Below are 576,716 nucleotides of genomic sequence, written 5' to 3'. Positions count from 1 at the left end.
GCAACATCCAATGGGACGCTGGAAGACGCAAGACTTTGCCATGACACAGTATGATTTCCCCAATCGAGGTGGCAGCACAGCTGGGAAGGTCAGTGGAATCACTGTGCCTACTTGAAGCAGTGGTCAAGATTCATAGACTATAAAAAAGATAACGGGTGCCCAGCTCAGTAGCCTTACCAAGTACAAAGTAAATCAGAGACCTTCTATAGCACCTAGATTCTCATCCAATCTGTACAGTCTGTTAAATCCTGTAACTGATAATGAAAAGAATCATGATGCTATTGAAGCATCCAGATGGACAGGAGAGAACTTGAGGAGATGGTTCACACAATCTTTCAGAGATATTAGGCAAGGATCAAAATATCTTCTATCAAGCCTAAAAAATAAGAAAAAGAAACAACTTGAGACTCATGGAAAGATATCTCAACAGAAAAGAGGAAAGGAAATATAGGATTCAAAAGGAGATATTTTTAGAAAAAGAAAAAAAAGGAAGCACATTTTAGATAACATGTACTTTCCACTCTCTGTGAAGTGAAAGTAGAAAGATAGGATGATATCACAGCAGCCTGTGATGAAATTTTAGGCTGAGATAAAGAGAAAATACAAGAAAACCAATAATGACAGTGTAGACTTTTAAATGACATTAGAAAGCTAAATCTGTGCGATAGAACACAAAACTTAGGAAGCTTTAGAACGCAAGGAAAGCCATGAGAAAGACTGTTACAACTTGCAGGATGGAGATTCATGACATCGAGAATTGGTCCTTGGGAGAAAAAGAGAGAATGCATGTTATATAATAATCAAAGACAAAATTGAAAACAGCCCACCTGAACAGAAGAAAGAACCAAACCCACTGATGTCCAGGTTCCAGCTAGTTGTGGGCAAATTTAACAGAAAAAAAAAAAAAAAGAACTCTGAGCTATCTTTTTTTTTTTAAGGATAAAGAAAAAATTCTATAAGCATAAAGACTATATGAAAACCATTACCTACAAAGGCAGGGTATTAGGCTGGCAGTATTTTTTTTAATATGTCCCTCGTGTTCCCTTTTCCTTTTCTTAGTCTTGAAAAAGAAGAAATCTTTCCAGGCTCAGGAGTTCATAAAAACACCACCTTAAAAGCTCTTGTTTTCACTGTTTACCCTTACATATCTAAATCCCCTCCAATCCTTCACCCATCTACCCATCATTTCTTCATCCATCCACCAAATATTTACTGAGCACCTACTCTGCACGAATTACTCTTCTACACACTGCAGTTATATCAGCAAACAAAAGAAACTGAGCTCTTACTCATGTGGAACTTATTTCCTAGTGAGGGGAGGAAAATCATTAACAAATAAGCTGTGGAAGAGAAGAAGAGCGGTCTCAAGGAAGAGAGTGGAGGAGAGGTAAATTGCTCTTCCCCAAGTTGTTGGCATTTGCACAGAAGCGCAAATGAACTGAACACACAACCCAGGCAGATATCCCGGGGAAGAAGGAACCGTAAGTACAAATGACGTGAGCTGGAAAAGGGCTTGTTGGAGAGTTTGAAGAAGAGCAAGAGGCATGCTTGGCTGAAGCAGTGTATGAGAGGGGAGAGTGCTTAGGATGGGAACTCAGACACATAGGTGGATAGGGTTTGACTACTAGGGCTCTGAGACAATGGTTAGGAGTTTGAATTTTTTATACAAATAAGATGAGAGCCATCTACAGCATTTTGAGCAGGAGGGACACGATCTGACTTACACTTTTTTAAAAAAATTAAAACCAATTTTTATTGGAGTACAGCTGTTTCAAAATGTTGTGTTAGTTTCTGCTCTACAGCAAAGTGAATTAGCTGTACATATACCCATATCCCCTCTTCCCATTTAGATCAAGCTTTCTTGGTGGCACAGATGGTAAAGAATCTGCCTGCAATGCAGGAGACCCAGGTTTGATCCCTGGGTCGGGAAATTCAGGGATCTATCCCTCGGAGAAGGGAATGGATTCCCACTCCAGTATTCTTTCCTGGAGAATTCCATGCACAGAGGAGCCTGGAGGGCTACTGTCCATGGGGTCGCAAAGAATTGGACATGAATGAGTGGCTAACACACTTTTCCATTTAGATCACCACAGAGCTCTGAGCAGAGTTTCTGTGCTATACGGTTGATTCTCGTTAGTTATCTATTTTATACATAATAATTATGTGTCAATCCTAATCTTCCAATCTCTCTCTCCTCACCGCGCTCTCCTTGGTACCCATATGTTTGCTTTCTATGTCTGTGCCTCTATTTCCGCTTTGCAAGTTAGTTCATTAATACCAATTTTCTAGATTCCACATACATGTGTTAATATTCAATATTTTTATACTAACAAATATACAAGGTCTTTCTGACTTACTTCACAAAGCAATCTCTGTGGCTTCTGTTTGCAAGATAGACTATGGGAGATGGCAAGGGAAGGGGCAGGAAGACCCTCAGGGAGCCACTGAAGAAACCCAAGTCAGGGAGAATGATGGATTGGAACTGATAAGATCTTCCCAAACTTCCAGCAAAAGGCAGGATGCAGCTCTCCTGTCAAATCCTGTTTGTATTCAGTTCCTTTGCTCATGAAGCCCTGTCCTCTGAAGTGACTGCCTCTTCCTAAACCCACTGCCAGCTTCTACACACCTCTGAGCTGAAAGACTACATGTAAAGCAGCAGTTGCTGTCACGTGTTGCTATCAGACTCTTACTGCTTCACTGCTGATGCTTTTCTCCTGGAGACAGCACCTCCACAAGTTCCATCCACCTCCACTCTCTCTCACACTGAATGTGGGGATGTGTTGGGCAGTCCTTGAAGGAGGGTTGACCAGTTCTCTGTGGTTACCGCCACCTCATATCTGAGCCAGGGGAAGTATTGGACTGTTGAAAAGTTGTTTTGATTTTTTTCTGGTGCCCTTGGCTTTCATGAATCAACATAAACAGAAACCCAAGCAAGTCTTAATTTTTATTCATTTAGATCCATCTGGGCTTCCCCGGTGGCTCAGATGGTAAAGAATCTGCCTGCCAATGCAAGAAATGTGGGTTCAGTCCCTGGGCTGAGAAGATCCCCTGGAGAAGGGAACGGCTGTTTACTCCAATATTCTTGTCTGGAGAATTCTATGGACAGAAGAGCCTGGCAGTCTACAGTCGAGGGAGTCACAAAGAGTTGGACACAACTGAGTGACTAACACACTTCTGCCCATAGATCCACTTACCCTGTAACTGAATTAAATTCTCCCCAGATTTACACATTAAAGATTTTGTCAGTTTTATTCACTCATTTTTGCTGTAAATATTCATCTTTAGTGTCTTTGTCATATTTAAACAGAGATTATACCTGAAGTTGTTAACCATTGGCCATATTAAAACAGATATTACCAACATTGTACTTAACAGTATAAAGTAAGATAGAGATTCTTCCACTGCAGTGAAGGGCAAGACAAGAATGGTAGAAATTATCACTATTATAGGCATTTCCACAAAAGAATAAAATTTCATAACAAGAATTGGATAAAACATGACTAGTTAATTAGGGAACACAGTTTGTACCATGTAGTCCACTAAAGTTACAACGAAATCTCCATTTTCAACACAGTAAGTCTCTTACATATGAATGAGTTCCATTCCAACAGTGTGTTTGTTAAGTCCAACTTGTTCATAAGTCCAATGAAGTTAGCCTAAGTATCCAACTAACACTGTTGGCTATATAGTACTATAATGTAATAAGTTTATAATACTTTTCACACAAATAGTACCTAAAAACAAACACAAAAAATAAAGAAAACATTTTTAACCTTATAGTAGGTTATCTTGAGAAGTACAATAGTATAGTACATCAGCTGGCACTTCTTAGAAGTACCAGCTATATCGCCACTTCCTTTATACTTGCTTCCAAACATCCTGGCTTGTATTACAGTACCCTGATGCTGGGAAAGACTGAAGGCAGGAGGAGAAGGGGACAACAGAGGACGAGATGGTTGGATGGCATCGCTGACTCAATGGGCATGAGTTTGAGCAAGCTCCGGGAGATTGTGGAGGACAGCCTGGTGTGCTGCAGTCCATGGGGTGGCAAAGACTTAGACATGACTGAGTGACTGGACATGACACACAGTACTGTATAGTAAAGTCAGAAGCTCAACCACACCCATGTCAGTGTATGCCAGATGCTTGCACTAATTTATGTGATCACACGTGTGAATACATGTTTGCATCTTAGAAAGTTCAAAACCTGAAGGTTTGTATGTAGGGGACTTGCTGTACATACGCAGAGAAAAAAGCTATTGTTTAGGCCAGAGACACCCCCTTGCTTTAAAGATTGACTGCTCCTTTATATTGCACTATTTTGTTTGGTTGTTGAATACCAGTCAAAACTTCAAAGTCAAGCTCATGGATGATAGGGGAGAACAAGAAATAGCTGAGTCTGTAGAATGAAGAACAAATAAGGAAATGTTTAGGTCTGGTTTTGTCAACTTTGAGTTGGCATTTTTAGCTTATAATTACAAAAATAGAAAGCATTACACTTTAAATTGTTGCAGGACAAAAAACAATTGTAAACCTAAAACTCTCTAGATCCACAATTATCTTTTTTTCCAATGGGCTCTACATTTACAATGCATCTTTGAAACTTTTACAGTGTGTTTTTAAAAAATAATTCAGTTATAGAAAAACATACTGTACACTGCTCTAGAGCTTCTTGCCAACTGAATAAAACAAGAAAAGAGAAAGTATCAGTCTATATATTGGAAAGGCAGAACAATTTAAATTTACTAAGATAAACTAATTTAAACAATTTAAGTCTAACTTGAAAACCCATGAAAATTAATTTAAAACCTATTGGGATTAATATGAAAGCTCAGTAATGTGGCCAAATACAAGAGAAATAATATAAAATTAGCAACTTTTCATATGCCTTTAGAAAGTGAGAAAATTGAATGGATCAAAAGGTGCCATTCATATAAAGATCTAAAAATAAAATGTCTAGGTTTAAACTTAAAATAGAAGAGTGGCATTCTTATGAAAAATTAACTTGGCTATGGGATGTGAAAAAAGACTTAAAAATAAAGAGCCAAATAATAAAGAGACCTATCAAGGTTTCGGAGAGGAGATGGAATTTCATAAAGATTTCTGATTTCCCGAAATTATTCTGAAGTTTAAGCACATCCCAATACAAATACCAAAATAGTTTTTAAAAGCAAGGAGAATGACAAAATAACAGCACATTTCTCAGAAGACATAAGATCATAGCAAAGAATATTTTGAAAAAGAAATACAATGTGATACATGTAGGTATTTAAACATGTTATGAAGGCATAATCTACTGGAACAGTGTCATTCACATAAAGACCAACAGATCTTTGAAACAGAACAGAAAACAAAGACATAGATTTAAGTACAAATAACTATGTATTATACAGGTTTATTGGCATTTTAAATAAGTAAAAAGATGATAAACTTTCAGTAAATTACTCTGAAGCAATTGGTTAACTATTTGGGAAAAAAGTTTAAATTCCCATTTAACACTATACACCAAAAAAAAAAAAAAAACCCAACAAACTCCAATAGATTAAGAAATTAAATGGGCAAAGTAAGCATAACACAATGTGAAAGAAATGTTAGTACACATGTAATGTAAAATTTAGCTAGGGATGACTTTCCTAAATGGGCTTCCCTGATGACTCAGCAGTAAAGAATCCGCCTGCCAATGCAGGAGATTCAGGTTTGATCCCTGGGACAGGAAGATCCCCTGGAGAAGGAAATGGCAACCCACTCCAGTATCTTTGCCTGCCAAATCCTGTGGACAGAGGAACCTGGTTGGCTACAGCCCGTGGAGTCACAAAAGAGTCAGACATGACTTACCGACTAAACAACAACAAAAAACCTTCTTTGAAAGTGATCAGTTGTTGGAAACATAAGTCAGGTATGATAAACTGGACCCAGTATCTAGATGTGGTGATTACAGTTAAGGACTTTTTTTGGATCCACCAGATTTTGTCCCTGTGTAGCCCTGTGCACCAATTGTGTGTATTTAGTCACTTTAGTTGTGTCTGACTCTTTGTGCCCCTATTGACTGTAGCCTTCCAGGTTGCTCTGTCCATGGGATTCTCCAGGCAAGAATACTGAGTAGGTTACCATACCCTCCTCCAGGAATTCTTCCCAAGCCAGGGATCAAACCCATGTCTCCTGTGTCTTGTGTATCACAGAGGTGGATTCTTTACAGCTGAGCCACCAGGGAAGCCCAGAAACACCTGTACTTATTATAAAAACTAGAGGATTTGTTTCACCAAAACTTACAAAACAGTGGCACCACTTTGGTGCAATTTATGACAGAATGCAACACAAAACGGATGTATGGGAGGGAAATTAGATACATATGTTTTCAGTCAGGCTAGGCTAGAAGATGCTATAGTAATATAGCATGGTAATGATAGTAATATAGTAATGATCCCAAATTACTGTAGTATATAGTAATGACCCCAGACCTCAGTGACTTATAACCACAAGTGTTTATTGCTGGCTTTCGCTGCATGTCCATCACTGCTAGCTGCCGTCTTGCAGCACTGCCTCTTCATCCGGAGTCAGGCTAACAGAGCAGCTTCTGTTGGGGTCGGTCCATGCGGCATGCATGGCTAAGGGAAAGGCAGCGTGGTAAACCACACAGTCTCTCTCAAAGCTTGCATTTGGAAGAATCACTTCTGCTTACATTTCAGTGGCCCAAGTTAGTCACATGACAAAGGCTGATGTCTTTGGAACGAGGATGCACAGCCCTCCCACGAGGAGAGGCATGCATTGGAGGGCACAGGAACATGGGTGGGTCTGTAACACTAACACAGCCTCTTTGCTAAAGGCTACCTTGCTGCTCGGGAACTCACGGCGCCCTAGGCACTTCTGGTCCATTTGGAAAAGAGCTTTACTGCCTGCTTGCTCTTCCCTTCCTGAGGTGAACACTCAGCCAGTGGAGCAGATGTTGGCTGCCGAGGTGGCGTCAGAGCCCACTGTGATGGACAGCTCCTGTGTTTTGTTTACTCTTCCAGGCAGGGTGATAAATTCTCCTTCTAATCAGGTTCGGTGTTTCTCCCTCTCAGATGCACCAACCCTGCTAATGAATGATTCACGGAAGTTAGCAGCTCAGACAGAGCAGGCGGCACCCCGCTCTGCCTTTGTTATGCAAAGTCATGCCCTCACTATCTCCCAAACAGAAAATCGAGTTCCCAGAGTATGGCGTGGATAGATGATGGAGTGTACAACAGCCTCGGGTAATTTGTTCACAGTAATTCAGGCCAGTATATTCTGTCAAGTCCTCTGCTGAATACATTTGGCTTAACTTGCTGAGGGAGACTGGCACTTGGAGAAAACCTTTTGAGGCTGACCACTCTCGGTAAATAAAGTCCCGAGATTTCCCAAGCTGTCAGTCCAAGGAATCTGATGGAACTAGTGCTCTGAGCCTTGTCACTGGGTCCTGAGAGAGCTCCAACTGTTGGAGGAATCTCAGGAACCAGGTCCAAGGGAACCCTGTCCTTGACTGTCCCCATCACCATGGCTTGAGAGAAATTAAATTGAACAAAGAATGGAGATTTTCTTTTCCTTTTCAAAATTCACATTAAAACCAAGACCAGTGAAAAACAAGTAAAGGAAGAGGTTCTCAAACCATCGCACTTTCCACTGGATGTATTCTTGAAGTTACTTTCCAAACTTGTGTATTAAAAATAGGGCAAGCCTTGCTGCTGCTACTGCTGCTAAGTCATTTCAGTCGTGTCCGACTCTGCGTGACCCCATAGATGGCAGCCCACCAGGCTCCCCCATCCCTGGGATTCTCCAAGCAAGAACATTGGAGTGGGTTGCCATTTCCTCCTCCAACGCATGAAAGTGAAAAGTGAAAGGGAAGTTGCTCAGTCATGTCCAACTCTTCGCAACCCCATGGACCGCAGCCTACCAAGCTCCTCTGTCCGTGGGATTTTCCAGCCTCATCCATAAAAAAGAACAGAATACTGCCATTTGCAACAACATGGATACAAGGAGAGGTTATCATACTAGGCAAAGAAAGTAAGTCAAGAAGAGAAAGACAAATACCATGTGATATCACTTAAATATGGAATTTGAAACATAACACAAATGAACATAGCTATGAAATAGAAACAGACTCACGGACATAAGAACTAATCTGTGGTTGCCAAAGGGAAGAGGGCTGGGGAGGAAAGGAGTGGGAGATCGGGGTTAGTAGATGCAAACTACTATATATATATAATGAACTATTATCGATTATGTTATTCTATATGAAATGAAGAGTTACTGACTGGAGGGGGGAGAGGAGGTAGAAGATGGTAGAACAGAAGTATCAGCGATAGGAGACAGAGGACAAGCTGCAGACTCCTGCCTGACACCGATGGAAGGCACATTCACATCTTGAAAGCCCAGAACTTGAAGTTTTGTAAGTTGGAGACTTACTGTAACACAATCTGCCATCTACAAGCTGGTGGCCCAGAGAAGCTGTTGGTGTAGTTCCAGTACAAACCTGAAGTTCTGAAAACCAGGGCAGCAAGGTCCTAAAGTCTTGGTCAGAGTCAGAAAAGGCCCAAGAAACAGGAGCAGCAATGGCTGAGGGAAGGAGAAGATGGATGTCTCAGCTCAGCACAGAGCGGATTGACCCTTCTTCCACCTTTTCGTTCTACTCAGGCCCTAAACGGATTGGAAGATGCGCACCTGCCTTGGTGAAGGCAGCTCTTCTTCACTCTACTGAATCAAAGGCTAATCCCTTCTGGAAACACCTTCACAGACACACCCAGAAATAACATTTTACCTCTGTCTGCGCATCTCTAAGCCTGCCAAATTGATAGGTAAAACTAACCACGGCAAAGCCATTTCCTCTCTGGAGTCTAGCTGCTGTCTTGCTGGTGTGACTGGGAAGGAGGGAATAGGACCCTTTGGGGGGCCCTAGACAATGAACTCTTATGCTTACCCTCTCCCCAACCCCACCTCCAGACTAGGGAACTGCTCTTCTTTGCTGAGCCTGAGAGTACCTGAGACATTGATTTTGAAAAGAAAATCCAAGACAAGAAGACGAATTTGGTAACTTTGATTTTTCCACTCTGTTGCCTCTCTCCTCTGAACCAATGAGCATAGATCCAACTTCTATAAATGAAGGGAAAGGTGAATGGAGGAATATGTATGGACAAGGCACATAAGGAAACAGGATATTTCAGGAAACTCATGTACAACTGAATCTCATAGTGAATTATGTGTGTGTTGCTCAGTCATGTCTGACACTTTGCAGCCCCATGGACCATAGCCCACCAGGTTCCTCTGTCCATGGAATTTTTCAGGCAAGAATACCAGAGTGAGTTGCCCTTTCCTTCTCCAGGGGATCTTCCCAACCCAGGGATCAAACTGGTGTCTCTCGTGTTTCCTGCATTGCCAGCGGATTCTTTACCACTTGGGCCACCTGGGAAACCCCCATGATGAACTAGAAAACATCAAAGAACCAAGGCTGCCATGCTCTGGTTCTCTGGTCGGAGTCCCACAGGCTTCTCATCTCTGCTCTTCTCAGTGAGTCTGATTCACTTTCCTTTCTTAAGACTGGTTTCTTCTTCTTGCTCATACATAATCACCAATAGCTGCCCCAACACAGCACCCCCAGTTCTGGGATTACATGACCTTCGTGTAGAGAATCCGTGGTAGATGACCTATAGCTCCTGACCCCATTTCCAAACATTCGTGAGAAAGAAACTTAGCACGACCATTTGGGACAAGCTTGATGATCTATAGTTTAAGGAACTGGAAGCCCCATTTAAGGAACGGACTTCCCTGGAGTCTCAGCTGGTAAAGAATCTGCCCGCAATGTGGGAGACCTGGGTTCAGTCCCTGGGTTGGGAAGATCCCCTGCAGAAGGAAATGGCTACTCACTCCAGTATTCTGGCCTGGAGAATTCCATGGACTGTATAGTCCATGGGGTTGGAAAAAGTTGGACATGACTTTCACTCACTCATAAGGAACTGGAAGCACATGGCACAAATAGGACTCTGGGACCAGGGCTTTTTGGTGAGCACGGTTCTTAGAGAGGGAGGCATGGATTGGCTACGCACTCAAAAGAACATCCACCACAATTCCTCACTGAATAAATGGCACATGAATGCTATTATTATCGCAGACAATGATTCTGTTATAGTAGCAGGCTACAAGGTTGATTCTTGGGCAATGTAAGGAGGAACATGATCTTTGACATTCAATGACCTAGTTGTGAATCTAGCTCCTCCAGACAGTAATTGAACAACCTTTTCTTTTAAAAAAAATTAGAAATACTTATTTAATTTTTTAATATTTATTTTTATTTATTTATTTGACCATGCCTCATCTTATTTGTGTCACATGGGATCTTTGCTCTTAGCTGTGACATGCAGGATCTTTAGCTGCAGCAAGTGAATTCTTAGTTGCAGTGTGTGGTATCTAGTTCCCCAGCCAGGGATGAAACCCGGGCTGTCTGCATTGGCAGTGCAGAGTCTTAGCCACTGGACCACTGCTAGCAAAGTTTCTTAGGAATATTTATTACAAAATAAAGTTATTCTAGTGAATTGAACTTTACAACTAAAAGTAATACATTTTCACAATCGACTGAAAATTTAATTTTCTTTTTTTACCATTGTGCCCTTAGCACTAACAATAAACAACATTTTCTCAGATGCAGCCTGGTGAGTTTCTTCCTGTGAAATGGAAGTGAAAGTGAACAGATCACAGGGAATTATGAGAAAGAAGCCGATTCAGTCCAAAGATATCTTGAAAGAACACAGAATTTGAAACCAGAGGATGCTAGCTGTGACTGTTAAGTATTCACCAGTCTTTCTGGGCCTTCTGGGCAAAATAGTGAGGAAGTGGTGAAAACAGTAACAAAGTCACCATTCAGCATAGATGCTAAGAGAAGGGACTTTTGCATCAGAATGTGCTAAGCTGAAGTTCGCTTCTACCTTTCCACAGCTCTGTGCCCCATCTTCATCGGAAGCTTTTAAACTGTCCCGCCTGGAAATCTAACCTTTTCCCAAGAAGCTTTCTTGGATCACTGCCCTAGTTCAGGCCTTCATCATTTTTTTAAGAATTTAATTTTTATATTAGGATATAGCTTCTTTACACGGAGAAGGAGATGGCACCCCACTCCAGTACTCTTGCCTGGAAAATCCCATGGATGGAGGTGCCTGGTGGGCTGCGGCCCATGGGGTTGCAAAGAGTCAGACACAACTGAGCGCCTTCCCTTTCACTTTTCACTTTCATGCATTGGAGAAGGAAATGGCAGCCCACTCCAGCGTTCTTGCCTGGAGACTCCCAGGGACGGGTGAGCCCGGTGGGCTGCCGTCTATGGGGTCACACGGAGTTGGACACGACTGAAGTGACTTAGCAGCATAGCTTCTTTATAAGGACTGAGTGATTAACACACACACACACACGTGCAGAGTTGGACATGACTGAAGCAACTAACACAATGCACAATAAAATGCATGAGCCATTTGTGTACCTATATCCCCTCCCTCGTGGGTCTCCCTCCCCACCGCCCCATCCCACCCATCTCAGTCACCGCAGAGCGCCCAGCTGAGCCCCCTATGCTATGCTGCAAGCCCCCACTGGCTGATTTACGCATGGCAGTGCACATACCTCTGTCCCGACCTGTCAGTTCATCCTGTCTCTCCTCCCTGACCTGGGCCCACACGCCTCTTCTTTTCATCTGTGTCTCTGTTCTTGCCCTGAAATAGCTTCATCTGAACCATTTTTCTTGATTTCTACATTTTTCTCTTTCTGATTTACTTCACTCTGCATGACAGACTCTAGGTCCATCTACATTTCTGCAAATAACCCAATATTGTTCCTTTTATATAGTTGAATAATATTGCATTGTCTATGTGTACCACATCTGCTTCACCCATTCCTCTGCAGATGGTTGTTCCATAGATTGGTTATTATGAATAGTGCTGCAATGAACACTGCGGTGCGTGTGTCTTTTTGAATGGTTCCAACATGTTTCTGACCTTTTTTATCTCCAGGTAGCCTGAGAATCACTTGATCCCATGTATGACTTACAGATCTCAGAATACCCATTACTTATTTATAAGCCTCTAGTGATTTCTTCCCAATTCAAGGATAAAAGCACAATTTCATCACTTTCATGCAAATTCCTCAGAATCTCATCCATCCATCTTCCTTTATTTCCCTTCCTTCCTTCCTTTATTCCCGCTCTCCTTTCTTTCTTTATCCCACCCCCCGCCTCTTCCATGTGCCTCTTTTTCTAGTGGCAGACTATCTAGATACATTCTTATCATAATTACCCAAAGCATGTGTGTGTATTTAAGGCAGATATATACAAAATACAAAGTGAAAATTCCCCTTCTCATTCTTCTACCCACACACCCAAATTGCCACTTTTGAGGTAGCCCTTGATATCAGTCTGATGTATAGTCTTCCAATTATTCTACATGAATTATGTATATATCTTTGTCTGTGTCAGCGTCTAAAGCTATACCCACAGCTGTGTCTATGTCATCTACATCTGTATAATGAGTGTGCATTCTTTTAAAAATACAGTTTGCCTTTGTGCGACTTTCTTTTAACAGAAATAGTATCATGCTATATGTTGATACATCATATTACTGCAACTTACTTTTCCACTGAACAATATGTGCTGAGGATATTTCCAGATAAACATTTATAAATTTACTGCCTTTGTTTCACAGCTCCATAGCATTCACACTATCATTTAAGTGTTCTGCTGCTGCTGTTTACAGACAGTCCCTGATTTAACAATGGCTTGATTTATGGTTTTTCAACCTTATGATGGTTCTGAGGCAATGGGCATTCAATAGAAACTGTACTCTGAATTTTGCTCTTTTCCTGGGCTAGCCAGATGCGACATGGTGCTCTACCTGATGCTGGGCAGTGGCAGCTGCAGCTCCCAGACAGCCAGGTGACCGAAAGGGTAAACAACCCATACACTTAAAGTCATTGTGGACCCAGATCACTGTTCTGTTTTCCACTTTCAGTACAGTAGTCAATAAATTACATGAGATAGTCAACACTTTTTATAACGCAGGCATTGTGTTAGATGATTTTGCCCAACTACAGGCTAATGTAAGTGTTCTGAGCACATTTAAGACAAGGTAGGCTAAGGTGTGATGTGCAGTTGTTGTTTGACTACTCATTCTCTTTGCGACCCCATGGACTGCAGCACACCAGGCTTCCCTGTCCTTCACCATCTCCAGGAGTTTGCTCAAACTCATGTCCATTGAGTTGGTGATACCGTCCCACCGTCTCATCCTCTGTCCTCCCATCTCCTCCTGCCTTCAATATTTCCCAGCATCAGAGTCTTTTCCAATGAGTCGGTTCTTCCCATCAGAAGGCCCAAGTATTGGAGCTTTGGCTTCAGCAGCAGTCCTTCCAATGAATATTCAGGACTGATTTCCTTTAGGATTGACTGGCTGGATCTCCTTGCAGTCCAAGGGATTCTCAAGAGTCTTCTCCAACACCATAGTTCAAAAGCATCAGTTCTTCAGTGCTCAACCTTCTTTATGGTTCAACTCTCATATCTGTTCATGATTATTGGAAAAACCATAGCTTTGACTACATGGGCCTTTGTTAGTAAAGTGATGTCTCTGCTTTTTAATATGCTGTCTAGGTTTGTCAAAGCTTTTCTTCTCAGGAACAAGTGTCATTGAACTTCATGGCTGCAGTTACCATCTGCAGTAATTTTGGAGACCAATAAAATAAAGTCTGTCACTGTTTCCATTGTTTACCCTTCTATTTGCCAGGAAGTGATGGGATCAGATGCCATGATCTTAGATTTTTAAATGTTGAGTTTTAAGCTAGCATTTTCACTCTCCTCTTTCACCTTCACCAAGAAGCTCTTTAGTTCCTTTTTGCTTTCTGCCATAAAGGTGGTATCATCTACATATCTGAGGTCATTGATATTTCTCCTGGCAATCTTGATTCCATCTTGTGCTTCATCCAGTCCGGAATTTTGCATGGTCATTTAACTGTATTAAATGCATATTTGACTTACAGCATTTTCAACTTGTGGCTCATATGCCCAATTGTGCCTAACTCTTTGTGATCCCATGGACTGTAGCCCACCAGGCTTCTTTGTCCATGGAATTTTCCAGGCAAGAATACTGAAGTGGGTGGTCATTTCCCCCTCCAGGGGATCTTCTGGACCCAGGAATGGAACCCGAGTCTCTTGTGTCTCCTGTACTGGCTGCAGATTCTTTACCACTGAGCCACATGGGAAGCCATATTCAACTTATTATGGGTGTACGGGGCTCCCCAGATGGTACAGTGGCAAAGAATCTGCTTGCCAATGCAAGAGGTACAAGAGACATGGGTTCAGTCCCTGGGTCGGGAAACTTCCCTGAGGAGGAAAAGGCAACACACTTCAGTATTCTTGCTTGAAAAATTCCATGGATGGAGGAGCCTCGCAGGCTGTGGTGCATGGAATCACAAAGAGTCACACCCAACTGAGCAAGCAGGAACACCCACGTATATGGGTATCAGAAAGTAAACCTTGGAAGCTGAGGAAGATCTATATTTCCTTCCTATCCAACTATATATACCACTCTGCATCCATGAGTTTGCCAAGGATATCCATCCAAATCTCTTGGTAGGGAGTCAGATGCATTTCTTTTTTAAAAAAATTAATATACTATTGCATTACTTTCTAGAAAAGTTTTACCAGATTGATTTTCTGTCAGCATTGTATGGAAATGTTTGTCCACAGGCACTTAATATTGCCTAAACTTTCCTATTTCACTGTGGAAAAAAAAAAACCCAGGAAAATATTGTTATTTTGTTTTACATTTTCTTGGTTACTCATAAGATTAAACATTGTTTTGTTTGCATCTCTCTGTTTTGTGCATTGCCTATTTATATTATTTGCCTAGTTTTCTATTGTTTCAGTGTTTATAGCTTATTGATTTTGGAGAAATCTCTATATATTTGGATATCAAGCCTTTGGTTAATTTTTTCAGCATGTAGGTTTAAGATGTCCAATGAGTTAATTTGATACACTTATATACCTCAAAAGGATTGCCACCATGGCACTCGCTAATGCTTCCAACATATATTTTTTAATATTTGCATTTCAGCAGGGGGCCTTCCCAGATGGCACAGTGGTAAAAATCCACCTGCTGACACAGGAGACAAGGGTTCCATCCTTGGATTGGGAAGATGCCCTGGAGGAGGAAATGGTAGCCCACTCCAGTATTCTTGCCTGGAGAATCCCACGGACAGAAGAGCTTAAAGGGCTATAGCCCATGGCATATCAAAGCGTCAGACACAGCTGAGCACACATGCATAAAGTACATACCAGATACACACTGTGATAGGTATAGCTTTTTAAAGTTCTTTAAAATACATACTCTACTTTTATTTGCTCAAAATTCTTTTTAAATACTTCATTAAAATATTTAATTCATTAAAATACTTTTAATGCTCAAAATTCTCCAAGCCAGGCTTCAGCAGTATGTGAACTGTGAACTTCCAGATGTTCAAGCTGGCTTTAGAAAAGGCAGAGGAACCAGAGATCAAATTGCCAACATCTGCTGGATCATCGAAAAAGCAAGAGAGTTCCAGAAAAACATCTATTTCTGCTTTATTGACTATGCCAAAGCCTTTGACTGTGTGGATCACAATAAACTGTGGAAAATTCTTCAAGAGATGGGAATACCAGGCCACCTGACCTGCCTCTTGAGAAACCTATATGCAGGTCAGGAAGCAACAGTTAGAACTGGACATGGAACAACACACTGGCTCCAAATAGGAAAAGGAGTACGCCAAGGCTGTATATTGTCACCCTGCTTATTTAACTTCTATGCAGAGTACATCATGAGAAACGCTGGGCTGGAAGAAGCACAAGCTGGAATCAAGATTGCCGGGAGAAATATCCATAACCTCAGATATGCAGATGACACCACCCTTATGGCAGAAAGTGAAGAGGAACTAAAAAGCCTCTTGATGAAAGTGAAAGAAGAGAACGCAAAAGTTGGCTTAAAGCTCAACATTCAGAAAACAAAGATCATGGCATCGGGTCCCATCACTTCATGGGAAATAGATGGGGAAACTGGAAACAGGGTCAGGCTTTATTTTGGGGGGCTCCAAAATCACTGCAGATGGTGATTGCAGCCATGAAATTAAAAGATGCTTACTCCTTGGAAGGAAAGTTATGACCAACCTAGATACCATATTCAAAAGCAGAGACATTACTTTGCCAACAAAGGTCCATCTAGTCAAGGCTATGGTTTTTCCAGTGGTCATGTATGGATGTGAGAATTGGACTGTGAAGAAAGCTGAGCGCCAAAGAATTGATGCTTTTGAAGTGTGGTGTTGGAGAAGACTCTTGAGAGTCCCTTGGACCACAAGGAGATCCAACCAGTCCATTCTGAAGGAGATCAACCCTGGGATTTCTTTGGAAGGAATGATGCTGAAGCTGAAACTCCAATACTTTGGCCACCTCATGCGAAGAGTTGACTCATTGGAAAAGACTCTGATGCTGGGAGGGATTGGGGGCAGGAGGAGAAGGGGACAACAGAGGATGAGATGGCTGGATGGCATCACTGACTTGATGGACGTGAGTCTGAGTGAACTCCAGGAGATGATGATGGGCAGGGAGGCTTGGCGTGCTGTGATTCATGGGGTTGCAAAGAGTTGGACACGACTGAGCGACTGAACTGAACTGAACTTTTATTTATTTATTTAGTGTACACTGTTTTTCTTTTTTGGGGTGCATCATGCAGCATGTAGGACCTTAGTTCCCTGACCAGGGAATGAACCCACTCCCCTTGTATTGAAAGAATGGAGTCTTGACCGTTGGACTGTCAGGGAAGTGCCAGGTTGTGCTTTTTTTTAAGATTAATCATTATTATTTTTTTGGCTGGCCCTCCTCCCTGCACGAGGGCTTTCTCTAGTTTTGGTGTGTGTGTCTCTGTCTGCAGTGGCTCCTCTTGTTGTGGAGCATGGGCTCTAGGGCCCATGGGCTTCAGTAGTTGCAGTTCTCTGGCTCTCTGACTCTCTGTGACTCTGTGAACTGTAGCCCACCAGGATCCTCTGTCCATGGGATTCTCCAGGCAAAAATACTGGAGTGGGTTGCCATGCCCTCCTCCAGGGAATCTTCCAGACCCAAGTGGATCAAACCCACGTCTCTCTTGTCTCCTGAATTGGCAGGCAGGTTCTTTACCACTAGCACCACCCGAGAAGCCCCTACTGATGGACAGCAGAAAGAATAACTTAAACCCTTCTTCACCCATGCCCGGAGCCCTCCTCAGTAACTCTGCCTCAGCCCCTTTCCTGCTGCCAGAGGGTAGGGGAAGGTTGTGCTCACCCCTGGAAGAGATTCAGTTCTTTTCATAATGTTATAATCACAGAAAGAAGACAGAAAATTTCCCGGATCATCTCAGTCTAGGCCTGCCTCTCAAATCCTCATATCCAAGGACTCAGCCCTTGCCAAGATGACTGACACAGCAGGAATTGTTCGCTTTTGGGCCAACTCCACTCAAAGTGTGGGAGCACGGGGCCTTCTGGATGGCCACTGTGGGATAGCCATCCAGTGGTCCAGCATCAGCGACTTCACAGGGTCTGGGTTCTTATCACATGTGATGTCACTGCCCAGGGAGTTTTAGGATGTGCCAATCAATCTCCTTACTAGTCAATTTCTTATCGAGTGTTTAAAAAAATAAACATAGACTCCGGTTGCACCCAGGACCACATGGCTGCCTATTTATCATTGAACTTCACACCACAGCTTTTTGTTTCTCTCTTTTTTTTTAAATTGAAGTATAGTTGATTTACACTGTTGTGTTAATTTCTGCTGTACAGCAAAGTGATTCATTTATACATATATATGCATTTTTATAGTCTTTTCCATTATGGTTTATCATAAGATATTGAATATAGTTCCCAGTGCTATACAATAGGACCTTGTTGTTTATCCATCCTACGTATAATAGCTATGAGCTCCTTTGAGGCAGGGATAATATCTTATGGAGCTTCCCAGGTGGTGCTAGTGGTAAAGAACATCCCTGCCAATGCAGGAGACATTAGAGACAAGCGTTCGATCCCTGGGTCAGGAAGATCCCCTGGAGGAAGGCATGGCAACACACTCCAGGGTTCTTCCCTGGAGAATTCCATGGACAGAGGAGCCTAATGGGCTAGAGTCCAAAGGATCACAAAGAGTCAGACACGACAGAAGTGACTTAGCACACCTGCAGTATCTTATGTATCTTTACTTATTTAGCTTTAAAGTCTTTATTTAATTTGCTACAATATTGTTTCTGTTTTACGTTTTGGTGTTTTGGCCACAAGGCCTGTGGCATCTTAGCTCCCTGACCAGAGATCGAACCCACACGGCCTGAATTTGAAGGTGAAGTCTTAACCACTGGACCACCAGGGAAGTCCCCTCTTCTGTACTTCTAAATTTCCTTGTCCTGCTTTCCAGGGCTGAACACAGAGCCTGGCACAAAGTAAGTACATTTCTGCAATAACATTTGTCTAAATGGATTGAATAATTGCCCTTGTCACATCTCCCCCCAACATTATCCTCTTCACATAAAGCTTTTTTAACCCCAATCTCTCCTTCTGCAATCTCCCCTTGCTCCTCTACCACCCCACGATGCCACTGTATAATTTCTATATCTCAATATATGCCCTATTGTCTGCATGACCCTCATGTCTGTCTCCATTAGCGTCTTTTACATTCAATCAGATATCTGCACCAGCCTAAGAGGCTCCTTGTAGCTTGATCAGCGAGCAATGGATCAGACAGCTGAATGGTTGATTTAATTGGCATGAAATAACTAAGCCATCTGTTCCGTGGAGTTGATCTTTTAAGTGTTACTCTCTTGTCTGCACTGAAATGTCTTGGCCACTTGGAGAGACCATGCATGTCAGATGGCAGGTCACAAGAAATGATTGCTTTAAGACAGAGAGCAACAGTTTAAGGGAAATTGAAGAATTTCATGGTGCTATCTTTTTTCCTGCTCTGTCTTTCTTTATAGCACTTGTTAGTACCTGTTATATTACTTTTTCACTTATCTCTCTCTTGCAGTAGAGGCTAAGCACCAAGAGGGCAGGGACTCTGTCCTTTATGCTACCTGCTGACACCAGGGCCTAAAATACATGACCTACCTTGAGTTGAGCACCAATGAGGTATGCTTAGCTCCTTCTTGGGTTAATTCTGTGTGACTCGGTGTTACAACGGTCCACTGGAATACCAGGTAGATGGGAAAAGGTGCAGAGGCCAACTTAGGAAGGAGTCTAAAGTCTAACTTGGCAAGTTCAATGCCTACGTGTATGTGCTCAGTCCCTCAGTCGTGTCCGACTCTTTGAGATCTGATGAACTGTAGCCTGCCAGGCTCCTCTGTCCATAGCATTCTCTAGGGAGGAATATTGGAACAGGTTGCCCTTTCCTCCTCCAGGGGATCTTCCCAACCCAGGGATTGAAACTGCGCCTCTTAAGTCTCCTGCATAAGCAGACAGATTCTTTGCCACTGGTGCCACCTGGGAAGCCCAATATGTATCTATAGCAAGCGTGGTTTTTGATCTGGGTGGTTGGGATTTGGGCTTCCCGGGTGGTAAAGAACCTGCCTGCCAGTGCAGGAGACATAAGAGACAAGGGTTTAATCCTTGGATTGGGAAGATCCCCTGGAGGAGGAAATGACAACCCACTGCTGTATTCTGTGGGGTTCAAGGAATCTAATCTGCAGGAATAAGGAAGAGGCAGTACAACAGTGATGAGTTTTGGCAACATAGTGAAGTAGCACCTGGGAACATCCTTTAATCTTTCTGAACCTAGATATACTCATTTGTACAATAAGGATAGTATTCACCACCTTGAATTTATGATATTTATGACGATTAAATGAGATAACATTCGTGAAATAATGGTCATCACTTGTCACACTTACTACATGCCAGCTAATATTTTAAGGCTTTCTGTATATTGACTCACAATAACCCTCTTGTTTAGGATCTGTTATTATTTCCAGCTTATCCAGATGGGGAAACTGAGGCAAAGAGGGGTGCTCAAGTTCTCCTAGATAGAAAGTGGTAGAGTTATAGCTATCTATATTAGTATCTACTATATTGATAGCTATCCATCTATCTATCCACCTATCTTAACTTGTCTTATTCCCTCCTTCCCTCCTATCTATCTATTCATCTATCTATCTACCTACCTACCTCAAGGGTACACTAAGAATCTGATTCAACCATTACAGCGGACAAATATAGAGAGAAACCAGAATGAGGAGATGATAAACACATTTCAATCACTCTAATAGACAAATACACACAGCAAGAACACACTAATATCCCAGATCTACTTCAGCCATTGTAATACATGAACACACAGAGAAAATGCACTGATCTGCATTTGCTCTTGAGCCTTTAATCTCTCCTCTACACACCCCCAAGGGATACTGTTAAAAATACAAAGCTAACTACTCCATGGTGAAGCCATGAGTTCAGTGAGCCCAGCAGTGTCACTTAGTCCTGGCTGTATTTCTTGAGTAAGAGGATCAGAAGGTACATCAGCCCCCTAAACATCTGGGGATCTGATGCTAAGAAATCTGAATTTAGTTGCCAGCTAGGGGCACTCACTGCTGGAAAATGATGGCTTCCATTGCCTGGACATTTTGAGAACTCCCTATCAAAAGAGAACTTGAATTCAGGCAAAATTCTTTTTTTTTTTCAGGGGCAGTTGTGTCATCAACATCAACAACTCAAAGAATTTATCCAGATTCACTCTTCAGGAAATGCTGTTTGGTTAAAGCCTTTAAATGGTATCCTCTTGGATGAAGTTCCAAGTCCTTCTCATTGCACACTAGTCCTGGCAAGAGCTGGTTCCTTCTCCTTATTCACTATGTTCCAACCCCCTTTCCATTTTTGAAAGCATCATGCTCCTCCCTGCCCCTGGGCCTCTGTACTTTCTGTTTCATTTGCCAGAGTCTTATTACAGCCCTGGCTTAATTAACTCTCATTCTCCCCTCAGCTATCAACCTAAATGTTTTTCCTTCTGGAAAACTTATCCAAGCCTCTAAAAGAAAGATTTTCTTTAAGAAAACTTTTCTTGTTAGTACCCTCTAGTTTCTCTTCATGGTACTGAAAAATATTTACTTGTTCCTTTGGCTTCCCTGATAGCTCAGTTGGTAAAGAATCCACCTGCAATGCAGGAGACCCCAGTTCAATTCCTGGGTCAGGATGATCTGCTGGAGAAGAGATAGGGTACCCACTCCAGTATTCTTGGGCTTCCCTTGTGGCTCAGCTGGTAAGGAATCCATCTGCAGTGTGGGAGATCTGGGTTTGACCCCTGGGTTGGGAAGATCCCCTGGAGAAGGGAAAGGCTACACACTCCAGTATTTTGTCCTGAAGAGTTCCATGGACTGTATAGTCCATGGGGACACAAAGAGTCAGACATGACTGAGTGACTTTCACTTCACTTGTTTATTTATAATTTGCTTCCACCACTAGCCTGTAATCTCCATGAAAGTAGAAGAAATTTTAGAGTATGATTTCTTTGCTATTTTATCTCTAGTGTTTAACACAGTACCTGGAATTCAGAAGATACATTTGTAAAATGCATGAATGAATCTTTAGAACATGCTGATTCAAGTTAAAACTATTCACCAGTGAAAGTGGAGAATGCAATCCAACTTAACCCATTGCCTGGATCATAGTGCTGCTGCTGCTGCTGCTGCTAAGTTACTTCAGTCGTGTCTGACTCTGTGCGACCCCATAGATGGCAGCCAACCAGGCTCCACCGTCCCTGGGATTCTCCAGGCAAGAACACTGGAGTGGGTTGCCATTTCCTTCTCCAATGCATGAAAGTGAAAAGTGAAAGTGAAGTCGTTCAGTCGTATCCGACTCTTCACGACCCCATGGACTGCAGCCCACCAGGCTCCTCCGTCCGTGGGATTTTCCAGGCAAGAGTACTGGAGTGGGGTGCCATTGCCTTCTCCGGGATCATAGTGGGGGATCAATAAATATTTGTTCACCAACTGACAAATATATCAGTAGAAGGAGGTAATGAGAGATATTGTCTAAACAGGATTATTGTCCTTTTGTCCAAGCAGGCTTATTGTCCTCAGCATCTCATTTCCAGTCCATCAACTCACCGCAGGCATTCCACCTGCATCCTATGGCCCTCTGGGATGCTTTCCAAATTCTGCCTCCAGAACCCGCTTACTTTGTTTCATTTCCTCTCTATTGCAGATTATCTGCTGTAGCTCCCATTCTGTCTGTTTGAATGCTTGGTGACCCTATGATCCTGCTTACTGCTCTCTCCTTTTGCTCCATCCTCGGCCACTGGAAATAGGCCCATTTTCCTCTGGGAATCCTTCTGAGATATCAGTTTTTCCTCTGTATTTTGAAGCCCTGTATGAGTCCCATTTTCTTCCAAGCTCAACGAATCTTTAGAGACAGTCCAGGCCAGAGCATTTGAACAACATCCCAGGAGCTGAATTCATATGGTCATCTCACTGTGATTAATATTGCTCTTTCAGACACTTAACTGGTCCATGAATTAACTTATAAAACCAGAAAATAGAGTGGCTTGCATTATAACTATACGATCAGGCAAAGCACCAAAGCCAGGCTTCAATTCCTGACCAGATGGGCCATTTGTGGCTCAGTTACTTTGGCCCCTGGCCACTCCAGGCATTGGCTGGTTGTCACCCTCCAATTGGCCAAGTGTGATGTAGCTTCATTTCTCAGTAAGGTCTTGACTGTGGGAAGAATTTGGAAGTGGCAGGGAAAGCAGTGGTGCTGGCTTCTTGGCACATGGGGTAAAGTCAGGGCTCCTATCCTACATAGCTTCACAGCAGTTCCTCCCAGATACGTGGGCTGCCGGGCAGGAACAATGGACTTCATGAAAATGCAACTCCCATTCCCAAGCTTCAGCTGAAATCACCTCTCTATTCAAAAAATATATTTCTATTTCTCCAGTTTGGACCAAATGCACAGAAGAATCTGATGTGAACTCCTAGGGTGGAGGTCTTCAAACCTGCTTGCATATTAGTTCCAACTGAGTTCAATATGACTAATGTAACTGAGTTCTAAAAGCCCTGGTGCCCAGCTCCACTCTAAATCAATTTTAAAAGGCTGTAGGCATCAATAGTTTTAAATCACAAGGATTCCTTTACACACTAAAGTAGTACAACCGCTGATCTATTCAGTGCTTCTCAAACTTGAATACACAGAAGAATCATCTGTAGGATGTGTTTTAATAAAAACAGACTTCCAAGTCCCAACCCCAGAAATTTGTATTCAGTATTTCTAGGGTTGGGCTGAGAATATGCATTTCAAACAAACTCCCCAGTAATGCTGTTGCTGTCTTTCCACAAACCACACACTGAGTAGCTCTGTTCTTTGCTATTCAGCCTGTACTCCATTGGAGCAGCAGCCTTAGCATCATGCAGGAGCTTGTTAGAAATTAAAAAGCTCAAGTCCATCCCAGACCTGTTATATCAGAGCCTATATTTTCAAAAGGGCTCTAGGAAATATGTATGCACATAGGATTGGAAAACATCACTATGTAGAGAGTGCAAACGTGCAGCATCTTGGCCAAATTTTGCTGGCAGATGGATATTTCCTGGATTGCATGGTATTTTTTGGAATTTAGAATTGATTGACAATCTTAAAAGTTGGAATGTTTTTACCTCTCTTGAAAAATTGGAAGAGGAGCACCACTGGGGTTCTCACATGATGACAACTGGAAATAAACTACATGTGCTCCCAGCTCCCAGGCTTTCACTAAGGCTGTCTGCATGGTCTCTGCAGGCATTTCTGTTTGCAGCTCTTGGTTCATGCCTCAACTCTCCACTTCTCTAGTTGAGAATTACTGCTCCTAAGCATTTCATCTTGAGCCAGCCCATTTTATCTCTTTGTACTTCCCTTGATTCATCTGTGAAAGTGAAAGTGAAGTCGCTCAGTCCTGTCCAACTCTGTGGCCCCATGGACTGTAGCCTACCAGGCTCCTCCCTCCATGAGATTCTCCAGGCAAGAATACTGCAGTGGGTTGCCATTTCCTTCTCCAGGGGATCTTCCCGACCCAGGGATCGAACCCGGGTCTCCCGCATTCCAGGCAGACTCTTTCAATTGCTGAGCCACCAGGGAAGCCCCTGTAAAATGGCTAAATAGCACCTACTCAGGATTCTGATATTCAGTGGAACTGGAGATCATGGTTTTAGCTCTGGATGTTTGTTTTGCACATACGTTGTTTCCTAGAGTTCTATTCTCCAAGTATGGTCCTTTGATCAGAAGCACTATCACTGGTCTCTGGGAGGCAGCAGTCAGTGGTGGTATGAAGTGAGATCTTAATTCTCGACCCAGGAATTGAACTTGGGTACCCTGGATGAGAGCCAGGAATCCTAGCCACCAGACCAGTAAGAACTAGAGGCTATAAGCTATTATCCCTGGATCTTTGCCCCCAGTGAAAAATGCATTTATCACAGAGGCAGAAACTGTAAATGCAGGTACCAAGCTTATTATTAGAGACATAGTGGGAGAGCACTCAGAGAAATGGTTTGTTTAGTAAAAGATAGAAGCAAGGCAGAGATGCTCACCCAGAGGGAACCCCAGTGGTGCTCATCTTCCAATTTTTCAAGAGAGGTAAAAACATCCCAACTTTTAAGTTTGTCAGTCAATTCTAAATTCCAAAAAATACCATGCAATCCAGGAAATATCCATCTGCCAGCAAAATTTGGCCAGGATGCTGCATGTTTGCACTCTCTACATAGTGATGTTTTCCAGAGGGAAAGGTTGTGGGTGTGCCTGCTAGTGAGGAGGAGTGCAGTAAAGAGGTGGTTAAGTCATTCATGTAGGCTGGTTCTTCCAGGTCTTTGTCTTTCTTCAGGCCAATTATCTGGTTTCTTTTCCACACCTGACTTACCCTGGGACCTTCCCCTGGGGTGCACATGTACCTCTCAGCCAAGATGGATGTCAAAGTGAAGGCTTCTGGGAGAAGCAAGAGCCATTATGGTTTGGCATTATCCCCTGAATTTTGACCCACAAGGCGTCTTTCTGCACATGTGTAGTGTTTCCCTTGTCCCAAAACAGGGGGCGGGGGATAGAGATCCTTCAATCCTTTACTCAAATAGGGTTTTGCCCCTCTTTGTCTTTGCCATGACTATTACCTTGATTATTGCCATGACTATTACCTTGACTATTGCCATGACTATTACCTTGACTATTGCCTTGACTATCACCTTAAGGTGTTTATAAGAGACAAACACTGGCAATTTATCCTGTTGCTGTTGTCACTTCCATTTCAGAAGGCAAACAGGAGGCTGATTGTAAATGCCTTAACTGGAGGCTACCTATCTCTTGTCTCAGAAAATGCAACAGTTGTGAGTATCCAAGGTGAAGCCCACTTCTTCATACCCATGAAATGGAAACAGGAGGCCATTTGGGCTTCCTAGGTGGTACTCGTGGTAAATGCTTGTGGTAAAGCTGCCTGCCAATGCAGGAGAAATAAGAGATGTGGGTTTGACCTCTGAGTTGGGAAGAACCCCTGGAGGAGGGCATGGAGAATTCCATGGACAGAGGAGCCTGGTGGGCTATAGTCCATAGGATTGCAAAGAGCTGGACACAGCTGAAATGACTTAGCACATAACCTGGAGTCCACCTATCTCCTACATCATCACCACCTGAAAGTGTTTGTCACTCAATCGTGTCCAACTCTTTGCAACCCCATGGACTGTAGCCTGTCCATGGAATTCTTCAGTCAAGAATACTGGAGTGGGTTGCCATTTCCTCCTTCAGGGAATCTTCCCAACCCAGGGATTGAACCTAAGTCTCCTGCATTGCAGGCAGATCCTTTACCATCTGAGTCACCAGGGAAGCCCCAATACCACTTGGGAGCTTGCTAAAAATATAATTTTTCAGGTTTAACCTGCAACCTAAATGCTTAATGAATTACCTAAATTGCTTAATAGGTGTTTCAGAGGGAAGGAGGAACTTTGCGTGAATTTCACCAGGATCAAAAGTCCATTATGATCTCCATAATTTTTGTGAAGGTTCAATCAAGACTCGTGGGTGGAAGTCAGAAAGAGAAAAACAGTTATTGTATATTAACACTTATAAATGGAATCTAGAAAAAGAGTACTGATGAACCTATTTGCAGGGCTTGTGGGCACCGTAAGGGAAGGGGAGGGTGACATAAATTGAGAGAGAAGCACTGACACATACACACTATCGCGTGTGAAATAGACAGCTAGTGAGACGTTGCTGTATAGCACAGGGAGCTCCGCTCGGTGCTCTGTGATGCTGGGATGGACGAGTGGGAGGTAGGAGTAAGAGGGAGGGGGTATATGTATACATAGAGCTGATTCACATTGCCGTACAGCAGAAACTAACACAACATTGTAAAGCAATTATATTCCAAATTTTAAAATAAATTAGCTAATTAAAAAAAAAAAAGAATTGTGGGTGGGTGAAGTTCTGCAACTGAGAGAGACGAAGGGGAAAGGTCAGGATGTGTAGGATGGAGCTTGCACATCTCTTTTCCTCTGGAATTCTGGCATGTCTCACCTGGCGGCTCACCTATGATCTCATCCTAAGCCAACGAGCTGGGCTGAGACCTGGTATCTGGATAGTCTACAGTGAACCTGGGCATTCACAGCCTCATGGAACAGGTGGCTCCTACTCTCCCACATTGACCCCATCCAGATAAAGCATCTCTTGCCTCGGTTTCCCCAGGAGACACTTGAGAGCTGACTGGACAGCTCTCCAGCCAGTGCCATTGCCCCCTCTCTGTCCTGACTTTCGGTCCTGCCTGCTGCCTGGGCTCCCGTGATTTCACCAAATTCACTGAATTGGGCTCCTCAGATCATTCTCAACCTAACCTGGGATTGCTGCCAGTACATTTGGACCAGCTCTATGGTGAGGTCAGTTTCCCTGATGCCCCCTTCTCTCCCTGTCAACACTGGCTGAGCTCCTGGAGTCCCAAGATGCCTATGACCAGATCCTGCCTGAGTAAACAGCAGAGACTTAGAATCATAAAACTTCCTTGTCTTGATTGGAAATACAATGTGCATTGGAAAATCAGTGAAAGGGAAAGCTAGGAGACGAGATATTTTCCTAAAGGTGATGATAGATATGTATTGGCATGTATTGCAGAAGAATTCCTTGGAAACTCTTGGTCCAATCATTTTTAAAGAGTGAGACAGCAAGAATGACTTAGCCATCTGGGATTCATTTGGTCTAATATTGATGGAAACGGAATTGGATTTTTCAGAATTATTTCTAAGCAGAGGAATCAATCAATAATGATAGTAATAACATTGATAATAACAGCGGCAGCATTTTTTGAGTGACAGACGTCATTCTAGGTAGTTTATATACATTATCTCAGGAGTCAGCAAAATTCTGCTATAAAGGGCTAGACAAGTAAGTATTTTAGGTTTTGTGGGCTATGTGCTCTCTGTCACAACTCAAGTCTGCCTTGGAGCGCAAAAGCAGCCCTAGGTAATAAGTAAACAAATGGGTGTGCTGTGTTCTAATAAAACTTTATTTAAAAAAATATACGGTGGGCCAATTTGCAACACAAGCTATAGGATGTTAACTCCTTATGCATTATCTCATTGACCCAAATGCTACTGGGAAGCAGGTACTATTACTCTTCCCCATTTTACAGATAAAGAAACTGAATCCAAGAGAGATGAAGTAACTTGCACAAGATCTCAGAGCAGTAAGTGGTAAATTGAGGACTGAAACTGTCTACTAAGAAAAATGCACAACCTAAAAGTTGAGAATTATATTTTATTTGGTGGACTTTCTGAGGACGTCTCTGAGGAACTGCTCCGAAGAATAAGGAAGGAGCCAGGATATGTAGTGGATTTTGTAACAGAGACCAGGTACTAGTTGGAACTTCAGTAGATTACTGTTAATTAAAGGAAACCAGATATTTCATGCTAATGAATTTTCTGCTTTTTCTTTGTATGGAAAGACACAGGAGTCTGGGCTCATTGAAATCATTCCTTTCATATGCACCTTAGGTATCTAGGGCCAGTATCCTGTTCTTTTCCACCCTGAGTCCCCTCAGGGCGCACTGTTGAGGGTAGCTGGAGTGCCTGCTGGCTTGATGGCTGCAGCATCTTCTGTTTGCTGATATGGCAGGCAACATTTTCATCCACACAGCTAAGGACTTCATACAAGATGGTGTCTCAGTTCAGTTCAGTTCAGTCGCTCAGTCGTGTCCGACTCTTTGCAACCCCCTGAATAGCAGCACGCCAGGCCTCCCTGTCCATCACCAACTCCCGGAGTTCACTCAGACCCACGTCCATTGAGTCAGTGATGCCATCCAGTCATCTCATCCTCTGTCATCCCCTTCTCCTCCTGCCCTCAATCCCTTCCAGCATCAGGGTCTTTTCCAGTGAGTCAGCTCTTCACAGGAGGTGGCCAAAATACTGGAGTTTCAACTTTAGCATCAGTCCTTCCAAAGAACACCCAGGACTGATCTCCTTTAGAATGGACTGGTGGGATCTCCTTGTGGTCCAAGGGACTCTCAAGAGTCTTCTCCAACACCACACTTCAAAAGCATCAATTCTTTGGCGCTCAGCTTTCTTTACGGTCCAATTCTCACATCCATACATGACCACTGGAAAAACCATAGTCTTGACTAGATGGACCTTTGTTGGCAAAGTAATGTCTCTGCTTTTGAATATGCTATCTAGGTTGGTCATAACTTTCCCTCCAAGCAGTAAGCGTCTTTTAATTTCATGGCTGCAATCACCATCTGCAGTGATTTCGGAGCCCCCCAAAATAAAGTCTGACCCTGTTTCCACTGTTTCCCCATCTATTTCCCATGAAGTGATGGGACCAGGTGCCATGATCTTCGTTTTCTGAATGTTGAGCTTTAAGCCAACTTTTGCATTCTCCTCTTTCCCTTTCATCAAGAGGCTTTTTAGTTCCTCTTCACTTTCTGCCTTAAGGGTGGTGTCATCTGCATATCTGAGGCTATTGATATTTCTCCCGGCAATCTTGATTCCAGCTTGTGCTTCTTCCAGCCCAGCATTTCTCATGAAGTACTCTACATAGAAGTTAAATAAGCAGGGTGATAATATACCATCTTGATGTACTCCTTTTTCTATTTGGAGCCAGTGTGTTGTTCCATGTCCAGTTCTAACTGTTGCTTCCTGACCTGCATATAGGTTTCTCAAGAGGCAGGTCAGGTGGTCTGGTATTCCCATCTCTTTGAGAATTTTCCACAGTTTATTGTGATCCACACAGTCAAAGGCTTTGGCATAGTTGATAACGCAGAAATAGATGTTTTTCTGGAACTTTCTTGCTTTTTTGATGATCCAGCAGATGTTGGCGATTTGATCTGGTTTTAGAAAAGGCAGAAGATAGTGTCTAGGTAAGCTTTTTCCTTCCCAGGGAAGTTTCATCATCAGGCTCCCCACACCCCAGATTCAATTTTTTAATTATGTAACATTTTTGGCAGCCTCAATATACCTATCATGGTGCATCTATTTACTTAACTATCAGGACAACTCTGTAAAGTAGCACTGTTTTCCCCACTTAGTACCTGAGTTCCCAGAGGATGAAGTAGAATACTCAAGGTCCATTCTTCCTGAGAAGTTGAAGTTAGATTCTGATTCTCAGTCTCTCTAAGTTCAGTGATCTTCCCTCCAGACCTGCTGCTTCTAGATTTTAAAAATCTTTCACAATTTTTGATTTATCAAAGTGGCACGTGTCTATTATTCAAGTACTAGAACAATTATAAAGATAAAGATAGTGACAAAGAAACACTCATTATTCCTCAACCCCAAATAATCTCTGTTATCAATCTGATGCTTCTTTCCCCACTGGATCCAAGCTCCTTCTACATAAATTTCATACTAAATAAAATGTTTTGTGTATTTTTACTAATCACATAAGATTGATAGCAATTTCTTGAATTATTATATTAACAAAATTACAATTTTAATAATTAAATATTTTTTCATTATAGAATGTAGCATAGTTTCAACAATTTAGATACTTCCTATTTTTTTCTATCATAAATGATTTGACTAAATTCTGTATATAAATCTCTCTCTGAATCTCCAGTTATTTCCCCAGGATAAATTCCTAGAAGAATGATTGCTCCAAAGGGTATCAATTATTTTTAAAATTCTTTATACATAACTCCTGATTGGATTTGTAAGAAATTTGTGCTAATTCTCATTCCCTTCAGTAGGTCAGTTATACTGAATCCCAAATAAATGATTGATTTTTAAAAATTTGACAATTTTGTGAATTAAAATGTTAAAAGTTTTACTTTGATTTTTATTACATAGTGGGACTTTGAGATTTTTCCTATGGATTTGTCAGAGTCCTTTATCTATTAAAGACATCACTAGTTCTTTTTCTGGCAAATACTATTCCTAGATCTTCATTTACCATTAAAAGGAAAATAAATTCATCCCCATTTACTTGTCATCTTATGCATAGAAAAGGCTATTCTGATCATTAGCATTCAACCCATCTAACAGCAAGAGTAGTAACAAGAGCAAATACTTCCTCTCTGAGTAGGATTTGCCAGGTGGCTAGAAATCCCAAGCAGAGAGTCTTAGCCATGACTTCTAGTACAGACTCTGCTATGGATTGCAAACATGCTGGGCTATGCTTTCACACCTTCAGGGTAGAAATCAGCCCAAACAGGAGGCAGCCAGGAAATACACAGAGGATCTTTTGAGGTTGACTGTAAGACTTGAGCAAAGGGCTGTCTTTGTTTTATGTGCAGCCCCCAGGCACTGAGTTCCTCACCATCCTTATCCAAATAAGTACAAAGAGGTAGAAAACAATGTTACGAAGACTTTATTTAGAAGACTATGATGTCGACAGATAAGAGCTTCATTTTCATGCTCTTTGGTAAATTTAGAGAAAAGAAAAATGATTTCAGGGCTGACATTCTCTCTCTTCAATCCTAAAGCATATTTCATTTTGAGAAAAAAATAATCCTTCATGTCAGGTAAATCCTTTCTTTGGAAACAGTAACATTTCCATATATTAGAATGGGCTATAGAATGTTTCTCAAACTGGGTTCTACTGACATCTGGAGCCAAATAATTATTTGTTGTTGGGGACTAAAGAATAAATTAGTGAGTGAATAAATGAGTGAATGATTCAACAGTCTCCATTTAAATATTTGGAGAATTACGATATGAGAAATTCAACTACCCCCCTCCCTCCCAAAACCCATTGGCCCATAGGGCTGAATTAACTACAGGGAGAAAGATATTGAAATCAGGGTAAGAAATCTTTGTCATAATAAAACTATGCAAAAATGGAATGGTCTAGTTCCAGAATTAATGAGCTCGTGTTCACTGGAGGCATTCAAGGAGAGACTGGGTTGTTCTTAGACAGGATCTGGTAAAGACACTCATACAAAAGAGGAAGGATTCAAAGTTTAAGCGTTCTGTCATCCCAGAAATCCTATAAACCTGTGTTTCTTTCTGTCTGTCTTTTTTAATGTTTCCTATTCAGGTAGTATTTCCACTTAAGGAACTTATTTTTTTTAAATAGAAGATAAACTTTTCTAGACTGCTCACACACTACATAAGCTGGTTCTCTGGGGCTTCACAGAGAAAGCAGGCTTTAAAGAAGTTGAATTAGAGATTTTCTGCAAAAATTAGCCCAGTTTCACTAGCCTAGAGCTGGAAGATTTTGCATGGTCTCTTTCAGATAACTTATGATTGAAAATGGGCAATGGAGTCAATTGAGGAGGGTTGGGGAGGGCACAAAAAGTATGGGCAGGGATCATGCACCACTGGGAAGTTTCCATAATCCGTGTTACAGATCATTACTGGGCAGTTTCCATAATCAGGCCTACAGATCTTTGTCGAAATTCCAGGCCTACCCTGAACTGAGATCTAGTTTTCTGAAACCCTGAATCTTCTGAAGGGTTGGATCTTCTCACTACAAGTCATGGGTTAACAGAAGGCACTGGTCAGCAGGACCTATGTTTCAGCAAAGGGCATATGTCAGCAGGGGACCTAAGTGAATAGCGGCCAAGAGTCAGGGTCATCAGGAGTTATAGTTCTGCCGGATCCATGAAACAATAGAAGCGAAGGGTCAACAGAAGCCATGGGTCAGGAAGAACTGTGGGTCTATAGAAACTGAGAGTTGGCAAGAGTCATGAGTCAGCAGAGGCCATAGGTCAACAGGAGATAGGGCTCAATAGGAGCTTTTATCCATCAGGACCATGGGTCAGTAGGACCTATTGTCAGTAGGAAGCATACATCAGCCAGAGAGAGTCAGCAGTAGGTAGTGGAGCAGAGGCTAAAAGACACACAGAAAGAGACCAGCACCAGACTTGGAAGCGGCCGATGATGCCATAAGATGGTGGAAAGCCATGATTAAGCAGAGGCTACAGAGTAACAAGAAGCTGAATAGAGAGTGCGTGTGTGTTAAGTTGCTTCAGTCTGTCCTTTATATAAAGGTTGTAAGACTCTTCATGACCCTGTGGACTATAGCCCACCTGGCTTTTCTGTCTATGGGATTCTCCAGGCAAGAATAGTGAAATGGGTTGCTATGCCCTCCTCCAGGGAATCTTCCCAAACCAGGCATTGAACACACATCTCCTGTAGCTCCTTTCATTGCAGGCAGATTCTTTACCACTGAGCATCAGGGGAGCCCATGAGTAGAGGGTACTTAGCAGTGATAGTATAGATTAAATACAGAGTATAAGTAATTCACCATCATAGAGGGTAGGAAGCAACATGTTTCTGAGCATATGTCAAGATAACATAGGGTTTACAAGAGTATTAAAATCCTGAATGATCTAATTCTGAATGACATTCTAGTCTCTGTGAGAACTGGGAGTGTATAGCAAATGAGATTCTTGTCTTTCCTAATTTCCCAGGTATTCTTATCATAAACCCAGTAAATAATCTTTTTAGGTTGGATGTCTAAAAAGTGGAATTCTTGAGATATAGTAGACAAGGTTGCTTTTTTAAGGTTCTTGATATATATTGCTAACCCACTTTTCAAAAATCTTCTAATTAAAGTACTTATAAAAGTGTCTCCTCAGAGTTTTAAGGGATACTAAAAACTATTAGTGTTGCTATCTGTCAGGAAGAATTTCCAGTACAAAAATTTCAGATAGATGTTTGATGTATAGAGCAAGAGGGCAACAGTGATTGATACTTTTTATTCTGTTTTTCTCTACCATGTAAGTACTGTCTGGAGTCTCAGGGGAAAGAATCCAATCAAGTAAAAATGGCTTGAATCAATAAAATAATTAAAAAGGGCAGGTAACTTGGGAGTTTGCAATGTAGCTTGGTGGATTTCAGGTATGACCTGATCCAGGAGTTTGATGTAAATCAGGACAAACACATCTACGTTTCATCCTTCACCTCAGCTCTGGTGGTTGAAAGCTCTGATTGGACAGGTCAGGTCCATGTTACATGCCCGTTCTTGGAGGCAGATGTTATGGGGGTTATCAACTGACGTCCCTCTACTCCAATTTATGACCTAGGAGAGTTAATGGAGATGGTGTAGGCAAGTCAAAACAGATGTTAACAAGGCCCCTAATATGGACATGGAGGCTTCAGGACACCCTTCAACTAGATAAAAGCTGCTTTTGAAAATGTTCAGAATGATCTGGACATAATAACATGAATTATTTCCATTGAAATAACATCAGTTATTTCCACCTCATACATCTTCTAGAATCTAGGCTATAATTTTTTAATTTAAAATTTTTTTTAAAGCAAACTTTGATTATTTTGATTATAGTCCTTTATTTATTTTTTAAATTATTTATTCTTTGGCTATACTGGTTCTTCATTGCTGCACATGGAGTTTCTCTAGTTGCAGAGAGTAGGGGCAGCTCTCACTGTGGTATATAGGCTTTCCATTGCAGAGGCTTCTCTTGTTGCGGAGCATGGGCTATAGGGCTCCAGTAGCTGCACCTGCACTGGCCCAGGCGCCCCGTAGCATGTGGACTCTTCCTGGACCGTGTATTGCACCCGTGTCCCCCGCATTAGCAGATGGATTCTTAACCATTGGGCCATCAGGAAAGTCCTAGGCTATATTTTTCAATGTTACAGTGTTACTGGCTGGGGAAAGAGGAAATGTACTTGCCTGTTACATCTGTGATGTGGAGTCAACAGAGATGAAAGTCTGAGCTTGGAACAGCCATAGGTCCACTGATTTGTTCATTTTTGACTGCAGGAACAGCTTGCAGGGTCTTAGCTCCCCAACCAGGGATCGAACCTTGGCTCATTACAGTGAAATCGCGGAGTCCTAACCACAGGACTGCCAGGGAATTCACTAACCATCACTTAAAATAGCAAAACAGTCTGTTATTTTTGGATGATGGAAAGGCTGATAAAAGCCCTTCTACACAAGGAACTTTCTGTTGAGAACAGCCTGAGTCCTCTTCAGTCCCCACCCCTTCATTGTGGCATAGTGGACGAAGGGGCACAGTTTTGATTTAATTTGAGTCCTTCTAATACCTCACTATGCAAAAAGAAGGGTCCCTAGGAAGTTTGAAGTCATCCCTCCTCCTTACTTGCTCTTCCCCTGCATAAAGACATTTCCAGATTATCACATGCTCCTGAAAATGCACTTCCTTGTATGTGAAGCCTGCTAACAGTTCCCCCGGGAACTGTTTGAAAACATAATGAGAGCCCAGGCTCCCGGTGTCAGAGCGCTGATAGAGAGGATTCTCTTCCGGAGCCAATGTTCTACCAGGCCGCCCTGGGGAGCAGTTGGTGTTAACTTCAGGCTGCTATGGTGGGGAAACCACTTTCCATAAAAACTCAGTCCTCTCTTTCCTGATGGCCCCAACTCTGGGGTGAAAAATTGAGTCTCCCACAGGCTGCTCATAATTTGCCTTCTTACCTGTCCCAGAGAATCTGCCTCTAAAAAGATCTAAATCTATCCTTACAGGCCACACCATTTGGTGGGGGACACAGAGGCATAATTGAGCAGTGATGACACAGTTTGAAAAGTACCAATTTTAAGAATAATCAAAATGCTAGAGTACCTTAGCGGTAGGAAGAAGAAAATTTGCCCAGGAGATCTGGATAACTTAGAAGAAGAGGAAGCATTCAAATTTAGTCTTGAAAGAACAGGAGTTAAGTGGAAATGAGAGTGAATAATAATAATATAACATTTTTGAGCACTCCATGTGTGTCAGTTACTGTTCTATGTACTATATATTTTTTAAAATAAATTTACTTATTTATTTATTTTTGGCCATTCTGGGTCTTCGTTGCTGCAAAGACTTTTCTCTAGTTGTGGCGAGCAGGGCTACTCTCTATTTGCTTCTCACTGCGGGGGCTTCTCTTGTTGCAGGGGCTTAGTTGCCCCGAGGCATATGGGATCCTTCCAAATCAGGGATCAAACTGTGTCTCCTGCATTGGTAGGCAGACTCTTCACAACTGAGCCACCAGGAAAGCCCCTCTATGTACATTATATCAGGGGTCTCCAGTGTCTGGGCTGCAGACTGGTACATCCTATCAGATTGGTGGCAGCATTAGATTAGAAATAAAGTGCACAATAAATGTAATGCACTTGAATCATCCCAAAACATCCCCCTCTACCTTCAGTCCATGGAAAAATTGTCTTCCACTAAATTGGTCGCTGGTGCTGAAAAAGGTTGGGAATCACTGCTTTGTCTGCATTACGCATATGGTATTTACATGTATTAACTCATTTAATCCTCATAACAACCATACGAAGTAGGTGTTAATATTATTACCATTTTTAAGATAAAGGAGACTGAAGCCCAAGAAGTTATTTGCCTAAGAGTGAGCTCAGTTACTTCAGTTGCGCCCAACTCTTTGTGACCCCATGGGCTGTATCCTGCCAGGCTCCTCTGTCCATGGGATTCTCCAGGCTAGAATACTGGAGTGGGTTGCCATGCCCTCCTCCAGGGGATCTTCCCCACCCAGGGCTGATACCAGCATCTCTTATGTCTCCTGCATTGGCAGGCAGGTTCTTTACCACTAGTGCCACCTGGGAAGCCCTATTTGCCTAAAGTCACACTGAAATGATAAGCGGTAGACCTCAGATTCCAACCTAGGCATTTTGACTCTAGAGCCTGTGTTTTTAGCCTCTTTGCCATACTACCCAAAAGAGCATAGCATGAATGTCATCAAAGGCATGGATGTATGGTGGTGGTTTAAAATAATGTCCTACTCTTTGATATTTCTTCCTGCAAGTGGTGGTGTCTAACTCCCCTCTCCTTGAGTCTGAGCTGGATTTAGTGACTTGCTTCTAATGAATACAAGAAAACAGAAGTGATCACATGTGGCTTCGAAGACTAGGTTATTAAAAGCACAGTGACTACATCCTTACTCTCTCTGTCACAGATAACTGGCTCTGAGGAAAGCCAGCTTACATGTTGTAAGGATGCTCAAGAAGCTCTCTGGAGAAATCCATATGGTGAGGATACGAAATATCTGGCCAATAGGCAGAAAGGACCTGAGGCCACCTGCCAACTGTGATGTGAGTGAGTTTGAAAACAGATTCTCTGGTATCCTTTAAACCTTCAGGGACCATGGCCTTAGTTGACATCTTAAATGTAACCTGGTGAGAGATCCTGAATCAGAATCACTCAACTAAGCTGCTCTGAACTCCTGACCCATAGATGCTGTTAGAAGATAAATGTGTGCTGTTTTAAACTGCTAAGTGTTGGGGAAATTTGTTACACTACTAGCCTGAGAATGTTTTCTATCTTCAGTGTATATTGGCAGTTGATATTCTGGAACTGAAGCTCAGAGTTTATAGAGAATTAACAAGAAGGAGCAAAACTTTTAGGATAAATGATAAAGCCCAATAGCCATTCCATAAGCTCAAGTTCACAGAGCCCACTTTCCAAAAGCAACTCTTCCTGTCTCCAATCCTGAGCGCCCCCAAACCCAGCCAGAAAATGCTTCCATTTCCACAACTCCTTGTTCTTGCTACTATCTGTCTTTCATTATGCTATTCCTTGTTGTGCTGCCAGCTGTGGACATGCCTTTCTTTCCAGCTGGATGGCAAGCTCTTGGTATGCTCAACTCGCATTTTCTTCATCAGCTTCTTTGCATACAACCCTTTGGTCACTGCCATGTACGTGTTTCAGGGATGAATGCTCCCATTCTGAAACCATGTGGCTGACAGATGGACTTCCATTCAAAACCAGTCAACCTGCTTTGTTGTCTTGGCTTGGAGTACAATGTCCATGAGTGGGATAGACTCGTGGAGACTGAAAAGGAAAATTAAAGAATCAGTAAGTATTCTGGACATTTTCACCATAGTGATGTGAAATGATTCATACCTACATACATCAGGGATAATTTATACTAAAACTTTCAAGTTGGGCCAGTGGAGACAGGACAATAAACCAGGGAGCGATGGGCTTCCTTGGTGTCTCAGATGGTAAAGAATCTGCCTGCAATGCAGGAGACTGGGTTTGATCCCTGGGTTGAGAAGATCCCCAGGGATCTTTTCCAGTATTCTTGCCTGAAGAATTCCAGGAAACAGCTATCCTCTCCAGTATTCTTGCCAGAAGAATTCCATGGAGAGAGAAGCCTGGTGGGCTACAATGCATGGGGTCTCAAAATGTCAGATACACAGGGTACTCTTAACAGGCAAGAAAGGCTGGCCACCAAGGGTGATGCATCTCAATACAAATTGAAGTTTTAATGTAACATTTGAATGAATTCCTTTTCTCTGCCTTATTCTTCACTGTGTGCTCAGTTCCTACACATAGAACATGTCTGATAAATATTTGCTGAATGAAAGAATGCTGATGTCAAGAATAAGTAAGAATCATTACATCTTAATTCTCCAGGCTGTTCCTACAGATAAAGAGTTTGGTCTCATTTAAGAGGATCTTTAAGGATAAAGTACTTTATCCAATTACCTGAGGCTAAGGGAAGTCACGTCGTAGATACACATCTAATGTAAGCAGGCAGGCAAGTGTTGTCAGAACTCCAGGACACTAGGGAGGGGTTCAGGAAAACAAACAGACAGACAAAAAAGAGCACTGAAGAATTGATGCTTTTGAACTGTGGTGTTGGAGAAGACTTGAGAATTCCTCAGACTGCAAAGAGATCCAACCAGTCCATCCTAAAGGAAATCGATCCTGAATAGTCATTGGAAGGACTGATGCTGAAGCTAAAAATCCAATACTTTGGCCACCTGATGCGAAGAGCTGACTCATTTGAAAAGACCCTGATGCTGGGAAAGATTGAGGGCAGGAGGAGAAGGGGACAACAGAGGATGAGATGGCTGGATGGCATCACCCACTCAATGGACATGGGTTTGGGTAAACTCCGGAAGTTGGTGATAGATAGGGAGGCCTGGCGTGTTGCAGTCCATGGGGTTGCAAAGAGTCAGACACGACTGAGCGACTGAACTGAACTAAAGAGGAGAACCCAACCATACTAGTTTTTATAGAAGACATTTGCTGTTTTTGTTGTTGATGTTGTTAGTTTATTTGTTTTAAGCTATTATTTTCTTCTTCTTTTAGTAATAGACCCCTGAGTTCCATCATCATTTGCTGACTCTTGGTCCACGAGACTTGAAAGGAGTTAAAGGGTCTCTACCCCACCATCCTAGCCAAGATCTGACCAATAGAAGCTCTGTGTTTTCTTGGTAATAGTGATTGGTTCATGAATGGGCATGTGACCTAGTTGGAGCCAATGAGAATCAATGACTTTGAGCTGCTTCTGGAAGAGAATTTGCCCTCTTTTCTGCTATACTTAAGGCTGAGAGGAGTTGGGTTTAGAAATGCTGCTCTCCATTTCGCCTGCCGCCAAGTGGTAGAACTGGAGAATGAAGCTAACGGAGCGGCCGTCAGAGATTGTAAGAAACAGATTCATATGACACAACTTCAAACTATCGAGGAGGCCATATCCCAGTTTCATCTCTGAGCTCTTAAGTTGCGTATATGAACCTTTTTTATCTTAAGACACTTTGAGTTTAGTTTTCTGTCACTTGCCCCATTAAGATTCCTGACCAAAGGGACTGCTTTTAGGTGGCAGACGCAGGCTCAAGTTATCGAGTCAGTCTCCACTTATTGCTAACATTACTTCTGTAACTTAAAGAGAAAGGTTTTTTTTTTTTCCCCTTTCTTTATGTATTCACCTGTGTACGTCTAACATTTTTTACAAATGGTTAAGCAATTGTCTTCAAATTATTATCACCACAAATATGAAATACTGTCTTTATCACATTCTAAACGTCCATGTAATTTTCTTTGATCTATTTCTAGACTCTAGTTTGTTCCATTGATCTGTGTATTCCTTTGTCATCAATTTACCATTTTATAATTTAGCTTTATAGTACATGTTAGAATCTACTGAATCTCATTACCCTTCCCCCGACCCCCAAAAGTTTTATTCTTTGTTTCTGGCATGCTATTGTTATAGATGAGGATTAGAAATTTATCATCAAAGTCTAAAGAAGTTCCATTGGGATTAAGATTAGAAATAATTGGAGATAACTGAGTCTTTCCCTTCAGGTTTCTAGGTGTATGTTTTTCATTTATTCAAGTCTTTGCATTCATTGTTGTTCAGTTGCTAAGTCGTGTCCAACTCTTTGTGACCCCATGGACTGCAGTACACCAGGCTCCTCTGTCTCTTACCATCTCCCAGACCTCTAAGTAAAATTTTATAACTTCATCTCATTAAAAAACAGACTATTCTTCTAAAGTTCAAGTCACTCAACTCTGATCTCCTATCCCCTCCACATTCCATTCATCTAATGTCATTCTGGACTTTGTTATTTATTTCATCTTTTCGGCAGTTTTACTGAGATACAGCTGACATACAGTTCTGCATAAGTTTAAGATATACAGCATAATCACTTGACTTACATGTATTGTGAAATAATTACCATAGTAAGTTAACACCCATCATCTCTTACAGAGATACAAAAGGAAAGAAAATGCTTTTTTCCCCTTGTGATGAGAACTCTTAGGATCTCCTCTCTTAACAATGTTCAGATAGACCATAGAACAGTCTTCACTATAGTCTTCATGTTGTAGGTTATATCTCAAGTACTTATTTTTCTTATGACTGGAAGTTTGTACCTTTTGACCACCTTCAACTCATTTAATTCTTGGCACACATTCTTCCTTTCCATCCCAGCCCTAGCCAGCATTTCTGAGGTGGTTTCAGTGGGTTTGCCATGCATGTCAGGTCTGTGATTTCTTCGTCTCTAATACCCTTCCCCTCCTCTCCATCTCAGCCATCTATTCTGACCAAAGCACCCTCCACCTTGTCATCACTTCCAACTCTTCCACTCCAAAAATTCCTAATTTGAGAGTGCACACTCTTCCTGCACTTCTTAGGTGCCTCTAGTTCAATGTTCCCCATATCTCTCAGAGCACATTCAAGAAAAGCACCATGTGACTTAGTTGAATGTAAATAATTTAATATGAAAAAGTATTAATGAGTATCAAAGAACTGAAAAGGCTAAACTCTCTCATTTTCAGGAATAGCTGCAGGAAGCAGCTAATATCACTAAAAGAGAAAACAAAGAGAAGATGCTGGAATTGCTAAAACACAGAAGCTTGGAGGAGGGGTCCCCTGGTGCTAGGTCCCAGATCTCTGAGGAGGGGGAACTGGTTGGCAGGTACTGCTGTCTTTGAGAGGGTGCTCTGAAGCCAGGTCTGAGAGTATTGGAAAAGCTGCGAACTGGCTTCAGCTGCTGCTTCAGGAAGGAAGTGTCACTGCCAACATGAAGAAGCATTGCTGGGGTGATGGTCAGAGCAACAATAGGCATACAGGTACAAGCAAATCCCTTCTCCCACCTCCAGCCTTGCAATCACCCTCTAGATCTCCCTTTGTTTCTCTCTGTCCTCTCTCTCTCTCTTTCTGTCTCTCTATCTGTTGGTACTGGCTAATAGGAAGCCAGTTGGCCTTGCTGAAATGTCACTTGCAGAGTACCAAAGCCAGCTCCAGGTGAGCTAGCAGCTGAAACAATAGGTTAATAATTGAAACAACTCTTTTACTTTCTTCCTATCCATCATTCCCACCTGTCTTCACTTTCTTGTCTGTCCAGCTTCAGATTAATTATAAGCCTTTCAGTTACTCTCTGGCTGCTATCATAAACTCATTTTGTCCAAACAAGCAGATTGGTAGCACTGATTACCCACCCAACACCACCTGTACATCTCACTACATTTCTCTAGGCAACTTGTTTTTCTACACTCTGCAAAGATTGCTTTAAATCTTTCTCCAGTCTTCTCGAACTTCAGCCTCCTCTCCTCTTTTGCTAGTTTCTGCTTCAGCAATGGAAACTGCCTCTCAACTCTGAGAACAAGTCAATGTCTGCACCAAACTTCTCTCCCTCTCTCCTCTCACAGTGAGAAAGGTGATATTTCCCTGAGTAAGGCCAGCCTTCCCTTTTTTTCTGTTCTCTGGATCCCATCCCTTGGTTTTTCTGGAATCTTTAAGATTCGCCTATCTCCACTCCATTCTGTATCTTCATTCTGTTCCTCTGTACCAGGTTCTTGTCTTTGGCGCTTTATGCATTTTAATTTCATTCACTAATTTTTGAAAAAAATTACATCCAGCAGAATGGTATAGCCACTTTAGAAACAGCTTGGCAGCTTATGATAAAATTGAACATCCAGTGATCAGCAATACCATATCTGGGGATTTACCCAAGACAAAGGAAAACTTATGTAAATGTTTATTGCAGCTTTCTTCGTAACGGTCAAAACCTGGAAATGATGCAGATGCCCTCTAAGTAGTGAATGGATGAAGAAACAGTGGTACATCCATGTAATGGGTTACTACTCAGTAATAAAAAGGAATGAACTATTGGTATCCACAACGGCACTGATGAATCTGAAATGTTTCGCTAAGTGAAAGAAGACAGACTCAGGAAGGGACACGCTATATGATTCCATTTGTATGACATTTTAGAAAATCATAAGGACAGTAAACAGATAATAATTATCAATAGGAATTACTTTGAAATTTAAATAGAGAAGACTCTTTTATTAAAAAAAAAAAACTCACAAAAGACTCTTGTGAATCTCAGCCTCTCCTGCACGCTATAGCTAATATTGTTTTGACTTTCACAATCAGTTCAGTTCAGTCGCTCAGTTGTGTCCGACTCTTTGCAACCCCATGAATCGCAGCACGCCAGGCCTCCCTGTCCATCACCAACTCCCAGAGCTCACTCAGACTTGTGTCCATCAAGTCAGTGATGCCATCCAGCCATCTCATCCTCTGTCGTTCCCTTCTCCTCCTGCCCCCAATCCCTCCCAGCATCAAGGTCTTTTCCAATGAGTCAACTCTTCGCATGAGGTGGCCAAAGTACTGGAGTTTCAGCTTTAGCATCATTCCTTCCAAAGAACAGCCAGTACTGATCTCCTTTAGAATGGACTGGTTGGATCTCCTTGCAGTCCAAGGGACTCTCAAGAGTCTTCTCCAACACCACTTTCACAATAAATTTTATCAAAAAACCATTTTCCCCCCATTACTTTTTTTCCACAGGCTCCTCAACCAACTTCATCTTTGCTTTCATATTGTTAAATCCATTGAGCATTTTTTTACAATCATCTTTCTCAACCTTGCTCGGCAACATCCCCTGAGGAGTTGAAACTCCCCTCTCCATTTACCTTTTGGAAGACTCTTCTGGCCTAGACAGTGCAAAGGCAGACATTATACTTGAGTCAGTGTACAGTTGGCCCGGTATCTAGCATAGTTCATGCCAGGGACTAGGAAGGACACAGAGAATGTTTCTGAAAAGTAGCTTTGGAACAGGTAGCTAGAAAAAATGCTACCTGGTGCTATATCAGGTTTTCAGAAAAATTCTGTATCTCACCTGCTTTGCACCGATAATGTTTCCCCATACATACCATTTATCCTATACAATTGGAGAACAAGACAAACAAACTGTGACTGTACAAAAATTAACAAGGGCCTTCTATTTATTTAATTTTTGCCCCTCTCTATCCATTTCCCAGAAGGATGGACTTCTTTTATTGAACCTTGAAGGAGATGTCTTTTCCTCCCTGGAGCAGGTTCAGATTCTGGATTTATTGCATGTTCTGTGTATCTTCGTTGATTGATTGGTGCTGAAGCGCCGAGCAGCAACATTACTAATTATCCTTAGGATGTAATGTGGTTGAAGAGTCATTAAGGACTCTCTAAATTTGGAAAGCATCCACTGCCCAACAAAGGGACTCTTTTCTTGCCTCAGCCAGGGGGAGGATGCACAGTCAGGTCCCTGGGGCCCTCTTTAACTCAACTTGGGCTTCATTTATGTTCCAGCAACTCCACTAAAGCAGGACATACCCCTAATTTTGCCCAGTCACAAAAACAAAGCAGCATTCTGCTGAAATGTCAGCAGTTTATTTTTATTTTTTCTTTAGTAAGAACTTGGGAGACTTTTCCTCCTTGGAGAACATGGGGCTGCTATTGAGCAAGTAGATGGAATTGGCTTAATCATGAAGCAGAGCCAATGGGATCTGATCCATGTATTTCCCCCATCAGCCTGTCTCTGATGCCTAACATTCTGCTGTTGAGTCTATAGTAAGTATATTACGAAATTACAAAAGTGTGACCCAGTAAAAACAAATCAAGGAGGAGGAAAAAAACACATTAAACTTATATCAGATCATATATGCAAAATACTCAGTACAGTGTCATAACAGAAGCATAATAAGTACTCAATAAATAGTAGCTTTTATTTTTTCTATTATTCATAGTTGCTGGAGCATTCACTAAGTAGAATTTTTGTAGTACATCTACTTGGTGTTAGAATACTATGTTAGATGTTAGGTTATAGGGATTGCCGTAATTCCTGCTGTCAAAGGCTCTGTGATCCAGGTAATTAAACCCTTAGATAAACGATTAGAATTCAATATTGTAAATGCTTTCTATATTAGGGGTACTGGGTACTGTATAGGGAGCAGCTAGCTATGCGTACGGTTAGATGCTGTTTAGAAGAGATGAGTCAGGAAGAACATTTAGGTGCCATGCCAGATGAAGAACGAGGGAAAGGTATTCTGAACTAATCAGACCATATAGAAAGGTAAGGTGACATTAAAACAACAACAGAATAATGTGGGACTTTGGTCAGTGTGTTCAGAGCATAGGTTTCATGGAGGAGTATGGAAAGATGTGGAACTAGAAAAAAATATCCTAAACAAATGCTATGCTTAGGTGAATGGACTTAGTCCTATAAGAAACACAGGATCAAGTGTTGATTTTAAGCAGGAATACAATAAAATGTACCGTTAAAAAGATACTTGATTAAAAATGAAGAACAGGATTCTGGAAACTGTGGACTGTGGACGAAATCCAGTCCCTCATCTTTTTATTTTACGGCTCAGCTAAGAGTGGGTTTCTTTGCATTTTTAGATGATTGAAAATCAATCAAAAGAAGATTTCATGCCATATGAAAATTCTATGAAATTCAAATTTCAGTGTCCATAAATAAAGTTTTAGTGGAATACAGCCATGCCCATTTGTTCATGCCTTGTGTTAAATATTAATAATAGAGATCATTTATGATATTTGCTCTCTATACTTTATAGAAAAAGTCTGATGGCCACTGGTTAAAGGATGTAGATTAGAGCAGAGATAAAACAGAAGGGATGGCTCCCCTGGTGGAACAGTGGTCAAGAATCCACCTGCCAATGCAAGGGAAACAAGTTTGATCCCTGGCCTGGGAAGATCCTCCATGCCATGGAGCAACTAAGCCCTTGTACTAAGCTCAAGCACCTAGACCCTGTGCTCTGCAACAAGGGAAGCCACTGTAATGAGTAGTCCATGCACTGCAGTGAAGACCAGTGCAGCCTAAAATAAATCAATAAAAACAGAGCCCAGGGAATTCAGTGCAAAGCTGTGAGGGAGAAGTTTCTTCCCCTGTGTTTCTCAAACCTGAAGAATGTACAGCTTCCCTTACAAAACTTCTCCAGGAGTTCTAGTGTCACTTAAATTATTTTTATTCAAATGTGAATTAAATATTTACAAATAGGCATTTTGGTAAAAATTCTTTACTCTTTTAATTCTTACGCTGTTATAAAACAATGAAAAAAACTTGAAAAAATTAAACAAAACTATAAGAACCATGCATTTCACAACCACAGATTTAATTTGATGTGAGAGATGATAGCTTTCTGCTGCAACAAGCTTGCTGCTTTGAGGCCCAGGGCCAGTCCCCAGATTCACCTGAGTGTGGCTGCAGGTGTCTACTGCCATACGTGGTGATGATTTAATTCTCTCACAAGCTTCTCTGGGTGCAAATTCTTCAAAAAACTTTATTCATACAGAATGAGAGATTGGCAAAACTTTCTGCAAAGAATCAGATGATAAATATTTTAGGCTTAGCAGGCCCCTGTTGCAACTACTCAATGCTGCTGTTATGGCTTGAAAGCACTCACAGATAATACATAAATGAATGAGTGTGTATGTGTTCCAATAAGACTTTATTGACAAAGCCAACAGTGGGCCAGAACTGGCCTGTGGGCTATTATAGTTTGGTAAGGCAATGGCAACCCACTCCAGTACTCTTGCCTGGAAAATCCCATGGATGGAGGAGCCTGGTGGGCTGCAGTCCATGGGGTCGCAAAGAGTCAGACATGACTGAGAGACTTCACTGTCACTTTTCACTTTCCTGCATTGGAGAAGGAAATGGCAACCCACTCCAGTGTTCTTGCCTAGAGAATCCCAGGGACGGGGGAGCCTGGTGGGCTGCCATCTCTGGGGTCACACAGAGTCGGACACGACTGAAGTGACTTAGCAGCAGCAGCCTTTATTCTAGATCATGGACTTCCACCAGGAAAGTGGAAAATTGGTACGATTTCTCTTCAGCTGTGGATGTATACTTGACAGGCCAAGAGACCACGTAAACAGAGGAGTCACCACTACAACCCCTACAACGACTACAACCACCAATACAACCAGCCATAAAATTTACTTAAAAAAACAGGCAATAGGCTGGATTTTGCCCACAAACCATGACTTGTCAACTCTGGATATAGAAAAGTGTGAGATAACCAGAACCTCTTTCCTTAACATCTGTATCCAAACCATCCCACAGCAAGAATGATCACATTGCCACTTTCCCTGTCTCAGCGTGTGGTTTCTACACAAAGCCTCTCAACTTTAAGAGACTTCAGAGATGTCTGCAGGTCATAACCATTTGGCTCTCACTGGGACATCCAGAAGGCCCAGATAATTATGGACTTTGCCCATTAGCCACCAGAGACTAATGCTTACTAACAGAGTCTGAGCACCATAATGTTACAATTCTAAAACTTCAAAATGAAGTAAGAAAGGAGATTTGGAGAAAATCTTTTTAATTTGGTACCTAACTTTCTTCCCACACTGCAAGGCATTTGGGATCAGAGAACTGATTCTTTCTATGAAGTCCTGCTATATATAGAATCACATCCTACCCTTATCTTACATCCTGACACACCAGAGAATTAATCTTATTATTATCATTATGTTTTAATTTTAGACAAAGAATACATTTTGAAAGAGGACCAGGAAATACTATAATTTGGATAAGAAATGGTCTCCTTTAACAGCCGGTTACAAGGAAAGAAAATTTTGTCAAAACATTTTCCTTACCTGGCTACTCCTCTCTATCCAAAATAGTAAATTCAGGGCAAAGAAAAAAAAAAAAAAAAGAGGGATAAAATCCAATTACTGTTTCTGTGTTTAAACTTATTCTGGTGAATAAATGGATAGCTATTTACCAACCAGAGGCTGAGTTCTCCAGTGGGACTTCAGGCATGTTTTTCCAGGTATTCTTGGATGGACTGGATTCCATTGCTCATAATCATACTTACTCATGACAGACTTTAAGCTGGGCACTAGTAAACTAGCACGGAAGATGAGCGGGAGCTTGCCCGAAAGAGATGGCATTGATGTGAGTACCACCAAGAAGTATTACCTTTAATGACATGCTTAGGGCTTCCCTGATAGCTCAGTTGGTAAAGAATCCGCCTGCAATGCAGGAGACCTCAGTTTGATTCCTAGGTCAGAAAGATCAGCCGGAGATGGGATAGGCTACCCACTCCAGTATTCTTGGGCTTCCCTTGTGGCTCAGCTGGTAAAGAATCCGGCTGCAGTGTGGGAGACCTGGGTTCAATTCCCGGGTTGGGAAGATCCCTTGGAGAAAGGAAAGGCTACCCATTCCAGTATTCTGGCTTGGAGAACTTCATGGACTGTACAGTCCATGGGGTCGCAGAGAGTCAGACATGACTGAGGAACTTTCACTATTGTGTGCCAAACACTATGCTAAGTGGTCTACAATTTCTCTGATGATACTAATGATAACTCTTAATAGAGACTATTTCACTTTTACAGATAAGAAAATTGAGATAGTAGAGGTTAAATAACTTGCCCAAGGACAGTCAGTGTTAAGTGATGGGTCCGAGTTTATCTCGATTTGCCCTAGTCTCTGAGCTTCTCTACTGACTCATACAGTAGATAAACATGCAAACAGGCAAGTTCATGACATCCCACCAAGCTGAAATGCAGAAGAGCTGGAGACGAGGCTCTGGAAGCATGAAACTTGTAAGAGTGGTGGGCTAAGTTTAGAGTATGAAGGAAGAAATTGATCAGGTCACGTGACTTATGGGTAGGACCTCAGCAAAAGCCAGCTTCTGAGCCTAGTGGTGCATTCGGCTAAAAATCCCATTCTAAATGACTCTGGACTACCTTGGAGAAATCAACAACAATCGACCAGGTTTTCCTTTTAAAGATCTCCATGGCTGACTGCCTCACCTCGTTCAAATCTTTTTTTCAAGCATCATCTTCACCAGGAGAGCTACTCAACCATCTTACTTCAACTGAAACCTGCCCCTCCTCTCACCATCACTCTTATCTCAGTTATCCTGCCCTCCTATTTCTTTTGTTGTTGTTATGGAACTGTTTTCACCTTCCAACAGATGTTACTGTATAACTTATTCATTCATTATGTGGTTGCTTATTCTTATTGCTTATTACTTAAATCCGTCCTTTAGAATCTAAAGTCACTGAGAGGAAAGAGTTCTATTTTCACTAACATATCCCAGATTGCTAGAAGAATGTCTCATGTACAGTAGGTGTTCAACAACTATTTGTTAAACTAATGAATGAGTAGATAAGTGCTTGAAACATAAGCCAAAGATGTAAGATTGGCCTGAATGATTTTGATGGCCCATCCCAGCCTTGGCATTCTGCTCCCATGTCCAAAGGAAAAAAAAGTCATCCTTCCACTTGGGATTCTGGGGTATTGGAAGGCAAATTCTCACCTGTCCAGATACTTGATTTAGATCTCACTGGGACTGTGCTTTTGAACCTGGATTAAGTCTATGTGTTCAATAAACTCTCTTTGGTTTACTGTGCTCATCTTCATTCAGATCCTGTGCTCTCCTGACATGGGCAGTTAAAGAAGAGAATTTAGTGCATACAGCAAATATTCCCCACATCTCAAAGGCAGGCAGAACAAACTCTGAGATCTGAGCTGGAAATATTTTTTTAAAATTCATGGGAGTGTCTTTGAGTTTGAATTAACATAATTATAAAATTTACAGGCATCCAGTGTGCTTTTTATAAGGCTTCTATAACAGATGAGTCAAATATCTAGTTTTGAAAGGACTTCATAACTCAGTTACAATTTCCTCTGGGTTAAATATTGAAGTCTGAGAGTTGGGGAGGGCAGAGGAGCAAGAATGATACATTCCTTGACATGCCATCTGAATGTGAGATGGATGCACTCTGTATTAAAGGCTTCCTGTTTTTCTTTTCTCATTATGTTGAGTCATACCCCCTTACCAGGGTGAGGAACACTCCCCCTTCTTTAAAAGTTGAAACTAACTTTTGAATTCTTTCAGGAGCACATTTGGGTTTCCATCAGGCTTCCTTTCCATTTCAAGTGCAGGGAATGGAAGAGATGGAAGGTGCCAAAATGTATACCTTTGTAACTCAATAGTGATAAAGTTGAGAACCTTGATTTGACAATTGACGTCAGTGAACAAATTTAGTGTTATTCGTTTGTGTTTTCATTCTTTATTATGCATATTCCTTTGGTTTCTAAAGCCAAAAAAAAAAAAAAAAATGTCAGTTCATTTTTGATTATTCCCTCTATCCTGCTTCCTTCCCTGGCTGTCATTTGGTCATCAAGTTCTATCAGTTTACCCCTAAATATTTCTTAAACCCATCCATGTCTTTCCATCTTCACTACAGCTGCCTTGACCATAACTACTGTATTGTTCTTCTGCTAAGGTCCCAAATCTTGAATAAAGCCTGTAAATAAGGTGATCAATTTATCCAGGTTAGTTTGGGACTGTCTTAGTTTTGAAGCAGAAAGTCCCCACCCCCACCCTTCAATCCTGGCCAAACTGGAATGGGTGGTCACCCTACCTGTAAGTCTTTGTAACTCTCTGCTTCCCTTCGTTTGCTCTACCCCTCGACCTGCTTCCAGTTACTTGAACTTAATCATGTTCTTTCCTACCTCAAGACCTTCACACAGGCTGGTTTTCCTCCTGGATTGCTTTTCCAGTTGCTTCTTGCCTGGTTAACTCATTCTCCTTCACCAGACTTTGGCTTAAATGTCAAAACTTCAAAAGCCTTTCATGATACAGCACCCAGACTCACATTAATTTTTGATCTTGCCATAACCTCTCATTGGACTCTTTACTTTTCCTTACCATTTTCAATTTGTAGTTATATTTTCATCTGAGAATTATATGTTTAAAGAAGCACTTCCTCATCCAAAATTCAGCTCCTCCAAGGCAGAGGACGTATCTCTTTATACAGCTGTTTTTTCTCCCAACAGCTACTCCAAGACCTGGCAAGTATTAAGCACTCTGTAAATACATCTTCAGTAAATTTACTTTGTCTGTAGTTTCCATTTCCCCTTGATTAAACTTGCAAGACCTTTGTCTATCCTTCCTCCACCAACTTCTGCTTCCTTTTCATCCTGTTTCTTGCCTCTCTTTCCTTGCTTTTTCTTTCTGTGTAGAAACAACTCTTGGGATTCGTTTTTAAAGAATATTTATTTATTTATTTGACTGCATCGGGTCTTGGCTGAGGCAGTGGGATCTTCATTGCCCAATGTGGGATCTTTTGTTGTGGCACACGAACTCTTTGGTTGTGCGAGCAGACTTACATGCTCCGAGGTTTGTGGGGTCTTAGTTCCCTACCCAGGGATTGAACCCATGTCCCCTGCTTTGCAAGGCAGACTCTAAAACACTGTACCACCAGGGAAGTCCCTGGAATTAGTTTTGTTTTTATTATTATTATTATTATTATTATTATTATTATTTACTTTACAATATTGTATTGGTTTTGCCATACTTCAACATGAGTCCGCCACCGGTGTACACGTAATTAGTTTTTAATTCTCTTGTTTTTCTGCTCTTCAATAATTTCTGCTTATACTAATATTATTTCCTTCCTCTAAAACTTTTCCTTCAGTATACTCTTTGTTTTCTGAGCTCTCAGGCCCACTTGCTCCCACTCTTTTCCTCCCTCTTGATTTAGCTACCCTGAGTCGGCACTTTTCCTGAAGAGACTGAAGTAGTGAACTTTGTCACTCGGGCTGCACAGCTTGTTTTCTCCATGTGATATGCCCTTCATTTGCTGATCTAACAGATATTGAATGGATACCTCCCCGTCTTGTCTACTCAACTACTAATTCTGTAAGACCTGGCTCAGCTATACCTTGTCTCTAATGCTTTTCTTCCACCCCCAGAGAGCTAATCCATTTTTGTGTGCCACAAGCGTACCCTGAGTAGACATCCAGTATAGGACTGATGCTGCATTGTAAGGGATACACTACCTTCCCCACTGAACGCTGAGCTCCACGATGTCAGTGTCTAACCTCTGTGTCTCTTTTTAAAAAATATTGATTTTTTTTTTTTAAGTTGGCTCTGCCGGAGCTTAGCTGTGGCATGTGGGATCTTTAGATTTATTTATTTACTTGTTTATTTATTTATTTTTAGCTGTGCTGGGTCTTCGTTGCTGCATGAGCTTTTCTCTAGTTACAGAGAGTGGGAGCTACACTCTAGTTGTGGTGGGTGGGCTTCTTATTGTGGTTTGCTGTGCCTTCTCTTGTTGCAGAACAGGAGTTCTAGGGTGTGCAGCTCCCAGCCTCTAGAATACAGGCTCAATAGATGTGGTGGGTGGGCTCAGTTGCTTTGGAGCACGTGGGATCTTTGCAGGAAAGAATACTGGAGTGGGTTGCCATTTCCCTTCTCCAGAGGATTTTCCCAACCCAGGGATGAAACCTGTGTCTCCTGCATTGGGACTTTATCACTGAGCCACCAGACAAGCCCCTCTGTGTCTTTTTAGGGGAAGGTTTAGATTCTGGAGGAAAGAAATCTACAAAATTAGCATAGCTCTATCTACAGTCTCAGGCCCCTAATAAAGAAAGAGGGCCTCTAAAAAGTAAGTACAGGAGAAGGCAATGGCAACCCACTCCAGTACTCTTGCCTGGAAAATCCCATGGACAGAGGAGCCTGGTAGGCTGCAGTCCATGGGGTCGCGAAGAGTCGGACATGACTGACTGACTTCACTTTCACTTTTCACTTTCATGCACTGGAAAAGGAAATGGCAACCTTTTCCAGTGTTCTTGCCTGGAGAATCCCAGGGATGGGGAAGCCTGGTGGGCTGCCATCTATGGGGTCGCATAGACCCCTAAGTTGAATGAAGCAACTTAGCAGCAGCAGCAGCAGCAAAAAGTAAGTACAGTCAGTCAATAGGAAAATACAAGACAGATAGGAAAAAAAAAATTGGTCATAGACTATGTACATTTTCAACCTTATTAGATAATACCAAAGGAGATTTCTTCATTTGAGGTGAGAAAGAAAAAAAGAGAGGCAAATACAAATATAAGTTTGATGTAGATAAGAGAGATTTTGAGAAAACTCATGTTGGATAGATTTGGTCCCCACAAAATATGGTTTTGTAGAGTCTGGAGGTGGTAATGGAATATGTACCTTGATCAGAGTAGAATAGGTTTGCGCTCCTTTAAGAATGTGTTATGTAGTCAACCAGGGAAAAGTTAAGGATGTTAGAGCTACCAAAGGACCCAGCAGATAAACAGCCAATAACTCTTATGACTTTGTTAAGTGTTGCCTGACATTCTGGATATTGAAGGGGTGGTGAGTGGCATACTCAGGATGAGTAATGGGCAGAGGTAACAGAAGTTCATGGAGGCAAGGGCATGGGGGATGCTCATGAGAACCAGGGAAGTGACTGACCCTCGACGACATGTGAGATCAGAGAGCTGTGAGATTATAGCTTCTGGGCTTGACAGACTGTTCCAGGGGGAAAGAGAGGCAAAGAGGTAGAAGGAGAAGCTATGACCAATGGGGTTGACTTCAGAATTCATACTAAATGTAGGGTAGGTCAACATAGGGCTTTCCTGGTGGCTCAGATGGTAAGAAATCTGCCTGCAGTGCCAGAGACCTAGGTTCAATCCTGGGAAGGTCAACATAAGGGTTACATCTTCTCGCCAGCCAATAGCATGCTTTTACCCCATTTGTTGGGAATGAAATAAACATTTGTGTGTGTGTGTACTTGTGTGTTGTGTCTGACTCTGCAGCCTCACAGACTGGAGCCCGCCAGGCTCCTCTGTCCATGGGATTTCCCAGCAAGAATACTGGAGTGGGTTGCCATTTCCTCCTCCAGGTCATCTTTTTGACCCAAGGATTGAACCTGGATCTCCTGCATTGGCAGGTGAATTCTTTACTACTGAGCCACCTGGGAAGCTGGAAATAAACATGATAAGACGTTAAAAGAATAAAACTGGTTCAAGGGTTTATCTATCAAACCCAATACGAGGTACCATTCAGGTAATATTGTTGTTGTTCAGTCACTAAGTCGTTGTCCAACTCTTTGCTACCCCATGGGCTGCAGCATGCCAGATTCCCTGTCCTCCACTATGTCCTGGAGTTTGTATCTTACCTACACTGTTCCTGTCTTCTGGTTATAATCAGGACAGCCCTGGGCCCCAGAGCTACTTCTGTTCATTTAGCAGTGGAACAGATTTCAGCATGATTGTTTTAGCTTACAGATGAGCCTTTGTTCTTGAGCAGCAGAGAGACAGGGTCCCCTCCTCTTTTATGTCCTATTCAAACACAAACTTTTAAAATCTTATTTGGAATACAGAGGGATAAGATACTCTATACATTTTTTAATAGGAATATAAAAGTCTAGCAAGAATGATTTTTAGGAATTTCCCTGGTGGTTCAGTGGTTAAGACTTTGCCTTCCAATGCAGGGTGTGGTCAGGGAGCTAAGATTCCACATGCTTCATGGTCAAAAAAAAACCAAAATGTAAAACAGAAGCAACATTATAACAAATTTAATAATGGTCTGCATTAAAAATATTTTTTATAAAAAAACAGAATGATTTTTAAATACATAGGTCTTGAAGGAACAGATTTGCAAACACATATTTTTTTTCCTTGAGAAAATCTCTATCCTTGTATATATCTATGCTTTCTGGGAGAAAACACACAGATCTTGGTGTTCTTTTCCTTCAAACAAGATAAAAGAGTCAAAACAGGTAATCTTACATGCTTCAAGTGGTAAGAAAAAATCAGCACAAGCTGGTGTAGGGGGAAATATAGATAGTAGTGGCAAAGTAGAGGATTCTCCCAGTGGTTCCCCATAAATGATGCTCTTAGGCGAGGAAAGACTCAGAGCAATACAAAGATCCAAGGTGTGGCCAGGCCTGCAAATGACTCAGGTAGTATGAAGGTGATGGTCTCATCCCAAGAGGAGGTCAAGGAATCACAGCCAACAGACTATGGATATAGTGGCCCTGAGGATAATATAGCAGAATAAGAAATAAGGGTATAGGAGCCAAAGGCCTAGGTATGAAGCTTCAGCAACTAAGACGATGATGATGCCTTCAATACAAAGAAAGATGCAGAAGGAAAAGCGAACACACACTGTGAAGGGATTGGGTGAGACGAGCCTGCTTGAGACTGTAAAGAGATGGCTTCTTGAACTGCAGGTCGGGAAGTTGGGGAAATCAGAGGGAAAACGGCCACTTTGACCCTCTTCAGATTCTGGTTCAACAGATGTCTAAGCTCCATCTTGACTTCCTTAAGACAGAATGCTAGTCCGTTTGTTTCCTTATTTGTACATCGGAAAATCAGTTTCTAAAGCAGCCACCGTGGTGACTGACAGGGATGCACTATGGTAATAACTTGACAGCTGCAAGATTTTTGGTCTTCAGTTCAGTTCAGTCTCTCAGTCGTGTCCGACTCTTTGCGATCCCATGGACCGCAGCACGCCAGGCCTCCCTGTCCATCACCAACTCCCAGAGCTTGCTCAAACCCATGTTCATCAAGTCAGTGATGCCATCCAGCCATCTCATCCTCTGTCGTCCCCTTCTCCTCCTGCCTTCAATCTTTCCCAGCATCAGGGTCTTTTCCAAGGAGTCAGTTCTTCGCATCTGGTGGCTAAAGTATTGGAGCTTCAGCTTCAGCATCAGTCCTTCCAATGAATATTCAGGACCAATTTCCTTTATGATTGACTGGTTGGATCTCCTTGCTGTCCAGGGGACTCTCAAGAGTCTTCTCCCACACCACAGTTCAAAAGCATCAATTCTTCGGCACTCAGCTTTCTTTATAGTTCAACTCACACATCCATACTTGACCACTGGAAAAACCATATGAGGTCTTGGATGTCCTCAATCAGCAGTCCCCAACCTTTTTGACATCAGAGGCTGATTTCATGGAAGACAATTTTATCCATGAACCGGGGGTGGCAGGGGATGGTTTGGGGATGACTCAAGTGTATCACGTTTATTGTGCACTTTATTTCTAATCTAATGCTGTCACTCATCTGAGCAGAGGTGCCAGTCTGTGGCCTGCAGGTTGGGGACCCCTGCTGAAATCCACACTTACCATTTGTTTCCTCTACCTCTGTACTTCCATTAGGAACAGTAACAGTCGTAAAGATTTGAAATCACTTTGTGAGTTTCCACACATATGCCAAGTCAGTGGTCAATGGTCAGCTGGTTCATTCACCATCTACAAATTTCAGCATCCAATTCCATGTGTGAGTTCAGTTCGTGCTCCCCCCAAGCTACCTCATATACAAATTCACAATTGTTACATCTCAGAGTCATTTTCAAATAGTCTTAAATTTTAAGTACTGAACATGTAAGCAACAGGGGACCTGTGTTTAACAATATTTGCATATAAACTCATTTCTACCCCATTCTGTAGGTCTCATGCCATTAGTCAATGTCTCCATAGGCTCTTCAAACATGAATTCATCATGTTTTATTAGTTTCTGCTGTTACTGTGGCTCCCGAGGGGTTACACTAGGGAAAAGATACTTAATCATGTCTTTGAACTTTGAACTTTCTGGTAAATAAACCCCCCAAAACCCTGTCTTTAACCAAATTAGTTTCATTTCTGGGAAAGAACAGATCTGGGATTGACTTGTTGGTTCTCAAAGATTAACACAGAGTAGCATTTATATTGAATTTTAGATTAAATGATTTTACTAAAGCCTCTAAAAAAATAGCACTTTTTATCAGGTCAGACAAACAGCTCTGCTTCTGAAATGCCAGCACTGCCTCCAGGGTGAATTCTTTGTGTGCAGTGTCTCTCCTTTTTTTTTTTTGTCCCCACCTCCACTTCCCAGATGAGAAGCTCTTATGTGCCTTAGGCTGTGGGAGCTACTGTGTGGCTAGTTCCGGGGATGCCATTCATATTTGTGTCTGCCCATGTGAATCTCCACCATGGTTAGATGTTCAGGGGTCAGAGAGAAAATTTGTTTTCAGTTATGTAAATAGATAAACCTCTTAAATAAAGCTTCCTACGTGACTGACACCTACCCATGTGGCTCAGTGGTAAAGAACCCACCTGCCAATGCAGGAGATGCAGGAGACACGGGTTTGAGCCCTGAATTGGGAAGATCCCCTGGAGGAGGGCATGGCCCCCACTCTACTGCCTGGAGAACCCCATGGACAGAGGAGCCTGGTGGGCTACAGTCTATGGGGTCCCAAAGAGTTGGACACGACTGAGCAACTCAGCATATGTCCAACTCTTTGGGACCCCATAGAATATAGCCTAGTATCCTCTGTCCATGGAATTCTCCAGGCAAGAATACTGGAGTAGGTTTCCATGTCCTCTTCCAAGGGATCTTCTCCACCCAGGGACTGAACCCAAGTCTCCTGTGTCTTCTGAATTGCATGCAGATTCTTTACCGCTGAGCCGTTAGAGAAGCCCGCATGCATGCAAGTGGCTAAAGTAAGAATTCCTAAAAGTGGGGCCTGAGATGACCCTGGTAGAAATGAATTATTGGAAGAGTGCTTTCTGGAGAGGGGGGTGTGACGGGAGCAGGACAAAACAGGAGAAGAAAACTATGCAAAGTTGGGGGTCTCAGCTGGAGACCAGCTTTAGCCCAATACCCTGGAAAGGTTGGTCCACTTTGAGGCCAGGCGGCCAGCCTTTGATACAGCCTTTGGCCACTGACTGTCGCCTGGTCAGGAGTAACTTCCCAGGCAAGGCAGCTCCATTTTAGCAATGAATATGCACCACAACTGAGGGGTGCACACCCTACCAGTGAGGGGGAACTAGGCAGGGCAGCAGCAGCATCCTCTACTTTTAGGGGTGGGAAGGTAGGGAAAATTAGAAAAGCAGGAAAGAAAGGCTCTCTGAACAAACAGCTTAAAGCCGAGATCAGAAGGGTAAGATTTAGGATAAGTAAGAGACTTGGAGGAGGAGGAGGAGGAGCAAGGAGAAGGGTGTCCCAGGTTGAAGAAATAGCACATGGAGTGACCCCAAGGCAGAGAAGAAGATGTTGGCCTCCTTTTCTCTCTTTCAAGATGGTTTGGCCTCTTGATTCTGAGTTTAATAAAGGAACAGAGTTCCCATAAGGCAACAGCAGAATGGGCAACCGTTTTTGCACTTTGGAGTGCTGAAAAAGACCCAATGAAGGCCAAATTCTTGGTTTATGGATCTTCTGCTCTCAATGGTGTAATGTGGTCCATCCCTCCAAGGTAGGACATCCTGTGTGCCATCCTCAATTGATTTATGGCATCTCAGAATTAATGGCGATACATAAACTGCTGCTGCTAAGTCACTCCAGTTGTGTCCGACTCTGTGCGACCCCATAGATGGCAGCCCACCAGGCTCCCCGGTCCCTGGGATTCTCCAGACAGGAACACTGGAGTGGGCTGCCATCTCCTTCTCCAATGCATGAACAGAAGATAGATAATAGATAGGTGGATGGATGGATGGATGGATGGATAGACAGATGGATAGATAGGAAGGAAACCAGGGAGTTAAAATACAATTTTTGGATTTTATGGATTCTGATGTATCAAAAGCAACACCCCCCTAGGAAATGAAACACCTGAAGTGTCCAGTGAAACTTAAGGTACAGGGAGGAATTAACCCTTGGGTTTCCTCAGTGTCTCAGAATGAGATTTTTCTGATGAGCTATTGTCAGTCAGCTGGAATCAAGCAAGGCCCTCAAGGACAACTGGTTGGGGAGAAAGAACTTCAATTCTGTTTGCAGGTAAAAGATGCCAAATAAATACTTACTGGGTAGTGAGCAAATAAACTGATGAGGCCTCACCTCTGACCAGCCACTCTAAAGACAAGCTGAAAGAAGAAGAAACGAAGATAAAAAGAATAGCAAAAAGAGATTAAGATAAGCTTAAAAAGCTACAAATTCTTAAATGAAATAAAAGAATTTCAATTAAAGACTGACTTGACTGACGTATACCAAGATCCTTAAATATGTAAAAACAAAACAAAAGACCAACAATTCTATGTTTTAAAAGGAATTGATTCAAACAATAAGGACTTGCACTATAGCACAGGGAAGTTTATTCAATACCTCATAATAATCTATAATGGAAAAGAATCTGAAAATTGAGTATATATAATATATATAAAACTGAATTGCTTTTTTTGGGTACACTTGGAACTAACAGAATATTGTAAATCAAGTATACCTTTTTTAAAAAAATTAATGCATAATAATGTTAGAAAACTAGAAAGCCAGGCAGCTGGAGGACATTTTGAAGAAATCCTAGAAGAAGAAAAGCAGATGGATATGATTGATGAAAATGGATCATGGGAAGTTGTAGCCCAAAATGCTGGAGGGAAGAGGCATCATTCTCATAGGAATCTTTTAAAAGCGCCAATGATGAAGGTGAAAGAGGAGAGTGAACAAAGCTGGCTTAAAACTCAACATTCAAACAACGAAGATCACGGATATCCAATCCCATCACTTTATGGCAAATAGATGGGGAAAAAGTGAAAACAGTGACAGGTTTCATTTTCTTGGGCTCCAAAATCACCATGGACGGTGACTGCAGCCACAAAATTAAAAGACGCTTGCTCCTTGGAAGAAAAACTATGACAAACCTAGGCAGTGTATTGAAAAGCAGAGACATCAATTTGCCGACAAACGTCCCTATAGTCAAAGCTGTGGTTTGTCCAGTAGTCTGTGACACTTGGACCATAAAGAAGGCTGAGCGCCGAAGAATTGATGCTTTTGAACCGCGGTGTTGGAGAAGACCCTTGAGAATCCCTTGGTCTGCAAGGAGATCAAGCCCGTCAATCCTAAAGGAAGTCAACCCTGAATATTCATTGGAAGGACTGATGCTGAAACTCCAATACTTTGGTCACCTGATGCAAAGAGCCAACTTATTGAAAAAGACCTTGTTGCAGGGAAAGATTGAAGGCAAGAGGAGAAGGGGCCAATGAGGATGAGATGGTTGGATGGCATCACTGACTCATGAGTTTGAGCAAACTCAGGGAGAGAACGAAGGACAGAGAAGCCTAGTGTGCTGAAGTTCATGGGGTCTCAAAGAGTTGGACACGACTTAGCAACTGAACAACAAAAAAGCTCCAAGCTCTTAATCCACAAATAAAAAGCACAAGGATGAGATGTGGCACAAGCATTAAGGTAATTTGTGCATTAAGGTAATTTGTACATTAAGTATAGTCCAGCTCCTCCCACATGGTCTGTTTCCCTGACGTCACCGTCTTTCACTCAGCCTCTCCTTTCCTCACGTTATTATAGCCTTGTTGAATCTGATGAACCTTTAATATGTGAAGTGTGTTCCCACCTCAGAGCCTTCGCAAGTGCTGTCTCCTTTGTCTGGAACAAATATCTCTAGACCTTCTCACAGTTGGCTCCTCTTTATTATTCAGATCTTTACCCACACTTCAGTATTTCAAACAATTCTTCTCTGATCACAATATCTATATTAGATTCCAACCCTAGACAGTCACTCTGTCACATCGTCTTGTTTCCGTTCCTTTACAATGTATATTATTCTCTGAAACTGTCTTCCTCATTTATTTGTTTATTACCATCTGAGGGCAGAGGCTTTACCTACTTTATTTTGTATGCATAGTATCTGGAATACTAAAACAATTTGGCACTTGTATCAGTTAGCTTTTGCTGTATAACAATCTACTCCAAAACGTAATGGCTTTAAATAATAACGCTCACCTACCATTGAACCGTCATCCTGTTTCTCAGCTGTTGAGTTTACCACTAAGAGTTCCTCACCTTTTTAAAGGAGTTTTAGTGAAAACAAAGCAACAAACAAGAAACCTATAAAAACTCTTTATTCAGTTCATGATTTGAATCAGCCAGACAGTTCTTCTCTGTGTGAGCGCAGCTCATCTCTGCTGGACTCTTTCAAGCATCCGTGGTCAGCTGTGGATTGGCTGCTGGTTGGATAATCAAGGGAAGTCTCTTTTCACATGCTTAATGTCTAACAGGCCATTGATCAGAGTCATAAAGGCAAATGGGCCACATGCCTCTCCTTATAGCCTCTTGGGCTTCTTCCCAGGGCTGTTGCTTTTGATATCTCAGAATTCATATGTAAAAGAATGTATTTTTAACTGTCTGGCCTTTCATCTGTCTTCTTTACAAGAGCAGCAAGAGAGAATAAGCCCCAATGTTCAAGAGATTTTCAAGTCTCTCTTTCAGGTCACTTTTTTAACAGTCCTATTGAACAAAGCAAGTCATGTGGCCAAGCCCAGATTCAATGGGGTGGAGAAACTGACTCCAGCTCATGCCAGGGGGAGTTCCAAAGTCACATTGCAAAGGTGCATGGGGACAGAGATAGGCAGAATTTCTAACTGTATTTTTTTTTTTTTTTACTCTGGTCATACTATTAAATAAATAAATGTTGAATACATTTGATATAAAGGACTGAAGCTAAGAAGTCTGGGCTAGCTGGATGCCATCTCTTTTCTCTGACTTCTTCCCAAATATATATAGCAGATAACTTGTGGCCCCCACTTAAAAATCCAAGCTGTGCACTCTAAAGAAAGTGTCTCACTCATGTGGAGATGCCTCCTTATTTGAGTATAAGATCATGAATGGGAAGCAAAGTGGAGTTCTAGAAAACTCTGGAACACATTAGATACCTAGTGGAAAAGAAAGGCGAGGCAACCTTTCTCAACAAAAATACAGCAAAATAACCCACTGCTAAAGTCAAGTCCCCCTTTTTCTGACTTGCTATCCACAGCCTACTGACTCCTTGTCAACAACTCTTAAATATGGTTTTCCAGTTCTCACATCTCACCTACTAGCACAGAATCATCAAGGGAGACGTTTTCAGGGGAACAGATCTATACAAATCCAAGTGAAATGCTCATTACTTAATAGCCAGATCTTTCTTCATAAGCACAAATCAACAACCAAGGGTCAACAAACATGCGAGGAAAAGAAGTCACATGCATTTTCCAGGCAAGAGTACTGGAGTGGGGTGCCATTGCTTTCTCCCGAGAAATGTTAAAATTCACAAATAAAATAATTGTGCTTTTAGGAAATAAAGATCATGCAGGAAAAAACAATTTAAAAAACATTAACAAAGGACTCCAGTGAGATTGGAAAGATGGCACACACATAAGTCATAACAGACTGCTGCTGCGAAAAAGGAGCAATCAGAACAAAAATGAGTACCTGGTAATTAAAAATATGTTTGGCACTAAAAACACGTTGAAGAAGAGAATGACTATGTTTAACAACCATGTCAATGATCTAATGATAAAGTCAGTGGAATCTCTCAGACCTGAGCCAAAAGCAAAATAATGGAATGCATGCAAGAAATATGTATGGAATGTATGAAAGAAATGTAATTCTAATGGAAATCAGCCATGAATATTCATTGGAAAGACTATTGCTGAAGCTAAATCACCAGTACTTTGGCCCCCTGATGCGAAGAGTCGACTCATTAGAAAAGACCCTGACACTGGGAAAGATTTGAAGGCCAAAGGAGAAGGAAGCAGTAGAGGATGAGATGGTTAGATAGCAATGCCAAATTAGTGGACACGAATCTGGGCAAACTCCAGGAGATAGCAGAGGAAAGAGGAGCCTGGCATGCTGCAGTCTATGAGGCCGCGAAGAGCCAGACACAACTTAACGACTGAACGACAACAATGAAAGAAATGCAAAGCTGCATGGATGTCTGCTATTTCTTTTATTGGGATTCTGAAGACAGAGAACAGAGGCAATAAAAAGACGGAAAAATGAAATGTTCTATTAGAAAATAATTTCCCTGGGACAGGCTAGGGAGGTCCCTCGGGCCTCTTTTATAAAAGTACTACTCTGTTAATGACCAAAATACTGGAGTTTCAGCTACAGCATCAGTCCTTCCAATGAGTATTCAGGGTTGATTTCCCTTAATATTGACTGGTTTGATCTCCCTGCTGTCCAAGGGACTCTCAGGAGTCTTCTCCAGCACCAGAGTTTGAAGGCGTCAATTCTTAGGCGCTCAGCTCTATTTACCATCTGGCTCTCATAACTGTGCATGGCCACTGGGAAGACCATAGCTCTGACTATATGGACCTTTGTTGGCAGAGTAATGTCTCTGCTTTTCAACACACTATCTAGGTTTGTCACAGCTTTCCTGCCAAGAAACAATCATCTGATTTCATGGCTGCAGTCACCATTCGCAGTGTTTTTATAGCCCAAGAAGAGGAAATCTGTCACTACTTCCACATTTTCCCCCTTTATTTGCTATGAAGTAATGGGGCTGAATGCCATGATCTTAGTTTTTTTCAAAATAGTTTTAAGCCAGCTTTTGGAAAGATCGAGGCAGAAGGAGAAGAGGGCATAAGAGGATGAGATGGCTGGATGGCATCACTGATGCAATGGGCATGAACTTGGGCAAACTTCGGAAGATGGTGACAGACGGAGAGGCCTGATGTGCTGCAGTCCACGGGGCTGCAAAGAGTTGGACACGACTGGGTGACTGAACAACAGCAACAACCCCATTAATGAGAGCTCTGCACTCGTGACCAAATCACCTCCCACAGGCAGAGCTTCTGAGTATCATCACATTGCGTGTGAGGATTTAACATACAAATTTTAAGGGGACACAACATTCAGACCACAGCAATGGGGCCACAGAAGGGTACAATTCATCTAGCTTTGAGCATCTGGGTGCACAACAAAGAAGAGATATTTTCACTTATACCTGCAATCTAAAAAGAAATGATACAAATGAACTTACTTAAAAAACAGAAACAGATTCACAGACTTAGAGAATAATGCTGGAGCGGGGGCACAGGGAAGGATGGGGGAAGGGATAGTTAGGAAGTTTGGGACCCACACGTATACACTGCTATAGTTAAAATGGATAACCAACAAGGACCTACTGTATTGCACATGGAACTCTGCTCAATGTTATGTGCCAGCCTGGATGGGAGGGGAGTTTGGGGGAGAATGGATACATATATATATTATGGCTGAGTCCCTTTGCTGTTGACCTGAAACTATTACAGCATTGTTAATTGATTATATTCTGATATAAAATTTAAAAATTTTTAAAGAAGAGAGCCATTTCTGCTCCACTCCAAAGGATAAATGGGAATTTCTCCAAGAAATGGGAATTTCTCCAAGAGAGGCAAGGCATGGCAGAGGAAACAGTATATGATCAAAATGAAGAGGTTTGGAATTACCTGGCATATTTTGAAAAGGGGATTAATAATCTAGCTTGCTGAAAATTTAAGATACACGGAAGCAGGTGAATAAAAATGAAGTTGAAGAGACAGTCTGGTGCCATATTGTAAAGAATTCACATGTAAGGCTTTTATGCCTCACACTACTTACAGTTGGAAACTCTTGAAGGATTTTAAACAGCAGAGTGACAGAATCACAACCTACTTCATTCTGAGTTATGATGGTAGAAATACAATGACTTCTGATTAGCCATTCCAGACAGATGTAAAACTCAAGAGGAGATGGAGAATTTCAGTAGCACTGGGAATTAGGAATATTATACAATGACCTGAAGCAAAAAAGGAAGGCTACCCAGGAGTCAAACCTTCAAAGCCCATAGGTATAATGGTGGAATCATTAGTGGAAAAACATTTCAAGAGATCTCAAAAACTTGGACTTTCTTCCATCAGAGCCTCATATGGAAACTGTTAACTAGAGTATTCAGAGCCTTTGAATGCCGTTACACAGCATCAGTTCAGTTCAGTTCAGTTCAGTCGCTCAGTCATGTCTGACTCTTTGTGACCCCATGAATTGCAGCACGCCAGGCCTCCCTGTCCATCACCAACTCCTGGAGTTCACTCAAACTCACATCCATTGAGTCGGTGATGCCATCCAGCCATCTCATCCTCTGTCGTCCCCTTCTCCTCCTGCCCCCAATCCCTCCCAGCATCAGAGTCTTTTCCAATGAGTCAACTCCTCACATGAGGTGGCCAAGGTACTGGAGTTTCAGCTTTAGCATCAGTCCTTCCAATGAACACCCGGGGCTGATCTCCTTTAGGATGGACTGGTTGGATCTCCTTGCAGTCCAAGGGACTCTCAAGAGTCTTCTCCAACACCACACTTCAAAAGCATCAATTCTTCAGTGCTCAGCTTTCTTCACAGTTCAACTCTCACATCCATACATGACCACAGGAAAAACCATAGCCTTGACTAGACGGACCTTAGTCGGCAAAGTAATGTCTTTGCTTCTGAATATGCTATCTTGGTTGTTGATAACTTTCCTTCCAAGGAGTAAGCGTCTTTTAATTTCATGGCTGCAGTCACCAAACACAGCATCAGCTGTGACATAAAATCTGCATTTGCAGAGAAATGAGCTGTGGAGTGGCCATGGTAAAGATTGTAGATTTTTAGTCATAAATGAAGAAATAGGAATAAATTTATTCTATTCAGGAATAAATTCTAAATACTGTAGAGGACAATGAGGGAGTGGCACTAAAATATCCCTCTTTAGAACACCAGAATATTTAAGAATAATTGGCTTTTTCAACTAGAAAGTTTAATGATAGTTGGCTATATTAAACTAAAAAGTTGGCCAAAGGCTGCACATCAAATAACTCTCCAACATCAGAAAAGAAAGAAGGAATAGATCACATTGCAACCTGATGGGCACTCAGGGGAACTAAGGAGGAAATTTATACATGTAGCAAACAGGAAAAGCTATAAATTTCTTGTTCCTTGATGAATAAGCAGAAGTAGAAATATGAACAACGTATATCTCAGCCATTTAGCTTAGCCTTATTTTTTTTTTAAGATTATACAGCATGTGGACAGAAATGTTAAGATCAAGAGTCAGAGGAAGGGTCTTTAAAAGAGTACATACCCTGTAAACTATCAGTTGTGTTTGTATTCTAAATAAAACTTCAGGAAATTGTTTGCTTCTATCAACCAGTAAACAAAAAATTATACAATAAATGGAGAGATTAAGATGAAAAGGGAGGTTGAAGTATAATAAATAGAAATAGATAAAGGAAATATTTTGAAAAGGATGAATTTCCCTCAAGATTAAATGAAGCTTAGAAACAATAAAAAATAGAATTTCTGCTCCTGGGAATGAAATCAATAATGTTGAAACCATTCTTGTTAAATTCTCCCTGAAAGAAGGACATAAGGAAAAAAGAGAAAAAATGAGTGAGAAGATTCCAGAAATGGAAGAGATTCCCACTATAAGAACGGCTGCCATATCTGATGGAGAGAACAGAGAACGGGGGGAAAATAATATTTAAAGATATGAAAGAAAAACTTCCTTGAAGTTAAAAAGACCCTCAATCAAAAAAGCACACATCCTATACTAGGCAAAAGTAATAAGGCAAAGGGCTTCCCTGGTGGCTCAGACAGTAAAGAATCTGCCTGCAATTCAGGAGACCCAGGTTTGATCCCTAGGCTGGGAAGATCCCCCGGAGAAAGGAATGACTACCCGCTCCAGTGTTCTTTCCTGGAGAATTTCATGGACAGAGGAGCCTAGCAGGCTACAGTCCATGGGGTCACAAAGAGTCATCATGACTGAGCAGCTAACACTTTCAATAAAAAATATTACCATAACACATATTGAGAAAGTTTTTAAATTTAAAGAATAAATAAAATTGATTAATTTTATGATTAATCTGAAGAAGGCGCTCCATAAACCCAATTAATAAAACTGGTAAAGGATAGAAATAAACAATATACTTAGAAATAAATATAGATGACCAGTAGGCAAAGGCATTAGAATTCATTAATTTAAAATGAAATTGACAATGGAATATCCTCCTCAACCATCATATTGAGAAGAAGAATAATACTGATAATATTATGTGAAGGAAAAGCACATGAAAATAGGTACTTGTAAAATCATAGGAAGAGCTTTCAGGGTCTGAAAGATAATTATAGCTCTCTGAATCCAAATCTCTCCACAGTCATCAGTCATCCCCCTCCAATAAGTATAATCAGGAAGAAGAACAGGCAGAACTACATTTAACAAAGACCTTGGCATTACAAGAAGACAAAGGCTACCATAACCTTTAAATTATCTGTATGTTCATAAAAAAAAAAAAAAAACAACATCAAATTCCAACCCAGTTCCACCACTACTGCAAGTCTTTAGGACAATGGCAGATTAGAAGGTTTAAGAGACTTGATGAAAAGGAGGAGAGAGTCATGGGGGAGGCATATGAAACACAGATAAAATCATCCTCCAAAATAAGTTCAGTACTAAATGCTAAAATACTAAATACAGGTCTCAGACTTCGTGGTTCTGAGCATTGGCCATAAGCAAGAAGCTTGAAAGTGAAAGGCTCTGGGTAGAATGGATACATGTATACATATAGCTGAGTCTCTTCACTGTTCACCTGAAACTTCACAATGTTGTTTATTAATCAGCTATACTCCAATACAAAATGAAAAGTTTAAAAATAAATTTTAAATAATAAAGGTAAAAAAAAAGAAAGTGAAAGGCTCTGGAGGTGTCAGCCATGAAAGCACTGGTTCTATGGGAGAATCAGAAATCTGGAAAAGAGGTAATACTCCTTAAAGATGTGGCAATGAAGGGACAAAGAAGTAAAGAAACTAGAAAGGAATCGCAAGGATCTTCTATATATGAAAAAGAAACAGAATACATTTCTTATTTCCCAGTAACATTATTGGTTAAAGAAATTGCACTTAATTATTTTTACTGTCAGAAGTAGATTCTCTAAAACTTGGAATTCTGTCCATAAAATATCTAGGAACAGGAAAATTTTTTCATCAAACTGTAAGAAGAAAACAGATAAAGTGAATCATAACATCTCAGTTAATAAAAATTTAACATCTCAGTTAATAAAATTTTTCTCCTCATCTCTTCCAAACACATGGAGAAAAACTATAGCATAACACTCCACATTTAATTATTTTAAACAAGCATTTGAAAATGTTTTTAAAAAACACCTAGAATTAGAAACCAAAATACTAAGAAGAGAAATAGACATAGCATAGAAAGAAATAAAGAGAAACTGGATTAAACTTAAGGGAAAAAAAGTATCTCAAGAAATGGAGATTAAAATAGAAGGTGTTTTGCAAGAATGCATTTAAATGTGAAAATTTAATAAAAACATTGAAAAGAGGCAGTAAATCAACAAATAGTTGAAATGGGAGATAGGCCAAGAAGGTCCAAGCTACACACAATTGGAGATTCTGGGGTTTGGGAGTTGGGTAGAAAAAAATTGGGATTGTTTTCCAGGCAAGAATACTAAAGTGGGTTGCCATGTTCTTCTCCAAGAAAAAAATAACTGAATAGAACTAGTAATTCAAGAAAACTTTCTGGAAAAAATTGAAAAACATTCATTTTGAACGGTACCACAGCGGTCTTGGGAAAACTGACTTGGAACAATCAATTCTAAGCCAATCCTAGTAAAATTATTAAATCTCCGAGACAAAGAAAAAGTCCTTTGTGTTTCTAGGTAAAATAAAAATCAAATTTATTTATAAGAATAAGAAAACTAGACTGGCATCAGACTTTTTAAGAGCAACAAACAATTCAAGGGAAGAAGGGATCTTAAGGAAAGAAAGTGCCAACCAAAGGCTTTATATCCAGCAAGCTCTCCTTCATGTTTCTAGGCTGTAGAGTAAAAGTTCTCAGCTGAGGCGGTTTCTTCCCAAACCCTACAGGACAATTTGGCAAAGTCTAAAGAACTTTCCCATTGTCAAGACGGGAAGAGGGGGTAGTAAGGGCCGGGGTAATAAATAAAGTGTTACTGATATCTATTTGTTAGAGGCCCCAAAAAGCTAATAAACTTCTTACTATGTGCAGCACAGTCCTACATAACGAAGACTTCAGTTCAGTTCAGTTCAGTCGCTCAGTTGTGTCCGACTCTTTGCGACCTCATGAATCATAGCACGCCAGGCCTCCCTGTCCATCACCAACTCCTGGAGTTCACTCAAACTCACGTCCATTGAGTCAGTGATGCCATCCAGCCATCTCATCCTCTGTCGTCCCCTTCTCCTCCTGCCCCCAATCCCTCCCAGCATCAGGGTCTTTTCGAATGAGTCAACTCTTCGCATGAGGTGGCCAAAGTATTGGAGTTTCAGCTTTAGCATCAGTCCTTCCAATGAACACCCAGGACTGATCTCCTCTAGAATGGACTGGTTGGATCTCCTTGCAGTCCAAAGAACTCTCAAGTGTCTTCTCCAACACCACACTTCAAAAGCATCAATTCTTCAGTGCTCAGCTTTCTTCACAGTCCAACTCTCACATCCATACATGACCACAGGAAAAACCATAGCCTTGGCTAGATGGACCTTTGTTGGCAAAGTAATATCTCTGCTTTTGAGTATGCTATCTAGGTTGGTCATAACTTTCCTTCCAAGGAGTAAGCGTCTTTTAATTTCATGGCTGCAGTCACCATCTGCAGTGATTTTGGAGCCCCTCAAAATAAAGTCTGACACTGTTTCCACTGTTTCCACATCTATTTCCCATGAAGTGATGGGACCAGATGCCATGATCTTAGTTTTCTGAATATTGAGCTTTAAGTCAACTTACCCAGCCCAAAACATAAAAATTTCAGGTTGAAAACCTCTGCTGTAGATAAATTTTGAATATGCAAGAATTCAAGGAATATTGTACCCTTGTACCCATTCTGAATAATCTATTTGAACATGAACTTCAGTTAAGTGAAAGATAACTGGAAAATTTAAGCAAAAGGGTTAATAGTGAACATTTAATATTTTAAATTGCATTTAATAAATATATTAAATATATTTAAATGTAAATATCTTACATTTAAATGTAATAATATATAATTACAATATATTTAACTGCAAAAAAACTAAAACAAGGGAAGGGACACATGTGAAAGAATAGTATGTAAATGTCATGTATTCTTATAATGTAGACAAATGAATGTGGATGCTCTACATATTCAAAAATAAAATTTAATCATCATAATGGAAAAAGCAAAGCCTAAATTGAATGCAAAAAGAGACAAATGAACTCTTTTTATTTTTTTGCAAATTTAAGACAATCAACTACAGAGGAAGATAGTAATGGATGTAACTTTTGCGTATAGTACTTTTACTATGGGCTTCCCAAGTGTTACCTGTTGCAGGAGAGGTAAGAGACTCAGGCTCAATGCCTGGGTTGGGAAGATCCCCTGGAGGAAGGCATGGCAACCCACTCCAGTATTCTTGCCTTGAGAACATGGACACAGAAGGCTGGCGGGCTACAGTCTGTAGGGCTGCAAATAGTTGGACACGACTGAAGCTACTTAACAGGCACTTTTACTATAGACCATCAATCTAAGAAACAAAAACCTACAAATTAATCTCAAACATTTTATTATTAGATATGTTTTCCATAGTACATGGCTGTGGCAATTCTGAAACTTTGTTTTGTGTGATGCCAGACTGTGCAAAAGAGTAAGTGTGTTGATATTTTGGGAGCCATGGTTCTCACTGGGGTGTATGGAGAAGCAAGGAAGAACTTGGTAGGATTAGACTGTAATTTGAGGGAGTATCAGTATCAACTCATGATTTCTAATGTACAAATAAATATAAAAATTCCATAGCTCTGGCAACTGAAAAGACCTAAAAGCAATGACATCTCAGTGATAACAAATAAACCCAGAGCCCAGATCTTAGTTTCCAGTCCCCACCAAAGAAGACCAGGAATCCTTGGAGGAAGTACTAATTACAGGACTAGAACATCCAAGAACTTGGAAAATCTTACTGTGCCAAGAGGTAAGCAAGTACTGAAAAAACAAAATAAAAGTTATAAGGATTTATCAAAAGGACACATGATTCTACTTAAAGGGGATCCCACTGGACAGATCTGGAGAAAACTGAGTAACAAAATAAGTAAGGATTTAAATGTTTTATAACCCACAGGCATCAGGGCAACTAAGCCTGAGTGCCACAACAATTGAGCCTATGCTCACAGCCCAAGAGCTACAGCTACTGAGCCCAAAAGCTGCAACTAATGAAGCCCCTGCCCTTTAGAGCCCCTGCTCCGCAGCAAGAGAAGCCAGCACGCCACAGCTAGAGAGTAGCCCCAGCTCAGCCCAGCTAGAGGAAACCCTGTGCAGTGACAAAGACCCATCACAGCCAATAATGAATAAAAAAATCACTTTTAAAAGGTCTCCTAAAAATTTGTGACAAAATGAATTTGATAAGTAATATTTTTTTTTGTAGAATCCTATTTTTATTTGTGTACAAAAAAGAGAGACCAGTAGCAATCAGACTGTTAACAACTGTTACTTAAAACAAGACTATACTCCAGGATAAATTAGGTTCTGAAAGGATATTGTAAGCTCATATGTTTTCAACTCCAAAGTAACTAAGAAAGATTTAAACTTGTGATCCCCACTGCGTTTCTGCCTAACAGGAACGTGAATCAATTTCTTTGAAGCTTGAAAAGCAGGCATATTCTTCTCCCTCTTACATGTATATTTTCCAACAGATTTATTTTCCCCAAATAGATAAATTTTGTCTTCCCTGGAAATCTGTTAAGGCAGGTATTTGTCTCTTCCTGCATAAACTTTGCAGGTGTCATACATTATTCTTTAGCAATTTGAAGTCCTTGTGTGCCAGTTCGCCACTCACGTTGATGGTGTCTTGATTCAGATATGCTTTCAGCCCTGGTGGGAAAAATCTGTGACACAAAAGAGTCAGGAAAGGCCTATTAAGACTTACTTTGCCCTTCAAGTCTCCATATCAAGTCTTGTCAACAATGAACACTAGGCGGATGGATAGCTAACTTCTTTCTCTCACTCAGTCAAATAGCTTTGCTCGCTCTTAAATTTTTTTAAATTGGAGGATAATTGCTTTACGATGTTATGTTGGTTTCTGCCATACGACAACGTGAATCAGCCATAAATACACACACACACATACACACACATATATATATATGCCTTCCTAGGTGGCACCGTTGGTAAAAGAATCCCCCTGCCAATGCAGAAAATACAAGAGATGCAGGTTCGATCACAGGGTCAGGAAGATCCCCTAGAGGAGGAAATGGCAACCCATTTTAGTAGTCTTGCCTGGAGAATCCCACAGACAGAGGAGCTTGGTGGGCTACAGACCATGGGGTCACAAAGAGTTGGACATGACTGAGCATGCACACACACACGCTCACACACACACACACGCTCACACACACACACACACACACACACACACACACACACACACACACACACACATATACCCTCCCTCTTGAGCCTCTGGCCCATTCCCCGTCCACCATAATCCCACCTCCATAGGTCATCACAGAGCACCAGGCTGGCCACCCTGTGCTATATAGCAGCTTCCCACTAGCCAGCTATTTTACACAGGGTAGTGTATGTACATTAATGTAACTTTCTCAGTTTGACCCAGCCTTTCCTTCCCTCACTGTGTCCACTATCCCTTCTCTATATCTGAGTCTCTATTCCTGTCCTGTAAAAAGGTTCATAAGTACCATTTTTCTCGGTTCCATACATAGCATTAATATACAATATTTGTTTTTCTCTTTCTGACTTAACTTCACTCTTCTTGATGAATACACCAGGTTTCATAGTCACAATTCTCTCCTTGCACAATTCATTCTCACTTCAAAATCACTCACACTCTCAATTCATGCCATGCACACAGACCACCTTCTTCCTTCTCTTGCTTTTTATTTCCAGAAGTCTCTTTTATTCTTTTTTGATCATGTGCCCTTTCTTGGCAACTTTTTCAATATCCCTGCTGCTGCTTTTCTATTTATCAGATATGATGGTTTCAATAATATTTGTAAACTATCTCCACACCAAGTCGAAGCATGGGAAGTACAGTGTAGGCTGAGAGGTACCATGAGGATCAAGGTAAACAGGATCACATCATCAGCCAGCGGTAGACTCTCTTTTGTGGTATCTATGAGAATTTGTAAGCTCAGTATTTGTTAATAGAGAAGCTTCCAATTACATCTGCCTTCTTGGATTTATTTTTTGCTAAATTCACTACTGTGTATTCATATTTCATTTTGTAATTACAAAACCAGAAAACAATAGAACATGAAGATGTGTTTTAATTGTGTTATTTACTGGTGGGCTGAATGAATTGCATTTTGGTACATGTCTATATTCTTATGAAAAGTGTGTTGGGTTTGTTTACTTGTTTGGATCTAATTATGGCTGGAGAATCCCTTGTGTCGAGAGCAACAACCAATCGTTGTCTTTTATATAAAAGCAGACTATATTTAATTGGGCACTCTGCCAGGTTATGGTCCCCAGTTAGAAGTTCAAACCCTGTGAACAATGTATTCCAGAAAACCAAGAGTCAAACTGAAATACCTCAAGTATAGGGAATATAAAAGGACTGGAATGAATAATTGAAGTTCAACATAGTATGCATTGAGAATATGTGATTATATAGACATAGATGGAAAACACATGTAATATCAAAGAAGATATATTTTTAAAATATTGATTTAGCAATGATAAGTCCGAAATTTCAAAGTTTATATGTGGAATTGGTTGACAGAGAGGTTGAGAGGAGCTGAGAATAAAAGCTGGATAATTTATTTTACATTAGTGATGTGATAGTTAATTTTATGGTCCAACCTGACTGGCAGCAGGGTGCCCAGATATTTTTTCAAACATTATTCTTGGTATTCCCATAGGGGTGTTTCTGGATGAGACTAACATGTGAATCAGTAGAATGAATGAAGCAGATTGCCCTCCCTAATCCAGGCCTTCTCCAATCAGTTGAAAGCCTTAATAAAGCAAAAAGACTGATGCTTTCTTGAGTAAGGGGGTATTGTTCCTGGCTTTGCTGGTAAAGGATCTGCCTGCAATGCAGGAGACCCCGGTTCAATTCCTGGGTTGGGAAGATCACCTGGAGAAGGGATAGGCTACCCACTCCAGTATTCTTGTGCTTCCCTTGTGGCTCAGCTGGTAAAGAATCCACCTGCAATGTGGGAGACCTGGGTTCCATCCTGGGTTGGAAAGAACCCCTGGAGGAGGGACAGGCTACCCACTCCAGTATTCTGTCCTGGAGAAATTCCATGTCCATGGGGTTTCAAAGAGTCAGACATGACTGAGTGAGTTTAACTTTCATTTCATGTTACAAATAGATTTGTAAAATAGATATATATTTAATATATATATTTATGACATGTATTTATATATCTCTATTTGTAAAAATAACCTCAGATATGCAGATGACACCACCCTTATGGCAGAAAGTGAAGAACTAAAGAGCCTCTTGATGAAAGTGAAAGAGGAGAGTGAAAAAGTTGGCTTAAAGCTCAACATTCAGAAAATGATGATCATGGCATCCAGTCCCATCACTTCATGGGAAACAGATGGGGAAACAGTGGCAGACTGTATTTTTTGGGGCTCCAAAATCACTGCAGATGGTGATTGCAGCCATGAAAGTTATGAACAACCTAGATAGCATATTGAAAAGCAGAGACATTACTTTGCCAACAAAGGTCCGTCTAGTCAAGGCTGTGGTTTTTCCAGTGGTCATGTATGGATGTGAGAGTTGGACGGTAAAGAAAGCTGAGCACTGAAGAATTGATGCTTTTGAAGTGTGGTGTTGGAGAAGACTCTCGAGAGTCCCCTGGACTGCAAGGAGATCCAACCAACCAGTCCATTCTAAAGGAGATCAGTCCTGGGTGTTCATTGGAGGGACTGATGTTGAAGCTGAAACTCCAATACTTTGGCCACCTGATGTGAAGAGCTGATTCATTTGAAAAGACCCTGATGCTGGGAGAGATTGGGGGCAGGAGGAGAAGGGGACGACAGAGGATGATATGGTTGGATGGCATCACCGACTCAATGGATGGGTTTGGGTAGACTCTCGCAGTTGGTGATGGACAGGGAGGCCTGGCGTGCTGAGGTTCATGGGGTCGCAAAGAGTCGGACACGACTGAGCGACTGAACTGAACTGAACTGAATTGGTAAAAAAACATATATAAATATATATTTATCTCTATTTGTTTTATATATATATATATAAATGGGCTTCCCTGGTGGCTCAGCAGTAAAGAATCCACCTACAGTGTAGGAGATGCAGGAGATGCAGTTTTGATCCCTGGATCAGCAAGATATCCTGGAAAAGGAAATGGTAATCTATTCCACTATTCTTACCTGGAGAATCCCATGGACAGAGGAGCCTGGTGGGCTACAGTCCATAGGGTCACAAAGGGTCAGACATGACTGAAGCAACTGAGCATGCACACACATGTATATATATATATATATATATATATATATATATATAAATTATATTCATATGTATCTCTATACAAATAGAGATAGATACACACATGCATACATACACACACGTACATATATAGACAGATAGGTGAGCCTGGAGCACCTTGAAGTGGTCAGAAAGAAGTAAGGAAATGTCAAACAACAACAGTAAACAAATGTGAGAGCAAGTACAAAGGACACAGAAAGTCAACATGAAAGAACTCCCAGTGACTAAAGTTGGAACATTTTCAACAACAAAATAAATTACAGTTATATAGGATTATACTGATTGTGAGATCGAAGAATAAAATAAATGACCATGAGTTCATACTGATGTAAGTAAACAACTAAATAAACAAACAAATGGAAGAAAAAGGATAAGTCTTCCATAGATGAAAATCCCAATTAATAAAGATTTAAAAAAATGAGAGAAATAGAAAATCAACATAACCACCGCAGTAATAATTGCTGCAGGTAACAGCCACTGCTGAATGCTAAAATTAGTGGATGGAACTTTAAAAAGGATATTTGCATAACCTCAAATATCTCCCCCCAAATAATTATTAATTTTTGTGCTGGTTTTAACATATGCTTGCATAATCTTTGATAGTCCTCCATCCAAGAAGTGAAACTTAATTGCTCTTCTTTTGAGCATGGCCTGGACTTAGTTACTCACTTCTAAAACAGAGTCTACAAAGAAAGAAAATGACTTTACAGCAGAGAATCTGGCAGACACCATGTGAATCTCGTTTTCAAGGTAACTATCACCAGGAAGTCATGGTGCTGTCCTGAAACCTTGATGGGGTGTGATAAGGAGTGTGCTTTACTTTTGTGGTCTTCTTCTTCCAAAGCCATAATTCCAAACTGATCATGAGACAAAAAACATCCCAAGTCAAGCGGCATTCTACGTAACACCCATCTGTGCTAAGTCACTTCAGTCTGTTCGACTCTTTGTGACTCTATGGACTATAGCCCACCAGGCTCCTCTGCCCAAGGCATTCTCCAGGGAAGAATACTGGAGTGGGTTGCCTTGCCCTCCTCCAGGGGATCTTTCTGACCCAGGGATAGAACCCTCATTTCTTATGTCTCCTGCATTGGCAGGCGGGTTCTTTACCACTAGTGCCACCTGGGAAGCCCAATACCCATCTGGTGTTCTTCCAAAGTGTTAAGGTCATGGAAGACAAGAGAAGATTGAGAAATTTCTTCGGTGTTGGCTCACAGCCTCCGAAGTTCCCCTGGGGTGAAATTTGAAACTAATCCCATTACACAGAGGGCAAGGAGAGACCAGAGAAAGAGGCAGCCACTCCAGACTGGTGGTGTATTAAGCAAGGAAATTTACAAGGATTGTCTGGAGTGGCCACGATGTGAGTAAATCTTTACACCTGCCCTCGAGAATCTTAAAGGTTTATATAGAGAACCTAATTGGGCTTAGTGACTTAGCAGCTAGCAGCCGCAGCATGTACACCCTCCAAACAGCCTCAACAACACATTACTCTCTAGAGGCTGCGTCCTTGAAAAAGGCTCCAACTGTGAGAACAGTGAGCAGAACACACATTCCAAGGACAAGGGTGAGGGTGAGGAGCCTCCAGTTGCCAGAGTCCAGCTCCAGGGTCACCAGTGGTCACAACCTCTCAATGACTTCCTTCAATGCACAGACCAGAAGAGACGACATGACAATAAAATGGAACACAATTGGCTACCAGAACAGTAAAAAATTATTAGCGGAAAAATAGTGAAATACAAATAAAATATGCGGTTTAGTTGGTAGTGTTGTAGCAAGGTTAGCTTCTCCGTTTTGACACAGGAACCCTGTTTCATGTAAGTTGCGGCCTTAGGGGAAACTGCATGAAGGGTATGAGGAAACTTGGTGCTATCTTGATGCCTATCTGTAATTCTGAAATTATCGTAAAATAAAAAGGTCTTTAAAAATGCAGTGAGTTCATCGGAAATGAGTTCACTGACAACAGTCATTACTTTCTCCTACATGAGTCACGTTTTATGGCTTCTCATAATTATGGAGAATGTATTTTGCACATTTCAACATTCATGCACATGTAAATATTTACCTTTCACATAGGTAAAGACATACTCTGTTATAAAAATTACTTCACAGCTAGGGACTTCTTTTCTTTGTACACGGAAGGGCAAGAAAATACACAGGCTCAAGCCTGTCACTTATGATGGAGATCAGATTATAAAGTCACATGTATTTATACTTGCAATACTCCTACTTGAGAATTCATCCTAGTTCAATATCAACAAACCTAAGCTCCTTGATTAGTTCATAAGGTTGTCAGTTTAGCTTTCTTATCAGAATATGGAAAGACTTTATATCATAGTACCTGAACAAATGAAATAATTTTCAGACTAAGAAGTTTGTTTTAATTTTTCTATTTAATTAAAAAAATCTGATGATCTTATATACAAAGCAGAAATAGAGACACAGACATAAAGAACAAAGGTATGGATGACAAGGGGGAAAGCAGGGTGGATGGGATAAACTGGAAGATTGAGATTTGACATGTATACACTATTGATACTATGTATAAATAGATAACTAATGAAAACCTGTGTATAGCACAGGGAACTATTCAGTGCTCTGTGGTGATCAAAACAGGAGGAAAATCCAAAAAAGATGGGATATATATATATATATATATATATATACATATAGCTGATTCACTTTGCTGTACAGGAGAAATGAACACACCATTGTAAAGCGACTATACTCCAATAAAATTTTTCTTTAAATTTATTTCTTAAAGGGAGACTAGTTTTTCAGATTACACATTTTCTTTTCTTTTCTCAAAGAGCAAAGTTTATGTCATTTTGCTTCCATAACTCCATGTGAAATTTAGAAATAACTTATTAAGATATACAAAATCCATATCTACACGTGATCCTATTGGGATTTTGTTTGAAAATACTTGGAATTTATTGACTAATGGTAAGAAATTGTATCTTTACAGTACTGCATTTTTCATTCATAAATATGATAAATGAACAAATGAAATGTGTAGGTTTGTTTATGCACACATGTTTATGCCCGTTGTGAGTTAAATGGTATCTCGCCAGAAGATATTTTGAAGTTCTACCCTTTGGTACCTGAGAAAGGCAACTTATTTGGAAATAAGACTTTTGTAGATGTAAGTAGGTTAAAATGGAAGTTATCAGGGTGGGCCCTAAGCCAACATGACTGGTGTTCCTATAAGAAGAGGAAAGTGCCATATGAAGACAGAGACATGCAGAGGCAGAGATCAGAGTGATGTGGCTGCAAGCCAGGGACGGCCAAGGATGGATGGTCACCACCAGATGCAAAGAAGCAGCAAGGAAGGATTCTGGTGAGAGTCTCAGAGGGAGCATGGCCCTGCTGACAAGCTGATTTCAGACTTCCAGGCTCCAGAACTGTGAGAGAATAAACTGAATCTTAAGACACGTAGCTTGTAGTACTTTGTTATGGAAGCCCTAGGAAACTAACAGGGCTTCCTTCCCAGGTGGCTCAGTGGTAAAGAATCTACCTGCCGATGCAGGAGATCCCTGATTTGGGAAGACCCCCCTGGAGAAGGGAATGGCAACCCACTCCAGTACTATTGCCTGGAAAATCTCATTGTCAGAGGAGCCTGGTGGGCTACAGTCCATGAGGTCGCAGAGTCAGACACGACTGAGGGACCGAGCATGCATGTGGGAGACTAATACAATGCCCTTCTAAATAGCTGTATAATTTTCTCTATAAAGGACTTGCTTGCCTTTTATCAAGTTTATTTATAAGTACTAAATGGATTTTTCTTGTGGTTCTGAATAGTGAGTGAGTGAAAGTCGCTCAGTCATGTCCAACTCTTTGCAACCCCATGGACTGTAGCCTGCCAGGCTCCTCTGTCCATGGAATTCTTCAGGCAAGAATACTGAAGTGCGTAGACTTTCCCTTCTTCAGGGGATCTTTGCAACCCGGGGATTGAACCCAAATCTCCAGCATTGTGGGCAGGTTCTTTACCATCTGAACTACCAGGGAAGCCCAAGAATGCTAGAGTGGGTTGCCTGTCCCTTTCTCGGGGATCTTCCTGACCAATGAATCGAACTGGGATCTCCTGCATTCCAGGCAGATTCTTTAGCAGATGAGCTACCAAGGAAGCTATGTTCTCTTAAAATTTTATTTTCTAATTGTATCCAGGTTATATATTAGAATGCTATTACTCTTTGTATTTTGAATTTTATTCAGCAATCTTGCCAATCTCTTCTGTTTGTAGATTTCCATATTTTTTTTTTTTGCTAACGGACACATAGTATGCAAATAATGATCATTTGTTTTTGGTTTCCCACCTCTTGTGTTTTTTATTATTCTTTCTTGTCTTATTGCATTCACTTGGAACCCCAATTTACGGCTAAATAGGATCTGTGATGTCAGACATACTTGTCTTACTCCTGTCGTTAAAGGCTCAGCTCTAATATTTTGTCATGTCTCATTATAATGTTTGCTGGAGGTTTTTGGCAGATAAGGGAAACAACTTCCTTTCTCTTAGGGAAGTTACCTTCAATTTAGTTTGCTAAGTGTATGTATAATGAATGAAGTGGGTGAGGTGTTGCATATGCTAAAAATAAACTTGTTTTACCTGGCTTAATTCAATTTTCCCTTTATACTTGGACTTACATGTCATTTCTTCTTTGAAGGCTTCCTGTTGCCTATATTCTAGTTGTTATTGTTTAGTCGCTAAGTTGTGTCTGACTCTTTTGTGACCCCATGGACTGTAGCCCACCAGGCTTCTCTGTCTCCATGGGATTTCCTAGGCAAGAATACTGGAGTGAGTTGCCATTTCCTTCTCCAGGGGATCATCCTGACCCAGGGGTTGAACCTGCATCTCCTGCCTTCCAGATCGATGCTTTACTGCTGAGCCATCAAGGAAGCCCACATACTAATTAGAAATCTCCAACAATGTGTTCCATAATATCTTGTGTTTTTTCTCTTTTAAATGCCTAGCTTTATTAAACTTGCTTGTGTAACTGTTTCTGCCTTCATGAGAACAGGGACACCGCTTTCTGCTTCACTATTTTATCCTCCATGTCTAATCCAGGACTCAGACTGTTAGTCTCTTCAAAATGACAACTGAAAGAATGAGTAAATGAATGAAACAAAAAGACAGCAAGAAACTATAAAATTGAACAAAGCAGAATTGGCTGTCAAAACACTCACCCAAAGATGTGTGTAGGGTTTATGTCAATAAAGTTACAGATGTCCAATAAGAGATATAAAAGAAGATTGAATGGAGATTTGCTTTCTACATTTCTGGATGAGAAAACTCCAACATTCTGGGTTTATTATGTGACATTGGCATTTCAAATTGTTGGGAAATAGCTAGTGCTAGGAAAGCGAAGAAAAAAATAAAGTTAGATCCTCATGTAAGACTTCAATAAATTTCAGATGGTTTAAACATTTAAATGTAGAAAATAAACCAAAAAATGTACTAGAAGAAAATGTACATTTACATATGTTGGGGACATGGTTTTCCACCAAAGGTAGAAACTACAGAGGAAATAACAGGGAGATTGTGCATTTAAAAATGAAAAATTTAAATAATTAAAAACACTAAAAAGCAATTTACTGATAAAGGCAAACTTTAATAATTTAATAATTGAATATATATGAAAGATGAAAAATCTGATGTCCTTACTACATTAGAGGCTTTTATGATTAAGTGATTAAAACTATTTATTAAAATGATTTATCATTTTAATCAGTAAGAAATAGCAACTAGGCAATGAAAGTGAAAGTGTTAGTTGCTCAATTGTGTCTGACTCCTTGCAACCCCTGCCAGGCTCCTCTGTCCTTGGACTTCTCCACGGAAGAATACTGGAGTGGGTTGCCATTCCCTTCTCTGGGGGATCTTCCCAACCCAGGGATTGAATCTGGGTCTCCTGCATTGCAGGCAGATTCTTTACCACTGAGCCACTAGGGAAGCCCAATAGAAAGTTTATAAAAACAAACACCTTCACAAGAGTGTGCTCAGACTCAACATGAACATGCGTGGGGCTAAAAGCATGTCCCCACTGGATGGAGTTCTTGGTTATTCTGCTGGATCTGGGGAAGAGGGGGTGGGGAAGGATGCTGGTATTGATCTTGGAGAGACACAGCACAAAGTACAGGAGAGAACACAGAGAAACAATGTATTGCTAGGCAGAAATACACACCCAGAGAGAAAGGGTATGGGCATCCTCTCTAAGGAGGAGGAGCGCAGTAAGTCTGAAGCTAAGCAGAAATATCCAGCTGGAGAGGAGTGCAGGCCTCCGGAATGGGGAAGCACAGTAAAGGGATGAGGTATGATTTAAATCACTTATATGGGCTTTCCCGGTGGCTCAGATGGTAAAGAATCTGCCTACAATGGAGGAGACCCGGGTTCAATCCCCTGGAGAAGGAAATGGCAACCCACTCCGGTATTCTTGCCTGAAGAATTCCATGGACAGGAGGAGCTTGGTGGGCTACTGTCCATGGGACACAACTGCACAAGTCTCACTCAGTTACAAATCACTGATACAGGATGGTCCTTCCGGGTCTTTGTTTACCTTTGGCCAATTATCTTGTTTGTTTCTTCACACCTGACTTGTCCTTCAACCCTACCCATGATATGTGCACAACTTTTTGCTAAGATGGATCCCGCTGCAGAAGCCTATGGGTGTATGTCCACACTTATTATGGGGAGGTACCCCTGCCCTTTTGATCCCTGAGGAGCCTTCCTGTGCATAGACTGACAGGGAAGTCTTCCTTGACCTCAGGAGTGGTCATTTTATCTCTTTACTTTAGCAAAGCTCAGCTTCTACCACTAAAGCTAATCCTAGGAGTGTCCTAGGTGTGTCTGGGTGAGAACAAAATTTCAATTTTACTCCACTTGGCAAACATCAGCTGTCTAGCCCAGGGGCTCGTCTATCTCCTACCTCAGTATGACCTCAGGGAGAATGCTGGTCATTATGGCTATACTTCTCTTTTTCTTCCCTATGTCTTCTGAACTTTCCCTGCTGCTTACTTGATGCAGTGGTCAGAGGACCAGGGCTGCAATGATGGGGGTGATTCATAAGCAAAAGACTGTAACTACATTTTTAACCTTATGTCAGATAGAATTTCTAAGGGCCTGATAAGGCAGGCTGTGCCTTCACCCCACCCAGCAAAAGTGGAATTAATAGTAAGTATAGCTATACTAGGGCTTCCGAGGTGGTGCTAGTGGCAAAGAACCCACCAGCTAATGCAGGAGACATGAGATGAGGGCTCCATCCCTGAGTTGGGAAGATCCCCTGCAGGAAGGCATGGCAACCCACTCCAGTTTTCTTGCCTGGAGAAGCCCATGGACAGAGGAGCCTGGAGGGTTGCAAAGAGTCAGACATGACTGAAGCGAGTTTGCATACAGGCACATAGCTATACTGTCTGGAGAGAAAGACAGCTTTCTAGCTCTATGCCTGTATATCACTTATCTGAACAGAAGTGGAACTGAAAGAGAGGCATTTGCTAGACCAGTATTGCTGCCTTCAATCCAGACCCGAGCAGTGGCTGAAACTACAGTCCCTTCCAAAGGTGGAAAAGTTTGGGTAAAAATGGAAAAATAAAAGGAAAAAAGAGTAGCTGAGCGAAAGACAATGAGTGGGTAGGCTATATAATGAAGGAAATCTAGTATTACAGTAACACCTCCAATGGCTGAGGGCAAGAGATGCTATTGTCTCTTTGCCTGATGACACCAGATGCCTGAAAGGCTAAAGCCGTATATTGCCGACACCATTTGTGGTTTTGGAATGCGATGGAAAGCGGTGAGATTGAAAGGAAGCCTGAAAACCTGAGTGGGTTGGTCCTGGGAGGCTTTTTCATACCATTTGATGACAGTTATTAATGACAGAGTGGGATTCTAGTAATGTGCCCATCTTTTTTTTAATTTTATGACTGTTTAGCTAGAAGGGATCCTTGTTAGAAGGAGATAGACTGAGATACCGTAAGTCATAAAAGAAATAAAGGGACTTCCCTGGTGGTTCAGGGGTTTATACTTCACGTTCCAATGCAGGTGGTTCTGGTTCAAACCTTGGTTGGGGAGATAAGAACCTACATACCTTTCGGTCAAAAAACCAAAACATAAAACGGAAGCAATACTGTAACAAATTCAAATAAAGATTTTTAAAAAAGGTCCACATCAAAAAAACCTTTTAAAAAATGTATTTCATTCCCACCTTGGTTTCAGACACAGAGTTCCTAAAATCCTGGGAATCTTCATGACAATATCAAGCAATAAAGCTGTCATTTGTTCTGTTATAGTGAGGTGACTTTTGGAAAGGTCGGAGGTAGCCTAAGGATGGAGCCTGGTTGCCAGGGGAACAAACCACAAGCACAGAGCATTGGAACTTTCAGTCCCTGCCCTACCCTCCCAACCCTTCCAGCCTCAGGTAGGGGAGAGGAACTGGAGGCTGAATCAATCGCCAATGGCCAATGACTTAATCAGTCCAGACTGTAAAGCACTGAGGCTGCTTAGCTGCTAAGTTGTGTCCAACTCTTTGTGACCCCCGTGGATTGTGGCCTTCCAGGCTCCTCGGTCCATAAGCCTCCATAAAAACGCAAAAAGGCAGGTCTGGAGAGCTTCCAGGTTGGTGAACCTGGGAAGAATGGAACACTCAGAGAGCAGGGAAGCTCGGTGCTCTTGCCCCTGGCCTTGCCCTGAGCATCTCTTCACTTCGCTGTTCCTGATTGTAGGATTGTATCCTAATAAACTGGTAACATAGTCAGTAAAATGTCCGTCTGAGTTCTGTGAGCCTTTCTAGCAAATTAGGCTTCCCTGGTGGCTCAGATGGTAAAGAATCTGCCGGCAATGCAGGAGATCTGGGTTCAATCTCTAGGTTGGGAAGATCCCCTGGAGAAGGGAATGGCAACCCCACTCCAGTATTGTTGCCTGGAGAATCCCATGGACAGAGACTGGTGGCCTACAGTCCATGGGGTCCCAAAGAGTCAGACAAGACTGTGCAACTAATGCTTCTAACAAATTAATCGAACCTGAGGAGGGGTCTTTGGGAACCTTTGACTTATAGCCAGTGGGTCAGAAGCACTGGCAACAACCTGAATTTGTGATTGGCATCTGCAGTGGGGTCGGTCTCGTGGGGCTAAGCCCTTCACCTGTGGCAGCTGATGTCATCTCCAGGAAGATGGTGTCAGAATCAATTGAGTTACAGGGCACCCAGCTGGTGTCACAGAATTTCCTGTTGATGTGGGGATTGCCCCCCCCCCACACCCCTCCCCCTGAGAAAAACTTACATACATTGGAATTGGTACCAGAACCTATTTACAAACCATAAAGTCTTAGCTTGGGCTAACACAATAAAGTACCACAGAGCAGGTAACTTAACAGAAATGTATGTTCTTACAGTTCTGGGGGCTAGAAGTCTGAGATCTAGGTGCCGGCACGGTTGCGTTCTAGTGAGGACTCTCCTCCTGGCTTGCAGAAGGTCTCCTTCTTCTTGTGTCCTCAGATGGTGGGGAGTTTACATGTGTGTGAAGAAACCGAGCTGTACGGCTTTCTTATGAGGCCACATGCACGCATGCACATAGCTTCAGTTGTGTCTGACTCTTTGCAACCCCATGGACTGTAATCCGCTGGGCTCCTCTGTCCATGGGATTCTCCAGGCAAGGATACTGGAGTGGGTTACCACACCCTCCTCCAGGGGATCTTCCTGACCCTGGGATCGAACCTGCATCTCTTAACTCTCCTGCGCTGGCAAATGGGTTCTTTACCACCGGTGCCACCTGGGAAGCCACACAATCCTATCCAATTAGGGTTCTACCAGTATGACTGTGTTTTAACCTTACTTTCTAAAGACCTTGTCTCTGGATATAGCCACATTGAGGGTTAGGGCTACAACATATAAATTTGGGGGTAACACAATTCAAACCACAGCAATAAATTTATTATTTCAGGTCTTCCTTACTTGACTCTCTTGCTCTTCTTCTGGCTTCTTGAGTTGAACACGTAGCTCATTTCCGTTTAATCTTTCTTCTTTTTGGATAAGTATATTGAAGATATAATCTTTCTTATAAGTATTGCTGAATTCCATCCACCAGATTTTGTCATGTAACACTTTCAGCTCTAAGTATTTCCTGACTTCCTGTGGGAGATCTTTTTCAAGGCAAGGTCCTGTAAGTTTGTAACCATTATTATGATTTTTTAATCTTTCGCTTTTTTTTACAAGAATATAACGCTCCTTTTTGGCACTATGTTGCTTTGACTGGAGCTTTACCTCTGGATTTCCACAGGTATCCATTTTGTTGACAGGTAAAAGGCAAAATGGGGAAATATATTTTGTGTATATGAGGTAAAGCTTCTGTTTATACCACTGGACAGTGTAAACTTCTAATCTGTCACTCATCCACCTCTGTGAAAGGGAATTTTAATATTGGCTTGTGGAAGTCATTTTGGTCAACAGCAGAGAATATTCATAATATACATGTTTTCATCAGTCAGATAGTCCAGGCTGTATTGTATTCATAACCACCCCCTATGTCCCAGGAGCTGAAAACAGGCAAGGTTTATATTTCATTCATGCTACAAGTGATCATGCTATGGTTTTTCCAGTAGTCACATATGGATGTGAGAGCTGGACAATAAAGAAGGCTGAGAGCTGAAGAATTGACGCTTTTGAATTGTGGTGCTAGAGAAGACTCTTGAGAGTCCCTTGGACTGCAAGGAGATCAAGCCAGTCAATCCTAAAGAAAATCAACCCTGAATATTCATTGGAAGGACTGATGATGAACCTCCAATAGTCTGACCATGTGATGCGAAGAGCTGACTCATTGGAAAAACACCCTGATGCTGGGAAAGATTGAAGGCAAAAGGATGACGGAGTGGCAGAGGATGAGATGGTTAGATACTCACTGACTCAATAGTTAGGAATGTGAGCAAACTCTGGGAGATGCTGAAGGCCAAATGGAGTCTGGAGTGCTGCAGTCCATGGGGTTGCAAAGAGCAGGACACGACTTAGTCATTGAGGAACAAGAGATCCGGGGCTGGATCTTTACTGTCTTTTCTCAGTGTGGAAGCCTGAGTAGATGGTGGCGAAGAGGGCCTCAAGCCCTCTCTTGCACAATCGCCAGGCAGGAAAATCACTCCCACCCGGAAATCTCCCACTGGCTGCCAAAGCTTCTCCCTGAAGAGGCTGTGTCACTTCCTCTTGTTTCATTAGCCAACGTGGCACAGAGTCACACCTGACTTCAAGAGGCTGAGAAAACACACCCCTCCCGGGGCCCACAGAGAACCAATAGTTGATAAGTGAAAGTGATGGCACAATACTCTTATCCACTCCATTTATTGTCTTTTCAGAGCTGACTGTGGCATTTTGTTTGTTGTTGATGTTTAAAAACTCCCTCAGTGAGTTATATATCCTTCTGGTCAATTTCTTTTTCTTTTATTTTTTAAAAAACAAACCAAACCAAAGTTGGCCAGAGTTAGTTTCTATTGCTTATAAAAGCCCAAAAAACTATCAAAAGCACTGGACTTGGCTTTATCAATGCAGCTGCTCAGCTTAAGTGAACTTCAGCTGACACATTTGGCTGAATTTGAAGGAAGGGTGTACACACAGAGAAAATTGTGATTTGAAAGGATACATACACACCAGTGTTCTCTGCCATAATGTTTACAATAGCCAAGACAAGTGAAAGTCGCTCAGTCATGTTCGACTCTTTGCGACCCCATGGACTATACAGTCCATAGAGTTCTCCAGCAAGAATACTGGAGTGGGTAGCCTTTCCCTTCTCCAGGGGATCTTCCCAACCCAGGGATCAAAGTCAGGCCTCCCACACTGCAGGCAGATTCTTTACCAGCTGAGCCACCAGGGAAGCCCAAGACAAGGAATACACCTAAATGTCCAAGAGATGAATGGATAAAGAAAATGTGGTACATTTATACAATAGAATATCACTCAGCCATTAAAAATAATGAAATAATGCCATTTACAGCAACATGGATGGGCTTAGAGATTGTCATTCTAAATGAAGTTAAGTCAGACAGAGAAAGACAAATATCATATGCTATTGCTTATATGCAGAATCTAAAAAATGATATAAATGAACTTATTTCCAAAACAGAAACAGACTCACAGACTTAGAAAACATATTTATGGTTACTGAGGGGAAGGGTGAAGGGGGATAGATTAGGAGTTTAGGGTTGACATGTACACACTGCTATATTTAAAATAGATAACCAACAAGGACTTACTATATAGCACAGGGAACTCTGCTTAATACTTTGTAATAACCTAATGGGAAAATTTTTGAAAAAGAATAAGGTGAAGTCGTCGTGTCCGACTCTTTGAGACCCCATGGAGTCTTGTTGGCTCCTCCGTCCATAGGATTTCCCAGGCAAGAATACTGGAGTGGGTTGCCATTTCCTTCTCCAGGGGATTGTCCCGACCCAGGGATTGAACCTGGGTCTCCCACCTTGCGGGCAGACTCTTTACCGTCTGAGCTACCAGGGAAGCCTGTAGATACATGTATATGTATAACTGAATCACTTTGCTGTACATCTGAAACTAACACAACACTGTTAATCAACTGTGCTCCTAATTTAAAATAAAAATAAAAAAAGAAAAGGTACACATTTTTCAAGAATAAGGTTTTAATAGGAAAAGAAGCCTGACATGGATGAGCCAATATTCAGATCCAAATGATTATTGGTAGTTACCACATGCAGGCTGGGAGCCAGGTATTTTTGCATATGCCCTGTAAGTCAATTTGATTCTCTATAAAAACCATTTGAAGTGAGTCTAATTGTCTATAATTTATATATGCAGAAAATGGGGCTCATGGAGGTGAAATGACCTGTCCGAGAGTCACTTAGCTAGCAAATGACAGCTTTAACTCTATTGTCTGATCACATAGAGATGAAACAAGGATTCACTGTGCATGTCTGAATGGTAGGTGCTGTTTGGTTTGGCAATGACTGTGTGATATGTAAAAGGTGGAAGGGCACTCTGAGTGCAAAGGTTAAGAGGTTCGAACTTATTAGTCTGGGAGTGAGAGGAGGGGTTCTGAGTCACAGGGCATCTGCAGAGCTCTGTCTCAGAAAAACTGTTGCCTACGATGGATAGAAACACGCTCCTGAGGCTCACAGGAGGCCTGGAGAGCATTTGGAGGAATATCGCAAACACTTGGATAGGCCTGAATGAGCATGGGTGTTGGCAGTGGAAACAGCAAAAAGAAAAAAGAAATTCTATCTGGTCTCCAGATCCACTGGGAATTGCTGAATGAAGCCTGAGTTCTCCCTATGTAGATAGCTTCTGCTTTTTATCGGAGGTTTTCAAGAACTCACTCCCAGAAAAGCTGGATCAAGACTAGAAAAAAAAATAGACAACTGCCTAAGTGAGAAACCTTCAAACCTCCTCTGTCCCCCAAATCAGCTCCTCCCATCCATTGGGGGACCTGTTGTCTTACTAGTGGCGCTTTCTTCCTTCAAGAGTCTTCCATTAAAATGTGACTATTTGGGGACAAGAGGGAAAAGGGATCCCAGGAAATTTCCTCATTAGCATCATCCAGGCAAGTAACATAAATGTAGGGTGGCAATCCGGGTGCCTCATGAAGAAGAGGGCACACATGCCCCACCTATAGAGGGATTCTCAGCTCTGGCTGTGGGGCTCAAAGCTGCTGGATCTGCTATTTCAACAGAAACCACACGTCCAGATTTTGGGGGGGGTGGAAGGCCCTTTATGCTTAAATATTGCAGATAGTTGAAATTTATTCACATCACTGTGCGAGCCACATTCGGCTTTGCTGGTCACCAGTGTGATACCTCTGAGTTAAATTGTAACATCCTTTTATCAAAACCTTTCTGAAGGAGAAAGCACATGTTTAGTGAAGCTAGATGCCTAGCAGTTTCATTTGGATTGCTGACGGCAGATGTAAAAGTTTGGGAATGGTATTAGCGGGCGGCCCAGGACCACATGCTGAGCATCCGTTTCAAGGCTGGTATCTGGGCCTTGGAAGGGAGATGGGGGCATAGCAGCAGCAAAATTTGCTGCCACGGGGGCCTCCCAGTGGGAAGAGGGATGGATCAAGCCTGTGGTTTCTCCTAGCTCTAGCTGGCTTCTTCCCATTAACATTACAGTAATACAGTCCTGTGGTGTTTGAAAAAAGCATCAGTAGTTACATGGAATGATTTACAGGACACCAGACTCTGCATTTCAGAGGTCTCCCGTGTACCATAAAAATATATATATATTATAAAGGAATAATCTTTATCTGAACTAAAGCTGTAGTGAAGGAAACTCGTGTCCAGCTGAGAGCAGCAGTGAGCTTTTGTTCACTCAGGGAAAAGTCCGCGTTCTTCATCTTATTTGATTAACATTTTCTTCCCCTCTCTGGCACTAGGTATCTGGTTAATATTTAGACACTATATACATTTTCTTTCAACTGTTGTTCCTATTATGCGATCAAACAAAAACCGGAGATGTCAACCAGATCAGCCGCCAGGTGAAAACAGACAGACCTGCCAGGCGCCCAGCTGTGGCTGGCAGGTGAATGGGGTCCGGAGAGCTAGCCCCTGGGAGATACTGTTCGCGGGTGTGTGCGGAGCCAAACCCTGTCCCGAGGACGCAGAGTTCCCTACAGCTGCTCCGTTAATGACTGCCTCATCTTCCCTTTGCAGACTCCGATTTCCCCCACTTCCGAGAAGCAAGTCTAGTTTTGAATCTTCCAAAGCCTTTTGATGTTTACCATTACCTCCCCAGGAGAGGGACGTGAGGTGTGGAAATTTCGCTGAAAAGAATATACTTAAAAAAAAAAATCAGTGAAGCGATGCACAGACACCCTGCCATCCAACTTGCCTCTGCTTATAAGGTGTTTAGAGCGATGATGGTCACAGTCTATTTCAGTCCAGGGAAATCTAACTCCTTTAGTGGCAACGCCTCCAAGGGGCGCAGGTGTACCTGTGGTTGAGGGTGTGGATGAGGGAACAGCCTCATCTTTTGGAGCAGAATGCGCAGTCACCCGGTGGCGGGGACGGACGCGAAAGCTCTGGGGGTAGAGAAACCTGGGGGTTTGTGTCAACGCTCCACCCGTCAGGAGCTTCAGGATAAGATGGGGAGGATGGAAAGATGGAAGTTGGAATGAGAGAGCTGTTATGAAGAAACCACTCCTGGACCAAAGGCAGGAGGCTATCCAGGGTGAGAGAAGGGCAGGTCGGGGGATGGGCTGAGTTTGCTCGGAGTCCGGGGGAAAAGGGGCAGCGAGAGGTCGCTGCCCTCGGGTCCCCCAGCTCGCCGGTGAGCAGCACCGGCGGCGGGCGTCCGGCTCTACAACCCTCAAAAGTACCGGGAGAGGAATGGAGAACCCGGCGTCCCGGGCTCCCAGGGGAGGGGAAGCACGCAGGGCGGGGCAGGGAACACCTCCAGCGAGTGCGTGCGGCGCGCGGGGTTGGGGGCGCGATCTCCGCTTCCCCGGGTGCCCCAGCCCGAGCGCACGCCCGCGCGCCCGCGCCCCCCTCCACAGGCGCGCGCGAGGCGCACTCCCCCTTCCCTCGGCGGCGCGGGGCGCGCGCCCGGCCCCCTCCGTGTCTCTCCGCTCTCCCGGCAGAAAGTTAGCAGCGGGGAAGGAACTCGGGGCTGCCACAGCGCGCGGCGGCGGCGGCAGAAGCTGGAGCGGGAGCCGCGGCGGAGCCGGGGACGCGGGGGCGCTGCAGACGGAGCAGGTGCAGCCGGCGGGTCCGCGCGCCCCCCTCGGTCCCCGTGCCAGAGGCTGAGGGGGGTGGTGGGGGGCCCCCCGGACGCCGCGAGGAGAGCGGGGAGGGGGGGCCATGCGGCCGGGCTCCCCCCCGGCGCAGCGGGACAGCGGCCAGGGCCGGGGGCGCAGCGGCGTCGCTTCATGCAGCCGGGGCGGCTGGGCAGCGGCGGCGGCGGCGGCGGCGGCGGCGGGGGCGGCGGCTGAAACCATGTCCGGGCAGCGCCGGGGGCCGCCGCCGCCGCCGCCGCCGCCGCGAGCCGGGAGCCGCGATGGCCCCGTGGCCCGCACCTCCTCCGCCTCCGCCTCCGCCTCCGTCTCTCGCCGCGCCGCCGCCACCCGGCGTCTCGGCTAAGGGCCCGCCGGCGCGCAAGCTGCTTTTCATGTGCACCTTGTCCCTGTCCGTCACCTACCTGTGCTACAGCCTCCTGGGCGGCTCGGGCTCCCTGCCATTCCCCCTGGCGCTGCAGGAGCCGCCGGGCGCCGCCGAGCCCCCGCCACCCTCGCTGCCGCCTCCCCCCGTGCGCCTCGGCGCCCCCTCGCAGCCGCCCGCGCCGCCGCCGCCGCCGCCGGACGACGCGAGCCGTGGGGAGCCGCCCGAGCCCCCCAGGCAGCCCGCCGCCCCCGGGGCCGACGGCTGGGGGCTGGCGAGCGGCAGCGGGGGCGCCCGGGACGCCTGGCTCCGGACCCCGCTGACCCCCGGCGAGATGGTCACGGCGCAGAGCGCGCTGCTGGAGAGGGAAGTGCCGGAGTCCAGCACCACGGACGAGGAGCTCGCAGGCCGGAGGGCGGCCAACGGGAGCGGCAACGCCGTCAGCACCCCCGACTACGGCGAGAAGAAGCTGCCCCAGGCGCTGATCATCGGGGTCAAGAAAGGAGGGACCCGCGCGCTGCTGGAGGCCATCCGAGTGCACCCGGACGTGCGGGCGGTGGGCGTAGAGCCGCACTTCTTCGACAGGAACTACGAGAAGGGGCTGGAGTGGTACAGGTAGGACCCCGGGCTCGGCGGATGGGATGGGCGCGTGGGGACAGACCCACGCGGGAAACAGCCGCTCCCCCTGCCCTTGGGGATCTGGGCAGAGTTCCGAGAGCCGTGAGCCCCGGAGGGCTCTGCGCACCCTGGCGGGGCAGCCTGGGGGGAACGGCGGGCAGGGCTGGATGCTCTCCAGGGATCACTTTATTCCAGGGCGAGGAGAGAGGGGTCCCCCTGCTCTGCCTGCCTCAGACTCCTCGTCCAGGGAGCTCTTTTCGGAATCTGCCTGGTTCCGAGTCTGGGGATCCCCAGCCCTCGTGTCCGCGGGGTGTTTCCTAACCCAGTCTCTTGCGGGGCGGTGCGCTTCTGTGTTGGGGACGCCGAGGAATGGAGCTGGACAAGCTGGATTGACTAAAGGGTTTTGGGATTTCCTGGAATCTCTGAAGATCGCCCTCAAACGCATTTGCGTGGCTGGAATCCAACTTCAGTGTTTTCAGTTTAGAGCAGAATGAACCGGGAACAGTTAAAAAGATGATGCTGGCGAGTTTGGGCGTTCTCCTAAAGACTCAGGATGCCCCCCACCTCCAGAACTTTCCGTCCCTCTTGGGCTGCTTGAACCCCGGGTTTATTTTGCATCAGGATTATCTGTGTCTACATGACAGTTGATGCCCTAGGAGTTTTCATGCCCTACACCTGAGCCCTTTCTAACCGGTGCCTCATTGCAACAGATTGGAGCTTGTGTCTAGTGAGTTGTTTGTTCATATCCCTCCTTTTCCACCGTCTGCCAGCAGCGAGGGAAGGGAGAAGTAGTAAGTTAAGTGTAGGTAAAATAAATTAATCCACCAGCGTTCTCCCTTGCCCTTCCCTGTTTCCTTTTTTTTTTTTTTTTAATCACTCTGGAAAACAGATCTGGATGGCTGGCTGCATCTCGGCTGCATCTCAGTAACTAATTGCAATTGTCAACCAGAAACACAGGCTTTGTCAGCTAAAGTGATGTTATCATCTTAACAGAGCCAATAGGTAAAATAAGGATTGTTTCCTGACAGGTCGCCTTCTTGTAGAAGAGACATGCTTTTTAAGGTTAAATTACAGGCTGGGGAAGTTTGAGAAATAACTTAACTTTGGAAATATATAATAAATGTGTGTATTGTGGTTGATTTCTTCGCCTTTTAAAAATATGCCTTATGCTTTCAAAGCTTGAGAGAAGTACACTTAGGCATAAACATTCCAGCACATTAAACTGAAACAGCAAATGTGTCTGTTCATGTCTTGTCTGTTTCAACAGAGAGAACTAATTGCACTGTTTTAGGAGGCTTCAAACAGTCCCTTTCTATCAAAACATAAAACAGCAAATGCCTAATTTAACTGGAAAATCAGTATTTATAACATCACAAGCCATGACTTCCAGTTTGCAATTATAATTAAAAAGGTGTTAGGATGATTAATGCAACAACAGCAAAATAAAAAAAAAATGGGGTATGATGTCTGGGAAGGTTTCAGTTGTTAAATTGTTGGTTGTAGGAATGTTCAGGTTTCTGCTGTGGGTTAAAGGTGGCTCTAAGGGGGTAACCATGGCTTTTTCCCATTCTAATTTTAAAGCTGTATATCTTGTGAGAAGTGTCAAATGCCCTTTGGGGGAGAGGGAGGAATGAAGATCAAATCTTTCCAACATGTGTTTCGGTTGCTCTGTGGCAGCTGGAAATGGAGAAGGAGGTGTTTTATTCAGATGACTTAAAGTTGATGAACGGTGTAATGTGGACTGCATGTCAGGAGGTCCCATTGTAGGGTCGGGAGCATTCTCTGAATGAAAAGATAGATGATCCTGACAGATGCCACATTCTTTTACACTGCAGCTGGGAAAAGGAGGTGTGTAAATTGCCTCGCTCATAGGACATGGCTGTTGAAGATCTTATTCCAACATGTACCACATGTACCACCCTCAGCCATCACGGGTGGTATTTGGGACTCGGCATCCCATAGGACTAAGAGATGCAAATGGAACTAGGTTCACTGGATCCTCACTTAAGAGGACCATGTGATATCTCTGCATCTTCCATCTGCTGCCCCAGCATCACACCCAGGGTGAGTCCTTATTACAGTTAGTGATGCTGATTGCAGTTACTGCAGGAGAATCTTATCTAATGTCGAGGAGTCATTTTCCACCCAAATCTGGATGTTGAGAAGACTCCCAGAAACCTTCCGGATCCTAGGATAGCTCTCCAGCCTTAACAGATTCAGCCATGCTTTGAGGGCATTTTAGGAATTTCTGTTGACTCCATCTCTTTAGCTCCCCTCTCTCTTCACGGGCTTCCCAGGTGGCTCAGTGGTAAAGAATCCGCCTGGCAATGTGGGAGATGTGGGTTCGGTCCCTGAGTTGGGAAGATCTCTTGGAGGAGGAAATGGCAACTCACTCCAGTATTCTTGCCTGCAAAATTCCATGGACAGTGGAGCCTGGCAGGCTACAGTCCAGGGGGTTGCAAAGAGTTGGACACAACTGAGCACGCGCTCACTCTCTCCCTCTCCCTCCCATGTAGGAAGAGGGGATGGCATCCTCACCATATGGTAGAAGGGAAGCAGTGGCAGTGATTCAAACCAGTAGCAGAAACCCTTCTTCCTGGCCCCCTGGTTCCAGTCTTTTAAATGGTGGCTTCTCTACTTAATGGCTATAGTACCTCCCCGTTAAATGGTTATAGTATGGTATGTGTTTTATCTGAAATCTTACTCTACTGTGTGCCTGAATGGAGATTCACAGGTTAATTAAAGTTTTTGATCCCCTTTTCCCATTATTTGTTTTCCTTTTCTTTTCAACATGCTTCCCAGTAGCCTACTGATTCTGCGAGTGATTCCAGTGGTTGTGATGTCAGCGAGAGGGAGAGCAAGAAGAAGAAACTGGGGCTGCTTTCAGCAGAGCTGGCGAGAGTTCCATCGCATTTAACTAAGCAGCCCGGGTTTTATTTCCTCCGTGTCACTCCGGTTATGTCTAAATCCGGGTTTTGCTTTCGCCTATGCTGTGGACCTGCTGTGATTTAAAAACACGTTTGAGATTAGAACGTGTGCATCAGATTTGCAGGGCAAGATAGGCTGATGGATTAGGATGTGTGTTAAAGCTATGGAACAGCAAGCCTCACTTGGTGGATTGACACAGGCCAGTGATTAATAAATGGGGGTAGATCAACCCCCCCGCCCCTCCCCCCAAGTAAAAGGACAAAGCTACAATATGCTTTTCAATAGGAGCTGATACACACTGTCTGGGCAGACCTTACAGTCCTCTAAGGGGTGGGGCCTTGTGGCAAGCCAAGTGGCTGCCGTGGCAGAACTCGTCAATGTGGCGGAGATGCCATGAGCCGTGGTCTGCCTTGTAGATCACAGGCTGTCCAGTGACCGTGACTTCGTGGCTTTGGAAGCCTCTCAGCTGTAAGGCAATGGGAAGTGACCCTCCATGAGGTCAAGATGTCTTCACTGCCCGCAGTTAGGACACACGTCCGGTTGGCTGGAGGGAAATAGCCCGGGGAAGCTGGTTCAGCAGTTTTGCTTGTGGTGCCGAGAGGAGTGTAGTCCACAGCATTGTTTAGATGAGGTGTCCAGAGAGAGAAGGAAGGAGGGCCGGGTAAGGCACTGAACATGTGTCATCATGGCAGTTCACGCTTTATAGATGTGTAACCACATCTGGGTGGCATGATGAAGCTGTGAGCAAAAGAGCAGCCTTCCTGCTTTACAGTTGGCCCTCAGAGGGGAAAACAGCTTGCTCAAGGTTGCTTAGCTGTTCAGGGGTTGAGCTGAGATTTGAAGCCGTGGTTGTCTAAAGGCTGGTAGGTAGAGTGCTAGCAAAATCTTTTCCTTCCTTCCTTCTTTCATTGATTTAATGATACTTACAATGATACATTTAATGATACTTACCCTGTTTCCAATACTGTTTTAGGTGTTGGGGATACAAGGGTGAACAAGATGGATGAAGCACCTCGTCTCCTGGAACTGACATTTTAGTGGGGTGGGAGTGGGGAAAGGGGAGACAGCAAACAAACAGGTCTTTTAACGTGGCTTACTCTTGTAATGTGGCTACTGGAAAATTTGAAATCACATGTGTGACTCCTGTTATATTTAGTTCCATTGGGCAGTGCTCCTGTAGAGCAGTGCTGTTTAAACTTTAAATGCACACAAATCACCTGGGGGTATTGTTAACATGCAGGTTCTGATTCTGTAGGTTAGGGGAGGGACCTGAGAGTGTGAATTTCAAATTTCCAAAGTGATACTGATTCTGCTGATTTCTGGATCTCTCTTTGAGTAGCAGGGGCATAGAAAGTAATTCGTGTCCGTGTGTGTGTGTGTGTGTGTGTGTGTGTGTGTGTGTGTGTGTGTTATCAGTGATCAGGGAAAACCTCTCTGGACGTGGTATAAGTATCGTGAATGAGTAAGATCCTCCCATGTGAAGACCTGAGTGGAGAGGTTGCTAAGCAGAGGGAACAGCAGGTGCAAAGGCCCTGAGGTAGAAACAAACCTCATGACTTCTCAAAGCATTCTTTTCAAAGCATTCTACAGTGTTTGTAACTGGGCAAAACTGGGTTCAAAACTCAGCTTTGCAACTTACTAGCTGAATGATCTGGGTTGGAGAACTGACTTAAATATCACTCAGCTTCAGTTTATCTGAGTAATTCCTTCCTTGCAGGGTTGTTGAGAGGAATAAGTGAAATAATAAAAGTGAATATATATTCTAAAAAAATGAATATCCCTTCACAGCTGCCATAACATTGACTGGAGGCTTTTATTGGGGATGTGTTTGGGAAAAGACTAATAATTATGGGCTTTGCAATCTACATCTGCTTACCCTTTTAAACCAAGGGTCACTCATCAGATGCCTTCAGGGCTCATGTGGGTAATATACTCGAGTGAAATAGACTAGGTGGGGAGAAACTGGGCCACAGACACTCTGTCCAAAAGGGCAGCCACTGTTCTGTTCTGGCCACTCCTCTTCCGTTTGCAAATGTGGCATCAGGGGAACCCTGTCTTCCACTTGGGAAGAGAAACTGGAAATCTGGGTTTTGATGTGAAGTGGCCTGGTTTTTAACGTTGGCAGCAGATTGAGATTTCTTAAAAGTGCCATGTGGGCCAGCACTGCGGGACAAGCAAAACACATCTGTGGGCTGGTTACAGCCAGCTGGCTACTGGTTAGTGACCTTTGGTTTAAACTCATTTCTGAAAGTAACTGGCATACCAGTACCTTCTGCAGTTGCCAGAATTGTGGCTTAAGTGCGCTGGTTCAATTTAGATGTTTTCCCCCTTAACCAATTTTGCAACAGCATGAGGGAAGTCTCTCAGATATATTGTAACAACAACAACAAAGGAAGCTGGATACAAACAGGAGCATGGAGCAGAAAAAGACAATTACAAATAAATTTCCCTTTTGTTCCCAGCAAACATTTTCTTGAGGGTGGGAAAATTCTCAGTTGTTTACTGCTTAATCAGGAGTGCCTGTATTTGGTCCATTTGATCAGTTGCACCAGTAAAATAGATTCTGGTCCTGTGAACAGAGTAAGACTTCAGAGTTAGAAAAATTGGGTTCTAGGTTTTTCTTTGCCACACACTAATTTTATTGGATGTCAGTTTTCTTAATAGCTTCTTCGCTTCTTCCCTCCTTCCTTCCTTCTCTGTTGTTTACACGATGCATGCATGCTCAGTTGCGTCTGACTCTTTGTGACCCTCCATGGATTTTAGCCCTCCAGGCTCTTCTGTTCATAGGATTTCCCAGTAAATAATTCCAGAGTAGGTTTCCGTTTCCTTCTCCAGAGGATCTTCCTGCCCCAGGGATTGAACCCACCTCTCCTATGTCTCCTGCATTGGCAGGCGGATTCTTTACCACTGAGCCACCAGAGAAACCCACTTGCATGATGAGATTTTATAATCTCCATAAGGTCCATTCAGTCACTAACATATTTTGGTTCTAGAACAAACTTCTGTCTTGGACTCTTTGGAGGAAAGAAGCTAGTTGGCTAGAAGCAATGTGCTTTAGAATGTGTATTTGTATCTCTGAACCTGTCATACAGCATCCTCACTGTAAGACCTTGGATGAATTAGTATCACCAAACCTCAATTTCTTCATCTGCAGAATGGGCTCAATAGTATTTCCTTCCAAGGGAATGATGTGAGAATGAAATTAAATGACATTCAAAGTGCCCTACACAGTTTATGACATAATATATTTTCCTTTCCCCTTCTTTTCTCTTTCCCCCATTTTCCTTCTTTTTGCTTTTCTTCTTCATTTTCCTTCCATTCCTTCCTTTTATCCTTCCCATCAGTACAGAAGGCCCTAAAGAGATGCTGTAATGCATTTTTCATTTGAACATAGCCTTTTATTTCAAGATTATGTCCGAATGAGGGATTTCCAACCCTGAAGCATCTCTTAAGTAGCTCTCCAGAGAATAATCAAAACCAGATTCCAGAATTGTGTCTGTTGTAACTTGAGCTGAAGGAGAAGAGTCTGACTTCAGGAGGCAAGTGAAGCCAAAATTCTCCCATAAAGGTGATGGGACAGGGAGCTGGTGAGGCTCTCTGGGTTGGCCCTCTGACATTTTTATAGCCTATGATAGAAATTGATGTCACTTGCCCCGGTAGGTATAGAGGAGTTTAGGATGCCAAGGCCATGCTTGTCTTCAGTTTTTCAGCAGAGTTGAAAGCTTCTGAGAATGCAGGATGGTTCAGACAGACCCCGCAGAACTCCCTGTCTTGAGATTTGGCAGTTTTCACTAGGGAGTTCTCCAGCCATCACATGATTTATTTATTTTTATTTTTGTAAATCATGCCAGTCATTTTTACTTTTAAATTGAGTCGGGATAGAAGCTGTGAGACTTCAGGTGAATGAGGGATTGCTAGGGCTGCACGGCAGAAAGTTTTAAAGGTTTTGGTTTTGCATAATGGATGCTATCTCTGGAACTGATGGAACCACCACCCTGTTAAAGTAATTTCTTGATTCTATTGGTTTCTGCGGTTTAACAAGCTCTTCTATAACTGTCTTGGGAATTTCAATCTGAAATTATAATTCACTGAGGGAGCGCTTCTGCCTATCTTGCCATTAATTAAAAGCAGGCGGTTGATTTTTAACACACGCTAGTTAGGATCGCGTTCCTTTAAAAAACTTTTTTACTTTCAACCTTTATTTAAGAATGTATAAAGCACATATGCAGGAAAACAGAGCAGCACATGCATTAGGCCTGATTTTTTTCTATCACTTATTTTATAAGTGATAGAAAATGAGCTTAAACTATTGTAAATCAAGAAAGGCAATTATTGGTTTATTACCTAGAAAGTCTAAGGGGTGATGGCTCCAGGGAAAGTTGAATCCAGGTCTCCGTTTCTTTCTGGTCTTTTCTGTGTTTGCTGTACCTTGCTTCATTCTCAGGTTGTCTCACTACACTTTAAGCAAGATGGCAAGCAGCAACCCTAGACAAGCGTTATTTGGTTTATCAATTCTTTTGGAAAACTTTTTTTCTTAAGGGCTTCTGTAAGAAATTGCTGGAGATGCTGTTGACCCAGATTGGGTCATGTGCCCATTCCTAAACAATCTGTGTGGTGCTCTCATCAGGCCCCGGGCGATGTAGCCACCCCTTTGGCTTGGGGTGGTGATGGGAGTAGGGAAGGAGGCTTATTCCCATTGAAACCATTGGGAAGAGTTTCCCCGTAAAGAATGAGATATTCAAAGGTTCTATTGATAAAAGAATTAGGGACCACTTAACACCACATATTACAGTAAACATCTGAAGATCCACTCTGGGAAAGGTTTATGATCTCTCCCACTGTTTTAAGTCAGAAAAAGGTACAAGTGGTTAGTTTGAGGAGGTTGAGTATACTTTTTAGTGCTGTTATTTATTCATTAAACATGTATTAAATGTCAGCAATGTGTCAGACATAAATCAGTCATCAGTGATTTGAAGAACTCAAGTGGAGAAATGGACAATTAAGTGATCACATTACAAGGTAAAGTCCTGACAAAGTGCCATTTATTCTAGGAATGGAGGGATGGTTTGATCTTGGGAAACCTAAAAAATTGTGTGGTTTATTCTTCATACTTTTCACTTAGAGAAAAATCTTATTTATTTTGTGGATGCTAAAATGTCTGGTAAAGCTAAGCATTTATTCCTGATTTTTAGAACATTTGCTGATAAAATCAGATCATACCCAAAGCCAGCATCATATTTAATGGTGTGACACTAGAAATATCACCATTAAATCCAGAACAAGATCAGAATGCCCATTATCATCATTGCTATTTACCATTGCTCAGAAATAAATAGATAATCCAGTGAGGTGAAAAAGAATAAGAACGGAGAAGATAGAATTATCACCGGTTGCTAGTAGTTTCATCTCTTTTTGGATGACCTAAGGTAAGCAATCTCCACTCCCACGCGTAAAACTATTAGAAATAATAATGGAATTCTTTAAGGTGACTGGTAAGGAAATTACTATGCAAAATCTATAGTTTTCCTATATGCCCATGCCAAGCATTTTGAAAATATAATGAGAGAAAATATCCTATTTATAGAACCAAGCAAAGAGACAAAATAACCAGGGATAAATTTAGCAAAACTTGCAAAGGACTTGCAAGAACGAAATTTTAATACTTTAGTGAGGGATGTCAGAGAAGGAAACAGTAACTAGAAGGAGTCCTCTTTCTCTGGGATAGCATTTCTTTCTTTCCCTTCCCTACCCACTTTTTATTGGCTATCTTTGCTACTACGTTTAGGTCAGGTGTGTTTGAGAGTGGTCTGAAGATATTGTTTCTGTGAACATGGCCAAAATGTTGTACTTCAAAGACAAGATTCCCTTACTTTCTACCTTTTATTTAACTGAAGGGAGGATTGTAAGACAATTACTACTGTTCAGGTTCATAAACAGTGTTAGAATTCCTCATAGAGGGCTGGTACTGACTGCTTTATATCCCAGACTGAAGGGACTTTGCTGGTGACTCAGTGGTAAAGAATCCACCTGCCAGTGCAAGAGACATGGTTTCTCATGTTGAGGTTTGACAGAAAACAGCAAAATTCTGTAAAGCAATTTCCCTTCAATAAAAAATAAATAAGTTCCAAAAAAAAAAAAAAAGAGAGAGAGAGACGGTTTCATTCCCTAGATTGGGAACATCCCCTGGAGAAGGAAATGGCAACCCACTCCAGTATACTTGTCTGGGAAGTTCCATGGACAGAGGAGATTGGTGGGATTGCAAAAATCGGATACAACGTAGTGATTAAACAACAGCAAGAATCATTCCTAGTGTAGATTAACTGTTGAATTGATGTAAATGAGTAAATTTAGGTGCATTCCTGTTAGAAAGCAACACCAAAAAATGAATCACAGACAAGTGATGGTTATTTAATGAAATGGGGAGGTGATGATTTAAGATTTGAACCTGAAAGAATCATAGTAGCAACATGGTAAGAATCTCAGGGGTGGACACATATTGTGGGTGCCAGGCTCTGCCCCAAGCGGTGGTTTCAGTCATTCCAAGAGCCTGGTGAGACAGGTACTGTGATCAGTCACGTTGTACAGGTCAGGAAACCAAGGCACAGAGAAGTCAAGGAACTTGGTCAAGATGTGGAGCTGGGATTCAGACCTAGGTGTTTGGCTCCAAACACGCAGCATTTCTTTTCATTTGCCGCCAAGCTGTTTTGCACTGGAAGGGCGGTCTTCCAGCTTCCTGGGAGTGAATAGTAAATGCCGGAATTTCTGGGCTGGAAGCTTTTGGTTTCCCATATGTGCATGGCCTGCCTACTGGACAGGCTGACTGTGGGGGTTTGCCCCCAAAACGGACTGTGGAAGTGTCTCCTTTTCTCTTCTGGGACCAAGCTCATTCTCACTTCAGGGCATTTTATTTTATTCTTAAAATTTTAAAAAATGTAGTTAGTTCGACTGTGCTGAGTCTTTGACGCTTTGAGGACTGTTTTTCTTAAGCTGTGGCAGACAGGGGTACTCTCTAGTTGAGTGCATGCACTTCTCGTGGTGGTGGCATCTCTTGTTTCGGAGCACCGACTCTAGGGCCCACAGGCTTCAGGAGTTGAGGCTCGAGGGCTCTAGGGCACAGGCTCCGTAGTTGCGGTGCCTGGGCTTAGTTGCTCCATGACGTGGGATCTTCTGGATCACGGATCGAACCCATATCTTCCGAATTGGCAGGCAGATTCTTTACTACTGAGCCCCCAGGGAAGCTCCAGGACAATCTAATTCTCTCTTTCCTCTTCTGGGAATTCTCTGCCCCCCTGCCCTCCTCCCCCGCAATCCCACTACTACAGTGCAGGTATCTGGTTATCTGTCCTTCAGATCTTGGCTCACATTTCAGATTCCCCCAAAGACCTCTCCACACTACCTAATTTAAAGGCCTTTTTCCACTTCTGAGCTTGTTCCACCATTTTATTTTCTTCAGGGGATGTATTGCTTTCCCAAATCATCCTAATGACGTCACTCTCCCTCCCAGAAGATCAAGTGCATGGGAGCAGGGTCTTGTCCCACGTGATCTTGCCAGGGTTCTGAGCCAGAAGCAGTACCTGGCACAGGTAGGCATTTCATGATGGTGGCTTATTCATCACCAATTCTGAATGAGTGACAGTTTATTGAATGAAAGGGGTACCTTCTCTGCCATTTTCTTATAAAACTCCAGGCTTCTGCAAAGAAATCACACACTCACACTCCTTGGGAACTCTGGCTAAGAATTGTTCTCAGTTCTTTCACGTACTATTTTTGCAAGACTTATTTTGGGTACAAGAAAGAGAAACCCACTCAAACAAGCTGTGTGGGCTAGACAGTCTCCCCAAAAGGTCCTGCTGGCACACCACATTACCTGATTTATCCTTCACAGCAGCTTCATGAAGTAGGTACCGTCTTATCCCAGTGCTACAAAATCAAGAGAATGAGACTTCAGTAGGGCAGGTGACAGTCATGGGGTCACACCGCAGGCCTTCCCAAGCCAGGCCCCTTTCCATTGTTAACAAGTGGCCTTTGATTCCTGGCCTTTGTTGCTATAGTTGCCCAAGTTTTAGGAGAGCCTGGATTACTCCTGATAGGCTGTTATGCTCCAAGAGTAGTTGGTATTATCTTTCTCTAAATGCATGATCAAAATGACATAATTGCCATTTAATCGAACAGTTAAGTGGAGACTGTGTTCGATTTGTTACACATGATAGGTGTAAATCCACCGTTCTGCGTCCAGGTTAAGGCCTCAGCAAAGGGTTGGAGATTTGGAGCTGAGGACATGTGAGTCATTTCCTCAGTCTGAGTGCCTTTATCCTAGGACCGCTTGCCTGTTTGGAGCTCTGTGATATTTAGGAAAGAAAGCTGAACCTAAAATCAGAAATTAAAGGTTGGAGTCTGAGTGCTGTGTCTACCTTGCTTTGGGTGCCTAGAGAGTATACAGCCTTTGAGCCTTTGTTTTCCCATCTTTAAAATGGGAACATCTGTTTCTAATAAGCCCGGAGTGACGTTGCAAGGGCAGAATCATGGTGATGTGCTGGCATCTGCTTTCTCCCCATCCTGTAGTTGTTGTTAATCCACACACGTTTCCATGAACTCCCCCAGGTAATTGGTTTTCTGGAATGTTGCACTCCAGGGAGTCCCTGAAATACAGGACAGGCGCTCTTATCGTAAAGTTAGATTAAGAAGTTTAATTTACAGGAACTGTTATATACCATGGATATCAAACATTGTGAAGGCAGACTGCATGAAGATCCAGAGAATTCCTGGAGAACCTCTGTCTGCGTAATTCTTTTACCTGACTCATGACCACTGAGGCATCATTCTTTCACACTGAAAAAAAGCATAAAAAGCCATAGAGCGCATGTGCTTTTAAAGATTGCCCTGCAGGGGGTGAGCTTCGGGACTGACCAGAAGATTCTCTCGTTTTGCTCCCAAATGGCTTGTCATCCCTTTTCCCTCTGCACCCTGTCTGCATTTACCAGGTGGGCATAGTAACATCCCACCTTCTGGCTGCCTGACTAGCCTACTTTCTAAGCTGTGGAAGGCATGATAACACATCCTCCCAATAGCTATATCCTGATCTCCAAAACCCATGATCATGCTACATCACGTGGCAAAGAAGAATTAAGGTTGCAGATGGAATTATGATGGCTCAACAGCTAACCTTGAGCGGGGAGATTATCCCGGATTATCTGGATGAGCCCCCATGTAATCACAGGAGTCCTTCAGATGGAAGAGGGGGTAAGAGAGAGAGGTTTAGATGGAGGTCAGCACGGGAGGGACTCAGCCCGCTGTTGCTGGCTTTGAAGATAGAAGGGGCCAGGAGCCAAGGAATTCAGGCCACTTCCAGAAGCTACACCAAAGGCCAGGAAATTGATTCTTCCTTGGAAGGTCCAGAAGGAATATAGCCCTCTTGACACTTTGATTGTAGCCTACGGAGACCCGTTTCAGACTTCTGACTTCCAGTGTGTGCCACCAGTTAGTTTGGGGTCATTTGTTACAGCAGCAAAACACTCTTCCCAGAGCTCTCTAGAAGCCACCATCTTGTTCCTTTTCTTCCCTTTCCTTTTCCTCTTTTTCTGGAAAATACCACCTCTGGGGCTCTTGAGGTATCTTGCCAAACAGCAGCATAGACGTCACCATTAGCTGTTGGCAGATGGTCACTGTACTAGCTGGGATTCCCGGGTGGTGCAGTGGTAATGACTCTGCCTGCCAGTGCAGGAGCCGCAGGTTCTCTCCCTGGGTTAGGAACATGCCCTGGAGAAGGAAATGGCAACTCACTCCAGTATTCTTACCTGGAGAGTTCCGTGGACAGAGGAGCCTGGCAGGCTACAGTCCGAGGGGTCACAAAGAGTCAGACACAACTGAACATGCATACATGCACTGTACTAGTTAGGGGAAGAAGTGAACTGTTGCAACAAAGAGATCCCAACCTGTAGTGCTTTACATGAGATAGATGATTTTTCTCTGAAATTCAGTATTCAAATGGAGTATTCAATATTCAAATTGAAATGTCAATATTCAGAGTTTGTAGCAATCAGTGCTGCCTGAGACCAGCCTCTCAGGAGGAACACGAGCTGAAAACTGTGAGTTCAGGTGTGTGGGCGTGTATGTTTGAGTAGCAGCATCCTCTGGGTACTCCAGTTTGGACTGCTGGGGTGACTGTGCTCAGGAAGACCAATCAGAGACTCAAGTTCCATTCTTTCCGTCTTGTTGCTCTGCCATCCCCTGGGGAGCTTGTTAAAAATGCAGAACCCTAGATTCCACCGCAAACTTTCTGAAGCAGAATTTACAATTTTTAGAAAGATGTATTTATCTGGTTTTGGCGTGCTGGATCTTCATACTGCCTGCAGCCCTCTTTAGGTGCTGTTCTTTGTGTGGTGCTCAGGCTTCTCACTGCTGTGGCTTCTCTTTCTGCAGAGCTTGGGGCTCTGGGCACATGGGCTTCAGTAGTTGTAGCGCGTGGGTTCAGCGGTTGTGGTTCTTGGGCTCTAGAGCTGGACCTCAGTAGTTGTTTCGCCTGGGCTTAGTTCCTCCAAGGCATGTGGGATCCTCCTGGATCAAGGATCAAACCCGTGTCCCTTGCATCGCAAGATAGATTCTTACTCACTGGACCACCACAGAAGCCCCAGAATTTACATTTTTAAGAAGACACTTGGGGAGTTATTTTGCACAGAGTTTGAAGAAGGTTGCTTTATAGTAAACCTGTTCAACTTTCAGCACTGTGGACTTTTGGGATCAGGAACGTCTTCGTGGTGGAGGGCTGTTCTATGCATTGTAGGATGTTTCGCAGCCCCTCTGACTGCTGCCCTTCCCAGTTGCCAGTAGTTAACTTCTCACCTCTACCACCCCCAGCATCTGAACAGCCAAAAATACCTCCAAACATTGCCTGGTGTCCCTGGGGAGCAAAATTGCCTGTGGTTTACTGAGAACCCCTGCCTTAAAGGATTTTTCTCCTAGGTTCAGAGCTGATACTCTACCCCATTTCAGTTCAGTTCAGTCGCTCAGTCGTGTCCGACTCTGCGACCCCATGAATTGCAGCACGCCAGGCCTCCCTGGCCATCACCAACTCGGAGTTTACTCAGACTCATGTGCATCGAGTTGGTGATGCCATCCAGCCATCTCATCCTCTGTCGTCCCCTTCTCCTGCCCCCAGACCCGCCCAGCATCAAGGTCTTTTCCAATGAGTCAACTCTTGGCATCAGGTGGCCAAAGTATTGAAGTTTCAGCTTTAGCATCAGTCCTTCCAGTGAACACCCAGGACTGATCTCCTTTAGGATGGACTGGTTGGACCTCCTTGCAGTCCAAGGAACTCTCAAGAGTCTTCTCCTTCCAGCAAATAGTTGCAAAGAGGGCAAAGTTCAGGAAGTAACTTTCTCTTAAGCAAGTGGAGTAAATGACACTCATGACTTTTGCTCTTTCTCTTGGTGAGAATTCCTCTACAGGACCACATTGAACTGCAGGGGATTCTAGGAACAATATGAATGTCTCTGGGTCCAGGAAGGAGGGGAGAATGAGTCTGGGGTCATCTGCTAAAGCATCTGCTAAAGTAATTTACACAAGGATGTGGTCATACTTGACCTCTTTTTATTATCTTCCATCCAGAAGGGAATCCAGTTGGAAGGATGAAATAAATTGAGTGGGCATAATGCTTTTTGCTGGGCTTCCTAGGCGGTGCTAGTGGTAAAGAACCTCCCCGTCCCCCGCCCGCTCCAATGCAGGAGATGTAAGAGACATGGGCTTGATCCCTGAGTCTGGAGGATCCCCTGGAGGAGGAAATGGCAACCCATTCAAGGATTCTTGCCTAGAGAATCCCATAACAGAGGAGCCTGGCAGGCTGCAGTCCACAGAATTGCAGAGTCAGACACAACCGAAGCAACTTAGCACACATGCAATGCTTTTTGTGTGGAACATAGAACTATTTTAGGAGGTCACAGGATCTTTTAGAAGGACACATAAAATGTACCTCATTTTCTACTTCTGTTAAGAATTTGATCTTTTCTAAACATCAGTCTTGTTTTTTTTGCTATAAAAATGTACTTACTTATATTGATTTTTTATATTAAAATAATAATTTTCTTCTGTATCTGTGAAGACTGTGTCATTATGATAAATGTGTTTGACCAGATGAAGATATATGTACGTACACATATCTGTGTTTTATACATAGGTAGCTGCCTACCTGTCTACGTATCTGTCAGTCTGGCTTGGTCCCACACACGGCTCTTGCCCAGTAGACTTCTAGCTTTGTTTCTGCTAACACTCTTTTCTATTTGTTAGATTAATTAATTAATTTTAATTGGAGGCTAATTACTTTACAGTATTGTGGTTTTTGCCATACGTTGACACGAATCAGCCATGGGTGTACATATGTCCCCCTGTCCCAAACCCCCCTCCCCATCCCTCCCTATCCCATCCCTCTGGGTTGTCCCAGTACACCGGCTTTGAGTGCCCTGCTTCATGCATTGAACTTGGACTGGTCATCTGTTTCACATGTGGTAATGTACACGTTTCAATGCTTTTCTCTCAATTCATCCCACCCTTGCCTTCTTCCACAGAGTCTAAAAGGCTGTTCTTTATATCTGTGTCTCTTTTGCTGTCTTGCACGTAGGGTCGTCATTGCCATCTTTCTAAATTCCATATATATGTGTTAATATACTGTATTGGTGACACTCTTTTTAAAATTAATTCTTTACTTTTGGCTCATGGGCTTTTCATTGCTGTGCACAGGCTTTCTCTAGCTGTGGCGAGCAGGGGCTCCTCTCTAGTTGTGATGTGTGGGCTTATTATTGTGGTGGTTTCTTTTGTTGCAGAGCATGGGCTCTGGGGTGTGTGGGCCTCAGTATTATGCCTTTTGGACTTATTTGACCCTCAGCACGTGGGATCTTAGTTTCCCGACCAGGAATCGAACCTGTTTCCCCTGCATTGCAAAGTGGATTCTTAACCGCTGGACCACCAGGGAAGTCCCTCTGCTAATGCCCTTGACCTCAGTGGTCTGCTCTTCACATTGACTAGAGTAAGTGATACTTTTAGGACATAAAGCAGACCACATCACTCTCCTACTTCACATGTTCCAATGGCTTTTTATCAACCGAAAAGAAAATTGCAAGTCCTGATCATGATTTATAAAGCCCTAAAGAACCTGATCCCTGCCCACCTCTTTACCCATAGTCAAGAGCCTTCTTGTCTTTGCCTCTTTGCCTGAACCATACGGATCTCCTCACTGTGTGTGCTGCAAGAAGCCACACGTTACCTGTCACGGAGCCTTTGCACTTGTTGCCTCCTCCACTTGTAATGCTTTGTCCTTAGATAACTGCACAGTTTGCATCTGCTCTTCATTCGGGCCTCTGCTCAACTGTCTCTCCTCAATATGACCGTATCTTGAACTACCTGAACTTACCAGGGCTTCCCTGGTAGCTCGGCTGATAAAGAATCTGCAGTGCAGGAGACCCTGGTTCAGTTCCTGGGTCAGGAAGATCCCCTGGAGAAGGGGTAGGCTACCCACTCCAGTATTCCTGAGCTTCCCTGGTGGCTCAGCTGGTAAAGAATCCGCCTACAATGTGGGAGGCCTGGGTTCAGTCCCTGGGTTGGGAAGATACCCTGGAGAAGGGAATGGCTACCCACTCCACTCTTCTGGCCTGGAAAATCCCATGGACTGTGTAGTCCATGGGGTCGCAAAGAATCAGACACAACTGAGCGAATTTCACTTTCACTTTTCACCTGGACTTACTTTGTGCACTCCTAGTGGTAAGAGCTCCAGTCGTTGGAAAGTGCTGATAAAACAGTGTCATCATTAATATTTTCTTAATTCCATAGTTATTTTGATCCTGCTCAGATTTCTGCTTTCTTGTTGTTGTTTAGTTGCTAAGTTGTGTCTGACTCTTCACAACCCCATGAATTGCAGTACACCAGGCTTCCCTGTCCCTCACTATCTCCTGGGGTTTGCTCACACTCATATCCTTTGAGTCTGGTTTCTTAATTTCCTGGTTTTTAATTCCACTATCCTGGAGGGAAGATCTCATTCTGATCAAAATGAGCATGACCCAAAAAAAAAGACCAGGACAGTGCTGGGGTGCATTTAAAAGATGTTTAGGAAACTGTCAACTATTCCTGCTATTTAAGCACTCCGCCACTAGGTGGTGGTCATGTGACACAGACTGATCTCAAAGCAAGGCTTTTCCTGAGTTAGAAGATGTTTGAGTGACTTCAGGCTGCTTCCAGTGTGGGCTAATCCCACGTATTTTGCCCCTGCAAAATAAGAGCCTTTATAAAAGGCTCACATTCAGTAAACAATAAACAGGCAAAACAGATGTTTAGAGAATGTTTAAAACAAACAAACTCAAACACAGTTGGCTATCTTTTTTCTCTACCCCTTCTTAGCCAATTTTTAAGATTTGTTTTTGGATACAAAGAGTATATTGCCAGGTGGCGTTTTTCTTTCCTTATTAGCGATGAATATCTGAATATGGACAAACAAAATGAACATACCATGCTTCCATAAATATTTAAGGCATTTAATGTTAGAAATTATTATAATAATGTATATGCCAGGTATTTAAATAGATTACTACCCATTTAGACTCTGAAAATTGCACGGTGATCTCAGCCAACAAAAACCCCATAACCTTACCCGGAACCACTGAGTTTCTTATTTAGAATAAAATATGAATTTTTTTCAGTACTCACTGGTTCTCATTCATGTATGAATTGCTGTGTGAGAGTCTGCTTTTAGTTTACCTTCACCTCTTGACATTGATGCTCCTAGATTTTTTGGGATCATATCTGTTTCTAGTCTCTTTTCCTTTCCTCCACCAGGAGGAAGAAACTGTCCCCATCATAATATGTTAGAGCATGTTTAAAGAAAATCTCTCCCAGTGCTTAGAAGTGTAGCTGTGGAACTCTGTTGGTTAGGGTTCTCCTGGTTATAACGTACATAGATTCCACATAATATCTGAACCAAGCATGAACCAACAAGGAATTTAATGGTTTATATGTTTGAGAAGTCCTGGGTGGGAATGGCCTCAAAAGGTGAAAGTGAAAGTGTTAGTAGCTTAGTTGTGTCCGATTCTTTGTGACCGCATGGACTGTATCCTGCCAGGCTTCTCTGTCCATGGAATTCTCCAGGCAAGAATACTGGGAAGTGAAAGTGAAAGTTGCTCAGTTGTGGCCCACTCTTTGGGACCCCATGGACTGTAGCCCACTAGGCTCCTCTGTCCATGGAATTCTTCAGGCCAGAATACTGGAGTGGGTAGCCGTTCCCTTCTCTAGGGGATCTTCCTGACCCAGGGATTGAACCTGGGTCTCCAGCATTGCAGGCAGATTCTTTATCATCTGAGCCACCAAGGAAGCCCAGGAACGGCCTAAGTCGGGCTTAAACAATGTCAGCAAGTCTGTCATTTTTGAATTTAAAAAAGTTTCTTGGCTGTGCTGTGTGGCATGTGGGATCTTAGTCTCCTGACCAGGGATCAAACCTGTACCCCCTGCAGTGGAAGCTCAGAGTCTTAACTGCTGGGGAAGTCCCAGCAGATGTCTCATTTTTGGATTCCGCTGCCTCTGAGGTGGCTGGTTGCTTGCTGAGAATCTGTCCCCTTGTGCATGGCAGTGGGTGCCAGCCCAGGCTTCTCACCCCAAATGCAGTAGGAAAATGCGCCATCTTTGTCCCCAGAGTGTCTGCTGATGCCTCATTCCCTCTTATGGGGTCGCGCACAGACATCCTGCCACCAACCCTTGTGCCAGAGCGGGTGTGAGGCTTGAGCTACATGCCTCTTTGGAGCAGAGGCGGGCTGCTTCTCCTGGGGGCATGGAGGATGAGATGCGGGCATTTTCCCAAAGCAGAACCAGGATTCGGTTATCAAGGAAAGGAAATGATGCTGGTGCCAAAACAACAGATGTCTGTTTCAAGATTCTTCTGTTCAGACATAATCTTTTGCCGAAGCACAACAGAATAAAACAGATACAGCAAGTGCTCTGCTGACTTGTGTGGGGTTGAAGGGCCTGGGTCTTCATCTGTGTCTTTCCACCAAGGTGGGCACAGTGTGACTCCAAAGCTCCCTCTGTGGCTCACTGCTTGAAGATTCCACTGCTCTTTTTAAAAATAACTTTTATAGGAATATAGTTGATTTGCAGTGTTTTGTTAGTTTCAGATGTACAGCAAAGTGAAGCATTTATACATATACATATATCCACTTTTAGATTTGTTCTCTGTATAGGCCATTACAGAGTATTGAGTAGGGTTCCCTAGGTTATACAGGGGGTCCGTACGAGTTATCTACGTTATCTTCTTTAACATAGAAAGGAAGGAAGGAAGGGGAGAAGACAGAGAGGGAGGGAAGGCAGGGCAGGACACTTGTCGAGTGTTGGTGCCTGTGATGTGTGACAGCCTGAAAAAAATATCTCAAGAACCTGCTCCTCAGAAATCACTAATTATTTATTTAGAATATTTTCTATTTCCATCATTTCCTTAGCAACCTCTAGCAGCTGCCTGGGAAAATTTAAAGGGATTGTATATCTTACAAGAAAATTCTTCAAATAGCAAGTGAAATCGTTTGATCACATGAAGCCTTCCTGCCCAGATTCCCTTCAAGTTGAGAGGGAGAAATGATTTGGCATTTCATCAGCCTTCGTGTAACAACTAGATAGCCCAGAATTTCTAGAACAACCCTGATTCTGTGTCATTTTCCCTCTTTGCAGTTAAGGTAAAGCCGGTGTTAGAGAATTAAGTGTGATTTAATTTTTTACGCTTTTGAAAGACTTATGAAAATAAACCTACATTTTAGGGAAAAACTTTTTTTGGGTCAAATCTAGGGTTGTGGTGTTTTGTTTAAAAATAGGTACCTTGTGTATTGTCTGGGGTTTTTCGTTAGCACAAAGTGATATTTCCCCCTAAGATCCCTCCCCTATCATCTGTGGGAATGGAAGTCTAGCTCTTTCCTCATTCACCACCCCCCCCCCCCGCCCCCCACTCAGCAAAGAAAGCCACAAAACACTTCCCTGTAAGGGTTTGCCTGCTGGTTCTTGCCTGGAGAATCCCATGGACAGAGGAGCCTGGCAGGCCATAGTCAATGGGGTTGCAAAGAGTCAGACACGACGGCGACTAACGCACACTGCTGGAGGTAAAAGGGATGGATGAATCGGGAAGAGCCATAAATACATCCAGCCTCTGTTAGCCTTTCCACCTAACAGAGTGTGTTTGAACCCTTGTTTTCAGAGGGTCCAGGTTCTCAGCTCTGGAAGAGTCCAGATTCCTTGTGATTTGAGAGTCTGAAGACCTCTCCAAAATTCTTAGTTTGGAAAAAGGCAGAATTTCAAGACGAATAGATTAGCTGGGAAGTGAACCTTTGTGATTTCTCCTTTCTGGCAGTTGTTCTTTTGCATATTATGCATTCTTTAATAACAACTGTTAACTTCCTTGGAGTGCTTATAGGATTAAAGGAAAACCCCAGTGCCTGCATGTCCCTCTTATTTAATCCTCACAGCAATCCCTTTCGAGCTGGGGCACCTGATATTAGGTGAGCACTAAGGCACAGAGAGGTGAAGAACGATACCCTAAGATACACACGTCATTAGTGATGTGAGCAGGATGCCAGCATAGGCATTTAGGGCGTGCTCTTTTGGCCAGAAGGCTGTGATACTGAGAGAGTGTTCCATCCACAGTCCAGCTGTCTTTTATTCCTGTCGGCAGACAGTCGAAAGCCACTTCCGCTGTTGAATTCCGCATGCCTGCATCTTAGAGAACAGCTCCTGTTGTTGCATTTCAAGGCTGTTTGGGAAAATAAACCTGCATCTTCTGACACCGTGAAAGACTGTTGATAGTGTCTGCCTACTGGAGTTTGGTTAAAGGTCTCAGCACTTGGGATAACTTCAGAGAGAGGTATTGATTTTCCAGGCCCTGCTGTGAGCTGGCAGCTTCAGACACCCAGTGACTCAGCTACCCCTTCCCCAGGGCAGAAGAGGTATGAGATTTGCCCTGGGTTGTGTATTTTTTTAAAAAGAAAGGGAAGGGGTAAAAAAAAAAAAAATCCTTCGGCCTTGGCTATTTCAAAGCTGCGTGAGGGAGGGAAGGCATCTCTTTGCCTGCATTTTGCTTAGGGGTATTTCCCACCTGCCACTCTGGTTATCGGATGTCTCTTCAGGGAGGGGCTGGTGGCAGAGGCTGTTTTGCTCAGGAGCATTGTGGTTACGTTCTTGTTCATGATGAATAAAGTCCCCCCCTTTCCCCCGGGTTCACAGCTGCCTTTGGGAAAGTGTTTTCATGAACAGTACTTAGGCTGGAATTTTAGTAATCACATCACCCCTTGTTATAAATCTCTGTGACATGAATACTCCTAGTCTTTATAAAAGTGCAAGGTGTGGAGTAAAAGACCTTCCTAATCCTCGTTCCTCCTTAAACCCAGCTTTAATAATATTTCTTTTTCAAAGGGAAATATTTTATTTCATATATTTATTTTCTGTTTTTAAATTTAGTGTTTAATTCGAGGAATATGCCTTTACAACGTTGTGATGGTTTCTGCTGTACAGCAACTTGAATCAGTTGTAACCGTGTGTGTACATATCCGTCTCAAGCCTCCCCCAGCCCCCACCCTCCCGCTCCCATCCCGCCCTCTAGGTCTTCAGAGCACCAGGCTGGGCTCCCTGTGTTGCACAGCAGCTTCCCACTGGTTATCTATTTTGCTCACGGTAGCATGTGTGTGTCAATGCTGCTGTCTCGATTCCAGCTTTATGTCTTGCTCCACTACCCACACCTCACGGACCATGCCTGTGGAATTGCCTCTCTTCCTGCTGTTCCTGGAGCTTTGCCCTTCTTTGAAGTAGGCAGGGACATTACTGTGCCATTGACTGAACGGGTGCTATTCCCACCAAGAACACTCTCTTCCCAAACAACAGACTGCATGACTGCCCTATGACCACCTGTTCTCATACTCATTTTACACATGAGAAAGCTAAGGTAGGGGAAGTGAAATAACTTGCCCAAGGTCACCCTGATCCAATCATGGGTGGGTCTGAATCCCAGGGTCTCACTATCGAATTCTGTATGATGGTCACTGTTGCTCTCCCACCCCACCAATTCATATGTTAAAACCCCAAGACCTCAGAATAGGACCCTGTTTGGAGATAGGGTCTTTTTAAGAGGTAATTAAGACAAATTGGGTTCATTAGGGTGAACCCTATTCCAATATGATTAGTGTCCTTATAAGCAAAAGCAATCTGAGACACAGTAGGGTTTCACTTAAATTAATATTATTTTGGTAAAGTCAATTAGAAAGTCCTGAAAACATAAAAAGCCTATCACCCAGAGATAACTGTGGCTAATAATTTAGTATCTGTTTTTCATACATTTTGCAATACTTACAAAGTATCTATGACTCATTTTACTTCAGAAATGTGTTTTTTAAATATTATTTCCTCTTTTCACCTTAATGTGTGTCATGTATGTTTTCTTTTGTCCAAAATCCACTTCGATAATAGTTTTATGAACACAAAAGTAATAGAGACAATGGGCCACCCCAGAGTTAGGGCCTGACCACACCCAAGTTACAGAAATATATTTCAGATAAGGAACAACACAAAAGAGGTACTGCAGGATAACAGTAGCAATGGTAGCAGTGACAAAAATGATAAGAAGGCGGTGTGGATATATCTTCGTAATGTGGGGGTGGCAGGGTCCTTTTAAATCAAGATTTAAAAAAGAAAGTGACAACCCAGAATCCATAAAGGGGAAGATGGATGGATTTGCGCATAGAAAATGTAATATTCATGTATGGAAAAAGAATCACTAACAGAGTGTATTAGTTTGCCAGGTCTGCCGTAGGAAAATGCCATACAGTGAGGCGCTTAAACAACAGAAGTGGGCTTTCTCACGGTGCTGGAGCCCAGAAGTCCAAGGTCAAGGTGTCGGCAGGGTTGGTTTCTTCTCAGGCCTCTCTCTGCCTTGTAGATGGTTGTCTTCTCTTCCCTGTGTTCTCACGTGGTCTTCCCTTCATGTGTCTGTGTCCAGGCTTCCTTTTCTTATAAGGACATTAGATATATTGGATTAGGACTCCCCCAATGACCCCATTTTGCCTTAATTATCTCTTGAAAGACGCTATCTCTGGGACTCCTCTGGTGGTCCATTGGTTAAGAGTCTGCCTTGCAATGCAGGGGACTTGGCTTCCATCCCTGGTCAGGGAACCAAGATCCCACATGCCTCAGGGCCTCTAAGCTGTCACGCCCTAACCAGAGAGTCCATGTGCTAACTCAAGAGTCTGCTGCCCCAAAAGATCCCGCATGATGCAGCTAAGACCCAATGCAACCAAATAAATATTTTTTTAAAAAAGAAAGACCTATTTCCAAATAGGGTCATATTTTGGAGTTTTAGGGGTTAGGATTTCAACACATGAATGTGGGCTGGGAGATGCGTTCAATTCAGTGAAGTCAAGGGCCCGGAGGACACATCTGCAAACAGAGTCTACGGGCTTCCTCTCCCCTGTGAGCTGCTTGGATATCCTCCCACTTCTGCTGTCCCTATTCTTCCGGAACTACTAGAACTCGGTGCCATCCCCGACTCCAGCCCATAGGCAGTCACATCCTTTCTTTAGATATGTGACTATTTTCAATCCCGTTGCATCAGGTCCTGAGACTCAGAAACCCCTCCCTGGGGACTTCGCGTATCTCTGCTTGCATCCAGGAAGAGATGCAATTAACGTTTAATTCTTAGAGGCCAATCTTGGGAAAAAAAAAAAAACCACTTTATTATAAAAGTAACATGAACTGGTTTTTAGAAGAAAAAAAACACTAACACATAGATGAAAATAAAGCCAAAGACTTCTCTTTTCCCCAGCGCTCACATCTTGTTTTCTGCAATGCCGGCTTCGTTCCCAGATGAGCACCATTGCTTACCGATGACTATGTTTACTTCTTTTTGAGTGATTCACACAGGATAGAGGAAGATGTGGAGACTGATATCGTCTGCTGACACTGATGACATGTCCTTGATTCGGCTAGGACTGCCACAAATCTGTAGTGAGTGAACAGATACCCCATGGCAGCTCACCATCTTCTAGGCTAAGTATTTCATCCTTACGGGACCCTGTGAGGTGGTCCTCTTATTAGCCCATTTTTCAGATGAAATCCTCTGGCTTAGAGATCTTGAGTAACTTACAGAGCAAGGGAATGATTAAGCCAGACCTTTTGGCTTCATAGCCTGCATTTGCACTAGCTGTCTCACCGGATTGTGAACACCCTACAGAGGTTGAGTTCGGTGTTTTGTAACCTTGACATTATGTGTTCTCAGTAGGGTTATATGATCATATGTAATTAACCTCTCCACTCTTTGTGAACATCTCTGTCACTTCCACCCTTTGCTTTTACAAACAAGGCTGTGGAGGATACCCTTCTGCTCTTGAATGTGTACGTCTGTAGAGAAAATAGGAGGATGTACTTTTAAAATTTTGATATGCTTTGATATATTTTGATAAGCTGTCAGGTAGCGATCTTATTTTTAAGTTCTTGGGAGAGACCTCCATGTCGTCCCCAAGTAATGTTACAGATTTAGTAAAAATCAGCTCCCTTTGTGCCCCCAGGCGTCTTGATAAAAAGCTTTTAATAGTAAGTATGGTGATTCCATGTACCATTTCCATGAGATGAAAGAAAATAGGCAGTTTGAATATGGTTATCCTTCTTGGATGATCTTATTTAGAGTTTAGTTTCCATTATCAAAATAATAATCAGTGCTGCTTTCCCTTCTGCATACAAGGGGGAAAAAGTAAATACTTCCTTTCTCTCTTTGAACTGTGGCAAAATCTTTTTTTTTTTTTTCTCTCAGTCTTGAGGATTCACAGGGAGGGCAAAGATTCCTTTTTTTAACTTTTCCCAAGCGAATTTAAGTGGAGGGACAGGATTACTTTAGCTGTAAAGCAAGGTTAGATTTTCGAGGTGGTGGTTAGTGACAGGTGGGGGAGCCCTCAGTGTGTCAGGTAGGCAAAGCCACCATCCTTCCGTTGGTGACCGGCCCTGGGGCGGTGTAGGGGGGAGTTCCGTGGGCAAAAGACTGCCCCAGAGCCCCCTGAGAAGTCCAGTTGGGCACCTGTTAGCATTGGGCATCACTCAGAGAGGAAATCTCAAGACAGGCATTATATGAGTGACAACGGGATGAACCTCTGAAAGATGCTTCTGGGTAAGATCAGAACTGAATACTTCCACTGGAGTCCGGGGCCCAGGGATTTAGAAGGTTCACATAGTGGGATGGTGGTGGTGGTTTTCATTAAAATCCAACAAATGCATTTATGTGCCCATTACTGTGACCAGATGTGTTTCCATGGAGGGTGCTTCCGCAGTCTCATTCATCCACATCAGCTTTTATGGAGGCACTCCTTGACATAAAATGCCCAATTTCTGTGTAAGAATTTTCCTTTCACTGTCTAGTTGTAAAAGAGACTGCTGTTCATCTCTCAATTTTTGCTGGGCACGTGACAATCTGAAATAAAAACCGTGTTTCCTGGCCTTCCTTCTGCTTGATGTGGCTGACAAGGTTAAATTCATGCCAGTGGGATTTGCGAGCAGATCCTGGGTATGACCTCAGAGGAAGGTCCTTACAAGGATGCTCTTTGCTGTGGATGAGAATGCGAATGGAAGAGTTGAGCAGAAATTTGGCCCCACATAGGGAGGGCATCATCTTGAGGATGAAGAACCAGGAGGACTGGAGGAGCCAGATGGAAACCTTTGGATAAGAGATACTCTTCTGTATTGCTTCAGCCTGCTATGTTGGGTTTTAATTGTTCTTGGATAAACTTCATAGTAATGGAAACATCTGCCTTCTGTGTTCCAGGCATTGTATTAAGTGTTTTAGGGAGATCGTCTTATGAATCCTTATTATTGTCCATATTTTACTGATGAGGAAATTGAAACTTAAAGAAAGACTCTAAATGATAGGTGACACACCTTGTCTTTCTGTGGGCCCAGGATTTTAACTTGTTTGACTCCTCTATCTCTCCTTTTAATCTACGTGCTTTCCAGAAATGGTTCCAGGCATTTCCCATTCCGTATCGATTGCCTCTCAGTGTGCCAGGTACTGTGCTTGGGGCTAGAGACACAAAGATAAGTAAAAGCAGTCGATTCTTGGGCTTGTGGCCCTTGTCTTCCAGTGGAGAAGAGAGGTATAATCAATCAAGGTAAATAAAATTAAAATGAGAAAGGACTTCCTGGTATTTCAGTGACTCCAAGTGAAGGGGGTCGGGGTTCGATTCCTGGTCAGGGAACTAGATACCGCGTGCTGCAACACAGGTAAGAGCTTGCATGCCACAGCTAAAGGTCCCACAGGCTGCAATGAAGATTGAAGATCCTGTGTGCTGCAGCTAAGACTCAGCGCAGCCAAATAAATAAATATTCAAAAAGTTAAAATTATGAGCAGGATGAGTACTATGAAAGAACGGTATCCAGTACCGTAAAAGACTATAATGAAGGGAGTGCTGTTTGAACATTTACTAAGAGCTGTAACCTATTAGAGGTTTGGAGAGTTGGTCTCTCTATGAGACATCTATACATAGATATCAGAGTGGAGTTAGATACATGTAGCTTGAGCTCAGAGGAGAGGGCAGGGCTAGGAGGTATAACTTTGCGAGTTATCAACATAAAGGTGAAAGTTGAAAGCACGGTCAGTGATGATTGTGCAAGCATGTGGTGGCTAGAAAGGAAGGCTTAGAAATTTGGTGCGGAATAAATAAAGACAGACTTGTAAAAGAAAGAAAAGTGTAAGGGAATGATAGGAAAGCAAATGCATCCATATCTTGGCATTTGTAAATAGTGCTGCTGTGAACATTGGGGTATACGTTTCGAATTACTGTTTTTGTGGTTTTTGTATATATACCCAGGAGCAGAATGGTTGGATCATATAGTAGTTTTTAGTGTTTGGAGGAACTTTCATACTGTCTTTCATGGTGGCTGCACCAATTCACATTCTAACCAACAGTGTACACGTTTCCTTTTCTCCATGTCCTTGCCAACATTCGTTGTTTGTAGACTTTTTCATGATAGCCATTTGACAGTATGAGGTGATATCTCATTAATGTTTTGATTTGCATTTCTGTAATAATTAGTGGTACTGAGCGTTTTTTCATGTGCTTGTTAGCCATTCATATGTCTTCTTTGGAAAAATGTCTATTCAGGTCTTCTGCCCATTTGGGGGGATTATTTTTATTTTTATTGAACTGTATGAGCTGCTTGTCTATTTTGGATATTAACCCCTTGTCCGTTTTACCATTTGAAAATATTTTCTTCCAGTCTGTAAGTCAATGTTGCTTCAATAAAAAGAAAGCAAATGCAGTTTTGGCACTAAGGTTTTTAAAAAGGAAGGCATGATCTACTATGTTGAATGTCACTAAGACATTTTCTAAATTGAAGTCTGAAAAATATCCGTTTGACTTACTCCAAAGCTTGAAGAAAAGTTGACTTTTTCAGATGTGTCATAGCATTCTGAGAGCTGAGAGATGCCAGATCCAACATCAAAGACATCTCTAAAGGTTCAGAAAAATAGAAATGGGTCAGCATTGAGTGTTAGTTCTTGGGAACAGGGGAGGCGGGTGTGAGGAAAATGAGTCTCTCGTTTAACGAATGTTTAAGGCAACTGGTTCTTTGCCAAGTGTTGTAGATGCCAGGGAAATGGTAAACAGTGAGACACTTTCATCCTTCTGGGCCTCATGGTCTAGGTGGGAAGACAGACAAGCAAATGCCGGTCGCAGTTTAGGTTAATAAGTGCAGAATGTGGCAGTCTGGGTCCTTTTGTCTGTAAGAGAAAAATTCTAACAACCACTGACTTAGGATATTTAGATTTCACTTAGTAAAAAATCCAGGGGGACAGTCCCAGGAAAGAGTCAGCAGTTCACCAGGCTATAAAGGGTTCAGCCTGTTTGTGTCCTTCCATGCTGCCATATTAGCCTGTTGGATTTTGAACCATGGGTTGTTAACAGTGTGATCTGAAGATGGCCGCAGCTTTAGGTACTCTCGCCTGAGAGTTTGCAAAGATGGGAGGGAGGAAAAGTGTCAAAAAGGCTATTTCTCCAGATAGCTCCTGCCTTCATTAAGGAGGAAATCCCTTCTAGAAGAATCTAGTGTATCTTGTTTATACCCACTGGCCACAAATGGGTCCTATTCATTTATTCTAAAACAATCTGTTCATCACTGCTATCTGCCAGGCACATTTGAAGGCAAAACAAGGGAAGTGAAACTCTTAAGCTGAGAAGTAAGGGACCTGTAGGGGTTAGCCTTTTAAGCTAAGGGCCAATGGTGAGGGAAATGTTTTGGGCATGAGGAACAGTATGCAGAGGCTTGGAGGAGAGAGATGTGATAGATACACATCTGATGGTGGCATGATGCTATTCTTGTCTTTAAATGTGACTTCAGTGTGGGTTACTACAGACTGGGATTTGGAAACTAACCACAGTCTAACTGTGGTGGTCCCTAAGGCACCCTTATATTCTGAATTGAGGGTTGCCTTGAAGAACTACCTTATTTGGGCTAACTACCTTTTTTGGGCTAGCCTTAGTCTTTTTTGCACCCCCTACCCCAATGGCACATGTCTGCATAGCAGTGAGATATATCCTTCTTTCACTGAAAGGAATATTTTTCACAAATCTCATCCAAATGAATTAGCATTCCCATCTCACCTGAGTCAGGAACAAATTTCTGTGCTTACACATGGATTGACCGTGTGCAGTTGACCTCTGCCTTGAAAATCAAAGCCAGTCAGTGTCTTTTTCTGCAGACAGTCCTGGAGAGGCTGTTTCTGGCCACTGCCTGCTCCATGTTAACAGTGACGCTGTTGAATTACAGCTGACATTCTGTGTAAAGTGTACGTACCACTCGGTGCAAGAGGTGAGTGGGAGAGAAGGAGGGAGGGCGTTGTGAAGAGAGGTGAGAGGGGTTAAACACACTTTATAATTTTTACTTAGACATTTGTCCTGGAGCCTCTTTTTCTTCCTCTCATTCTCTGCAAAAGTGCTGGGTGGATTTGTTTTATGATTCAAATGCATATTTACAGTGAAAGTTTCCCTTCTCTTGACAAGAAATGTCAGGCTGGGAGGAAGGTGTGTTGTGGAGCCGTTGTGTGTCTTCGTGCTCTTGTCTGACCAGGTTGCCTTAATGCACCCAGTTTTATTCCATGCTAAGGAAAAAGGCCCTTTGTTGTCAGCATTGTGTTTTGGCAGTGTGTAGCTTATTTGGAAAATTCGAGTTTATTAGATAACTGTCTGGGAAATTTGTCCTGGGAGTGGGCTGACATAACCAGATTTTTCAGAGAATAAAGCTAACCAACTAACTCCACCCTAAAATTAGCCTGCCACCCTGTGTACCCCACAATGCAAATTGTTTTTGTTAAAACTTGCAGACCTCTGTCAGCTCTTGGGGGGTACAAAAGCCAGGACATAAAATACATCTTCATATCTCTGAGACTCTATGCGCAGGGTCATCTTGTCTACCAAGGTACAAGGTGACGATGTATGTTCTCACTTGCCAGGCCTTTATTAAAACCATTTTGTTTATGTCCAGTTCACAGAATGCCCAATGAATGCCTCGTGTTCCTTTTCTTTTGGTTCACTCTGCTTTGCTTTCCAGCTCATGAGGAATGATGCTGGCCTTCTGGGAAATTACCTTGGTCTCTCAGACAATACCCAGCAAGGGCATGTGGATATACAGTGACTTGGGAAAGGTCACAGTATTTTAACAAGTGATTTAAAGTGGTTTTGGGGAGAAAGAATTAAGGTGGCAGGTGTTTAGACTGCCTTGGAAATATGGAGCAGTCAAGTAACGTGTGCTTTGGAGCCAACAGCTTGGCTGTGAGTCTGAGCTGTGTGACCTTAAATGAATTACTGAACTGGTTTGTGAGTCAGTTTCCTTATCTGTAAAATGGGGATATTAATAGTATGTACTTTATGGGTTAGTTATAAGGATTAAATGAGATACACATGCAAAGCTCTAGAAAAGAAATACAATAAAGCAAAGTGGATAATGTGAACATTTTTAAAAATGAGAAGTCAGTTATCTGTCAGTTTAGACAAATGAATCCAGGTGCCTTTGGTATTTTTTTTTTTTAAATACCAGTTGTTCTCCTTAAGCATCTGTTTCTTTTCACAAATCCTTACTGGATTACACTAAAAAATCAAGCAGCTGTATTTGTCTAATATTGGATAATTACTTTATAACTGTCTGCTCTCTCTAGTGCTTTGCAAATTGCTGGGAAAACACAAGTAAATCACAAGATTTGAAAAGAGTGGTATAAATTTGACCAATACACTCTTTGTAAATCATATGTAATCAACTTGAGTTCGGCTCCCAATTTTCACAGTAGCATCTAAAAGGATGGGTTTGTCCATCTGTCTAACAATTTTGTACCTCTTGTTCCCAAAATAGAATTAGTGAGGTTGAAATGCTTTTTTCCCCTTCAGCCCACAAGTGATGTCACTCTTCCAGAGTCACCGCATTGTTCTTCATATCTTGTTATTCACATCCCATCCGAGTGGCAATAGGAAGGGTGGCTTAAAAAAAATTCTTTTTTATTTGAGTATAGTGGCTTAACAATGTTGTGTTAGTTTCTGCTGTACAGCAAAGTGAATCAGTTATATGTATACATATATCCCCTCTTTTTAAGATTTCCTTGCCATTTAGGTCACCACAGAGCCCTGACGAGAGTTCCTTGTGCTCTACAGCAGGTTCTCATCAGTTATCTCTTTATATGCAGTAGTGTATACACGTCAGTCTCAATCTCCCGACTCATCCCCCCTCCCCATTCCGCCTTGGTATCCACAAGTTTGTTCTCTCCATCTGTGTCTCGATTTCTGCTTGGCAAATAAGTTCATCTCTACCATTTCTCTAGATTCCACCTATAAATCAGAAAGAGAAAACCAAATATGGTAGAATATCACTTAGATGTGGAAGGGTGGCTTTAAGTCTTCTCACCAGTCATTTCCATCAGCAAGGATTCTCTTCCAAGCAGAGTAAACTTCTGCATCACCTACTTAAATAGAAATCCCAGAGCTGCCATTGTTTCTCCCAACAGAAGAGAATCATTATGAGTTCAGGGTCGCATCTCTACTTGAGAAAGATTTGGAAAATGAAGAAATGGAATTCATACAGAAAAGCTGCCTTTTCCTTGTTTCGTATTTGGCAGTGTTATCAGCCACATGCCTGACGGGGGTACCACTGAGGTGAAGCAGGAGATTTTAAATAGCATCACTAATGATTATGCTTCCATACTAAAGCCCCTTCCCCACACCTTTTTTTCCAGGTAGCTAGGTTTTCCTGAATCAGCACTGACTATCAAATTCCTCATCTGGTTCGAAAAGAGGTCAGGTCATTGGCCACTTCATTGCCTCATTATGAATTAAAACAAAGGGATTATTAACTTCTTGGACATTTAAAAAATTTATTAGCCTCAGAAGGATATTTGGTGGCCAAAACCTCTAGTTATAAAGTGAAAGTTCTGTCAAATCTTTTGTGACTATATATTAAAGATAACCTTTTTTTCTATCTCTTTCTCTCTCTTTTTAAGATATCAGGTATTTTTGATTCTTTCTTTCCTTCTCATTTTTCATTTCTATTCATTTCCGTTCCCCTACTTCCTTCCTTCCTTTTTTTTTTTTTAAAAAAAGGAAACAACATTTATGTGTATACTTCGATACAGAATGCTTTGATTTCTGAACTGCTATCATTTTATTTTTCCTGTGAACCTTCTCATAGGACCAGGCTGCTGGCCCCAGTGCTTTGGCATGTAGCATTTCTGAAAGGATTTTTTATAGGAGGATGTCACAGGATGGAATGTTGCCAGGTGACCTCCTTCATTTATTGTTACCATTGACTCATTTTTAGGAGCATCTTAAAACACTTACTTACCAAAACCTCACTTGAAAATAGCCTGTTTTTTCCCACATTGTATCATAATAATTGTTCATTATAGGAGATTTAGAAAATATCAAAAGCATGTAGGGAAAACAGAGAAAAATTCCCTTCACCCATAATATTACTATCCAGAGGATGTTTATTTTCTGTGCACATATATGCATATATATTTGATTGTTGGTATTTTGTCAAATTTGGGATTATCCTCTATAATTTTTAACTTATTTTTCCCCCACTTAAATATAGAATGTTGACATATTTTCATGCAAGAAAATTATGTTACTACAGTGGTTTTCAATTTTGTTTTTACTGTATCCTGCAGTGGGCTTCCCTGCTGGCTCATCTGGTATAGAATCCTCCTGCAATGTGGGATAACTGGGTTCAATCCCTGGGTTGCCTGCAGCAAGAGATATATTTCATATAATGACCTAGAATAAACACACATGTATTTCAAAAAATTCATAAAACCATAGTGACACTTTGTGTGGTGCACTCTGCTATTCTTCTATCTAAAAAGCTGTCCGTGGGAGGACTTCCCTGATGGTCCAGTGTTAAGAATCTGCCTTGCAACATAGGGGATGCAAGTTCAATCCTTGGTCAGGGAACTAAGATTCCATATGCCCCAGAGCAGCTAAGCCTATGTGCCAAAACTAAGACCCAACACAACCAAATAAATAAATATTTTTTAAAAAGCTGCCCATGGCCCACAAAAACTGGTTTCATGTCTCACTAGGGATTTGTGACCCACAGTTTGCAAACTACTCCTTTACCACATGAATTTTATTGGCTGTGTAGTGTCCAATGTATGTTATGAGTGTATCATAATGTATTTAACTGATGTCCTACAGGCAGACATTCCATTCACCTTGCTTCCAGTGTTTCCCTGGTCCTACAACCTTGCAGTGAGCAAATGGTACAGAAAACACACACACACTTTCTGAGGACAAGTTCCAGGGCATACATGGACATATAATTACTGGGTCAAAAGGTGAGCAAGTGAGCACGATTTTAAAGCTTTCTGTACACATTGCTGAATTTCCCTCCAGGAAGCTTATATAAATATTTATACTCTCGCCAGCTGTGTCTGGAGATGCCCAGTTCTCCCTGCCATCACCCATAAAAATGAAATTTTTTGAGTTCACTTAGAATCTCAATCACAGATGAAATTCACAGAGCATTCAACAGTGAGGGGAGAAATGTTTTTGGCAGCAATCAAGGTCTGCTCTATGACTGAAGATTGCTGTTGTGTCTCAATTGTATATGTTAATGTCCTGTGCAGCGTGCTCTGCAGGTGAGGTTTACTATGTATATTTCTCTTGTGTGCCTCCAAAAAGAAGTGTGTATTTTAAACAGTGCAGAGTGCTCTTTAGATTCTGTAGACCTTGCCATCGTCCTTGGCCACGGGCCCTCTGATTCTCTCAGAAAGAATATAGATGCAGTAACCACGTGCCGTGCAATCTTCAGGACAGACTTCATTGCACGTGAGCCTGCTTTCCCTTGGTCTAGTTGTATTTCTTTGTTGTCCTTACTTTTGAGTTGGATTGTAGCATCTCTGTAAGAACAGGTGTATGCCGTTGTTAAGAGCAACACTACTCTGTGTTCCGTTCAGAGGAATAGTTGTCCAGCAAAAAGGCATGTGCAAGTTTTATTTTTAATCGCAATAGATTGAGAACCACCTAAGTGTACACAGGAGGACACTGGTTGGGTAGGTTATGGCTTATCCACAGAAGGGATACAATGTAGTTGTTAAAAAGAATGAGACAGTGCTGTGCATACAGGCGTGGAAGAGTCTCCAAGATCTATGGTTGATGAGAAAAAACAGGCTGCAGAGAAGTGTTTAGCATAAATCCTTGACACTGCACCATCCTGTGAGTGTATTACTTCAATCAAACTAGATAATGGAAAAAAAGTAAAGATTAGCAAGTCTCTAAGATATTTTGCAAAACTGTTTATCAGAAAAACACAACACCTCAACTGTCTAATATTGATACTGTGTTGTTTCTGATTGAGAATTTTTTAGAAGTTTCTTTTATTGAAGGATAGTTGATTTGTGTGTTAATTTCCACTTTATAGCAGAGCGATTCAGTTATACACGTATGTATGTTCCTTTTCATATTCTTTTCTGTTATGGTTGGTCACAGAATATGGAGCATAGACCCTTGCGCTGTACAGTGGGACCTTGTTTATCCAGTCTATACCTCCTCACCCCAGCTTCCCACTCTATCCCACCCCCATCCTTGCTTCCCCTGGGAATTTTGAGCTGAGTCCTCCCAGGGAGGTGGAAATCTATTGGGGTTCAAGTAGACACTTGGAAGGAATTAACCCCATTTCTCCGAATGCCTGTCCACAACCACCCTAAGCACACCCAGGGAGAACCTGCGTCATTCAGTCAGATTTAATCCATTTAGAGGGAGCCTTTTCAAACCTGAATTATGCCAGTTGGACACCTCATGACTAGAATTATGATCTGCTTCTGGGGTTGCTGATCATTCAAGTGTTTTATGGAAAACTGAAACTGACAAAAAGCACATGTGCATACCCAGACCCCGAGGCACATACTTTAAAATGAAAACGTCAGTATGACTTCAGTGTTACGGACCTTGTGGAAATACTGGGGTGAGCTTAAAGGGAGGAGGTTTAGCTTCACGTGAAGACCCTGAGAATGTGTGTTATACATTTTACATCATTTATCGCCTGAATTTAACTACTCTTTTATTCTGATTGGGTTTTCATCAGATTTTTCTTTAAAATGTATATTTCCAGGATACTCTCTCCATATGCCCTACCCTCTTCTTCCCCCCCCCCCCCCACCTGCTTTAGTAGATTTATAGTCAGGTTTTAGCATAATTCTGACCCAGGCTTAAATCTCAGGGTTGCCCGGTCCCAGCTGTGTGACCTTGGGCTAGTTGCCTGGCTTCTCTGAACTTTATTTTTTGATCTTACAAAGTGAAAAGTATAATACTTTTGCCATAGGACTGTTGATTGGGTTCAGTCGTGTCTGACTTTTTGTGACCCCATGAACTGTAGCCTACCAGGTTCCTCCATTCATGGGATTTTCCAGGCAAGAGTACTGGAGTGGGTTGCCATTTCTTTCTCCAGGGGATCTTCCTGACCTAGGGATTGAACCCAGGTTTCCTGCATTATAGGCAGACCCTTTACCATCTGAGCCAAAATTATATCAAGTCCGTACCCTGAGCTGTCCCTTGGTAGAGCCTGGCTAATTGAAAGCTGCTTCTTGTTTTTATGTTGTCTGGGAAAAGAGGCCTCCTGTTTACAAGGTGTTCATGGGAACTGAGAAGATCTCTGGGGTAGGGACTTCCCTGGTGGTCCAGTGGTTAAGACTCCTAGCTTCCCCTGCAGGGGGCATGGGTTCCATCCCTGGTTGGGGAACTAAGATACCTGTACACCACATGGCCTGGCCCCAAAAAAACCCCATAAAACCTCATTAAGATGCATATGTTGAATGTGTGCAGTTTTGTGTATCAACTGTATATAAAACAAAATGGTTGTCCGGGGAGGCCTTACAAATAGCTGTGAAAAGAAGAGAGGCGAAAAGCAAAGGAGAAAAGGAAAGATATAAGCATCTGAATGCAGAGTTCCAAAGAATAGCAAGAAGAGATAAGAAAGCCTTCTTCAACCATCAATGCAAAGAAATAGAGGAGACCAAGAGAATGGGAAAGACTAGAGATCTCTTTAAGAAAATTAGAGATACCAAGGGAACATTTCAGGCAAAGATGGGCTCGATAAAGGACAGAAATGGGATGGACCTAACAGAAGCAGAAGATATTAAGAAGAGGTGGCAAGAATACATGGAAGAACTGTACAAAAAAGATCTTCATGACCCAGATAATTATGATGATGTGATCACTAATCTAGAGCCAGACATCTTGGAATGTGAAGTCAGGTGGGCCTTAGAAAGCATCACTATGAACAAAGCTAGTGGAGGTGATGGAATTCCAGTTGAGCTGTTTCAAATCCTGAAAGATGATGCTGTGAAAGTGCTACACTCAATATGCCAGCAAATTTGGAAAACTCAGCAGTGGCCACTCATCTCACATGCTAGTAAAAGAATGCTCAAAATTCTCCAAGCCAGGCTTCAGCAATACATGAATCGTGAACTCCCTGATGTTCAAGCTGGTTTTAGAAAAGGCAGAGGAACCAGAGATCAAATTGCCAACATCCACTGGATCATGGAAGAAGCAAGAGAGTTCCAGAAAAACATCTATTTCTGCTTTATTGACTATGCCAAAGCTTCTGACTGTGTGGATCACAAGAAACTGTGGAAAATTCTGAAAGAGATGGGAATACCAGACCACCTAACCTGCCTCTTGAGAAATCTGTATGCAGGTCAGGAAGCAACAGTTAGAACTGGACATGGAACAGACTGGTTCCAAATAGGAAAAGGAGTACGTCAAGGCTGTATATTGTCACCCTGCTTATTTAACTTCTATGCAGAGTACATCATGAGAAACACTGGACTGGAAGAAACACAAGCTGGAATCAAGATTGCCGGGAGAAATATCAATAACTTCAGATATGCAGATGACACCACCCTTATGGCAGAAAGTGAAGAGGAGCTAAAAAGCCTCTTGATGAAAGTGAAAGAGGAGAGTGAAAAAGTTGGCTTAAAGCTCAACATTCAGAAAACGAAGATCATGGCATCTGGTCCCATCACTCCATGGGAAATAGATGGGGAAACAGTGGAAACAGTGTCAGACTTTATATTTGGGGGCTCCAAAATCACTGCAGATGGTGACTGCAGCCATGAAATTAAAAGACGCTTACTCCTTGGAAGAAAAGTTATGAGCAACCTACATAGCATATTCAAAAGCAGAGACATTACTTTGCCGACTAAGGTCTGTCTAGTCAAGGCTATGGTTTTTCCTGTGGTCATGTATGGATGTGAGAGTTGGACTGTGAAGAAGGCTGAGCGCCGAAGAATTGATGCTTTTGAACTGTGGTGTTGGAAAAGACTCTTGAGAGTCCCTTGGACTGCAAGGAGATCCAACCAGTCCATTCTGAAGGAGATCAGCCCTGGGATTTCTTTGGAAGGAATGATGCTAAAGCTGAAGCTCCAGTACTTTGGCCACCTGATGCGAAGAGTTGACTCATTGAAAAAGACTCTGATGCTGGGAGAGATTGGGGGCAGGAGGAAAAGAGTACGACCGAGGATGAGATGGCTGGATGGCATCACTGACTCTATGGACGTGAGTCTGAGTGAACTCCGGGAGATGGTGATGGACAGGGAGGCCTGGCGTGCTGCGATTCATGGGGATCGCAGAGTCAGACACAACTGAGCGACTGAACTGAACTGAACTGAATAAAGCTTATGAGAAAGGAAGGTCTCTGGGCTGTGCAGGACTAGGAGGCCCACAGCAACAATCTCTTAGAAATAAGGACTCAGAGACTCAGTGGGGAAATGGGTATACAAATCAAGATTGCAGAGGAATCTTCAGTGTTTGTGTCTGCTGTTTCTCAGCAATGATAGCTAAAACCTTAAAATGTTTTAGTACTGTGGATTTGGGGGGATCATGAAAATCCACAGGACTGGAGAAGACGGGGCATGACCAAGGAACCAAGCTGGGAGAATTCAGTAGGAAATTAGGAGTTTTTTCATGGGATATTCTGAAAAAGAAATGAAACACAAAGATAAATATATTAATATGATGTCACACATATGTGAAATCTGGAAAATAATACAAATGAACTTATTTATAAAACAAAAGTGGACTCACAGACATAGGAGAAAAAAAAAAGATTTATGGTTGCCAAAGGGAAAGTAGGAGAGGAGGGATGAATTAGGAGTATGGGATTAATAGATACATACCACTATAAATAAAATAGATTAACAACAAGGATATACTGTATAGCACAGGGAACTATATTCAATATCTTATAATAACCTATAGTGGGAAATAACCTGGAAAAGAATACACACACACACACACACACACATACACACACACATATATGTCATGTCATGTCATCCGGTCCCATCACCTCATGGCAAATAGATGGAAAAACAGTGGAAACAGTGGCAGACTTTATTTTTTGGGGCTCCAAAATCACTGCAGATGGTGACTGCAGTCATGAAATTAAAAGACATTTACTCCTTGGCAAGAAAGTTATGACCAGCCTAGCTAGCGTATTAAAAAGCAGAGACATTACTTTGCCAACAAAGGTCTGTCTAGTCAAAGCTATGGTTTTTCCAGTAGTCATGTATGGATGTGAGAGTTGGACTATAAAGAAATTGAGCACCAAAGAACTGATGCTTTTGAACTGTGGTGTTGGAGAAGACTCTTGAGAGTCCCTTGGACTGCAAGGAGATCCAACCAGTCCATCCTAAAGGAGAGCAGTCCTGAGTGTTCATTGGAAGGACTGATGCTGAAGCTGAAACTCCAGTACTTTGGTCACCTGATGCGAAGAGCTGACTCATTTGAAAAGACCCTGATGCTGGGAAAGATTGAGGTCAGGAGAAGAAGGGGACGACAGAGGGTGAGATGATTGGATAGCATCACTGACTCAAAGGACATGAGTTTGCGTAAACTCCAGGAGTTGGTGATGGACAGGGAATAAATTTGCTGTATACCTGAAAGTAATGCAATATTGTAACTACAGCAGTGGTGGTTTAGTTCCTCAGTTGTGTCCGACTCTGTGACCCAATGGACTGTAGCCCACCAGCCTCCTCTGTCCATGGGGTTTTCTAGGCGAGAATAGTGGAGTGGATGCCATTTCCTTCTCCAGGGGATCTTTCTGATCCAGGGATCAAACCTACGTCTCCTGAATTGCAGGCGGATTCTTTTATCACTGAGCCACCAGGGAAAGGTGCACCTGTTCTAAAAGCAAATCATTGCTGTCTCCAGCCATACTACGCTGAACATGCCTGATCTTGTCTGATCTTGGAAACTTCCAGAGTGAGGCCTGGTTAGTACTTGGGTGGGATACCACCTGGGAATACTGAGTGCTGTAGGCTTTTAAAAAAGCAAAAGACTTTGACTCATTAATTGCCAATGTTCCTTCAGATTATATGGATTACAGAAGAGATCAAATATAATTGAAGGTGTGTCAACTCTGAAACTATTACTGTTTTTATTTCTAGGATCATGCCTTTCCCTCCTTTAAAAAATTATTGTGATAAAATAAAAATAACATAAACTTAAAAAAAAAAAAAAAGAAATGGGACACAGTGTTTGGAAAATGTCCCAGACATCTCATGGTGTGAAAGCCTGTGGTTTTCTCTACTGCCCACAACTTCCTCATGTTTGCACATTGAACCCTCTGAAATACCGGTCTTGCCATAAGATCCATAACTCACCTGCGTTATTTTGATTCGAGAGATGCACAAAACATAGAATAGAGGCAAGTTCTGTCCTGGTGCCCCGATTCTCATCCTCTTTAGATGAGGTGTAGTTTGATTTAACAATACCACCTGGGCAGGCAGGAAAGCGATAGAGAGGAAATTATTTTTTGTGCTTTCAATCCCAAAGACAGATTTCCAAGTACAAAGTGGTGGAGTCTTGTATTGTGAGAGACTTCAAGCCTCAGATTCTCAGGAGAGACTTGAAGCCCCAGATTTTCACTCATTTCCTTCCCCTCCTTGTCGTCATGGGGACTTCTTTTCCCTGAGTTATTACATCTTGTACTTCAGCAAAAATTTTATTGCTTCGGGACCATCGAGTCTCGGGTGGGACATTTTTCTTTGGTCATGGTGTAATACACAGAGGTAATTTCTTTCAAGTGATTTTTGCTTGAAGTGGTTTTCAATGAATTGAGAAGGGTTAAGAGTATGAATGGAGGTCTGAATTTCCAGCATCGGGTCCAGGCGTGGAGTGTATTCCCTCAGCTTTGCCAGAGCCTTCGATGTGGATGTGCAGTTGCCTTGGTGCAGAAATAGGCAGCAATCCATTTGACTCTCTTGTTTGACCACAAAAAAGCATTATTCAATGCTATAATCTGTTTTCGTCTCGCCCAGATCACTTCTGAAAGTTTTATTTCTGAAGTGGAGTGTTTTCATCAAAAGGGAATAGACAGGATTTCCCAAAGGCGGAGGTCAGTCATTATACTGGGGAAACAGTTAGACAAAGCAGTCTCGATGGATGACTGCTTGCTGGAGTCTTCGGTGATGCCCTGGATGTTGCTCCGGCAGCCTCTGATTTTTATCTGTTTTCTTTGTCTTTTGAGGAGCTTGGATACATGGTATTTTCTTTCCTGTTGTTACTTTGAGCCCAAACAGTAAGAGATTTGACATTCGAACAGTTCGTGGCTTGTTTTTTTCTTGTTTCATTTTACTCCTTTCCTGCCTCGCCCTTCCTCTTCCCCTTCCCTTCCTCCCTTCCTTTCTTCTCCTTCCTCCCTCCCCCCTGTTCTCCCTCCCTTCCTGAGTTGGGGGGATCTCCAAAACCACTTTCCTGTTTGGTGATTTGCAAGCAGGACTCACAGAACTCAGAAAAGCTGTTATTCTCACAGTCCTGAAAGGATGCATGTTAAAATCAGCAAAGGACAAAGACACAGAGGGTAGAGTCCAGGAGAAACCAGACCCAGGCTTCCATATGTGTCCTCCCAGTGGAGCCGCACAGACAGCACGCATTCTCCCAGCAACAGTGACAGATGTGCTAAGTGGTGCCAACCAGGGACGCTCACCGAGGCTTGTGGTCCAGGAATCATGCTGGGGACTAGTCACCTAGGCCTGGAGTGCCCGTGTGAAGACCATAGCTACTCAGCCTCCAAGATCTGCCCCTCCAAAAGTCCAGCTGATTTGGCATGGCCCAAACAAAAACAGCTGTTCACTGTAAATCACAGTGTTATCATAAACTGTTTGGCATGTTCCAGTTATACAGACCCTTCTCAGGTGGGGTATTTATTTCAAGGGTTGAGTTTACCTCCCAGGGCATGGTCAAGGGTCAGGCTTTTCTTTGGAGTGTGCAGGGTTTGGGGCCCGCAAACCTGCTGAGTTAACCCTTTAGTGCACTCCCATCCCAGCACGGCCTGTAGGTCAGGCAAGTGTAAGCTTCTGGGGAAAATAAGGCTGCTTTCCTACATCACATGCAAACCTGAAGACCTGCTTGGAGGCTGTTAGGAGGTTTACTTTTGTCACTTTGCTGTCCCACAGTGAGCAGGCCATTTGGTTAGAGTCTATTATGGAAGGATAAAACTTTTCATAATGGTTGCAAAGGAGCAGTTCCATCATATTGCTGCATTTCCGCTTGGCCTCTCCTGATCCAAGATTGGGGTAGAAACACTGCAAAACCCACAAGGCCTGCTAGAGAGATGGCCTGCCCTTTTTTAGGATCCAGGGAATAAGTGGCAGTCAAAGCAACTGGATCAGGCTTTCCAGTTTTGAAACTTGGGTCTTTAAAAGAAATATTCCAAAGCAAATATTGTAGCTTTTCCCTCTCCTTTCCTTTCTCTCACTGCCTTCCCTGCCCCCGCCCCCACCTCCTCAAACCCTGGACAGTAGATGAACGTCAGGAGAGATTGCCGAACAGGTGGTATGTTTTGGAGGCAGTTTACATCAGCTACCTTTTTACATTGGATGAATTCTGTCAACACGTGTCTGCTCCAATAAATGGATATTCTCATTCTGATGACTCATTTGGTGAACTGCATTGATATGCCATCTTTTGGGCTGATCCTTGTAACCCTGCCACCCAGACAGTAGGAAATGAATGATTATTTTCGTGCTAACAAGCACTGGAGAACAACAAGCTTTTTTTTCCCCTTGGCTATTCACACTGGTACCCATTGACCTTCAGCTGGCATTCTGAGTGGCATAGTGGATGGGTAGAGCCTGGGTGACCCCATGGGGCTCTTGACACCCTGAAGAGGCATTAAGAAATGGGTTTTGGCAGTAGACTCATGCAGTGTTGGCTGATGGAATAACAATCCCCAAAGCATCCCCTGCATGAATAAGGTCAGTTAGATTTCTGGAAGGAGGCAGGGTTGTGTGGGTTATTGGAGGCTATGCATTTTACTTGTAGATCTTGCTCCTGATGCTTCCTAGCTGTGGGACTTGGGAAGTATCATCTAATCCTTCAAGCAGTCTGTTTCTCATCAATTAATTACAGCAGGGTAACAATAGTAACTATTTTACTGGATAGTTATGCTACTTTGCAGGGTAGAGCTAGTAAGACTTTCCACCAGGAAAGCCTTGGCTGCATAGTACACAACCATGTAACGACAATGTTGTTGCCAGCATCCATAGTAGTAGTAAAGATGTTACGTTGTGATACTAAACTGATACTGAGCTAAGGATTTCTGTATTTATCTTGTAGATTTATAGATGAAAGATGCCTTCCCAATAAGATAGTCTCTGAGAAATATCCCATGGAGGGGATTTCTAGAGCCTAGACTTCCTCTTCCTCCAAGATACGGGAACTGGAAACAGTGAATGATGTATTTTAGAGGTTATCAAGATGGATGCACCCTCATCTTATTATTTTAGAAGTGCCAATACATTGGTGATATGAGATACTCTTTAGTGTCTTTGGTTATTGTACCTCTGAGTAATCGTGACTCTTTACATCTTGAGCCTGGGCTCAAATAACTGAGTTTGTTACATATTCTCTTTTCTCAAGCATCTTAGCACATGGTACAAGGAGCTCACTGGGAGCCATCTGTCCGCCAGGAGACTCCCATGCACAAGGCGACACTGGACGCCCCCTGAACTTGGACTTGTTTCCTCAGGTCCGTGAGCCTCAAGCCTGGTTGTGTAGCAATGAGGCAGTGACTTTCTAAAATGACTCCATTCTCTTGGCTCCTGAAGAAGCTACATGAGAATTTATTTCCAGTCTAGGCTCTAGGACTAAAATTCCTGGTATTAGAAAAAAGAGCAATGCTGGAAGTTGGTTGGCTTGGATTATGGCCTCTGTCCTCTCCCCACTTTTTTTTTTTTTTGGTATGAATTTTTTTTTTTTTGGGAGAATTGGGAAAAAAATAACTTCCCATCAGACTCAGTTTCCCTTTCTGAAAAATGGCAGGGAAGCAGAGGAGACTAAATTGGCTAATAGGTGAGTACACAAGTCTGGCCTCGGTTAGGCTTGGTCCTTTCAGCTTAAAAGCACGTGGCAGTGGCATATGATGGGTGTGAGGAGGCTGCCTGGGTTCCAGGCTTAGAGGCTGCTCACTGACCGTGTGATCTTAGACAGATTATGGAACCTTTCTGAGCCTCTGTTTCTTCCTTTTAAAAACTTGGATAGTCATAGTATCTATCTCATATTCATAGGTAAAGTTTCTGTAAGGACTAAATGAGTTAAATGAAAGTGCTGAAAGTGAAAGTCACTTAGTCATGTCCGACTCTTTGCAACCCTATGGACTAAACAGTCCATGGGGTTCTCCAGGCCAGAATACTGGAATGGGTAGCCTTTCCTTTCTCCAGGGCATCTTCCCAACTCAGGGACTGAACCCAGGTCTCCCACATTGTGGGTGGATTCTTTACCAACTGAGTGATCAGGGAAGCCTTGAATGGGTTAAATGAATGTAATGTGCTTAGAATGGTACTTGGCGTCTCTAGTGATGCTGCCTGGGTGATGGATATATTATTATTGTTATTGTATGAGGATGTATTATTATTATATGAAGGTTAAATTCGCTCCTACAAAGGAGCATGCTCTCTCTATAAACATTTTTTAAAACATGGCTCTCTTGGTCTATCTTTACAGATATTTATTTACTAAAAGAAAAACAGAGTCATGTGATCATGAACAGCTGACCTTTGGCCTCAGTGCAGGGACCACATGGGTACTGCGGAGGGGGGAGATTTCAGGCTCCATCCGTCCAGTGGCACAACCCTCACTCTGGCTGGCCCTTCACCGTATGTGCACTGTGGACTCCGTGTTGCCAGAGCCTCCATTTTGAGAGAAAACCCACAAATCTGAATTTGTGTATGAAATCTCCCGGCTTTTTAGATAGCTAGCAAAGTGTAACATTGCACGATGGGGCAAACACACCCAGCTGTGCAGGACTCCTGGCTTTGATCTCAGATCTCAGCGGCCCACCTCCTCATTTGTGGGAATGTGGACCCAGGGCCCCAGAGGAGCGTGGCATGAATGAATGTGTAGACTTGGCAGGTTTAGGACCAGAAACCAGGTCCTAACTCTCACCTCAGGGCTGTCTACCATCAACCATTTATCCAACATATATTGATTGTGCGCTTGTGTTCCAGGCACTATATGAGATGCTGGAGTACAATGGAGCCCAGGGAGATACAGTTTCTCTTCCTTAGGGAATTTACAAGGTGGTGGAGCCACAAACAAGCCAACAATCCCAGGCCTTTCTGATTCTTCTAGGAGGCTGCAGCTAGTGTAATGAGCAGCCTTGTGTGATCTGGACAGGTGAGCTAGTGAATTCAGGTGACCCTTCCCATGTGACACAAACGTATCCCACCAGAAATCTTTGGGAGAGAGAGAGTGTTAGAAGCCAAAGGGAGCACCTGATGGTGGGAATTTCAGGCTTTATAATGGGTATGATGAAGGGCCCAGTAGCTTCATTGGCCCAGTAGAGTTTTCTTCTGTTTCTTACATTATTCTCCCTGGGACATTTGCCAGGCTATGGAGGGCTGACCTTACCAGGAATCCTGTCTACTGTGGAGTGTGCTTTGTGAATTCTGAGTCAGGCTTTGATCTAGAAAACCCTTGGCAATGTAACTGATTTCCTAGGATATTGCAGTGAATACACTTTGTGTCCTCCATGTATGTTGTTCAATGCACAGTGGTATCTGTGCATTGAAGGGCATGGCCTCTAGTCACTTACACTCTTGTAGAAGAAGTCTCATCCTAAGTTCAGGTAAGAGGCCGACACAGTCTACCTGCTTGAACATTTAACCCGCCAGCCCTCCAGAATCTAGTAGTGAACAGGATTCCCTCGCTAGCTGAAAGCAGAGCATGAAACCTTTTTGTAAACTGAAGTGGTGCGAAGCGAGGAAGTAAGTTACCTTAGTACACATTCTGCTTGTTGATGCGCAGAATCAGTTAAGGTAAAGCACAGGTGCTCATGGACACAGCTCAGAGACATGGCGGTTTGAGGCTGAGATGCTGAGTGTGGTTCCCGGGGAGGGCGGTTGGTGGTGCCCCCTCACTGCAGGGCATGAGTTCTGCCTCTAGACTGGCTGAACTTGCAGTAAACAAACCCTGGATGTTATTTTTGCTTTTTACCTTTTTTCGTAACAGTGAAAAATCCTCTTAGAATTTCTTTCAGTTAGCATAAATAGGTAACTTTTGTTGCTTTTCAGTTGCTAAGTCGTGTCCGACTCTTTGCGATACCAGTGTGTCAGTATTTTGTAAAAGCAAGGTGGCATAAAATGAACTTTTGAAAACGAGGGATGCCTATATGTTTGTAAGTCAGGGCTCCATATTTTGCAAGTGACATCATCCTCCCCCAAGAAAGGAATTGATTTGTTTAACTAAGTGAAAAATCTAACATCCTGCAGTGGTTTCAGGCACAGCTGGATCCAGAGATTCAAAATCATCCAGGCTCTGTCTGTCTCTACTTCTTTGCTCTGCTCTGTGCTGGCTTCATTCTCAGACAGGCCTCCTGCATGGGGTGACTGCCAATAGTTCCAGGCTTACTTTCAGATGGCCCACCCATAGTGGAGGAGAGGGAATGTGGCTTTCTCAAGAAGATTCAGCAGAGGTTCCAAGGGTGATTCTCATTGGCCCTGATGGGTAACATACCCATCCCTGAACCAATCACTGTAAACCTGATGAAACAGACCAGGTGTCCTGCCATCCCTGGAGCTGGGCTGGAGGCATCCTGCTCCAAACAACACAGACCAAGAGGAAGGAGGGCTGTTCCCCAAAGGAAAGTTGGGGTACTAATTACTGGAGATCGAGGAATAAAACCTAGGCAGAGAGGCTTTAATGGGTCAAATTCTTTGCCTAAGATCTTTATGTAACAGTTGAATTTTTTTTTTATTATTAATCATTAAGTTCCATTCCAGTTTGCAATGATTCTTAGGAAACATTCTCCATCTGTCCGAGTGCAGGTTGCATCCCTTCCTGCCTCAGAGTGGCCTCTGAGATACCACCTCCCCGTGGAGTCTGAGCAGAGATCAAAGGATATTTTCCAAAGCTGTGTTCAGGTTTTCCAGAGAGACAGAACCAACAGTATTCGATCTCTCCCTCTCTCTAACTATGCCTGCTTGTTGTTGTTCAGTCACTAAGTTGTGTTCAACTCTTTGCGACCCCATGGAATGCAACATGCCAGGCAACTCCGTCTTCCACTATCTGCTGGAGATTGCTCAGACTCATGTCCATTGAGTAGGTGTTGCTATCTAACCATCTCATCGTCTTCCACCCTCTTCTCCTTTTGCCTTCAATCTTTCCCAGCATCAGTCTTGTCCAATGAGTCAGCTCTTCGCCTCAGGTGGCCACAGTATTGGAGTTTCAGCTTCAGCATGAGTCCTTCCAATGAATATTCAGGGCTGATTTCCTTTAGAATCTTCTGATCAGTAGCCAGATGTGTTATCCATTGCACCACTGCCCCCCTGCTGATTTCCTTTAGGATTGACTGGTTTGATCTCCTTGCTGTCCAAGGGACTCTCAAGAGTCTTCTCCAGCACCACACTTCAAAAGCATCAATTCTTCGGTGCTCAGCCTTCTTTTTAAAGAAGACTGAATGCATGCCTCTACCTACACCTATATCTGTGTCTGGAGTTGGGCTGGAGTAATCTCTATGTGTACCTATATCTGTGTCTGTACATCACTTATAGGGAGATGTTAATTTCCTTCATGTGATTACAGAGGTCAAGAAGTCCTGCCACCTCCAGGTCGGAGACCCAGGAAAGCTGGTGGTGTCATTCCGAGGCTGAAGGCCCAAGAAGCAGGAGTGTCAGTGTGAGAGAGCAGAAGAAGGTGGGCATCCCAGCTCAAGCCTAAAGCAGATTTGCCCTCCATCTTTTTTTCTTTAAAGCGGAGTTTTTTTTTGTTTTTGTTTTTTTTAATTATTTATTTTTGGCTGCACTGGGTCTTCTTCCGTTGCGACGAGCAGGGGCTACTCTCTGCTTGTGGTGCGTGGGCATCTCTTGTTGCGGAGCACAGGCTCCAGGTGCTTGGGCTTCGGGAGTTGTGGCTCCTGGGCTTTAGAGGGCAGGCTTGGTAGTTGTGACACTCAGGCTTAGTTGCTCCACAGAATGTGGAATCCTCCCAGACCAGGGACTGAACCCATGTCCCCCGCACTGGCAGGCGAACTCCCAACCACTGGACCACTAGGGAAGTCCATTTCCTCCATCTTTCTGTTCTTTTCAGGCCCTCAAAAGAATGGATGATACCCTCCCACCCTGCTGAGAGTGGCTTCTCTTTGCTCAGTCTAGTGATTCAGATACTTGTCTTTTTTGGAAACACACTCAGACACATCCAGAAATCATGTTGTGCTGGCTCTCTAGGCAACCCTTCGCCCAATCAAGTTGATGCTTAACATTAACCATCACAAAGGCGGAGTGAGAAGGCTGGTTGGAGTGACGATCCAAAATGATGTTAGAACCTGTCTTTGAAGATATGATCACTCTTGGTCATCTTGTCCCTGCAGAGTGCCCTTGGCCCCTTAAATATTGGACGTGGTTCATTTGAAGTGAGAAAAGAAAGCACGCCACAGGAAGTTGCTTATTAGTGTCTGTGAAGCGAAATTCATTGTGTGGATTTGGGACAGTTGCTGTGAGATTACGTGTTGTATAGCATATGTAAAATTCTTGGCACCCACTGGATGTTCAATAAAGGTTCTCAGATTTCCTTGAATCTGTCCTGAGTACTGTTACCCTTAGGATCACTAGGAATAGAGCATTGCAAATTAAACCGTCACAGTAGTACTTTTACGTTTAGAATTTTTAAAATTGTGTATTTATTGGAAAGAGCATCCTTATGCTTAAACATTTATCATTCATCAGTCTCCTGCATTCATACCACAGTGAAAAAACAAATGAAATAAATTGGTCCATGGACTCCTTAACATTTTCTATTCAAAGTTTGACCCGTCTCAGCCACCCTCAGTTTGCAATGTCTTTCTCTGGCATGTTCCTTGTGGTATAGTTCTTAATTCACCCAGGCGGTTGCCCTGACAGCATTTCTTAAAGAGCACTCCATCCTTGTCCCCAGAAATTTTTTTGCAGGCTGCTGTTGGTTTTGACGCACAGGCTCGGGAAGTGACAATATGTGATGATGTCTGTGACACACATTTTAATTTCCGATAGGTTAAAATGTGAATTAAAAACATACATTTTAGGATTAATGAACTGTGGTAGTTTGCCCAACTTCCTCTGCTCCTCCCAGCTTTGCTAATTGCAGCACTGGGGCAGCAAACTGTTATCTAATTGCCCATAGAATCATGTCCCCTTTTCTGATGTGGTTCAGAAAGTGTGTGGGTAACTTCTGTGCTCGGCTCATCCTCTTTCTCCTACGTGAAATCTCCCCAGCTGACAGCAAGCAAACTCAGCCTGCTGCAGCTAAGCGTCTATGGCCATAAAGTCAGCTCTCGCCTCTTTCCCCATCACTCATTATGTGCCAGGCATGCCAGCCTTCTCCCTGTTCATTACACAGCCCAGGCTTCTTTCTAACTGGGGGTCCTGGCCTTTGTTCTCTGCTGTATCAGTGGTTCTCAACAAGGGGAGTGATGGCCCTTCCTATGGGGAAAGGAGTGGGGACCTTTTCTGCTACACCGGTGACTACACAGGGGACCCTATAGCTATTGGGTGGGTGGTAGACAGTAAAGGGAGTCAGCTGTACATTTACATAGATTCCCCTCTATTCTGGATTTCCCGCCCATTTAGGTCACTACGGAACATTGAGTAGAGTTCCCAGAGCGACTCAGTTGGTTCTCATTAGTTAACTCTTTTATACCACATTGTAAAGCAACTATGCTACAATTAAAAAAAAAAAGTTACAATGAGTTCTCAGGAGGCCTAGGTGCTTTTGCTGTTATTATTATTATTTTTTTAAGAAGTTTCTGTGCAGCAAGGATCTACTGTATAGCATAGGAAACAGGGAATTCTACTCAGTATTTTGTAATAATTTATAAGAGAAAAGAATCTGAAAAAGAATATATATATATATGCATAGATTCACATATGTATACACATTTGTATGTGTTTATATGTGTGTGTGTATATATATGTACATGAATCACTTTCTGTACACCTGAAACTAACACAACATTGTAAATCAGCTTGTCGATGTATATTTGTGTGTGTGTGTGTGTGTGCACGCTCAGTCGTGTCTGACTCTTTGTGACCCCGTGGACTATAACCCTCCAGGCGCCTCTGAACCTGGAATTTTCCAAGCAAGAATACTGGAATGGGTTGCCATTTCCTTCTCCAGAGGATCTTCCTCACCCAGGGATTGAACCCACATTTCTTTTGTCTCCTGCATTGGCAGATGGATTCTTTATCACTGCACCCACTGGGGAAGCAAAAAATCATTAATTTAATTTAACTAAAAAAAAAAAAAAAGATATTGGGTGGGCTCAAGGGGTGCTAAATGTCCTGCAGTGGTCAGGACAGACCCACACAAGGAAAACAATCCCGCACAAATGCCGATAGCACTCCCTTCGAGAAAGCCTGACATCAGCGGCTTTTGCCCTTGACTTTTCTTGGCTCTCTCTCCCTTGTCACTCAGTCGCAGTATCAATAGTATCTTCTAGCAGTGTTCAGAGCACAGCCTACCTGCCTGCCTTGGCTGTAGCCCTGCTCCTTCCAGCCCGGGTCACTTTCTGTCATAGCGCTTCGTTTATCCCCACTGTAATTGTCAGAGCTTGAGATTATCTTGTTTGTTTACCTGATCGTTGTTATTTTCCTTGTAGTATAGTTGACTTACAAAATTATATTAGTCTCAACTGTACAGTATCGGGACTGCAGATTTTGTAGATTATGCTCCATATAATGTTGACTATATTCCCTGTGCTGTCCTGTACATCTTCGTAAATTATTTTATACCTAGTGGTTTGTACCACTTGATCCCCTTCATCTGTGATGCCCCTCCCCTCCACCCATCTCCCCTCTGTGACCACTAGTTTGTTCTCAGTATTTGTGGGTCTGTTTCTCTTTTGTTATATTTGTTTGTTTTTATTTTTAGATTCCGTGTGTAATTGAGAACGTACAGTGTTTATCTTTCTCTGACATTTCCCTAAGCACAGTATCCTCCATGCCCATTTATGCTGCTGAAGATGGCAGAAATTCATTCCTTTTTTTACGTTTGAGTGTATGCACACACACACACACACCCCACATCATCTTTATTCTCTCATCTGTTGATGGACATGATACTCAGGTTGCTTCCATGGAGGTTCTTCAAAAAATTAAAAATAGAATTACTGTGTGATCCAGCAATTTAACAAATATCACTCTTAGATGTTTAGCCAGAGAAAATGAAAACACGGATAGGAAAAGATCGGCGTTATTACTTAATTAATTTTGGCATTATTACTTACTTAATTACTTAATTAATTAGCATATACGTTGAGAGCAAGGCTTTCACCTGTTTTGTTTATTGCTCTATCCTCAGCATCCAGAACAGAACCTCATACTTAAGTATTTATTGAGTAAGTGAGCAAATGAATGAAGTCTCAGAATTGTCTGCTAATTACCTCGAGCTTCCGATTAGATAGGGAGCTGTTTTTAACTTGCCCACTTTCCCTGTCTCCTTTTTGGTGAATGACACACTTGAAAAAAAAAAGAAGCGACTCAAAAGCCTCGCCAATAGTTAGTTGGCTGTCGTAGTGACGATCTGCCATTCCTGTTTCTGTTTTGTAAGGAACAGTGTCGTTGCTCATCACTGTCAAAGTGAATTGGATGGGTGATGTCTTAAGCTGATTGTCTCCTGAAAAGTGCTTTCTGGCCCACGACTCCCTGGATGTCTCTATTTGGGATGGCAGGACGTGGGAGGATTATGATGTTGGTCATTGAAAGATGTCTTTTCCACTTAAGCTTTCTTTGAGATTTCAAGTGTGAGTTCACCGACCTTTTGATTACAGGGGAGCAAAGATGCATTGGCCTCTTCCTGTGGTTGAGGTGACTAAAGTATCAGCACCTCTTCCTTCAGAAAGGAAGAGAGGAGACTCAGGAGAGACTGTTTAACTAGTGCGCAGGGCTCCTTCTAGGCCAACGACACATTTCTGCCACTTCCCGTAAGATAAATACTTGGCTGCTCTGAACAGGTCGAGCCTCTTAGATGGAATGAGCCTCAAAGATGTTAGGTTCTGAGTGACTCTTTTGTAAGAGGGTGAATTTAACTTGGTTAAGGTGGGATACATAGTTAGAGCCACAGTTGGCAACCAGGTGTTCCGGTGGGGGCTCCCTTCCTGTAAAGAAGGCTTTTTGATGTCATGGTGGCTGATTTAAGCCACACACAATGAAACGATGATTTAAAGAATGAGAATTCCTTTGTGGTACGCACATAGCTCAGTTGGTAAAGAATCCACCTGCAATGCAGGAGACCCTGGCTCGATCCTGGGTCAGGAAGATCCACTGGAGAAGGTATAGGCAGGCTACCCACTCCAGTATTCTTGGGCTTCCCCTGTGGCTCAGCTGGCAAAGAATCTGCCTGCAATGCGGGAGATCTGGGTTAGATTCCTGGGTTTGGAAGATCCCCTGGAGAAGGGAGGGCTACCCACTCTAGTATTCTGACCTGGAGAATTTCATGGACTGTATAGTCCGTGGGGTCGCAAAGAGTCGGACATGACTGAGCGACCTTCACTTAACTTCAGGCACTCTCCATGCCATTTTCTCTCTAACCCACCAACCTAAGAGGGTGCTACTGTGTTAACCCTTGTATAGATGAGGAATCCAGCTCAGAGGGGTGGGGTGACTTGTCTGAGGTTGCAGTGCCAGAGCCAGGGACTCTCATAGTCCTCGCTTTCACAAACCCACATTTTTCCTTAAAGTAAAATTGATTTACAATGTTGTGTTAATTTCTGTTGTACAGTGAAGTGACTCAGTTATACACACATATACATCCTTTTTTGTATTCTTTTCCATTCTGGTTTATCACAGGATATTGAATGTATTTCCTGTGCTATACAATAGGACCTTGTTGTTGGTCTGTTTTATACATAATAGCCAAACCCGCATTCTTAATTGCTATAGTGGATAGGGTTTCCTTCCCTCTCATTATTTACTTTTTAATCTCTGTTTGCTCAGATCCAGGGAAAGAGAGAGTGTATGAGGGAACAGAGTTGAAAGATGTGAGAGTTTCTCATTATTGAGCCTATCATAGATTCTTAGTTTCTGTCTTGAGTCTGTCACTATTACATTTCTGATTATTCTATACAGTTTGTTTGTGTGTGTGTGGTTTCCTTTTCTGAAAAGTGTTTGAATTGAAGAGATTTCTATTTTTGAATCATTTGTCTTCTTTCCTTCTCTTGCAGGACTTTAGCAAATGTTGCAGAATTCATTATACACAGACATTTTTCCATCCCATTTTGCATTTGAACATCAGAGATGGATCATAAATTGTTTTTTTATTACTTTAAATGATGTACTCCTCAGTCTTTTTTGTTTTGTTTTTGTATAAAAGAAAGCATGTACCTTGCCAAGATTTGATTTTAAGTACCAGCTCTCCATTTCCTTAAAGGGTGCATTCCAGAAAGAAGGGAGGGGGGGAAGGCAGTGAGCCAAGATGGGTAGAATTATATGTAGCTGAACAGATACTTTGAGGGCACCACTTCTTAATGAACTGGATTGAACTTCAGGTTCGGTAAGCTTAAAAAATAAAGAGAAGCTGTTATATCATCTTTTTTTGAAATAATAGTTAAAAACGATGCTCTGTGGCTTCTAGCACCCTCTTGCCAGTATTATTTCATGTAATTGGTTCAAAATCATTCAGTGAGGTTTATTCTTGCCAAGAATGTGCCTGGGCCTGTGCTTGGTGCTGCCATGTGAGGAAGCACATTTATTGCTCTCAAGGGGTTTCTGATGTAGTGGAGAGGCATGGATCCCTGGAGGAGGGCATGGCATCCTACTCCAGTCTTATTGCCTGAGAATCCCATGCACAGAGGAGCCTGATGGGCTACGGTCCATAGGGTTGCAAAGAGTCAGACACGACTGAAGCGTCTTAGCACAGCACAGCACGGCAGAGAGAGGCATGGGTACATAAAGAAAGAGGTCTCTGAAACAGATCGTATACTGGCCATCACTTTCAGTGGAAAATGACAGAAACCAACTGCAAAGGAGAATTTATTTGCTCACATAACCAAAAAAATCCAGAGAACATAGGTAAATATTCAGATAGCAGAATCTAATGTACAAATGCCTCCCTCTCCATCCCACTCAGTCCTTTGGTTTTACTTTCATGTTGATTTGTTTATGGACAAGCTCTCTGCAGAGCAGCAAGGATGGTCCTGGTAGCTCCATGGGTTCATCTTACTGGCTTAGGTCCCCTGGGTAGTAAAGGGAAAATGTCTTTCCTAATATTTCCAACAAATGTTTCAGTGTTGATTCTCACTGGACCCACTTGGGTCTTATGTTTACTCTCAACCAACTTTGGGGAATCAGGGCAAAGACTCTTCCTATTGACCAGGTTTGAAACACGGGCAACCTTGTATTCCCCAAGGAGTGGGGTCAACCACACCAGGAGAAGATGACAGAGAGGGATGGTTTCCAGAGGAAAATGAAGGGAGCTGTTGGAAGAGTAAGAGGGGATGGATTCCAGGCAAACAAAAGCAACAGAGCTCTCACTTCCCAGCGTTTCAGAGACTTTTGTATTGTCTTCTGGAGCTTGAGGCTATTTCCATGCTTAGCTGCTGTTGGCTTTTCTTTCCTGTCTCTGTGTGTAGGGCGTGGCTTAATCCATGATTAAGCCTTAGCATCTTCCTCCCTTGGTCTCTGCCTTCTACCTTCTCAGATGTGAGTGCTTCACGGCTTCCTTGGTCACATATCCAAAGAGGGATTTCAGATCATTTATCTCTAGCCTTGATATTTGTGACACATGTGTGCCTCTGATTTCTAATGCTTGTCTTGAACTACCCTCCAGTTGGGTTTACATTCACATCAAACTCTCCACGTTACACACCCAGCATATCCACAGTTCCATGGAATCCCACTGGGCTTCCCCAAATCCCAAGTCGTTGAAGGTGTCAGGGGTCCACAATACCCAGTTATCACCTTAGCATTCCAGGCAGTTAACCATTATGATCTGCTCCTGTAACAGGACAGTCATAGGAAGCCTTGCATATTTCAGCAAGGAAGAAGCAGTGGAACTGTCTGATGATAAACACGTGGCCTGGAGGGCCAGTACGCTTGCCTTTGAATCTTGGCTGCTGAATCCATCCTCTTGTCTCTGTGACCTTGGGCGAGTTATTGAACTTTTCTTTCTCAGTTTGCTCATCCATAAAAATAGGGATAATAATAGTAACTACTTAAGAGTGTTGTGTGAATCAAATGAATTATACATATAAAGTGCTCAGAAGAGTGTTATCACATAATCATTTAAAAATGTTAGATATTTATTTTGGGCACAAGGTGAAGAGTAAATCAATTAATCAATCAGCATGTCAGAGAAGTCAATATTTTGTAAGGCGGTTAATCTTTTTTTGTTTGTTTGATGGGTCGTGTACTCATTTCTGTTGACTCTCACATGCTGTTTCTACCTCCTTCTTCTCTAGCTACTTGGAATGAGTCTAGAACATGGTAGCTTTTCAGATTTTCCCCATCATTTGTGTAATCCCATCCCATTATTCCCTTCTCCAGTTTAGATAGTCCAAATTGTAGTCTAAATATCTAGTTGACATTTTCTAGGCCTTTGACCATCCTCTCTATTCCATTCTGGATCACCTCAGTTTTGTCAACATTCTTCTTCAATAGAAATGTTCAAAAATAAATTCAGTATTCCATCTACTGTCTAAAATGCCTGTTTTAGAAGGCTCATCTTCTCTGTTCTTTATACTCTACCTTCTTGAATCCACGAATTAATTTGACATTGAATTTATTTTTTAAAAATTATCTACATCATGAAGTTGACTAAAAATGAGCCCTTGGTCGACTAGGATTCCCAGCAGACATTTCCATTTGTCCCAGTTTTGACAAGATATCTTTATTTAACCATTTTTTCTAATTTAAGTGTAGTTGATTAACAATGAGATGTTGGTTTTAGGTATGCAGCAAAATGACTCAGTTACACACACACATATTCTTTTTCAGGTTCTTTTCCATTGTAGGTAATTATAAGATACTGAATATAGTTCTGTACTATACAGTGTGTCCTGGTTACTTTATCTGTTTTATATATAGTAGTGTGTATATGTTAATCTCAAGCTCCTAATTTATCCCTCTCCCTCCTTTTCCCTTTGGTAGCCATAAGATTGTTTTCCATGTCTGTGCATCTATTTCTGTTTTGTAAATAAGTTCTTTTGTATCATTTTTTAAAGATTATATCTGTAAGTGATATGGTGGCTCAGACGGTAAAGAATCTGCCTGCAATGCAGGAGTTTGATTCCTGGTTTGGGAAGATTCCCTGGAGGAGGGAATAGCTCCCCACTGCACTATTCTTGCCTGGGAAATCCCATGAACAGAGAAGCCTGGCAGTCTACAGTCCATGGGATCACAAAGAGTCAGACACGACTGAGTGACTAAGTGTAAGTGATATCATATGATATGTGTTTTTCTCTGCCTGACTTCTCTTAGTATGATAACTCTGTGTCCATCCATGTTGCTGCAAATGGCACTGTTTCTTTTTTATGGCCAAGTAATATTCCATTATGTATGCCACATCTTTATCCATTCCTGTGTCAATGGACCTTTAGGTTGCTTCCATGTCTTGGCTATTCTAAATAGTGCTACTGTGAACATTGGGGTGAATGTATCTGTTTAAATTAGAATTTTCTTCAGATATATGCCCAGGAATTGGGTTGCAGGATCATATGGTAACTCTGTTTTTAGCTTTTTAAGGAATTTCCATAGTTCTTTTCAATGTACATTTGGACCAACAGTGTAGGAGGGTTCCTTTTCCTTTTTCTTCACACCCCAGATATTTTTTATAGTTGTATTTTTAGTGGGTGTAGGGATTTGCCTGAAATTTGATTCTGCCATCCAGCACACTGGGTAATGAAACAAGCTTGGTGTGAAATACTGAAATACAAAATTAATAAATGGCATATATGAGACAGAAGAGGTTCAGGTGCATATAGTAGAACCGTCCCAGATAGCAGTGACTTAAAATAAGACAGAAGTTTGTTTCTCTCTTCAACATGAAAGAAATCCCAGAGTTGAGCTTGTTGTAGCACAGTCTGCAAATTCTCCACGGCCATCAGGGACTCAGGCTCCTTTTAACAGGTGTTTCTGTGCCTTTAATATGCTGCCTCAGAGTTCAAGACAGCTGCTGTGACTCTAGCCATTGCATTCATATTCTAAGCTGGAGGAATAGAGGAGAGAAAATACAGGACACATTTCTTCCTTTTAAAGGAGTCTTCCCGGAAATCTTGAAGATTTCATCGGCCAGGACATAATCCCATGGCCATGTCTAGTTGCAAGGGAGGCTGGGAAATAGTCTTTTGGCTAGGGAGCTATGTACCCAAATAAAAACGAGAATTCTAGTGCTAAAAGTGGAAGAAAGACTAAAGGGCAACTGACAGTATTGGCCACAGATATTTGTTGATAACACCTCGAACAAGGTCACTCAGTCACATGTTGCACTTGGTCATGTGTTGCACAACCAGAGACCGTCCGGAATATGACTCTGAGTAGATGAATACTCCGTCAGCATTCTGAAAGGGTTGTTCGTACACCATATCCAATTTGCTAGAGATGCTTATTAAAGATGCAGAATCCTGGGCCATGTCCTATATTTTTATACACATTAAATATTTTATTACGCCCTTAAAAATCAATTTTATTGAAGTATACTTTCCAGTCAATACCATTCACAAAATGCAAGTGTTAAACTGTCGTGTTTTGATGAATATGTACAGTCATGTGTACCATCAAGGTATAAAACATTTCTATCACCCCGAAAGTTTCCTTGTGTTCCTTTGCTGTCCCCTCCTAAGAAATATAATTTATGTCAGTTTTATGTTTGCCTTGAAAGCTGAGCGCCGAAGAATTGATGCTTTTGAACTGTGGTATTGGAGAAGACTCTTGAGAGTCCCTTGGACTGCAAGGAGATGCAACCAGTCCATTCTGAAGGAGATCAGCCCTGGGATTTCTTTGGAAGGAATGATGCTAAAGCTGAAACTGCAGTACTTTGGCCACCTCATGTGAAGAGTTGACTCATTGGAAAAGACTCTGATGCTGGGAGGGATTGGGGGCAGGAGGAGAAGGAGACGACAGAGGTTGAGATGGCTGGATGGCATCACTGACTCGATAGACATGAGTCTGAGTGAACTCTGGGAGTTGGTGATGGACAGCGAGGCCTGGCGTGCTGTGATTCATGGGGTTGCAAAGAGTCGGACATGACTGAGTGCCTGAACCGAACTGAACTGTCTAGAATTTTATATAAAAGACTATATAATACATAGTTATTTGTATACCATTAAAATTTGATATGCAGTGATCTATGTGATTTCAGTGAAAAGAAGTTCTGACTTAACTATTTTTTAATCTTAGCCTGGTGTCTATAGGATCATTGGACAATTTGTCAGGTATTATATTTGACAAATTTTGAGACATAAATCTCCACTGTATACTGGCTTTCCCTTTCCTTTTCATCCTTTCATTACTTTCAATTAAGTAACCCTCTGGATCTTAATGTAGATTTCATTTCCACTGAAAAGTCTTCTTCATTCCTCTTGTCATGCATCAGCTATGCCTGTTCTATACACTTCACTGTTTCATGGATTTAACCTGTTGGTTCTAAGCTTACTCTTAGTCTGCTCTAATTAGACAGTGAGCTTCTTAAGGGCAGTGCCTATTCCTTGCTCATCATTGAATCCCCAGTACCTACTTTTTGTGACAATACCTTTTGTTTTTTCAAGTGATTAAATGAACACAAAATGGTGTTGCAAGTGCAATAATTTGATGTAAAGTGCTATAGGTTTATATGGCTGAGGAGGTTCAGAGAATGACTTGTAGAAATTGTCATCTGGACCTTGAAGGAATTTTGCTAGGCAAAGAATGGGGTGAGAGCAGCCTGAGTGAAGCAGTCCATGTGAGCAGAAAGCATGGAGTTATGAGTGAATGTGAGGTGCTTGAAGAGGAAAGAAGAGTTACAAGTGATCAGAGCATGAGGTGTATAAAAAGTGAGGAGGGGATCAAACTGTGAACCAAAAGTTGGTGTTAACCATTGAGCTTCTCTGTTGGCTCAGGTGGTAAAGAATCCACCTGCAATGCAGGAGACCTGGGTTTGATCCTTTGGTTGGGAGGATCTCCTGGAGAAGGGAATGGCTATCCACTCCAATATTCTTGCCTGGAGAATTCCATGGACAGAGGAGCTCGGTGGGCTACAGTCCATAGAATCGAAAAGAGTTGGACATGACTGAGTGATGAATACTTACTAAAATAATCCGAAAGGAGGGAGAGAAACATGTCTCTGACGTGGAAAAACACCCTGGGCATTATTCTTGACACTCATATAAGTCCTCTTTCCATTGATTTCGGGCCAAGTAGAGTCTTATGAACGCGATAGTCAGAGACAGCCTTGAGTGCTAGTCCTGAAGGTAAAACTAGAAATCTGTTTCAGCACCATGCTTGTGGACAGCACCTATTGCAAAGTTGAGCTTTTGCTGCCTTCTACAGGTCAAGATAGGGGCTTCCCTGCTGGCTCAGTGGTAAAGAGTGGCCAATTCAGGAGCCATGGATTTGATCCCTGGGTTTGGAAGAGCCTCTGGAGAAAGAAATGGCAACCCACTCTAGAATTCTTGCCGAGGAAATCCCATGGACAGAGGAGCCTGACAGGCTATAGTCCGTAGGGTCACAAAAGAGTCAGACATGCCTGAGCAACTAAACAGTAACAGGCCAAGAGACTTAAGATATTTAACATGTCTGCATGTCTCCAAGCAGGACATGGCGCAGGATAAGCCCCTAAACCTGTGGTCCAGAGCATTTATGCTTCCAAATAAAAAAGTAACAAGTACCTCGTTGGCCCAGGGATATTGCATTTCCCCATAGAATTCTCATTACTCAGGTAGATGTCATTTTTGCCACTCTTTTACAGAGGACTGAGGCACACAGAGAAGAGATGGGTGGCAGGGCTAGGACTCAAGCTTGGGTTTTCCTGACACCAGTATCTGTGCTCTGAGCCACTACACTTGTCTTCCAGCCAGCACCAAAAGAGTCTTGTGGAACTCTCCAACTTCCATCCGCTGCCCAGGCATGGGTATCTTCTCAATGGGGCACCAGCTTTGTAGATAATTCATAGTTGAAATCTTGCTTGAGCCAGCTCAGTAATAGCCAGGAGTGATGGAAGGCAAGAGGGTTTTTCCTAGCTTGCTTCCTCCTGAGTTTGAAAGGATGCTCACAGATAAATGTGTCAGCTGGCAAGCAGGTGTATGCATCTTAATGTTCCAGCGATTGCACCTGTGAAAGGGAAGTTAGTGAAATTCAGGAATTAAGTCCCTTTCTCTCTCTCTTGCCAGTAGGAGTCTTTGAAGCTCCAGTGGAAAAAACCTTGGCTGCTATCTCACTAATCTCATTTGTAATTATGCTTCCTTAATGATGGTCTGGGTTCTGGTCAGTGGGAGGTCAAGTTCCAAGTCTGTGGGAGAGATGTGTTTGAGTTCTCCCAAGAGAACTCCTGGCTCTGCTTGGATGGGTGTGCTTACATATGGCATAAGCATTTCTTTCTTAATGGTTGCATGCCACTCCTCCTCGCTTTAAAATGAGCCCATACTGTGCCCCATTAGCTGAAATTGACATGATGGTTATTTTCAATGCTGTTTCTTTAAAGAACTCTGTCTCTCTGTGCCTTGCTCGCTTTTCCGTCTTGCTGAGTGGAATGAAGAACCCCTGGGAGAGTGTGGTGGCAGTTTTTCACAAGCTGCAGAGCCTGGCTCCTGCCTTCCCACCCTCCCATCTACAGCTCAGAGAGCATCACACATTATACAGACATTAAGGATTCCTCTCTCAAGGCAGAATCCTCTGGAAATCTCAGAATCAAAAAGCTCCATGATAAAAATGCATGAAGCAATATCCTTATTGGTAAACTTACATATCCAGCTGAGATACTGCCCCTGATAATGCAATTTTCTATGCAAAAAGGGTTTATCTCCATCCAAGTATTATTCCACATCATTATTCATTCTGAGGAAGTGATTGCTGTCCTAGGTTAACTGATTGAACTTTTGGAACCAAAGCGTCAAGCTTATCTTACTGTCTATTGCCTGACTTCTCAAGAATTGCCATTAGGTTGGTAGGAATGAATAAATGTACACTCCATTAGGAAATATTAAAGTTTTTATATTGGTTTAGGATAAAAACAGGATTAAGGGGGGACATTTGTAAGGTTCAGTACAGCATGAAATTGAAATTCTTTTGGTATATGAAATGTACCATATGAATAGTTCTTCCCATTTTCTGTGGAGGGGGCAGATTATAGACAGTGGACAAACCGCTGCCAAATTCACCTGTAGATGCTAACACAGGGCAAGCAGGAAAAACCATCTTGGTATTTCCTGTGTCTGTGTCTATTAATGATCAGATTCTTAAACAACAGTGACAGCAACAACAATGTTAATTACACCAATAAAGCATTACTCAAGTTTAAATACATGTCAGGCACTGTCTTCATGCTTGTCTTATCTATAAGCAGTTTTTGTAGAGTGATTAAGAAGCTGAAAGAAGCCTGCTTTGGTTTTGAATTCATATTCTGTCTCTTAATGTGTGAGTTTCAACAGGCTGCTATTCTCTCTGTGTCTCAGTTTCCCATTTTTAAAAGGGTTAATAACAACTTTGTATTGCATGAGGTTGTTAAAAGAATTAAATTACATAACATGGGTCTAGAAACACAAGAAGCTCTAAACAATTGTTGATAGGTTATTATTATTATGGTTACTGCTGTTGTTATTATGATATTTTAGTGGCTTTGCAAAAACTTTAGACATTATTAGTTCCGTTTTCCAGTTGCTGACATTAAGGCTAATAACGTAGAAATGGGTTATTTTCCGAAGAAGCTGAGAGAATAAACACATGCTATTCTGGTTTGACTAACTCAGAGTTTTGTACTGTGTGACAGGAGGCAGTTTATCAGGCTCATGGATTCTTTGGGAAGGAACGCACCATGCCCAAGGTTGGCGTGTCTCTGCTTCACAGTGCCTGGGGCCTTAGCTGGGCGAACCTGAATAGCTTGGTGCTGGAGTCCTCTGAAGGCCTCTTAATTCATTTTTCTGGGGCCTGGGCTGGTGTGTCACAAAGGCTGGGCTCAGCTGGGATGGTTGATTATGATGCCCCCATGTGGGCTTCCGCACAGCATGGTGACCTCAGGGTAGTCAGACTCCTCACACTTCTGCTCAGGGCCAGGGTGAGCCCTCTAGTGACAGAGGTAGCAGCCCCCAAGGACTTCCCAGGTGGCGCTAGTGGCAAAGAACCTGCCTGCCAATGCAAGGGACTCAAGAGACACAGGCTCGATATCTGAGTCTGGAAGATCCCCTGGGGTAGAAAATGGCAACCCACTCCAGTATCTTGGCTGGAAAATCCTATGGGCAGAGGAACCCGGTGGACTGCAGTCCATGGGGTCGCAGAGTCGAACACGATTGAGCAACTAAGCACGCACACAGAAGCCTCATAGTCTTTAATGACCATGGAAGTCACATAGCATCACCTTGTTATCCAGGGGTCAAAGGTGATGAGCCCACCCGGACTGACTTCCCTTTTCCATGAAACAAAACAAGTGTCACAGGCTTTGCAGCAGGCCGAAACACTTTGCAGTGTGTTTTAGCCACCATACATGCTCTTGGGACTTGATGTTACCTTTGTGTCTGGGTGTAGACTATTACTTGCTCCAGCTAATACGGTGTGGCTCTTGGACAGCTCAGACTGTTCAGTGCTTGAGGAACTTTCTCAGTACTCATGAGCCCAGCCCTCAGCAGTGTTGCCATCTTGGAAGCTCTTTGCTTTCACACATGCACACTTTCTCTTGAGTATGTAGGTTGCCACTCACCTGTCCTGCCTCTTTGTGTGTGTGTGTGTGTTCATCATTCCAACCTACCACTTCATTCTCCTTTTCTCCTCTTTCCTTCTAATTCTTTCTTTCCAGTGGATTCAATTAGTTCTCTCTGCTGCCTTAGCAATAAAGCAGTTCCCTCCGCAGCATTCGAATGAACCTCTCTCATTATTTCATTGAGATTGTTGTTATGTTTGAAAACTTGAGGGCAGGGCAGGCGGGAGGAGAAGAATGTTAATTTGCAGGGAGTCCCTGTTCTGTGGTGGGAAGGCCGCTGAAGAGGAGCCAAGAGGCTGCCACTTGATGTGCCTGCGATACATAAAGAATTGGTGAAAGATGCTTAAAGCTGCCCCTGCCCCCTCCATCCCTTGTGTCTGCACATGCCGGGATTCAGGACCTTACAGGAAGGTGTTTCGTGGGTCCTGGCCAGAGCCTGGTTTGAAATGGCTCATCGCCATCTCTGTCCACTTGGGAAGAGGCCTTTTCCCTGAAAGTGTGTTTGGATGCTGGTGGATACTGGTGCACGTGTGCCTGGCTTCATTCATTTTCCCCTCTGTACTCTCCAGTCATGGAGATGTTCGTTCACCGTGGCCATCACTGGGCAAAGGCAGGAGGTGGCAGAGACCGAGCTGAGGATCCTTGTAATCTGACTCACAGAATGTCAGAGAACGTTACACAAAGCCAGGAATTAAGCTCCAGGAGCGCTGGAGCAATGTTGATTATGTACATAGAAATAATTGCAAAACGCTCTGGGTTTTTGTTAGGAATCTGTGTTTCGAGTTCCCTTTCAGGAGTTTGAAATGTCATAAGTTAGCTGAATAGTGCGAACAGACCTGCATTTCATTCCTGCTTCACACTGTGCTTAACAGGAATCATATTTGTTACTAGACTGAGGAGCCTCTTAGTGGAAAAAAAAGAAATGAACTTGTGGGGAGTAGGCAGGACTAGATTTCAATCTAATTGCCTTTCATGTTTTCCGCTGCTATTTGGCTTACCCGCAGTGGTAGTATTTGTGGGGAATGAGGATTAGACTGTTTGCTGGGAGGTTAGAGTGAGAAAAGACGGGTCTGCTGCCATTGGTGGCTGAAAGGAAGTCCCTAAGTTGTTATGCATTCGATTGTTAAAAAAAATGCCTTCCCCACTGTGTTTCCGTGGCTCATGTAAGTTTTAAATCTGCTCTACTGCTTCCATTTCCTTTTATTTTCTTTTTTATCCTAAGATTTAATCTGGGGTTGTTTGGAAGCTTCCAAGCCAGGGAGCAATTCAGACCAGCTTCGGGAAATGCAGGTGGAGATTGGACTAGGAAGGGCCATCCCAGTTCCTTTTACTCTGTGAATAAATATGTCATGAAAAGAGGACTTTCATGAAAGACTCTGAGGGTCACAGTCACTAATTACGCAGACTAATTATCAAATCAAGGTGTTGGGCTCTTCTCCAGCATCACTCAGCCCACTCTAGATATATTTCACATTTGCAAGTGACCAGCCGAATGGGCCAGTTGAACACCATTATTAATAACCTGGAGACATAAAATAGAGATTCTTTGAGGGGTGTGCAGATATGTGTACTTGGACAAGAAAGGCCATTCTGCACATGAAAAATGAGATCTTAGAGTTGGGCAAGAATGAGAGAAAAGTTTAGCAATTAATCACATTGGTTATAATGAGGAGAGGAAATCAACCTGATAAAAGGATTTGTCTGAATGGATTATAGGCAAATTTAAAAGAAGGAGGAAAAAAGCAACAAAGGGCATTGCTGGCTTGGGAATTGGGCTCTTTCAGAATCCTCAATCATCCTCACAATCAATTCTGCATTTCCTCAATAGCCATGTGAAACAAGGCTCTCTTTTCATTGTTTGAGATTAACCACTAACTGCAAACCATACATTAAATGAAGTATCGAGTGTTTGTCTTCCCAAAATACACTTGAACACTGTTTATTTCCCCGATAGGTCTTCTGTGATGCATTTAGGTGCCATATTGCTAAATACATACTGTACTTTCATATCTGCACCAACTCCGCTCCAACTGCCTCACTTAGGAAGCAGCTGTGCGGGGGCCACACAATTACAGATCGAGTTTTTCTCATAAACCGTTTAATTGTTTGCTTCTGGAAACAATTAGACTGACGGTATTATAGAGTGAGTGTCGTATTGCAGCCGGCAATCCTCTTTATGAGTTTTCGTAGCAAAATACCGTGTTGACATATGCCAGGCTCACAGAGAAGATTCACTTACATGATCGCCTGACCTCCGAGGCAGTGGGGCTCGGGAGACATTCCCCCAGGAGGATGGCACCGCCGAGAGGAAGTCAGCCTGGAAACAAGTGTCGTCCTGGCACGGGTTGCTTCTGATCAGGCTGGCACTGGGTGTGGACTCCTTACCTCCTCGGCTGCAGCGGACAGGGGGTGGGGAACCCTGAATCTCATGAACAGCGCAGAGGGTGATTCAAGGCATTTGTCCAGACCAACGGGGTTTCACAGAGATGTGGAAGTTTGCAAAGTCCCAGTAAGTAAAGTGCTTTGGGCAGGAGTCAGGTGTTGGTTTCTTAGTTTTACAGGCCAGGTCTTGTGACAGTAGCACTCAGTGGGCGGCATGGCCTCACAGGCTCTTCTCCCGTGGTGATGCTGCCTTTCCGTTGGGTGTTGTGTTAGGCAGCTTTGTGTTCTGTGCATTTCCTGCACAACGATCTTATTTAATCCTCAGAAGCACTTTATGAGTTTGTGTTGTTATTATCATGTCTGTTTGACAGATGAGGAAACTGAGGTTTAGTGAGTTAAGTGGTTTTCCCAAGGTCACTTAGTGATGATAAGAGACAAGTCCTCTTCTCAATCTTAAATCTGTCCTCAGGTTCTAAACCCCAGACTCTCAACAGCTATAATATATGGCTTCCTAGAGAAAATTTTAATAAAGACAAGAGATTTCTTATTCCCAGTGGTTGTTTTTGTGTTTTGTTTTGCCACAAAGGCCAGTTAAAAGCACCAAAGAAGTGGGTTCTACTCAGTCAGTTGATTATTTCCTCCCTTGGTAATCATTTTATTCACATTATTCAGCATCTACAATGTTCCAGATAAAATGGTGGACATAAATCTATAGCAATATCTTCATGAAGTTTTCTAAAGGAGGTGGGTGGGAAACATAACACAGGTAAACAAAAATATAGGCAAAGCAACTTTTATTCAGTGAGAATTACTAACAAGCGCAGTAGTGTAATAATTATTGACTTTGTTGTGGTTCTTATGATTGGGGTGATTGAGAAAAGCTTTTCAAAGGAGATTTCATCTGAATTGAAGCCTGAATCGTAAGAAGGAGCTCGTTTTGGAAAGAGCTAGAGAAAGAACAAGTTCAAAGTCCCTGGTAAGGGAATGAGCTTGGTGACTTTGAGGGACTTAAATAAAACCAGTGTCTGGACTAATCCTTGACAGTTGTTCCTAAGGTCCTGGTGAGGAGCCTTCATTTATACTCCATTCATCCATCCATTCACCACCCCCCCCCCCCACACACACTCATCCACCTATCCACTCACCCACTCACTCATGCAGCCAGCCAGCCAGTCATCCAGCCCATCCTCCCAGCCAGCCAGCCAGCCAGTCATCCAGCCTGCCACCCATCCATCCAAGCAATATTCACGCAGATTTACTCTACAACGAGCCCCATCGCTAGCAGAGCCAGAGAGATGGGTAAGACACGATTCTTGCTTTAAGAAGTTTGCGTGCTATTGAGAAAGACAGAAATTAATATAAACAATGTGAAAAGTGTGTACACGACATAATGTTCAGCGTACTAAGGGAGCCCTAGAGAGGCAGTGATGAACTCTGCCACGAGTGTTAGGGAAGACTTCACTGAAGAGGTGACATCCCTGCTTTGGAGAAAAGGGGGTTTTCCCAGGTAGAAAAGGAGTAAGAAGAAAGTGCATATGTGAAGATGCAAAGGTGGGTAAACCACGGCACCCATTCAGTCAGTTCAGTTCATTTGCTCAGTTGTGTCTGACTCTTTGCGACCCCATGGACTGCAGCATGCCAGGCTTTCCTGTCCATCACCAACTCCAGGAGCTTGCTCAAACTCACATCCATCGATTCGGTGATGCCATCCAACCATCTCATCCTCTGTCATCCCCTTCTCCTCCTGCCTTCAATATTTCCCAGCATCAGGGTCTTTTCCAAGGAGTCAGTTCTTCACATCAGGTGGCCCAAGTATTGGAGTTTCAGCTTCAGCATCAGTCCTGGCAGTGAATATTCAGGACTGATTTCCTTAAGGACTGAGTTCCTTTAGGAAATCTATGGCACCCACAATTTGGTGCCATAATCTATGCCATGAGAGTGATGGAGTGAGACTGTGCCGTGTGGGGAGGTGAGGACACGTTTGTGTTCTGGGTCAGAAGTTATAAAATGAAAGTCACAGGTTACACTTGACCTGCCACTCTGCTTCGTTCAGCCTGGATGGAGATTTTCAAAAATAAATCCCATTTCCCAGTTTTAATTAGGAGATTCATACACAGATCTCCAGACTTCTAGCTTCTCTTGGAAAATTCAGAAAATCCAGCAATGCTGGGTCCACCTTGGGATGACCGTCCAGTCCAGGCTGCTCTTTTCCGCCGGGGCACACACCCTCCACATTGCATCAATCCTGCCCTCCCAAACCGTATCCCCCACATTGAAGCTGAATATCAGTTTTCTTTTGTCATCACACTTGCACTGTTGTTTGTCTGAGAAGAAAGAGGAAAGTAAAATATTTCCCTTCCTTATGTCTCTATTAAAAAGTAGGAAAACAAAAGCTAGACTGAGAGGTCTGTCTCTTTCAAGAAAAAAGAGGGAGAAAACATATTTCTTTGTGGAAGTGGAGAATATTCTTTCATCTTTAATATGCAAACAAAGTATGTCAGTGTGGAAAAGATACAGCTCTGGGTGGCATAGATACACACACACACACACACACACACACACACACACACACACCTCTGCTTGTTTCTTTCTCTTTTTCTAACTTTTTATTTTCTATTGGAGTATAGCTAATTAACAATGTTGTGTTGGTTTCAAGAGAACAGCAAGCAAAGGGATTCAGCCATACAAATACATGTATCCATTCTCCCCCAAATGCCTCCCTGTTTCTTTCCTTTATGTGACCTCTTTGCTCTTGAAAGACATTTGAGTCTGTAACCCTTACTGGAGGCAGGAGCCACAGGATCTTGGAAGAATTTTAAGCAGAGAAGTGACACAGATGTGGTTGTTGATGATGATGGTTTTACAGTTGGAGAGGAAGATGCTGGACAAATCTACAAATAGAAAGGGTGTTCCAACTCTCTAGTTGAAGGTGGGTCTGAATGAGAGTAAGTCAGCGGCAGGAAGAATTGAGAGCAAGGGCAAGATGAGAGACTGAGATGGAACCTGTACGGGGTGAGTCACATAGCAACCAGTTGTACCCCTTTTCCTTCTCTCATTTCACCCCAAAGATCATCTCAAGTCTTCAGATTCAATATTGACCACAAACCTTCCTGTGGAGGCAGAGAGACCTGCAGCTTCTCAAAACTGACGATCTCTGCCTGTAGTGAAGCAGTTTTGTTAATAAAGATGATCCTTAGTGAAACAGATATTACTGGTGCTGGTGCAGAAAGATAAGGAAAGATAAAGAATTACACCGGAGTGGAAAACACTGGTTTTTTAAAAAAGGACCTAACAACGTAGCACAGCAAAGAAGCGAAACTGCTTTGATGTTATCTTTTCTGCACCTGATGGTGAAAGTCTGTGAAACTTCAGGTTTCATTGACACAAGTGGAGCAAAAAGTTCATTAGAATAGCTCTTTCAACTCTTGTCCTGAAAGTATGTCTAATCTATTTAATAAGATCAGGAATAACCTGAGGGTAGCTACCTAGCCACGTGTTTCCTATGTTAGTTTAGCAAACCCTTACCTGTGTTTATAGTTTAATAAAATCATTTTCCTGTATATTCAGGGCTGTCATGTAAGATTGAACAGCTTGTGCCCTGCACAACTCTAGGAGGACATTTCACCTAGAACCCAATGTAAATGGTGCTTTCTAGATGTATGCCCTGTTCAGCCCCACATGACTAAGGAAATGGCAGTCCACTCCAGCACGCTTGCCTGGAAAATCCCATGGACGGAGGAGCCTGATAGGCCACAGTCCATGGGGTCGCAAAGAGTCGGACACGATTGAGCGACTTCACTCACGCAAGCAGCCCTGTTAGATTAAATTAATTCCAATACTGTTTTGACTGCTGTACCTTTGTTGTATGTTTGAAGATGGGAAGTGTGACTCCTCCAACTTCATTTGAAACCTGGGTTCAAATATCAAACACTTATGGGCTTGTGACCTTGGGCAAGACATTTAACTACCTTGAGCCTTATGTTCCTTACCTTTAAATGAGATACAGTTGTGATACGTACCTTCATCCTAGGCTCTGGGGCCTGACTGCCTGGGTTTGCACCTTTCTGCCATCTTCTGGTTGAGGGACTTTGACAAAACTCACTGAACTATCTGTGCTGTCATTTTATCATTCATAAGATAAGATGATAAGAGCACATCATAGAATTATCAAGGATTAAATGGGTGAATATATGTAAAGTGTGTGGGAGAGAGTGCTGCACATAGTAGGTGTTATAAAGGCCAGCTCTCGCTATGGTAAACACTTGATGCTATATCTGGTCTATAGTAATTGCACAGTGAAGATGATTATTTTAACTCTGAGAGCCAAATATTGCTTGTTTTGTTGGTTTAGGATCTTATATCCTCCCTTGAACTTGCCCCCTGCTCTGTAGGGCCTTGAGAAGATCTCAGGGACTGATACACAGTAGGTTTTCAGTTAGTTGGATGACTGATATATGCTACGTTGTTGTGTTATCTAGTTGCTGAGTCATGTCTGACTCTTCTATGAGCCCATGGACTGTAGCCTGTCAGGCTTCTCTGTCTGTGGGATTTCCCAGGCAAGAATACTGGAGTGGGTTGCCATTTCCTCCTCCAGGGAATCTTCCTGACCCAGGGATTGAACCTGCATTTCCTGTGTCTTCTGCATTGACAGGCAGATTCTTTACCACTGAGCCACCTGGGAAGGTACATCAGCCTTGCCAATGGGGTTTTGAAAAGACTAGAAAGGAGTAATCCCAGTTCAAGCCATTGAAGCAGGAGATCATAAGAGCTTCTTTTCCCAAAAGAATAGTAGTAGAGTCCTACTCTGTATAAAAATATATTTAATTTTATACTTTAAAGGTTTATTCCCTTACATATGGGATCTAAGAAAGAAATAATACAAGTGAACATATTTACAAAGCAGAAAGAGACACACAGACTTAGAGAACAAACTTATGGTTGCCAGGGCTGGGGGTAAGGAAGGATAGGGAGAAGGGATAGTTAGGGAATTTGGAACCACCATGTACACACTGCTATATTTAAAACAGATAACCAGCAAGGACCTTTTGTATAGCACAGGGAACTCTGCTTAATGTTATGTGGCAGCCTAGATGGGAGGGGAGTTTGGGGGAGAATGGATACATGTACATGTATGGCAGAGTCCCTCTGCTGTGCACCAGGAACTATCACAGCATTGTTAACTGGCTGTACTCCAGTATAAAAAAAAATAGTTAAAAAAAGAAATTAAGACACACACATTTATTTTTATACTTTAAAGTTTTACTTTAATTAATTGATTAATTTGCCATTTATACTTTAAAATGTACTGATTGCCATTTTTTGCATCTTTTAAAAATCAGACGTTTTAAGAGCAACTTTATATTCACAGCAAAATTGAGGAGGTACAGCGATTTCCCTTCCCCCACACGCATTGCCTTTCCCATTGTCAGCATCCCCCGACCAGAATGGTACCGTTGTTACAACTTCAGTGTAATAGTACCTTTATGTCACCTGCAGGGACACACCATGATTACCAGAGTCCATAGGCTTCCATTCATGATGCTGTACATTCTGTGGGATTGGACAAATTTCCAACGCCATGCATCAGATATTATAATATTGTATAATATCTTTTCACTGTCCCCCAATTCCTCCAGGCACTGCCTAGTCATCTCTCAGTCCCCAACCCTTGGCAACCCCAGATCTTCTTTTTACTGCCTTCAGAGTTTTGCCTTTTCTAGAATGTCATACAGTATATATAGCCTTTCCTTATTGGCTCCCTTCATTTAATAATATGCATTTAAAGTTCCTCCATGTCTTTTCATGGCTTGATAGCTCATTTCTTTTGCGCACTGAGTAATATTCCGTTGTATGGAGGAACCGCAGTTTATCTGTTCACCTACTGAAGGGCATCTTGGTTACACCCACGTTTGGCAGTTGTGGGGAAGGCTGCTTTGCATATCTATGTGAAGGTTTTTGTGTGGACATTTGTTTTCAACTCCATTGGGTAAATAAATGCCAAGGAGCACCATTGCTGGATCCTATGCCAGGAGGATGTTTAACTTTGTAAGTAACTGCCAAAACATCTTCCAAAGGGACTGTAGCACTCTGTATTCCCACGAGCCGTGAATGAAACTTTTTTTGTTGCTCCACATCCTTGCAAACGTTTGGTGTTGTCAGTTTTCCAGATGTGGGCCATCCTGATAGGTGCGTGGTGGTCTCTCTGTTTCTTTAATTCACATTTCCTTGATGACATATGACGTGGATCATCCTTTTTTTTAAACTTGGTTTTAATTGGAGGATAATTGCTTTACAGCTTGGAAAGCAGTGTCCCCTCCTGGAGAATGGCCCCTCCTTCCTGTCCACCCCCATCCCGCCTCTCTAGGTCATCACAGAGCACTGGGCTGAGATCACTGTGTTATATAACAGGTGGGACATCCTTCTGAATTTAGTTTTATATCTAACCATTATACTCTTGTTCTATGTTATGGGATTCCTTCTTTGCATTTCCTAAAGTGCTTGATGTAGGGGGCATCTCAGACTCCTCAGCCTTTCTTTGTAGACACTAAGATGGACAGCATCTGGGTGTGGGTATTTATTCAGGTGGAGAAAAAGGAGAAGCAAAACCATGGGGGAGTCAAGGACTGAACCTGTCTTGTTGAGTACACTGAAATTTCAGAATAAAAGTTTAATTTGTATGCTCCCGGTGGGGACCTTGAAGATAGCGTCTGTTCCGCAGAGATAATCTAAGGCACATACAGTCCCTGCACTCTGTCTCCTCTGCGCCTCCCCTGAGCTCCCAGAATAACTTGCAGCCTTTCCATGATGTCGGGAAAAGATTGTCCGGGCCCCAGATGGACTAGGAGAGATATGGGTTGGCCAAAATTTTCTTTCGGGTTTTTCCATGGTGTAAAAACCCCAAACGAACTTCTTGGCCACTGTAATACAGTCCTCCTTGGAGAACCCTCCTCACATCTTCCCCAATTCTGTCCATCCTGAGTGAGCATGGAATAAGAAATTCTGAACAGAGCAGGCACTTCCCTCCTCTTTCTCACCCTTTTCCACGGTGTCTGTGCTCTAATCATTAAACCATTCCAATCCTATACCAGGATCGATCTTATCATCGATCCTGTTTGTAATATTTCTGATTACAGATGTTAATAATGGTCTCTGCCTCGCAGATCGTGAAAGTGAAAATGAAAGTGTAGTCACTCAGTCATGTCCGACTCTTTGGGACCTCATGGACTGTAGCCCACCAGGCTCCTCTGTCCATGAAATTCTCCAGGCAGGAATACTGGAGTGGGTAGCTGTTCCCTTCTCCAGGGGATCTTCCCGACCCAGGAATCGAACCTGGGTTTCCTGCATTGCAGACAGATTCTTTACTGTCTGAGCCACCAGGTGGTTGCTAGCAGATTGTATTTGCCGTCAATACCTGCGCTCAGACTGCCATTGCCTGGTAGATTTCACCCATCATCAGAATTCTTCGAGGGCACCCAGTCTCATCTTTCCCTCTGTCCTTAGGTCAAGCCTGCTTCTCTAGCATTTCTTCTTTCCATGTGGGCATAACTACCAGGGTCCTTAAGAGGGTCTGGATCAAACATGGGCCTGGCTTTCCTCTTTTATCTGAAGTTCAGAAGGGATCATCCATTTGCTCATCCTCCATCCCCTCCCACCTCAGCCGGGAGGGCGGCAGCCACCTGTACAGAGCTTTTGATGCTGTATGAAGGCAGATAAAGTGGGCAGTTTGCATGATAGTAGTTGGTTGTCTGGCTCCAAATAGTTGTAGCCAGAGAAGAAGAGGGGCCTTTGGTATAAACAAGGTGCAGAAAAAGGTCATCATGGTTCAGAGACGATGCTTAGGAAGAGGAAACCACGGGCTAAATAAGGTCACACAGTTAACTAGCAGATGATCAGAGCATTGTTCACTGAAGAATTCACTAAGATGCAGCAGATGGTATTTGGGATGTGCCTACCTTGCACTGGGCACTGTGTTAAGTGCCTTGTATGGACTATCTAATTTGATTTTCCCAGTAGCCTTTTTATTTGTTCATTCAACAGTGTCTGCCATGTTCTAGACACAGTACAAGGTCCAAGGATGCTAAGATGAGCAGGAAAACATGGCCCTTGTCTTACAGGTTACAGTCTAGCTGTGCGAATCGATGTTAATGAACTAACCACATAGACACTGAGAACAGGTGTTAGGCGAAGAGAGGGCCATGCCTGAGCTGACAACAGGAGCTACATGCTTAGAACAGGCCTTTGATGGAAAGTTGGGGAGTGATTGGTCAACTGAGATCTGGAGGCAAAGGTTTGGTGGCTGAAGAGGGGAGGGAGGGAAAGACTCCCTTAAGTAGAGGAAACAGACATGGAGCAAAAGTGATAAGTTGGAGGAACGGAAACCAATGGAAATAGCAGATGGGCGTTTCCATCTTTTATAAATAGGAAACTCCGGCTGCGATTCAGAAAGCCGCCTAAGGTGATGTAAATGAAAGAGACTGGTACTCCCTGCTAGGCAGCTGTGTTTGTCAGCTTGGGTCGCCCTAAGGAAATGCCGAATACCGTGGGGGCTTCAATAGCAGAAACATGTTCTTTTCATAGTACTGGAGGTTGGAAGCCCAGGATCAAGGTACCGACAGGATTGGTTTCTCCTGTGGTCTGTCTCCGTTAGCTTGTAGACGGTTACCTTCTCTCTGTGGGCTCACGTGAATGTCCCTTGGTCTCTGCGTGCCTGTGTCTGTCTGTCTCTCTGTGTCCTGATCTTTTCTTCTTAGAAGGACTTCAGTCATATTGGATTGGGACCCACCCTAATCACCTCCATTTTAACTTAATTATTTCTTTAAAGTCCCTGTAACCCAGTACAGTTACCTTGGAGAAGGCAATGTCACCCCACTCCAGTACTCTTGCCTGGAAAATCCCATGGATGGAGGAGCCTGGCAGGCTGCAGTCCATGGGGTCGCTAAGAGTCGGACACGGCTGAGCGACTCACTTTCACTTTTCACCTTCATGCATTGGAGAAGGAAATGGCAACCCACTCCAGTGTTGTTGCCTGGAGAATCCCAGGGACGGCGGAGCCTGGTGGGCTGCCATCTACGGGGTCGCACAGAGTCGGACATGACTGAAGCGACTTAGCAGCAGCAGCAGCAGCAACCCAGTACTGTTACATTCTGGTAACTAGGGGCCAGAGCTTCAGCCTGACGAGAATTTTTGTAGGGTGTGTGCTGTGCTAAGTTGCTTCAGCAGAAGTTAAGTTTCTTCCGACTCTTTGCGACCCTATGGACGCAGCCCACCAGGCTGCTTTGTCCATGGGATTCCCCAGGCAAGAATACTGGACTGGGTTGCCGTGCTCTCTTCCAGGGCGTCTTCCTGACCCAGGGATGGAACCCACGTCTCTTTCGCGTCTCCTGCATTGGCAGGTGGGTTCTTCACCGCTAGTGCCACCTGGGAAGCCCCTCTGTGTATGGGGCACCATTCAGCCCATCATAGTGACCCTCCCCTGAAGAGAGGGCTTAGGATAGTCTGTGGAAGCCGGCTGTAGAGGTGGTGCTGACTCAGGGACAAGCTGGACGAACTCCAGAACCTCCCAGCTACGGGGCTTGGGACAGGAAGCCGAGCCAGACAGGGCAGGGCCTTTTATGGCTTGCCAGGGTGATTGGACGCATGCAGAGTGTTCTGCAGACTAGAGAGCAGAGTCAGAGGGAGGCGGGTCAGAGCCCAGGTGAAGTTCTGGTCCTGGGGAAAGCAGGGCCTGGCCAGGCTCCCTCTGGTGACTTTCCTGCAGTCCGTCTCGCTCAGCAGGTCATCACTGTGCGTTCTTCCGCAGTCACCATCTAACTCAGATGGCCCCGCACCTGCCTTGTTCAACAGAACCTTCCGCCGCAATGGACACATTCTCTGTGCGCTCAGACATAGTGATCACCAGTCCCCTGTGCCTGTTGAGCTCTTGAAATGTGTCTAGCGAATGGGATTGAGACTTTTAATTTAGCCTAATGAATTTAAGTTTAATTTTTTTTTTTTTTTACTTTGATGGGATCTTAGGGATTGAACTTGGGTCGTCGGCAGTGAGAGTACAAAGTCCTAACCACTGAACTGCCAGGGAATTCCCTAAATTTGAATAAAACTTTACTAAAAACAGACATATGGATGGCAAATGGCCATCTGAAAAGATACTAAACGTTATTACTTACACGGAAAATGCGAATGTAAATGCATGATAAATTGTGTTATTTTTTTGTTTGTGGAGCGAAGGGTGCATTAAAGTTCATTTTGGGGGCTATGGAAAGAGATTTAAAAGGTCCCGTGTGTCTGGTGGCTACCATATTGGATACGTCAGACCTGGACAGTGCAGCCTGGATCTGAACTGAGTGGCGGATCATCCAAGAAGACGCTGGGGTCTTGGGGTCTCCATGAACCAGGGCTGGGGTGGTTCCTGAGAGCTGCCTGTGTTGCGTGGAGCGGTTTGTCCATATCTGCTTGATATGAAGACTGAGCCAAAAGGCTGAAGGGAACCAGCTCCGGGGAGATTGCTCTCTGGTATCTTAAATAAAGAGCAGAGTTTACTTATTCATTCAATAAGTATCTCTTAAATGCCTACCCTGTGCCTCTGTTCTAGCATCACCGCTGTTCTCCACTGGCATAATCGTTATTACCTAATTAGACTATTTACCGAGTGGTTGCCATGTGCCAGCTACTCATGCTTTATATATATATTAATTTAATCCACACAGCAATCCTCTGAGGTAGCTATTATCCATATACCTTAAAAATTTTTTTATTTATTTATTTTAATTAGAGGATCATTACTTTACAATATTGTACTGTCTTTGGCATACCTAGAGCCTATTATACAGAATGAAGTAGTCAGAAAGACAAATACTGTATATTCACACGTATATATGAAATCTAGAAGGATGGTACCAACAATCCTACATGCAAGGCAGCAAAGGAGACACGGATGTAAAGAACACACTTCTGGACTCAGTGGGAGAAGGAGAGGGTGGGGTGATTTGAGAGAATAACACTGAAGCATGTACATTACCGTATGTACAATGAGGTAACTATTCTTTTTCTCATAGTCAAGGAGAGTGGAGCTCAGAGAGGTTGACTGACTTGCCCAGGTCATTGGAAGAGGTGGGATGGGAACCCGGGTCAGTCTGACTCCAGAGTCCACGCTCATAATCACTGTTCTCTTTTGGGAGGTCTGATTAGAGAGGGGGTGCAGGTGAGGGGTGGAGGCCAGGGTGTATTCCACGAAGAATAAGACAAGAAGGAGCACGTCTGATTGGCTGTAGAGATGCTGCCGCTTGCAAGATGAGCCAGAGTGAGGAGGATGCTGTGGGCATGGCATCTGCAGGTATCTGCCAAGGGATTTAACGCAAGCAAAAGCCTGGGAAAAGCCGATGGTGAAATGCAGAGTTTGTTCTGCATTTTCATAAACCTATAGGGTCGTGAAATGCATGGTGAGGACAGGAACAGATACCCAGGTGCCCAAGATGCAGAGGAGATGGGGAAAGTTGAGAAGCCGGCCTCCTGTACCTGCTTCTCATCACTTCCTACACCCTTACCCCGCTGGCAGCCATACCTTATCTATCGTAGAGCAACAGCAAGCTCAGGAAGCCAAGCTACCTCCTAAGAAGGCTGCTCTGACCTCAGGCAAGGTCATCCGAGTCCCAGGAGTTATGGGAGGAAACTTCAGATTTAAAGGAGAAACTTGCCCTTCGGGACATTACAGCATTTGTGATCTCCAAGGCTGTTTTGCTTTCTGCCTAGCTGCTTCTGCAGGGTGGAAGACAGCCCAGGCAATAGGAAATGCCATCTGATAGCAGCCTCCCAGGTCTCCTCCCCACAGACTTCAGCCAGTTGTGAGAATGGACTTGGCAAAGGTAAACCCAGCCCAGGCCCTCAGGGGTCCAGAACAGATATTCTGCTGGCATCTCTGATTGAGCATCACATTTTATATGCATTTATCAAATATCTGTCAAGTACCAGGCACTGTGATGGGTGCTGGGATATAGGCACAGACAGGACAGACAAGGTCTAGGTCAAATATTGGAAGGATGAGAAGTTAGCCAGATGAGGAGGTGTGGTTGGGAGAGGAACTTGGGGTCTTGCAGGCAGAGGGAAGGAACATATTCAGAGTTCTAAAGAGTGCATTCGGGAGACAGAAAAAAATTCGCTTTGTCAAGATCTTAAAACGGCAGAATTTACTTACTCACTCCATAAACATTTCTTAAACGTGTCTTCTGTGCCTCGAAGGGGCCAGAAGTAGGGCTGCAGAGGGGGAGGGAGAAGGTCAGACAGCGAAGGGCTTCCTAAACTAGGGCGGTAAACAGACTGTATTTTATGTAGTGACGAGCCACTGAAGATTTCTAAGCAAAGGAGTGACTTGTTCAGATTTGAATGTTTGGAGAAATCACTCTAGCTGTGTGGGCTTAGAGATGGATGAGATAGACCAAGGAAGGATACAGGAAGAGCAGTTAGAAAGCGCATCTAGGTAATGGCCTGGATCGCATTAGAGACAAGCAGGGATGGAGAGAAATGGATAAAGTCAGGAAATAGGAGGCAGATTCTAAAGGACTCGTGAAGGAGAGCACGGATTCCAGGCTGACTACAGGCTCGGGCGGAAGGTGGTCCTGGGCAGTGATACAGGGATGGGAAGGATGCAGGGACTACAGAAGGATGAGCAGGTGTGTGGGGGAAGATGATGAATTCTCTTGAGGATGTGTTGGGACATCGAAGGGAGGTGCCCGCGAGCAATCAGACCCTGAGCCCAGCAGTTGATCTGGGCTGGAGTTGATCTGCAGAGCTGCCAGAGAAGGGGAGGGTGAGAAAGGGTAGGCTAGTCCCTACTTGGAACAGGCACTTTCATTGAAGTCGTTTTCTTTAAAATCCATACTATAACCCCATTTTACAGGTGAGAAAACAGAGGCACATCAGGCTAAGACCACACATGGCTCCGTATCCAAGCCAAGATTAGAACGGCACCCTTTGTGTGTGTGTGTTTTCCCCAAGAAGCAATCCTGTCATCGCTCTTGCTTGTGCCAGCCCATGTTTGAAAATATCACAGTTGCCTTTGCCAACTTGGCGCATATTATTGGCTTCTTTCTATGGGCCATCGAGTGTTGACGGCCCCTAGAAAGGGATGGCACACCGATACCAGAAACGCGGGACTCAAATCGGTGCTAGCTGGATGGATCGGAAAGCGCAGGGAGAATAAAGTAGCCACGAGTGGTGAACGCAAGATGTAGCAAGTTCTTTTTTGCACCCTGCCATATGGGCAGCTGCCGTGGCCATGAACGTAGGTCTTGGTAAAATCACTTTCCGACTGAAGAACCGGAGATCAGAACGTATTTCCGCTCGGCGCTGTGTGTGCATGAACTTGCCGCGGAATTATTTGAGGTAAGAGTAACCTTGTGAAAGGCCACCTTCTGATCCTGCCAGTTCTCTCCTTTACCCAGAAAAAAAGCTGAGACATAAAAGAAGAGAAATAGCTTAAGGGGAAGAGATGGAAGAGGGAGAAAAAATAAATAGCAGCGACGGGTAGCACAGACGTGTCTGTGGAGCGTGACAGGGTGGGATCGTGAGAAACCGTCTGTGAAATAGCAGAGGACAAGGCCACAGGCACTGGGCTTCCAGAGGCTACCGTCATCTTATTAAAAGTTGTTTTAATCCTTGGAAGCAGACGTGTGTGTGTGTGTGTGTGTGTGTGTGTGTGTGTGTAAAGGAGACAAGTCCTGGTGTGAAATTCTGTTCCACCATTTATTCTAATGGCTTCGCTGTAGCTCAGCTGGTAAAGAATCCTCCTGCAATGCCAGAGACCTGGGTTCGATCCCTGGGTTGGGAAGATCCCTTGGAGAAGTGGTAGGCTACCCACTCCAGTATTCTGGCCTGGAGAATTCCATGGACTGTATAGTCTTTGGGGGTGGCGACGAGTTGGCAAAGAGTCATTTATTCTGCAAGATGCTTCTGTTTAGTGTGCCAAGGCATTGGGGAAAATCCAGGAATGCCACCCAGAAGGTGTTTCCAAGGGGCTCTGGTTGTCAAGACCCATTCGTGAGGAGCTGGTTGCCTTTGACATTGTTAGAATTGAGCTGGGACAGAAAATGCTGATTTCCCGAAGGTCCCTGAAATAAGGGCCAACGCAGATGGGGTTTAGAGCTGGAATCAGAGCAGAAGGTGATGGAGGTTTAGTCACTAAGTTGTGTCCGACTCTTGTGACCTCATGGACTGTATAGCCTGCCAGGCTATTCTGTCTGTGTGATTCTCCAGGCAAGAATACTGGAGCAGGGTGCTATTTCCTTCTCCAGGGGATCTTCCTAACCCTGGGACTGAACTCGTGTCTCTGCAGCCCCTGCACTGGCAGGCGGATTGTTTACCACTGAGCCACCAGGGATATCCTAGAGCACATGGGTCGGATTCTAAGTCAGATCCAAAGAAAGGCTGTTGTTGCTTTGACAGTGAGATTCTTCTGTGAGTAGGACTCAGGACTGGAACATCTTAACTTGAAGGTCTGTGACAGTCTTCAGGTCCCTTTTAGATCCTGCCTTGGCTCTTGGCGTCTCTGCATCTCTGTAAATTTGCTCCGCTTGTCCAGAGGGCACATCCTCATTGGCTTAACCAAGTTTTGTTGCCCCCTAGTGGATGGAACCCTCTATAGCAAGCCTCCTGGTAATTGTGGGCCAACCTGTGGATCTGTCTTTAAAAGTAGAGTACCCCTTCTAGACTGATCAGTGACTAACTCAGACAAAGCCTGTTACTTTGGTGAGTGCACCATGATGGGAGGAGGGAGTTGGACGTGGCTAAACCATGACTGACTGGCCCCAGGCACACTCTCTTGTTGTGAGAAAAGGTGGCTCAGAGTTACCAGACTGGGTAACAGATTGATGGGTTATTCAGCTGCTGTGCTTAGAAAATGGGACCAGAATAAGACATGCGTTGAGTAGCAAGTCAAGAATCCCAGGATTATGCAAAGACCCTCCCAGGCTTATCTGGACTATTCTTTCATGGTGGTGGGTGTATCTCTGAACTTGAATCAAATGGCAGAGTTCAGAAATAGGCACCCCTGCTTCATAGTTGTGTGGTCTTGGGGAGTTCAGTGAATCAGTCAGAGCCTCACGTCTCTTACACTGTGAGCTGGAAGAACATCAGAACCCACCTCCAGGGTTATGAGGATGAGGTGGGAAGACGGTGCCTGCCATTGCTCCTGGTATCCAGAGTCACATCTTCACATTAGTGTCCCGACAGTCGAGGTCACTTACAAGTGACCTTTCAGTGTGGAATGAATTGTCATGAGTATGTCCACCCAGGGGCATAACATGTGTAAAGATTTTAGTAATTGTGGATAAAAAAGCTTGGCAGACTGTGGCCAAACTCTGGATCAGTGTCCGGAGTGGAGAGAGATGGATGGTAGTAGTGGTGAAAGTTCTCTTTATCTTTCTTACTCAATCATTTAACCCAGTTTTTCTCCATATCATGGGGCTTCTCCAGTGGCTCAGAGAGTAAATAGTCTGCCTGCAGTGCAGGAGACCCAGGTTCAAGGTTAGGAAGATCCCCTGGAGAAGGGAATGGCTACCCACTCTGATATTCTTGCCTGGAGAGTTTCATGGACTGAGGAGCCTAGTGGGCTACAGTCCACGGGATTGCGAAGAGTCACACACAACTGAGTAACACTTTCACTTTTTTCTCTGTATCATATATTTATCATTCCACATATCAGTCATTGTGGACACACACGTCATTTTTTTCATCAAGAAATAGTTATTGGATACCTGTTATGTGCCAGGCACTGGGAAATCCAGTGACTAAGAAAACGAACCCCCTGACTTCACAGAGATCACATGTGGAGTGCAATGATGGTGCGAAAGATGATCCGTAAAAGCAGACTCACTGCAAACAGGGGCACTATGATGGGCTTCTGTGTACATCATCGTCTTTGTCCTCGCAGCATCTCTTACGGGTCTTGTCATCCCATTTTAAAGGTAAGGAAGGTAAGGCTCTGCAGTGTGTGTGTGGGGGATCAATTTCACCAGGCAGCCACAGCCAGTCTGGGGCAGAGCCTGCTGACTCCAAATCCTGCCTATTATGGACTTCTCCATCATGTAACTTCCCAGCGGAAGGAAGAAATATGAAATGACAGAAAAAAGGAGAAAAGTTTTCAAAATAAAAGTTTGTAAATCAACCCTAAGAAGTTCCATGAATAGCAAAGGAGGAAAAAAATAGCTCACTCCGTAACTTTTATTTTCATTGCTGGCTTTAAATTCCCATAGCACACTTTCTCGGAGTGGTTCAGGTCACTTCAGCTTCTCCTAACGCCAGGCAAATATTATCCTTACGGATAATATAATGCCACGGTCAAGTGCATAGTGTTATTCTGCTTTAACATTAGCTTTGCATTCTCGATGACTCTCGTCCTTTCTTGTTGGATGAGTCCAGAGACCACAAAGCAAATGCCCAGTGGGAACGAAGAGGTGTCAAAATGAGTGAAGGGAGCCTGGCGAGGATGCTGAGGACCGGAGAGTGAACCAGCCCCAGGGGGCGGCCACCACTCTACTCCGTCCATTCCCACCCAGGGGGTGGTGCTCAGGGTGCTCAATATTGTCAGTGCTTCTAATTTAAGAAAAACACCAAGGAAAAGTTTCTGTGTAGTATTATGTGCTGTGCTTAGTTGCTCAGTCATGTCCAACTCTTTGTGACCCAGTGGACCCACCAGGCTCCTCTGTCCATGGGGATTCTCCAGGCGAGAATACTGGAGTGGATTACAATGCCCTCCTCCAGGGGATCTTCCTGACCCAGGGATTGAACCAATGTCTCTCTTGTCTCCCGCACTGCAAGTGGGTTCTTTGCCCTTTGAGCCATCAGGAAAGCCCGTCTGTGTACTCTGTTGAACTTAAATTTTAATTTAGTTTCAACAAAAAGAAGCAAAACCCATAGTGTGGGCCAAGCCACACACACCTGGGGGCCAGGGCATTTTGGGTCATAGGCTGAGAGGTTTCGATCTCTGGATTACTGCATACTGGTGGTAGAACAATGACGGCTGCTTTCCTCAAAGCACCTTCTTTGTGCCCGAGTACTTAACAATGCCTGCTGCTACTGCTGCTAAGTCACTTCAGTCGTGTCCTGGCTCATTGCAAATGCTCAATAAACGCTTCTCAGTGAAGACAGGAACTCAGAGAGGTTAAGTCACACACGTAGGGCTGCACAGCGAGGAAGCGATGAACCTCCCACTCAGACTCTCGTTGCCTGGTCTTTACTTTCTTATGGTGTCTGAACCGATCTGTGCCTTCACCGTGAGGGTATGTGGACAAATAGAATCACATCCGTGTCACCGTGGACCTCACAGTAGAGATTAGACATTTAAAGCTTAAGGCCCAGCCTTCTCATTTTATAAGGGAGGAAGCAGAGACACAGGTGATGAAGGGACCAGGTCCATGTCACAGATGGGAGGTGGAGTCGGATGCAGAACTAGGTTTTTCAAACCTATGCTTTTTCTTTTTTAAATCAATTTATTTTTAATAGAAGGATAATTGCTTTACAGCCTTGTGTTGATTTCTACCATATATCATCATGAATCAGCCTTGGGTGTACGTATGTCCCTGCCCTCTGGAACCTCCCTCCCACCCCTTTCCACCCCTCTAGGTTGTTACAGAGCCTCAGCTGGAGTTCCCTGGGTCATGCGGCAAATTCCCATTGACTGTCTATTTTACATACGGCAGTGTCTCTGTTTCCATGCTGCTCTCTCTGTTCATCCCACCTTCTCCTTCCTCCCCCTGCTCGTGTCCGTAAGTCTGTTCTCTATGTCTGTGTCTCCATTGCCGCCCTGCAAATAGATTCATCAGTATCATCTTTCTAGATTCCATATATATGCATTAATATATGATATTTGCTTTTCTTTTTCTCACTTCACTCTGTGTAACAGGCTCTAAGTTCATTCACCTTATTAGAATGGACTCAGATGCATACGTCTTTTATGGCTGAGTAATATTCCACTGTGTATACGTGTCATAACTTCTTTATCCATTCATCTGTCAGTGGGCATCTAGGTTGCTTCCATGTCCTAGCTATTGTAATAGTGCTGCAATGGACATTGGGGTACATGCGTTTTTTTCAATTTTGGTTTCCTCAGAGTATATGCCTAGTAGTGGGATCGCTGGCTCATATGGTAGTTTTGGAAAAGGAAATGGCAACCCACTCCACTATGCTTGCCTGGGAAATTCCACAGACAGGGGAGCCTGGAGGGCTACAGTCCATGGGGTTGCAAACTGAAGCTACTTTGCATGCATGCATGGTAATTTTATTCCTAGTTTTTAAAGGAATCGCCATACTGTCTTCCACAGTGACTGTATTAATTTACATTCCCACCAACAGTGCAAGAAGGTTTCCTTTTCTCCACATCCTCTCCAGCATTTATTGTTTGTGGGTTTCTTGATGATGGCCATTCTGACCAGTGTGAGGTGATATCTCATTGTATTTTTGATTTACACTTCTCCAATAATGAGTGATGTTGAACATCTTTTCATTAGCCATCTCTATGCCTTTTTATTTTGTGTTGGGGTATAGCCAGTTAACAATGTTGTGATAGTTTCAGGTGAACAGCCAAGGGACTCAGCCCTACCTACACATGTAGCCATTCTCCCCCAAACTCCCCTCCCGTCCAAAAGCCTACACTTTTTCTGAAACTCTAAACTTTTGGCTTTCCTGTCTTTTTCTTCCCATGCACATTTCAGTCAACAGAGATGAAATCATACTGTATATACATGTACACACACACACACACATATATATATGGGTTTCCTTGGTGGCTCAGTGGTAAAGAACCCACCTGCCAATGCAGGAGATATGGGTTCGATCCCTGGGTTGGGAAGGTCCTGTGGAGAAGGAACTTGCTACCCACTTCAGCATTCTTGCCTGGGAAATCCCATGGACAGAGGAGCCTGGAGGGTTACAGTCCATGGGGTCACAAAAGAGTTCCAACAATTAGTGGACAAAACACCATATATGTGTCTATCTATCTATCAATAGATAGATATATAAATAGATACACACACATATATATAAATAGATACACACACACACACACACACACACACACACAACTTTCCTGTGGATCGTACCCTTCCCATGTCATTCATTCTTTTCCAGTCATCACAGCATTGCTATTTACTTGAAAGAGGAGTGTGTCTCCTGGGGAAATCAGACTGATCCCGTGGCCCTAGGAGGGTAGCTGTATTACCTCTCTCTCTGTTTCCCTTGTTTTGTGAACAAACACGGTGATCAGAAGACCAACTCCTGGGTGGTAGGAATTCAGGGCAGGGGGTCCCACTGGGCATGAGCAGACCAGTAGCTGACAAGCCAGAATGTTGCTGGAAGGAGTGGCTGAGACATTTTGCAGACTGGATGTGAAGTGGAACCCGGCCTGCCAGCCTGGTGAGGGATTTGCTTTGTTTAGCTCTCAGGGTTTTAAGACTATTTTGAATCCATGTCTCGTATTTTAAAATTGGAGTTTTCACATAAAAATTTGGGTTTCTGTCTTCTTAAAAAACAGTGAACAGTGGGAAACACGTGGCCCACGTTCTTACCCAGTCGTGGTCTGCTGGTGTTGAGTAGTGGCAATCCCTCCAGATGGTTAGGCGCTCTATTTTTGCCACAGTCCCCACCACTCCCTGTGCTTGATCTCTGGCCCATTTCATTTACCAGTGTGTTCTTTCGGGCTCCCATAGCCATTTGAATGTGTGATCCCAGGTTGAAATCTCTGTTGGGTTAGAACACAAAAGGGGTGTTCCTTCTCACCTGCCATCAGTGTGGACTGACAGCGAAAACCAGCAAGAATCAGAGCACTAGCTCTTCCCAAACAGGTAATAACTCTCAGGAACAAAGCAAGTCCTGGCAGAATCATTTCACTTCAAGATCCATTTCCATTTTACCTGCATCTGGCATAAGATCTGTGTGTGTGTGTCTGTGTGCCTGTGTAGCTCTGTATTGTTTTGAGTGTGTGTGTGTGTGTGTGTGAGCATGAGCTAAGTCGCTTCAGTCATATCCAACTCTTTGCAGCCCTATGGACAGTAGCCCGCCAGGTTCCTCTGTCCATGGGATTCTCCAGGCAAGAATACTGGAGTGGGTTGCCATGCCCTGCTCTAGGGGATCTTCCAGACCCAGGATTTGAACCTGTGCCTCCAGCGGCTCCTGCATTGTGGGCGGATTCTCTACTGCAGAGCCACTGGGAAAACCCTCTGTGTGCACACACGCCTGCATTTATTCTGTGTGTGCACATGTCATGCCGGTTTGATCCTTGTCGTGTCTGTTTCAATCTTTCAGATAACTTGGTGGTTATCCGTGTAGTCTTCAGCACTGACTCGAAGGCTTGGTGAAGTGACTTTTTGCTATTTGATTCAGGGACGACCAGGCATTTTCTGGCTCATGACATGACCCCTTAGTGGCTGGTGATCTTGGCATTTTGCCTATTGTTCCCCTCTCACAATCATTTTCCATTTGTGATGCTCTGAAATCTGTAGCAGTCTCCTTGAGATGCAGGCATTCAGCAGGTGGTACCAATCAAAGCTTTGTCCCTCTGTTCCGCCACCACTGCCCTCCTATGGAAAGGATTTGAAAAGGAAACCTTGACTTTCAGATTGATTTTTAAATCAGCACGTATTTAACTGTTGATGCTTGAAGTACAGGCTGGATTATATTCTTCCAACAAGCAAACAACATTCTAATTGATTCCACTCCTAGATCATGAAAGGGGCCATCTGTGGGTAATTCCTCACTAGCCTGGGGACAGACCTAACGTTTACAAGGTTATTGACAACTGTGGGGGGCAGGGAGAAGACGCCAAGCAGTTACAGATGGACTTCTTTCTCCTCTCCCCAGTCCTTTCAATCCAGACTCCCTCCTGCCTCTAATTCTCTGTCTAATTCCATTGCCATATTTTTGTCATTACTCTATAAGTTTTTTTTTTTTTTTTTTGGCCCCACTTCTAAAAGCAAAACACAGACAAGGTAGTATTATTTGATTGTTTTATGTAGTGGAATTTCCAGTAAAGATGATGAGACAGCGTTGACTATTAAAATGGAACTTAGGAATTTCAGGACTCATCATTGCCTCCCACCTCGTGAAGACTGTTCTCTCTTCTTAGAGATGTCTGGAATCTAAAGTGGTTTTGCCAAGAGATGAGTAAAAGCCCTTGCTCTGCCATCAGGGCTTCCTAGAGTGTGAAGAAGACAATGTATGCTCGTTTCCCTTGCGTAATGATGGCCTTGAAGATGGTAAGGGAATAGCTAACATTTATTGATTGCTCCCTACATCTCTGCATTGTGCTTTCCCTGACCGTCTCTTGCAGTCCTCACCAACTGCAGAGGGAGTTGGTCCTGTTAGCATCCCTAGCTTACGAATCAAGAGGCCAGAGGCACAGTCAAGGCACAGAGATGTTAGCTAACCTCTCTCAGGCCACCTAGTGTGGATGGTGCTGTTTGGATTTGAGGTCTGCCTACTCTAAGTGGAACACACCTTTACACTACAGCCTGTGTTGATACCTTTCATCTCGCTACTGTCTCCTGATACTTTCCTCTCCATTAGTTGAAGATCAGTGGAGGTTGAATGTTGCAATTTATGAAGCTTAGTTTGCAGGACCTTTGGAGTCAGCCCCACAAGATGATATTAACAATAGAAGTGAAAAAATTCAGTGCTTTTCATATATCAGGGAGAGTTCTAAGTGCTTTGAATGCGTTTTCAGATTGGCCCGCACGGTGCCTTTGAGAGCTGAGTATGGAAGTCACCGACTGTGAGCCTACAGCCAGGATGTGAACCAGGATGGATAGTTAAGATTGAATTTGTGGAGCTTGTCTGCAGAACCTACCAGACAGCCCATGATATTGTAACTTTCTTCTCTGCTCTTCCCCATTCATTGGCCTCTGCTGCAGCCCCAGGATGGTTCCTTGCTGTTGGTTTAACGTGCTTGGTGATTTCCTACCACGGGACCTTTGCATGTTCTCTTCTCACTGCTTGGCACACCTTTCCTCTTCTCTGCTTAGCAAACTATTCTTTAGCACCTGGTTCAGATGTTACCCCCAAAAGCTTTCCTCATCTTTTGGGGGAAAAAAATCTAGTTGCTTCTTCCTCCTTCCTCCCAGGGAAGCCCAGTGTCTCAGACTCTTATTAGCCTCCTTACACTGTGTTATTCTCATTTATATAGCTCACACAGTTGTAAATTCTTAGAGGTGGAAATTATGAGGTATGTATCTCACTAGAATATGCAGTTTCTGTTTATCATTCTCTCTCCAGCTCTCACTCCAACATCCAGTACATAGTAGGTGCTCAGTAAATATTTGCTGAGTGCATAAATGAGTCCTTCTCTTGCTGGTTCCCAGCTTGAAACACAGCAGCAGTCATATTGAGCACTTCTGATAGGTCACTTGTATTTGGTGCTTGATTAGGCTTTCCAGATAAACAGCCCTGGGTCTCCTACATTGTGGACAGATTCTTTACCGTCTGAGCCACTGCAGTTTTGGATGAAACAAACAGAACCAACAGGGCCTTTATAGATGCATATAAAGGGAGATTTATTTTAAGAACTGGCTGTCATGTATGTCAACTGAAAAAAAAATGCATGACCTAAAAGTTGAGAGTTATGTTTTGTCAGACAAAACTGAGGACTTAAGCCTGGGACACAGCATCTCAATTGCTCTGAGAGACTGCTTCTGAAGAGGCAAGGGCATGGGGGCACCATATATAGATTTTGCAGCAAAGATCAGGAAGTGGGAACATCAAAAAATCACTGTTAATCAAAGAAAACCAGAACTCCCAAGTTAAGGAATTTAGCACTTCTCTATGTATGGGAAGGTGCAAAGCCTGGGCTCAGTGAAACCATTCCTTTGATACGCACTTCAGCTCTCTGGGGTCAGTATCCTGTGCTTTTCATCTTGAGTCTCCTTAGGGTGCACTATCAGGGGTGGCTGCAGTTTCTGACTGCTAGATGGGGGTGCAAACCCTGCCTCCATCCTGAGTTCCCCCAGGGCTCACTGCCGGGGCAGCTATAATCTGATGGCTCAATGGCTGCGTCATCCTTTGTTTACTGATTTTTAGTTCACACGTTTATGGAGACCAGGCAGTCCCAGCATCTGCCACTTGCAAGGTGGACAACCAAGAAAGCAGGGGCCGTAATTCAGTCTGAGTCTGAAGACCCTGGAACCAGGAGCTCTGATGTCTGAGGACAGGAGATGGGTGTCCCAGCTCGAGAAGAGAGAATTCACCCTTTGTCTAACCGTTATGTAGATTCCCTGGTGGGTCAGATGGTAGTAAAGAATCTGCCTGCAATGCGTGAGGCGACCAGGGTTTGATCCCTCAGTCGGAAAGATCCCCTGGAGATGGGAAAGACAACCCACTCCAGTATTCTTGCCTGGAGAATTCCATGGACAGAGGAGCTGGTGGCCTACTTTCCCTGGGGTTACAAAGACTCAGAGGCAACTGAGTGACTTTTACTTTCTATTCTTCTTGGTCTCTTCAGGACCATCAACTGGCTGGATGATGCCTTTCCACTTTGATGAGGGCGGATCTTCTTTACTCAAGCTACTGATTTGGTCTGTTCCAGGAACACCATCCTAGATACACCCAGGAATAATGCTTTACCAGATGTCTGGGCCTGCCTTCGTCCAGTTGAGTTGGCACATGAAATTAACCATCACAGTACTTAGTGCATTTTTAATGATGGTTTTCCATCATTCTGCTCCCTCTCTTCCTCCTTTGTTATCTTCTGGCTTCAAATAGCTTATAGTGGAAGACGGAATGATGTTTCTAGTCTGGCAGTTGATAAACCTTTTCTGTAAAGGGACAGATAGTAAGTTTTCTAGCCTCTGCAGACTGTGCAGTCTCTGTTACAACCACTCAGTTCTGCTGTTGTAGCATGAAATGAAACTCTGCTGACAAAACATGGCAGCAGGCTAGATGTGGTACAGGGCTGTGGCTCACTGATCCCCGATCTGGAGTATTCTTGTCATGACAAATACTTCCAGGTGGTACTTGGATTTCTCTTATCACAGACAAGATTAGCTTAGGTGCCTAAGCCACTGGTGTGAAGAGCCAATTCATTGGAGAAGACCCTGATGCTGGGAAAGATTGAAGGCAAAAGGATGAGATGGTTGGATGGCATCACCGACTCAGTGAACATGAGTTTGAACAAACTCCAAGAGATAGTGAAGGACAGGGAAGCCTGACATGCTGCGGTTCATGGGGTCGCAAAGTCAGACATGACTTACTGACTGAACAAGACCTTGAAGAAAAGATTATGCGCTTGATGTCATGTATCTGTCACTCTGAATACATCACTTCTGTACCATTTAGGTATCGTTTTACCAGAGGTTATGTTGGAAAGGACTTATGCTTTGGAGTCAACTGTTTCGAATTCTGCATTTGAGCTGCGTGATCCTGGGTGAATTGCTGAGCCTCTGTGATCCTCTCTTTTGTCAGTTCTGTCACTTCAATCCTCATCCTTACTTTGTAGGGTTTTAATGGGCAGAAAATATTTAGTGTGTTTCAGGCACATAATAGAGCTTGAGTAAGTACTAGTTACTTTGTCTTCTTGCAGACTTTTATCCAAGCTCAACCTTTCAACTGAAACATGGAAATGTAAACTGTGAAAGCCAGCGGAGCCCAGGGAGGCCCCGCTGTCTTTGGAATTCTAGAAGGAGTGTTTGAAAAGTGAGAGACATTTCAGTCTAAGGAATTCATCGTTTCTAACCGTCTCACCATTCTTTTGGAGAGAGAGTGAGAAAATTTTGACATTTTCAGTTTCACACCTGTAATGTTACAAGTCTAAGGCAAGCCTAGGATTCAAAGGAGGCTGTGACGTCAGAGGACACAAAAAGGGCAGCGGCAGGGTAAGCGGTCGACAGGCCAGGGCAGAGACGCTGTGCTCAGCTCCTGAAGGCAGGTAGATCTGATACCTACAAGATATCAAAGGGACTGTTATGAAATGTTCTGGGGCTAGAAGGAGTAAGAATTGAGACTCTCCATCAGGAAGAAGAAAAGACTGGATTAACCCGCCATAATATGTCTATGCACACCACACACCAAAAGTTTACACGTTCTGCAACTACTTGCATATGGTGTAGGGCAATTAAATGTCACACAGAGAACTGTCAGTTTCCGCATCTGCCCACATTTCCCCAGTTCTGTTCCCAGACAGCATCTCTGCAAATGTTCAAAAATGTCTCTGTTTGGTCCAAGCTGATTTCCAGGCTCCTTAGCTTCAGTATCTTCATGATTGATCCCACTGAGCTTTGGTGATCTTTCATATCTTGTGGCCATGACCTGGCCCCTCCCCAAGGCAGATAGAAATGCTACTTCCAGTCCAGCCCCACAGCATTTTGTTTATAATACCCTAGAACATTTCTCTGGTGGCTCAGATGGTAAAGAGTCTGCCTGCAATGTGGGAGACTCTGGTTCAGTCCCAGGGTCGAGAAGATCCCCTGGAGAAGGAAATGGAAACTCATTCCAGTATTCTTGCCTGGGAAATCCCATGGACAAAGGAGCCTGGTGAGCTACAGTCTATAGGGTCGCAAAGAATTGGACATGACTGAGCTACTAACACTTTCACTTTCAAAGAACACTTGCAGTGTGGTGTTGACTTTAGTTGTGAATTTGTCTCCCTAAGAGATTAAAAGCTCCTTGAAGACAGGGACCATATCTTATTAATTCTCTCAGCTCGAGGACCTAGCATGGTAGCAGGTGCTTAATAAAAGCCTGATACATATTGCTGAATTTGTAAATAGGAAATTATTTATAAATGTGGAGATGTGTGCAAGTTGATATACTGAAAACGTCTAGGAAATACTGGCAGTCTGCAAAGTAAAAGTTTTGTGATGACTTCAAAGTTGAGTGGTCCAGGCTTTTAAACCAGCCCTGCTAATAAGTCTTTGATGAATCTCAGAGCATCTTGGTGAGGAAAAAAGTGACTCAAAACCTGTTGTGATTGGCTTTATCGCTGGCAGCGCTGTCATTCCAAATATCAGTCTTGTAGGGTGTTTTTCATGGGAGCCCTAGAGAAAGGAGCCACTTTTTAAGGAGCACACAAGGATCTGAAGGTTTTAACACTGTGGACGAGTAATAGTTATGGCCATTATGTAGATAAGAAGAAGGTTTGATCCAGGGTGATTGGAGGGCAAGGTGAACAGGTTAAAGGAGTCACTTTGGGAAGTGACTCAAGCTCATTGGGTGAACTCATAAATTAGAATAAGCAGCCACAGGGAGAGCCCTTTGGATAGCTTCTCAGCTTGGATGTTAGCCAACATCCACTGGCTGTGCCCTGTGAGCCAGTCTTTCATTCAGTTGGTTCAGGACCTTCGGAGATCAGCACTACCAGGGTTTTCATCTCCCAGTTGGGAAAATCAAGGTTCAAAAGATTAAGCAACTCTCCCAAAGACAAAGGTAGAGCGTTGAAGGGACTAAGATTCAAACTCAGGTCTCCCACGTGCAAGAAGTAGTCTCTTCCCTTGCTGTGGCCATGCTGGATTTGACTATGCACTCTGAAGGCAAGTTTCCAGACTGAGTTTCGCTTCTAGCTCTGTTGCTTGTAAGCTGTGTGACCTTGGACAAGTGGCTTAACCTCTCTGTGTCTCTAATGCCTCATCTGTAAAGCAAATATTAATGATACCTTCCTACCTCATTATGAGAAGTACATGATGTAATACATGTCAAGTGCCACAAATGTTGTCTGACATATAGCGGGCTCTGTGCAGGCATTTACTGTTATTACAGAGGACTGCTTCTTCCGTGCGCACACGATACTTTCTTGATCTATTTGTTGTGCAGTTTTGCATTAATCTTCCTGATGGGCCAGTTGGCTGACAGCAGAGTCTGTTTGCATATCACAACGTGCTTTTCACCCACCATCCCTTTCCCGGGCAGCACTGACTTTCCAGGGACACGCAGACCTTTGCTGCATAATGCCCTGGCTCATAGCTTAAAAATCTGGTGTCTTTATTATTTTTCTTCTTCAAGACAATACCTCCCAGAGATCTCTCTTTTAGCGCTGATGACATAGGATGTTATTTATGCAGGGACCTTGGTGGCTAAGCTGCTGTTGCACCCACCATGTTTATGTGTCGTTTGCGAACTGGCAGATTGATTCATCAAGGATTCCAGAAGCAGAAGCGCATTTTATTCTGTTATTCTGTGAAGGCCTTGGCCACCCTGTCTGTTTGATATACTGGAGGATGGTTTTGCTGTGGGCCCCCAGTTCACGGGACGTCAATACCAAAGATTCTAGAGAATGGATCTGGACAATGAGTGTAGCTGGCGTGTGTCCGCAGGATGAGTAGCTGTTGCCTGGCTCTTGCCCTCCCACAAAAGAAGGCAGCACATGACTGCAGAGTGCCGTGTTGCTGAAAGGACACCGATTCTGTCGTTAAAAAACATCACGGCTTGTTAGATGGTTCAGTGGGAAAAAGTGCTTTTTACACCAGTTCAGTCATCTTACCTGCCTCCTTGCTGACCTCCTCTGGCTATTTGTTAGGTGCAAAATCAACCCTAAAGTCTGCAGCATGGCACATGAAACCTTTGCAGTCTTAGGCACCCCATCTCCAGCTGTATCCAGAAAGCCACCCCTTTTCACCACATGTACCCTGGTGGCTCAGTGGTAAAGAATCTGCCCACCAATGCAGCAGGCACTGGAGACATGCGTTTGATCCCTGGGTCAGGAAGATCCCCTAGAGGAGGAAATGGCACACCACTCCAGTATTCTCGCCTGGGAAATCCCACAGACATAGGAGCCTGGTGGGCTACAGCCCATGGGGTCACAGAGAGTTGTACATAACTGAGCATGCATGCATACAGGTACCCACCCCGTGGTCACTTGCCATTGAATTTTTGGACTTATCTGCAGATATTTTATATTCATTTATAGCTCTTGCCTTTGCATATTCTCTTCCTTTTGTATGGAATGCCTTTCTTCATTTTTTCCAATGGCAAACTCCTGCTTATCCTTCAAAACCCAGATGTGATAACTCTTCCTTTGCAGAAGCCCTCTGCAAGATCCATAAACCAAATTACTTGCCGTCTTTTCATCCGCCACACTCTTCTCTGACATGATGATGGATTCACTTACTTTTGGTTCCATCTCTCTACCAGTTCATGGGGCTTCCTGGGTGCTACTAGTGGTGAATAATCTGCCTGCCAGTGCAGGAGATGAAAGAAACACAGGTTTGATCCCTCGGTTGGAAAGATCCCCTGGAGCAGGAAGTGGCAACCACTCTAGTACTTTCGCCTAGAAAATTCCATGGACAGAGGAGCCTGGTGGGCCATAGTCCATGGGGCTGCAAAGAGTTGGACACAACTGAACAACTAAGCACCCCAGTTCATATTCCTTGATGGCAGAGGCCATTTGTCTTTGAATTCCTGGCATACTCCTAGCCTTATGCTTATTAGAGAAATGAAAGATGAGTTCATGGTACCCTATGGTCCAGCAGTGCCACTCTGGGGCATATATCTAGAGAAAACCATAATTTTAACGATACATGCACCTCAGGTCTTCCCAGGTGGCGGGATGGTAAAAAATTTGCCTACCAGTTCAAGAGATGCAGGAGACCTGGGTTTGATCCCTGAGTCGAGAAGATCCCCTGGAGGAGGAAATGGCAACCCACTCCAGTATTCTTGCCTGGAGAATCCCATGGACAGAGGAGCCTGACAGGCTACAGTCTGTGGGGTTGAAAAGAGCTGGAAACAGCCGAGTAACTGAGCACGCACATGTCTTCACTGCCGTGCGTGGGCTTTCTCTGGTTGCACCCAGCAGGGCTACTGTTCATTACGGTGCATGGGCTTCCCGTTGTTTTGGACCACTGGCTCTAGGTGCCAGGGATCAGTTGCTCTGTGGCCTGTGGGATCTTCCCAGACCAGGGAGTGAATCCATGCCCCCTACATTGCCAGATGGATTCTTAACCACTGTACCACCGGGGAAATTCTCGTTTTCCTTATTTTAGTTTGTGTCCCTCTGGATCAGTGCCATCCTGTACCCTTCCTCTCTGAAGAGCATTATGTATCTATGACGTGCCCTTGTAGTGTGGGGCAGAATTCTCTGTTGACACAAGCACCTTGGTCTCCACATTGGTGGGCTGAACTCACGTGGCAGTGGACGCAGCTGATACATTAGCATTACCTGTTCCTGCTTTGTTTTGTTTGTTTCTTGAATCCGTTACGCAAAACCTGCCAATACCCTTCACACCTCCATAGCTTTGCCAGGATTCAGTAATCACTGATTCCCACCCCACCCCCCAGCAAATATTTATTGTTTGCCTTCTGTGTCAGGCACTGCTCCAGGCAGTAGGGATACAGCAGAAAGTACAACTATGTACAGTGGATCCGTTGTACACATCACTAAATGAAATACTATGAAGAGGAGATGAGAGTACTGTGGAGAACAGTGGCGGTGATTGAAGAAGGCTGGCAGATATTTGGGGGAAGAACGTTCCAGGAAGAGGACTCAGCAGGTGCAAAGAGCTTGAGGAGGAAGAGGGCTTGATGGATTTCATCACAGAGGCAGATTGCCTAGGGGATGGAAGGTCAGTGGAGAGACTGTGACTTTTATTCTGAGTGAGGTGGAAATACACTGGTGAGTTTCAAGTGGAGAAACATGATTAACTTCATGTTTCCACATCATTACTCTCGCTCTTGTATTGAGGACAGACTGTATGGGCTCAAAGGTGGAAAGATAGACTAGTTAGAAGGCTGCACAGTCATCTCTGAGGGATTTCCTTCCTGGCATCACCTAAGTTCTCCAGGGACTTTGGCCACATGGCTTGGGACAGTCAGTCCTGAGCCTGTCTGGTCTGCATGGCCAGTGGCTGGTTTCCTGAGCTTGAAACCCAGTGTCTTGTCTCCTGCCCTCCCTGTGAGCCTTGGACCTCCTGCCCTGAGTTTTCTGCTTTTACATCCTTTTTGACTCAAGTACAGCAGGAATGAGAAATATTTAAAGATCTGATTAACATTTTAAAAAAGCTTTTTACTTTGTATTGGGTTATGGCTGATTAAAGGTCTGTAGAGTCAAAGCTATGGTTTTTCCAGTAGGCATATATGGATGTGAGAGTTGGGCCATAAAGAAAGCTGAGCCCTGAAGAATTGATACTTTTGAACTGTGGTGTTGGAGAAGACTCTTGAGAGTCCCTTGGATTGCAAGGAGATTAAACCGGTCAATCCTAAAGGAAATCAGTCCTGAATATTCATTGGAAGGACTGATGCTGAAGCTCCAATATTTTGGCCACCTGATATGAAGGGCTGACTCATTAGAAAAGACCCTGATGCTGGGAAAGATTGAAGGCGGGAAGAAAAGGGGACGACAGAAGATGAGATGTTTGGATGGCATCATCAACTCAATGGACAAGAGTTTGAGCAAGCTCTGGGAGTTGGTGATGGACAGGGAGGCCTGGCATGCTACAGTCCATGGGATCTCAAAGAGTCGGACACGATTGAGCGACTGAATTGAACTGATGGCTGATTAACAATGTTGTGATAGTTTTAAGTGAATAGCAAAGGGACTCAGCCATACATATACATGTATCCATTCTTTCCCAAAGCCCCCCTCCCATCCATGCTGGCAATACTGAGTCGAGTTTCGTGTGCTATATAGTAGGTCCTTGTTGGTTATCCATTTTAAATATAGCAGTGTGTACATACCGATCCCACATTTAAACCAGTAGATTTTGAGTGAAGCAGATAACCCACCACAATGTGGGTGGGCTTCATCAGATCAGTTTAATTGGTCTCTGTCTCCTTCTCTGTCTTTGTCTTCAGTTCCATCTCTGTGTCCACCTCCATGTCTATCATATTCTCTGTCTGTACCATGTCTGGGCTTCCCAGGTGACACAGTGGTAAAGAATCTGCCTGCCAATGCAGAGATGCAGGAGACTTGGGTTGGATTCCTGAATTGGGAAGATCTCCTGGAGTAGGAAATGGCAACCCACTCCAGTGTTCTTGCCTAGAAAATGCCATGGGTAAAGGAGCCTGGTGGGCTGTAGTCCATGCGGTTGCAGAGTCAGACTGGACTGAGTGACTGAGCATGGCATGGCACCGTGTCTATATAAATGCATGTCTCTCTCTTTCTTTATATATCCCCCCTATTGTTTTTCTTTCTCTGGAGAACCCTGACTAATACAGCTGTGATTAGCCTGGCTTGAGTCCTGGTCCTTCCCTTGAGACAATGACTTTCTCGATGGGAATGGAACCCACTGGTTGGCCTAGCCTATGGTTATACTTTCACTCCTGTTGGCTGTGGGTAGAGTTATTAATGCAGCTAAGTCACTTCAGTCGTGTCCGACTCTGTGTGACCCCATAGATGGCAGCCCACCAGGCTCCCCCGTCCCTGGGATTCTCCAGGCAAGAACACTGGAGTGGGTTGCCATTTCCTTTTCCAATGCATGAAAGTGAAAAGTGAAAGGGAAGTCGCTCAGTCATGTCCGACTCTTAGCGACCCCATGGACTGCAGCCTACCAGGCTTCTCCATCCATGGGATTTTCCAGGCAAGAGTACTGGAGTGGGGTAGTACCAAGGATGGGAGAGGGATGGGTCACCAAACTTATTTTATAAGAAGTAAAATAAACGGAGGCGGGAACGAAACAAAACAAGGCAGAGAACACAAGTCCATCGCTGGAGCTAACATTATTCTCTTTTACAAATCTGTTAACAAGCTCAGAGAGCTTAAGTGACTTGATCCAAGTCAAACAGGATGTTGGTGGTTGAGTAGGATCCATGCCTATGGGCCCTGATCTTAAAGTCTGTCTTCTTTCCTCTGTACAGATCATTTCACTAATTAATTTACTTATTCATTCATCAAGCAATCAACTACCCAAAAAGCCCACATTAAGCTAATATTTACTTGTTGCTTGGGCTTCCTGACAGCTCAGTTGGTAAAGAACCCCGCCTGCAATGCAGGAGACCCTGGTTTGATTCCTGGGTCAGAAAGATCCCTTGGAGAAGGGGTAGGCATGCCACTGAAGTGGGTACACTCCAGTGTTCCTGGGCTTCGCTGGTGGCTCAGCAGGTAAAGAATCCACCTGCAATGCAGGAGACCTGGGTTTGATCCCTGGGTTGGGAAGATCCCCTGGAGAAGGGAAAGGCTACCCACTCCAGTATTCTGGCCTAGAGAATTCTAAGGACTCTACCCATGGGGTTGCAAAAAGTCAGCTCTATTGATAGGCATAGACTGTGCTGGACCCTGAGGGATCCAAACCATCTGACCTTAAAACTATTCCTCACAAGAGAAAAAACTACGTCCTGTGCTAGAAACCATTTTTCAGATATTCTGAACAAGATCCGCTTTCCTTGAGCTTCTCAGAGCAGGGGCATTCAAATCCAGATTGGTCCTCAGAGGTGAGTACACATTTCTTTTTCCACCAAGTTCACTTGTTTCCAATTCACCGCATGAAGTCAGACAGAGAACAATAATAACGACAGCAACACCCACCGCAGCTTACAAAAAAAAGAGGTCTTCCTGATGGCTCTAAGGAAGACGGACGGCGCCCGAGCACGGAGCTGGCTCGGCATCTTGGCGGCTGCGGATTTATGGCTCCGGTGTCGCCAAAGGAGGGGTTCATTTCCACTCCTTTCCTCCCGAGGTCCCCGGGTTGGTTATTGCTCCATTTCTTCTTTACGTGAGTGATGAGGGTGTCCTAGGAGGTAAGCGAGCCTACGAGTGTGAACAGTTGTTTCATGGATTTATTGTCTCTTCGCTGTTTGATTCACTCTCCTGCCTGCCCCCGTGAATGAGTTCCGCTGTGAGAGCAGCCCTGCCCTCGCTGCTTCTAGAACCTGCCGCGTTCGCTCCTGCCTCTGGGCCTTTGCCCTTGCCTTTGTCTGATGTGCCCTCCGTTATTGTGTGTGCGTGCTCAGTCACTCAGCCGTGTCTGACTCTTTGCAAACCTATGGACCGTAGCCTACCATGGTCCTCTGTTCACGGGATTCTCCCAGCAAGAATACTGGATTGGGTGGCCATTTCCTCCTGCAGGGGATCTTCCTCACCCAGGGATCAAACCCTGTTCTCCCGTAGCTCCTGCATGGGCAGGCAGGCTCTTTAGGACGGAGCCACTTGAGAAGCCCCCTGTTACTGTACATCAGTTCAAAAACTGCTCTCCCCATATGGCCAAGCTGTAATAACAGTGATCATGGTCCCTTTTGACATTCAGGGAGCATTGTGCAGTTTGTAAAACTATAAAATATACCTCCTCCTTTTAGAGAGGAGGTAGATCACAGTACTTCAAAGCCTGGATTTTGGAACCCAGCTGCATCTCTGCTTGCTCAGTTGCTTTAGTCATGTCCAGTTCTTTGGGACTCCATAGATCATAGCCAGCCAGGCTCCTCTGTCCGTGGGAGTCTCCAGGCAAGAATACTGGTGTGGGTTGTTAGGGCCTCTTCCAGGGGATCTCCCTGACCCAGGGATTGAAGCTGTGTCTCCTGCAATGGCAGGTGGGTTCTTTTACCTCTGGCGCCACCTGGGAAGCTGTCTGTGTTCAAATCCCCGTTTAGCCTTCGCAGGGTAGATAAGCTTGGATCACCTACTCTCTTCACCTTGGTTTTAGCATCAATAAAGCATGTACGTTCATAGGGGGTTCCTGTGGAGAGAAATTTGAGCTAATCCACTTAAATCACAGGGTAAACCCTAAATAAATGAGAATGATTATTTTTATTGTATTATGTAGTCATCTTAAAAGACCGGAAAAGCAGAGAATTGGCACAGTTGCTAGAAACTCTGGATCTGCCACTAATTAACATGACTGTGGCCAAGTCTTCTGTAAAAGAGGGATGATGATGGTTCCTCTTCCAACCACACCCTCACTCAGAGCGTTGTTGTGAAGGTCAAATGGGATATGGCCTGGAAAGCATTGACCCCAGTCTCTGGCATTTAGTAAATGTCTAATGAACACAGTCATTTAAAAAACATTTATTTTTTATTGAAGGATAATTTTTTACATAATTTTGCTGTTTTCTGTCCAACCTCAACATGAATCAGCCATAGGTATAAATATATCCCCTCCCTCTTGAACCTCTGTCCCATCTCCCACCCCATCCCACTCCTCTAGGTTGATACAGAGCCCCTGTTTGAGTTTCCTGAGCCATACAGCAAATTCCCATTGGCTATCTGTTTTACATATGGTAATACAAGTTTCCATGTTACTCTTTCCATACATCTCACTCTCTCCTCCCCTCTCCCCATGTCCAAAAGTCTGTTCTCTGTTTCTCCATTGTTGGCCTGTAAATAAATTATTTAGGACCGTTTTTCTAGATTCCGTATATATGTGTTAGAATATGGTATTTATCTTTCTCTTTCTGACTTACTTCACTCTGTATAATAGGTTCTAGGTTCATCCATCTCATTAGAACTGACTCAAATGTCTTCCTTTTTATGGCTAAGTAGTTTGAGTGAACTCTGGGAGTTGGTGATGGACAGGGAGGCCTGGCATGCTGCAATTCATGGGGTCGCAAAGAGTCAGACATGACTGAGCGACTAAAGTGAACTGAACTGAATATTCCACTGTTTATATATACCACCATTTCTTTATCCATTCATCTGTTGATGGACAACTAGATTGCTTTCATGTTCTAGCTATTGAACAATGGGATACATGCGTCTCTTTCAGTTTTGTTTTCCTCAGGGTATGTGCCTAGGAGTGGGATTGCTGGGTCATATGGTGGTTTTATTCCTAGTTTTTTAAGGAATCTCCATACCATCTTCCATAGTGGCTGTATCAATTTACATTCCCACCAACAGTGCAAGAGTGTTCCCTTTTCTCCACACCCTTTCCAGCATTTATTGTTTGTAGACTTTGATGAGGGCAATTCTGACTGGTGTGAAGTGGTATTTCATTGAAGTTTTGGTTTGCATTTCTCTAATAATGAGCACTGTTGAGCATCTTTTCATGTGTTTGTTAGCCATCTGTATGTCTTCTTTGGAGAAATGTCTGTTTAGGTCTTTTTACCACTTTTTGATTGGGTTGTTTGTTTTTTCTGGTATTGAGTTGTATGAGTTTCTTGTATATTTTGGAAATTAATCCTTTGTCAATTGTTTCATTTGCTATTATTTTCCCCCATTCTGAGGGTTGTCTTTTCACCTTGCTTATAGTTTCCTTTGCTGTGCAAAAGCTTGTAAGTTAGTCAGGTCCCACTTGTTTACTTTTGTGTTTATTTCCATTACCCTAGGAGGTGGGTCATAGAGGATCTTGCTTTGATTTATGTCATTGAGTGTTCTGCCTGTGTTTTCCTCTAAGAGTTTTATAGTTTCTGGTCTTCCATTTAGGTCTTTAATCCATTTTGTCTTTGTGTATGGTGTTAGGAAGTGTTCTAATTTCATTCCTTTACATGTTGCTGTCCAGTTTTCCCAGCACCATTTATTGAAGAGGCTGTCTTTGCCCCATTGTATATTCTTGCCTCCTTTGTCAAAAATAAGGTACCTATAGGTGTGTGGGTTTATTTCTGGGCTTTCTATCTTGTCCCATTTGTCTATATATCTGTTTTTGTGCCAGTACTGTACTGTCTTGATGACTGTAGCTTTGTAGTATAACCTGAAGTCAGGAAGGTTGATTTTTCCAGTTCCATTCTTCTTTCTCAAGACTCCTTTGGCTTTTTGGGGTCTTTTGTGTTTCCATATGAATTGTGAAATTTTTTGTTCTAGTTCTGTGAAAAATGCCATTGGTAATTTGATAGGGATTGCATTAAATCTGTAGATTGCATTTGGTAGTATAGTCTTTTCACAGTATTGATTCTTCCTACCCAGGAACATGGAATATGTTTCCATCTGTTTATGTCATCTTTGATTTCTTTCATTCAGTTCAGTTCAGTCGCTCAGTTGTGTCCGACTCTTTGTGACCCCATGAATCGCAGCATGCCAGGCCTCCCTGTCCATCACCAACTCCCAGAGTCCACCTAAACTCATGTGCATCGAGTCAGTGATGTCATCCAGCCATCTCATCCTCAGTCGACCCCTTCTCCTCATACCCCGAATCCCTCCCAGCATCAGAGTCTTTTCCAATGAGTCAACTCTTCACATGAGGTGGCCAAAGTATTGGAGTTTCAGCCTCAGCATCAGTCCTTCCAATGAACACCCAGGACTGGTCTCCTTTAGGATGGACTTGTTGGATCTCCTTGCTGTCCAAGGGACTCACAAGAGTCTTCTCTAGCACCACAGTTCAAAAGCATCAATTCTTCAGCACTCAGGTTTCCTCATAGTCCAACTCTCACATCCATACATGACCACTGGAAAAATCATAGCCTTGACTAGACGGATCTTTGTTGGCAAGGTAATGTCTCTGCTTTTGAATATGCTGTCTAGGTTGGTCATAACTTTCCTTCCAAGGAGTAAGCATCTTTTAATTTCATGGCTGCAGTCACCATCTGCAGTGATTTTCGAGCCCCCCAAAAATAAAGTCTGACACTGTTTCCTCATCTATTTCCCATGAAGTGATGGGACCAGATGCCATGATCTTCGTTTTCTGAATGTTGAGCTTTAAGCCAGCTTTTTCGCTCTCCTCCTTCAGTTCAATCAAGAGGCTTTTTAGTTCCTTTTCACTTTCTGCCATAAGGGTGGTGTCATCTGCATCTCTGAGGTTATTGATATTTCTCCTGGCAATCTTGATTCCAGCTTGTGTTTCTTCCAGCCCAGCATTTCTCATGATGTACTCTGCATATAAGTTAAACAAGCAAGGTGACAATATACAGCCTTGACGTACTCCTTTTCCTATTTGGAACCAGTCTGTTCCATGTCCAGTTCTAACTGTTGCTTCCTGACCTGCATATAGGTTCCTCAAGAGGCAGGTCAGGTGGTCTGGTATTCCCATCTCTTTCATCTCCTTAGGTAAGTTTATTCCTAGATATTTAATTCTTTTTGTTGCAGTGGTGAATGGGATTGATTCCTTAATTGCTCTTTCTGATTTTTCATTGTTAGTATATAGAAATGCAAGTGATTTTTGTGTATTGATTTTGTATCCTGCAACTTTGCTAAATTCACTGATTAGCTCTAGTAATTTTCTGTTACTATCTTTAGGGTTTTCTATGTACAGTATCATGTCATCTGCAAACAGGGAGAGCTTGACTTCTTTTCCAATCTGGATTCTTTTTCTTTTTCTTCTCTGATTGCTGTAGCTAGGAATTCCAGAAACGTGTTGAATAATAGAGGCGAAAGTGGACCCCCTTGTCTTGTTCCTGATCCAGTTTTTCACCATTGAGAATAATGTTTGCTGTAGGCTTCTTATATATGGCCTTTACTATGTTGAGGTAGGTTCCTTCTATACCCATTTTTTGATGAGTTTTAATCATAAATGGGTGCTGAATTTTGTCAAAGGCTTTTTCTGCATCTATTGAGATGATCATATGGTTTTTATCTTTCAATTTGTTAATATGGTGTATCACATTGATTGATTTGCATATATTGAGGAATCCTTGCATTCCAGGAATAAACCCAACTTGATCATGCTGTATGAGCTTTTTGATGTGTTGCTGAATTCTGTTTGCTAAAATTTTGTTGAGGATTTTTGCATCTATGTCTCTCAGTGATATTGGCCTGTAGTTTTCGTTTTTTGTATTGTCTGTGTCTGGTTTTGGTATCAGGGTGATGGTGGCCTCGTAGAATGAGTTTGGAACTGTTTCTTCCTCTGCAATTTTTTGAAAGAGTTTTAGAAGCCTAGGCATTAGCTCTTCTCTAAATGTTTGATAGAATTCTCCTATGAAGCCATCTGGTCCTGGGCTTTTGTGTTTTGGGGAGATTTTTTGATCACAGCTTCAATTTCAGTGCTTGTAATTGGGTTGTTATAATTTATGTTTCTTCCTGGTTCAGTCTTGGAAGACTGAACTTTTCCAAGAATCTGTCCATTTCTTCCAGGTTATCTATTTTATTGCCATATAGTTGTTCATAAGTCTGTTATAATCCTTTGTTTTCCTGCCTTGTCTGTTGTAACCTCTCCTTTTTCATTTGTAATTTTGTTAATTTGATTCTTGTCTCTTGTTTTCTTGATGAGTCTGGCTAAAGGTTTGTCAATTTTGTTTATCTTCTCAAAGAACCAGCTTTTATTTTTATTAATCTTTACTATTGTTTCTTCCATCTCTTTTTCATTTATTTCTGCTCGGATCTTTATGATTTCTTTCCTTCTGCTAATTTTGGGATTTTCTTTTTCCAGTTGTTTTAGGTGTAAAGTTAGGTTGTCCAATCTATGTTTTTCTTGTTTCTTGAGGTAGGATTGTACTGCTATAAATTTCCCTCTTTGAACTGCTTTTGCTGTATCCCATACGTTTTGAGTTGTTGTGTTTTCATTGTCATTTGTTTCTAGAAATTTTTTGATTTTCCTTTTGATTTCTTCAGTAACCTGTTGGCTATTTAGAAATGTGTTGTTTAATCTCCATGTGTTTGTGTTTCTTACAATTTTTTTTTCTTGTAATTGATTTCTAGTCTCATAGCGTTGTGGTTGGAGAAGATGTTTGATACAATTTCAGTTTTCATAAATTTACTGAGGTTTGATTTGTGACCCAAGATGTGGTCTATCTTGGAGAATGTTCCATGTGCACTTGAGAAGAAGGTGGATTCTTCTGCATTTGGGTGGAATGTCCTGAAGATATCAGTGAGATCCATCTCATCTAATGTATCACTTAAGACCTGTGTTTCCTTATTAATTTTCTGTTTTGATGATCTGTCCATTGGTGTGAGTGGGGTGTTAAAGTCGCCTACTATCATTGTGTTACTGTCCATGTCTTCTTTTATGTCTGTTAGTGTTTGTCTTATGTATTGAGGGGCTCCTATGTTGGGTGCATAAGTTCAGTTCAGTTCAGTTGCTCAGTCATGTCTCACTCTTTGAGACCCCATGAATCGCAGCATGCCAGGCCTCCCTGTCCATCGCCAACCCCTGGAGTTCACTCAGACTCACGTCCATCGAGTCAGTGATGCCATCCTGCCATCACATCCTCTGTCGTCCCCTTCTCCTCCTGCCCCCAATCTCTCCCAGCATCAGAGTCTTTTCCAATGAGTCAACTCCTCACATGAGGTAGCCAAAGTACTGGAGTTTCAGCTTTAGCATCATTCCTTCCAAAGAAATTCCAGGGCTGATCTCCTTCAGAGTGGACTGGTTGGATCTCCTTGCAGTCCAAGGGACTCTCAAGAGTCTTCTCCAACACCACAGTTCAAAAGTATCAATTCTTTGGCGCTCAGCCTTCTTCACAGTCCAACTCTCACATCCATACATGACCACTGGAAAAATCATAGCCTTGACTAGACGGACCTTAGTCGGCAAAGTAATGTCTCTGCTTTTGAATATGCTATCTAGGTTGGTCATAACTTTTCTTCCAAGGAGTAAGCATCTTTTAATTTCATGGCTGCAGTCACCATCTGCAGTGATTTTGGAGCCCCCCAAAATAAAGTCTGACACTGTTTCCACTGTTTCCCCATCTATTTCCCATGAAGTGTTGGGACCGGATGCCATGATCTTCGTTTTCTGAATGTTGATCTTTAAGTCAACTTTTTCACTCTCCACTTTCACTTTTATCAAGCGGCTTCTTAGTTCCTCTTCATTTTCTGCCATAAGGGTGGTGTTACCTGCATATCTGAGGTTATTGATATTTCTCCCGACAATCTTGATTCCAGCTGTGTTTCTTCCAGTCCAGCATTTCTCATGATGTATAGATATTTACAATTGTTATTCCTTCTTGGATTGATCCCTTGATCATTATGTAATGTCTGTCCTTCTCTCTTGTAATCTTCTTTATTTTAAGGTCTCTTTTGTCTGATATGAGGATTGCTACTCCAGCTTTCCTTTGCTTCCCATTTGCATGGAATATATTTTTCCGTCCTCTCACTTTCAGTCTATATGTGTCTTGAGGTCTGAAGTGGTTTTCTTGAAGACAGCATATATATGGGTCTTGTTTTTGTATCCTTTCAGCCAGTCTGTGTCTTTTGGTTGGTGCATTTAATACATTTACATTTAAAGTAATTATTGTTATATATTTTCCTATTGCCATTTTCTAATTGTTTGGGGTTGATTTTGTAGATCTTGTTTTCTTCTGTTGTATTTCTTGACTATATAAGTCCATTTAACATCTGTTTTAAAGCTGATTTGGTGGTACTGAATTCTCTTAACTTTTGCTTGTCCGCTGCTAAGTCACGTCAGTCGTGTCTGACTCTGTACGACCCCACAGACGGCAGCCCACCATGCTCCTCCATCCCTGGGATTCTCCAGACAAGAACATGGAGTGGGTTGCCATTTCTTTCTCCAATGCATGAAAGTGGAAAGTGAAAGGAAAGTTGCTCAGTTGTGTCCGACTCTTAGCGACCCCATGGACTGCAGCCTACCAGGCTCCTCCATCCGTGGGATTTTCCAGGCAAGAGTACTGGAGTGGATCACCAGTGCCTTTTCCTTGCTTGTCTGAAAAGCTTTTTATTTCTCCATCAGTTTTGAATGAGATCCTTGCTGGGTACAGTAATCTTGGTTGTAGATTTTTCCCTTTGTACTTTAAATATATCCTGCCATTCTCTTCTGGCCTGCAGAGTTTCTGCTGAAAGATAAGCTGTTAAACATGTGGGCTTTCCCTGTATGTTGCTTGTTGCTTCTCCCTTGCTGCTTTTAATATTCTTTGTGTTTAGTTTTGTTAGTTTGATTAGTATGTGTTTTGGCCTGTTTCTCCTTGGGTTTGTCCTGTATGGGACTCTTTATGCCTCTTGGACTTGATTGACTATTTCCTTTTCCATGTAGGGGACATTTTCAACTATAATCTCTTCAAAAATTTTCTCATACTCTTTCTTTTTCTCTTTATAATTCGAATGTTGGTGCATTTGATATTGTTCCAGAGGTCTCTGAGAATATCCTCAGCTCTATTCATTCTTTTTACTTTATTCTGCTCTTCAGAAGTTATTTCCACAATATTATCTTTCAGCTCACTGATTTTTTCTTATGCTTAAGATATTCTGCTATTGATTCCTCCTAGAGTATTTTTAATTTCAGTAATTGGACACAATAATTTTTAGCAATTACTGTGTACCTTCAAACATTTCACCACTAGGTTAAATAAGCAGGATCTGTGTGGTGTCATCTTAAAAATGACTTTATTTGTGCGTTGTTTTGTTTCTTTAGATTTAGTCAGTGGAGGCTTCCCTGATAGCTCAGTTGGTAAAGAATCCACCTGCAATGCAGGCGACCCTGGTTTATTTCCTGGGTTGGGAAGATCTGCTGGAGAAAGTATAGGCTACCCACTCCAGTATTCTTGGGCTTCCCTTGTGGCTCAGCTGCTAAAGAATCTGCCTGCAGTGTGGGAAACCTGGGTTTGATCCCTGGATTGAGAAGATCCCCTGAAGAAGGGAAAGGCTACCCACTCCACTATTCTGGTCTGGAGAATTCCATGGACTGTATAGTCCATGGCATCACAAAGAATCGGACAAGACTGAATGACTTTCACTTTTACTTTCAGTCAGTGGGGCTAGTTCTGTGGCTGCCTCTGGATGAAAATTCTGAAAGGTCCTACTGACTTTCTGGTACCTATTCAGTAATTGAAGGTCCTACAGCCCCTGTGGAAATCCCAGGTGGTGCTAGTGGTAAAGAACTTGCCTGCCAAATGCAGGAGACATAAGAGACACATGTTTGATCCCTGGGTTGGGAAGATCCCTTGGAGGAAGACATAGTAATCGATTCCAGTATTCTTGCTTGGAGAATCCCATGGTTAGAGGAGCCTGGCAGACTACAGTTCATAGGGTCGAAAAGAGTCAGACATGACTGAAGCAACTGCCAAGTTGCTTAGCACGTGTGCGCACAGCCTCTGTAAGTTGCACAACTGAGCGGCATGCACATGAGTGACTAAAGTATCCAGTCCAGTGCAATTGCTGACATCTTGAACTTGTTTTCTGGGGCTTGCTACATGCAAGGCAGCTGACTATCATGAAAGGGGGGTGGCCAACCTCTAGCTCCTTGCTCATCATTTTGGTCAGTTTCTGCCTTCTCCAGGGTTGGCAAGGGCCCCGGGGGGAGGCAGGAGGATGACCGGAACTGTTGTGAGCTGGTATTGTTCCTTTCTGGAACTGGTGGATGTTTCAAGCAGTCTTTTCCTCTCACGGTTGCTTTAAGGGTTTCTTTTCTTTTTTAACTTTATTTTTTTACTTTACAATACTGTATTGGCTTTGCCATACATTGACATGAATCCACCACAGGTGTACATGAGTTCCCAACCCTGAACCCCCCTCCCACTACCCTCTCCATATCATCTCTCTGGGTCATCCCAGTGCACCAGCTAAGGGTTTCTTTAGAGACTCCTGTACACGTATCCATTCCTCATTGCTGAAGCCTTCTCACCAGAAATTCTCTGGATGGCAGTAATTGCATCTGTATTTCTGCATTGTCACCTACAGCTTCTTCTACCCTTAAGAAGGCAGGTTCTTAATTCCATCCTTTTTCCACTGAGCTTCCATTTTTCCTTCCAAGTAGTTCTCTTGAACAGAAACTTCTCTCACACATGGCTTCCATCTGAGCTGCAGACATGTGAATTTCCTCACAAACTCCTTTTTTTCTTTCTCTACCCTGGTGGAATGGGACCTGTTACTATCTGCATTGAGAGAGGCAGAACCTGAGCTATTGGGTATGCACATAACCTCTTCAGGATTTTACATCTAGCCAGTGATGAAGTCAAGATCTTAATCCAGGTCCTGTGACCCCACAGCCCAAAGTTTGGACCACCCGAGTCATACTTTCAACTTAAAAAGTGTTCTTGTTTTCCTTTATTGTCTAAGAGAAGATGCCTAAAGATTACGTACAATTCTTTTTCTTCTTTTATGTATATTTTGGTGGCTTTTTTGTGGGGGAGGGTAATGAGGCTGATGCTCCTTGGAAGGAAAGTTATGACCAACCTAGATAGCATATTCAAAAGCAGAGACATTACTTTGCCAACAAAGGTCCATCTAGTCAAGGCTGTGGTTTTTCCAGTGGTCACGTATGGATGTGAGAGTTGGACTGTGAAGAAACCTGAGCGCCGAAGAATTGATGCTTTTGAACTGTAGTGTTGGAGATGACTCTTGAGAGTCCCTTGGACTGCAAGGAGATCCAACCAGTCCATTCTAAAGGATATCAGTCCTGGGTGTCCATTGGAAAGACTGATGCTAAAGCTGAAACTCCAATACTTTGGCCACCTCATGTGAAGAGTTGACTCATTGGAAAAGACTCTGATGCTGGGAGAGATTGGGAGCAGGAGGAGAAGGGGACGACAGAGGATGAGATGGCTGGATGGCATCATTGACTCGATGGACATGAGTCTGAGTGAACTCCAGAAGTTGGTGATGGACAGGGAGGCCTGGCGTGCTGCAACTCATGGGGTCGCAAAGAGTCGGACGTGACTGAGTGACTGAACTGAACTGAACTGAATGAGGCTGATAAAAGTTCTATTCATCTTCAATTAGTGGTCTCCTTCCCTCCTGCTTCTCCCTCCAAAAAGACCTCACTATACAGAAAAACAGAACCAAACTCAACCACCAAACAGAAACCTCCCCATCTTTTGCTGGTGTCTGTTGGTCCAGCATCCTGGAACTAGACCCTTGGTCTCAGTGGTTCCCAGTTCCCTTTTCAGGGTCTCTCTCTGTGACTCTTGCCCTTTCTGTGTGTTTCACACCAGTTCTCTCCAGCTCACACTTAGGTTTTGCTCCACTGTCACACCTTAATAGTCTAGTTTCGGGTTCAGTTTATAAGAAGAATATATCACACTCCATCAGTTTATATGGCGTACCCTCTGTATCTGTTTACATATATATCTACTGTCCCAGGATTATTTCAAAGCCAAACTGATTAAGAAAGTTCTAGACAGTTAAGGAAGGATGAGCCTTGTCACTGCTTGGCTAGTTCATTGTTCTTGAATGAAAACGTTGGATAATCAAGTGCAAGCAAATCAAATATCAGTTAGTTTTTTGTTGATGTTCTAACCTCATTTAAAATCAATGAGAGTTTATTAAATTAGAAGATCCAAATAGGTGAAAATAAAATTGATCTATATATTTTTGCAAACATGAGTTTATGAAATCAAACTGCCAGTCTTATTGGCTTAGCAGTTTAGAAATATTTTTCATAGATTTTACCTCTCTTGTGGTAATAGCTTGTCTGTTTCAATGGTATTGGGTCTCTTGTCAGGTGCTTTCATTGTCATCAGCATTTTCTTTCTCCACTTAACACAAAGAACATGTAATCCACCTCTCATCTTACTGCTTTCTTTGCAAAAAAAAAAAAAGGAAGATTGGGAGCTATTTAGTCAATTTCTTATATCAGAGGAATCCTGTTCTTCTTTTTTTCCTTCATATTTTGTAGGCTTCAAATACATCTGAAGATGTCATTGTTGGTGAAAGGATTGTTTTTCAATTTTCCACTGTGTTTCTTTCCACCAATCTAATTATCTCTTTAACTTACTGCGGCTTTTATTTATAGCTTGTGACTTCTTTCCAAACCTTCTAAAACTTTCCAGAATGGTACCGTTTTTTAAAGCTGCTGTGGATTTTCCATATTTCTAGTTTTTGCAATTAGAACCACGGAGATTTGGCTTGACTGCCCTTGGTTTTAACATCAACTCCATCGTCGGTGGTTGCCACTGAAAATCACATCGCTGCTTTCCACCAGAGTTTTGGCAATCAAGCCAGGTCTAGGCTTTCTTTTCTGCCTGTGGCATGATGACATTTCCTGATTTCCAGACATTGGACCCATTTTGAAGCTGCAACTACTCTCAGGGAGAAATTTATTCTGTTGCAGGGTAGGGCGAGGTGAGAGTGAAAAATATTATTAATAAAAGAATTTGTGGTAATTCAGACATGGAGGTGAATTATTTTTTCTACACTCAGAAGAAAGATACGTGTGAACATTTTTGTTGTTAGTAAAATATACCTAACATCAAATTTGCCAGTTTTAAAAGTCTCATTCAAAGGCATTAAGTCCATTAACAATGTTGTACAACCAACATCACTAGCCATTTTCAGAACTTATATAGATAACAGAGATTTTGAACTACTTGGATGACCAAATTTGTTAAACAACTTTAAGGCACTTTTTGTATCATTATGTATTTCTAATTTATTCTTTAAAATACATTTTTTATAATTGCCAAGATATGGAAGAAACCTAAGTGCCCATCAACAGATGAATGGATAAAGAAGACAGTATATATATATACTATGGAATACTGCTAGCCATGAAAATAATGAAATTTTGCCATTTGCAACAACGTGGATGGACTTGAATGGTATTATGCTAACTGAAGTAAGTCAGACAGAGAAAGATGAATACTGTATGATATCATTTAATATATGGAGCCTAAAAATACAACAAATGAGTAAATATAAAAAAAGAAACAGTCTCACAGAGAAGTAACTAGTGGTTACCAGTGGGGAGAGGGGAAGAGGGATGGATAATATAGAGCTAGGAGATTAAGAGGTACAAACTAATATGTATAAAATAAGTCATAAGGATATGTTGTAAAACATGTGGACTATAGCCAATATTTTACAATAACTATACATGGAGTATAACCTTTAAAAATTGTGAAACTATACTGTACACCTGTAACTTATATAACATTGCACACCGACTATCCTTCAGTATTTTTTAAAATCATTTAACACGTATCTATTGAGTGCTTTTGCTAATGTAGGCTGCATTATAGGTATAGTGATAACTAGAAAGACACAAGGCTCATAGATTTGGAGTTGGTTGGAGTGATTTACATTTCATTTACTTAATACACACATATTAGTACGTTATCCTTTTCAGAAAAATAAGCCAGTCTTCTTACTTTGATCTCCATTGCCAGCCTTCTCTCAAACTCCATCCCAGTAATGTATTTAGATTATATTAGTCCAGTCTTTTTTTCTCCATAGATATTGTACTCTCTAGCCCTGCTTCATGGCTGTTTAAACAGAAATGCTATTATATCATGTGTATGGCTGAGCAAGTTGCTTTCCCCCCCCCAGTTTTATTAAACTATAATTGACATACAGCACTGTGTAAATTTAAGGTGTACAGTGTAATGATTTGGTTTATATACATCATGAAATGATGATCACAGCAAGTTTAATTAACATCCACTGGCTCATATAGGTATTAAAAAAAGAAAAAAAGTTTTTTTTTTTTTTCTTTTGGGATGAGAACGCCTGGGATCTACTCTCTTAACAACTTTTAAATACACCATTGTTGTAGTTTAGTCATTAAGTCAAATGCTCCCTCTTTGGGATCTCATGGTCTGTAGTCTGCCAGGCTCTCTGTCCATGGGATTTCCCAGGCAAGAATACTGGAGTGGGTTGCCATTTCCTTCTCCAGGGGATCTTCCAAACCCAGGGATTAAACCTGCATCTCTTGCATTTGCAGGTGGATTCTTTACCACTGAGCCACCAGGGAAGCCCTATACAGCAGTGTTAGCTATTGTCATCCTACTGTTTATTATATCCCTAATGCTTATTAGCTTTTAACTGGAAGTTTGTATAAAAGTACAAATTTATTTATATTTTTTGACCATGCTGTGCAGCACATGGGATCTTAGTTCCCCGAACAAGAATTGAACCCTTGCCCCCTGCGCTGGAAGCGAGGATTCTTTACCATTGAACTGCCAGGGAAGTCCCAGAAGTTTGTACTTCTTGACCACCTACAATTTGTACTTTTTTTCACTCTCCTCTTTCACTTTCATCAAGAGGCTCTTTAGTTGGAAAACTCAGCAGTGGCCACAGGACTGGAAAAGGTCAATTTTCATTCCAATCCCAAAGAAAGGCAATGCCAAAGAATGTTCAAACTATCGTACAATTGCACTCGTCTCGCACACCAGCAAAGTAATGCTCAAATTCTCCAAGCTAGGCTTCAACAGTATGTGAACTGTGAACTTTCAGATGTTCAAGCTGGATTTAGAAAAGGCAGAGGAACCATGGATCAAATTGCCAACATCTGTTGGATCATTGAAAAAGGAAGAGAGTTCCAGAAAAACATCTACGTCTGCTTTATTGACTATGCCAAAGCCTTTGACTGTGTGGATCACAACAAACTGGAAAATTTTTAAAGAGATGGGAATAGCAGATCACCTTACCTGCCTCCTGAGAAATCTGTATGCAGGTCAGGAAGCAACAGTTAGAACCAGACATGGAACAACAGACCGGTTCCAAATCAGGAAAGGAGTGCCTTAGGGCTGTATATTGTCACTCTGCTTATTTAACTTCTATACAGAGTACATCATACAAAATGCTGGGCTGGATGAAGCACAAGCTTCACAACCACATCCAAGTGCAATCAAGGTTTCTGGGAGAAATATCAGTAACCTCTGATACACAGATGACACCATCCCTATGGCAGAAAGCGAAGAAGAACTAAAGAGCCTCTTGATGAAAGTAAAAGAGGAGAGTGAAAAAGTTGGCTTAAAGCTCAACATTCAGAAAACGAAGATCATGGCATCTGGTCCCATCACTTCATCACAAATAGATGGGGAAACAATGGAAACAGTGACAGACATTATTTTTTGGGGCTCCAAAATCACTGCAGATGGTGACTGTAGCCATGAAATTAAAAGATGCTTGCTCCTTGGAAGAAAAGCTATGACCAACCTAGAGAGCATATTCAAAAGCAGAGACATTAATTTGCCAACAAAGGTCTGTCTAGTCAAGGCTATGGTTTTTCCAGTAGTCATGTTTGGATGTGAGAGTTGGACTATAAAGAAAGCCAAGTGCTGAGGAATTGATGCTTTTGAACTGTGGTGTTGGAGAAGACTCTTGAGACTCTCTTGGACTGCAAGGAGATCAAACCAATCCATCCTAAAGAAAATCAGTCCTGAATATTCATTGGAAGGACTGATGCTGAAGCTGAAACTCCAGTACTTTGGCCATCTGATGTGAAGAACTGACTCGTTGGAAAAGATCTTGATGCTGGGAAAGCTGAAGGCAGGAGAAGGGGATGACAGACGATAAGATGGCTGGATGGCATCACTGACTTGATGGACATGAGTTTGAGCAAGCTCCAGGAGTTGGTGATAGACATGGAAGCCTGGCATGTTTCAGTCCATGGGGTCACAAAGAGTCAGACACGACTGAGTGACTGAACTGAACTGAACTGATTTCTTGGGAATGCATCCAAAATTATTATATGTAAGCTTCAAACAAATGCTAGTTGAGTCCTTACCTCATGGCGGGATCGATGAGCTAGTATCTCCATCTCTCTGCCTCATTTGATCTTAACAACCATCATGGGTCAGAAGAAGGGGTAGGTGTTGGACACCATCCTCATTTTGTATTTGAGAAAATGGAGAGTCAGAGAATTCAGGTGTTTTGTTGAAAGTCACACAGCTGGTAAGTAGAGTCACAACATCCATCAGTCCCTGACCTTGACACATGGATGGTGACCATTTCACCAAGCTGCCTCTGACTGCTTGTTAATTCAGAAGTTCAGAAAGAATTTGTTTCTAATGAGTTCAGTAATTGGGCCAGGCATCATGTGGTCACACATACAAATATAACATTGTAATTATGGTGAGTGTGTTTCACCAGAGAGGTCCATTGTTCTGTGAGAGGGCTTGGTCCAACCTTCCCTCTGTCAGCTTCCCTGGGGAAATGATAATGAGTTGAACTTAAAGGACATAGAGAAATTAACCAGGTAAAGAGGAAGAGAAGAGAATTCTGGGCAGAGGAAACAGCATGCATGACAATTGTGGTCGGAGGGAGAGCAGAGAGCTTTGAGAAACCCAGGACTCTGGTATGACTTCTGACACGCAGGTAGGAAGAGGGGAAGTGGGCGAGGCAAGTGGGGAGGGACGCGGTTCCTGCAGGCAGGGCCCAGGGCTAGTGATGCCAGATACGGTTTGTGGTCCTTATTCTGAGAATACTAGGGAACCATCAGATTATCCTAAACAGGAAGTATGGTGTTTGTATTTCTTCAAGGTGTCAGGCATACTAAGAACATATTGAACACAGATCAGAATGGATGGTGGAGGTTGTATTATTTGGAGAAATGTCAATGGCTTGGATAAAGCTGCTGGTGGTGGAGATGCGAGAGAAGTGAATTGGTTTAACAGTTGCTATTAAACAGGTAGAGTCAGCAAGTCTTGGAGCTGCATTGAATTTGGGCAGGGAGGGAGGGGGAAAGAATATGAGTTGAGTAATGTCTCTAGGTTTTCTGGCTTGGGCAGCTAAATTGGAGGCGGTGATAGCTGAGGGAGGGTCAACAGGAAAATGGCAAGACTTGGGGAGAAAGATCAGGAAGTTGGTATTAATGTGCAGTGTTTTGAGCGTTGGGTAGTTGATTTTTGAAGGGCCCTCCAGCTTCATAGTCTGATGGTTGAGGAGTCACGAACATATTCTCAGGCGTCAGACATGGACTTGAGCCCATGCTCTGAAATTTCTGGCAGCTTCCAGTCTGTCCTCTGAGTCTCACTCAGTCTCCTCTTGGATCAAAGGGCTACTATCCATACCTGCCCTAAAGCACTGAGAGGATTAAATAAAAAATGTGTGTGAAGCAGTTAATGCAGTGTTCTGCAGATGTTAAGTACTCAATCTACTTAGATCTTTATCATTATCACCATTGTTATTATTCTGAAATGATTTGTAACTAAAATACTGGCTGACCTCCAGCCGACAGGATAGATAATTCTTTACTTTTTCAGTATGTACCAATTACACCTTCTTCCTGACTTTAACAATGGACTCCTTGAACAATGCGATCTTGTCCCCCATAAAGGACATTGTATTACAAATAAATCAGGCAAACAGTCGCCTTTGAATGCGTGTTGTACAAGAGCCACAGTACATAATTGTAAAGGTCATGGGTGTCGGTTTTAATTTAATTTTTTCCTTTAATAGTTTAGATCAAATTCTTGATTACATGAAGTTATCCAAAAAGAGAAAAAAAAAACAACCTGTAATTTCAGAGGCTGGTTTCTGTCTCAAGAGTGACAGCCATGTGACTCCTGTAAGAGGATGCTCTCAGCAGAATGAATGGGAAAAATTACTTTTATGAATGCCACATTCTCCTGAGAAGATCCCGCCTCTGACACGTATCAAGAAGGAGCTGCCAGATTATTCTCTTCTCCATGCTTGCTGAATTAAAAGCAATTCAAACATTGCTGGTTGAGGTTGAAACTTCGGGGCTGTTAAAAATGTCATATAAAATAAGAAGGTGCCTATTGGAATAGGGTAATTTTCCTTCTAGAATTCGCATAGGTAAAGCCATCTGATTTTCAGAGAGTATAATATAGTTTCACTAAATAAATATATGCCAAAGCTTCTATGCTTTATCTCTGTTTGAAAGAAATATCTTTTATAAGAAGAAAAATATTGGGTGTTTGGAGAACAGATGTTAGCAACAGTGTAAGTATTGCCTGAGTCTTAGATGAAAAAATAGAACAACATGCGTTCAAAATCAGAGGTGGGGAAGGGATTGTGCCCAGACTTTATTCATCTTGCAGATGTATTTGGCCCATGTGAGGATTGGAAAGACATTCCTCGGTAGCAACAGTAGAGTGAAGCTGAGTATCCCACTTTGGCTGGCTTGTATTCACTCTCTTCTGTATCCCGTTTTCTTACCTGCCTGACCCGTCAGGAATTTGACTCTGAAACCCTTCCCTATGTCTATTCTTTTAAGTCTGGGATATGCCACCCCTAGGAGTACCTGGTACTGTATGGGTTACATGGATAATTTCAAAATAATATGGTGCATCTTCTTGGTGTGCTGATTTTACAACATGATATGGAGGAAGTATTTTAATATTAAGACAAAATATGGAATAGGTTTGAAAATTTGCATGATTTTCTTTGTTAAAAAATAATATTTGAGACTTCAAAGAACCATCAAGTTTGTGAATGAAAGGGTTGAATCCTGAATCTGTTGTTCATTCTTCTTAGGCCATAAAGGAGGCTTATTTGGGAAAGTTTGGAATGCATTGTCCTAGTCATGGAATTAGAGCTGGAAGTGGCCTTGAAAATTCTAACAGTTAGGGTTCTTGGCTGCATGCGACAGAAACCCAACTTACTGCCTCAAGCGAAAGAGGAAATTTATTGGCTTGCAAAACTGAAAAGTCCAAGTTGGATGTGGTTATATCCAGGTTCTCAGAAATATGTCATCATAAGGCAGGCTCTACGAATAATCTATTTATTCTCTCTGTCCTTCTGTCATTTGTGTGTTGTCTGTCTGTGGCTCCTTCTGTCATCTCTTGTCTGTCTGTCTGTCATCATCATCATTTCTGCTTTTCTCTGTTTTTTCTTTATTCTTGGGCAGAATCTCACAGTGTAATAGCAATGCTAAGGACTGTGTTCGCTAGTTACCAATATCAATGGCAATTTTGACCTTTTTGTCACATAATTCCATCAAAAAGCTATCCTACAGATGAATGGACAAAGATGATGTGGTATATGTATATATACGTATGTGTTATAGATATATATGTATACATATACATATATGTGTGGTATGTATATATATATATTTATGTATATGTGTGTAAATATATGTGTGTGTGTGTGTGTGTGTGTGTGTGTGTGTGTGTGTGTGTATGTAGCCTGGCGGGCTACAGTCCATAGGGTCACTGAGAGTCAGAGATGACTGAGCAACTGAGCATGCATGCACTGTATTTCCATATATATGTATATTAGAATCATTGCATCAATTCCCACAAAAGTAACATATTTGATTTTGATTGGAATTGCATCAAATCTATGGTCTGATTTGTGGGAGAATTGGCAACTTTGATTACTCTTTCAATCCATGAATGTGGTATATTCTCCCATCTCTTCAAATGTCTTAATTTATCTCAGTAATGTTTTCTAATTTTCTGTGTACAGGTTATGCACATCTTTGGCTAGGTTTGGCCATAAGTATTTGCTGATACTGCAAATGGTATGTTTAATAAAGTTTTTCATTTTCTAATCATTTGTTACTAATATATAGAGATACAGGAGATTTTTTGGATATTGTCCAAAGTCTGTTTCATTTCTTGTAATTTGTATATTCTCCTGGAGAAGGAAATGGCAACCCACTCCAGTATTCTTGCCTGGAGAATCCCATGGATGGAGGAGCCTGGTAGGCTGCAGTCCACGGGGTCACAAAGAGTCAGACACGACTGAGCGACTCCACTTACTTACTTACTTACTTTGGATTTCTAATGTATATGAACCAGTGAATTGTGAATAAGACCGTTTTATTTCATTTTCTTGTCTTATGGCACTTTATCTCCTACATATTGTTGGATTACAGTGGGGATAGCAAGTTCTTATTTCTTATTTAAGAGAGGAAACTTTCAACATCTCAAATTTAATTATGATAATTGCTGTAGGGTTTTTAAGTTGTTCTTTATTAGATAAAGGAAATATATCAGTACTTTGCTTATAAATAATCATGAGTGGGTATTGTATCTCAGGAAAAAGTTTTTATACATCTGTTATGATTTTCCTTTTTTTCTGTTAATGTGGTGAGTTGCATTGATTTTTAAAAAACATATTGAGATATATTATTATGTTAATTAGTTGGATACATTTAATAATTTTTATTTAGTATATTTACATCCATGCCTGTTAGATTGCTTTGTAATGTTCCTTTCTGGTACTTGTAATGCTAGATTTCCGTATTTGTTTAAGGTAATGCTAGCCTAAAAAGTTCCAGAGAAGGCAACGGCAACCCACTCTAGTACTCTTGCCTGGAAAATCCCATGGACAGAGGAGCCTGGTAGGCTGCAGTCCATGGGGTCGCTAAGAGTTGGACACGACTGAGTGACTTCACTTTCACTCTTCTCACATTCATGCATTGGAGAAGGAAATGGCAACCCACTCCAGTGTTCTTGCCTGGAGAATCCCAGGGACGGGGAGCCTGGTGGGCTGCCGTCTATGGGGTTGCACAGAATTGGACACAACTGAAGCGACTTAACAGCAGCAGCAGCAGGAACCTAAAAAGTTGGCATGTACTCCTGATTTTGTTTGTTTGTTTTTGATTTTTCTTTTTATTTTCAGTAAGGTTTTGTGTAATACGTTAATTATATAGGTGGTTGTAAGAATTCACTGATGAATCTATTAGGACCTGGAGATTTCTATATTTGGAAGTTTTAATTTCTATTTAACTTCCTAATTGATATAGAACTATTCACGTTTACCATTTCTTCTTGAATCTGTGAACATTAGTAATACAATGGCCAGTTATTTTACTGGCAACCAACTCCAGTATTCTTGCCAGGAGAACCCTCATAGACAGAGGAGCATGGTGGGCTACAGTCCATGAAGTGACAAAGAATCAGACACAACTGAGCAACTAACAATTTCACTTTACTATCAAAACCAAGTTTATTTGGGACTAGACAGAGGAAATGCTAGTATATGCCAGTAGGAAATTCAGTATATATGAACTAAGGCAGACCTAGGCAAACCAAGAGATCAGGGTAGGGGAACTTTAATTTATGGGGAAAAAGAGGACATTGGCAAGGGCTGCAGGAACCAAAGAGTCTATTGGAGGAAGCAGGAAGTTCAAAGTATAGAGTCTTTTCATTGGTTGGGCTGCCACAGCCTCTGATTGGCTGGGCTGTCTTTGGTCAGAGAGTTTGCTTCCTGCTGGATGGTAAAGTAGACAGCATCTTCTTGTAGATGTGTGTTGCATGCTTGTATGCTTAAATCTTTTCCTGTTTGAAGTAATTGTCAGTGTATGGCTGGGTATGAGAACTTTCCCTGCAGGCCTGTTTGGTCTCTAATTTTAGCTGCCTGAGTGCTAAGTTGCTGCAGTCGTGTCAGACTCTGACCCTACGGACTGTAGCCCACCAGGCTCCTCTGTCTATGGGATTCTCCAGGCAAGAATACTGGAGTGAGTTGCCATGCCCTTCTCTAGGGGATCTTCCTGACCCAGGTTATCTGGCCACCTCTGGTATATCTCCTGCTTTGGCAGGCGGATTCTTTACCACTAGCACCATGTGGGAAGTCCCCAATTTTAGCTGAGGACTATTTAATTAATGTCACAGACTTGTTTTCAAGTTTTTGTTGTTCTAGGAGTGTTTTCATTAATCTGAATTCTCAAATTGTTCTTAATATTCTCACAATATCTTTTAAATGTCTGTAGGATTTTTAATGCTGTTGCTGTTTTTTGCTTTTTTATTGGAGTATAATTGACTTGCAGTATTATGTTAGTTTCAGTTGTACACGTAGTTATTTAGGATTTTTGTAGATTAAATTTCATTTAAAGGTATTATAAAATACTGGCTATATTCCCTGTGCTGTGTTGTATATCCATGTAGACAATTTATTTTACCTCTTAATCCTCTATCCCGTCTTATCGTGCTTTCTTTCCCTCTCCACATGCATATATGAAATTCTATATATAATATGTATATTATATATAATTACATACATTATATATTATGTATATGTATATATACACACATATATGTATGATACATACACACACATATATATATTACATATACACACACACATATATATATATTACATATATATAATATATGACATCCCTGGTGGCTCAGATGATTAAGAATCTGCCTGCAATGCAGGAGACCTGGGTTCAGTCCCTGGGTGGGGAAGATCCCCTGGAGGAGGAAATGGCAACCCACTCCAGTGTTCTTGCTTGGGATAATATATATGGATATGTGGATATGGATATGGATATATAAATATATATGAAGTTATATATATTTATATATGTATATATGGAAATGGAATTATATATGTGTGTATATATGGAATTATATATATACACACTACATCTTCTTTACCCACTCATCTGTTAGTGGACACTTAAATCATTTCCATATCTTGATGTCTTATGAATAATGTTGCTATGAACATTGGGGGTTTATGTATCTTTTCAAACCAGTGGTTTTGTTTCGTTCAGACATATATATATATATGTATATATATATGAGTGGAATTGCTAGATCACATGGTAGTTCTGTTTTTAGTTATTTGAAGAACCTCCATACTGTTTTCATAGAGGCTGCACCAATTTATGTTTCCTCCCAATGGTGTACAGGGGTTCCCTTTCTATCACATCCTTTCCAGCATTTGTTATTTGTAGAAATTTTGATGATAGCCATTTTGACAGCTGTGAGGTGACATCTCATTGCAGTTTTGATTCGCATATCTCTAATTATTAGTGATTGATGTTGAGATCTTTTCGTGTGACTGTTGGTCTTCTGTATATCTTTTTGGAAAAATGTCTATTCTGGTCTTCTACCCATTTTTTAAGAACGAGTTATTTGTTTGATATTGAGTTGTATGAACTATTTATATATTTTGGACAGTAACCCCTCATTGGTCATATTATTTGCAAATATTTTCTTCCATTCAACAGCTTGTCTTTTTGTTTTATTGATGGTTTCCTTTGCTGTGAAAAATCTTTTAAGTTTAATTAGGTCCCACTTGTTTATTTTGCTTTTACTTCTTTTGCCTTAGGAGACTGATTCAAAAAATATTACTGTAAATTATGTCAAAGAATGCTCTATGTTCCCTTCTAGAAGTTTTATGGTTTGTGGTCTTACAGTTAAATGTGCTTTCATATATGTTGTCAGAAAATGTTCTAATTTCATCTATGTGAAGCTGTCCAGTTTTCTTAGCACCACTTATTGAAGAGACTGTCTTTTCCTCATTGTGTATTCTTGCCTCCTTTGTCATAGATTAGTTAATCATAAGTGCATGTGTTTATTTCTGGTCTGTCTGTTCCATTGATCTATGTTTGTTTTTGTGCCAGAATCATACTGTTTTAATTACTGTCCCTTTTCAGTATAACCTGGAGTCGAGGAGTGTGATATCTGCAGCTTTGCTTTCTCTCAAGATGGTTTTGGTTACTTGGAATCTTTTGTGTTTTCAAACAAATTTTAGAGTTATTTGTTCTAGTTCTGTGAAAAATGCCATTGACATTTTGGTAGGGGTTGCATTGCATTTCATAGATTGTTTTGGGTAGTATTCTTATTTTAACAATATTCTTCCAGTCCATGGACACAGTTTATCTTACCATCTCTTTGTGTTGTCCTTAATTTCTTTTTTCAGCATCTTATAGTTTTCCCACTACAGATCTTTTACCTCCTTAGTTAAGATTTATTCTAGCTATATTATTCTTTTCATGTTACAGTAAATAGGATTTCTTTCTTCATTTCTCTTTTTGATAGTTTATTGTTAGTGTATAGAAATGCAACGGATTTCTGTATATTAATATTGCATTCTGCAACTTGACTGAATTGATTGATGAGTTCTAGTAGTTTTTTGGTGGCATCTTTTAGGATTTCCTATATATAATATCCTGCCATGTGCAAACAGTGAGAGTTGTACTTCTTCCTTTCCAATTTGGATTCCTTTTAAATATTTTATTTTCTGTGTCAATAACTTTCACTATTATGTTGAACAGAAGTGGTGAGAGTGAGCATTCTTGTCTTGTTCCTGATCTTAGAGGAAATGGTTTCAGGTTTTCACCTTTGAATATGATGTTAGCTGTGGGCCTACCATACATAGCCTTTATTACATTGATGTATATTCCCTCTATACTCACTTTCTGGAGAGTTTTAATCACAAATTTGGATTCTAAATTTTGCCAGAAACTTTTTCTGGGTTTATAGAGATGATCATATGGCTTTTATTCCCCAGTCTGTTAATGTGATGTATCACACTGATTGATCTGCAGATATTGAGCCATCCTTGCGTATGTAGGGTAAATCCCACTTAATCTTGTTGTATGATCCTTTCAACGTACTACTGAATTTGTTTTGTTATTATTTTTTTGTGACTTGATGCTCCTTTTGCTCTTGATACTGTAATTGATGCTCTTTCTCTTTTTTCTTGACTGTCTGTTAGGTGTTTGTGAACTTGCATTTTTTTTTTGTTTTTGAAGAACTACCTTCTTCTTTGATTTTCTCTATTTTAGTATTAAATTTGCCTTTATTATTTAGTTTCTTCTGTTTTAGTTTACTTGGCTCTTTAAAAAATTTTTTGAACTAAATTTTAGATTATTGTTTTCAGCTTTTCTTCTTCTCTAGTAGGTGCATTTAAGGTTATAAATTTCCCTCCAATTACAGCATTAGCTGCATTCTACCAATTTTATTTTCATTAAGATTCAGAGGAAACTATTTTCTAATTTCTGTGTTAATAAGTTCTTTCACCATGGTTATTTACAGATATATTGCTTAGTCCTTAAACATTTCTAATTTCCTAGATTTTATTTAATTATTTATTTTTTGCGGAATTATACATTATACATATAATATACATATAGTTATACATTATAATCAAACATTATACTTGAATTATATTTGCTTGGACTTACTTTATGATCCAGAATATGATACATTTTAATAAACACATGCATTTGAAAATTTTTTGTTTTATTATGTCATTGTTAAGTGAAGCTTTCTGTATATTTCATTTAGGTAACTAGTGTTAGTCATGTTAAGATTTTAAAAACTTTTTTCTGGTGTTTTGCTTTGCTTGTTTTACTATCTATTTACTGGTAGTTACTGAAAGAGTTTGTTAAAGTTTTGTATTTATGTGTTTGCTTATTTCTTCTTTTAGGTATATATTTTTTGCTTTACATATTTTGTGTTATGCTGTTTGTTGCAGACTAATTTAAAATGTTTATGTCTTCTGGGAGGATTGGTCATTTTATTTGTGTGAGATATACTTCTTTATCTTTAGTTACATCTCTTGCTTTAAAGTCTACCTTGCCTTTTATAACTATAGCTACATCAAGATTTAGTGTTTGCAAGATGTACGTTTTTCCAGCCCTTTATAGTCAGGCTTTATGTGTTCTTATATTAAAGGTATATCTCATAAAATCAGTGTATAGTTTTTTATTTTAATTCAGCATACCTTAAATAAGTGCATTTAAACTGTTTATATTTAATTTAATTACTGAGATGCTGTTTTTACATAAATATTTAATTTTAATTTTCCCAGTGTTTTATATTTCTTTCTCTTTCTGTGTTTGATTACTTTTTTGTTAGCTCAACATTTTCCAAAAATATCGCATTTGCCCCTTATGTTAGTTTTTGGATTCCCTAGGGGTTAAACATGAATCATTGAATTAATAGCCTAATATTAATCAGTTCACAAATAATGCTAGGATTATGGAATACTTTAACGTCTTCTACCCCTCTAGCCTTTTATGTTATTGTTGTCATGTATTTTAATTCTGGCCCAGCAGGAAAGAATCCTTCTGCAGTGCAGGAAAGGCAAATTCTATCCCTGGGTCGGGAAGATCTCCTGGAGGAGGAAATGGCAACCCACTCCAGTATTCTTACCTGAAAAATTCCATGGACAGGGGTTGGATACAACTGAGCAAGTGAATCATATGACATATACTACAAAATTTTATACTTTTTGTACATGTTTCAATAAGTTAATTCTTGTATTTAAACTTTTAAATTCTTTTCTGCATTTCTTGTTTCTGTGTGAAATTATTTTCCTTCTTCCTGAATAATTCCTGCTAGTATTTTCTTGGTGAAGGTTTGTTGGCAGTAAGTTCTCTGAAGTGTTGTATGTTTGGAATTATTTTTATTTTATCTTTATTCAGTTAATTCATTTCATGTATTTCACTTAATTCTTTAGTGAAGAATGTTTTCTCTAAGTATAAAATTTTAGGTTGACGGTTGTTTCCTTCTCTATTTTCAAGGTGGCACTCTACTGTGTATGTTTGGCTTTCACTGTTTTATTGAAAAATTAGCAGCTCGTCTAAACTTTGCTCCTTTGAAGATGTACCCTCAACTGCATGCTTTTGAGAGTTTCGATTTCTTTCATTTTCAATCGTTTATATATGAGATACGTAGGTGTGGTTTTCTTTGTTGGTGTCCTTTGTATGACTTCTTTAATCCATACTTCAATGCCATTCAGCAGTTTTAGAAAATTCTGAGTTATTAACTATTCAGATATTGATCTGGGCCTGTTCTCTCTATTTTGCTCTTTTAGATCTCGAGTACAATACATGATAATCCTTTTTGTAGGCTTCCCAGGTGGCTCAGTGGTAAAGAATCCACCTGCCAATGCAGAAGCCATGGGAAATGTAGGTTTGATCCCTGGGTTGAGAAGATCCCCTGGAGGAGGAAACAGCAACCCACTCCAGGTTGCCTAGAAAATCCCATGGACAGCAGAGCCTGGCAGGCTACAGTCCATGGGGCAGCAAAGAGTTGGACATGACTGAGCATGTAGATATAGATATAGATAGATATATCTTTCATTTTCTTTTATGTACTTGTCATCTTTTTTTACTTTTTGTGCTTTATTTTGAGTATTTCTACTCTTGTGTCTTTCAGCTCTCCTCACTTATGTCCCATCTGCCGTTTTACCTGCCCTCTGTGTTCTAAATTTCAGTTATTGTAGTTTTCAGCTCTAGAATTTCTGTTTTACTTTTAAAGATATATTTCAGTTATTTGGTCAACTTGTCTAACGTCTCATCTATTTTATTGGGCATTCTGATCACAGTTTAAAATCCGAGTCTTCTTTTTATTGCTTGGTTATTTCCCATGGCTACTACTTTTTGATACATCTGGTGATTTCAGTTAAATGTTGGTTATTATGGATGTCAAATTGTAGAATTTCTGGATGGTGTTCCTGCTCTTCAGAGAAGATTCACCTTTTTCTTTAGCAGGCAGCAGGGGACAGATCATCTCATACCATCATGGTTAGAGCTGACTTGAATTTGGATTGAATTCTTTATAAGGCCCCATCTACCTTTTGTTCAACCTCAATGCTAGGGTCCCAACTTAGAGCTTATCACATTTCATAGAACTGGTCCCCTTGGCAGGTCTTCAAATCTAATTTTTGTCTCTCTAGCACTGTGAGACTGTCAAAACCCCTTTTTATCTCTTTTAGTTTGGCTTCTTCACCTTCTGTGCTGTGACATTTATAGATAAGTGCCTCAGGAAGAAAACTGATACTGAGTATGGGTCTCAGATCTCTGCTCTTTCCTTCTGTCTCTGATCTTTGCTCCTCAAGTTCTGGCTAACTTGGCAACCCTCAACTCCAGCTTATTTTGACCAGAGCCCTGTACAATTACCTGTATCTGTTTTGGTTTCTATCCCTTGTAACCTACTTATCCTCTTTGCTTCCTAACTTGTGGCAAGAACTGACAGATGCCCTGTCAACTTCAGCGTTCAGAAAGATGGGCTCACCTCAGTGAGCTTTCCTGTTCTTGGGGTCTGGATTTTAAATTCTGGCTTCCACAGAAACTCTGATGCTTTCAAGCAAATGACTTTTGATATGTTACTGATTTTTTTTATCATTGTTCTTGGTGGGATTGTTGGTCTCTTACAAGCTCCTCCAGTTTAGAAGACACTGGATGCTCTGAATTTGATATTATACGCAGATGTCCTGCCTTTGGTTTAATAGTATTGGTCAATATCAGTTCATTTCTGCCACTAAGCAACCAATTATGGCGTTGCAAAAATGAACTATGTATTATAAATGACTAGCATTTTGGAGTTTATAGTTGTTCCCATTCATTACCAGTTCTTAGTTTCATTGCAATATTATAAAATGAGAATCATTTTCCTCATTCTGTAAATGAGGTAACATCTTTTAGGAGTGATGAAATGGGTTATTCAGGATCATACAGTGAAAAGTACATTGTTTGGACTCAAAACAAAGCCATCTACGTAGCAAATTTTTCTCCTTCATCTTCGTTACTTTTCTTGAAAGAAGATTCTAGATAAGGAAGAATGCCCAAGTATCGGTATTTATTTGTATCCTTAATCTCAGGCAGTATAATATGATGAACTGGTTCTCAGATTCTGATGCTGAGATCCACATTCAAATTTAAAATATTTCATTAAATTATGATATGATTCTTTGCAAGTTACTTTTTTAATCTCCTAATTTTGTCATCTTTAAAGTACGGATAATAAATTGTACCTTATTTTCAGGTAAGTTAGGAATGGCAAAAGAGCTAATGCACGTGGGGACCTTGGAACACCATGTGCCATCCAACACGACCTATTATTAGGTTTTATATTTAATACTCATTTTATTATTGTTTTTCCTGTTGTTGTGACTGGTACTTCTTGACCATTCCCAGTGCTCCCTATATTTTCATTTTCTTCCAAGTCTTCCCAGATGTAATAGTCAATAATAGGTTTGTAGAGGTCCAAAAGTACTGCTCAAAAACCATTCAGAAAGCAGATGCTTGCATTTTATTGCCAGTGACAACTATGCTTTGTTGTCAATGGGTAGAACCATGAATAACAGCCAGAATCCTAGATTCCTAGAAAACAGTGTTACTCAAACTGTAAATTTCTTTTTGCAAGGTGGGAGAAACCACAGGCCCTCGAGGATATTGGCTGGAACAAGGGATTTCCTGTTTTGTCATGTTTTGGCTGCTGTCTGAAGGCCACGTCATTCTCTGCTGGGGAAGCTGTCCCTTGCATCTCATATCCTGTCATCACAGGAGTGACAGAGGGTGTGTGACATCCTGAGAGAAAGGAGAGGTTTTTGATATAATTGCATGATGAGCTTGGGCTAGATGGAAGGGCCAAGGACATCAGCCTGCCATTTTGTGCCAGAGTGGGACTAGTGACATAAACTATCAAATTCAAAGGAGAGTTCAAAACTCTTTCAATTCCAACACAGAAGATGCACACAGGCCAGCTTTTATTAATCTCTGACAATGCAGACAGAAGTGAGTCTTGGTGTTGAGTGCATCTCCAAGTATGGAAGCATGGATATGATAATGTATAAGTCAGTTTATACTGAGATATGCTGCAGTAACAAACTGCCCCAAAGTCCCTGGCTTAACAACCACTAAGATTTATTTCTCACACTTCATGTCCATTTTGGGTCTCCTGTAATTATGCTACATAACTTATTTGCTCTAGAATTCAGGCTGAGAGAGCTGCTGTATCAATAGTTGTATGGCAGAGAGCAAAGAGGACATGGCAGAGAGCAAAGAGGACATAGCAGCTGAATGCTGTAGGTACTCAGGGACTTAAAGTTTCTGATTGGAAGTGTTTATGTGAAACTTCTACTTTTATTTTATTGCCCAAAGAAAGTCACACAGACAGTTTTGACATCAGTGGTGTTAGTTGCTCAGTTGTGTCCACTCTTTGCGACCCCGTGGACTGTAGCCCACCAGGCTCCTCTGTCCATGAATTTCTCTAGTCAAGAATACTGGAATCTCTTCTCCAGGAGATCTTCCCAACCCAGGGATTGAACCCCAGTGTCCTGCATTGAAGGCAGATTCTTTACCGTCTGAGCCACCAAGGAAGCCCGATGCCAGTGGGGTGGAGAAAAATAAGCCTTCCACAGGAGAGGCAGTGAAAGCTTTGAGCAATCATATAATCTACAAGGACACGTTCACCCACAAAAAAGGAGACTGGGTGCCCTAGGATGGCTTGATTGGAGAACTCTGATCATTGACTGCTGGCATTTGGGAAGCGCTGAGCCATATGAGGTTCTGAAGCAACCCGATCATTCAGATGTTTGCCTCCAGTCCTCTCTTGGAGCCGTAATTGTGTATGATACAGTCTCATGCGGAGACCTGTATGCATCAGGAATGCTCACCTGTCTTATTCCTTCACCATTTCCCTGGACATTGAGTTGAGATTGTTGATTCCATTGCACAGGTATTAACATATGTGACCTCTTGAATGAGCAAATAAAAGCTTTCTGGAGGAATCCAAGTATAATCTTGGTGGTGGTATATATGGAACAGAGAGGTCCTGTGCACTTTGAATAACCCAGTTGTAGGAGTCTCTTCAATGAGGATACATTGCCATTTTAATTTTCACACAGCAGCCTGGAACCACAATTTTCCTGAGCTTTACTTTTTTTTTTTTTGGTAGCTGCAGTCTTGAAGTGAGCTGATGGTGTTATAAGTGGTTTCCATGCCACCCACATTCAGAGCCTCATTGTTACTTTAAAGTACCATTTCTTTTTAAAACTCTATGCCTTTCAAAGGTTCTTTCTCTGCTGGCTGGATTTTGTAGGGCTTGCCCTCATAGTGAGCTCTTACTCATTCTTTTCTGTTAATATACCAAAAAAAAAAAATTCCCAGTTAAATATTTATCACAAGTCTTATATAATCTTCAGAGACAAAAGATAAACTGGAAGGAAACAAAATTTAAATTACCTTTGATTCTGTGACCCAGAGATAACCATTGTTCTTGTTTTAGTGGCTAACCGTGCAGACTTTTCTCCATGAATCATCACCAACAACACAAATCATATTCCATGCGTTATATGTGGATGCTGACAGCACAAGCTGGCCTCATTACTCATATCTTGGTGGACTTAGGCAGGTTATTCCAACTCTCCAAATGCATTTCTTCAGCTGTAAAGTGGTGGTTTTACTTTCTCATATGGTTGTTAGGATTGAGTGAATTATTCCGTTACGAAGTTCTTAGAATACCTCCTAACATATTAAATTCTTAATGTTGACAGGTATATTTTTTCTGGATAGTCTACATATTATTATATTTCTGTATCCATATATCTATAGTCATGTCATCCTTTTTGATGAAATAATTGTTACAATAGCACTGTATAACATGGTTCTTTAAATCAGTTTTATATGGTAGAATATTTAGAATGCTTTCAATATTTTATTGTTATTGAAAAGTATACCCTCAAATGTTTAACTAGGAGAAATCCCTAGAATTTGGGTTACTGGGTCCAATACATGACCAGTTGTACACTTTTTGCTATAAATTCCCCGTACTTTCTCATTTGTCCGAAGCCTCTTGAGTCCACTACAGCTATGAATTCATTCAGCTTTAGTATTTTTCTTAATGATACTTATCAGATAAATGGGAACAACTGCTAGATTTCTTTTAATTCTAGTCAAATTGAGTGTGTAAAACATACCTTTGTTAGAAATTTTTGGGCCTTTTTGTGGGAATCTCACCACCTATTTAAATCTCTTGTCCATTTTTCTATCGGTTAGTCATATGTCTCTCTCTTAATCTTTTTCCCACTCTCTTTCTCTCTTCCCTTCTTCCTCTCTCTGATAGAAATAATTTTCCTAATTTTAAGTGCAGTATGCATCATTGGAATATCAAAATATATAAAGAGGAAAAATGAAATTTCCCTTGAAACTATACCCCAAGGCAGTTTTTCTATACAGTTTGGTGTCTGTCTTTCAAAATTTGCTATCGGTTCTCAACGTTTAGTGTGCATTTAGAATGTCTTGGAAGGCTTGTTTAAACACTGATTTCTGCATCCCATTCCTGAAGTTTATGATTCAGTAGGTGTGGGGTAAGGCTTGAGCATTAACATTTCAGACAAACTCTCAGGTGATGCTGATGATGCTGCCCTGGGGAACCACAAGTTGAGACCAATTGTATCAGTTCAGTTCAGTTCAGTCGCTCAGTCGTGTCCGACTCTTTGCGACCCCATGAATCACAGCACGCCAGGCCTCCCTGCCCATCACCATCTCCCGGAGTTCACTCAGACTCACGTCCATCGAGTCAGTGATGCCATCCAGCCATCTCATCCTCAGTCGTCCTCTTCTCCTCCTACCCCCAATCCCTCCCAGCATCAGAGTCTTTTCCAATGAGTCAACTCTTTGCATGAGGTGGCCAAAGTACTGCAGTTTCAGCTTTAGCATCATTCCTTCCAAAGAACACCCAGGGCTGATCTCCTTCAGAATGGACTGGTTGGATCTCCTTGCAGTCCAAGGGACTCTCAAGAGTCTTTTTCAACACCACAGTTCAAAAGCATCAATTCTTCGGCGCTCAGCCTTCTTCACAGTCCAACTCTCACATCCATACATGACCATACATGCAGATAAGATGACCATACTGCTCAGTAACTTCCTGTCTTTTGCCCAGCTTATCACAGATAGTATTCATGTAGTTCTGACTGACCAGTGTATGTAACAAAACACACCTTATTCCGTTGTGTTGATGTAGCCTAATTTTATATCAGAGGCATTTAAGTTGTTGTAATTTTATTATTATGATAGCAATGCATCAAAAATCCATGTTCCTATTTGTCTGGATACCGTATTTGTGCAGGCCTTTCTGTAAAACAATTTCTTTGAAATGGAATTGCTGCTAAATGGGCATGCTCATATAAAATTTGATGTATTTTCATTACTCTCCAGAAAAGTCATACCAAAATTTATTTTAGCTTCCTGGCACAAGAGTTTCTCCAGAGTATGATCACTCCTTGCCAGTCAAAGGAGAAACAAATTACATTTCACTTTTTATATGATTTCTTTTGTGTTTATGACGTGACACACTTTAAATGTTTATTGGGCATTAGCATGTTTTCTTTTGGACATCATCTTTGTTCCTTTTTATTTTTACCATTTTACGAAAGCTAGTCATTTAATCATGGATAGTCAGCTTTTAGGGTTGCAGATATTTTACCCTTCTGTCATATAATTTTATTTGCTTTTTTGATGAAGACAAAATTTAACTTGTCTTATATTTTATGTGTATTTCTTTTACATCATATACTTGTCATAATCTGATATTCTTTGTTATTTAGTTGGCATGTAATTTTTACTCAGTTACTACATACTAGAAGCTTTCCAAGGCACTGGGGATAAATAGTAAAAAATCTTGCCATCTTGGGTGCGTGCTTGCAAGTTGCTTCAGCTATGTCCAACTCTTCAGCTGTGTCTGACTCTTGCATCCCCGTGGGCTTAGCCTGCCAGACTCCCCTGTCCATGGGATTTTCCAGGCAAGAATACTGGAGTGAGTTGCCATGCCCTCCTCTAGGGGATCTTCCCACCTTAGGAATTGTTATGTTTCCTGCAGAGGCAAGTGAGGTCTTTAACACTAGTGCCACCTGGGAACCCCCATTCTAGATAGTAAACAAAATAATACAGAACTGATATAAGATTTTAGAAACCAGTGAGTACTATGAAGAAAAAACAGAGCAGGCAAGGAAAGCACACATATTTATTTAAATTTTCTTCTGTTTATTTTTATAACTTAATTTTTAATTGTTTATTCATTTGTAAGTTACCTTGTCTTTTATCTAAATTTATATATTAAAAATATTATTCTTTTCTATTTATCTGAAATATCTTTAGGGCACACTTAACACATATATTTGGGTCATTTTCTTTTCTTTTTTTGTGTGTGTTTCTTTAAATTTCATTCCATTGATCTACCTCTGTTATGGTCTTAGAAATAATTTTGTTGTTGTTGTTATTGTATATTTTATTTGCTAAGACTGCACCTTTTCCGCTTATTCTTTTGCAATGTTTTTTGGACTATTCTGATCTTCTTTTGCTTGCTGATAATTTTTAGAATCATGTTATCAAGTTTCAAGTAAAATCACTTTGGGATTTTAGTCAGTGGTATTAAATGTGTAGATTAATGTTTAAGGACTTAACACCAATCGATACAGTATTGAGTTGTCTTATCTAAGAACCTGGCTTGTATAACATTGTATTCTATTCACTTTATGTTTTCCATCAAAGGATAAATATTTTTCACCTGAGTTGTGTGTATTTTTCTATAAAGTTATTTCAAGATGTTTTTTGTTGCTCTTCTGAATGCAGTGATCAGGTATTATGTTTTTTAACTGGATATTATTGCCATATGGAGAAGCTAGTGGATTTTAAGTTATATGTATAATTTAATCTATAATAACTTAATGATAAGTATTGTGGACCCCCAACTGAACAATTATAATAAGTTTAGTGGAATCTGGATTTTTAAGCGGTATGTATGATCCAACGATAATATTATAGTTACTTCTTCTTTTCCAAAATTTATCTGTTGCTTTGTCTTATACTTTCACGTTGCCAAAAATGCCCAGAATGATGTTAAAATAAAACTTGAGACAATTTCCTTTCCCTGTTCTTGACTTTATTGAGAGTTCCTCCCTTGCATCACCGTTAGGCGTGATGGAGCCAGCATTTCTCAGGCCCTCAGTGCTTTCCAGGTGTTGGGTTGTGCTGGAGGTCTGGGGACTTTCACGTGCAGATGTTTTCAGCACTCAATTCATGAGTTTGGTTCTTTTATGACATGCCTTACCCACAGGAGAGGTTTTTATTTTTATATTTTTAATTCATTCCTTATTTGATCAAGTTCTCTTATAGACTATTTTTTTCTCTCTTGAAAGGTAAACAAGGGCTTCATTTCCTTGGTTAGTTTCAGTCAAGAGAATTTCTTTTTTGTTGCTTTAACAAGGGAGTTTCTGTTTACTTGCATATACAGTCTCCTGGTTACAACAGTGTTTCATCAAAACTGCATAGAGTTGGCTGTCCTCATCTGCAGCTTCCATATCCTCAGCTGGGGAAAGATTGGGTGGGTGGGAGAGGGATCCAGAAAGTTCAGAAAGCAAAGCTTTTATTTGCTTTGTTGTGTATCAACAGTGGGGGTCCTGGAACCAACTCGTGCGGTATCAAGGTGTGTCCAGATGGAGCTGTATTTTCACTTTTTTCCTATGATTAAAAAACAAGCCCTTCCATTTTGTAGTTTTTGAGTTCCCTCTGTTTGTGCCTCTGATTTCTCTTCTTCCTCTGCCTTGCTCTCTCTGTTTCCCTGTCCCTTCTCCAGAGGCAGACTAGCCTCTGGCTGTGAATTTCAGCTCTGTTCCTAAGCCTCATAATCCTAAGCAGGTACCTAGGTTATTAAGGCTTCAGTTTCCTCGTCTGTGTGTGCTCGACTGCTCAGTGTCTGACTGTATGCAACCCTATGAACTGTAGCCCACCAGGCTCCTCCGTCCATGGGATTTCCCAGGCAGGAGTACTGGAGCGGGTTGCCATTTCCTTGTCTATAGAATGTAGCTTATAAAAAGTGTCTGCCTCATCAGTATGAAGTGAGGACCGACTGTATCGTTCTGGCTGTGGTCAGATAGTTTCTATCCCATCCGTCCTGTGTTCTCCCTCAGGGTCTCTATTTTGCATCATTGTCATCAACATATCTATAGGAATCACTATGAAAGTCATTTCTAATTAGTTTTATCTCCTTTGCTTTTTCTTGTGCATTCAGAAAGAGCTTCTTCAATTTGTTTTGCTCAACAAGGTGCTGACGTTTCCTGTATTGTCAATGCAGCTCTTTAGCCCCTTTAATGTTTTAATTCTGCAAACCATTATTTCTTTTCTGGAATTAATCCCCTAACTCTATCAGCATTCTCTTTTATTTTTCCTGCAGTAAATTGCCTTATTATTTCTTCTTCTTTTACAAAGTCTGTGTTTTCTGTGATTTCCTTGAGAGCGAAAAGCAGATGGTATCTAAAATTTCCCAAGCAGTTTCTCTTGAAAATATGATCCTCCTCTGCTTGTTGTATGTTATGTTTAAATCCTCCTTCAAAGTTCCACGTTCTTTTCACAAGCCTCTTGTGATGGTGGAGGTGGTGTTCATTCTCTTTTAAATTTGTCCTCGAATGTGGACAGTCATGTTCCAGCTTGCTATTTGTCCCAAAGTTTCACAACATTTTTCCAGGGTTTTCTTCTGTTTGCCCTTATGTCCTCTGGGATTCTTATCTTTGGATCACATAACATGAATAATGAAGTGAAATGATGCATTAAATGAGTTTCATTCATTGACTAATGCTTGCTGCTGCATGCTAAGTCACTTCAGTCATGTTCGACTCTTTGTGACTCTATGGACTGTAGCATGCCAGGCTCCTCTGTCCATGGGATTCTCCAGGCAAGGATACTGGAGTGGGTTGTCATGCCCTCCTCCAGGGGATCTTCCCGATCCAGAGACCGAACCCCAGTCTCTTAACATCTCCTGCATTAACAGGTGGGTTCTTTACCACTAGCGCCACCTGGGAAGCCCAATGCTTGCTACTAGCACTTAATAATTATTAGTTACTATTATTGTTATTATAGTGCTTTCTTAAGCTGGGGAAGAGGATGATCGAAGTTGGCATCAGAAAGTCAAAGAGACCACAGCCTCAGGTAGGATGCAGAGGTCCTTCGGGGACTGAGGCAGTCCAGTCAGCGTCTTCTCTGTTAAAATTCTGGTGCCTCTGTCTGTTTGGTGGCTGGGTGGCAAAGTGGTATGACTGAATTAGGCTCCTTTTGTGATGTTACTTACTGGTTACTGATTTGGGGCTTCCTGTCCTAAGAGAGCCCTTATGGGGTGCTATTCAATTTGCCTCAAATTATATCTTGCTACCAATACTTTCCAGAAAGGAGCTGGTCTGTGGTCATTTATTTTGGTATCCTTATGTCTATAGTGTATATCATCTTACTTTTTAAAAAAGTATTGACAAGTCAGTGGCACCTTTTGCTAGATTCATTATCTGGGCAAAATCCCCCCTTTATGATGCTTGTCTGGTCAGTTCTTCTGTGTGTGTGAGTGCGTGTCCACAGTGGAGACAGGACATTAGTTTTACCCTTCCAGTTCTGTTTCCCCCGCATGTCTTCACATGTCATAAAGTGTCAGCTCACCTGTCAGAGTCACATCCACTTCGTCCCTTCATTGATCACACACACTTGAAAGTTATCACACTCAAGTTTAGCTGTTTCTTTAAATGTTTGTCCTCTTCTAAGACCATGAGCTTCTGTTGAGTGGAGACTATTGTCTGTTTGCTCAGTTGCGTCTGAATCTTTGTGACCCCATGGACTGCAGCACACCAGGCTTCCCTGTGCTTCACCAACTCCTGGAGCCTGCTCAAACTCAGGTCCCTTGAGTCAGTGATGCCATCCAACCGTCTCATCCTGTGTCGTTCCCTTCTCCTCCTGCCTTCAATCTTTCCCAGCATTAGGGTCTTTTCTAATGAGTCGGCTATTTGCATCAGGGGGCCAAAGTATTGGAGCTTCAGCTTCAGCATCAGTCCTTCCAATGAATATTCAGGACCGACTTCCTTTAGGATGGACTGGTTGGATCTCCTTGTAGTGCAAGGGACTCTTAAGAGCCTTCTCAAAGACAATTCAAAAGCATTAATTCTTCAGCACTCAGGTTTCTTTATCATCCAACTCTAACATCCATACATGACTACTGAAAACACCATAGCTTTGACCAGACAGACCTTTGTCATCAAATAATGTCTCTCCTTTTTAATACACTAGCTAGGTTTGTCATAGCTTTTCTTCCAAGGAGCAAGTGTCTTTTAATTTTGTGGTTGCAGTCACCATCTGCAGTGATTTTGGAGCCCAGGAAAAAAAAGTCAGTCACTTTTTCCATTGTTTTCCCATCTATTTGCCATGAAGTGATCAGACCCAATGTCATGATCTTCATTTTTTGAACATTGAATTTTAAGCCAACCTTTTTACTCTCCTCTTTCATCTTCATCAAGAGGCTCTTTAGCTACTCTTCTCTTTCTCCCATAAGGGTGGTATCATCTGCATATCAGATTATTGATATTTCTCCCTGAAGTCTTGATTCTAGCCTTTGCTTCATCTAACCTGGCATTTCGCATGATATACTCTGCATACAGGTTAAATAAGCAGGGTGACAATATACATCCTTGAGGTACTCCTTTCCCAATTTGGAACCAGTCTGTTGTTCCATATCCAGTTCTGTTACTTCTTGACCTGTGTACAAGTTTCTCAGGAGGCTAGTCAGGAGGCTGGTAAGGTGGTCTGATATTCCCATCTCTTTAAGAATTTTCCAAACTTTGTTTTGATCCACACAGTCAAAAGTTTTAGCATAGTCAATAAAGCAGAAGTAATTGTTTTTCTGGAATTCTCTTGCTTTTTCTGTGATCCAACGAATGTTGGCAATTTAATCTCTGGTTCCTTTGCCTTTTCTAAATCCAGCTAGAACATCTAGAAATTCTCCCTTCATGTTCTGTTGAAGCCTAATTTGGAGAATTTTGAGCATTAGTTTGCTAGCATGTGAAATGAGTGCAATTGTGCAGTAGTTTGAAGATTCTTTTGCATTGACCTTCTTTGGGATTTGAATAAAAATTGACCTTTTCCAGTCCTGTGGCCACTGTTGAGTTTTCCAAATTTGCTGACATATTGAGTGCAGCATTTAACAGCATCATCTTTCAGGATTTGAAATAGCTCAGCTGGAATTCAATCACCTCCACTAGCTTTGCTTGTAGTGATGCTTCCTAAGGCGCACTTGACTTCGCACTCCATGGTGTCTGGCTCTAGGTGAGTAATTACACCATTGTGATTATCTGGGTCATGAAGATCTTTTTTGTACAGTTCTTCTGTGTATTCTTACCACCTCTTCTTAATATCTTCTGCTTCTCTTAGGTCCATACTGTTTCTGTCATTTATTGAGCCCATCTTTGCATGAAATGTTACTTTGGTATTTCTAATTTTCTTGAAGAGACTCTCTCCCTTTCTATTGTTTTCCTCCATTTCTTTGTATTGTTCACTGAGGAAGGCTTCCTTGTCTCTCCTTGCTATTCTTTGGAACTCTGTGTTCAGATGGATATACCTTTCCTTTTCTCCTTGGCCTTTTGCTTCTCTTTTCTCAGCTATTTGTAAAGCCTCTTCAGACAACTGTTTTGCCTTTTCGCATTTCTTTTTCTTGGGGATGGTTTTGATCCCACCTCCTGCACAATGAGTGAGTGGAGACTGATCACTCACTTAAAAAATAATCAAACTTTTTATTCTGAGATGATTGTGAATTTACAGACAATAGTAAGAAATTATAGGGAGAGATCACACCTGACAGTTAATACAGTTTTCCCAAATGGAAGCTTGGTAACATGTTGCCAGTGAAAAGTGAAAGTGTTAGTTGCTCAGTCATGTTCAACTCTTTGTGACCCCATGGACTGTTACCCGCCAGGCTCCTCTATCCATAGGACTTCCCAAGCAAGAATACTGGAGTGGGTTGCCATTTCCTCCTCCAGGGGATCTTCCTGATCCAGGGAACAAACCTGAGTCTCCTGCATTGCAGGCAGATATTTTACCATCTGAGCCACCAGGGACTGTAATATAATATCCCATCCGAGATACTGACAGCGATGAAATCTGTTGATCTTAGTTAGATTTACTGTTCCACTTGAACTCATTCATGTGTGTGCGTGTATTCATAGGTGCATAAATGTTTAGTTGCGTGCAGTTTTATTTCATGTACAGATTTGTGAGTCCACAGCCAAAAGATAGCAGAGTTCCTAGCAACACAAGAGTTCCCTCATGTTGCCCTGTTATAGACACACCCAGTTTCTTCTAGCACCACTCCCCACAATGCCCTGGCAGCTCCTGTTCTCTCTACTTCTAGAACTTTGTCATTTCAGGCATGTTATATAAATGGAAGCATGCTGCATGTAACCTTTTGCGGTTGGCTTGTTTTCACTTCACATAATTCCCTGGAGATTCATCTAAGTTGTTGCATATATTTACAGTTTATTCCTTTTTTATTGCTCAGCAGTATTCCATGGTATGGCTATAACTCAATTTGTTTGACTGTTCGTCTGTTTAAAGACTTCTGGGCTGTTTACAGTTAGGCTGCTGTGAACATTCATGGACAGGTTTTTGTGTGAATGTAAGTTTCCGTTTCTCTGGCCTCACTGTCCAAGAGTGCAATTGCTGAACCATGTGATAGTCAGGTGATTAGTATTCTAAGAAACTGTCAAACTGTTGTCCAGAGTGGTACCATTTTACATCCCTAGCAGTGATGTGTGAGTGATCCAGTGTCTCTGCATGTTCGCCAACATTTGAGTCATTTCTATTTTTTAAGATAGGTGTGTGGTGACACCTCATTGTGGCTTTCATTTGCATTTCTCTGATGGTTAATGATGTCGATTATCTTTTCATGTGCTTATTTGCTATAATGAAATTCCAGTTCATGCCTTTCTAACTGTGAATTGCTTGATTTTTAATGCTGAGTTTTGAACGTTCTTTATAAATTCTAGATTTTTAGACCTTTGTCAGATAAGTGATTTGCATATATTTTCTTCTAGTCTGTAGACTGTCTTTTTATCTTCTTGCTAGGGTCTTCTGCAGGGCAAAAGTTGTAATTTTGGTGAGGTGAAGTTTATCAAAACTTTCTTTTATGAATCGGGTTTTTGGTGTCTAAGAAATCCTTTGTCTAACCTAGATCTCAAAGGAATTCTTTGTCTAAGCCTCAAAGATTTTTTTTCTGTCTTTATTCTAAAAGTGTTATAATTTTACACTTAAGTCCATGATCCACTTTGAGTTAACGTTCCTCTAAGGTTTCAGGTTTTGGTCCATTTTCAGGTTTTTGCCTATACAAACTGTCTGATTGCTCCAACATCATTTGTTGAAAAGGCTTCCTTGCCTTCTCTGAATTGCTTTTGCACTGTAGACAAAAATCAATTGGGCGTATTTCTTTTTGCATCTATTTCTGAGTTTTCTATTATGTTCATTGACCTGTGTGTCTCACCTTTTACTAATACACACTGTCCTGATTACTATAGTAAACCTTAAAGTGAGGGATTCCTTCTCCTATATTTTTATTTTCAAGATTGTTTTCAATATTTCAGTGCTTGTGTTTTGCCAAATAAATTTGCCGAACAAATAAAGTGTATTTGTCTACTTCTACAAAAACCTTGTGTGGGTTTTAACAGGAATTCATTAAATATACAAATCAACTAGTGGGACTTGACATGTTTACTATGTAGAATCTTCGAATTCCTGAACATGATATGCCTCTTCATTTATTTAGATGTTCTTTGATTACTTTTATTAGTATTTTATAATTTTTGGCATACAAATCCTGTGCATGTCTTCTTAAATTTATAATTCTGTGTTTTATTTTCTTTGGAGAAGTTGTGAATGATACTATATTTAAAATTTTGGTTTATACACATTCATGGTTAGTATGAACATTCAGTTGATTTTTGTGTGTTGATTTTGTATCTTGCAACCTTGAGGAACACATTTATTAGTTCTGAAAGTTTTTTGGAGATAGATTGCCTGGGATTTTCTATGTTGACAGTCATGTCTGCAAAAAGGGGTAGTTTTATTTTTCCCTAATTTAGTTAGCTTTTATTTTTATTTCCTTGCCGTTTTGCAGTGGCTAGACCTTCTGGTAGGAGAAGGCAATGGCACCCCACTCCAGTACTCTTGCCTGGAAAACCCCATGGACTGAGGAGCCTGGTGGGCTGCAGTCCATGGGGTCGCGAAGAGTCGGACACGACTGAGAGACTTCACTTTCACTTTTCACTTTCATGCATTGGAGAAGGAAATGGCAACCCACTCCAGTGTTCTTGCCTGGAAAATCCCAGGGACGGGGGGGCCTGGTGGGCTGCCATCTGTGGGGTCGCACAGAGTCGGACATGACTGAAGCGACTTAGCAGCAGCAGCAGCAGCAGCAGCAGACCTCCTGGTACTGTGTCATATTAGAGTGTTGAGAGCGGACATCTTGCCTTGTTTCTGATAATAGTGAAAAAGCGTGTATTTCTCTCAGCAGTTATGATGTTAGCTATGGTTTTTTGTAGATGATCTTTAGCGAGTTGATCTAGTTCCCCTCTATTTCTAACTTGCTGACAGTTTTTATCATGAATGGTATTGTTGTTTTAGTTGCTGAGCTGTGTACGACTCTTGTCATCCCTGGGTTGGGAAGATCCTCTGGAGGAGGGAATGGCAACCCACTCCAGTTTTCTTGCCTGGAGAATTCCATGGACGGAGGAACCTGGGGGGCTACAGTCTGTGGGGTCGCAAAGAATTGCACACAACTGAGCAATTAACACTTACTTTTTAACTTTTTCACTTGCGAGCCCATGGACCATATCCCTCCAGGCTCCTCTGTCCATGGGATTTCCCAGAAAGCATACTGGAGTGAGTTGCCCTGTCCTTCTCCAGGGGATCTTGCTTACCCAGGGATTGAACCTGCATCTTCCGCATTGGCAGGCAGATTCTTGTCCACTGAGCCAGCAGGGTTGCATTTTGTCAAATGATTTTGGTACATTTATTTTTTCATCCTCAGTTTGTTGTTATGATGAATTGTACTGATTGATTTTTTTTTCTGATTGATTTTTGAATTGACCTTGCACACCTGAAGTAAATTCCACTTGGTCATGGTGTATAGTTCTTTTTATATGTTGTCAAATTAGTTAATATTTTTAAAGCATTTTTGCATCTAAATTCATGAGATATATTGATCTGTGTTTTTCTATTTGGTATTGTCTTTATCTTTTTTTTTTAAAAGATAATCCTGGCTTCATGAAGTGATTTGAAAAGTGGTTCTTCCTCTTCTATCTTTGAAAGGAGATTATGTACAGTTAGCATTTTGTTCTTGAAATGTTTGTTAGAATTCTCCAGTAAAGCACCTGCGTCTGGAGATTTCCTCTTCCGGTAGTGATAAAATCATATATCCAATGTCTTTAAAGGTTATAGGACTATTCAAACTTTCTTTTCCGTCTTCCTTGAGTTTGGTAGTTTGGTTTTTGAAGAATTGTCCATTTCTTCTGAGTTGTTAAGTTGATGAGTGTAATGTTGTACGTGGTTGTTCTTTATTATCTTTTTAATGCTTCTAAGATCTATAGTGGTATCCCCAGTTTCATTTGTGATATTGTTGACTTGGAGCTCCTCTATTTTTATTTTTGTTAGGTTTTCCTGTGCTTTACCAATTTTATGGACTCCCCCCCCCGTCCTGCCCCCGGGAACCAGGTTTTTGTTTCCTTGGTTTCTCCATTGTTTTCTTATTTTAGTTTTGTTGACTTTTGCCCTTACATTTATTATAGCTTTCTTCTGCTTGCGTTAGGTTTATTCTGCTCTTTTTCTAGTTTCCTGAGGTGGAAGTTTAGCCTTTTGATTTGTTGTTTTCCCATTTTTCTAGAGTAAGCATTTAATACTAGAGATTTGTGTTCTGCATTAGCTGCATCCCAAATATTTTGATATATTTTTATTTAGTTATATATAATTTTTATTTCCTTTGAAGCTTTCTTTTGGACTCATAAATTATTTAGAAGCATGTTGCGTATTTCCCAAATGTTTAGAGACTTTACCTGTTATCTTTCTATTATCACTTTTTAGTTTGGTTTTATTGTGGTCAAAGAAAATTCTTTGTATGATTTCAGTTCTTTAAAATTTGTTGAGATTTATTTTATGTCAGATGGTGATCTATCTTGGAAGAATATATATTCTCATTAAATAAATCTATGTATCTAGTGAATATATATATATACACACACACACATTCTGCTTTGTTTGATGGAATGTTTTATATGTGTTCGTGAACCTGTTGACTGATTCTGTTCAGAACTTCCATTTCTTTGCTAATTTTCTGTCTAGTAATTCTATCATTTGCTGAGATTGGAGTGTTAATGCAACCAACTCTAACCGCAGATTTGTCTGTTTTTCCTTTTAAAAAAATCCGTCTTTATTTATTTTTTTGAGGCTTTGTTGTTTGGTGAATGCATGTTTAAGATCATTCTCATTCATTTTTCTATTTATAATACAGTGCCCGCATATAATATAGGCTTTCAGCAGATATTCCCCAAATGACTTAGCAAGTTAAAATTAAATAATTACATGAGTGAAAGATGGAAAATACTTTACTTTTTCAAGCTGTGATTTTTTCCCCCCTTGGTTGTATAAATTATGCATTATATAGTTTTCAATTAAATCTTATTCCTCTTATGTTTTTTCATGTTAATTCAAAAATGGTTAAGTTTGAGAAGGATCACAACTTAGTTGAAAGAGCATGGGCTTTTGGGTGAGACAAATTTGATTTTAAATATCTGCTGTGTGATCAAACAGATAATTTAGCTTCTTTAATTTTCAGCCTCTTAGTTGGAAAATGAAAATGATGGCACTTTGTCAGTTGGGCAACTGTTGGTGACAGTTGACAGAACTGCTGGCCTAAATAACAACAAAGAATTGGTTTATTTAGCAGAAAATTTCAGAAGTAACTCATCCCAGGTGTGTCTTGACCAGTCCTGGCTTCATTTTCTCATTAGAGAATCTAGCTGTATTTTTTGTGAGTTTTTGTAATTGTGGTCTTCAGTGGCAGTTTTAACCTCGGAGTGCCTTCCCTCTTGGTAGTGTAAATAACTTCCATTGTCCCAGATATCACAGGTTCTCACCTTCCCATCACAGTTTACATAGACAAGGTGAGCATCTCCTTGGGCAGCTCCAACAGGAACTCCTTCTCAAGACCCCCAGACATCTTCTTGCTTCTCATTGGCTTTCACTAGATCACATGACTGTCTCTGAACCAATTACCACTGACTATTGAAAGTGAAAGTTGCTCAGTCGAGTCCAACTCGGCGACCCCATGCCCCAGGCCAGATTACTGGAGTGGGTAGCCTATCCCTCTGGGGAATCTTGCCAACCCAGGGATCAAACCCATGTCTCCCGCATTGCAGGCAGATTCTTTACCAGCTGAGCTATTAGGGAAGCCAGTCCACTGACCATTAAGTTTCCAGCTAAGGGTGGTGTCAGTCCCAGTAGAACCACTTGGCTGAAAATTGGGGGTCTTTCCGGGTCTGAAGTGGAAAGTGAATGCAGGAGAGGAAGACAAATGCATGTCTATTGTAGTTGCCAACATTTCAAGGTTGCTGTGAGGGTTGGAAGTAACATGCAGAGGGTACCCTTTGTAGTGCCTGGGATTATTCATTACCTGTCAAACAACCCTGAATTTTATGATGATGATCATTGCTAGTAGGGATAGGAGGACTTTCCTGATGGCTCAGATGAAGCCACCTGAAGTGCAGGAGACTCGGGTTCAATCCCTGGGTTGGGAAGATGCCCTGGAGAAGGAAATGGCAACCCATACCAGCATTCTTGCCTGGAGAGTTCCATGGACAGGCTATACGTCCATGAGATCACGAAGAGTTTGACACGACTGAGTGACAAACACAGGTTCACAGGAATATTAGTCAATGTCTCTAGGAAGTTCGTAGAAAACAGTACTGGAGGGATGCTGGAAATATAAGTTGAGTCCTGAAAGTGTTTCAACCAAGAATAACACTAACTCCTGAGATCTGCTGAGCTCTAACCACAGTGGGCTCTTAAATGATCTTCTTGTCTGTGATCTAGCCTCCTTCAAACCATTCTCCATGGTGCCTCCAAATTCCTAACCTGTAAATCTCATCAAATTATTCTCCTGGTCAAATCTTCAGGTGACTCTCATTATCTACAACAGTGCTTTTCAGACTTCATTTGAATATAAATCACATGGAATGTTTTAAAATTTCAGTTTTGATTTGATCAGTAATAGTGAGCTCCCAGGTAATGTTGGTGTTGATAATGCTGCTCTGTGGATGCCTTTTGAGAAACTAGGTGTCTGCACAAACACTGTGTGGCAAAGACTCTCAATAATCTGACCTCACCTACATCCCTAACCTCATCTCCCATCATGTTCTAGCCTGCTTGCCACACTGCAGCCTTGCCTGAATGCTGCAGGTTTTTGAATCCTATTGATCTTTTTTCATCCTATTGACCTACCCTTTCTTTTGCCTAGAAACTGCATCCCCTCTGCCATCTTCCTTTCCAAGTCTTTCTATTGCCTAATAATCTTCCAGTCTTTTGCTGGAAAGTTTATTTGACATGACTTTTCATGGCCGATTACAAGATTATCCCATGGATTCTCATAGTTTCTTCTGGCGTCTCTCCTCCTATGGAAATACTATTTTCTTGATAATAGAAAGGGCTGCTTTTTGTTTGTTTTTGTATATTAGTAAAAAAAATAGTTTATTATGCGCTGGAGGCTGTGTTAAACACTTTCTATGTATTATCATACTGTCTCATTTAATCCTCACGTCTACTCCTTGAGGGTAAGTACTTCTCAATGTCTCTGATCAGAACTCCCAATTGCAAAGGACAGAGTCCATAGACTCAATTTAGTTGACCTTTAAAAAGCAGGATTTTATTGGTTCATATCACTGAAATTCCTGGTGGTAGATATGGTTACATTTATGGTTCATCCTACAGACTGGATAAACAATATCTATTCTACAGCTATCTGACAAAGAATTCATGTACACAGTGTATAAAGAATGCTGACCCTTTTTACAGTGCAGATACACACCTTAAAATGAGCAAAAGGCTTGAACATACACTTTGTAAAAGATGTACAGATAGCCAATAAGTGGATGGAAAGGGTGTTCAATATTGTTACTGAACAAGGAATACAAATTCCAACCACAATGAATTACCATTTTACGATCACTAGAATAGCAAAACCAAACAAAACAGAAACCTAAGTTGGCAAAACCAGTGTTAGGACCTGGAGCAGCTGCTGGAATGTTACATTGCTTGCTGGGGAACGTATCAGATGTTACAACCATTTTAGAGGACTGTTTGTTAATTTCTTATAAAGTTAAGCATCAATTTACCCAGTGACCCAGAAATTCCCCTCTTGGATATTTACCCAGAGAAATATAATCGTGTGGCCACAAAAAGGTTTGCCCAGCCCTTCTCACAGCAGCTGTATTCACGATAGCCTAACTCTGGATATAACCCAGATGTCCATCATTGGGGAAAAGGATAGATAAATTGTGGATATGCAGAGGAAATGGAATATATCCCACTCAACAACAATGATAAGGCAAGCAACTGATACACATTACAACAGGAATATGGCTCAAAAAACATGATATTGAGCAGAGGAAGCCAGGCATGAAAGATACATGTATGAAAATATTTATTCATAGTCATAGAAATAAGCAGCAGTTGTTTCTAGGGGACTGACCTGAAAGGGGCCTAAAGGGACTTCCTGGGGTGATGGAAGTGTTCCATGTCTTCTTCCCAGTGGAGTGTATTTGGACGAACACAATTGTCCAAACCCATCAAGCTAAACACTTAAGAACTGTACCTTATCCTATGAAAACTCTACTTCATAGAATAATTAGGTAATACAGTAGAAGATTAAACAAAGAGAAAAACTTGTGAGACAGACAGAAACAGAAGATTCTCACTGTCACCATTTTTGCTTTATGGTAAAGACAAATTTGAAATCATTTCACATCATGCACAAGTTCCCTTAACTAGTACATGGTGTGCAAAGATGCCAGAAGCTGCACAGGAACCACCCTGTTAACCAGCTTTCTGGCATCTACCACAAAATCTGGGGTGTAGCAGGAGTAGAGTGAATGGTTTGTAATTTGCAGTGAGCGCTGGTGGAGTTGTTCCTTTACCCAGGTTATGGAGCCACAAATTCAGAAAGGTACGAGAAACATGGGCTTCCCTGGTGGCTCAGCGGTAAAGAACCCACCTGCAATGCAGGAGTCACAGGAGACACAGGTTCAGTCCTTGGGTTGTGAAGATCCCCTGGAGGAAGGAGTGGCAACCCACTCCAGATCTTACCTAGAGAATCCAATGGACCATGGACAGAGGAGCCTGGTGGGCTACATTCCATAGAGCTGCAAAGAATCGGACACAACTGAAACAACTTAGCACACACACAGGCATGAGAAACATAGATGTGTGCAACTGCTAGGATTGGTGCAAAGACTGGTCTTCCTACCTCCGGTCCAGGAGTAGTTCATTTGTTCTGTGAGGGAAATGTGCCTAGGACAGTCGGACATGCAGGACTTGATGGATGGAGCCTGATGGTGGAGAGACCACGATGACCATGCATCGATGTATCTGGGTCCATATATGGATGGTTGCAAGGCAAATCTGAACCACATTGCCTGTTTCACTGCTCTGGAATGGGAAATGGGAAATAAGAACATTTATCTCCTTGAGAGAAGAGTGCCCAGTGATTTTTCTGCATCATGGAATATGTCACTTTGCTTAAACATACCTCTGTGTTCCCCATTTTTTAAAAGAGCTCCTTTATTTTTAATATGTTTACTTATTTATTTTATATATTTTGGCCAAACTGCACAGTATGTGGGATCTTGGTTCCCCAACCAGGGATCAAACCCACACCCCCTGCATTGGAAGCGTGGCGTCTTAGCCACTGGACCACCAGGAAAGTCCCTGTTCCTCATTGTTGAAGCATGAATGCCATCCAAGCAAGGCTGTCTAGAGTTTTGGGGGTCCTCCATTTGCAATTATGGGGAAGGCCCCCCTTTGAGCAAAATGGAAACTAAAGTATATTTCAAATTAAAAAGAAAATGACCATCTGAACATGTTGTAGGGTTTCTCCCAAGGTCTTGGACTGGCCCTAAGCATCTGCAGACTTAACCAAAGCTTCTGCCTCACTGGCTTCAAGGTAAAATGGACTCTGTGCTTAAGGATTTTCCCATAATCTGCTTCCTTCCTGTCTCATTCAGTGCATCCCCTTAGAGCTCGTATCTTCAGCTCTCCACCCAGCTCCAGCCTCATGGAACTCCCACTCCTCCCTGAGTTGACTCAGTCGGTTCAGTTCAGTCTTGAGTTTACTAGGCTGTTGGTTTTCAACATCTATTTGAAACTCAATGTTCCATTTCTATAAAAAATAATTTGTAAGACCCCCTGAAATGAAATTCATAGATATTGTAACACATCTACATGGATAATTAAAAAATCAGTATGACCTAATTATAATATAAAGGAGAAATAAAAATGTAAAGAATTTATTATACAGTAATATACATACCACTGTGTAAATGCTTGTTCATGACTTTACCAAAAGGCTAAATATATACTTATGATTTTCTATGCTCCCCTTTTCTTTTCCCCACTGTCCTGCAGGGCTTGGTGCCTTTAATGTTGGGAAGCATTCCATGAAACCATTTACAACTCTGCTCTTAGCATGCCCTATACCTTCTTTCTGGACTGCCTTTCCCCCACTGTAGTATCTTTTAAAATCCTCCAGAATCAAGGCTCAGATGGTGACCCTCATCTCACCCCCTCCAGAACTTTCCATTGATAGCTGACTGCTCCAGTGGTGATCAATACCACTGCCCTCTGTACCTCTGACATCCATCCAGACTTGTGGTTTGCTGTGACTGTATCATAACCTTCCCATTGATGTCCAAGCTGATTAATATTATTAATCATTTATATCCAAAGTTAGAGATAATGACAGATTTATAGGACTTCAGGCAGAGATAAAGTTAGACAGTGGCTCTATTTATGAAGCCAGAGGCTGGAAAAAAAGGTAAGGAGGAGAAGCAAGAGGATGAATCTCTCTTAAGCTAATTTTGGAGTCAGCCCGTCCTTGCCTGTGAAAGCTGTTTGAGTCTCAGCTCCTTCTTTTACCATCAGTGCAATTTTGGTCGGGTTACTTAACCTCCACGAACTCCAGTTTCCTCATCTGCAAATGTTACTGAGTTTACGGTCATAGTTACTGTTGGCTGGATGACAGGCCAATAAATCAAGACATGAGATTTGGGGGCAAGGAAGAGCGACCTTGTTTAGAAAGTCAGCAGACTGAGAAAATGGTTGATAGAGTTCTAAGGAACCTCTTCTCCAAGTTATAATTCAGGCTTGTTTTATATTAAAAGGAGGGGCATGGTTAGTTGCTTCAAACTTCTTGGCATTGGAATCCTTTGTTCTTGCAGATGTCCAAGTAGGTCCAGTCATAAGGTTTCTACAAACCTCCAACAATAAACATATTATTCTCTATTCTGCAACTTTTTATTTCTGAATGGATAAGTGTAATACCTTTAAAGCCCAGAGCCTGGAGAATGGCCCGTCTTGTATGTTTCAGGCTATAGGTGATGTTCTTAACTTGTAAAAGCAGTAAGAATACAGAGGTTACAATGAAACAGATCTAATATGGAGTCATATTTGTTCTGCCTTATTACACAAAGTGAAGTTAATAACAGGTTAATAACAGGTTAATAACAACACATAGGGTTGTTGAGAGAATGAAGTGAGGGATGCCTACAAAATTCTCACAGGAGGACCAGCACTTAGATGGAATTCAGATGCTATAATTTCAGCGTATCCACACCCCCCCCAGATTCCTGGATAAACTAGTATAAGAGTTGGCAGTTTTTTTCTGTGAAGTGCCAGATAATAAATGCTTTAGGGTTTGCTGTCATGCAGTGTCTGCCACAACTGATCAACTCTGCTGTTGTAGCGTGAAAGGAGCCATAGACAATATATAAATAAATAAAACTTTATTTGCAGCGACAGGCAGGAGGGTGGATATGGTCCATGGACTATGGTTTTGGTTTTCTCATCCCTGTACTAAGGCGTGGGCTAACAGGATGGTCTGTACCTGAGGGAGGGCAGTATCAGATAGCAGTTAAAAGCCTGGACGGGAACTTCCCCCGGTGGTCCAGTGGCTAGGACTCTGCGTTCCTAGTGCAGGGGCCCAGGTTCCATCCCTGGTTGGGGAAATAGGTCCCGCAGGCCACAGCTAAAGGTCTTGCATGCCTCAGTGAAGACCGAAGATCCTGTGTGCTGCAACTAGGACCTGGTGCAGCCAAATTAATAAAAATAAAAACCTGGACTATGTATATTTGTCTTTTATTTTTCTTTTAATGACAGTAGGAACACATTTTATAACCCATCCTATACCCTATTTTCTTTTTATTTATCAACATATGGAGGACATATTGTAAATACATAAATGTATTTATGCATATTCATTTTTACTGCCTACAATAATTTATTATATATGGATGAACCATCGTTTATTTGGCTTTTCCTCTGCTGCTGGAGATAGAACTCCAGTTTTGTTTATTATGGTTTATAATTATGCATCTGTGATGTTATTAATTCTTTTCTCTGGTGAGACTGGTGCATGAAGGCTGGAATTAATGTATATTGCCCAGCTGATGCCTGGAACTTGGGAGTCATAAAGACCCTTGCCTTGGTACTCACTACCATCTTGGGGAAGTCAGTTAACTTTTCCTGGCCAACATTTCTTCACCAGGGAAATATGGATCCAGCAGTGTTGGGTGGGACATATGACTTGATGTTTATAAAATGTCACAGAACCTGTAGAGTAAATGTTCTACCAGCCCAAAGTATGTAGGTGGCAAGCATCTTTTTTGGCTTACATGTGATTTAGTTTGGCCAAGGAGAGAGCATGCTTATTTCCTATGAGAGATGTCAGTTCTGTATCAAGATAATAAACAGTGCTGCTCTAAAGATCTTCAGTAAAGAAATGAGAAAGAAAATACAGGCGAGAGGGAAAAGAACTTGCTGGGTGTTTGCATTTAGCCACCACGTGATGCTGTAAAAGCTCCCGATTTGGCATCTGATTGTTAAGTCTTGATTTCTTTCTGTTTTCATTCCCACATTCTGCCTTTGTCTTTCTCATCCAGAGCTGTTCTCAGGGGTGGTGATTCTTGAAGACAAGGCTGTGCTGGCATTGGGGGTGTGAAGAGGGCACAGATTAGAGGATGGAAGTCAGACTTACCTCCATCATGGGTCACTTCAGAGAACTATGCAGGGTGTGAACTGGATTGGCGTATAGACAGGGGGATCCCTACAGGACTCCAGACTGCACGGCCTGCATAAGAGGCAGGAGGACTGAGGCAGAGAGGAGAAGTCAGAGGAGATCAGCCCAGGGTCACCCAGGCCCCAGCTGTTGGTAGGACCATTATCTTCCCAGGAGAATTTGGCTTAAGAAACATGGTAAGGTTGATCCATTGGTGGGGGCTCTAGGTCTTCCCTGGCGGCTCAGACAGTAAAGAATCTGCCCGAAATGCAGGAGACCCAGGTTCATTCCCTGGGTCGTAAAGATCTGCTGGAGATGGGAATGGCAACCCACTCCAGTATTCTTGCCTGAAGAATGCCTGGGACAGGAGCCTGGCGGGCCTACAGCCCATGGTTCTCAAAGAGTCAGATATGACTGAGTGGCTGACACTTGCGCTTTGCAGAGGCTGCAATGCTGCAGAGTTGGGAAGAACCAGAAAACACAGCACACACATGCACACACATGCACACACGTGAACAGTATGTTCTCACACAGAAGGTTTTCCTCCATCAACCCACTGGAGTCTGGGCCTTTGCTTTTACATGACATCCAAGAGTTTCCCAGGGCAGTGTCACAAACCACAGCGGGTCGTGGTCCGACCGAGACCTGGGCAGTTTCTGGTGATGCGTGTGTGGTCTGTAGAGAGGCATGTTTCCAGAAATGAAACGCGCTAAAAGATCATGAGTCTCCCCCTGAAAGTCTTGTGTCCATTCCTTCTTAATTCTAATGGCATCATCAGAGTTACTTCTGCCTGTGAAAATGCATGGCCCATCTGTTTTATGCTGGTGATTCTACGGTCATTCATCCATGGAATCCAGTCATCACTCAGCTGCAGTCCCGGATGTCATTTCAGCTCCACTGGACACGTGCTCTGGGGGTGCTCTGAAAGAATATGATTTCTCATATCTTGAAGCCTCTTACTAATGGGAGAGATGTTTTTCATTCATGCTGTTGATTGACTGTTTGTAGAACAGACGGGTCAAGGGATTCAGTATTCATCACAAAGTCTGATCCTGACCTGGAGTCCTGAGGAAATGTCCACTGTGTAAGAAGGATTTGCGTTATCTTCCTCTTCCTGCTGAATGTTTAGATCCCTAGAAGTGAACCATCCTCGCATCCCACGTGATGATTCTGACCTCATGTGCAGAGAGGGATGGTCCAGGCCCTGAGTTTGACTCACTGAGAGTTGCTTATCGACCTTCTGTGTCATCTCTTACCTGCTTATTTTTGATGTACCTTCCTCTGGAGAAGGCAGGTCTGTCTGGGTTCAAATACCTGTTCTGCTATTTAGGAGCTGAAAGAATTTAGACAAGTTAGGAAACCTCTTGTTTAACTGATTTTTAAATTCACTTGCCTGAAGATTTCCTCAGGACTAAGGAACATGGATGAAATTACTGAAGAAAGAGTCTATCATTTTAGCATTTTGATGCATATTGTATTTTTCCCATCCAGAAAACTCCTATCAATATATAATATCAATATACAAACTTAACAGCAGAGTGTGAAAAGTATTCTACTTTCTTTTTCTTCTACCAAACTCAGAGTTATAATTATTTTTGCTCTTTCTTCAAAATGATAGATAAAAGAATGTTTTATTGTCAGTTTTGTATGTTTAAATTTTTTAGTGGTGCTAAATCTATTATTACATTTCTGATTATGACATTTACAGTTTGGAGAGGGGTTGATAGCCTATTTTTTCTAATGCATTTTCCTTTTATTGATTTATAAGAACTCTTTACATAGTACTGCTCTTGCCTCTGCATCTGCTGATCAGCCATAAGTGGTTTTCCCTTGACTGTCATTTCCTTTTGAAGGCTACTTACTAGCTTATAGGTGATTTTTATTTTTATGTGATTAAATCCATCAATCTTTTAAATATGATTTCTTTCTCTGTAATTGCTTTTAGAAACATACTTTCACTTCTGCAGTCACAGTTGGGGAGCTTTGAATACTTGATGTTTCTTCTCTAACTGGATGAATTTGAAGCTTCATAGTCTGGCTTCCTAAATCTATTTGTATTGTTTTTGTCCTCCCCTGCATTCCTGGTACATGATACATCTAGGTCCCCTCTTTTCTTTGGAGTTTCTGTAGGTCAGGGGACTGTCACTGGGAAGCCCAGCCATTCCCAGACCTTCTTCGAGGGGCGTGGCCTCTTGGCCCTTCGATGATGAAAGGGCTGTCTGTATAAACTTCTCAGCAGCAGGGCTAGCTTTATGGTTATGCAGCCAGTATCCTTTCTCAGGTCCACATGCGTAGGAAGACCTGTGTTTGGTTAATGCTCTGCCATCACCACTTTAACATTTTTGAACATGGTTGGATCTGTATTTTAGTTTTCATTGGGCCCTGCAAGTTATGCAGCTCGTTCTTAGGAATCCTGCCACTGACATCTCAGTTCAGATGGTTCTTTGTTGGGGGCTGACCTGTGCATTGCTGAGTCATTAGCAGCATCTCTGGCCTCTACCTATTAGATGTGAGTAGCAACACCTCCCTCCCACTTATGACACCAAATATATCTCCAGGCATTGCCAAGTGTTCACTCAGGGGCAAAGTCATCCCCTGCTGCGAACCACTGGGCTAGAGAGCTCCCTCCAGTCCCCACCACGGTGTGCCTGTGTCTCAATAATTGTTCCTCCACATGGGGGAGGGGAAAGTGGGCCTGATGGTATTCCCCTAAGTACCTGCTTTCACTTTCCTAACAACAAGTTGCATTCTCAAGAAGACTTGCATTTCAGATCCCAGTTTCTTTGTGACATTTAGTCCTATCCCTGCTTTGTCGAAAAAAGATTCCTAGAAATTTACACCAGTGGTCCTATTTGTGCCCTTGATTCTTTCAGCCCAGGGAATTCTTTCTCTTCACAGGATGCGCTTACACGTTGTACTTTCTGCTTCCTGATTTTCCTCAGGGCTTATGTTTTCATAATTCAAAGATCTAAACTTTTCAAAGGCAAAAGCAGGAGAAGAACTCCATGCTTCTCTCTGATTAACCACCCCTTGACAATGACTGTTACCTGTCCAAAAGGAAGAAGGGCCACAGGTAAAAGGAAACACAGGAATGAAGTGTGAATCTCATTACACAACTCTTCCCGATCTAAACTTTCCTTTAACCATTTGAGATGATTTATTATATATTGGATTAGTAAGACTTTCAGGAAATTGCCTTTAAGGCTACTATTTATTTCTTTATGTATTTTTGCTTTTTCAGTTTTTTAAAATAATTTTATTGATTTACTAATTTTTAGCTTTACTGGATCTTCAATACTGCACAGGCTTCTTTCTAGTTGCAGTACACGGGCTTCTCATTGCAGTGTTTCTTTTGTTGCGAAGCCCTTGGGCTTCAGTAGCTTTGGCACGTGAGCTCAGTGGTTGCAGTTCCTGGGCTCTGGTGCACAGGCTCAACAGTTGTGGCACCCGGGCGGCTTAGTTGTTCTATGACATGTGGACCAAAGATCGAACCCAGCTCTCCTGTGTTGGCTGGTGGGTCTTTTACCACTGAGCCACCAGGGAAGTCTGCTTGCTCAGTGTTTGTTTAAATTAGAAAGTAATCAGATTTATACACAGTCTAGAAAACAGTAGAAGCCTTGAATAGAATGCCTTGCAGTCCATTTGGGAAGGAACAAGGGTGGCGTGAAGTAGCGCTGTTCCTGGTAACAGAATGTGAGTGGCCTGGTGGTGTCTTGGCAGCCCTGGGAGAAACAGGGCTGAGTGGAGAGTGAAACTCACTGAGTTTGGGTGGGGCTGGGAGGGCCCTGGATAAGCCACACATCCCTGCGTGGCAGACAATAGCAGAGAGGCCTGTTGATGAGGTGGCCTAGCTCAGACAGACTCAGGACCCTTCCAAGGAGAGCCCAGGCCTGGCCTGCATACTTTGTGAGCAAATTCAGTCTTCCCATGTCCTATCCACAGTCAGATGTAGGACACTGCCAGCTTGACAGTGATGGGGACCCTGACACAGGCCCACCTTCTGCAGCTCTGCAGACATGCCCATTGTGGATGAGGAGCCCTTCGATTTGCTGAATAACTGCATCACCACCATCAGCCTGGTGTTGTCCTGAGACATAGCTCTGACTTCAAAGAACATCTGCAGAACTTGTGCCCACCAGATTCTTGAACACACAGCTGGCCACACAGCTTCTCCAGGAGCTGCTCAGCAAGCACCAAAGGGTTTTCCTCCTCCTTGGGTATCAGGGCACACTGGACTCGGAGCGAAGGGACCCAGGTCAGAGCAGTACTGATAGATGACGAAGGGCATATGGTCCTTCTTGTCCGATGACAAGGATTAGAGCATCCGCAATGACAATTGTATATGCTGGTGATTTTGGTTCTCTTGATGGTGATGCCCAGGGGGGTTCAAATGTTGTTTCCATGGTGATGATATCCAGGCTGTGGGACTGGTGGTTCCATCCCAGAGCAGCAACTCTAATGGAGATTTTTGCTCATACTTATACTCCAGAGTGTATCCTCCCCAGCCTGACTGTCCCAGGGAGGTGCTTCCTACATCCTTTGTCCTTGTGCTCCCTCTCTGTTGTCTGGAAAAGGACCTGTGCTTTACTTTAACCAAGGAAGCATTCTCTTTATAGTGTCAGCTTCTGCTTGCACATCACTAGAAGCAGTCCCAGCAACCTGACTGGTTTTATACTAAACAGCTCATTCTGCCCTCTTCATGTAACATAAAATGTGTTTTATTCCCTAGGGGTCTCATCAAGCACAGTCTACATCAGAGTGTCAGAATTTAGAGCCCAAAATAATTATTTTTAAACTTTAAATACCTACTGGGATTTCTTCCACCTTATATGTAAAATCTATGACATACAGGTTTCATATATAATATAATATGTATATATATATATGTACATATAGATCAGTGGAGAAATACCAACCTAGGCAGCATATTGAAAAGCAGAGACATTACTTTGCCAACAAAGGTCCATCTAGTCAAGGCTATGGTTTTTCCAGTGGTCATGTATGGATGTGCGAGTTGGACTGTGAAGAAAGCTGAGCACTGAACAATTGATGCTTTTGAACTGTAGTGTTGGAGAAGACTCTTGAGAGTCCCTTGGACTGCAGGGAGATCCAACCAGTCCATTCTAAAGGAGATCAGTCCTGGGTGTTCATTGGAAGGAATGATGCTAAAGCTGAAACTCCAGTACTTTGGCCACCTTATGCGAAGAGCTGACTCATTGGAAAAGACTCTGATGCTGGGAGGGATTGGGGGCAGGAGGAGAAGGGGACGACTGAGGATGAGATGGCTGGATGGCATCACCGACTCAATGGACGTAAGTTTGAGTGAACTCCAAGAGTTGATGATGGACAGGGAGGCCTGGCGTGCTGAGATTCATGGGGTTGCAAAGAGTCGGACATGACTGAGCAACTGAACTGAACTGAACTGAACTGTGCATACCAAGTCTCTTCAGTCGTGTCTGACTCTTTGCGACCCTATGGACTATAGCCCACCAGGCTCCTCTGTCCATGGGATTCTCCAGGCAGGAATACTGGAGTGGTTGCCATGCCCTTCTCCAGGGGATCTTCCCAACCCAGGGATCAAACCTGCATCTCTTATGTCTCCTGCATTGGAAGGTGAGTTCTTTACCACTAACTCCACCTGGGAAGCCCCAAATGTGTGTGTGTGTGTGTATGTAAATATATAATATAAATCTCTCTCTCTATGTTATATTTATATAGAGAGAGACAGACAGTGTGTGTTTGATAGAGAGAGACACAGAGACATTGCCATTCTGATGGGAATGTAAGCAGGATCATATGTTTCTATGGTGTTCCAGGCATATGCTGGATATTTGCACATAGCACTCACAACAGCTATTTAAGGGAGCTGTAATTATGTTCACTTCATAGTCGGGGAGACTGATATAATCTGGAAGAGACTTGAGCACTTTTTATTGATACTGATGGAGAGAAGCTGGTTGAGGTAGAATGATTGAAAGCAGAGAGGATTCTAAGAAGGCAAGGGGTAGAGTGTGCCATGGGAACCAGAGCATGAGTGAAGCAGGGTGTAGGTGAGATTGTGGCTACACAGGTAGGAAGTTGAATGCATTTGCTCCTGACTCTTGTTGGAGTGTGCAGTAGGAATGAATGTCGTCATGAAGAAGGATGGAAGGTGTAGTGGGGGATATTTGGAGATCTGAGAAGAAGTAGAAATATACGTTAAGGAGAGTGGAAATGCAAGTTACTCAGAACTGTAGCAGAATTCCTAGGCCGAGGGTCCAGGGAGGGTTGGCGGTGATCATAAGTTGATAGTGAATGCATCCTACCCAGTTGTATGGTTTTCTCCAGCACCTCTCAGATGCTCAGGGACTTGGATTGTGTATCAGTTTGCTAGGGCCGTCATAACAAAGTACCTTAGGTGAGGCGGCTGAAATAACAGACATTTAGTTCTAATAGTCCTGGAGACTAGAAGTCCAAGGTCAAGGGGTTGGCAGGGTGGTTTTGTCTGAGTCTCGCTCCTTGGCTTACAGATGGATATCTTTTCTCTCTTTTAATATAGTCTTTCTTTCTTGTGTGTCTGTGTCCTAGCTTCTCCTCTTTTAAGGACACCAGTCATATTGGATTGGACCTACCTCCAGGGTCTCGGTTTACCTGTCTCTCTAAAGACGCTGCTCGAAATACAGTCACAATTCTGAAGTGCTGGGGTTTAAGATTTCAACATGAGTTTTGGGAGGAACACTGTTCAGGCTGTGATACATGGAAAAGGGGAGACTATGGTTCATTTGGGGCTGGGATTTTTGTCTTGGTGAATGTAGGGAAATGAGAAGGGACAGGGTAGTAAGCATATTATCAAGAAAATTGCAGAAATAAGACCCAGGACTGTGGAACTAGAGAGAGATGAGAGTATGAGCGGGAGGCGGGGCACAAAAAGAAAGGGAAGATAGTACAAGAACCAGTGACAAAGTGTCTTGATAAAGCCAAAGGGGGTCGTGAAGGAAGCAGTTGAATAGGCAAGTTGGAGGGATGGGTAAGCCATTGTTGTAGAGTGGGGTGATTGTGTTAGTGATCTCAGTACCTTCCATGATATATAATTTCTCTCAGCCATTTGTCTCTTTATAAAGCATAGACACACTTGCCCTTTTCAAGCCTTCCAGAATATGCGCCGTTCAAGACAGTGATGACCCACAATTTTAGCTCCCACCTTAGTGAAAGCTACGTCTCTTGTGATGCCTTTATTTGCAGGTAACAGGAGATCATTCATATCAGGCTAAGGAAAAATGAAGGGGAGATTTATTATAAGGATTCAAAGATGTAACGTGGAACTTAGTAAGAAATAGAGCTAGACCTCTTGGGAGGCTAGAATCCGAAATTGGAAACTCAGCAGGAATGAGGGACCAGAACCAAGAGTTAGAAAGCCACTGAGATCCAAGGTAGCTGCTCTCTCAGTCTCTTTCTTGAAGCCACACATAGAGCCACACGGCCCTAGAGACTGGCTTTCTTCTGATCATGTAAGTGTGGGGTCAGCCTCACAACAGTCTCAGAGCTTGTGTCTCCTGTATTCAAGCAATAATCAGGGAGTGATGGTCATCCATGCCCCGTTTCCACCCCCCCGCCCCCCCCCCTCCCCGCCCCAGGAACGTCTAAGACAGACACAGACATCGTTCAAGTGGAGTCTGGGCATCCAAAACATGAACTGACAGTTATGAAATCAACTGCAGTTCCTCAAATCCCTTTGAAGATTTTTCTTTGAAACTTACTGTTAATTGTCATTGTAAAAAAAACCCAACGAAACAAACATAAAATATACTCTTCATCAAAAAGCAGACTTTTTGTTTCTGTCTGAATGGAACTCTTTTACTGAAGGAATCAGATTTAAACAACTAAAGATTTTAGAACAAATATCTCTGAAGATGCATGTAGTCTATTTTGATTTCTCCCCTGTATCGGGTAACTTTAAAGTTTTAAAATTAATCTGCAAGCACCACTTTCAAGAGTGTAAATCTGCCCTACGACGTGCCAGGTTGACTGGTGACTTTCATCTCATTTCATCTTCACAGTACTTTGCTGTGACGTTATTAACCTCCATTTAACGGATGAGGAAACTCATTGCAACCCTCAGAACTTGCCATCGGTAGAGCTGGCTTTTCAACCAAGTATTGTCTTCAGAAGCTGCTGATTCAGAGAAGCTTTGTCACTGGTTAGTTTCGTGAACTTGGATAAGTAATTAACCTCCCTGAACACTAGTTTTCTCTTCTTGAAGGCAGATCATAGGAATGAAAGTGTAAAGTTCATGGGAGCATTTCATGCACTTGAGGGTGCCTGTGGGGATCTTCAGGGCAGGGTGGGTGGACAGTAAATAAATTACATCCCTCTCTTTGGGCCTGAGTTCTGAATAAAGACCAAGGAGTGTCAGATGAGGGCAGTCATGGGACATTTGTGGATGGGTAAAGGGGGAGACAGATGGATGTCTCACTTTCCCTCATACCTGTGTCTTTCTGTGTTATTTTTTCTTCTTTTTTTTGGTTTCTTTCCTTTTATCATTTTTATTTTTAATCCTTTCTCAGTAAATGCCCACCCCCTGTCTTCTGACCTGCTGATATAAAAAACTCACTGAGTCAGTCTTGATTCCTTCTTCTGTTTCACCTTCTACCTTCAATCCATCAGCAAGTTCTGTCTTTTTATCTCTCAAATATACCCTGCATCGGTCCACATGTCTACAGCCCACTGCTGATTCACTGGGCCAGCCCACCTCCATCTCTCATCCTGCAGACGGCAGTGGCCTTCTATCCAGACTCCCCACGTCCTGCTTCTCATGTCATTCTTCACACAGTGACATTTCAGAAAGTGTCAGTGCCCAGGGTAAGCGCTCAGGAGCTTCCTGCGCACTTAGGATTAACTCTGAAGTCTGCAGTATGGCCTCCGGGACTCCACCAAGCATGGCCCCGGTATCTTCCCAGGCTGTGCTCTGCCTCCCTCCCTCTTGTCTCCTCTTTGTGTCGGCCACTCTGACTTTTCTCATCCTTCTGGCCTTGGCTCTGGCTAGACCTTGAGTACCTTTCTCTGATCATCCTATGTTTGGCTGCATTTCTTCATTTTGATTTTCTTTCAAATGTCACCTCCTCAGAGAAGTGTCCCCGCATCACCCCATCAAGAGTGTCTTCCACGATAGGGACGTTTACTCGTCACTCTTTGAAACAATCACATGTCCTCATTTGCTCACTCCTTTGCATCTAGACTCTAAATTCCACAAGGGCATGGGCCTTTTCTGACATGCACATTGCAACATCTCCAAGGATAGAATCATATCTGGCACATATTAGGGGCACAGTTAATTACCTGCTGAATGAATACATGTGTGGGTCCATGAATGAAGAAATGCTTAGGATTCACCTTAGTGACTCTCTGCAGTTACATACATCTTTTTCTCTTAGGTCTTTCTTTGGGGCCCTGTTAGAATGATCTCTATCAGGGCCTGTTCTTGCTCCATCTGTAATAATTAGGGTTGATTCTCACATCTTCAGGAGTTATCTTGGCTGAAAGTCTTCATCATCAATCCATAATAAAGCACATGAATGCATGCTAAGTCACTTCAGTTGTGTCTGACTCTGTGCAACCAAATGGACTGTAGCCTGCCAGCCTCCTTTGTCCAAGGGATTCTTCAGGAAAGAATACTGGAGTGGGTTCCCATGCCCTCCTGCAGGGGATCTTCCCGACCCAGCGATCGAGTCCACGTCTCTTACATCTAACCTGCATTGCCAGGCCGGTTCTTTACCAGTAACACCACCTGGGAAGCCCATAATAAAGCATGTTGGTTCTCAAATACACCGAGCAGCAAAGGCGAGACTAATGCTGTGAACACAGAGAATCCCTAGGTTAACTGAGAAGCCTGCTTGCTGAGAGCATCAAAGTGAATGCTGTTTGGGAGGATATGGGAGGCTGTGCCAGTCTCTGCTATACAGCACAGTGATTCAGATACACACACACACACACACATATTCTTTTCCAATGTGGTCTATCCCAGAAGATTGGATATAGTTCCCTGTGCTATACAGTAGAACCTTGTTGTTTATCCATTCTATAATGAATTGTTTGCAGCTAACAACCCCAAACTCCCATCCATCCCTCTCCCCACACCTTTGGCAAGCACAAGTCTGTTCTCTCTGTGAGTCTGTTTCTGTTTTATAGATAGGTTCTTTTATACCTTATTTTAGAGTCCACATATAAAGGATGTTATATGGTATTTATCTTTCCCTTTCTGACTGACTTCACTTGATAATGTCTAGTTGCGTCTGTGTTGTTGCACATGGCATTATTTCGTTCTCTGTAATGGCTGAGGAGTATTCCATTGCATACACATGCCGCATCTTCTTTATAGATTTATCTGTAGATGGCCATTTAAGTTGTTTTCATGTTTTGACTACTGTGAATGTTTTGGCTGTTATGAACATAGGGGTGCCTATATTGTATTGTATTATAGTTTTGTCTGGGTATATACCCAGGTGTGAGATTGGTGGGCCATATGGTAATTCTGTTTTTAGTTTTCTGAGGAGCATTCACACTATTTTTCATTAGTGGCTGCACAAACTTACGTTCCCACCAACAGTGTAGGAGAGTTCTCTTTTCTCTACGCCCCGTCCAGCATTTGTTAATTGTAGGTTTTTTAGTAAAGGCCATTCTGTCGGGTGTGAGGTGGTACCTCATTGTAGTTTTGACTTGCGTTTCTCTAATAAGTAGTGGTGTGGAGCATCTTTTCATGAATCTACTGACCATTTGTATGCCTTCTTTGGAGAAACGTCCATTAAGGTCTTCTGCCCAGTTTTTGACTGAGTTGTTTGTCTCTCTCCCCACTTCTGTTCATCTTGGTGTTGCGCTCATTTTAAGGTAATTGAAGAGCACATAATGGCGGGGACTTTATTTTCCCCTGTAATTTTGCTGAGTTTGCCATTTTAGCAAAAAATAATTTATTCTAATGTGATTTGCATTGCATAAAATTATAATAAATGTTTTTAAAAACAAGGTACTGTATATTGATGAAATCGCTGTATTTGTATGAGGAAAGGTTTAAAATGTATTGGCGTGTATTTTCCACGAACACTGATATGCAAAGCTATATACTCTGCACCTTTGACATTAACATACATTATTTGCATAAACCATAAACAGTGGGCAATTTCTTTGTCAAACAAAAAGTACTGATTACCTTAGAAAGGATATTAATATCTTTTCTTTATCCATATTTTTAAAATTTTGATGACTGTATTTTGAGGATCATTCATCTTGTCTGATAACACAATCTGTAGCAAAGACTCAGTATTTTCCAAAACAAAAAAATAAGATACAGGAAAGGCAGCAGCTTCTGCATGTGAATGGTCTGTGATACAGTAATTTTGACTGGTACCGAGAGCCTTTCTTCAGTTGGAGTTCACAGCTGTTAGACCCTTGCAAACGCAAGGTGGACATCTGATTGACAGAGGGGTACTGGTAAATATATTTTCAAATTAAATTTCATGTTTATTTTCTGCCATCCTTAATAGCTGTCCAGTTGGAATTCTGGTCCATTGAAACTAGCTAGTTTCCTTTGGGGAAAAAAAAAAAGGTTGTTCAAATAACTCTTTGTGTGTTTCCCCTTAATGGCTTGGGATCCTTGGGACTAATTTCAACTGAATTGATAGAAAGAAATAAAGCTGAGATTGCATCTCCCCAAACTTGGGATTCCGTTTATGTGTGAACAAGTGAATTGGCTGATGCTGATGGTAAAAAGGGAAGGAACGGTAATCTTGGAGTCAAACAGATTAGGATTTCATTGACTCGGGATGCACCTGGGATGAAATTATTTAATTGCTCTAAACCATTGCTCATCATACTGTGGACTGTGGTGAGGATTAAATGAGTTGATCCATACAAGGAGCTTCGAAGAGGGCTTTATACACAGGATACACTCCATAACTGTACCTGATGTTATTATTATTACTGCTGTAACTATACATGTTGGAGATAATGATGCCTGCAACATAGACTTCTATGGAAGTTAAACAAGATCGAGTGCCTGACACGTAGTGAAATCTCAGTACATGAGGGTTTCTACCTCTTCCCTGAGGACAGACCCCCTCACCCCCACCGCAGGAGGACTCACATAATACAAACCCTGAAGAACAGCTGAGACTCGGCCAGCATGAGCTTCATTTGGGTTACAGAGGATTATTGGATGAAAATGCAGAATTTGGATTCCAAGGAAATTAATAGAGTCACCAAGCATGTCCCTGTCACGGAAGATATTCTAGCCTCACACACTGGGGTTTTCTCCGCCTCCAGGGTAAAGATGCTCTGGGTGAACTTGGAGGCTTTCCAAGTACTCACCCATTCGTAACCCACTTTTTGGAGTGTGCTGTGCGCTAGGTCTGATGAATCTAATACAGTATGAGACGCTTTCTGCCTGGTGGGAAACACTAATTGGCAGCTTTGAAAAAAAAATGACACAGGTATTTTTCCAGGGTCCATGAGAATTTGGAGAATGGGAATGCCTATATATAATGAAGGTGTTTGTATTCTCTGACCTACTACTTCCCCTGTTAAATATAACCCAGAGGAATGGTTCTCAAAGTGTGGTCCCTGGACCAGCAATGTCTGCCTCCCCAGGGAACTTGTTCAAAGTGCACTTTGGGGGCTTTCCTTGTGGCTCAGCTGGCAAAGAATCCCCTTGCAATGCAGGAGACCTGGGTTCAATCCCTGGGTTGGGAAGCTCCCCTGGAGAAGGGAACGGCCACCCACTCCAGTATTCTGGCCTGGAGAATCCCACAGACTGTATAGTCCACGGGGTTGCAGAGTCGGACATGACTGAGCGACTTTCACTTTCACCAAACTTGGTTTGTCTTGCTCGTGTGTGTTAAAGCCAATCTACTAACCCTGGGTTGTGGTGAAGGGGCGTGGAGCATTTATTGCTCGGCGCCAAGCAAGGAGAATGGGCAGCTCATGCTCAAAAGACCCACATTCTCCATTGGCTTTTGGGGATGACTTTTCAAAGAAGGGTGTTGGTGGTGGGAGTGGTGGTTGCAGGCCGCATGATCAGTTCAGGCACAGTTCTCTGATCAGTTGGATCAAAGTCAAAGTTTCAATTATCATCAATTTTATGGTTTCAACCAGTCTGAGGTCTGTATTCTTGCAGTTTGCTGTTTTCATCTGGAGGGGGTCTGCTTCCTATAAAAACAACTTAGGTATGTGTCTCTGGTCTTTATCTATACCTTTCAGGGACTGGTGAGTTCTGTGATTCTGCCATGTGTAAGATTTATAGTCTAACTTGTTACTAGTTTTCCAGGACAACAGCTATTCTTTGTTTCTACATTTTCACATTCTTAATCTTCAAAACTCCAATACTTTGGCCGCCTCATGCGAAGAGTTGACTCATTGGAAAAGACTCTGATGCTGGGAGGGATTGGGGGCAGGAGAAGAAGGGGACGACAGAGGATGCGATGGCTGGATGGCATCACAGACTCGATGGACAGGAGTTTGGGTGAACTCTGGGAGTTGGTGATGGCGAGGGAGGCCTGGCATGCTGCGATTCATGGGGTCGCAAAGAGTCAGACACGACTGAGGGACTGACCTGAACTGAATCTTTAACTCTTGAGTCAGCCTTTTGAAACTTAAGGGAGATATGGAGACTAAGCCAAAGCCCTTTCCTTCAAAGGACAGGGACACGACGGCTTGTGTACTGTTTTAATTCTTGAGTTTCATCTCAGATTTATTGAATCTGGGGGAGGGGCCCAGAAGCCTTTGTTTTAAGAAGCCATCCAGATGATGCTGGTGGACTCAAATTTCAGAACTACTAGACCAGAGAGACTTTGGAACTGAAGCACAAAGGAGATGGATGAGAGCATGTTGGAGCTGGAAATGATCCAAATGAGCATCACCATCACTATGATACATTCCTATGAAATCATACAATTCAGCACTGAACAAAACCAGACAAAGACTGAATCTCAAAAACAACGTTGAGGAGAACAGGCTTGTGGTTGCCAAGGGTGGGGAGTGTGGAAGTGGGAAGGCTTGGGAGTTTGGGATTAGCAGATGTAAACTATTGTATGTATAGAATGGATAAACAGCAAGGTCCTACTGGATAGCACAGGGAATTATATTCGATATCCTGTGATAAACCATAATGGAAAAGAGTATAAAAAAGAATATACATGTGTATAACTGAATCACTGCAGAAATTAACAACATTGTAAACCAAATGCAATAAAATTTGAAACAAAAAAATGTTGCTAGAGGGGAAAAAAGCAAGTCTCCTAAGAATCCAGATAGTATATCACCTCTACTTATAATTTTAAAATTTGCAAAAATAATTATATGTGTGTATAGTTACATATAGTTTAGGGACTTTTGTTTAGTCTCTGAGTCACATATGGTTCTTTTGCGATCCCATGGATTGTAGCCCACCAGGCTCCTCTCTCTGTAAGATTTCCCGATCAAGAACACTGGAGTGGGTTGCCATTTCCTACTCCAGGGGATCTTCCTAACCCAGAAATCGAACCTGTATCTCCTGCTTGTCAGGCAGGTTTTTTACCACTGAGCCCCTGGGGAAGCCCTCAGGGATGAATGCATATGTAGAAAAATTAGTGGATGGGGTAAGGAAAGTGGTTGGAAAAGCTACAGGAACAATTTCATCACTATTAGCAAGGTTTTATTTCTTAAGATGAGTGATGGGCATGTTGGTTTTCATTAAATTATTATTTATGTTTGAATGTCTAAAATGTACCATCATCAACTAATTTTAAAAAGAGAAGCTTTCTGTATATCTGGAATCTAGAAAAATGGTGCTGATGAATCTATTTGCAAGGCAGGAATAGAGACGCAGGTGTAGAGAGTGGATTTGTGGACATGGGAGGAGAATGAGAGGGTGGGCCGAGTTGAGAAGTCGCACTGACGTATATCCATTAGCATGTGTCAAACGGATAGTTAGTGGAAAGCTGCTGTATAGCACAGGAGCTCAGCTTGGTGCTCTGTGATGACCTAGAGGGGTGGGATGGGAGTGGGGGTCGCGGGAGGCTCAAGAGGGAGGGGATATGTGTACACACAGAGCTGATTCATGTTGTTGTACAGCAGAAACTAATGTAACATTGTAAAGCAATTATACGCCGATTAAAGAATAAATTAAAAAATACCACAGTGCCATTTCCATCCAAAATAAGAAATACTTAGGTGTAAATATAACAAGATAAGTGCAAAACTTGTACAAGGAAAACTACAAAACTCTCATGAATGAAAATAAAAAAGAACGAAATCGATGTAACAATAGTCCATGTTTATGGATAAGAAGACTCAATGGGAGGAAAAAAAAAAGTTTTCCTAAAATATATCTCTTTGTCCCCAGGGCAAATTCCCCTTTACCCACCTTTGTTGGAGCATGAAAACTTCCAGCTACTTGCTAAACATTTCTTACCAAAGGAATCGCTGGGCCAGTGTTGCCTTCCTATATGAGTCAGTTCAATTCTGTGCACGAGCCAGAGGGCAGTTTGTCTCTTTTTTCCTGGATTCATATTTGTAGACTCTATATATTTCAAAGTATTGTCTCACACATTTCATCCTGAAAATAACTCTGCAAGTGAGTGTGGCTATTATTATTCCTCAGTTGACAGATGATGAAAAAAATCAAATGAGCCAACACTTATTGAGCATTATTTATTGCTATCTCAGAAGAGAAGTGCTTTATGCACATTTTCTCATGTAGCCATTAGAGTGACCCCATTTGATGGATGAAGAAACTGAGGTTTGGAGAGGTTTAAGGGAGCTTGTTCAAGTCCAGCATGGGCAAAGTCAGAAGTCAAAATCCGATCATTATGAAGGTAAAACCTTGCGTCAATGACTGTTCTCTGTGATCTTTAAAGAACAATGTGGTTTCCCAACCGGCCCAAGACTGATAGGGTTTGAAATAAATCTACACACTGTCTATTGCGCTAAAGGGTGGTCCATGCTGTTTTTCTTTTTGTTTTAACCTCCTGTGTAAGTCGGGTTTCTTGATTGCAAGTAATAAAAATTGATGTTGGCTCATGTAAACAGAAGAGAACTTAGTGGGAAAACATCAAGAGAAATGAAAAAGAAGACTTAAAGAAATGGAAATGGATGGAAGGATATTCTGGCGGGCTGGGCAGCAAAAACCACAACTGTGTTCAGGTTAGGAGGAAGGAAGAGCTAATTTCCTCTTCTGGGAGGGAGTCATCCTGAATTCCTTTCCTCCCAAAGCTACAAAATAAGAGAGAATAATCTGTTCCTCCCTGCTACCACCCCACCAAAACAAACAAAAAAACAGGATGCTATTAAGAAGAGGCAAATGGATGCTGGCAACGCAGTCAGTGTGGCAGACACGCAGACAGGAAGTTCATATCCCTAAGCAGGCAGTCACATTAAACAAGGGAAGAAATAAATAAATACATCTTTGTTGCCTGCCATCCCCCAATGGGTAATTAAAATGATGCCACTGCTGTTTTTTTGCTACATTCAAAAGTGTTTTAATTTGTATTTAGCCAGAGGCTTTCCGGCAACAGGAACATTTTTACAAATCTAACAAATAATTATAAATAAATAAAGTCTCCACTTCTGCTATTTGGGGGAACGTTTCCTTCAGGTAACACATTTATAAATCCACCTGGTTGACAATATGGAGCTAAAATAACAGTAGAGCTTGAACTGGTTGCTTAAGTGACAGTTGAAATGGTGTATTTGTCAGCATAGAAATGAAAAACAATATCACGCAGGGAGGTAATCCAGTCCCAAAGGCACCGTGGACTGTAAATGCTAAATTACAATAGACCTAGAATATAGCCTTGCATAATTCTTGAATAAAGGGTTCGGGGAACAGGAAACCCAAGGTAGCAAGAATTCAGATGAAAGAAAGGCTGCGCAATTTATAGTTAAGGTGACTTCGAGACTATTGATTTGGTCTCTAAGTGCACCCCCAAATGTATCTAAGAGCTATTTTTCAGCAACACTGGGTACAATAATAATGAGAAAGAGAATTTGGAGTTGCTATGTGGCTATGTGCTCATGGCCCCTCTTGGGGACCTCAGATCTGCTCCACTCAGTATGGGTTGATGCCAATCTTGATGGATTCTCTCATCTTCAGTTCATGGATGATTACGGATGGAGCTTGGGAGATACTATATTTCCTTCTTGAACAGCTGACCTTATTTGGGGAACTGAGGCCAACTAAGATCTTTCCACTGCAGAATGTTAGCAAATCAGAAAACTCATTGGATGCCGCACAGTTCATTCACGTTCAAATGAGACACGTATGAACTCTGAATGTGAAGTATACCCATATCCTGCTTTCCTTTCACTCTGAATGAACAATGCCTTAAGTAGACAAGCTGGGGTTCTGTGTGGCCTCAGGAGTCGGAGTTTTTCAATAAGGAAGAAATATATGAGGTTCAGTTTGTAGACATTTTCCAGGAACTCTTAAGAAATGATATAACTTTGTTCTTAAAAATGTCTGAGGCAGGGGAGAGCAAAGGAAGGGAAGAACTTATCTTTTGTAAAATCTGTTTGTTATTAAAAAAAAAACAACCAAATGCCTTTGGGTAGGGGAGGGCTCCATCTGAAGGGGGTGTGTGTATGTTCCAGGCAGGATTTCCAGGCTTCCCAGGTGGCACAGTGATAAAGCATCTTCCTGCCAATGCAGGAGACACAGGTTTGCATCCCTGGGTCAGGAAGATCCTGGAGTAGGAGATGGCAGCCCACTCCAGTATTCTTACCTGGAGAATCCCATGGACAGAGGAGCCTGGAGGGCTACAGTCCATGGGGTCGCAAAGAGTCGGACACGATTGTGTGACTGAGCTTGCACAAGCAGGATAGCCCATACATTGCATGGTGTATGTAAGGGTTGATTCCTTTGATATAACAGATTCATTGCAGAAGTAATCTATGTATATCATATTTTCAGTGCAATAATGGATCTCACACTTTAAGAAGTCTTATTTTAAGTGAAACGCTTCTTTTAGAGCTTAAAGAATCACTTTTGTTAGAGAGAGGCAGTATTGTGCCATGGGGAAGAGCACAGTTGGTGGAGCCAGTTGCCTGGTTGGAATCCCAACTCTTCAGTTCCCTAGATGGAATGAAGGGTGCTTGGATTCCCAGCTGCTAAATGGGAAGGCCAAGAGGAGAATACATTTGAATAGTGTATGGTAAGTATTCCGTGCATATCAACTGCTAGTACTATGACTTAACTGCATCAAGTTTGCTAAAAGCTGTCTCAGCTTTAGTGGACATATTCTGCAGGCTTCTTATCTTATGCAGTCTTCCCAGAAGTACTTCGCTGACTGATTCATTCTCTTTATCGCTCTTCTCATTCGTTCAACATTTACTGTTACCTGCTATTTGTCAGACACATGTAGCTGGTTTTAACAAAAGGAGAAGATAATAGTTTCAGCTCTCAGGGAACTCACAGCCTAATGGCAGAAAACCAATGAGTCTGTGATGGTGATTCATACTTCCGTGCGTGCTTCCATCTCTGTGTACTGGTAAAATGTCCTCAGCGTGCTGTTCACTCCAGAATCTCTGGATAATCATCCAGTACTCTCGGTTGGCTGTTGAAGAGCTGTGATGCCCTATTTGCTCATGGTCCTTCTTCAGAACACCAGTACCTTCTGTGTCTTTTTATGGAGCCTCCCATTTCTGAGCACTATACTGGATTTGCATTTTCCTAGAGAAGCTGGAATAGGTCGAGCCAACTGAGCTGACCCTGAATCATAAGTCACTCAGTTCAGTTCAGTTCAGTCGCTCAGTCGTGTCCGACTCTTTGCGACCCCATGAATCGCAGCACGCCAGGCCTCCCTGTCCATCACCAACTCCCGGAGTTCACTCAGACTCACGTCCATCCAGTCAGTGATGCCATCCAGTCATCTCATCCTCTGTCGTCATAAGTCACTGGATATCTTCAAAATCATACCAGTGCTCAACCAATAAAATACCTAAGCCCTTTTGGGGTCACTTTTCCGCCGCTAATCCCAACAAGAAATGAAGAATCCCTTGAGGGATGGGGAGGTATCACCAGAGAATTCGGATGTGATTTCCCTTCCCTGCCACTAGGTGTCACTGCTCTACATAAATAAAGTGGAACCAGATTGGCCTTGGCACTGTGAAATGTGACCATCGGTTAAGGGGGTCTGGCCGGTTTAGGTACATCCTCACTTTGAGGTTGTCAAGTAACCTAATGACCGGCTACCAGACAGGAACCAACCCTGCACAAAGAGCCTTGGAAAATTAAAGTATCTGACACATGTAAATCCAGCACTCTGTGAATATCCTCTTTGGTATTGATCCTTTAAAAACAGATCTTTAAAGATTAACTTCTTGGAACAAAGATAATGACTTAATGGAATATATTATTTATGCATCTGTTTGGAAATATCTGGGTGGATCAAGACATCATACAGACAAGAAAGGAAACCTCGCAAAACAAGACTCTCTCTCCTTCTACCATGGCCTTCTTTTCATGAGAGACAAAGGGATGAAAAAAAATAACATTCCCTGTTAGACCTCCCTCCCCCCAACTTCCTCTAGTTTTAAATATTTTTTTTCCAGCATTTTGTACCTTAGGACAATTAGTAGTAGTTGCTCAGCAGTTATGAGGGGTTTTTAGCAAAATTAAAACACCTCCCTCTCATTTCCCATCCACCCCCCACCCCCCACAGATGCAAATGCACAGAATTATTATTATTATGTTTAGCTTAATTTTTTAAAACTTTTTGTTTTGTATTGGAATACAGCTGATTCAGAGAAGGCAATGGCACCCCACTCCAGTACTCTTGCCTGGAAAATCCCATGGATGGAGGAGCCTGGTAGGCTGTCGTCCATGGGGTTGCTAAGAGTTGGACACGACTGAGCGACTTCACTTTCACTTTCCACTTTCATGCATTGGAGAAGGAAATGGCAACCCACTCCAGTGTTCTTGCCTGCAGAGTCCCAGGGACGGGGGAGCCTGGTGGGCTGCCGTCTATGGGGTCGCACAGAGTCGGACACGACTGAAGTGACTTAGCAACTTAGCACAGCTGATTAACAGTGTTGTGATAGTTTCAGGTGAACAGCGAAGGGACTTAACTACACATATACATGTATCCATTCTCCCCCCAAATCTCCTTCCATTTGGGCTGCCACATAACTTTGAGCAGAGTTCCCTGTGCTATACAGTAGGTCCTTGTTGATTATCCATTTAAAATTTAGCAGTTAGTACATGTCCATCCCAAACTCCCTGTCTATCCATTTTCCCCATCCTTCCCCCCAGCAACCATAAGTTCATTCTCCAGGGTGGTGAGTCTCTTTGTGTTTTGCAAGTAAGCTCATTTCTATTATTTATTTTCAGACTCCACATATAAGGGATATGTCATGCGATATTTCTCCTTCTCTGTCTGACTCACTTCCCTCAGTATGATAGTCTTTAGGCCCATGCACAAAATTACTGATTCAGTGATCTCTGACATTCGAGAGATCCTTCCCTGGTTACTTACATGATGTTTTTTCTGGGAAGAAGGTTTTATGCTCTGATCTCATGTTTATTAAAACACAGCGACCTTGAAGAACAGCCATTGTGGTCAGTACTCATCACTCTGCTGTTTTGTCTGTGATGAGTTGGCAGAGCGAGGGTTTAGAATGCCAGCCTTAGGAAGTCTTAGACAAGGGTTTCTGTCCTTGTCCTGTCCCCCAATTTTATTGATAAAGGAATGATCACAAAAGCCAACCAGTGCTTTGAGCTTTATGTGCCTTGGGGATCCTGGGCTGAGTTTTAGGGCAGATCTAGTCCTATACAAGGAAAAGGCAAACACTACTAATTAAAGGTAGAAAAGTACAGGAAGAGAAGAAGCTAAACCTGGAATATTTTCTGTATGAAATATTTGTCATATAAGACATTGCTTCAGTCCAGAATGAAATGGTTGAGTTACACTGCCTATGGTGTGTTGATCAACAGAAACCAGCATGTCCTTTTTGGTTGCTATCTTTTTACAGCAACATAAGATGTCTTGATCGTCCCTTTCATCCTGATAACTCACTGGAATATGAGGGGTGTAAGGGAGACAGTTAAGAAAAGACTCTTGTCCAGAATTCCTTAAATATACAAAAAATCTTTATGGGAAGCCCTCTGTTGCAAATATTGGACGGAAAGGTTTGGTTATTACAACAGAAATTTCCAACTGGCTTAGGACTCCTCTTGCCATTTTGAGAAGCAATCGTCTCTGACCCAGAAGTCTCCCTACATGGTATGGTTCTGTCAAGTCAGCATGACGTCTCAACTGTTCCATTAGAGAGTGTTTTGATAGGTTACATTAAATAACTTTCATATTTTATTTTACTCCCAATATCAAATACATTGTTGGTCATCATGTAACTTCTAGCCTAGCCAGTGCCTTCGTGTAAATAGTTCTCAGATGCTATCACATTGTAATGATAAAGATAATGTAATGTCAGCTTCCTGGAATAGAAAAGTGATTTTTTTTCCATAAAGGGCATTTTTAAATGGGTCATTAACTCATTTTATGAGTACCTTAATGCTTTGAGCATGGTGAGGAAATAATGTATCAACCTACTGGGGCCAAAATTGATTCAGAAAAGGATTTCATCACCTAGGGAATATCCTCTTATTCTAGATATTACACATCCTAATGTCCTGGATCAAATAAACAGTGAAGAGTTTTTATTGTTACAGGCAGCACCCATGTAAATACTACACATGGGTGAGCTTATGGTGCTGCTCCCAATCCATAGGCCATCCGTGGCCAAGTAGGCTTTTTGTCCTAGACAGAAGAGTCTAATCATTTGCCAAATAAAACCCACTGTTCACTTCTTCTAACGTTTTATTCCTTCACATATAATTCGAAACCAGGGTTACTCCCATGTAGCATCTTGTATCTTTAGATTAGCTTTCACAAGTGGGTCTAAATCGTCCTCTCGTCTGAGTTTCCCATGAAGGCGGTGTAGTGCACGTTAGGACCTACCTCAGTGGGTGATAAGCAGAATATTCATGCCATGTGTTTCTCCCATTCTTACAGCTGAAAGTATAGTCTTAAACCCAGAGCTGTAATGAAGAGGCTCAGGATTATCCATAGATAAGAGTTCTAAACACATTCTGATGGAGGCTTATAATCAGTACGAATTGTAACGGCCGTAGAAGGAATTGTTCTACAGATGGCTTTATTCTGAGTACTCAGGACCATCTGGCACTTTGGGGCTGAGCCCAGCCCCACCACTATAAGAAACCATATTTGTGATGCGTTGGCACAAATACGGAAGTCAATGGCTCCTTGACATTTTGGAATCTTCGTCATATGGCAGGTTCAGCTTCAGACCATGCCCTTTTCTAGTGGGCAGGGAAGTGGCTCAGATGGGGTTGGGTTTTGTTGAAGAAAAGGTCACCTCCAGGAGTCTTGAGGCTTTGGCTTGAGTTTGGGGGTTACATATGGCGCTGTGAAGCACTTCTTTTAGGCTGAGTGAAATACTTGCAGTATTGATGTAGAAATCTAACAATTTCACACCCAAAGAGCTGAGTTTATGTTAAAAGAAGTTTGGATAATGGATACACTGAAACAATGTGGGCTTTTTCTTCTCTACTTTAAAAACACTTTGAACGACTTGATATCTGTATGTATCATGCTGTACTGTAGGTTTTCTTTTTGCCTTCTCGCGCTTACCCTAGTATGAGCTGGGATATTTTTGAAGGCAGAAACTGTGTCTTTTTCATCTTTTTGTTCCCGTAACATAGGACCTGGATGGGCACATTTTGGATACCCCGTAAATTCACTGAATTGAGTCCTGAAAACCTTCTTTGTGTCTTTGCTTTATTAAAACTCTTTAAATTAGGAAGTCATTGAAATATGATTCTACCACCAGAATCCTAGGAATTCAGAATCTGCAGGGACCAATGACTATTTTGTGCTCAAGAGGCCCAGTGCCATTTTGTAAATATACCTTATCGTATAGGTGTTCTCAGGCTTCCCCGGTGGCGCTAATGGTAAAGAACCTGCCTGCCAATGAAGGGGTCATAAGAGACATGGGTTCAGTCCCTGGGTGGGGAAGATCCCCTGGAGGAGGGCATGGCAATCCGCTCCAGTATTCTTGCCTGGGAAATCCCGTGGACAGAGGAGCTTGGTGGGCTGTAGTCCTTGGGGTCGCAAAGAGTCGGACAAACTGGAGCAACTTAGGTTGTTGTATTAGTTCTATTACGCATAGGTGTTCTATTAGTATCTCCTGAGAAAATCAGTACTTTTGAATGTACTAGCGCCACTATTTGCCAGCTGTAGTACCTGCAACAAGTTATTTCTGTCTCCAAAGCCTTAGTTTCTTCATCTAGAAAATGGTGCTGATCATAGTATCTACCAGGTACTTCCTAAGTTGTCTAGCGGTTAAGACACCATGCTTCCACTGCAGGGGGCACAGGTCCAACCGCTGGTTGGAGAACTAAAATCCTGCATGCCAAATGATGCAGCCAAAAATTAATTAATTAAATTTAAAAAATCTTTCAGAATGGTATCTATCTATGAAGTAGTGGATTTCCTGAAATTAGCATAGGAAGAGATGAGCAGCAGGAGTCATTACTATCAGCCATTGGCTAAGTCTTGATGAGAAGGATGGAGGCCTCTCCGCACTTCCCCAGCAGAACTTTCATTCCCTCCTCTTACAGGACCGTTGTCTTCTTGGAAAGTGAATGGTTGTCCTCGGTACCCCCAAATTTAGTGGATTAAAACAACAATTTATCATTGTTTCTCAGAGTTCTGTGGATTGATTTGCCTTAGCTGGGCAGTTCTCATTTTGGTCTATGAAGCAGCTCCTCTAAAATAGTTGATACCAGAAAACTGGATTTGCCTCTTGGTGGATGTCAAGCCAGTAGACACAACCAAGCCAAAGATTGCAAGAAGGAAGGATTTATTTCTTGCAGCAAGTAAGGAGGACTCCAGGGATCTTTCCCCAAACAGTGTCTCATCAACAGTAATATTAGGCAAGTTTTAAGGGAAGAGTGCGTGCATATTCCGGGTTTCCCTGTTGGCTCAGTGGTAAAGAACCTGCCTGCCAGTGCAGCAGGTGCAGGAGATGTGGGCTCAATCCCTGGGCTGGGAAGATCCCTTGGAGAAGAAAATGGCCACCCACTCTAGTATTCTTGCTTGGGAAATCCCATAAACAGGGAAGTCTAGTGGGCTTCAGTCCATAGAGTTGCAAAGAGTTGGACAAAGAGTTGAACGGAACATGTGTATTCATATTCATGAGAGAATTTTGAGCAGAAGAGAATTCAGCATAGAATTGGGGCAAAGGTTGACAGAACCCAAGCTTTACTTGATCAACGTCAGGAGGGTCAACAACATCATTGCATCCTTCACTTGGGGCAGAGCCTTCGGTCCTGCAGAACTCAAAGGTGTATTATTATGTGTATCCCCTTCAGGAGAAACCAGGACCCTACCACTATTTGACTGCCATTTCCCTGTTCTTTTATTTCTTTGTTCCCTTCAGATCAGTAATTACTGAGATTTATTCAAGGGCAAGCATTGTGGCCAAGCTTAGATCACAAAATGGCTTAGAACAAAATGGGTTCTCTTATGTCAAGAAAGCCATTCCTGGTTCTCTTTCTCCAGGAACCCCCTAACCTATCTGCCTGCATGGTGGCTTCTGAAGATTTGTCTGGGGTCACTTACTCTGTTGGCAGTTGGTACTGGCTGTCAGCTGGGAGTTCTCTGCCAGATCTCCTATACATGTCCTCTCCATACGGCTTGGAATTTTTATGACTGTCTCAAGAAAGTAGTCCATTTCCAGGATAGTTAATTTCTTGTAGTTGTCTAGTCCTCAGTCATGTCTTCACTCTTCGTGACTCCATGGACTGTAGCTGCCAGGCTCCTCTGTCCATGGAATTCTCCAGGCAAGAATACTGGAGTGGGTTGCCATTTCCTCCTCCAGGGGATCTTCCCAACCCAGGGATTGAACCTATGTCTCCTGCACTGGCAGGAGGATTCTTTACCCCTGAGCTACCTGGGAAGCCCAAGAATACATCTGCAGGATTGTTAAAACGCTAATTTCTAACAGGGAACAGTCCTAAGAGGAAGCGTTCCAAGAAAATTCAGGATTTCTCTGACTTAGTCTTAGACCTGCATCACTTCCACGGTATTCTGTTTGTCAAAACGAAATCCCAGGGTAAGCCCAGATTTGAGTAAAGGAAGCTACATCTGAGTGTGAATACCAGGAGACATGCTTTTCTGGGGGAAGGAGGGGTAGGAGGTTATCTTTCGAGATGAGCTACCAAAGTGAGCTCAGCTCCTTTGGCAGAGAGTCTGGAAATAAACATCGTGGGGGGGTTTGTCAGATGATCCTCTACCTTTAACAGCTATAATCAACTTCAGTCTTTCAGTCAGGGCTGTTAGCGAGTCCTGCTACTAATACAGCAGCATTCTGTGTCATCCTGTGCAGGATTCTCTGATTATCATGCAAGTCTTAGACTGCGTTATCATTTGAAGAATGGGGATTGCTTGATGCGAGGTTGATCGGCAGTGACACTGCTTGAATTTCATTCTAATGGGTTTTTTTTTTTAATTGTTACTTGTATTCTTTTTTAAAAAATTTTATTTTTACTTTATTTTACTTTCCTATACTGTATTGGTTTTGCCATACATTGACATGAGTCTGCCATGCATGGGTGTACACGAGTTCCCAATCCTGAACCCCCGTCCCACCTCCCTCCCCACATCATCTCTCTGGATCATCCCCGTGCACCAGCCCCAAGCATCCTGTATCCTGTATCGAACATAGACTGGCGATTCGTTTCTTATATGACAGTATACATGTTTCAGTGCCATTCTCCCAAATCATCCCACCCTCTCCCTCTCCCTCAGAGTCAAAAAGTCCGTTCTATACATGGGGTTTGAATGTCTTCTCCTCCCAAGTTGGCCTAGCTTCCTGAAGTTTGAAACTAGATTCTTGAAACAGTATTTCCCTCCAATTTAAGTTTTATATTGATATCCCTGAGCTTATCTGCAGCAACAAGCCTCATCTCCACTCTGGCCCATCATTAATTATTCTCCCTATATGTGTTCCTTTCTAATACCACGTCGTCCATCCTCCTAGACTGCTTTCTGTTCTCTTACAAAGGTATATTACAGTTTTGTTGCTTGTTAAACCAAGTTAGGATCATTTGTTCATTCAACTAGACATCCATATTTATTGGTTCAGAAATGATTTGCTGAGTGCCAGTAGGTCTGAAGTCTTCTTTCTTTTTTTAAACAACATATCTCAACTATTCTTCTGCATTAATACATATAGTTGTCCTCACATTGTTCAGTTGCTGAATGAGTTTGTTCATTTAGCCCTTCCTTTAACGATGGTCACCTAGTATTTCCATTTTTAAAAAATATTTTAAACAACCCAACAATGATCTTTTTTAAACATGTACCTTTGGGCACACACACAACATTTTTTTTTCTCTAAGATGGAGTCTAAGAAGTAGAAATGCTGGGTCAAGGGTCAAAAAGAAAGCCTAGTTAAAATTTTGATGAAATGATGCTGAAAAATTGACTCTCAAAGTGGCTGTGCCAAGGAATAGCATGTAATAATGATAGCGATTCCCTGTGCTCTGACAACATTGGATACTATATTTCTCTCTCTTTAATTTTTGCCAATCTGAAGGCTGAAAAATGCCATCTCACTGTTTATTTTGTGCTTTGTTATGAGTTTAGTCTTTTGAATTTAATGCGCATTTGTTTCTCTTTGCCTTTAAATGACCAGCTCTGGCCTTTGCCTGTTTTTCTGTTGGCTTGTTTTTATCTTAGTGATTCCTATTATGCTCCTTTTATGTTACTGCCAGTATTTGAAAATGTCCCCTGCAAGGAACAGGGAACCGGATTAACAGTAACTTTAAGGGATAGGGGCTGAGTGTTCTTATGTAACAAGAAGCCTAGAGGTGTACAGCTGTTGGCTTTTGCTCTGTGGCTCAGTCTTGTCAGCAGTGGGGTCTCTTGGATTTTTGTTTTTTCTTTGTCTGTGTGTGATTTGTTTTTTCCTTCTTGATTACAAAATATTCATGCCAGTGGCATCTGTCCTTTTTATCAGAAAGCTACAGCTTTCCTCGAATCTGCAAGGAAGTTTATAATGGCTGGAGTGAAGATAGGAAGAGTCAAAAGGCATTGATAAGGAGTTGGCTTAACGCAGCAACAATGCCTACCATTTTGGTATTAACACCTCCTGTTATTTGCTATTTAGTCCCATTTCCCCATTTGTCATCAGTTTGGAAATACTTAAGGAAGTTTCCAGTATCTTTTGGCTCACAGGGATTTACATTTTTTTAAATTTAAATGTTTTCTTCCGCTCCAGAATGTCTCTTTGGTTCTTGTGTGTGTGTATGTGATTTCTAACTCTTTGTTGAACTTCTTGTATTTTTCTGATTTCACTGACTTGTCTGTGTTCTCTTGTAGCTTGCTGAGCGTCTTTAAAATAATTACTCCAAATTCTTTGTTCCTGTGCTCAGTAGTTGCTCAGTCATGCCCGACTCTTTGCAACCCCATGGACTGTAGCCTGACAGGCTACACTGTGCATGGAATTTTCCAGGCAAGAATAATGGAGTGGGTTGCCATTTCCCATTCCAGGGATCTTCCTGACCTGGAGGTTGAACCCACGTCTCTTATGTCTCCTGCACTGGTAGGCAGATTCTTTAACAGTAGTGCCACCTGGGAAGCCCCTCTTTGTTCACAGAGGGCTGTTTCTTTGGGGTCAGTTGCTGGATGAGATGGTTACTGGCTGGCATCATCGACTCAATGGACATGAGTTTGAGCAAACTCCGGGAGATAGTGGAGGACAGGGAAGCCTGGCATGCTAGGTTGATGGGGTGGCAAAGAGTCGGACACGAATGAGGGACTGAATAACAGCTGGAAATCTAATGTGTTCTATTGGTGGTATCATGTTCCTTGATTTTTCATGTACCTTGTAGCCTTGCTTCTATGTTTGTGCATTTGAATGAGGACTTATTCCTTCCAGACTTTTCGGATTGGCTTCTGTGGGGAAAGACCTTCACCTGTGAATGAGCGCAGGGGCGTGGGCTGGGTAGAACGTATGGTGGTGCTTTTTTGGTGGAACAGCTTCATTTCTGGGGTGAGCAGTGGCAACTGGGGCTCTGGCTCCCAGAGCCGTGGACTGCAGACACCTCTACTAGCTGGGGTCAGTGTGGGTGTTTGGCCAAGATTTCAGGGCTCTCCACAGGGAAGGCGAGGCATCTGAAGTGTGGCAAGGTTTGCTGAAATCCTGTGGCAGAGAAGGTTGCTGGAGTCTTCCCGCTCTCCTTTTCTCCCATGGGGTGGAATTGTGTCCAAGGAGATCCCTTTTGATACTGGGCTGTGCCAGCCAGGGGATGAAATAATACAAGTGAAATGCTATCTACACTTTTCTGCACAGTCATCCTCTTTTTGTGCTTCTTGGCTGGGTTGCTACCATTTCTTAATTCTACTCCAGAGCTCTTCCAGAATGGTTTTTGTTGGTGGGTACTTGTTACATTGGGCTTTCCTAGTGGTTCAAGTGGTAAAGAATCCACCTGCTAGGGCAGGAAATACGGGTTTGATCCCTGGGTCAGGAACATCTCCTGGAAGAGGGTATGCATGGCAACCCACTCCAGTATTCTTGCCTGGTAAATCGCATGGACAGAGGAGCCTGCTGGGCTACAGTCCAAGGGGTTTGAAATATTTGAACACAACCTAGCGAGCTACACTTAACAACAAACAAATGAGAACACTTGTTAAATCACTGTTTTTGTTGGGGGGCCTCCTAGCCCCCCATCTTGCTAATGTCACTCTCTGGATAGTGAGTTTCTCACACCATAATCAAACTTTCCATCTGTTTCTATGTTGTCCATTCTGTTCCACTCATTCATCTCTCTCCCAGAACCATATTCTTTTAATTACTACAGCTTCTTGTACGTGCTAATACGAATGCCCAGAGTGGCAAATACCTTTGCCTATGCCAACCGCCTCTTAACACCAGATTTTTGTCTTGGCATATTCTCTATTTGCTTCTCTAGATAAATTTTATAAGCAGTTTATTAAGTTTCATTTACACTCACATTTTTTTCCATGGGATTACATTGAAATGATACTCAATAAAATAAGTAAAATAAAAGATTAATACTTAACCTTTTAAGTACTTTAATGTACTTCAGTGAAATCATGTAATTTTTTTTCACCCCGTAGTTGTTTTTACTATTGTTATGGAAGTCTGGTGTGCTGCAGTTCATGGGGTCACAGGGAGTTGGACATGACTGAGCGACAGAAAAAAAATGCGTATAATTAGGTATTCCATACAGCTCTCATTACAATCAGATCTCTTCCCATTGTAAATTCTCATTGGTGTTAAGGAGAGCTATTGATTTTTTGCTGGCACTTTATAACGTTCTTATTAATTAAAAAACATAAGTTGATTTTAGTAGATTTTCCCTCTTAGATCAGATATTAAAACACAGCAAAAAAAGGACAATTTGTGGTTTTCTTGATAATTTTAACTCCTCTGAGGTTTTTTTTCCCCCCTTTTTTACTAAGTGCAATGTCTATAATATCCCAAAGAATTTTGAATAATAACAGTGGTAATAAACTTTTGAATGTAATCCTTCATCTTAATTGGAATGCCTATATTGTTTCACTCCTAAGTGTGGCGTTTCTGATAGATTTCTGCTGGATATCCTTTATCAGGTGAAATAAAATCTCCTTCCATTTCTAGCTTGCTGTGAATTTTTCTTGGGAATTTAAATAGATATTTATCAAAGTGATTGGTGTGTTTCAAGATGGTCGGATAGGGTTTCTTCTTTATTTCATGAAAGTGTTTAATTTCAGCTCCTAATGATGGATCATCCTAGTATTCCTGAGAAATCTCTTGCTTGATCCTGTTATATTATTGGTGAAGACATGGATAGATTAAGACCACTGATCTTTGTTTTAATTTTTGGCATTTATATTTATGTATTAAATTGGTTTGTTCTTTTTGTTTCTGGTGAAATACAGTTTGGTTTCTGTATCAGTTTTATGTTTGTCTTTGAAGATGGCTTGCAAAGCTTTCTGTCTTTTTCAGTGGTCTAAATTTGTCCCAATAAAGTACAGGTTATTTGCTATGAGAATGCTGGTAGGACTCATCCATAAAACTATCTAGGTCTGGTGATTTGGGAGTGTAATTTTGCTGACTTTTAATTTTTAAAAATTTATCTTTGGTGTTTTGAAAAGGCTTTTGAATTTATTTTGGTAAGCTAACCATCCTTAGTAATAAAATGGGCTTCCTTGGTGGCTTAGCGGTAAGAGCCCGCCTGCAATGCAGGAGATGTGAGTTTGATCCTGGGTTAGGAAGATCCCCCTAAGAGGGATCTTAGGAGGATGAAATGGCAACCCACTCCAGTATTCTTGCCTGGAGAATCCCATGGACAGAGGAGCCTGGCGGGCTACAATCAATGGGTCTCAAAAGTATTGGACATAACTTAGCAACTAAACAGCAACAACATAAAAGATTTAGTTTGAATTTTCAGATTTATGGATTTATGGATGTAAGTTTATATCTAGTTTATATACATATAGTAATATCCCTTACATGTTTAGTTATAGACCCTTGATCATTCTTGAAGTTGTTCTCTGTGCTCTCTTCCTCGATCTGTCTTGCTAGAAGTTTGTTTATTTTATTGCTCTTTTTACAAAGTTTACTTCTAGTTTCGTTACTGCAGTCTCCTATTTTTCTTTAGTTTTCTATTTCATTTATTCCTACTCTTATATTTAATCATTATTTCTTTTCATGCCTCTGTTTTTAAAAATATTTATATTTAATTGATTGATGATTGGTTTACAATATTGGTTTGCTTTCTGTCATACATCACCATGAATCAACCATAGGTGTACATATGTCCTCTCCCTCGTGACTCTTCCTCCCACCTCCCACCCATTCCCACCCCTCTGGGTTATTACAGAGCCCCAATTTGACTTCCTTGAGTGATGCAGCAAATTCCCATTGAATCCCTGTTTGCATGTGTTAGTGTGTATGCGTCCATGCTGCTCTCTCCATCTGTCTTACCCTCTCCCTCTCCCCCGCCACCCTTGTCCGTAAGTCTGTTCTCTATGTCTGCATCTCCATTTTGTATTGTTTTTGTTTCCAGCTTCCCAAGTTGAGTGTTTAGTTCATTTATTTCCAGTCTTGTGTCTTTTCTAATACAAGCGTTTACTGTTATAGATTTTCCTCAGTGTTGCAATATTCCATCATTTAGATACAAAGCATTCTAGCTGTTCACTTCTTTCTTTTTACATTTTTAAATCTTTAGTTGGAGAATAATTGCTTTGTAATGTTGTGTTGGTTTCTGCTGTACAGCAGTGTGAATCAGCCATGTGTATACATATCAGCCTCCTTCGTGAGCCTCCCTCTCACTCCATCCCATCCCCTTTCTGAGTCCTCACGGAGCCCCAGGCTGAGCTCTGTGTTACACAGCAACTTCCCTCTAGCTGTTTTACACATGGTGATGTGTATATTTCAGTGCTGCTCTCTCTGTTTGTCCCAACTTCTCCTTCCCCCACTGTGTGCACAGATCTGTTCTCCCTCCCTGTGTCTCTGTTCCTGCCCTACAAATAGGTTCATTAGTACCGGTTTTCTAGATTCCATATATATGTGTTAATATATGATGTTCGTTTTTATCTTCCTGATTTACTTCACTCTGTCTAACAGGCTGTAGGTTCAACCACCTCGGTTCAGCTGACTCAGATTCATTCCTTTTCACGACTGAGTAATATTCTACCGCATATGTATACAACTTCTTTGTCCATTCTTCTAAGCAGACTGTAGTTTCAGTTTAGGATTTCTGTTTAACCCAAGAGTTATTCTGAAAACAGTGTTCAGTATCAAAACAGATAGTTTGGTGATGATGGTATTTACTTTTAGTCTTTGTCTGTTTGTTAATAATTTCTAAATGGACCACATTAATTCCCCAGTGCACCTTTAATAGTTTTGGCTTTTTTTGAATTTGAGATTTTTTTTATGGCCTGAAAAAAACATTAGAAGTTTTGGTAAATTTATTTTTAAAGGGCGTATGTCTTCTGGGTACAGTGTGTATGTGTAGAGTTGAGACCTGCATGAGGTTGACCCTTGAACAGCATTGGTGTGAATGATGTGGGCCCACTTACACATGGATTTTTTTCAATAAGTGCATTCTGCATTACTACATGATCTGTGGTTAGCTGAATGCATGGATGTGGAAACTTGGATATACAGGGCCAATGGTAAATCTATATGCAGATTTTTACTGTGGGGGAAGATCAGTGTCCCAAGCCACCATATTGCTCAAGGGTCAATTGTACTTACATACATCCTCGCTGCTTTACAGCATAGTTGGTCATTTGTGTCTGACTCTGTGACCCCATGGACTGTAGCCCACCAGGCTCCTCTGTCCATGGGATTCTCCAGGCAAGAATCCTGGAAAGTGAAGTTGCTTAGTCATGTCTGACTCTTTGCGACCCAGTGGACTGTAGCTCACCAGGCTCCTCTGTCCATGGGATTCTCCAGGCAAGAATACTGGAGTGGGTTGCCGTTTCCTTCTCCAAAAGCGAAGTGAAAAGTCGCTCATGCGACCCCCATGGACTATACAGACCACGAAATTCTCCAGGTCAGAGTACTGGAGTGGGTAGCCGTTCCCTTTTCCAGGGGATCTTCCCAAACCAGGGATTGAACCCAGGTCTCCCGCATTGCAGGCAGATTCTTTACCAGCTGAGCCACAAGGGAAGCCCAAGAATACTGGAGTGGGTTGCTATTTCCTCCTCCAGAGAATCTTCCCTACCCAGGGATTGAACCCGTGTCTGTTATGTCTCCTGCACTGGCAGGTGGATTCTTTACTACTAGCGCCACCTGGGAAGTCCATTTATATACATGGTGGTTTGGCGGTTTAGTCACTAAGTCGTGTCTGACTCTTGCAACCCCATAGATTGTAGCCCACCAGACTCCTCTGTCCATGGGATTCTCCAGGCAAGAATACTGGAGTGGGTTGCCATTTCCTTCTCTACAACATATTAAAATATGCATATAAATACTATAGTTTTTATTAAACTAAAGATTGTGAGAGCCGGACCGTAAAGAAGGCAGAGCACCGAAGAATTAATGCCTTTGAACTGTGGTGCTGGAGAAGATTCCTGAAAGTCCCTTGAACAGCAAGGAAATCAAACCAGTCAATCTTAAGGGAAATCAACCCTGAGTACTCGTTGGAAGGACTAATGCTGAAGCTGAAGGTCCAATATTTTGGCCACCTGATGCAAACATCTGACTCACTGGAAAAGTCCATGATGCTGGGAAAGATTGAGGGCAGAAGGAGAAAAGGGCATAAGGGGATGCTATGGCTAAATGGCATCACCAAGGCCATGGACATGAACTTGGGCAAACTCCAGGAGATGGTGAGGGACAAGGAGGCCTGGCATGCTTCAGTCCATGGGGTCACAAAAAGTTGGACACGGCTGGGCAACTGAACAACAACTATAACTAATAGAAAATAATTTGGAGAAGAGTCCAAATCATATATATATATATACATATGTAAGTGTTTATATGAACATATCTCTGTTTACCCAGACTTGTTAATTTGAAATCCTTTCTATATTTTTCTTTTGATCTGTGAAAATCAGAGCAGGAAAAGTAGTCTTTCCTTGAAATGCCAAATGATTTTCGTGTATTTATGTTGAAGTCCTTTTGTTTGATGAATAACTTTCCACAACTTTTGTAGCTTCTTACCTGATCATCTTTTATTAATAAAATATCTTCCTCTGTCCCTGATGATGTCTCTTATCTTGAATTCTATTTTTCCCCTCTGATATTTAAATTACTCATTCCATTTTCTTTTTTTCTATTTAGCTGACATCTTGCCCTTTTATTTTCAATCTTTTTGAGTTACTTTGTTCCAGGTGTGTTTCTTGTCAGGAGCATCTATGTATATATTTTTAAAAATTCTCCTTATGGCATCAGAAATTTGAAAATTCTATATCAGTTGGAAAAAAAAAAAAACCTCACATCTTGACTGCCTTGAGAAATCCTACTCAGCCTTTGAGATGATATTCAAATATCACCTCACATATGAAACCGTTCTAGAAATTCTTAGCCCTGATATAGGTGGATTTCTCTTTTCTATTTCTGTCACTTTATTACATTTAAATTCTAGCTCAACTAACTTTCTCTAGGATTCATGAAAAAGAAAAAAAAATTCTTATTTTCTTGGTTATTTCCATTTTTCTGCTCCCAGCGCCTCCTCTAAAAACAATTACAACTGTTATTCTTGGTTCAACACCCTCTGCAGAGACCTGGGGTCTCCTGAGTATTCAGAAGCCATATGCCTGCTGCATGCAGAAGAATTTCAAAGTGAAGAAAGAAAAGGAAATTTCATATAGAGGCACCAAGGCAGGAAAGAACTAGGCCTGTCTGGGACTTTACTAGTAGGTCATTTGGGACTTTACTGTTTTTCTATTAAGGATGGAACAAGAATTGGTGGTAGGTGAGGATGAAGAAGGTATAGTGTTTCATGTGGAAATCCTCTTTTCCTACAAAAAGAGATGCTGAGTCTGTTGGCCCATTACAAAGTCTTTGGACTCGGCTTGGACCTTTTACCTAGTAATTTCCCATTTAACTCCTAGAGTTGAACAACTGGTAATCCTTGGACTCCTAAAGAATGGGAACTTAACTCAGAGAAATCCCTCAAGGAATATTTTTCCAAGGAACCTGGAATGTGGCCGAGGATTGTGGCTCTCATAAATAATGCCAAACCTTCCCCTTTTTCTGCCCCATCCCTACTCGCACTTGATTGCATTGGGGATTTCTAATATATGGTTGCTTTTCCACACAGGTGCCTGGCAGGTTGGGTGCTATGCCCCTTTCATTTCGTGTTTATTATTTGCTCACTATCCTTGATTCCATGCAGAAGGGCCAGTTGTAAGTGACCGTTTCCCATTGTTCCGCTCTCTGTGAGCATGGATGCTCGTATGACATTGTAGACCGGGCTGACTGAGGAAAGAGCCTCTCATTTCTCCTCTGCCACTGAGAGCCAGCTTCCATTGTCCTTGTTGCACGAGCTCCATAATTCCCATCACTGTTATTTTTTGTGGTTACTCTTGGAACTGCCATATCCCCTTCCCCCCTCCCCGTATCCCAATAACCCAGAGATAGTTGAAACTCAGTTTCCTTTGAAAGAAGACTTTGGAGCATCGTTAGTGGGGCGCAGTCAGAGGACTTGGGTGGGCAGTCTCTGTTGCTTCAATAGAAGGGAGTGGGGTAGAGTGGGAGAACTGTGGGGTATGGACAGGCAGATCAGGAGCTAGCGTGCTTGCAACACTCATGCTAGACCTAGTCAGTAACCAAGAACTTTATCATATGTTGATACTGCTTCCAAAAGGTACTGTTCAGTTTGGTTTTGATGGTGACATACAATCTCATATGAAAAATAGCTCCTGACACTTCAGAAAGGTTGTTAAAAGGTCTGGCCTTGATGATAAAATAACAATGGTGGGCAGTTGGGGACCATGGGCTACGTGTTCTCATCTATGCACTTTACACACTTGTGAATGGTCCACAACAGAGGTGTCAGGTGAGTTCTGTGTTACCTGATTTTACAGATGAGGATGGTGACGTAAGGGACTCATCCACAGTCAGGGAAGTAGATGATGGAGCTGGGATTTGAGTCAGTGCTGCTAAGGTGAGATGAGAAAACCAGCAGGGCCTCTCATGATAAATAGGTTCTTACTTCCCTTTAGTTTGGGGCTTCCCAGGTGGCTCAGGGGTAAAGAACTTGCCTGCCAATGCAGGAGATGTGAGTTCGACCTCTAGGTCGGGAAGATCTGCTGGAGGATATGGCAACCCACTCCAGTATTCTTGCCTGGAGAATCCCTTGGACAGAGGAACCTGGCAGGCTACAGTCCATGGGATCACAAAGAGTTGGACATGACTTAGTGACTGAACGAGAGAAATAATCCCTGTAGTTTCACTTTTTTCCTCTTTGAATCCTTTGTCCATCTCTTTTCTGAATCCTTTCCCTCGGAAAGTCCTTACATACTCCTGGCCTTGACTTCTTACTCCACCAAACTCTTTCTGAATTATGATCACCTCTCTCTGCTCCCCTGAATCTGTATGTTGACTGTCCCACGTTGATACCCACAGGCTACACCTTTCCCTAACTGTAGTGACACACATATGCTGGGTGCTCCTGTCAGGATGATTCACAAATCCTCAGCTCAACATTTTGGTAACTCTTTTGATTAATGAAATTTCTTCATAGAAACTTGAAATCCGTGTTAGGTGCCTCCACTGCCTAACCACCCTAGCATATAAGGAAGGACAGCAAACTCATTGTCCACCTGATATCCACTGTGTCCCCCTTCCATTCATTTTCCATAGCAAAGCAAGAATGAGTTCTGTTTTGAAAGCAATGAAGGCAGATGTTGTTACTCCTTAGTTCAAGTCCTAAGTGGTCTCCATCACTTTTAAGAATGTATCAGACATAGAACACAGTAATTTGTTGAGCATCGGTTCTCTGTATCATCACGACTCTATGAAGTAGTTATTGTTATTTACCCTCATTATACAGATGAGGGCATGAGGTACAGAGAGGTTTATTTTCCAGGGTCGTAGAGATAGGAAGTGATGGAGTAGAGATTCAAATTCAGGTGGTATGAATCTAGAGACCATTCTTAGCCATTAGCCTTTGCTGCCAATTTTCCTCCAATGGCACATCCCCCATGACCCCACCTGTGATGTTCTGACTCTTCCTCAGTTTTTTGGCCAAAGTGACCAGAAGGCTGGTTCCTGGAAAGAGGAGACATGGGACTCAGCAACCAGCCAGCCAGATAGCCCATGGGTATAGAGTGAGAGTAAGAAAGAAAGAAATGCCAGCTCTTCAAGGTGCTGCTGCTGCTGCTGATAGAGATGGTGATGATGTCCATGCTAATATACTGGCACATTTTGGGCTCAATGCACTTTGATGAATGATGGGCTGAAATTGTTCAGATGCCATAATATGAAAACCAAGAATAGGCCTCCATGCCTTCCATAAAGGGCTTCCCTGATAGCTCAGCTGGTTAAAGAATCTGACTGCAAGTTAGGAGACCCTGGTACAATTCCTGGGTCAGAAATTCCCCTAGAGAAGGGATAGGCTACCCACTCCAGTATTCTAGGGCTTCCCTGGTGGCTCAGACAGTAAAGAATCCACCTGCAATGAGCGAGATCTGGGTTTGATCCCTGGGTTGGGAAGATCCCCTGGAGGAGAGCATGGGAACCCACTGCAGTGTTCTTGCCTGGAGAATCCCGTGGACAAAGGAGTCTGGCGGCCTACAGCCCATGGGGTTGCAAAGAGTCAGACATGGCTGAGCGAGCGAGTGAACACAGCACACTACCACCCATAAAAGTCATACATTGCTCTGGACATAAGTCTACGTATCAGTAGGCACTGAATCAAGAAGAAATGCACATTATGTGTTATGTGGCAGGTATTTGCTGTGGGAAGACCAAAATAACACGATCATTGGGCAAGACTAAAGAGAATAATTCTGATGCAAGTGGAATGCTCAGATCATTACAGATTTGTCTATAGCAAAGCTTCTGCATCTGAGCTGTATTAATTACATCACAACAGCTCAGTTTCCATTATTCCTTTTCTTTATTTAAAAAGAACTTCTATGGTTTTTGTAGGGTTGACTCTATAATTATCAATTTGTGAGGTATGTGATGAGTAAACGATATTGCATTACAGTTCTCAATGGAGGAAAAACGATCAAATCCTGGGCTATACATGTAAAGCTGGGAATATGTCAGAATCATTTAGTTCTGCTTGGGGCTGATTTTATGAGGCAGAAAGAACACAGGGTATGATTTTAGTCTAAATATTTGGATGATCCTCAAAGCATCAGCCTTTTGCTCTGGGAGTACAGTCTGAAGGTCTAACAGAACTCTAACTTGTGGCCTTAAAAATTTTTATTTCTTAAATTATCGTGCAGTAAAAGTCACCTTTTATAGTATATAATTCCATGAATTTTGACACATGTAAAGATTTATGTGACCACCAGCACAGTCCGGATTCAGAATAGTTCTGTCACCCCCCCCCCCCAATATTTCTTGTCCCATTCTCCCCTAACTCCTACCACTGATGGATCTGTTCTCTGTCATGAAGTTCAATCTTTTTGAGAATATCGTATCAATGGAACCATGCTTATGTGACCTTTATTGGTCTAATGGTATAATGTCTTTGAGAGCCATCCATGTCTGTGTGTATTTATACATCATTCTCTTTATTGCAGGGAAATGGAGTCCCCCCTTCAAAATATTTGTTTGGTGTCCCCCCTCCAAAATATTTGTTGAAGTCCTATTCCCTAGTACCACTGAATGCAACGTTTGGAAATAGGGTCCTTGCAGATATAATTAGTTAAGATGAGGTCATTGCAAAGTAGGGTGGGTCCTTAACCTCTTGTGACTGGTGTCCTTATATAAAGCAAAGGAAGACACAGAGAACACACAGGGAGAAGACAGCCAGGGGGAGATGAAGATAGAGAGACTGAAGTGACGCTGCCACAAGTCCAGGAGCTCCAGGGGCACCAGAAGCCAGGAATGGGCAAAGACAAAGTCCTTCCCTGCAGGGCTCAGAGGGAGTTAGGCCCTCCAGTGGCATCTTGACTTGGACTTATAGCCTCCAGAACTATGAGATGATAATTTCTGTTGTTTTAAGGCATCAAATTCATGATACTTTATTCAGTTCAGTTCAGTCGCTCAGTCGTGTCTGACTCTTTGTGACCCCATGAATCGCAGCACGCCAGGCCTCTCTGTCCATCACCAACTCCCGGAGTTCACTCAAACTCACATCCATCGAGTCAGTGATGCCATCCAGCCATCTCATCTTCTGTCGACCCCTTCTCCTCCTGCCCTCAATCCCTCTCGGCATCAGGGTCTTTTCCAGTGAGTCAGTTCTTCGCATGAGGTGGCCAAAGTATTGGATTTTCAGTCTCATCATCAGTCCTTCCAGTGAACACCCAGGACTGGTCTCCTTCAGAATGGACTGGTTGGATCTCCTTGCAGTCCAAGGGACTCTCAAGAGCCTTCTCCAACACCACAGTTCAAAAGCATCAATTCTTTGATGCTCAGCTTTCTTCACAGTCCAACTCTCACATCCATACATGACCACTGGAAAAACCGTAGCCTTCTCTGGACAGACCTTTGTTGGCAAAATAATGTCTCTGCTTTTGAATATGCTATCTAGGTTGGTCATAACTTTTCTTCCAAGGAGTAAGCATCTTTTAATTTCATGGCTGCAATCACTATCTGCAGTGATTTTGGAGCCCCCCCAAAAATAAAGTCTTGACACTGTTTCCCCATCTATTTCCCATGAAGTGATGGGACTAGATGCCATGATCTTAGTTTTCTGAATGTTGAGCTTTAAGCCAACTTTTTCACTCTTCTCTTTCACTTTCATCAAGAGGCTCTTTAGTTCTTCTTCACTTTCTGCCATAAAGGTGGTGTCATCTGCATATCTGAGGTTATTGATATTTCTCCCGGCAATCTTGATTCCAGCTTGTGCTTCTTCCAGCCCAGCGTTTCTCATGATGTACTCTGCATAGAAGTTAAATAAGCAGGGTGACAATATACAGCCTTGACGTACTCCTTTTCCTATTTGGAACCAGTCTGCTGTTCCATGTCCAGTTCTAACTGTTGCTTCCTGACCTACATACAGATTTCTCAAGAGGCAGGTCAGGTGGTCTGGTATTCCCATCTCTTTCAGAATTTTCCACATTACAACAGGAATACTACAAGTAGAAAATGTGGCTTTTTGAACTGCCAAATATTCTTTGTGGAAAAGGCGATGGCACCCCACTCCAGTACTCTTGCCTGGAGAATCCCATGGACAGAGGAGCCCGGTGGGCTTCAGTCCATGGGGTCGCAAAGAGTTGGACACGACTGAGCAACTTCACTTTCACTTTTCACTTTCATGCATTGGAGAAGGAAATGGCAACCCACTCCAGTGTTCTTGCCTGGAGAATCCCAGTAATGGGGGAGCCTGGTGGGTGTTGTCTATGGGGTTGCACAGAGTTGGAAATGACTGAAGTGACTTAGCAGCAAATATTCTTTGAAGTCTCTGTCATCTAAGGAAGGTTGTGAGTAACAGAAGATATACCTAGAAAGCATAAGGACAACTACAGTGGAAAGATACGGGGTAGCTTGTGGGATTAAAGATCACATTGAATAAAAAGATGGCAGAAAGACTGGGAACCCAGCCAGTTCTGGGGCCTAGCTATAGGAACAAATTGCGTTTCTTGTTGATGATATTAAACAGTCTCCATTCCAATGGCTTGAGAGTCAAGTCCATTTCCATCATTACTAGTAAACTTGAACATCTGTTCAAATATTTATCTATTTATATTTCTTCATTTATGAATTTCTTATGTATCTTCCCCCCATTTAAAAAAATGGGTAGTCTTTGTTTTTTCTTTAAAAAAATCTGTTGTAAGAGCTCTGAAATATTATGGATTTCAATGTCCTGTCTCTGTCATATATGGTGGCAATAATTTGTCCTTGAATCTGACCTTGCAACTTTCCCTACAGAGTCTTTGGTCTAATAGACGTTTTGAATTTATCACAAGGTCAGATCAATTATCTTTTCCCTCTATTCTTTCTCTTGTTTACAGCTTAATATTTTTCCATCCCAGGATTATAAAAGTATTATACTTTATTTTCCTCTTAATCGAGCTTTTAATGCTCAAGTCTCTAATGCATCTGCAGTTTCTATTTTGTTTCAGCCACATCACTCATCATGTGGGTTCGTAGCTCCCCGGCCAGAGATCAAACCCAGACCCCCTGCATTGAAAGTGTTGCTGCCAAAAGCTTGGCTTTCTCTGCCCACCGAAGTGGAATAAAAAATACGGAGACAGAGTTTGGAGGAAATAGAAAGGTGACTTTAATCCTCAGCTGGCAGCGGGGGAGAACACAGTAAGCTCCTGTCTCAAGCACTCTGCTGCCCCTTCCACGAGGAGTATGAAAAGTGAGAGTGTTAGTGGATCAGTCGTGTCTGACTCTCTGTGACCCCATGGGCTGTAGCCCGCCAGGCTCCTCTGTCCATGGGATTCTCCAGGCAAGATTACTGGAGTGGGTAGCCATTCCCTTCTTCAGGGGCTCTTCCAGACCCAGGAATCAAACCTGGGTCTCCTGCATTACAGGCTGATTCTTTACCCTCTGAGCCACCAGGGATCTAGGGGCTTATATAAGATGAAGGCTTGAAGTCAGGGGTCGGTGATGAGGAACAAAGCTGTAAGGATCTTGTATTCTTTCTCTTGCGTAGTTTTCAAAAATAGTCGTAGTCTGGCATCAGGTAACCCAGTAATTGAGTCTGGCAGTCCTATAGCAGAGTAGTTGGGTCCATTGTCTTTAGTGTATTGTACTGAGGCCTTTCTATAATGCCCCAAGAGAAAAACTGCCCGGGGTGGTCTGCAAAGAGAGTGCTGTAAAGGTGAACACCAGATACAGGGTGTAATTAGCATAGAGGCAAAGCATAATAGGTGCAAAATGTAGCTCATGCAGAGCTGGGGGCCCCAAAGCAAAACGAGTTATGGATTTCAGGTTAGGAACAGTTAAAGTGAAAACTGGGAGTGGTCAGACCTGCTCCCTGTTACCTTCTTTGTTCTCAGGAAAGAAAAGAAAAACTCATTCCTCTTTTTTCCTTTTCACTGCAAAAGAAGCTCGGAGTCTTAACCATTGGACCTCCAAGGAAGTTCCATCTGCGTTTTAATTGCGTGTGTGTAACGTGAAGGAAGAATATCAGTAAAATTTTTTCAAATGTACAGTCAGTTATGCCAACCCCAGCTTTGAAGTCGGTTCTATGAGCTTCCTCTGATGTTCAATATCACCTTCATGGCTCGCAAACTTTCCTTCAAGTCATGATTGTATTTCTGGACTCTCTTCTGCTTTGCTAATCTATCTAATTTTATGTCAATAACACACTTATTGGGGCTTCCCTGGTGGCTCAGAAGGTAAAGAGCCTGCCTGCACTGCAGTAGACCTGGATTTGATCCCTGGGTCGGGAAGATCCGCTGAAGGGAATGGCTACCCACTGTAGTATTCTTGCCTGGAGAATTCCATGGACACAAGAGCCTGGTGGGCTATAGTCCATGGGATTGCAGAATCGGACATGACTGAGCAACTAACACTTTGACTTTCAAAACACTTATTAAATTACTTAAATTTTCTCATTTGGTTGCACACAGAGTATCTGTCTACCGCTGTTTTTTTTTTTTTTTACAGAATTTTTATGATTTTTAAAAATATTTCCTTTAAAAATAGGTTGTCAATTTTGATTAAAATACTGTAGATAATTTAATTTATAGGGGACTGAACTAATACATACTTTCAGGGGATGATTTTAATTATTTGCCTTATTGATTCATTCAGATCTTTTTTAAGACACTTCTATAAATTTACACAATTTTCTTTATATTTATCTTGCCTGGTTTTTCCTGTATATCTCATTTGTTTGGAGAAGATCCATCTTATCATTAATCTTTTAAATTCACTGTTGTTTGTGTACTGAACAGGAAACAACTTTTGTATATTTATAGAGTATCTGACCACCTAACAAGATTGTATTATTAGTTTGAATGTTTTTTTGTTTGTTTGTTTGTTTGCTTTTCCTCATTTAACAAGGTAAGTCATTCATATCTTCTACTAATAATGACTCTCACCTTTTTTTCTTCCAATATTTCATTTCCTTTAAAGATCTTACTGCTTTCATTCAAACTCTAGAATAACATTATATAGCAAATATGATATTAGGAATTTTGTCCTTCCTTTGTCGACTAAAAAAAAAAAAAGCATGACCTAAAAGTTGAGAATTATGTTTTATTTGGCAGACTTTCTGAAAAGTTCCCTGGTGGCTCAGCTGGTGGAGAATCCACCTGCAATGCAGGAGACCTGGGTTTGATCACTGGGTTGGGAAGATCCCCTGGAGAAGGGAACAGCTACCCACTCCAGTATTCTGGCCTGGAGAATTCCATGGACTATATAGTCCATGGGGTCTACAAAGAGTCAGACATGACTGAGTGATTTTTCACTTTACTCACTGAAAAGTTCATCCTCAGAGTAGCCCCTGAAATAGCTCTGAGGGGCAGCTCCAAAGAGGTAACGGAGGAGCCGGTTTACAGAGTTTTTGCAACAAAAAAAATCAGGTAGTCAAAATATTGAAAGAAAACCCAGTATCTCAAGTTAAGGAATTCAGTACTTTTCTATATATGGGAAGATGCAGGAGTCTGGGCTCATTGAAGTTACTCCTTTTATGCCCAGCTTAGCTATCTTGGGCCAGTATCCTCTTTTTTTCCCATCCTGAGTCCCCTCAGGGTACACCATTGGGGGTGGGTGCAGTGGCTGTGGGCTTGACATTGGGCACAACCTGAATTCCCTCAGGGCTCACCACATTATTGAGAGCTTTCCTGATAGCTCAGATGGTAAAGCATCTGCCCTCAATGCGGGAGACCTGGGTTCGATCCCTGGGTCGGGAAGTACCGTGGAGAAGGAAGTGGCAACCCACTCCAGTACTCTTGCCTGGAAAAGTCCATGGACTGAGGAGCCTGATAGGCTACAGTCCATCTGGTCGCAAAGAGTCAGACACGACTGAGCGACTCCACTTTTTCACCACATTACAGTGATGCCTGTAGCGTCTTGATACTCCAGCATCCTTTGTTGACTGATACGGCAGGCACCATGTTTCACTGACAGTTGCCTGGCCTCAAGATTTTAGTTCCATGACGAGGGATCAAATCTGTGCCCCCTGCAGTGGAAAGGTGGAGCCCTAACCCCTGGACTGCCAGGGAATTCCCAAGAGTATTTTTTTTAATGTTGACAGTTTTTATAGACTTGTGGTAGATATACTTTCTTGAGTTGGGAAAGACTTTCCTTAGAATTTCCATAACAAAATAAAGGCTGAAATTTATGAAATGCTTTTCCACTGTCTATAGAAATAATCAAATGCGCTTGCTCTTAAGCTGTAATGTAGTGAATGGTAGGAATAGAATCCCTAAAGCTCATCCGTTCTTTCATTCTTTGTCTTTTCACATGCCTTGTAATTTTTTGTTGAAAGTTGGACATGATATATTGGATAGTAGGAACTGAGATGGGCTTCCCTGATAGCTCAGCTGATAAAGAATCCACCTGCAATGTGGGATACCTGGATTTGATTCCTGAGTTTGTAAGACCCCCTGGGGGAGGGGCGTGGAAACCCACCCCAATATTCTTGTCTGGAGAATCCCCATGCACAGAGGAGCTTGGTGGGCTACAATCCATGGGGTTGCAAAGAGTTGGACAGGACTGAACATTAAGCACAACACAGCATAGGAACTGAGGTGAATAGACCCTTAGTGTGAAATTTTATGTTAATGTGGCTATGGGCTAGGCTGTACTTAACATTGCTGTAGCTGTAGGTGTCAGGGGCTTCAAAGTCCAGGAGTGCGGAATGCCCTTCTCCCAGGTGGGATAAAACTCAAATCCAGCTTCATCCCCAGAAAATTGTCCTATGTTATGCACATGCTCTGGACACATCCGGGCTTCCCAAGTGACATAGTGGTAGAGAATTCATCTGCCATTGCAGGAGATGCCAAAGATGTGGGTTTGATCACTGGGTCGGGAAGATCCCCTGGAGGACCAAATGGCAACCTGCTCTAGTATTCTTGCCTGGAACATCCCATGGCCAGAGGAGCCTGGCAGGCTACCATCCGTGGGGTCGCAAATAGTTGGACACAACTGAGTGACTGAGAGTATATGTATATACACACCCACACACTGGATACATTCTACTGTGGTTAGGTCCACTTCTTCCCCAGCTATTTGAACCACAAACTGATTTTTCTCAGCTCCTCACTGTAAGATGCTCTTGGGGTTTCCGGTAGTATTATATCCTCTGTGGTATACTAAAAAAGAAATGTGTATTCTTTGTTCTCAGGTCCTGGTGCAGAGCTCTGGAAATCCTTGGAGTTTACTCTCCTTTGTGTGCTAATGAGATAATTCCTGGCAGGGGCCCCCTGGAGAGCATCATGATGGAGACTGATCATCAGAAAGACCCGGTCGTGATTATAGGAACTTTCAGCCCCACACTCCAACCTCGGGAGAGGGAAGCAGGGCTGGAGATTGAGTTACCAGGGGTCAATCATGGCTGTGTAATGAAGCCTCCAAAACACCTTTAAACACCCATGGTGTTCAGAGAGCTTTTGGGTTAATGGATGCATTGGGGCACTGGGAGGGTGTCACCCCCAAACTGGGCGTGGAAACGTCACCCCCATACCTTGCTCTGCACATCCATTTCACTTGGCTGTTCCTGAGCTGTGTCCTTTATAATGTTTGTTTATTTATTTTTGATTGTGCTGGGTCTTTGTTGCTGTGCGCAGTCTTTCTCCGGTTGCGGCAAGTGGGGGCCTCTCTTCGTTGCGGTGCGTGGTCTTCTTCCTGCAGTGGCTTCTCTTGCTGTGGAGCACTCTCTAAAGCAAGACCTTGGTAGTTGTGGTGCACAGGCTTTAGTTGCTCCTTGGAATCTTCCTGGACCGGGGATCAAGCCCATGTCCCCTGCCTTGGCAGGTAAATTCCTATCCACTGTACCACCAGGGAGGTCCTGTCCTTTGTAATAAACTGATAAAAGGTAAGCAGAAGTGTTATCCTGAGTTGTGTGACTTGTTCTAGCAAATTATAGAATCTGAGAAGGCAGTCATAATAATGTAATAATAGTTCTGTCCTTGGTAATCAACTGAGAAATGTAAATAAAGTGTTTTCCTGAGTTCTGTGACTTGTTCTAGCAAGTTATAGAATCTAAGAAGGCAGTCATAGGAACCATCAAATTTGTATTTGGCTGGCAAAAGTGTGGGTAGCCGAGCACCCCATTTGTGGCCATACCTTTCGTGGAGCTGTCTTGTTGGCCTAAGCCCATGAACCTGTGGAGGCTGCACTAACTCTGGGTAGTTAGTGTCACAGTTAAGTTGAATTTCTGGACACCCAGTTGGTGTTAAAGAATCAGAGACTTCCTAAGACTGGAGTCCCCAGGAATCTCTCACTCTCACATGAGGCCATACCTGGCCTCCAGCAATTTGTCAAAATCACCATGTAAGTGTTCCTACCATTGCTCCAGACAAGCAGATCTTGACCATAACTCTGTTGACTCACCTGTCCATTACAAGGAGGTTTGCCTTATGACTTCCCTTCTCTGATAGATCCAAGAGAAGTCATTGATTTTTCACTTGTTCAACTTTTTCTTCTTGGATGGATGGGTGTGATGACTTCCAAGGTCCCATCATGCCCATCACTTTCATTATATGCTGGAACTAAAGCCAGAAGTCTCCTCATTGTTTGAATGAGTCCTCCATGGCCACAGCGTTCTTCCATTCTTTTCTGGAGAGGATCGCCCCAGAGTTTGCTTTTCTGCCCACCAGTCAGGCTTTGTGTGCATGCTAAGTCACTTCAGTCATGTCTGACTCTCTGCACCCCCATGGACTGTAGCCCATCAGGCTCCTCTGTCCGTGGGATTTCCCAAGCAAGAGTAATGGAGTGGGTTGCCATTGCCTCCTCCAGGGGATCTTTCCAACCCAGGGATCAAACCTGCATCTGTTATGTGTCCTGCATTGGCAGGCAAGTTCTTTACCGCTAGTGCCACCTGGGAAACCCACTTAGGCTAGGCTGTTGTTTTCCATTGGTCTGTGTATCCTGTTTGTACAGCTTTGCCATCAGGAATCACAGAATGAGTTAAGAATAAGAAGCTTCCTTCCTTTTAAATTGTAGGGCTTTTTATTGTATCTTAAAGGTGTGGGAAGCCTGTGAAAAGCTTGTGTTAGTGTCTTTTTCATTTACTCATTTTTTTTTTTACTTTCACTTTTTGCACTGATGAATACACACAACTTAAACACACATGCATATGTATATCTAATGCTATATCAAAAGAGTCGTAGCATGAAAATGTTTTGTTGTTATGGAATCCTTAATTTACATGTAATCTTTTGTTTCTTCTTTTTTTTGCTTTTTTAAAAATTTCCCCCCACTTTCCTTAGCAACTCATTCCCTGACCCTCATTCTATAACCAATACTTACAGCCTGCTATGTACATTTCCAGAACTTTCTCTATGTTTATAAAATATACAGATAGATATATCTGTAGACACACACACAGGGAGTTGTTTTGATGACTGTTTTGCAAAATCAGAATACACTTATATGTGCTTCTCTGTGTCTTGCTATTTCTTCTATCAGTATATTTTGTATTGATCCATACTGATTGAACACGGGTCTCCTGAATTGCAGGCAGATTCTTTACCATCTGAGCCATTAGGGAAGCCCCTGATACATTCCGTAGATTGCCCCAAATCAGCTGATAAAAGTCTAACTCACTTTTTCTATGACTCTACAATTTTCCATGTAGGTCATTCACTTTCTCCCCTGCTTTTTTCCTCTACAAATAATTCTGCATTAACAACCCTAACATATATCCTGTGTACTGGTATTTTCATTTCTATTTGATAGATTCCCAGGAGTGGGATTTCTGAGTTGAGAGGTATGTGTGTTTTTAATTTTAATAGCTACTTCCAAATTGCTTTCACTGGTTCCTCGTTTTGAGTAGTTTTTTGACAGCATTTCCAATTTCTTCAATAGTTATTAGTCTATTCGAGTTTTCCACCTCTTCTTGAGTCAGTTTCAGGAAATGATATTTTCCCATGAAGTCATTCATTTTGCATGGATTTTCAGGATTGTTATAAATTTTACATAGTGCTTTCATGTAATTTTAAAAATTCTCCCCCACCTCTGCAGACCTCTGAATGCTGTGTATGTATCTTCTCTTTATTTGTCTGGCAGCTCTGAATGTTACTCCCTAGTTTTTCAACTTGGGAATATCCCTGGGGACTTACATCTTTTTGTACTTGTTCATTTTAGATTTGGAAGGTGTCAACCACTCTTTTCTCTGAAACACCGTCATTTCCTGCAATTTGGGGACTATTCCAGCATTTTGCCCAATAGATCAGTCAGAATTCCTCAACTTTTTGAACTTACTCTTTAAAAAATGTGTTTTTCGGCATTGCTTGGAATTTTGGAGAAAAAAGACGCTTGTTCTAAAATCACACATGAATTCCATCTCTATGTGTATTTCTAATGGATTGGCAGTTTTAACAAAAGTTTGTTGAGACAGATAGCACAGATACAATGGAATTCTTCGCAAGCTTCTAAAAAGAATAGTGGCAAACAAGAAGTAATTAAATAAGGGCACACTCTCTCAGGGTTTCCTAGGTGGCGCCAGTAGTAAAGAAGCCGCCAGGGCAGAAGCTGTAAGAAAGGCAGGTTTGATGGGTTCCTGAGTCAGGAAGATCCCCTGGAGGAGGGAATGGCAAATCCACTCCAGTATTCTTGCCTGGAGAATTCCATGGACAGAGGAACCCGGGCTACAGGCCATTGGGGTTACGGAAGAGTCAGACAGGACTGAAGCGACTTGGGCATTTGAGCACGCATATTCTGTCAAGCTAGTTCATGCCCCTAATCTTGTTTCATTTTCATAACTGTACTGTACAGTAGCTATATAATGATGTCCATTTTATAACTGAGAAAACCAAGGGCTCAGAGAAGTAGAAAATTTGCCTTGTATAGGGTCAGGACAAAATCAGTTTCATAATCAGTTTTTCTGATGGGCCTTACAGATGCTTTCTTCTAAGCAGCTACATTGTTTTTTTCCCTCTGATAACATTTAACAACCTAAAAAAACAAAAACAAAACAGCAAAGCAGAACTATCTGGCTGCTGTTATGAATACCTGCCCTTATGAATGCCCACCACTTTTTGAGCTCTATGTTTTGATAATATTCCATGATATAAATCTTGTCTTGTCCAGGTAGAATTAACAACAACAACAAAAAACAATAATAATGAAACAAGCAAGCAACCTCCCTATACAGATACCCCCAAATTATAAAGGTTATGAAGCTCTGGCTAGGAGCTGAGGATAAAGACCAAAATATTTATTTCTTATTATATCACAATATCACAATAGCTATGAGTGTTTTTGAAACATTGCTTGGTATGCGTATTCAAGAGTTTCTCTAGAGTACCTCTCTGAAAGTAGAATTTCTGGTTCATTGGGTATTTGTATCCTCAAGTTCAGAGAATAATGTGAAACTGCTTTTCAAAGTGATTCTGTCCATTTTTACTCTCAGCAGCAGTGTATGAGAGTTCCTGTTACTTCATATTGCTTCTTCTTGATATTGTTTGAATTTTTCTTCTTTGCCAAAAATGTGTAGTGGTAGTTTATTGCACTCTTGTTAGACATTTCCCTAATTCTAGTGGAACTGGGAACGATGTTTTTGGTTATTTAGATGTTTTTCTTTCTTGTATCTTGCTCATTTTTCTCTTATGTGGCCTGTTTTCTTTTTATACTGTATCCTGGATGTCAATCCTTTGTTTGTTTTATGTGTTTGAGGTGTATTTTTCACCATGTGGCTTGACTTTTCTCTTTCTTAATGATGTTTTATGAGAAACAGAACTTATTAATTTTAATTTAATCAGAAGTTCTTATTGTTTATTTTTATAAGTTGAACTTCCTAGTTTTTATTGAAGTTTCTCTGTCCACTAAGATAGCACAAAGGTATTCTCTTATATGATCCTCTAAAAGTCTTGTAATTTTGACCAGTTGGATATATATTTTTAAAATATTCTATCCTACTTTAAAAGATCAAGCCATCCACTAAAATTAAACATGACTTTGATTTTACAGACAAGTGCCATAGGGTGCATTTGGAAAGGCATATTTAAGCTAGATAGAGGTCTAAAAATCTCTTTCCTTTTAAAGTCACCTGAACATAGAAACTTTGTGCATAAAATTTTCCTCCAGTGCATCCTCGTTTTATGTAAGATCTCCAATGTTTGGACTCATGTGTTAGCCTTCTCCAGCTGCCAAAACAGAACACCATAGACTGGGGGGCTTAGACAGTACATATTTATTTTCTCACACTTCTTGAGTCTAGAAGTCCCAGATTAAGGGTTGACTTTATTTGGAGGCCTCTCCTTGGCTTGAGGGCTTTCCTGGTGGCTCACATGGTAAAGAATCTGCTTGCAATGCAGGAGACCCAAGCCTGATCCCTGGGCTGGGAAGATCCCCTGGAGAAGGTCACCCATTCCAGTATTCTTGCCTGGAGAACTTCATGGACTTAGGAGCCTGGAGAGCTACAGTCCATGGGGTCACAAAGAGTGGGACACGACTGGGTGACTAACACAACAACGCCTCGGCTTGCAGAGGGCCGTCGTCTTGCTTCCTTTGCACACGGTCATCTGTGCAGGACGCAACCCCCCGTGTCTCTCTGAGTGTCCTAATCTCTTCTTATAAAAACACCTGTCACATTGAATCCAGGTCTACCTGATGGCCTCATTTCAGTGGAATCATCTCTCCAAAGGCCTTAACTTCAAACTTAGTCACATTATGACGTATTGAGGCTAGGGCTTCAACATATAAATTTTGAGGGGACATGATTCAGTCCATAACAGAGCCTAATGATCTGAAACTTCTTATGTGTCATCCATTGATGTGAGCTCACTTGTACTTCTAAGTAATTCACAGGTCTCTCTCAAGGGCTAGAGACTTTCCTTGTGTTTAGAGGGCTTATTCTTCTATATTAAAGATAACATTTATTGCAGAGGAGGCAGTAAGGTTTATTCTTCCATGCACTGGGATCACGCAGAGGAATTTTGATGGTCAGAACATCCATCTCATTGGTTTCTCTGAGCCGTATATTCCTGCTTTATGAATATTTAGGGATTTCTGGTTCCCCTAAAGGCTCACTCATCCATTTCACATAGGGAAGGAGTGGACCTATTCTTACCTGACCACAGAGTCGCAGGTAACATATCCAACTCGGGCTGTATTTTCTCTGATAGAGTTAAAACAAACTTTAAAATAAATCCACCCTTCAAATCCTGCCTTCCACCAAGAGTAAAGAAGACTTGTCAAACCCTAAACTTTATGTCCAGCCTGGATTCTGGGGCCCAGGTTATAGAGCCCTAAAGTGCTTTAGGGAAATCCACAAAGGCTTAAGGAGGATTCACAGAGGATAATCACGGGACAGGGCTAGGGTGAACGAAGGTGATGGGGCCATTAACAACCTTATTATATAATATCATATATGAAACAAATCACCAGTCCAGGCTCGATGCATGATACTGGATGCTTGGGGCTGGTGCACTGAGACGACCCAGAAGGATGGTACAGGGAGGGAGGTGGGAGGGGAGGTTCAGGATGGGGAACACGTGTATACCTGTGGCAGATTCATGTTGATGTATGGCAAAACCAATACAATCTTGTAAAATAATTAACCTCCAATTAAAATAAATAAATTTAAAACAAACAAACAAAAAAGCAACCTTATTGATGGAGGAGCCAAGCTGTCGTTCGTCCTGTGTTGTTGAATTGGCAGAGCTGGAAGGGAAGAAATTAAGTCACCCCTTAGATTGGATACTTCCGCAGCCTGCTGATCGTGTAGTACCCTCTGTGTGGCTTTAGGATCCTGTGCGAGTAGTATTGAGTCCTTTTTTTGAAAAATATATTATTTATTTATTTGGCTGCACTGGGTCTCAGTTGCAGACTGACAGTCCTTGATCTTTGCTACAGCATATGGGATCTAGTTTCTCAAGGGATTGAACCCGGGCCCCCTGCATTGGGAGCATGGTGTGTTGGCTACGGGACCAGCAGGAACGTCTCCTTGGACTGACTTCTTTCATGTAACCGAACACATCCTGCTGCAGTGCAGTCCCTCTGCTTTAGATTTGTGTATCATCCATCTTCACCTTTAGCAGTTACATGTAGGCGCACGTCCACGCGCGCACACACACACTGCTCAATGCACACAGGCCTACTGATGCGTTTTCTGTGGGGCTTTTAATTCCTAGGACTCAGTCAGTATCTCTTTCACTAGCCATAGGCCCTGGCAGATATTAGATGCTCAGTAAATCTAGATTGATTGAATGCTGAGATCGTTTAAGAACTAGCAAGTCAGCGGGATCTTGCTTAAGAACATTGGGAGTGAGGTTGGGAGAGTTGAGTGGATCTCCACTCACCCATATCCAAGCAAGTTGCTTAAACCTTGCAGAGCATGACCAGCAACAGGAGCTTGGTAAGTATCTTTTGGGCCTCAGTTTACTCAGCTGTAAAATACAGCAAAGGGTCAGACATGACTGAGGCACTAACACTTTCACTTTTTCAGAATGTACACACAGAAAAGTAGATAGATAGACAGGTAGGGATGTAGATTCAGGTTTGTATGTATCTCTTTCAGCGTGTTCTTTGGTATGCATGTTCTGTCGCTCAGTCATGTCTGACTCGTTGGCACCTCCGTGGATGGTAGCCCACCAAGCTCCTCTGTCCGTGGGATTTTCCAGGTGAGAACACTGAAGTGGGCTGAGACACCCTCCTCCAGGGGCTCTTCCCCACTTGGAATCGAACCCGTGTCTCCTGAGTCTTCCTGGCATTGGCAGGTGGATTCTTTCCCACTGAGCCACCCGGGAAGCCTGTGTTCTTGTGAGATGTCAGAAGAATAAAGCAGTAAAGATCATCCTCAGACGGTTTGTATCGGATGCACAGGAATCAGCTAGATCAGAATCTACAATCATGTCCTTGTCTTGTTGCTCCTATTGCCTCTGCCTCCAACTTGAACGAGGTATGGATGCTGCCAGGATGGAGAACGCCAGGACCACTTTCTTGGGAATCCTGAAAAAGAGAATGGAACAGATTTAGAACTTGGGCGGCCGCAATGACTTCTATGCCAAGAGGCTGATTTTTTTTTTTTTTCTTACAAATTGAAGATTCTTTGTAAGATACTAAATCTGGTTGGAACAGCAGGCATCTCAACTGGCTCCTCTCTTCGCCTCACCCCTCCCCTCCGCAGGAGGCCCTGGCCCTGAAAACAGATGTCCTTCTGTCAGCCTGTAGCAGATGCCCAGCGGCACCTTGACACAGAGGGACAGCCTGCTGGGTCGTCTCCAAAGAAAAAGAACTGCAACCCCTGTTTAGGTTGGAGAGGAAAAGACTTCATCAACAGAAACCAGTTGGTGAGCCCTCACTTTGAAAAGGTTCAGAATTCAAACCAACAGAAGAAAACCCGAGCATTTCATCCGGAGGCTAAACTCTTTGTAAGTCATTTCCTTAAGGAGCAAGTGCTATAGTATTGTCCGCTTTATTTATTTATTTTACTTTATTTTACTTTACAATACTGTATTGGTTTTGCCATACATTGACATGAATCCACCACGGTATTGTCCGCTTTAAAAACTGGTTAGGAGTCAAGAGAAATGGGGATTACCCTTGTCAACCGTGGTCATCGCCTGCCTCCCTGCCACGTTCCTTGCAGGTATGTTGTGGATAAGGTGGTTAATAAACACTGCATCTGCCTGGAAGAGAAAGCAAGATGAAAAGATCTCTGCGTAGACAGACCCACCAGTAGAATGATGCCCGCTCCTGGAACTTCTTTGTGTCTCAGCCTCTAAGAATCCCTGTGGCATCTAAGTGCCTCTATCTGTGTGTGTCTCTATTTGTGCTTGTGTGTCTCTCCGTGTGTGAGTGTTTCCACTGTACCTTTGGCATTCTGATTTTATGAACTCATTGAACGTAAGAATAATAGCGGTAATTACTGAAAGCTCCTAGGGTACCAGAAAGGAGCTCAGTGAAAGATGGCTTTAGAGACAGCCATCTGCTCCTGGGGAGCAGGCGGGGCTTGTATTGAGTCCCAGCACCAGAGTCCAGGCTGGTGATTGGTTCTCCATGGAGAAACAGCATGGATGGTACAAGTTCACTGATTTCCCCTTGAGCAGAAGAGAGTCTGGACTGTGAAATAATATCGGTCTCTGAACAAGTGGAGAAGGATGGACTGTGGCAACTTTCCCCTGCGTGTGGGGATGGCCAGAATGGCCTGGGAGACGTGGGGGGTGAAGATGCTGAGGGCTGACCTGCCTCACCTGTGGGTTTAATCTTAGTGCCACCACTTGTAAACTCTGGGGCTTTGGGCAAGTTCTTTGACTGTGAGTCTTGGTTGGCCAAAAAGTTGTTCGGACATAGCATTATGGACATAGCATCTTATGGACAAGCCTGAATGCAGTTTTTGTCCAATCTGGTAGTTACAAGGGAGGGCTCAGGAGGTGAGTGGCGGATTCCAGAGTATCTGCAGGACCTTGGGTGCACATCTCAGATCTGCAAAGCTTATCATCTTTAACAACAGAAGCAGCAATACAGTGCTTATTTATTGAGTTGTTAGCTGTTCAGAGCCCACAGTCAGCTTGCGTCATCCTCATAGCGACTCTAATAGTGCATGCATGCAAATTCTCCTCAGCTGTGTCTGACTCTATGACCCGAGGACTATAGGCCTCCCCCCTACCCAGGCTCCTCTGTTCATGGGATTCTCCAGGCAAGAATACTGGAGAGGATTGCCATGCACTCCTCCAGGGGATCTTCCTGACCCAGGGATCGAACCCATGTCACTCATGTATCCAGCACTGGCAGGTGGGTTCTTTACCGCTAGCACCACCTGGGAAGCCTGAGTGTCAGAGTTGGTAGTGTTATTAACCCCTTCTTTCTTATGGGGAATCTAAGACACAGAATAACTTGTCTCTGGGAGTAACTGGCATTTGATAGATTCCAGACTCTGTGTTAAGCTTTTAATATCTGTGTGTTAGTTGCTCAGTCTTGTCCGACTCTCTGCAACCCATGGACTGTAGCCCGCCAGGTTCCTCTGTCCATGGGCTTCTCCAGGCAAGAATACCTGAGGGGGTTGCCATGCCCTCTTCGAGGGGATCTTCCCGACCCAGGGGTCAAACCCACGTCTCCTGCTTTGAAGGCACCATCTGAGCCACCAGGAATTATTCAAGCTTTTTATATGTGTCATTTAATTCTGAGAATATCCCTGTTGTTATCTTGATATAAATGTATTGTTATCTCAGTTTTAGAGAGGAAGAAGATAAGGCTCAGCCAAGTTAAGGAACTTGGCCATGACTGCACAGGATCCGGATTCAGATCTTGGTCTGTCTCACTGTAAAGCTTCAGATCTTCTTGCCATGTTCATCTCCATCTTTGGGATATGAACAGGCGGAAGTCCCAGGCCATCCTGTCTGTTATCCCACTCACATCAGGGCCTGAAGGATGAATGACATTAGGTCAGAGTGGAAGATTTTTCAGGGTAAACGCACGGGTTCAGTCTCCATGGGCATCAGTTAAGTCCTTGCTGGTAGCAATTTGCTTTTCTCTGATGAGCCTTGTGGTACTTCCAGCACCTGGCTGGCCCTTTCTCATACTTCCTTCTCTCTTCCCCTTCTTTTCTCCTCTCCTTTCCTCTGTCCCTCCATCCCTCCACCCCTGCCTCCATCACTCCCTCAAGTCCTCCTCTACCCCTCTCTACCTCTCTCCTTCCCTCCCTGCATCTCTCTTGAATCTATTCATTCAGCACCCCTTACCCTCCTCCAGGGTCCCTCCCTCCATTCCTCCATCTCTCCCTCCATTCATCTCTCCATCTATTCATCCATCTCTGGCTCTCCCTTCATTTATCCATTCATCCATCCATCCATCCATCCATCCATCCCTTTCTCCCTCCTTCCCTTATGTGCCAGATACCATAGTAGGTATTGTTAACACAACAGTCAACAGACAAAATTACCTGCAGTCATTGGAATTTACATTTTATTAGGGAGAGATCCACCATACCCAAGACAGGATAATTAAATTATAAACTGTGTTAAATAATGAGGAATGTTGTGGGGAAAATGGTGCAAGAGGGTAGGGAGGGGAATGTGGAATTTCAGGCAGTGTGGAGAGTGAGAGTCTCCCTAAGAAGGTGGCATTTGAGTAAAGAGAGGGAATTGAACCAAATGGTGTCTTCAGAAGGAAACTTACAGACAGAGGAACCGCAAGTGATGAAACCCTGAGGTGGGAACATCAGAGGAAAAATGCAAATATAGTCAAATGAGCATGTGGCTGGGCTGGAGCAGGTCAGGGAGGGCCTTTCTGAACATGGTGAGGACTCTAACCTTTGTTCTAAGTTGTGAGATCTAGCTGTCAGAAGACATTAAGCAGAGGGGATCCATGATCTGACTCCACTTGAATAGGAACATACAGTCTTGGTTTTTGATTTTTAAAAATGGAAGTATACTTGACTGACAGTGTTGCGTTAGTCTCAGGTGTACAGTACAGTGATTCATTTGTATACATTTATTTATATTTATTTAAACATTGAATATGTATATGTTTGTGTGTTAGTATGGACTGTAGCCCACCAGGCTCCTCAGTCCATGGCATTTCCCAGGCAAGGATACTAGAGTGGATTGCCATTCCCTTCTCCAGGGATCTTCCCAACCCAGGGATTGAACCCAGGTCTCCTGCATTGCAGGCAGATTCTTTACTGCTGAGCCACCAGGGAAGCCCGCATTTTTATATATATATATGTATATATATATATATATATGTATATATATATGTATATATATATATGTATATATATATATGTATATATACACACATATATATACATATGGGCTTCCCTGGTGGCTCAGTGATACAGAATCTGCCTGCAATTCAGGAGCCGCAGGTTCGATCCCTGGGTCGGGAAGATCCCCGTGGGAGGGAATGGCAACCCACTCCAGTATTCTTGCCTTTGAAATCCCATGGACTGAGGAGCCTAGTAGGCTACACATGAGGTCGCAAAGAGTCGGACATGACTGAGCAACTAAACGACAACAATATACAAATACATGTACTTTTTCAGGTTTTTTCCCAGTATAGGTTATCACAAAACATTGCATATGGTTCCCTGTGCTGTACAGTAGGGCCGCGTTGGTTGTCCGTTTTATACACAGTGGTGTATTCATTCTAACAGAGTCTAGCGCAGAGACAGGAAGCCTCAGGACGCTGCTGCAGCACACGGACAGGAGCGGATGGCATCTGCCCGAGACGGTGGTGGGGGGAGTGGTCAGGTTTCAGCTGTATTTTAAGGTAGAGGGGATAAGATGTGACTGTGAGGTATTCTGATGCTTCTAACTCTTGCACATCTCTCCCGGATGCTCTAGGTCTTGAACTCCAGTTGTTTGGGAGGCTGTTGCCTGCAGTAGCAAAAAACAGAGGAAATCAGAGAACTTGGGTAGGATATAGTGTCAAAGGCTGTGTTACTTTGGATTCTCCCAAGGAGCAGAAGGGGCTTCCCAGGTGGCTCAATGGGTAAAGAACCCGCCTGCCAATGCAGGAGATGTAACAGACACAGGTTTGATCCCTGGGTCAGGAAGATCCCCTGGAGAAGGGAATGGCAACCCAGTCCAGTATTCTTGCCTGGAGAATCTCCTGGACAGAGGAATCTGGCAGGCTACAGTTCACAGGGTTGCAAAGGATCGGACATGACTGAAACGACTTCGCACGGAAGCTCGTGCAAGGAGCAGAAGCAGATGTCAGAAGATGAGACATAAGAGGGTTTTAGAGGAGTGTGTGGAGGAAAAAGGCAAGGCAGATGGAGATGGCAGGGGGAATTTTCAGATTGCAGTGTGGGTCTGTTGCCTGCAGAGGGCAAGGAAAAGAAAAAGGGCTGGGTAGAACTTGTCACTGACACAGTTCTAATAGAAATCTGGCCAGACCAGTGGAGCGTCCCGAAACCAGAACTATCTATCAGTTACGTTCCCACAGCAGTGGACTGGAGAGGGAAAGTTTCACGGCTGCCTCAAAGAGGTTTCCCAGGATCTAAAGTAGGGAAGGAAATCCATCTGGGAGTGAAAAAGTCAGAGCCACATGTCAGGAGCTTCATAGAGTGAAGAGTGAGAATAGGATGACAAGGAAGAAGGGTAATAAAGAATAATGAGATACATGTGGAGCCTAAAATATGACATAAATGAACTTATCTGTGAAACAGACTCACAGACACAGAGAACAGACCTCTGGTTGCCATGGTGGCTGGGGGTGTGGGAAGGATGGATTGAGAGTTTGGGACTAGCAGGAGCGAACTATTATATCGAGAATGGATAAACAACAAGACCCTACTGTACAATACAGGGGATTTTATTCAATGTCCTATGATAAACTGTACCGGAATAGAATATGTAAAAGAATGTATGTGTATGTATAACTGAATCGCTGTGCTGAACAGCAGAAATTAACACAACATTGTAAATCAGCTATACTCCAACAAAATAAAATTTTAAAAACAGTGTATATTGTGCCTAGGACAAGGTACTCTAGGTGTACCTTATTTAATCCTTGCAAAAACCCTATAAACTACTGACTATTACCAGCTCTCTTTTTCCTGGAAATTAACTAACGCGCAGTGAGTCCTGAATCCAGACTCATACAGGGGAGACTGTCGTGTTCACCATTCCGTGACAAAATGAGGACAACTGTCATTCCTCCTGCCTGGGTGCTGGCAGGCAGGGTGTAGATGGATTTTATTTTTGGCTAAGGGTCCAGGATCAGGCCAGACAAAGGGGGCATGTCACCATGCCCCCTTTCTGCTCAAAACTCTCTGATAAAAATTGGCTCCCAGACCTCGATAAGATCACATAGCCATGTCGGGGCATGACCCACGTCTATCTTGCCTCCCTTTCTTTGCAGAGCTTTACTCTTATGGGCTCTCCATTAATGTTTGCTGAATAAATTATTCAACAGTTAAAAAGTGATGGAGAGACTACCCTGGTGGTCCAGTGGTTAAGAATCCACCTGCTAATTCAGGGGACACCGGTCCAATCCCTGATCTGGAAAGATCCCACATGCCATGGGGCAGTTAAGCCCTTGCACAGCAACTACTGAGCCCAGGTGCCTCGGAACCCATGCTCCGCAACAAGAGAAACCACTGCAATGAGTAGCCCGCACACTGCAATGAAAAGTAGCCCCCCACCCCCCCATTTGCTGCAACTAGAGAAAGCCCATGTGCAGCAACAAAGACCCAGTGCAGCCAAGTAAATAAATAAAGAAACAGATACATGGATTTTCTTTTAAGTGATGGAATAAATGCATCCGTACCAGCTGCCTCTTGAATTCCAGCAGTGGTCAGCTTATGTGCTCGAGCCAATGAGAAGGGCTTTTGCTGAAATTATCCGTTGGCTCCCAGGATCAGCAAATAGAAACGAGCAACTTCATCCACACGTTTGCGGAGTGTCCAGGGGTGGCCGTGGCTACTCATGATTCCCTGTATGTCAGTGAACTTTCAGAGCATAGCACATCATCCCAAACTCAGGGGCTTGAAAGGGTCATTATTTTATTATTTTCTCTGATTCTGTGGCTGGTGGGAGTGGTTCTTCTATTTATGGGTCACTGCCACCTGATGTCTGCAGTCAGATGGCAGCCCACCAGATAACTGCCTCTTTAGGATGGTCCCATCCGTGCCTGATGATTGGCTTCGTATCAGCCAGAGTGATGGGCATGACTCAGCCATGAGTCATGTTTAGTGAGCTGAGACAGAAGCAAATATCTTCTCCAGCACGTTTAGTGAGCCTGGCGGTGCCTAGTGACCATGGGGCTCCCAAAGCAGTGAGAGAGTGAATTCCAGTTCAAGGGCTTTTCTGCTTCTGCTAGTATCACATTTGCTAAAGTCCCACTGACCATATGGGCAAGGTCAGACTTAAGGTGCAGATGAAAAATTCCACCTCTTGATGAGAGGAGCTGCAAAGTCATATTGGGAAGAGCAGCCTCTGTAAGGGTGGGAGACATTTGTGGCCATTTTTGTAATGTTCTACGCATGTCCCATTAGATCCCGCTATCTAAAGAATTCTTTTTGCCAATATCATCTCCTACTCCTGGACCCTGTTTTTCATCTTCCCCGTGCCATCATTTGAAGTTTCTGGCTTTGCCCCAGATCCACATCTGAGCCTCTTGTTCCGTTCAAGTTTCAAATATGTGGACATTGGCTCAGAGTAGACTGTGCTTTGCCCGCAGACTTGGCTTTTGTGAAGTCCTGACTGTTCTGTGATTGTGGGCTGTTGCTTCAGCTTCCTGCTGCCCATCTGTCCATCCATGCTTCCATACATACGTACATCTGTCTTTTCTTCCTTTCTCTCTTTCATCCATCCATCCATCGATGCATCCATACTTCAGTGTTCCCCTCCTGCTTTCCTTCCTCCCTCCTTCCTTCCCTTCCTTCTTTCCTTCCCTCCATCCATTCATCCATCCATCCACAGGTCAATACTTCCTTCCTTCCTTCCATTCATCAGTCCATCTATCCATCTTCCCTATCTTCCTTCCATTCACCTATTTATCCCTCCATCTGTTCATCATCCATCCATACACACATTTGGTACAATTGATTCCTCTTTAAGGGTTGTGTACACTTCTCTCTAAGAGCCTTGATTGACAGGTGAGATGATGTGTACGCTAGTAGCCAAACCAAGTGAACTAATACGGGAGCATCAAGGAGAGACTAATTCTACCCTGACTGAACAATCTCCTAGCACCCCACAGTGTCCCTTTCTTAATGCTCATCTGATATGTTTTTCTCCTGTTTTCCCTGCTGAACTAAAATTTCTTCAAATAAAAGGACCATATTTCTCTAATTTACTGTCATATCCTTACCCCCAGCATAATGTTTGCAAAGAGGACACATTTCATAAACATTGAATTGACTTGAATTGAAAGCTACAGAGAAAGAGATAACATTTGCATTGGGCTCCAAACAATAGCAATAACATTTAAACCACAGCAACTGTGTGAGTAGCTGGGGTTATTCTCATTTTATAAGTGAGGAAACAGGTCCGGGGGTTAAGTGATTTGCTCCAGATGACACAGATGGTAGAGGAATGGAGCCAGGCTTCTGGTCCTAGAGCCTGCATGATACATTCTGCTGACAAATTACTGTCAAAAGCAGGAAAAAAGACGCATGAAGAGAGATCCATGGTCTCTTTCATTGATGGCTCACCTGTAATAGTCAACAGATCCTTTCCATATTTCTAATTTTCACCATGTTCTTCACCCATCCATCAGCTCATTCATCCATCAATCCATTCATCTTTCTAGCCATCCGTTCTACATCCATCTATCCATCCAGCCAGCAAATGTTTCATGAACTCCTGACTTCTTTTTATTCATAGCTGAATCCCCAGAAGCTAGAAACGTACCTGGACTGTCATCAGTAGTCTATTAGTACTTGTTGAATGAACATTCCAGGCAGCTGGAAAGCAGTGTAAGCATAGGAATCAGGAGAGCGTGGACTCTGGATCCAATTTTGTTTTGGATTCAGATATTGGCTTGAAACCCTAGTCGCATGACCTTGTGCAAGTTATTCAGCCTCTGTCTCAGCTTACTCACTTGTCCCAGGGGTTAATGATTGTGCCTACCTCCTGGGATTATTGAAAGGATAAAGCTCATTTTCTCTCTGTCTGAGAAAATGAGACTACCACTGAGACTAACACTGAGACTACCACTTGACCATTGTGCTCGCCCCCCACCCCCGGAGTTTTATTGCTTTATCATCACTTAGAAAATGAGATACAGTGTTCATCAAGAAAAGACAAGGTCACTGCTGTCATGAAACCTACATTTTGGTGAATTATTCAGGTAACTATCTGGCAAATAACCAGGTAACCAAAACAAGTCCAGATAAGCAGACTCTCACAGTGTTACTTTTACCTGAATTTGTCCCCTTGTCCCTGTCATTGGTTCTTAGATACCCACTAATGAGAATGCCAAGCAATCTCCTGGTGTCTCTGTGCCCAGTCCAGTCTGCTTGCTGGGTGCTGACTCTGAGTCCCATCTCTTCCCCAGACACAGACAGATGTATCCTGTGTGGAGCAGCTGGAATAAATTCCTGGTGATCCCTGGGTAACTTGCAGCTGCTAAGCCTGGTATGAGGGTTAGGGACTGTGTGAATGTTAAGATGTGACTGTGGGCTTCAGCCCTGTTGCTTACTCTTGTGATTGCTCAGGAGCCCAGAAGTGGAAATGTCCAGCATCCCTAAGTGTGATTGGGTTGCAGGAACCTGAGGATGGGGGAGACTTAGCCATGGAGATGTAGCACATGCAGTCTGTGAAGGTTACTGCCACGTGTGTGATCAGCATACTCAGGGTCATGAGCTCCAGGGGCCCTGGGCACTAATTCTTAGCCTGGACTCCCTGCTTCCCTGTAGATTGATGGATACAGATAAAATGCCCAAATAACAGGCACATTCAGATCTGAGGCTATAACTCAGGAAAGGCTACTACCCTTGGGCTGAAGTTCCTTTTTTCCTGCAAACATTTCTGAAACGCAGACTCAGAAATTTAAGAATTTCAGAATTGGAAGGGATGTAAAATTTTCCCAATGAAACCCAAACCCCACTTGACCTAAAGTCCCTTCTGATGAGACCTCCAGCATCTCTTTGCTCACTTACCAACCACATGAAGTTCACAACCATTTCTAGAAAGAAACCCGCTATTTTGGCCTCTGTAACTTCTGACATATCATTTTTTTGCATCAGGGACTGCTGTTTCAATGGAGTCATTTAGCTGTAGGTGTCACAAAGACTTAAGCAGATGAAATATATCTATTGACTCCTGTAATAAAGGGTCCATGGATAGATCTAGCTTCAGGTACGGTTAGATTCGGGGCATAAATAATGCTAACAGGACCAGCCTTTGGCTGTGCTTCTTGTGAATGGCTCCATTCCCAGGATCTGCTGTTTTACTTGGCAGCTTCTAGATTCTCTGCTTTAGGTTGCAGGATGGTTCCAGAGGCTGCAAATCTCATATTCTTATAGCACCGAATAAGTGCAACCCAAACCTCTCTTTCCTTCATCCTCAGCCACTGTCTCCTTGTCTCTTATTGGCTCTGATTAGACAAAAACATGGGCTATACTAACTGGCCTGAAACTCCAGGAGCCTTGGTTGAGATTAGTCTACTCAGTCAGCAGTGATGAGAGTGGAGAAGGGGTGGTTTCCCAGAGGAAATTTATGTGTTTTCACTAGAAGGAGGAAAGAAGAATGGAACTTGGGCTGGAGACACATTTCTTTCTTTCTTTTTTTTTTTTGCCATATTTTTTCTGCCTGGAGAACGGCCGCTTTAGTTCCCTATCTTCTTTTCAGGCTGAAATAATTACTTAAACTTCTGTGCTTTCATAAGTCTTCAGAGCAGACTTCCCTGTTATATTTTGGTTGTGCTTTTGTGTGCTATCTCCTCCACCAGGCTTTGCGACCCATCAGGGGATCCATGGTGCCTTATTCATGTTGAGCTAATTCACCCACATTGACTTTGTGTTAGGTAAACAGTTGGGACTAGTAAATGTTTACTGAATGAAAGGGCGATATTCTAGATAGAACTTTTAATTTTGCAACCTGAGTCCTCATGATTAAATTTCAAAACTTCTGCCTAATCTTTCCTATTGTGGAGCCATCCTGTACCTAGTAAAAATTGCTCATCTTATTCAAAGATTGCACTAGTGTTCCCACAAATTCATGTCCACCCCAAACCTGTAAATGTGACCCTATCATGAGACAGGACTTTTGCACGTGGAATTAGTTAACATGAGGTCATATCTGGGCTCCCCAGGTGGCTCAGTGGTAAGGAATCCTCCTGCCAGTGCGGGAGACACAGGTTTGATCCCTGGGTCAGGAAGATCTCGTGGAGAAGGAAATGACAACCCACTCTGGTATCCTTGCCTGGGAAATCCCATGGACAGAGGAGCCTGGTGGGCTACAGTCCATGGGGTCACAGAGAGTCAGATATGACTGAGCGCACACACACACACAGACTGGACTAAAGGGAGCCTTAAACCGAAGACTGGATTCTTAGAAGAAGAGCTCTAGGGACACAGGCCGGAAGGGAGAATGCCCCAGAGTGCTTGTCACCTGGTCACTCAGTTGTGTCCATCTGTTTGCAGCCCCATGGGCTGCAGCACACCAGCCTTCCCTGTCCTTCACCATTTCCCAGAGTTTGCTCAAACTCATGTCCATCGAAGCAATGATGCCATCCTACCATCTCATCCTCTGTTGCCACCTTCTCCTCCTGCCTTCTATCTTTCTTGCTTTTCCGACTCACTGGAAAAGCATCGGGGTCTTTTCCAATGAGTTGAATTTTCATATCAGGTGGCCAAAATATTGGAGCTTCAGCTTCAGCATCAGTCCTTCCAATGAATATTCAGGGTGATTCCTTTTAGGATCGACTGGTTTGATCTTGTTGTCCACAGGACTCTCAAGAGTCTTCTCCAACACCATAGTTCGAAAGCATCAATTCTTCGGCGCTCAGCCTTCTTTATGGCCCAGCTCTCACATCTGTACCTGACTACTGGAGGAACCACAGAGCCAGGGGCAGAAATTGGAGAGGTGCAGCTATAAGTAAAGGAACCCCAAGGATTAGCAGCGATTGCCAGAAAGCAGAAAGTCAGGACAGATGCTTCCCCAGAGCCTGTAGAGGGAATGGGGCCCAGCTGACACCTCGGTCTCAGACTCCTAGCTTCCAGAACTGCGAGAGAATACATTCCTGTTGTTTTAAGCCACTCAGTTTGTGAAGCTTTGTTACGACTGCCCTGGGATCCAGTAGTGATGATTCTCGCTATCGAGAGTAGCAAGATTCCTTATGCAAGCCTGCAGCTTGCCTTTTTTCATTAATTCAGTCATTTCTTCCTCACACATTTATCAGATATGACTACATTCTGGGCGCTACAGAAGTGATGACGGCCAAGTCAGGGCCTGTATGGTCAGGATCTTTTTGGCAAAGGAGCAGGCACATAGGCATCCCATGTATCAGCCTTATTCTATGACGTGTCTCCCAGAGGGGTATCTTCCATAGAACATGTTGCATCTTGGTTAATGTGCTGACTCCAGACTCAGAAAGACTTAACTCATAGCCAAGCTCCACTGCTCAGCAGATGTATGATCTTGGGCAAATATTCACCTAACCCATGTCACTCTCCATTTCCTTTTTCAGTTGGGGGCCACATGGAGTTGTGATGAAGATGGAAAGAGTTGTTGCATGTCAAGTGCTCAGACCATCACCTGGCCCAAATCTGTTACTGTTTTTATAGCATCTTACAAATTTGAACATAATGATTGTGCAGCTCCAAGTCTTTTCCTCTGTCTGCTAATCACTCTTGGTTTCTTCAGCCACAAAGGATGTGATCTGATGTCCTCATTGCCTCCCTGGTTACATTTATTCCAGAGGTGCTCAGGAGTGCTCATATCTAAGAGTTGTTGCTTAGCCGCTAAGTCATGTCCGACTCTTGTGACTCCACGGACTGTAGCCAGACTCGCTCTGCCCATGGGATTCTCCAGGTAAGAATACTGGAGTAGGTTGCTATTTCCTTCTCCAGGGGATCTTGCGACCCAGGGATCGAACCCACATCTCCTGCATTGGCAGACGGATTCTTTACCACTGAGCCACCAGGGAAGCTCGATATGTAGGGGAACAACATTCAATCCTATACCGCAAAGCAGAGTGGCACATAAATATCACCTCCCTTTCTCTAGACCTTGACTTCGAGTGATGCAACCAGAAGTGCCCTTTGAGAACCACATCACACTGCTGACTCGTATTGAGCTTATAGGTAATGAATACCAGTCAGATGCATTCACACCTGCTTCCCCATTCAGAGCTTGTCCAGATGGTTGTTGGAAGAGGGCAGGACCTTGCATTGATCTCTGATACATTTCATGCTGTGTAATTCAGTCTTCACACCAGCTGGTGGAGGTCTTCTGGGAACCTAATTCTGTTATGTAGCATATTGCCCACATGGTAAAGTCCCAACTTTGTATCACATGCAGATTTTTATCAGCCTTTGTTCAAGCCCTTGATAAAAATGTTCACTATCGGGCCACAGGCTGAGACCACCCTCCCTTCTGGCTAAGTAGTGAGGACTCCACTCTGGTATTATCTTGGGGCCCCTCCTGGTGGCTTCAGAAAGGGCACCTGAAATCAGCCATCCTCTGCTTTGAAAGAGCACTGCTGCTCTTTCCTGGCCATTGCTTTCAGAAGAACCTCAGGTGAGGATCCTGTCCTAGGAGGATGAGTGACTGTTGCTGCCTCAAGCATCTAAGCCGAATTCCCTGGGGTTGACTCCAGGCACAGAGGCACTTAGTAGACCTTCCCCGGTGGCTCATAGGTAAAGAATCTGCCTGCAATGCAGGAGACGCTGGTTCGATCCCTGGGTGAGCAAGACCCCCAGTAGGAGGAGATGGCAGCCCACTCTGGTATTCTTGCCTGGGAGATCCCATGGACAGAGGAGCCTGGCAGGCTACCTGGCAGGAAAAGAGTTGGACATGACCTAGCAACCGGACCACAAGAAGTCCAATTAGTTCTCAAAGATTTCAGAAACTTCTTCCAGGTTAACTGGTGTGTCTTTGAATGAGCAGTGAATCCTCAGTTTTGGTGGTTGTTGGAGAATAGTAATCATAACTATACCCCCTCACTTTGATTCAGCACTTACTTTGGGGCAGGTACCATGCACTGACTGACTTAATCCTTTGAACAGAAGTTTGATGTGAACATTACTCAGTAGATGTGGAAATTGAGTCTAAAAGAGGTTGAAAAGCAGTCTAAGGTCATGTGGCTACTAATGGATCCTTTTTGCTCGCCTGGTCATGTCTGACTCTCTGCAGCCTCATGGCCTAACCCACCAAGCTCCTTTGTCCATGGGATTTTCCAGGTAAGAATACTGGAGCAGGTTGTCATTTCCTCCTCCAGGAGATCTTCCTGACCGAGGGGTCAAACCTGTGTCTCTTGCATCTCCTGCATCAGCAGGCGGATTCTTTACTGCTAGTGCCACCTGGGAAGCCCTGTGATTCCTCAAACCCAGGTCTCTCTTCAGGGAGACTCTGGCTTACATCCAGCTCCTCTCTTAGCATGAGGTGACTTTTCTGTGTATAGCTCAGAGGGATCAGTTCAGTTCAGTTCAGTCGCTCAGTCGTGTCTGACTCTGCCACCCCATGGACTGCAGCACGCCAGGCTTCCCTGTTCATCACCAGCTCCCAGAGCTTACCCAAAGTCATGTCCATCGAGTCAGTGACGCCATCCAACCATCTCATTTTCTGTTGTCCCCTTCTCCTCCTGCCTTCCGTCAAGTTCAGAGGGATGCTTGTGTAATTAACCAGTTAATGAAATACATTTGCTTCTTGAGACTCAGTTTCATGTGGTCAGGGCTCATGTCTTCTCGGCTGCCTTTCCTCCCCTACAGCCTAGCATCCTGCCCCTTCGCACGTGGCTCACAACTCAGTAAATATTTGTTTAATGAGCTAAGGGCCCCAGACACGAATGGACTGTAAACCACTTCAGTAGACTGAAAAGTAAATTTGACTTAAGGTTTATTTCTTTTGACATGCAACCATCTCTGGGGGCCATTCCCTGAGTCCCTAATGGGCGTAAATCCTTTCCTCCCAGAGCACTGAGAATTAATTAGGGTTGGTGACACCCTTTCAAATTCCTTACAATGTATAGCTGCTTTCATCTGGCTAAGTGCAAGGCAGCATTATGGGGCCATTAGTGGGCCCTGTGCTAATGGGTGTTTGTCAACCTCCTCCTCTTCCTGTGCGTCCCCCAGTAATTGCTAAATAACTCACAGAACGCTTGGGTTGCTAAATTAATAGATGAAATAATAGAGTGAAAATAGGAATAGGCATGTGGAATGAATAGAGACGTCCCGATACGGAGGTTTGCTCTGCTTGGATGTCTCTTAAACAAAGAGCATGATTTGAGTTAGGATTGCAAGAATGGATTTTTATAGACTTTGGGCTAGCTTGGTGGTTTTGAGAGAGGAGGCGGTGGCTGTATTTGATGGGTGGTCTCCTCTAGTTCTGCCTGAAGTCCTGTGGAATGAGGGCAGTTTGTCTTCTTCGGCTCTGATTTTGGTAAAGATGGCTTGCCCGTCAAGAAGGTAAGTGAGAAGAACCAGCTGGCTTCTGGAGCAGGAGCAAAGCAGTGACTGGAAAACGCCTTTGGGGCAATGATTGAAAACAAGCAGGAACTGCACAGAGGTGCTCCTCTAGTGGGAAGGAGAAATAAATAGGAACAGCCAAAGTCAGGGGACAGGGGTGAGGACCAGTTCATTTCATGAAAGCCCCTGGCAGCCAAATTTGTCTAAACCTTTTCACTTCATGGGGCTTCCCTGGTGGCTCAGCTGGTAAAGAAGTTGCCTGTGATGTGGCAGGCCTGGGTTCGATCCCTGGGTTGGGAAGATCCCCTGGAGAAGGGAAAGGCTACCCACTCCAGTATTCTGGCCTGGAGAATTGCATGGACTCTAGAGTCCATGGGGTCGCACAGAGTTGGACACAACTGAATGACTTTCACTTTTCACTTTATGATCAAGACTTTCCACTCCTTTTTGTGTGTTTTCATATCCTTTCATCTGTCAGTACAAATTAAAACACATTTTGGAGTAAGGAACTTAACCAAAACTTGACTCTTCAGAGAGTCAAAGTTAAAAAAAAGTAACCCGAAAAAGAAGTTCCTCAGCATATAGAACATTATGAGAATGTATTTGAGATTTGTTCAGTGTTTATTAGACATGTAAAATTATGATGAAATTGTCCTTCGACAAATTGGTTTTATTTCCTTAGTCTTTAGGTGTCAGAGACTGAGAGCAAAGAACAGATGGATGAATGGACAGACACCCAGAAGGGAATGGAATTTTGGGGGTGATCTGAGTCCAGGTGAAGTGGTTTTTTTGGGTGTAGTGGAGGAGGAGATCTTTCTTGGTGTCCAGCACCCAGACAGAAGTCTCCTGGGCTTTGTTATGGGCGAGGGACTCTTTTGTTAGGCATGAAGGACTGGTTGTGGCTGGTAGAAGCTTCATCTTTGGCCTCAGGTGGGTGGCCGCCTGGCTTCCTAGGTGGTGATCCTGGGTTGATGAAGGACTAGAGGGGACTGTGAACGAGAGAATGGTGATCCCCAGGGCGGGGGCTGTGAGTGCAACAGCTAAGTCAAGGGCGCTTGGAATGAGACAGATTTGAGTTTGAATCTAATCTCTGTCTCTTCTTAGCAGTGAGATTTTCAGATGCAGAGCTTCACCGGTTCATTCTCCAGTTTTCTGATCTGCAAAATGGGGCTAAAATAGCACATACGGAACAGATTCTTAGGTGAAAATATTTAATTGCTTATGCTAAAAATGTATTTCCATCTTGGAACACTGTCAGAAATCAATATAGGATAGCAGTGGCGGCTATTTAGTACCTTTGGCATTATTGAAATTGTAATAGAGTAAAAATGGCAACAACAAAATGGCAGAGGGTCAGAGCCCCATTGAAGATTTAAAGGTGTAACCAAACAAAGGTGAGACCTATTTAGACAGTGTCCAGGTGGTAAGGATGGGCTCAGACTAGCTCGTTGGCATCTCTGGGTGTTCAGGATCGGATTTCAAATACACTAGTTCCCTAATACAGGAATACTCCTTGATATTATTGTTTAAGTGACTTTATATTTCTTGTAGTGTATAGTGAAGAATTTAACCTTGCCTAGGAAGTCTAGTCTTGATTTTTTTTTTTTTTTTTTTGACTCCTGGGAGATGAGCTAATGGAATGTGTTTGCTTGGGACCTTGGGTCACACAGGATGGTATAACAATATGATTTAGGATGAGGGATGATCACACATGAGGATGAGCCATGCCAGAAAGACCAACAGTGTGATGTGATGTGATGTGGGATGGAGGCTTTGGGTCGTACCCAGCGGAGATGGGAGACAGATGAGTGGCGTGGGCCATTAGTCATGCTTGCATAATGGAACCACCAAAAAGCTGACATTGAGGCTAAGGGAATGTTCTTGGTTGACAGTATACCATGAGGGCTGTTGCACATGGATGCCCCCAGAGTAATGCAGCCTTATTCTGTGGAGAGAAAGCAATGCAAGGTTCCCTTTTGGCACTTTTCCTGGACTCTGCCCTTGGCATCTCTTCTGATTGGCTGATCTTAGTTTGTATTCTTTCCCTGTATCATCTGTAACCATGGGCATTCCAGCTTTCAGTAAGTGTGAGGTTATTCTAGTCAGTTACCCAACCTTAGGCTGGTGATAGCTGACTCACTTGAAAAGACCCTGATGCTGGGAATGATTGAGGGCAGAAGGAGAAGGGGGTGATACAGGATGAGATGGTTGAATGGCATCATCGACTCAATGGACATGGGTTTGGGTAAACTCCGGGAGTTGGTGATGGACAGGGAGGCCTGGCGTGCTGCAGTTTGGGGGGTCGCAAAGAGTTGGACACGACTGAGCGACTGAACGGAACTGAGGCTGGTGATAGGTTTATTTGTTTTTGTTTTCTTTGGTTGTTTTTTGCTTTTCTTTTTTAAATTTCATCCATAACTCAATTTATTTAAAAGAATAGGAACAATTACATGCACTGATTGACATTACCGCACAGTTTTAGAGTAATTAGCTCTAGAACAAAGAATAAAAGAAACATTGTTAATTAGCCACTATGTGTCTGTGTCTTTTCTCTCCCCTTTTGAAATCACAAACAAACAAAAGAACTAGATACTTTAGTGAAAATACAATCACAGTTTCTCGCAAATAAAATTAAAAGTGTGCATGACCTGGGGAAACTGAAGCCCAGCAATCCAGCAAACTTACAGTTGATGGCAGAAATGGGAGCAGTCTTGGGGACCATGCCCTCAAACTTTGCAGTTGGCCTGAACCCTCACACGTAATAAGCTTAAATACAGCCATGATGCCATTGTTAAGAGAGTTGCTGTTTTATTCTGGTGAACTTCTTTACACATATGAATATTTGCAAACCTTGTACATATTCACAGTAATATAATTTTAAGAACATTTTACCCTAAGCAGTTCTCCACCTTATTAAATATTCTTCAAAACAGAACATTTAAGGACAATGTAATATCCCATAGATATCTTCAGTTCAGTTCAGTTCAGTTCAGTCGCTCAGTTGTGTCCGACTCTTTGCGACCCCATGAATCACAGCACGTCAGGCCTCCGTGTCCATCACCAACTCCCGGAGTTCACTCAGACTCATGTCCATCGAGTCAGTGATGCCATCCAGCCATCTAATCCTCGGTCGTCCCCTTCTTCTCCTGCCCCCAATCCCTCCCAGCATCAGAGTCTTTTCCGATGAGTCAACTCTTCACATGAGGTGGCCAAAGTACTGGAGTTTCAGCTTTAGCATCATTCCTTCCAAAGAAATCCCAGGGTTGATCTCCTTCAGAATGGACTGGTTGGATCTCCTTGCAGTCCAAGGGACTCTCATGAGTCTTCTCCAACACCACAGTTCAAAAGCATCAATTCTTCGGTGCTCAGCCTTCTTCACAGTCCAACTCTCACATCCATGCATGACCACTAGAAAAAACCATAGCCTTGACTAGATGGACCTTAGTCCGCAAAGTAATGTCTCTGCTTTTAAATATGCTATCTAGGTTGGTCATAACTTTTCTTCCAAGGAGTAAGCGTCTTTTAATTTCATGGCTGCAATCACCATCTGCAGTGATTTTGGAGCCCCCCAAAATAAAGTCTGACACTGTTTCTACTGTTTCCCCATCTATCTGCCATGAAGTGATGGGACCAGATGCCATGATCTTCATTTTCTGAATGTTGAGCTTGAAGCCAACTTTTTCACTCTCCTCTTTTACTTTCATCAAGAGGCTTTTTAGTTCCTCTTCACTTTCTGCCATAAGGGTGGTGTCATCTGCATATCTGAGGTTATTGAAATTTCTTCTGGCAATCTTGATCCCAGCTTGTGTTTCTTCCAGTCCAGCACTTCTCATGATGTACTCTGCATCGAAGTTAAATAAGCAGGGTGACAATATACAGCCTTGATGTACTCCTTTTCCTATTTGGAACCAGTCTGCTGTTCCATGTCCAGTTCTAACTGTTGCTTCCTGGCCTGCATACAGATTTCTCAAGAGGCAGGTCAGGTGGTCTGGTATTCCCATCTCTTTCAGAATTTTCCACAGTTTATTGTGATCCACACAGTCAAAGGCTTTGGCATAATCAAGAAAGCAGAAATAGATGTTTTTCTGGAACTCTCTCGCTTTTTCCATGATCCAGCGGATGTTGGCAATTTGATCTCTGGTTCCTCTGCCTTTTCTAAAACCAGCTTGAACATCAGGAAGTTTACGGTTCACATATTGCTGAAGCCTGGCTTGGAGAATTTTGAGCATTACTTTACTAGCATGTGAGATGAGTGCAATTGTGCGGTAGTTTGAGCATTCTTTGGCATTGCCTTTCTTTGGGATTGGAATGAAAACTGACCTTTTCCAGTCCTGTGGCCACTGCTGAGTTTTCCAAATTTGCTGGCATATTGAGTGCAACACTTTCACAGCATCATCTTTCAGGATTGAAATAGCTCAACTGGAATTCCATCACCTCCACTAGCTTTGTTCGTAGTGATGCTTTCTAAGGCCCACTTGACTTCACATTCTAGGATGTCTGGCTCTAGATGAGTGATCACACCATCGTGATTATCTGAGTCATGAAGATCTTTTTTGTACAGTTCTTCTGTGTATTCTTGCCATCTCTTCTTAATATCTTCTGCTTCTGTTAGGTCCATACCATTTCTGTCCTTTATCGAGCCCATGTTTGCATGAAATGTTCCCTTGGTATCTCTAATTTTCTTGAAGAGGTCTCTAGTCTTTCCCATTCTGTTGTTTTCCTCTATTTCTTTGCATTGATCACTGAAGAAGGCTTTCTTAATTCTTCTTGCTATTCTTTGGAACTCTGCATTCAGATGCTTATATCTTTCCTTTTCTCCTTGGCTTTTTGCTTCTCTTCTTTTCACAGCCATTTGTAAGGCTTCCCCAGACAGCCATTTTGCTTTTTTGCATTTCTTTTCCTGTCTCCTGTACAATGTCACGAACCTCATAGATATCTTACAATGTAGTTAATCCTTACCTTGTTGTCATGTATTTAAGTTATTTACAGTTTTCACTAATTATTATTCATTATTTTAATTGATTCTGGGATGAGCATCCTTGTAGTTAACCCTCCACACAGATGCATGGTTATATCCTTAGGATACATTGCTAGAAGGCAGGTGTTGGGCTGCCTTCATTCTGCCAAGCTCCCTTTGGCTGGGTGGGGCTGGCCTGGGGAGTGGGACTGGGGTGCCAACATCTGGACAGGAGCAGTAATGCTTCCAGGAGCTCTAGAACCTTGGAGCTCTAGAACAACTGAATTCTCAGACCTCAGCAAACCCAGTGACCCGGAGGGCTTGTTCATGTTGAGTACAAGTCACATTGACTGTGCGCTGTATTTTATGAACATTTATAAGAAAAGTCATTCAGATTCAGAGTCTGAATCTGATCTCTAAGAGTGGTTTTTAGGGGCAATTTTAATGGAAAGTTCTACTTTTTGAGTAGAATCAGCCAATCAACCTTTTGCCTCTTAATGATTTGCTTTTATTTTTCTCATTGGTGGAATTTTATTTTTACTCTTTATTTTTTTAGTTGGTCAACATGCTTATGTTATACCATTTTATTTTTGTTTGTTTATAACATTTAAAAAGGTTACTTTCCATGTTACAGTTATGACAAAATATTGGTTATATTCCCTTGATGTACAGGCCATCCTTGAGCCTATTTTTCACCCAACAGTTTGTACCTCCCACTGCCCTATTCCTGTATTAATGTTTTGTTTTTAGTATCTTCAGGTTGTTTTGGTTTCGCAAACCTGAGTCTCCCTGGGGAGACAGAGGCAGTTACTTTCTGTCCCTCACTGTCATTGGTGTGAATCTACATAGAGTCATTGTAAACTCAGTCATGGTAGCAGCTTGTGTTTCGTCTGCTTCAGGGCTCAGATGGCAGCCCAGGACTGAGGCCTGTCCCTGGACTGAATACACCTTTGAGAACCTTTCCTCCGTCCTTGCTTTGTTAAGTTAGTTGTTGTGTGCTGTGTGCTAAGTCGCTTCAGCTGTGCCCAACTCTTTGTGACTCCATGGACTGTAGCTCGCCAGTCTGCTGTGTCAATGGGATTCTCCAGGCAAGAATACTGGAGTGGGCTGCCATATCCCTCTCCCAGTGAGTTGTTAGCATCCCATGAAAAATTTCTGAAGCGTAGAGTCCAGCTACTGAAAGGAATGAGCTTGGGAAACTCTCCCTCCATCTAACTCTAGGTTGCAGAAGTTTATGTCCCTGAAATTTCATTTCAGTTCTAGGAGAGAAGGTGAATGAACAAAGAGGCAAAAGCGGAGAGCTATGCCAACTTCACATCAGGTAGTTTTTAGCTGCTTTTTCTCTAGACCATTAGTTTATTGATGGTGGGTTGTCTTTCCAGCAAATCTCTTTTGATTGCAACTGTATAATGAAGACGTGTTTTAGTGTCCTTCTAGCTCCAGGGGAAATTCACCAGGGGTCCTTTCATTCCCACTGAAGTATCAATGCTGAGGCTGATTCATCTTGATTTTTAGAGCCATCATTCCATCTTGAGGGCTTATGACTACTCTGAGCCGTTGTAAAGGGGATTTGTCCACGTGAGGTGATTCAGATGGTGCTAAGCCAAGTCTTGGGATAGAGACAGGTTTCTTTTTATTCAGGATGCTGGCTGCTGTCCTTACCAGATGTCCAGGAGAAGAGTCATTAACATGGTGAGGCCTAGTGCTCACTTGGATTTTGGAAAGCAGGCACGGGCTTCAGCTTTTATCCCCAAAGAGCCTCCAGATCCAGGTACACTGGCTTCTTGCCCTGATCCATGCCACCAGACCAGTGTTGACCTTCAGGAGGGTGTTGGAGAAGGCTTGAATCCTGTTTGATGCCAAACCCAGCCCCTATAAGCTGACACTGAAATAAATCTCAGAGACAGAGTTTGGGGTGGAGTCTTCCTTTGTGGCTCAGATGGTAAAGAGTCTGCCTGCAATGAAGGAGATGTGGATTTGATCCCTGGATTGAGAAGATCACCTGGAGAAGTGAATGGCTACCTGCTCCAGTATTCTTGCCTGGAGAATTCCATGCACAGAGGAGCCTGGTGGGCTATAGTCCATGGGGTCAAAAAGAGTCGGATGTACCTGAGTGACTAACACTTTTACTTTTTCTGAAAAGAATAGCTTTATTGCTTGGCCAGGCCAAGTGGGTCACAGCAGGCTAATGCCCTCGGAACTGTGTGTCTTAACCCAGGGGAGGCTGTGAGAAGACTTATAGCCAGGGCTGGATGCTGATAAGGATCAAGGTGCGTGCAGGGCCCACATTGCTTCAATCCAAAGATCATCTAGTGTCAGGTGATGACGGGTGAACTTTGACCTTCTCTCTGGAATGAGGAGTGCTTTATCAAGTTGTTAACACTTTCTATTTGTTGGGCTTCCCTGGTGGCTCAGAGGTTAAAGCGTCTGCCTGCATTGCAGGAGACCTGGGTTCGATCCCTGGGTTGGGAAGATCCCCTGGAGAAGGAAATGGCAACCCACTCCAGTATTCTTGCCTGGAGAATCCCATGGATGGAGAAGCCTGGTGGGCTACAGTCCATGGGGTCTCAAAGAGTCAGACACAACTGAGTGACTTCACTTTCCATTTGTTGGGAGTTTTAGTTTTTCAGAAGAGCTCAAAGATACTGTTATGTATATCCCATGAGGGGAAGCCGGGACCCTGCCCCAAGTTAGTTCTGTCTCAGTGGTGTCCAACTCTTTGAGATCTCACGGACTGCAGCATGCCAGGCTCCCTGTCCATCACCAACTCCTGGAGTTGCCCAAACTCATGTCCATCGAGTCAGTGATGCCATCCAACCATCTCATCCTCTGTCGTCCCTTTCTCCTCCTGCCTTCAATCTTTCCTAGCATCAGTGTCTTTTCCATTGAGTCAGTTCTTCCCATCAAGTGGCCAGAGTATCAGAGCTTCAGCTTTAGCATCAGTCCTTCCAATGAATATGCAGGGTTTATTTCTTTTAGAATTCACTGGTTTGATCTTCTTGCTGTCCGAGGGACTCTCAAGAGTCTTCTCCAACACTACAGTTCAAAAGCATCAATTCTTTGATGCTCAGCTTTCTTTATAGTCCAGCTCTCACGTTTAAACATGACTACTGGAAAAACCGTAGCTTTGAATAGACGGACCTTTGTCAGCAAAGTAATGTCTCTGTTTTTTAATATGCTGTCTAGATTGGTCATAGCTTTTCTTCCAAGGGGCAAGTGTCTTTTAATTTCATGGCTGCAGTCACCATCTTCAGTGATTTTGGAGCCCAAGAAAATAAAATCTGTCACTGTTTCCATTCTTTCCCCATCTGTTTTGCCATGAAGTGATGGGACCGTATGCCATGATCTTAGTTTTCTGAATGTTGAGTTTTAAGCCCACTTTTTCACTCTCCTCTTTCACTTTCATTAAGAGGTTCTTTAGTTGTTCGCTTTCTGCCATAAGGGCAGTGCGTCTACATATCTGAGGTTAGTGATATTTCTTCCAGCAATCTTGATTCCAGCTTGTGATTCATCTAGTCTGGCATCTCACATGATGTACTCTGCATATACAGAGAAGGCAATGGCACCCCACTCCAGTACTCTTGTCTGGAAAATCCCATGGATGGAGGAGCCTGGTGGGCTGCAGTCCATGGGTTCACTAAGAGTTGGACACGACTGAGCAACTTCACTTTCACTTTTCACTTTCATTTTTCACTTTCATGCACTGGAGAAGGAAATGGCAACCCACTCCAGTGTTCTTGCCTGGAGAATCCCAGGGACAGGGGAGCCTGGTGGGCTGCCGTCTATGGGGTCGCACAGAGTCGGACACGACTGAAGCGACTTAGCAGCAGCAGCACTCTGCATATAAGTTAAATAAGCAAGGTGATATATACAGCCTTGACATACTCCTTTCCCAATTTGAAACCAGTCTGTTGTTCCATGTCCAGTTCTAACTGTTGCTTCTTGACCTGCATGCAGATTTCTCATGGGGTAGGTAAGGTGGTCTGGTATTCCCATCTCCTTCAGAATTTTCCAGTTTGTTGTGATCCACGCAAGTCAAAGAGTTTACCATAGTAAATGAAGCAGAAGTAGATGCTCTTCTGGAACTCTCTTGCTTTTTCCATGATCCAGCGGATGTTGGCAATTTGATCTCTGGTTCCTGTACCTTTTCTAGGTCCAGCTTGAACACCTGGTAATTCTCAGTTCATGAACTGTTGAAGCCTAGCTTGGAGAATTGTGAGCATTACTTTGCTAGGTGTGAGATGAGTGCAGGTGTGCGGTAGTTTGAACAAGCCTTCTCCAAGGGTACTGACTAACTGCCCCAAGCCTGCACTATTGTTTCTTGACTGCTCCTTCTTGTCTCTGCAGCTGTTCCCTTCCCCGATTAGATGGCTGTTTGGACCTGCTTTTTGAAACTCAGGGAAGGGGACACAGACAGGTGTCTGTGCTCAGGAGCCCCATGGTGTCCTGCTTGGCTTCATTTTCACTTTCCTAGCTTCCACTCGGGAGGGAAGAGTTGCCCCTATTCTCTCATATCTGCAGCGTTTTTCCTTTTATATTCCAGTGGGTTTGGCTTCCATAGGTACCCTGACCGTATTCTAATCCTTATGTCGATTCTCCGCTACTTCTCCCCAGCCTGTGGGATTTTATTGTGGCAGAAGAAGACCTCATTCTCACAGATCAATGAGCATATTCTTCTGTGTCTGTTGTTTAGCATGGGATTTTGGTTTTTTGAAACGCAAAGGACATAGGCTCTTGAAACTCAGAAAGCCTTGTTTTCTCAAGACTGTAGTCCTTGCCTTGAGCTTCAAAGGAATGTTTTGAACCTCAAAGGCCAAACTGACTCTCTCCTTGGATCCCTGCTAAGAAAAAAAAAAAAAAAAACCCATAGGGAAGACAGTGAGCATAGAATGTTCTAGATATTGAAAGGGTAACAGAAAATACCAGGAACCATAAAAATTCAAATAAAATTTACATCCGGTTCTATTACACAATCCTCAGTTTCAAATTCATTAGAAGAGACTCAGAATCCAAATTCAGGTCAGCATTTGCAAAAAACTAGTCCTTTAGTTTGTGTGAACCTCAGTGTGTTCTGAAGCTTGTTCAAGGAAAGCAATGGAAAGAGACTAAAGTGATGAGTAACCATTGTCGAGTTTACCCCGGAAGTCAACTGAGCATTTTATTTAAATTTTAAATATTTATATTTTAATTTAATTTTATTTTTTATCGGCTATCTGCATGCCAAGGACTGACTCATTTGAAAAGACCCTGATGCTGGGAAAGACTGAGGACATGAGGAGAAGGGGGTGACAGAGGATGAGATGGTGGGATGGCATCACCAACTCAATGGACATGAGTTTGAACAAACTCTGAGTGATAGTGAAGGTGCAGGGGAGCCTGGCATGCTGCAGTTGGGGCCACAAAGAGTCGGGCATGACTTAGCAACTGAACAACAACAGTCTGCATCAAATCTTAGTTGTGGCACACAGGATCTTCATTGAGGTGCATGGCCCTAGTTTCCCTATGGCATGTTGGATCTCAGTTCCCCAGTCAGGGATCAAAGCCCCATCTCCTGCTTTGTAAGGTGGATTCTTAACCACTGGACTATCAGGGAAGTCCCTCAACTGAGCATTTTAGATCTACCATCATATTTTCACAGCAATCCTTTATGTGTTATTGTTCCCATTTTATGAATGGGAAAACCGAGCCTAATTTTAGTGATGGGACTAAGAATCAAAACTATTGAGAGCCATATTTTTAAGTCATGTGAAAAGAAGTGGAGGGAATGGAGGAGGGTCAATACTTGAGGAAAGTTGAAAGGAAAAAAAAAGAGAGAAATTGAAGGGCTCTCAATGCAAGGTTGTTGTACCCGTGTCTCTCTTTACCAGGAGTGCTCTTCCCTCGTATCTTTTAAGGTTGGGTCCTTTCATTATTCAAGTTTCAGAACGAAATATTATAGAGATCATCATCGATCATCAAGCTAATCACCCACCATGTACACACACACATACACCTGCTAGGACATATTTTGATGACTTCTCTTTTGAGCTTCCCTGGTGGCTCAGATGGTAGAGAATCCGCCAGCAATGCAAGAGACCCAGGTTCAATCCCTGGGTTGGGAAGATCCCCTGGAGAAGGGAATGGCTACCCACTCCAGTATTCTTGCTTGGACAACCCCATGGACAGAGGAGCCTGGTGGGCTACAGTCCTTGGGATCACAGAGTCAGACAGAACTGAGCAACTAACACTTCACTTCACTTGTGGTGGCTCAAGTGGTTAAGAATCTGCCTGCCAGTACAGAAGACTCGGGTTTGATCCCTGGGTCTGAAAAATCCCCTGGAGAAGGAAATGGCAACCCTCTCCAGTATTCTTGCCTGGCCAAAGAGCCTAGAAGGGCTGCTGACCGTGGGATGGCAAAAGAGTTGGACACAACTGAGCAATTAAACAACAAAATTTTATATTTTAAAGAGCCTTACCTCCTCTGAAATCATCTTTTCATTTATTGATGTTCATATGTGTTTGCTGTCTGTCTCCCCTTGCTAGGCCCTCTGGAGCACAGGTATTTTGTGGCCCCTTGTTTATCCCTGGTATGTAGAATAGTGCAGGGCTCAGGAAAGCCTGCTCGCTAAATGTATTTGAATGAGTTGGTTGAGTGAGAAGGAGTGATCAGAAAGACGAGGACGAGAAAAGCCCCATCTTGGGTATCTCTAAACCATGTTTCCGATTAAAAATGACAAACTTAACCACTCATTACTTTTCAACCTGGACATCAGAAGCTGCTTAGGAAGGTCTGGCTGGCTTGCTTTGGCGCTGCCTCTTTAAGTGAGGAGCAGAGAGCACCTTTTAATGTTTAGCTTCATTTGTTTATCAAAGACAGTGGAGCCTTTGTCCTTCCTCACAGTTGGGATTTGGCAGGATGGGAACTTCCTTGGTCTTGAACTTCAGAGGAGCCACATGTAGCTAAAACAGTAATTTTTCAACTCTGAAATAATCCAGGAATGTGAAAATTCTGCAAAGACACTCTTAAGAGGAGGGAAAATTGGAAATTTCAAATTAGCTGGTTTCTGAAGCCCTTTATGAAGCTCGGGAGACAAGCTTCAGCCCATTTCACAAATTAATGCTTCTTTGGAGAATTTAAAGTACACTTGCCCTTGGGTTCCTCCCGCTAAACCCTTCATGGGTATCATGGAAGGAGGGCATCTTACAGTCAGCTGCTCCAGCTCCTTCTTCTAGGTTTTGTCCTTAAACTTGACTTATTGGGGTGCTAACTTCACAGATTTTTTTCATATCCAAGCACCACCCGCAGTTACTATAGGAAATGATATGTATAACATTATTTTATGTTATATATGTAATATAGAAATGTATTACCCATATATGTGTAAATATCTGTGCATTTACTTGTGCACATATCTGACACTTATTTGTGTGCATGCAGTGTGCTAATTCGTTTTAGTTGTGCCTGACTCTTTGCAGTCCAGTGGACTATAGCCTGCCAGGCTCCTCTGTTCTTTGGATTCTCCAGGCAAGAATACTGGAGTGTGTTACCTTGCCTTCCTCTGGGGGATCCCCTGGATCCAAGGATTACACCCAAGTCTCTGACTCCTCCTGCACTGACAGGCGAGTTCTTTACCACTAGCGTTACCTGGGAACATTTACTTAATATCTCTAATTATTTTGAGTCTGCATTTAAATGAAGATTTTACATCATTCATATAAATAGAAAAGAAACCAAAGGTATCACGAACCTGAAGTAGAAGGGAAATTATAAATATAATATGAGAGGAAATCAATATTATTAATGCTGTGCCTTTTGAAAATGAGAGATTAATAAATATTAGGTGTTAAAGACATATGATTAATGATCATTAGACTTTCCTTGTTTAAAGTTATCAGAAGGAATGGAGGAAATTTGAGGAGTGTGTTTTTTGCTGTGTGTTTTAATAGTCGGCTGCTATATTTATGTATGGAGAAGGCAATGGCAGCCCACTCCAGTACTCCTGCCTGGAAAATCCCATGGACAGAAGAGCCTGGAAGGCTGCAGTCCATGGGGTGGCTGAGGGTCGGACACAACTGAGCGACTTCACTTTCACTTTTCACTTTTATGCATTGGAGAAGGAAATGGCAATCCACTCCAGTGTTCTTGCCTGAAGAATGCCAGGGATGGGGGAGTCTGGTGGGCTGCCGTCTATGGGGTCGCACAGAGTCGGACACGACTGAAGTGATTTAGCAGCATATTTATGTATCCCTTAACAAAATCTGGAAAACCTCTGAAATAATCACTCTGTTTGCCCAGAACACTGGGAACCACTTCGTTATTCAAATCTGCAGTCCTGTCTCTAACACGTGGCCAAGTTATCATCAGACCCATCTTGATCCTCTGTTCTGAAGGAAGCTCAGTTTTCTGATGAAGCCTGTTCCAAGATTTGTCTCTCTTCAGGGTGAGGAGGTCCTAGAACAATAGAGTCTGAGTGGAGTGACAAGCAATCAAGTCCTTAGGAACCTCTGAGAAGACAGGATATTTCAGGCAGATAGAACAGCATTTAACAAGGCAGAAGCAAAGAGACAGCATGGCCTATTTTAGGGAAATCACAAGTAGTTGATTCAGTGTGTCTGGATCCACATAAAATGCTGATGAGAAGGTGGTGAGAGGTGAGTTGGGGGGTGGGGGGCAGACCGGACCCTGGTGAAGCAGCAAGCTAGGCTCCCCAACTTTTGACTTCAGCTTTGGCAGCAGCCAAGTGCTTCCTGCCGCCTCTGCACTGGTATTTATGCATCCTGTTTGGGTGGCCACAGCATTCCCTTCTAGAAGAAATCTATTTTTTTCTGCATGCATATATTGATAAGTTTTGAGATGGGAGGGAGGGGTATGAGAGCTTCCAGCATTTTGTTTTGTGTCATGGGATATGCAGGCTGAGGGGAAAGATGAGTTTCTGGAGCTCACAAAAGGGAATTTGTAAAAGATTGGGCAGCTCAAGAGAAAAAGGCTTTTGTGCGTAGAATTTCCATTAGGGCAATAACAGAGGTGACTGATGGGAGATTTGATGACATTCCTGCTCTCAAGGCAGAAGCAGCACTGTGACAGTGATGGAGCTCATGGAGGTGATTTAGGAGTTGTGGGGACACCACCAAGGGGGTAGGGAGATGATGAGGAAGGGGAGGCAACTGATTGGGGTGCATTAGTAAACCAGCTGTCACACTGGGGGCCTAAAACTCAGTCCTGTAAATGAGGTCAAAAATGCCTCCAAATTGGGACTTCCCTGGTGGTCTAGTAGCTAAGACTTCTTCCAATGCAAGGGGTATGGGTTTGATCCTTGGTTGGGGAACTAAGATCCTACATACCACACAACCAAAAAACCAAAATATAAAGCAGAAGCAATATTGTAACAAAGTCTATAAAGACTTTAAAAATGGTTCACATAACAAAAATGCCCCTGAATCAGCCTTACCGAAGAGTGAGTAAATGGTGGAGGAAGGTCTGCTCAATTCCCAGGCATTTCCGTTGTCACGGGCTTGGGAAAGCAGAATTCTGAAGCCTGGGACATCTTTCACAGGAAGATGGAGGCTCTGACTGCTGGAAGTCTGAATGGACTGCATGGACATGGTGGGGAGTTTGAGAGGGTATGTGAGGATCACCAGCACCTGCTCTCTTGGTTTGGGACATTGTATCTGCTTTCCCAGCTTCCTGGGTGGCTCAGTGGTAAAGAACTCACTGGCCAATGCAGGAGATGGCGGAAATGTGGGTTTGATCCCTATGTCAGGAAGATCCCCAGGAGAAGGAAGTGGCAACACACCCCAGTATTCTTGCCTGGGACATTCCATGCCCAGCAGGCTACAGTCTATGGGGTCACAAAGAGTTGGACGCAGCTGAGCACACACACACACACACACACACACACACACACACACACACACACCTGCTACAGTCTGTGGGGTCACAAAGAGTCGGACACAGCTGAGCACACACACACACACACACACACACACACACACACACCTGCTACAGTCTATGGGGTCACAAAGAGTTGGACACAGCTGAGCATACACACACACACACACACACACACACACACACACACACACACACACACACACACACACACACACCCCTGCTCTCCCAGGAATCGTCCAGTCTTCCACAGTGTGCCTGTGTATTCTTAATATATTGAAAAGTTGAATCTGATTTGAGGATGTGACTGATTGCTGAGTGTGGCCTTCAACTGGGCTCCCCAGGGAGCTGATGCTGTCCAAGCAAATCTGCCTCGTCTTGAACATACAGTGACCTTGGAGTCATGAGGTCTTTCTTACTTGCAGTGATGAAAACTTATTTCGAATTTGCTTAAAACCAAGAAAAATCCAGCATACAGATCTTGGACTTGGAAAATCCAGGGAATGATCTTCACGGACTTCCCTGTGGCTCAGACAGTAAAGAATCTGCCAGCAATGCAGGAGACCTGGGTTCCATCCCTGATCTGGGAAGATTCCCCTGGAGAAGGGAATGACGGCCCACTCCAGTATTCTGTCCTGGAGAATTCCATGGACAGAGGAGCCTGGCAGACTATAGTCCACGGGTTCACAAAGAGTCAGACATGACTGAGTGACTCACTCACACACACAGCTTGATTCTAGGAGCTCCAGTGACCTAATCAGATTTTGGATTATGTCTCTCCATCTCTTATCTCTGTCTTTCTCTGGGCTGATTCTGTTCTCTTATGATAATAAGATGATTTTCCACAAGCTTTTAAGTTTTCCTCCTGTCTTCCCATCCACTTCAGTGGAAAGAAGACTTATTTAAACTTTTTTTAACAATAAATTTCAAGACCGAGTCACTCTGGCCCTGACTGATCTTTGTGGGTCAAGTGTGCCTCCTGGAAGCATTCACTGGGGTCAAGATGCTATTTAGCTCTGATTGGACAAGGTGAGCTAACGTGTCTGCCTACCCTTAGAGCTAAAGGTGGGCTAAATCCCACCCAAATCTCATGGACTTAGAAGTAGAAAAGGGGCTGTTCCCTGAGATAAAGTGGATGCTATTGATAGTAAAGGAGTTGAATGGATGCTGTTCAAGCGGAAATAAAAGCTTTCCTCTGCAAAGAAAAAGAAAAAGCAACCAGCAAGATCCTTGGAGACCTGGAAGCTCAGGCTTTAAGGACCTAATGCAAAACCAGCATCTTAGGCTACTATGCCCCTGCCCCCAGACCCAATTTTGTTAACTGTCCCCCTTCCTGAACGAGACATATGGCTCATCTGGCTGATAGATGAGGGTCTCTGGGTATCCACAGCACTGGATTTCTGTCGACTGCTCTAACCTTGAGCTACCAGCTTTATTGGCAGTATTTAACACAAATCTGTTTTCCATCCTTGTCAGATCCCACTTCAATATGTGCCACAGGAGAAGTCGAATGCTAAATCGATTTCTTTAATGGGGAGTGCTCTGCAGCGGATAGCAACCCTTCTGGAGATGCATTAGTCGGATTACAATTGAATCTTTTCTCACTGGCTTTTATGGACTTTCCTGTCTGGCAGAAGGGTGGAACTCTGATATCATTTGCCTAAATTTTCTTCTTTTATTTTAGACCAGAACTTAAGAAGGTCAAGGCTCCCACCTCCAGCCCCTAGGTCAGACGCTGGGTCTTCCAATCCCTAGACTGACCAGAGAAGATTGAAATGGAGTGATCAGTGTCTTGAGATGGCAGGGAATGATGAGTGTAAAGTGTTTCTTAGAAACAAGGGGCTGGAATTGTGTGGTAAAGACTTGGGAATCTGGGAGTTGGCCTGCTTGCTTCTTTGTGGGAGTTTTTGTTGCTGTTGTTTCGTTGCTCAGTCGAGTCCCACTCTTTGCGACTCTATGGGCTATAACTTGCCATTATCTTGGGATTACCTAGATAAGAATACTGGTCTGGGTTGCCATTTCCTTCTCCAGGGAATCTTTCTGACCTAGAGTTGAACCCGTGTCTCCTGCATTGCCAGGGGATTTTTATCACTGAGCTACCTGGGAAATGCTTATGGGATTTTAGGGATTATTAATACTGTAGTTTGAGATCATTTGGTGGTTTTTATAGAATATAGTTAAGCGTGCTTATTTCTGTTTGATAGTGACCCATTCCATTTCCGTGTATAATAACAACTGTAATGGTCATTTTTGGGGTGAAGGGTATTGTGTGCTAGGGTCTCTACGTTATCTCACTTAGCACTCACAACAACCCCATGACATGGGTCTTGTTATCCCTCTCCGCTGATGACAGCATGGAAACTTACCTAGTCCACCGCTTGCCCCAGGTCACACGACTGTTATTGCTGAACAGTGGGACCTGTGTTTATATATCTTTGTTTGATGCTAAAAGCATGTTCTTTTAAAAGCCATCCTAAAAGAACATGAGAAGCCATTGTACACACATCAAAGGTGGATATCATACTAGAAGGGCCCTGGAATGTGACACAGAGAAATAAAAACTGGAGGGTTCTGGCCAACATAAATCCTCTGTCTTGGTCACACCCACCGTAGCAACTCAGGAGGAAGGACCATTTTCCCCTAGATATATTTAGGATAAAAGGTGTATTTCTAAAGTAGAGGAAATCTGGACCAGACTTCTTGGAATATCAAGTGGATTCTTCCTCTGCCTGGAGAAAAACTCAGTGGTTTTTCCATCTTGGAATCCATAATTTATCTTGTTTTCTACCTTCCAAGATCTAACCTCTCAGGGGACACCAAGGCAGCTTAACACAACTGCATGACTGAAAATGACTTACTGTCTCTGAGCCCTCTGTGTAATGGGATCAGCAATATTACTAATTACATAAGTTAAATTATGAGGGTTAAATTCAGTAATGTACATTAGGGATTTCATAAATGTCGATTGCTGCTATTCTTTTAAAGGCATTTACATTTCATTTTTATTGAGAAATATTTGGCATACATCAGTGTGTAAGTTGAAGGTATACAGCATGGTGGTTTGATTTACATATATTGTGAGATGTTTATCACAATAGGTTTAATTAACATCCGTCATCTCATATGGATACAATAAAGAAAAAAATTTCTCCTTGTGATGAGAACTCTTAGGATCATATCTCTTAAGAACTTTCCTTTATATCATATAGGAGTGTTTTATTTTTAAAATGTCTTTATTTATTTATTTGGCTGTACTGGATCTTAGTTGCTGCATGTAGGATCTAGTTCCCTGATCAAGGATCCAACCCAGGCCCTCTGCATTAGAAGTGTGGAGTCTTAGCCACTGGACCACCGGGGAAGTCCCAGGAGTGTTTATTTTATTGAGGTATAGTTGATTTACAATATCATATTAGTTTCAGGTGCACAACATAGTAATTCAACATTTAAAGATAATGCTCCGTTAAACGGAGAAGGCACTGGCTACACACTCCAGTACTCTTGCCTGGAGAATCCCATGGACGGAGGAGCCTGGTGGGCTGCAGTCCATGGGGTCACTAAGAGTCGGACATGACTGAGCGACTTCCCTTTCACTTTTCACTTTCATGCATTGGAGAAGGAAATGGCAACCCACTCCAGTGTTCTTGCCTGCAGAATCCCAGGGACGAGGGAGCCTGGTGGGCTGCCATCTATGGGGAAGCACACAGTCAGACATGACTGACGCGACTTGGCGGCGGCAGCAGCAGCAGCAGCAGCAGCAGCAGCAGCAGATCCATTAAAATTTATTGTAAAATAAAGGCTCTAATTCCCTGTGCTGTATAATATTTAATATATCCTGTTGTCTATCTCTCTTATACATAGTAGTTTGTATCTCTTAATCCCATACCTGTCTTACTTCTCTCACTTTCCTCTCCCCACTGGTAACCACCAGTTCGTTTCTGTTTTGCTGTATGTATTCATGTGTTTTAATTTTTTTAGATTCCACATATAAATGATACATGATGTTTATCTTTCTATATCTGACTTATCTCATTAATATCCTGTGGGTTTATCTACCCTGCTGCAAATGGCAGAATTTCATTCTATATTATGGCTGAATAATATTCACTGTTTATGTATAACAACATCTTCTTTATTCATCTGTCTGTTGACGGACATTTAGTTGTTTCCATGTCTTGGCTACTGTAAGTAGTGCCTCTTGGCCATTGGAGTACATGTATCTTTTTTAATTAGTGGTTTTGTTTTTTCCTTATATAAACTCAGGAGAGGAATTTCTGGATCATATTAGTAGTTCCATTTTTATTCTTTTGAGCAACTTCCATAATTTTTTCCCTAGTTGCTGCACCCATTTACATCCCCATAAACAATGTATAATGTTTTCAGTTTTGACATCCTTGACAACATTTGTTTTTTGTATTCTTTTTAATGATAGCCATTCTGACAGGTGTGAGGTGGTATCTCATTTTGATTTACATTTCTCTGATAATTGGTGGTGTTGAGCATCTTTCCATGTACCTGTTGTCTGCCTGTATGTCTTCTTTGGAAAAATGTTTATTTAGATGTTCTGCCCATTTTTTGATTGCATTGTTTGTTTTTTTAATATTGAGTTGTATGATCTGCTTACATATTTTGGATATTAACCTCTTGTCAGTCTTATCATTTGCAAATATTTTCTTCTATTCTATAGGTTGTCCTTTTCTTTTGTTGATGATTTCTTTTCCTGTGCAAAATCTTTTAAATTAGGTTCCACATTTTGTTTTTATTTCTTTTGCTTTAGGAGAACAAATCCAAGAAAATATTGGTATGATTTGTTTCCAAGAATGTTCTACCTATGTTCTCTTAGAGGAGTTTTATAGTTTTAGGTCTTACATTTAGGTCTTCAATCCATTTTGAGTTTGTTTTTGTATATGCTGTGAAGAAATGTTCTAATCTCATTATGTTTTACATGTAGCTGTCCAGTTTTCCAAGCACCATATTTGAAGAGACTTTTTTTCCACTATGTATTCTTATTTCTTTTGTCATAGATTAATTGACCATAGGTGTATGGGTTTATAGTTCATCTTTCTGTTCTGTTCCATTGGTCTATATGTTTGTTTTTGTGCCAGTACTATCTGTTTTGATTACTGTAGCTTTGTAATATAGTCTGAAGTCTGAGAGAATCTCAGCAAATCTCTAGCTTCGTTCTTTTTTCTCAAAATTGCTTTGTCAATTCAGGGTCTTTTGTGGTTATGGATTTTAGGATTATTTTATACAATCTGCCACTCTGTTCTTTTGATTGGAGCATTTAGTCCATTGATATTTAAAATAGTTATTGATAAGTATGTACTTACTCTCATTTTATTACTTGTTTTCCTGTTGTTTTTGCAGTTCCTCTCTGTTCAGTTCTTCTTTTCACTTCTTCCCTTGCATTTTGATTATTTTCTTTTGTAGTATGCTTGTCTGTTGTTTTTTTTTTTTTCTTTTTGTCTACTGTAGTTTATTGATTTGTGGTTACCATTGGAGTTCAGGTATGTTGACCTATATCATCTTATTTTAAACTGACAGCAGTTTAAGTTCAAACACATTCTAAAATCTCTACACTTTTACTCCCCTCCCTCACATTTTTAATGTTATATTTTATATCTTCATGTTATCCCTTAACTGTTTATTGTATTTATAATTGCTATTAGAATTTTTTTTATTTTAATCTTCCGATGGCCTTATTTAAATGGTTGATTACTACATATTTGTCCTTTCTAGTAGGGTTTTCCCCTTCCGATGGATTTTTTTGCTTCTTTTCCACTTAGAAAAAACCCTTTAACAGTTATTTTAGGATAGATTTAATATTGCTGAATTATTTTGGTTTTTACTTGTCTGGGAAGATCTTTCTCTCTCCTTCAACTCTAAACTATATTCTTGTTGGACCAAGTATCTTAAGTTGCAGGTTTTATCCCTTTAGCATTTAAAATATATCCCTTCTGGACTGTAAAGTTTCTGCAAAAATATCAGCTGATAGTGTTTTGGGGGATTCCCTTGCATATGAAGGAGGAGAGAGAAAAACTCTTGTTTTTCTCTTACTGTCTTTAGAATTTTCTGCCTTCTGCTATTTTAATTACGATGTGTCTTGGTGTGGGTCTGTTTGGTTTCATCTTTTTGTGACCCTGTGTCCTTCCTGTACCTGAATATCTGTCTCCTTCTTCAGCTTTGGGAATTTTCCAGCCCTAATTTCCTCAAATCATTTTGATCCCCTTCTCTTCTCCTTCTGGGACTCCTATAATGTGAATGCTGGCATGCTCGTTATTATTCCAGAGATCTCTTAAACTGTTCTCATTTTTTAGAATTTGTTTTTCTTTTTGCTATTCCGATTGGGTGATTTCCCTTATTCTGTCTTCCAGATCACTTTTGTCTTCTTCTGTATCACTTAGCCTGCTATTCAGTCCTGCTGCTGCTGCTAAGTCACTTCAGTCGTGTCCGACTCTGTGCAGCCCCATAGACAGCAGTCCACCAGGCTCCCCCATCCGTCCTTCTAGTGTTTCATTTTTCTTTCGGTTATTGAATTCATTTCTGGGGCATTTTTATATTTTCTAGTTCCGTGTTAAAAAAAATCACTTTATTCATCTATTCTTTGCCCTAGTTCAGGTAACATTCTTATTACAAATGTTTTGAAGTCTTTATTTGATGAATTATTTATTTCTGTTTCATTATTTATTTTTCCAGGAATTTTCTCTTGCTCTTTTAATTGAGACCAATTTATCTACCTTTTCATTTTGCTTAACTCTGCCTCTAATTAGGAAGTGGCAATCTGCTCCAGTATTCTTGCCTGGAAGATTTCATGCACAGAGGAACCTGGCAGGCCGCAGTCCACGGGGTCACAAAGAGTCAGACACAACTGAGCGACTGAGCCCACGTGAATTTAGGTGAGGCAGTTCCCTAGTAGAGTCTTGAAAGGGTGTTCTTATGTGAAAGTGTCCCCATACATAATGTATTCCCAGTGCTTTCGGTGGGAAAGCTGGATTTGACATGGACACAAGTCATGTCTTTCCCCAGGGTTTGCTGGCAGCTCTCACTTCTGGTGGGGTGAGGTTGGAGATGGAGAGGCTAGAACTGGACTTGGATATGAGACCGGGTTTCCCCTCTGCTCAGTGGCTGTTAGCACCTTATCGGTGTGGGTTATCCCAAGTTGCTGGAGCACAAGATTTGAGGGTTGGGCCCAAAGTGACCCTGTTCCCCTTAAGTGTATGTCTTCTCTCTGCCCAAGGTGACTCAGTTCTCCTTAAGTGTGTGTTTTCTCCTCTCCCAGCACTGGGATCCTTGTTCCAGAGAGAGGGAGCATCAAAGGACGGTGGGGGTGAGGAGGTATGCCAGCTCTCAGCTTGTGTCAGCTGCAGACAGAGGTCTGAGCTGACTCCATTGCATCCCTTGCTCTGCTCAGATGTGTCCCGATTCCAGATTCTCTTTGTCTGTCACAGCCAATCCGCCCCCACAGCTGCTGCCTCTCCTACTGTGTTTCGGAGCCACACTGCAGGGCAGGCGGGGCTCACATTGCCCCTCGATGTCTATCAGGGCGTGAGCTATGGCGGAGCAGCTGCCAGCAGAGAACTGGGCTGCTTCTGATGCCCTGTGTGAATAAGTCCATGTCCCGCCCAGGCTCTGCCCCAGGACCAGGTCACCTCTGTGTGCATAGTCGAGTCTCTCTCCTGGTTGGTCATCCGAGATCCAGTGTTGCGCTGTTGTGGGGCTGAAGGCTTTCCTTGGTTCTGGCTGTGGCATGGCTCCAGGCAGTTGTGGGAAACGAGCCAACCGGTTGTGAGGTTTCTGTTTGCCCTCTCGGCTCTGCTTGGGGCAGATGAGTGCACACGCTTCTCACGGTGGAGGAGTCCAGGCTTCCGACAGCCTTCCTGTTAGCCCCAGTGGTCCTCCAACCAGCCAAGAGGCCCCACCTCTCCTGACTAGACCCCAGGAGGGAGGTACCAAATCATCTCCCTTTTCCTCGGAGCGCCCTCCCCTGACCTGATTGCCCTTCTTCCCTTCTTACTGGATTCCGTGTGGATTTTTCTTGCAGACTTGGTTATAGAGGAGTCATTCTGCTAGTTTACAGTTAGTTTTCAGTGACAGTTGTTCCACCTTGTAGATTTTATCTGATCTGTTCATGCGAGGCGGTGAGCTCCCCATCTTCCTACCCTGCCGCCTTGATCAGTCCCCACTATTTTGCTGGGCCTCTGTTTTTGCATCTCTCAAATGGAGAAACTGGATTATCTTCATTTCTAAACCATGACTGAGTCCCATGAACACGGATGGGCCTGAACGAGAGAGGGAATGAGACAGAAAACAGATGTCTGGACGAGCTCGGAGAGGTCAGGAAGTAGGAGCAAGTTCAGTCTAGCTGGTAACACTGGGTGTCATGAAGATCTGGCTAGAGACAAGACAGGTAATTGAGAGTGGCTGTTGGCACTCAGGCAGTCCAACAAGGAATGATGGGGTGACATATCAGGCTAGCAGAATATGGTGAACCTGTCACTGGATATTAGGAACTGAGCCGGATACTGTTCAAAGGTGGTGCTCTAGGGGCAGTACATACAAGGTTGTGATTGCAGGTGATGTCCTGAATACTATTGCTATGTGACAAACCGTGACAAAACCTAGGGACATCCAACGACTATTTTATTAGGCTCACATGTCCTGTGAGTCAGGAGTTTAGTGGGCTTGTCTCTGCCCCTTGATGTCTGGGTCCTCATTTCAGAAGACTCAAGGGTGGAAATAGCTCAGTGACTCATAGCAGGAACCATCTGGAGGCATCTCCACTTACATGTCTAGTGATGATGCTGGTTATACCTGGGCCCAGAGCTGGGATGTCAGGCAGAATACCTGCAAGTGATAGCTCCCTGTGCTGTCTCCATGTGGGCAGTTTAGGCTCCCAAAGCCAACATGGTGCTAGGGATTAAGACTAAGTGTCCCATGAGAGCAAGGCAGAAATGCATGGTGTTTTTATTATCAAGCCTCAAAGTCACATAGTGTCACATACTCTAGGTTCAAGGGGAGGAAACACATGCCTGACTGTGCTGTGAGAGGGATGTCAGAGTGACAATGTCAGAAGAGTGTCATCCTTTTGGAGTCTAATCTGCCACAGGTGTTTACAATCTAACTAAAAGTATTGCAGTGTGCATATTAATAGCACAGGCTCTGGAGCCAGATTGCCTGGCTTCATATCCTGACCCCACCACCTACTAGCTGTGTGATGATGGGGAAGTCATTTAAACTTTCCCTGCTCCCAGGAAATGGGACTGCTAACAATATCTATCTTATTGGATTGTTGGGAAGGTTAAAAGAACTAAGAACAAGAAAAGTACTCAGAACAGAGCCTGGAATGTAGTAAACTAAAGGCAAGTGTTTACTATTATTATCATAACTAAGAAGGCTTCCAAGGCAGAAACTCAGGCTTAGGGAACCAGCCAGGAACATTCAGAAACTCAAACCAAGAAACAAGCGTCAGGCTGACTGTTAGGAAGTAGGTGCTAATACTGACATACAGTGTGGGACTAGAGCTGATTTTTCTCTTTTCGATCAGAACTGGGGTTTCTGAGATGGGGTTTCTCTTTTAAGGGGAGGCAGGTATGGGGGCCAGTGGCCCCTAAAGGAGTAAGATTGCCCCCAGACACACAGAGAATACAGGGTCTGATTCTGCCGCATCTAATAAATGTCTGGCCCAGGCAGACTTCTTTTCACCTTTCTCAGTGTAAGCCCCTCGGTGTCTCATCTTACATCCAGGTAGAAGGCATGGGTCTAAGCCATGTTAAATTATCAGCAGGTGACAGATGAAACAGGTCTAAACCATTGTGCTCAAAACTTGTCTGAATCTGTTTTGGGGAATATATGAGTCGAAACAGAAGAGAGTGATTGCATGATCAGCTTCCACCACTAGCTATATGTACCCCCTGGGTATAAGTCAGAGTTCTTTGGTGGCAAGTGACAGAAACCCAGTTCAGGCCAGCTTAAGCTGAAAAAGGAATTTATTTGCTTGCTTAACTGACAAGTACAGGTAAAGATAACCGTGGTTTGATCCATGTGTTCAAAGATATGGTTAGGAATCTTGTGTCTCCATTTTCCAAAGTTGCTTTCCTTTTTTATTATTTTAAAAATTTTGTCCCTATTCTCAGTTGGACTAAATCCATTCATTCTTTCATTCATCAAATACTAGTGGCTCATTTGCACTAGGTATGTGCTAGGTGTTGGGGGTACAGCAGTGGATGAGACAGTAAAGTCTTTGATCTCATGGACTTTATCTCCATAGGGGGAAAGATATAAATACATACAGTACGTTCCTTACATACAAACAAGTTCCATTCTGAGAGCATGTTTGTAAGGCCAATTTGTTTGTAAATTCAACAAAGTTAGCCTAGGTACCCAACTAACACAATCAACCATGTCGTACTGTCCTGTAATAGGTTTATAATACTTTTCACACAAGTAATGCATGAAAAAACAAACACACAAAAAGTGGAGAAAAACATTTTTAATCTTACAGTACAGTACCTTGAAAAGTATAGTGGTGCAGTACAACTGGCATCCAGGGGCTGACATCGAGTGAACAGGCAGGAAGAGTTACTGACTGGAGGACGGAGAGGAGGTGGGAGATAGTAGCGTGGAAAGCTCGTCAGCCATAGGAGACAGAGGGCAAGCTGCACTCGCCTGAGGTTGATGGCTCTGGTTCCTTGCTGGATTCAATTCTATCTACCCTCTTGAAAAAAAAAAATCCAATGATGTCTGGATAGTAGCTCTTTTTTCTTGTTATAGATGACTTGGCAGCACTAGTTTGCATTCTGAATGGCTTCTGCAACCTTTGCGTTCTAGTCTACCTTTGAGTCCTGGGGCCTCAAAAACTAACGATGCCTCCCCAAATAGAAGTAACTTACATGATTGGACATACAAACTTGCGTTCACATCTTTGAAAGCTCCCATCTTGAAAGTTTGTATGCAGGAAACTTGTGGCAGACAAATGAAATGGGTGTATAATTGCAGTGAATGGTGTAGTGGAGGCCATAAAGCTGGATACAGAGATAGAGAGAGTGCAGAGCATGATCCCAGAGCATCTCTCTGAGCTGTTGACCTGTAAGAAGGCTCACATGCAGTGAGAGGGAGCCTACTATGTTTTGATGCAGGGAAAAGTGTTGTAGGCAGAAGGAACAGCACCTGCAAAGACTTTGAGGCAGAGACGACCTTCCTGTGTTTGAAGAGCTAAAAGGATGCTATTATGGCTGGGACTTAGTGACCAAAGGGAAAAGTCATGTGAGCATAAGTGAGAGAGGCAGATGGTTCAGGGATTGTGGCCATGAGAAGGAGTTTAGGTTTTAAGTGTAAGGAGAAGCCATTGGTGATTTTAAAGTAGGGGAAATATTTATTCTTATTCAACTTTTTAAAAGCTCACTGTTCCTGCTTTGTAGGGAATGTGGTGGCAAAGAGGGACATTCTTGGGTTCAGGCTGACATCCTTTCCAGTTAGCAAACCCTCCAGACAAAGTCCCAGGGAGGGATCTCATTGGTCAGCCTTGGGTAGCATGCAAACTCACTGGGCCAATCACTGTGGCCATGATGATGTGGTATTTTGAATTATCCCATACCCACTTCTGGAGTTCCAGCCATGGAGAATGAAAGGGTAATTCCCTAAATGAAAATTGTGGGTACACTTAGCAAATGGGGTGATGAGTATTTCATAGGCAAAACTGATAGACATCCTCTGTGCCCCTCATGGAATTACTGAAGTGTAGACATCCCATCTCTGAGCAAATTCAATGATATCCAGGGATTATCTCGCCATCATTCACCAGAGTAGCCACTAGGAAGTTGCTTGAATGGCAAGGCATTTCTTCCAGATTTTAAACTAGGGCAGTCTTCACCTGCATGAGTTCTTGTTCTACTTTCTTTTCCTGTCAGGTGAGCCCAAATTCCATTCCATGTAGCCCTTTTGAAGGGAATGGCAACATAACATCTCAAATATTTATTTTTCTGCCCTAAATAACCACAGTTCATTCCTTTCTCTACCTAGGTCACAGTTTCTTTTCCATTCTGGATGCTTTCCTTGGGATGTCATCAGGTTTTCTGTAGGGAATATAGTGGCAAGGATGGACATTCTTGGGTTGATGCCTCGAGACTCTTTTTTTGCAAAATACTTTCCAATTACTGTACTTAAGTCAAGCATCCCAGCAGCTAAGTCAATTTGTACGTTCTCCCGTTAGCTTATCAACAATCTGCTCATTCAACAACTACTGAGCGCCTGTGAAAGGGTACTAGGAAACTTTTACGGCTTTTTCTCGGGGCCTCTCAGATGAACTCAGGGCAACCCTGAGCTCTAGAGGCATGAGCCTCGAGAATGTCCTAATGGAGAGGGGACTCCTAGTTTCACAGGAGTCATTTCTTACTTGAAACCTGATTTAGGCTGAAATAAAACAGTATAATATGCAAATGATGTTGTTCCAGCTCTAAACAAAGAAGTCACTAGTCAATAAATATCAATATGGGGGAGACCAGTTGAACAGAAAGCAACCTGACCAGTGCAAGTTCGATGCATGGGGCAGGCACCCAGGGCCGGTGCTCTGACAGTCTGGAGGGATGGGGTTGGGGAGGGGGTTCAGGATGGAGGGGACACATGTATACCTATGGATGATTCATGTTGATGTATGGCAAAAACCATCACAATATTGTAAAGTAATTACCCTCCAATTAAAGTAATTTAAAAAAAGCAGAATGGGAGTTACTAGGAAGAGATATTCCTGGAGGGTCTTTGGGTTCTTTGTAACGTTTGTGATGTCCTGTCATGGATGGGCCTCTTTTTTATTAACAGGAGCAAAGTTGTAGAAATATTTCTCCCATACCACCTTGTTTTCCTCTGGTGTGGCTTTTATTGTGTCTCATAGACATACATTTACTCAGCAAGCATCTGTTGAGTACCTACTGCATGCCACGTACTGGACAGTAGGGCTATAGGAAGGAGCAAATGGGTCTCCTGGACTCTAGGATGGAAGACGGAGAAGAGAATCAGTAATGGCAAGGAAGTGGGATTGGAGGAGGAATTGGGAGATTGCAATTGACAAATATACAGAACTGATACTATGAATAAAATACATAACTAATAAGAACCTACTGTATAGCACAAGGAACTCTACTAAGTGCTGTGTGGTGACCTAAATGGGAAGGAAATCCAAAAAAAGAGGGGATATATGCATATGTATGCCTGATTAACTTTCCTGTACAGTAGAAACTAACATAGCGTTGTAAAGCAACTATACTCCAATAAAACTTAATTTAGAATAAGAGTAGATGCTAGTGGAAATCCTTCTAGGAGGTATCTGAGACTGGGGCTGTGAGAAGAAGGATGGATGAAGGAGGCAGGGTGCGCACGCACGTGTGTGTGCGTGTGTGTGTGTGTGTGTGTGTGTGCGCACGCGCGCTGGGCAGCGGGAACATTGTATACAAAGAAAGTCAGCAGGACCTGAGAGAACAGGGTAATGTGGGTTCAAATATGACTGGGAGGAAGAATAGCTGGGCAGTGGCCAGATATTAAGCTTGGCTGGTAGACAAGGATCAGATAATTTAGGTTTGGACACGGTATATGAGGGCAGTGGGGAATGATTGAGAGTTTCAATCATGGGCAGTGACATGATCGAGTTGTGTTTTAGAAAGATCATTCTGATGAATTTGTAGAGCATGGGCAGAGACTAGGGTGGTCAAGGGGCCAGTGACAGGAGATGGATGAGCAAGCAGTGAACCAGAGAAGGATGAAAACCCCAGCTGAGATGGTGGCTATTTCAGTCTGTTCAGCCTGCTACAAACAGCCTGCTACAAACTTAAGACTGGGTGGCTTAAGCAACAGAAACTTACTTCTCACAACTCTGGAGGCTGAGGAGTCCGAGATCAAGGTGCTGGCTGGTTCAACGCCTGGTGAGAACTCTGTTTTTGGTTTGCTCACAATCACCTTCTTGCTGTCTTCTCTTAAGACAGAGAGAGGGAGAGACAGAGAGAAAGAGATCATCTCTCATGCTTCTCTTCTTGTAAAGGCACTAATGCTATTCATGAAGGCCCCACCCTCAACCTAATAACCTTCCAAACACCCACCTCCAAACACCATCACACTGGGGATGAGGATTTAACATATGAATTTGGATGGACACAAACATTCCACTGGGCTTCCCCGGTGGTGCTAATGGTAAAGAACCTATCTGCCAGTGCAGGAAATACAAGAGACATGGATTCAATCCCTACTTTGGGAAGATCCCCTGGAGGAGGGCATGGCCACCTACTCCAGTATTCTTGCCTGGAGAATCCTATGGACAGAGGAGCCTGGCAGGCTACAGTCCATAGGGTTGCCCAGACTTAGACATGACTGAAGTGGCTTTGCATGCATGTAAGCATTCCATCCATAGCAATGGCTGAGATAAAGGGAAGGGAAAGGAAGGGAGATGGAGTAGATATAATATTAACACCCATGGGGAGTGATGAAGTGACTTATTTCAGGGAATAGGAAGTGATGGGCTAGGCTCAGCCCCCACCACCTGTCCCCTGCCACCAATTCTTCTTAGCCCCACCCCTGACCAACAGAATCTCAGTCCCTGCTTAGAGATTCTCCTGGGATTGAAGCTAGTGTCATCTGATTCCAGGGTCCTTTTGCTTATTAAATCTGCCACCCAGCTATCTATGTAAATATTAAAAGAAGCTAAGACTAGGTTAGAGAGAAGTGAAGTGAGAAGAGTCCTGGGTGAGTCAACATAGTCAGGTTAAAAATAGTGCTCCAGGGTTCTGTTAGCCTTCACGCCCTCATTTTGCTCTCTTTCAGTTCAGTTCAGTTGCTCAGTTATGTCCAGTTCTTCGCAACCCCATGGACTGCAGCACGCCAGGCTTCTCTGTCCATCACCAGCTCCCGGAGCTTGCTCAAACTCATGTGTATCGAGTCGGTGATGCCATCCAACCATCTCATCCTCTGTCCTCCTCTCTGCTCCTGCCTTCAGTCTTTCTCAGCATCAGGGTCTTTTCGAGTGAGTCAATTCTTTCATCAGGTGGCCAAAGTATTGGAACTTCAGCTTCAGTATCAGACCTTCCAATGAATATTCAGGACTGATTTCCTTTAGGATTGATTGGTTTGATCTCCTTTCAAGAGACTCGCAAGAGTCTATTCCAACACCACAGTTCAAAAGCATCAATTCTTTGGTGCTCAGTTTTCTTTATGGTCCAACTCTTGGATCCATACATGATCCATCCATTAATGTATGGTTTTTTATGGAAAAACCATAGCTTTGACTAGACGGACCTTTGTCGACAAAATAATGTTTCTGCTTTTTAATATGCTGTCTAGGTTTCTCCTAGCTTTTCTTCCAAGGAGCAAGGATCTTTTCATTTCATGGCTGCAGTCACCATCTGCAGTGATTTTGGAGCCCAAGAAAATAGTCTGTCACTGTTTTCCCATCTATTTGCCATGAAGTGATGGGACCGGATGCCATGATCTTAGTTTTTGAATGTTGAGTTTTAAGCCAGCTTTTTCACTCTCCTCTTTTACTTTCATCAAAAGGTTTTCTAGTTCCTCTTTGCTTTCTGCTGTAAGGGTGGTGTCAACTGCATATTTGAGGCTATTGCTATTTCTCCTGGCAGTCTTGATTCCAGTTTGTGCTTCATCCAGCTGGGCATTTCACATGATGCACTCTGCATATAAGTTAAATAAGCAGGGTGAAAATATACAGCCTTGTTGTACTCCTTTCCCAATTTGGAACCAGTCCATAGTTCCATGTCTGGTTCTAACTGTTGCTTCTTGAGCTGCATACAGAGTTCTCAGGAGGCAGGTAAGGTGGGCTGGTATTCCCATCTCTTTAAGAATTTTCCACAGTTTGTGGGGATCTATACAGTCAAAGGTTTTGGCATAGTCAATAAGGCAGAATAGGTGTTTTTCTGGAATTCTCTTGCTTTTGCTATGATCCAGTGGATGTTGGCAATTTGACCTCTGGTTCCTCTGCCTTTTCTAAAACCAGCTTGAACATCTGGAAATTCTTGGTTCACATACTGTTGAATCCTCAGTTGCAAATTTTGAGCTCACTCTTTGGGTTTTCTTAAATATTGGCCCATAGATACAGTTTGGGAAAAACATAGGCTGGTCAAATATGATTCATATCCCAGAGTCACATTTTGGTTGTTGTGTGACAACAGTTGTGCTGGCAATCTGTAATTCCTCTGTGCCTTTTTTTTTTAACAGGACTCTGATGAGGGCTGAATTAGATGGGGATTGCAGTATTGGTGGGTGGGGGCAGGTTGCTGGAGAGGTGTGCCTGTGTGTGTTTGCTCAGTTGTGTCTGACTCTGCAGTCCCATGGACTATATAGCCAGCCAGGCTTCTCTGTCCATGGGATTTCCCGGACAGGAATACTTGAATGGGTTGCCATTTCCTCCTCCAGGGGATCTTCCCAACCCAGGGATCAAACCTGCTCCTGATTCTCCTGCATTGCAGGCAGATTCTTTACCACTGAGCCACCAGGGAAGCCCAGGCTTCTTCCCTCCCCCTTTTTCCTACCTGGGGAAGATATGAGGTGTGTTCCTGGAGAGGCTGTCTTGTTAATAGGACCCCGTGGCCAATGATATGTTCTTCAGACCAAGGTTTTGGATCTTTTTTTAGTTTATGTTCAGATTCTTTCCCTTTTCCTCCCTTCTTTCTCATTTCAGCAGAACTCTCGCTATGTGTGACAGCTGATAATCTGAAAATGACAAGGCACCACATTAGGGACGGAATGTGCTCGGGGAGTTTCATCTTGTGTGCCTGGTGTTTATCTGAGTCAGTCTGCAGGGAGACCAGGCAGTGTGCCACAGTGAGCCTGGGTCTCAGGCAGCCTCCAGCCTCAGCAGAGAGAAAGGGGACATTCACCCTGATGTCTGTTGCACCAAGAACTGCCGATTCTTCTTCCTAAACATTTCCAGTCTTTCTCATCATCCCCACAGTCCCAAGGTTTTGTTTTTGTTGTTAAGTTGCTAGGTCGTATCTCTTTTGCGATCCCATGGACTGTAGCCCGCCAGGCTCCACTGTCCATAGGATTTCCCAAGCAAGAATACTGGAGTGGGTTGCCATTTCCTCCTCCAGGGGATCTTCCTGACCCAGTGATTGAACCGGTGTCTCCTGCTTTGGCATGTGGGTTCTTTATCACTGAGCCATCTGGGAAACCCCAGATTTTGTTTAGTTTCTATCAAGCTAATAACCTCTTGATAATAAGCCAGGAGTGCAAAGATACACATCAAATTGGGAGATCACAGGGCTACCAGACCAAGCATGAGGCCACCTACTTTCAATCTTCTTGTTAAATAAATTAGGAATGTCCTCATGGTTTTAGCCACAATTAACTAGAAGTTCTATTACGTGTAGTTGAAAACATTTCTAACAGAGTTTCTTTACTGATCTCCATCCCTGGCTGGATGTTGAGCAATTCTAAAATAGATACAGAGTGTTTATCTTTATAATCCCCTCACTCACACAGGGCTTGGAGCATGGTAGTGTTTATTACTTTTATTATCAATGAAAACAGCTGATAGTTATTCAAATTCTTTGTTTGTCTGGCTCCCAGAGCCAGCATCCTTCACCCTATGGTATAATTCTGGTGGTTGATCAAAGTGAAATGAGTGAATAAATGAATGAATAACTTATCAGCAGGAAGATTTGCAGAAATTGGTTTCTATGTCAATTTCACTTCACAACTTTATTAGAGTTTATATTAGGATTTAAAAGATGAGGCTCTGTTGTTTTTTCTGTATTTTGTTTTTATTTTTTCCAACTTCATTTATTCGAGCTCATGAAAATGTCTATTCTTGAGCTTTTAGGGGGGCCGTAAAGGGAGACAGATATGGTGGATTCAGATCCTCTTATGTGCCAAGTGAGTTAGGTGTGTGGACTGATGTAACACAGCAACACTGGGATGTAGCTCTTACCAAAGGAAGGGTAGATTCAGGAAGACTGAAGATGCAGCCTGTGACACTCTGGATGTTTTGTTCTGCCTACTCTATTACCTGAATGATACCTGCTTCTTATTGTTGTTTAGACACTAAATCGTGTCCGACATTTTTGCAACTCCGTGGACTGTAGCCTGCCAGGTTCCTCTGTCCATGGGATTCTCCAGGTAAGAATACTGGAGTGGGTTGCCATTTCCTTTTCCAGGAGATCTTTTTGACCAGGGGATCAAACCTGCATTTTCTGGTTAGCAAGCAGATTTTTTTACCACTGAGCCGTCTGGGAGGACCTTATGGTACCCTACTGTTGAAATCTGATCCATTCTCCTTAGAAGACAGTACCAGGACCCCAAGGTTCATCCCTGGAGTGAACGAGCTGGGTGTGTGCCCCTGTGGTGTTAGGAGAGTCTCTTTGCTTCTTTGAGCCCATATGCATTCATTCTTCCATGGCTAGTAGTTACTTTCCCTCCTCCCCTTCTGGATCCTGATGAAAAACCCGAGTTGAAGTTCATCTCTGTCCCTGAAACTGGAACGCGTGTAACTCAGATTGGAACTTGAGCCCATGGGTATTTCAACTAATATCACACACCTGGTTTCAAGACTTAATGAAGCTCAGGTTTTTGATGACTCATCACAGAAAGAATTCAGAGAGACAAAGTGATAGATAAGAAGTGGATTTGTTCAGAGGGAAACACTCGGCAGACAGTCTGGGCCATTTCAGAAGGGTGAGAGTGGCCTTGAAATATGGGGTGGTTAGTTTTTATGGACTGCGTTATTTCATAGGTTAATGAGTGTGAGGATTATTCCAGCTATTTCGTGGAAGGGGTGGGTATTTCCAGGAATTGAGCCACTGCCCACTTTTTTGGTCTTTAATGGTCGGCTCAGAACTGTTGTGGTGCCTTTGAGTGTGTCAATTAGCTGATATGTTACAGTGAAAGTGTGATGAGGTCCAGGGTCCACTGCAAGTCAAATATTATGCTATCTTGGACCTAGTTGGTGCTAACCAATTTTTGTCATGAAATTAAAAGATGCTTACCTCTTGGAAGGGAAGTTATGACCAACCTAGATAGCATATACAAAACCAGAGACATTACTTTGCCAACAAAGGTCTGTCTAGCCAAGGCTATGGGTTTTCCAGTGGTCACGTATGGATGTGAGAGTTGGACTGTGAAGAAAGCTGAGTGCTGAAGAATTGATGCTTTTGAACTGTGGTGTTGGAGAAGACTCTTGAGAGTCCCTTGGACTGCAAGGAGATCCAACCAGTCCATCCTAAAGGAGATCAGTCCTGGGTGTTCATTGAAAGGACTGATGCTGAGGCTGAAACTCCAATACTTTGGCCACCTCATTTGAAGAGTTGACTCATTGGAAAAGACCCTGATGCTGGGAGGGATTGGGGACAGGAGGAGAAGGGGACGACAGAGGATGAGATGGCTGGGTGGCATCACCGACTCGATGGACATGAGTTTGAGTGAACTCCGGGAGTTGGTGATGGACAGGGAGTCTGGTGTGCTGCAATTCATGGGGTCACAAAGAGTCGGACACGACTGAGTGGCTGAACTGAACTGAACTGATGCGATGTCATTCTTTTAAAGACTGTGCCCTGCACCATTTTCTCCTGTTTCAGTCACATTTCTCAGTTTCTACCCTCAAGATGTTCACTGTGGCTCCATGGGGTCCCAGGGTCACAGACAGTCGTCTGAGTGAGGCTCTCAGCATCTGCAGAAACTTAACCAACCCCATGGGAGCTGGCAGCGCAGTATCCCACCTCCAGCTCCATGGTGTGGTAGGAAATGCTCAGCAGCATGCTTTCCTTTCCTTTCCCTTCCATTCATTTCCTTCCCCTTCTATTTCCTAGTCGCACACAGAAGAGCTGATTCAGCACCTCTCTTGGTAAACCAGCTAGCAATATTCTTCTGCCCTTTCTGCCCTCAGCCTTTTCTTGTCCTCTGCCTCCTGCTATCATTTTTTCCATTACAAAACTCCCCCTCAAACTGTCTGTCTAGGCAGGAGCTTCCTTAGAATTTGGGGAAATGGGGAAAATGAGTTTAGCCTACAGGGATTAGAAGATGGGAAATACAAGCATATTAACATTGTTTTTATCTTATCTTCTGCATATGTCTGCTATCTACTGGTTCTATCTCTGTGGGTTGATCTATATTCATCTCCACAGCACATGTTTATGGTAATATGGTTTTCAGTTATGTTTCTTTTTTCTGCAAGTGTCTTGCCTTTTCTTTCTTCTCTCTCTTGGTCCTGCCCCAGTAAATGAGCTACTCAACTCAGTACTCATTGCTTAAAGGGGGAGGGAATCTGATAGGAAGAAAACCAGTGTTGCCTGCTCCACACTTTCTTTGTGGCTTTTGTGTTCAGAAGCTGAAGCAGGGATTTGGGATATGAAGTAGCATTAAGGGGAGAGAGTGGGCCTTACCATCCCAGAAAGAGAGTCACTCCTTTCAGCCCATCTACGTGGAGAATAAGTGCCAAGCGGTGAGAGAGAGAGAGATCTCTGGGTGCCAAAAAGAGGAGGCCACACCTCCTGGATGCAGGCAGGGAAGACCATTAGACTCCACAAGAAAATGTCGATATGGAACTTCTAGGCAACTGAGGTCCCAGGCAGCTTTAAACGTATTTCAGGTGATGAGTGTGCCACAGGCGTGGCAGAGAACCTCCGAGGCGGCAGGGCAGTGCTGAAACAGCCATACTGGTTGGATAGGTCACCGGAGTCATCAGCATCTTATGCTCAAACTTCCAGCACTGTGGCTTTGGACCTCTAGGTCAGGGAAAGGCATCAGGAAGAACCTGGGATATCCCCCCCACCCCCCAGCTATACTCTGTTTATATGATAAAGGCTTAGGGTCAGAACTGAAGTTGCTTTACAGAAAGACAAAAATGATTGGGAGACACATAGACAAACATAGATACAGATGCGCATGTGTATAGGTGTGTATTTATACTTCTATATATGAGTGTTATATGCACATCTGATTCTTCATTTAATTGTTAATCTGTAAGGATATGGACGAGCTTCCCTGGTGGCTCAACGGTAAAGAACCCAACTGCTAATGCAGAGGACACAGCTTTGAGCCCTGAGTCAAGAAGATCCCCTGGAAAAGGGAATGGCAACCCATTCCAGTATTCTTGCCTGGAGAATTCCATGAACAGAGGAGCCTGGCGGGCTATAGTCCATGGGGTTGGAAAAGAGCTGGGCGCGACTTAATGGCTAAACAACGAAAACAACAACAAAGGCTATGGACGTACATATGAATATGGTTATATCAGATCCCTCCAACTTCACATAGTCCTTTCTCAGGGCACCCCTTGTAGGGCCACAGAGCTACTGACATCCTCTAATTACTAGAAGCAAAGAAGAGGACTGAGCTCGCTTCCCCCCACATCTCTGTATCTCATCGTTCTCCCTTCCTCCTGGTGCTTTGTACTCTCATTTCTGTTTAGCTATCCCAAACCTCCTTCCATGCCTTAAGCATGCCGGACTCTCCGCACCCACCATGCACAGCTTGCACACACATGTTGTTACTTATATCAAGAAGTACCTCCATTCCTTCCTTATCCAGTATGTAACACACTTTAATCCATACACCTATTTGCCTGAATAAGTTTTATGTATCTTTGAAGTATCAGGTGAGAGGTAATTTTGTAGGAAAATTCCTTTGACAGCTCCCTTCCAGCCCTACCATATATTCAGACTTAAATAGTTCTTAAAACACACTAAGGTTTGATCAATATTGAGTGAATGAAAAAATCAACATTAAGCTGGATCAAAGAATAGATAAGTGAATAAAATGAAATGAATGGAAAGATGAGTGAGTGAAAGGATGGATGGATGGATGGATGGATGGATGGATGGATGGATGAGTGAGTGAATGACGTATGGTATTTCTGGCCTCTCACACCTTAGTGATATGTGTAGGTAAAGCATTCACTTCTGTTAATATCCTTGGGTCTGGAATATCGGTCAAGCATCTTCATGTCCTTCATCTCGGTGTCAAGGAGCTGAAATAACAGGTAGAGGCATTTGATTTCTAAAAATCAAATCTTATTTTGAGCTGCCAGAGGTCAGAGCAGTAAACCAGAGGCATAAGTCACCTTTTTTTTTGTTCTTATATATAAGCACTTGGTCATCCAAGCCGGATACTTTCATTGACTTGTGGGAGAGAAGAAAGTTGCTTGGCTTCACAGCTCCCCAAGGAAAACAAAATGAGTAACAGAAGTCATTCATGACTTCATTCCTGTCTTCACTTGTCTGTGCCATCAGTCTTTGATGATAGCTTGGCAATTAAGGGAAAGAACTTTGGAATTTTAATCAAAGTGAGTTTGGATTCTGTTTTGCCCTTAGCAGCTGTACATCTTTGGAATAGTTATGTAGCTTCTCTGAGCCTCAGCCTTCTCCTGCATAGTGTAGGCTGCACTGTATGTAACTCTCAGTGTTGTTCCAAGCATTTGGTGCTGTTGTTTCGTCTCTAAGTTGTGTCTGACTCTTTGCGACCCCATGGACTGTAGCCCGCCAGGCTCCTCCGTCCATGGACTTTCCCAGGCAAGAAAACTGGAGTGGGTTGCCATACCCTCCTCCAGGGGATCTTCCTGACTCAGGGATCAAACCTTCATCTCCTACACTGGCAGGTGGATTCTTAACCGCTGAGCCACCAGGGAAACCCATGGCTTAAAAAATGTAAAGCCTATTGCACAGAGCCTGGTAAACAGGCAGTGCTCAATAAATGATAGCTCTTATTATAAAGCCCCTAATTTATTAATTCCTCCTGTCATCTAACACATATTGAACTCCTATTGACTGGCAGACCCTGAGCTGAGTAAAATGTGCTTCCTGCCTTTTGAGACCTCGCAGTCAGTCGAGGTTGACAGACACATGGGTCAATAATTAGAAACTCTGACAGATTTAATGGCAGAGTGTGGGAAGTGGTAGGACCAGGAAAAGAATGAATCACCCTCTGTGGGGAAGATAGGGAGCGTGGCTGGGGATGGCTAAGAAATTCTGGCCTAATAATGTAGGGACGGTAATGTGGAATGATAATATGTTTTAAGCTGGGAAGTGATACGGTTTTGGTTTTTCCTCTAAAACTTCCTTGGTGGCATAAGGAAGGATGAAATAAAATAAACGCAGATGGGGCTGCAGAAAAGTAGATAGAGCGACAGGTGTTAAATGGACCAGATGTGAAATGAGAAGGTCTGCATTAAGGAAGGGGGTGGTGCAAAGGTGGGGACATATTGTTAAGTAGCACCAGTCGTGTCCAATCTTTTGCAACCTTATGGACTGTAAGCCTGCCCGTGGGGCTCCTCTGTCCATGGGATCCTCTGGGCAAGAATACTAGAGTGGCTTGTCATGCCCTCCTCCAGGACATCTTCCCAACCCAGGGATCGAACTCGCATCTCTTAAGGTCTCCTGCATTGGCAGGTGGGTTCTTTACCACTAGCGCCACCTGTGAAGCCCAAGGACATATTGGAGGCTCTAACACTGGTCTTCACTAAGACTGGTCCTTGGGGCAGCAGCATCTACAAGGCCTGGGATCTTGTTAGAAATGCACTCAGGACTTCCCAGGTGGTCCAGTGGTTAAGACTTTGTGCTTCTACTGCAGGGGGCACTGGTTCAATCCCTGGTCAGGGAACTAAGATTCCCCCATGCCACTCAGCCAAAAATAAAAAAAATAAAATAAAATTTTAAAAACGGAAGTACATACTTTCAGGCTCAAACTGAGGCTTCATGCCAGCAAGATTTCCGGCTGATTTGCAGGTAGACCCACCAGGATATGGTGACCACCTGGGTGTGGGGTGAAAGGGCTATAACTAATTAGGAGTTAGGATGTCCACATAATTGAGCACACATATGTACTGGATTCTGCTTTTTTAGAAATGGAAGAAGCTTATATTCCTCATTAGTGATAATTTCTCCTTCATATTGATTTAGAATTAGAGCTCCAAAAAGGGACATCCATGGTTTCTCCTTGAATTCATTGGGTTCACTTACACATCTTTGCACATCGGGGCAGACTTTGTTTTCTTTATCACCAGAGCCAAAGCTAAGTGTTTATGGCTGAGTTATAAGTCCCCAGAACATGGATTTCCTTCTAGAAGTGCTGACTCAACCTTAACTTTAGCAGTGCAAATGGTGCCACAATAAAATGTATATATCAAAGTTGTGGCGACTATAAAGGTCTTTGAAAATCGAGTTGACATTGCAGTATGTTTCCTCGAGATAAGGTGAGGATTTATGTTCATAAATAGAACTGTGAAGCCTGAGAAGCATAATTGCCAATTTGGGGTGTTGAGACTTGGGGATCTTTTGTCCTTGAGCCTCACTGAAGACTTCCTTCTCTTTGTGTGGAAGGCAGTCTCAGTTTTTAGCTTTTAATCTGGCTTTGTACAAAGAGACGGAGAAGCAGTTCTGAGGACCCCATTAGTAAGTTCCCCCCTGCAAAGTTGCTTTTCAAGCCAGTTCCATTTAGCCAAACATTATTTTTGAATTCCTACCCTGTGCCAGACCCTGTACCCAGAATGTGAAATGAATGAGAAATTCTGACTTCAGTGAACTCACAATCTATCCTTTCATCCCCCTGGGGGCGGGGGTAGACTTTCAGGTATTCATTCATTCAACAAATTTATTTTAAGTGATTATTTTGTGCTGGGAAGTAATCCTAGGGTGTTGGGGTTACAGCCACAAACGTGACAAAATCACTGTCTTCAGAGAGGTTGTATTCCAGTGGGGAAGACAGTGAAACAGGTAGACAGGCAAATATGAAATATGACGTTAATACTATGATAATATTGTTATATAAATACTGAAGGGGAGGGATCCTGTGGGATCAGGGATAAAAAAACAAACACATTTATACCTGCCGAAGAAAATCAGGAAATGAGAACAGAGCGAAGGTCCTGCAAGAGCACGTCAACAGCTAGTTGTTTACTGAGCGACTGCATGGAGGTGTGCAAACCCAAGACACCTTAAGTGATGGTGTCGGGGATGTGTGTTTGGGAATAGCTCCCGACGAAGGTAAAATCAAATTGATTCCTAATGAACTGCCAAAAGTGTTCGGTTTCAAGCTCTAGAGAAACACAGTAAGATGCCTGTCTTCATAAAGGATCTGCTGGTGACTGTGTGGAAGATGTCAGACAGGGATTAAACCAAGACCGTACTGGAGAGGTGGAGAAGCCGGACCTCGGGACTGGTTCTAGCAGACAGGAGGGAAGTTTGGTGAGCAGAGGATGGCTCTGGGGGTGCAGGGAGGGAGGGAAGTGAGTGAAAAGTGTCTAGGGGTGGACATGGTACCTACTCGCCCAGATTAAAAGTAATGTTGATCTAGCCCTTCTGGTCATTTCCTCTGAGGCCTATAGTTTTCTCTCTCACCTCTTTTTCTTTTTTTCTTCCTTCCTTCCTCCCCACCTCTTTCTTTCTCTTTATTTTTGTCTTTCTTTCTCTTTCTTTCTTTCTAGAAGAGGTACTTACATACTTGTTTATTGTCTGGTATTATACATGATGGAGAAGGCAATGGCACCCCACTCCAGTACTCTTGCCTGGAAAATCCCATGGATGGAGGAGGCTGGTGGGCTGCAGTCCTTGGGGTCACGAAGAGTCGGACACAACTGAGCGACTTCACTTTCACTTTCATGCATTGGAGAAGGAAATGGCAACCCATTCCAGTGTTCTTGCCTGGAGAATCCCAGGGACGGGGGAGCCTGGTGGGCTGCCATCTATGGGGTCGCACAGAGTTGGACATGAAGGTTCTTTGTAGGGTTCCAGGCACCATCTCTTTCTGTTCATGTCCAGGAACCATCTCTCTGTGTTCTTTAATGTCATACACCATTTCTGGCTAGTTTTGTATCTCCCACCGTGAGAAAGAAAAGAAAGCGATGCTGTGTTTTCATTCATTAACATGGCACTTCAGAAAGTGCTTGTTTGGAAACAATATACTGGGTCCCCAAGGCTATGCAGGACCCTAATAGCATTTTCACCTAATTGTATTTATTTATAATTGACTTAAAATATGGTACTAGTTTCAGGTGTACAGCATAGTCATTCAACATTTTTATAGGTTATAATCTAATAAAAAATATTATAAAATCTCATCTCTGGCTGATTTCTGAAAGATGTCCTCACAAGCAGGGACTAAAGAAAACTGAAGTTCATCAATGGCCCAAAGCCTGGGCCACTGGCCACCGCGACAGCACAGAGTGTGCCGAGGTGAAGGGACAGTGCGGAGAAGGACCTGTGATGACCTTATCCCCACAGTCAATATTTACACTCCTCCCAGGGCTGGATTACGATGGTTCCGTCAGCACGTGGCCCCTGGAAACACACACACCGCGTACATGTTCTGCATTGCAAAGCGCGTCTTTTTAATATTGATCCCTCCAAATCCAACAGGCCTCATTGATTTTCCCAGGACCTGGAAGAAAGGCTGTGATAAGCCAAAGATGCATACAGCTTCATCAGCCCGAAGGACATGACTTATTTTTCTCTTCCTTGAACTTTGCTTGGCTTCCCGAGGAGATAACTTATTTTTATTTCTCTCCTTCTTTCTTTCTTTTTGTATCAGCCTGTATTAAAGTCTTCTATAAATAACCTTGGAGGCACACAAAACAGATTCATTTAATTTTCCTTTAGTTATCCTAAGTCGGAACAGATGTGTGTTTGTGATAGAAGAGGGGAGGAGGAGGATGAATCATAGGTGTGGGGAGAGAGATGAGAAACCGGCTGGCATCTGCGCCGGAACATCTGACTGATTTTAGGAGGTTGGCAAACAGTGTGGGTTCAGCCTGGCTGGGGCTGGTTGGACCTGGTGTCATTCGCCACTGCTGAGTCCCTGGGAAGCTGAGATACCAGATGACAGGGCAGGGATGAGGTCAAGTTCATAGGGTGATGTGTTTTCTGGCTTCACTTGGCTGTAGTGCTAACTCACCATTCCTTATTTTATTTTAATTTATTTGTAACTGATTCACTTTATTTACTTTTTTGGCCACACCATGAGGCATGCACCAGCCTTCTCTGATGGCTCAGACGGTAAAGAATCTGGGACTCATGTACACCTGTCGCTGATTCATGTCGATGTATGGCAAAACCCACAATATTGTAATTAGCCTCCAATTAAAATAAGTAAATAGATTAAAAAAAGAAAAAAGAATCTGCCTGCAATGCAGGAGACCCAGGTTCCATTCCTGGGTTGGGAAGATCCCCTGGAGAAGGGAATGGCAACCCACTCCAATATTCTTGCCTGAAAAGTCCCCATGGACAGAGGAGCCTGGTGGGCTACAGTCTGTGGGCCTTGTGAAAGTGAAAGTGTTAGTCACTAAAAGTTGGTGTCCGACTCTGCAATCCCATGGACTGCAGCATGCCAGGCTTCCCTGTCCTTCACTTTCTCCCTGAGTTTGGTCAAACTCATGTCCACTGAGTCAGTGTTGCCATCCAGCCATCTCATCCTCTGTCATCCCCTTCTCCTCCTGCCTTCAAGCTTTCCCAGCATCAGGGTCTTTTCCAGTGAGTCAGCTCTTCACATCAGGTGGCCAAAGTATTGGAGCTTCAGCTTCAGCATCAGTCCTTCCAATGAATATTCCTTCCAGTGATTTCCTTTAGGATGAACTGGTTTGATCTCCGTGCAGTCCAAGGGGCTCTCAAGAGTCTTCTCCAGCACCACAATTTGAAAACATCAATTAATTAATTTATTTTTAATGTTTATTCATTTAGCTATGTCAGGTCTTAGTTGCAGCATGCGGGCTCAATAGTTGTGGCATGCAGGCTTAGTTACTCTGCAGCATGTGGAATCCTAGTTCCCCAACCAGGGATTGAACCCATATCCCCTGCATTGGAAGGCAGATTCCCAACCACTGGACCACCAGGCAAGTCTCCTAGTTTATTTTTTATTTATTTTCTTGGCTGCACCATGCAGCATGTGAGATCTTCTCTAACCGCAGATCGAACCCATGCGCTCTGCACTGGAAGCATGGGAGTCTTAAGCACTGGACTGCCAGGGAAGTCTCCTTTCTTTCTTATATGCTTGAGAGAGATGGATGGAGGAGGCAAGGGATGGCAGGCCTGCAGTCAGAAATACAGCTTTTGGATTCATAGATTCTGGAAGTTGGTTGGTTAGTCATCAGGGCACGAATGAGGGTATGTTGTTTGCTGGACCTTGTGCTGGAAGCTGGGGCTCTGTGAGGCACGTTCCAGATCCTCATGGATGAGGCAGCCCACCCTAAGGTGAAGGCGTATATCCTTTGCGTTGCCCATGAGGAATTCCTGAGTGTCCCATCCCAGGTATGAGGCTACTGGGACATCAGGAATATGAGCCAGGCTGAGGACAAGCCCTCTAGGTCAAGAAAGTAGGGAGACAGCATCAGCTCATCTCTACCAGTGTCCAGGGGGCCTGTTTCACCCCAGCATGATGGAATATCATACTCAATGCCAGGAGTGTGTTCTCATTTCAGTGTCAGGAACCACAGCCCAGCAGGTATGGAAGAGATCGGGAGAGGTGTAAAGGGGCGAATTCTTAGGAGAGGAGACCCGCAAGCCCCCAGGAAGGCATCAGAACCCAGCCATGTCATCTTGGGAGACAGACAGGGGTGCCCTTTTTGGAAAGGATTAAAGGAGGCCCAGACGGAAGTCTGTTTGGCCAGTGTGGTGACATTGTGGAGATGCTCCAGCCCCTGACATTGGCTGAGGCTGACAGTGTTACCAGGATTTCAGCAGGGTGTGGGTTAAAAAAGAGAATTCGAATCCCCACCAAGTCACCGGAGATCCTGTTGGCCAGCAGATCCTGAATCAGTAGGTCTGGGGTGGGGCCCGAGATTCTGCATTTCTGGCATGCTCCTAAGTGGTCTGCAGGCCACGGTTTGAGAAGCGAAGGAGCAGAGGAGCTTATCAGACTGTGTCCAGCTGGAGAGCATCAGGGGACACAGCCTGCTATCTGCAGGTGGACATATGTGCCTGGGAAGCAACTGGAATGTTTAAGCAAGACTCAGTATGTTTCTACCTACTGTACCTCATCCAAACAGCCCACTAGGTTTTATCAGGGGCCTCTTTGAACTAATAATGTGCAAAGTGAGACAAAGTAATTTAGTTGCCTCATTTGACAGGGTCCCTTAGCTGGTGAGGGTCAGTGCAAGTTCAGATCTCAAGAGGCGTGTGGATATGTCAGTTAGACACAGCTGATGCAGCAAAGGCTTGGATCCTGTCTCTTCTATGTAGCACTTCTGGGACCCTGAGGCCATCACTTCTCAGTCTTGAGAGTCATCTGTAAACTGGGCTCTTACGTGGCTTAAAGCAGTGGTCCTCAACCTTTTTGGCGCTAGGAACCGATTTCGTGGAAGACAGTTTTTCCACAGACTAGGGGTTGGGGGGCTGGTTTCAGGAAGATTCAAGAGCATTACATGTATTGTGCACTTTATTTCTGATCTAATGCCACCACTGATCTGACTCTAGTGCTGGTCCGTGGCAGGGCTTCCCAGGTGGCAGAAGAGGTAAGGAAGTCTCCTGTCAGTATAGTCGACTTTACTAGTGGTAACGAAGATGCAGGTTTGATCCCTGGGTCAGGAAGATCCCCTGGAGGAGGGCATGGAAACCCACTCCAGTATTCCTGCTTGGAGAATCCCATGGACCGAGGAGCCTGGGGGACTGTAGCCCACCAGGCTACAGTTTTCGCAACTTTGTAGGGTTGCAAAGAATCAGACACAATTGAAGTGAGTTAGCACGCAAGCACGCACACGCTTAGAGGTTGGGGACCCCTGGATTAAAAGACGCAAACCACATAAAGGACTTTTGCACAGGACTTATACACTGGAAACTTAAGCTGTTGGACAAGGATTGGCAATCTTTTCCTGGAAAAGGTCTGATAGTAAATATTTTAGGCTTACCGGCCCGAGATCTCTGTTGCAGTTAGTCAGCCCTACTGTTTTATCATGAAAGCTACACAAGCCGTACGTAAACAAACAGATGTGGCCATTTTTCAGGAAAATTATATTTGCAGAAGCAGCCAGAATTGCCGCAGGCCATAGTTTGCTGACCCCTGGGATAGAACATTATTATAATATTCTTACTAAATAGAAGGCACAGCAAGAGGTCCAGTGAGAAAGCCCAGGAAGAAGTTTAGATAAGGCTCCAGGCTGGAGATGGAGCTCTGTTGAGCTCACAAACAAATTGCAAATGATGCCCCAACTTGCCCATTCTGCATGGCTTATCTCACCAAAATAGGGAATAAAACAAAATAATTGTAGGAAACTTAATGCCTGGTAATAATATTGGACTCTTTGATAGTGGAGCTGTTAGAGCCAATGAATAGTGACTGTATTTTATTGTATTGAGAAATACGAAGACATTCCCTCTGAGGCCCCAGAAATTACAGAATGAATCTCCTTGAGACAGAGGAACCCAGACAGGTATTATCAGTCACAGGAGGCTGCTCCGTCCGGGCGCTTTCCATGCCCGATAGCTCCTTAAAGAATCACACAAGCCAAATTACTAGAAAACACCACCCCATTTATTTAGGGGGTGTGCAGAAATGGGGATCACCATGGTAGACTGGAAGGGGCGGTGGGAAGGTCTGAGTGCCCTGGAGATGAGTCTCTGGGCAGGTGGGGCATCTTAGGGCTGTCTTAGGTGGAGCTTACCTGGGCGCTCTTTCCTCCCTTATCCCCATCTCCTGTTGCCCGGTCCCTGGCAGAGTCCAGAGAAGGTGGGCAGGGTTTGGTTTTGTTTTATATCTGTTTTATTCACCTCTCTGTCCCCAGGACTTTACATAAAGAAGGACTCAAAATGAAAATACCAAGTGAGTGCATGAATGAGTGAGAGATAGCCACCTGTCTAAATGCAACAGGAAACAGGTAAAAGATGAGGCTTGGGAAAGCACAGTCTGGGGCCTTCTAAGGAGCCTAGAAAGGGTAGACCTAGACCGGTCTTGGCTAAGAGGGCTGATGTTCAAGAAGATCTCAGATCCAGCTCGGAAAGTAAGCACTAGTCAAGCAAAGAAGGTAACGCCCATCACCATCTTCCCTGGTGGCTCAGCCGGTAAAGAATCCGCCTGCAATGTGGGAGACCTGGGTTCAGTCCCTGGGTTGGGAAGATCCCCTGGAGAAGGGAAAGGCTACCCACTCCAGTATCCTGGTCTGGAGAATTCCAACCCTGTCCACCTTCTCTGGACTCTGCCAGGGACTGGGGAGCAGGAGATGGGATAAGGGAGGGAAGAAAGCCCAGGTAAGCACCACCTGAGACAGCCCTAAGGTGCCTTGTTCATTGCTGATCTCCTCTCCAGAATATTAGCCCCCAGTAATTAGGGACCAGGTGTTTCCTTCCTTCCTTGCTTCTGTCTTCTTCCCTCCCTCCCCCTCCCTTGTTTCTTTCTCCCTTTTTCCCTCTTTGCCTCCCTCCCTCCCTCCCTCCTTCCTTCCTTCCTTGCATTTCCAGGGCTCTTTATTCCTTTGCTAGGGATTTCCAGGATGCCCCAGTTCTCTAGGTCTACAGTTTTCATCAAATTTGGAAACCTTTCAGCCATTATTTTTCCAAGTGTTTTTCTGTCCACCTGACTTTGGGAACTAAAACGACATGTATATTAGATTACTTGAAGTTGACCCACAGGTCAGTGATATTTTGCTTTTCCTTTTTCCCTCTCTGTGTTTCATTTTGGGTTGTCTGTTCATATGCCTTCAAGTTCACTAATCTCTTCTTCACTGATATAAAATCTGCCATTAATCCACTCCAGTGTAATTTTGATCTTAGACATTGTAGTATTCCTTGCTGGAAATGTGATTTACGCTTTTGTGTCTTCCATGTCTCTGCTAAACGTTTTGGGTAGTTGAGTATTTAAAACATTGTTTACCTGAGGACTAACTGGTCCACACTGTTGAGGGTAGACTCGCTGAGCTTTCCACATAATCGTTTTCTGGTCTTGCTAATGGGGTAGGCACTGTTTTGACCTTGGTTAACATATAGGGTTCCAGCTAATCCTTTCAAAGGGTGCCCTCCCTGACTTAGGTCCCTTGGCTTCTCACATGCATGCGCCGATTGATAACTCAGCTGAACTCTGGTGTGAGTGCTCTTCAGGTGTGTCTTCTTTGGTATTGTGTCTCCACTGCCAAGCATAGGGCTTGGTACACAGTACGTTTCAGTGAGCTTTTACAGAGTGGGTTCTGCATCTTGTTAATTCTAAGTATTGCACTTTTTCCTTGGAAGGAAAGCCATGACAAATCTAGACAGCATATTCAAAAACAGAGACCATCATTTTGCTGATAAAGGTCTGTATAGTCAAAGCTTTGGTTTTCCCAGTAGTTACGTGTGTGATGTGAGAGTTGGACCATAAAGAAGGCTGAATGCTGAAGAATTGATGATTTCCAGTTGTGTTGGAGAAGACTCTTGAGAGTCCCTTGGACAGCACGGAGATCAAACCAGTCCATCCTAAAGGAATTCAACCCTGAAAATTCATTCGAAGGACTTTTGCTGAAGCTGAAGTGAAGAGCTGGCCACCTGATGTGAAGAGCTGATTCACTGGAAAAGACCCAGATGCTGGGAGAGATTGCAGGTGGGAGGAGAAGAGGCAGTGGAGGATGAGATGGTTGGATGGCATCACCAACTCAATGGACGTGCATTTGAGCAAACTCCGGGAGAGAGTGAAGGACAGGAAAGCCTGGTGTGCTGGAGTCCATAGGATCTCAGAATTGGACGGGACTTAATGACTGAAGAGCAGCAACGACCACCAGGTGGGTTGCAGAGGGTGTCCTCACAGGCCTGTGGCTGGTCCCGGACCTACGCTGGGCTCAGCAGTCTGCAGGAAGATGTAGGCTTTTCATCCAGCGGGGATGGAGGAGGAATGGATGGGTAGGCTATTCATTTGTTAAGGAGTCATACATTGGTTTTCTTCTCTGTGTCCCTTGTATTTTGATGTCAGTGATACAAAGGTAAATAAAATAGACAGACTTTCCAGATGGCACGGTGCTAATGCAGGAGACGCAAGAGTTGCAGGTTCAATCCCTGAGTCAGGAAAATTTCCTGGAGGAGGAAATGGCAACCCACTCCAGTATTCTTGCCTGGAAACTCCAATGAACAGAGGAGTGTAGAGGATGTGGCTGACAGCTCACATTCCCTACAACAGTTCTCTTGCACTTAAATGTATAAATAGAGCACCTGGGGTCTTGTTGAATGGCAGATTCTGAGTCACTAGATCTGGGATGAGGGCCGGAGATTCTACTTTTCTAATAAATCCCCAGGTAATGCTAATCTCTTGGTCCATGAGCTTTGGTGAAAAAGGTTTTCAGAAAGGTGGAGAAGGTGGCGTCACGAAGCCTTAAGGGATGAATCGAGTTTTGCGAGGTGAAGAGATGAAAGGATTCCCAGGCTGAGGGAGAGTGGTGCGCAGAGACATGGGGGATACTGCAGGTTCACGGCGATCCTGGGAGATGGCAGGAAGCCCAGCTCATTTGGCTCTTATTGGGATAGGACAGAGAAGGTAGCCAGTCAGGGTGGTGAAGACTCTTGCACACTCTGCTGAGGGCTTTAGACCACCTTGTAAGGCTGAGGCAGGGAGCCGTGTAGTCTCTTCAGGAAGTAATTGAAAGGAGTATATTTTACAAAGAGCATTTCATTGACAGGCTAATGTAACTTGTTTTTCCAATTATATATATATATTTTAATATAAATATTTATTTTAATTGGAGGTTAATTACAATATTGTATTGGTTTTGCCATACATCTACATGAATCTGCCACAGGTTGTTTTTTTTTTTTTCCTAATTAAAACACAGAGACACTTCCTTAAATCGGGATCTCTTGATTTGGGCATTGTTGACATTATAGTTGTTTAGTTGCTAATTTGTGTCCGGCTGTTATGGCCCATTGACTGTGGCCTGCCAGCCTCCTCTGACCATGGGATTTCCGAGGTAAGAATACTGGAGTGTGTTGCCATTTCCTTTTGCAGGGGATCTTCCCAACCCAGGGATCGAACCCGTGTCTCCTGCATTTACAGGTGGATTCTTTATCACTGAGCCACTTGGAACTGTTGACGTTTCAGCCAGATCACTCTTCCTTGTAAGGGCCATCCTGTGCATTGCAGCGTATTTATTTGCGTCTCTCCACGAGCTGCCAGGAACATCCTTTACCCTAGTTGTGACAACCAAGAATGATCCCAGATATTGTCAGATGTCCTCTGGGGTGCAAAGTAGCCCACGGTTAAGAACCGCTGCTCTAAAGCATGACATGTTTCATTCTTCTTTGTATTCTCTCCGTGGAAGCCTGGATCCTTCAAATATTCAGTAGCCCCGCAAGATGCCTGGAATAGGTTCTGTGAAGAGCACCACCTCTGAGCCAGATCGATCTGCTTTGCTGCTTTTCCAAAGACACAGTGAGGAGAGGAGAGCCTGGCCTGGAGTGAGAAGAGCACAATGCACCTGCTTCTCAATTCTGTTTTAAAAGTAACAGAATTATTGGCCTCTTCTCTCCATTTCTGGGCCCTTTCCTTCTTCTTTATGCAGGAGGAGTTGTCAAGGAAAATACAATCATGTCATGAAAATTTCAGGTCCTTAACGTCTGTGGATGTGTTTGGAATTCTAAGGATACTTTTTAAGGTAACATAATACCCAAAATAGACCCCCACAGATGATATTGAACTTCTAGTAATTTCCTGTCCATTGTGATAACAGATCAGGCTGGCTGATTTTTACACAGCCTGAGCTGATGTCTCCTGATCTTTCTACCTTTACATTTTCCTGGTGATTATGCATAAACAGAATTCCTGGTTAGGGAATATTATTGTGAAAAATACAGATGAAGAAAAAAAGCATATGCTTTCTCAGTACTTATTGTCTTGGAGAGTAGGGAGAGAGGCAGTGTAGCATGGTGGTTCTGTAGTTTGTGCTCCAGCTTAAAATAGGCTAGGGTTCAAGTCAGAGTCCTGCCCCATTACTAAGATTTTGTTGTTGTTGTTGTTGTTAGTCGCTCAGTTGTGTCCAACTCTTTGCAACCCCATGGACTGTAGCCGGCCAGGCTCCTCTGTCCATGGAATTCTCCAGGCAAGAATACTGGAGTGGGTAGCCATTCCTTTCTCTAGGGGATCTTCCTGACCCAGGGATAGAACCCAGGTCTCCTGCATTGCAGGCAGATTACTAAGATTGGGTAAACTATTTAACCTCGCCAGGGCTTAGCTAGGTGCCTGACATGTTAAAAAAAAAAAGAAAGAGAAGTTATTAGTGTCACTTTTTAGGGTAAACATCATAGTGATCTTTCCTTCCTTGAAGCAGGAAGGAGAAAAAGTGGAAATATCATTCATTCCAGGTCTGTTATCGGCCAGACAACCACTGAGCATGTGATCGCCTGATCAGAGGTGGAGAGGGGCACATCTCTTGGCAGCACATAGCTTGTCAGTAGCAGAAGAACTCAAATCGAGACGTTGAGTCCAAAACACATACTCCTTCAGCAGTGTCGTGCTGTGTGCTGAGATAGGGCCGTGCCGGCTCAAGAAGAAAGCGCGAGGCTATCTGATCCTCTGTGGGGCCTCACAGTCTCTGAAATGCACCTGTGTCAAATGTACCGTGTCCTTTGTGGTTGCTGTGTTGTTCTTTGAATCCATTCTTCAATACAGGAACCACAGCCATTCATTGTTGGCCAATTTTGTGATCTTGGGCAGGTTAACCTACTTGAACTTCCAATTCCACATCTCTAAAAAGAGATAACAGTGCCTCCTAGGTAGGGGTTAAATGAGCTGAGAGGATGCCTCACTTGGTTCTGGCACATAGTAGGGCACATAGTAGGCACATAGTTCTGGCAGTCAGTAAACACGCAGCATATTATCACACTTTTCTAATCACGCCAGGCTATGAACCAGATTGGGGAACCATAGATGGGCTGTGTAGACTGAATCTATATGGGTTACTCTCACATGTGCCTTGGAGCATCATGGGGGTGAGCTTATTGGACACGTGGGTATCCTTACATTGTCCACACCCATGGACCAGCTTTGGGCATCCACTCCCCATCATTGTATAACTTAGCTTTAACTGTTGTTGTTCATGAGATGTAAATATTTGACATCTTTGGGTGAAAACAGACTTCTAATAATCTACAGCTATTTTCTTTTGCTGGCTAAGCCTCCAAGTAATGAACATCGCCTTTATTGATAAACTTCGGATGCCTTTCCAAAGACAAAACAAACAGGTAAGAAACAAACTTGTTCAGAGTAAAAAATTATCCACAGAAAAGCCCTTTTGCCCTGGGCCGTAAAAGTATTGATTCACCCCAAACATGCTGACTTTAAGATCTCCAAACCTTATGATGAAGTCAAAGCATCTTTCTGAGCAGATGGGTAGGCGCATTAACTGTGGACTGGGGAGCTGCTATCAACTTTTGCTTTGATCTTTCTGTGGGCAAATAATAATAGCAGTTCAATTCAACACACATTCATGGGCTAGTAACTTTATACCAGGTGCTAATGATAAAAATATGAGTAGAATCATCTTTGTCTCCTGGAGAATAAAAATGTAATAAAATGGTGTGCTACCTCATGGTTTGGCTTGATCTATCCAGCAATCCATATCCAGTGGTTAAGATACGTGGTGGTCCAGTGGTTAAGAATCTACCTGCCAGTGTAGGAGACACAGTTTCCATCCTTGGCCCAGGAAGATCCCACATACCTTGGGGCAACTAAGCCTGTGTGCCGCCACTACTGAGACCACCAGCCTAGAGCCCGTGCTTCACTACAAAAGAAGCTATTGTGATGAGAAGCCTGCACAGGAAACTGGAGAGAAGCCCCCACTCTCCACAGCTAGAGAAAGCCTGCATGTAGCAGTGAAGACTCAGCACACAGGGAGCTCAGCTCAGTACTCTGTGATGACCTGGAGGACTAGGATAGCGGCGATGGGAGGGAAGCTCAAGAGGGGATATATGTATACTTACTGCTGATTCACAATGATGTACAGCAGAAATCAGAACAACATTGTAAAGCAATTATCCTCCAATTAATTTTTTTAAAAAAGAATTCTGTTTCAATATGTTAAGTGTGAGATGCCTAGTAGACAGATGGAGTGGTTGAGAACACACTGGAATGTGTCAACCTGAGATCAGAACATCAGTGAATTGGGGATGTCATTGGCAATAATTGGTTTTGCAGGTCATGGGACTTAGGACATCATTTAGGGAGATGGTGTGGAGGGAGAAGTGGTCCAGGCCTGAGTCCTGGCAGATTCAACATGGTAAGAAGAATATGAGGACCAGGTTAGGAGAAAGAGTGGCCAGATGATTTGGGTGGGAGATTAGGAAAACTGGTGCCACCCACGTTGAGAACGGATAGCGTTCCAAATGATGGCATAGCCACTTGTGCCTGAAGGCTACTGGGAGGTGTGAGAAGGTGACACCCTAAATGTGCCCTGTGGATTGTCAATCATTGAAGAGGAGTGATAAGGAAAGAATCCATATTTGAGGGGGCTGAAGAATTGATGCTTTTGAACTGTGGTGTTGGAGAAGACTCTTGAGAGTCCCTTGGACTGCAAGGAGATCCAACCAGTCCATTCTGAAGGAGATCAGCCCTGGGATGTCTTTGGAAGGAATGATGCTAAAGCTGAAACTCCAGGACTTTGGTCACCTCATACGAAGAGCTGACTCATTGGAAAAGACTCTGATGCTGGGAGGGAATGGGGGCAGGAGGAGAAGGGGACGACAGAGGATGAAACGGCTGGATGGCATCACAGACTCGATGGATGTGAGTCTGAGTGAACTCCAGGAGCTGGTGATGGACAGGGAGGCCTGGGGTGCTGCAATTCATGGAGTTGCAAAGAGTCAGACACGACTGAGCGACTGAGCTGAACTGAAAAATGAAAGGGGGGACAGGAACTAAATTCAGTCTATAAATGTCTTCCGAGAAGCTTTGTTATAAAAGGAACCCAAGTAAAAGGGCCGGTTCCTTCTCACTATCAGTGAAACCAGGAGCTAAATATCTATAAGGCAAAGGGTGTGGATCAAAGTCTTCTGCTTCATGTAATTATGAGATCTGCTCCTCTTTCCACCTTGTTCGTCATTGTTTTCTTTTAATTTAAAAATGTAAACGTATCATTGATTTGGACTTCCCAGGTAGCTCAGCTGGTAAAGAATCTGTCTGCAGTGCAGGAGATCCCAGTTCAGTTCCTGGGTTGGGAAGTTCCCCAGGAGAGGGGATAAGGTATCCACTCCTGTATTCTTGGGCTTCCCTGGTGGCTCAGATGGTGACGATCTGGTTGCAATGTGGGAGACCTGGGTTCAATCCCTGGGCTGGGAAGATGCCCTGGAGGAGAGCATGGCAACCCATTCCAGTATTCTTGCCTGGAGAATCCCATGGACAGAGCAGCCTGGCGGGCAACAGTCCATGGGGTCGCACAGAGTTGGACACGACTGAGTGGCTAAGCACAGCACACAGCACATAGCTGATTTCCACTGTTACATTAGTTTCTGGTGTAGAGCAAAGTGATTCAGTTATGTATGAATATACGTGTGTGTGTGTGTATCTGTTTCATATTCTTTTCCATTATGGTTATTACACGATGTTGGATGTAGTTCTCTGTGCTATACAGTAGGACCTTGTTGTTTATCTCTTCTGTATATAATAGCATCTGCTAATCCCAACTTCCAATCCATCCCTCCCCACAAGTCTATTTTTTAATATTTGTGAGATTGTTCTTGTTTTGTCAATAAGTTCATTTGTGTCACATCTTAGATTCCACGTATAAATGATATCATATGGTATTTGTTTTCCTCTTTCTGACTTACTTCACTTTGCATGATCATTTCTAGGTCCATCTGTGGTGCTACAGATGGCATTATTTCATTCTTTTTAATGGCTGAGTAATATTTCATTGTATATATGCCATATTATCCATTCATCTGTTGATGGACATTTAGGTTGCCTCCATTGTGAACAGTGCTGCTATGAACTTAGAGATGCATGCATCTTTTCGAATTATAGTTTCATCCAGCTGGTAAAGAATCCGCCTGCGATGCAGGAAACCTGGTTTGATTCCTGGGTCAGGAAGATCCCCTGGAAAAGAGATAGGCTACCCACTCCAGTATTCTTGGGCTTCCCTGGTGGTTCAGATGGTAAAGAATCAGCCTGCAATGTGGGAGACCTGGGTTCAATCCCTGGGTTGGGAAGATCCCATGGAGGAAGGCATGGCAACCCACTCCAGTATTCTTTTTTTTTAACTTATTTATTTTAATTGGAAGCTAATTATTTTACAATATTGTAGTGGTTTTGCCATACATTGACATGAATCAGCCATGGGTGTACATGTGTTTCCCGTCCTGAACCCCCTCCTACCTCCCTCCCCATCCTATCCCTCTGGATCATCCCAGTGCACCAGCCCAGAGCACCCTGTCTCATGCAGCGAACTGGCGATCTGTTTCACATATGATAATATACATGTTTCAATGCTATTCTCTCAAACCATCCCACCCTTGCCTTCTCCCAGAGTCCAAAAGACTGTTCTATACATCTGTGTCTCTTTTGCTGTCTCGCATATAGGGTTATCGTTACCACTCCAGTATTCTTGCCTGTAGAATCCCCATGGACAGAGGAGCCTGGCAGGCTACAGTCCATGAGGTCACATGACTGAGCGACTGAGCATAGCACATGCCCAGGAGTGGAATTGCTAGATCATATGGTAGCTCTATGTTTAGCTTTTTGAGGAAGCTCTATACTGTTCTTCATAGTAGCTGTACCAATTTACTTCCCCACCAATAGTGTGGGAACGTTCCCTTTTCTTCACATGCTCTCCAGCATTTGCTATTTGTAGGAAAGTCAATGAATCTTTAGGCTTTGCTTTTATTACCCTAGACAGTGCTGATGAATTTCCCTCTTCTCTCTAAAGTTTGGCTCATATATGGCCACATGCAAGCCTACGCCTTTGGTTGTCTCATGGCGTCTACCACCTTCTGTATTTATGTTTTTGGTCTTTCTCTTATCTGCTAACTGGCTATGTCTAAATAATGCAACTCCTTATGAGAGAACTGTGTAGTCAACAAATATTTAATTGAGCAGTTCCTGTGGCCTGGCACCCTTCTAGTTATGCTGGTTACCTGAGCATCCCTGCCATGGCAGAAATAGCAGCTGCCAAGCACAATGCTGGCAACCTGTTCTGGGTACCAGCAGCATCGGCATCACAATCTAGCTTGAGAGAAATACACAATACTGAATTCCAATCTCAGAGCATGCATCTCAAAAACTGTATTTTAGCAAATTTTCTGGGTGATTCTTTTGCACGTTAAGATTTAAGAGCTGCTGCCGTATAGAATGGCTGCCCTCGGGCTAGGTCTCACCCTGGTCCACTCAGCTATGAAAGAAGGCCAAGGCCATCAGTCAGTTTTCCTCTGAAGGGCCCATTGGAGTGGCAGCATCTGGAATGTAATATAAACTTTTTCGATAGAAACACGTTTGCTGGATGACCATAGCAGCCACCCTTAAAAATTAGGTTTTCTGACTCCGCTGCATCGAGTTCACCGACTTTGTTTTTATTATTCTTGCTTCTTCCATTTTTTTTTTTTCACTACTATTGCACAAATCCATAAGCTGCATGAATTTTAACCAAGGCATTTTGGGGTGACATGCTTCAGAATCAGTTAACTCTTCTCTGAAATTTCTTTTGAGGAGGTGGCAGGGTTTTGTTTTGTTTTTTTTTTTAAGAGCTTTTGGACTTAAGAGAGAAAGCTGATGTTAGTTGGAAGGTACAATACTCAAGGCTATTTTCTGCCTTTGTATGAAACAAAGTTATTAACGTCTTCTCCCAGGTAGGCTTGCCTGATTCTTTTCTGTTTCACTCTGTCCATGCTGGAATGCTCAGAGCTTGGCACTTCCAGAATTCTGGTGCCTGAAACCTAAGGTATCTATCAAAGAGAAAGACAGTAATGGAAGAATGATAATGAACGGATTTCTACAATACAATCAAGTTTTGGGTTTTTTTGTTCTTTTTGAGAGTGAGACTTCAGATATGTTTCATTTACCTGCAACTTCTACATCTGTGTTTATCTTAATATGCACATGTATATATATGTATGTGTATTATATATGGGCTTCCCTGATGGCTCAATGGTGAAGAATCTGCCAGCAGTGCAGGTGATCCCCCCAGGGTTCGATCCCTGGCTCAGAAAGAGCCCCTGGAGAAGGGAGTGGCAGCCCACTCCAGTACTCTTGCCTGGCGAATCCCCATGGATGGAGGAGGTTGATGGGGTATATAGTCCATGGGGTCACAAAGAGTCAGACATGGCTCTTTGTGTGTGTATGTATGTGTGTGTGAGAGAGAGAGGGAGAGAGAGAGCGAGCCTAGAATTCAGGAAATAAACATTGCTTACAGCTACAGTCACTATGGAAAACAGTATGGAAAACCCACCAAAAAAAAAAAGAAAGATAGGACTACCATATGATCCACCAATTCCACTTCTGGGAATATATCCAAAGGGAATGAAAACACTAATTCAAAAATATATCCTCACTCTCATGTTTATCTTTATTTACAATAGCCAAGCTATTTACATCTTTATTTATTTAGCAACTTTATTTACAATAGCCAAGCCATGAGCCAACCTAAGTGGTTGATGGATGAATGAATAAAGATGTGGTGAATATGTATGTAAATATATATATATATATTATTCAACCTTAAAAATGAAGAACTCCTACCATTTGAGACAACATGGATGATGGCATTTGAAGGTCTTATGCTAAGTGACCTAAGTTTAGTTCAGTTCAGTTCAGTTCAGTCACTCAGTCGTGTCTGACTGTTTGCGACCCCATGAATCACAGCACGCCAGGCCTCCCTGTCCATCACCAACTCCCAGAGTTCACTCAGACTCACATCCATCAAGTCCATGATACCATCCAGCCATCTCATCCTCTGTCGTCCCCTTCTCCTCCTGCCCCCAATCCCTCCCAGCATCAGAGTCTTTTCCAGTGAGTCAACCCTTTGTGTGACCTAAGTTAGAGAAAGACAAATATTGTATGATATCACTTACATGTAGAATCTTAAAAAAAAAAAACAGTAATCAGGCTTGGTCCAGTGGTTTAGAATCCTATTGCCAATTCAGAATACCAAGGTTCAGTCTCCTTGCCAAGAAGATTCCACATGCAAGGGAGCAACCAAGCCCAGGAGCCGACGTGATGCAGCTACAGAAGCCCACACATCTTGAGCCAGTGCTGTGCAACAAGAGAAGCCACCACAATGAGAAGCCGAAGCCTCGCAAGGAAGAGCAGCCCCTACTCACTGCAGCTAGAGGAAGCCCAAGCGCAGCAATGAAGACCCGCCGCAGCCAACAGATAGAGAACTCTTTTAAACAAAATAGCAACTACGACACCTCGTAGAAAGAGATCAGACTTGTGGTTATCAAAATTTGGGGGGGGGGGATTGGAGAAGAGTGACTAAATCGAGACATTTTCAGTTATAGTAAGTACAGGGGTGTGTCTTATATGATGACTAGCTGATTCTGCTGTATGACGTATAGGAGAGAGACTAAATCCTGAGAGGTCTCATCACAAGGAGAAAACTTCTTTCTTTTCTTTTTATTGCATCTATCTGAGTAGATGGATGTTAGCTGAACCTATTGTGGGAATCATTTCACGATATCTATTAATTAAACCATCGTGTACACCTTAAAGATACACAGTGATGCATGCCAATTATTTACCAGTAAAAATGGGAGAAACAAAAAAGAACCACAAGACTTGGTTCCAGGCCATGGTTCTCTCTCACTGTCTCCACAGAAGGATCTAATATGCTGCTCCAGCTTTCAGTCCCACTCATGAATTGATTGACTGATTTGTTTATTCAATAAGTAACGATTGATTGAACTGGGGCTTGAGGCATGGGTGGGGGCGGGGCTCCGCAGGCTACAGTATCCACATGCTTAAGTAGATCTCATTGGCTTTCCCTGGAACGTGACCCCGGGCACCCCCTCTGGAACATCTCATCCATACTCCTGGCTCCCACTTTGCAATAATAGTGACTCAGAATGTTTCCTTTTTTAGGTTTCTACTCTGAGCTTCAGACATCAATATCTAGATGCTTACTTGACATCTTCACTTGGCTATTTCACATTCATCTCACATTCAAAGTGCCCAGAGATGAAACTTCTCACCTCCCCACACAACTTAGTTTTCTTCTAGTGTTTGTGTCAGTTAAATGACATGAGCAAGCCGTCTGTTGTTCAGTCTGAAATCTGAGAGCCCTCTCTAAAGTGCGTGCTTTTATTCTCAACAGTCTGTCACCCAGTCTGGTCAATTCTACCCATTAAGCATGTCTCTAACATATCCGCTTCCCTCCACTGACACCATTCTAGTTAAAGCAACTGTCCTCTCACATGGTAGGGATGACAATAGCCTTCCATCTGCCTCCTCGGCCCTCTGAAGCTCTTGATCAGTTCATCCTCCACCCCAAATCCAGGGGACCTTGCAGAATCTAAAAGAGCTATTGCGTCTGTTAACAACCTTTCAAGTGCTTCCTGCTCTTGTTGTTTAGTTGCTAAGTCGTGACTGACTCTTTGCGACTCACCAGGGTCCTCTGTCCATGAAGTTTCCCAGGCAAGAATCCTGGAGTGGGTTGCCATTTCAGTCTCAGGGGATCTTCCCAACCCAGGGATAGAACCTGTGTCTGCTGATTGGCAAGCAGATTCTTTACCCCTGAGCCACCTGGGAAGCCCCATACTCCCCATTACCCTTAGGATAATCATTCTTATTTAATAGTAACTAGCACTTACTTTGTACTAGACACTGTCCTGTGTTTGGCCCATTTCCTTGTATCACCCCACTGCAAAACTAAAATTGTTGCAGTATGTAAAGTCCGGCGAGGATAAACCCTACTTTCTTCTCCCGGTTTGTCTTTCTATTTGTGATTTCTCACTACAACCTTTCCTTCTTATAAAATGCAGTCCCTTCTCAGGTCTTACTTGAGGTGGACTTGCTTCTGGAAACAATCATGTGAATTCTATGTGGTGCCCAGACCTGATGAGCAGTTGACCTCTACCATCTTGGGTAATGAACACCAAGATCCCTAGTCTGGCAGGAGAGAAGGAATCTGGGTGTTAATTTTGCGTTGTGATTTGGACCCACCACTCTCTGACTCAGTTGGGACACTGATTTCAAGTGAGAGGAATCCATTTCTGACTTGTGTAAGCAAAATATAAGAATTTACTGGAAGCATCGAGAGCGTCTAATAAATCCCAGGGGTGTCATAAATTGAACCCAAACCTCAGGGAAAACTAGACTCAGAAACTAGACAGCTGTCAGAATGGGTGGGTGGGGGGAAGGTGAACTCCCATCAGTCTCCAGGGCAGATGTCAGTTTCTCATGGGTGCAGGTCCACTGACCCGCCCAGAACAACGCCCGCACATCAGTTTGGTTCTCCATCCTTTGATGAGATCAGGTGACTGTCCCAGCTGGGACCTGCGATCCAATCACCATAGGTTAGGAGGGTGGGGGTCAGAGACTGTTACCCCATCTGCGGAGGTGGCAGGTGGGGCTTCCAGAGAGGAAATTGTGGTCTAAGGAGAAATCTTGACATCAGGTGCTGCTTTGGCCTCAGCTTTCTCATCTTGAAAAGCTTCCTGAGCGCCTTGATTTCCTCCTGCTTGCTGCCTATACAGAGAGCTCGAAGCCTGCTGTCACATTTCACCATGGCGCTCTTGAAACAGAAGCTGAATGCAGCCCAGACTCTGAAGACCTGGGGATTCAGCCGAGAAACCTCTTGTGCCATTTCCACAAAGAAGCTACAGATCCCCCAAGTACCAGTGAAGGGGAAGCTTCAACTGGGGAAACAGCGAAATCAAACACTTGACTCTGTTCTCCTGTGAGGGGATTTCTGGTTTCAGTCAGCATGGATTTTTTTTTTTTTTTGGCTTAGGGCAGAGTCCCCTATTAGCTCGAAAGATCGAAGGTGAAACAGCAGAGGCCGGTCATTGCCGAGGCTGGGAGAATACAGCTGTGACCTGGGAAGCCTGCTGTCCCACAGTTCAGCCCTCGATGGGATACCTCATTCTGCTTGTTCACCCATCTCTCCCTCCACTTGCCATGTTTCTGGTCCCTGATCAGCTGAGTTCTGCTGGCTCTCTGCCTTTGCTTCTGTGCCAGGACCTGGGAGGAAATCAAATCTCTGTATAGTGAATCCTACCCATCCTGCAGCCTTAGCTTACATGGCAGTTCCTCTGTGAACTCTTTTAAAAACACTCCCAGCTCAGGGCTCTGCGATGACCTACATGGGTGGGATTGAGGGGGAGTGGGAGGGAGGTCCAAGAGGGAGGGGATATATGCGTACATATACCTGATTCACTTCTCTGTACAGCAGAAATTGACACAACATTGTCAAGCAGTTATGAATGAGTGAGTGATAGTCGCTCAGTTATGTCTGACTTTGCTTCCCATGGATTGTAGCCCACCAGGCTTCTCTGTCACTGAAACTCTCCAGGCAAGAATACTGGAGTGGGTAGCCATTCCCTTCTCCAGGGGATCTTCCCAACTGAGAGAGGAAAGCAATTATACCCCAACAACAACAACAGCAAAACACTCTCTTGAGATAGGGTTTCCTAAAATTCACTTAAGTGTGCAACGCAGTGGATTTTAGCAAATTTACCTAGTTGTGCAACCATCGCAGAGTTCTACTTAGAACATTTCGTTATCCTCCAGAAAGATCTTTCATGCTCTTTGTAATCAATCCCCATTCCTACCCTCTACCCCAGGCAACCACTAATCTAATTTCTGCTGCTTTAGATTTGCCTAAGAACTTCAGTCTGTCCCGGGCAGAGTCATTTCATCCTCCGGGCTCTTAACATCCTTTGTATGAACTTGTAAAATGGTCTGGTAATTGTTGTTCTTGTGTGTGTTTCTCCAAGTTGACTTTAAATACCAAGATCACTTCCTTATCCTGGGTCTTAGTGGAATGCCTGCTAATGGCAGGTCAAATAGATCGGTCTATATATGAGTGAGCCTGAGTTTATTGCTTGATCCGGGGAAAACTTTCATGCCATTTGTTTTTTAGAATAGCATAGCTAATGTGTACTCAGCATTTCCTGGGTGCCAGAAGCTCTGCTCAGTGTTTGCATTAACATTGCAACCTCATGACCCTTATTGAAACTTCGCTTCAACTGAAGAAGTTTTTTCTCTTCTTACTGTCATTTATAGAAACTGAGGAGACTGGGGCTGAGAAGCTCAGAACTTTCAGATAGTCAGTGACAGAAAAAAAAAAGTGAAAGTGTTCATTGCTCAGTTGTATCCAACTCTTTGTGACCCCATGGATTGTAGCCTGCCAGGCTCCTCTGTCCATGGGATTCTCCAGGCAAGAATACTGGAGTAAGTTAGTTGCTCAGTGGTGTGACTCTTTGCAACCCCATGGACTGTAGCTTGTCAGGCTCCTCTGTCCATGGAATTCTCCAGGCAGGAATACTGGAGTGAGCAGCCATTCCCTTCTCCAGGGGATCTTCCCGAACTAGGGATCAAACCAGGTCTTCTGCATCACAGGCAGATTCTTTAACACTGAGCCACAGGGCCAGACCTCCAACCTGGATTTGTTTACCCAGTTAATCCATACCCTTAACCATCAAACTGCAGTGCCTCCCAGCTGCTGATAGTGTGTCCACAAGAACACTAGTGCATTTCCTGGGATCTCAATAGGTCGGTACCTTTTAGACTTTAATTTGTGATTTGGTCAGTGGGTGCCCTCCCCCCCCCCCCACCACTGCATGACAGGAGTGGGACCATTCAGAATTCTGTAAGGTCTTCAAATAATTTAATGAGAAGCCATTTGATTTTCTTGCTCTGTTCAGTTAACTACGTGTCTGCCTTCCCCATTGATTCCTTGCAGACAGTGGTCCAGTGGAATATGCAGTAATAATAACCAACCTAGCATCTGTAAATCTTTTAAGAAAGAAAACTGCCTGTGGTCTTACTGAAAAAGAACTGAGCTAGGTTATTTTGAATTTTGAAGGATTCATGTTCCCCATTTTGGAAATGTTGGATGCAAAGAAAAATATGGGATGAGTCTGTGACATTTTTGACTTCCTAAGACCCATAGATTCTCTTACTAGTCAGGCAAGTGATAACCAGACTGTCTGGCTGCGCCCTCTTTAGGGACTAAAGTTGACTTAACTGAGAAAATTCTCATAATGGCTTAGATCAGAGAACACAAATGCTTACATGCCAGCAATGATGTATAGAAATGAAGTGGGTTCAGAATGAGACAAAAGAGAGTGGTGAGGACTGTGGAGGGAATGGCTTCTGTCTTTAGGGAGTAGCTGTAACTCAGCCCCAGCTTATTTTTCTCCTGTGTTTTTCCTGAGATTTCAAAGGAGCTAGAAGTCTGAATGTTGATTGAAAATCACACAATTCCAGTATCCATTTACCTAGCAGTTCAGTAAATGCTTATTGAACATTAATTATGTGAGCATACTCATTGTGCTGAGGATATAGCTGAACAGAAGAGGCAAAGCCTTTGTCTTGCCTGGACAACTGGAAACATGTAGACAAATGATAGATCCTGTTCGCTGGTCAGATTTGGTCCGTGGACCAGTTTGTAACCTCTGGCTTTGGTGCTTGAGCCCCATTCAGTGGAATCGCTGGAAGACTAAGTTGTCTGCCCCTCGAACCTCTCTTTCCACATGTCTCTAGCTGATAGAAGATCTGCAGAGTCCTAGGCGGGGAAATGCTGCTTTCCCTTCGCAGGATCATATACTTTCTCTTTCTTTGTCTAGTGAATTAGAATTCTTTCGTTTGCAAGTGACAGAAACCCCTTCAAACTGGCTGAAGTAAAAAAGTCCTCAGTTAACTATAAAATCGAGATGTAATAGTGTGTTCAGGTATGGCTAGATTCAGCACCATTCAGTATGACTGGCTAAGAGGATGTCAACAAAGACCTTCTCTCCTCATCTCTTTTCCTGGCTGCTGGTTTCAGCCTTAGCCTGCTGCTGCTACTGCTAAGTAGCTTCGGTCGTGTCCGACTCTGTGCAACCCCAGAGACGGCAGCCCACCAGGCTCCCCCGTCCCTAGGATTCTCCAGGTAAGAACACTGGAGTGGTTTGCCATTAGCCTGGTCCTCCCTAAATATTGATAGACATATTAGTTGCTCCAGGTTTTACGTCCTGCCAATGTAAGAATCCCAGCAAATTGAAATGACCTCTTTTTTTGGTAGCTCCAGCAAACGTCTAGGTGCTGTCCCTCAATGGACACTTGGATCATATGCCTATTCATGAACCAGTAACTGTGACCAAACTCCCACCAGCCAAGTCTTGATTAAAAACCCATCCTTGGATTCAGAGCAGAGTCAGGCATGCCTAAGCCATCTAGACGGGCTATAGGGAGGATTTGGGGAGAAGAGATACTGGGGCATATACTAGATCCTAAACTCCATGTGGGAAGAAATTTGTTGTTATTTAGTCACTCAGTCATGTTTGACTCTTTGCAACCCCGTGGACTGCAGGATGCAGGCTTCCCTGTCCTTCACTATTTCCTGAAGTTTGCTCAAACTCGTGTCCATTGAGTTGGTGATGCCATCCAGCAATCTCATCCTCTGTCATCCACTTCTCCTCCTGCCTTCAACATTTCCCAACATCAGAGTCTTTTCCAGTGAGTCGGCTTTTCGCGTCAGGTGACCAAGGTATTGGAGCTTCAGCATCAGTCCTTCCAATGAATATTGGGAAGAAATAGTTCCTGGCTTTTCCACCACTGTGTTTTCAGTGTTGAACAAAATGTCATATACAGAATAGGTGCTCAGTAAATGTTTGTTGAATAAAGCAGTATGTCTCCAGGACCCCATATGCATCTGCTATCAAAAGTGCTGATCAAAGTGTTTTCGATTTGCTTTCCTAGGGGTCTGCCTCCCTTGCTTCACCGTGAATCCTGGGGGCTTGTGTCTGAATCACCGTTTATATTCCAGCTACCTAGCACCATGCCTGGCACCTGGCAGGGACTCCCTGAGTAATGAATGAAAATGGAAGAAAAAGGAATGTAAGTTCTTAGAGACCTGAAGTAGTGATAACAGTGTTAAGACAGATGATTATATCAATAGTTTGTGAAGTTGAGTGAGCAACAGAGGACAAAATTTAGGCAACCTTGGCCCACAGATAGAAGCCATCTGCTCGTGGACCCTCAGGGTGCATATTGTGAACGGGGTCCCCTTTCTGCACTGTTGTGGTTTAGGGCAGAGTTGTAGACATCTCAGCAAAACAGGCTGGTGGGAGTGTACACAGTGGGAGAACTGAGTTGGCAGTAACTGTGCCCCAAGGAAGCTGGCATCCTCTAAAAGGATGGTATTGTTGAATGAAGGAGAGTGAGGGGAAGCATACACTGGGCACTTAATGCTTGCTATGAATGGTGTAGAGTGGGGCTCCCCAACCTCCGGGATCTAATGCTTGATGATCTTGAGGTGGACCTGATATAATAATAATAGAAATATAGTGCACAATAAATGTAATGCATTTGAATCATCCCCAAACCATCCCTACCTCCTGGTCCCTTGAAAAATTGTCTTCTATGAAACAGGTGCCTGGTGCCAAAAAGGTTGGTGACCACGGGTGTAGAGCACTTTTACACATTTTGCAATAACCCCATGGGGTAGATACTGTTACTATTAGTACTCTTTATATAGATGAAGACACGAATGCTCAGAAAGATTAGATACTTGCCCGAAGTCATATTTGAATCCAGCTTCACAGCCTGTGCTACTAATCCCCGGACTAAGGGATTTCCTAGGAGGTGGGGACCAGAAAGTAAAAGGAGAGGATGCTGAGAGAAGCTCTGCTGCTAAAGCAGACATCATCAGGCTACTCATCCACACTGTGCTGTCAGGCAAGTAATTTCTCCAAAATTTAATTTCATATTCTACAAAGTAGGGATAAAAAATTAAAAAGTTAAGATCTCCTAATAGAAGAAAGAGGGCCAAAGAAAAATCGAGAACTTAACGTGGGAGATCTGAGCTCAGTTTCTGGCTTTACTTAGTGGAGGGAAGAGCTTAGCATAGGAGTTGAGAGTCAGGATGGGCTCAGTTGTGCTGCAGTAACAGTCAACACCAGGGTCATGGGGGCAAGAAAAGGCAAAGTATTCTTCCTCACTTTTTTCGTGTTCATCATGGTTAGGCTGGAGCTCTGCCTCATGTCCTCTCACTCCCATGTTGCCAGGTGGCCACCATCTGGAATATTTGTTTGATCACAGCAGAGAGAGAATCGTGAATTGTACTCTGGCTATCCAAGCTTCTACCAATGGTGATAATTCTTCCCTTTGCTCAAGTTGTATGGTCCAAAATAAGTCATGGGTCACACCTCACTCCGAAAGGGGTAGGAGTGTGAGTTTCCCATGTGTCTAGAAGGAGAGAGAACTGGAAACATGGCTCCCATCTGAGTTCCAGAATCTCCGTGGGGACTTGAAAACACCCCCTTCCACTGGAGGGCCCTCAGTTTACCCTTGTGTAAAATGAAACTCATTGTTCAAGACTCTTGGAGGATTGACTGTCACCCATGGCGGGGAAAAGGCCTTATAAAGTGCAAAGTTGGTGCTGGAGTAAGTGATTTTTTTCTTCTTTTTATTGCCTTCCCCTCCCACTGCTTTTTTTTTTTTTTTTTCCTACCAGCAGTGAAGGCCTGCTTTGTCTGTTCCCCCCCTTACAAAGAAACAGTTCCCAAATGCTCCACATCCTCTCCCTTAGGCCCCTAGCTTTTAAATACTCAGGTGATAACGTTTTTTATTTCCTTGTAGGAACAGAGCCTAAAAATAAAGTACAACGCACCCATGATAACCATCTGATGTATTGACCTGCTCATGAGTTTATCCTGGTGAAATTCAGATGCGCTCTTTATTCCCGAAAGCCAAAGCACCCTTGATGGGCAGTTACAGAGGCATTACCAGAGCCGTTTGGCAGTAAAATGTGACTGAGTTCATTATGCAGGATGGAGATGAGAAATAACTGGTCTTAAATCACAGGCCAGCTGATCAGAATGCGTGTGGCCCCAGCATATGCAGATAGATTCTGTTTGGTGGGAGAGGATGCTGCAGAAAGGGAGGCTGTTATTCAGATGCAGGAGGATTCTCAGTTCTTTTGTTTAGCTCAGTGCCAAAAGGTAATTGATGTGGAACGTGTATTGAGCCAGATGGTTCTTCCTGGGAGCTGCCAGCACCCCTGGCTGCAGCTGCTCTGCCTTCGAGGCTTTCCGTTTCTGAGAGATGTCGAGGCCGAGGCCACCTCGCTGCTTCCAATGGGTGGGTTGTGGGGGACACGATTCTACTGGATGGGACTTGGTTTCCAAAGGCTGTGTTTCCCTTGAGTGGAGATTTTTGAAAGGAAAGGAGCAGAACACTGTATTGAAAGTTCATTCCCCTGATCTCTGCCTGCCACCCTAAAATTTGCAGTGTTTGCACTCTGTAAAGCAGTTTTCTACCTAGTAATTCTTTGCTGATGGTCTGTCTGCAGTGTTTAGCCTAGAGAAAGAATAGGAGTTGCTGTTTTTTGTGGCTGCTTCCTGCTGGGTCTAGTTAAGCCCTTCATACACTAGATCTTGTAGCAACCTAACATTATCCTAGTGTGGGATGTTCTTCTTTCTCTTTCCAGGGTGAGGAGCCTGAGATAAAGAGGGAAACATAACCATAATGAGAACCATACGTGATGGAGCAAGTGCTCCTTGGAGCCAGGCACTGTGCTTGGCACTTTTTCATTTTAATTTTTTAAATTTTTATTGAAGTATACTTGATCGGTGGCTCAGCAGTAGTGAAAATACCTGGAACTCTTTTTATGAAACATCCCTTAAAGTAGTATGTTATCTTCCGGACAGGCTTCCCTGGTGACTCAACAGTAAAGAATCTGCCTACAGTGTAAGAGACACAGGTTTGATCCTTGGGTCGGGAAGATCCCCTGGAGAAGGAAATGGCAACCCACTCCCCTATTCCTGCCTAGGAAATCCCATGGACAGAGGAGCCTAGCAGGCTACATTTCATGGGGTCACAAAAGAGTTGAATACGACTTAGCCACTGAACAACGTGTATATATATCCACTCTCTTTTAGATCATTTTCCCATATAGATCATTGCAGAGTATTGAGTAGAATTCCTTGTGCTGTACAGCAGGTCCTTATTAGTTATTTATTGATATTTTATAAATAGTAGCATGATACGTCAATTCCCATCTTCCAATTTATCTCCCGCTTTACCCCTTGGTAACCATAAGTTTATTTTCTACATCCGTGACTCTGTTTCATAAATAAATGCATGATCCCACTTACCCCTCATGAAATCCTTCAGAGGTATGTATTGTTATGATCCCATTTTACAGGAGAGGAGATTGAGGCCTAAGAACCTGAAAGGACTTGATTATGATAGAAGAGACTTACTCCAAATAGAACTGGCAGAACTGGCCTTTCAACTTGGTGCAGTCTGGCTTCTGCATCTAGACTCTTTCCACCATTCCATAGGGGTCGGTGAAATTTCAGAGCTGAGAAGTTTTCTGCAAAGATGGGAATGGGGGCGGGGGATGGGAGAGCAGATCTCAGACAATGCGGATTCTTTTTCAGGTTCTCCTTCCCTCGGCTGTCAACTGCAGCAGGCAATCACAGCCTTTCTGTTTAATTCAGGGGCCTGTTTCCTGCGCTCCTCATCGCGTTTTGCCAGAGAGGTTCCAGGGTGGTTCACACCCACCAGCTCGCTCTGGCTCGTGCTGCTGTCTTCCCCTCCTGCTCTCCGACACCCAGCTCGTGGGCAGTCTCATTAAACCAGCTTTAATTACTTATGTGAAGGCGCAAAGAGGGACCTCCGCCGCAGCCCTTATTGATTGGCTGCCGAGACGTTCCTGTTAGACAGCGGATTAGAAGAGGTTAGTTTCCCTAATTCTCTAACACTCTTCCTGCTGATAATTGGTTCTCAGGTGAAGCCTCATCTTGAACAGAGGCGTCTTGCATTGGTTTTCCACCTTCAGTTGCATTGAAAGTGAGGGTTAGCACAGTTGGAAAAAAAAAAATCCCTATTTCCCCTGTTTTTCAGGGCAGAGAAGAAATCTTAGATGCTGTGGTGAATGTTCTGGCAGTTTTCAGGAGGTCGTTTGTTGCCCAAGTCCATCCGCTCTTTCTTCTGATCACCTCAAGGAAGGTGAATCACACCTGGTTTTCTGTGGCTGTGACATCTTCACATTTATTTTAGAAACGGCTGGGTGATTGCCTAGGTTCCTTCCAACCTTGAGAGTCTGTGATAATTCCTGGCGGGAGGTGCTTGCCTTTCAGATAAATACCTTTTTGACTTGTTTCTAATGGTCTGCTCCTTGTTTGGTTTTTGATGTTATTCTGCCCTATGAAGACTTCTACATATTCACAGGGTTAAGAGGAGATGATTAGGCATATAAGTAGGATCTAGAAACTGTTACCCATAAAAATGATGAAGGAACTGAGGTTATTTACATGGGAAAAGACAAGACTCACTCAACCAGGGGGAGACAGAAGGCAGAGTCTTCAAAATATAGAGGCATTGGTGAATGGGAGAGGTGGTCGTGATTTCCAACATGGTGTCCGAGGATAAGATCCAGTCTAATGGAGAAAGAAGGGAGGTTGAGGGGGAGATTTTACCTTCTCATGAGAAGGAATGTGGGTGCGTGTGTGTGTGTGTGCTAAGTTGCTTCAGTTGTGTCCAACTCTGTGCGACCCTGTGGACTGTAGCCCAACAGGCTCCTCTGTCCATGAGATTCTCCAGGCAAAAATACTGGAGTGGGTTGCCATGCCCTCCCCCAGAGGATCTTCCCCACCCAGGGATCAAACTCGGGTCTCTTAGATCTCCTGCCTTGACGGATGGATTCTTTACTACTAATGCTACCTGGGAAGCCCATGAAAAAGAACATTAATGATCAACTGTTAGGAAAGAAAGAGTCGACACTGCAGCCTGGTGGGCTTTCAATACTGGGAATGTTCGCTCTTTGCTCTTTTGCTGCTGGAGCCTTGAAGGAGGTACCCACGTGGGAGTCTGCACCTGGTGTTCTCGCAAGCCCTTGGCAGTTGGTCGAGCATATTGGAGGAATGCCAAGGGCCAGGGCTTGTAAATTCCCATGCTGGTGAGGGCCAGGCAGGTAAATGAAGAGTCTGGATGTGGACTGTGGCAGACTGAAGGACATTTTCTTGCAATACTGAGCTCTAGTCGGGGGCAGCAGTTTGGTGCCCTGGGCCCCATGGTGTTGGGTTTGAGGGGGGCTTTCTTTTTTTCATTTTTTTTTTTTGGCCTTGTCAGGTCTTAGTTGTGGCATGTGGGATCTTTCGCCACGGCTTAGGCTACTCTCTACTTGTGGCACGCAGGTTTAGTTGCCCCGTGGCATGTGGGATCCCAGTTCCCCAACCGGGGATGGAACCCATATCCCCTGCAGGTGGATTCTTAACCCCTGGACCATTAGGAAAGGCCCTTGGGGGCTTTTTTAAAAGCCAGAAATAGAGACCTTTATGTGAAATCTCCCACATTAAAAAAATTAAGTTTAAAAACAATCTATGGCACCAACAAAGCACTGTGGGTACCAGGGTGTCATGACTTCTGATGGATGACTGAGGGAGCATCTCTGTATGTCCCTGATGATTAAGATAGTGATGTATTTCCTTGACGATGACACCATTCTGTGGACTTCCGGCTGGCCGAACCTTGAAATGTGATGAATAGTTCTTTTTGCACCTGGAGAAAGACTTCTATTCATGATCCATGAGTCCACTAATGATCCTCTGTGTTTGGTTCTGCCCTAGTAAACATTTTAATCAGTGATTTGATGAGAACCTAGAAGGTCTACTAATCAGACATACAGATGACACCAAGCCAAGTGTAATAGTTATTAGGAAGAATGATGAAATCAGGACTCAGAACTCTCTGATCAAGTTGGAGAACAAGTTGGAGAATGAGAGACACACCAGTGAAGTTGAAACTTAGTAGGAGCTAAGGCAGATGGCATCATCGACTCAATGGACATGCGTTTGAGCAAACTCTGGGAGTTGGTAAAGGACAGGGAAGCCTGGTGTGCTATAGTTCATGGGGTTGCAGAGTCAGACATGACTTAACGACCAAACAACAACAAGGCAGAGTCTGGTGTTTAGGTCTGAAATATGAATTGAATTTCTCACCAATATGCATTTCTTCTCACCAAATGAGAAGAAACACCAAACTTGGAATGTGTCCATATAAAAGGGGTGAAAGGATCAGAGCTAGGAAGATTTGTTTGACCACAAGATGAACATAACCAGCGATTTAATAAAGATGATAATAATAATAAAAAAAACCTCGGGCCAAAAATATATAGATCATCATCCATTGTTTAACTCTTACTAAACAGTTTCAGTAGTCCAGGAACATACTACATGCAGGGAATAAAGAGATGAATAAGGCCGCACCTTTGCATTTGAGGCTTTCCCAGCAGCAGATTCGGATATTTTATTATCCAGTGGGATACATTCTACAGAAAAGATCCCTATAGAGGATTATGGGCATCGAGAATATACAGTGCCAGCTTTGGTAGATGATTTTTTGTTTTTAATTGAGGTATAATTGACATATAACATTATACAGTCAGCCTTCTGTATCCACATTTTCCATATCCTAGGCTTAAACCAACTGCAGAGCAAAATATTCAGAAAAAAATTTCCAGATCATTCCAAAAAGTAGAGCTTGAATTTGCCACCCTGCCAACTTAATAGTATTTACATTATATTTACAATTATTTACATAGCATTTATGTTCCTTTAGCGCCTGCATGCTCAGTTGCTAAGCCATGTCAGACTCTTTGCGACCCATGGACTGTGGCCCACCAGGTTCCTCTGTCCATGGGATTTTCCAAGCGAGAATCCTGAAGCAGGTTGCCATTTCCTCTTCCAGGATATCTTCTTGACCCACGCAAATTCTCTTGCATTGCATTGGCAGGCACATTCTTTACCACTGGGCCACGTTGGAAGCCCATGTTGCTTTAGGCAATACAAATAATCTGTAGATCATTTAAAATATACTGGAGATTGTGCATAGTTTATATGCAAATACTATGGCAGTTTATATAAGGGGTGTGAGCATTGGATTTGAATATCCTGGAGGGCTGGGGTCCTAGAACCACCCCTCCGCAAATAGAGAGTGATGACTGTGTTATTTTTAGATGTGCAACATAGCTACTTGATATTTGTAATACATGTCATGATGATTGCTACTATAAATCTAATTGACAGCCACTACCATACATGGTTGCAGTTTTTTTCCTTGTGATGCAGACTTTTTACAGAATGGGGTTTTGAAGCACAATGAGGAGTTTTTCACAAGAAAAATGGAGAGTACCGTTGTAAGAGTAGCAGTAGTAGATCCTTGTGCTTTTTGCCCCCAGTATTTGGCATGCAGCACTGAAATTATGGGAATCTCTCAGAGCTTGTGCTGTTTGTGAAGTTAACCCAGCTCCAGCATCTCAGGTGGAATGCACATTAAGGGCATTCTGCTGGCCATCCAGGTTGGACTAATTAGGGACAAGGCGTTGCTACCTTTATGGGATTACTTTTTAGGTTAATAGGAAAGTTGAACATCTGTCTAGTGGTTGCCAACAAGAGAGAAAATAGATTTAGAAGCTGCCTGATCTGGGTGGTAAGTTTATAGAGGGTAAGAATAGAGTCAGTATCAGGGGAAAAGATGAGCAGCAAAGAGAAATTCTGCCCAGTGCTATCATTTGAACCGTATGCTGTTCTGTGCTCAGTTGCTTCAGCTGTGTCTGAGTCTTTGTGACCTGTGGACTGTAGCCCTCGAGGCTCGTTTGTCCATGGGATTCTCCAGGCAGGAATACTGGAGTTGGTTGCCATTTCCTTCTCTCTTGAACCCTGAGTGATTGAAAGTTGCTCAGTCATGTCTGACTCTTTGAGACTCTATGGACTATACAGTCCATGGAGTTCTCCAGGCCAGAATACTGGAGTGGGTAGCCTTTCCCTTCTCCAAGGGATCTTCCCAACACAGGAGTCAAACCCAGGTCTCTCGAATTGCAGGTGGATTCTTTACCAGCTAGCCACAAGGGAAACCCAAGAATACTGGAGAGGATAGCCTAGCCCTTCTCCAGCAGATCTTTCTGACTCAGGAATCAGACCAGGGTCTCCTTCATTGCAGGTGTTTTCTTTGCCAACTGAGCTGTCAGGGAAGCCCCAGATCTAGTTAAACACGGACTGGTTAGTTAAACTAACCTGTCAATTCACTTTTACTTTTCTTATATGACTTTGAGTTGAATGATCTCTTCAGTTTCAAGTTTAGGAAATCCTATATAATTTTATGTGCCCATGTGGAGAGAGAAGGGACATTCTAGGCAGAAGAATAGTATGTGTGGAACACGGAGGCACTGGAAGCATTGTGTGCTCATGAAATCTGAGTGGTGTGAGTCAGTGGGTTTGCACCAGGTTCCAGTGGGCGATGCAGCTAGAAAGAGGCGATAGGCCAGATTATGGTGAGTCTTAAGGACCCCCTGGGCTACACTGTGCCATGCTGTCTGGTCGGTACTGAGATGATAATTACAGCTTTACCTGGGCAGAGCTCGGATCTGTTGTGTGAGGCTTCCGTGGTTATTGTTCAGGTTGTACAGAATCCTTCTACAGTCATTTGCTTGTTCTGTTCTGTTCCCCTAGGGACACAGTGAAATTGGTGAGTGTACCATTTTGTAAATTCAAAATTAGGAACAGAAAGATTGAGCAATTACTCAAGATTATCTAGTAAAGAGGGCTTCTCTGGTGGCTCAGTGGTAAAGAATCTGCCTGCCAATGCAGGAGATGTGGGTTTGACTCCTGGGTTGGGAAGATCCCCTAGAGGAGAAAATGGCAATCCACTCCAGTATTCTTGCCTAGGGAATTCCACGGACAGAGAAACCTGGTGGGCTATAGCCCATGGGGTCGTAGAGAGTCGGACATGACTTAGTGACTGAACATGAACATGAGCATCTAGTGAAGAATCTCAGCTCTGCAGTATTGAGGGGCCCATGGAGGGAATAAGCGGCCTCCTGGCCACAAGGAGGCAGAAGGGGATGGGAAGGATGAAAGCATCACTACAGCCTGGGTTTCCTGGGGGTGTTTGGAAGCAGCTTGGATGTTTGGAAGCAGCTCTGGCCAAGTTTTGCAGCTTCAAAGATGCTTCTGCGTTCAGATTGCCCTGCTGCTGCTGCTGCTAAGTCGCTTCAGTCGTGTCCGACTCTGTGCAACCCCGTAGACGGCCGCCCACCAGGTTCCTCTGTCCCTGGGATTCTCCAGGCAAGAATACTGGAGTGGATTGCTATTTCCTTCTCCAATGCGTGCATGCACGCTAAGTCGCTTCAGTCGTGTTCGACTCTGTGCGACCCTATGGACAGCAGCCCACCAGGCTTCTCTGTCCACAGGATTCTCTAGGCAAGAATACTGGAGTGGGTTGCCATTTCCTTCTTCACTTCAAATTGCCCTAGCAAGTGTTGAAGCTCACCAAGGTGGTCCCTTTGGACCTAAACCACAGATCCTTTCCCTAAAGCCGAGAACACCATCAGCAGTAGTTGCCAATGAGGACAGATGGGCACAGCAAGACAAGAAGCTCAGAGCAAACTGAAACTAAAAACATAATTCTGGACACACAGGAGGCCCAGGGAAGCTCTCAGAAACAGCTGGGAGACAGTTAGAGGGCCTCAGGCCATAATAATTTGCCTCTGAAAGAAGAGCATAATCTCATTTTGTAGTCATGGGCTGATGAGGTTGGGGACTTATGAGTTACATATATTTCATTGTCTTTTTAGGAAAAAAAAAAAAAAAAAAGAAGAAGTGCACATCATCTGCCAGGGTTTCATGCATTCGTGTGTGAGGACACAAGCAGGAGCCCGCACACCTATCTCTTGCTCAGTGGAGCATATTGGAAAGATCGTTGTTGTGATAGGGAGCTGGTACCTGTTCTTAAGAAACAGTGGTAAAATCCTCCCCAGGTTTTATCTACAGTATTAAAAATGAAAACAAAAAGAAAACCTTCTTTTAATTCCCAAGATGGACCAACCTCCTGCGTGCCTGAAGGCCTCTGTACTTGGTATTTTCTCATCCTAGAATTCTCCTCCCTCTATTTATCACATTTCCTGTCTACTTCTTGTCCTTGAGACCTCAGCTTAAATGTCACTGTATCAGAGAAGGCTTCCCAGATTCCCTGGAGAAAGCAGATTTTTTTTTTTCTTGTATTTGTTTCAATGGTGCTGTCTTGTTTTTCTTGAAAACCGTTCTCACCTTTGCAATTAACAAGGAATAGCAGGTAACTATTTGTTTATCCCCTCCCTGCCCGCCCCACCCCCCGACCCCCCGCCCCCACCACCGGCTAAACTGGAAGTCTGCAGGGGTAACTACTGTGTCTTCTTGCTCATAACTGTATCCTCGGAGTCTAGTGTGATATCTGACACCTAATGAATGATCAGTGGTGATTTCAGGGACGCATCAAGTGGACCCTTCTGTCTCCAGATCAGATATGTTTGCTGCTGTGAATTTTTCGGCTTGTGAAACCTACATGCAGAGATCAGAAACGCATACACCTCACTGGGCCAAGTGGGGCAGTGGTATAGTGGGAGCTCCCATCCTGACCAAAAAGGAGCAGATGCTTTAGCTGTTGTACATTAGCTGTTGGTCGCCTTCCAACCAACTTTGTGGACTCAGTGTGGATAGGACTTGCAGTATTGTTTAGAAAGCTTTGAAGTTCTTGACTTTGTGGGTTTCCTTCTAATTTACTTTTCTGGCCATGCCACACGGCATGCAGGATCTTAGTTCCTCGACCAGGGATGGAACCCATGTCTCCTGCAGTGGAAGGGTGGAGTCTTAACCACTGGACCTCCAAGGAAGACCCAGTTCTAATTTTTTAACGTTGACAGTATTGTTTTTAAAGTAGACACTGTATTGATCAAAGTAGTCACATGAGGAGCTTGCCCTTGGTCCTGTGGGGACTGGGTTTCCTTCTCTGGAGAAAAGGTCAGTATATATGCCTCTTTGCACTGCTCAGACTGCACTGGAGGAGAGAATTCTGTCCTCATAACATTTTTTTTTTTTTTAAAAAAAGGTTTATTGAATGCTTCAGGTGAAAATGGAGCAGCCACATGATGAAGGGTCTCAGTTCCGTTCAGTTCAGTTGCTCAGTCGTGTCTGACTCTTTGCGACCCCATGAACTGCAGCACGCCAGGCCTCCCTGTTCATCACCAATTCCTGGAGTTCGCCCAAACTCATGTCTGGAAGCCATGAAAGGAGCAGTTACCCAAAATGGGAATATTTAACAGGACTATTTCACATAGCTTTGCTGCCCTGGCTGCCCCAGTTTTGTGCCTAATTTACCAGACAATAATCTAGACCCCGAAGTACTACAAGAGCTACAGCCACAGCTACGTGGGTGGTAGGCAGGTAATGAGGCCAGTTATTAACAAATTCATTGATTCTTCTGCATCCACTTAGATGTGGTCCTTCTTCCAAGAGGACCCCTGAGGGGGTCATAGCTGTATTCCAATTACATGGCAATTTCCCAGCTATTCTGGGAACTGCTCTTCGAAAATTGCTATCAGAGTCTGAACATAAATTTTTAAATGTCCTCAATTATGACAAATCTCCATATTTGATTTTTTGAAATAGCCAACAGTTATTTGGAGCTAAGTCGAATGAATTAGTCTGATGATTAAGCTTAACAGTACTGTTTTGGGAGCACTGTGATGTGCAGTTAAGCTTTAAGAAGAGCATGGTTGGGACAAGGCATGCTAAGATCGACTCCAAGGCCACTGGGGAGGAAGAAGGACACAGGACCAAGTAGAACCCCATTTGGTAGGGAGAGGGTTTTAGGGTGTGCTTACTTGCTTTCAAAATGCCCAAGGTGTCAAGTCCAAAAGGCAAAACAGAATTAGACATGGTTGAGAAGCCCTGCTATGAGCAGAGATTTACAGAGAGAACCAGAAGGTTGGAATCAGATCTCACTGTGCCTTGGGCTGGGAGAGAACTCCTTTTTAGGCAAGTCTGCAAGTCTTGATTAGAAGCATGGAGAGCAGAGGCAATCCTCTACGGAAAAATATAAGAGCTCTAAACAAATATAGGAAGAAGGGTTTAGGAGAAAACTCCAGCTCTCTTGGGATAATGGAGCATAAGGTAGGTTGACCAGATGGATCAAAGTGCTGAGCAAAGCCAAAGCTTTTCATTTTAATGAATATTATACTCTTTATCAAGTCCTTTACTACCCAAGTTATTTGCTTTCTGGCCTCTTCACCATCCTCATCTCCTGCTATTCTCGCCCTTGCCTTTTAAACTTCAACCGGAAAAGCCAACCTGTGGCATCCATTCTGTTCTTTGAACACATCTGCTTCATTTCTGTTGTGGAGCCTTTCTCTCACTCTTCTGACCGTCCACAGGAAAGCAGTCTCCCTCCATCCCCTGTTACCTTCAGTCCAATACCCTGTCTTGTGTCTTTCATAGCATCTCTATGTGTACTTGCATTGTTTATTGATTCCCTTTTTAATGGTGCATCTTCCAGCCCTAGAATGGAATTCCCTGAGGGCAGGATCTTTGTTCTTTCATGTAGCTTCAGAGCTGTAACAATGCATGGTACTTGATAGGTGTTGAATCATTGTTTACTGAATGAATCAGTAAACAAATAGCAGGCTGGTCCAATGGACACCATTAGCCTATTCAAAAGAATTCAGAATATAAATAGAATCCCCCTGTATAACGTTGTGCATGCTAAATTGCTTCAGTGTCCAACTCTTTGCAATCCTGTAGGCTGTATCCCTCCAGGCTCCACTGTCCATGGGATTCTCCAGGCAAGAATACTAGAGTGTTTTGCCATGCTCTTCTCCAAGGTATCTTCTCGACCTAGGGATCAAACCCATGTCTCTTATGTCTCCTGCATTGGCAGGTGAGTTCTTTACCACTAGTGCCTGGGAATCCCCATGTGTAACTTGGTCCCATAATTATTTGGCAGCAAGTCTTATGTAGTGGGGACTGTTTCAGTGGATGAACTCCAAAACTCAGTAGTAGTATAGGACCTGAGGCCCCACACCTGGGAATCGGAGGAGAAGAAACAGGAGGTGATAGATTATTCATCACAAAGTGAGCAATATAAAGTGGATCTTGAAAAACCTGGCCAATAGCAGAATTCTAGGAAGAAGGAAGTCAGGAACAAACGAACACATTCTGTATATTTTGGGGGGCAATTAGTATCACAGGATTACAGTCACACGTCTTACTGTATTTGCTGCTCCGTGATGGCCTCAGGGAAAAGGGCCATCTGCTATTCCATATCTTTGCTCAAATAGTACTGAAAGAGCTTTTCATCATTCCAGGCTGATTCATCCTTTGAATCATCTGTCTGTCCATAGAATTATTTCTGTGGAGAATATTTCATATTGAAATTTATGGTAACATGTGTTCTTTGCCCTGTCTCCTTTTTACCATAAACTCTATAGTTCCTGGAGAGTGTTTTCTTTCTTTAGCTTAAACATTAAATCAATAAACCAAGCAGTTCAGAAGACAATCCACTTCATTAACACAAAATGGCAACAATAACCAGGACTATAACACTAATGATAAGGTCTGTGAAATGGAGCCCCTGCCAACCACCACCATCAACCGTATTCTAAGCACAGGGTATTCTTTTTTTTTGATTGAAGTATAATCAGTCTTGAATATTCATTGAAAGAACTGATGCTGAACCTGAAATTCCAATGCTTTGGCCACCTGATGTGAAGAACTGACTCAGTGGAAAATACCCTGATGCTGGGAAAGATTGAAGGCAAGAGGAGAAGGGGACGACAGAGGATGAGATGGTTGGATGGCATCACTAACTCTATGGACATGAGTTTGAGCAAGCTCTGGGAGTTGGTGATGGTCAGGGAAGCCTGGAGTGCCGCAGTCCATGGGGTCGCAAAGAGTTGGACATGACTGAGCGACTGAACTGATAATTGATTTACAAAATTGTGTTAGCTTCAGGTATACAGCAAAGAGAGTCATATATATATGTGTATGTGTGTATAAAACTTTTCATTATAGGTTATTATAAGATATTAAATATAATTCCCTAGCACTGGGAAATTGGCTAAAGAGTAGAAGACTTTGTACAAAGATAATCCCTGGAAAGGGATATGGAGGGTTTGTCAACTGTTCCAACATGAAGGATGAATTAAATACATTATAGTGCATCAAATCCAGGAAATACTGCACAGTTCTGAAGGCTCTGAAGGACCGTGAGGCACTGTCTCTGATGCCAACGGACCGTGCAGATTATAAAAATGTAGAGCCAGGGACTTTTCTGGTGCTCCAGTGATTGAGACCCACGTTGCCAATGTAGGGTGCGTGAGTTCATGCAGGAAACTGATAGGACTGTACAAAATGGCAAAAGTGGGTTCGTTGTTTCATTCATTCCATCGCTCACACAACAAATATTGGGTGACATTAGGGCCTTTTGAGGTGATGGATGGCTTTTTTCTTCCTTATTCTCTTTCCCCAGCTTTTAAATTTGGATGCAGCATTTTTATTTTTTAAAAAAACCAAACAAACAAAAAACTGAGGCTGATTACTTGTAAAAGCCAAATCATTCTTATAAAGTACTCCCAGTCAGGGTGGATGGCTGAATAGAATCCCAGACTCCATTAAGGATTCTGTTTTTAGCTCTGTTATCAAATTCTGATGTAAAACCAGCTACGACATAATCACAGTCATAAGCAACATTTGTGTACCATTTTACAATTTTCCTGGGGCACTCATGAGCGATCTTATTTAATCCTCAACAACAACTCTGAGAGATGTTGAGAATTATTAGACTGGGTCAGACCTGTGGTCATTTCTGCTCTGTAGTTTGTTTATCCTTATCTGTGTGGTGTTTTCCTTCATCAGAGCTCCAGCATACTTTGTACTTTTAGATATTTAACTCTAAATCCCTTTCAGATGATGCATAAAAACTTTCAGTAAGCCCGGTGTCAGCAGAGGTGCCTGGGGAACCCTTCTTGATCTCAGAGCTCGGTGATTTCCCTCCTTCTTGGCTTCTGTTCTCCACACACCCCCGCCCCCTCCACCTCCAAGCTGCTGATCCATAACAAAACAGTCTCCTTTTCCACATTTGTCAGAAGTTCCTTAATACCCGGAGGTACCATGGGGCTGAGAATATCCACAGAGAGACCCCAGCCATCAATAAAAGGCCTCAGAACCACATCGAGGCATCAAGAAACTTCAGTCTCACTCTGAGCAACTTTCCCCTTTCTCTCGGCAGCAATTTCAAGTGCAATTTCACTCAGCTCAGTTCCTTGGTTTCTTTATTACACATTCACACTTTTGAACAAGTTGGTTAAAAAAAAAGTTTAATTTTACTGGTTTAGTCTGCCTCTGTTATTCCTTGTGAAATGAACAGAATATTATAAACAGTGCTGAAATCTTGACGACCCCCTGCACCCAATTCCAGTCCCCGCCTCATTTCCAAAGATGACTGCTGTTATCCATCTGGGGTGTCATTTATCGGGCCACCTGCTACTCCATGGCACACATACATATGTCAGCAAAAAATGCACAATATAGAGTATTGTTATTTTAGATATGTATGTTTAGGATAATTATAACAAGCTAGCTATGTCATTTGGCACCTTGTTTACAGTATCTTTTGGATTTCTGTTTTAATCTGAAAATAATAATGTTATAATGTTGCTGTATAGTGAAGTGAATCAGCAATCTGTATGCATATATCCCTTCTTCTTGGACTTCCCTCTCACCCACCCATGTCCCACCCCACTAGATCATCTTAGAGCACCAAGCTGACTTCCTGCGCTCTATGACAGACTCCCACTAGCTATCTATTACGCACTTAGTAATGTGCATGTGTCCAATCCTAATCTCCCAATTAGTCCCACCCTCCCCTTCCCCCACTGTGCATACATCCATCCTCTACTTCTGCATCTCTGTTCCTGCCCTGCAAAAAGTTCATCTATACCATTTTCCTTGATTCCGTATATATGTGTTAATATACAATAGCTTTTCTCTTTCTGACTTACTTCACTCTGCATGACAGACTCCAGGTCCATCCACCTCTCTGCAAGTGACCCAAGTTTGTTCTTTTTTGTGGCTGAGTAATATTCCATTGTATATGTGTACCACATGTTTATCCATTTATCTGTCAAAGGACATTTAGGTCACTCCCCTGTCCTGGCTGTTGTAAATAGTGCTGCTGTAGAAATGTTTACCTGTATTAACGTGTTTCTCATTGTTACCTAATATCCCATAGATGACCACATAGATGAGTTTGTCGGCTCAGTCCTCTAATACTCGGGTAGCTGGGTTGCTCCCAGTTTTTGCTGTGATGAACGTGTTGTAGTGAACTTCCCATCATCTTGCCTTCCTTTGCACTTGGGTGAGTGTTTCTCTAGGAATATACTGAGAAGATTTGTACGGCAAATGTATGTATGTCTCAATTCTTAAAATATAATGCCCGAGTGCCTTCCAAAACAGTCAAGACAATTTCTTCTCCTGTCGATCCTGAGATCACCAGTTTGATTTTTATGCTCTCTCAAATTGATTCTCTCTTTGGTGCCATTGCACTTGATTTTTGAATCATAGCAAATTTATATCATAGTTCCTAGCACTCTCTTTGCTTTCTGCCCATTTTCCAGTCCCAGCTTCTCTATGAGGCCTTCATGCCCACCATTAACTGCCCTCCTTTGACCTCTATTCAGATAACAGTCTTCCATCTTATGATCAGAATGATCCTAGGGTACTGATTAATTATTTTATTAATTATATGATTTATTAATTATTAGTAATTATTAATTATTTACTCAGTTCATTTATTTACTTGTGACCCCATGGACTCTTGTGACCCTGCCAGGCTCCTCTGTCCATGGAATTCTCCAGGCAAGAATGCTGGAGTGGGTAGTCATTCCCTTCTCCAGGGAATCTTCCCAACCCAGGGATTGAACCTGGATCTCCTGCATTGCAGGCAGATTCTTTACTGTTTGAGCCACAAGGGAAGCCCCATTTCACAGATATTATGTGAATAACAGGGATGTCCTTTCCCCAAGCACAGACACATTTGAAATGAAGTCATCATCTGTCTTACCCATGGCTTCTTTTTTTGCCAGATCCCATTTTCCCATCACTCTGAAAGGAAATCCAGGTCATCTTTGCTTAATGCCATGAAGGGATTTAAACAGCATGTTCTGATGCCAGCCACTATTTCTGCTGCTCCAGAAGCTCTCATTTCTTGGGCATTGATTTTGAAGGTGATGGTATAGACAGCCTGTCGAGGGAGTTTGCAGCATCCAGAGGTTTCATCCTCATCCAATTACCAGAGTCTTTGGGATTGTGAGATTACGAGGTGATGTTGGGGAAGACACGATGAACACCTGCCACATAGATAGATCATATTGCACTGTATAGAGGTCCTATTTCCCAGTTTATCCTAACAGATTAATAATGCATTCCCATTGCACTCTTGCTCTGTGAGGGATCTATCTTGGCCAGGTCTCAGAGAATGCAAGAGGGAGTTGAAAGGGCTAAGGAATGAAGAAGGATTAGTTCTGTTCTCGTGCTTCAGGCAACCACAATAAGCCATTGTCCTCACTGGTATCTGAGCTATCATTCGACAGCATTCTTTCATTTAGCGAATTTTACTGAGCATCAGCCGTGTATCACAGCTGTGCTAATTCTGGGGATGCAAAGATAACTGGGAGAAAAAGATGCTGCAGCCGCTGCTTTCAAGAAGGTGACAGTTTAGTGGCTGCGATGGACACTTATCAAATTTTATGAGCAAATGTGAAACTACAACTGTATAAGTGAAATACAAGAGAAATGCATGGGGCTTAAGAGCACCTGTAACAGGGAAGTTTGACTTACCAAAGAGCTCAGGAAAGGCTTCTGGAAGGAAGTGACCATTAATCTGTGAGTTAAATAGGCAAAATGTTAGTGAAAGAGCTTTTCTAGTAGCAAGAAAAGCAGGTATAAAGGTCCTGGGGTGAGAAGGAATGATGACACTCAAAGAACTGATAAAAGGACAGTGGAGGTGGAGCCAGGTGGAGAGGAAGCTTGCTCAAGATGCATTTGGAAGTTGAGCAAACCCAAGGACTTTGGATTATGTTAAGGATTTGGGGTTTTATCCTAAGATCAATGGAAAGCTGTTGACAGGTATTAAGTAAGTGAATGTGTAGGTGATGGCTTCCCTGGTGGCTCAGTTATAAACAATCTGCCTGCCAATGCAGGAGACTTGAGTTTAATCCCTGGGTCGAGAAGATCCCCTGCAGGAAGAAATGGCAATCCACTCCAGTCTTCTTGCCTGGGAAATCCCATGGACAGAGGAGACTGGTGGGCTAGAGTTCCTGGGGTCACAAAATAGTCAGGCACAACTTAGAAATTAAATGACAACAACAAATGTGTGGTGATGGGGGGATAAGGTAGTGACTCATTGTGTATTTTCAGGAAATGACTGTTGCAATCTAGATAGCAAATCATATCGTCTTATGCTTCTCTATAGAATCATTTGAAGATTCTTCCTTGCTTTCAGGATGGGATTCAAAATATTTAGCATTCTTTTTAGGATTTTTCCCACGATCAGTTCAGTTCAGTTCAGTTCAGTCGCTTAGTCGTGTCCGACTCTTTGCAACCCCATGAATTGCAGCACGCCAGGCCTCCCTGTCTATCACCATCTCCCGAAGTTCACTCAAACTAATGTCCATCAAGTCAGTGATGCCATCCAGCCATCTCATCCTCTGTTGTCCCCTTCTCCTCCTGCCCCCAATCCCTCCCAGCATCAGAGTCTTTTCCAATGAGTCAACTCTTCACATGAGGTGGCCAAAGTACTGCAGTTTCAGCTTTAGCATCATTCCTTCCAAAGAACACCCAGGACTGATCTCCTTTAGGATGGACTGGTTGGATCTCCTTGCAGTCCAAGGGACTCTCAAGAGTCTTCTCCAATACCGCAGTTCAAAAGCATCAATTCTTTGGTGCTCAGCTTTCTTCACAGTCCAACTCTCACATCCATACATGACCACTAGAAAAACCATAGCCTTGACTAGACAGACCTTTGTTGGCAAAGTAATGTCTCTGCTTTTCAATATGCTATCTAGATTGGTCAAAACTTTTCTTCCAAGGATGGCTAATATCAACTTTAAATTCCCATCTCAGGAAATGCTGCCTTATCTATCTCATGCTTAGCAATTAAAATGAGTCAGCTACTGCTATGATAATGCTGGGTAACAAACAATCCCCACATCTTAGGGCCTCACAGCAATAAGCATTTTTTTTTCTTCTTCTTGAGTCTGTGAGTTGACTAAGACAGTTCTGTGTCATGCTCTGGACTGGCTACAGGTCTGGTCTGCTTGTTCCTTATTCTGAGATGCATTAGCTACTTGGATCAGGCTTTTTCCATAATAAATCATGAGAGTATGAGAGACCAAGTCAAACCACAGAAGCACATTTAAAGCCTCTGCTCCTATAATCTCTCCTAATATAATATTTCATTGCTAAAGCCAACCTCAATGCAGTGGGACATATAGTCTTTCTGGGGAATGCATAGAAAGAGAGGAGAAAGAAGGAAGGAAAGAAGAATAATGAGAAAATAATACAATTAAGCACACTCACTCTTACTTAATCATGGTGTATAGAGGTGGTTGAGGGTGGTATTTAAGAATTAAGGTTTAAAGCACAGCTTTGAATCCTGGCTTGGAAACTTCCTAGCTGTTTGAGTCTGGGCAAGTTAGTAACCTCTTTATATATCAATTTTCTCATTCATGCAACAAAAAGATAAGATAACAGTATCTACCTACATTAGGAGGATTAATTTAGTTAAATATCATTTTATTGAAAACCAGACTTATTTTGAAATTTAGAATTATTTCAATTTTAGAAAGGTCATGTGATACACACTCCCTGTAATAAATATATAACATCCCCAGTGGGTTCTGGGGCAACAACTGATAACCAGAGTCTTGAACATTCTGCCATGAAATACGATCATTCACACCAAATGGAAAAACAAAAAGGGTAAACATTTTTGTATCACATCAGCTCAGGTTTTTTTCACAAAAATTCATTATAAATATATTTTGGTTTTCAGAGCATTTTGGATTTGAGGCTTGTGGGGGTAAAGGATGATGGCCAATGTTAGCTTTGAAACATGGTGTATCTGTGGGTGTGTGGGTGTGTGCTGTGCTCTGCTCTTGAAGTTCCTTTCAGGGACTTCCCTGGTGATCCAGAAGTCAAGACCCCATGTTCCCAATGCATGGTCTGGGAACATGGTCTGAGAACAATGCGTGGTCTGGTTTTGATCCCTGGTCAAGGAACTAGATCCCACGTGCTGCAACTATAACCCAGAGCAGCCACACACACACACAAAAAGACCTCAAGTTTTAAAACATGCCCTCCAGACCCCTCTTCATGGATAAACTCTAGTCCTGCCCTGATGGCAAACATCACCTCGTTCTTTGAAGACCTGTTATCTCCTAACCTGGAAATAATTTCTCCTGCTGCTGCCTTATCACTGCATTGAGCACTCTACCCTCTTGTTCTAATTACTTGTATTGATTCTTGAGTTTAGGGATTGTGTAAAATTCCTGGCACTCCATAAATGTCCTCTGATTCAAATGGTATACACATCCATCACCTAGTCCTTTCTCTCATACTGGATATCAATGACTAATAGTGGTAGGTACCTGAGCAGTGATGGTTATCATTGCTAGTATCAGTTGAGCATTGCAGGGTATCAGCCACTGCACTAGGTACTCATCAACTGACTTGATCTTCAGGTCTGTCTGTAGTGATGTTGTTATTAGGTCTGTTTTACAGATGAAGAAACTGGAACAAAGAAAGATTTACGACTTTGCCAGTTATTAAAAGCCAGACTCTGACAATGAGAGTATTGAGTTGACAATCAGCCCAAAGACTTTCCATGTCCAGATGGTGTTTGTTACTCCCCCTGACTCACAACCACTGAGATACGTTGCTTTTCAGAACAGGTATCACGTAGTGAGTTGTTTTGGAGAGAACAAATGAATCTTTCACGTGGACCCTTCTTCCATGGCATCCATGTGTTACAGCCAACCAGAGCCAGATAGAACTTAAAGAGGGGAAAGCAAGTTTTATTTAGGGACCTTTGAATTAGGGGAAGAAACTTCAATAGGAACTGGGCTCCATTCCCAACACAACAAAATACAAGTAAGGATTTAGAGCCAAGAATCGAGGTGGGGGTTAGTGGATGGAAAAATCACTAGAGGAAACATCAGGGGTAAGTGCCATTCTGGCAAAACTGACTCAACAGGATTCTTGCCGAAGACAAGCTGGGGTAATAAGATGTCCAGGGGACATCCAATCAGATATCAAAGGTGGGAGATTTTTGCTAAACTTTTTCTGCAGCATTCTTGCTAAGACTGGAGCCAAGGAGCCAAGGATAGAGCCCAAGGTTAGGTCTTATCAACATGGAGCTGTGAGCAGCTTGACCCAAGTTTGGTCAAGGAGGGAATCTTGCACATGGGGATGGTCATCAGAGTCTCGAGTAACCCCAGAGAAACCAATGCCTTCTAGTGCGTATCCCTTTGGAGGACAATTCTAATGAAGAACTTTTTACAATCTTACAAAATACCTTTGTTTTACTGCTGCCAGTGAATTTGAGCTTCTTCCTATGTCATGAAAGAATTTGGAGACAAAGCGAAGAGGTTCAGAAAGTCAAGTGAGAGTTTACTTAAGCAAGGACACGCTGTCAGAGGGAGAGCAGGCAGGCAAGTGAAGAGCTGCTGCCCTAGATTTCTTTGGCAAGCTGGTTATGAAGGTCATAGAGAAGGGGTGGAATATTCACTGGGGAAGGAAGAGTTTGGGGATCATCTTCCCCGATTTTCATCCCAGCTCCACTTTCCCCAGGGGAGGAGGCATTTTTTTTAACCTTCCTTCGCTTAGATCAGAAGTGTCATAGCATCACTGCACGGTGCGTACTTGTTATCTAAAAGTCTGGTGTTGTGGTAATGAGAGCGCAGTGAGCAAAAGTGTGTTCATACATTTGGACACAGGAGATGCCCGCCTTTCCCACTCTTCGTCCTCTATGCTACCTGGTGTCTTATCACCCAAAGTGGGTGGTTCTCTGTCTGTGTGCAGGTTCCTGCTTCCCTTTGCCTGCCTGTGGCTATTTCCTTTAATCAAAGAAATAGGGAAGACAAAGGCCTTGTGCCCAAGAGTCCCATTGGGCCCTGCAGAGTAGCAGCCGAATAGGGGACACCTGGGCAATATTGATCATATGTTTAAGTGAATAATTGATTAATTGGATGGATGGCCAAGTATGTGGCTATATGAATGAATGGATGGATGACCAGATGCATAAACAAATGAATGATGACTATCAAATTTCTTGGTTTGATGCTGTATGAATTCCACTACTCTTTGCCTGAAATGTTTACTTAAAAACATTTTTTCCTTATGTAAATACTTTTAAAAATTATATTGAAGTACCGTTGATTCACAGTACTATATTGGTTTCAGGTGTACAGCATAGTGATTCAATATTTTTATAGATTATACGCCATTTAAAGTTATTACAAAATAATTGGTTTATTTCCTTGTTCTGTCCAATATCCTTGTTGCTTGTCTGCTTTACACATAATAGCTTGTATTTCTTCATCCCATACCCCGACCTTGCCCATTCCCCCCTTGAAATGTTGATTTTTAAACCAGTTCTGTTGGGTCATTTCAAACTTACCCCGGTCAATGGTTGTTGAGGCATTGTAAGCCAGAGAAGGCTAAGATCTAGACTGACACCTTCGAGCTGCATTCCTGAGCCCAGCAGGTAAAAGGGCATGGACTTTGGAGTCAACAGTCGTGCTCAGCGTGATGCATTGATCAGCTGAGCTCTGGTTCCTTCATCTGCAAATAAGTGCAGTAAAACCCACCTCCTGGTGTTGTCTTGAAGATTAAGTAAAATCATACATGTGATGCCTTTTGACCCAAGCCCAGCTTGAGGAAAGGTCCTCCACCATGCCTGCTTTGATCACGCTTGCTGTTATTACTGACAACACTGCCTATGGGTCAACTCCTTTGCCCACCCCTGCCCCCCAGGAGGCACTGCTTGTCCTGAGCAGCACGTGGACTCCAGCTCAAGTTGCTTTTGTAGGAAGCTCGGATTCTATACAAGGGACATCCCGTTGAGTCTTCTAATTAATCCCTCCCTCTGTAAGGTTGAAACCCACCTGCTGCTAAGACAGAGGCCTTCCAGCATTACTTAGTTCTGAGTAGCACTGGAAGCTGAGAGGGGATTTAGGTTAGAGACTGATGTCAGCGGTCGATGTTCCTAGATCAGGCCTGAAGCAGTGACTCTGCAGCAGACCAACTTGGAGCCACTGCCAGTCTTTCCAGGGACAAAGCTGACTGTGCTGCAAGTCTCTGCTTATCCTAGGCAGGATCCGCAGTGCTTAGAGACATCAGGTAACCTTGCATGCGAATCCCTGCTACGTGCTGGGGGACACTGGCAAGACACTTAACCTCTCTGAGTTTTGGTTTCCTTACCTATGAAGTGGGGATAATAATACCTTCCTGTGTCATGCTGGTGATACGCAGCAATAGAACACTAGCCTGCTAATCCCAGGAACTGTCACGTGGTACTACACCCCCAGTGGCAACTTATAAGAAGTTCAGTCTGCTTAGCGAGGCTATATGGGCTCTTGCTATATGAGTTCTACTTTTGATTCTAGGCTTCAGGTTGCAGACTAACCTTGAAATTCGACCTTGAACTTGAAGTGGGAACTTGACATGCTAGCCCCATGGGCAGACATGTCCATAAAGGGGATTCAGACATTTGATTGGCAGTTGGACAAGATCGTATCTTAAATCCTGGTGTGATTCTTTTCAAGCTTTTAACTCTCTAACTCAGTTTCTTCATTTGTAAAATGGAAATAATAATCGTACTTACCTCAGATGCTCTCATGAGGCTTTGATTGCAAAAGCATGGCAGGTACTCAACCCTGTGCCTGGCACACAAAAAAGAGCTAAAATGTGTATTATTATTGTTATCTGCATTTAAAAACTGTTTTTCTCAGTCTCTTTCTTCCTGGCTGTGAGACTGAGGGCAGGCTATCCTGTCTATCAAAGCCTTCGCCTTTTCTTTAAAATGTTGTCAATAGTGAAAACTACCTCCTGGAGTGGTTGGGGGTTTAAATGTCTTCAGACGGTGGATTTGTTGCATGTGGTAAGCGTGTGGTGGGTGTTTTCTTAAACTGCCCCATTTCCTGCATCCCTGATGTTCTCTGTGGCTTTCATCCCTGGACCACTCCCTTGTCATTAGGCACATGTCATCCCACATCTTTTTAATGCACCTACCATGCTTCGTTAGGGTTTCCCTGGTGGCCCAGTGATAAAGATTCTGCCTACCAATGCAGGAGACGTGGGTTTGACCCTGGGTCAGGATGAGTCACCGGAGAAGGAAGTGGCAACTCACTCCAGGATTCTTTCCTGGGAAATCCCATGTACAGAGGAGCCTGGTGGGCTACAGGCCACGGGGTAGCAAAAGAGTCACACATGACTTAGTGACTAAACAACAGCAACAATTCCATATCCTTTTAGTGCACTTGTCGTGCCTCTTTATGAATCATCTGAGCCCTTTGAGGTCTGGGGTCTTGGGTGTCACTTGAAGGTGAGGGTGGGATGATTTGAGAGAATAGCATTGAAACGTGTATATTACCACGTGTGAAACAGATCGCCAGTCCAGGTTCCATGCATGAGACAGGGTGCTCAGGGCTGGTGCACTGGGATGACCCTGAGGGATGGGATGGGGAGGGAGGTGGGAGAGGGGTTCAAGATGGGGAACACATGTACACCTATGGCTGATTCATGTCAATGTATGGCAAAAACCACTACAATATTGTGAAGTAATTAGCCTCCAGGTAAATAAATAAATTAATTAAAAAATAAAATAAAATGAAGGTGAAGGAAAAACCAGCTTGAGTGATTTTAATATACAAATTGTATCCTGGCATGGTTTGATGTAGCTAAGTTCTCGCTTTTCTCCCAGGATTGGAGAGATCAAGTAAGTTCCGCTTAGACTGTGTTGGGGAGCAGGTGAGGAGGCAGGCACCAAGGTGTTTGTGAAATGCTGTTTATGGTTGATCAGGAACCCAGACACCTGCTCATGGGTCCTTAGCTGACACTGCAACACAACTCTGCCTTTCCTATCCCCTGGACACTGACAGGCTGGCTTATTTGAACCATTTTACCCCTTCTTCCTTAGTAATAAATGCACTATCTCACAGGAACTGAAACCACTCAGAATAAGAACTAAACCTGCCAGCTTCCTTCATTACCCAAAGAAGCCATGTAGATCCTGGTCAATGGGGTATAAACAAAAGTATCCAATGGAATTCCCAGGAAATTTTGTTTAAAGGGAGGGGCTCATCCCTTTTCACTATTTCTTCCTTCCTGCTGGCTGAAATGTGAATGAAATGGGTGGAGCATAAGTGACCATTTTAAGCCATGTCTTAGATGAGATTCTCCCCAGAAGAGTAGATTCTATCAGAAATTTGAGAGTGAGTTAATGTGCCGAGTGATCCCAGGAAACACTGATAGGGGATGGGAAAGTGAAACAGGAGGGAAGGAAGCTAGTGTATGGTGTGTCCATGAACCAGTTATGGTGGGTCATCCTACTGGGAAACTCAGGGAAACTGGGAAGCGCATGCATCAGAGGTGTTCTGCATGAAAGGTGGGGGAGCTGGGGTATTAATACACCAACACCTGTCTGCCATTGGTTGAGGGCTGCTCTTGGGGGCATTACTTCTCCAGCACTTTCAGGCTTTCATATGTGGACCAACCACCCTGAGAATCTCAGACGCTTGCAGTCACCAACTGTTAGCATGTTTGAAATATCGAATGCTTTTGGGATAGAGAGGCACTGGCAACAACTGCTTTAGACCAAGAGTCAAGTGAGCCAAGTCCAAGAAGGTGCCTTGGTTCCTGCTGCTGATGGCGCCATCACACCAGGCTTGGACAGCTGACCTCTAGAGTTTAGGTCAAAGAAAACCCTCTATCTTGTTTAAGCCATTGTTGGGTTTTCAGTCATTCACAGCCAAGCCTAACACTAAATGATGGATTAAGTAATGGTGGTGATGATTAAGATGGTCATAAAGATAGCTACCACATTGTGTTGTTCAGTTGCTAAATCATGTCTTACTCATTGTGACCCTGTGAACTGCAGCATGCCATACTTCCCTGTCCTTCACAGTCTCTTGGAGTTTGCTCAAACTTACGTCCATTGAGTCAGTGATGTCACCCAACCATCTCATCCTCTGTCTTCCCCTTCTCCTCTTGCCTTCGATCTTTCCCAGCATCAGTGTCTTTTTCAGTGAGTCACCTCAATGAATTGGCTCCTCACATCAGGTGGTGAAGCTTCAGCATCATATTAGAGTCTGTTTGTTATTGTCTACTCAATCCCTCCCCCCTTCCTCACACACACACGAAGTTATAAGACCTTTTCTGACCTGTTTCATGCCCAGTACCTGGTAGGGTGTTTGATACCTAGCAAGCATTCCAAAAATATTTACTGAATGGAGGAATAACTAAGAAAAATTAAAGGAAAAGTCAAGATTTCAATCCTGATCAGTCTGTTTCCAGTTCTCCAGCTCTTTTTTCTTTTTCTCTTTTTTTAAAAATATTTATTTGTTTGGCTGCACTGGGTCTTACCTGTGGCACATGGGATCTGTTTACTCGACCAAGGATCAAACCTAGTGGGAATGGGATAGCCCCTGGACCGCCAGGGAAGTCCCTCCAGTTCTTCAGGTTTTAGTCCCTGGGCTATGGGAAAAAGTTTAGAAATCGTATTCTATAAATGTTTGAAGTATAACGCCAGAGAGCCCGAGTCTTGGCAAAGACAGAAACCTGGGGTGGGATGAAGCTGTGAACGTGCTTATAAAATAGATCGTTTTCATAAAAAGTCAGCATGAGGAGCTGAGTCCACGGCCCATAGCAAAGGACAGGATCAGCTCTTCTCCTAGAAAGTCTGTAAGGCCCAGGCCAGACCAGGTAATGGCTGGTCCCCATGAGAGGGACTCAGAACTAGGTATTTCTGGAAAGCCTACTCCTTCTCTCCCTTGCCAGTCAAAGCTCCTCTTGTTGATCTGCTGAACCTGTGACCAGTTAACCTTGTAGGTACCCCTGGCGCCCCCTGCAGTTGTTCAAACACAGGCTGGTTGGCCAATGGTCATGGGTGTTGTAGAGGGCCAAGGCACTGAGCTGAGAGACTTGTCAAGACAGGCTCTACACATTGTCCTAAAGTTGTAATGAACTTTGTCTGTAACTTCATAGCCTTCAGAATGCATTTCCAGTCCACCATGGGCAAACATCCTTTCTTTCTTTGGGCAAGTGTTCATTTACTGATAGTTTTTCCCTAGGAAACCCATACAAGCCTAGAGTTGTGAGCAATTGCCTTTGCTGTGAGCATTTACAGTGCATTTCCCACTAGGAATCTTTACAGTGGCTCTGTAAATAGATGAGTATGCAAAGTATATTTATCTCTTGTTCAGGCATCCCCCTAGTCCCTGGACTCAAAGAGTTTGCCCACAGGCTATCTAGTGATAGATATATTCCCAAGGAGCTTTTTTTTTTTCTTCTTCTTCTTCTTCTTGTTTTATCCAGGAATAATTGACATACATCAGTGTGTAAGTTTCACGTGTAAGCATGATAATGGTTTGATTTACATATATTGTGAAATGATTACCATGGTAAATTTAGTTAACATCCATCATCTCATATAGATACACTAAAAAGAAAAAAAAAATATCAGTCTTCCTGGGATGAGAACTCATAGTATTTGTAGTAGGTGCCCTGCACACAAATGAGTTCCATTCTGAGAGCGAGATCCAGAGTCTGATTCATTTGTAAGTACCACCTGCAATGCAAGAGACATGGGTTTGATTCCTGGGTCAGGAAGAGCCCCTGGAGGAGGACATGGCAAGCCACTCCAATATTCTTGCTTTGAGAATCCCATGGACAGAAGAGCCTGATGGATAGGGTTGCAAAGAGTTGAACACAACTGAGCAACTAACACTTTCACACTTATTTACCTTATACGTGGAAATTTATACCTTTTGACTACCTTACTCCTATTTCCCTTCTTCCACCCTCTGAAGCTGTCTTTTTCTTTGAGTTTGGTGGTGGTTTTGTTTTTAGATTCTGCATAGAAGTGAAGAACATAGAGTATTTGTCTTCCTCTGTCTGATTTTTTCACTCCCAGGGCACTTCTAATGAGATAATGTCATTTAATGTATTTATTCAACAAGCATTTATTGGAGTGATTAGTACGTGTTAGGCACTGGACAGTAGAAGATGATACCAGCAGGAATAAGATGAACGGGGCATGGTACTGTAGTTGGCAGTGTCTTGGGGGAAAATAGACGCAATGAGGTGGATGAAACTGGAGCTGATGATACAGAGTGAAGTAAGCCAGAAAGAAAAACACCAATACAGTATACTAACGCATATATATGGAATTTCGAAAGATGGCAACGATAACCCTGTATGCGAGAGAGCAAAAGAGACACAGATGTACAGAACAGACTTTTGGACCCTGTGGGAGAGGGCGAGGGCGGGATGATTTGGGAGAATGGCATTGAAACATGTATAATATCATTTAAGAAATGAATCGCCAGTCTAGGTTCGATGCAGGATACAGGATGCTTGGGGCTGGTGCACTGGGATAACCCAGAAGGATGGTACGGGGAGGGAGGTGGGAGGGGGGTTCAGGAGTGGGAACTTATGTACACCCGTGGCGGATTCATGTTGATGTATGGCAAAACCAATACAGTATTGTAAAGGAAAAAATAAAAAAAAAAATAAAATGACATATGTGCTTGAAGGTGTCGAGTAGAGAAAAGTATAACCAAGTTCATCTGGAGGGGCTGGAGAAGCAGTAACCCACCTGTGCTCCCCTAAGCACTAAACTTCTCTCCGCAATTCACACAGCCCCATCCTCTTGTTCACATTAATGCCTCTGCCTAGACACATTATCTTTTCTGCTGTTCTTGACAAAATCTTATTCATATTTGGAGTCTGTGGCAGACTGTGTTGGTGGTGTACCCAAAAGTTGCTCTCCTTTTCTCCATGTTTATCCAACCCTATCTGGGGAGAAAGGGCAACATTTCTGGGAGGTCAGGCCACGGTGATAAAACTTGGTTGATCCAAGCCAGCATGGTAGCCCATTTCTTTGGTTAAGTAATTCATCACACAGTACATTATATGTGTTATTATTATTGATAGTGGTAGTAAAGGTTTCATTGTAACACATATTTACACGGAGGCATGGACAACAAATGTATTTCTTAGTCTAATGCAGAGTTGGTCCAGTGACTGAGAAATATCATCCAGTGTGAGGGTTCTGCCTGGGTCTCCAATCTGCTTCCCCCTGGGATGGCTGGCTTGTTGTCTTGCGGTCCTTTGATGCCCACCCCAAGTTGGAACATTACATTCTCTCAAAACTATGCTCATGGCATGAAGTAGAGACAGGTCACCTCCCTGTTTCCTTTTTCATGGGATAAAACCCTTCCTGGGCCTTGTCAGTAGCACAGTGGTGAAGAATCCACCTGCCAGTGGAAGAGATACAAGAGACACAAGTTCGATGGCTGGGTCAGGAAGATGCCCTGGAGGAGGAAATGGCGCCCACTGCAGTATTCTTGCCTGGGAAATTCCATAGACAGAGAAGCCTGGTGGTCTGTATAGTCCATGGGGTTGCAAAGAGTCAGCCATGGCTAGGCAGCTGAGCACACACACACACAAGCACACCCCAAACCCTTCCTAGAACCCAACAATGAAGTCTCACTGGCCAGTTTTCCCCACCCGACCCCCTCACCTTACATCTACGCGGTGTGAAGAGGAAATGGCAAGGCCAGAGTATGAAAGATTTTAATTTCCTGTGGATGCCTTCCAGGAGCAAGAGATAGTATGATTCAGTTCAGTTCAGTCGCTCAGTCGTGTCTGACTCCTTGTGACCCTATGAATTGCAGCACACCAGGCTAAGTTTGTCTTAAAAAGTAAAAAATAAATAAAAAGACAAGGGATCTGATTTAAGTGTGGGTTTGGTGGTGGAGATCTGGGTGAAACTAGAGACAGGGAGGCTGTGGCAGTATTTCTGCAGAGAGACCATTAGAGCCCACACGGGGCTAGTGTTGGTGAGGATGGGAGGAGATCAGAGAATGAGGGGTCTGGAGTGTTCTGTGGTCAGAGCTGGCCAGGATTCCCACTACTGGCTCTCCTACAGATCTCCTCCCCTACCCTGGCTCCTCCTTTGGGGAGGAAACCCTCTTGTGTCTCAGTCACACTGCACATCACCACCTTGAGCCCCTTCCCCTGCCTCTTCTCTCGGAAAGGCCAGGAACGGAAAATAATTGACTCGATCTGGGGTGGTGAGCATGTGACTGCAGGGATCTGTTTAATTAAATTTTATCTGCAGCTGCGTAGCCCATGAAAAATCAGCAAACGTTCCACAGCCCTCTTAACACTAGCACTTTATGTCGCCAAACAACTGCGTGAAGGAAGAGAGCTCGTCGTTTGGCTCAGTTCAGTGTTTTCTGGGAGCTGCTGTGAATTCTGAGATGCAGGTAGCTGTGGAGACAGATGGAGTCTATCGGAGCCTCCTTCTGTGTGCAGTCAGGCAGCCTCACTGCAGGTGTGTTGGCTGCGGGCTAGACAGAGCACAGCCTGGTTCAAAGTCACAGTCTAGTTCTTTCTGCGAGGAATCTTTGCATGCCTACTGTGTGCCAGGGCTTCCCAGGTGGCACTAGTGGTAAAGAATCCACCTGCCAATGCAAGAGATGTAAGAGACGCAGGTTTGATCCCTGGGTCAGGAAGATCCCCTGGAGGAGGGCATGGAAACCCACTCCAGTATTCTTGCCTGAAAAATCCCATGGACAGAGGAGCCTGGTGGGCTATAGTTCATTAGGTCGCAAAGAGTCAGACACAACTGAAGCTACTTAACACACACGTGCCAGGCACCATTCTGGACTCTGGGTACTCCACAGGGAGCAAATCCTAGACAGTCAAATTAGGGAGAGACCCCTAAAGAGACCATAGTCAATGTTTGCTGCCAAACTACCTCCAAATTTAGTGGCTTCAGTGACAATCATACTTTGGTTTATGATTCTGCAAATCAAGCAGAAGGCAGTTAGGAAGATTTTTCTTTGATCTATGCGGCATCAGCTGAGCCAGCTCATTGGAGCTGCAGGAGATGCTTCTAAGATGGTCTCACTCATAACGCGGGCAGATCAGTGTTAGCTCTTCACTGGAGCTGACTGTAACCAGGCAGTGCCCTCCACATGGTGTCCATGATGTGTTTCCTGCCCTCAAGAAATAATGAAAATGAGACTTCATAATAACTATGCAGGATATGGGCTTCCCTTGTGGCTCAGCTGGTAAAGAATCTACCTGCAATGAGGGAGACGTGGGTTCGATCCCTGAGATGGGAAGATCCCCTGGAGGAGGGAATGGCAACCCACTCCAGTATTCTGGCCTGGAGAATTCCATGGACTGTATAGTCCATAGGGTTGCAAAGAGTTGGACAGGACTGTGCGACTTTCCCTCACACAGTTTATGGGTTTCCTAGGTGGTGCTAGTGGCAAAGAACCCACCTGCCAAGGCAGGAGACATAAACAGATGTGGGTTCATTCCCTGAGTCAGGAAGAGGAGGGCATGGCTACCCAGTCCAGTGTTCTTGCCAGGAGAATCCCCATGGACAGAGGAGCCTGGCAGGCTACAGTCCGTAGGGTTGCAAAGAGTCGGACACAGCTGAAGCAACTGAGCACGCGCACAAGCACCCGGGTATATTTCTTACCTAGGAGAAGGGCGATATGTCTGTGTACACGGCCTTTTTTCACTCAGCTTAGTCTTCATTCAAACTTAGAAGTCCAAAGCTTTATTTATTGAATTATTCAAGCAATCTGGTGAGATAAATGTCTTATTAAAAAGGAATAAATTGATGCATGGATTATGTGACTTACGTCTGGTCACACGGGAGTAAATGAAAGAGTTAGACAAAGAACTTGTTTTCTTTGACTTAAAAAGTTCATGACATTAACTTTCTGGCTGTACCTCCTTCGTGCTCCCAATTATATATGCATATTTGCTCGGTAAAGTGTGAAAGAGATTTGCAAGATATGATGGTAGTGCTATTTAGAAAATAAAACTCGTTAGACTTTGAGATAATTTGGAAGGTTATTGGTCACTAATTCTCTCTTTAGCCGGGTGTGATTGTAGTATGAGATTATAAAAAAGAAGGGAATTACAGAAAAATGGTTCTTGAACACACTCAGTAGCATCTTCTGGTGTGGGTAGCTCTCACGTACACCCAGGGAAGACAAAAGTTAGAGAATCATGAATTTTATTCCCAAATATCCTGGAAAAAGGAGAGATTTTCCCCTCTGTTGCAAGTGTTGGAACTGGTGCAAGATGATGTCTGTCCTGGGAAAGGTAAAGAGGGCTGCAAAAAAATGAACATCATGGAAAAAAAAAAAGAGAAGAGTACAAATTTTAGAGCTCAGTAAATGAGTTCAATCACAGCTCTACCAGCCACTGGTTTTTGATCTTAAACATATTGTGTGTGCTTTTTTTTTGTTTTGCCTCAGTGTTCTCATCTGTAAAGTGGACACGATAAGAGTTTCTACCTGTTTTCATCAGTCAACAGTTCATGCTAGCTTCCCATGAAAACACACCCAGTATCGGTGCCTCCCGGCAGTAAACATTTCTTCCTCATACAGACTGATGAGGGTCTCATATCTTTCCAGGAGGGCTCTCGTCCAAGTAGTGATTCAGGGCTCCAGCTGTGCCCATCATTTGGTTCTACTGCTCCGCAATTCCTGGCCCTGAAATCCAGGCTGGAAAAACATGGGGAAGGCAGGATAGACACTGAGCCTCTCAGCCTGGAGCGAAACACATTGTCCTACTCCGTTCAGAATGAGATGCGTGACTGACCAAACCCAGGGGGGCTGGAAGATGTGGAGGAGGCGACGGTGAACCCTAAGAATCTCTCCCACGCTGTCTCACGTGGTTGCTCTGACTAAATGAGTTAACGTGTACGATCACTTAGAACACTGTCCAGCATGGAATAAGCACGCAGTAGATACTGTGACCACAGCCGCTGTTATTCCTCAACACTCCTCCTCCCACCTAAGATGCAGAGAAAAGTGTAGTCCTAGCAAAGCAGGGAGGATACCAGGGAGAAATTCTGGGGCAGCGTTAGCAAGAGGAATAAAGATCAGGTGCGCTCTATAAAGCAAATGTGGACTTCTGAACAAATGCAGAATCCCTTACTTGATATTACATTGGCATCGTCCCTGTACCCCAAGTTGTAAGCAGAGGTGTGGCACAGTCTAAATCTTCAGCTGCCAGATTTCGTTCATGAGCCATGAAGCAGTGCCCTTCCCCAGGCAAGGCTGACCATGTCTGCCCTTCCTTGCCCAGTTCAGGTTCTTTGTGCTCCTGCTGTACGTCCATGCCTGTACCAGTTCATCTTTGCCAGTTTCTAGACTTTCTGTGTACGCGTGCTCAGTCGCTTCAGTTGTGTCCAACTCTTTGCGACCTTATGGACTGTAGCCTGCCTGGCTCCTCTATCCGTGGGATTCTCCAGGCAAGAATATTGGAGTGGCTTACCATGCCCTCCTCCAGGGGATCTTCCTATCACCGGGATTGAACCCAGGTTTCTTGTATCTCCTGCATTGGCAGGTGGGCTCCTTACCACTAGTGCCACCCAGAAAGCCCCTAGACTTTCCACCCCCTCCTTAATTACTGTCTTAGATTGACTCTCTAAAGTGCCGCCCCCTGTGGATGGCATATTTTACAGCCCAGGAATATCAGGACTATTCGTACCACGTTCTCATAAAAGAAACCTCAGCCAGTTATAGGTCCAGCTAGACCTCAGGCCTGCCCTTCTGACTTCCACCGAGGGATGCTGTTATTATCTCTGCCTGCCCTATGAATTTCCCTACCTAGACAGACCGAATATCTTCAATGATTCTGACACTCCAGTATGTACGCCCGTAGGGATTTCATCAGCATTTTATTCTGGAAATCATCAAAGAATTTAGTGCTGTAATGCTGGAGGCAATCATCCTTCCATTTTAGCCCTACATCCCCGTCTTTTGCAGACCTGAGGTCTTTTGACTGACTCAGGACAGCCGTGCTGGGGAGCTGCTGACTGGTGGGAGGGGAGGAGCTGGTGAGGTGGCTCAGTGGGCTCTGTAGACAGCATTTAAAGGATGCTCTTGAATATGGACCACTCAACACAATTAAAGAACCTTGAGAAAAAAATATGTCAAACATCTCCTCATCATGAAATTATATATAGCAATGGGTACTTACCATGTGATAGATACTGTTTTAAGTGCTTGATGTGTTTTGGCTGATACAGTGCTTATTGTAGCCCTATGATGCCCCATTTTGTGGAAGAGGAAAGTGAGGCATATTAAATACCTGTCCAGAATCCCGCAGCTAGGAAATGGTAGAGTGGTTTTGATCACGGGCAACCTGATTCCAGAGCCCGCACTCTTAATCCCGTGGGTTCTGCCACTCAGTAAAGGATAATTAGTACAACACTTCTTACTTTTCCAGTTTCAGTCCAGAAGTAAATATTTCCCCTGTTACTTTAATCCTCACATACCTGTCACCTCTTTGCTTGTCATTTTATGTAACATTAGCTTATCAACATTACTTTGTGTTACCAGTTATCTTGATGATGACACATTATCAAATGACGTGATGTTCCATATATATCATTTTCCTTAACCATTTATTCATTTTGTTTCAATTATTCCACAAACATTTAAAAGTAGCTACTGTGTGCCAGGCAATAGGCTAAGCACTATTAGCCTATTGCCTAATTAACATAAAAATGAATTGGGCAGAGTCTCTATTCTAAAGACATTGACAGGGTCACCGGGGACATCATAACAGATCAAAGAACGTGGTGAATCCATATTAAACACTAATTCCCCATCCTCCCTGCCCACTCCACCCCCAGCCCCTGGCAACTACCAGTGTACTTTCTGACTCTATGAATTTGACTATTCTAGATACCTCGTATAAGTGGAGTCAAACAGTGTTTATATATTGGAATGCATTTTTAAGGTTAACTTAACATATGTCCTACAAACAGATCGCACTTCTTTTTTTCTTCTTGCCTGTGCTGCACGGTAGGCGCTCACCAGTCACCTACTTCACACGAAGTAGCATACATGCTTCAATCCCGATCCCCAATCCATCCCAACCCCACCTCCCTTGATGTCCACCGGAAGGTGGAAAGTCGGGGAGATAGGTGATGGTGAGAGTTGCACAGAATGAGGGTGTACTCAGGGTCACTGAACTGCTCAGTTAAATACGGTTAAAACAGTGTGTTTTATATTATGTGCCTTTGCCTACAGTAAAATAAAAACATTCCCAAAAGGGTGATAGGTTCAACTCAAGAGATATGTACCAAGTATTCTGTGTATGAAATGGGTTGGAAAACTGGAGGCGGGAGGACCCCCACGCTGCATGTCTGGGAGGTCAGCTCCTCTTAGTGGAGGAGCCGCGGGGGTGGCAGGATGCTAACTTGAGCATCCTGGATCCTCAGGGAGGCAAGTCCACTCATGAAGCTGTGAGCAGATGGACTCTGCTGCCTCCAGGGCCAGACTCCTTCCACACACTGATGTTAACAGTCAGGACAGGTAGTGTGAATTTCCAGCTTGGGATGTTTCATGCCCAAGAGTTATTGAGTCCACAGGCTTTTGCGTTTCCTTCTGTGGGTAACTCTGACCCTCGCGCTTAGAACTCCACCACTGTCTTGTGCAAAACTCTCCCTTGCAAGTCCTTTCCTTTTCATCGTGCCTGAGTCTTCAAATATGTTGCTAGCTGAAACATTTCCTCCTCACTCTCCACACCACGCTCACTTAGCTAGGCTAACTTGAGGCATTTTATTCTTTATCCTGGATCATAATGAACAAAATACTGGCTTTGCCAAAAAGTTCATTCAGTTTTTCCCATAAGATGCTATAGACAGACCTGAATGAACTTTTTGGCCAGCCCAATATTTACACATATACTTGATTATGCTTCCCTGGTGGCCCAGTGGTAAAGAATCCTCCTGCCAGTGTAGATGTGGATTTGATCCTGGGTTGGGAAGATCCCCTGGAGAAGGAAATGACAACTCACTCCAGTATTCCTGCCCAGGAAATCCCATGGACAAAGGAGCCCAGCGGGCTACAGCCCATGGGATCGCAAGAGTTAGACACAACTTAGCAACTAAACAATAACAACAAATACTTGATTATAAGTGCTTCCCTTGTACATGTTATTTAATATTATGTCTTTATTTTGGAAAGTGGTAGCTAGCATTTCCTGAGTGCCTCCCAGGTACTATGGTACTATTCCAAGTGTCCTGTCCAGAGGATCTCATTTAATCTTCACGTGTGCTCATACTAAGTCGCTCCAGTCGTGTCCCACTCTCTGCGACCTCGTGGGCTATAGTCTGCCGGCTTTCTCTGTCTATGGGAATTCTTCAGGCAAGAATACTGGAGTGGGTTGCCATGCCCTTCTCCAGGGGATCTTCCTGACGCAGGGATTAAACCCGCATCTCTTCCATCTCCTGCATTGGCAGGGCAGGTTCTCTACCACGAGAACCACCTGGGAAGCCCCTTAATCTTCATAGTTCTCTATTAAGATGGCAGGGTTATTGTACCCATTTTACAGAGGAAGGAGCAAAGGTTGGGGGAAGCTAAGGGACATGGTCAGGGTCACACAAGGATCACATACTAGAGCTGGGTGTTTGAGTTTATGCAGCTGTGACTTCAGTGTCTGCATGCTTTTCCACTGGGCTGTACGTCTCTTTCCACTGTGTGATGATGTGATAATTCTTCCCCACTAGAAAGCTGGTGGGACCAGTATATTTCTCAGGTATTAACCTATGGAACCATGCTCTGACTCCTGGCAGGGCTGAATGGAGTGGCTCTACCAAGGCTCTACTCAAGCATCAAGCCTTCTCCTCCCTCGTATCCCACCACAGCCTTGGACCTGGGGTGCTCTGTAGCCTGCCACTGGATCCTCTGTCTTTCCGGTAGCATGAGCCCCTGCAGGTATGGGCCAGCAGCTGGGACAGGTTGATGTTTGACCAGGGAATGACCACATGATGAGTGTCTGAAAGTTCCAGTGAAATTGCACATTGAGTAGCAGTGAGAATTACATCCGTGTCCTCCCACTCTGCTCTGGGAAGGTGGAGATGGCTGGCAGGGAGATGGGCTTGAAACACACATGCCTGCCCAATTCTTCCTGAATATGAAATGGTGCTGGTGGGCAGTGAAGGAGGGGCGAGATGTCCCTGAAGCAAGTTGCCTGGAGCCCTGTAGAAGAAGAGCTCATGGGCCTCCAATTCTGAAATAAAGTGTCTGGCAAACCCAGGAAACAAACAGTACCCTACCTAACTTTAAATCTATTCAGAGTGTTCTAGAACAGTGACTCTCAAATGTGGTTCCTGGACCTGCAACCTTAGCATTTTCCAGAAGCTTGCTGGAAACAGCTTCTGGGCACCTCCCCAGACCTGCTGATTCAGAAACTCTAGGAATGAGTCCCAGAAATCTGAGCTATAACAAGTCCTCTAGATGATTCTGGGGCAAGTTCAAGCGTGAGGACTGCTGGTCCAGAGCAAGAAATATATTTTTTATAGTTATTTTAAAATCAGACATTTGAAATAATATTTTACTTTTATGATATAAAAAGTAAAGTATTCTTTTAGAAAAATTGTGTTTTTTAGTTACTAAGTCGTGTCAGACTCTTTGTGACTCATGGACTGTAGCCCACCAGGCTCTTCTGTCCATGAGATTTCCCAGGCAAGAATACTGGAGTGGGTTGCCATTTTCTTCTCCAGGGGATCTTTCTGACCCAGGAATCAAACCCACATCTCCTGCATTGGCAGGCAGATTCTTCATCACTAAGTCTCCAGGGAAGGCCTTTTGGAAAAATTAGGAATTGGAAAAGAAAACTTGCCCATCAATCTTATCTCTTAGTAGGAGATAACCATTATGAGTGTTTCTTGAGACTTTTCTTGATTCAGATCATAATAAGGGTGTCACCAGTTTGCCCTAATTTCAGTGAGTTAATCTGAGAATCACCTCCTGGACTCCGGTGAGAAAGGAAAGAAGATAAGGTTGAGATATCTGGCCCATGATGGGGTTGGGAGCCTCTGGGGAGAGTCTGTGGCTGTGAGCCTCTGTGCCTGCCTTGGGTAGGGGGGGGGGGGGCGGGCCTGGGGCCAGGGTGGGCTACCCTAGAGGCAGTGATCCTCTGCTGCTCTAACCCACCTGTGACTATGGTACACGCTTTATCATCCCTGTTAGATGGGATAAGATTTATGTCAGCTCAGAAATCATTCCAATGATCAAAATATGTGGCTGACAGAAGGAAGAGAGATTAATCTCTCAGTGATGATAGGAGAAGTGGGAGGCTCTCTCAGGGGATGGAGACTGGAAGGGGCAGATTTTAACTCAGGTTCAGGAAGCGATCCCACAGTCAGAATTGGAAGGGTTTCCTGATGAAGTGGAGGGCTCATGACCTGAGAGCTGAGGATGGTGGCACACGGGCAGTGTGCAGGTGCTTGGCGCCTGCAGGTGTGTTCTGTGTGGCTGGTGCCGCCCCAACATTTTAAAATCTGGAAATTTCCCCCCAACTCTGGAAAAGCAAGATGTCTGGAAACACAGTAGCCATCTCCTCTGCAGGCTGCCGGCAGCGGAAGATGGACAGGAACTGCCCTTCCAGATGAGGCTTGAGCATTCCAATTCCCCGTCACCCCTGCTCATTCACTGAGGTTGGATAGCAGGTGTCAGTTATTTCATTTGTGTTCCATTGTCCTACGACAGAGGATGAGATGGTTGGATGGCAACACTGACTCAATGGGCATGAGTTTGAGCAAGCTCCCGGAGTTGGTGATGGACAGGGAAGCCTGGCGTGCTGCAGTCCATAGGGTCACAAACAGTCAGACACGAGTGAGCGACTGAACTGAACTGTCCTACGTACAGGCTCCTTCCCATATTCCTGTTAATGATAAATGGTGTCAGGTAGTATTCAAAAGTATAGATTCCTGGGACCTACTGTATAGCACAGGAACTACTCAGTATCTTGTAATAATCTATAATGGAAATATATATGGCAACATTCTCCAATATTCTTGCCTGGAAAGTCCCATGGACAGAGGAGCCTGGCAGGCACCAGTCCATGGGGTTGCCAAGAGTCGGACATGACTTTGCAACTAAACAACAACAGCAACAAGGTATAACTGAATCCCTTGTCATATACTTGAAACTAACACAACATTGTAAATGAACTATACTTCAATAAAGAAAAATAGAGACTATAGAGTTTAAATCCCAATTGCTCGGGTTTAGGTCTTGCCTCTGCCCCTCACAGGCTGTGTGACTTTGGCCTACTTCTTTAACCCCTCTGTGCATTGTATTTCCTCAACTTTAAAATTCATGAAACAAGGTTGCTGGGAGGTATGAATGGGTTAATACAAGTGAAGGGCACGGAATAATGCCTGGAGTTAGTCACTATCCAACGGAAGCTAATGACGCCTACCAGTGATCACTGTTACTACCACCAGTCATCTTGTATAGTATATACCTGCCACACCAATATTTGAATTGCTAATGACTGAGTTCGTGTTATTTTAACGCTTCTCTCATGCTCTCAGGCGGCCCCAAAGTGTTTGGAACCCAAAGCTCAGGGGTGATTTCCTGTCCTGAATAGATAGGTGCTCAATATATGTTACTTCCTTTTGCCCTTCTTCTGGTTGTTTCAGAGTGAAGGGAAGGTTTTGGCTTTTGAACAATCATTTTATATTTAAATTAGGTATTAAAGAAAATCTGGATTGCTAAAGAATATGGATTACTAAAGTTCATGGTTTAGTAATCCATATGCTAATCATCATAAATTCATTCTATCTATCCATCCATCCACCCATCTGTCCATCCATCCATCCATCCATTCATATTTTCCCTTGACTTATTCACTCATTCATTCCTCAAAGGGTGACACCCTTCTTAGAAGCACTGGGAATACAAAAATTAATAACACCAAATACTTCACTTGACGATGTTACAGCCTTCAAGAGAAATAAAATTGTTACCTATAACATACTAGACTTGATAAGGTGATATATCTGTTAGGAGCCTTCTCTAAACTCACAGCTGTTGGATAATTGCATTGTTCCTCAACACATGCAGTCTGTTTCCACGCATTGTTCTCATCCCTCCCACACGAACACTTCCTTCACCAAGACTAAACCCTCTTGCACGGGCTACTTTTTAGTAATGCACTGTCAGGGGCTGAAGTGCCATTTGATGAGATTAGTAGTGAGGTCTATCTCAGGAGAGAGGAACAGACCACTTCAACGAGGGAAGGGAGAAAACCATCCACCTGTTTATTCCTCCATTCATCCCCTGCTTTTCTTGCAGCATCATGGTCAAGAGTGAAGATTATGGAGCCTGATTGATTGCCTGTGTTCATATCCTGGCACTGCTGCTTCCTAGCTTCATAGTTTACATGAAATTCCTGAGCCATTCGTAGGCCTTGGTTTACTCAACCATACAATGGGATAGTAAGAGTACCTAAGTGGTTGTATTAGCTACCTATTGCTATGTAACAAGTTAGCCCAAAGCTTAGTGGTTTGAAAAGATGGCATTTATCATGATTTCATAGGGGCTTCCCAGGTGGCGCTTGTGGTGAAGAACCCACCTGCCAAGGCAGGAGATGTAAGAGATGTGGGTTTGATCCCTGGGTCCAAGAGATTCCCCTGGAGAAACACATGGCAGTCCACTTCAGTATTCTTGCCTGGAGAATCTCATGGATAGAGGAGCCTGGAGGGCTACAGTCCACAGGGTCACAAAGAGCTGGACACAACTGGTGACTTAGTGTGCATGCGTGCAACGTCTCATGGTTTCTGTTGGTCAAGAATCTAGGCATGGTGTTCCTGGGTGTCCTGCTTCTGGGCCACTCTCAAAGTTGTCATCAAAGTGTGAGGAGGAGCTCCAGTTATTTTAAGGCTAGAGGGAGTCAACTTCCAGACTCACTCAAGAGGGTACTGTCCGGATTTAATTCCTTGAGGGTTGTTGGATCTGAGTTACAGGTCTCAGGGCTGTTGGCCAGGAACTTCCCTTGGTCCCTTCCCACATGAATCTCTGTGTAAGAAGCTCACAACATGCCAGCTTGGTTCATCAAAGAGACCAAGTGAGGGGACAAGAGAAAAAAGAGTGCCAACAAGACAGGTGCCCTAGTTGTTTGTAACCTCACCTCAGAGGTGACGCCACATCACTTTTGTGTATTCTCTACAACAGGAGTGAAGTCTCCCTGCCCAGCTCACACTCAAGGGAGGGGATTATACAGGGTGTGAATGTCAGGATGGGGGGAATTCTTGAGAGTATGTCTAAAGCTGCCATCACAGAGGCTGTGAGGATTAAATGAGTCATGCATGGTAAGCATTTAGAGCAGTGGTCCCCAGACCTTTTGGAACCAGGGCCCAGTTTCATGCAAGACAGTTTTTTTCATGGACTAGGGGTTGGGGAGCGATTTGGGCATGATTCAAGTGCATTACGTTTATTGTGCACTTTATGTCTATTATTACATCAGCTCTACCTCAGATCATCAGGCATTAGATCCTAGAGACTGAGGATCCTTGATTTAAAAGTGTCAGGGACATAGTTAAAAACACTTAAAAACTCTTAGCGATTATTGTTACTAATATTATTATTTATGTCTTGTTTTTCCAGCAAATATTTATTAAGTTTTCTGCTACATCGTCATCCTCTTCTTTGCTGTTGGGAGTTGTTAGAAGGATCCCTAGGAGCAGATGAATTATAAGTGGGTCCTTCCTCAAAGAGCTCCTGCTCTACCACGGGAGGGATATTCATTTAAAAAGTAAAGACCACAGAGTAGAAAATGATTGTTGTATTGTCAGGGGAGGGCAGAGATGCAGCGCTGGAGGGCCCTGGGCGCACACAGGGATTAGCAGTTGTTCAGACTGGCTGGAAAGCAGGACAGTTGAAGGTTGGAAAATTAGGTTACTGCCAGTTTGTGACAGGCATTTGGAGTCCATTTCCTATGAGGTGGGAAGTCACGAAGGATTTTTAAACTGGGGAGTGTTATAGGCATAAACGAATAGTCTGCAAAGGAGGGGACAAGACCAGAGGCTATGAAGTTACCTATTAAAGCTCAGAAAAGAGATACTCTTTCTTGGTTATGAGAGTCCAATAGAAGAAAATCCAATGCAAGAAAACCAGCTGTTTCTTCTGTAAGGCCCTTCTGCATAAGGAGAGCACCATTTTCTTCCTCCTAATCTAAGTCCTGCTTGGCTACTAGGAAATAATCCCAAGGACTCGGAGCTCATTGAGTCTGAACCTAGAGCTTAGTTCTGTGACCTTGGGCTTGCCATTGAACTTCCTGCCTTTCATTTTCCTCATCTGACACTGGGATGGTTTCTCTAACCTTGAATACTTTGACAATCACACACACATACACAAATGGCTACCCTTTTGGAGTACTTTTTAAGAATGCAACAGTGTTGTAGGTTTTTATTATATCTGTTTTACAGATAAGAAAACTGAGACTTGAAAGGTTAATGACTTGCAGAGCAAAGCCTCAGGCTATTTGATCTTGTAGCCCAAGTGCCTCTACTGTAGTGCCAGTGCCTAAGAACTTAAGAAATGGCCCTTCCCTCTCTGCAAACAAACTATCAGGAAAAAAGGAGGAGACTTTATGTCTGCCTGAGCATTAGCTGTACAAGACAACTTTCTCATAAGGACAGTGAGCAGGCAAGACTTACTTCAGTTTCTTGTTCAGGTCTGACCAGAGAAGGTTCTTATATATACTTATGACCTGATGGGAGGAGCTTCAATTGTATATTTTCTCCATATTTCTCCATAATCTGTCTATCTTCCTTTTCAAGAATTTACTTTTACATGTGTCTGAGCTGTGTTTAATACCTTTTTGACAGTCATCAACTAATTCGTTGTTCCTATTTTTTCTGACATTGGATTTTGGGAAACATAAGCTGGCCCTCCGTGGTCTCCAGGGCTGTTGGCCTCTGAAGCTGTTTTTAACTCCCTCTTGCAGTGTCTCCGATAGCATTACAGGACACGCAGGCACTGAGCTAGTGAGCCACTCTGCAGCACAGCATCTCAGGAAGGCCTCTGTTATAATATGAACATGATGTTGAAATGGAAGCTCAGAAACTAAATGATGTAAGTTCCTCCAGAGGGGTCCTTTCATCCGATTTTGGAGATGGAAACATATCCTGTTGGAGAAGCCACCAAAGGAAGTTGCTTTATAGCTCAGGATAGTTACGAAACTCCCCTTTGGCAGTGACTGAGGACCATGCTTCAAGAGTATAGCATGAAATCTGTGATCTGAAGTCAACAGAGAACAGTGGTTATCTGTGAGAGGGAGAATTATAAGCAATTTTAATTTTTTTGTGTATATATTTTTACACATTTTCTCTAATGAATGCATTATTTTATAATTTTTACAATAAGTACAATTAGAAAAATGTCATTAAAATATGGTATACTTCCGGTCCTTTAATAACTTGGCATAGATCACTGACATTCAGAATCACAAAAGTGAGACTTCCCTGGTGGCCCAGTGGTTGGGGCTTTGCCTTCCAATGCATTGGTGTGGGTTTGATCCCCAGCTGGGGAGCCAAGATCCCCCATGCCTCGTGGCCAAAAGACCAAAGCCTATAACAGAAACAGTGTTGTAACAAATTCAATGAAGACTTTAAAAATGATCCACATAAAAAAAGCCTTAGAAAAAATTACAGAATCACATTAACTTGCCGTAATGATTATTAATATTTGGGGCTTTATGCATCCAAACCATACTCTTGTTTATTTATCTCCTCCCAAACCTCCTCCGATGCTGGCTTCCCCATCTTGGTAAACAGCTATTCCATTTGTCCTGTTGCTCAGGTCAGAAACCCTAGAATCATCCTTCACTTCTGCGCTCACCAGTTACATGCAGTAACAAGTCAGCAAGTCTTGTCATCTCTTATTTTTGAAAAATATCTTGATGAATTCTTCTTTTTACCATAAACACACTGGCCTAAGGCAGCATCATTTCTCATCTAGAATACTGCAGTATCCTTTTTTTCTTTCTTTTTTTTTTTGGCAGTGCCACACAGCACGAGGGAGCTTGCTTCCCTGACCGGGGCTCGCATCCATGCCCCCTGCAGCGGAAGTGTGTAGTCTTAACCACTGAATAGCCAGGGATTCCCTGCAGTAGCCTTCTCATCAGTCATCTCACCCTTCCTCTGAGTTATTTTTTATGTGGTGGAGAGATCATTAAATATTAAGTCCAAGCAGGTTCCTTTTCTGTCAAATCTCTCTGTGGCTTCTGATCTCACTCAGAATAAAATCCATATATAAAGTATTTTTCAAAAACGTGATTTTAAAAAAATGGCTAGTATGGCTAAATAATGTGATATGCCAGTAAATTTATTTACCTATTAATAGACTTCTCCCCCCTCCAGTTTTATGAACAGTTACTATGATACCTGTGAACAATGATCTTTCTATGCATCTCATAGGATTTATCTGATGCACTCTTTTTTTGTTTAAGTCTTCATTGAGTTCATTACAACATTGCTTCTGGATTATGTTTTGCTTCACTGGCCGGGAGGCATGTGAGACTTTGGCTCCCCGACCAGGAATCAAACCCTCACCCCTGCACCGGAAGGTGAAGTCTTAACCCTTGGACCAGCAGGGAAGTCCCTAAGATGGATTAGAGGTGGAGTTACTAAATAAAAGGAACTAAATAAAGGAAACTCTCCAGTTTTATCAGGGCACGAGGGAAGTTTGAATAAAGCTGCCAGTTTAATTTCCAGAAACTTTGTCTTAGTTTATATTTCCACCAAATATGTATATGAGGATCTTGAAAACTATACCCTCAACAGCAGTGAATTTTACAAATATTTCCTGTATCCCAACTTTATCATTTTAAACATTATGTCTGTCTTTAATGGCACGTTTATTTTATTACAAGTCCTCATATGTATTTTTCTTCTAACTATTATTGATCATGCATGAGTTGTCTATTTGTATGTTCTGCCTTTATTTCTGCAAGAGTATCAGTTTATCTCTGGACTTGCCTCATCTCTGAAACTCCAGGAAAGTTTTGGGGTTTCCTGTAAATCCATATTTGGGAAGGAGCAGTTAGTTGGAGGCAGTGTGGAGTCTCATTTACACATGCAGTGTCTGAAATCAGAGGACTAGCTTTTAGCCATGGCTCTCCTGTATCCTGGCTATGTAAAGCTAGCCAGAGAGAGAATTTGCTGAAACTCTACCACCAGTAAAATGGGTCTAGGAAGACTGCCTGCCCCATCTCCCAGAGCCCGAGCCGGCAAACGTTTTCTCTAAAAGACTGGAGACAGTAAACATTTTTGGCTTTTGTGGGCCATGTTGTCTCTGTAACAATTCAGCTCTGCCACTGTGGTGCTGAAACACCCATAGACCACATGGAAATGAATGAACATGACTGTGTTCCAACCAATTTTATTTATGGACACTAAGATTTGAATTTCATGTATTTTTCACATTTCATGAAATCTCCTTTTTTAAATAAAATTGCATAATAATGTAAAAACCATCTTTAGCTCACAGGTGGGATTTGTGCCCTGGGCTACCATTTTCTGACCCCTGTCCTAGTGAATTGGCTCCCTTATGGGCCAACTGAACGAGAAAATATTTGTAAATAACTTTGCCTGTTGTTTGGCACAGACAAAGAGTTTAGCACATATAATTAATAGTCTTATTACACTAATGCAATTTTGTAATATATTATCAGAGTTGTCATTTTTAAAATAAGGGCTAATTCTCATCTTACATACTTGTTGGAGCATGACTAAGATGATCTAATTTGCCTGGACAGCCTTGATACATCACAGATATTTAATGCTTTTGTTTCTCTTGCCCTGTGTAAATGCAAATAGCTTGTCACTGCTCCCCACTGCTTGCGGGGTGTTTCAGTAGACTGAAATCCTTTTAGTTCTCTGAGCACACCATGCCCATTTTCACATTTCAGTTCTCATCACCTTCTGTATATTAATCCTTTAAACATAGCCCAACTGGTTTCCTCTAAATTCTGAGACAATAAATAAAACTAAAAGAGCCTTGGGACCTAAGAGATCTTTATATGTTCATCATTGTATTCTCCAACCCAAAGTATTTTTGTTTTTATTTACTTCGTTACCTGTTTAATTGTTCTTCACTTTTTTTTTATTTTTATTTTATACTGGAGCACAGTTGATAAAGTTATGTTAGTTTCAGTTGTATAGCAAAGTGATTCAGTTTTATATGTGTATATATATATATATATATATATATGATTTTCCAAATTCTTTACTCATTTAGGTTTTTACAGAATGTTGAGCAGAGTTCCTTGTGCTCAAGGAGATTTTTGTTGGTTATGTTTTAAATATAATGGGGTGTACATGTCAATAGTTCCCCCCTATAGAATCACGTTCAAGTTGTCTGAATTTCCCTTGAATGAATTTGAGAAACTCATTCCCCAATGTTACCCTGTTACCATCACAGCAAGCTGCTGGCTTCTTTGGAATTCAAATCCTCAGTCCTATACTTGGCCTATAGAAGGAAAGAGAAAGGGTATTGTTTATTTTTCAATTAAAGCAGTAGCTGATGTTACAGTTGTTGACAGTCTAATTTAAACTCCCCTATGGAAGGCACATGGAAAGGTGTTCAACATTGCTAATTATTGGCTTTGATGACCCTGTATGCAAGACAGCAAAAAAGACACAGATGTGTATAATGGACTTTTGGACTCAGAGGGAGAGGGAGAGGGTGGGATGATTTGGGAGAATGGCATTGAAACAGGTATACTATCATGTAAGAATCGAATCACCAGTCTATGTCCGATGCAGGATACAGCATGCTTGGGGCTGGTGCACGGGGATGACCCAGAGAGATGTTATGGGGAGGGAGGTGGGAGGGGGGTTCATGTTTGGGAACGCATGTACACCCGTGGTGGATTCAAGTCAATGTATGGCAAAACCAATACAGTATTATAAAGTAAAATAAAGTAAAAATAAAAATTAAAAAAAAACTACAGTGAGATATCACCTCACATCATTCAAAATGGCTATCGTTAAAAAATTCATGAACAGTAAATGCTGGAGAGGGCATGGAGAGAAGGGAACACTCCTGCATTGTTCGTGGGAATGTAAATTGGTACAGCCACTATGAAGAAGAGGATGGACGTTCCTTAAAAAACTTAAAAAGAAAGAAAGAAAAACTAAAACTAGAGCTACCATATGACCCTGCAGTCTCACTCCTGGACATATATCCAGAGAAAAATGTAATCCGAAAGGATACATGCACCCCAGTGTTCATTGCAGCACTATTTCCAATAGCCAAGACATGGAAGCAGCCTAAAGGTCCATCAACAGGGATGATAAAGAAGATACGGTACCTATATACAATAGAATATTACTCAGTCATTAAAAGAAGGAAATAATGCCATTTGCAGCAACATGCATGGAACTAGAGGTTGTCATACTGAATGAGGTAATTCAGAAAGAGAAAGAAAAATATCTTATGATATCCTTTATATGTGGAATCTGGAAAGAAATGGTACAGATGAACTTATTTGCAAAACAGAAGGGGACTTGCAGACTTAGAGAATGAATGTATGGTTCCCTTCAACTTATGGATGAGGGGAAAGGATAGTTAGGGAGTTTGAGATGGACTTGTACACAGTGCTATATTTAAAATGGATAGCCAACAAGGACCTACTGTGTAACACAGAGAACTCTGCTGAATGTTATGTGGCAGCTGGATGGGAGAGGAGTTTGGGGGAGAATGGATACTACATGCCTTGATACCAGAAAGCCCACAAGTAGAAGCAATATTGTAACAAATTCATTAAAGACTGTAAAAGTGGAAAGAAAAACAACTTTTTTTGTGCTTTCCTTAGGAAGGAATGGGCTTCCCTGATAGCTCAGTTGGTAAAGAATCTGCCCGCAATGCAGGAGACCCCATTTCATTCCTGGGTGGGGAAGATCCTCTAGAGAAGGGATAGGCTGTCAACTCCAGTATTCTTGGGCTTCCCTTGTGGCTCAGCTGGTAAGGAATCTGCCTGCAATTGAACCTGGGTTCAATCCCTGGGTTGGAGAAGGGAAAGGCTACCTGCTGCAGTATTCTGGCCTGGAGAATTCCATGGACTGTATAGTCCATGGGGTTGCAAAGAATCAGACACGACTGAACGACTTTCTCTTCGCTAGGAAGGAATGAGCAAGGTATGGGAAGCAGGCTAAGCAGGTTTAGGATAGGCTAGTTTGAATAGTTTCCACATCCTCTGTGGCGAGCGATTGTCCCTAGTCACCTGGTACCTGGCCTTAGGGTGGTTAGAGCAGAGGAACAAAGGCCTGGCAGGTGAGAACCCAGAAAGGACCTCATTGAGGGATGTGAGCTTCAGATTGCTTGGTTTGCATATGAAAGGCATGCTTTAGGCTGAATTGTTTGCTAATTCTAGGAATCAGTTACCCTGGGTGGAGCAATCCTTTCTAGTGCCAGCAAGGCCCCAACTTATCAAAACATCAAAATTCCAAAGAAAAACACATCAAAAAACAAGCTCAATACACCTACCCATACTTCAGCCTTGAGCTCTAATCCCTTCTCCAGTTAGACTCTTACTCATACATAGTACATGATATCTTTTCCTCATATAGCTGATTTAATATGGGGTTATTAGAATAAACATGTGTATCCCACATCGGGCTGAAGCGTAGATGGATTCCTCTGTGTCATAATCTCAGTCTGGCACATAGTAGGCACTCAGTAAATACTTTTTTAAAGGAATATATGAGATTACCAACACTATCATCCTTCTCTTTTCTAGTTTGTTAAAATGTTCTTTCTGTTTTAGTAATTTCTTCTGCTTTTATTTACTGTATTTGTATCGATATCCATTGCCATATGTTGTTGTTATTGTTTAGTCGCTAAGCCGTGCTTGACTCTGCGACCTCCTGGACTGCCACACGCCCTTCGCTATCTCCAGGAGTTTGCTCAGATTCGTGTCCACTGATATGGTGATGCTATCTAACCATCTTCTGCTGCTTCTTTTGCCTTCAGTCCTTCCCAGCATCAGAACCTTTTCCAATGAATCAGCTCTTCGTATCAGGTACCAACGTATTAGAACTTCAGCTTCAGCATCAGTCCCGCCAATGAATATTCAGTGTTGTTTTCCTCTAGGATTGATCGATTTGATTTCTCGTTCACATGGAGTTCTTAAATACATTATTAAATGTGAAAATCAGGTTACAAAAGCTCATGTGTAGCATGATCTTATTTGACGTATAAATCTACACATAGAAAGTGAAAGTCACACAGGCGTGTCCAACTCTTCGCGATCCCATGGACTGTAGCCCACCAGGCTCCTCCGTCCATGGAATTCTCCAGGCAAGAGTACTGGAGTGGGTTGTCATTTCCTTCTCCAGGAGATCTTCCCAACCCAGGGATCAAACCCGGGTCTCCTGCACTGCAGGCGGATGCTTTACCCTCTGAGCTACTAGGGAAGCCTAGTAAATCTACACATACATACACACAAATACAATATCTCTGTGTGCCTGGAATGCTGTTCAACAAATGTTAATGATATTTAACTCTGCATTGTGGAAATTCAGATGGTAGTAATTTTATATAAACACACAAATATAGATAGATAGAGATATAATCTCAGATTTTTAAAATTTGAATTTTCAACATTGAACTTTATCTGAATAGAAATGTTACTTTTACTTTAAGTAAAAGAAATAAAAACTCTCTCAGGAGTTTTTAAAGGCTAGATAAATAGTAAGTGCTCAAAAATATTGTCTCATTCTTCCTTTCAGCCAGCCTTGGAAATTACACAGTAGCGTAGGGCTTAGTAAACTATCCCTAAAGGGCATAATGATAAATACTTTAGGCTACGGTGGCCAAACAGTCTTAGTAGCAATTACTCATCTCTGTAGTCACAGCCTTTAAGCAGCTATAGAGCACCCATCAATGAATAGATGTGGGTGTATTTCCAATAAAACTTAATTCTGCATAAACAAGAAATGGCTTAGAGGTTGTAATTTGCCACTCTCTTAAGTGGAGAATTCAGGGTGGGTGGCACTCTGGTGGTGATTATTCAGAATAATTATTACAGGACAGAGAAGTTGGTTTCTATGACAGGGTCCCAGGTCCACTCAGGAAGGTCATAAATGCCCAGGGAGCAGAGAGCTTTCACCTGTGATCTATCTAGGGTTGCTGTGTAGACAGGAGTGGGTCTACAGGTTTCGTCTGCCACCTCATCCTATAGGTAACCATGCCCTATCATTCAAGAAAGACTGAAATGGAGGGGCCAAGCCTCCATAGGAAAGCTGTATGTGTGGTTTCTGAGGGTGTAGGCCCTGAAGGTAGGTAGTGCAGCCTCAAAGCTTGATTCTGCTTATGAGAACTACCTGATCTTGGAGCCTCAATTCCTTACAGACAAAATGGGGATATGATAGTAATTCCTATCACATAGGTAATAAATGGAACATACTCACCATGGTTGTGACCTGTAATTAGTGCTCAAAAACTGGCCTCTGGTACCTTGAAATCTTATCAACAGCTGCAGTTATGTTCCACGGGGAATGTAGAAGATATTTCACGAGTGCATGCCAGCGTCCATGTGTTATCCATACACACATGTACATATATGATGGGATTTCTATCCACGTACCCCATGGCCCTTGTTTGTGCCTACACCTGCCACCTTCAGGAAAGTAAAGAGCATCTCATCTGGCCTAGGACCCAGCTAAGACTGCAGAAGGATGTTAGCGTGAGATGAACGAACCGTTCCAACTTCACCGTGTTCCCTGCTCTTCACTTCTAACTTCTTACTGTTCTTGGACAAATAGCCATCCCGGTGCCTTCCAGAAGCCCCAAGCAGGAGATGGGGCCACGATTGCTCAGAGGCCTCAGGTTGGAGGAACATCTGGTCACATGTGTAGGATCATCCTGACTCTCTGTTGCCTTGCCCTCTGCTCCCTTGTCATGAACAGGTGCCCGGCTTTACTTCCTGGGGCCAAAAGCCTCCCCAGCCACAGGTCTCTTATTAAAATAAAACTTCTCTGTTTCAAAACCTGTGTCCATTGCTGGAAGTCCTGGTCCTTAGTCTGCAGTGATCGCTTGTCTGCTGCTGCTGCTGCTAAGTCACTTCAGTTGTGTCTGACTCTGTGCGACCCCATAGACGGCAGCCCACCAGGCTCCCCCGTCCCTGGGATTCTCCAGGCAAGAACACTGGAGTGGGTTGCCATTTCCTTCTCCAATGCATGAAAGTGAAAAGTGAAAGTAAAGTCGCTCAGTCGTGCCCGACTCTTAGCGACCCCATGGACTGCAGCCTACCAGGCTCCTTCGTCCATGGGATTTTCCAGGCAAGAGTACTGGAGTGGGGTGCCATCGCCTTCTCTGGATCACTTGTCTATTCAGCAGTTATTTATTGAATGGGCTTCCCAGGTGGCACAGTGGTGAAGAATCCTCCAGCCAATGCAGGAGGTACAGAAGACGTGGGTTCCATCCCTGGGTTGGGAAGATCCCCTGGAGAAGGAAATGGCAACCCACTCCGGTATTCTTGCCTGGAAAATTCCAGGGACAGAGGAACCTGGTGGGCTGTGGTCCATGTGGCCACAAGGTGTTGGACACCACTGAGCGATTGAGCACACACACACATTTATTGAACACCAGGTAGGTGGCACTATTCTAGGCCCCGTGGAGACAAGCGTGAAGAAAACAGGTAAAAACCCTGCCCTCACAGAGCTTCCATTCCAGTGGAGGGAGGTGAGCGGTGCTGAAGCGGAGCAGGACCCTGTGGTCCTCACCCCCCATGTCCTCTGTCTGCCTTTTGTCTGTGGAAAAACTTTAGCCAAAGAATAAGTTTAATCAGAAAAGTGACAAGATGCAAAAAGAAAGAAAAGCCGTCTGACAGGACAAAGCGGTAATTGTCAGTAAGCAAAGTCAAGGATCTTTAGTTCCTCGCCAGGGCTCTAGGTAATATTCTGAGCCCTATCCTGTGAGCTGTCTTGTAGATACAGTCACGTCCGACTCTGCAACCCCATGGACTATAGCCCTCCGGGCTCCTCTGTCCATGGGGATTCTCCAGGCAGAAATACGGGAGTGGTTGCCCCGCTTTCCTTCAGGGGATCTTCCCAACTCAGGGATTGAACCCAGGTCTCCTACTTTGCAGGCAGATTCTTTACCATCTGAACCACCAGGGGAGCCCATGAATACTGGAGTGGGTAGCCTATCCCTTCTCCAGGGGGATCTTTCCAACCCAGGAATCGAACTGGGATCTCCTGCACTGCAGGCAGATTCTTTACCCGCTGAGCTACCAGAGAAGCCATGTATATATATCTGTTGGCCAACATGTTTGTTTAGATTTTCCCATAATATTTTTAGCTTCCCTGATGGCTCAGGGGTAAAGAATACACCTGCAGTGGAGGGGACATAGGAGACTCAGGTTCAATCCCTGGGTTGGGTTGTTCCCTTGGAGTAGGAAATGGCAACCCATTCCAGCATTCTTGCTTGGAAAATTCCACGGACTGAGGAGCCTGGCTGGCTGCAGTCCATGGGGTCACAAAGAGTCAGACGTGACTGAGTGCACAAACACACACATAACATTTTACAGAATATAGATATATATTCCTTTTCCTATTCTTTTCCATTATATTTTATTACAAGTTATTGAATATAGCTCCCTGTGCTATGCAGCACATCATTGCTGTTTATCTAGTCTATATATAGTGGTGTGTATTTGTTCATCCCAAACCCCTAATTTATCCCTCCTCCCACGTTCACCTTTGGTAACAGTAAGTTTGTTTTCTAGGCCTGTGAGTCTGTTTCTGCTTTGTAAATAACTCATTTGTACTATTTTTTAGATGTAAGTGACATATATTTGTTTTTGCTGCCTCACTTCACTTAGTATGATAATTCTAGGACCATCTATGTTGCTGCCAATGGCATTTTTCATTGTTTTTTATGGCTAATATTTCGTAGTATATGTGTACCACATTTTCTTTATCCATTCATCTGCTGATGGACACTTAGGTTGCTTCCCTGTCTTGGCTACTGTAAATAGGGCTGCAGTGAATTCTGAGTGGCATATATCTTTTGGAATTAGGGTTTTCATTTTTTCCCAGATATACATCCAGGAGTGGGATCGCTGGATCACATGGTAGTTCTATTTTTAGTTTTTTAAGAAACCTCCGTACTATTTTCCATAATGGCTGCACCAATTTATACTCTCATCAACAGTGTAGAAGAGTCCCCTTTCCTCTACACTCTCTCTAGTGTTTATTATTTGTAGACTTTTTGGTCTTGATCAGTCTGACCAGTGTGAGCGCTCACCTCGTTATTGATGCTGTTACTTGACTCATTCCCTTCTGAAAGCTTTTCTTGTGGAGGGAAGGTGTTGCTGCTGCTGCTAAGTTGCTTCAGTCATCTCTGACTCTGTGCGACCCCATAGACGGCAGCCCACCAGGCTCCCCCGTCCCTGGGATTCTCCGGGCAAGAACACTGGAGTGGGTTGCTATTTCCTTCTCCAATGCATGAAAGTGAAAAGTGAAAGTGAAGTCATTCGGTCGTGTCCGACTCTTCTTGACCCCATAGACTGCAACCACGAGGCTCCTCCATCCATGGGATTTTCCAGGCAAGAGTATTGGAGTGGGGTGCCATTGCCTTCTCTGGAGGGAAGGTAGGATGGGGTTTAATCTGTCTGCCAGTCGATGGTTCTCAAATTTTAGCCTCCACCAGAATCACCCAGAGGGCTTATGAAGACACAGATTGCCCGCCCCTCCTGCAGAGACTCTGATGCAGTAGGTAGAATGGGGCCCAAGAACTCGCATTTCCAACAGGTTTCTGGGGAATGTAGATGGGTCTAGTCCAGCGTCATATGTTGAGAATCACTGTCCTAGAGTAAACTCACCAGACAAACAGGTGGGGAAAGCAAAACCTTCATTTCCACTACAGCAGGGGAGAAAGTCTAAAATTCACACTGTGCTAGACCCCCGACAGTTATGAGAGATGTGATGTGTTCACAAGGATGGGGACTGAAAAGCAGGAAATGCAGTTCTAGTGAGATGAGGTCATTGTTGTCAGTTTCCAGAACAGAGAGTCTACTATCCAGAGAAGTGCATTTTAGAGCTTAGTTCTCTCTCTCTCTCTCTTTGTTTTTTTTTGTTTTTTTTTTTTTTAGTATTTATTTAGTTATTTGGCTGCATCCGGCCGTAGTTGCGGCACGCAGGATCTTCCTTGTGGCCCATGGTCTCTCTAGTTTTGGCATGCAGGCTTAGTTGCTCCATGACATGTGGGATCTTAGTTCCCTGACCTGAAATTGAACCCACATCCCCTGCATTGCATGATCCGATTCTTAATCACTGGACCAGCAGGGGAGTTCCATCATTCCCTATTCTTAGTTCACAGAAAAGATGACCCAAGGTAAGTAAGCCCAGGGCAAATAGATTCCTACATCCTGTGGTTTGGGGCTATATAAGAAACAGATGTTTAAGACAAGTCTGAGAAAAGTACTTCCTGTGGTCTCCAGTGTATCAAGAAAGGGGGACAGTATAGGCCTGAGGCAGGCAATGCTTTTTTGTCCAAGGGTTGCCTGAAGACCTTAATGCTTTACACTGCTTGAGTAAAAATCCTGGCTCTGCCATTTATCAGCTGTGTGATTTGGGCAAGTTACTTGACCTTTCTAAACTCCTTCATTTTAAAACTATGGATAATGGGGGACTTCCCTGGGAGTCCAGTGGTTGAGGACTCCATGCTTCCACTGCAGGGGCCATGGGTTCAATCCCTGGTCAGGGAACTAAGATTCCACATGCTGTGTGGCATGGCCAAGAAATAAAAAATTGTATGGATAGTAAACTTTGCCTCATGCATACAGTAGTGCTGTGCAGTGCTGCTGGGGTTCTAAAGAAAAGACGGTGTACCCAACAAGGTGCTTAAAATGTTTAACAAAAGGAGACATTCGTATTTTCTTCCCTCATGGAGATCAGGATTCAGGGAGGGAGACAGAAAGTAAAGTATCAACAAATCAAGAAAATCAGCTGTAGGAAAGGTGCAGTGAAGAGATGAGTATGTATTCTGAGAGTCCAGGCAGGGCAGTAGTCAGCTAGGGAGATAAAAGCTGAGAGCTTGAACACAGCTCAGACAGAGAACTCAGGGACTAAGAGGCACAGAAAGGGAGAGAGCCTTGCATACGCAGCAGTAGCAGTTATGGGGACCTTGAGGTGGGAGGAAGCAAGGGGGTTTTGAGGAACTTAAAGAGAACCAGAGTGGCTGACCCAGAAAGAATGGGAGAAGCCTGAAACAGCAAGTCAGAAATTTTGATTCACATCATAAGGAAACTGGGAAATCAATAAAATAATTTACCCAATATGAGGGCCTGGGAATAGGGGGTCTGAGTTTCATCTTGAAAGGATCAGTTTTGGGGTTTAAATATGATAACACATCCTTGTTTGTTACCCATATTACAGAAGCTACTTCATAGTAGGAATTGTTAAATAATAATGATAATGATGACAGTAATTATGATGATGGTCATGATGGTGATGATGGTGGTGGTGGTGGTGATGGTGGTGATGGTGGTGATGGTCATGATGGTGATGAGGATGGTGGTGATGATGGTGGTGATGGTGATGGTGGTGATGGTGATGATGGTTATGGTGGTGATGGTGATGAGGATGGTGGTGATGGTGATGATGATGGTGGTGGTGATGGTGGTGATGGTGGTGATGGTCATGAGGATGGTGGTGATGGTGGTGGTGGTGGTGATGATGGTGGTGATGGTTATGGTGGTGATGGTGATGAGGATGGTGATGATGATGGTGATGAGGATGGTGATGATGGTGATGATGATGATGGTGGTGGTGATGGTGGTGATGGTGGTGATGGTCATGATGGTGATGAGGATGGTGGTGATGATGGTGGTGATGGTGGTGATGGTGATGATGATGATGGTGATGATGGTGATGAGGATGGTGGTGATGGTGGTGGTGGTGATGGTGATGGTGGTGATGGTGATGGTGGTGGTGAGGATGGTGGTGGTGATGGTGGTGATGGTGATGATGAGGATGGTGATGATGGTGATGAGGATGGTGGTGATGGTGGTGGTGGTGATGGTGATGGTGATGATGATGATGGTGATGATGGTGATGAGGATGGTGGTGATGGTGATGATGATGGTGGTGGTGATGGTGGTGATGGTGGTGATGGTCATGAGGATGGTGGTGATGGTGGTGGTGGTGGTGATGATGGTGATGATGGTGGTGATGGTTATGGTGGTGATGGTGATGAGGATGGTGATGATGGTGATGATGATGATGGTGGTGGTGATGGTGGTGATGGTGGTGATGGTCATGATGGTGATGAGGATGGTGGTGATGATGGTGGTGATGGTGGTGATGGTGATGATGATGATGGTGATGATGGTGATGAGGATGGTGGTGATGGTGGTGGTGGTGATGGTGATGGTGGTGATGGTGATGGTGGTGATGGTGATGGTGGTGATGAGGATGGTGGTGGTGAGGATGGTGGTGGTGATGGTGGTGATGGTGGTGATGGTGATGATGAGGATGGTGATGATGGTGATGAGGATGGTGGTGATGGTGATGAGGATGGTGGTGATGGTGGTGGTGATGGTGATGGTGGTGATGATGATGGTGATGATGGTGATGAGGATGGTGGTGGTGGTGGTGATGGTGATGGTGGTGATGGTGATGGTGGTGATGAGGATGGTGGTGATGATGGTGGTGATGGTGGTGATGGTGATGATGAGGATGGTCATGATGGTGATGAGGATGGTGGTGATGATGGTGGTGATGGTGATGATGATGATGGTGATGATGGTGATGAGGATGGTGGTGATGGTGGTGGTGGTGATGGTGATGGTGGTGATGGTTATGGTGGTGATGAGGATGGTGGTGATGATGGTGGTGATGGTGGTGATGGTGATGATGAGGATGGTCATGATGGTGATGAGGATGGTGGTGATGATGGTGGTGATGGTGATGATGATGATGGTGATGATGGTGATGAGGATGGTGGTGATGGTGGTGGTGGTGATGGTGATGGTGGTGATGGTGATGGTGGTGATGAGGATGGTGGTGATGATGGTGGTGATGGTGGTGATGGTGATGATGAGGATGGTGATGATGGTGATGATGATGGTGGTGGTGATGGTGGTGATGGTGGTGATGGTCATGAGGATGGTGGTGATGGTGGTGGTGGTGGTGATGATGGTGGTGATGGTTATGGTGGTGATGGTGATGAGGATGGTGGTGATGGTGATGATGATGATGGTGATGATGGTGATGAGGATGGTGGTGATGGTGGTGGTGGTGATGGTGATGGTGGTGATGGTGATGGTGGTGATGGTGATGGTGGTGATGGTGATGATGGTGGTGGTGGTGATGGTGGTGATAGTGGTGATGGTGATGATGACGGTGGTGGTGGTGATGGTGGTGTTGGTGGTGGTGATGGTGGTGGTGGTGATGGTGATGGTGGTGATGATGGTGATGGTGGTGGTGATGGTGATGATGGTGATGATGGTGATGATGATGGTGGTGATGATGATGGTGATGGTGGTGATGGTGATGAGGATGGTGGTCGTGGTGGTGATGGTGATGATGATGGTGATGGTCATGATGGTGATGATGATGGTGATGGTGGTGATGGAGATGATGGTGATGGAGATGAAGATGGTGATGGTGGTGATGGTGATGAAGATGATGGCAGTGATGGTGATGAGGATGGTGATGGTGGTGATGGTGATGGTGGTGATGGTGATGATGGTGATGGTGGTGATGGTGATGAGGATGGTGATGGTGGTGATGGTGATGGTGGTGATGGTGATGATGGTGGTGGTGATGGTGATGAGGATGGTGGTGGTGGTGATGGTGATGATGATGATGATGGTGGTGATGGTGATGATGGTGATGAGGATGGTGGTGATGGTGGTGGTGGTGAGGATGATGACGGGATGATAATGATGATGGTAGTGTTAAGGTCTGGATGTTTGTACCCCACCCCTGGAGTTTACAAGTTGAAATTGTAACTGTCAAAGTGACGGTAATAGGAGGTGGGGCCTCTGGAAGGGGATTAGGTCACGAGGGTAGAGCCTTCAGGAATAGGATTAGTGTTCTTATAAGTCTAGAATAACCACCTCATTCTTCCACCATATGGGTACACAACGAGAAGTCGGCATTCAAGAAGAGGTTCTAACCTGACCATGCTGGTACCCTGAACTTGGACTTCCAGCCTCTAGAACTGTTTTTTTTTTCTTATAAGTCACCCAGTCTGTGATATTTTGTGACAGCAGCCCAAACAGTCTAGAACAGGAACCGTCCAATGTTTCTTGAGCACTTCTGCTGTTCCAGGCAGCTTAGTATTAGAAGTAATAGAAGTAAAACAGGGTGGTGGACAAGGGTAGTGACACCACCTGCCAGAGCTGGGGACGACACCTTCTGGCCTTTTGGCCCTCTTTCTTTCTTTCTTTTCTTTTTTCTTTTTCTTTTCTTTTTTTTTAGTATTTGTTTGGAAGCTTTCTGATGGGAGAGACTGACTGAAGGGAGAACAGAGTCTTATTCTCATGGGCGGGGCCATGCTCAGTAAATCTTTATCAGTAAAACTTTGTATTTGTTTACTTATTTGGCTGCACTTCAGGTCTTGGTTGTGGCAGTTGGGATTGTCAGCCTTCGCTGTAGCGTGCAGTATCTTTAGCTGCGGCATGTAAACTCTTAGTTGCAGCATGTGGGATCTAGTTCCCTGACCAGGGGTTGAGTCTGGGCCCCCTGCATTGGAAGCTCGGAGTCTTAGCCACTGGACTACCAGGAAAGTCTGTGGCCCTCTTTCTAAATATCATTCTCAGACTCCATTGAGTTGCTTCCTAGAGCTATGATCTGGCGTTAAGAATCTGTTTCCATCTCTACAACCAAGCCTCTGAAATAATGGACCATGTCCTTGTCCTGATTTAATATTTATAGCATGGCATAGGTCAGCACTTGGCACTCAGTGGACCTCAGTACATATTAATAAAGACGAGTGAAGAATTATTCACCACTTAATGCCACCTGGTGTTTCATCAGCAGGAGAGAAATGAGCAGTGGTAGTCAACACTGGGATGGTGGATAATCTCAGGAAAGACCTCCCATTGTTTTGCCTGAGGTGCATGTAGCTACATGACCTGGTGTGAACACCAGTATCCACTTGGGAGGGCACTGGGGAGGCACCCATATGACCTTACGTCTCAATTCCCTGGCTCATAAAGCAGGTGCGGTGATTCTCATCTCATAAGATGGCTTGGTTTGGGTTATCCCAGAAGCTGACCTGAGACAGTAGCTCAAGTGCAAATAGTGAATTTGGAGAATGATTCTAGGAGACAGAGGTAGGGAAGCGGGGGAGGGCAAGAAGATAGGGAAGACATCCAATAATGGGTAAGTTACCACTGTAGGGTTTTAATTCCACTGGCAACTCTGGAGGCCTATGTTGAGCTTGAACTTCAAGCGCATCCCACTCAAGGGTTGAGGGAGCTGAGGTATTTGTGCATTAACTCCCATCAGACACTGGTTCTACTAGTGGGTCCCAGGAATACAGACTAGGGCTGACAGTGTCTACTACATGGGGGTCTCATTCAGTTCCCCAGATGAGACTCTCTCCTTGTGTGGCTGTTCACACGTTCTTTCCCAACACTGATCTGAGTTTCTGGGTGTGTATGTGTGTGCTCAGTCACTCAATCATATGTCTGACTCTTTGTGGCTCCGTGGACTGTAGCCTTCCAGGTTCCTCTGTCCATGGAGTTTTCCAGGCAAGAATACTGACATGGGTTCCCATTCCTTACTCCAGGGGATCTTCCCATCCCAGGGATCAAACCTACGTCTTTGCATATCCTGCCTTGGCAGGTGGATTCTTTACCACTAGCAAGCACCTGGGAAACCCAAGTTTCTGGGGACAGTTTCTTTAATCTCTCTTTTTAAAAATCTCTTTAATCCCTTTGTTAAGGAGTATATAACAAGGGCTCAGTACCTGCCTTTTGAATGAATTGTGATGATTAGAGATATGTATTAAAGTTCAGTGTGATGTCCAATAGAAGGCACTCTCTGATTTTTTAGTTTTTTTGCATTGTATTGTACTTTATTTGCCCAGTAAAAGAAAGCATCATCTCAGGGATTTGTTTGGACTTTGAGAAGGATTCGTAGCCCCTTGCTGACTTCCAGAAAGTTTGTATTCCTTGGTTACGTGGGTCTAGGGCTTCCCTGGTAGCTCAGCTGGTAAAGAATCCACCTGAAAGGCGGGAGACCTGGGTTTAATCTCTTGAGTTGGGAAGATCCCCTGGAGGAAGGAAAGGCTACCCACTCCAGTATCCTGGCCTGAAGAAGTCCATGGACTGTATAGTCCATGGGGTCACAAAGAGTTGGACATGACTGAGCGAATTTCACACTTGTCTCCTGGTACACGTTAATGCAGTGATTTGCAGTTTGCAGAGGATTTTCTCAAGCTTCATATAATTCACACAAGAGCCCTGTGGTAGGTAACGGGTGGTGTTTTTCCTGTTCCTGTGGTGTAAGCCAGCCCAACAGGCTTCCCTTGTGTTTCCAAGCAGAGCTGACATGTCTGTCTAGATAAATTAATTTCTACTTGTTTACTTGCCTGGAATAGTAGATGCATATGGCTGTGTGGACAGAGACAGAGTTAGGGGAAGCTGCTTGCCTTTCTCAAGAAATACATCTAATCACTTCACTTTTACACCCAATGTCCTAGACATTATTGGACTTCCCTGGTGGCTCAGATGGTAAAGCGTCTGCCGACAATGCGGGAGACCTGGATTCCATCCCTGGGTCAGGAAGATCCTCTAGAGAAGGAAATGGCAACCCACTCTGGTACCCTTGCCTGGAAAATCCCATGGATGGAGGAGTGTGGTAGACTACAGTCCATGGGGTTGCAAAGAGACACGACGGAGTGACTTTCACTTCCTAGACATTATTATTTTCTCCAGTTTATATGAGGGCACTGAGACGTAGATAGGTGAATGGACTTTGAAAAGGTCCCACAGTAAACTTCTAGAACTTGACTTCATATCCTCATCTCTGCCCATACACCATAGATTTATAAGCATCAAAATCCAAGGCTGCTAAATAGGTTACTCTAATTAATGTGATCAGGCACTAAGAACCCTTAACTCTCTTACAAGTAATAGTATTCATTTTTTGGTAATAAAAATTACCAAAAAAAATGAACCATAAGGCTAAAATGTTAAAAGATGTGTGTGTATTAAGAGTCATTTAGTTGCACGTGACAGAAACCCAATTTGAAATGGTTTTAGGAAAAAAATAAAAGATGTATAGGATCATTTAAGTGATTCGGGTATGGCTGGATCAAGGAGTTCAAGCAATACCATCAGATATCTGTCTCCTTCTGTTTTATTCTTAATTCTTACCAAGCCTTTCCTCAGTAAGGGCAAAGATGGGCATGAGCCTCTCCAGGATTGACACACTACCAGACTGGACATCCCAGAGGAAAGTTGTATGTATCCCAATACAGTTTTAGTAAACATTCTGGGGTATACTAGGTGACCCAGGTTGGGTGACGTGGAGCCTGGGGTTGGAGTTATTTCTGATAAACCACTTGGTCTAACTTTATTAACAATGACAGACTTTATTTGGGGGGGCTCCAAAATCACTGCAGATGGTGATGGCAGCCATGAAATTAAAGGACACTTGCTTCGTGGAAGAAAAGTTATGAGCAACCTAGACAGCATATTAAAAAGCAGAGACATTACTTTGCCAGCAAAGGTCCATCTAGTCGAAGCTATGGTTTTTCTGGTAGTTATGTATGGATGTGATAGCTGGACTATAAAGAAAGCTGAGTGCCGAAGAACTGATGCTTTTGAACTGTGGTGTTGGAGAAGACTCTTGAGAGGCCCTTGGACTGCAAGGAGATCCAACCAGTCAATCCTAAATGAAATCAGTCCCAAATATTCATTGGAAGGACTGATGCTGAAGCTGAAGCTCCAATACGTTGGCCACCTGATGTGAAGCTGACTCATTGGAAAAGACCCTGATGCTGGGAAAAATTGAAGGTGAGAGGAGAAGGGTACAGCAGAGGATGAGATGGTTGGATGGCGTTACTGACTCAATGGACATGAGTTTGAGTAAACTCCAGGAGTTGGTGATAGACAGGGAGGCCTGACATGCTGCCGTCCATGGGGTCACAAAGAGTCAGACACGACTGAGCAACTAAGTTGAATCTGAACTTGGACTGATAATTTGGATGTGAAATTTCCCTCAAAGTAAAATTTGTTTTATTTTTAGAAGAAAAAGAAAACAGACATAGGCAGGCAAAAAAAAAAAACTTACACTGTACTTGCACTGCAGGTAGAAAGTTTGGAGTTTAAGGCGCACCAAGTCATCCCTTCACAATTTCTGTTGGCTTCACGAGGAAGGGGATCTTCCCTTTCAGTGTGATAAACAGTACAGCTGTTTTGTTGGGGAGAGAAGCAAGAGAAGCCTTTCAGGCAGGAAGACCGTTCTAAACAAAGGTCTGGGCATGAGAGGAGGAGCAGTTTGTGTAGACACTATGGATAGGGTTTGACTTTACCGAAAGATGAGAACTAGTGCCTCTTGATTAAGCACCTACTGTATACCCGGAAGGGCTTCCCTGGTGGCTCAGTGGTAAAGAATCCACCTGCAATGCAGGAGATCTGGGTTTGATCCCTGGGTCAGGAAGATCCCCTGGAGTAGGGCATGCCATTGCATAGACTCTGGCATCAGAATGCTTGGATTTAACCCTGATTTTCTAACTGTATGACCCTGGGCTAAATCTTAACTTGCCAGGCTCAGTCTCCTATTCTGCAAAATGGGGGTAATAATACTCTTTCTGCAAGAATGAAAGCCAGTAACATCCCCAAAGTGCTTAGCATTGAGGTAGTGTCATATTTAGCTCAATCATTGTTCAACATAATTTTAATTTTATTTTTGAAAATATTTATTTCGGGTGTGTTGGGCCTTTAATTGCAGCATGCAGGATCTTTGTTGCGGTACATGGGCTTCTTTCTAGTGGAGGCACGCAGAGTCCATAGTTGTGGCTCAAGGGCTTAGTTGCCCCATGATGGAATCTTAGTTGCTTGACCAGGGGTCAAATCCACATCCCCTGCACTGGTCGGCAGATTCTTAATCACTGGACCACCAGGGAAGTCTCTCGACATAATTTTTAATCTGCTCAGTGACATAAGAACACTCTGATTCCTTCTTCTCAGACGAAGGCAAATCACTTACGTAGTATAACTTTCTTGGAATCCCACGTTCATGGCCTTCTTGTTATCAGAAAGTTTTTTGTTAGAAGGAAATGTAGTTAGATAGCTAAGGCAGGGTCAAACTACGTGGCATCTTCCCTTGTGCCTTTAAAAGAGGGATGCCCTCACCATCCTAAATCCATGTAAGCAGGGGATTTTGAGTCAAGAAAACCTGCATTTACATCCCATTTCTACTCCTGTCCTGGTTCTGAGCCTCATAAGTTACCCTTTCAATGCACATTTTAGGGTACATGATAGTTTCCAATATTACACTGTTAAGTTTCAAAGGGAAGATTTGAATTTTGGTCTTTTGATTCCAGAAAGGGGAAATCACAGTCTAGAATTTATAACTTTAGGACTCTCTAGAAATTCAAGGGCTCACATGCCAAGGTAGCATATCCTCCCATCCCCCAAAGTCCTCAAGAATTCAGGTAGTTATTGAAAAACCATGGCTCCTCCCTGCCTGTCCCCATCTCCTGGCCTCATTTAGTCATTGGGCAAATATCTGAATATCCCATATGGTATTCTCTCAGAAGTAGAGGGAAGCCACTGATAAACAAGTGAGTCAGGAGATCTGGGGCTTCCTGGGGTCAAGGACAGCTTTTCCTGCCCAGGGCACCCATCTTAAGGGCAATCTGTATGGCAGGAAGGGGAGAAAAAATTCTACTTGGACATCTACATGCACAAATTCATTGACTTGGTTTGCATGGTTCTTTGATGTTTTGAAAGCTTTCACACATGTATTTGCACACCATTCTCCCAGTAACAACAACAGCAATGGCTACCATTTATTGACTGTTTACTGTGTGAGTCTGGCTCTTTGCTGGAGTCCTGATGTCTATAGACCTACCACTTCAGAATTATTTCAGTGTCATCTTCTCAGGATGGCCTTCTCTGACGATCCTCTTTAAAATTGCCTGCATCCTTACCCCCGTTGGCATGACCAATCTCCTTCTTCTGTTTTAATTTTTCTCACTGGCAATGACCTCTCGTTAGCATACTATCCATTATACTTACTCATTTTCTTCTGTCTGAATGTAAGTTCCATGAGATCAGTGTTGTTTCTATTTTGATGACTGTCGGGTGCCCAGAACCAAGATGGGAAAGCAGCATAATGGATGAATGAATAAGTGAGCTTAATATTCGCAGCATCTCTCTGAAAGTGAGTTTGATTATTACCCCCGTTTCTAGATGATGAGACTGAAGGTCAGGGGTGGTGTGCTTGCATTTTTGTTTCTGGTTAATTTGCCTCCAATATCTCAAAACAGGAGAGGCCAGAGGCAGGACCCCAGCCCAGGGCTCTCTGGTTTCCAGTCCCCCGCTGTCTGAACAGCCACACGGAGGCAAACAAGTCAATTCCGTAACAGACCTGGTTGAGTCAGCACTGCTGTTTATGCTCCCGGTGTCCATAAAAATGTTGTTTTAGTCTTGACATGGATGCTTATGAATAAAATTTAGTCCTCATTCAAAAGCCTATTAGCCGAAGCCATTTGGCGTCCTGTTACAGCGTTCATTTTTATGGAGAGTAACGCACTGGCCAGGAGCGTCTCCTCCACCTTGGAACAGAACAGGCGCCTGGAAGGCGAGGCCTGGCAGCGCTCGCCTCTGATCATAAGACATTCCGGCCTGTTGCTGCAGCTTTTCTTCTGGGACCTGGGATGTAATTTTCAGATGGCGGTTTGTTTTGCCACCGCGTTACATCTCAGGCTTGGCAATTACATTTCATTAACAGGGGAACATAAGCCATAAATCATTGATCAGAAACAGGTTGTTAATCGGGCTGGTTAAAGCATCTTGCCAGCTGGCAGGGCAAGGATGGTAGATTGATGGATGCCCAGATTCAGAACTTGCCCAGGTAGCCCATTAAAGCATTACTGCTAAATAATTTTCACTAATATTTATTAAGCTCATTTGCTATGTGGCTGTAAGCAGCGTATTCTCACAGCAACCCTAAAAGGACTATTCCTCTATTATAGATGAGGAAATTGAATTTTGAAACGGTTAAATGGTTTGCTGCTGTTCATACAAGTTGAAGGTGGCGGAGTGGGGATGTCCCCCAGGCTTTGGACCCTGAACCTTGTGCTGCTCTTAATGGCCACCTGTGTTTCTCCTCCCTAAACTTCACCTCTGGAGGGGAAAGAGAACCATATTGGAAGCCAGCGGCCAAATGTCTGACTTGGCTAAGGCCCCCCACCTCGGTGGCAGTGCCTTTTTGTGAAACAGACCTACAGCAACCTTGAGGAGGTTGTAGGACAAACTCAGGATCTGCAAGATTGAATTTTAACCTGTGCCTCCAAGCCTCTGAAGCTGACCGGCGTGGCCTGGCTGCCGGCTAATTCGTCTGACTTCGCCTCCACGCGTGACGTCCGTGAACAGAGTGGCAGCAGCTGGGCCCATTCACATCCTATTAACCTTGTCTGTTGGAATGACACCTGGCTGTGCTAAAGCCTTGGTTCCTGTAATTAGGAATGTAAACAACTCTGGCTTCCTCCAGTCAGTGCTGGCTTGGTGCCTGCCTCCAGCCCCCACCATCCTAGACTGTGCCTCTGGTAACCTGCCCCTCCCCCAAGCTGAGGCCACGTGGAATCCCCGATGCTTTTTAGTTTTGAGTCTAGTACTGACTTGTTGATCACCTCTCCTGAACTGGAGGATTTCTGATGCACGACCAATTCAAATGCATACTGACCTCACCTGGGTTGTTTATTCCCATTTTGTGGATAGGAACATGGAGGTTTGGAGAGAGTGAATATATGGTCTAAGGTGACACAGCTACTTAACCTCTTGGATGTTTTTCTTTTCAATCATTGAACATTCATAATATAGCTCATTCTTGTTATTGTACAGTCTGGGGGTTTGGACAAATTTATAATGACACATATTGACCATGGTAGTATTGTACGGAATAGTTCACTATCTTAAAAATCCTCAGTACTCTGTCTGTTCATCTCCTTTGCCTCCCCCATCCCCAGCCCCTGGCAATCTCTGATCTTTTTACCGTCTCCATAGTTTTGTTTTTTCCAGGAAGTCATGTAGTTGGAATCATACAGTATGTCACCTTTTTCGGGTTTTGCTTCTTTCACTTAGTAAAATGCACTTACGTTTCCTCCATTTCTTTTCATGGCTTGTTGGCTCATTTCTTTTTAAGAACTGAATAATATACCATTGTCGTACCATAGCTTATTTATCCATTCACCTACTGAAGTACATCTTGGTGGCTTCTGACTTCAGCAGTTGTGACAGAAGCTGCTGTAAACATCCAGGTGAAGGTCTTCGTGTAGACGTAAGCTTTCAACTCATTTGGGAGAATACCAAGGGGTGTGACTGCTAGATTGTGTGGTAAGAGTGGTTCCGTTTTGTAAGAAGCTGTTGGGACTGCCTTCCAGAGTCGCTGTACCATTTTGCATTCCCACTAGCTATGAATGAGACTTTCCGTCGCTCCACGTCCTGGTCGGCGTTGCGTGTTGTCTGTGTTCTAGATTTGGGCCATTCTAAACTTTTGAACCCACATGGTTTGGCTCTAAATCCATTGAGCCCTCTAGTACGATAATAATACAATCTGACAGGATCCATGTGAAGATGAAACTGCATCGCACAAGTATTATGATAATGATAATACCTAACATTTGGCATGTGCCAGTCACTATGCTAAGTGATTTAATCCTCACAGCAACCTCATGACGCAGGTGCTATTTTATCTTCATTTTGCAGATAAAGAAACAGCCGATGAGAGAGATTAAGCATTGGGCTCAAGGATATAGAGGGAGTGCAGAGGCAGATTCAAACCCAAGTCTGCTGATTGGGATCAGCGCCCTTAACCACTGTGATGCCCATTGCCTTGTATGGCAATAGCCATTCAATAAAAATGTTCTGCCGCCAGCACATAGCAGGGAAGTTTCCATTCATTTTTGCAAAGGCTCTATTAGGATGCCAGTGTCTCCGTAAAGCCTTGTAACTTTTGTTGTAAGGCGCTGTGGTCAGCTCACCCACACATGTCTGCAGAACTGTGTCCATGCCTGTGAAGAATAGGAAAACCCAGAGCATCACCCTCCTAATTACGGCCTCAGCATGCTCCCTGAATCCTCGGATCATCAATAACATTGATACCAACTAATTTAAACCCACTGAACCAGCGAACTCGGGCTGCAGAGGTGTTTATGAGCAGGATACTAAGTAGATATTTTAACTAAGTGGAACATTTCTTGCTTCAATTAATGTGAAAGGTAGCAACTCAAAGGAAATATTAGGGGCATTAAGTTTTATATTGGTGCCATTTGTTATGTATGATATTTAACAGTTTTAATCACTTTATTTCCATGTTGACAGCTACTAAGAGGAAAAAAGAGCTCTCTGTGGTGATTGTGACCCAGGAATTACTGTCATGCTGAGAAAAATTATTATTAACCCTTGAGATGTTATAGATTTCTGAAGAAATACTGAGGATTTTATTACTGACATTCAAGGAGATCAGATGAGTGAATAGCAAAGAATGACTCCAAAAGAAACAAATTTCTTATATAGATGATTTTATTTGCAAAACAGAAAGAGAGACACAGATGTAGAGAACAAATACATGAACACCAAGAGAGGAAAGGAGGGAGGGAGTGGAATTAACTGAGACATTTGAACTATTTATGTATTATGTATAGAATAGATATTATACTATGTATACTATTATATTTTACACTATGTATAGAATCATACACTATTATACTATGTATAAAATAGATAACTGTTGAGAACCTGGGACTTCCCTGGTGACTCAGTGGTAAAGAATCTACCTGCCAATACAGGAGATGCATGTTTGATCCCCTGGAGGAGGAAATGGCAACCTGTTCCAGTATTCTTGCCTGGGAAACCCCACGGACAGAGGAGCCTGGTGGGCCACAGTCCGTGGGATCGCACGAGTCGGACACAACTTAGCAACTGAACAGCAGTAGTGAGAACCTAGTTTTTTAGCTCAGGGAGCCCTATTCAGTGCTCTATGGTGACCTAAATGGGGAGGAAATCCAAAAAAGGGGGATATATGTATAGCTGAATCAACTTGCTGTAAACTAGAAACTAACAAAACATTGTAAAGCAACTATACTTCAAGAAAAATTAATGTAAAAATTCATTAAAAAGTCAATTTCTTGAAAAAGGTAAATGAAGTATAAGATGATTAACATTTATTGAACACCCAGTGTGTGCCAGTTAATCTGATGGGCTAACTACATCCAGAGTTAAAACTCCTAGCAATCCTATAATTCTGGCTATAATGATGTCCATTACACAAAGGAGAAAATGGAAAGACTAAGATGTTTGTTCATTCATCAGAAGTTTTTCACTGTTCTACTTGACTGTGAGAATCTAGTGGTGAGTACTATGGCACACTCCCTGCCTCATGGGGCTTCTGTCCTGCTAGGAGACAGATATTTATCTTTTGATTATGATTATTATAGGGAGACAAGTGCAGAGACAAGGAAAGAATGGAGGTGCCTTGAGAATAGGATAAAGCGAACTTGATTTAGGCGTTAGTCCAGGAAGGCTTCCTGGAGGAAGTGACGTCTAAACTGAGATCTAGATGATGACCAGTGCTAATCCAGGCAAAAGGGAGGTGGTGGGAAAGGGATGGAAGAACGTTCCAGGTAGAGGAATATGTATCAAGGCACAGGGGGAGGGAAATGCCACTAACTTTCTGTGGATCATGCATGCTTCTAGTATGTGACAAAGCCAATATTTGAATCCAGGATTATCTGACTCTTTCTACTGAAACCTACACAAAAGGGAATCTGTTATCATCTTAGTCACATAATCTTCAAAGGAAACATCCAAGTCGTTAGAGGTGTGCTGTGCTGAGCTGTGCTCTGCTGTGCGTAGTCGCTGTTATGTCTGACTCTTTGCAACCCCACAGGCTGTAGCCCACGAGGCTTCTCTGTCCATAGGGATTCTCCAGGTAAGAATACTGGAGTGGGTTGCCATGCCCTTCTCCAGGGAATCTTCCCCGGGAGCTCCCAATTAGGACCATAGCAATCTGACTGTGACACCCACGCCCCCGGTTAGAGTCAGCATCTTGTCCGGGCTTTGAGGCTAGGGGTGAGAGATGTTTTTGATTACTTTAATGGCTTCTCACAATAGGGATATATGGCTTCCGGTTGATGTTGCTATAAGTTTTAAGCTGTGAGGAAGACAGTCCCAGGGACAGGGGAGCCTGGTGGGCTGCCGTCTCTGGGGTCGCATAGAGTTGGACACGACTGAAGCGACTTAGCAGCAGCAGCGAGAGAGTCCCTTGGACTGCACGGAGATCCAACCAGTCCATTCTAAAGGAGATCAGCCCTGGGTGTTCTTTGGAAGGAATGATGCTGAAGCTGAAACTCCAGTACTTTGGACACCTCATGCGAAGAGTTGACTCATTGGAAAAGACTATGATGCTGGGAGGGATTGGGGGCAGGAGGAAAAGAGGATGACAGAGGATGAGATGGCTGGACTGCATCACCAACTCGATGGATGTGAGTTTGAGTGAACTCCAGGAGTTGGTGATGGACAGGGAGGCCTGGCGTGCTGCGATTCTTGGGGTCGCTAAGAGTCGGACACGACTGAGCGACTGAACCTAAATGAATTGAAGAGAAACCCTCAGGCACACTAGTTCAAGTGCTTATAAAGTATGGGGGTGATTTTGCTGCATGGTTGGTGTGGCTGAGGGAAAAGCAGTGCCGCAAAGCCATTGTCGTTCTTTCTCCACTGTGCCGCCCTGCACTCTGTGTGCCCCATGATTGGGCAGGCCCTCCTCTGGGGTGGATACCTGGCTGCTGCCAGTGTGGTAATTTCTGTTTAATTCAAGCTAGGTGATGTGGGGTGAGTGGGGACAAGAATCCGATGCTCTGAGTTCAAAAGGAAGCCCTGTAATCTGAGATTGCAGCTCCAGTTGGCCCGGCTTGGGTCAGCTGACCGCCTTGGAGGCATCCCCGCTGGGGAAGAGGCTGCGATAACCTGATTGGCTGAGGCCTGGGTTAAGCGCTCCGCCCAGAGATGAGATGCGCTGAGAGTTGCGGTCGGCTGGTTTCCCCAGGGAAGAATAGGGTGGTTACTGGAGTAACGTGGGGTGGCCCTTGGGCTCCACTGTGCATTTACTTCCCACCGGAACGATATCAATTCTGTCTTGAAATCCAAATGACACCTGGGAACAGCCTTTGCGGGGGCGCTGAAATGTAACCACAGCTGTTTCAGAAGCGGTGTGGGGCCAAGTATACCTTAGAAACGGAAACTTAAGAGCTCCCATCTAAGCTCACTGGCACCTACTGTGAGGCCACTGCGCCTCCGTTAGCCACTCCAGGCTTCAGTTTCCCTGTTGGTAAAATGCAGTGTTGCCATTAGGACAAATGAGGTACTGAATATAAAATGCCTAGTTTTTCGAACATATTATGGACTCACTAAATGTACAGATCCAGGTCTTTTTCTGCTTTAGAATCCCTCTGTTCCTCTTTGTATATTGTTTTACTTAATTCTCTTAAGCTTTATAATACACACCTCTTTTCCCTATTAGGACCTAAATACGTTTTAATTTTTATTCTGCATTGTCTTGTTTGGTATTTTTAACCTTTTAAATTTATTTTTTCTATCTTATTATAATTCATTTAGTCTCTTTATTTGCCCATTCTATCTTTTGACAATATCTACATATCTTACCATTTCATACAGTACTTTATGAAATGAGAATATCATATATGCTGTTTGTGAGTCACCATTTTTATCTTTGCAATGCTGCCTTTGAGCCAATGTCTTCTGTTAGTAAATGCAGTTAACTTGATCCTACTTATTTATTTTTTAACCAATATTCATTTCTTTAATTATGTTATTTGTTTTTAATGCTGAGTCTAAAATTCACTATTATATGTTGTAATAAAGGCACCGGCAATCTAAACTGTACCCAAATGCCACAGCAACATCTAATAATATTACTTTATCGCCCTTTGCGATTAAAAATAATAATAATAAAAGTACTTTAACAGCCAAAATCTTATTTTTGTTTTACAAAACCTCTGCCAGAAGAACAAGAAAGAATTAAGGCTTGGAGAACTACCCTCTCTTGCCTAAAATCGCATAGCTGAATGGTGAAACCAGAACTACCTTTCTGTTCTGTTAACTCAGACTACATCGTTCTTTCCACTTCAGCATGTGCTTTTTACCCAAGTATCACCTACCTATTGAATAAAACCAAGTCCTTGGGAAATGAGCTTCATTTTTTTTTTTTCAATACCATTTAAATCCCATTAGCAACTTTCCCAGAATGTTCTTCCTTAATCCCATTCATCAAAGACAGTGTAGTGTTCACAGCAGGCTAAGTGCATGTCAGGAATCACAGGAGATTATTTTGTGAATTGTACTATTTTCCTCCAGTTAATAAATGGTGCTTTTCCAGAAAGCATAGCCCTGTGGACAGATTATGACCTTTGGAGTCAGAAAGAAAGACATTTATATCTTGGTTCAATCAGCTCCATGGTGACCCAATTAATCAAGATGTTTTCTGCACAGGAGACAGCAGCCCAACATGAAGTGATTTAAGTAAATAGAGGAGTCTATTGATATTTATACTTGCAAAATCCAAAGTCATCATTTGCTTCAGGTATGGCTGGATCCAGGGGCTCAAACTGTAGAATCAAGACTCTGCCTCTTGCCTTAGTTCTTAAAAATGCTTTCATCTATTTAGTTCAGTTCTTAGGTTGACATTGTCCACAGGGCACTGGACATAAATTTATGTTTTTCAACAAATCCAACAAAATTTTCAAATTTGCTCTAATAGAGCTGACCCGAGTCCCATGCCTCTCCCAATCACTGTGGCAAAGAGATGAAACAGAGATTGTCTGTGCGTCAACCATGTGCCCATCTCTGGATAGACAAGGACTGAGAATGGGGGTGGATGATTTCTCCAAGAGAAATCAGAGTGCTGAAAGGAGAGAACAGGCAGGAAGACACATCAGAATACTTATCACAGTCTTTGAACAAGTTATTTAAACTTGCTGGGTCTCCTCATTCTAAGATAGGGATAATGACATGCACTGTTTTTTTTGTTTTGTTTTTTTGTGATTTTTTTTTTTTTGGATATCGAAAATAGTTTACGCATAGTAGGTGAACAGTCAATGTAAAATTTTCTCTCTTCTTCTGATGCCTCTCTTCCATTTTCCCTGACTCTACCAGGATTATGCATTTGAAACTGTGTGGCACCTTGTTAAGAAGCACATTTGCTTCAGTTGATTTGTTTGTCTTCCTTATAAAAAATGGTATATTTGTAGATAAGATGGACCAGGAGATATTCAGTAGAAATAATGATACAGGAAATTTTCCCCTTGGCTGAGAACTAGCAGAGAAATGTGATTAGAGACTAGATAGGATTTGGGACCAAATGCCTTCTAATTATTAATTATAGCAATTCACTGCAAGCATTGGTGGTGGCAACACTATCCCCTGAAACCTTCATAGATTCTAAGAATCATCTATTTGTTTTATGGCTGTTTTGTATCCATCTTCTTCCACCAGAGGTCTGGGATAAGACTGAGGACAAGATAAAGTGTCAGGAGAGAGTTTTAGAGCTTCTGGGTATTTTGTGTGGTTTAAGTATCTGGAAATATGCATACAATTTTAAATTATAACCTAGAATTTAACTATATTATTATTTGTTTACATTAGAAAATTTAATCTATCAAAAATTTAATATACAGTATAAGATAATAGGTTCTGTTTTCTTCCAGAAAATAGACAGTTGTGTCAGCACTATTTATTAAGTAAAACTCTGCTTTCATTACTGGAGATACATATATATATATACACATATATATATATCATATATATATATTATATTACTCATCACTGCCACCTTCCATCTATTTATTTCTTTGTTTCAAAACCACATTGTTTGGATTATGCTAATTTCATAGTGTATTTTAGTATTAATACCTTACAAGGGAAGTCACTCCTCACTATTCTTCTTGACAGATATTTTTGACTGCTCTGGGAAATTTATTCTTCCATGTAAAACCTAATATCATTTTATAAAATTAGCAAAACTTTGTTATCCAATTGAAATTACATTGAATTAATAAGGTTATTTTCAAATAATTGATATATTAATATTAATATATTGTCATTCTATCTATGGACATACTGTATCTTCCCATCTATTGATATGTATATTGATATTCTTAAATACAGTTTTATATTAATAGATTTCTTTATATAAACCACATTCTTTGGGTTTAATGCATTTCTAAGTATTTCTCCTATCATGTTTATGATTTTTTAAATTTTCATTTCTAATTAGACAGTGCTTGATTTAGAAAATGTATTGATTTTGTGTATTTGTCTTTGATTCAACCACCTTGTTGGATCAGAATGATTTATCAAGATGATAATCATATCACCAAAGAGAAAAAAAAATCCTCTTTTTATCCAGTAGTTCAGAAATTAATTGTTTGTTTGTTTTTTGTCTTACGGTATTATTTAAACCTCAAAAAGTGCAAAGTAAATGCTTATGAATGCAGGTCATCCTTACCTTGTCTTGATTTCACTGACATTGTTTTTGAGTTTAAAAAGGGCAGTCATGGTTTCCCTGTGTCATTTCAAGTTCAGAACCAACAGTTCCATTAATCATTTCTCTGATGGCATGCTGAATTAGCCAGAAATCTTTTGGTGGTGAATGGCAGAAACTGAACTAAAACTAGTTAAAAGAACGTTTTAGATTTGTATAGCTGTAGAGTTCATATTAAAGGAAATGGCAACCCACTCCAGTATTCTTGCCTGGAGAATCCCATGAACAGAAGAGCCTGGAGGGCTACAGTCCATGGGGTCACAGAGAGTCAGACATGACTGAGTCACTGACACACAGAGTTCATACTGAATGGACCAAGGTTCTCACCAATGGCATCAGGAACTGTTCTCTCTCTGTCTCTTGTGTATTTTATTTTCCTCACTGGCTTCATGGTCACAATGACTCCTAGTAGCCTCAGATTTATGTCCCCTCAACTCAGCAAACCCAGTGAACATTTTTCTAATAGTTCCAACTCAAATCTTGAGTTAATTTGGTGATCAAGAGCCTAAAAACTAGTCATTTCCTGTTTTTTCCCCAGGAGGACAAGACTGGCTGGGCATGCCTGGATCATGTTCCCATTGCCCTGCCTGATTTTAAGACCCGACAAGGGCTAAGGATGGTGTTATATGTGTATGGAGGGGGATGATGGCAAATGCTTCCCAAAGGAGAAATGAATTATTTCTCCTCAAAGAATGAGAAAACGCAAAACAATAATTTCCATCAAGTGACTAATTATCCTAAAAAAGCAAAACAGTAATTTCCATCAAGTGACTAATTATCCCAGTCTTCCTCTGGATATGTTCTCTCTTTTTATACAAAAACCAATACTCTGTAACTAAACGTATATCAAAATGTACTGACCAGAGCACTGCAGATGCAGACTGTCATCTTCTTCTTTCCAGGCAGATACTTCCGCAGTGTAACCTAAGATTACTTCACATGTTCGCTACCCACATCACATTTCATCATAATGAGTTAGTGCTGCATACTTCATATCACCGGTCTGACTACTTTCCTGGCCTTATCAGTAGCGTATCTAGATATTATTAGAAATCAACTCCATTATAAAACACTCCAGATGATCAGAGTGTTTTTCTGTCCTGGTCCTTACATTTAATCCATATTTCCACTCTTCCCAGGCTTGTACCGTTTGATGACTGCTTATTTCCTCTGCATGTTCACAATCCAAGTCTTTCTCCCCAAATTCTCTTTGTCTGGGATGTACTTCCTGCTCTTGTCCATTTGATGAATCCATAGTCAAACTTTGAGAACTAGCAAAATGCTCCTACTGAAATGCCCTGGTAAGTTTTTTAAGATTTCTCTCTAAGCATCTGTCACATTATGCTTTTGAAAGAATGTTCTGTAACATGTTAAATGGCACAAGACTTCTTTTTTTTTTTTTTTCCTTAGAGTTATGATATAATTCACTCCTGAAGCTTCCTGGACATATATTTCTTTCTTGCATAATGAAATTGCTTCTGCATCTGAGACTGTTTCTCCATTCTTACTTCAATATTGTGAATTTGCATTTTTCTCTTCTTTTGATTAGGTGAACAGATGGTTTTTCAGAAAACTATGTTTGGGATTGTATTCATCATTTCAAGTATTTTTCTTCTATTCTGTAATCTAGTAATTTCTGTTTTTGTCTTTTTAAATTGCTGCCATCTGTTTTCCTTGTACTTATCTTATTCTTTTTCTAGATCCTTAAGTGTAATTTATTTTCCTGTGTATAGTTTAAAATTCATAACATTTAGAACTATGAGTTTTCCTCTGAGAACTGCTTTAGACACATCCTAAGGGCTTTCAAAAATTCATATTGAACTTTCTGTTTAAAATATAATTTCAGATAGTAATGTACTTGTCTCTTCTATCAGACTGCTCATGAGCAGGTTTGAACAGTCTGTAGAGCAGTATGTGAACACAGAATCTAAGAAATGCTGATCTAGTCTGTAGGTAGATTTACAAAAGCAAAGGTTTGTATTATTGTTCAATCTGTTACCATGCTGGACATCAGCAACACAGACTAGTGTGGAAAAGGTGACAAAGTCAGGCTAATGCATCTTACAAGATAGAGACACTCACTCTTATCTTAAGCAACACAGGAAGGTACTAGCTCATGTAACCAGGAAGTCCTGGGTGATGAAGGTATGGTAGGAATCAGGTTCCTAAATGAGGCCATCACTTATCTCTTTCTCTCTCATATACTCACTTCAAGTTATAGCTAATTTTCCTTCATTCTAGGAATAGTCTCCCTGTATTGTGATAAGATGCTCTTCCTTAGAAGAGCCAAACATATGTTCTCCTCACAATTCACAAAGCTCAAAGAAAAGAGATGTCCCAGAGGTCCAGAGAAAGTCCAGGATGGCCTAACTTGGGATATGTGCCATCCTTTTTTAAACTGAAATACAGTTAACTTACAGTGTTGTGATTGTTTCAGGTATACAGCAAGTGATTCAGCTATACATATATTATTTTTAATATTTTTCTCCATGATGGTTTGTCACAGGATATTAAATACAGTTTCCTGGGCTGTACAGTAGGACCTTGCTGTTTATCTTTTCTATATGTAATAGTTTGCACCTGCTCACCCCGAACTACCAATCTTTGTCTCCCCCAACCCCCACCCCCTTGGCAACCATGTCTGCACTCTGTGTCTGTGAGTCTGTTTCTGTTTCATAGATAAGTGCATTTCTGTCATATTTTAGATTCCACATATAAGAGATATCATACGATATTTGTCTTTCTCTCTGTGTCTTACTTTGCTTCCTGTGGTCGTCTCTAGGTTCATCCGTGTAGCTGCAATGGCATTATTTCATTTTTTTTTTTATGACTGAGCAGTCTTCTATCCTATATATGTATGACATCTTCTTTATCCATTCATCTGTTGATAAACATTTAGATTGTTCCCATGTCTTAGCTATTGTACATAGTGCTGCTAAGAAGACTGGGGTGCGTGTCTGTTTTGGAATTATAGTTTCCTCTAGATATACCCCAGGAGTGGGATTGCTTAATCATATGACAGTTCTATTTTCAGTTTTTTGAGAAACCTCCATACTGTTCTCCATAGTGATACGTGCCCACCCTTGATTGCACTTCTGTGTCTAAGGAGAGGAAGGACCTGGTTGTCCATTCCTGGTCCCAGATGGTATTTCTGAAACAAGAGAAGGAGGGTCTACCTCTATGAAAATAAAGAAGATTCATCAGGAATTGAAGGAGGGCATTCCTCAAAGGAATGGGTGATGGGCAGATAAGATTCTCCAAAGACTAGTCCTTGGGAGGTCAGCCAGGCAGGGTTCAATGGGTATGTGGACTCTAGGGAGAGTCAGAATTTAAAGACCCTGAATGCTACATTGGACATCTTCGGGCTTTCAGACATATTACCCCGAGAAGGGCAGGGTATACGTACATGGCATTCAATGGGGGAGTGGTTGAATCTAATCATGAGGAAACGTCAGACAAACCCCAAATGAAGGAAAGTTCTGTTCAAAAGACAAAAGGGGACTATATTTTTTCAAAGCATGTCAGAGTTATAAAAGATAGAGAAAGGTTGTGGAAACGTTACGGATTAAGGTAATCTCTGATCCTTGACTAGGTCCTGTACGAAAGGGAATGGAAAAGCATTGGGTCAGTTGATAGTATTGGAATTTAGATGGTAGATTTGATAAAAAAAATATTGAATCAGTGTTAAATTTAGTAAAGAGGATAACTGTACTGTGGATGTATAAAAACACCTCTTATTCTTAGAAATAGACCCTGAACTATTTAAAGGTTGAAGACCATGATTCGTACAATGTACTCTAAAATTGGTGTGGAAAATATCAATCTGTGTGTCTGTGTGAATATTTATATAGAGCAGATGATAAAGCAAAAGAGACAAAATGTTAAAAATATGTGAATCTGAGTACAGGTGTTTTTTTGTGCTGTTTTTATTCTTGCAGCTTCTAAATTTGAAATTGCTTCCAAATAAAAGGTCTAAAAAATATTGGGATTTATCTTTCTCTGGGCAATAACAAAGTAATTGATATTTTTCAACAAGCTTGTGATATAATAAGATACATTTTAAAACCTATTTTGAAAGACACTGCAATTAATATAAACTCGGCCCTGATTCAGAATTTGATTGATTTTATCCTGTTTGTGAAGATACCACACCATCCTCTTATTGGTTGTTTGAGGGCATTTTAAAGGCATTCAAGAAAGGGTTTTCTGACTGCTTGCACCTACTGTGCCATTTTTTTTCCAAGGCCCTGAAATGTTTTTTGAAGAGAGACTGTGCTGGTTACAGTGAGGAGGGCAGATTAGGATGGAAAGGACCTAGGAGTGTGGGGAGGTTAAGGGGGCTATTGGCAAGAGCTCAGCCAAGAAATAGTGAGGGGAGAGAAGAGAGGACGTCTCTGAGGGATATGTTTTTACTTTTTTCCCCTTCATTTAATTATTATTTCAACTGTATAGCTGATTTACAGTGTTGGTTAGTTTCAGGTATACAGCGAAGTGATTCCGTTTACATACATATAAATCTATCCTTTTGCAGATTATTTTCTATTGTAGGTTATTACAAGATAATGAATTTAGTTCCTTGCGCTATTCAGTAAGTCCTTGTGGTTTATCTATTTTATAAACAGCAATGTATATATGTCAATCCAAGACTCCAAATTTATCCCTTTCCAGCTCTTTCCCCTTTGGTAACCATAAGTTTGTCTCCTGTGTCTGTGAGTCTATTTCTCTTTTGTAACTAAGTTCATTTTCATCATTTTTAAAAATTACACAGAGAGATATCATATGTTGTCTGGCTTTCCTCACTATGATAATCTCTAGGTCCATTCATGTTGCTGCAAATGACATCATTTCATTCCTTTCTATAGCTGAGTATCATTCCATTTGGAGAAGGCATTGGCACCCCGCTCCAGCACTCTTGCCTGGAAAATCCTATGGACGGAGGAGCCTGGTGGGCTGCAGTCCATGGGGCCGCGAAGAGTCGGACACGATCATTCCATTGTATGTATGTAGCACATCTTTATGTGTTCACCTGTTGATGGATGTTAGTTTGCTCCTGTGTCTCGACTATTATAAGTAGTGCTTCTCTGAACATAGGGGTACAGGTATATTTTCAAATTAGAATTTTCTCCAGATATTGGGCTATCCAAAAAGTTCATTAGGATTTTTTCCATCAGCTTTTACACAAAAACCCAAACAACCTTTTTGCCCAACCCAGTATATGCCCAGGAGCGGGACTGTAGTATCATATAGTAGCTCTATTGTTAGCTTGTTGTTGTTGTTGTTGTTTTATTTTACTTTTTTTACTTTACAATACTGTATTGGTTTCGCCATAAACCTCCATACTGTTCTCCATAATGGCCGCACGAATTTACATTCCACCTACAGTGTAGGAGGGTTTCTTTTTCTCTGAGGGATACCTTAAAGGAGGGTTTTCGGGACCTGGTAACTAACTGAACAAGGGGTCCTGGGCAAGAAAGATGAAAAAAAACAAGTTGTCTGTTTTAGAATCTTGAATGATTGATGGTGCCATTAACAGAATTGAAATGTAAGTAGAGGAGCAGGTGAATGGGGTTCTGGAGCAGCATGGAAGGAACAAATTATTTTGGTGGAGTTTCCGTGGAGTTTCCAGGTGCATGTGTGTAGTAGGGAATTGGAATCCGAGGTGTAGTGTTCAGAAGAGTCAAAACTGCCTGTGAAGTTTGGGGATTATCAGTGTGTAGTTGGTCATTAATGGAGAAGGAAATGGCAACCCACTCCAATATTCTTGCCTTGAGAATCCCAGGGACAGGGGAGCCTGGTAGGCTGCTGTCTATGGGGTCGCACAGAGTCGGACATGACTGAAGCGACTCAGCAGCAGCAGCAGTGGCAGTTGGTCATTAAAGCCTTGCAGATGGCTGAGATTACCCAGGAAAAGTGGAGGCATAGAAAAAAAGCAGGGAGGGTACTAACGTAGAAACCTGTAAATGTTGTTTTTTAAGGATAACTCTAGAGCACTTGGGACAATAAATAGTCCAATACACTTAAAATGTATTTCATGAGACCAAGTAGGACAAAGTTAGGCAAAGGTCTGGTTTGTTTATTATAAGAAGAAATAAACCAGAAATAGTGGAAAGGGTTAAGAGCTAAATTCCTTGCTGACCAGAAATCTGATCAGCTGACAAACCCACAGGAATAGTGGAAAAGTGGGTTTCAGTTCAGTTCAGTTACTCCCTAGTGGTGCAGAGGTTAAAGCATCTGCCTGCAATGTGGGAGACCTGGGTTCGATCCCTGGGTCGGGAAGATCCCCTGGAGAAGGAAATGGCAACCCACTCCAGTATTCTTGCCTGGAGAATCCCATGGATGGAGGAGCTTGGTGGGCTATAGTCCATGGGGTTGCAAAGAGTCGGACACAACTGAGTGACTTTCGCTTCCTAGACATTATTATTTTCTCCAGTTTATATGAGGGCACTGAGACTTAAATAGGTGAATGGACTTCACTTTCGCTTTCAGTTACTCAGTCATGTCCGACTCTTTGCGACCCCATGAACTGCAGCATGCCAGGCCTCCCTATCTATCACCAACTCCCAGAGTCCACCCAAATCCATGTCCATAGAGTCAGTGATGCCATCCAACCATCTCATCCTCTGTCACCCCCTTCTCCTCCTGCCCTCAATCTTTCCCAACATCAGGGTCTTTTCAAATGAGTCAGCTCTTCGCATCAGGTGGCCAAAGTACTGCAGTTTCAGCTTCAACATCAGTCCTTCCAATGAACACCCAGGACTGATCTCCTTTAGGATGGACTGGTTGGATCTCCTTGCAGTCCAGGGGACTCTCGAGAGTCTTCTCCAACACCAGTGGGTTTAGATCTTAGGAAAAATCCAGAAACAAGAGCTACTGAACAGTTGAACTTTAGAAAGATTTGGATAATTTGGTGTTTCCAGATAAAGGACTTTGGATTCCCAGAAGTATCCTTAGAATTCCTTACTTGAAAACAGTTCACAGGAGAAGGGTAAATCAAGGCCTTTTACACAAATAATGTTTACATACTTGGCAGGCTCCCATCAGAAGAGATTTCTTTCTTGCTCCCATCAGACAAGACAGTAGACTGGTTAAGTATCTATCATTTGAAAGAGACAGAAATCCAAGTCCAACTGACTTATAGGGATTTATTGACTCCCAGAGATAACAACCAGGGGTTATATAATATGCTTTAAATTTGTTGACTCTGGAACCAGATCTCCTGAGTTAGAACCATTGATCTCCTATTTACTTAACTTGTCCAAACACTTTTCTTATCAGTAAAACAGCAGATAATTAGAGTTCCTTCATCACAGGGCTGTGGTGAGGGTTAATTGATTATACTAAGTCAAACTCTTAGAAGAAAGATTGACACATAGTAACTGCTCACTAAGTGTTTGCTGATTTCTATCCAGGGATAACTAGCTTCAGGTATGGCTGGATCCTGGTGCTCAAACAATACTCATCATGAATCTGTCTCTCTCATTTTGTGGACCAGCTCCTATTGACTCTGTTCTCAGGCAGGCTCTGCTGGGAGAAAGATGACCCCTAGAAACTGGAGGCTTGCATGCTACCAGTTTAGCAGTCCCAACAGGACAAATGCATCTTTTACTTAATATTTCCAGTAAAAGTTCCAAGGGTGGGACTTCCCAGGAAGTCCAGTGGTTAAGACTTCACCTTCCAAAGTAAGGGGTGTGGGTTTGATTCCCACATGCCTTGATGCCTCATGATCAAAAAACCAAAACAGAAAATAGAAGCGCTATTGTAACAAAATTCAACAAAGACTTTAAAAATAGTCCACGTCAGTTCAGTTCAGTTCAGTCGCTCAGTCATGTCTGACTCTTTGCAACCCCATGAATCGCAGCATGCCAGACCTCCCTGTCCATCACCATCTCCTGGAGTTCACTCAGACTCACATCCATCGAGTCCATGATGCCATCCAGCCATCTCATCCTCTGTCGTCCCCTTCTCCTCCTGCCCCCAATCCCTCCCAGCATCAGAGTCTTTTCCAATGAGTCAACTCTTCAAATGAGGTGGCCAAAGTACTGGAGTTTCACCTTTAGCATCATTCCTTCCCAAGAAATCCCAGGGCTGATCTCCTTCAGAATGGACTGGTTGGATCTCCTTGCAGTCCAAGGGACCCTCAAGAGTCTTCTCCAACACCACAGTTCAAACACATCAATTCTTCAGTGCTCATCCTTCTTCACAGTCCAACTCTCACATCCTTACATGACCACAAGAAAAAACCATAGCCTTAACTAGACGGACCTTTGTTGGCAAAGTAATGCCTCTGCTTTTGAATATACTATTTAGGTTGGTCATAACTTTTCTTCCAAGGAGTAAGCGTCTTTTAATTTCATGGCTGCAGTCACCATCTGCAGTGATTTTGGAGCCCCCCAAAATAAAGTCTGACACTTTCTACTGTTTCCCCATCTATTTCCCATGAAGTGATGGGACCAGATGCCATGATCTTTGTTTTCTGAATGTTGAGCTTTAAGCCAACTTTTTCACTCTCCTCTTTCACTTTCATCAAGAGGCATTTTAGTTCCTCTTCACTTTCTGCCATAAGGGTGGTGTCATCTGCATATCTGAGGTTATTGCTATTTCTCCTGGCAATCTTGATTCCAGCTTGTGTTTCTTCCAGTCCAGCATTTCTCATGATGTACTCTGCATAGAAGTTCAATAAGTAGGGTGGCAATATACAGCCTTGACGTACTCCTTTTCCTATTTGGAACCAGTCTGTTGTTCCATGTCCAGTTCTAACTGCTGCTTCCTGACCTGCATACAGATTTCTCAAGAGGCAGGTTAGGTGGTCTGGTATTCCCATCTCTTTCAGAATTTTCCACAGTTTCTTGTGATCCACACAGTCAAAGGCTTTGGCATAGTCAATAAAGCAGAAATAGATGTTTTTCTGGAACTCTCTTGCTTTTTCCAAAAAAAAGATAATTCAAAACCTTCCAAGGGTGACTTTCATTGCAACGACTTTGTAGTATGCCCACCCATGAACTGGTCACTATGGACAGTCGGATGAACTGCATTGATTGTGTCTCCCTTTTGAAGCCACAGACTGTGTTTGATTCCTTTTCTTTCGCATTGGAGGTGTTTTCAGCTTGACATCTGACGGTGGGATGGAGTGAGGTAGACGAGTTACCTGGCACTGCAGCACAGGGCGTAGACTTTCAACCAACAGTGCTGTGGGTAGCTCCATGCCCTGTGCCCACACCTTCTGCCTGAAACCCCCAAGCTCTGGGCTTCCCAAGTTTCCTTGGAACAAATGTTCTTGCCTCTTTTTGATGCCTACCAGTGAGGGTGCTCAGTTCCATTTTTTTTCCATCCTGACACATCAGTTTCCTCATCTACTGTTGTCCCCTTCCAGTTCTTTTTGTCCGTATGTATTTCTATACATATTTAACAAACCTAGAAGGTGGGGTTTAACATATACTTACTGTCATTTTAATGGTCTTTCTAGAGGGAAAGGGGATAAATGCATATATTCACTCCAGCTTATCATTCTGAGTCCCCACAGAAGGTTTTTCTGTGTGTGTGTGTGTGTTTTTTTTTTCTTTTTCCCTAAAGACAGGGCTTCTTGCTATCCTCATAAGTAAGGTTCTTGGGTATAATAGATCTCCATCAATAAGGTGTGTTGGATAAATAGGAGATACAATGGATTATGTGTTCTTCCTGAACTGTAAGGGTACTTATTTCTCTACCATCAATCTGTAACACACCAGAGCCATGTGTTAAGACCAGCTGATGAATGAACTGGTTATTAACTACTTTACAAGGATGCTCTGGTAAGAACAGCATCCGGTAGAGAGATATTTACAAGGACTAGGATCATATGTCCAATCCTGTCAGTCAGACACAAAGGTAAAAGAGTCACAAATGAAATCTATAGGAAAATACAACCCAAAAAACAGACACTTAACTTCTATGCTTGAGTACTCAATTGCTTCAGGCATGTCTGACTCTTTGCAACCTTATGGACCATTGCCGGCCAAGCTCCTTTGTCCATGGGATTCTCCAGGCAAGAATACTGGAGTGGATACCAGGGGAATCTTCTCCTGACCCAGGGACTGAGCCTACATCTCTTATGTCTCCTGGATTGGCAGGCAGAGTCTTTATCACTAGTGCCACCGGGGACTTCTAGAATCAGGTATTTCTTAAGATAACTCAGGACTGATGTCTTCTGTGTTACCTATAAGGAATAGTGTCCTCTGCATGCCAATACTCCAAGCTATCATATGGCATATGAAGGTCAGTAAAACAAAGCATTCACTGGGGCTTGGTCCCCCACTATTTAAATCATTTTGGTAAAAGGTGACGACTGTGAAAATGAAAGAACATGGAACAGGGCTTTTGGCACCTGATACAGAATAAATTAAAATGCCTGTTCAAATTGATTTCATGAGTAGTTTTTCAGATGCCTAAGTCTGTGGGCATCTAAACTAGGAAGATATTTCTGCAGGGTTTTTTTTTTTTTTTTTTTTTTTTTTGCCCACAAGCATCGGATCAGTGCTTATGGTTAATGTTCAGAGTTAACTCATTTTTATTATAATGCCTGTGGTTTTTGTATTTGTTGTTTAATATCCCAGTTCAGCTTCCCGTTTAATATCCTTTCTTTCAAGCATAAAATTTCCTTGTCTATGCTGAAATAGCATTTTAAAGGAAAAGGATTCCCTTCTGAAGGTACCTCTTTAGGGCTAAAAGCAAAGATCACCCGTTAAAGGGAATGCAAAACTCTCCCTTTTAGGTTTGTCTGGATGCTGCTGCTGAGTCACTGCAGTCGTGTCTGACTCTGTGCGACCCCATAGACGGCAGCCCACAGGGCTCCACCGTCCCTGGGAGTCTCCAGGCAAGAACACTGAAGTGGGTTGCCATTTCCCTTTCCAGTGCATGAAAGTGAAAAGTGAAAGTGAAGTCGCTCAGTTGTGTCCGACTCTTAGTGACCCCGTGGACTGCAGCCCACCAGGCTCCTCTGTCCATGGGATTTTCCAGGCAAGAGTACTGGAGTAGGGTGCCATTGCCTTCTCCAGTGTTTGCCCTAGAGCTGGTTAAGACCCATGTTGGGAGGAAGTACTCAGATAGTTTGAGAAATCAAAAAGTGGAAAAGTGAAATTTCTTAGTAATACGGCCCATCCTGAAAACTGAAGTGACTTTGTTGTTACTCAATAATATAATGAGTTTTATTTTGAGTGATGTTGGATTTAATGGCTAAATCAATATGTGTGTTTAGTGTTGGGCTTTATTTCTGCGCTAAGTGACAGGAGATAAGCAGCCTTAGAGTGTGTTAATTGGTTTGTGTTTAGCATTTACGCTAATCAGCAGTAGCAGAGGTGCCCTGGGCCACTTCAGGCCTGGTAATAGGGTTTATCTAACCAGGCTTTGTTTACATTATTGACTGGAGTTGAATTGCTCCCGTTTCTTACACACTTGAACATTAAGCTGGATTTGCAAGTATAGCTGAAGACCTTCAGCATTAATAAGAATTAGCCTGATCTGGAACAAGGCAAAACAAATGAAAAGCAAGTAAATATCATGCCATCCCTGCCATAGGATTGCCGTGAGGGGTGATGAAACCTAGAGAAGACTTAGCTGGGTAAAGAAACCTTTCAACCAGAGATCAGAGCTTCGGGGACTCCATTTAACTCAGGATTTTTCAACTTTGGTGCTATGACCATTTGACGCTGGATGATTCTTGGGGTGGGGGGACTGTTGTATGAATGGTAGGGTGTTTATAAACATCCCTCATCTCTATCAACCAGAATACAGAGCATTACCTGCCCACGGTGGTGACAACTCAGAGTCTCCAGACATTGGAAGATGTTCCCTGGGAGCCAAAACCACACCTAGTTGAGAACCACTGGGTTAAATGAGGATTTAATACAGCTTTGGTCTCTGCAGAGGCTGGGTATCTATATGTCAGTCTATCTATCTATCCATCTATCTGTCTGTCTATCTATCCGTCTGTTTATCTATCTACCTGTCTGTCTATCTGTCTATCTGTATTGTGTGCTCAGTCACATCTGACTCTTTGCAACCCCATGGACTGTATAGCCTGCCAGGTTCCTCTGTCCATGGGATTCTCCAGGCAAGAATACTGGAGCAGGTTGCCATTTCCTACTCCAGGAAATCTTTCCTACCCAGTGATCAAACCTGTGTCTCTTGCAATGAGAGGCAGAATCTTTACCACGAGCCACCTAGGAAGTACACCTTCTCTATTAGATGCTAGCATTTTAACAGCGGAGATTTTACATAATTATTTAGATTTGAGGATTCTCTTGAAGTATGGGAAGATCTGTGCTCATTTGCCTCAAGACAATAACTTATAGAAGCCAATTAATAGCTGCCCCTTTTAACAAAAGCATATATTCATGAGGCCCCCTCCTGCTTCTCTCAGGCTGCTTCTCCCTCATTTGCCCTGCACAGACTCCTGGAGGTATTTGCTTTTATTACTTCTGCTTTAAATTTGCACAATCCAATCTTACCCTTGGGAAGATTTGAAGTCCATTGGATCTGGATTCAGATTTTTAGTTTGACCAGTTACCAGCTTTGGGACTTCTGTGTGTCTCAGTTTCCATCTGTTGGCTGGTTTAGCCTCTGTACACATCTGCAAAATGGGAATGTTGCCAGGTACAATTTAGAGATATTATGGAAGCAGTATCTGAAAGTGCCCTAGAACTTAATAAAACATTGCTACCCCATCCCACTTTTTTCATGTCCCCACTTCTCAGAAGGCGTGCAGGCATGAGACTAGGCCATCTCCTCTCTTTCTAATTTGCACTTTCAGGCAATGAAGACCAAAGCTTCTGTCCATCATGTGACCATGTCCTGCAGGGACTTCACACTTTGTTTTCATGAATTATGAATAGGGATGGGGGTTTATGAGGCCATATCCAGGGAAACTGCTTCACCATACTGCTTTTTTCTTTTCCTTCCAAGGACATAAACTTTAGGCACCCAAGGCATTTAGATATTGGGTTTCTATTGCAAAAAGAAAGAAAAAAAATAAAGGAAAGGAAAGAAGATAATAAAAGGGGAAAAAGAAGGAAGTCAAAAATTTGGTACATCCTGCTGATCAGGCTTAACTGGAATCTGTGAAGAACCTACTAGGTTCTAGAACCTTCCAGGTCCTAAGTAATTTCACATGTACCGTCTCACTTAACTGCACTGAAATAGAATGCCAGTGCTTCCATCTTGTCTGGTGGTCAGAGAAAGTCGGGAAGTTCCAAATTGGTCTTAATAACATGTCACTGACCTTCCTTCAGTTCTTTAAACTAATGAAGTCTTGTCCTGTGCTCTTTGCTCATGCACCCTGCCTCATGTGTTCTCCCACCCTCCAAAGCCTTTCGGTTCAGTTCAGTCACTCAGTTGTGTCTGACTCTTTGCCACCCCGTGAATTGCAGCACGCCAGGCCTCCCTGTCCATCACCAACTCCCGGAGTTCACCCAAACTCATGTCTATCGAGTCAGTGATGCCATCCAGCCATCTCATCCTCTGTCGTCCCCTTCTCCTCCTGCCCCCAATCCCTCGTAGCATCAGAGTCTTTTCCAATGAGTCACCTCTTTGCATGAGGTGGCCAAAGTATTGGAGTTTCAGCTTTAACATCAGTCCTTCCAAAGAACACCCAGGACTGATCTCCTTTAGAATGGACTGGTTGGATCTCCTTGCAGTCCAAGGGACTCTCAAGAGTCTTCTCCAACACCACAGTTCAAAAGCATTAATTCTTTGGCGCTCAACTTTCTTCACAGTCCAACTCTCAGATCCATACATGACCACTGGAAAAACCATAGCCTTGACTAGACGGACCTTTGTTGGCAAAGTAATGTCTCTGCTTTTGAATGTGCTATCTAGGTTGGTCACAACTTTCCTTCCAAGGAGTAAGCGTCTTTTAATTTCATGGCTGCAATCACTATCTGCAGTGATTTGGGAGCCCCAAAAAATGAAGTCTGACACTGTTTCCACTGTTTCCCCATCTATTTCCCATGAAGTGATAGGACTAGATGCAATGATCTTCGTTTTCTGAATGTTGAGCTTTAAGCCAACTTTTTCACTCTCCTCTTTCACGTACATGAAATCAAACAAATACAACCAAGTGTGATAACTTCACAAAGACTCGTTATGTATAATCCTGTGAGGATGCTCAAGATGGAGCAACTAATTCTGCCCATGGGAACTCAAAGAAGCCTTCCCAGAGGAGGGATTATCTGAACTGAGTGTTGAAGAATAAGGCAGCATGACTGAGATAACTTGTTGGAAAGGAAGATGTGTTTGGGAGCTGATGGTCTGATTACTAATCTGGGATTTACTGTTTATTAGCTTCATGATATTACACAATTATCCTAGTCTCTGGAGCCCCAAGTTTCCTATTCTATAAGATGGGATGCCAGCAGTCTCTTTACTTTTGAATGCTTATCAGAGTGACCTGCCTATACCAGACTCTCAGCTTTTAGTCCTGGCTTGGGAAAGAAGGAAAGCCAAGCATGACTATCAGCATGTTTGTGTGTCTGAGTCACTCAGTCGTGTCTCAGTCTTTGTGACCCCATGGACTATGGCCCGTCAGGCTCCTCGGGCCATGGAATTCTCCAGGCGAGAATACTAGAGTGGGTTGCCATTTCCGTCTCCAAGCATGTGTAGTGGCATCAAGTGAAGGCATAGCATGGCATACTTAGGAACTTGGAAGTGGTTTTCTGTGGCTGAGGAGTGCCAATTCAGATTCCTCCAGCAGCCACACAGATGAGATATATAAATGAAAGTGGAGAATAAAGATTGATGGGATCTCTGGTACCCACCATTACTGGAGAGCCCTCGTATGACTTGAAAGCATTTCAACCAAGCTGTTTAAAATAAGTGAACAGGGACAGTAAAACATGACTTCAGGCTGGGCTTGGCTGATGGACTGCCTAGTCACATTCTGACGTGTGTTGGTGTGTGTGTAGGAAATGTAGTTGGAATGGAGACCAAGCAGAGAGTATAATGGAAAGGAAAGTGAAATCTATGTTTTACTAATCTAGGACAGATATTGCACTGGCCAAAAAGTTCATTCAGTTGTTTTTTTTTTTTTTTTTCCATAAGAAGTTACAGGAAAGCCTGAACGAACTTTTGGGCCACCCCAATATTATCAGGCGTATATCAGGTGGAGATATGAGTTACAGACATGAGCCTAAACTCTAGACTTCTTTTCCCATGTATTGCTCAAGCCAAGATGAATGACAACCGTGCCAGGGCCAAATGGCCCTTGCAATTTCTGGCTAAGATTGAGAGGGCTGTAAAGTTGGAGAACAGAGTAGATTCTACACCTGAAAAATCAATTAATGTCTCTTTAATGGTCATGAAGGAGATATGTACAAATTCCAAGTCAATCTCAAGAATTAATCAACCAAGGCAACAGGGCCTGTGTCTCAGTAGATAAGCCAGCAGGGCGTGGTTTTCACAGGCAATCCTATTTTACCATAAAACAAGGAGGCAGAGATTCATGTCTTAACCTCCTCTCATGTGGCATGTGGGGAAAAGACTCCTGTCCAGTGTATAAACTTGAGGAGCAGAGAGAGAAGCATATAACACACAACAGTAGCAAAAAAAAAGAAGGAGACTTTGTGTCTCATTCAATGAGCCAGAGCTTCGAATAAAGAGGGAAGATCAAGGAACAAAAAAATCAAGATTCGAGAAGGTGAGAAAACTTGGTTAGCAAAGTCTCTTCTAAGCATAATTGAAGACTTCTTAAAATGTGTAATTCTACCACTGTAATTTTTTATTCCTCACACACTGCTAATATTTTTCCATTGTTTATGAAAATGTCCAGATACACTAGCAATAGATTTCATACATCACAACCTCTGTTGACATATCCCTGTTGGGAAGACAAGTGGAAGTCACATGAGACAGTGAAATGATGTTTCAGGGCTTGAAATAGTGCATTATAATTTTGCACTTGTCTCTACGCCCACACTCCAGCATGTATAGAGGTCAGGCTACATTCTTTATATTCTCAGTGCCTGTTCAAGAGCCAGCAATTTAGCAGGTGTTTGATAAATGCTCATTGAATAAATACATCAAATAAGAAATTCATAGGAAAGGTCCAGATGTGTTTGAAGAAGTCAGAAAAAGGAGACCAGATCTTGGATTAGAACTCTTGTTAAAACATACAGGACAGGCTTCCCAGGTGCCACTAGAGGTAAAGAACCCACTCACCAGTGCAAGAGATGCAAGAAACATGGGTTCAATCCCTGGATCAGGAAGATCCCCTGGAGCAGAAAATGGCAACCCACTCCAGTATTCTTGTCTGGAAAATTCTAGAGGAATTTTGGACAGAGGAGTCTTGACAGGCTGCAGTCCATGGGGTCACAAACGAGTTGGACATGACTTGGTGACTAAACGACAGCTCAACAATCGGAAGGTGAGGGATGGGGACACTATGAGAGGCTGTTAGCAGGGTGATCGTTGCTAGGCAGTGGTCCACATTGGGTCAAACTGTCTCATGATAGATAACTTGAGAGACAGACGGCCAGGGTGCCTGCTTAACTAGTTGCTCCAGGTAAAGAATTGGAAAATAGGACATTAGTTCTGTGTGTGGTTGATATCGGCTGCATGTGGTGATATATAGCATGAAATCCATGAGCTAGAAAAAGACTGGCCAGGTTGCAGTCAGAAATAAAAGGCAGTTGAAATTCCAGAAATTATTTGCATAGTGATAGAACAGGAGGTGTGCAGATCGGGCAAAAGTAGAAACACTTTTATGGCAGAGCTGTGTCAAAGCTAGACTTTCTGTTCAAGAGTTATTGCACAATGAAAGTCTTATGATACCAGGAAGATGCTTCTTCCTGTAAGCCCTCAACCCTTTCATGGAGTTTATCTGAGATCAGAGCTATGAGACCTTCTAGGTGGAAAGTATCCTCAGGCAACTGAATTTACAGTCCCTTGATGAATAAAGCTAGGATATAGATTTAGGTTTAGGATGTTTAGCTCTGAAGAGTGGAAGGAGGCAAGAGCCTTTTTTTTTTTTTAAGGCATTTGGAAGGAAAGGAAACTCCTACAAATGGGTCTAAGGGAAGATTTAGAGCAGTCAGGGTTATGCTGATAAGGACTGTCAGGAAGGAGTGGAGAAGAGCTTCCAATATGAATTTTCAGAAGTCAGGTAGAAGCACCAGGATTCTGGAGTCCTTTTTCTGAAGTAGGGCAAGTTTGACTCCTGGATCAAAAAAGTAAACCAAAACGGTGCCTTGCACACATCTCCATCTTAGAGCTGATCTCGCTGTGTTCCATTTTGAAGCTCACTTGATACTTGAGCTCTCCAGATTGGATGCTGTTCGAGAGCAGGGCTGTCACTCTCTCTCTGTGCCCAGTGCCCAGCACAGGACCTAATCCAGAAACAGGAGACCACCTGAAGATTTCACAGATTGCTACACAGTCAGGGGCCAGAGTTTGTATTTTGATCAGGCCAAGGAGCTGGGGGAATGGGATTGGTCAGAACGGGCGATAAGAACCCAGGAGACCAGATGCAGGACTCTCATTCATTCTTTCACTCATTCAGTCATTCAACAGACATTTCTGTGCACCTGCTCGATGCCAGGCATGCTGCTACACTTTGGGAGTTTTGAGGTGAGCAAAAGAGACATTATAATTGTGCTCAGAGCACTTACAGTCTAGGAGATTTTATTTTACACATGAGGAAACTGAGTCTTAGAGAGGCAATACGATTTTTCTAGAGTAACACAGACAGTTAATGATAAGGCTTCCGTGGTGTCTCAGACGGTAAAGAATCTGCCTGCAATGCAAGAGACCCGGGTTTGATCCCGGGGTCAGGAAGAGCCCCTGGAGGAGGAAATGGCCACCCGCTCTAGTATTCTTGCCTGGAGAATCGCATGAACAGAGGAGCCTGGTGCGCTGCAGTCCATGGGGTTGCAAAGAGTCAGACAGGACTGAATGACTAATACTCAACACTCCTCAACACTCACTCGCATTGACAAGGTCAGGAAAGGACACAATTTCCTGACCCTACCCTCTATGTTTAAGCACCTGAGACTACACCGAGGATCACAGCTGGTGACTCGGGAGCCACATCTGGTCCTCACCAACATGGTGTGTCACGCACATAGCGTTTTACTTGGGAGACTTCAGGCAAACATCAGCTTTTCTAAGTTCTCTTGAAAATCAGATGATCTGGCAACATTGAACCCATGCTTCCTGGTGGCGGAAAAATGGCAGGAGCTGAGTAGCAGAGAGTCGTTGACTTTCATTAAGTCGCCTCACCCTCATTACGTTTCACTTGGCCACAGTTCACCTGTTAGTATCATCTGTCTGGCCCCTGCGGGCATGTGACTTTGCAACCCCTGCTCCACACAGTTACCTTTCATCTTGTCATCTGGATGCTGACAACTCTTGCGGCCCCATCCTGCAAGTGGATGCTGCCAGCTACTCAATTTCTCTTTTTCATCTCTTTTCCCATCTTGCCCCTCAATCCCTATTTCTAAGCAATGGTGGGAATGTCCAGGGGTCTTGTGCTGTCCACACCATTCCCCACTCCCCACCCCTAGACCCCAAGCCGCAACATTGGTTTATGAGGAAGGGCACCATGATTTAGTATTTTTATATTCTAATCATTCTGGTCTCCCAAGTTCATTCATTATGTATGCAGAAATGGTAATACGCTGGTATTTTAATGCTCTTAAGCATACAATATTCTTATTAATCCAAGTGCCTTTTTTCATCCATAATTGAATGGTTTACTTAATTATTGCTTTATGGTAACAACGCTGCATTTCCATTTTTCTATAGGGTGCCTAATTTTAACAGGAGGGCACTCAGAATCCGGAGGGCTGGCTGTACTAATTGCCTTCATTCTAAGAGCAGCTAGCATTCTGGCAACTCGGAGATAGCTAGCTATTTCCTGGGACTGGAATGAAGACACGGGGAAACGGTGGTGGGTCCCTCTGGCTCCCAGGGATCCAGCATGCCTCTTCTTAGCAAAACAGATCCCCGATCTGCAAAATGCAACCTCTTTTCCTTGGTGGTGACAGTTTGAACATTAACATGGATCGAGGGCTATTTATATCAGTTTGTACATTTAATCAGTTTTTTTGCAGTTTTCAGCGAGATGTGAACTCTCTCCCTGTCTGCGGCATTGGATCAAATCAGCTGAGACAGAGAATAATCAAGATTTATGATTCTCATTCTAAGTCCCATCACAGTCACTGCAATTGCTACTCGCCAGCTGTACCACCCCCATCCCCAGCCTAACTGACACCCACTTCACTCTCTCTCCAGTGTGTGATTTAATGTCCATCTCAAAAACTGTCAAAACACTTCTGGTGCTCCAGATAACAGCTGCGCAGTGTCTTTGCTCCCCCGACACCCCTCCTCCAACTACACCCAGCTCCCACCAGCCTTATCCTCCCAAAGTCTATGAATCCCTGAAGCCCAGGATGTGGGGAACTTCTGAGAAGGGATGTCAAGTCCAGAGAACACAGTGGCAGTCACCTTTGACAACTGGTAGTGAAATCAAAGTGGTGACTTGAGTCGAACTGGGATAATTTTATCTCACTTGATCTTGATCTGAGTGGAAGATTAAATGTGTATAACAGAGATAGCCCTGGCTTCTATTTAAGGAACTACTGTCCTTTAGAGGGGCTCCATGAATTATAAACTCAGGGTCATTGGCACCCTTTGCTGTGTCTCCCTGGTTCAAGCAAGAATCAAAGTCCTGAGACAAAAGGAAGGTTCACTCAGTGTTCCCATAGCCAAGCTATGGATGCCCAGAAAGGATGGGTCTGTGGGAGCCTTATGACTGAGGCCTGGCATTTCTAAGAACTTGAGCTTTCCTTGGAATCTTCTGGAGGGCTTGGTGAACACAGATCACTGCACCCACCCCCAGACTTTCAGGTTTGGGATGGGACCTGATGAATGGCATTTTTAAGGAGCTCCCATGAGACACTGTCACTGATGCTACTCTGAAGAATCACACAGGAAACAAGACATGGGTTTGATCCCTGAATCAGGAATATACCCTGGAGAAGGAAATGGCAACCCTCTCCAGTATTCTTGCCTGGAGAATCCCATGGACAGAAGAGCCTGGTAGTCTACAGTCCATGGGGTTGAAAAGAGTCGGACATGACTGAGCTCACACACAGCCCTCAACGTGTGGTTCATGGACCAGCATCATCATTTGGAAGCTTGTTAGCAATATATCAGCCCCACCCAGACCTCCTGAACTAGAAGCTGGATTTAGCTAGATCTTCAGATGATCTGTGTGTACTATACATTAAAGGATAAAGAGCTCTGACTAAGAACCCAATGGGCTTCCCTGGTTGTTCAAACGATAAAGAATCTGCCTACAGTGCGCAAGAACCCAAAGTCTGAAACCCACATTCAGTTTCAGTTCAGTCACTCAGTCATGTCTGACTCTTTGCAAGCCCATGGACTGCAGCATGCCAGGTCTCCCTATCCATCACCAACTCCCAGAGCTTCCTCAAACTTATGGCCATCGTGTCAGTGATGCCATCGAACCATCTCATCCTCTGTCATCCCCTTCTCCTCCTGCCATTAATCTTTCCCAGCATCAGGGTGTTTTCCAGTGAGTTGGTTCTTCACATCAGGTGGCCAAAGTATTGGAGTTTCAGCTTCAGCATCAGTCCTTCCAAAGAATAGTCACAACTGATTTTCTTTAGGATGGACTGGTTGGATCTTCTTACAGTCCGCGGGACTCTCAAGAGTCTTCTCCAACACCATAGTTCAAAAACATCAATTTTCCGGCACTCAGCTTTCTTTATAGTCCAGCTCTCACATCCATACATGACTACTGGAAAAACCATAGCTTTGACTAGACAGACCTTTGTTGGTAAAGTTATGTCTCTGCTTTTTATTATGCTGTCTAGGTTGGTCATAGCTTTTTTCCCAAGGAGCAAGAGTCCTTTAATTTCATGGCTGCAGTCACCATCTGGAGCCATTTCCATTTTCACCATTTCCGCCGTCTCACCATTTCCATTGTTTCCCCTTTTATTTGCCATGAAGTGATGAGACCAGATGCCATGATCTTAGGTTTCTGAATGTTGAGTTTTAAGCCAACTTTTCCACTCACTTCTTTCACTTTCATCAAGAGGCACTTTAGTTCTTCACTTTCTGCCATAAGGGTGGTGTCATCTGCATATCAGAGGTTATTGCTATTTCTCCTGGCAATCTTGATTCCAGCTTGTGCTTCATCGAGCCCAGCATTTCACATGATGTACTCTGCATATAAGTTAAATAAGCAGGGTGACAATATACAGCCTTGATGTACTCCTTTCGTGATTTGGAACCAGTCTGTTGTTCCATGTCCAGTTCTAACTGTTGCTTCCTGACCTGCATATAGATTTCTCAGGAGGCAGGTGGTCTGGCATTCCCATCTCTTTAAGAATTTTCCACAGTTTGTTGTGGTCTACACAAAGGCTTTGGTGTAGTCAATAAAGCAGTAGATATTTTTCTGGAACTTTCTTGCTTTTTTGATGATCCAGCAGATGTTGGCAATTTGATCTCTGGTTCCTCTGCCTTTTCTAAATCCAGCTTGAACATCTGGAAGTGCACAGTTCATGTACTGTTGAAGCCTGTCTTGGAGAATTTTGAGCATTACTTTGCTAGCGTGTGAGATGAGTGCAATTGTGCGGTAGTTTGAACATCCTTTGGCATTGCCTTGCTTTGGAATTGGAATGAAAACTGACTTTTTCCAGTCCTGTGGCCACTGCTGAGTTTTTCAGATTTGCTGGCATTTTGAGTGCAGCACTTTCACAGCATCATCTTTTAGGTTTTGAAATAGTTCAACTGGAATTCCATCACCTCCACTAGCTTTGTTCTAGTGATGTTCCTAATGATACACAGTCCCACCCATCAACAGAAAATTGGATTAAAGATTTACTGAACATGGCCCCGCCCATCAGAGCAAGACCAGTTTCCCCATCAGTCAGTCTCTCCCGACACGATGCTGCCCTCCATCAGAGGGCAGACAGAATGAAAACCACAATCACAGAAAAACTAATGAAGCTGATCACATGGACCACAGCCTTGTCTAGCTCAATGAAATTATGAGCCATGCCGTGTAGGGCCAGCCAAGACAGATGGGTCATGGCACAGAGTTCTGACAGAATGTGGTCCACTGGAGAAGGGAATGGCAAACCACTTCAGTATTCTTGCCTTGAGAATCCCATGAACAGTATGAAAAGGCAAAAAGATAGGACACTGAAAGATGAACTCCCCAGGTTGGTAGGTGCCCAATATGCTACTGGAGATCAGTGGAGAAATAAACTCCAGAAAGAATGAAGAGATGGAGTCAAAGCAAAAACAACACCCAGTTGTGGATCTGATGGGTGATGGAAGTAAAGTCTGATGCTGTAAGGAGCAATATTGCATAGGAATCTGAAATGTTAGGTCCATCAGCCAAGGCAAATTGGAGGTGATCAAACAGGAGACGGCAAGAGTGAACATCAACATTTTAGGAATCAGTGAACTAAAATGGATTAGAATGGGTGAATTTAACTCAGATGACCATTATATTTACTACTGTGGGCAAGAATCCCTTAGAAGAGATGGAATAGCCATTATAGTCAACAAAAGAGTCCAAAATGCAGTACTTGGATACAATCTGAAAATCGATAGAATGATCTCTTCGTTTCCAAGGCAAACCATTCAATATCACAGTAATCCAAGTCTATGCCCTGACCAGTAACGCTGAAGAAGCTGAAGTTGAACAGTTCCATGAAGACCTACAAGACCTTCTAGAGTTAACACACAAAAAAGATGTCTTCTTCATTATAGGGGACTGGAGTACAAAAGTAGGAAGTCAAGAGCTACCTGGAGTAACAGCAAATTTGACCTTGGAGTACAGAATGAAGCAGGCCAAAGGCTAATAGAGTTTTGCCAAAAGAATGCACTGATAATAGCAAACACCCTCTTCTGTCAACACGAGGGAAGACTCTACACATGAACATCACCAGATGGTCAATACCGAAATCAAACTGATTATATTCTTTGCAGCCAAAGACGGAGAAGCTCTATACAGTCAGCAAAAACAAGAGCAAGAGCTGGCTGTGTTTCAGATCATGAACTCCCTATTGCCAAATTCAGACTTAAATTAAGAAAGTAGGGAAAACCACTAGACCATTCAGTTCAGTTCAGTTCAGTCGCTCAGTCGTGTCTGACTCTTTGTGACCCCATGAATCGCAGCACGCCAGGCCTCCCTGTCCATCACCATCTCCCGGAGTTCACTCAGACTCACGTCCATCGAGTCCATGATGCCATCCAGCCATCTCATCCTGGGTCGTCCCCTTCTCCTCCTGTCCCCAATCCCTCCCAGCATCACAGTCTTTTCCAATGAGTCAACTCTTCGCTTGAGGTGGCCAAAGTACTGGAGTTTCAGCTTTAGCATCATTCCTTCCAAAGAAATCCCAGGGTTGATCTCCTTCAGAATGGACTGGTTGGATCTCCTTGCAGTCCAAGGGACTCTCAAGAGTCTTCTCCAACACCACAGTTCAAAAGCATCAATTCTTCGGCGCTCAACCTTCTTCACAGTCCAACTCTCACATCCATACATGACACCATTCAGGTATGACCTAAATTAAATCCCTTACCATTATACTGTGGAAGTGAGAAATAGATTCAAGGGATTAGATCTGATAGACAGAGTGCCTGATGAACTATGGATGGAAGTTCGTGACATTGTACAGGAGGTAGTGATCAAGACCATCCCCAAGAAAAAGAAATGTAAAATGGTTGTCTGAGGAGGCCTTACAAATAGCTGAGAAAAGAAGAGAGGCTAAAGGCAAAGGAGAAAAGGAAAGATACACCCATTTGAATGCAGAGTTCCAAATATCAAGGAGAGATAAGAAAGCCTTCCTCAGCTATCAATGCAAAGAAATAGAGGAAAACAATAAAATGGGAAAGACTAGAGATCTTGTCAAGAAAATTAGACACCAAGGGAACATTTCATGCAAAGATGAACATGATGAAGGACAGAAATGGTATGGACCTAACAGAAGCAGCATTAAGAAGAGGTGGCAAGCATCTAAGTAAGAATTATACAAAAAAATCTTCATGACCTAGATAACCACGATGGAACCCATATTGCCTGCACCTAAATCCAGTCCCCTCAAGGTGTTGCCATCTTTGGTGAATTAACATCTCTTTACCTCAGTTTTCACATCTGTAGGATGGGGATAATGAAGATGGCCCTTGCTTCATAAAGAAATAGGCTATAAAGCACTTGGAACAGTACCTTGCATATTGCAAGCACTCATTAAATGTGACTTCTTATTTGAGTGTTTGCAGCTTTCAAACCTCAAAGCAGATCTTGTGGAAGGACTTGAATATCCATCAGATGTACTTCTTGAAATCACCACAAACTTACACATTTATGAATTTACTCTCAGCAGACTTGGAGAGCTGGGCCTTTGTTGTTGTTCAGTTGCTTAGTCATGTCTGAATGTTTGTCACCCCATGGACTGCAGCACGCCAGGCTCCTCTCTTCTCCACTGAGGCTTCAATTCAGTTCAGTTCAGTCGCTCAGTCGTGTCTGACTCTTTGCCACCCCATGAATCGCAGCACGCCAGGCCTCCCTGTCCATCACCATCTCCTGGAGTTCATTCAGACTCACGTCCATTGAGTCGGTGATGCCATCCAGGCATCTCATCCTCTGTCGTCCCCTTTTCCTCCTGCCCCCAATCCCTCCCAGCATCAGAGTCTTTTCCAATGCGTCAACTCTTCGCATGAGGTGGCCAAAGTACTGGAGTTTCAGTTTTAGCATCATTCCTTCCAAAGAACACCCAGGACCGATCTCCTTCAGAATGGACTGGTTGGATCTCCTTGCAGTCCAAGGGACTCTCCAAGAGTCTTCTCCAACACCACAGTTCAAAAGCATCAATTCTTCAGCACTCAGCTTTCTTCACAGTCCAACTCTCACATCCATACATGACCACCATAGTCTTGACTAGACGGACCTTTGTTGGCAAAGTAATGTCTTTGCTTTTTAATATGTTATCTAGGTTGGTCATAACTTTTCTTCCAAGGAGTAAGCGTCTTTTAATTTCATGGCTGCAATCACCATCTGCAGTGATTTTGGAGCCCCAAATCCTAAAGTCTAACACTGTTTCCACTGTTTCCCCATCTATTTCCCATGAAGTGAGGCTTAGGAGAGGTTTAATGCTTGCTTGGGACTTCCCACGTGGCTCTGTGGTAAAGAATCCATCTGCCAATGCAGGAAATGCAAGAGATGTGTGTTTCATCCCTGGGTTGTGAAGATCTCCTGAAGGAAGAAATGGCAACCCACTCCAGTATTCTTGCCTGGAAATCCCATGGACAGGGAAGCCTGGCAGGCTACAGTCCACGGGGTCACAAAGAGCCAGAAATGAATGAGCAACTGAGCTCACACACAGCAATACTTGCTTGAGTAGACACATCTGGTAAAACCAGGGGATGGACCTAAGTTCAATTATGCCTGACTCTTTGGTGTTAAACACATTACTCATCTAAGGGTATGGTTAGATTGCACCACACAGGAAAGGAATGATCTGGATAGGAAAGAGTCTTAGTTTTGGACCAAATAGACTGAATAGGGTAGCAGAATGAGTATGATTAAGGGGCTATATTTTTAAACTCGCTTTATAAATTGTGATGTTTGTGTGTGTGTGTGTGTGTGCACACTCAGTCATGGTTGACTCTTTGTGACCCCTTGGATATTAGCCCAGCAGGCTCCTCTGTCCATGGGATTCTCCAGGCAAGAATACTGGAGTGGGTTGCATTTGCTTCTCCAGGGGATCTTCCTGACCCAGGGATTGAACCCACATTTTCCTAGGTCTCCTTCACTGCGGATTCTTTTACCACTGCGCTATCAAGGAAGAAAAAAACAACTGTGATAATTAAATAGAAAACTCTAACTGAAGCTTGTCTAGTTATCAAGAAAAGCAAGCCCTCCAACTCTGTGTTGATGCAGTATGATGGCCTGGTCCCTGTGCCAGTCTGAGGCTGAGGCCGACTTGGCAGCAACAGCAGTTAATAAAGATGCTACCCATTGTCTCCTGTTGGGACTCTTCACCCAGCTTTGGGGAAGGTATTCATGGCACTGGACAGCTGTTAATACATGTGTTGATTCCATCTCTGGGCAAAAACCAAAGTGGTCTAGGCCAGACTTTATAATCCAGACATGAAACTATCTCAGCTCTTCATTAGACACAGGAGCCCTGAGCTCCAGGCTGGAGAGAGTGGGCAATGTGTGTGTATGAATGTGGATGTTGGCTTAGAGAAATGGCTTTGAGTCCTGAAACTCCACAAACGTTAACTGTTGGTTATCTTTTCATTATTATTCTGATCTTGATGCAGTTATTCATCAATTCTGCGAACTTGAGCACATCTTTCTTGGCTTTGGAGATTCAGTTTCTTCACCTGGAACTTGAATGTGATGATACTCATTTCCAAGAATTGCCTTGAGGAAAAGATAAGGGAGGTGATGATGTCATTGTAGCTCAGAGAGACGCGGGGGCAGGCCTGGCTTGAGGCCACTACACCCTGCATTTGTTTATTTACTTGGCTGTGCTGGGTCTTAGTTGTGGCATCTACTTAGTTGTGGGATCTACTTCCCTGACCAGGGATCAAACCTGGGCCCCCTACATTGGATGTGAGGAGTGTTTTCCTGGACTACTAGGGAAGTCCCTGTGACCTGCAGTTAGAAGAGCCCCACTCTTGGTTTAATAATCTGCTATTGCCATCTTGACATTGTTAATAATTTTTGACAGAGGTCCCCACATTTTCCCTTTGCATTGGGCCCTGCCAGGTAGGTAGCTGCCTCTGCCTTGGAGAGTCCCCTGGTCTATCTCTGCCCCAGTCCTAAGAGAAGAAGGATGTTGGCCTGAAGGGACTGACCAGAGAGGAGCTCTTCCTGGTTGGGTGACCCCGTTTCCATGTCCAGGGACCAAAGGTGTGATGATCCTCCGACTTGTCTGTTTTAGAAATCTGGATGCATTCTACACCTTGGCTCACACTGTCCTCTTTGCCAAGTACACCTTTTTCCTGCCTGTCTGTCAAAATGAGATTCCTGGTCCTTCAAATCTCTTGTTCTTTATGAGATCAAGACCCTCCAAGCTTGAGAGCGGGTGATGTGCTAGCATGGCCCGAGGGACGTCCGGGGATCCAGACTTCTTTCAACACGACAACAGCTGTGTCTCATCTTCACGCAGCCGGGAGTGCCCAGGAACTAGCCCTGGTCCCAGCCAGCCTCAGATCACACCCGGTTCTGCCCCTTCCCAGCTCGGTGTCTCTGGGAAGCGTTTCACACACACTCTATCCCTTACTCTTCAGCTGTAAAAAGGAAATGATCCTAAAAGTACCTGTATTTGTAGGTTACTTATGAAGAGAAAACGAATCAATGCAAATAAAGCCCCCAAAGCAACACCTGCCTATGTGCACAGGAGGCCTGCTGTAGATATTCTAGAATTATCATGCTCTTCCACTCTGCATAACCTGATTAAGTCAGAGACCTTTAGAGTCAATCAGAACCAGTTTGCAGCTTTCCTGGGAACATGTCTGGGGGCTTCCCGGGCTCAGATGGTGAAGAAGCTGCCTGCCATGCAGGAGATCTGGGTTCGATCCTTGAATCAGGAAGATCCTTTGGAGAAGGGAATGGCTACCCACTCCAGCATTCTTGCCTGGAGAATTCCATGGACAGAGGAGCCTGGTGAGCTACAGTCCATGGCATTGCAAAGACTCAGGCATGACTGAGTGACTAATACTTTCACTGGCAATGTGCTATCTGTACAAACTGAAGCATATGCTGTTATATCCTATCTCACACCCTCAGTCATAGGATTCAAGAAGTAAGACCTGCCATGAGCACGAAATGGTCCAATGTAATAGAAGGAAGGTGGGTTTTCGTCTTAGAAACCAGTGCTTGAGTACCATCTCTTACGCTTATCAGCTATGTGAGGTTCCAAGTTATGAAAACTCTGAGCTTTATTTTCTCTTTAAAAATGAGGATTACAGTACCATTTAAAGAGGTGTCTGTGTGCTCACTCATGTCTGACTCTTTGAGACTCTATGGACTGTAGCCTGCCAGGCTCCTCTGTCCATGGATTTCTCCAGGCAAGGATACCGGGTTGAGTTGACATTTCCTACTCCAGGCGATCTTCCTGACCTAGGGATCGAACCCAGGTCTCCTGCACTGGGAGGCGTATTCTTTACTGTCTGAGCCAGCAGGAAAGCCCATTTAAGAGATGCTTGCCCACTGCGAGGGTGGACAATATTGAAACATGCATATCCATATGTAAAATAGATGACCCGTGCAAGTTCGATGCATGAAGCAAGGCACTCAAAGCTGGTGCTCTGGGCCAACCCAGAGGGATGGGGTGGAGAGGGAGGTGGGAGGGGGTTTCAGGATGGGGGGGACACAGGTACACCCATGGCTGATTCATGTCGATGTATGGCAAAGACCATCACAGTATTGTAAAGTAATTAGCCTCCAATTAAAATAAATAAATTAATTTAAAAAAATAAAGAGATGCTCGCCCACTGAAGAACACAAGCGCCAGAAGAGTCGAGAGTTGCCTGCTTTTTGTTCATTGCAGCCTCCCTTTGGGCCATGCCTCACACACAGGAAATGCAGAGTGAATATTTGTGAAGGAAAGGACTGTTGAGAGAATGAAGTAACATGATTTCTGCAAAGTGCCAAGCATGGAGATGGGCACCTACACTGCAGACTTGGGAAGGCGACAGCTGTGGATATTATGAAGGCAGGCAGGTGGGAATACTGAGGGTCCAGCCAAGAGCTCCATTTGGAGCAGGACTGCCAGTCCCTGCTCCCTGCCCAGGTTTGCTGCTGGAATGGAGCAGAGGGATCTGATGCTGAGATGAGGGGCCGAGGAACCGAAGTATAGACCCAGGCACATTGACCTCCCAGTAGAACCGGGGATACAGATATCTACAGATATCTTGGCAGCTCCCAGCCATGCAGCAGTAGGGGCAGAGAAGTCTCATTCATTTCTAGCAGAAAAGGTTTAGAATCACCTGTTCTGATAAAAATGAATGAATCACGGTCAGACTTCACTTACACAGGGAAGCTTGTATTCCAGCCAGGTGGGGAGCTGGGGAAGGCTTACTCCAGGAACAGGCTGTACACAGACAAACACTGATTATCATGACATCACTTCAGCTAGGCTAGTGTTAGATCCTCAGCAAGCAGAGAGAAGCAGATTGGTCCTGAATTAAAAAAAAAAAAAAAAGGCAGGAAGAGTAATCATTTAGAAAGCACATCAATAGTGGACTCTTGGTTGAATCCACCAGGCGGATAGAGTAAGAAGTGGTTTGAACCTTGACTTGCTTTCTGACCCAAAGTAGCCTCATCATAAATTGGGAAAAAGTGACTAGAGCTCAGGTGTTCTTTTTACATTCCCTGGAGGGTGTATATGAGGTGGTCGTGGTGTTCAGTCACTGACTCTTTGCAACCCCATGGACTGCAGCACACCAGGCTTCCCTGTCCTTTGCTAGCTCCCTGAGTTTGCTCAGACTCGTACCTATTGAGTCAATGATGCCATCCAACCATTTCATCCTCTGTTGAGGATGTTCCCCTCCTCCACTTGCTCTCCATCTTTCCCAGTATCAGGGTCTTTTCCAGTGAGTCTGCTTTTCCCATCTGGTGGCCAAAATTTTGGAGCTTCAGCTTCAGCATCATTCCTTCCAATCAATATTCAGGGTTGATTTCCTTTAGGACTGACTGGTTTGATCTCCTTGCAGTCCAAGGGACTCTCAAGAGTTTCTCCAGCACCACAGTTCAAAAGCATCAATTCTTCAGCCTTCTTTATGGTCCAACTCTCACATCCACATAGGAGATGAGACCTGCTCATTAGGAGCTTGGAGAGAAGCTGCGAAGTCTAATGGAAAGAACACAGGCTTGGAGTTTGAAGCATATAGGCTGGGCCATTGACCCCAGCTTCTCTGAGCCTCCACTCCCTCACCTCTAAAGGAAGCTGGTGAGAATCCCGTTGTAAGATGAGTGTCACAAGGACAAAGACAGGAGAAGGGGCTGGTAAGATAACACTGCATACTGTCTTGCTTAATAAATATTCTCTCATCCTTGGCCCCACTGTCTGGAGTCCTAGGCTCCACAATCAGATTTTGGCTCTGGGTGATCTCAGAAAAGACAGGGAGAGCTGCAATAGATGACTGAGTCTCACCTTTTTGTCTCTTCCCTGGGATCTTTCTGGAGTCCCTGCTGTCTGACTCTGGCTTCCACAGTTTCCAGGGAAGAGGGCAGCGTGAGGGAGGGACTGGCTGGAGATCGTGATATGGATACCATGGATGTCATGATATCAAGGGCAGGACTCTGCTGGGTGTTAAATGCAGATAGCCAGCCACCAGGCAGTTTTTAAGGCTGATGTGTGCATGGAATGCCCGAATGACATCTTCAGCATCCTCAACTAAGCTGCATCACTGCTTCGTATATTCGTCATCATCCACAGAGTCATTTGACACCCGTTTATTATACCCGACTTCAGCTGGCCCAAGAACAGAAGAGGCGTGAGTCGTAGATCCTGCTCTCATTCTATGGGTCACAGAGGAACAGAGTAAATCAGTTTTTTTCCCTTGCCAATCCTCTCGATAATGCTGCTGCTGCTAAGTTGCTTCAGTTGTGTCCGACTCTGTGCGACCCCATAGACGGCAGCCCACTAGGCTCCCCCGTCCCTGGGATTCTCCAGGCAAGAACACTGGAGTGGGTCCTCTCACTAATATCCACAGGGTAACTTGTTCTCCATCCTGAATGCCTCCAAGATGTTCTATGTCCTGGATCCCTGTCCACAAGACATAACCTAACTTGTCCGCTGCAGCCCTGATAGGTAATCTCAAAACTGGTGATGCTCCTTGAGGTGGGAGGTGGAGGGACTCTCCATTAGGAGAAGCAATTTAAGAAAAAAAAAAAAAAAGGCAGGATTAGCCTTATCATCTGGTCAGATCTCTTAAGCCATTCCTATGTGAGACATTGTTATAATTGTGCCATGGAAAGTAGTTAACGAAGTCAAACTGCTATCCCCAGAAGCTAGTAGTGGTGATGATAAGGCTGAATTAAGTAGGAACAAGTCATGGGTAGGTACCTTTTGAAAGGGAGGAAAACCAACAGCATCCACGTAACATGGAAGGAAAGAGTTATCAGAGTAAACACAGAGGGGGCAGTTACCAAGCTGGTCTCTGTCTTCTCTCCTCACTTTCCCTTATGCATATCTTTCACTATGTACACAGACTGGCAAGTTAATATCTCCAACCCAGACACATCCTCAGTATTCCATATTTGTATATCCACCTACCTGTTAACACTTCCTCTTAGGAAGTTTCAGAATATTCCAAATCTGCTGCTCACGAATCCCTTCCTCAAGTCTGATTCTCTTTCAGAGGTTTCCCTCTGTTGGCGACGTCGCCAGCATCCATTCAGTTGCACAAAACTCAAGCTTGGGTCATTTGCAGCATCTCTTTCTCCCTCAGTCTCCCATATACAATTCATCACCAGCCTGTTGATTTTAGTTCCTAAAAGTACCTTGAGTCAATTTATTTTTCTTACTCCAGCCAGTATGTTAGTCCAAACTGCCATCTTCTTTTCTCAAAACTCTCAACAGTCTCCCAACTGGTCTCGTTGCATGCCACCTCTTCCTCGGAGTGAGCCTCAGGGATGTTCCCCAGTGCACACTTGACCCATCATCTTGCCATTGACCTTGTCCTCATGCGCTTAGTTACTCAGTCGTGTCCGACTCTTTGCAACCCCATGGACTGTGGCCTGTTAGGCTCCTCTGTCCATGGGATTCTCTAGGCAAGAATTCTGGGATGGGTTGCCCTGCCCTCTTCTAGGGGATCTTCCCAACCTAGGGATCGAGCCCAGGTCTCCCACATTGCAGGCAGATTCTTTACCGTCTGAGCCACCAAGGAAGCCCAAGCATACTAGACTGGTAGCCTATCCCTTTTCCAGGGGATCTCCCTGACCCAGGAATCAAACCAGGGTCTTCTGCATTGTAGGTGGATTCTTTAGCAGCTAAGCTACCAGGGACAAATACTCACCAGTAGTATCTCCTATATCAGATGACAAATATGAAGCTCTGGAGATGGAGACAAAGTCAACAACCACCCCCACCCCCACCCCGAGCTCCCACTCCACTGAGCATGGGAACTGAGACTGGAGGAAGGGTCTTTTCTCAAGGTCAAATACAGGGCTTTTACTGGTCTCAGGGGAAGTGGATACTGGCCAGGTAAAGACAGCAGACATTCCCCCTAAGGGCAGTCCCTCAGGGAGAATTTCTCAAAGGGATAACTTCATAAGTGGTACGTAATTTCATGACCCTATCCGGGTGGACTGAAGTACTGATTCCAGCAAGAGACTAAGCGACCTGAAAGGTTTAGGGAAAAGCTTCAGCTAAATGGAATCAAAGCATGTCTTCCAAGTTCATGGCGGCCCCATTAAGGGCACAGCAGCTAGTGAGGCTGAGGCATCTAATACATGGCCTTTTGCTAAGGTGTTTCAGTTTGTACAGCTAAACAGGACAGGGGAGACTGGGGCTGACAGGAGTCTGGCATGGCTGGGTCACACTGAACCTCTGTTGGCTTCTCTCTGCTCAAAAACCATCTGTTCCACAATGTTTTCTAGAATTGAACTGGGGTTTGATGTTACGCTGCCCAATCTGTAGGTCCAGGGAGGCGGCTTTGTGTTCTTAGGTCTTGTCTGAAAATGAGCTCATTAGCCCGTCGTTAATCTCCTGGCATCTTTCTCACCTTAGTGTTTCTTCTCTCTTTCTTGAGGTGCAGCTTGTACTTTGTCGTGAACGCCTCTCTTTATGACACTGATTAAAGTGCGGCTGGAGATAGGAAAGCCAGACATACTTTCTTCCCTTCCCATCCGCCTTCCGTGTTTCTCCAGAAACATTGAAAAGAAAACCAAAGACCATCACCAGCAAAAAAAGCCCAGGCCCCCTCTCTGTGCTAGTCACTCAGTTGTGACCGACTCCCTGCACCCCCATGGACTGCAGCATGCCAGGCTCCTCTGGCCATGGCATTTTCCAGGCAAGAATACTAGAGTGGGCTGCCATTTCCTTCTCCAACCTCTCTGTTTAAAAGCCTGCAATTTTCGATGGGCTAAAGTTTACCTACTGTCATGTGACACATGAAATTCTTTTTTCAAAAATATTTTTTCATTTACTTGTTTGGCTGTGTTGGCTCTTAGTTGCGGCACGCAGCATCTTTCAGTGCAGTTCACACATTCTCTAGTTGTGGCACGAGGGCTTAGTTGCTCAGCAGCATGTGGGATTTTAGTTCCATGACCAGGGATCAAACCCACATCCCCTGCATTGCAAGGCGGGGTCTTAACCACTGGACCACCAGGGAAGTCTTCACACATGAAATTCTTTGTAACATGACCTGCACTTGTAGGGTGCCTTGGTTACAGGTACCATACTTACCTCTTGAACCATACAAGCCTTGAAAGCAATGCATTGGGGAAACCTCACAGAATGGAAGGCATAGCTGAACAAAGACTCCTAAGAAAGGACTGGAACCAGAGCACCTCCAATATTCCAGAGAATAGCAGTTCAGACATAGTCTCTTCAAGAACCAGTGGATAGTACAAACCAGCACCATAACTTTTCCTTCAGCCTCTCCCATCACAATTCAAGTTCCTAGGAACTCCCCTTGCACTGGGTAACTTCTTAGTAGGGTTAACAATCAAAGGATCCTGTGTCCCTGGGGTATAAAAAGCCGTGACCTAAGCTTCACCATCCTGATTAAGATGCCCATGCAAGAAGTATCCTTTCCCTGGGTTCTGTACCTCTCAGTGGAGAGGTCTCCACTTAGCCCTTCTCCCACTGCATGTCTTCCCATGGGATAAGAAGACCATGGGGCAATGGCACTTGCTCACCACAGCCTGCACTTTCCTCCTGGATCATTCCCTTGGTAACAGAGAGCCTGGATTTCCCTGCCCAAGTTGTCTCTTCCCTGGATCTATCTTCCTGAGGACACATTGCATACCAAAGCCAGAGGGAATGTAAAGCCAGGTGTCTACCAATTTTTAATGTGCAGGTTGCAACATGCCCACACATGCACAAAAAGCCACTACAGCTGGGGGGTGGGGGGGTGGGGGTTGGGGCACAGAGCTGGCTGGAGGAAGAAAAGTGGGGGGCAGACTGAGGGTAGGGATCCAGGAGCCATAAGCCAGGCACCAGCTGTCCTCATGCTGTCATATATTGGCAAGGGAGCCTGAGAAGTTAGAGGATTCTAAGTGTGAACTTGGTCTTCCAGGTCATCATGAAGTCATCAAGAATAGTACACCTTTTATAATGAGCACATTTTATAATTGTGTAATGTGCTGTGCTTAGTCTCTCAGCCATGTCCAGCTCTGCGATCCCCCACCTGGCTCCTCTGTCCATGTGGATCCTCCAGGCAGAAATGCCGGAGTGGGTTGCCATGAGATGGCTTTAAAACTTTCAAATGCCTTGGCGTACGGAATAGAGGTCTTGGTTTGAACTCTTACCCTGGGTTCTGCAATGTCATGGGCAGGTTTGTTGAAGAGGATTAGGGATCGGATACCTAAGGTAAAGAATCTGCTTGCCAGTGAAGGAGACATAAACGCCACGGCTTTGATCCCTGGGGGAGGAAGATCCCCTGGAGGAGAATACGGCAACCCACTCCAGTATTCTTGCCGGGGAAATCCCATGGACAGAGGAGCCTAGAAGGCTACAGTCCATAGGGTTGCAAAGAGTAAGACATGACTGAAGCAACTTACACGGCTGCACACACGTAAAGAAAGAGGCACCAACAGTGTCCACAGGCTGCCGAGATCCTCTTTTGCACACTTGTATCGAATGATCCAGTCCCTACAGACCCAGTTGTCCAGACCCTTAGCTGCTCCTACAAATACAGGACCTTCCCAACGAGTCTCTCTACTTCTACTCTTGCCGCTGGAATCTTCTCAGCAGAGCAGCCAGAGGAATCTTTAAAACGTGTAACAGATCAAGCCACTGCTCTGTTCAAAAGCCTCCAGAGACCCCATCATTCAGGAAGAATCCAAAGTCCTTGTCACATTTCACAAAGCTTTACATGACCTGCCCCAGCGTCGGTCTGCCCTCTGACCCCCAGTCCTCTTGCGGGTCTGCCCCAGCGTGCTCTTCTCATTGTCACCGGGACTCAAGCTCAGCCCTGCATCAGGTCCTCCACACCTGATGTCCTAATGTCTGCAATGTTCTTCCCCTAATTGTCTCCATAGCTAGTTCTCCCAGCTCCTTCAGCTCTCTGTATATGGTGCCTCCCAGCACGTTCACAGTTCAGTTCAGTTCAGTCGCTCAGTCATGTCCGACTCTTTGTGACCCCATGAATCACAGCACGCCAGGCCTCCCTGTCCATCACCATCTCCCGGAGTTCACTCAGATTCATGTCCATCGAGTCAGTGATGCCATCCAGCCATCTCATCCTCTGTCATCCCCTTCTCCTGCTGCCCCCAATCCTTCCCAGCATCAGAGTCTTTTCCAATGAGTCGACTCTTCAAATGAGGTGGCCAAAGTACTGGAGTTTCAGCTTTAGCATCATTCCTTCCAAAGAAATCCCAGGGTTGATCTCCTTCAGAATGGACTGGTTGGATCTCCTTGCAGTCCAAGGGACTCTCATGAGTCTTCTCCAACACCACAGTTCAAAAGCATCAATTCTTCAGCCCTCAGCCTTCTTCACAGTCCAACTCTCACATCCATACATGACCACTGGAAAAACCATAGCCTTGACTAGATGGACCTTAGTCCGCAAAGTAATGTCTCTGCTTTTGAATATGCTCTCTAGGTTGGTCATAACTTTTCTTCCAAGGAGTAAGCGTCTTTTAATTTCATGGCTGCAATCACCATCTGCAGTGATTTTGGAGCCCAAAAAAACAAAGTCTAACACTGTTTCCACTGTTTCCCCATCTATTTCCCATGAAGTGATGGGACCGGATGCCATGATGTTCGTTTTTTGAATGTTGAGCTTTAAGCCAACTTAAGACCCCATTTCTATGCCAGCACTTCTCATCATCTTTCCCTCCAGATAGCACTCACCATCACACTCTGCGTTTTACTTGTTTGATTCTATCTTGGCCATCTGTCTTCAGTTCAGTTGGTCAGTTGTGTCTGACTCTTTGCGACCCCATGGACTGCAGCATGCCAGGCTTCCATCACCAACTCCCAGAGCCTACTCGAACTCACGTCCATCACGTCTTGTGATGCCATCCAACTATCTCATCCTCTGTCATCCCCTACTCTTCCTGCCTTCAATCTTTCCCAGCATCAGGGTCTTTTCCAATGAGTTGATTCTTCACATCAGGTGGCCAAAATATTGGAGTTTCAGGTTCAGCATCAGTCCTTCCAATGAATATTCAGGACTAGTTTCCTTTAGAATTCATCTGTTGGATCTCCTTGCAGTCCATGGAGAAGGAAATGGCAACCCACTCCAGTGTTCTTGCCTGGAGAATCCCAGGGACGGGCGAGCCTGGTGGGCTGCCATCTGGGGTCGCACAGAGTCGGACACGACTGAAGTGACTTAGCAGCAGCAGCAGCTTGCAGTCCAGGGGACTCTCAAGAGTCTTCTCCAACCACAGTTCAAAAGCATCATTTCTTCGGCACTCAGCTTTCTTCATAGTCCAACTCTGACATCCATACATGACTACTGGAAAAAACATAGCTTTGACTAGATGGGTCACTTTGTTGGCAAAGTGATGTCTCTGCCTTTAATATGCTGTCTAGGTTGATCATAGCTTTTCTTCCAAGGAGTAAGCATCTTTTAATTTCATGGCCGCAATCACCATCTGTAGTGATTTTGGAGCCCCCCAAAATAAAGTCTGTCACTGTTTCCATTTCTTCCCCATCTATTTCCCATGAAGTGATGGGACTGGATGCCATGATCTTAGTTTTCTGAATGTTGAGCTTTAAGCCAACTTTTTCACTCTCCTCTTTCACTTTCATCAAGAGGCTCTCTAGTTCTTCTTCACTTTCTGCCATAAGGGTGGTGTCATCTGCATATCTGAGGTTATTGATATTTCTCCCAGCAGTCTTGATTCCAGCTTGTGCTTCTTCCAGCCCAGCGTTTCTCATGGCGTACTCTGCATATAAGGTAAATAAGCAGGGTGACAGTATACAGCCTTGATGTACTCCTTTCCCAATTTGGAACCAATCTGTTGTTCCATGCCCAGTTCTGTTAGTTCTTGACCTGCATACAGATTTCTCAGGAGGCAGGTCAGGTGGTCTCAGATTCCCATCTCTTTAAGAATTGTTCATAGTTTATTGTGATCCACAGAAAGGCTTTGGCATAGTCAATAAAGTAGAAATAGGTGTAAAAACACCTATTGCTTTTTTGATGGAACTCTCTTGCTTTCTTGATGATCCAGTGGATGTTGGCAATTTGATCTCTGGCTTCCCTGCCATTTCTACCTCCAGCTTGATCATCTGGAAGTTCACGGTTCATGTACTTTTGAAGCCTGGCTTGGAGAATTTTGAGCATTACTTTGCTAGTGTGTGAGATGAGTGCAATTGTGTGGTAGTTTGAACATTCATTAGCATTGGCTTTCTTTGGGATTGGAATGAAACTGACCTTTTCCAGTCGTATGGCCACTGCTAAATTTTCCAGTTTTGCTGGTATATTGAGTGCAGCACCTTCATAGCATCATCTTTTAGGATTTGCGATAGCTCAACTGGAATTCCATCACCTCCACTAGCTTTGTTTGTAGTGATGCTTTCTAAGGTCCACTTGACTTTGCATTCCTGGAATGTCTAGACAGAATAATGTCTAGACTGACTAAAACAGAAGCAACATGAAACCAAGGACCTTTGTTTTTGTTTTTGTTTTTTCCCACTGTATGTCCAGAATCAAAATGTTCTGGAGCTCAGAGGAGATACTGCAAATGTATGTTGAGTGAATAAATGAACAAATGAATGGAAGTGTTTATGTTCATGGCCCAGAGCTCCTGCTCATGGTCCCCTGTCTGCCTGAGATGCCTACCATCAACTTCTCACATGGCTCGTCCTTCAAAACCTAACTCAATGTTATCCTGGCTCTGTGGCATCTCTGCTTCCCCAGCCACCCCATCAGAATTTATTTTTTGGTAGCACCATCATACTTTACACACACTTCTATTATAATGCTTACCATCTTGAATTATTGTCCTGTTTTTTATTTTTAAAATGTATATAAGAAGTACATGAATACATTCATTCACATTATTAAATATTCAAAAAATATAGGTAAAGTGAAAGATCTTCTCTGTCCTACTCTAAATCTACCTTTCTTTCCCAGAAGGAATCTTGTCCGGGAATTTACATACGCACAAGAGGATAAAAATGTTAAGTCTTGTTTTGTGTGTAGGTATGTGTGCTTTTGGCGTTTTCTATTCTTTGCAATGTCACCATAAAATACTTTGGGTGACTGTCTGTTTTAAACCTGTATGCATTCCTCATTAAAAAAAAAAAAAAACAATAAATTGTATAGAGTGATGACTTAGCTAGCCATCCCCCATCTTATGGGCTATTTGGATGGTTTCCATTGTTGTAACCATGCCACAGTGAATGTATTCACACAAGTGCATATATATTCCTATAGACGAGACGCCTAGAAGAGAAATAGAGGATTTGAAAAGAAGATAGATATTAACTTGATTATTCACCCTCTCAAAAGTCTATAAAATTACACTTCCATGAAAACAGAATATTTGCAGTATTTTTAATGTTTGTATGTATCCTGGGAGAAAATGTCTCACGTTTTATTTCTCATTTCCCTGATTATTACTGAGGTTGAACTTGTTTGCGTATATTTATTGGAATTGAGTTTCTCTTCTTCTGTGACTTGTCTGCCCATATTCTATGCTGTTATAGTGTTATGCATGTGTTTGGCTCACTTAGCTGTGAGCTCCTTCAGAAGGTCATCACCATATCTTACTTATCTCGCTTTCCCCTTCCTAAACACACAGCTAGTGCTTAACGAATGCACACATAATTGCATTATTAAAGCCTTAGGCATCACCCTCCATCACAGTTGTCATCATTACCATCACTTTCATCACCACCACTATTTATGTAGATTTCCTAGGTGCTAAGCTGTGTCTTGGGAGGTATGTATTCCTTGTCTCTAATCTTCATAACACTTCGGCCAGCCAGCTGATCATTGATACCTCTTTTTTTTTATAGATAAGGCAACTGAGACACACACATTACATAGGCTACCCAAAGACACTCAGCTGTGGGGAGGTGGGACTGTGGAACAAATTGTTTTCAACCTGTTTACAAACCATGTGCAGTCTCCTTTTATAGCAGTGGTCCTCATCCTGTCTGTGCATTGAATCATCTGAACCACCTTCTAAATAATACCTCTATCCCATTCCAACCCCAGGTGAGGTGATTCAGAATCTGTGGGAATAGATCTGGGGAAGTGACATTAAAAAAAAAAATCTGTAAATGATTTTGATGCATAGAAATGATTGAAAAGCATTGATCTACCCTGGAGGAGAGCCGCCTTTTTCTGTAAAGGGCTAGATAGTAAATATTTTTGATTTTGTGAACCATGTGGTCTCTGTGGCAACTACTCAAAGACAAAAATAAATGAACATGACTGTGGTCCAATTAAAAGCTTATTTGCCAAAGGGGCAGTCAGATTTGGCCAGGAGGCGGTAGTTTGCTGACCCTTACTCTATATCATAACTTCAAGGAGCCTGCAATTTAATATTGTCCCACTCAGACCACAACTTCTGATGCCACTGATGACTGTGGTAATCCTCAAGGTCAAAGGCATAAGAATCCTTGCCCTAAATCAATCAATTCTGTCTTGGTACACTGAGACCTTTGTCTGAGAGTCTACATTTCAACAAGACACTGGGATGATTTGATGTGGGCAGCCTTTATGGGTCCATACTGCAAAGATCCCAGATCTATTGAAGCGTGATGTTCCTGGCAAGTAGCCGAAGCTTGACTGGAGAAGCAGAACAGGCTCTTCTTCAAAAATCCTTTAAGATCATGGATAGACATTTTGTGTGTCCCTGCCTGCCATATGTTCCAGCATCCTGACTCCAAGGTTCTGGAACCTTTGATGCCCCAGCATCCAATCCTCCCAATCTGAGCTGTTGGCAGAGAAGAAAGACATCCTTCTCCTTCTACTCTGAGATGAGTAAAAAACCAAAGTCCTCTTCTATTTCAAAACAGTGAAGAACTGTTCAACCACCTACAGGATAAGACTGATGCTGGCATTTGTTAGTGTGTGTGTGTGTGTGTATGTGTGTGTATTTTAATAGTTCAGTGGTTAGAAAATGCAGCTTCAATTCTCCCATCGTCAGCTTTAGAGCTATGTGGTGGGTGAATGCAATCATTTCTGTTTCCCGACCTCTTTAACATCCATTATTTCTCTGTTGTCCGCATCTAATAGTCTCAATCCTTTTAGTTGTTGATGGCTTGGCGATTACCCGGGCTACTGCTTTAGGATTACATCCAAATGCATCTGAACAGTTGAATTTACTTACTGCTTCCCTCCTAAAAGCTTTTTAGCATGATCCAGCTGGGATGGCTTCATTGGGAGAACCATTATTTGCGACTCTCTTTTTTGGGAGGTAGAAAGATATTTCCCCAAAGATGAAAGTGAACTCTGTCTGCAGCAGATCTGCAATATTACTTTTTCTCCTCTCTTCTTTTTTACATTCCATTTTCACAATTTTCCTCAGGAATGACTCCTCTCCGGGGAAATAGGAATATTTTAAATTGCACAATTGAGTAAAATCAATATTTAGAGTGGTTTGGACTTTTTAAGCCCTTAGCTGGATTTAGGTAGTCTCATTTTATACCATAAAATCCCCTTTTCCCAGGTAACCTATAATATTAATATTGAACAGTATTCACAGCTTTCTAACACTCCCCAATTTCACTTAGCTATCAGCTAAGCAAATAGTGCCCGAGAGTTAAAAATAGGCTATTCTTCTTCTAAGGCATGTGTACTTTGATGTTAAAATGGTATTGCTATGTGTTCCTGTATACATATCTATCTGTGCATGTTGAAGCTTTCAACACTGTCATTAGACATAGAAACCACACCATGCAAACATCCTGCTTGCACAGGTTTGTAAAATAGCCGTGACCAATGCATACTACGTAAAACACCTTTGTGGTAGCTTATACAAGGAAGGGTTCAAACAAAATTACGTAGAGGACACTGAACTATTTCATGCAGGAAGATGGCACAGATGGTAATATTCAGAATGGCTCTTCTGGTAGAGTGTATTTGAGAGGCGATGTGTAGTACTGGAAGGCTGACTATTCAAGGAGGCTCACTCTTGGGTTGAAATCCCAACTGAAGACTCTGAAACAAAATATAGATAGATAAGTAGATAGATAGATATGGGCTTCCCTGGCGGCTCCAATGTTTAAGAATCTGCCTGCAATGCAGGAGACCCAGGTTCAATCCCTGGGTTGGGAAGATTCCCTGGAAAAGGGGTGGCTGCCAACTCCAATATTCTTGCCTGGCGAATTCCATGGACAGAGGAGGTTAGTGGGCTACAGTCCATGGGGTCGCAAAAGAGTCAGACACAACTTAGTGACTAAACAAAAACATGTATAGATAGATAAAATTGAATCACGGTGCTATACACTTGAAAGTAACACAGCATTGTGAGCCAACTATACTGCAATAAAAATTTTAAATCAAAAAGAGCTTGGAAAGCAAAAACTAAGTAATGTATAAAAATCACCCAAAAATTAAATAAATAAATCCTAGCTGATGTGCTCTGTGATTGTGGGCCAGTTGCTTTCCCTCTCTGATGCTCAGTTTTTGTTACATGATTGAAGTAAGAGAACATTTTCCTCCTGGAGCTGGTTTGAGGAGTAGGAAGGTAACAGACACAGTTTCCTCAACTGAGGATTGTAACCACAATATGGTGAGAAAAATGAAAGAAGATAATCATGGTTACAACAGAACTCCTGGGAATACACTACTCCCCGCCACACACACAGCAAATATGAATCTCTTTTATGAACTGCCTTGGTTACTAACACCCCGGTCCCTGGTGGATCATATGGTAAAGAATCTGCCTGCAATGCAGGAGACTGGGGTTCGATCCCTGGGTTGGGAAGATCCCCTGGAGAAGGAAATGGCAACCCATTCCAGTATTGCCTGGAGAATCCCATGGACGGGAGCCTGGTGGGCTGCAGCTCATGGGGTGGCAAAGAGTCAGACACAACTGATTGAGCATGCGTAAGCGACTAACACTATTACTCAACTACCCCAGTTATAAAATTAGAAACAACACTTGAATTGTTTCGTTCTCATCTGACCCACCTCTGCTTCTTGCAGCAACAGCCCCACCTCCGCCAATGGTCACTTGATCACCACATTGTGCCATTTGACCTCCTTTAAGTAATTTACAAATTCTGCCTCCTTATCTTCATCCTCTCTGTCACTGCCTCAAATCCTGGCCTTATTACTTTTTGCTTGGATTAATGCAAGAATCACTTAACCAGTTTCACCGTCTTCAGTTTGGTTGCCCTCATGATCTGTGACTAGTTCCGATTTATAGATCAAGAAGTTGAGAGCAGAGAGATTCAATGAGTAGCCCCTATTCGCACAGCTAGTCAGTGGTGTTACAAAGAGATCCAACCCAAGCAGTCCGGCTCTAAGGTCTCTGCTCCTCTCTGCCTCAGAGTTCTGGGCACAGTGTATTACTTGGATGAAGAAACCCAGCAAGACTTCCTACATCTGGTAATTGCACCCCAAGTGAGTCCTGTTTCTTTCTCACCAGATGTTCCATCAGAACTGCTCTAATTGTTACATGGACTCTGCAGGGGCTCCAAGGAGCAACCAGGTCATTCCACAGGAAGAGAGCAAGAGGAGGTGGAAAGGCAGAAATTGAGAAATGAGTTCTGGGGCAGGGGGGAGGGGGAGACCCTCAAGGCATCATCACGTGCTATTCAGAGGCAGACTTGGACCACGTACAGAAAGGAGGAAGGCTGGACTAGAGATGGAGAAAGGAGGATTTCAGATCCATTTCAGCATTCCACGATCCAGCCCAGTGGGTGGGGCTGGATATGGGAAGTTTACAAATTGGGATGATGCTCGGAGGCTTCCCTGGTGGTTCAGTGGTAAAGAATCTGCCTGCAATGCAGGAGACACAGTTCCATCCCTGGGTGGGGTAGGTCCCCTGGAGGAGGGCGTGGCAATCCACTCCAGTATGCTTTCCTGGAGAATCCCATGAACGGAGAAGACTGGCAGGCTATAATCCGTAAGGTCACAAAGAGTCAGACATGACTGAACACACACAGACACGATAAATGGATTCTAGTGGGAGCAGAGGCTGCTCGTTTGGAGCAAGATCCCAGGTAGACACGATGCTTATGTAGCACTATCGGGACACATCACCCATGTCCTAGTGAAGCTGCAGGCAGGCAGAGCAGCTGCTCTGGGCTTTCCCATGCCCTGTGGGCATCAGTGCTAGAGTGGCAGGAGAAACAAATGGAGGTACTTAAGTTCTAGGACAGGACTGCAGGCTGACCAGTCTGTGGATCTCAGTGTTCTCCTGCGAGGCTGACAGTGGTCTCCCCAACCATGATTTTTGCAAAATCACACCGACAGCTTGTGTGGATGTGTAATTTGTATATCAAGCTGCTCTAAAGGCTGCGGGTGTAGCGTTGAGGGCACGTCCGTGAGAGCCTGACATATTACGATCCTGGCATTTGCTTGCTCAGGGTCTACCTTGGCATTTCTGAGCCGTGTCTAGAAGATGTCAGTAGCTGTTACAAGATGAAAAAGATGGCAGAGGGGTGGCATCATGGTCCAAAGAATCAGCCAAAAATGACCTCTTCCCTTTCTGAATTTTGAAAATGCGGCATCATATTGCACTGTCTTCAAAATTCATAATGTGTCTCAGCGTTAAAGCTATGCAGTCAAGAATGTGGTTTTAGTTTAATTTAGCATGTTCTTGTCCAAATTTCTTGGACCAGAGTACTGTTTTTACTCAGAAGAGCCAGTAGCATCGCAAGCATTGTCCACACAGCCCTGCCCCGAGATTCAGTTCAGAAAATACTGATTTAGTTGAGTGCAGAAGTAGAACAGTAGAACTTGCAGAGTGATGAAAAGTGTAGACTGTCCCTGTTGGATTTTACCCCATTGCCAGGATCTTCCCATACTGGATGGTGAGCTCTGCTAATGCAGGCTTTGTGTCTAACATTTCACCACGGTGTCCTCCTAAACCTGTGAATGTTGCTTTTGTGTGTCTTGCCCTTTTCTTCAGGAACAGAGAAGTTCATCTGTGAGTTTTCCATCTCTTGCAATGTTTTCATCTTCTTTTGCTGTTTCTCTGCACCTTTATGACATCCCGATGGTCCTCTCACATTAATGATTATATTTTTGTCCACCGAAGATGACCTGCTCCTTTACCAGGCCTAATGCACATTTTAATTTTCTGATGTTATTCTTGTTTTCCATCCATTCTAGCTTATCGGAAACAGTGCTTTCCACTGAAGTTATTTGTTTTATAGGTTTTGCTTTATTTCTGATTTCATTGAGTGTATGGTTTTGAAACTTTAAAGAGAGCGTTAACACATTTTTGCTTTCAGAAATTTTCTTTTGTTGCCTAGAGTATGTCTTCTTCATGGGCATTTTCTGCTGGTGCTCCATGAGTGTGAATGCTAAATCTTTGTTTCTTGCTGTGTTAAGTTTTGGCAGCACTTAGAAGATAGTTTTTCATGAAAAGACAAGAAGAGTTCTTCTTCAAGCCTGTTGTTTCCCCAGGTTAGCTGTGTGGATTCATTTGTATTTCCCACATGGCACTTCCAGTTGTTCTTAGATTTTCTCTTGTTTCAGTGATACCACCTTGAGCTGAATTTCTGGCGTCTTGGAAGACTTTCAGCCAATGTGGTTTTTTAAGACTGAGGAGGAATTTTCTATCTATGCCTTAAGCAGAGAAATGTGTCTGTGTAGTATGTACAGACACACACACACACACACACACACACACATGCATAGTTTATTTAACAACCGTAAGTTGCTAAGTCACGTCCGACTCTTTGCAACCCAGTGGACTGCAGTACGCCAGACTCCTCTATCCTTCACTGTCTCCCAGAGTTTGTTCAAATTCATGTCCATTGAATTGTGATGCTATCTAATGATATCATCATCTGCTGTCCCCTTCTCCTTTTGTCTTCAGTCTTTCCCAACATCAGATCTTTTCCATTGAGTTGGCCATTTGCATCAGGTGGCCAAAGTATTGGAGCTTCAGCTTCAGCATCAATCCTTCCAATGAATGTTCAGGGCTGATTTCCTTTAGGATTGACTGGTTTGATCTCCTTGCAGTCCAAGAGAATCTCAAGAGTCTTCTCCAGCATCACAATTCAAAAGCATCAATTCTTCAGTTCTCAAACTTCTTTATGGTCCAACTCTCACATCCCTACATGACTACTGGAAAAACCATGAAAATGAAAGTGTTAGTCGCTCAGTCATGTCTGACTCTTTGAGACCCGCCCCCTGAGCCCCCCCGCCCCCCACCAGACAGTAGCCCACCAGGCTTCTCTGTGCCTTGAATTCTCTAGGCAAGAATACTGAAGTGGGTAGCCATTCCCTTCTCCAGGAGATGTTCCTGACCCAGGGATCAAATCTGGGTCAGGTAGATTATTTATGCTGTGGCTTCCCTGGTGCCTCAGATAGCACAATGGCACAATGATGTCTCTGTTTTTACACATTGCTTACTGGGGTGGTCAGTCAGTCAGTCAGTTCAGTTGCTCGGCCCTGTTCAACTGTGTGCAACCCCATGGACTGCAGCATGCCAGGCTTCCCTGTCCATCACCAACTCCCAAACTCACGTCCATTGAGTCGGTGGTGCCATCCAACCATCTCATCCTCTGTCGTCTCCTTCTCCTCCTGCCTTCAATCTTTCCCAGCATCAGGGTCTTTTCAAATGAGTCAGCTCTTCGCATCAGGTGGCCAAAGTATTGGAGTTTCAGCTTCAACATCAGTCCTTCCAATGAACAGTAGGGTGGTACTGGGCACTATTTCAAAGCCTTTTACATTTATTTAATCTGCACAGTAACCCTATGAGGTTGATAATCTTATCCCCACTTGACAGATGAGAAAACTGAGTCAGTATAATTTACCCAAGACCATACAGTTATTAAGTATTTGAGCCAGAATTCAAAGCTGAAGAAAGGGGCTCTGGAGTCTGTGCTTTTAACTACTATGATATGCTTCCTTTTCATTCCTTTCTTGAAAGAGAATGGAAAACACTTTCTACTGCTTTGGTTTTCTTGCCTGTTATTTCCTTTCCCATTTAAAAGAAGTGACAGATGGCTGAGTCCTCCAACTGAGCGTCATAGTCCTGAATGGGTACAGCAAGGGATGCACTGATTCGAGGAATAAAATGACAGCATCTACATGGGCACCTCCTGAGATAGCTCTCATGCAGGGCAGGGAGCTTTACTGTTTTTAGCTGATACAAGGCCCTGGGCCCTAAGTTTCTGTGACTGAGAAGTTGCTGCAGAAAGGCTTGGCCTTCTTTGTCTGCAAGTCTGCATTTGTTGTGTTTTTCCATGAGTATCTCAGTGGGAAGTTGGTGAGGGTCAATCTAGTTTTTTGCCAACTGGTCTCTTTCCCTCCCTCAAGATCACCTTTTCACTGTATAAAACCCATACTCCTGATTGTGTGTGAACACATTCACAAATGTGATGGTGTGTGACACTATAATTGGTACTAGGATCCAACATTAAATAACATTGCCTCCCACTAAAAGTGCTTCCCTGGTGGCTCAATGATAAAAAAATCTGCCTGCAATGCGGGAGACTTGCAGGAGAAGCGGGTTTGATCCCTGGGTTGGGAAGATCCCCTTTAGAATAAAGTGGCAACCCACTCCAGTAGATTTGCCTGGGAAATCCCATGGAGAGAGAAGCCTTGCAGGCTATAGTCCATGGGTCTCAGAGAGTCAGACGTGACTGAGCGACTAAACAACCACAACCCACCAAAAGAAAGTCACTCGCTTTTCATTTTTCTTCCAGTTTATCAGCAAGAGTATGGCCGTGGGTGCTAATATGCCTTTCACACCTCTCTGATATTTGCTAACATCTCCTATTGAACCAAGAGGAAGACTGGGAACCTTGGAAGATAATGGAATCCAGTTCAAACTGGAGAATTCCCTTGTTCTCATCTTCTTTAATTTTTATGCTTGCCTTTCATTTGTGACAGATGATTCTGGTCTTCCACTAGCAATAATCATAGAAAACTTTCCTTTATTACCTAAAGGCAGCCAAGATTGTTTTAAAGTGGATGGATTTAAAGAAAATCTTGGGGAAAAAATAGACTAATTCTTATAAGCCATGGCAAAAGTGAAGAAAATGGAATGCAAAAGCCTGCATCCTGGGAAATATGGTTGTGGGACTGAGGCAAGGCAAAAGAAGAAGGAGAATGGTGATAACTACTGGAAAAAGCATCTGCGGAAGGATGTAGTTGTGAATGTGTGTGTATGTGTGTGTGTGCTTGTGTCTGTGTTGGAGGGGGACCTGTGTGCCTGTAGGGGTGTATGTGTGTGTATGCACGTGCCTGAGCACATACTGAAGGGGGCACCTGTGTGTGTGTATGTGCACGGGTGTGTTTTCTCATACCTTGAAATCACCCCCATCAACCAGGATGAATTAGGAAGATTGACTCTGTGTTTGTTTTCTCTTTATAAACAGAATTGACTGCATCCATACTCTAAATTACATAATAACATGAATTCTGCTTGTTTTTCTGGAAATGGTTATCAGCACAAGTTACTGTTGGTGGGAATGTAAATTGACACAGTCACTGTGGAAAACAGTATGGAGCTTCCTGAAAAAACTAAGCACAGAACTACCATACGATCCAGCAATCACAATACTGGACATATTCCCTGAGAAAACCATCATTCTAAACGACACGTATACCCCAATACTCATAGCAGCACTGTGTACAATAGCCAGGACACAGAAATAACCTAAATGCTCCACAGCAGATAAACGGACAGAGAAAATGTGGTGCATAGACTCCTGGAAATGAATTGCATGTGTGTGCTCAGTCACGTCCTACCCTTTGCAACCCCGTGGACTGAAGCCCACCAGGCTCCTGTGTCCATGGGATTCTCTAGGCAACAATGCTGGAGTGCGTTGCCATTTCCGACTCCAGGGAACCTTCCCAACTCAGGATCAAACCTGTGTCTTGCGTCTCCTGCATTGGCAGGTAGATTCTTTACCACTGGGCCACCTGGAATACTCTACAATGAAATATTACTCAGCAACTAAAAGGAACCCTGGTGGCTCAGACGGTAAAGCATCTGCCTACAGTGTGGGAGACCTGGGTTCAGTCCCTGGGTCGGGAAGATCTCCTGGAGAAGGCAATGGCAACCCATTCCAGTATTCTTGACTGGAAAATCCCATGGATGGAGGAGCCTGGTAGGGCTACAGTCCATGGGGTCACAAAGAGTCGGACATGACTGAGAGACTTTCCTTTCCTTTCCTTTAAAAGGAATGAAATAGGGTCATTTGTGGATTGACCTAGAGCCTTGTCATTCATAGAAGTAAGTCAGAAAGAGAAAAACAAATATCATATATTAACACATATATATGGAATCTAGAAAACGGTACTGATGAACCTATTTGCAGAGCAGGAACAGAGACACAGATGTAGGGAATGGACTTCTGGACACAGGGAGGGAGGGAGAGGGTGGGATGATTTGAAGATTGGGATTGACATCTATACACTACCACGTGTAGGATAGATAGCCATGGTAACCCGCTGTAAAGCACAGGAAGCTCATTGGTGCTCTGTGATGACCTAGAGGGGTGGGAGGGGGGTGGAGGGGAAGGGATATATATATATATATATGCATGTGTATGGCTGATTCACTTTATTGTACAGCAGAAACTAACACAACATTTTAAAGCAATTATACTCCAAAAGAATTATTGAGTCATTTCCTTTTACCATGCCCTGTGCAAGATGTTATGGTTACATCAGAAATTAAAACAGAAAGGGTCCCAGCTAAGAGGTCAGAGAATTGCCTGTGACTGCCTACAGCCCCTCTTCCTCACCATGGTCTCTTGGTTAAGTGATTTGAATTCTTTGAGCCTTTGAGCATTCTCTTCCCCTCCATGTGGAAAGAGCCTAGACCTACCCCATATATCCACCCTGGTGATACATGAGACAAGAGGTACCAACACATTCTGCAAATTGTGGGGCAGTACACTGTCAGTGTTCTCACCATGAGCCTTGCATTCTGTATTTCCAGTGTGCCATTAAGAGAATCCTTGCCTTTCCAGCCCTCACTCAGAAGCCTGCAAAAGATCCAGCTTCTCAGAAGACCTAATTGCCTGACTTGGACAATTCAGCTGGAAATGTCAGGCCGGGGGGACCCTCTCTGCAGCAGGGAGCTGGGACGGAGGGGACCTTGCAGTTTGCAGGTCCTGGATCTCCTTTGGGGAACAGTTACTTTTAAGGAGTCTGGCATCCTCAGTGTGTTCATCTAAAAAGGTATTGCAGATTAATACAACGCAGCCCCTGAATTTTAATAATGAGCGCAACAAATATGCAGAGCTCTGGGGAGAATAATTGAAAGGAAATCATCTAAGTCAGTCCGGGTTCACGAGAACCCATTTGCAAGCTCTCTTCCAGTGGGGCGGGGATGGGAGAAAACTTCAGGTTAACAAGTTAATGACACCTGCCTACTGTACCTTTAATTACCCGGCAAACCTCAGGCAGAGACTGACAAGCGCTGGAGCCCTGTGTGGGTTGCCTAGGCCCCCTCCACACGGCTAACACAGCTGTCTTCCCACAAGCTTTCCTGACGAGGGTGAGCATTATTTCACAAAATCTTATCTACCTTCCCAGGCAAGTAAATCTACTCGTATTTTTCTCCTGGGGTATTTCTTTTAATTCAGTATTCTTGTGTTTATTTATCTAGGAGGACACTGAGGCTTAAAGATATGAAATGACATGTCCAGGATCACTCAGATTGCAGTGGACAGATTTCTTTCTGTAGCCTCTTTTTTTTAATTTTTCTTACCCCTCTCTTTCTGTTATCCGTTTTCTCTTCCTTTCTCTCTTCTTCCCATCCTTTCTTCTTTGCTTTCTTTTCCTCTTTGCTTAAACAGATATAAATGAGATATCCATCGATGCTCATCTCAGCACTGCAGATGCTGAAATGGAAAAGCTCTGCCATGCTTCACCTTCAACATATTTACGTTGTTGCTGGGGTAGACAGATGAGAAAAAAACAGAAATAATGTCAAGTAAACGAGCATGTAAAATAAGTTCAGGGAAGGGTCAAGGTGATGAGGAGTGACAACAAGGAAGTCTCATTCAAGCGGAGGTCCAGTGGAGGCCTCCCTGTAAAGGCAGCATTTGTTCTGAGATATGAAGAGGATAAAGGAATGCACTCTGTGGAATCTGCCCAGTGAGAGTTCCAGGTGGAGAAAGCAGCAAGCATAAAGGTGCCTGTATTATTCTCCTTGGACTGCTGTAACAACAGCAACAAAAACACAGACAAGGTGGCTTAAACAACATTTACTTCTTACAGTTTTGGAGGCTGGAAGTCCAAGATCAAGATGTTGGCCAGTTTTGTTCCTGGGCAAGACTCTTCTGAGCTTGCAGACAGCCGCCTTCTCATTGGAGATAGGAGGCTCTGCGTATCTTCCTCTTCTACTAAGGGCACAAATTCCCTCCTGGGGGCACCACCCTCATGACCTCATCTAAACCTAATAATCTCCCAAAGACCCCATGTCCAAGCGCCATCGCATGAGTGGTTGCAGCTTCTACATATGAATGTGGGGGAAAAACAAACATTGAGCTATCACAGTGCTGGGTGGGGATGAGTTTGTTGTGTTTGAGGGATAGTGAGAAAGTCCACTGGGACTGGGCCTGAGTGAGCAATGGGGAAACTTGGGGGAGATGCATTCAGAGAAGAGACAGCTGGGGGCAGATCGTGTCCAGCTTTGTAGGCCAAGGTAAAGAGACCTTCCACGTGCTGACAAGGAGCTGTGAGCCAGTGGGACAGGAGTACCCTGTCCTCTACCTCTCCCCCTTCCGTTGCCTTGAGCTTGCTCACCCAGACTCCTGCTTTCCAAATGTTGCCAAAGTTTTCTGTCTGTTTTGCACAATGTTCTCGTGGTGGGGAGGGGTAACATTTAAAAGTCAGGAGACGGTGTATATTAAAAAAAAAAAAAAAGACCCAGAATTGTGACTTATTCTGAAAAAACTCAAAAGATGTGACGCTAGCAGTATGTTCTATGGTGACAGCAGCTAGAGTGTGCAACTGTGAAGACGACGTGACTTGCACTTTGCATTGGTCCCTGCTACTTCTGACGTTTCCTGAACCCTGAAACCAGATGATATTTCTGTGTCCTTCTTTGTGCCGCTTCTCTTCCTTGTAGGGACCTTTATCTCTGCAGATGATTTGATTTGAGGCTAGGACTTCTGATTTACTAAAAATATGCTCTGTCTACCTTCTTGAACTCTCTTCGTCTTATATAACACACGTTGTTAGCTGCCTTCAGATGATTCTGTGAGGTTTGTTGGAGAAAGGGAAACAGACCACAAGACTGGATTCCTAGGCTCAAGTCCTAAGCCACTGGTTTGCTGTGTTACCTTGGGCAAGCCCTTTTCCCTCTATGGGCTATCTTCTCCCATCTCTGAATGATACTCTCTTGGCATCCTTCCAGTTCTGCCCCCATGGACTGTAGCCCACCAGGCTCCTCTGTCCATGGGATTCTCCAGGCAAGAATACTGGAGTGGGTTGCCATTTCCTTCTCCAGGGGATCTTCCTGACCCAGGGATCGAACCCAGGTCTCCCATATTAAAGGCAGACGCTTTAACCTCTGAGCCACCAGGGAAGCCCTCTACATGTATAATATATCATGGCAACAAAAGACATACCCCTCAAAAACCCACTTCTCTCACATAAGTGGACAGACTCATCTTTCTGCGGTGGTCTGTGAGAACAGGTGGAAGTTTGAGGTTTCTCATTTAGGAAGTGTAAGTGAGATAAGTCATTTTCAGTGTTCATCACAGCACTGAGATCAACTAATGAATGTTAACACTTGTGGCTTTATCATCCAGCATGAACCTCCCAAGTCATAGAAATATCATGGTGAGGACAATAAATATATCTGCTTCCAGAAGATGTAAATAGTTGCATCTTAGGAAGGAAGCAGACTTTGTGATGATGTAAGGGAACATGTCAATCCTAAAGGAAATCAACCTTGAATATTCACTGGGAGGACTGTTGCTGAAGCTGAAGCTCCAGTACTTTGGCCACCTTATGCAAAGAGCTGACTCATTGGAAAAGACCCTGAGAAAGGGTCTGGGAAAGATTGACCAGGTATATCCTGGGGAAGATTGAAGGCAAAGGGGGAAGAGAGCAGCAGAGGATGAAATGGTTGGATGGCATCTCTGACTCCATGGACATGGATTTGAACAAACTCTGGGAGATGGTGAAGGATGGGGAAGCCTGGTGTGCTGCAGTCCATGGGGTTGCAAAGAGTTGGACTTGACAAGGTGACTGAACAACAATGACAAAAGGGAACATGGGTTATTCTTTCCCAGAAAGACCCAAATCGGACTTAGAGAGTGTGGTCCTAATCAATAAGGACAAGAAGATCTTGATTAGAGACTGCTATGTGCATTCCTATGTACCATTGGGGTCAGGTATGGACCTCTCTGGACCCAATTTACTTGTCTAGAGACATGAAAATCAGAATCTTACATGTATATATGTTTTTCCCAATATGATTATATATATATATATATATATATATATCTCAATTTTCATATGTTACTATTATTAGCATTTACTATGGATGTTTGGGCGAGTATAACAATATAGGTTAGGCTCTGTTGCAGTAACAATCACAACAGAAATATCAATAATTCAGAGTGTTTATTCCTCATTCAGAAAATATGTCTATCATCCATCAACTCGGGTGTATGCCCGAAATGCGGTTCAGGGATGGAAGCTGATGGTGACATCTTAGAAACATAGATATCTGCTACCACAAAATCCAGCAAAGGGCAGTGTGTCAGGAGATTCCCTGGATATTATACGACATATGCCACTTCTTCCCACACTTCATTAGTCAAAGCAATCATGTCTGAGGGAGGATGAGTAGGTGAAGACATGCGATTCTGCTGTGTGTGCAGGGCAAGAGAAGCAAATATTTATGAAGGTTGTATCTTTGACCACAGAAGGGTGTTCGTTCTCGCACTCAGCAGAGGATCTGGGCTCCTTAATATCTCATAGCTGACCCCTGGAGTCACATGCATTCCCGACCCCTGGAGTCACATGCCTTCCCAACCCCTGGGCTAGAGGTTCTCTAAGGACCTGATGAAGATCAGATTACATTGTTCTATTTTGTTCCTGAGGTTGAATTCAGAGTCACTCAGCTTGGTTTTGCTACATCTCTGTTATCCTATCTTAAATTTATGAGCTGGTCTTTTGGATCATTCAAGATTACCCTTTAAGGTGAATCACTAATAAGAGAGATGGGGCTCCCAGCTTCTTGAGATCCAAGATTTAAAGTTGGACTGGCCCAGCCCCAGCTTTCAGCTCTGCCATTGAGAAACTCTGTGGCTTCAGGTAGGTTATTTACCCTCTCTGAAACTCAGCTCCCAGTTATGATGGTAAGGGAGGTGACCATTGTAAAGCACCATACTTTGCCTAGCTCATAGCAGGCATGGGACCAATGATGATGATGATTTAGGAGAAACTTGGGCACTGTCTTTGGGGGCTGGGGAGTGTGATGATTTGGGTGGTCCAGGGGCTGTCAGGGAAGTCTCAGCCTTAACTGCAGATCAATGGCAACAGCCTAGTTCCAGGGGTTACCTAAGTTTTGGGGGTTACGTAAGTTCCAAGGGTTGCCTAAGTTCCAAGGGTTACCTAAGTTCTAGCGGTTACCTACATTCCAGGGGTTACCTAACTTCTAGAAGTGGCCTGTGTTCTAGGGGTTACCTAAGTTCTAGGGGTTGGAAATAAGGCTGTAAATATACCCCAAAACTTAAGGATTTGAAGAAAAACTTCACGTATAAGAAAATCCTCAGTTGTCACTGTCCCTTTACTAAGCATCTTCTACTTTGTAGAGCCATTTGGTGAGGGTGCATATGGAGACTCTATTTCTTTCCTCTTCAATGTCCTTAAATTGAATGCCATCCTAATAGATTGTAATTCACAACAGCTGAATATGCGCAGAAAGAAGTTACATGCTAAACGTCTGATTGATTTGATTCATATAGACAGGAAGCATTACGGTTTGGGCCCAGAGTTCTGAAAAGCCTGACCTGTCTATCTCCATGGTTCAGGCTCACTGGACATTTAATAAATATCTCCTAGGCGTGTAAACACAATACCTTACCAGACAGAATAGATTTACATCTTAATGTCTCCTCACCATTGAGAGAGAGGGAGAAAGAGAAGAATATGCCTCAAGATCTCTTACTTTTCAGAAGGATGGTAACTCTTGCCCGTTTCAAGCGTGGAAAGTGGACTCCGGTCACCTACCATTGCAGGGGCTAAATGCCTCTCTTCCACAAATCTTTGTCAATTTCTATTAAGAGGCCAGGAAAGCTGGGCAGTTGAATGGTCAGAACTGAAGCCAATGAGCCAAGCGGGAAATTTTTGAGAGCTAGTGATCAAGAAAGGGGTCATGTAAGAAGAATGGCTCGTTGTTTAGCTGTTAAGTCATGTCTGACTCTTTGTGAGCCCATAAACTGTAGCCTGCCAGGCTCCTCTGTCCATGGGATTTCCCATGTAAGAATACTGGAGTGGGTTGCCATTTCCTTCTTCAGGGGATCTTCCCAACCCAGGAGTCAAACCCACATCTCCTGCTTGGCAGGCAAATTCTTTACCACTGAGCCACAAGGAGAGTCGCCATCTTCACCCAAACGAGATAGAAAGATAAGGATGGGAGTCAAAGTGGATCAGCACCAGGTCATTGTTTTAGAGGCGGAGACCCCATCAGAATCCTAAGTCTCCAGAAGGCGCCTGAGCTGAGGACGGAGAATGTGGTCATGGGTTCCATGAATGCATAGTGAGAAGGTCAAGTCTATGAGATGCTCCAACATCCATCTCAGGGCAACAAAACAGCACGTTCTTTATCCACGTGTTTCTACTCTTTGAAGCTTGAGGCTCTTCCCTTATTCACTAAACTGAGTTTCTGCCTATGCCCTGCACCCAGTGCCCTAAAAAAATCACAAATGGATATCCTTGTGTTTCACCCAATAATGAGCTGCAATACAGGCCTTTATTGATTGATTGCTTTTTCTTAACTTTCGTGATAACAAAGATCAGCTTATCAACTTGGCATTCTCAGCATGCAGGTACTCACAGATGTCAAGTTCAACGTATGTGTCATGATTCATATTATAAGATGTGTTCCTGTTTACACTTAGCATTAAGTGTATTTTATTGAGTTGTTCCCAGTATGTTGTCATATTTAACCTTGAAGATGATCTTGTGAAGTTGATATTATCCCCGTTTGATAAATGGGAAAACCAAGGCTCGTGAAGATCAAGTAACGTATCTCAGTCTGTTTGTGTCGAGAGGAGAGATGCAGAAGCCTAGAAACAAACAGGGTCTCCATTGTATCATGGGGTGTCTCAGAGCAGAGGAGGGGGACATGTCAGAGGGGGTCCAAGATAGAGGGCACAGTCCTGCCCAGCAAGTATGAGAGAGAGTTAAACTAGAGAGGGATGGCAATCTGAGAAGTCCTTCCTGAGAAGGGGGCATTCAATCAGGTCCTGATGGAGGAGAAAACTGTACCATGAAAAGTGAGAGTCACACGTGTCAGGGGCAGGAAAATGGCCCTATGAGAGCTTGAATTATAGTGATTCTCTGAGCTGTATAATTTGGCTGTGTGATTTCTTGGAAACTATCACACCTTTCTTTTTTTCAAATTAAAAAAAAAGATTTTTTTTTAAAATGTGACCCATGTTTTAAGTCTTTATTGAATTTGTTACAGTGTTACTGCTTTTTCACCTTTTGGCTTTTTGGCCGCGAGGCAGGTGGGATTTTACCTCCCCACCAGGGATCAAACCTACACCCCCTACATTAAAGTGAAAGTGTTAATTGCTCAGTCGTATCTGATTCTTTGTGATCCCATGGACTGTAGTCCACCAGGCTCCTCTGTCCATAGAATTCTCCAGGCAAGATTACTGGAGTGGGTTGCCATTCTCTTCTCCAGGGGATCTTCCTGACCTAGGGATTGAACCCAGGTCTCCTGCAATGCAGGCAGATTCTTTACCATTTGAGCCACCAGGGAAGCCCCTGCATTGAAAGGGGACGTCTTAACCACTGAACCGTGAAGGAAGTCTCAACCACCACACCTTTCTGAAGCCCGGTTTCCTCATCTGTAGGGGAAAGGGGCCGTGTTAGGGGCTGCACACGTGCCGGTTGCTGGTGTGTTATCTGGGCATTAGCTCAGAGCAACCCCTGGAGATTTTCCATTTGTCAAAGGAAGAGAAGGAAATCGGCTCCCAAGTGATGGTAGTATTTTTAGATTGTGTTGCTTCATGCAGACCCTTTGGTCGGCTTAAATGTGGGCTTTGGGGAGGGTGGCAACACAAGTCAGCTAAAGGGGTCAGCAGGAGCAGGCCCCTCAGCCATCAAACCCGGGGAGTGACAGCACTCACGGGCGTAGCAGGAGGTGGACAGCTTGGTGGCGGCTCTGACTAAAAGGTCTTAATGGATTGCGTGCTCTCTTGCTCGGTGATTACAGGATTCTTTCCTGTCTATCACGTCTCAGCCTCAGAGCAGCGCTGAAGAATTGCTGTATTTCTGCTTGGCCCTCTTGCTCCCAAAGATAGAATCGGGGTTGAGGGTGGGGCTGGAAATTGCTTCTCTTACATTGTCTGCTTCTGCTTTCTTCCACATGAAGGCAGATAACTCCAGAATCTTGGCTTTGGAAGCATCCTCATGGAATGTCTCACCCAGCCCCTTTTTGGTCCAGGTGGAGAAGCTGAGGCTCAGAGAAGGAGGGGGGATGAGGGAGGTCGTAGAACCAGAACTGTAGAGCTGGACCCTGGTGTTCTGACAATCAGGTCAAATGAACATGTGCCAGGGGAGCATCCTTTAACCCCCATCCATCGTCTGGGTTCAGCCTGCAAGGTAGGGAGCAAGTCGTGGGTCAGACCTTTTGGAGGGGGGTGGAGAGAGTGCGATGATTTCAAGTCAGGACTTTCAGGGAAGATCCTCAGATCAGCTTGTCCTGAGCCTCTAGTTTAAAGAATAAGCCATAGCCAGCCAGAACCTCAGAATGTGTGAAAAGGCAGCATTAGATAATCCAAAGGCAATGAAAGGCCTTGTCAAAGTGATGGGTTTGGGATGATGAATATTGGGGTATCTGGCTGTTTCTTTTCCTTCCTTCCCTGTCTCTCTTTTCTCCCCTCTTTCCCTTTTTCTTGAATACTATCCGTAAGATGTGAGATCTGGCTTTCTTACAGAAAACTACCAGGCCAAAGAGGCAGAACTGTTTTCACAAATCATTATCTTAACAGTGAACCGGAGAGGATCCTTTAGGTACCAATGTTGGAAAAATAGGCAAGGTGCTAAACATAGATCAGAAAGGCTGGCTTCAGTAACCAATTCCTTCATTCATTTACAGATTCACGAACATGCCTCACTATATAATCGGCTCCCAGCTCTGTTCTTCACTATGTGAGGCAGGCAACACCTAAATACTCCGGGCCTCAGCTGCAAAGATGGTGATGATGGTGACGACACCTTACTGGATTCCGATAGGATTCAATGAGTTAGTCTAGGATGGTGAGGGCTTCCCTGGGACTCAGTGGTAAAGAATCCACTTGCCAGTGCAGGAGACTTGGGCTTGTTCCCTGGCTTGGGAAGATCCCCTGGAGAAGGAAATGGCAACCCACTCCAGTGTTCTTGCCTGGGAAAGCCCATGGACAGAGGAGCCTGGAGGGCTACAGTCCATGGGGTCCCAAAAGAGTCAGACATGACTTAGAGACTAAACAATAAGAGGCAAGTGAACGTATTGCATTCTGAAATCCATAAAACACAAAGCTCTACCGTTATCCTTGTTCTTTTACTTGTGATTGTGTTGACTGTTGTCTGAGCCCTGAGTCTGTGCAGTAGGGTTTTCCTTATGGCCAATGTAGAGAAACCCCGTCCTGCCCTCCATGGAAAGACTGCATCACTACTCAAACTCTGTAAGAGGTACTAGGAGCCTGAATTTAACCTATGCTCTCCTACTGGAGCCTCGGCGGGGGCTGTGGCTGGTAACCTGGGGTAGACACCAGTGACACAGTGTTGTTCTTTAGTCGCTCAGTCGTGTCCGACTCTATGACCCCACGGACTATAGACCACCAGCCTCCTCTGTCCATGGGATCTTCCAGGCAAGATACTGGAATCTATTTCCTTTCTGGAATACCGGAATACACTTCCTTCTCCAGATCTTCCCAACCCAGAGATCAAACTGGGTCTCCTGCTTGTCAGGCAGACTCTTTACCACTGAGCCACCTGGGAAGCCCAATGGCACATTAATTGGAAACTTTTCTACCTGAGTAGACTCCACTTCTGCTCCGCAACTGCTGTTATCTTCCATGCTTGTTCTGAGAGTTTCCTGGTGGTCACTGAGTCATTGAAATTCATTCTCACCTGAGTACCTTGCTCCCTGCTCTCAGATTGCTCAGTTGTACTGTCTTCAGACACTCAACATATTTGCACTGCCCTCTGCTTCTTTCTCCCTTCATAGCAGACATTGCCAATCAATCATAACACTGACGCTTGGCCATGACAGGCCCTGGGACTCTGTCTCAACGTGGTTCTCTAATTAGCCACAAGGTGGAAGATACACAGAGTAATGGCATATTTGTTATCTGAGATCTGGTATAACAGCTGACACATATTGACTAAGCACCTGCTATGTGTTCAGCCTTCTAGCAGATACTGTATTGGAAACAGGCAATTTCTAATTCTCTTTGGTCTAGAAAAGTCCGTAAGAGCAGAGCAGATTCAAAACCCCCCTGCAGCTGATCAGACTGGATTTGTAATGAGCTGATCCGTCATTGATTACTGAGTGTCTGAGAATTCCACTGGGATTCTTTCTCCTTTCCCTTTGGCCCCTTGCTAACTGGAAGAATTCTCTAGTAGTCATGTAATGGTGTTTTCTACTCTACAATGATGTTTCATAAAGATGTTCAGTAACACAAGTGCTATCATTGATTCTTGAGGAGCACCGTTTATTACATGTCCCCATCCTTTCAAGAGCCTGTTTTCTTCTCTGTTTTTATTTTCTGAGCACATTCTCTATTCATGGAAAAGGCACACACACACACACCCCTGTCCCATGGTGATGCAGTGTTTTGAACAGCTTTCTATGTGGGAATTTGCCAAAGGTTTTTGTCTTTCTCCTTTTGGGGTCTAATTAAATTATTTCCGCAGACTCCTTTAGCCAGATGCCTACTTGCCATGTCAAAAAACACTAATAAATTGGCTGAGCTTGACTGCAGATACGGCACTGCCTCTCTCTAATAAGAGGCGGTTCATTGCACAGTGTGTACTTAATTGCTGAGCCGTGTGGTGTGGCCCTGGCTCAGAGTGCACGCCTCGTCCCTGGTAGAGAATACCCACACTCACTTAGTTCCAGGTCTCCACACCACTCTTCTTCAAACTCTCCTTGACCTCCGCCCACCGTCTTGGCTACACACCAGCAGCTGGGAACAATTATGGCCAGAGGGAGGGTGGATTGAAGACTTCCTGGCCAGATCATTGGGAGCTTGGCATCCTTTTAATTTAACTTCATACCCAGATTTTGGGTAGGACTTTTTCATCGTAAGTGGCAGAAAATCTGGCCACATTGTTCTAAGCAACTAGGAGCTAGTTGGCTCAGAAATACGAAGACTGTAAGAGTCATTCTGGTTTCAAATGCAGTTTGATCTCAGCCTCAAACAATGTCATCAAAACTGTTTCTCAGTTTCTCTTTCTTCTTCCATCTCAGGGCTCAGATCTCTGTGTGTGCTGCCTTTATTCTCTGATCAATTCTGATTTTATGGTGACAAGATGGAAGCAGCGGCTTAAGTCTCAAATTCTGTCAAGGTTCAGGTCCCATGGGATAAAAAGGGGCCATTTTTCCCCTTCTCTCAAAATTCCATAAAATTCTTGAGATTCATCCCTGTTTGGATTGGTTCACGTCACACGTTCATCCTTGAACACATCATCCTGTGGCCAGGAGACCGAACTTTCGTAGGCTGGCTGGTGTGTTCTACCTTCTGGAATTGATAATGGAATTCTCCTTGAATCACATGGGCTGAAAGTGGGAGTCAGAGGTTAATGAACACTGAGTGGCTAAAAGAGCATGGGTCTACTCTCCAACCATTAGATTTCTGTCTCAGAGCTGGATCCTCAAGTCCAAATCCCACTAAAATTCTCAGATCCAGTTCAGAGAAGTTACAGAAAACAGCATAGGAATAAGATCTGGTTCAGTTGCTGGATTCAATACTTAGTTGCTGCTTAATGCCTCTGGAACTTAGTCTTCTCATCTTTAAAATGGGGATAGTAGTAGCTTTTGTACATTGCTTAGCACAGGCATTGGTGTACAGGGAACTTTAACAAATGGGGGTCTGGCTTGGTCTTTCTATCTAGATTTCTATCATGATAGCTTTCTTGGTGCTGTCAGTCCAGGGAAGACCTGCTTTACTCTTATCTGTCTCTTTTTCTCTCCAAGGATGAGATTGTTAGGCCTGAACTTTGGCCATGTGCCGGCAAACCTGCAAGTCTACTTGTTTTTCACTTTTTTATTTTATATTGGAGTCTTTCGCTTTCATAGCTGATTAACAATGTGGTGGTAGTTTCAGGTGAACATCAGGGGAACTCAGTCATACATATACATGTATCCATTCTCCCCCAAAACTCTCCTCCCATCCAGGCTGCCACGTAATGTTGAGCAGGGTTCCCTGTGGTATATAGTCGGTGCTTGTTGGTTATCCATCTTAAATATAGCAGTGTGTATATTTTGACCGTGTATTTCGATCTCAAACTCCCTAACTACCCCTTCCCCTATCCCACTTTTTTTTTTGATACTTACCTGCAATACTTGTCCCATCTCTGCATCATCTTCATGCCACACATCATGCACTGTGGGTTCCCCTCTACCCCGTACTGAACTTTCCCATGAATTTATCAATACTCTCTGGAGCTTTCTCGTTAATCTAACTTCCTCTCATAGCTTAGAGCTCCATCTGCATCACAGGAACGTCTTCCCCAATCCTTTTAGTTCACTGACTAGCCCCTGGCTCTTCCCTGTGTGGCCTAGCCGTTTCCAGCTAACAAGCCCATGCTCAGCCCTGTTATGAGATGTGATAAGGAGAAAGTCAGTGGGTGAGATGTTCACAGCACTATATTGAGTTGCACTGGAAAAGACATTAGAGGTCATCTGATTTGGCTTCACTCCTGTGGGAAAATTGCTAGTGGTGTGATTGGGCCCAGGTATAGAGAGGGTTGTTTGGAAGCCAGTTGTGAACCCCTAGTTCAGTTCAGTCGCTCAGTTGTGTCCGACTCTTTGTGACCCCATGAACTGCAGCACACCAGGCCTCCCTGTCCATCACCAACTCCCAGAGTCCACCCAAACCCATGTCCATTGAGTCAGTGATGCCATCCAACCATCTCATCCTCTGTCGTCCCTTACTCCTCCTGCCCTCAATCTCTCCTAGCATCAGGGTCTTTTCAAATGAGTCAAAACTTCGTATCAGGTGGCCAAAGTATTGGAATTTCAGGTTCAACATCAGTCCTTCCAATGAACACCCAGGACTGGTCTCCTTTAGAATGGACTGGTTGGATCTCCTTGCAGTCCAAGGGACTCTCAAGAGTCTTCTCCAACATCACAGTTCAAAAGCATCAATTCTTCAGCACTCAGATTTCTTTATAGTCCAACTCTCATATCCATACATGACTACTGGAAAAACCATAGCCTTGACTAGATGGACCTTTGTTGGCAAAGCAATGTCTCTGCTTTTGAATATGCTGTCTAGGTTGGTCATAACTTTCCTTCCAAGGAGTAAGCATCTTTTAATTTCATGGCTGCAATCACCATCTGCAGTGATTTTGGACCCCAACAAAACTTTGGCTGACTAATAAACCCCAGTAAATTAGAATATTCCATTGGCAATTGATACCCCATACTTCTACAGGAAAACAAAACACAATTAAGATTTACCTTATGGAGATAATGACCTTAAATTAGGTCTTATGGCTTCAGTGAGGTTCAGTACTGAAATAAATAAGAAGCTAGGTGGATAAAGTACATGGGGAAACCAGGGCTGCTGTTTACGCACACATCAGGGTGATGGGGGCTGTGGTCCACAGACAATGCAGTCCTCTTTTTAAGAAACCAGCCACTTCTCAGCTCCCGCCAATAGTTGTCATACAGGAAGTTAAAACCAGTGTAGCCAAATCTCCCACTCTTCCAAGAGATGATGGAAATCTGGATTTGTAAACTAAACTCAATTTTTAGAAACGTTATTTATTATTTTTGGCTGCTCTGGGTCTTTGTTGCTGCAAGTGGGCTTTCTCTAGTTGCAGCGAGTAGGGGTGACTCTTGGTTGCTCTAGGCATGCAGGCTTCAGTAGTTATGATGCCAGGACGCAGTTACTCCATGGCATGTTGGATCTTCCTGAACCAGGAATGGAACCCATGTCCCTTGATTGTCAGGCAGAGTCCCATCCACTGTACCACCAGGGAAGTTCCTAAACTCGGTTTTAAAATACTGGCTATTTTTAATCACTAGCAGAAAAAAAAAAAAAAAGTTTCCAACACCTGTCTTAGTGTTTAGAGCAGGTCTTGAGGGTGCATAGGAGAGAACAGAAGGCAGCCCAGGTGTGGGTGGGCCATGGACAGAGACCCAGAAGCAGGACTGAGCATCGTTTCAGGAGCCAGAGTGAGGCATGTGATGGCCCGGAGGGACTGAGGCCTGACGGGAAGAACACAGGGTAAGAAGAGCTAAGTAAGAAAGAGGCTTGAAGTCAGACAGATTCGTGGGCCATGGGGAATCCTTATATGTTAGCATCAGGATCTGGGGAATAAATCCAGCGGAGGATGTAAGTTAGGAAAGAGCAGGGAAAGCCTAGGAACAGAGATGACAGCCAGAATATATATATATATATATATAATATATATATATATATATATATATATATATAATATATATATATATATTCTTATATATTTGGCTGTTTATTCCATGGGCTTCCCAGATGGTACAGTGGTAAAGGATTTGCCTGTCAGTGCAGGAGATGTAAGTCTGATCCCTGAGTCGGGAAGATCCTCCCGGAGCAGGCAACCCACTCCAGTATTCTTTCCTGCAAAATTCCATGGACAGAGGAGTCTGGTGGGCTCCAGTCCACGGGGTCACAGAGTCGGACAGGACACAGCTGAGCTCTGAGCTGATTTATTTCATGCCCAGTAGTAAAGGGAACTTCAGGTTGAATTTAAAACATGGTGTGCGAGTTTTTTCCTCCCCTTTTCCCCTGAGAAAATCGATATGTAGTCTAAGTTCTCTTTGCACACCTCCCATTTGGTCACAAGAGTATTAAGAAGACAAATACCCAAGGGTGGACATGTATTAAAATTATCAACTTACTGGCTTTTTAAAGGTTTCTTTTGCAAGTGAGAAATATAACTACAAGTGACTACTGCAAAACTATCGAGAGTTTCATCCACTAATGCTTTTGCACCATTAGTAAAAAAGACCAACACAGTGGGGGAGAAATAACGTCTTAATGATGTTGTTAAATTAGACTTGAAACATGTATAATATCATATGTGAAATGAATCGCCAGTCCAGGTTCAGTGCAGGATACAGGATGCTCGGTGCCGGTGCACTGGGATGACCCAGAGGGATGGTACGGGGAGGGAGATGGGAGGGGGGTTCAGGATGGGGGACATGTGTACACCCATGGTGGATTCATGTTGATGTATGGCAAAACCAATACAATATTGTAAAGTAATTAGCCTCCAGTTAAAATAAATAAATTTATACTTTAAAAAAAAAGAAATTAGACTTGATTTTGTGAATTCTCGGAAATGTCCCAGGGAACTCTAGAGTTCCATGAACCTCACCTTGAGTTTGGCTCTTCCCTTTTGTGAGCTGAAATAGCCATTGTTTCCTTGGAGCCCCATTTTTATCTAAAAGAGTAACTGAGAAATAAACTCTGATTATTCAGAATTGGTTATCAGGATGACCTATCAAAATTGAACAAAATGAGCCCTGAGCTTAAAAAAAACTACCGACAGTATTTGTTGTCAATAATAAAATTCATATTTTCTGGTAAAAGAAGAACAGTGCAATAAGATTGGATAGTCAGCACAGACTAAACCATAAGGCAAGAAATAAAACAGGAGGCGAGGGAAAAATTTTCCCATGGAGTTCAACAGATCTTGAAGACCCCCAGTTTCTAAGTTCTACACACCAGCCTAGTTATACGGAAGTGAAAGTGAAAGTCGCTCTGTTGTGTCCAACTCTGGGACCCCATGGACTATATATAGTCCATGAAATTCTCCAGGCCAGAGTACTGGATTGGGTAGCTGTTCCATTCTCCAGGGGATCTTCCCAACCCAGAGATCGAACCCAGGTCTCCCACATTGCAGGTGGATTCTTTACCAGCTGAGCCACGATGGAAGCCCAAGAATACTGGAGTGGGTAGCCTATCCCTTCTCCAGCGGATCTTCCCAACCCAAGAATCGAACTGGGGTCTCCATTGCAGGCAGATTCTCTACCAGCTGAGCTACCAGGGAAGCCCAGTTATAGGAGACCAAACGTAAATAGGATACAGATCCTAGCCTGATACAACGAGACCCAGAGAGAAGTCAGTTTGATACCAAGTGCTAAAAAAAAGCTTTGCTCTAGCTTCTTCATTATGGTGCAAAAGGACAAAATAAGACAATAAAATAAGACAACAATCTATATCTCATCTACATTAATAAAATATGTTTCTGTCCGTTGTAAACAGCGGAGTGAAATTTCACAAAGTCTGGAGGGTGTGTTTGAGATGACTTTCCTGAGGATATTATGTGACCACTCGAATTGAGTGTTGGGTATAACATGCCAGGTCATTACAATCTCATAAAGAAGATAGAGGGTGGTCTCCACTATGAACCCTAAAATGCAAGATGCAAGGAAGACCCTCTCAATAGGAGGTTTGCTTGAATAGTGAGCTGCTTATGACAACCACCTTTGTGTGGGGCAATGGCAGAGAGGTTGAAGGGTTTTCATGAACAATTTGAGAGAAGTGAGCAAATTTGTGAGATCAGGAAATTACACTTGCCCATTATATAAAACTTCCTTTTCTTGCCCCTAAACCTCAAAGGTAATTTGTTAAAGGAGATGGGGCAAAGGGTGTTCTTTCTGCAAGAGATAGGGAACATTTTAGCAGATGTGATCCTTGTGATGAACTGAATGTTTGTGTCCCCTTAAAATCCCCAGGTTGAAACTCTAATCCCAATGTGATGGCATTAGAAGGTGGTTGTTCAGCTGCTCCCTTATGTCTCATTCTTTGTGACCCATGGACTACAGCATGCCAGGCTTCCCTGTCCTTCTCTGTCTCCTGGAGTTTGCTCAGACTCATGTCCCTTGAGTCCATGATGCCATCCAACCATCTCTTCCTCTTGTTGCCCGCTTCTTCTCCTGCCTCACTCTCTCCCAGCATCAAAGTTTTTTCCAGTGAGTTGTCTCTTCACATCAGGTGGCCAAAGTATTAGAGCTTGAGCATCAGTCCTTCCAATGAATGTTCAGAGTTGGAAGGTGGGGCCCTTAAGAAATAATTAGGGTAGAGCCCTCACAAATGAGGTGAGTGCCCTTAAAAGAAGAGGACTCGGACTTCCTTGGTGGTCCAGCGGTCAAGACTTTACCTTCCAATGCGGGGCATGTGGGTTCAATCCATGATCAGGGGGCTAAGGTCCTACATACCTCTCAAATAACAACAACAAACAACAGAAAAAACAGAACATAAACAACAGAAGCAATGTTGTAACAAATTCAATAAAGACTTTAAAAAATTATTTTAAAAGAAGAGAACAGAAGCTAGCTCACTGTCTTTCTACCATGTGGGGATAAAGTGAGAAGCTGGCAGTCTGTGACCAGAGAGGTTTCTCACCAGGAGCCAGTCATGCTGGATCTTGAACTTCTGGTCTATGAGAAATGGATTTCTGTTATTTATAAGCCACCCAGTCTATGGCACTTTGTTAGAGCAGCTCCAACTGAACAAGACAGTCCCCTGGAGAGGAAGAATATTATCCTTGTGTCATTTTGTATTATCTTTGTAAACAGGAAATGAATCTCTCCTACATTAAAAATGAACTAAAGTGGAAATGTTTTCATCTCATTCTCCTTTGGTGCACTCAGGTTCTTCCCTTTTGTTCCTGGATCCTTCTGTCCTTTCCTGTCTCTCTCTTTCTACTTACTGAACATCTGCAAGAAACCTGGATGGGCTCCCAGCAGAAAAATCTATCCCTCGGATAAATGGAAATCTAGCCAATATGAGACTCGCCACCAGCAGCTGCCGTGTTTCTGCATGTGAACGGTTAATGAACAGAAAACTGTCTATACACCTGCATCAGTGCAGTGGGAGTACAGTGCTGAATTCCTCCTGCCTCACTGGCGCTGCAAAATTGCAAGTAATTTCTTGCTTCTCACTTAGGAATGAGAGTCTCACTCTACAGTCTTTCTGTGCCCAAAGGTAAGAGGTTCCTTTGCAGTGTGAACTTCAGGGACATTTGTTGCTTCAACCTCAAACCTGTAGATAGAATGAATGCCAAAAAAATTACTTGGGCATCAGGAGATTTAATGTAGTAAGCAGTTAGTGGTAAAGTCGGTACTAAGGACCAGGGATGGTAGGAAGCTCCTTGTAAGCACGTGGATCTGGGTAGAGGGTATTGAGTAGCATTTGACAGGCTGAAATATGGTTCTGATGGAGTAGTTTGTCCCTCATTATCTCTATTAACTGACACCTCCCAACCACCCTGAAAATAACATAAAAGCTAAGTAAAAAATCACAAGTTTTCTCTGAAGACATTATTTCCAGACTCTCTTAGTCCATTGGGGTTTCTGTAACAAAATGTCATAGACCAAGCGGCATATAGACAGCCGAAATTTATTTCACAGTTCTGAAGGTTGAGGAGTCTAAGATGAAGGTGCCAGCACATTTGGTATTTGGTAAAGACCTGCTTCCTAGACAGCCAGCTGTCTTTTTGCTGTAACTTCATATTGTGGAAGGAGACAAGGAGCTTTCTCAGGCTGCTTTTATGAGGGCACTAATCCTTTTTATGAGGGCTCCACCCTTCAGTTCAGTTCAATTCAGTCACTCAGTCACGTCCAACTTTTTGTGACCCCATGGGCTGCGGCATGTCAGGCTTCCCTGTCCATCACCAACTCCCAGAGCTTGCTCAAACTCATGTTCATCAAGCCAGTGATGCCATCCAACCATTTCATCCTCTGTCACCCCCTTCTCCTCCTGCCTTCAATCTTACCCAGCATCTTTTCTAATGAGTCAGTTCTTTGCATCAGATGGCCAAAGTATTGGAGTTTCAGCTTCAGTATCAGTCCTTCCAATGAATATGCAAGACTGATTTCCTTTAGGATAGACTGGTTGGATCTCCTTGCAGTCCAAGGGACTCTCAAGAATTTTCTCCAACACCACAGTTTGAAAGCATCAATTCTTCAGCACTCAGCTTTCCTTATAGTCCAACTCACATCCATATATGACTACTGGAAAAACCATAGCTTTGACTAGATGGACCTTTGTTGGCAAAGTGATGTCTCTGCTTTTTAATATGCTGTCTAGATTGGTCATAGCTTTTCTTCCAAGGAGCAAGCATCTTTTAATTTCATGACAGCAGTCACCATCTGCAGTGATTTTGGAGCCCCCCAAATTAAAGTCTGTCACTGTTTCCATTGCTTCCCCATCTATTTGCCATGAATTGATGGGACCAGGTGCCATGATCTTAGTTTTATGAATGTTGAGCTTTAAGCCAGCTTTTTCACTCTCCTCCTTCACTTTCATCAAGAAGCTTTTTAGTTCTTCTTCACTTTCTGTCATAAGGATGGTGTCTTCTGAGTGTCTGAGGTTATTGATACTTCTCCCGGCAATCTTGATTCCAGCTTGTGCTTCATCAAGCCCAGCATTTTGCATGATGTACTCTGCATATAGGTTAAATAAATACAGGCCCACCCTTAGGACCTAATTACCTCACAAAGTCTTCACCTTGTATGGGATTTCAACATATACCTTTCATTGTTTTTGTTCAGTTACTCAGTTGTGTCTGACTCTTTGCCACCCCATGGACTGTACCACCCCGGGCTTCCCTGTCCTTCTCCATCTTCCAGAGCTTGTTCAAACTTATGTCCACTGAGTCAGTGATGCCATCCAACCATCCTATCCTCTGTCATCCCCTTCTCCTTTTGCCTTCAATCTTTCCCAGCATCAGGGTCTTTTCTAAGGAGTTGTCTCTTTGCATCAGGTGACTGAAGTACTGGAGTTTCAGCTTCAGCATCAGACCTTCCACTAAATATTTAGGACTGATATCCTTTAAGATTGACTGGTTTGATCTCACTGCAGTCCAAGGGACTCTCAAGAGCCTTCTCCAACACCACAGTTCAAAAGCATCAATTCTTTGGCACTCAGCCTTCTTTATGGTCCAACTCTCACATCCATACATGACTGCTGGAAAAACCATAGCTTCGACTATGTGGATCTTTGTCAGCAAAGTGATGACTCTGTTTTCTAATATGCTGTCTAGGTTGGTCATAGCTTTCCTTCCAAGGAGCAGGCATATTTTAATTTCATGGCTGCAGTAGCCATCCACAGTGATTTTGGAGCCCAAGAAAGTAAAGTCTGTCACTGTCTCCCCATTGTCTCCCCATCTATTTGCCATGAAGTGTTGGGACCAGATGCTATAATCTTCATTTTTTGAATGTTAAAAAGGGATGTTTGAGAGGGACACAAATATTCAGTTCACAACACAAAATCACCAGCCCCACTTCCAACCAAATTATTGCCTCTGAGTCCTAGAGAGAGGTTCTGAATCCGCAGTGACTTACTGCCCCAGTTGATAGTAAACACAGTAATTCTAAGCACCAAAACAATGGAGTCCTCCATGCTCCCTTTTCTGCTTGTTCCTGTCCCGGGGGTGGTGTGGAGTGGGGGGAGATGACCGAAGGCAATTTAGAGTCAGAGAAATCTAAGTTCAATGTCTTTCTGCCACTAATTGACTTTATGACCCCAAGCACATTGCTTCCCACCTCGCTGATTCTCAGTTTCCTCTTCAGTAAAATGGGAAGATGATATTGTCCTCCCAGGGTTAATGTGACAATTTTGTGCAATCAGGAAAGATTGCTGCTGGCACCACCCCATCATCAAGGAATTCAGTTTCTTCACTTCTCCTGAAAAGATACTACAGAAGAGCAGATTCAGACCATCCTTCCCTTTCAAGCACTCAAACCATGCACAACTTGATTGTACATAATTGTATGTCTGCTTCCCTAAACCTCCAACATGTTAGCCAGATGTGGATTTTTCTCCTCGTCCTCCTCACAACTCTCATTTAGTGGCCTTTACTGGGGATGGACACTGTTGTGGTCAGTCAGCTTAGCTTAATTCAACTCTTTGAAGACAGCACCACCATAGTCACCATTGATGACTATGATGCCATTGATCCTCACGTGCCACCACTAAGATGCCATTCGTTGGATGCACAACAGTTTCATGTGTGATTTTAACATGGCATCAATTATATGGTGCACCCCAACTTCAATTTCAAAGATATGTGAGAGTTGGACTGTGAAGAAGGTTGAGCACCGAAGAATTGATGTGTTTGAACTGTGGTGTTGGAGAAGACTCTTGAGAGTCTCTTGGACTACAAGGAGATCCAACCAGTCCATTCTGAAGGAGATCAGCCCTGGGATTTCTTTGGCAGGAATGATGCTAAAGCTGAAGCTCCAGTACTTGGGACACCTCATGTGAAGAGTTGACTCATTGGAAAAGACTGATGCTGGGAGGGATTGGGGGCAGGAGGAGAAGGGGACCACCCAGGATGAGATGGCTGGATGGCATCACGGACTCGATGGACGTGAGTCTGAGTGAACTCCGGGAGTTGGTCTGAGTGATCTCCGGGAGTTGGTGATGGACAGGGAGGCCTGGCGTGCTGCAATTCATGGGGTCGCAAAGAGTTGGACACGACTGAGCGACTGAACTGAACTGAACTGAACTGAACTGAATATGTGAAAAGTGTATCTGAGAACCCACAAAATATTATACCATTTTACAGTTGAGAGTACTGGGAATTATGGGGTTATTTTACCCAAGTTCATGTAACCAGAGGTTGAGAGAAAATCTGAACCCACCCAATCTGACATTGGAAGGACTGATGTTGAAGCTGAAACTCCAATACTTTGGCCACCTCATGTGAAGTGTTGACTCATTGGAAAAGACCCTGATGCTGGGAGGGATTGGAGGCAGGAGGAGAAGGGGATGACAGAGGATGAGATGGCTGGATGGCATCACCAACTTGATGGACATGGGTTTGAGTAGACTCCGGAAGTTGGTGATGGACAGGGAGGCCTGGCGTGCTGTGGTTCATGGGGTGGCAAAGAGTCGGACACAACTGAGCTATTGAACTGAACTGAACTGAATCTGACTGTAAGGGCCTTCCCTATAGCTCAAATGGTAAAGAATCTGCCTGTAACGCAGAGACCCCGATTCAGTCCCTGGGTCAGGAAGATCCTCTGGAGAAGGGAATGGCAGTCCACTCTAGTATTCTTGCCTGGAGAATCCCATGGACAGAGGAACCTGGCAGGCTACAGTCTGTGGGATCTCAGAGTCAGACACGACTGAGTGACTAACACTGCTACTACTAATCTGACTCCAAAGCCCACGTGTTAATCACGTCACCAAACTGTCTCTTCCCATCAGCTGATGAATGAACATTTCAGCCAGTCTCAGACCCAGCTTCAATTACATGCCCTCTGGGACTCAAGTGGTCACTTTGACTCTCCTCAGTTTTGAAGGGAGGGAATGAAATAAAAGAGCAAGTACAAAATCCTGAAAATATATCGTCAAAAATTATGTAAATGCACAAGCTATAATTTGGCATTTTATAATATCGTTTTGCTCAATGGAAGCTAAATGACTTTTGATATGTAGGTGGATTGTTTGGCCTTTGTATGTTCAACTTTTATGAGTGATTTTAAGGGTGTGTGGGTGTGTGCACATGTGCACTCAGTTGTGACTGACTTTTGTGACCCCATGAACTGGAGCCCACCAGGCTCCACTGACCCTGGAATTTTCTAGGCAAGAATACTGGGGTGGTTTGCCATTTCCTTCTTCAGATTTTAAGGGTATGTTATATATAAAAGTTGGCAGGCTTCCCAGGTGGCTCATTGGTAAAGAATCTGCCTGCCAATGCAGGAGACGCAGGAGATATTGATTGGATCTCTGGGTCAGGAAGATCCCCTGGAGGAGGAAATGGCAATCACTCCAGTATTCTTGCATGGATATTCTCATGGACAGAAGAGCCTGGCCTGCTACAGTCCATGGGGTCACAAAGAGTCAGACAGAAGTAAGTACACACACATGTGTAAAATTTGGTATCTTGGTATATTGTTTCCTAAAAGGGCTTCAATTCTCCACTCTTGCCTCTATGCACACCCTTTACAATGAGATGTTACAGGCTGTCCCATAAGGAGATGGAATCTGTTTCTGTACTTTTTTGCATCTGGGCTGCCCTTGTGCTTTGTTTTAGTCAATACAACGTGGTAGAAGGGGTAGCCTGCCCGTTCTGACTCAAGGGTTCAAGAAGTCTTCTAAGATTTGCTTTTCTTTCGGAACGGCTCCAACATGAGAGCAAATTCAGGATAGCCTGCTCAAGAGTGAAGACAGAAAGGAACAAAGCAAGTCATCCCAGTTGACACATTCCTAGACTAGTCAACCTGCAGCTGGCCTGCTAGCTGACTGCAGACTCTTAAACAAACCCAGCTGAAATCAGATGAGCCTGAAACAGATAACCTGAGCTCAGTCTAGATGAGCAGAACTCCCCAGGCAACCCATTGACTCATGGGAAAAAGAAATGGTTTATTATTTAATGCCACTGAGTTTTCAGATTATTTGTTATGCAGCAATAGCTAGCTGATAAAATTCCTGCCTTACAGCTTTGGTAGCCAAACAAAATGATGGACTAACACTTGACTAATGTAAAAATTGCCTGGGTGATCATTCACCCTGGAAGGATGCTGTACATTTACTTTAGCACTGAAAACTTCCCTATTGAAACAACTCCATTTTCTGTATATCCAGTTGCTATAGCAACCTGATACTTTTGTTCTCTGCTCTGGTCTTCCTGATCATATCACTTTGCAGTTAGTCAACAGGATGTTGGAACCTTGGTTGTTATGGTAACCTGGGACCATTTTTTTTTTTTTTAATGCATTCCATTGACATTGTTTTTGAGGAGACCTGCGATTTAGTCTTGTACTCGTCTGGAGAAACTTGTGGTACAGAGCAAAAAGCATTTCAGGAAATGCCCCTCTGGGGAGAAATTCTTCATTAAAGCCTCCTTCCAGAGCCCTCCGACATTCTGTGCTTTTATGGATTTTTCCTATTTAAATGCCTCTCAGAATTTTGGTGAATTGCAAAGTATGTTTTAAAAAGTCCTAAAAGAGCCTGAATTGCTAATAGAAAACATGTGTAGCTGAATCGTCATTAATTATGCATGAAGCCCCATAGGCGTCCCTACACACAGCTCCACAAACCCTGGGGATGAAATTCTTTGTGATCTGAGGAGGAGGCACATGAAACAGAGATACATCAGTGGGATTAGATGAGGGGTGAGAGAGAGCGGCGGTCAGGGAAGGGATGGAGAGAGAAGTCACGTGGTGGGGGGATGAGGTGAGAGGGACGTGGTTTGAGTGATGTGTCAGAAAAGTAAAGGGAGGCCAGACAGGGAGCCAGGAGTCAGGACATCTGAGTCCAAACACAGGTTTCAGAGTGAAAAGAAAGTATTTCTGAACTTAGAAATGTCTCCATTTCTGAGACCCTTGGGGGCACTTACATTTTTTTTTTTGAGATTTTGCTACATTAAAACATGAACTGTCAAAATGGTGATGAGTGGTGACATTTATCAAATGTTTATATTTAAAACTTTTGTTAAGGAAAATAGGATGCAACAGAGTCATACGCTTCCCAAGGTAATTAGAAGATTTATTTTTCAATGTGTTCCCTAGAAGTACACCAGAAACTGGTCCCAGGACTCAGGTTTAAAGCTTAGGATGCTCCAGTACCAGAACTAGGGTGATGCAAGTGAAGCTTGAAGTGGGAAAAATTTAAGAAAAACCCACTGTCAGGATGGAGCCCCCTTCAGCTTGGTGCTTTAGGCACTTCATGGTTCTCGCCCTCATCTTTGCCCTCCTGGAATGCATCCTTTCTTTCAGTCATGCTAATATATCACCAGTGCTGAATGTGTGATCTCATTTGGAGCATTCATCAGAAGCCCAATCAGAGATGTGTGACTTGGGCCAAGTGCCCTCCCACCTTTTCCTCCAAGGGGCCCCACCTTCTGTCCTTGGGTTTTGACATAACTGGAGGAAGGACCATCAAACCTGAGAGAATCATTTGAGAAAGTCAGCACAGAGCAGCGTGGAAACCTCAGCACCAGAAGGAATGGATTCTGGATGCAGGTGGGCCAGCTACTTACTGTGTGACCTTGTCTAAGTGCCTTTCCTTTCTGGGGCTCAGTGTTTCTAACTCTCAGAAAAAACCTCAATGGGTTATTTCTCAGAGCCATTCTGATTCTGACTGCCTAGGATTCTGGATGATGGGGGTGTTAGCTTTTGGAAGAGTGGTCTAGAAGATGGGTGCCTCTTCTTCCACCTGCCAGGAAGAATCTTGGCTGATGAGCTGGTGGTGTCTTTAATATGGGACATGGAGCATCAGAATGTGTACCCACATCAAACCAGTGGTCTCAAGAGCCCCTGCCATGGTTGGAAGGGATATCTGTGTGATGGTGTCCTCAGACATTTAAGATGGCACCCAAGAGATAATAAATCATTTTCTGGTCCATCAGAGGCACTATTGTATAAGCAGTTTTATGAAATGGGGCAAAATACCACCACTTATCTCAGAGGCTTAAATGAGTTAATACCTGCAAAGTCTTAGAACAGTGTTCAGTGCCTGTTAGTAGCTCTGCAATTATAAGATCTTGTTATAAGTTCTTACTTATGTAGGTTCTTACTATTTTGTTCATTTATGTATTCAACAGACATTTATGGAACCCTAAATCTATGCCAGACCCTGTGCTGAGGACTTTACATAAACTATTTTATTTTGTAGTGTACAGCCGCCATTAGAAAGAGTTCAGTCCCATTCTACAGGGAGAGTGGGTTCTGATGTCAACATCGAGGGTGGAATTCGTGTAGAGTCAAAATTATTCTTGCAGACACTTTAGGATTAGACAGATTTGGAGACTTACAATGCTTTTTGACTTTAGAACCTGTGCTCTTAACATCTAAATTATTTTTAAAGCATCATACATACTCTGCTGCTGCTGCTAAGTCACTTCAGTCGTGTCCAACTCTGTACGACCCCATAGATGGCAGCCCACCAGGCTCCTCCGTCCCTGGGATTCTCCAGGCAAGAACTGGAGTGGGTTGCCATTTCCTTCTCCAATGCATGAAAGTGAAAAGTGAAAGTGAAGTCACTCAGTCGTGTCTGACTCCTATGACCCCATGGACTGCAGCCTACCAGGCTCCTCCGCCCATGGGATTTTCCAGGCAAGAGTACTGGAGTGGGTTGCCATTGCCTTCTCCGCATACATACTCTAGGTACCATTAAATTTCTTTAATGGTCTTCCGAAGAGATAAGCTGTTGTCAGGGTTGTGGTGCCCAAAATCCTGGGTGAGACAACTTCTGCCAGTTGTTACTTGTATCACCTGAGATGGATACTTTGGCACTTTCAGTCTGATTCCCTAGCTTTCTCTCCCTCTGAGGGGTCACAAGATAAAGCGTAACTATTGACGTTGTATGTGCTCATGTACTGTCTGGATATTATTATGAAAAATTATAGAAATTGGTAGGCAACTTGCATTAGTTTCTCGATTTTGATTCTTTTTACTGAATATTTCAGCAGTCTCCTCTCAGCCTTCTAGTTTCCAAACTAAATGCCCTTCGCTTAATGTGAAGTATCACTGCAGCCCCTCGCTCCTACTCCACCTCACTTCTCAGGACACCCTAAGGACAGGAAACTTGTGGCTTCTCCACATCTTCCAGAAATACTTTTTTTTTTTTTTTTCGCTGTGCCCAGAAGCTTGTGGGATCTTAGTTCCCCAACCACAGGTTGAATCCCAGCCCTTGGCAATGAGAACCTAACCAGGAGATCCTAACTGCTGGACTACCAGAGATTTCTCTTTTCTGAAACACTTTTTGCTTTTGCCTCCCACAGATGAAATTTTTTGCTTAAAATTCCTCATCAGACACAACTGTCTGCCTGCCCAGTCTCAAACGGCTCCTTGTTTACTTTTGTGGCTGGAAAAGCTCAGACATTTCCATCCTTCGTGGCAACGAGATAGGGGCCCCGTGGCACTTTCCGGACACTGAGATGTAAATAGACATCTGTGGAGGCAGTTCCCGGAATGCTTTTGGTTTTTGATTAAGAGGACACTTAGGAAGGGTACCACCTCCTTCCCTCCTTCTTCCCATTTTGAACGTTGATGTGATGCCTGGAGCTGGGTAGCCATCTGACAATGAGAGCCCACAAAGGTGAAAGCCAACTGGCTGAGAGTGATGGAAGGAAATCAGAAAGAGGCTGGGTCCCTAAAAGCCATGGTTTATTAGCTGAATATCTTTTTTTTTTTAATCGTTCTTACTATATGAATTCTTGACATTTGGAATCAGAAAAAAAAAAAAAAAAGCTTTAGTTCCTAGACTTGGCATATAATGCCGTTTGTAATGTGCGTATTCTCACTTTCTAATATTATCCCCTGCCCGCTGTCCATCAACTATCATGTTCCCCATATATATTCTGCCAGCTCAGAGCTGACTCTGAGCTTCAAGCAAGAATGCGGAGCTTCTGAGTTCACTTGGAAGGATGCCTGTCCGTATTTCCTTTGTCTGACTAACTCTTATACTTTAAGATTCAAAAAGCATGTTACTAAGTCCAAGAAACTTCTCCAGTTTATCTTTTTTCCCCAACTCTTTCCCTCACAGCGTGAGCTGGCTGACTTCCAGGGAGACTGCCTAAGACTAGCTTGTTTCTGCCCCCGGGCTTAGGATACTCTTTAAAGTTTTTTTTTTAATTGGAGTACAGTTGCTTTACAATGTTGTGTTAGTTTCTGCTGTTCTGCAAATGAACAGCCACACGTATACATGTTTATACGTATACATGTTTATACGTATACGTGTATGCGTATAAATGGATCAGCCACACATATACATGTATCCACACATATACATGTGTCCACTCTTTTTTAGGTTTTCTTGCTGTTCAGGCCACCACAGAGCACTGAGTAGAGTTCTCTGTGGTTTACAGTTAGTTCTCATCTGCTGTTGTTCAGTTGCTAAGTCATGTCTGACTCTTTGCAGCTTCATAGACTGTAGCACACTGGGCTCCTCTGCCTCCGCTGTCTCCCAGAGTTTGCTCAAATTCAGGTCCATTGAGGCAGTGATACTATCCAACCATCTCATCCTCTGTCACCCCATCTCCTTTTGCCTTCAGTCTTTCCCAGCATCAGGGTCTTTTCCAGTGAGTCAGCTCTTTGCATCAGATTGTCAAAGTATAGAGCTTCAGCTTCAGCATCAGTCCTTCCAGTGAATAGTCAGGGTTGACTTCCATTAGGATTGACTGGTTTGATCTCCTTGCTGTCCAGGGAACTCTCAACAATATTCTCCAGCACCACAGTTTGAAAACATAAATTATTTGCACTCAGCCTTCTTTATGATCCAACTCTCACATCCATACGTAACTTCTGGGAAAACCATAGTTTTGACTATACAGACTTTTGTCAACAAGGTGATGTCTCTGCTCTTTAATACACGGTCTATGTTTGTCATAGCTTTCCTTCCAAGAAAGGAAAGGAACACACATCTATTTTTTTAGTTTTCTGGTTATCTATTTTATACATAGTGTGTATATATATATATATATATATACACACACACACACACACATACATATATATATATGTACACACACACATAGGCTTCCCTGGTAGCTCAGATGGTAAAGAATCTGCCTGCAATGTGGGAGACCTGGGTTTGATCCATGGCTTGGGAAGGTGCCCTGGAGGAGGGCATGGCAACCCACTCTAGTATTCTTACCTGGACAATCCCCATGGACAGAGGAGCCAGGCTGGCTGCAGTTCATGAAACAAAGGGTTGGACATGACTGAGCAACTAGGCACAGCACATATACATGTCAATCCCAATCTCCCAATCCATCCCATGCCCTCTTACCTCCTTGGTATCCAGATTTTGTTCTCTACATCTGTGTCTCTCTTTCTGCTTTGCAAATAAGTTCATCTATACCATTTTTCTAGATTCCACATATATGCATTAATATATGATATTTGTTTCTCTCTTTCTGACTTACTTCATTTTATGTGACCATCTCTAGTTCCATTTAACATCTCTGCAGATGACATAATTTTGTTCCTTTACATGGTTGAGTAATATTCCACTGTGTGTATGTACATAATTTTGTTCCTTTATATGTTGAGTAATATTCCACTGTGTGTATGTACATAATTGTGTTCCTGTACATGGTTGAGTAATATTCCACTGTGTGTATGTACATAATTTTGTTCCTTTATATGTTGAGTAATATTCCACTGTGTGTATGTACATAATTGTGTTCCTGTACATGGTTGAGTAATATTCCACTGTGTGTATGTACATAATTGTGTTCCTGTACATGGTTGAGTAATATTCCACTGTGTGTATGTACATAATTTTGTTCCTTTATATGTTGAGTAATATTCCACTGTGTGTATGTACATAATTGTGTTCCTGTACATGGTTGAGTAATATTCCACTGTGTGAATGTACATAATTGTGTTCCTGTACATGGTTGAGTAATATTCCACTGTGTGTATGTACATAATTGTGTTCCTGTACATGGTTGAGTAATATTCCACTGTGTGTATGTACATAATTGTGTTCCTGTACATGGTTGAGTAATATTCCACTGTGTGTATGTACATAATTTTGTTCCTTTATATGTTGAGTAATATTCCACTGTGTGTATGTACATAATTGTGTTCCTGTACATGGTTGAGTAATATTCCACTGTGTGTATGTACATAATTGTGTTCCTGTACATGGTTGAGTAATATTCCACTGTGTGTATGTACATAATTTTGTTCCTTTATATGTTGAGTAATATTCCACTGTGTGTATGTACATAATTGTGTTCCTGTACATGGTTGAGTAATATTCCACTGTGTGTATGTACATAATTTTGTTCCTTTATATGTTGAGTAATATTCCACTGTGTGTATGTACATAATTGTGTTCCTGTACATGGTTGAGTAATATTCCACTGTGTGTATGTACATAATTGTGTTCCTTTATATGTTGAGTAATATTCCACTGTGTGTATGTACATAATTGTGTTCCTGTACATGGTTGAGTAATATTCCACTGTGTGTATGTACATAATTGTGTTCCTGTACATGGTTGAGTAATATTCCACTGTGTGTATGTACATAATTTTGTTCCTTTATATGTTGAGTAATATTCCACTGTGTGTATGTACATAATTGTGTTCCTGTACATGGTTGAGTAATATTCCACTGTGTGTATGTACATAATTGTGTTCCTTTATATGTTGAGTAATATTCCACTGTGTGTATGTACATAATTTTGTTCCTTTATATGTTGAGTAATATTCCACTGTGTGTATGTACATAATTGTGTTCCTGTACATGGTTGAGTAATATTCCAATGTGTGTATGTACATAATTTTGTTCCTTTATATGTTGAGTAATATTCCACTGTGTGTATGTACATAATTGTGTTCCTGTACATGGTTGAGTAATATTCCACTGTGTGTATGTACATAATTGTGTTCCTGTACATGGTTGAGTAATATTCCACTGTGTGTATGTACATAATTTTGTTCCTTTATATGTTGAGTAATATTCCACTGTGTGTATGTACATAATTGTGTTCCTGTACATGGTTGAGTAATATTCCACTGTGTGTATGTACATAATTGTGTTCCTGTACATGGTTGAGTAATATTCCACTGTGTGTATGTACATAATTGTGTTCCTGTACATGGTTGAGTAATATTCCACTGTGTGTATGTACATAATTTTGTTCCTTTATATGTTGAGTAATATTCCACTGTGTGTATGTACATAATTGTGTTCCTTTATATGTTGAGTAATATTCCACTGTGTGTATGTACATAATTGTGTTCCTGTACATGGTTGAGTAATATTCCACTGTGTGAATGTTCCACATCCTCTTTATCCATTCCTCTGTTGATGGACATTTATGTTGCTTCCATGTCCTGGCTGTAGTAAACAGGGCTCAGTGAACATTGAGGTGGACACTCGATTCCAATCATTAACATGCTGTCTCCCCTAATGGCAGATAATAGTTCCCTGAGAACAAGGACGACATTGTATTTCTAGCACACAGTGCTATGCTTGATCAATGACAGATACTCAGCAAAGGTTTGCTAAAAGAATGAATGAATACGTAGCAGTGTTCATCCAATAAAATTTTAAAAAAGAATGAATAACTGAATACTTTCAATTGGAATTTGTTATTATCACTTATGAGTCTAACTGGAGACCTGCATGCCCCATCCCAGGTTGTGGTCTCGTGAAGTTTTATGCAAATATCCCATGGACCTCTGGGAACATGGCAGTGTAGTGGACTGAAGTGGTTAGGAAGCAATATACCATGAGCCTCTGATACTTTTCTCAACTGATTGGGATATAAATGTGGTTGAAATTCATTTTTCTTAAATATATTGCCTAATACATTCCCAAAGGGCATCCTCAGGTTATTTCACACACTCGTTATTCATTGATGCCAGCTTGGTTTTACACTACTGAAAAAGAATGTATTATCTTCCTTTGGGAAGTGTTCCTGTGGGACACTTCCTTTTTTGAGATAATTCTCTGTATCTTCAGTTTGGTGCCAACACTCCTCCCTGGGATGTTCACAAGGCTTAAATATTGTCATCTCGAAATTTAATAGTTTATACTCAGCCCTTATTCCTGAGTATAATCTATTTCTCCATCAGTGACCAAAAATCTCCCTCTTTTCAACCTTTACTACTGGTCCCAGACCAGCCAGTTTTATGGATCTACTTTAAATTATAGTACCTTCTTAGAAATCTTGGTTGTATCAGAGGCTGTAGCTTGAGACTGCAAGCTTTGTTAAGGTACAATAGCATGTGCAAGCAGAGACCGAGCTCAGGGACTGGCAGAGAGAAGTCTGTGCTTATATCTGTGTGGATTTGCTAGGGAAGGAGAGGGGCAGCCCAGGAATCCAGTAGGGCATAATGTTGAGGTTTACATGGTTAGAACAGTGACTCTGGCTTGAATGGGCTGTCTCTACCCCAGAGAAATAGAGTACATTCTAATAGGCTAAAGGTGTTGGCATCAGTCGAAGTACTGGATTGAGGAAGAGCATCTCAGGTTCACTCCTACTGTGAGAAAGGCTGCAGTCAAGGCAGTGAGTTTGGAGGAAGTTACCCCACTGTTTGAGCCTGGTTAGGAACCAGGGAAGCGTCGTGCTCAAAACATGGCCTTTGGAGTTAGATCCATTTTCGGTTTTTCCACTCACTCGGTTCAGTTCAGTTGCTCAGTTGTGTCTGACTCTTTGTGACCCCATGGACCGTGGCACGTCAGGCTTCCCTGTCCATCACCAATTCCAGGAGCTTACTCAAACTCATGTCCATAGAGTCAGTGATGCCATTCAACCATCTCATCCTCTGCCATCCCCTTTTCCTCCTGCCTTCAATCTTTTCCAGGATCAGGAAACTGACTAATAAGTCAGTTCTTCCCATCAGGTGGTCAGTGTATTGGAGTTTCAGCTTCAGCATCAGTCCTTCCAATGAATATTCAGGACTGATTTCCTTTAGGATGGATTGGTTGGATCTCCTTGCAGTCCAAGGGACTCTCAACAGTCTTCTCCAACACCACAGTTCAAAAGCATCAATTCTTCAGCTCCCAGCTTTCTTCACAGTCCAACTCTCACATCCATACATGACCACTGGAAAAAACATAGCTTTGAGTAGACAGACCTTTGTTGGCAAAGTAGTGTTTCTGCTTTTTAATATGCTGTCTAGGTTGGTCATAACTTTCCTTCCAAGGAACAAGCATCTTTTAATTTCATGGCTGCAGTCACCATCTGCAGTGATTTTGGAGCCCCAAGAAAATAAAATCTCTCACTGTTTCCATTGTTTTCCCATCTATTTGCCATGAAGTGATGGGACCGGATTCCATGATCTTAGTTTTCTGAATGTTGAGTTTTAAGCCAACATGGATATAAAACTTCTCCTCTCTAAAATGGGCATAATGAGATTTTCCACATAAGATGCTGTGAGAATTAAATGAGTTATCAAGAAAGTATCTCAATTCAAGCAGCACTTGTTATTGAAATATGAGGATGGCAGGAGGCAGGAGTAGCCACTGCTTTTATAGGTTCATAGAATTGGAACTCTGTATTCCTTGGAAATTACTCAGAATGGTTAAGAATTTTTACACCTTTCATTCTAGCCACTCTGGCCATTTTGTGGTTTTCTGAACCACCCCTATCTCCCTACCACCACCAGTAAATAGAGTTTGCCTCAGGGCCTTTGCATGACTACTGCCTCTTCTGGGGATACTTTCCCTCCATTGTTGCAGCAAGCTATTGCTGCATAACAAATACCTAAAAACATAATGCTGTGTAACAACACTGATTTATGTTTTCTTGTGTTTTGGTGGAGTGGCATCTGAGTGGTTCTTCCACTCCTCTCACCTGGGATCATCCATGCAGCTGCAATCCTCTGATGGTCCTTGGTGACCTCACTGATTTGTCCAGCTGCTGGGGTACCTAGATCTCCAGGAGGCTAGCCTGGACTTCTTTGCATCATGGTGGTCTCAGGCTTCCAAGAGGGTAAATGGAGGCAGGCCTGCAAGTATGTCTTGTTCTGACAAGTTGCAAGCCCAGATGCAAGGGGACATAGATGCTTCCTCTTGCTGGGAGGAGCAGCAACATGGATGTTACACAAGGGTGTGGTCCCTGTGAGGCCTGACTGATGCAGGGCCATGATGATCAGCCCCTGCAACCTCTGGTTGTCTGCATGGCTCTCTGCCCATTTCACACAGCCTTGCAGGAGGCTGGCCACCTTCATCCAATAAGCTGTAATGCCACCGTGTCCTGCCCACCAGAATAAAGACTAGAGTCTTTATTCTGCTGTACTTACTTTCTGAGCACTTACCACCACCTGCCACGTCTCACACATTTATTTGTGTTGGTTTGCTTGTCTGCCTCCCCCATTGACAGGAAACCTGGGCCTTCATCGGGTTTGTTCTTTGCTGTGTGTTCAGCACCCAGGCCAGGAACTGGCACATGTCAGACTCCATGAATACTGGTTGCACACATGAATTTTCATTCAGCTGACATTTCTGTCTTTGAATGCTCCTCAGTGATGAACACTGTTTTTATCACTTGCTGGGGCAGGGGGGAAACAAGAATAACAAGTGACCACATTTCCCTTGCAAAACTTGTTTGTGCTTTAATTTTTTCTTTTTTTAAAACAGATCCATGCACATGGCCCAAATCCTAGAAATGTGTATTTACTTTTCGGCGGCAGCGGGTTTTGTGCGCCTTGTTGGAAAGGATTGGCTGTTCTGGTTTAGTAATGTGCAAAAGGATTGGGCTTTGGAGGGATTAAAATTATTTCCAGCCTTAAATGTGATCTATCTGAGCCGATGCATCAAGTCTTGAATATAGATTCCCAGACCAGAAAGATTATGAGACATTAAATCTATGTAAATTCAACTATTAATTTATGTTTGAACAAATTCAACAAGAGATTTGACTTGGGGGCTTACAAGCGAATAAATTTGGTCAGGAAACAGGCATATTGCTGTCTTTAGCAACGATGTCGTATTCCCCTTGAAAATTCCACAGCTGAGTGCATGTCTAACAGGTCACAGTTGAGAGCCCAAGCAATTATGCCAGAATGTGTTAATAATAAAACAGGAAAACGACTGTGTTTGTCTTGTATGAGGATGAAAGCAGCTATTGGTACTAATTCGGAGAAATGATAGTGAAATAGGCAGCTCTGTGGCTTCTGGTGCCCGGCAGGATGTAACGAAGGGGCTTTTCCTGGGAACGTCTCAGCCCTGGCATCTTCTCAGGCCCCTTGACCAGGACCGCGGGTGCCGCCATCAACATATCACTCGGTGGCAGCATTGGCAGCTGGAGTTCACAAAGGCTGCCTTGAGCAGGCTCCTGGGAAGTCGGAGACATAATAAATGAGATACCGCTACATGATCAACGGCAGCTGGGACTGGAGGAATAAACAGAATAATCTGGATTTACAGGCGCCACAGGGGGCTTTGGGCAGCATGCAAATTCACAACATAACAAACCTATCCTTTGAAAAATAAAGTGCTCTTTTGAAGCTGGCAGGCAAGGAGAACCAGTCCAGCCTGGACTCTTGGATTCACGAAAGAGCAAATGCTGGCTGAACTAAAAGCCCCGTCACTCCCAGGGGTCTGATATGAATAACAGAAATGATGATAATGTAAGCAGCATTACCAACTCTTATAATCTATCAGGTACTTCATATGCTTGACGCCATTTAAACATCACAATATCTTAGTATTTTAAGGTGAGTACTATTACTATGCCCATTAGACAGATGAGGAAACTGAGTCCAGAGAGGCTTTTGTAATTGTCCAGAATCACCAGTAGCAGAGCTGGGGTTTGAATGCAGGTCTGTCCCTCTGATTCCAGGACCTCCACTGTGATAGGCAAAGCAATTTATGTTCAGGTGGAAGGAAGGGAACTTCCTCTTAGCATCCACATATCAAGCTCTGCCTCTTGCCTCTGTTCGGACTTTTTCAGACAATATAGTCAGCATAAAGGCTTTAGCACTAGAGTTGACTTTTGGGATGAAGCTAATTATAATGACTTCATGGAATCTACTGCTTTCTGAGCACCGTGTCAGGCATGTTTCAGTTCAGTTCAGTTCAGTCGCTCAGTTGTGTCCGACTCTTTGCGACCCCATAAATCGCAGCACGCCAGGCCTCCCTGTCCATCACCAACTCCCGGAGTTCACTCAGACTCACGTCCATCGAGTCAGTGATGCCATCCAGCCATCTCATCCTGGGTCGTCTCCTTCTCCTCCTGCCCCCAATCCCTCCAAACATCAGAGTCTTTTCCAATGAGTCAACTCTTCGCATGAGGTATCCAAAGTACTGGAGCTTCAGCTTTAGCATCATTCCTTCCAAAGAAATCCCAGGGTTGATCTCCTTCAGAATGGACTGGTTGGATCTCCTTGCAGTCCAAGGGACTCTCAAGAGTCTTCTCCAGCCCACAGTTCAAAAGCATCAATTCTTTGGCCCTCAGCCTTCTTCACAGTCCAAGTCTCACATCCATACATGACCACAGGAAAAACCATAGCCTTGACTAGACGGACCTTAGTCAGCAAAGTAATGTCTGCTTTTGAATATACTATCTAGGTTGGTCATAACTTTTCTTCCAAGGAGTAAGCGTCTTTTAATTTCATGGCTGCAGTCACCATCTGCAGTGATTTTGGAGCCCCCCAAAATAAAGTCTGACACTGTTTCTACTGTTTCCCCATCTTTTCCCCATGAAGTAATGGGACCAGTTGCCATGATCTTCATTTTCTGAATGTTGAGCTTTAAGCCAACTTTTTCACTCTCCTCTTTCACTTTCATCAAGAGGCTTTTTAGCTCCTCTTCACTTTCTTCCATAAGGGTGGTGTCATCTGCATATCTGAGGTTATTGATATTTCTCCCGGCAAGTTTGATTTCAGCTTGTGTTTCTTCCAGTCCAGCGTTTCTCATGATGTACTCTGCATATGAGTTAGATAAGCAGGGTGACAATATACAGCCTTGACGTACTCCTTTTCCTATTTGGAACCAGTCTGTTGTTCCATGTCCAGTTCTAACTGTTGCTTCCTGACCTGCATACAGATTTCTCAAGAGGCAGGTTAGGTGGTCGGGTTTGGGGAGTTGATATTCATCCATTATCTCATTTAATCTTAATGATAACTATATGAGAAATAAATCCTATTGGTAACTTGCTTTTAAAGATGAGGATACCAAAGAGCAGAGAATTCAAGTTCCTTTTGAGAAATTGGCGGAAGAGAAAATTGAACATATCTACTTGACAGCCTCACTCCTCATACTTGGAGAGCACCATCCACCATGGCCAAGAAGTCAGGGCAAAATAGCTCTTTCCTCCTTTTTGTCCTTCCCTCACCAACCAACATTTTCTGGAAACATGTTTTTGTCTGGTTTTCTGCTAGGAATTGGGAACATGAGGGAAAAAACCAAAATTATTCCCTCTCCCCAACTACTGATTGATCTTTCACTACCACCTACTTGTGGAATAAACGAATGAATGAGTACCTAACAGAAGCCCAAGGCCAGACAGAGCCGATAGCTAGAGTTTTAGAGATCTGAGTTAAGCTGGTTTGCTCTGCAAGCATTCCTGAGACCATGAGGGTTCATTTGAGACCACAAGTGGTTCATCTGGGCAGTTCTTCTAGGAAACACTAAGAGTGGAGTAGGACAGAAGCAAAGAAAGCAAATAGCTAATCCATGATCAGGCAGGTGACCAGTGTGGGTAACGCAAGCATAGTTCCACAGGGCAACTCTGGGAGACACCATAGAGGACATATCAGGGCTCCTCCAACCAAGGATGAGGGAGCTGGGGTGTTTATTCACCAATACCCATCAGTCACCAATTGATGGCTTCTCCTGCAGGTATTCATTCTAAGCCACTTCCAGTCTGCCCCCTATGTGGCTGAGTGGGGTCTGGCAGCCAGAGAAAGACCTCAAGCAAAAAGTTGCAGGTGCTGGCAGCTGCATTCTGCCCAGTTAAGCGTCTATGGAAACAATGAGATGAGAGGATATGGTTGGGTACCCTCAGCATCCCTACAGCCTTGTGTGAGTGTCCAATGCAAGTGTGTCTATGGACCCACACCTACCAGGTAGCATCACCTAAGAGCTTATTGGAAATGTACAATCTCAGGCACCAACCCAACCCTATTAAGTCAAAATATGGTGTTAAAATATCCCTAAATAATAAATATACACATCAAAGTTTGGGAAGCAGTGGTTACCGGCTTCTTTCCAAATATAGTCATTCATTCAGTAGACATTTATTGAGCATCTCAAGAGTGCCAAGCACTCCACTAGGTGCAGAGGAGCCCAGGATGAATAAGTCCCAGTCTGGGCCCTTGAGGAGCTTAAGAGGCATTGCAAATCCTGTGCCCTAGGTCTGTTGATTAAGTTTACGGTGTCATAGGAGGTCCACTCTGGGGCACACACTCTGCTCAGCTTCCAAGGGAGGATGTGTCCAAACTGTGTCTTGGAGCCAGGGGGACTGATCCAGGTGAAAACAATCAGAAGAATATCTGAGGGAGAGGAAATGCCATGAGCCAAGAGTTGGGAGCCAAGAAGTGGACACCAAGTCGTTTAGGAACTGCCAGTAGAGGCAGACGCCATTTAACTCAGAGGATGTATTCTTTGAAGTGGGAGGGAGGTAGAAACTAGCAGAACTCGTATTCCATAGGGTCTGCATAGCATTGCCTTTAAGGAGATGAGTTCTGAGCATCCTGTTAATCACTCTATATTCCATTAAAATTCTCTAAGCCTTGACATCACTGCAGATGTTTTTCATGGAGTTTCATTTCCAGGCTTCAGTGATGCCTATGCTGTGTTCCGGGGCTTCCCAGGTGGCGCTAGTGGTAAAGAACCTGCCTGTCAATGCAAGAGGTATGAGACGCAGGTTTGAGCCCTGGATTGGGGAGATCCCCCGGAGGAGGGCATGGCAACCCACTCCAGTATTCTTGCCTGGTGAATTCCCATGGACAGAGGAACCTGGCAAGCTACAGTCTATAGCGTCGCAGAGTCAGACACGACTGAAGTGACTCGGCACACATGCCATGTTCCATCAGTTCTCAGTGCCTGGCTGATTTTTACCCTTTTTTTTTTGATGATGACTTAAAGATGTCTTAACTTTCCCCTTCTGTCCCTGAGAAGCTCTTGTCCAACCTTTAGGATCATTTTAGCCATCCTGGTCAAGAGCACACGTGGTAGGATCACACAGACTGGGTTTTGAATCCAGACTGCATTCTCACTAGTCGTGTTTACTTGTGCAAGCTACCAAACCTCGCTGTGCTGTGGTTTCATCATTTGTAGATTAACACTTTGGTAGTACTCTTGCCTGGAAAATCCCATGGACAAAGGAGCCTGGTGGGCTGCAATCCATGGGGTTGCTAAGAGTCGGACACGACTGAGCAACTTCACTTTCACTTTTCACTTTCATGCATTGGAGAAGGAAATGGCAACCCACTCCAGTGTTCTTGCCTGGAGAATCCCAGGGACAGTGGAGCCTGATGGGCTGCCATCTATGGGGTCGCACAGAGTCGGACACGACTGAAGCGACTTAGCAGCAGCAGCAGCAGACATCACTAATGCTCAACCATTATTTCCTGTTTCTCCTTTTGGTGCATTTCAAGCACCCTTGACATTAGGCACAGTGATGTGACTTGTTTGGACCAATGAAACATGGTGCATGCCACTTCTGGACAGAAGATTTTAAGAATGATATGTGATTCTCCATCCTCTCATACCCTGGGGTAGCAAAACTGGAGCTTCATGTTAAAATTGTCGCTTCATTAGTTGGTGGCGTGTCTGACACCCTGGAGTCCTATGTGCTGACTTCACACTGCAACTCAGCCCCATCCCCTCAGTATTGCATTAGTCATATGAACAATACATCAACCTTGGCTACTTTAAGACAGTGAAATCATGGCATCGGTGGTCACTGCAGTATAACCTAACCTATTGTAAGGACTGAATGCGATAAGACTTTATTCAGTGCCTGGCACAAAGGAAATGCTCAATGAATAGAAGCCATTATGTACGATGTTCAAGGCCAAGGTGAAAGGACATGGATTCAGTGATGCTCTCTCTCACCTGCTTCTGTTCCTTTGCCTGAGTAATTGCCTACTCTTCCTCTGCCCTCTGACCACACATCCTCTGTACCTCTGCAGCATGCAGAATCATGCCAATGTATTTGTTAGTTTCTCCTCAACAGCAACTCTTAGAGTCTCCAACCCTCAAACACTATCTATTAATATTTCTATTATTTCTTCCCCAGCTGTAGGCACAGTGCATGGCACTCAAGTGGGTGTTTGGAAAAATGTATTAAACTGCTGCTGCTGCTGCTAAGTCGCTTCAGTCGTGTCCGACTCTGTGCGACCCCATAGACGGCCTCCTACCAGGCTCCTCTGTCCCTGGGATTCTCCAGGCAAGAACACTGGAGTGGGTTGCCATTTCATTCTCCAATGCATGAAAGTGAAAAGTGAAAGTGAAGTCGCTCAGTCGTGTCCAACTCTTAGCGACTTCATAGACTTCAGCCCACCAGGCTCCTCTGTCCATGGCATTTTCCAGGCAAGAGTACTGGAGTGGGGTGCCATTGCCTTCTCTGGTATTAAACTGAGTGAGCTGCATTAATTTTATATTTCTGACTTGAGCATCATAGACTTTTGTCCTCTTCCCACCTTGATTTCATTCTATTCATCAATTCTATAAAATGTATCTCACGCACTTGAGTATTCAGTGCTATCCAGGCCAGGGGTTGGCAAAATTTTTCTGTAATGGGCTGGGTAATAAATATTTTAGACTTTGCAGACCATAAGGTCTCTGTCACACTTCCCAACTTGGTTTTTATGAAGTGAAACTAGCCTTAGGTGTTATGTAAGTGGATGGGTGTTGCTGTGTTCCATAAAACTTTATTTGCAAAAGCAAGTGAAGGGCCAGATATGGCCCATGGTCAGTACTTGGCCAAATCTCTGATCTAGACAAATGGAGGCTTACATTCTTATATTCTGGTGCAGATAAGATAAAAATAATCCCATAGAGAGTTAAATAAAGGCAACAGTTTTACATGTGACAAGTGCCCTGAGTAAGAGAACACCATTTGATGGTTGCTGGGAGGAGGTTAGAGGGCTAACTTGATTTGAAGTCAGGATGGCCTCTCTGAGAGAGCGAACAAATAAGATGAGCTTGCAGATCCGGGGAAGAGAGAATTACAAAGAAATACAGAATTACAGAGGAGTGACAGTGCAAAGGCCCTGTGGCAGGAACAGACATTGTATGTTCAGGAAGAGCAAAAGGACTAATGGCTCCTGGAGTGATGGCTTCCCTGCCAAATTTAAACTTTGCCCTGATGCTCCAATTTCCCTTGGCTTAGCTTCATCCCTTTGTTCCTGGCCAGATCCCCAATATCTGCCCCTATCCCCACCAGGCATTTCCTTTCTTAAGATGTTGGTGAGTGGTGATTATACTTCCCCTTCAGCCCTGCTTATCCAAACTAAGCAGACTTAATTTCTTTAATCCCTCTCTGTTACTTCAGTGCCTCCAGCCAAGAGCTTTCTGTGGAGACTTTAGAGAATTTGTCTTTCTCAAGCCACCAGGGACCTTTAGAAATAGCCTTTCCACTGGAATTCACTTCCCCAGCCCTGCTTCCTTTTGCTTTGCTTTCTGAAGTCAAGTCTCAAACCTCACACCACAGTTAATCTCCCATTTCTTTCTCCTGCAAGATTATTGGGACTGAAGTGTTTAATGCTCCCTGGTCTGAACAGGGATCTTGCTTCCATCACTTTTTTAAAATGTCCTAAGATCCTCCTTTTGCCATTCAAAGGACCGGAGTTTGTCAGTTTTCTTTGTTCTTTATAAATCCCTTGAGTCCCGGTTGTTAATGCCTTTGCTATGCTCCCTACAGACCCTGCATCAGTGGCTCACCCAGTGGGACACAGCTCCTGGCCTTCCAGATAGGACTCTTTGAATGAGAATCCTGTCTTCACTAGCTCCTCTCCCATTCAGCATCCTGGCATTTTCTGGAGGGAATTCAGTGAGGTGAAATGAGGCGAGAGTTTAGCTCCAGAAAAATTAGATTCAAGTCCTGATTCTTCCCTAGCAATTCTGTAATTGGGGCAAGTTATCTTCCCCCCATCTGGAAACCTCCATTATCTTGTCTCTTTACATGGTTGGATGGCATCACCAACTCAATGGGCATGAGTCTGAGCAAGTTCCAGGAGATGGTGAAGGACAGGGAAGCCTGGTGTGCTGCAGTCCTTGGGGTCACAAAGAGTCAGACACAACTGAACAACAACAAACCCTGGGAACTGTATCAGTGATACCCATCTCACAGGACTGTGTAAAGATGAGGTAGCATCTTTCAAAGTGATTTCATTCATTTATTCATTCAGCAAGCACTTATTGAGGGTATTGTATATACCAGACCCTGTGTAGCAATCCAGAGATTTAGCAGTGTTATAGATTACTGGTAAGTAGTACCAGGCCCAGGTACTGCCTTTATAAGGCCCACACTCTGGGCAGAAATAATAATATCCTGCCATTTATTGAATGCTATTTTAACCACACATTGTGCTATATATAAATGATCTCATTAGTCCTTATGAAAAAGATATATATTAGTCCTAATTTAGACATCACTTTAGACGTCAGAAAATTGACGCTAAAAAGCTAGGCAACTAACCCAAGGTCAACAGATAATAGATTTCTAATCTGGTAAATCTTTGGCTTTCCTTGTTAGACACTTTTTTCCTCTTAAACTTAACCAGTTATTAATATTTTGGGTATTTTCTGAATTCATTTCTTTCATCATTTTCTAACAGTACAGAGCTTCGTTGCATCTTTTAAAACTTCATCCTGCCCAAAAGTGTCCATTTCTTTTTGCCTTGTATTAATCTAGGATTGCCTGTAGTTTGATTTTTTAATAATTTGGGGGTCTGATTTTGTTTCCTGGTAGTAATTTCTTTGATCAATTGCATAAAAAAATGTAGTTTTTAATTCTCAATTTTGTAGCTTCCCTTTCTCTTTTTCCTGCCTGCCCAGTTTCTCATATGAACCTTTTCACAAACTAAGAAAATGAAGGTGGTTTCCAGCTTTCAACACTAATAATGACAGAAACTAGTCTACCTCCTCAAATGCTATGGGAATGGTGGATTTCCCACCATGTATTTCTTGCTATTGTATGTTGTATTTGAAAATTTTTCACTTCTTATATAATTTTGTACTTAACAAATAGTTTTAAATGAAGAAAAATAAAATATTTAATGAAAAGGAAAAACAATCATTGGACCACAGCTAGGATTTGGGTCTCAGGTGGATCAACCTGCCTCTAAAACCATGTTCTTAACCAATAAAGTATGCTGCTCAATTACAGCGGAAAGAATGGTAGAATTCCAGATGCTGTAACTTATGGCTTTGTGCAGGTTAGGAAGCAAGTTTATTCTAGTTAAAACCTTGGAAGGCACAGTTTGAGTATTCAGCACTGGTTTTATTTTATTTTGTCTTGTTTTTCTGGGGTAGGAGCAGAATCTTTTTAATTATTATAATGATTGTTTAAAACCTGTAGTTCATGTTCCAGATAATTCTTTTTTTTTTTTTCTTCAGAATTTCATATATGCTGATACAAAAGAATTCTTAGGGCATCTTTGATTGTATATCATATGTTAACCATGAAGACATTGATTAAAATTCCACATGGTATAGCAGAGGCCTTTAAAGCCACATAAAAGTTTTTAGTCTCATCCTCCAAAAAGCATACTTTATGTATCTATTTTAAGATAAATAAATACTTTAATGAGGATTTGTAAAACAAGAATACGAGAGATGAATTCTGCTTGGAGGGATCCAGAAAATCTCAACAAGGGGGTGATCCTTGGGTCTCACAGAACACATGGGAGGTTTGTAGCCGTCATCATAGCTGTCACTGATTGAACTCTTAGTTTACAGCTGCAATCTACTCAATGTTCTCCTAACCTTGGCACCTACATTTTGTAATATAGAGAAGTGAAGCACATGGAGGGTTTCTGGGTAAGTCAAATTAGGAATAGAGATCCATTCTCCTCTCTTCTGTGATCGATGTTTTGTCCATCTCTACTCCCCTTCATTGGAGAAGGCAATGGCGCCCCACTCCAGTACTCTTGCCTGGAAAATCCCATGGGTGGGGGAGCCTGATAGGCTGCAGTCCATGGAGTCGCTGAGTCAGACACGACTGAGCGACTTCACTTTCACTCTTCACTTTCATGCATTGGAGAAGGACATGGCAACCCACTCCAGTGTTCTTGCCTGGAGAATCCCAGGGATGGAGGAGCCTGGTGGGCTGCCGTCTATGGGGTCGCACAGAGTCAGACACGACTGAAGTGACTTAGCAGCAGCAGCACTCCCCTTTATGTCTCCTGTCAGCTGAGACCTGGCTCTTTAAGCCAGCCTTATCCCAGGTGGCTCAGTAGTAAAGAATCTGCTTACCAATCCAGGAGATGTGGGTTTGATCCTGGGGTCAGGAAGATCCCCTGGAGAAGGAAATGGCAACCCGCTCCAGTGTTCTTGCCTGGGAAATCCCATGGACAGAGGAGCCTGGTGGGCTACAGTCTACAGGGTCACAAAAGAGTTGGACACAACTTTGCAACTGAACAAACAAAATAGAATCTATCTTTGGTTGTTTGAGGAACTGAACACTGATAGAAGCCTCAATGAAATGTCACCGCAGACAGGCAGTTGAGTGTAGCTGAAAGAGCAGCTGATGGAAGGGCAGACCAGTGCAGGTTCAAGTCTCAGCTTTGGCAATTACAAGCTCTCCAGCTCCAGAACCATCAGCTCATCTCTCTGGCCCTCAACGTTCTCATCTGTAAAATGAGTTTATAAAACAGGCTGTGAACTTTCAGTGGAATTTATCTGAGACGTGCCTGGAATGCTGACTCCCCCAGTTAATTCCAGTGCCTGTTTCCTCACGTCACTCAGGGCCTCTGCTCAAATGTCACCCCCTCATTGAACCCTCCCTCTCGATACTCTGTTTTATCTTTCTTTATAGTCCTTATAATTACAAACAAGTGCATCATATTTATTTGCTTATCTTCTGTTGTCTGATGCACCCATTGGATCGTTGGCACCGTGAGGGTAAGGATTGCCATCTGTTTTCCAAATATCTGGAACAATGCCTGACTCATAGCCAAATGAATGAAATGCAGGAAGCCCTTGACCTTTAAGAAATATGGGTTCCTTCCTTCACTTTTCTCTACATCAAGTGATCTTTAGTTGTGTCTTTAGGTTTTCTTCCCTATGTTTTCTGATAACCTGACCACAGTTTAGCTGGGTCTCAGGCATCTGCACATATTGGACCAGATGCAGAGCAGCTGCGGCTTCCTTCTCTCCTGCCTTCTTCGTCCTCTGCTGTCACTGTCAAGCACACAGTTTCTTGCTCCAGACAACCTCGATGGTACAGGCATGTTTTCCCAAGCCTTTAACGTGGGACATGTTGACTAACTGTTCTTTAAACGCGTTGGGGGTTTCAGTTTCCACACTTTTTTATTTTGTGACACTTGGAAGGGCCAGGATCATGAAGGGTGTGCCAGCGTCTCTTTCACAAACACCTGATGGTGCTCAAGCTCGAGCTTATGTGATTGGACCATTCAAGTCGGTGGCAGGCACGATGCTGGCCATGCAGAGTGGGCACCTCTGAGGGGCTAGATGTATTTACTTACAATGAATATGATTTCAATCCCCTGGATTTGGTTAGAACAAGCCCCATGTTGCCCCCAGAGAGTTGCATAATGAACCACCTGCTCACCAGGGACCCTTCCTTTCCCCATAAGAGACAAGCTGGTACCAGAATTGGGATTCAGCTGAACCCAGGCTCCCTAAGGGAACCAAGGAACACCTGTCATTCTGCTGAGCCAATCCCAAATCCAAGACCTACCTATGCTTCTGGCTCCCTCACTCCCCAAATAAATGCTGCCTGTTCGGTTTTACCACTGAGGAACCAAGAGCCAAGAGCCCAGCACCATAAGAAGCGAGCATGAACGAGGTTCTGCCCTCCCCTGAGAATGAGCAGATCCATGGTTGCCTTGACCTACTAAGTTGCCCGTGTGACCAGCTGGAGAAACGGCTCAGTACCTGTGCAGTATCAGGGCAGTCTGGTGATTTGGCACTCTCAGCAAGAACATGCAGGGTTCACCAGGGAACGTGATGGGCTGCCTCTCCCAGGATTTAGCGGAGTGCTCAGCACCCGCATGATGTTGACATGAGATGTCCCCACCAAGAGGACAGACCTCTTGTTGGGTGGTGGTGCATAGCCCTGGTCTTTGGGGAGGTGCCCAGTCTATCTACAATGCCTCGCATTCAGAGAAATTTTCTTTAGTGCTTAAGTGTTCAGCTTCAAGCCAGTGCACCTGAATTCCATCTCCAGATCTGCCCTTTACTAGCCATGTGACTCTGAGCAAACTACTTAACCTCTCCAGCACACCTTCTGCATCAGTGGTTGTGATGATCCCTGCCTCAGGGGATAATATAGCTATTAGGATGTAATATCATACTAGTGGTAGTAGTAGCAGCAACAGCGGTAATGTCTAAGCTACTGGGTCAGGTAGGATAACATGAGTCAACCCACAGGAAGCAATTAACACAGTTCCTGGCATGGGAAGTGCAAGTGTTAGTCACTAGTCTCTCAGTCGTGTCTGACTTTTTGTGACCCCATGGGCTGTAGCCCGCCAGACTTCTCTGTCCATGGGATTTCCCAGACAAGAATACAGGAGCGGGTTGCCATTTCCTTTTCCAGGGGCTCTTCGAACCCAGGGACTGAACCCAGGTCTCCTGCATTGCAGGCAGATTCTTTACCATCTGAGCCAGCAGGGAAGCCCTCCTGGCATATAGTAAATGCTAAATAAAAGTTACCTAATAGTGGTGGCTGCCGAATGTACTAGCTGTCAGTTGACTGTAGTGGTGTTGGGTTGTGAGGGTGACTGTATTTGATTGGTTGTTTATGTTGGTGGTTGATTGTGTTAGAAGTTGGTTGAGATGATTGACTAGCTTTGATGGTCTTTGATTAACTGTGGTTGTGGTTGATGGATTGTTGTGATTGTTTACAATCTTGTCTAGTTGGTTGTAGTAGATGGTTGGTTGAGGAAGTGACCAACCGTGGTGATGGCTGGTTTTGTGCTGTGATGTTTGATTGGATGACATGATTGAGTGGCTGTCAAGGTGTGTGGTTAGTTATGATGGTATTTGGTGATACTGTGGATTATGTTTGGGTTGTTTGGTTGTTGGTGGTATTGGCTGGCTGATTGTGCTCATTCAACTCTGACTTCAGGTACAACGCCCCAAACACATCCATGTCAGTTATGCTCAATGAATGAATGAGGGAGGAGTTTACAGTGTGAGGTCGTCACGGGGGAGGCTGCACATGACAAACCAGCACCTGTGATTAGGGGCTTCAGATCAGATGGGGAATCGCACTTTCATCCATCCTGGGTGGGTGAGCTGGGATGCCACGCCAGCTCCAATTAGCCATCACACATGCCTCTCACTTTCTCTGTTTCAGCTGCTCTAGAGCAAAACTCTATATTTGGGATCTCTACAAGCATCCCCAAATTGTAAATTATTCTTAGGCCATGTAGGCTACATTTCATGTCAAACCATCCAAAAGACATCCTGTAAATCCACAAAATACATCCAGCCATTTTCTTCTGGTGTAGTCAAGACACACCAGTAATGGAAGCCAAATTGTTTCTGAATGGGTCTGCCCTGAGGATCTGTCTTCTCTTGTTTGTTGCCTGCTTGGAGATTTCCTCCAGGGTTCCTGCAGAGGCTCCGTGTCTGTGTGTGTGGTCTGTGTAAATGTGTGTGTGTGTATGCACGAACATGCACACCTGCACACACATGTCCCTAGAATTGGGAGTTTTTCTCAGCAGGTATAACAGAGTGGTCCTAGCCCCACTCTCCATCCTAGAAGATCTTTATCCAAACCTCTCAGCACCTCTCAGAGAAGGTGCATATGAGGAAGCAGCCTAAGGACCCCTAGAAATCAGAGCAGGACCGTCTGCATCTCCAGGTGGTGCAGGGTGACTTCTTTCAGCTGAAAGGTGGAAGGGCAGCTCCCAGCCTGCAGCAGCTGAGAGCGGAGCAGGTACCACCTGTCAGACCTGACGGAAGGTGTATCCAGCCTGATTCTGCAAGCTGTTGTCAAGCCTGGTGGAGGATGAGGGCTTGATGACCAAGCCAGAGAGGTTACGGCAGGTCTGTGAAGAGGGACAGCTCACCAAGTGTCATTGCAGAGAGTGTCTGAAGAGCAGCTAGAAGGACAAGGACACTTGAAGGAAAGTGGCAAGGCTGCTCACGTATGCTGAATGCTTCCTTCATGCCAGGAATTGGTCTGCTGGTGTTGTAGCCACACGTTCCGGGAAACAAACTCACTCAGGACAGTGCAGATAGTGGAGTGCAGTTTATTACACCGGCGGGCCCAAGGCAGAGTCTCCTCTTAGCCAAGGACCCCGACCAGCATTTGTGAAAATCTTTTATACCCCCTGTGTACGTGTCTGAACCCACCACTCCAAATTCCTTGAGACTTAACATAAACCAAGGAAAATACAATCCCAGTAACCCCATCATTCACATGCTATGTGCTCATGTGCTCAAACAGTCAAACAATTAGCCAACAATCAATAAACCCGAGGTTACACTCCGATAGATACAGAAAAATTTATGGCCTGTCTGGAGGAAGGGGTGATAGTGTATGTTTTCTCTTAGGCGATGAGTAACCTAGATACGATCTTCAAGGTTCCCCTGTCTGGAGGGGGTCTTACCCTTCTGTTGTTGTTTTCATAGGCACTAAACACAGAGTTCAGAGTCCATTGGAAAGGTGGCTGAGCATGATCAGCATGAACAGGCCTAAGATGGAGTCCAGGCCCTGTGAATTCCTTCTTCACTGGCTTTGACAATATGGGTGTATTAATCCTAGAGGCAGGCCTCCCTGGTGGCTCACAGGTAAAGAATCCGCCTGCCAATGCAGGAGACACGAGTTCAATCCCTGGTCCAGAAAGATCCCACATGCCACGGAGCAATAAGCCCATGTGCCATAACTATTTCACCTGTGCTCCAGAGCCCGGAAACTGCAACTACTGAAGCCCACTCCCTGTAGGGCCTGTGCTCTGCAAGGAGAGGCCACCACAATGAGAAACCCGCACTCCACAACTGGAGAGTAGCCCCCGCTTGCTGCAACTGGAGAAAAGCCTGTGCAGCGATGAAGACCCAGCACAGCCAAAGATAAATAAAAACCATTCAGAAAATCCTAGAGGCAGCATGTTTCAGGATCAGGCAGACCCCGCATAGGCCTTTTACAAGCCGTGTCACTGGAGGCCAGTTGTTTTGTCTCTCATAGTTTCATTTTCCACATGCAAAAAAATTGGAACAATGATACTCGGAGAGAAGATAGCACATGTGGGCTTTTGTGCCAGTGTGTTGGTAGTTTGAATCCTGGATCCCCACGGTTTGGACTGTGCAACTTGAAGCAAGTTGCCTAACCTATCTGTGCTTCAGTTTCTCTGCAGACAAATAGCCCCACCTACTTGATAGGACCCTGTGAACCCTATGAGAAAATGCACAGAGAACAGTTGGCCTAGTACTAGGTTCATTGTAAATATCCCCCCTCTCATTATTATTATTAATTCATAATTTTGTTAATAGTCCTTCCATGAAATTCTATCTGTGAGTAGCAGGCACACTGCCATCGCTGAATGTCAGTTCCTTCTTTTCCTTTCTCCAAATTTTCACAACTCTCTTATGGATAATTTTACAGAAAATGAAACTGTGAGTTGGGTTAGTTGAGAAACTTTTCCTAGATCACACAACTGGAGCATGCAGAGAGCAAGACTTGCCTAGAAGCCATTTGCAGTTCCAGAGTTCTCCTTGAAAAGAAGAATTGAATAAATCACATGAAACCTCCCAGCATTTGGATGTTTATGATCCTTTCATCCATCCTGGAGGAGTCATTAATCATTGAGCTGTGTCCACGTTGGCCAGGATTCCCCGAGGTATATGGGCTGAAAGATATTGGGGATGATTGTTTATAAAGCCTTCAGGGCCCCACCTAGAGAACAGCCCCTTCTTTTCATTCTGCAGAGGAACTTGGAAAGGGTGCATCTAATTTCCTCCAGAAAAAGAAGCATCCTCGAGAATCAGTAAAAGACACCCAAAATGCCAACATAAAGACATAAAAGTGGCAAGATTCATAGAAGGAACCTGAGGGTCCTGCACTGCCACATGGCATCCCTCCCCATGGAGAGCCCGGGGAGCCATGTAGAAGATTGGTACCACCATCCAAAAAGTGTGCAATCATAGTCGTAAGAGATCTTAATTTGGAGATGCCAGACCTCCAAGCAACAACAAAAAGAATCAGTTACACTGAGTTATAAGAATAGTGGAATGGTGCCAGAAAGAGCTGATGGATCCTCCGCCAGCCTGGGCCCCCTTCCCCTGACCCTAAGAATGCATCAGGGAACTTGTGAGGAGCCTGTGTTAAAGATGAGGTCATAGAATGGAGTCAAGTCGCATTTATTAGGCTAGCTTCTAGTGTGAGCACGTGAGACTCGCTCAACATCCAGAGTGAGCATTACCCTGGAGAATTCCTTAAATCACCCTTAAAGCACAGTCTATGAGGTTTTATTACACAACCCTGTAAAGTTTTTCTTAGGCACATTAAAGTTTGAGAACCACGAAACTAACTAAAGAAAGAAGCAAAAGCAATGTCTATATGCAGATGTCTGCACATTTAAATCACTCTGCCTTCTGGATAATTAACCAATCCCTAATAAAGAAGAGGAATAGATGGGGAAGTATGAAATGTTTCTCTTGATCTATGGTCATATTAAGCCTCTATAACTTCAGTAGATGTTGTCAGGTGTGTTGTGTGGATTAATCAACAGATATGAAAACCTCTAGCATCGGACCTGGCACATAGAGATGTTCAGTGAACGCTTGCTGGATAGAAATCATGCCTGATCAGATCCACATACAGTTTTGTTCTTAGAGGAGCAGAGAACACGACCACCTGCTTCCAGCCTTTCCAAGGTGGTGTTTGTTATTGCAGCCCATCGTTCATGTCCTTGGGCATTGGTTTCCTGACACCTTAGGTACACATGATGACCAGCCTTTGTTCCACTTTGCTGTTGGGGACCCCTGTGCAAAGAACAAACTGAAGGAGGTGCTACTAAGCCACAGATATGGGTGCAAAAGGAAGATAGCATGTCCTAAGGAGATACCAAAATGAAGTTAATAATGGAATATTTGGGTTGCTGCCCAAAGAGTAACTGCAGTAATCCCAGCCAGTAATTCCAATATCAAGAATAGGTAGAAAGGAAGAAGAGAAGGAATTAGTGTTGACGAAGTTTCCATCATGCGCCAAGAATTTTATAGAATTCAAACCAAGGACTCCAAATCTAAGTGAGACCCAGGAAGCAAACATATCAAGAATTCATTTTCAAGAAACATGTGTTGAGCATCTGCCAGAAGTACCGCTCTGGGTTTGGGGACACAGTCGTGAACAAAGAGATGAAAACCCCTGCCCTCATGGAGCTTAAATTCTACTGGAGGGTCCATGTTAGACAGGGCTTCCCTGATGTCTCAGTGGTAAAAGAATCCACCTACAATGGAAGAGGTGCAGAAGACATGGGTTTGATCCCTGGATCAGGAAGATCCCCTGGAGGAGGACATAGCAACCCACTCCAGTATTCTTACCTAGAGAATTCCATGGACAGAGAAGCCTGGTGGGCTACAGTCCACAAAGAGTTGGACACAACTGAAGTGACTTAGCACGCACGCATGTTATAGAATTAGAAGTGATAGAGCCGTGGGAGGTCAAAGGTTTTGGATAAAATCTGGAAATGCTGTGTTGAGGTCCTTGATGATTATTTACATGTTCTGAGCATCATTGCATGGGGAAACCAGAGTCTTCTCAAAATTCAACAGAATGGGATAGGCACAGGACATTATATTTTTGGACCTCTGGGTTCCTCCCTCCTCCTGAGATATTATTGTTCAGGGATGTCTTTGTCCTGTTCTTGATCCTATTCATGGCTGCATTTCCCTTGGCAGGGAAAAAAAAAAAAAAAAAAACATGGTGGAGAATTGGCCATAAGAAGCTTCTCCACAGGACAATTCCCAGCTCTATTTGGCTTACAGAGTGAAGTGATGTGAATTGGATCAACCAATAAGCATGGGGGTATCACTAGGAGAGCAGCCACAGCTAAGCAGAGTGACTCCCACTGCTCTTTGTTAATCACCATTACTCCAGGGTATCTTACCTGATTATCATTAGGTCTAGTGGGGTAGAAGCTCTAGGTGCTGACTCTAGAACCTGTGATGGAAAGTGAAAGTGAAAAAGAGCTTCCCTGGATATTCAGTGCCTGCCAATGCAGGAGATGCAGGTTCAATCCCTGGGTTGTGGAAACCCACTCCAGTATTCTTGCCTGGGAAATCCCATGGACAGAGGAGTGGTGGGCTACAGTCCGTGGGGTCGCAAAAGTGTCAGACATGACTTAGGGACTCAACAACAATTTAGTAGAGAAAGGAATGGGGTGTCCCTGAGTGGAAAGAGCAAAAACTATGGAGGGGCCAAGTAGATATCTGGGGGAAGAACATTCCTATCTATTATATCATGTCATTTTCACCACAGTGGTACCCATAACACATTATCCTCCCCAGTGTTATGTGTGAAAAGGTGTGATTACTTAACACTGGGTGCTTGCTCCAAGCCCACAGAGTGGCAGCACATTTGGGAAGAGTCTGGTTACCCTCAGCCACAGATGCCCTCTCAGATGCTCCAGATCCATGCCCATGAGCAAGTGCATGGTTCCCCAAGGCATCTAAACATGACTTAGTTGCCCTAGATTTTGAGGAGAGCAGGGCTCATTATGGTATGTTTGAGTCACCCATTTTCACCTTCCCTCCCACCTCTTCCCTAATAGCTCAGTTGGCAAAGAATCCCCCTGCAATGCAGGAGATCCTGGTTCGATTCCTGGGTTGGGAAGATCCCCTGGAGAAGGGATAGGCTACCCACTCCAGTACCCTGGCCTGGAGGATTCCATGGGCTATAAAGTCCATGCGGTCACAAACATTCACTTCACTTCCACTTCTTCCCAATGTGTGGTACAACCATACAACAAGGAGAAAACTTTTCCTCTCTGATTTTGAAAATGAATCCCCTTGTATTATTTTCATGCCTCATAAATTTCTGCAACTAAACTGGAATCATCTGGACAGGTCTTGAAAAAAATGTACTTGAACCACCACATGGCATTGTGGAGAGCCTCGTTCTTCCAACAACTCCTACATTAGCCTTCTCATTGTTACCCCATTATTTCTTGAGAGCTGCTTACTAGTTTTAGGAGCTATTTAAGGAGATATAATTATCCCCATTTTGCAGATAGGGCAGCAGGAGCTCCCCAACTCAGTCAGGGCTAAAGGCAAGAGATGAGGGCTGGGTCTAACCATCTTCCAGTTGTGTAAACAGCACCACCAAGATCAAGCTGCCATCTTTCTCCTTAGATAGCCTCTCACTTCTATTTTCAAATTCCCCCACATCTCCAGTCCATTTCCACAACTGGAACTTGAGTGGACTCTTCAAAATCGACCCACTTCAAGGCATCCTTTTACTTTAAGGGCTTTCTGTTTGAAGTGGGAGATAGATGGATCCCAGGCTGAGCTGCTGCATCCAGTCTCCTGCTGACCCTTGAGATAGGAGACCAGCAGCAGCAGAGCACTGATTGGGTCAAAGACAAAGTGATCACATTTTTCTCATTCTTGTGGTCCAGGGGACTTCTCAGACCACATTCATGCAAAAAAAGGTCCTCAGAGGAGGTAAGGGGCCAAAGGAGGGAGGAGCTGCCAGCCCATACTATGTCCTGCCAACCTCGTGGAAACATTCATGCTGGAATTCATCTTGGCTGAGAGATATACAGGAACACCAGGAAGGGTCTCTGAGTCAGGCCAGATATGGGCACAAGCAAGGTGATTGGCCAAAGACAGCCCAGAAGACTGCCCCATGCAAGCAACCCAACCCACTTCTATTGGGCACAGCGCCCTCTGAGTTCACCTGAGTGCCCTTCCACCCGTTCTTTGCTTCTGCGTTTAGTCGCTTAGTCATGTCTGACTCTTTGTCACCCCATGGACTGTAACCCGCCAGGCTCCTCTGTCCATGGGGATTCCCGAGGCAAGAATACTGGAATGGGTTTCCATGCCCTCCTCCAGGGATTCTTCCCACTGAGGGATCGAACCCAGGTCTCCCACATTGTGGGCAGATTCTTTACCAGCTGAGCTGCCAGGGAAGCCATGAATACCGGAGTGGGTAGCCTATCCCTTCTCCAGGGGATCCTCCCAACCCAGGAATTGAACCCAGGTCTCCTGCATTGCAGGCAGATTCTTAACCAGCTGAGCTACCAGGGAAGCCCGTCTTTGCTTCTAATAAACCCTTTATGTGTTTCACAGTCTTGGGATTTTTTGCTGAATTCTTCCTTCAAAGAAGACAAGGACTGGGGTCTTGCTTCCAGTGAACTCGCCCCCCAAATCATAATGAAATCCAGACTCCTGGGCCCTACCTGGACCCCACCTTCCCCTCCAGCCTTGTGTCACAACCCTTTCTCCTGCTGGTTATGCTGTGGCCAGTTGGCTACTTTTTATATCCTTGACTCGGGGCCCGAACACATGCTGCTCCTTACACCTGGAACGCTACTGCCTCTGACTGTTCTTGGGCTTTGTTTTCTCTTCCTTTCAGTTCAGTTCAGTTGCTCAGTCGTGTCTAGCTCTTTGTGACCCCATTTCTCTTCCTTTAGATCTCAACTTAAATATGTCACCTTTGCAGGTAGGTTTCCTGACCCCTCCCTCATTAAAATTTATAATTTGTTAGTCTTTTATTTTGTGATGTGTTTACCTGTGTTTGTGGTCTGAAACGCACGCACCCTATCACCTCTGGAGAGTAGGTTCCATGGCGGCGAGAATGTGGCTATCATCACACTGCCCAGAATCTGGGTGGTGCTTAGTAAACACTTGTGGAATACATGCATGAATTCAAACATATGGGTGAAATGAAGCATTATGTAGGTTACTTATATTATTAATCATTATGTCCCATTGTCTTCTTTTCCGTAGGATTCCTGGTTAGTTGTCCTGATACTTTTTGCGATTATATGCATAGTATTTACGTATTGATGGTTTAGTCACTAAGTCGTGTCCGATCTTGCAACCCCGATCTTGCAGCCTACCAGGCTCCTCGGTCTATGGATTTCCCAGGCAAGAATACTGGAGTGGGTTGCCATTTCCTTCTCCAGGGGATCTTCCCAATCCAGGGATGGAACCCAGGTTCCCTGCATTGCAGGTGCTCTCCTGCATTTCAGGTGGATTTTTTTTTACCAACTGAGCCACCAAGGAAGCCCATTTTAGGTATTGAAGTTCTTCAATTAATGGTTATTGGATGGATGTGGGGATGGAGGCATGCATGGATGGATAGAAAGATGGATATATACTTTTTACTTTGTGATCTCATAGATTTTTTTCTTTTTTTATAACCAAATAACCAAGCTATATTATTTGTTTTCAGATTTTCCTCCAGTTTATTTTTTTAATATAAATTTATTTATTTTAATTGGAGGTTAATTACTTTACAATATTGTATTGGTTTTGCCATACATCAACATGAATCCACCACAGGTATACACGTGTAGAACAAGCTATATTGTTTTTTAATTACTTAATTTATGGCTTCGTCAAGTCCTAGTTGTGGCAGGTGAGATCTTCCTTGTGGCACGCAGGATCTTTTGTTACGGTGTGCAGGCTCTTTGTTAGAGCACACAGGCTTCTCTCTAGTTGTGGTGTGTAGGCTCAGGAGTTGCAGCACCCAAGCTTAGTTGCCCTAAGGCATGTGTGATCTTAGTTCGCCGACCAGGGATTGAACCTACATCTTCTGCATTGGAAGGTGAATTCTTAACCAATGGACCACGAGGGAAGTCCCCAAGCTATATTCTTTATGTGATTGCCCCTTTTCCTTTTTGCAATATTCTATCACCTTTTGAAATGTATCTCAAGATTGTATTCTCTTAACAAGCAAGAGATTCTTCTGTGACCCCTACTGGAGGGGCTCTACCACAATACCATGGGTTTTTTGGAAAGTATTACCTTTTTTGGGTATCTGCTCCCTTCTTCCAAGGATATAAGTAAAACCAGTTGTGTAGTACAAAAGCATATTGCATCTATGAGTGCTCTTAGTTTACATACAGTGGTTCAATTCAGGGTGAATGGGTCAATATACAATTCTGAAACTGGCCTATGACACTTGAAAGCCAAAAGTCATGCAAAAATCCAGTTTGTATAATCTTGGCTCAGTCTTGCAAGGATTTTTCTGTCAAGAAGGCCTCCAAGGTATTTGACATCATCATCACCTAGGATCCTGAGTTCTGATATTCCCTACCTGCTGGGGTATTTGTCACTGATCCTCCAGGCTCACAAATGGTGGTTCTTTGAATTCTCTGTGTTGCTGCAGGGAAAAGCCTCTGGGTTTCTTGTGGGTCCCACCACCATTCCTCTTTCTTTCTTTATCCCCTGCTGTTACCATTTTCTTCCTATCCATTTCCTCACATGGTAACAAATCAAGCAAAGCAAAATACCATTCCTTGAAACAGCTGTCCCTTGGGCAGCATGAGGCTCATTATCCCATTCAAGATCTGGTACAAACGAAACAAATACACCGCACCTCCACCCGACAATCGCCATGCGTTATGTCGACCTGCCATCTCTGTTGTATAATGTTCAGTGATTTACTCTCTCTGGGTTTTTTCTCATTTGCTCGTGTTCTTTCTTACTAGGTGTCAGAATCTGTCTGTTTCTGTTTGGGCAGGCTAATACAATAGGAGTTTATTTTATACTTACAACAGCAGTCAAGGGATTGTAGGTTACTGGGCGAGAGGAGAAAAGGTTTCCTCCACACAGTGATTCAGGAGCTCAGGCTCATAGAGGCTCTGACGCGGTAAACACGTAGCTGCTAAGACTAGTCTAGGATGTAAACATCCACCAGGCAGGAGAAGAAGGACCATGGACATCATGAGTGGGGAACTTCTTTGGGGCAGACCTGGCAGTGAATATACCACTTGAGCTTATATCCTCTTGGCCAGAACTCAATCATGTGACCACAGTTACCTGTCAGGGAAGCTGAGAAGTGCACCCTAGTTATCTGCCCAGAAGAAAGAGAAAATGAGTTTGGGGCAGTAGCTAGCCTAACTGTGCCACCCAAAGTTGGCTGTTTTTACATAATTGCCTTGTTTAATCCTCACAATAGCAAAGAAATCTGATCATCACCATCATCAGTGAAGAAACTGAGGCCCAAGATGTAAACTGCAAGAGAGCTCACCACTGTTACCATTAATATGATGTAGGATCTAGATTTAACTTAGATCTGTGTGACTCCACCTCAGTTTTCATCTCAGGAATTACAGATCTCACTCTGGCTCTCATTGAAATTGCCACGAGAGCTGTAATGGAGAGTAATCTCCCCCCGCCATTGGCTTCACTGGATAGATAGACAGGAGTCACATTTGCCATCTTGGTTAGGAAGTTCTTATCTACCTACCCTACCTCCTGTATCCCCAGATGTCGTCTCTGTAAATACATTGACTTTATTCCTTCAAACAATCTGTCTGACTACTTTATTTGATCTCCATGAATGAGACCTTTGGTACATGATTAACCCAAACCTTCCCAGCTCAATTAATCTAATGCTATTTTATCAAACAATCAGTTCACCTAATGACCATATCCTTTAAAACTCAAGGCCTTTGAGTGCTCTGCATCCATTGCTGTATCGTATACTCTTTACCCCTGGAAGGCACATTTTAAAAGTTGAGTTTTTATCGGTGTCACTAGAAACTACGTGAAGTGTTTGAAAGTAGATAAAATATAAGACAGTGCCCGCACCAATAGAGAGAAAGCCCAACTTTCATATAATGTGCAAATTTGATAAATACATACACACACACACAAAGCTAAATTGGAATGCTTTTAAGTATATCATTTAGACCTTAAAGTGCTGTTAATGAGGGTTTTGGGTTTTTTTTTTTTCTTTAATACCTTTGACTAGCTTTAGCACTCCTCAAAGGAAGTATGAATTTTATGACCTGACCACTAGGTGGGTTGCTCATTAAGATTTAGATGAATTAGCTTCAGTTAAACCATCTGTAGACCTAAGCATTATCTTGTATCAAGGTGTCCCTTCTTCTGGTACCCTAACTGTAACCAGTCACCCTCCCTAAATATGTCAGGGACCAGACTGTCTTCATGAAAGCCTGAGAACCCAGACTTTCTCTCAACCCATTCCAGTCTCTACATGTCTCCAGGTTTAATGCTGTTCGTGATTGACTTGGTTGACAAAGGTCAATATGCCAGTAAGATGAAGTCTCCCTAGCCTCACTCTTTTGACTCTATAAATGACTGAGACATGACTGTTTTGGGGGCTGGGAGCACTTGTTAAAGAATTAGCTGGGAGCACTTCTTAAAGAATTAGCTGATCTCTTTTTTTGAAAGCTCAGTCTGAGCTCATGGAGAACCCAGGACTCAGTTCTCAGAACTTTTCTGTTTTCACCACTCCCTTTATGAGCGCAGCCACTTTCAAAGCTTTAAGCATTTCCTGTATACTGGTTTTCACCCGACAGCTCTCAATTCAGATATATTAATTCTTAATTTGTAAATCCAACTGCCTCTTCAACATTCACACTTGGATATCTAAGAAGCACCTCAAAATTAACACGTCCAAAAGCAAGTTCTTTGTTTCTCAGCTCTTCAAACTCCACTCCTCTTGAGTCTTCTTCCTCTTTTTAGAAAACCTTGGCTCTGTTCTTCCTTTTATTTAGGACAAGAATCTTAGAGTCATCCTTGGTTCTTCTCTTTCTTGCATGCCTTCAATTCAATCTGTAAGCAAAGGCTGATGTTGTGACCACATATCTTCACAACTCTTTTGCCCAAGCCTCCATCACCTTTCACTGTGATGATTTCTGTAGCCTCTTAATTAGTCTTCCTTCAGTACTTACCCCCAGAACCTCTTCCCAACAACAGGAATCCCCATGATCTTCCCAATGTGTAAGGCTGACCAAGTCCTTCTCCTCAAAGCCATCTACTGGCTCCCCGCTCGCGTACATGTGTACTAAGTCGCTTCAGTCATGTCCGACTCTTTGTGACTCTGTGGACTGTAGCCAACCAGGCTCCTCTGTCCACAGGATTCTCCAGGCAAGAACACTGGACTGGGTTGCCGTGCCCTCCTCCAGGCTTCTCAGTTCAGTCCAGGTCAGTTCACTTGCTCAGTCATGTCTGACTTTGGACTGCAGCGCGCCAGGCTTCCCTGCCCATCATCAACTCCCAGAGCTTGCTCAAACTCCTGTCCATCGAGTCGGTGATGCCATCCAACCATCTCATCCTCTGTCGCCCCCTTCTCCTCCTGCCTTCAGTCTTTCCCAGCATTAGGGTCTTTTCCATTGAGTCAGTTCTTCGCATCAGGTAGCCAAAGTATTGGAGTTTCAGCTTCAGCATCAGTTCTTCCAGTGAGTATTCAGGACTGATTTCTTTCAGGGTTGATTGGTTTGAGCTCTTTGCAGCTCAAGGTCCAGGCTCCTCGCTTACTCAAAATCCAAAGATCTTACAAAGGCCTTAAGGCTCTACATTATCCGGACCCTGCTGCTTTCCTGCCCCTATCCTCTCCCACTCTTTCAGTCTCCCACTTCTTTTTAGTCACTCTGCCCCCTCCCTCCTTGAACACACCAGACACACGTTCACCCCAGAATTTTGCAAGGTCTGTTTCCTCTACCTTCCTCTATGTGGCTTACAACCAGGCTTCTTCTGTAACCCGAATCAGATACTGCCTCTGACCTGTCATATGCTTTAAGGCATCCCAGGTTGCGCTCAGAGGACTGCCTCTATCGCATTGTATGTGGTTTGGGACTGTCACTCATTTGAATGATAAACTGGAGCCATCAGATGTTTTCTACCAGGACTTTGGATCTTTAGTGGGTTGGTATATAAAAGGAGAAGAAGAGGAAGATAAAGAAGTCCCTGGCCGTTCAGTGGTTAGGCCTTGGGGCTTTTACCACCAAGGGCCTGGGGTTTGATTCATAGTCAAGGAACTAAAATCCCAGGGGCTTTGTGGTGAAGCCTAAAAAGAAGATTTTTGTTTTGAAGAAGGAGAGGAGATAAATAAGGAACAAAAGAAGAATCAAATAGAGAAAGGGAGACAGTTGAATCTATCCCAAGCCTATGGTGATGCCTTAAAAAAAAAACAAAAAAAAAAACTATAGATCAGGTCCTATAGCCTGTGTTCTCAAATTTCCCCATTTCCTACCATTTCCAAGCCTATTCACAAGCTATTATTTATGAATCACCTCGTACATACTTTGAGTAAATTTCCTATTTATGATAGCTAGCCAGAAACTTCTCCTGTTGAAAATAAGTGTTCTAAATGATGAACCAAAAAGTTTACATAACTTGAAGGAAAAGCCAAGAGTTGAATGTTGAAGGGTGTGAAGTTTAAATAACCAAAGGGGCTTCATTCATGATCATGAAACTCAGACCAAGACTCTGTTTAGAACAAGGACAGTGCATTCAGCCCCTGCCTTTGGATAATTTCGGGAATATAATTAACAACAAACCAGTCCATCCTAAAGGAAATCAACCCTGAGTGGTCATTGGAGGGACTGATGGTGAAGCTGAAGCTCCAATATTTTGACCACCTTATGCAAACAGCCGACTCATTGGAAAAGACCCTGATGCTGGGAAAGAGTGAGGGCAGGAGGAGAAGGGGAGGACAGCGGACAAGATGGTTGGATGGCATCACTGATCAAGGGACATGAGTTTAAGGAAGCTCTAGGAGATGGTGAAGGACAGGGAAGCCTGTTGTGCTGTAGTCCATGTAGTCGCAGAGTCAAACACGACTGAGTGACTGACCAGAAACAACAGTTAACAACAGTGAGGGCAGGTAAAAATCCAGACCAATGACCTGCTCAGAAACAACAAAAACGTAAGCGGAAAAGAATAGAACCAGGTACCGGCTAACTTTGTTCAGGTGCTGGTCCCCCAGCACAGATGTGAAGGGAGAGAGAGATCTCATGGAAACTGCTCCCAAGCCTCTCTCCTGAGCCTTCACTGTGTCATCTCCTCTGCTGGGGGCAGAAGGATTTGAAGTGTTTCGTGTGCAAGAATTTAGGCAGAGAAAGCCCCAAGGATGTTTCACTTCGGTATGTTCTGCTCTCCTGCTGGTCGCTGCCTCTTTTGCCATTACAGCCTTGATTATCTAATTTTTTTTTTTTTTTTTTTTGTCTTCAGAGTTTAGACTAGGTCACCGCTCTTCACCATCCCCCCAAACTCTCACGGGTTAGTTATTCCCTGCTCCATGGTGCCTTAAAGATCTTTGTCTATGGCAGCCCTCATCCCACGGAAGAATGAAAAGAGCCTAGTGGAGAGTCAGAAAGTTCTGGCTTCAAATCTCAGCCTGGTGGCATGTTGCTTGGATATCCTTGGGGGTTACTCTCTGAGCCTCATTTTTGGTAAGATGGATAAAATCATAGAGCTTATTTTCCAGAATTAGAAATTAAATAATTTGTTGTAGAAACCACCAAGCACAGATCTACATCATAAAGCAAATAAAATAGATGTTTAATCATAATTAACCTCCTCCTCTTACTTATCTACGTATGAAATGGAAACATTGATGGGGTTAAGTGAGCTACCTTGTTGGAATCCTGTTCTTTGTGTGACCTCGGACCAGTCACTGAACTGTCTGGAGCCTCAATTTTCTTATCTGTAAAATAGGGATAAGAGTAATTTTCACTCCAGAGGATTGTTGTAAGGGTGAAATGGGTTTAATCTTGTAAAGCACTTGGAACTTACAGTAAGATCTCAATAAATAGTAATACTGAACAATTGTGGGTATGAGTAAGTTTTAGGTATTATCAGGGATTTCCCAAATAGACTGTGAACTCCTTGATGACAGGGACCAGTAGTATTGATCTTCATCTTCTAGGACTTAGCAGACCATCTAGTGATCAATGAGAAATCGCTTAGCAAATGAATGAATAAATTGCTCGGTGATGAGCATTGGTACCCAGTGGGGCTCAGTCTTGGTGCACTAAGAGAAATCCTGCTTCCGTTCCCCACCCCACCCCTACCTTACCCCTCCTGCTCATAAAAAAGAAACAGAATAACTCACACTATGTGTGTATGTGCACATGTGTGCATGTGTGTGCACGCACGCCCAGTTTTGTCTGACTCTCTGCAACCCCATCGATTGTAGCCCACCAGATTCCTCTACCCATGAAATTCTCCAGGCAAGAATACTGAAATGGGTTGCCATTTCCTACTTCAGGGGATCTTCCTGATCCAAGGATCGAACCCACATCTCTTGCCTCTCCTGCGTTAGCTGCTGCTGCTAAGTCGCTTCAGTCGTGTCCGACTCTGTGCGACCCCATAGACGGCAGCCCACCAGGCTCCCCCATCCCTGGGATTCTCCAGGCAAGAACACTGGAGTGGGTTGCCGTTTCCTTCTCCAATGCATGAAAGTGAAAGGTGAAAGTGAAGTCGCTCAGTCGTGTCCGACTCTTAGCAACCCCATGGATTGCAGCCCACCAGGCTCCTCCGTCCATGGGATTTTCCAGGCAAGAGTACTGGAGTGGGGTGCCATTGGCAGGCAGGTTCTTTTCCACTGCACCACCTGGGAAGCCCTATGACAAAGACATAAACATGTCGAGGACTAAATTAAATGCAGGATGAAATCAGGACGATGACATCACAAATAACCCCTAAAAGGAAAAAATTTCATGCTTGTTCCCTTCACTCTCTGGCAAAACGAACTGTGATTTACTCCTGCAAATTACCAACTGTAAAATATTTACAACTAATTCCTTCTACCTTCCAGGGTGGCAGTGGCAAAGGGAGGCAGGCTGTTTAGGTAGTAAATGCGGAATGCAATTTCCATGTCAGTGGCCCTGTTTCCTGCAGCAACCTCGGGCGACAGCGTCATTTATATCTTCCATGCACACAATCTTTTCTGCATGTGCGTGAGTCTCAATTACAGGCAGTTGAGGTTCGTGTGGTAGGCATTATGTATTTATGAGCCAGAGCAAACATTAACTGGTGCCAGTAATTCGTTTCAGGGTAGAGGATGAGAGGGGAGGGAGCAACTGGGCATGGTCCTGGTACCCTGGCAGTGGATCACAGTTCTGGGAGGCAAAAATTGGCGGAGAGCTGGGGGAGAAATGCCCTGTCCCTTTGGAGACACCTCCCAGGCTTATCTCCTGGCATGTCCATCTCCCCACACCCCCAACCTGTGAGGTCAGTGTAGAAATGTCCCAGAGCAGTCTTGGACCTTTTCTCATCTCTGTATATACTTTAGTGTATACCATCTGTATATGGCAACTTTTAAATATTTCTCTACCCAGATCTCTTCTGGACTCACTGCTTACCTGACATTTCCATCTGGATGTCTACAAAGCATCTCGAGGATAACATATCTGAAGCAGAGCTCCTGATCTCCCCCCACTCCATATCCAAATCCTCTCTCAATCCTCCAGCCCCATTGTTTAGGACTGTTGACTTGAAGTCACCTTGATACCTCCCTTCCCCTAACAATCCAAGTATCATCCATCTACAAAATTGTATTAGCTCTTTCTTCCAAGGATACCCAGAGTCTTCCCACTGCATTACCCCCACCACCATCTCTTATCTGGCCTGCTGCAATCACTTCCTCAGAGCTACCCAGCTTCTGTATCTTTGTTTAGTCCCTTCCAATGCATCGGGTCACGTGGTCCTGGAAGATTACAATTCAGATCGTGATACTTCTGCTCAGAAAACTTCAAGGACTTACTGTCACACTTAGAATGAATTTTCATCATTGGATCTCCCATTCCCTCTCTGATCTCATCTTCTGCTGTGGTCTCCAGCCCCACTGGCCTCCACCTGGACTCTGTGCACACCAAGAACACTCCTACCCCAGGACCTCTACGCTAAGTTTCCTGTGCTTAGAACAGAGAGCTGCACGCTTTGTTTCTTTATTTCCCGTATATAGATATATACATATATGTGGGACATTTCTACACTGGAGTGGGTAGCCTTTCCCTTCTCCAGGGGATCTAACCCAGCAATCGAACTAGGGTCTCTTGCATTGCAGACAGATTCTTTACCTGCTGAGCTCCCAGGGGATCTTCCCGACCCAAGGATCAAACCTGGGTCTCCTGCATTGCAGGTGGATGCTTTACCGTCTGAGCCCCCAGGGAAGTCCTGTTTCTGCTCACTTATATCCAGTCACATTCATTCTTGCAAAGAATTCTTTTCCCATCAATATTCTTTAATGCTCAAAGTTCACATGACACTCCACCTGTTCCTGGTGCCGCCAGGGGCACACGTATTCCTGGCAAAGACCTATTGTAGCATCTGGACAGAGCGGGGTGTTAATCTTTTCCTGAGAGCCTATTTTGGCATTTTCCCCAAGTTACTCAGAGTCTGATAAAGAAGACAAGGAAATACATACATGCCATATGGTGTGATGGGTCAATGGTAGAAACAGACCAGGCAGCTGAGTCCAGAGCAGGGAGATGTCTCATCACGTATGAGCTGAGTCCTAAAGGGTGGTTACCACCAGGATGGTGGAAATAAAGAAGGTCAGTGTGCACATCAGGAGTATTTAGAATCTGGACACATACAAAAGAAAAAAAAATATGAACCCCTGAGCTTTAATCCAAAAACATTCACTTTCAGTTTTCCTTTGTGTGAAAATGAATTGGAAATTAGGTGAGGGGACAGGGTACTCTTACACAGTTTGTGTGTGTGTGCCCAGTCGTGTTAGACTCTGTATGACTGTATGGACTGTAGCCCACCAGGCTCCTCGTCCACGGGATACTCCAGGCAAGAATACTGGAGTGGATTGCCAACTCCTTCTCCAGGGGATCTTCCCAGCCCAGGGATCAAATCCACACCTCCTGCACTGTAGAGTGGTGACCACTGAGCCATCCGGGAGGCCCTTACACAGAATTTGAAAGCATGATTTGACATGACCATTATGGAGGGCAATGTGCCAGTATCTACGAAGACCTTTTGACTCGAACTCCCATGACTCAACAATCCGACTTCTGTAAGGCTGTTGTTAGGAAAATAAACAAGTACATGCAAAGAGAGGCATGTGCAGGGGCACTCACTTTAGCCTTATTTGTTGTTGTGGAAAATTGATGAAAATTCAAGACCCTGTACAGGGAAATGGCGAAGTAAACATATTTTGTTTGCACGTTGTGGTTTGCATATGCTACAGAATGCAACATCCGTTGAAAAACGGGATGTGAACTGATAAAGGACAATCGCAAGAAGTATTCTTGAGTAGAAAGCCTAAATTTTAGAATGCTATGTAGGGTGGGATACTGTTTGTGTCAGCATACTCCCACGTGTGTACATGCTCACCTGGAGACACAGGGCTCTGTGCAGGAGGGCTAAGCTATGAGACAAATCATGCAAGAGGGTCAGGGGTGGCTGCGGGCAGATGGGGAGCGCTAGGGGGTGGAAAGCATCTATCCAGAAAGGAGGCAATGGTGTTTATATTTCTCAAGTCAGACATTTGGGTCTGGACAGGGGAACATTTGATTCCCTTGGAATCAGAGTAGCGTACATATCCCAGCTCAAGGCACCCTGGTTTGCAGCTTGTTACCTGGTGGCTCAGGTGGTAAAGAATCTGCCTGCAGTGCAGGAGACCTGGATTCGATCCCTGAGTCAGGAAGGATCCCCAGAGAAGGGAATGGCTACCCACTTCAGTATTCTTGCCTGGAGAATTCCATGGACAGAGGAGCCTGGCGGGCTACCATCCACAGGGTCACAAAGAGTCGGACAGGACCAAGCAACTAATACTGTCACAAGAACGTAAGGGGGGCTTCCCTGGTGGCTCAGTGGTAAAGAATCTGCCTGCCAGTGCAGCAGACATGAATCTGATCCCTGGTCTGGGAAGATCCTGCGTGCCATGGAACAGTTAATCCCATGTGCCACAGCTACTGAGCCTGTGCGCTAGAGCTCAGGACCCGCAACTACTGAAACCTACATGCCCTGGAGCCCAAGCTCTGCAACAAGAGAGGCCGCCACAAAAAGAAGCCTGCTCACCATAGCTAGAAAGTAGCCCCTGCTTGACACAACTAGGGAAAAGCCCACGCCACAGCAAAGGCCCAGACAGACAAAAATAAATAAATAAATAAATACAGTTATTAAAAAAGAAGACTTATGGGGAAAGGATAATTAGGAACTTTGGAATGGACATGTACACACGGCTACATTTAAAATGGACAACCAGCAAGGATCTACTGTACAGGACATGGAACTCTGCTCAATGTTATGTGGTAGCCTGGATGTGAGGGGAATTGGGGAGTGAATGGATACATGTATATATATGCCCGAGTCCCTTTGCTGCACACCTGAATCTATCACAACTTTGTTACTTGTCTATTCCCCAATACTAAATAAAAATTTTTGAAAAAGAACATATCCAGAGAGGTTGACAAGCAAAAGGGAAGCCTGTTTCCCCAGGCAGCATACCAAGTGTGTGCTGAGCTCCAGAGTGGGACCAGAAATTCTGTAGACCAGGCAGAGTGAGTCCAAGCAGATGAGATTCACAATTATCTGAGGGCCATGCCGTGCTTCGCTGGGATCTTTCAGCAAAAGCAGACTCTTACTCTGCTGGGACTTTCGTGAGAGGGTCTCGGTAGGTGCATTGAAAGAGAACAGCAAGGGAATATTTATTCCCCCTGAAAACATTCTCCAAAACTGGATCTATCGTAACACATTGATATAATGACTGCCCAATCATGGTAGATAGATATGAGAGGAAGAAGTTTGTAGGCAATTGATCAGACATGAAATGAAGGCTGTGACATTGTGTATGCCCCTCCTTGTCCAGCCAGCAGCACAGATTCCACACCCTGGACCTGGATCGTCCCAAGATTCCCTCCCCCAGGTGCTAGAGCCTAGTGAGGACTCTTTGAGTCCGGCCCCTGAAGAGTCTGGCAAGCTGTGTAGAGCCTCAGTGAAGGAGGTTGGGCTGTGGACAAGAGCAGGTATGAGCACTCAGCCTTTTCTACCTTCTCACTTTCCCGGGTGGCTCAGTGGTAAAGAATCCACCTGCCAGTGCAGGCAATGTGGGAGATGCAAGAGATAAGGGTTTGATCCTTGGGTTGGGAAGATCCATGGAGGAGGAAATGGCAACCCACTCCAGTATTCTTGCCTGCAAAATCCAACAGACAGAGTGGCCTGGCGGGTTATAGTCTGTGGGATTACAAAGGGTCAGACACTACTGAGCAAATAAGCATGGACGCATTAACTAGTGGTGAAGAGATGGAGGCCCACCTGCCACCAACTTAGCCCTTACTTCACCTCCCTTGTCCCGCTGTGTGGATGCATGAAATGAGTGTAAAGGGTGTAAGAAAGCGAATGTGCCGATTCAGAGGGGCCACCCATTTATTCCCTGTTATTTATTAAGTACCTATTATATACCATGCTTTATTAAAGATAAATATAATACCTAGTGAACAAGACAAAGTTCTGCCATTGAAGAGTTCAATTTCAGATAGAAAGGCATCAGAAATCATGTGAACCAATAAAAAGTAAAGTAGATAATTCCAAATCTTGACCAATGCCACAAAGTGTGAAGAAGAAGAGAAAGCAGAACAATGGGATAGAGAGTGACATGGAGCAGGCATGATTTGGGGTAGAATGATCAGGAAGAGCCTCTCTGAGAGATGAATTTTATGTACTATGTGATGTCACAAAAATTATAGCTGATGGACCAGACCTGTGTCATCCAATAGCAGTTAGGTGATGATGGAATGTACTAGAGCTGTCCTTCGAACATAGTAGCTATTGGCCATTTGTGGCTATTGAGCACTTGAGATATAGCTACTGTCCCTGAGAAATTAAATCTTTAATTCAATTTAATTTTAATTAATTTACATTTAAATATTTCCATGTGACTCATGGCTTTCACAACAGCCCAAAGTCATGCATTTAATATAAGATCTGAATGACGACAAGAAGCCAAATCTCCATTCTTACCTCCCATCCTTTCTTCCTCCCTCTCTCCGAAGCTCCTTTCTTCCTTCCTCTTTTCCTTTATTCTCCCTTCTCATCTTTCCAACTGGGCTCTGTCCTTTCCTTCCTTTCTTTATCTCTTCCAATTCTTGGGCAAATATTTATTGTGACCTGTGTCTCAATTCTAGGCAGTAAGTGAGATGCTGAGTGATTCAGCAATATAAACGAGTGCCAGGCTGTCTTCCTTCTTTGGAGCTTGCTGGTAAAGAATCCCCCTGAAACGCAGGAGACCTGGTCGACCCATGGGTGGGAAGATCCCTTGGAGAAGGGAAAGGCTACCCACTCCAGTATTCTGGCCTGGAGAATTCCATGAACTGTATAGTCCATAGGGCCGAAAAGAGTTGGACACGACTGAGTGACTTTCATTTCACTTTCCTTTAGGACAGACATACCAAACACATGAAAATGAACACATAAACAAGATAATGTCAGATAACAAGGAGCCCTAGGAAGTGAACAAAAGAGGCCAGTGTGAAGCAGAGTGATGTAGATGGTGCCTGGGTAAGGGGATTGCCCTCTGAGTTGGGGATGTTTGAGCCAAGACTTGAATAATGGGAAGGGGCCAGTCATGGGAAAAGCAGGGGTGTGTGTGTGGTGGGGGGCGGGTGGTGGGGGCCAGGGAGAGAGAGAGAAACAGAGAGAAACACTCTGTAAGGGATGGGTGTGCATGAATATCTGATGATCTAATATTAGAATCTTTGAGGCATTGTGTGTGTGTTTGTGTATATCTTTCTAGATGTGCACTGATCTTCTTTCCTATCTGTCATTTCTCCATCTGTTATATGATCAGATGGATGGGTTTGAAAATCTGTTTAGTATTTCATGCACCCCAAGCTGTGAAAGTCGGGTCTAAGTACAGGCCTGGTAGGGTGCACTGATTTATTAATGATTGTACTGTGCATCACTGAAGCTAGAGATCTTGATTTGGGGATGCAACTCTATGAAGGACATATCTGAAGGACATTCGTGGAAGGTTCTTACCTGGGCAGTTTGTAGGATAGGAGGTCCTGCCATTCTGGCCAAACGTAGAGAAAAAGGGTTTCTGGCCTGCAGTCTCATCACAGGGAATAGTTTCCTTCAAGACTAGAGCTGGTGCCTGGCCGTGTGATGAAGCACTCTTCTTCCCAGCACAATTCACACCTGTCAAGTATGGATGGACGTTTCTATCTTGATCGAGTTATTTACAAATGTCCATGGCCAGGCATGAGTTGACCTGAGCAACATTTCCACCAATAAAACAGCGAGTGCTTTGACTGAGCCTTATCCCTCTAGCTGATCAGGTTCCTTGCATCAACAAGGAGGAGACGTGTACAAATTATTTACAAAAACAAAGTTTGTTTTAAGGTGCACCTGAGGTAAACATGAAATAACCTCACCGTCAGCACAAGTCCCAAAGATGGCATTCTCTGTGAATGCACAGTGAATAAACAGGGTTCATAAATACAGAAACAGTAATTAACACATGTACTGATCAGCTGATTCCTTCCAGGCACCATGCTGAGCCTTCATTTGTTTGGGCTGCTGTAACAAAAGTACCATGGGCTGGGTGGCTTAAGCATTTCTTTCTTATAGTTCTGAAGGTTAGGAATTTCAAGATCGAGGTGTTGGCAGATTCACTGTATGCTGAGGACCTGTTTCCAGGTTCAGAGAGGGCTATCTTTTCACTATGTGCTTACCTGGCAGAAGTAGGGAGGGAGCTTTCTGGGGTCTGTTTTACAAGGGCACTAATCCTATCCATGAGAGCACCACCCTATGACTTAATCCCCTCTGAAAGGCCACACCCGCATATTCCATCCCAATTCGAGTGAGGACTTAACATGTGATTTGGGCGGGGCACAAACACTCCTTCTACTGCAGTATCGTAAGCACCAGCCCTTTCAACCTGACATGTTCTGAGATAGATCTTGCTTGGGATCCTCATCATCTGAGGAAACTGAGGCTGGAGGTGGTTAAGTAGGTTTCCCAAGTCCTGTATTTATTTTTATCATTTATTTATTTATTTGGCCACGCCATGCAGCACATGGAATCTTAGTTCCCAGACCAGGGATGGAACCTACATCCCCAGCATCCCTGCATTGGAAGTGTGGAGTCTTAACCACTGAACTGCCAGGGAAGTCTCAGCCCAAAGTCCTTTAGTGTGAGGATGGCAGAGCCAGGAAGAGAGCCAGGCAGCAGGGCTAAGACGTGCATAAATAAGGGTGAGGGAGGCAGACTCAGCCGGAACAAGCAGGGCTTGGCTCAGCCGCAGGATGCTGGTGAGAAGGAAGCAGGGCTGGCAGAATCCCCGAGGCAGTGCTGAGCTGACACACAGCTGGGAGTGTGGGGTGCAGAGACCTGGAATGCCGCCTTCCTGAGAGGAGCCTTCTCCCGTCACCGTCTGTTAAATCGTGAGCACACCGTGCCCGGACAGGCAATGCTGACGTCTCTGTAATCATCAGTTAATCGTGGCACCGGCCCTTGGAAACGCTGAGCCTGAGGAAAGAAGCCACAATAAAACAGCTGATAGAAGTTGGTGTGTGACGTTCTGCGGCGGGGCCCTCTTTGAATGTGTGTGAGTAAAGTATCAGAGAAGTACATTCTGGGTGGCGTCCCCAGGCAGGGGCAGGTGAAGTGAGCCATAATCCTGTTCCTTTAAAATCAGGAAGCATCTTGCTTTCGAATCTCTGGAGTGAGATGGGCCACTAACGAAAGAGAAGGGATTGGAGGGAGCATTGTGGATAAGAAGACGCTGATGGAACTGAGGTTGTCAGTAAGCAAAGGCTTAGGTTTTAGAGCCCTGCTTCCCAACCTGTGGGCTCGGGAATTATTGCACAGGACCTTCACATCCCTAGAGATACCAAACACTTAATCAATAAGTGTCAACTTAATCTAAAAATCCCATAGGCACACACATAGCCAATTTAAAAAATGTAGATTCACTGGTGAAGACTGTCACAAATTCATTTTAAGGGATTGTTGACTTCTTAGTTGCTTTTTGTCCATATGTGTTTTCTGAAATCAGACCATATGAGCGATTCAGCTTCTGTCATATGATGGTCTGTTGATGCTAAAGCCCAGTGGGCGAACTGGGAGAGATGACAAGGAGAAATGGAAGCAAGCCTGTGATTCGTGCAGTTTGAGGCATGGGCCCTATAAAGTGGCCAAGCTCTGTCTATCACTGAAGCTTCCCAAGTGCTTGGGCACCCTGGGATGGCACAGCAAATGAGATTTCTAGAAATTCCCTGGATTCTATGCCAAACAGAAGCTTTTTGTTGCTCTCAGGATGGGTCGTATCAATGCCCATTGGAGAAGTCAGTTTGTGTGACGAAGGTCATTATATACAGAGTAGTATATGTATTATGGAGTCTTCCCAGGTGGTTCAGTGGTGAAGAATCTACCCGCAATACAAGAGACGTAAGTTCGATCCCTGGATCAAGAAGATCCCCTAGAGAAGGAAATGGCAACCCACTCCAGTCTGCTTGCCTGGGAGATCCCATGGACAGGGGAGTCTGGGAGGCCACAGTCCGTGGGGTCGCAGAGTCGGACACAACTTAGTGACTCAACAACAACATATGTATTAGGCAATCAATTATAGGTGTTTAGATTCGGAATTTAAGCAGGACTCGTCTTCTTCACTCACTCAACACACAGGCTTGTTGGTATCTACCATGTGCTATGTTACACTAGCAGTAATAACAAGGGGGAACACTGACCAATATTTGCACTGTGCTGGGCACCTTTTCCTGTGAACGAGGAAGAGGTGTTATTATACGCATTTGACAGATGACGAAACTGAGGTTCAAAGACATGAAACATGTTGCTCAAAGTGAGTTGTGGTTCAGAGATGGAACCCCAAAGTTGAACACTGAGTCACCCACCTTTGTCAGGATGCCCACCTGCTGATGAGCTTCTGAAGAAGGTGATTGTGGACTCTGGAATCAAGTCAGCCCTCCGTCAATGATTCTCGTCTCTGAAACTCGTGGACCTCTGTGAATCCTTAGACACGAGGATTGGCCTCCTAGACTATCTTTGCTATTTTAGAAGACGAAGACTTCTTCAGGACGAGATCTCGCTCTTCACTTTCTCTCTTGATCTCGGCACAGAGTTGGCACAAGAAGTGGCCAAATTAATGAAATGGTTTTCTGTCTTTTTCTTTCATAAATCCTAACATATCTGTATCTGCCTGGCACTAGCTTTGAAACCACAAATATTCCTGAGATCTGGGTATGCTATTGTGTCCCACCATGGGGGTTGTGCGTCATTCAAAACTGGAACGCTTTCCTCTTTCTCCTCCAATTAGTTACATTCTTTGCCTTTCCTCGCCGCCTAGGCATCTCCTCCTCCTCCTTCCCCACTCCTTCCCTTTCTCTTGTCTTTCTTTCTCTTTCTTCTCCTTCCTAATCACCTAATCCTTCCCTTCTCCTCTCTACCCCCCTCTCCTCTCCTCTACCCACACTGTTTCTCTCAGCCCCTTCTCTCTCTTAGAGGCAGATGCAATTTTGTCTAAAAAGAGACTTCTGCCCACAACAGAGATGCTGCATCTGAACCACAGGTCACTTTACAAAAATGGGAAACTCAGACTTCCCTGGCGGTCCAGTGGCTGGGAATCTGCCTGCCAATGCAGGGGACATGGGTTCGACCCCTGGTCTGGGAAGATTCCACACACCGCGGGGCAACTAAGCCCGTGCACCTAGAGCCTGAGGTTCACAACAAGAAAAGCCACCACAGGGAAAAGCCCGTGCACCACAATTGGAAAGGAGTCCCCGCTTGTTGCAACTACAGAAATTCCGTGTGCAACAATGAAGACCTAGAGCCGCCAAAAATAATAAATAAGTAAATAAATAAATAAATTTTTTAAAAAGTGGAAAATTCATGTGTGTCCCTCAAGGAACTCATGGTCTGTTGCCAAGCAGGTACCATGCCCGCTTTATCATCACTGTATACTTGACATATTAAGCACCAGCAAAGCTGGATGTAATCAATGAGAGCATTTGTATTAGCAAAGCCCTTTCATGTTACAGGTCCAGAAACAGAAAAATCCCTGTCTTAAGCCCACTTGGCAAGTTAGTGCTTAAGTCAGAGCTGTCACTCAGGATCCCTTCTTTCTCAGCTTCAATTTGGCCATTAGCCACACGGCGCTGGCAAAGGCTGCTTTTCTTGGGTCTTCTTTATAAGAAATGTGGTTTCCCAAGGGTTTGACTTTTTACCTTCAGGGATTTCAAGATTCCTAAAAGTTGACTTTGAAAAGCAGCATGAACTTCAACAGGATGAGGCAGAGAAGGGTCTAGTTCTGTGGTCCGGAGCAGGGTTTATTGTCTCTTGGACTCAGTTTCCACATCTCTGTAATGGGCTCAGGGATTCATATGGCACTGGGGAGGTTGAGCCAGCATAATATGTGAAATTGCCTGGCTCAGTGCTGGGCAAGTAGCAGGTACCTGATTGACTTTCTAAGTTTCTTTCTTCATTGCAGAGGAGACAGCCCTGCCTCATGCCCTTGCTCTAACAAGCATTCTCTTGAGTTACAGTTTATCAGGAGGGCTCAGAAAATGTTGCTCATTTATGCACCATTTATCCCACTGGATAATGCATTTGGGAAAATGTGAGGTGCCTGTGTACATCTGATTCAGGCAAGGCACAAGCAGGCTCAGCTGCTGACCCTTCCAGAGAGAATGGACTCTACATCTTACACGGGTGATCACCTTCTCCCTCGGTGTCCATGATGGTGTCCATTTGCTTCAATTGATGACACCCCAGAGAGAGATATCACAAATTAAACGATGGAGTTTGATCTGGCAAGAATTTCTGGGGCTTCTGGCCTGGGTTTCTGCAACTCCCAGTGGTGAGTCAGTGACAGCCCACCTTTACAACACATATAATGAGGCTTAAAATCCAGCTTTGCCATCTACCAGCAGTGTGACCTTGGGCCAGTCGTGTAACTTTGCTGAGACTCTGTTGCTTGGTGAAACATTGCTAGGCAGTAACTAAGAGCTTGGGCTAATGTGCAGGATGGACCTGGGATTTGAATTGCACTTCCACCTCTTGTGACTTTGGACTAACAGATTAATTTCACTGAGTCTCAGTTTCCTGACCTTAAGTGGGGAGGATAGTAGTACCTTTTTGAGAAAGTTGTTTTAAAAATTCACAACTAATGTATTGAGAACCTACTATCTGTGAGGCACTCTTTCAGATATTAACTCATAGGCGTGGGTGCTAAGTCGCTTCAATCGTTCGGACTGCAAACCTAGGGACTGTAACCCTGCAGTTTCCTCTGTCCATGGGATTCTCCAGACAAGAATACTGGGTCACCATGACCTCCTCCAGGGGATCTTCCCGACCCAGGGATCAAACCTGTGTCTCTTACATCTCCGGCATTGGCAGGCAGGTTCTTCACCACTAGCCCCACCAGGGAAGCCCATTAACTCATATAACCTTCCCCAAATCCCTAAGAAAGAGGTGTTATCAATATGACGCCTTTTTTTTTTTCCCCCAGATTATGCTACGGAGCCACAAAATATTAGGTTAGTAATTTTCCCAGAGTCATACGGCTACTAACGTTACTGAACCAAACTTAGGTCCGCTTGCCCACCCAAAATAAAACCGACTTACTGACACCAGGTGCTGCTGGTTGTGGAGAAGGAAAATGCAACGCTTATTGCACGGCAGCACACAGGGAGTCCATGAGAGCTAGAGCCCCAAACACCCAAGCTCCCAGAGAGGTTTCAGGAAAGCATTTCTAAAGGCCAAGAGAAGGAGGGAGACCACAGGGTATGTGATCGCTTGTGCACAATTCTCTGATTGATGGTAAAGTATCAGCCAATCAGATGGTGGCATCCCAGGCGTTAATGTTACCAGGCCTTAGGCTCTGAGAAGCCTGGGGGCTGTGTGCTCATGGTTATTTAGTATTGATAACTAGATAACTAGTATTGATAGTTAACATCTAATTTGGTGGGAATTTTAGCATCTGTAAAACAACTCAGGAAATGTGCATCAGTTACTATTATCTAGGGACTTCAGAGAAGAGCTAAAGCAAAGGATATGGGGAAGGTCTGTCCTGGGAAGGGTCTGCTGTCATAGTAAGTGAATCCAGATTCGGTTCATCTGGAGTCTGTGCTTTTTAACCACCAGGCTGTGGAGCCCAGTGTCTGAAAGTGCTTGGTGACCTCAATCTGGTGTCAGAATTTGAACTCTCAGCCTCCAAACAGCACTTAGTAAACGGCATCTGATAACTACTGTGGGATCTCTGTTGTTAAAGTTGTTGTCCCAGATGGTGACCTGCATCCAGATGGGGCTTGTGCTCAGCCCAGTCCCCCCACCAGCAGAGCGGAGGTGGAGGAGCTTGGAGAGCGTGTTGGCTCGTGTCTCATAAACATTTGGCGCTGTGAGAGCAACTGCGTGATCTTGCGGAATGATTCTCGGCTTCAGGATGGTGTGTTGATGCCGATGTCGCGGCTGCTCTGGGCACCCCAGATACTGTTAACAAGCCGTTCCAAGCACAGATGCAGTGTTTCCTCACCATATGGGCCATGCTGCAGTGCAGGGTGCTTCAGACAGGAGATGACGTGGAATTCAGAAACACTGAACCCCATGCACCAGAAACCCACTTAGAGGAGACCTCCAAACTGCCCCAGTTCTCCTGACTTCCAAGGATCATCTTTCCATTTGTATGTCATTCATTCATTCGTCCAACAACCACACATCATTATGGGGCAGCTGCCGTGCAGTAGGGACTGTGTCAAGCACTGGGGATACACAGGTGAATGACTCATTGCCCAAGTCTTCCAGAAACTGAGCTTAGCCATGGAGGGCATGGGAACCAACCATATTATGATGTTTGTGGTTCAGTTGCTTAGTCATGTCTAATTCTTTTGGGACCCCTGGGGCTGTAGTCCACCAAGCTCCTCTGTCCCTGGAATTTTCCAGGCTAGGATACTGGAGTGGGTTGCCATTTCCTTCTCTCATTATGACATTATCCTAACCATATGATGACATTATTTTAAGCTGTGTAACACAGAAAGTTATCAGGGACCCTGGGAATTCAAAGGAGTTGGTGAAAATCTTGGTGATGGAGTTAAAATTTATTTTTGCACATCAGTGTCTAAACACTTTTCCTTTTCAGGTGCGTGCTTAGTCACTCAGTCATGTCTGACTCTTTGCAAGCTTTTTGAACTGTAGCTTATGAGGCTTCTCTGTCCATAGAATTCTTCAGGCTAGACTCCTAGAGTGCGTTGCCATTTCCTCCTCCGGTGAATATTCCCCACTCAGGGATCAAACCCGTGTCTCCTGTGTCTCTTCAGAAGGACTCCCCAGATAGGCAAAGGTCATGTCCCACCTTCTCCTAGTGAAGGTGAAGAGACTCTGACATCCCTTCACCCTGCTTTTCTGGCAAGTAGATTGTGAACACGTCATGTAAATGTCCACCTCCAACTGGAACCTCCCTTGAGTTTCAGACTCCCGTATCCACTCCTCCATGTGAGTATCTCAGATTACAAGCCCAAAATCAGATGTGGTTTCTTCCCCTGAAACTGGCTTCTTTTCCAGTGTTCTCCACTTTGATAAACTACTACTTAATCATCAGCTCAGGCCGACAGTCTTGGAGTCTTCTATGACACTCTCTTTTCACACACATCCCACCCATCCTAAAGGACTGTTGGCCCTACTTTTTAAAGACATCCCAATTCTGAACGCTACTTCCCAGGTTGCCCTCTCCATCTGCGGTCCTGTACCCTCATCTCCAACCTGCCCTCTAGCAATGGCCTCTTAGCAGGCAGTCTTCCTTCTGCTCTTGCCACATACCCATGTGTTCTCAGCAAAGCAGCTGGAGAAAGATCTCTGAAAATGTAAAGCTTATGTTCTCCTATTTCATGTTCTCCAATGGTTTCTCATCACGTATGGAATAAAACCCAGTGTCTTGCCCGTGGCCCATAAGAACCAGCACCCCGAACCTCATGGTCTTTTCCTCCACACCCCCTGGCCTTTTTTTCTTACTTCCTTAGCTTTGCTCACTCCCCTCTGGCACGACTGGTCACCTCCCCATTCCTCAAGCACATAAAGATGTGAGAGCAAGGGCAGAGTGAAATGTCAGATCCAGTCGAAAAGAACTTACCTAAAAGCAGGAGGGAGAAGGAGAGTTGGGATGAAAAATTCCTGAGAAGGTAGAATTTTCAAGTTATCCTGAGATAATTTTCAAAGCCCATGTGGGGAGGGGTTGGTCTCACACCTTAGAGAGCTGTCTCCTCTAGTTGTTTTTCATGTTCTTTTTTAGGAAGAGGGAGGCTCTATTTCTAGATGTAGAAATAGCTGGTATCTAGAAATACCTAGACAGATAGACAGACAGATATCTAGAAATATCTAGCTATTTCTAGGTAAAGAAATTGCTGCTGAAATAAGGACCCAGGTGAGTAGATTGATGAGGGGATAAGGGCTGAGAATTGGTGAGATTAGGGCAGCAAAACCTATCACAACAAAGCCTTAGAACAGGAGCCTAATGGCTTACTCATCTATTCACTCAACAGATATTTACCAAGCACCTGCTATTTGCCAGGAGCTGGGGTAGATATTTGCTTGGCCGTTGAGCTTAGGAGCCAAGAATAAGCTCACCCAGTGAGACTTTGAAAAAGTGTCTTCAGGTTCTGAGTCTGGTTCCTTCCTTGTAAAAGTGAAAAGTAATAATACCTGCTCTTTTGATCAAAATAGTTATTTACGTGATACTATAGAGAACTCTCCTTTTATCGGAGGTAGCAGTTATACTAGAAGCTCTGTGGGGGGAAGGGCCTTGTCTGTTGTGTTCACTAGTATATTGCCTTTTATGGATGCGAGCATTTACGGAATGAATGAATGAATATAACTGATTCAGAATCTTTTTTGGAAAGGAGGGATGCTACTTCACTGATTTTGAGCATCTAACTGGATACCTTGTTACTGGCAAAAATTCCTGTATATCTCACACAACAATAGTTGTATCTTTTTTAAAAATTGGAGTATAATTGCTTTACAACACTGTGTTAACTTCTGCAGTGCATCAGCTAGAAGTATACATATAGCCCCTCCCTCTCGGACCTACCTCCCACCCCCATCTCACCCCTCTAGGGTCATCACAGAGCACTGGGCGGAGCTGCCTGTGCTACATAGCTGCTTCCCACTAGCTAGCTGTTTTACGCATAACAGTGTATATATGTCAATTCCAATCTCCCAGTTCATCCCACCGTCCCCTCCCCCCACCCCGTGTCCATATATCAGTCCTCTATGTCTGTGTAACTATTCCTGCCCTGGAAATAGGTTCATCTGTACCATTTTTCTAGATTCCACAAATGAGACGGTTTTCCCATGTATGCCCCAAATGCGGGAACTCTCAAATGCATGGTGGTATCCATCTGTAACATGACAATCAAAGCCATTTAGGCATCTCTGTTCCCCACTCCTCTCTCTGTTGCCTTCTCTAGCCCCCTCCTCTCATGGCTGTTTGCATCGATCACTGAGCTAGGCACACACTTACTTCCCTATATACACACTGGCTTGAAAAATAAAAGTGAGTCGCTCAGTTGTGTCCAACTCTTTTCAACCCCATGGACTGTAGCCTGCCAGGCTCCTCTGTCCGTGGAATTCTCTGGGCAAGAATACTGGAGTGGGTTGCCGTTCTCTCTTCCAGCGGATCTTCTCAATTTAGGGATCAAACCCAGGTCTCCCGCTTTGTAGGCAGATTCTTTACCGTCTCAGCCATAAGGACTGGATACCGTTTTTTTTTTTGCATTGATCACTGAACTAGGCACACACTTACTCCCCTATATACACTGGCTTACAGGCTGGATACCATTTATCTCAGATGCTTCAGATAAAAAACTCAAGATCCACAAAGATCTTGACAGACTATAGCAATTAGCTGAAGTGAAGGAGATGAATTTGAACGAGGTCAGTGTAAAGATAAACACTGAGCTCTAAGAAGTCAACAGCAGAGACCAGATGAGAAGAAAACCCTAGCAGCTTAATAAAAAAAAAAAAAAAGCAACAAAATAAAAGAGCAATGTATATATACTGAGGGGCAAAATTCTGAAAAGGCCATGTATTAAAAATATCTATCTTTAGTATTTTTTACATCAACATTTATTTAGTATTTTTATACTATGACATGAGTTTCATAATTAAGAGAATCTCTTTAATTGGAATAAAAGTGGGATATCAGTATATTCCTTTACCTCCAGCTAAGCTAATAGCAGCTCCCCTGATCAGGAAGTATGACGATATGGGCTTGAATCAGAATATTCTTTTTTATTTTTCTATATCAGTTCCTTAGTTTCCATGTTGTTCAACTTTTCCATTTGGTTAAACATAAATATTTTCTCCTTACTCTTCTCTAATAATTGCTGTCCCAATGATAGTGTGCCCCTGGCTTAAGCTTTTAAAATTCTGGCATTCGTTGGACACTATTCAAAGTGAATCACCTGTATTATCTTCTCGACAGTCCTATAAAAGAGGGACTCTTATTAACCCTGGGCTTCCCTGGTGGTTCAGACAGTAATGACTCTGCCTGCAATGCAGGAGATCCAAGTTCACTCCTTAGGTCAGGATGATTCCCCTGGAGAAGGGAATGGCTACCCACTCCAGTATTCTTGCCTGGAGAATTCCACGGACAGAGGAGCCTGGGGGGCTACAGTCCATAGGGTCACAAAGAGTCAGTCACGAGTAAGTGACTAACACTTTTACTTATTAACCCTATATTTTGGATGAGGATATGGAGAGTCAGAGTGGTTTGTGAAAGTGAAAGTGGCTCAGTTGTATTTGACTCTTTGTGACCCCAGGGACCATACAGTTCATGGAATTCTCCAGCCCAGAATACTGGAGTGAGTAGCCTTTCCCTTCTCCAGGGCATCTTCCCAACCCAGGGGTCAAACCCAAGTCTCCCTCATTGTAGGCAAATTCTTTACCAGCTGAGCCACAAGGGAAGCCCAAGAATACTGGTTGGTTTAGTCACTTCATCAAGGCGATATGGGTAGTCAGAACTCTGAAATCAGACAAGTGTGACTCCCCCAAAACTATGTTCCTTAGCACTGCCCCTCCAAGCAACATAATTAAATCTGACGAAAACCAAAGAGGCACACAAATGTGAAGACGTTTGAAATACTGGGGAGATGATGTCTGTTCGAGATGAGTATGATTACTTATGGCCAGAGCTATTGCTTTGATCTGAAAACTGCTCACTGCCCAATCATGATACCCAAACGACATCAAACTCCATGTGAATATCTCTGCATTAGACAAGAGGCACATTCCTCTTGCCTAATAAAAGTGCTTGCCGAGAAAGCTCAAAACCCAGTAGCAATTAATTATTGACAGAGCATGTGAATTAGAGATAAAAGAAAAGTCATTCTTTCTCCACACAGGCGATAGTAAATAAATTTAATTATGGTAGGGGAAGCTGAGGGATCTTCGTCTGTATTAAGTTTTATTAGCTGAGACATTTAAAAGCGTGTCATCATAACAAAGAGGTCTTGTGTAATCCTAAATGTACCACTTTGGTGCAAGGCTCAGAAGTGAATAGACTTTAATGGAGTACAAGATGGCAGATGGCCTGCTGTACCAACAGGTATGGAACGGGTTTATCGTCAATTAACTTTGGTCCACATATGCCTACAGCAAATTGGCTGTATAATAGGATCTTGAGCCTCATTTTCTCACTGATAGACCAGCCACATTGGTATTGAAGGACCAATAGCATCAAACTCCTTTAGTCCCTTGAAGCTCCCAAGTAAGACAAGGCCACTCTGAAGGTGAACAGGGATGGAGGGATGGGTTTGAGAAGCAACCCTGGGAAGGAAACCAAGAGATATGGGACCTGGTGTGCGATCTATCGGGCTTCTCCAGTGGCTCAGCGGTAAAGAATCCCCCTGCAATGCAGGAAACACAGGAGATGTGGGTTCAATCCCTGGGTTGGAAATATCCCCTGGAGGAGGCCATGGCAACCCACTCCAGTATTCTTGCCTGGAGAATCCCATGGGTAGAGGGGACTGGTGGGCTACAGTCCAGTGCACAAAGAGTCAGACACGACTGAAGCAACTGAGCACACACACGTGGGACCTATCGTGGCCTTACTGAGCAAACTTGGGAGCCAAGAAGGAAGAAATCCCATGTATGAAACCAGTTCTGTGCTAGATGTTGTCACACTGTATGTCACAATAATGACATATGTCATTCATTTCATTCTCAGCTGAACTTGAGGTAAGTTTTAGGATTTTGAAGATGAAGATAATAAGGCTCAAGGATGTGATTCAACTTGCGGAAGTCACAAAACCTGCCTGATTCCCGGTCTCTGGGCTTCATTTTCCGCATTTGCATAAAGACACCTTTGGACTAGGTTGGACGATTGTGTGTTTAGTCACTCAGCCATATACAACTCACTTGCTACCCCACGGACTGTAGCCCATCAGGCTCCTCTGTCCATGGGATTTCCCAGGCAAGAATACTCAAGTGGGTTGCCATTTTCTTCTCCAGGGAATCTTCCCGACCCGGGAATTGAACTCGAGTCTCCTGCATTTCAGGCAGACTCTTTACCACTGAACCACCACGGAAACCCTTTGGCTAGGTTTGTTGTTGTTCAGTTGCTCGGTCATATCTGACTCTTTGCAACCCCACGGACTACAGCACACCAGGCTTCCCTGTCCTTCACCATTTCCCAGAGCTTGCTCAAACTCATGTCGATTGAGTCGGTGATACCATCCAACCATCTCATCCTCTATTGTCCCCTTCTCCTCCTGCCTTCTGTCTTCCCCAGCATCAGGGTCTTTTCCAGTGAGTCAACTCTTCACATCAGGTGGCCAAAGTATTGGAGCTTCAGCTTCAGCATCAGTCCTTCCAGTGAATATTCAGGGTCGATTTCCTTTAGGATTGACTGGTTTGATCTCCTTGCAGTCCAAGGGACTCTCAATCGTCTTCTCCAACACCACAGTTCGAAAGCACCAATTCTTTGGCACCCAGCCTTCTTTATAGTCCAACTCTCACATCCATATGTGACTACTGCAAAAACCATAGCTTTGACAAGATGGACCTTTTCATCTAGGTTAGGGGTCAGCAAATGATATCTTAAAGGGCCAGTTAGAAAATATGTTCAGATTTGCATGTGACATGGTCTCTGTTTGCAGCTATTCGGCTCTGCTGATGTAGATGCAAAAAGCAGCCACAGACTTTACAGAAAGGAATGAGTGGTCATGTTCCAATGACAATTTATTTATGAGCATTGAAATGTGAACATACAATTTTCATGTGCCACAAAGCATTAGTCTTATTATTTTTGCTTTTCCCCCATCCAAACTACAGTCCATGGGGTTGCAAAGAGTAGGATATGACTGAGTGACTTTCACTTTCACTTCACTTTAAAGATGAGAAGTCATTCTTACCTGTGGGCCATACAAAGACAGCAGGCAGGTAGTAGTTTGCCCACCCTTAGGCTAGATCACCTTTGAGATCTTGCTGAGCTCAAACACTTTCCGAAAGCCACTACAACAATCCTATCCTTGATTTATTAAGCTCTTACACATGCCAGCTTCTGTGCTAAATGCTTTAAAAGCATTATCTCCTTTAATCCTTTTACAACCATGTGAAGTAGGTGCTATCATTATCTTTATTTCAGAGATTATAAAACTAATACACAGAGAAATTAAGAGTCCAACTAGGTTAAACATAACTGGCAAGAGATAGAGCTGCAATTTAAATGCCAGGTGTATAACATTCCCAAGGATGAATGCACAAGCTTTTTGCTGCCTTTTATGAAAATACTTTAATCAGAACTGTAGTGGGACATATAGTCTAAAAAGGGCTTTTCTGGTGGTTCCGGTGGTAAAGAATCTGCCTGCAGTGTAGCAGACCCATCTTCAATTTCTGGGGCAGGAAGATCTCCTGAAGAAGGGAATGGCTACCCACTCCAATATTTTTGCCTGGAGAATTCCATGGACAGAGGAGCTCGGGGGTCTATAGTCCATGGGGTTGCAAAGAGTCGGACACAACTGAGCAAATAACACGTCTAAAAAGAACTTCCGAGTGTATGTGAATTTTATTTGGTAGCTCCCCCATTGAGCTGTTTATATATGTTTCGTGGGACAAGTTCAGTTATTTCTGGATACGAATAACCACTCTTTTGTTTTCCTTCTTCTTCTAGAAATGTGATGCCCAAGACTTTGGATGGGCAGTTAACCATGGAGAAGACGCCAAGTTACTTTGTGACAAACGAGGCTCCCAAGCGCATCCACTCCATGGCCAAGGACATCAAACTCATCGTGGTGGTGAGGAACCCCGTGACCAGGGCCATCTCCGACTACACCCAGACACTGTCAAAGAAACCCGAGATCCCCACCTTCGAGGTGCTGGCCTTCAAAAATCGGACCCTAGGGCTGATCGACGCCTCCTGGAGCGCCATTCGAATAGGGATCTATGCTCTGCATCTGGAAAACTGGCTCCAGTATTTCCCCCTCTCTCAGATCCTCTTCGTCAGTGGTGAGCGACTCATAGTGGACCCCGCCGGGGAAATGGCCAAAGTACAGGATTTTCTAGGCCTCAAGCGTGTTGTGACTGAGAAACATTTCTATTTCAACAAAACCAAGGGGTTCCCTTGCTTAAAGAAGCCAGAAGACAGCAGTGCCCCCAGGTGCTTAGGCAAGAGCAAGGGTCGGACTCATCCTCGCATTGATCCGGATGTGATCCACAGACTGCGGAAGTTCTACAAACCCTTCAACATGATGTTTTACCAAATGACTGGTCAAGATTTCCAGTGGGAACAGGAAGAGGGTGATAAATGAGGCTCACGATGTGGTGGGAAGGCTGGCAAGTGGCTAGGGAGGCTCCTGACCCGAGTCCTGAATCCCCCAGGGTCTGCAGCCTCAGCCTTGCTGGGGTGCCAAGTAGATCTCCTTCTTTGTCCAGTCAGGATTGCTTCCAAGGCTGTTGGCTTAGGCAGAGAGATGGATCCCCTGGCATGCTGATAGGGTACCAGGCCTGCCTGGGTTGCAGCATCTGGTTGACCAGCTGGCCACCAGAATCCACTGCTAATTCTTGTCTTCTGCTGGTTAATCTAGTCTGAAGACAGGATAAATAGCTGTCAAGGTCAGATACAGTGCCATGAATGTTTGTTTAAATGATAAGGAAGAAGGGAAGGTCTACTTGGGCAGGGGCCTCTCACTTTAATTTGAGAAGCCCGAGTTCTAGCCCCATATCTGGCAAAGGCCCCCTGCTCGATCAACCTCTGCTTTGGCATTTCGCCAGAATACTAATTGTGGCTGCTTGCTCCAGGACTCCTAGGGAGCAAGACCCTCCCTCTTAAGGTGTCTCAAGCCTTCTCCTTAAAGGTCTCATCCCACAACCCTTTGACTTCCTCACTCCTCATCTGATGAAGGCAGAGGCATGCACGTTCCTCACCAAAAAATAAAAAAAAAAAAGCTGACATCCCTGGAAGCCTTCCTTCTAAGAGCCTTCGAAGGGCAGTTGGGTCCCTCTCTTCATGAGTATCCTGGGTGGTAAAGAAGCTTAGCCTAGGCCCTCCTTAGAATCAGGCTCACAGGACTGCTCTAGAGCAAGGGAGTTGCAGCTGAGCCCAGAGCTCTGAGGTTGGGAAAGATGAAGCCATCTCTGGGAGTGAAAAAA

The 576,716-nt window shown here is 43.3% G+C and overlaps 1 protein-coding gene across 1 annotated transcript; it reads left to right on the top strand.

The window, feature by feature from the left end:
- Nucleotides 1-89,820: 89,820 nt before the first annotated feature.
- Nucleotides 89,821-575,875, top strand: HS3ST4 (heparan sulfate-glucosamine 3-sulfotransferase 4). Its single transcript, XM_052635772.1, has 2 exons — nt 89,821-90,536; nt 575,239-575,875. The coding sequence occupies exons 1-2, from the start codon at nt 89,821-89,823 to the stop codon at nt 575,873-575,875; spliced, it is 1,353 nt and encodes a 450-aa protein (XP_052491732.1).
- The last annotated feature ends 841 nt before the right edge of the window (nt 575,876-576,716 follow it).

This window comes from Budorcas taxicolor, chromosome 2 (genome assembly GCF_023091745.1).
Source record: "Budorcas taxicolor isolate Tak-1 chromosome 2, Takin1.1, whole genome shotgun sequence".
NCBI lineage: Eukaryota > Metazoa > Chordata > Mammalia > Artiodactyla > Bovidae > Budorcas > Budorcas taxicolor.
The sequence above is the reverse complement of the archived record's forward strand: the minus strand, read 5'-3'. Positions and strand labels throughout refer to the sequence as shown.

Coding starts and splice junctions, on each gene's coding strand:
- HS3ST4 (XM_052635772.1), top strand. CDS start 89,821: ATGGCCCCGTGGCCCGCACCTCCTCCGCCTCCGCCTCCGCCTCCGTCT. Junction 90,537..575,238: donor AAGGGGCTGGAGTGGTACAG/GTAGGACCCCGG, acceptor TTCTTCTTCTAG/AAATGTGATGCCCAAGACTT.